Source organism: Aspergillus aculeatus (genome assembly GCF_001890905.1).
Source record: "Aspergillus aculeatus ATCC 16872 unplaced genomic scaffold ASPACscaffold_1, whole genome shotgun sequence".
Taxonomy (NCBI): domain Eukaryota; kingdom Fungi; phylum Ascomycota; class Eurotiomycetes; order Eurotiales; family Aspergillaceae; genus Aspergillus; species Aspergillus aculeatus.
In genome coordinates this window covers 642485-1125618 of record NW_017962976.1, presented here as the reverse complement: position 1 = coordinate 1125618, position 483134 = coordinate 642485, and the positions used below count along the sequence as shown (strand labels likewise).

Sequence of the window (483134 nt, the reverse complement as noted above, 5' to 3'; positions counted from 1 at the left end):
AGTTGTTGTGTGTGTGTGTGTGTGTGTGTGTGTGTGTGTGTGTGTGTGTGGGTGTGTGTGGGTGGGTGGGTGGGTGGGTGGTATGGTTGAGAGGGAACATACTCTTGAGGTGAGACTTGAAGGCATCCTTGGAGGGCTTGAGGCCCTCCTCGGTCTTGAGCCAGACGAGACGGAACTGGTCCTCGATGTCGTGGACCATGACCTTCTCACCCTCACCACCTTCATCCTCATCACCACCCTCAGCGGAGGGGTTGGCACCCTCGAGCTGGAAGTCCTCGTTGGTGCTCTTCATGTACTTGCGGCAGTCGCACTCGAAGAGAACGCCGTCGACGACCTTCAGGTTGAAGGTGTCGGCGACCATCTCGTCGCCGGAGATAATGTCCTATTCCAGAATTGATGCATTAGTGGGGTGTTTTTCCAATGTTGGGTATATTGCAATCAAGAGGTGATAAGGCAGAGGTCCGAGGCAGAGGAGCAAGAGACAGGTCCAACAGCTACAGCTGCATGCAGCATGTACAGGATGCTTGCTGCTGCTGCTGCTGTTGTCGTTGTTGACATTCCTGCCAGGTTGCCTGCCTGCCTGTCATGCTGCATTGGGCTGAAAAGCGGCCTTCCTTCCCAAAAGCAACGTGGTTGTTTTGCCAAGGAAACAGAGACAACAATCACGAAGAAACGAAAGCAATGAAGATACAAATCAGCATACCTCGAAGATAATCATTTTGGCTGGTGAGGGGGGTGAAGATGAAAAGAGATGGGAATGAAGGTAAAAAGAGACGGGGCTGGAAAAGAAAGGAAGGGAAAAGGAAGAGGAGAAAAAGAGGGGAAGAGTTGAAGATTAATATTGCTTTTAGTGGCGCTGTTTTCCCTCCAACTTTGGTGGGGTCGTTTTTTTTTCTCGCTGGCTTTTTTTCCCTTCCAATTTTCCTTCTTTTCCCTCGAGGGGCAAAACGGATACGCTAACCGGATTGGGCCGTGGTCGATTTGTCTCGGCCTGAGAGGGAAAATGAAGCAGAGAAAGAGTCTGGAGTCTGGAAAAGTCCGATGGCAAATATGATATTGTGCTCGTGTAGAGCAGTGGGGTTGGATTTTCTATATTGGGAGACAGTGGTTGCTGTCTCTTTTGAAAAGATGAGTACTTGGGAGGTAGGATGGAGATTGCTTGCTGCATAATGTCTAGATTACACTGCAGCATCTGATACTTATTACTCCGTAGTTACTCTCTCGTATGCGCATAAGCATCCCCTCTTTCTGCCTAAGGTATCAACACCGGCCTCACCTCCCTCCATGTCCATCCGGTAAATTACCTCGTCACATCTTTGTCTTCGGGTACCTGACCGCCTCCCGTTTGCCGTTCCGTCTGCTGTTTGCAGCCACCAACCACTCGATCAATTTACCATACCTGACAGACAAGTAGTTAGTAGCTTTTAAGTGGTGCCACTGCGGCTACTCTTTCTGCTCTCTCACTCGCTCTCTCTCTCTCTGTGTTCTCCATTTCACCCTCGCCGCCTCCTCCTCTTCTTCGTTTCCCCTCCCAATCAATCTTCAATCAGTCAGTCTTTATCTTACCCTCCTAAAAAAAAAAGATCTATTCTACAATTGATCATTCCCTACTACTATCCTTTACTCTATCGCCTCGTCCTTTTTTTTCCCTCCCCTAATAACCTCAATACTTTCTTCTTCTGTCTCGAGTGATTGAACTTTTGTCTTCTTGTTCTATACCTTCCAGCCCCAACAGTTCTCCGGGCGGGAGTGATTGTCAGCCTCGTTCGTCCCCTGATTTTCATTTCTGGTGGGCCGCTCCCCTGGGCCAGGATTCCGAAGCACAGAGGATCTCACCACCACCACCACCACCACCACCAATATCATCCGCCACTGCTCGAGTGATTGCCCGCCCACTCCCCTCCGTCCCACTTACCTCCGGATAGTGCGGACTATATCTTTCTAATTTATCCCTGGTTTCACGGTCTCTTCTTCTCCTTCTGGTTTATCACTATCGCTAGTCGGACTCCCTTTATACTCTCAAACCCAGCCTCCCTTCGATCTAAGCGCCGACCAGATCTGCAAGCGGACTGAGCACCAGTAGCTTCGTCCTCCACATCGGCACTTTCAAGCCACCCATGCGGCAGTGTGCTTGATCGATTGTTCCCTTTGCTATCCTACCACATACACAACTCATCGTCAGTCCACAACTGCGAAGCCGTTTCGTCATGGCTACCAATGCCTCGGTCGTCTTCGAGCTTCCGCCTCTTCCGACCTATACCCTGACTCCGCGTCCTCCACTTCTCGACCCCATTCCGGACAACCTCCTCGCCCTCATGCTTCCCATTATTGCCTACTGGGCTCTGTCGATGGTCTATCACTACATCGATGTCAACGACTACTTCCCGCAATACCGTCTTCACACACCCGCGGAAGTCTTGAAGCGAAATCATGTCACGCGCTGGGAGGTGGTGAGGGATGTCATTCTTCAGCAAGTCATTCAAACCATGGCCGGTTTGGCTGTCGCATATTTCGATGACCCGGAGTACTTGGGCAAGGATGAATACAATGTTGCGGTTTGGGCTCGTCGACTTCGTCTGGCGCAGAAGGCTCTCCCTCAGCTGCTGGCCCTGGTCGGGATCGACGCATTGGGTCTTAGCAAGAACCTGTCGCAGAATGGCTGGTCAATGCTGGGAGGAGCCGTAGCCGGTGGGCGCTACCCGGGATGCACTCAGTCGATGATTTTGGACAGCGGAGTGGAAGCCGTGGTTCCGGCTTTCACCAACTGGGAGCTGTCAGCGGCCAGTGCCCTCTACTGGTACCTCATCCCTGCCTTGCAATTCGTGTGGGCCGTCTGTGTGGTCGACACCTGGCAGTATTTCCTGCACCGCGCCATGCACATGAACCGCTGGCTCTATGGTAAGTGAATCAGCAACTTTCCGCTGCGCAAGGCTCGTGATTCAAAAAAGTCTGAGTAAGACCAACTAACTATTGATCAGTGACCTTCCATTCCCGCCACCATCGCTTGTATGTTCCGTATGCGTTCGGAGCTCTGTACAACCACCCCGTCGAAGGTTTTCTGCTTGATACGGCTGGCACTGGGGTTGCATTCCTCACGGCTGGCATGAGCAACCGTCAGGGCATGTGGTTCTTCACTTTCTCCACCATCAAAACCGTGGATGATCACTGCGGCTACGCTTTTCCTTGGGACCCATTGCAGCACTTTACCTCCAACAACGCGGCCTACCATGATATCCACCACCAAAGCTGGGGCATCAAAACCAACTTCTCGCAGCCCTTCTTTACCATCTGGGATCGTCTCTTCAAAACTCGGTGGGAAGGTGACGTTAAGCTTCGCTATGAGCGATCCCGCGAAGCTGCCCAGAAGAAGGTGGATAACGAAGCTGCCGGCATCGCCAACGAAAGCAGCGACCCGACCTCTTCCGGGACCTCAACTCCCACACTCGGCCGGACATCCGATGAATCGACCTCACGTCCTCGACGCAGAAAAACTGTGACTCTCTCACCCCACGTCGATGGATTCAAGGGCGTGAGTCACGGGGTCGCCAGCAGCGTCCTCTAAAAAACAAGGCGGCCGTTGCCCTCTTGTGTACGCCTAAAGTTCGCTTGTAACTATTTTCTTGCTAATTTTTAACACTCACCGGGTGTCTTGGGAGTTGCAGGCCGTCTCCTAACCATTGCGGATATCGCTGTTTACTCTTCGCTACCTTGATCTTGTCTTATGCTGTATTAATATCCTTTTCGGCCTCGCGGATCCCATGACTATGACTGTACCATGGTCTCATCACTTCTTGCTCAGTACGACATTGGACTACCACTGGACTACCACGCATGGCTGTGAGACTTTGAAATAATGACCGGTTTCTGCTTTTACTTTTCTCTTCTGTTCATTATTATTTATTAGCTTATTAGATGGAGCTCACATTATAATTGAGATGCAATGTACATGGAAATCAACTTGCTGCCTACAAACGCTGTCGTCCTCCGCAATCAATGAAATCGCCCCCAGTCACCTCGATCTTTCAACCCCGCCTGCTAGTCCCGGACTTGTTGAAGAATGGAATCGCGGATCGCGTGGTGGTATGGATACTACTACTCTCTGACGAGGATGGTTCGTCGTGATGAAAGGGTTGGGCTGCTATATGATCAACGAAGGTCGGCGTCCAAAGAGCTTTTTCTTGCGAAGCTATTTCGTTACATATGCTATTCAGATCGAGGTCTTCCAAATCCTCATCCTCGGAAGGCTCTGCTCGGCGGCGTTGCGTCAAACCCCCGGTCAAAGAAGGGTATCTAGGACCTACGGGAGGTCCCTTGGCAAGGTGCGGCAGCAACAACGCTTGAATCTCGTGCTCTAGCGTGTCTTCCTCCAAATCTGAACTGCTAGAGTAGGGGGCTTTCGCCATGCGGGCCTCTGGCGAGGCACCTCCGTTATGGATTAGGGTAGCATTTTCCTCTCCCAAGCTCGGTTTCTTCACTTTCAAGGGACGAACTGTTACCATATTGTCAGCAGTGGATTTTGGATGGCTCGGGGTTACTAGGATGGCGGTTCCCGCGTAATCAACCTGTACTTTGGTAGCCTCCTCGACGACGACATCCTCAACTCCTGCCTCCTCCCCGATACTGTCAAGGTGCGGCAGTCGTGTGGTTCTGGCATGTTTGGGTTTGGGCTGCTTGACCGACTTCTTCCGTCGTTGGGGGCTGGGAGCCATCCTGACATGGACCGTGGAACGAACATCTGCCTGTTGCAAGTCCTCGTCCGTGTAGATGATATCCTCGGATTGGTATGGATGATCTGCTGCGTGAGAGCGCGTGCGGTGCCGCAGCTTGTCGTTCAGGACTTGCTCCCTTTGCATCACCTTGTTCGCCTGACGGAGCTGCCGAGCGGCAACATATAGAGCGTCCGCGCGCGCGGCCTTGACCTTGAAGGCCAGGCAGCTGCTTGTGAAGCCCAAGTCGCACGGAAGGCCTCCGTAGGCCTTGACTGCCGCCTCCCCCTCGGGAGCGAACGACCCGATGGCCGCCTCCACGAAAGGGAGCAATTTCGGGATCCGTATTTCAGGTTTGGTTCGCACGCGACTGACCAGCGCTGTGCGGAGATTGCGCAGACACCATGGCTCATTCACGATTCTCGCCAACATACACGCCTCGCATTTGTTCTCCTGGAAGCAGACCGCGCCCTTGGGGGGCACGTCGTCCTTGGCCTCCGGCATCCACCACATTCCGGCAACCGCCAGCAGGGCGTCGACGAGGTTGTTGACTGCCTCGTCCGAGAATTCGCGGTACCACTTCAAGAAGGTCAGATTGTGGGTCACCTCCCGCTTGAGCAGCGCGAAGATGCTGCCGATGACAGAGGCGTTGAGCTCCTCGTGGACCTCGCACAGCACGGCGGCCTCCGCATCGTGGCGCAGCATGCGCACCCACTTGGAGCGCTGGCGGAGCTCCGTCGGCAGCCCGCGGATGGCTTCCTTGATCTGCTGGACGACCTGGGGACTGCGGATCTGCCCGAGATACTCGGTCTCGGCGGCATCCTGGTCGCTGTCGATGCTCAGGACTTCGATTAGTTTCTTCAACTGCTGTTTGGTGAGGTCAGCGGCATAATGGGGGTAGTAGTCCAGCATCTTGAACGATATGTGGAGGGTTTGGGTTTGGATGGCTTGGCTTACAGGCACACAGATTTGGGCTTGGAGATTTGCGCTAAACAACTATTATAATCCAGGCGGCGAAGCTTTCCTCTCTGCTTAGTGGATGTATTGTATATAAAAGCATAAAAGCACTGAGCACTCAAGTGAATCTGCGTGGTGTGTGAGTGACACGGAAGATCACGGGTGGCCAAGGGCAATTTATAGGCTCATTGGCAAGTTTGGTTTCCAACTTTCACAGGGTAATATCCGGGGGATTGTCATTCTCTGGTTTATGATCAGTTTCAAGTATTGAGGTTCTAGTCAATAGGCTATGCCATTGTACTAATGGGTGACAAGGCCCCCCAAAATCATGCTCATTGTTTAGGCTTCTTTGAACACTATTGCGTTGATTATACTGAGTCAAGCCCTAAGACTGTTGGGTGGGTTTGAACCTCAGATCCTGTCATTCATGCGTAGCCCAAGAACCGAAGATCTTCATTTATCATTATCGTTTATTTTCTTTGTGATGAAAGAAGTTGATGAAGATTGCCGGTGTGATTTGTGCCTCGCTGGCGAAGCAGGATTGACAGCTCGTCACTCGTGCATCATTATTGATTACCAGGGCCTTGAGTGGTCCTTGACCATGGAAGAAGTACTCTTGACGTTGCTTGAAATGTACACAGTAGGTAGATAGAGTGGGAGACCGCTGTCTGCCTCAGGCATAAATCCGGTATCAGCCGGGTTGTGCAAGTGCTCCATTCCTCTAATCATTGGAGGGGCTTATCAGATGGCAGCCACAGGCAGCGACACTCATCGCATTCAGTCTATCCATGGTTCGGAGCCAGGGTTTGGTCCGATATCCTCTCCATTGGCAGGTTTACCTCAATTTTCCCACCCCGCTATCGGCAACGTCCGTTATTTTCCTCTGCTAGCGATGACACCACTTTCCTCCTCTTTCCCCTCTCCAATTTCCCTTCTCCAAGCTCCCTCTTCCCTCCCACGCCCACCTTTTCCCCGCCAGCCCCAGTTAGCGCTGCTAGTCCCTTGCTTAGGCCTTTGTCCGGCGAATCGTCCTCCTGCACACGCAATGGGCGCTGCGGCCGTCGAATAACAGTTGCCGACGAAAAGTGACCGATGATAAGCCTCACAAAAGATTTGCGTGCTCGGTTATGACGGGATTGTTGCTTCTGCCTATGAGTTGATTGAGCCTTTCCCCTTGCTGTGCTCTTTCTCTCCTCTCCCTCTCATCACCCGTCTCACAATGGAGCACTTCATTGCGCCCTTTCAACAGGCGATCGGGCCTGTGATCGCTCAGCTTCCGGGAGAGATCACTGAACAGGTCCCTGACCATGGCCTTTCTCAGCGGTGAGTGACTTGTCCCCCATTGCTAGATTCCAGTATGGTACTGTGAACTAACGAGCGTGGGCCCATCCTGCAGAAGTATATGGCAAAATCGCACCCGGCGGGCGTCGGGTTTTATAGCTACTGGGAACCTGCATCTAGTCATATTACTGGCATCGTGGGCAATCGCTTTGTTTCCGATACTCCTGCGGTTCCTCTGTCGGCTCTGTCGGCCCAAGTCGCGCGACAACCTCAAGTCCACAGCAGTAGACGGCCCGTCGGAGATCCTGGTGCACCTGCCCTCCGCATTCGTGCACCTGGCTGCTGCTCTCGCCGCCTGCTGTCTGAGCTGGCTCGACCTGCGGCACGGCGGGAGCTGGAAACGGTCTCTGCTGTTGACATACGTGGTTTTGCTGGGCGTGGGCTATATCTGCTGCAAGAACAAGGGCTATCGAACACACCTCTACCGGCACATGAACGGCGTCGTGGTGACGGCTCTGGCGTTGGCCGTGGTGCAGGATCTGGTGCCCATGACGATCGTCGACGCGACCTACCGGTCTAGCTCCGTTGGCGCTGGAATTGTCGCTAGCTTGGCTGCTGTGGTTGTGATCGCGCTCGGAGCCCCCCGTCCACGACGGCCGATGATCCGCGACGCGGAGATCGAGCGCTCCGTGAAGGAGGAGAACGCGTCGCCGGAGGAGACGTGCTCCCTGTTCTCCTACTACTGCTCGTATGAGTGGATCACCTATGTGATCTTCCGGGGCTGTCGGCGGGATCTGACCATGGATGATCTCCCGCCTTTGCCGTCTTACGACGAACCTATGAGATGGCTGGAAAAGATCAAGAGGCAGCGCCGCAAGGGCGGCAAGACCTTCCGCACGCTGTGCCGCTTGCTGAAGACCGAAATCAACACTATGATGACTTGGTCGGCCATGACGGCGGTGATTGATTTCATGGCGCCGTATTCGATGCTGCGACTCCTGGCGTATCTGGAGGATCCGGACAGCGCGGTTTTCCACCCTGCGCTGTGGATTGCGCTTTTGTTTGTTGGTCCGATCACCCGCTCGCTGTGTTATCAGCAGTACATCTTCACCTCCACTCGTCTTGTTGTTCGGGTGAATGTTTCCCTCGTTCAGGAGCTGTATCAGACTGCGATGCGCTCTTATATCTACGATGGCTCTGTTGGCGAGCATCACCATCATAATCATCATAACAAGAAAAAAGAGAAATCTCAGCACGGCGCAGGGCCAAAGGGGACGCCTGAATCAAGCCAAGCGAATTTGACGAGTTTGATGTCGTACGATGTCGACGCCATCTACAACTCCCGTGATATTTTCTACCTGGCCACTGCAGGCCCGATATCCATCACATTGGCTCTGGTATTTCTGTACCAGATGCTTGGGTGGCCATCGCTGTTTGGAGTCTTGACGTTGCTATGCTTGTCACCCCTTCCTGCTCTGGCGTCACGGAAGGTATCTCGCATCCAACGCTCTGTTATGCGGGCTACCGATGCTCGGTTGTCCAAGATCTCTGAATACCTGAACTCGATCCGGACTTTGAAGTACTTTGGTTGGGAACATGCTGCCATCGATTCAATCAATAATGTTCGTCGCGTGGAGCAACGCCGTCTGTGGTGGCGGAGTGTGTATGCCGCGTTGATCTCCATGGCTGGAGAGCTGTTGCCGCTGCTGAGCTTACTGGTCATGTTCTCGATCTACATACTGTTCACAGGTCAACCACTCCGCGCCCCTGTCGCTTTTACCTCCCTGTCGATCATGGAAACGCTGCGAGTCTTGTTTGTCTGGCTTTCGAACGTCAGCAGATACACCGCGCAGGGTTCGGAGTCACTCCGCCGCATTGACAACTTTCTCGAGACAGCGGGCGAGATCAAACGGCACCCCGAGGGTCCGCTGGAATTGATCAATGCGACTTTCAAACCATCGCCTGTCGCCGCTTTCAGGCTGCAGGATGTGACCATCAGATTCAAGCCTAATTCGCTCAACGTCGTGACCGGCCCTACGGGAAGTGGGAAGACGACTGTGCTGCTCTCTTGTCTGGGCGAGACCGTCCTGGAGTCAGGCACTGCATACTGTCCCCAGGACGTTGCATATGTTCCACAAGCTCCTTGGCTCCAGAACGATACGATCCGTCAGAACATCGTTTTCTACAGCCCATTCGACGAGACTAGGTATGCCACGGTTGTTGAGGCAAGTGGCCTGGCGCAGGATCTGAGACAGCTCCCCGCCGGTGACATGACCCGTGTAGGAGAGAAGGGTACATCTCTGTCGGGGGGTCAGAAGCAACGAGTGTCTTTTGCGCGGGCCTTGTATTCGTCATCCTCGACATTACTGCTGGATGATATCTTCTCCGCCCTTGATACCCACACTGCTAGTCTCGTGTACGACAAGTCTTTCCGCAGTGGATTGCTTAAGGATAGGACTGTCGTTCTGGTCACTCACTACCCCGCTGCTCTGCAAGATGCAGAGTCCATTGTTCGCCTTGAACACGGCAATCTGGTCCCCGTACAAGCGCTTCCGAGGACGCTCACGCCGGTCCTTGCGTCGCCGTCGGGCTGCAGCACGCCTGGCAGTGAGCCGGATTTTAGTACAATTGGGAACGAGCCGGTGGTAGAGCAGCCCTTGAACTCGGCGGATCTTCCGGTGCCCCCTGTTCCTCCTGTAGCAGAACAGAAGACTGCGCAAGGAAGAATTGTTGAAGAAACCTCTTCTACCGGACGTGTCCCGCGCACACTAAGTAAGTTTACGGTATCACTCTACCACGAACGAGCCTTGCTGACCTGCTTATCCAGTGTTCAGCTATATGCGTCTGTTTGGCGGCGTCGGCTACGCCCCTCTTGTCATTCTGGCAACTATCTCGGTCCAATTTGCCTACTTTTCCATCACGTACTGGCTCTCTATATGGACAGGGGCGTACGAGGAACAGGAACATGTCGACACTCTGTTCTATCTGGGGATCTATGCGGCCGCTATCTTTACTTTCCTCTTCTTGCAGGTCTGCAACAATCTTATATACCAGTATGGCAGCTGGGTAGCCGCCAAGACCATGCATCAAAGGCTGGTGACCGCCGTGCTGTCAGCACCCATTTCTTGGTTTGATCAGAACCCTATCGGACGAGCCATCAATCGATTCGGAAACGACACCCGGTCGATGGACACGATCCTGGTCGAGTGGCTGCGGATGTCCATCGAGAACGCACTGCGGTTCCTGCTTCGCATTGCCAGCGTCGCCTCCATCATGCCGATTTTCGCGCTCCCCGCCGCGATCATCTGCTCCGCGGGCTTCATCATGGGCGAGATGTACACGCGCGCCCAGGTGTCCATCAAGCGGCTTCGCTCCATCAGCTACTCACCTGTTTTCTCACACTTCACCGACTCCATCTCTGGTCTGAGCGTGATCCGTGCCCGTACTGGTATGGACCAGGTCTTCCAGGCCATGCTCGCTGAAAAGCTAGCCGTGCACTCGCGCACCGCCGAGGCGCAGTACAACTGCAACCGCTGGGTTTCCGTCCGGTCTGACTTCTGCGCGGCCTCTGTCTCTGCCGCAGCCGGCTGCGTCGCCTACTTTTGGTCTGGCTCGGCCGGCCTCGTGGGCTTCTCACTGACCAACGCCATCGGCCTCAGCCAGACGATCCTCACCTTAGTCCGGACCATGAATGAACTGGAAATCGAGCTTAACTCCTTCCAGCGCATGAAGGAATACGCCGAGATCGAGCCCGAGGAGAGGCTCACCAAGGAAGAGTACCACAAGGCGCTGACTACCCTCCCCGCTAGCTGGCCTACCTCCGGCCGCGTGGAGTTCTCCAACGTCACCGCGCGCTACCAGCCCGACGGCCCTGACGTCCTCCGCGGGGTCTCTTTCGTCGCCCACCCGGGCGAACGCATCGGCATCGTCGGCCGCACCGGAAGCGGCAAGAGTACCCTGGGACTGTCCCTGCTGCGGTTCGTCGACCTCGTCGGCGGCACCATCACCATCGACAGGGTCGACGTCAGTCGGATCCTGCTGAACCGCCTCCGCACCAGCGTCACCCTGATCCCGCAGGAACCCGTCCTCTTCTCCGGGACCGTCCAGTCGAACCTGGACCCCTTCGGCGAGTCCAGCGAATCCGAACTCCAGTCTGCTTTATCGGCTTGCACCTCCTCGATTCACGTCCCCGTCCCCGTGCCTGACCACGTGCATGCACACCCTTCCTCGTCAACCGAAGAGGGTATCCCCAGCAAACCCACCCGCCGCCCCCTCACCCTCGACACCCCCGTCGCCGCCAACGGCGAGAACTTCAGCCAGGGCCAGCGCCAGGTGCTGAGCCTCTCGCGCGCCCTCTGCCGGCGCTCGAAGGTCGTGCTCCTCGACGAGGCGACGGCCTCCGTCGACCATGAGACGGACATGCATATGCAGCAGGTGCTGCGCGAGATGTTCTCGGACTGCACGATCATCGCGATTGCGCATCGCTTGCGGACGATCATGGATTACGATCGCGTGTTGGTGATGGCTGGTGGGGAGATTGTTGAGTATGTTGTTTGCCTGCCCCATCCCTTCATCCTGATTTATTATGGTTTCGATGGTGGAGGCCCAGCTAACGTGGGATTCTTTAGGAACGATTCGCCGCGTAACCTCGTGGCCAAGCAGGGGGTCTTTTGGAATATGCTGCGGAATACGGGCGAGTATGACGAGTTGGTTGAGATGATTGGGGAGGGGGAGGGAGAGGGGAGATGAATATTGGCGTTGGGGGTGGATGGACGGGTATATATTTAGTATACTTGGTGATCATGATGACGATGATGATTATGATAGATGATTTAGATGGATTTTTCTGTTCTTTTTTGTGTTGTTCTTGGGTCGGGTATATACAAATGTTTGTTTGATGCATAAGGAAGGCTGGAGTATAGAGAGAGGCTTGTAAAGGAAGTGAAGAGAGCTAGATCTTGGATGCATGCTCTCGTTAGAAGTTGATATGTCAATGGCCTTCTTCCACCATGCGGGCACCATCACGGATACTTGATGCAGTGCGAGCTCACTGACTGGCCTCCGGAAATCCCAACTAAGGCGTGCTATTCCAGCTGCGCAGCAGTCCATGTCGACCTCATACTGATGCCGTAATACCGCCATTCTCACGCTCCCGGATCAGCCGCCGGCGGCTCTGTCTGATGGTCGCGTCCCCTCAACAATCTACATCTGCATCCGCGTCTACATTTCCAGTTCCTCGAATGCCAACAGACCAGATGAGCCATCCACGCCTCTCAAGGACGATGAAGTTCCTCCTCGACAAGAGCGAATACCATACCCCGATCTGACGATATCCTGCCAGGGCCACACCTTCAAAGTCCACCGCGCGATCGTCTGCCCACCGGCCTCGTTCTTCAAAGCGGCATTAGGAAGCGGGCTCAAGGTACTGTACATCACCCCCAGTCAACCCTTCTCAAAACCTATTGCTTTGGCACGAAAATGAACGGGACGGTTTCCCGGATCTCCTGGACAAGATCGAGGGAGCTGCCGCCGTTCCTGCGGTAGGGGACGGCAGTCCTGGAGACGGTGGTGGATATCCTCGCCAGCAACTTTGGGGGCTTTTTGGACAAGCCTGGACCGGAGGAGGTGCTGCTGCTACTGCCGCTGCGGCATCCGGGGCTGCTGTTGGCGGTGGCGAGGGGGGCTGGAGGTGTGTTGTGTGAGTATACGATGCGGGAACGGGATTTAGCTTTGGGGGGGATATTCTGATGGGGCTCAGGACTCTGATGCTTGATGTAGGGGTTTTTTTGAGGTAATGTATGGAGGCATTGGGATAGATTATGGAGGGTTGGGGAGGGTTGGAGTTTGACTTGTGGTGGGTGCAGACTTGTAACTTATCAGCATGATTGCTGGATTTGCTGTCCCTGGCGAATGAGGGTCTTTGTCAGTGGGTCTGAAATTGCTTTAACCTCAAATGGGGACCAGTAATGCCTATGTCTTCAGCTGTGCAGGGTATCAATATCTTGCGTCCTAACGAGCGTGAAGTATAGTTGGGCTCGTCACCACAACTGCACTGCTAGTATGTGTTTGGATATCTGCTATATTGACGTACCAATATAACAGATTAGACAGTATGGCCGAGCGGTCTAAGGCGATAGACTAGAAATCTATTCTCTTCGGAGGCGTCGGTTCAAATCCGACTGCTGTCGTTTTTTGCTTTCTCTTTTTGCTCTTGTGGGATGCACCTATTTTCCTTCTTTGTTTCTTGAATTGATAATACCTGTATATGTTTCGTTTTGCTTGCGAGCAACCAATTGATCTCCTGCACATATTAATGCTTTGGTGTGTGGGTGTTAAGTTAGTATTGGGTTGTCCGCTCACAATTGGCACTAGTTCCAATGATCTTCTATATATTTCCCTTTGCCGGACATTCTGCTCCAAAGAATCCTGATTCCTGTTAAGAACGACAGCGCAGGCTAAAGTAGTGATTGGGAGCTGTCTGCATATCTATGACTGACCATCACAGCGATACACAATTCTTGTCTCGGGATTCCTATCCTTTTCCTTACTTGGGAACTGATGAACCGAATTCATGATTCCTGAAAGCGCGATGAGTTCTTTTGGCCACCGGAACAAGGCGATGGGGAACCTACCCAGCCCTTTCGCAAATTGAGTGCCTTGCCCCTAATGCTGTTCATTTCAATCAGTTTACGGTACTGCTTAAGCAGGAGGCGCTTAGACACTCCAGGCAGCCCTCGAGCCCGGGATGTATCGGCCCTTGCCCTCGAGCCAATTGCCCGCTACCACTTGATGGTTTGCTCCAGGTCTCGTGATCATCATTGACTATTATTTGACAATGGGCCTGGTTGAATTCCAAAGGGTGGTATCACGATTCCGATGCTCGATGCTACACCCGTGTTTGTGCTTCCCCATGTTTCCAATCGTCCTCTGCATGCGCAAACTGGGGGCTAAATCCAAATTAGTACAAGTGGGATAGGGGGAGGCGGAACAGGGAAAGGAGGAAGTGAATGTTGCACAAGTACACAACCCCGACGATGCCACCATGATCGATAATCTTCTCCAAGACGTGAAAGATCAAAGATCAAGCCACGCAGCTCCTGGACTACCCGATCAACATCACGGCGATCAGCCTTCCGCGGGTTATCGGCTTAGGACCGCACCGCGACCTCACGGCTACGATCATTGCATCTAACGCCACGGCCGTGAAGTACGAGTGGGAGTCCCGTGAGTTCCTGCACACTGTCCGGTAGGCGTACGGGCTGGATACGTGCCGGGCTCTGGGGATCAGCGAGGCGGCGGACTGCGATCTGATGGATGAGACGGCGGTGATGCTGTTTGTGGATTATGGGCTGGATGGACGGTTGAATTTGTATGCCGGTCTGGTCGGTGAAACCGACATTGACACGGATGATGGTGAGCTGTACCAACGAGGGCGGCATGGGGAGTTTGTGGTGGTGGTGGTGGTGGTGGCGGGCGGGCAGGAGGAGGACGATGAGGGTGCTCAAAAGGTGAGTTTGGCCCCGCTACCAGGCTAGAGGAGTCTACGGCTCCTTTTGGAACAACGATATGAGGAAGTTTTGTAATCGTTGGCAGCAGGACGCGGTGGAGGATCTTCGTCGCATCCTTGACGGCTTTGTCCAAAAGCAGATCCTCTGGCCGGGTGACGCACAGTATCTTCGGGCGATCATCACCAGCGGAGACGCATCGGAGGCAGCCATTACACCCTCAAACAAGCTCTACAACTGGCCATCCCAGAGGATTGGCGGCCCCTTGTTCGGGATCAGGTGGACCCAACCTGGGTGGGAGCCGTGGGGGCTGCGCGGCGAGCGAAGGTGTATATCGTCGATCCGAGATACAATATCACGGCGTTTGAGGAATGGCTCCAGGACCTCGCGCGCATGCACGACGAGCTTTAGGAGCTCTGCTCTAGTGTGGACCTAGCTGTGCTTCGCTGTACAAGGTCGGGCTAAAGGGCTGGCCCGACGTAGGGATACACATACTGGTCGAGGCAGTAGCTCCGATAGCCGATGAATCCCGCCTGTCGCTCACAAACAAGGCCTAAGAGAAGATGCAATTGAGGACTACCATCGCAACACGAGACAGAGGTAGGCAGAATAATAGTGAGAATAACCGCCTCTAAGCATCAAGTAAGCATTTTATCCAGTTCAATTGAGGTTCGATAGGTGGAAGTATGGCAAGCTACTCGTGCCAAATTGCAAATAGCCTAGTCCCTCCCAGTATCTCCACACCTAAGAGCTTGATAGCCCTAGCAGTCCTAGTAGGACTCGAGGGTGTATAGCTCTACTTAACCAGGGTAGCTTACAAAGGTAGTTCATATCGACCCAGGGACTTGGAGACTTCGCTGATAAAGCATAAGTGTTGCCGACAAAACTAGGATTCTTGCAAACTGGCACGAGCAGCCCACTGTGCATGGCTGCGAATTCATGGCCCTATCTGAGTTTGAAGTCCACAACTTGTCATGAGGGACCGCCTCGGAGTGAAACTAAACCCATATCACAAGCAAACAACATCCACCACCGCAACCATCACCAACCCCACCCCATCAAACCCACATACAGAAACCTACAACCGCACGGGCTGCTTATCCCCCTCCACAAACAAATGACCCTCGCGCACCAACGAATTCCGACACGGCCGCTTGCCCGCAAAATCCGCCAGGTTGGACAGCGTCACCTGCGCGATCTCGCCCAGGGCTTCCTGCGTGAAGAAGGCCTGGTGGCCGGCGACCAGCACATTGGGGAACGTCATCAGCCGCATCAGCGTATCGTCATGGATAATCTCAGCGGAGTGGTCATTGTAGAACAGATCGCCCTCCTGCTCGTACACATCCAGCGCCAGCCCGCCCAGCGTGCCGGCCTTGAGGGCCCGGATCGCGTCGCGCGTGTGGATCAGCCCGCCGCGCGAGGTGTTGACCAAAATGGCGCCGCGCTTGAGCCCGCGCAGCGACTCGGCGTTGATGATGTGCTTCGTGGCCTCGGTGAGCGGGCAGTGCAGACTCACGATGTCGGACTGCGCGAGCAGGTCCGCGACATTGGCGACGTAGCGGCCTGCCAGCTGGGTGATGAATTCATCCTCCTCCACCTCCGCCGCCTTCGCATCCTTTCCAGCTCCCAGCTGCCCCCGTGCAAACCCCTCCTGCCGCACCGGATCAAACCCCACCACCTCACACCCGAACCCGCGCATGATCCGCGCAAACGCCATTCCGATCCGGCCCAACCCCACCACCCCGATCTTCTTTCGGTGGAGCGTCATCCCCAGGAACCCCTCGAGGTTGAAGTTCCCCTCGCGCACGCGGTTGTACGCGCGGTGCGTCTTGCGGTTCAGCGTCTGCAGCAGGGCGACGGCGAACTCGGCGACGGCCTCGGGCGAGTAGGAGGGCACATTGGCCACGAAGAAGCCTAGCGCTTCGGCGGCGGGTAGGTCGATGTTGTTGAAGCCCGCGCAGCGGAGGAGGATGGCGCGCACCCCGACGTCCCAGAGGGCTTGGAGGACCGGGGCTGGGAGGCTGTCGTTGACGAAGACGCAGATGGCGGTGCTGTTGCGGGCGAGTGGGACGGTGGAGAGGGTTAGCGGGAAGGGGTGGGTGATTAGGGTGATTGGTTCGGGGAAGGTGGGTTGCAGGGTGGTGAGGGTGCTGGTGAAGTAGTGGGAGTCGTAGGATTTGGTGGAGAAGAGGGTGAGATTCATTTTGGGGGGTTGTGGTGAGGGTGAGCGTGATGGTGTTGTGAGAGGTGAGGGTGTGGGTGTAATGCGGGGAGGGGTTGAGGGGTCGAGGGACCGGGGAAGAGAGGGGAAGTTTACCTTGTTATAAGGGACGGTACAGGGCAGAAGTACTGTCTGTACCTTGTGGGCTGAGGTGGTACCAGTAGTGGTACAGAGTACAAGAGGGGAAGTAATGACGTCGTCCATCCCAGTCCTCTCAATCACCGGTCCCTGGCTTTACTCGGCATAATCAGGGTTACAGCTGTTTAAGCTTAACCGTGCATGGGGCTACGTTCCATTGCAGATCGAATCTGGACTGCTTATCTTTGAGTCAGGTCTGCAGCTGCGGTCGGGTTGAGAATCCCCGGAATCGCAATGAAATTAGGGTTGCTGGGATCATCTGATGACCTGATGCCCACTAACGTTACGCTGGATCCGACCGGAGGGATCAGCATGATATGCCTGCCATGACATTGCCCATGTGTCGAATGGGTGCCAGCTTCGACTCATACTCTCCTGCCTGCTGAATTGCACATCCTCCGCACTTCCCATCTATAGCTTCCCGAGTTATAGTCCCCTCCATCCAGCCAGCTCCAGCCAGCTCCAGCCAGCTCCACTCCACCGATCTGACATGCCAAGGATCGGCTGATCCACTCGATAATCTCCCCCCTTTTTATCTGCCCCCGGGGGGGTCTTAATCCAACCTAAAGCTTGTGTCCTTCCAGGCTGGCTCATTTTTCCGCTTTTCCCACAGCTCCAAAACAGCACCATGGATCCAGCCACCTTTATAGACCCCAACCTGACGGTCCCCGACCGGTTGGTTTTGGAGCATCTGCTCAAGGAAGCGGAATCCTCGGCCGCGGCCGCAGCCACAGCCACAGCCACAGCCACAGCCGCCGGGAAGAAAAACCGTAACGCCCCCAATATCCCCAGCAAATGATTCCCAGCTAATTCCGGTACAGCAGACACCAATGGCAATGGCAATGGCAATGGCACCAACGGGGCAGCAGCGCATGAAGAAGAAGAGGTTGACTCAGAAACCCAAGCAACCATCACACACCTCGCAGCCCTCAACAGCCCCTCCAGCAGCAGCTTCACGCCCACCGTCTTCGTGACCTGGGATCTGCCGCAGCTCACCACTCAACTCCCCACCCTTCTCAAGGACTACCTCCTGCAGCCGTACATCCGCACCGCGCGGTCCCTGGTGCGGGTCGAAACCGACGTGGTGATGCTGACCCACCTCCTCCTGTACTTCAGCACCTCCATCCCCAGCGCCCTGTACCTGTTCTTCGGAACATTTCACTGGTGGCACGGCCTCCTGCACTGGCTCATGCAGTCCTACTACGTGGGCACGTACACCCTAATGATGCACCAGCACATCCACATGGGCGGGATCCTGACCCGCGCCCACCCGCTTGCGGTCCTCTTCGACACCGTGTTCCCCTACATCCTCGACCCGCTAATGGGCCACACCTGGAACTCCTACTTCTACCACCATGTGAAACACCACCACGTCGAGGGCAACGGGCCCCGCGACCTCTCCAGCACCCTGCGGTACCAGCGCGACTCCGGCAGGGATTTCGCCTGCTACGTGGCCCGCTTCTACTTCCTGGTGTGGGTGGAGCTGCCGGCGTACTTCCTGCGGCGCGGGCAGCTGGTCACCGCGGCCAAAGCCGGGCTGTGGGAGCTGGGGACGTACGCCATGATCGCCGCGGCGTGGCGGTGGGGCGGGTGGCGGCCGACCTTGTTTGTGTTGCTGTTGCCCGTGTTGCAGTTAAGGGTCGGGTTGATGGTGGGCAATTGGGGCCAGCATGCGCTGGTGGATGAGATCGATCCCGATTCAGATTTTCGGAGTAGTATTACGTTGATTGATGTTGCTGTACGTGCTTTTCTTTTTTTGGGGGGGAGAGATGAGGGGCGAAAGGGGGGAGAGCCGCTCTGCTCCTTCCGCCTTACCTCTCCTCAACACCTCCGTCCCTCCTGCCCCCATACCGTTATGCATACTGACAGACGGCAGAGCAACCGCTTCTGCTACAATGACGGCTACCACACCTCGCACCACCTCAACCCGCGCCGCCACTGGCGCGACCACCCCGTCGCCTTCCTGCGCCAGCACCGCCGCTACGCCGCCGAGCAGGCCCTCGTCTTCCGGAATATCGACTACATCATGATCACCATCTGCCTCCTCCGGAAGGATTACCTGCATTTGGCGAAGTGTCTGGTGCCCATGGGGGAGCAGGTCGGGATGACGCTGGAGGAGAAGGCGGAGATGTTGCGCCGGAAGACGCGGCGGTTCAGTGAGGAGGAGATTGCGAGGAAGTTTCAGTTGTAGGTTGTCTTGTTTGCTTGCTTGCTTGCTTGCGTTGTTTGACTCAGGGGTTATATGTTAGAGTCTAGGGGTAGGGGTTGATTGTGCTGTGCTGTATATAGCTAGGGAGGGCGCTGGCTGGGGTATATACTTCACTGTACTATACTATTCTATACATGGTATTCTCCAAAAAAGGAATGCAGTGAATGACAGACATTACATTACGATCCTAAGATACATACATACATACATAACCCATACAACCACTCTCTCACGCTCAACACCTAGGCCTAGAGAGGGAAAGACTAAAGAGAAGCCTCAAACTTCCCATCCACCTCCTCAATCTTCCGACAAGCCGCCACATACCCCGCCTCCTTCTGCAACAACTCCGCATACCGACTCAACCCCGGATAACCCTCCATCGACAACCGGCCCGCCATCGCAATCACCGGGAAACTCATCATGATATCCGCCGCCGTCAGCGTCGTCCCACACAGGTACGGCCCACCCCCCGGACTCGTGCGCAGCTGCTCCTCCAGAAAATCCAGATGCGCAGCGATATTGCGATTCAGAAACGCCTTCTCAACCTGCCCGGCCACCACCCGCGGCAGGGGTTTGAGAAAGAACGGGATGGGCGGGTTTTTGACGGCTGTTCCACGGCCACAGAGATTAGCATTCAGAACAGAGCTCCCCCCTGAATTGAAGATATTTGGGGGGGGGGGAGGGGGGGGAGGGGAAAGGGGCACGCACTATCCATAACCAACTGCATGACCAAAAACGGCATCAGCGAGCCCTCCGCGTAGTGCATGTAATACCGATACCGCAGCCACGAGTCGGTCTCTCCGCCGACCACAGTCTCTGCACCCGCGGCATACCGCTCCGGGATTAGCGAGGCATCAGCGTTGGCGCCGAAATGGTCGAGGAGGTATTCGATGATCAGGCCGGATTCGGCCAGCACGATGGGCTTGCCTTCTTCTTGCCCGGAGACGGCAGCAGGCTGGACGGTGAGCACCGGGGATTTGCCCAGCGGGTGGATCTCCTTCAGCTCGCGAGGCGCGAGCTTGTCGGCGCCGCGGTGGTAGATCTTCAGCTCGTAGGTGAGGTGCAGCGCTTCGAGGAGCCAGAGGATGCGGTGGGAGCGGGATTGCGCGAGCCTTGATTTCGGGGGGGGGGGATATTAGTGTTGGGTATGGTAAGGTGCAATTGGGAGGGAGGGGAGCATACCAGTAGAGGGTGATTTTGGCGCCTTTGTTGGGGTCGGTCATTTTGCGTTCTGTTTTGGACTTGTCACAGTGTGGTAGGTGTAGAAGCGATTGATTGTGCAAGGGAAAAGGAGTGTTATCATTTAAGGCTCAGACGCTGGTGAAGGGAACCTCGGATGAACCTGTGAACCTGTGATACTGCGTCATGGCGGTGGGGTTGCCGTTTAGTTCTTTGTTCCAGTCTTTGGGACAACCTTTCCCCAATTTTCGAGAAAATGAGATCGGCGAATTTTTTTTTTGCGAGGGGTCTTTCACATGCTGCTGCTTATTGTGCTGCACCTTCAATTACTCAAAATGAAGAGTAGGTGAGCTGCGAAGGATCTAGTAAACAACCCCTGCAGCCTGTGCATCATCATGAAGCTGCTGACTCATCAATACACAGCACAGTCTGTAACATAATGACTAAGCAGCACAACTGTGCACACACACATCACATGACCCGCAACATCGTTCCCTCACCCGCGACATCACCATCAGTGCAGCGACAGCAGCAGCAGCACAAGCCGTGACCTTCTCCAGCCCATTCGCATCCACATCCACATCCACATCCGCCACCATGGCCGGCCCCAGCAAGTGTACGTCCTCGCCTACCCCTTTCATCACTGCTACAAGATAACTAACCTCATTCACAGCTTTGATCCTCGACCCGGCCCTCCAGAAATACTACGGTCCGTGAAACCTTCCCCCCAGACGAAATAGCACCCGCTTCCATTAAGTCGAACGACAAGCTCGAATAGACAAGCTACGATCACCCAACTGTAAGCGGAATGCTAACGACAAGCAGACCTCACCGCCAACCGGTACAAGTACTTCCGGTGGACGCCGCGCCATGCCTGGTTCTCTTTCCTGTACATGGCTCTGATCCCGGGGGCGTTGGGCTATGTGGCTTATAACACTGATGTATGTGGTTCTCTGATAGGGGGTGGTAGGCGAGGGGCTAACCTGGGACGACAGGGCAAATACGATCTGCGCGGAAAGCGGAAGGGAGATACGATTGTGGAGTGGTAGAGGGTGAAATGATTTGGTGGGAAGAGATAGAAGGGCAGAAGGATGGGGGTTGGGTTGTATCTATTATACCGCGGTGCAATTGATTTCGTTTCGTTGTTTTATTTGGGGGTTGAAATTGTAGTGCTCGGGTGTACTGGTAGCTGATTGTAGTTTGGGACCGGTATAGCATTTGAGATGGAAGATGCATTTACTGTAACGCAGAGCATTTAAACCCGGACAGGCAGTTAACTCCATAGCCGTTTAGAAACGGGGTATAATCCATTCCACCATTCCACTCCCCTCATCCCTCACTATCGTACACGCCCTCAATCCCAGCTACCAAATATACCACCCTCAACCCATCACTGGAAACCCACTGAACAACTAATAAGGCATCCACCCCCTCCTCCCCCCATCCCTGTCTCTTTCCCTCCCCCCATTCTCCCGTCTCCCACCACCACCACCACCCTCGGGCAACCTCTCCCCGCGCCTCCAATCCCCCGGCGGAATCCTCTGTCGATCACGGTCCCTCTCCCTCTCCCTCTCCCCGAGCCCACCCCCAAACCCCCGCCCCCCTCTTCCCCCTCCCCGTCCAAAATACGATCTCTCCTCCCTCCCCCCCTGGGGAAACGCCCTCATCCCCCCTCCACCACCACCACCACCACCACCACCCCCGGAACCAACAGGAGGCGGCGGCGCAACCGACCCATCCTCCAGCGGCGGCACAATCGCACAGTCGACATAATCGCCAATCACGAACCGAAAATCCTGCAACGTCTTCTCCGCATCCGCACCGCTCATTCTGAATGCGCCGGCGGCAGCCCTCGCCCTCGGGCCTTGTCCACCTCCCCCAGCTCCCTCCCCATCCCCCTCCCCTTCCCCCCTTCATTGCTATGAATGTTGTCATCATCATCATACCCCCTCGGCGCAACAACCACGCTCCCCATCTCCTTCGCCAGATACCGTCCCCTTCCATGCTCCCCCAGATTCATCGCCGCGCCTTTGGTGTCCGGGTAGATCAGCCGGAAGCTCAGTCGGGTGCCGATGGGCACCTCCGGGAGGAGGTGGGGCAGGGTCGACGTCAAGAGGTGGGCGAGTTCGCGGAGGGAGCAGGTCGGCCAGGTGTAGATTTGGAGGTGGTGGGCGGGGAGATGGCCGCCGCCGCTGCGGCCGGCGGGGCCGGGGGCCGGGGAGAACTCCGATAAGGGGTGGTAGGTGGATTGGCGGTAGAAGAGTTTGAGGTGGAAGGGGGTTGTGGTTTGGCGGGACATGTTTGTTGGTTTTGTTGAGTGGATGGAATGGGTGTGGTTGTTTAGTAGTTGTTGGTCATGCTTTGGTTTGCTCGTCGCGTTCTGTGGCTTCGAGTAGAGAATAAACTGGCGGATGTAGGTTGTGTTGTGGTTCTTGTTGTAGTTGTTGGAGTAAGGTAGGAGGTAGGTGTAGCATGGAGCGCGAGAGAGCAGTGGATGCGCGGAACTTGTAGGTAACTCTCCGCCCTGCCCTGCCCTGCTCTGGCCGCCCTACCGCCCTACCGCTGCCGCAACGGCAATACTGCACAGTACTAATCTTATCGTCTACTACCTTCTACAGCCCTCCATACAATAATAGTTACACCCCCAAGCCCATACGCTCTAACGTTGTTTCCCTCCCTTCCAACAACCACATACCCCCCACATTTATGAAGACCTGAATACCGCAAAAATGGACTTCGCCGCCTTAATGTCCAAAGAAATCTCCAAGGCCAAGGCCACCGCCACCGCCAACCCCAAACCCCAAAACCCCTCCCCATCTCCCACCCCCACGACATCGACAGAACAGAAAAAATACACCCGCCGCGCCGACCTCGAAGCCGCCCGCCTGGCCGCCTACAACGAAGAACAAGCCCGCCTGGCCGCCGAGCGCGCCGCCCGCCAAGCCCAGAAGCGCAAGGCCGAGGACGAGGAGGCCGCGCGCCGGCGCGAGCGCGAGGACAAGAAGCGGCGGCTGGCCGAGGAGTCGCGGCGGCGGCGGGAGGAGGAGGATGCCCTGCGCGAGCGGGAGAGGAGGAGGAGGCTTGGGTTGCCTGAGTTAACCCCCTCAGAGGGTGAGGGGAGTGAGGCTGCCACTGGGGCGGGGGCAGGGGAAGAGGAGCTCTCGGCGGAGGAGGTGAAGCAACGGTTACGGGAGCTGGGGGAGCCGGCCACGCTGTTCGGGGAGGGGGAGAAAGCGCGCGCGAGACGGTATTGGCGGGTGGTGAGGAAGGATGACCAGCCCGATAGCGATGCGGTGCAGAAACAGAAGTGGACGGACGGGCCGATTCCCACGACGCTCGAGCTGGTGCCGGAGGTGGAGATGAAGATCCCCGCCACACTCCCGAAAGATGACGCCGGGAAAAAGTTTCTGTTCCGCCAGCTGGCCTCGTATTTCACCATGGTCCTGAAGGAGTGGGAGGCCGCGCTGGCGAAGCGCGATGTCTCGGTCAAGCAGAGTCTGCAGGGCCGGCAGGCATTCAACGCGATGGTGCAGTCGCGCGAGAATATGAAGCCGCTGTTCCGCAAGTTCGAGAAGGGGGATCTCGATACCGGCGTCTTGGAGCATGTGGTTGAGATCGTGCACAAGGCGCAGCTGCGCCGCTATGTCGATGCCAATGATGCGTATTTGCGCTTGAGTATTGGAAAAGCGTATGTCCCCTGTTATTTTGGTTTTTTTCCCTTTCGGGTTGGAATATTGGCTAACGAGTCGATGTTGGTAGTGCGTGGCCCATCGGTGTGACCATGGTGGGTATCCACGAGCGTTCGGCGCGTGAGAAGCTGCATCAGAGTGACCAGCAGGCCCATATTCTGAGCGACGAGAGCACCCGCAAGTATCTCCAGAGTATCAAGCGGTGTCTCAGCTTCGCTCAGACCCGGTGGCCGCCGGACGACCAGTTGCAGATTATGGGTTGAGTGGGGTTGATGTATACGGGTGTTATTCTCAGCAGTCACACATTTTATGATACTACATATTGATAAATTCAAGCCTGAGCAAGTATCATATCTCTGGCATTATAAACAACAACCACGGCTATATACAATCTACGCAGTAGATCATGTCTATTATGAACAGTTCAATCCGTGGCCAGATCTATGGCCTTTTAACATAGGATCGTATCATATACACCACATACCCCATATCAATTCACATTCCACCATTTTCGGAGCCATTTCCATAGTCCGCCGGGCAAGATCCGCTCCGGGATCGTGTATAACACCGACCGATCCTCGTCGCCCTGGGACCAAGTTGCCTCGGCCGGATAGACATCATGTCCGTCAATCCCCCGCAGAACCCCCACGGAGGACGATGGTGGACGCGACGTTTGCGCCGAGCTGTTCCACATCCAGTCCTGTCCCATTGACGCTCCGATGACCTTGCCTGCCGCCTGGACGCAACTCCCGTAGGAAAACCGGATAAGAGAGTCTCCGGTCAGGCTACCAATGACAAAAACATCCGGCGCCACCTCCATGTCGTTGAGTGCTTTGTCACGTAGAGTCTGGTTGGTAACAATCGAGTCCGCATCCGTTCGACCCAAGACTTCCGCGAGCAGAGAAGGATCGAGATACTTCAGTGTCCCGCGACGGCCTGTGGCATAGACCAGCCCACGAACAGCACGGACGATGGTTTGCCCGTCGGGCTGACGGAACGTGACAAGAGCCTGATCGGCCGCCATCTCGACGTTGATGATCTCTAGATTGGGGAGACCCTCGTAGACATCGTTCCATTTTCGCGATTCCAGGAACGGCGTTGACGTCGTCCGTCGCATCTTGCCCCGTTTGGGCGGTGCTGGGGCCGCCGCCAATGCCGCCCGTTTCATCAAACGGTACACTCCGGCATATTCCGGGTAAGCCTGGTGATGACAACCCCGTAGAGGAGACGGCCGGCCTTCTGGATCCCACCTGAAGGCATGCAGGATCTTTTGATCCTTAGGAGCGGAGATGATGACATCGGCCGCTGAGAATCCCGAGCCGATCACCAGCAACGGGATGGAGGGGACCGGTTCGAGGGACCGCAAGGGCTGCAGCAGTGGACTCGGCTGCAGCACCTCGGTGAAGATCCCCGTGGCCAGGACCAGGCGTTTACAATGGAGATTGTGGGAGCGGATATAGAAGCCCTGGTCCGTGCGCGAGATCCCCGACAGGGTTTCGTTGAAGCGGAAGACATCGCCGATGTGCACGGCCCCGGGATACCGACGGAAGTAATCCGCCGTCTCCTGCCGGCTGGGCCGCGTAAATGCCGGCAGATCCTTCCCGGTCACTGCACGGTGGTGGTCGGCGAACGAATACCCCGGCAGCGATAACATCGATGCATAGCTCAGGGTCTGGATATCCCAGCTCGCAGGCATGAGATTCTCGGTCCATTGACCGCCAGCGCACGCAGCGTCACCAAACACCAGGTGAGGCACGGCCTTTTCAGGCTCGTACCGCCATTCGACGTTAGTGACGCATTCCAGCTCCTCGACGTCCAGACTGGGTCGGACCAGGGTGTCGAGAAGCACGTTGACCGGCAGGGCCTGGGTCGAGTAGGACAAGCGCGAGGCGGCAAAATGCTCGGTCAGCGTGTTCACGTCGGCCTGAAGCAGGGCCGGGTTGTGCAGCAGCTTGGCATGCAGCAGGGGATCCGGATGCGGCGGATCGGCTTGATAGTAGGGAATATGACCATGGAAGATGTAGGACAGGATCATGGCTGACGGGCCGTTCCCTGGAGGACGATTAGAGTTGCCTGGTCATACAGAGGATCCAATTGCGAGGAGCGAGGATGCAAATGACGACATACCGACAATGATGGTGTCAGTACTATCCATTGAAGGCCGCTGGGAGACCGCCGGCCGCCCATCCAGCGCGGGGCATCCTGACCGAGACATGCGCGGGGAATGCGATCAGTGGATCCCAGCGGAAAAGCAGACAGATGCCGAGCGGAAGGCCATTGAGCGGCTATCACATGAGAAGAGCTGGAGGAGAAAGATAGAAGAAAGTAAAGAAGATGGTGAGAGAAAAGAAGAGGAGGGGAGGAGGGGAGGAGGAGGAGGAGGAGGAGCGCGATTCCGCAGGCGGACAATGGACCGTTCGATTTTCGCTGACAAAACACCGTTGGAGGAGAAGTCGGGATTTGGCCGTAATCGGGGAATAATTCTAGAAATACGACGAGAATATGTAATCGTGACCCGGCCGTGGTTCCGCCCCCGCCCAGCCAAGGAAATTGGCTTTGAAATTGAGCGAGATGAATCTGGGGTTGGAAAACAAGGAAGCATTGGGAAGAGAAGTTGAAGAAGTTCCGAGATGTTCTGCCATTGTTCTTATACTGAGGACCACCACCACCAACTCAAAAGTCACACCATTCAACTCAATGCCATGGCCATCTCCTGACAATAGCAAACCAACTGCGCCTGCAGGTTGCCTCCTGCATTATTCGGTGACCTAATTTATCCCTCTTTCTGCCACTGACAGGCAACGGATCGACCCTGCATTTCACATGCCGGTTTCCTCTGCGGGGTCAACGCTTCGGGCAATTAGGGCTCAGGGCAATGACCCAAGCCCTGCTTACCGCTTCAGGACGGACGGACGGCCAGACAGGCTGACCGCTGACGCGAAGCCTCCCGCATGGCTTCGCCCTCGCCTTCACGATAAGCGGGACCCCCAGCGGAGAAAGAGGAAGACAGGAAGGAGAAGAGCGTATCCCCGCACCACCACGCTGCCATGACATGATCGACACTCCGCGACATTCATCCCGTCCAATTTGATCCGGATTTTTCGGTGGGGTTGTTGCAACCACCACCACCACCCACCACCCCCCCAATCACCATGTATCACCTCGCCAAGTCGCTGTACATGTACGCTACGAGTAAAGAGGGTGAGTATGCTCCCTTCCCCCTTCTGTCCGGTTGCGACGTCCAAATTCTGATCAAATCCACAACCAGAATACTCCGTCCTCCTCCTCGGCCTCGACAACGCCGGCAAAACCACCCTCCTCTCCCAGATCAAAGCCCTCTACCAGCCCCCGCGCGCCGATGGCAGCCTCCCGGCCTCGCTCCTCCCCGCCAGCATCGGCAAGACCGTCCCCACCGTCGGCCAGAACGTCGCCACCATCTCGCTGCCGGACATGTACCTGAAGATCTGGGACGTGGGCGGCCAGATCTCCATGCGCAACCTCTGGCAGAGCTACTACGCCAGCTGCCACGCCATCATCTTCGTCGTCGACAGCGCCGACGTCGGCCAGGACCCGGACATCACGCGCCTCCCGCAACGGCGCCGCGCGAGCGGGGGCGTCACCGCCGGTGACGATGACAAGACTGCAGCTGCAGACGAGGAGGAAGACCAGGAGGAGGGCGGCGACCTTGGATCCACCTCTCCAAAGAACGTGACCTTCACGGCTGAGAACGTCGGGATCAACGCTCCCGGGAGCGACTTCGGGCGGCTGGACGAGTGCCGGCAGGTGCTGGAGTCGGTGCTGAAGCACGCGGACGTCGCCGGGGTGCCCATCCTGGTGCTGGCCAACAAGCAGGACCGCGAGGACTCGGTCGAGGTCGTCCGCATCAAGGAAGGGTTCGTGCGCAAGGTCTTCGAGGGGGAGTCCGGGGCGGGCGTGCGCGACAGCCGTGTGCTGCCGGTGAGTGCGCTGATGGGGTCCGGCGTGCAGGAGGCGGTGGAGTGGGTGCAGAGTCGGGTCAAGTGGAATAAGGAGGGTCGGCCGCCGGTGATGCGGTGATTATCTTCTCTCTGGAGGGACTCAATCACACTGCCTTCTCAAAACTATAATCCGCACCTCCGGTGGGAAATCCCGCCCTTTGAAATATGTTTGTCTTGTCGTTCGGCGTCGGGGAGCATCGTGTTTATGCAAAGATACCTATCCTGATTGAAATGATTTCGCTTTTGTGTGATTCTTGACGATACCTGTTGGAGTTCCCATGTGCATAGATAGCCACCCTATTGCATCGGCCAATAGAACTAGATACAAGAAATAGACCTGTGGAAGGCTGTAAGGCCGCTCTTCGCCTCACCTACATCATCAGGCATCGATCAACCGTCTCACATAGTATGATCAACCACCCAACATAACATACACTCACATCATCAATCTCACGCAGCAAACTTATCCGAACGACCTACACATATCTCATCAAACATGCTAACCCCCCACAAGGCTAGCATGACCACCACTATGAATATTCCATCAAACAACATCATCGCATCCCCACCCGCACAACCACCCAAAACCGGCCCTCTCCGAAAAAAAAACCCCCCCCAGTACACAAAAGTCCAGACCCGTCAAGTGGCATGCAATCCATGCATTGCATGACGTTACCTTGGATACTCAAGGGGGTTAGGTGAGAGAGATGAAGTCAGTCGAAGTCACCTTGACGTAAACCCCCCTCCCTTCCCGCCGCCCGCGGAAGCCCTAACTTACCTGCTGTGTAGCTTTGTTCCCCCCTCCCCTATATATAAGGTCCGTCTGTCCATGCGAGAGCTAGAGTTTCTGTAAATCGATCAGAGTCCCATTCCTGACTACACTACGAAACGCCTGCGAATCACACAACACACCCTTTCCGCTATATCTCTTGTTATATCAAGTCTATACCAACACACCATCCAACATGAGCCACTTCAGCAACCCCGATTCCGTTGCCAACCCCCAGCAGGGCGAGTTCAAGCCCTCCGTTAAGCCTACCGGCCCACTCGAGGAAGGAGGGGTATGTTTCCCTTTTGTGTCCTCACCTCACCTGACTTGAGGACAAGCAAGCTGACCAACAGTGCAGCACCAGCCCGGCCGCAAGGTCGCGCCCGCCGACTTCGCCCCGGAGTTCCGCGCCGAGACATACCCGGCTGGCACGGCGCCCGCCTCCAACTCCTACAGCGCCAACACCACCAGCGAGGTCGGCAGCCAGGCCCTGAACCCCAACGTCGAGCGGAGCCACGGCAAGGAGCCCGTCAAGACCTCCGCCGCGGACACCCTGATGGGCGCCACCTCACGGGACGTGCACACCGGCCTAGGCCACCCGGGCTCCGGTCAGTCCAGCGCCGAGCTGCGCCACGACGGCCAGCCCGGCCGCAAGCGCCAGACCGCCGGTCTCGAGCAGGTTGGCGCCTACGCCGACAGCAAACTCGAGCGTGACATCCCCGGCCAGCGGGCGCTCGACCGCGACGAGGCCCACCTCGCCGGCTCGCGCGGCGACAAGGGTGCTCTCGCGGCCGAGGACCGCCAGCCCGAGCCCGCTACCACCGCGGCTGCCGAGTGGAAGTATGAGCCCGGCACCAAGCGGGACAACACTCACAAGCACTGAGTATTCCTTCAAAAAACTTCAAAGAATGTCGGGGCTGGACCCTGGTGAATCTCTTATGGACACAAAAGGAACCTGTTTTTTTTTCGAGCGAGAAGGTTTCCCACGAATGTTCATGTATGATTAATATGATGAGAAGAATCAATGATGCTTGTCATGAAGGGTATCTGAAGGGTGTCTATACACTGTTGTTAAAATGTAGATCGCCAATGGTGAATCATAAATGGGTATTGTGAAAAAGGGTAGGGATCTTGGTCAGTTTGCATGTAGGTGGTCGCGATCGGTTTTCTGCTCATTCCCTAGTGAGTGGTTGTCGTTCCGTTGGTGTATTTTCTTCGGCCAGCTGCGTGCAATGTCGATGTTCGCCCGCGGGAACCACATCTCCAAGAAGGCGTAGAGAAGAAAGTCGATCACCACGCACAGACAGAAGAGCTTGCCTGCCCACACACCGCATCCATAGTATCGTTTCAGCCGGTCGATCAGTGCAAAGCTGCGCACACGGTCGCCGCTAGCCTCCAGACCCTCGCCCGGGTAGTAACCGTAGAACTCCTCCGGGCTGATATCCCCGGAGATCCCCTGGTAGACTCGCTCGGTACGCTGGGCTACGTCGGTCCAGGAATACATCATCTTAACTTGATCATGGAAACGATCCGTCCGCACCTTGTTCGACCGCAAGGCAGCGATGGCCTTTCCTGTTGCTAGAACGATATCGTCCTCCTCAGGCTTTGAGAATGTCGTCATATGCTGAGGCAGCACCTCGGGGATGCCACCCACTCGTGTGCACACCACGTACAGTCCACAGCTGGCGGCCTCGACTATGACCGTACCAAAGGCCTCGGTCAAGCTAGGATGGAGGTAGATGTGGCCACGGACCATGACGTCTCGAACCTCCTCATGCCGGACCGGTCCCAGCATTTCAACCTTGTCCTGTAACACGTTGCGCTCCAACATCTGCTCCAGATCGATCGCCTTGGGGCCAGACCCCGCAATGATGAACCGTACATTCGGGTGCGACGCGAGGATTCTCGGGATAGCTGCGATGAGCAGATCGGTGCCCTTGTTGTAGAAGAGACGGGAGATGACAACGATCGTGATAGTGTCATTAGGGCCGATGGGCTTCATCGACCGCGGTTCTGCCGGTCGGAAGTTCTCAGCCACCACCGCGTTCGGGATCACAGACACCATCAGCGGGTCCAGGGAGGCTCGAAGGACTGTGTTCTCTTTACTGCGCGCAGGTCAGTCGGGCCCTTCTGGGAGTCACTGCGATTAAGTACTCACCAAGTATGACTGACACAAATGACGTGGTCAACGTCACTCAGGATGAACTTGAGCAATTTGTTGGTCAAGATGGATGCCGCATCCGCAAAGCCAAACAGCGAATGGTCGGTGAACACTGTCCGCAGACCCATGGTGCGTGCATGAAGAATGGCCTCATGACAGAAGCTACTCAAGCTCGCATGACCATGCACGATCTGGATCTGCTCGCGGATGACAATGTTGCGGAAGATCGGAAAGAAAGAGAAGACCGTCGGCATGGTCGACTCCCGGTGGATCACAAAGAATGGGACATGGTAAACCTTGAGCCCGTTTGTCAAGTATCGCACCCCGGTCCGCCCTTTGTACGCATGTGTGATGATGATGACTTTATGTCCGCGATCGATGAGCTTCTGTTGGCTGGTGAGTAGACCATCATGGAGGGTAGGGATGAAGTATAGTCGCTTACGGTCGAGAGCTGGTAGATGTGACTTTCCACCCCACCTATAAATCTCAGCATTTCAGTATATGACCGGACAGTTCGAGGGCAGTGTGCCTACCTGGTTGGGGGAAGAAGAAGTCACTGACCATACTGTGCAGACCATTAGACTCGCTCCGAGACTCACATGCGACGGGACTCACGCAATGTTGTAAGGCATGGCTGCGGCTGGCCCTGAGCTGACTTCGAGAGACTCTGCGCAGTTGTCAATCCAATCCGCTCACCCGCCGTCCATATCACACTCAGTCCCCACGTCCAATCCACAAAAAAGGGAGGTTGTGTGAGCGACAGGAGGAGAAAGGAGGTCGAATGAGGCCATCCCGAAAGGGCCACGCGCGGGCGGCGATGGAGGCGGTATACCGTTCTGCCGCCTCAAAGATTCCCCGCTGGAAAAAAGAAAGACTCGCAACAACAGGCAAGATCGCCGCATTTTCCCAAGCCACCCCTCTTTGAACGTCCGCCCAGGACCCCTTTTGACCTCGCGATCATGGCCGGCGACCGCTCCGCGCGTCAGGATACCTCCCACATGAGCTCAGGAACCCCGTCGAGCACGAAGAAGTCTCAGAAGAGGAAGAGAGACCTCGATGGCTCCACCGTCGCTACCTCGACACCCACGCCGACCAAGAAATCCAAGAAAGATCCGGGTGCTGCAGCCGACTCCACCCCGTCCTCCGACGTCCGCAAGAAGAGAAAGCGATCCACGGGGGCGGCCGACGGTGCTGTTCCGGAAGTATCGACCCCGAAAGAGAGTGCTGTCTCGTCGATCCGCAGCGAAGCGCCTACTCCAAGCAAGGACGCTAAAGACAAGAAGAAATCGAAGCACTCGAAGCGACGGACATCAGGAACTGCTATTGAATCGGCTGAGGAACCTGCGAATCTAGACGATGTTGAAGAGAAGAGCGCCAAGGACTCAAAGAAGTCTGCCCGAGCTTCAGAATCTACTCAGGCCGATGACGGCGATGCGAAACAGAAGGACAAGTTTGCGGGTATCAGGTCGAAGTTCGAAAAGTCTATGAAGGCGAGAGAGCTGGAAAAAGCACGCAAGAAGGATACGGTTGAGGACGACTCTCCAGGACTGTTGACGGCTGAACCAGTTGTAGCGCAAGGCTTGGAACCTCTACCACAGCCTGAGCAAGTTCCTGAGGTGTTTGAGAAGCCTACATACTCGTCGCTTCCGGCCTGGTTGGCCAATCCCCTGCGGACCTCGGCGAGCGAGAAGACGAAGTTCTCTGAATTGGGAATTAATGCGAACCTGCTGCGGGTGTTGGAGGATAATGGCTACAAGGAAGCGTTTGCTGTGCAGTCGGCAGTCATTCCTCTGCTACTTCAGGGTCCCAAGAACCACGCCGGCGATGTCTGTGTCTCTGCAGCCACGGGTTCCGGAAAGACCCTATCTTACGTTCTACCGCTCGTCACCGCGCTTGAGCAGATTCCTGCCCCTCGGCTGCGGGGTCTCATTGTCGTGCCAACCCGAGAACTAGTGAAGCAGGCCCGCGAGGCGTGTGAGCTGTGTGCTGCTGGCTCCGGCCTGCGGGTGGGATCGGCCGTGGGTAACGTAGCCATCAAGGACGAGCAGCGCTCGTTGATGCGCATCGACCAGGTGTACGGGCCCGCGACGTTCCAGCGCCGCCAGAATGTGAAAATGACCGGGGACGACTGGACCAACTTCAACTTGCAGGACTATATCTCCGATGCGGTGGATTCGAGCGAGGCTCTACCGGGGTACGTGCACCGTTCGGAACCGAACGTTGACATCCTCATCTGTACCCCGGGTCGACTTGTCGACCACATCCGCTACACCAAAGGCTTTACGCTGAAACACTTGGAGTGGCTCGTGATCGACGAGGCTGATCGGCTGCTCAACGAGAGCTTCCAAGAATGGGTTGACGTGGTCATGAATTCGCTGGATGCGCGCCGATCCCCCGAGGCGTTTGGCTTTAGCGGGACTTTCCTGTCGGAGCTGGGCCTCCCGATCCACAGCAGAGAGCCCAGGAAGGTGGTTCTGAGTGCGACCATGACCAGAGACGTAACGAAGTTGAATTCTCTCCGACTCGCCAACCCCAAGCTCGTCATTGTGGGTTCCACCGAGACCGCCGTCGCCGGCGACGACGAGAGTGGCGTGATCGCCGGCGCCGACGAGCAGTTCACCCTGCCGCCGACCTTGAAGGAGCACTCGATCTCGGTGGGCGACGGGTCCCTGAAGCCACTCTACCTGCTGCGTCTCCTCCTCTCCCACATCCGGATCAACGGCACCAAGCAACCGGCCAAGGCCCCCGATTCGGACACTTCGGACGAGTCCTCCGACGAAGATACCTCCTCCGACGAAACCTCCTCCGACGAGTCCAGCTCGGACGACTCGGATTCGGACTCCGACTCCGACTCGGACACATCCAGTTCAGGCTCGGACTCCGATTCAGACGACACCTCCGACAGCGAGTCTGACTCTTCGAGTTCTTCGGACAGCGAATCCTCCTCCGGCAGCGACAGCGACAGCGACAGCGACAGCGACAGCGACAGCGACAGCTCCACCTCCCCAACCAAACCCACCCGCCCGCGCCCCTCCAACACACAAACAAACACCCCGACCGTCCTCATCTTCACCAAATCCTCCGAATCGGCCTCGCGTCTCGCGCGCCTTCTCGCGCTGCTAGAGCCGACCCTCGCCTCCCGCACAGGCACGATCATCAAATCCAACAAATCCTCGGCCTCGCGCAAGACGCTGACCGCCTACCGGCGCGGCAAGCTGTCGATCATCATCGCGACGGACCGCGCCTCGCGCGGCCTCGACCTGCCCCGCCTGACGCACGTGGTCAACTACGACGTGCCGACCAGCGTGACGACCTACGTGCACCGCGTGGGCCGCACGGCGCGCGCCGGCCAGCTGGGGCAGGCCTACACGCTCGTCGCCCACCGCGAGGGCAAGTGGTTCGCGCAGCAGATCGGCGGCGCGGCGGACGGGAAGATCGTGCGCGGCGGTGCTGCCGATTCGCAGAAAATGCACCGGGTGGCCGTCAGTCTGGAGGGGATGAAGGAGGCGCGCAAGCGGTATGCGGAGGCGCTGGATGTGTTGGAGCGGGAGGTGCGGAGTGGAGGGAAGGAGACGCGGTAGTTCTGTCTGTGTCGTCAGTCTTAGGACAGTGAGGCAGATCGGCAGTGGAGGTTATGGGCTTGTTATTCCCCCGGAGTATGTTATCGAATTATAGACAAAAGTCTGCACGGAGGGCGTTTTCCTTTTCTGTTGTTATCATCTTTTACTAGTTAGTGGTTGGGGGAGGAGTGTGTGTGCTGTCTATATAGCGTGTTATTCTTGCTGGCTTGCCTGCTTGCTCTCTCTCTTAGAGACACGGAATGATTCCTCCTTTACTTCGCTGCACTAAAAATACCGAATGTGTAACTTTTGCATGCGTTCATTAACTATAACTATGCATAACCACTTGGTGGTACTCAGTTCGTCGAGGATAGAGTAGACATAAGCCAACCTGAGCTACCTCATCTAACACTATTCCCCCTCCCGCACTCGTCCTATTACGATATATACAAGCACCCTTCCCTCTTCCCTCTTCCCTGTTCCCCCCTCCCCTCAGCCCCCAGAAAAAATCTACTCATCCCCCTGCACCCCCTGCACCTCCTCCGGCCACTTCACCAACACCACCGCCTCCCCCACCAACTCCACCTCAACCACGACCTCGCGCTCATTATTCAAGGCCACCTCATACCGCCCCGGAAACAGCACGGAATTCCCATTGTCATCCACCCTGGCCAACCGATCCACCGCCACGGGCACATTCAACACCGTCGTGCCCCCCTCCTTGGCCACAGCAGCGAGCCTATCGAACCCGACGAGCCATTTGTTCGGGTACGGGGACGGGCCCGCACTCGAGGTGTTGGCGAACACCAGGGCGGTGTAATCGGAGTCCCGGGCCCCAGAGTTCGTGATGGTCGCCGTGAAGTTGAAGAGGGTGCGTTGGGCGACGGTGGTGGTGTCCGGGTGCGCGGAGGAGGTGAGGTCTGTGATGTTGAAGGTATACTTCTTCGCCGCTGCGGGGGCAGCCTTGAAGGTGGTGTAGAAGAGGCCGTGGCCGAATTCGTAGACGGGTTCGCCGGTGTACCACATGTAGGTTTGGCCTGGGTTGTTGGTGGTGGTGTTGGGCCGCAGGTTCATGTCGAGCGCCGAGAAGCTCTCGGCGTAGGCGGCGGGGTACTGGGTCGTGGTGAGGCGGCCGGCCGGGGCGCGGGCGCCCGTGAGGATGTCGCGGAGGGCGAGGCCGCCGGATTGGCCCGGGTAGCCGCCCCAGAGGAGGGCGTTGACCTTCGGATTCGCTTTCAGGGCGGAGGAGTCGACCTGCCCGCCGCCCATCTGGTACACCACCAGGGGCTGGGACTCGGATTTCTGCGCGGCCAGTTGCGAGATCAGCTCGAGTTGGTTGCCGGGCCAGGCGATCGAGCTGCGGTCTTGGGCTTCCGCCTCGATGGTGTTGTCGATCCCTCCGAAGAATACGATGGTGTCGGCGGCGCGCGCGGCGGAGAGCGCGGCGCTGAAGTTCGCCGTCGAGTTCGTGGAGATCTCCGTGCCGGGGGCGTAGTGGACCGTGTAGCCGGCGGCCGTGAAGGCGTCGACCGGGCTGATGAGGTATGGCGCCGCGCCGTAGTAGTTGCCCTGGAGCTGGGTGGTGGCGTTGGCCCAGGGGCCGATGAGGGCGATGGATTTATTCTTGCCCGAGGAGGAGGAGGAGGGAAGCGGGAGGGCGCCGTCGTTCTTCAGGAGGACGATGCCCTCGACGGCCGCTTCGTAGGAAATGTTCCATGCGTCTGTCTTCTGGACGTCGGACCAGCTCAGGCTGCGGTACGGGCTGCTGCTGCTGCTGTTGCCCTCGAAGTAGCCTAGCCGGACGAGGTTGGCGTATAGCCGGGTGAGGCCGCGCTCGATGTCGTCGCGGGCGACCGCCCTGGTGGTGATGGACTCGTTGAAGTGGTATTGGTAGGAGGTGCCGCAGTCGATGTCGGTGCCGGCGAGGATGGAGTCGGCGGCGGCGCTGGACTCGTTGGCCGCGTAGCCGTGGGGGTTGAAAACGCCGTAGACGGCACCGCAATCGCCGGAGACGTAGCCGTGGTCAACGAAGGAGAAGGTGTCGCGCAGGAGCGTCTGCAGGAAGAAGGTGTTGGAGCAGCTGGGCACGCCGTTGACGGCGTTGTACGAGCACATGACGCTGTGGACGCGGGCATCGCGCGTGGCCACGAGGAACTGCGGCGTGTAGTACTCGGCCAGGTCTTGCTGCGTGATGTTGACATCGTTCCCCAGCCGGGAGTGGTTGTCCCAGTTCTCGATGTCATAGCCGGCAAAGTGCTTGGCTGTCGCTGCGAGCTTCAGATGCTCTGGGTCCACGCCACCCTGGATACCCGTGATGTATTCGTAGGCGTAGGCGGCTGTGAGAGTATACGCATCCTCGCCCGGAGTTTCCTGTCCGCGCCCCCAGACGGGATGACGGAAGGCATTGATGTTGGGGGCGTAGACATCGAGACCGTAGCGGCCGGCGTTATTGAAGGCGCGCCCCTGAGTTGAGATAATGGATGCGATCTGGTTGATCAGGGTGCGATTGAAGGCAGCAGCGGAGAGAATGGGCGAGGGGAAGGATGTCGCCCAGCTGTAAGCCCCCTCGTCGGTGAAATTGCCGCGGTCCAGGCCATGCAAGGCCTCACTCCAGACCTGGTATGGAGGTAGACCCAGACGAGGGACACCGGGGCTGGTGTTACCAGTGTTGGCAATGAGCTCCTCGAGGGTGAAGAGGGAGATCAGGGCCGCGGCGCGGTCATAGGGCGAGGCGGTCGAGTCGCAGACGAGGTTCTTGCTCAGAGGACCGCTCTGGCAGTCGGGGAAGGACAAGGAGATTGTGTCCAGACATTGCGGAAACAAGTCCGGGTTGGCCTCGACGTTGTAATCCACGTAGCTGCTGTTATGTTGGGCCAGAGCTTGAGGCAAAAGCGCCAGCAGAGCAAGAGCCGCCACAGCCATGGTGGTGGTTGCGGTCGAACGGAGGGTGAGAGGGATTAGGGGAATTGAGTGACAACGTCATACTGAAACCTCAATTGTGCCGGCAAATCTGAAGGAATTTATAGTCGAGTTGAGGAGTCGAGTCGAGTCAAGTCGAGTATAGATGCGGGGTGGCTGCGGAGAAACCGGCGATTTGGTGCAAGAGGCGTGTCGATCATCTTCGCTTCCTCACTTTAGCCTGAATCCTTCCCTAGCTTCATGTTGCTTGATTTTGCTTTAGCCGGAGAGGAGCTGAGGAGGAGAAGGTGCAGGCGAAAATGCGTCACAGTCGGGTAAATGAGCTTGTCGGACATCATCCGATGTGGTGCGATTCTTTTCTCGCGTCTTGCCATTTCTTGCTCAATTCATCCACGACACTACATCTACCGGTGCTCTCGGCAGTTGCGAGCAGAAAAACATCTTTGCGAATTCTTGAGTCGTTGAGGCCCGCACCCTGGACAGGCTAATGTCTACAACGTCTAATCAATTGCTAATCATTTTGTCTCTGTCAGGACAATCCAATGCGCCCGGTTCCCGACTTCTCTCGGACGGACACTGACGATGTGGATTCCGACTCGGGTCATGCACGTCCACTAAGCATCGTGAGAGAATGGCCTTGGCACGGTCAACAATCACCTCAGCCTGAAGCCCAAGAACATCTTACGGGAAGGCAGACCTGGCACAACGCGGTGCTTGGATGAACTTGCGTAACAGACGCTGCCGCAGGCCCGATGGACCATTTCTACTGCCGACCCGATTACTACAGACCAGCGGTGCTGACGATGTCGGACCTCTACAAGACCTCTTCGATCTCTTAGACCGTCGGTTCCTCGTCATTATGACACTCTCGAAGGGAATCTAATTTCTGTGGGAGTGTGGGAGTTCAACAGACGCTGGAGTACAAACCCCGGGAAATCTTCGAGCATAGCAGCGCCATCGAGCGCCGCAGTGCAACATTGTACATACTAACAAACAAGCTCAGGATACACGAAAAAAAGTATCCGTCCCAGCTGGCTAGTCACAAAGTGAAACATTGGATCGTTTGGATTACATCTCATTGGATCCTCTGAGTACAGTACAATGGAACTTTGGCTATGAGACTAGTCTTCTTCGATGCTGAGAATGTCCGAGCTACGGTAGGACTACCGGTAGTAGTAGTAGTAGTAGTAGTATCAACGATATAGCAGCCTGAAGCTCACTACTCGACAGCAACAACAGCATCATACAAAGACTCTCAGGAATCGAATGAAGAAGTACAGAATCGACGACTTTTGAATTACCTCTAGATCTAGAAAACCCCCTCTCATCAGAAAATTAAAATATATACTATATAATCCCATCATTGCTCTGCTCCTGCCGATTACCATCTAAAAGTCAAACTAAATAGCATCCTTCGCCAAAGCCTCACTCTCGATCGCCACCACCGTGGGACCCTGGTAATCCCCCTTCTTCGCCACCCAGATGCCTGCAATCAGAATCGTGAACCCGCCCGTGATCAGACACGTGTAGTTCATCGTCTCGGCATCTACGGGCATCGAGAATGGGAAACAGAAGATCACGATGAACACGATGATGAAGGCGCACGTGACACCGTTCACGATAAAGCCCACGGGGCCGGACATCCAGAACCACCCGCGGGGGATGCCCTGACGCCCGCGCAGGAGGTGCGGCAGGATGGCCGCGAGGTAGGAGATGGTGGTGAGGACGACGAAGGAGCTGACGAAGGCGCTGAAGGCGGTGGAGTTGCCGACGTAGATACAGCCCAGGACGAGGGGGATGACGCCGCTGACGAGCACGGCGGCGAGGGGGTTCTTGTGCGTCGGGTCGACGCGGCGGAGGTAGCCGCTGAAGGGGGTGGCGCCGTCACGGGCGAGCGTCCACAGAACACGGCTGGAAGTGAGGTAGCAGCCGATGATGGCCACCACCAGGGGCAGAAGCGAGACGATGATCAGACCCAGAGAGCCGCCGCGGGAGCCGGTGATCTGGACGTAGATCTCGGTCAAGGGGTAGAGGTAGGGGGCGTCGAGGACGGCGTCCAGGTCCGTGATCCCGTAAAAGATGACGATGAGGTAGAGAAACGCTGTGAAGAAGCCCATCACGTACTGTGCCAGCATGCCGATGGGGATGTTCTTGCCCGGTTGCGGGACCTCTTCCGCCAGGTGCGAGATCACGTCCGGCGTGCCGACGGCGAACGCTCCGTTCAACATTCCCAAGCAAAACACGAAGCCGTTACTGCTGTAGCCGGCTTCGTTGAGCCAGTCTCGCCAGACGAAGTCGTCGGTCGCGTAGGGTTGGCCGTTGACGTACGGCATCACCGCGCACACGATCACCGTGATCAGGAAGCCGGCTACCGTCAACGCTCCGCCGACGGATTCGATCATGGGAAGCGCCCGGTTGGCAAAGGCGACAGTCAGGCAGCAGCCGATCGAGCAAATCAGGTACGCGATGAAAACGTGCCAGCGCTGGATGGTATACTCGGGGTGGAAGAGCGCGTACGCCGACACCACCTGTGTGCCTAGAATCTGCGTCGTGGATGCGGCGCCGAAGATCCAGGCCAGGAAATTCCACCATCCGGCGAAGAAGCCGACCGGACGTCCGTATCTACCAGCGGTGATGGTTGCCCAGTGGTAGACTGTTGAGCGAACAAATTAATTATTAGTCCTTTGATTATCAGTCCTCTCATGGTAGGATTGGACTCACCTCCACCGGAGGATGGCATGGACGAGGCCAGCTCGGCCAGGGAGGCGGCGATGAACCAGTAGAAGAAGGAGGCAGCGATCCTGCAAGCGACAGTCAGCTTTCTGCTCCTTATACCTGAAGCCATGCAGTAGAACCAACGTACATCTCATAGATGACACCGGGCGGGCCGCCATCATAGATAGCTGTGACCTGTACATAGCAGTCAGCCACTGTCGACTACCACCACCACCACGGCCAACAAGATACACATACAATACTCCCACCCAAGGCGATCCAGGTATTTCCACTGGTCAAAGCCAGACCACAAATATTGATGAAGCCAAAATTCCGATCCAGCTCCTGCTTGTGGCCGGAAGCATTGATGGGGGCCGAGACGGACGAACGACGACCGTCAGAGGGGGAATGCAACTCAATCGCCGCGGGATCGCCGGCATATTGCTTGGCCTCGTGTTGCTGCTGCTCCATGCTGTTTAGGTGCGAAGCATGGGAAGATCTTATCTTATCCGTAAGGCTGGAAAGAGGATCGATCAAAGGAAGAAGAAAAGAGAAAAGCTGCAAAAGAAGAAGGAGAAGAAGCAAACAAGAAAGAGGGAAAAGAGACCAGGGGCAGAGAGAGACTGGTTTGCTTGACTGCTTTTTCAATCTTCTCAACTTCCACTAATGCATGCAGGGTTTATTACTTCTTCGCCTCCCGCCGAAAAGTTCAGCAGGCTGCAGGACCATGAGGAAGAAGAGCCAGAGCGCGAGATCTCGATCGTACGACGACCGGAGAGCGGCAAGGGGGAAGAGAGCCTGGAGGCAGAGACAGCCAACGAGAGGAGGGAGCAGTATGGGATTCCCCATTTGGTGTGTGGTTAGTTCATCCTTGGGCCAAAGTTAAAGGATATTAACTTTGCCCCAATGGATGAAAATGAATGAAGCAGAAGGCAGGGATCGACAAGATGGAGAGTAGGAGTCGACTCATTCGAGAGAGTAAAGCATGCAAGCGGAAGAAGATGAGGAGGAGCCATGGATGAGAATGGTTAAGTCAGGTTAAGTCATCATGCATGTTAAGTTATTCAATAAACAACAATGAAATTAACAACTACTAGAATAGACAGGCACGCGACACACACCTGACGGACTCTTCGCAGATGCATTTGTTGCATGCATAAATTGACTCACAACTATGACACTCCCTCCCTCCCTCCGTTATCATCCAGAAGATACTGAAAGATGTTCTGTCGGATAATCAACCTGACACATGGCTGTAGCCTCAGGCTGTCTAACAGCCAACAACCACCCAAAAACCAGCCACTAATCAGCTGAACACGCCAAGCGACAACCGATATTACACCAATTCCACCAAAGGCACTACACATTGTCTATAGTAAGTACTATCAGAAGCAATATCCGGAGCTCATCTGGCCAGCAATCGACCCCATACAACTCCCCAAAGCACAGATCAGTCCCCGGTCCCTGAGGACCACAGGTTAGACATTTAGACATTCAAATTGGTCACGGAATCTTCGGAAATCCGGACGGAGCGTGCCGTTGCCCACACCAAGCCAAGGCACCCTCCATTTCTAAGCCAAACCAAGCTGCAAAAGAGAAAAAAAAACCTCTCAAACTCTCAATTGTCCGTCTGCCGGCTCCACCAGCCGCAGTCAACGAATCTCCGTTCTCCATACTCCAGGAACTCGTCCTCAAACCAAGAACGAGTTACAAAGGATGCTGGCGTAAGACAATTCAGAACACTAACCAAGTGGATTCGTAGGACCAATCCCCGGTGGAGATTGGGCCACACTAATACTTAAACACTTTATGCATTTGAGACAAGCTGCAAAGTTAATTTTCATCGCATTGCTGCATTCATTCCTGGTGGTCTAACCAGTTGAAGTGAGCATCGGCCTCGTGCCTGCCAGGGTTTGTACCTGCAGCTGATCAACCTGCAGGTGAGATATCAAAAAGCAATGCTTGGTCCAGCAACCAACCGGTCGGTCGGTCGGTCAGTCGGTCGCTCTTATTCTGCAGACCGAGTCCTCGTCCGAAACAAACATGATGACTGCGCACGCCTGATGTAGAGCCGGCGCCATCTCGAACGGTGCCGTGCTAGATCCAACTAGCCCAGCCAGAGCAGCAGGGGTGTAAGGGTTATTCAAGCCGGAGGCGGAAATTCCATCCTCTTTCGAAGATTATGCCCGGCCCGTTGCGGCTACTATTCCTTTAGTCGCTGGACTAGATGGCCCAATCGACCCTCGCTTCGCTTATTCTTGGTCTGTTGCGCGAACTTCCGGTCTCGTGCAGATTTCTGTCTTGAGAGTTACACACAATAACCTCTCGGATATGCTCCCCGCAGAACCTGAAGCCAGCGAAACAGCACGAGAGTCAGCCTGAACATCCAGAGTGATCCTACTCATTCAACTTGGGATAGTCGCGATTGCGACAACTGTGACTGTCCTAAGTCCACGCTTCTGGTCCGGAAGCGACCGACCCGGAGGATACAGGCTGTCGGATAGTAATCCGGAACCAGGAGCTCGTATCGTCCTTCGGTCGATATATATTTAATATTGTTGACGCGAAGGATTCGCCTCTAAACGTAGGCGGAACGAGGTGAAACTAGGGGATACTTCCTACACCCCGGAAGGATTTTTCTTGCTCGCCTATGGTATCCGAGACAGCATTGATCTAAAAATGCACATGGAGTCGGTCAACGTGCGAAACGAGTCCTCCGTACTCTCAAAGAGGGTCACTCAACTGTGGTATAACTTCGTACAATGAATAGCTTCCTGCGTCAAGTTTGCTGCTCATGATCACATAGAATGAGCCAATGAGCCATTATGTCGCGCTCCCCAATGTCTAACGCCTGAACCGAATACCGCCAACCTTCATCGTAGGCTTTTTGCAACTGAGCAAAGCGTCACGCGACCGCAGTGGTTTTGCTCGTCGAACACCAAGACTCTTAGAATGGTAGGGGAATTGCAGAAAGTTCTAACATGGTCAGCGAATCACCCCACCCAAGTGCTATCCACACCTAGGAGCAGCTGAGAGCCAGCTGCTTGAAGAACGACTACACTGTTAGCGCTTGCGACCAACGCTTGTTGTTTGATTCTGGACAATACAGACGACCCGTGACAGAGAATGACTGCAAATGACTCTTTTCTTAGTCGCTACGAGTAGGTGAAAGTGTAGGGCCGTCCGATGAAGCAGCACTTGGCCCAAGTTTGAGACTAGAAGACGAAAACTGGCGTTGACCTTAGCATTAGTCGCAAACAACGAAAAATCTTGATACCGCCCCCCTACAGGTAGTTGAAACCTAGACAATCGTCCGATGAGAGCAGCAAACATCCCAGCTTCGGAAGACACGATAAAATTTGGCATTGCTCCTACCTTCCGACCTGCAAATAGACAATATCTCGTCCTTCCAAGGGACCGCCGTGGTCGGGACTACCGACAAGGGCTGCTCAGGTTGAGAACGTAGCTTATCCACTGACGTTGAACCGTGAGTCGCAATGTAGTTTGCTTTCTGCTGCACGTTCATCGGATGATGAGCACACCGCGGTGTAATGCATCGCATGCAGGATGAAGCAAACATCCTTAATCCAACAACACAGCGGTCGCTTGCCGATGGTCAGTGTGCGGCCATCCGTGACGGAGTCCTTTGACAGCGGCGGCAGATGCTTGTGACCTAACATAATATCCGAGGTTGGCGAAACCTCTCGATCGACAGACATAAGAATGGCACTGTCTGGTCATCAATGCCGATGCAACGACCAGTTGGCAAATGCTTCGACAGACTGACATGTGATCGTACCCGTAGCTGATGCAGACGAGAGCTGTCAAACAACACGCGAAGGGAGGACAGATTGCACCGGATGACTGTGATGACCTCGTCCTGCTGATAGAGACGCAACATCTCTTTCGCGTGTTTACGCTTGTATCAAGCCAGCTCGACTGATTGTAAGCCACAATCTCGACTCGAAACATATTGGTGACACTAGTAGTTTGTATACATTCTGCGGATAATCTGACATGAGCCTGCGCGAACGACGATGACACCTCAACGCGAAGGATAACATGCGCATCAAGCATTTGTCATAAGGATGCACAATCACCGGACAAACGGGATCGTGCTGATTACTTGGGGACATCGCAGCCTCGAATGGCGGTCTGTAAAGGGCTGGTCGAGTCATATCGCAGGCATCGGGTGGGTGACAGCCATGCGGCGTCGATACGAGAAATGGATCATTTGAGCCGGAGGTTGCAACAACTAAGAAGCTCCGACGCGCTCGGCGTCGGGTTGTGAGCAGGGTCATCCTGGAGTCCGACTGTACAGTCTCCGATCTACTCTGCCCTCGGTCGCAACGCGATTCGCGCATACAGCGCTTCGAGATCAATAGCAGACAGTTCCGATATTTTGTCGTCCTAGGGCATCAACAGGGATCTAGACATGATTCACACCAGGTTCACACGTGTCATGGGGCTAAGACGCCATCGGGACTATGAGCTGCATATTCATTTCACGTACAGGGTACGCGTTGGGCGGCATGCTGTACCCCTCCAGCGCAGTCCGCATGTGAGTAGCACAGGGACGCAGGTGCGGGGTACACCAGATTGTGCATCGACTGTCAGCTGTCACGGAAGCGCCCTAAGCGATCCCTCCCAAAGGCATGAGAGTCGAGTCGGTACGGTTCCTGTCGAGGCATCTCGATATCGACATAGAGCCTCGATGCTGCCCAGCTCGTTCTGGGCCCGACAACCACCCGCAACTGGTTGTTGTCTCAGTCTATAGGCCGCGAAGGTGCCATATCCTGATTTGGACCAAATTGGACCCCTCATATGACGCACTGATTACATTCGGGGTTGCAGATGCACACGTGTCAGCGCCATTGGATCTTTGACACGGTCGGTCCAGGCTATTGAGGCCTTGGGGGAGGAGTGGCTAGACTTCGAACTGGTCCGTGTTCAATCAGGTTGCATTGTATCTGATCGGCTCGGAGACAGGGTGCCATGTGACGCAAGCGTTCCCGATTGTTACTGGGATCGGAAATTGAAGTACCCAAGTACCACTGGTATGGAAGTGAGAGACCCCTAATTAGCCTGTCGAGTTGGAGTCAATGATGTGGCTGGTTGAAGAGCCTCCGAAGTATGGGTACACAGCTGTGAGACGATATGTGCCTTGAGTGGGGTTCGCGATGCGATCTTATCTTGACTGACGCCATAGATAACAGTAATGGAGGGACCCTGGCGTCATCGGCAGCGAGATAGGTTTAGCTGTGAGAACCAGACCGTCAGCATAGGGATTTCTTCGGCAAAACCACCCTCAAGTCGATGATTAGGAAACCGGCATCGTGTTAGCCTGTGTTGTTGGTTAAGACTTTCTTATCCCCCTCATCCCGACAACGCAGAGACGGTCGATGTACATACAGTACAGTAGTACTCGCAAGCCGCGCCCTCTACCCCGCCTGCATTCCGTGCGCTGCAGATCGACCCCTCAAACAAACCCGAGACCGCTCATCCTTTCAAACTGATTCTTGATACATGCCATCTGGGGTGATCATGGAAGGGGGAACTGACATTGCACCCCAGGCCCCAGAGCCTTGGGTCGGTGACCTGAAGGGGCAATCGATGAACTTCCCCAATCAACCCCATTCTCATCGTATGAGCGTATGCTGCGTAGAGGTGGCAAGGACTGTTCTTGGAATGACTTCGGTGAGAGCTGAGGTTTAGCTAACAACAATCTGATTGAATAACAACAGTCCACTTTGGTTCGGGACAGGCAAGGTTGGAGAACATGGAATCGAACCCCGCCGCCACTGAGGCGCCCGGGGATTGCGATTAGAGAGAGTCTCCTCCCCGCTGCTATGCCTTATCGTGGCGGCGGGGAGGTCAGTCAGGTGATCGATGAGCGGCCGGTGAAGACACAGCCATGAGGACGGGTGGGCGGGTGGATGCCTTTGCCACATTTCCATCACGGGTGGCGGTGTCATTGGCCAACACCGCAAGTACTGAGAGGTACCTAAGGTCCTGCCCGGAGTACTCCGTAGAATAGAAGGTAGCCACCAGCTGATCGAGATCCAAACATATTCAGGAGAAACCGAATGGACTCATCTTCCTGCTTGCCACTGAAATAGGATAGATGCATACTGTGAGCTGCACATTCCATACAATCTCTGGCTACTGCTGCTGAAAGGGCCGCTGCCTGTGGCTTTGGGAAGATGTTGATATATCGAATCTGATCCATGTACGGGTACACGGGCCCAAACTATGTAAATCATGCGCATCGAGGTATGTGCATCACTGCAAGTAAGGGCTCAGGCATCAAGCTCGGGGTAGAAAGTACGAAGTACGGAGTACTCTCGTAGACTTAAGCTTTGCATGTGCAAACCCATGGAGCACTGCTGGCTGAATGATCGCCGAGAATCTGAAGCGTCTCATCCATTACTGAAACCAAAAAGGAAAAGGAATGTTTGTACGGAATACTGTACGGAGTACCACGGGGAAGATCTCCCGGCTCTGGCAATATCAAATCCCGACGACGCCGCACTGCGGATAGCACTTCCCCTTTCCTCTGTCTGAGGAAGTCTTAGACGAGACCATCCCAGACAAACGTTGAAGGCACAATGATGTACGGTAACTTACTGTAGTAAACAACTGCAGTGCGCGAGTGCGCACCCCTCTGTCCTGGGCTCTCACCCCACCCGACCAATCCCCGATTCCCCAAATTCTCTCTCGACCCGTTTTGACCTCTTGAAAGTTGACACCCCTCCATCTGATTAAATTATGGCCCCCCTCCCCTCCCTCCCCCAGCACAACGCCCGAAACAGACCACGTACACTTATCCGAGTACTCCGTATTTGAGGTGGTATGTGTTCAAAAAAAGAGCTGGTATACGCACATAGCCCACCCATCCCGAGTTTTCCTTTAACACCCTCCAAAAGCCAGCCGAAGCAAAAAAAAAAAAAAAAACAAATCCAACCACCAAAAACAAACACTTACATATTCCGTAGCATACATACTATGCGGGCAACAAACAAACAAACACAACCAGAGAAGAAACCCATCGCCCCCCTCCCCCTACTCCACTTCAATCCTTAGAACTGCACCATCTGGCAGAAGCGCAGGTTAATCCCAAACCAACCTAGCGGAAATCATCTCGCGCCAAACCAAATCGAGAATCTCACGCATTTGGGATCTCAGAATTTCCTCTCTGTTTCTCTCGACCGAGATTCGAATTCTGAACCGGTCCGGTCGAGGGAGGAATAATGATTGACAGGGCTGCAACTGCACTGCATTGCACCGCTAGACTTAGGTAGGCTTAGACCGTCCATTGAATTTATGTTTTGCGCTGTTAAGATTTTTCTTGGTGTAGAGTATAAACTCGGCCTTACTGCTCTTGTCACTTTGGACAGAGTTAAATCGAGTCTAGACTACGTAGTCGATGATGTTTTGAAGAAGTATATTTAGCAATGTATCGCGATGGGGACATGTACGGAGAAAGAGGGCGGAAGAAAGAATGCGTGGTGAGCTCAGCCACGGTGTGGCGGAGCTTCTTGAGCAGCAAGACATCTCAGTGATTGCTTGTGAAGAGTAAAGCATTCATTATCACACGTAGACGGATGTAGGAGCCGAGGTATACGGTAGTATACGTACACCGTTACTATTCGTAGCGGGGGGGGGCACTTTCTGATGAGGATGTCCGCGGGTTGTTAAGAAAGATTAAGATGACAAGTGGATCAAAATGAAGAAAAGGTTCCGCGCACGAGCTAAGTTTCCTCTCTGAGCCTTGGCGTCTGGCTCACTGGGTCGCTTGATGTGCTCGGCTCGGCTGCTTGGGTGGTTGTCTTGGATGCTGATTGCTGCGTGGTCTTCAAGTCGGTTCCGTAGTGGATTGTTGTTTACTTTGCTCTACTACAGTATTCATACTAGCGCTGAGAGTAGTTAGTAGCTTGTTTAGTTGTTGGTGCCTGCGGCCGCCCTCTCTCTCCACCCTCTCAATCGCCCTTCATCGAAACGACAGTGCGGTGTAGGCATTCGTCTAGTTTCATTGTCGTTGCAAGAGCAGAGCGCTAGACTCGAATTTTCAGCGAAGAGAAACAAGCCAGGAGACCGGATTGTTCCCAATCGCAGGGAAAACATGCTCCATCGACTCGAAACTACCCCAAGATCCAGCTTGGACCCCTTCGCCACCTTTTGCCCACGTTGATCAACAACAACAAATGGACCATCCCCGTATTCACAGTTTGAAGAAACATGGATTCTCCCATCTCTCGAACGACAGCATCGTTTCTCGGACCACCGGACGGGCGAGGGGGGGGGGGAAGCCGCGGGCTTCGAGCCCTTGGAGCCCTTCGACGAGCGTTCGACGAGATTACTGATTTAGGATGGATCGACGGAGATCCTCCCCCCGAGTCTCTCCTTAGCATCAACCTTCGAACCATGGTTCCGGGCCCTGCTGGCAGTTGATGTCGGGAGGCGAAGAACGGGTTGCTGGGGAATTCCAATTTGGAGAAGGCGAGACAGACAGAAAATGGCCCGGAGACTTTTCGGTCTGTTTTCGTCCCCTTCACCCTCACCGGGAGTCGTCGCTGTTCGAAGTCTCCAGCCATCTTAGCCATCTTCAACCAGAACCTGAGGGGTTTTCTGTGGTTGAGTGCCTTTTTTAGGTTTCTACTTTAGCAATCCGGCCGGTTTGATACAATGCCGTACGCGTTTACTCCGTAGTAGTATACTTCTGAGAAAGCGTCGTGGAGATCATTCTCCTTGGGCCGGGAAATTGATTCTCGTCCAATTCAAAATGAGTTAGGGCGATCATCGAAAATGCCTGTGCTTTCATAGGGGCAGGCAGTTGATTTATAGATCAACTGCCAGAATGCTTGGCCTTGGCACTATTCCTCAGCGACTTGTGCTACTCAGCGACTAGCAGCCTAAGGGTGATGGATTGTTGGGCAGGGCGTCTGGCTGCCTCGTCACACGCGCTTTGTTTTTGATGCGCTCTAGCTGCTGATCTAGCTGCCGGTTGCTGTTACATCGTCCATGCCGACTTGCGTTCCAGGTTGGCCCCGAAATTGGGACCATCGGAGGAGCCCTTTCCAGCGCCTTCCATATAGTAGAACGAACTATAGTTCCTGTCGCATACATCCCTGCGATGTATAGACGCCATTGTCGTCATGATTCCTGGCCCCTGCAAGTGAAGACAAGGCGATTGGCAGGACAGGCTAGTTCGGATCCTGCAGTGTGTACATGAACATCCCAGGCTGCTTCCTTAGTAGGAGGAGTAGTCTAGACTGCCCTGACAGGGCAACTGAATAATGATTGTACCTAGTAAGTGACTGTCGAAGCTACTCAATGCGATGGCCGACAGTGCCGGGGCTGACTGCACCTGTACGGCGGCGGATGTCTTACAGCCATGGCTGCAGGTCGCACCAACCAGCGAGCCCGATGAGAGAACTAGTGAAATCCTGACCAATTTAGACTCGCCGTAGCGGCTTCCCGAACGACTTTCAATTTCGGATGCTGTTTCAGACTGCAGGACGACTCGACGAGGGAGTCGCAGACGGGTCAATTATCTGTCCGGGAGCTGTCAGGTACGCGAGTGAGCCCAGCTGACCTATACTCTGTCCGTCGTAGGGTGTACGTTGACAGGGCTTGGATCCCGTGCAGAGGCGTCGAGGAACTCCAATTTCAACGGTCGGTCAGCAAAAGATCCGCCTGCAGCGAGTCAGTGGCAGTGAGAGTGACTTGAGTGAAGCTGGAGAGCACTCAAAGCAGACAAGTCGAACCCTCAACGGCCGAGGTACAACGGAAGAGCTAGCCCAAAAAGGAAATGAAGCCACCGCGACAGTCATAACCGTTACATAATCGACTCCAGGCGGGTTCCAGTTTGCCCGATGTTGCGGCGGCGGGAACATCGCCCTGGAGAGGCGGCGACTGTCCAGTCTGCGGGCCTGGAGACTGAGTCCAGCGTCTTTCGGGGTCTGTCCGTGCTGGTCGGAGAGCACTGACCAATAACAACGTGGCAAGGGGATCAGGGCCAATGATCGTGTAGCGATAAGCTGCTGGTCCAAGTCGCCAATCCGCAGGCGAGCTCAGGAAGATCCGCTGCATTGGGAATGGCCGTCCGCAGCAGTCATTGGGTACCGGCTTCAATTTCACCGTGCAAGAGGTGGACCGTACCAGTTCCGGCCCTCCGAACTAGTGTGATGTAGATTGAATTGGGACTTCCACGGCTTCCGAAGCTCTTTCATTTTCATTTGCATCTATCCTCCAATCCTTATCCGACCGGATTGATTGGCACGGGTTAGGTAGTACGACTTTAGTCGGTCTGTCACCGCCAGATTGCCCGTGTCCTTGCCGAGCAGGAAGAAGTAATAGAGTGAGCCACTTGCAAGGGGAGGGTGATAGATAGTGAGGTCGGCGACAGAAAGGATGCAATTCCAAGCCCGTGCTATAGTAGCCATAATCACTCGAGGTTGAGTTGGTTGGTGTGTACGGAGTAGCTAGTAGGCTATACAGGAAGTACAGTACACGATGCCAGATGGTGGTCTCGTGAACTCTTCCTAACAGAGTAACCCTCTGCGGTCACTGCTTTTTGCTAAGGCGGACGCTCGAGTGGAGCCGAGGTTGCAGTGGGGCTACTTTCCGGCTTCTCTTCGTCCAACCAGCACCATCTCTATTCTGATTTCACCGGTAGCCGCCGAAATGTAGCGTTCCAGCTTGGTAGGAGCGCGGTAGAGAACCGCTCCACGGGGGAGGTTGGTGGGTGACTGAGGGTGGGTTTGAACTTTGGAGATGGAAAAAAGATGGAACCCCTTCACTTCCATCCATGATCCATCTGAGGACGAGTGGGGAAACAGACAGGAGCAGAGCATGGAGATCGCCTGAAGGGGAAAGTTATCATGCTTGTCGGTTCAGGGTTGATTAACTGGTTGCCACAAGACCGGGATGCATACTTGATTCTCATACCACCGGCTTGATCGATGATTCATCGTGAGAATGTGAGTAATTAGAGGGACTGGGCAAGAGGCTGATAGGGGGGATGGGATGGGATGATTGTAAGAGGCGGTCAAGAAAGAAGACTGGGGGGACACACGGGGAAAGAGAGGAGGGGGAAGAAGGAATTAGATTCGGTTGTCATCATGACTTGACTGCTTCGGAAAAAGAGGACTGGTTGGCAATGGATGCATCCATCCCTGATTGAGCCCTTCCAGTTCCTCAGATCCGACGGATGGTAGAGGAATGAGAAGACTACTTGCTGGTTACCTGGACCAGTCGTTGTCGTACTTTGTCACTTTGGTTGTCTTCTACTAACTCCTGTGCCTTGCTTGGGACTTCTATACATGTGCAAGACTACATCCAGGCTGGCGAGTGATGTTATAGTCAAGGACTTAACAGTCAAGGACGGATGGATATACTCATGCTGATAGAACAAGTAACAGTTGCATCCGATCAGTTCCAGGTTAACTAGTTGACTATCCATCCGTCCCTTCATCTCAGGGCCATCCTCGGTAAAAAGCCGTGCTGGTTTAGGAATAGTGTGGTTGGCATGCTTCCGATCGGGAGGGCGCTATACTGAGTAGCCAGTAGGTTGTTTGGTATGTTACAACCTCTGCAGTGATGTACAGTTTCCCGGGTATCAGGTGCAGTATCACTCTCAGGGGGTAATTTTCTCACTTTGGGTCTTCTTTCCCCCTCCCCTCTCCCCTTTCCTCCTACTTCCCCGGGAGGAGGTGGTCAGCGTCAGATTTGCAGATATTCTTTTCCTGCAGGCGCCTGTATATTATCCGACTGGGGATTGATGCCATTGATTGGCATGTATGTACATGAGTATGTACTCGAAGCATGGTGAGTCCGATGTGGATGATGAATAGGGTAATTCTGACGGGAAAGAGTCGCCTCCAACGGCTCCACCGGCTGCTGTTTCTTCGGGACTTTCTAGCCTCAACCTTTTATCGAGTAAAAAGCCACCAAAAAGATGCTGATCCCTCCCCTCCCCTCCCTCTCTACTCTTTTCTCCCCCAATGGTAATCTCGCCGCCGACTTTCGTTTAGCTTACCCGCCTGTTGAATTTATTTTATTTATGATTTTTATTTTATTTTAATTGATTTTATGTTTTCCTGGTAAATTAAATTATTTTGGTACTTCCACCCGCTAGCGTGCATCTCCACAAGGCAGGCATGGCAAAATGTTAGACTAAAGAGAGAGACACAAGAGAGACACAGCAAGAAACAGTGAAAGAGAGCAGTTGTAGTCCGTCCGTCCAAACAGAGCCACCTTAATAATAAATTAATTTCCCAACCTCAACCCGCAGAATACAGAACACCCAGAACTATATTAGTATCCGGGTCATCCCCCCCCTTCGCTCTCCGGATTTGAAGTGTTACTTCCCAACTGCACTGGTGATAGTGCTGGATACATAATACCAATACCACCTCCTTCCAAGTTTATTTGATCAACTTGATCTCTGGTTACTACACTTCTATACCACCACTACCACCACCACCATTACCTTCCACCAAACCAAAACCAATTTTATCCACAACCGGTCTCGTCTTAGCATCTGTCTATCAGCGCTTATCCTCAGATTGCCTTCGTCATAGCGAACTTTATCAACCCGCGTCTCCTGCGTGCCACTGCGATGCTTCTTTGGTTCCAGCCAGCTTCTCTGTCGAAAATCGTGTGCTCGATCTAAACTCATTACCAACCCTTAACATCACTCAACATCATTATCTGGATCATCCCCCGTCCTTGTCATTACCATCACCCGAAACCGTCAAGATCTCTCCATACTTAATTACCTCCCATCCTTTCGATTCTTGATATCCCTTGAAGCGATTTTTTCATATCCATATCTATCTCGTGCATTCTCTCTCCTCTCCACCGCCTTTTGTCATATCAAACTCTCAACCCTAATCGCATTTCCGAAACTTGTGGTGATATCATAGTTTCCCCGAAATGGCCACCCACGTTGTTACCGCCACTACCACTTCTCCCGTTCTCGCGGGTAATCAAATCTCCCTCTACGGTCAACCTACCCCTATCAACTCCGCCGATACCACCGCCAACAACTCCGCCAACAACTCTCCGGCCTCGCCTCAGCAGCAGTACCTTCCGCTCCACAGCAAGCAGCTTCGTCCATTGAAGGGTCCTTTGTATGTCCCCGCTGCTTTGCGCCCCAACAACGACCACGCTACTCAGAAAGTCTCCCCGCCTTCTCCTCCCCGCAGTGTCCACGGCTCCTTGGACAGCCTGACTGAGGGCGAGATCGGCGTCCCGGCTACTCGTCGCTCCACCATGGAAAGCTACAGCAGTGGCTCGACTGTCAGCAAGCTGGCTGAGGATGAGTGGATGAAGAAAGAAGACCTTGGCGAGGTGACCGGCCAGCCTACTCGTGAACACTGGAAAGTGAGTATCTCTTCCCCTTCTCTGTCTGGGTGGGCGATCGGTTGTTTTATAAAGTCACTATGGCGTGCCTGCGGCGCACTGTCGCGCAAGGCGTGCCATTGCGAATCATCGCGTGATCGACATGACGCCATCGCACCCCTGCATCATCCGCTCGAACTTAAGCTAACAACGATCTTCCTTCAGGCCGACTCTGCTTCTCCCAACTGCGATTCTCCCACCTGTCGCTCTTCCTTCGGCATCTTCCTGCGTCGCCACCACTGTCGCCATTGCGGCCATGTCTTCTGCTCCTCCCACACCCCCCTATGTCGTCCCTCTCGATCAGAATGCCCGCTTCCACCCAGAGGGTGTCCCGTCGCGTGCCTGCGATCTCTGCTGGAGCGCGTATTCGCGCTGGGAGGAATCGCGCACTGAGCGCCTTACCAAGATCCAGACCCAGCTCGATGCACAGACCGGTACCGTTGGCGAAGCCGACCGCGCTGTCTCTCTAGCCACCAAGCCCTCGCCGGTCGAGAGCCTCAAGGCCGCTGCATTGAACGGTGTCCCCGGTCAATCCACCGAGATCGCGGCCAGCGTCCCTCGCGGCTGGAACTGGAGCACTTTCTGAAACGACCACGATTTCACGCATTAATGAACATGCCCATACACGAGGGGTTGTCGGCTTCCACAATGATTCATGCTGACCGACGCCCACCTCACTTCACTTCACTTCGTACATACCTGTTTTAGAACATATCTTTTCTCTGCTGTCGTTTATTTCGGATCCATTTTTCGGTGTTACTGTGCGGAGTTTCGGAAGACCTTGTGTTACTTTGCTTGTCTTGTGGTGTTTTCTTCCTTTCTCATGATCGTCAGAGAGGCGGAGGTGTTTGTCTTCAATCTGCTTGTCTCCTTATGCTTAGGATACCCCGTCATGTTGCTACGAGCGGCGATCTTTTTTTTCCCTTGCTTCGTGGTACGGTGTTTATCAACCCGACCTTCCAATACACAAGAGTTAGATCTCAACAAGAATGAACAATATCCAAGAATCTTATTTTCTAGTCTACTTCGTTGTAAAGTCTTGCTGTACACACCACACCCTTTATAGAGGAGCATCTACAAACTCCTACTCCCATCGTAAACTCTCGCTGTACACACCACTCACTCTGCAAGGAACCTCTACATGCCTACTCCAGAACAAGCCTCCTCCACATCCCCAAGTGCTCAATCTCATTCTCGTCCCACCTCCCCATCCCCTCGTCAGTCACAAACCCACACCGCTCATACATCTTCTCCACCTGCGTCTGCGCATGCACCAGCACCAATCCATTCCACAACGGGCGCGCCACCACCACCCCCGCTCCATCCTTCTCCTTCCCCTCTACCGAAGCATAAGCAGCAGATGCAGCATCAATCTCCCGCGCATGCTCCCTCGCCCACGCCAACGCCGTCTCCACCACCGCTCGCCCCAAGCCATACCCCCTATACTCGCGCAGCACCGCCACCCGCGTCAACTTGATGTAGGGTTCTTGTTCTTGTTCTTGTTCTTGTTCTTGCTCCGCACCATCCCCGTTCCCCGTTCCGTTGCGATTGTGATTGTGATGCTCGTGGATATTCGGCGGCGGAACGAGCCGGATCGTCGCGACGGGGGTGCGATCGCTGCGTTCCGTTGCGTCTGCTTGAGGAGGTTGTTGGTTCGGGGGGTGTGCCCCGGCGGGGGTGGAGGCGGTTGGTTCCGGGGTGTGGTAAACAACCCAATGCCAGCTGCGGCCGTCGTCGGCGTCGATCTCCTCCTCGGCACTGCAGTGCTGTTCGTCAATGAAGACTGTCTGCCGGATGGTGAGGGCGTCGGTTAGGAGGCGCGGGTTGGTGGGTGGGTCTGGGGTGGTGCGGGTGGGGAGGGTGAATTTCGGGGTGCCCTTGGAGTTTGGGGCGGGCGGGGGGAGGAGGTGTGTTGTAAAGGGCATGGTTCCTTGTGGTTTGCTGTGGTTTGGTTGATTGAGGGGGAGGGGTTGGTGGTTTGTAGTTGGTGGTTGAGGGTCGAGGGTCTGGAGGGGTGTTAGGATTTTTCTTTCGGGGGTTGGAGAGGCTTGGGGAGGTGGGTGTTGCGTACCTGGTGGGTTTTATACTGGAGGGAAGGGACGGGAAGGGAAGGGAAGGGGATATGTGTTGGTGAGATTGTTTTGAGGGTGAAGGAGGGTGAGAGTGAGATGAAGTGAGTCAGTGCTGCCCCCCGTAATCGGGAGAACTGTCTGCAAACTGATAAGTTGGATGCAGGTGCGGGCGGAGATGCGGAGCGGAGGTGATAAGGTCGGTCACCTCCGGATTTTGGGCTGGAGGGTTGGTTGGGGTTCGACCACTCCTTCTATTCAGTATAGTCCCTTGTTTTACGGCTCTGTCTACGGAGTTCTAAGGGCGAGCATTAGAAATAATTAGCAATCCAAATCGTAGGTCCTTTGATAGGGGGTGAAAACAACAACCCGCGGAGTAAGTGCAGTATACAGACCCCAAACAAACAATGCAAACACCAAAATTTATCCAGCGTCGCCCTTCCTCATCCCAGCACTCTCCACTTTTAAGGATCAAGTCATCCCCAGAGCAAAGAGATGTCCCTCTACTACGACGCGGTGGGCATCCTCACAGGCCCTGCCACCGGCGGCTCCTTCAAATCCCGCCTCTACAACGCCCGCTCCCTTAAGGCCTCGCCCGCGCAGATCTACGCCCTGATCATCGAAGCCTCGAAATGGGATCTCCTCCTCAAAGAGGTTATCGAGAAGGCGGGGATCTTGAAGTTGGAACCTAAGGTAGGAACCCCTTTTCTTGCTATATAAATTAATGCGCGGGTAAACCGCGCATGCTTTTCTGTCCTTAGTGTCTGCGACTGTTTACAAGAGTATACTGACGCCACCACCGCAAAAGTTAACCCCCCTCCTCGCCCTCCTCCTCGTCCACGACCACCTCCTCGCCAAATCCGGCATCGCCGCCAAAGCCACCCACCCGCTGCGCCAAGCGATCGAGCGTCACAAGGCCCGCCTGCGCGGGGAGTTCACCAAGGCGCGCGTCCGGCGCGGATGCGCCACAGTCGACGCCCTGCGCGAAGCCATCCGCTGCGAGAAGGTCGTCGCTGCCGGCGGGGATCCCACGGTCACTGCGACAGCGGTCTACCCGCGCTGGGTGCGGGTCAACAACGTGCGGACGACGCTGGCCGAGCAACTCGCCACCACGTTCAAGGGGTATGAGGTTGTGGGGTCGCTGGTGGAGCTTGGGGGCATCGTGTCCAAAAAGGCGGCGCTCACGGCCGGTAAGAAGATCTATCTGGATCAGCATGTACCCGATCTGGTGGCCGTGGCGCAGGGGGTGGATCTGACAGTCACACCGGCTTATAAGCGTGGGGAGATCATTCTCCAGGATAAGGCGTCGTGTTTTCCGGCGTATTTGCTGGTAGGCGATGGGAGGTGGGAGGGTGGGGAGTTGTTGGATGGTTGTGCCGCCCCGGGGAATAAGACTACGCATATGGCTTCGCTGCTTTGCAAGCATCCCCTCGGGGAAGGGCAGAGGAAGAGGAAGAGGGTGTGGTCTATGGATCAGTCGCAGGTCCGCGCCAAGACGCTTCAGAAGATGGTGGCCACGGCGGGGGCGGATGCTTTGGTGACGGTGTTGCCCGGGCAGGATTTCCTGGCGCTGGATCCGGAGGAGGAGCGCTTCGAGGGCGTGACGGGTTTGTTGCTCGATCCGAGTTGTTCGGGGAGTGGGATTTTGGGGAGAGATGATGTGCCGACGCTGGTTTTGCCGGAGGTGGGTGGCAATGATGGTAGGAATGAGAGGCAGAATGGGAAGAAGAGGAAGCGGAGACAGGATGATGATGAGGGTCGGGAGGAGAGGAAACTCCCTGACGCAGAGGAGGACGAGGCCGCGCTGGCGGAGGACGAGAACGATCTGCCTGCCAATGGGCATATGGGCCCAGAGCGGCTGCAGAAGCTTTCCAATCTGCAGACGAGGATCGTGGAGCATGCCCTGCACTTTCCGGCGGCGACGAGGGTCTCGTATAGTACGTGCTCGGTGCATATGGTGGAGAACGAGGCGGTGGTGGCCAGGATTCTGGCGTCGGATGTGGCGAAGAGACGCGGGTGGAGGATCATGCGGAGGGATGAGCAGCCGGAGGGGATGCGGAAGTGGAAGCATCGTGGGGTGCGGAGTGAGAAGCCTGCTGCAGGTGGTGCTGCTCAAGTCGAGGTGGGCGATCTCGGTCTCTCGGATGAGGTGCTGGAGGGTTGTCTGCGTTGTTGGCCCGGTGATGATGAAGGCACCGGCGGCTTTTTCATTGCTGGGTTTGTGCGCGATGGAGACGATGAGGTCGTGGCTGAGGCTGAAAGCGCCAATGGCCATGTCGAGGACGATCAAGTGCATCAAGACAGTAATGCACAAGATTCCGACGAGTCGGATTCAGATGACGAGGCTCAAGATGACGAAAACGAAGACAACAGCGAGGATGAATGGGCTGGGTTCTCGGATTAGATGTATATAGGAGCTCTAACTACCTCATCCAGATATGTACAGTGCAGATAATCATAGTACCTCATGCAACCCCTGAGCTCCCTAAGAATGGTCGACTCCGGTTGCGAACGGTCTCCTGGGTATATACATCCAACTGGACCGCCCTCAGAAGAAAGTCCAGACTGCCCTGATTCACGCTGGGCCGCACACAGATCCGCCATTGGCCGTTGCGCACGACCCAGACCCGGCTGTTGGAGGGCTCCTCCACTCGTCTCCGCTTGTTCGGGGACTCCTGCGACGAACTGTCTGCGCCTGGGGTCGTCGAGTAACCTAGAACATCCTGGTAACTCGTCTGCTCCCCATCCACCGTCAGACTCGTATCGGGGCCCGTCACGAACCAGATCTGCTCGTCCTTGATCGCGACCTCGCCCAGCTCCGCGAGCTTCTTGCTCGCCACGATCTGCAGCAGACTTGTCACCCGGGTTTTGGTGAGGTTCAGGAAGGTAGGGTGTTTGGTGGTCAGGTCGAGGATGGTGCTCTCGTCGCCGATCTCGACTATCAGGTCGTACTTCTTCTCATCAAGGAACGGCCGCGAGTACCGCACCCAGCTGCTGTCGCAGGCATTGGCGCCCTGTTCGAGGTGGACCCCGGACCGGCGCACGTCCTCGAGCCGGATGATGATCTCGTCGCGCCCCAGGATCGGATTGAAGCTGATGTGGTGGGGGATGATCTTCTGCTCGAGGCCGCGCAGGTGGAAGTAGCGACAGTCCCGCAGGAGCTCCGCGCGGTGCTCCTCGTTTCGGATTCGCAGAGGGTAGCCCCGCAGGAGGTGGAGAAGCTGCGCGAAGACTTCCCCGGAACGGTTCGGTACGCTGGGGGGTGTGATGGCCGGGGGCCGGAGGAGACCGTGGCGTTCGAGTCCTGGGAACACTTCGACGGGCGACGCGAAGAAGGCGGCGAACCCCAACGTGAAGAAATTCGGCGAGTCGCCTGGACCGGAGAAGATGTCGCGGGGGATCTGGAAGTTGCGATCGCCGATCTGGATGAAGATTTGTGACTCGAATAGCTGGGAGATCAAGCGTGGTACTGCGACCGTTAGCATAACAAGGTTTCCACGCCAGAAGGCCGACTCACAGCTGTAGAATTGAGCATCGGCGAAGAACTTGACGAATTGGGACCCGTCTGTGGGCTGAATGTGGTATCCTATCCTCCTCAATCAATTAACTTGCGTACAGGCACGACGACACAGAACTATCGGCCCTACCCTGCAGATGTTTGGCGATCTCTTTAAACGTGGTCGGGTCGCGATCGATGTATAGGGTGCGGATGTTGGGACTGTCACCGTTTTGGCGGATTTGTTCTTCAAAGAACTGAGAGAAGTAGGATGGAGCTACGGACATTTAGATAAGGTTCGTGAGTTGGGGACTATCTAGCAGACTGACCATCAGACGCAATGGATGCCCCAGACAGGCGAAATAGCTCCGTCCCGATTTGTATGGAGAAGACCCTCTCTGGCGGGAGGTTGGATTTGGGACTGCGCCGCATCGACGGGCTGATCATCGCCCGCCCAGAGTCGCCCGACATTGTGACTTCTTGTTATTGTATGGTTGAGCGTGCAGAAGAGTTAGTAGGTATGCCGCGGATTTTGGGAGGGATGGATCCTTGGACGCGATAAGGGACGTGGTCATCGGTGGGTATGGGTAGGTGGGCACGAATTGCAATCGTCGGGTCAAGGCAATTGCGCAGATCGGTCGCACGGTGCAGAAGAGGCGCAGGAAAGGCCAAGAGTTTGAAGGCAATGTGCGTTGAATCGCAGGATCACATCATGGCTAGTGAAACATTGGCAGGTGAAATGCTAATCGCAAGGCATGGCATTTTGGGTGAGATTGCGATCGCAGACAAACGGTGCAAACCACGCTGACTGGGGGTGGGGCGGACGATTCCCTACTGAGCTTAGTTTAAATTTACCTCGGTTCTTGTCCGGGGAAGACATGCGCTCACTTTCACTGCAGGTTTCGAGTCCGATGCTCAGTACGAGGTAGGGATCATTTGAATCTTTCGTACTTCCATCATTGATATGAGTCTATGTGAAACGGTCAGCAAGACTCCCTAGTAAATGCTAGCTCATCTGCTCCTGTTACCCGTCAGCAATAGAAAGTCTCCCTATGATTTAGAGAGGGTTCAGAATTCTAGATCCTTTGACCCTTAGAAGTTGCTGAGACTCCTGTCAAACTGATCAGTCAAGTTGGTTGAGGTTAAATGGGTGACAGGAAAAGTACTGTACAGTACCTTCTATACCTACTAAGCACCAAGTCAATGTGTGTACTGAGGTAGGCCGGTCACGAGCTCGGGAACTCCAGCGGTTCATGCGGAGGATACACCACCTCACTCAGCCATCATGGTTCCGTTTCTCTCGAATCTCACCCAGCTGGGTCCTTTATCTCGACCTGATAAGCTTAGTCTCAACCATGGCACACATACGAACTCCGATTCTGTTCGCATTGCAGGACTCCACCATGAACTCCCCAACTCCCCATCCAGACCCAGCCGAGGTCCCACGGATTCGCGCGGGGTGGATGGCTCTGCCTAAAACCTCACCCGTTCATAGCGCAACGCTCTGATAGACCTTCTTCACGGCATATAGCTCAATTCACGTGGTACCACGCAACCAAACTACTCGGCTATACCAGTTTCCCCGCATCGAAGAGCGCCAGAGTTTCATTCTCACATTGTTAGTATGGGTCCGCATGTCGATCGTACAGCGCCGACCCACTCGCTCCCCTCTTCGAGTTCCCACCCACCACTCGCTCAAGACTGTCGGCCCATTTTCCAGCTCTGGCCCCTAACTAGACTTAATTACGGAGCCTTGGGATTGCTCTTAAGAAAAGCTCTTATTACTCGGTAGTACCTGGACCCGAACCTCGACCTCGGACGCCGTGGACACTTTCCACTCTCCTTCCTGAAAAACCCCCCTCTCCCTTCCGCCTCGTTCCTCCTCCTTTGGCGTCACTTGCCCTTCTCAAAGTTGCGAGCGAAGGAAGCCACGCTGAGGGCCCAGAAGCCTTCGAAACCAGGGTCTCGAGTTCTTGTCTTCAAGGATCCTGACTTCTGTCACCCCCATACACCTTGCGTGTTTTTTTATCGCCATCTGACTATCTCTATAACTCATCGTTATTCCTCTACCCTTTTCCTAATCAAACACACGACTACCGCACAACCATCACCATGGCTGCTGAGAACACAGAGCAACGTGTCCCACTGGATGTTGCCCTTCCTGCTGTACCCACTCGAGCGGTCTTCACTTCGACACAATGGAGGACCCTTCTGGCTCTAGCTGACACCGTGATTCCGTCCATCCGCTCCCCTGTCGCTTACAAGTCCAAGGCGACCAAGATTGTCACATCCCAAGAAATGGAGCGAGCTCGTACAATCCTAACCTCCAAGATCCCTGGCCCTGATGCGGCTACGATTGCCGGCCAGTATCTACGGGAGTCTGCCTCCTCGAATAACACGTTTCGAGAGGGACTGCAACGTCTATTCTCGGTCTATGTCCACGACGAGGGGTTGAACGGCATCAAGTTTATTCTGAATGCCCTGAAGTATGTATCATCCGCATCGGAGAGGCTCGTGAGCTAACACGTTCTACAGTACACGGCCTGGCTCCCTCCTCCTGACAGGATCAGTGATCCTGATTCGAGACCAGCCTGTTGATGTGCGTGAGGAGATCTTCCGCAGCTGGGAGACCGCTCGGATTAAACCACTTCGAGCTATCTACCGGGCTCTATCCAACATTTTCAAAAAGACCTGGATCACATTTAGCCCAACGCTCAACCTGGCTATCGGTTTTCCGCGTGTTCCAGTCTATGGCAAGCCTGTGGACAGCTTCAAGTATGAGTTCTTACAGTTCCCCCCGAATGAGGACCTTGAAATCATCGAGACAGACGTCGTCATCGTCGGGAGTGGCTGTGGTGGCAGTGTCGCGGCGAAGAATCTCACCGAGGCGGGCTACAAGGTGATTGTCGTGGATAAGTCATACTACTATTCGTCTGACCACTTTCCAATGGCCGCAAACGAGGGTTTTATCAGCATGTTTGAGGGAGGAGGCGGTATCGTCACCGATGATGGATGTACGGCTATTCTGGCAGGTTCCACCTGGGGTGGCGGTGGCACAGTCAACTGGTCCGCTGCGTTGCAGACACAAGGATACGTGCGAGAGGAGTGGGCGAACAATGGACTTCCATTCTTCACAAGCCAAGAGTACCAGAAGTGCTTGGATCGTGTCTGCGACCGGATGGGTGTGGGAATCGAGCATACAGAGCACAACAAAGCCAATCGCCTCATCCTTGAGGGAGCTCGCCGATTGGGCTATTCCGCCAAGTCGGTGCCCCAGAACACAGGTCATGGCCCGCACTATTGCGGCTACTGTACTCTGGGCTGCCACACATGTGGGAAGAAAGGTCCCACGGAGACGTTCCTCGCCGACGCCTCTCGGGGAGGGGCTACATTCATCGAAGGATTCCGCGCAGACAAGATTTTGTTCGAAAAAAAGCCATATGGAACGGTGGCTTCGGGTGTGGAGGGGACTTGGACCTCAAGAGATTCGTACCTGGGGGCGTCGGGTAATGGTGCGGTGAAGCGAAAAGTGGTCATCAATGCAAAACGCGTGGTAGTGTCCTGTGGGTCCTTGCAAAGCCCTCTGCTTCTCAAGCGGAGTGGGCTGAAGAACTCACAAATTGGCCGCAATCTTCACCTTCATCCCGGTATGTTATTGTTTATTGAGATTTTCTCGAAAGGCTAGCTAACTTGTACTGCCAGTGATTGTTGCGGGTGCCGTCCTCAATGAAGAGGTTCGACCTTGGGAAGGATCTGCACTGACTACTGTCGTCAACGAATTCGAGAACCTTGATCGAAAAGGCTACGGCGTCAAGATTGAAGCTCTGTCCATGCTGCCTTCCGCCTACCTTCCCCTCTTCCCTTGGCGTGGCGGACTCGACTATAAGATGTGGGTGCTCAATTTGCCGCGAACGGTTGGGTTCATCACACTCACTCGGGACCGAGATGGTGGACGAGTGTACCCGGACCCGGTTGATGGGAGATGTCGCATTGACTATACAGTGTCTGCCTATGACCGTAAGCATATGCTTGAGGCACTTGCTGGCACTGCCAAGATTGCTTTCGTTGCTGGCGCCAAGGAATTCCATACGACCTGGCGAGAGCTGACTCCATACATCCGGCCTGAGATGACACCTTCTGAAGCTGCAGAAGGCACCAACAACGCGTCCTTCCAAGCGTGGCTTGCTGATATGCGCGCTCATAAGGTCCCATTTGAGCCCGAGCGGACACAGTTTGCCAGCGCCCACCAGATGGGAACTTGTCGGATGGGCGCTAGTCCCAAGACCAGTGTGGTTGACCCGGACTGTCAAGTGTGGGAGACTCAGGGCTTGTATGTGGTGGATGCATCAGTGTTCCCTAGTGCCAGCGGTGTCAACCCCATGATCACTAATATGGCGATCGCTGACTGGGCTAGTCGGAACATTGCCAAATCACTGGGAGACAGTCGTGAGACGCATCCGATGGCCCGGCTGTAGCTGAAGTGACCTCTGTTGTATGGGCCTGGTTTGCGGATTAGCGTGTGTGCTCCTGGGGCTGGACCCTGCTATATCCTTATGTTCATGTTTAATAACTGTTGCATAAAAGGTAAAGCTCAGTGTTGACTTGCAAAACCATCCTCAAGTGACAAGCCGCGTGGTGGTGTCCTCGAGTTTCATGTACATGTTATGAATCGGAAGTTCTTTCTCTCCGGATAGTCCCACGCTTGCTAGCGAAAGGTATATCTCGTAAATTACTGGTAGTACGTAGGATGCTGAAGCGTGCAGGAGGGGACGGGAAGTCGGACAGAACCTGATACATTGCAGTTGAGGGCTATACTGGAAGTGGTCCAAACAACAAGGAAGCGATAATCTGTCGATGGTCAGTGTGAAAGCTATGACAAAGCAACACTCACCTCATCTCTTCACTTCAATCTCTCATCTTCACATATCCACCTTCTTCTGTATTGCCTTTTTTTCTTCTTTACCTCTACAAGTACAACTGACTATGCCCCACCAGCAAATGCCTGCGTCCTACCCAGGAGACACCTGCGTGATGATCACATCGACAAATGAGTTTGTGTTTGCTGACTCTGCCTACGAGTCCGATTCAGCATCCCAGGGTTCGAACAAGCACACTCGCGGGGCTACGCGTGCTCGCTTCTGTCCAGACAAAACCACTTGGACTGGGTGTCTCTGGTGGCTGTTGACTTGTATCGTCTCTGTGCTGACTTCTCTACTCTGGTTGCTCTTATGCAAGAACCACCTCACTCCTCAGAACTGGTAGGGTCCATTTTCTGGCTTCGAGGAACTCGCTAATGCGCCATGAAAGGAATAGTTCGCGCCCCCAGATCGTCCTCAACCGCGAGACATCCCGCAGAATCCTGATCCCCGTTTTTCTATTGCTTGCAGCCTCGCAAGCGGGGCAGGGAGAATTTCTGACCGGCAGGGTTACTGTTTGTGAAGAGTTTGGGGTTGATCTTGCCCGGATCCTGCACGAATACAACCAGTTGCCCATCCCGCTCGACAGGACGCATCAATTATGTATGCAGCTTGACGCAGTCTTACGGACGCTGGGCCGTAGCCAGAACAGGTGAGTGACATGCATCTCCCCTCTTCAGAATGGTACAGTAACAACCCCTCTAACATCTCTGCGTCATGCAGAATCGCCTACACCGTAGCCACCGCCATCCTCGTCAAATCCACCTGCTCCCTCCTGCATCTCGACCAATGCTGGGACATCGCCGGCCTGCTGAGCTCGATCGTGGCCATCCTCCTCGCCGCCGCCGCCGACTACTCCGCGATGGACGAGGCTGCCACCGCCGCCGAGCTGGCTGATTCACAACCTGCAACATACAAGGACATCATGGCCCACGCGCTCCGGGACCGTGGTCTGGGGTATTCTTCTATCCTCCCCGTGGGAATCCCCTGCACCACCAACGGTGGTGGCAGCGGAGTCCTCAGCGCAGACGACAAGCTCGAGGAATTCGTGATCCAAGACTTCGTCGCCTCTGGCACCACCACCGCGGCGCGGGATATCCACGTCACCTGGTACCGCAACAACCGGACGGTGGTGCGGCTTCTGCCGCCGGGCCAGCAGGATACGCGGACCACCTCCGGGGAGGCGCTGGCGTTTCGGTTCTTCGATGGCGTCGGGTATCTCGTGTCGGTTGGGACGGGGTACCTGGCGGAGTTTAGCATGGAGGAGGAGGATGAGATGGCGGGGGGCATTGTGCAGGCGTGGGAGGAGGGGGTGTTGGGGGTGGAGGAGAGGATGGTGCTGGGGGTGAGCTCGATTGAGAAGGGGGTGGAGTATGTGAGTTTGTATGTTGATGTTACTCCGGAGGAGGAGGCGGTTGAGATCAAGGGGGCGTTGGATGGGGTTTTGTAGCTGTTTACTCTTCTTGTAGAATATGTGAAGTGTACTTTCGTGGGTATCTAACTTGAATCAATTTGCAACAATTCCTCACCAGTTGAACTTGGTGATGGATAAATTCAACCTCCCGATTCGTCATGAGAAACATGCGGCAAGCACCCCTCACACCCCAAATCCCTCCCCATGCGCATCCCGATACTCTGCTCCTCCTCCCAACTAACCTGCAAATGCTGCGATTTCCGCCTTTTATCTGCCGGGGACCCGGACATGGCGACTGGAACCACTTGCCTCAGCCCCCGACACCGCCCACAGAACACCATCCACACCCCTTGCACGCGCACGAGGTCCCCATATCCGTACCGTGCTTCGCCGCGCGTAGCTTGTGCTTGTGCTTGTGCCTGACCTTCAGCTTGTCCTCCACCATTCTCCCGGACCCCCACCCCCTCTTCTTCCTCCTCCTCCTCCCCCTGTCTAGGGAGAACCCCACAATCCAAACAAAACCGCTTCGCGCGCTCCCGCTCCGCTCCGAACCGGCCCCGGCCCCGCCGCACCATCCGGTCCGCGAAGTGCGTCACTCGCCGTAGCCGCAGACAGTACCGACAGGCGTAGAGGTCGTTGGCGATGGCGAGGGGGTCGAGTTCTGCGGCTAGCAGCTCGGTGTGCGAGGGGTGGGGGAGGAGGGCGTGGAAGTAGTGGTTTGTTTGGGCGAAGTGGGACCGCGAGAGGTCGGGGGTCGCCGGGAGGTGCGTGGCGATTTCGAGGTGGAGTTCGGGGGGGAGTTTACTCATAGTCATGGGGGAGCACAGGTTGGGTACACTGTGTATTGTATACTGTGTAATGTAGACTGGGGAGGTGTAGGTGTAGTTGTAAAGGTTGCATGGGAGAGGGTTGTTATGGGTTGTGATGGTTTGTGGAGGTGGTGGTTGTTTGTTGGGGTGATGTGATGTCATTTGCGTAGGGTGAGGGGTCCTTGACACGTGCTTTGTTTGTGCTCGTTTACGAGGGAGTTATATCTACTGATTTGAAGGTTCGGGGGTTTGGGACGTGATTTCAGTTCATTAGGTAGTCGATAAGCTCATACTAGTCCTGTCGCGCCGGATCCTGCTCGGGCGCATTCCGCAAATACTCATCAATCTCCGCCATCACCTCCGGCGTCAATCGCGGCAGCAGCTTCAGACTCTCCACATTGTCCACGATCTGCTCCGGCCGCGACGCCCCCGTGATCACCGACGAGACGTTCTCGTTCTTCAGGCACCACGCCAGCGCCAGCTGCGACAGCTTCACGCCCAGCTTGTCCGCCAGCCCCTGCAGGCCCTGCACCGTCCGGATCGTGCCCGCCCACTCGTTCTCCCACTCGCTGCGCACGTAGTTGGCGTACTTGTCGTTGCTCTCGGCGAACCGCGACCCCGGCGGCGGCTGCGTCGTGGCCTCGTTGTACTTGCCGCTCAGCAGCCCCATCTTCAGCGGCGAGAACACGGTCAGCCCGATCCCGCAGCGCGTGTACAGCCGCTGGAACTGGCCCTCGACCTTCTGGCGCGTCAGCATGTTGTACTGCGGCTGCTCGACGACGGGCGCGATCAGCCCCAGCGCCCGCGCGATCCCGCACGCCTCGCTGATCTCGTCCGCCGACCACTCCGACGTGCCCCAGTAGAACGCCCACCCCTTCTCAATCACGTGGTTGAACGCCCGCACCGTCTCCTCCATCGGCGTCAGCCGGTCCGGCCGGTGCGCGTAGATGATGTCCACGTACTCCAGCTGCAGCCGCTCCAGCGACGCCCGCGTGCCCTCCACGATGTGTTTCCGGGAGAGGCCATGGTTGTTGATCAGGATCTCGCCGTTGGCGAGGCCCCAGTTTAGCTGTCCACCGGCCACTAGACGTTAGCAGATGGTTCCTTTGTCGCTTGTTGTAGTATGGTGTAGGATGTATTTGTGTCAAGGAACGGAACGGACGCACCTTGGTGCTGATGACGAGATCGCTGCGCTTCCAGCCGAATTTCTTGATCGCTTGGCCCATGATGATCTCGGATTGACCGCCCGCGTAGCTGCGCTTGATTAGCTCGGGCCTTGTGATCTGCAGCGGGGAGGGAAGGGGCTACGGGGCTACCTCTCCGCGGTGTCGAAGAAGTTGATCCCACAGTCGTAAGCTTGCTTCATGCATTGAAAGGTGATTTCTGTCAAGCCCGTTGTTAGTCCCGCTGTCCAGCACTTGAGGTTCAACTCAAGAAGTAGTACCATTATCCACGTGGCCTCCGAAACTGCCAACAAGCCAAACATCAGTAAGATTGTCCTTCTCCGACGGTCATGCAACAACTCACGTCAACCATCCTCCCAACCCCAGCGCGGAGACATGCAGGCCGGAGTTGCCTACCCGGCGGTAGAGCATGTCTTTGTTCTTGTTCGGCCAGGCCATGATGTACAGTACAGTACTGTGTGTAAAATGAAAGTCTCGTCGAGAGAGAGAGAGATTTGTTCAACTTTGTAGGCAAACCCCCGCGCAAGGGGGGGGCTGCGGTACCAATTTATCTGTACCTAGTCCGACTACGATGGGCCATTGCGTGCGCTGGAAATCCTCGGGGTATGGCCATTGGTCTGTCGACAGTTGCACAACTGCAGCGGTGGAGCCTGTGAGTCCAATCACACTGACATATGCAGAGGGCAGCATGAGGCGCAAGAGGCGTCGGAGGTTTGCTCGGAGGGTCTCGTTGTTTAGTTTTTGGGGGGAAGAGAGTTCTAGACCCACCCGGGTTTAGTGGGGGTGGATGGCCCCAGAAGGGACTAGTTGGGTTATGTCTGCTCATGCGTGGTACATAAGGTCTTTGTGGACGCTTCGGTTTGAACTTTTTGCTTCATATTCTACGCATATAAGCCTTGGATTCCTCTCTCTCGATAGAGAAGGAGCATTCGCGGATCATGAACATCTGTTTTGAGGTATCACGCAGAGACCCATGCTGACTACAAACATGCCCTACAATCACTAATCCAGACATGCATAATGCCCTTGGAAATTGCAGTATGGTGGAAGTCGACAAGCCTTGAGCCATGATAGACAGGATGGATGCTTGTTGCCCTTGCCAACTGCGTCACCGCATGAATTGCTTCCCGTTGACAAGGAGATATCATGAGGAAGATAATGACACTAATCTGTTGGCAAATTGGCATGTATCGGCCATGGAAACAGTTCTTTACTGTGTCCAAGATGATAGCCAATACACCAACATTGTTGAAGAGACGTCGCCAAGGTAAGCCGCAACAGCATATATTCGCAGGACTCTCAATTTCTGATGTACCTCATGCTCTTGGCGGGGATTGTATACAGTGCCGCTGGTTCGCTTGTGTTTTTGAGATTTCTGACACTTCTTCAGTCTGGGTCAGATCGTAATTAAGTCGCCTGACTTGACTGTCCTTCAAGCTGAAAGGAGGGGCAAACACAGTTTTCCAAGGTGGAAGAAAGCAAAGATATAGAAACTAAGGCAGAGAAAATCAGGGACTCGAAAGGTATCAGCACCAAGTAAGCTGAAAGACAGTTAGGATATTTTGATATATAGATCCTTCTTCCTAGATTAAGAATATAGATATTTTAGTGGCATGTAAGAGAAGAGAATGGGAAAAAGCTTCGAGATTCGATGACGACAGACACGTTTAAACCATAACATTTGACTGTTGTGTTTTCTGAGGCCAATGTTGCGGAGTAAGTGGGATCATCTGGGGTAGTCTTGGGGGGAGTGGGGTTTGCAAGGTTTGCATATTGATCACGAGCTATGCACACTGCTGGTACAGTGTCTACGGAGTACATTTTCAAATTTGCTCATTACTCCTACCTCCGGTACTGCTTTCCGAATAGCATCGCATCGGTGCCGTACATCGATGCTGTGTTGACATCTCACCTGTTCCTCGAAGTGCACCTAGTGGGTCCATGCAATGGCGTGCCCCATGGAGTCGAAGGCGCAATCGTCTGCCTGCCCCTTATCGATTGCCGGCCGTTGGATCCATCCATCACTTTTGTCAACAATCACCTTGCGATCGACGAAACCGTGGACGGTGGACACAATCCCATTGCCACGGTCATCGGCTACGAAGCAGAAGGGCCACGCCGATCGGGATTTACCGCGATCGCACAAGGCCTCGCCTCGCTTCGAGCTACATCTGCCAAGCAACCTCTCATGGCTTGCCCCGCAAAAACGTCGACATGATCGCTCGGCCGTCAACATTGTGACAATTCCTCATCCCTGCCACCTGCTACGACCGCAAGATTTCTGGCTTGGTCATGCCTTCGAACCGAATCGTGCCTGATGCATGCGACTGCCACTGCAACTGCCACGGCACCCACAAGCAAGATGTCTTCCAGAGCCGGAATTACCAAGAAGGCCTGTGATGGATGCAAGATCCGAAAGATCAAATGCGGCGGGGGGCAGCCATGCCAGTCCTGCTTCAATGCGCGCATCAAGTGCACCTATATCCGTGTGCAGCAGCCTCGCGGTCCTCAGAAATTGCGCGCGACCACCAAATTCCTCATCGACCAGGCGCAAAGAGGCTTGGAAATGCAGAATGCACTACCCTCGGCTCCAGTGAGAGGGGAAGTGCTCGAGGCCGACCACGCGCTTCAGAACCCCGCAGTGTGCGAATCCCAACACAGCTCGAGGTATGCTGCTCTTTTACATCCAAGCGCGTCGCATTTATTCCGCTGCTTTGCGTTTCGCAGTATTACCTATTACCGACGTACGCCAAAGTCTACCATTCTAATTACATGAGCATATAGATCTCGAATTCTGATCAATGTCCTCGCATCCCCGCTGTACATCTATCATGTTCGCATGTATCCGGTCTGGCCTATTGTCGATGTCGAAAAGGTCCTGGCGATCTTGCAGCAAGACGTAGAGGAGAAAGAGCATGAAACATACGCCCTTGCAACTGCAGTAGCTGCCGCCACCATCGCCCAGTTACGGCTTGGACAAAACTCAGAGCCGGAAAAATCTCTGAGTGCGGAGAATTTTGCGCTCGAGAGCATGCGAGCACGACGGCTGTACGACTATCGCTCGAGGCTCAATCTAAACAATGTGCGCACCGCTTTCTTCCTGCACGTTTACTACGAGAACCAACAGTCGGGGGCGAGTGAATCGTTACTCTATCTGCGAGAAGCTATCACCTTGGCACAAATGATGTCCCTCCACCGAGAAGCTTCGTATGCGGGACTACCAGCGGAGGAGCAACAACTGCGTCGGCGCGTGCTGTGGTTGCTATTCGTCACAGAACGGTGAGGTCTCCCAGCATCCCTGAACGAACTGTGTCTGATATCCATGCAGGGGAGTCTGCATCCTCCACAAGTTACCCGTTATTCTGAAAACGAACGTCTCCACTCCAGCACTCGACACGAGCGATGAACCACAAGTTCTCCCCGCTTTCCTCAAATTGCTCAACCTTTTTCGCTTGTTTGAGCAGTCCCGGATGTTTGATCTCATCGAAGACGATAACGTTGGAAGAGACACGATTTCGGATGAGGTGCAGGGCGTGGATGCAAGGTTTCTACGGCTGCTGCAGGAGAATCTTCAGGACGGATCAGCATTATTAGACCACATATCGGATGTACAAAAGGCCGACCTGTGCGTGACGCGACACTGGATGCGGATGATACTCTGGAAGTTCTCGTTCAAGCAGGGTTTGCAAGGTTCACCTTCGTCCCAATGGCCGAACTCTCCTTCGTTTCCCGTGTTAGTCGCGAAGGAGCTCCTGAACATAGTCTCCCAGCTTCCACGAACGGCGATTGAAGCCCACGGCCTCGGTATGGTATGTGCAGTACATCCACCGTCATTTAGAGCGGGGTCACTAAAACATCCGCAGGAACTCAAGCTCTATGAGATCGCCAGCTCACTAGCCGACGCCGTAATCAATCTGGCCATGCTGCCGCGAGCCCCAGTCTGGGATGGCGAAACCCGCCCCAGCAGCATCCTGGCTCGACTCCACTCGATTCTCTCCACCTTCCGCGGCGGCGGCAATAAAGAACTAGCGGAGCTACTGTATAAGAAAATGGCGGATGCGCAGTCTAGCAGTGGACCTGCATTACCGCCGCCGATACGCGAGGTCCACACGCCAGTTAGACGTAAAGCCACACCCCGCCCAGACACCAACGGTGGGGACAGCCCAGCCGCCGAACTGCCTGCATCGACCCTAGCAGACGTCTTCACGAGGACCGCCGATCACAGGGCTCCAGATACCGTGGCTGATTGGACGGCCGCGGACGACCTCTACCAAGCTACTACCACTACTACGTTTCAGACCTTGGACCACAACCGTGCTCCTCACGGCGTGATGCCGGAGGAGCCAAGCGACATTAGTGCCCAGCACGCTCTCCACTCCTTAGGAGACCTGGCGCCCTCTAACTTGTTTGGGCCGTCCTTCTCCGCGGGACTGGGCTATGCAGCTGCCGCGGCCGCGGCCGCGTACGCCTACGACCCATACCTAGTCGGCATCCCCAACGCCCAATCTCCGCTGCTATTGGAGGAGGGCAGAGAGCCACGACTGGGCGGGGGTCCCTCGTGGTCCCAGTCTCTGCCGTCGGAGTCGGTGGAGATGTGGGTGGGCGATTTCATGGCCCAAACCGGCGGGGCGATTCACTCTGTGCCGTCGGAGCATTACTTCTGCATGACCGGGGACTACCTGCCGGAGCCACCACCCTTGTCGAGTCCAAGCTTTCCAGCTTGAGCTTTGCCATTTGTATATTCCTCGAGCTCCTTCACGACGAATGACACGTATATTATGAGTTAATAGAAGATGAAACAAAAACTCCCCCTTCGCTTTCTCATTAGTCAGTAACAACAACAACAACCAGGATAGTGAACATCTGGAACCCAGACAGTCAGATTAAACCATCCTCCATCAACAGGGATTAATTATCATAAGCAATAAGCAGTCTTTCCCGACACAAAGCAAACAAACTTCGAAACACAGGATGTATACCCAGCTGGCTAACTTAGTATTTGAACCGGAAATCAAGCCGCTTGTTCCCGTCGCGCTCGCGCGCCGCCGTGTCCGCCTGGTAGAGCACGCGCTCCTCGGCCGACATGAGGGCCCACTTGCGCTCCTTCTGCCGGTTGAGGTGGCGGAGGTACTCGCGCTGGGCGACGAAGACGGCCATGGAGAAGACGCAGAGGGCGACCAGGACCTTGTCGCCGGTGTAGTAGTAGGGGGAGTCGTTGGAGCGGTAGATTTCTATGCCACAGTCATCAGCAAAGAGGTTCGTACCAGTAATCGCACTCCTTTCAGGAGAAGGCAGGGGGGGAAGGGGGGTGGGGGCGCCCTCTTTATCTTTTTGCGGGAAGGAAAAAAAACTTACGCGACGAAATAATCGACCCAACCTGCACGATGACATTATACGTGGCGGCGGTGATGGCGCGCTTCTTCACGTCGAAGGTATTCTCGGAGATCCAGGCGGAGACGATCGGGTGGAAGTAGGGGTACCCGGAGATCAGCGTGGTGATGGTGAAGCGGGCCCAGTTGTAGCCGCCCGCCGGCAGGCACAGCAGGGCGATCAGCAGCGGCAGGGACCAGAATTCCCCGAACAGGCTGTGCCAGGTCCGGTCGCCGAAGTACTCGCTGCTCTTGCACAGGGCCAGCATCAGGATGATCTGCAGCGCCGCGGAGGGGATCGAGAGCATGTTGGACTCGAAGGTGGTGAAGCCCAGTCGCTTCAGGGTCAGGGAGAGGTAGCTGGATACCGGGCTTTGGGGGATGTAGGCGACTAGGCCGATCAGATATAAACCCCACATGGAGGGGTCTTTCCAGGCGGAGATGATGTCGTGCAGGGTCGCGGATTCGTTGATGTGCGTTAGGCCTTTGGAGGGGTCGTCGCGGAGGAGGCGCTTTGGGTGCGGTAAGTTAGTGATTTGGGTTGTTCGTGGGTTTTTCTTTTTCAAGGGAAAGAGGGGGGGGGGGGATGTACGTTGATCATGATTACTTCTTCGCGTTCGGTATACCAGTTTCTCGGGCAGAGGAGACTGGTCGTGTTGGTGGGCGAGCTGGGGAGGTAGAAGAGGCTCTGTTTGCGGGGTTAGTTGGGGGAGGTGGTGAGTTTGGGGAAGGAAAGGAGAGGGATGCGTACGAGAAATCCAATGGCAAAGGTGATGAGGCCGTCGATCAGGAAAAGCCAGAACCACCCCGGTTTGCCCTGCACGCCACGCATCTCGAGAATGCCCGCCGCCAGCAGCGACGAAATGATACGGGCAACCTAGTTCCGCGGTTAGTGGAGTTGCATTTGAATGTGAGTTACGGTTCGGTTCGTACGTTGAGCGTGGACCAGAAGAATCCCAGGCGCACGGAGAGCTCCTTCGTCTTGTAGAAGTAGGTCGCGAACAAGATGGTGCCGGGGATGAATCCACCTTCAAAAGCCCCGATGAGTGCGCGGGTCACGTAGAAGGCAGCTCGGTTGGTCATCCATGCTTGCGCCCAGGATACAGTACTCCAGCAAATCATCATCACGGGGAGGACCCGCTTGAAACCGTATCTCTTGATGAGCAGCTGGACGGGGAACTCTGCGGACAAGAAGCAGACTAATTGGATAGTGGTTCCCTGCAGAAATTAGAAAGGTGCGTCTGTATGCTGGGGCGTGTAGGCTCTCACATTGTTGTAGTCATTGCTCGACATGTTCAGGTCGACCAGTAGGTTGTCCGTCAGCGCATTTGATAAGTTGCCACGGTCCAGTTGGAGACCAAAGAACTATTCATGTCAGCATTCACCCGCCATCTGATGGATATTGCAGCAAACGTACCATGATACAGAGAGCCGTGAGTAGATACAGATCGGTCTTCCAGATCACTCGTCTCTCCTCTTGTTCGGTCCAGGTAGCGGTGGGGTCGAATCGGTGAAAGCCTTCATACGACTCATGGGGGGGCACGACGCCAGCGAGGTGTTCCTGTCCGACCTCGATCGATACCTTGGAAGACTGCGTGTCTTCGACATCGTGGGCTTTGATGGAGGAGCCCTTGAACCCCGTTTCGATGTCCGTCATGATGTCTCTCTGACAGGCCACGCCTTGCTGCTAAGAACGCAGAGTTTCAAGAGACGCGAAATAATGGGCGGGGATGGAAAACCTCTAGGGCTGGATGGTCTTCCATGGCCAAGGACTTATATACCATCGAAATTCGTGGCGTTGGATAAAGGATAATTTATTCTCTGATGTCGTTATTCGCGATGACCATCGACAACAGGCCTTTGCTTGAGCCAACCACAGACATGGTGTTATTGTTACAGCCGTGTGTATGCATGCCCTGAATCCAGAATCGGACTAAGAGAATTGCACAAAACGGATCGCCGAGCACATCATCGCCGCCAGGGAGCCCCAGGCTGTGCGCTAGCCAGTTTTCTCACGGAAAACCAAAGCTTTTCGCCAATAGCCTCTTTCTCCGTCTGATTCCGAGGAAAGAAGAATAGAGCTAAGCTGAAGAAAAATAAATAAATCAAGAAATCTTAAAACGGTGTATACTTGTTGAGGCGGACTGCTAAACCCCACAGTTCACGGTTAATCGGTTGAAGAGGTTCTTGGGCGTAGGTTTTCCCCGGGTATTCCTTTGCTTGTAAGTTGTTAACACACAGTCACCGCAGCCATTCCCAATTGTTATCTGAGCGTGGTCTACCATGCTCCCCAGGTTTCGGAGCATTGCTGTTTGTAGATGAAGCGCATGCACACCATCTCGAACGGCGGACTCCGTTGACAGCTTCTATTCGCTGATGATGGTGGTGGTGTTTGGCGAGACTGAGAAATGGTAGAACACGGACCAAGAAGCCCTCCGAGAATTTCGCCGACGCCCCGCCGACAGCCATCCCGTTGGCCGCTGATTGGCATCACCCAGAGGCAAACCAATCGGGCATGCTTAATGCGGGGAAAATGAGGGTGATGGGCCCACGAGGGACTTGACTCGTATGTGCACTATGTGGCCCTGGAACCGTACGGAAGATGCCATAAGGAAACTCCGCGGAACGATAATTAGCCAGTGCCTGTAAGAGACGGTTCGCGTCGCGAGGTTGACGGGTTGGCGCCATTCGCACTGCATGACCCGTAGCCCTCCACCACGGTGGGGACGAGTCGTTGACAACATACCACTGCGATCGCTGCTGCAGAGTCGACGTAGACGTATTTCGTCGGCTATCATAGTTCATATAAAGAGTCGGGAAGCTTATCAGATCCCTTCGTCGGTTCTGCCACAAGCACAGTCCTGTTTTGTATGCCCATTCACCTCACACCAGCCTCTGTAACAGCCAGAACCGTCATCATGCCTGCTGTCGTTGAGAACGCCCCGGCTTCGACTATCAGAGGAGGCCATGAGCAGTCCCGACCGCGCATCTCCGAGCCACTGCAGTATTCCGGGTCTCTGGACTCGTATGCCCAGCAAGACCTGACGCCGGTCATTGGTCGCGAGTACAAAGGTCTTCAGGTGGCAGAGATCTTGAAGTCGGAGCAATGCGATCAGATCATCAAGGATCTCGCAGTAACAAGTATGACATGATTTCCAAAAGTTTCGACACGCCGATGCTGACGGGAACAGTCTCAAGCCGAGGTGTTGTATTCCTGCGTGATCAAGACGTGACACCGCAGCAGATGCGCGAGTTTGGAGAGAAGCTGACACACCTGGCCGGATGCGTAAGTACACACAGACCACACTAAGAGATGCTATCACCCGAAAACCCCTGACTGACCGCCCCATCACAGCCCGAGTCGTCCGGGCTGCACATCCACCCCCTGACAGAAGAAGGCAGCGAGCTAGGCGACCAGATCAGCGTGATCAGCAGCGAGAAGCAGAAGAAGGGCGGCGGCCTCACGCACCAACTCAGCGACACGAGCCGCTTCGCCTCCGTGGGCTGGCACAGCGACATCAGCTTCGAGCCCGTCCCCTCCGACTACGCCATGCTGAAGATCCACACGCTCCCGGCGACGGGAGGCGACACCCTCTGGGCGTCGGGCTATGAGATCTACGACCGCCTGTCGCCCGCCATGGCGGAAATGCTGGAGGGGTTGACGGCGACGCACGACGCGACCTTCTTCCACGACGAGGCGCGGCGGTTGGGCAATCCGTTGCGGAAGGGAATTCGAGGCTCGCCCCTCAACCAAGGCGAAGCGCTGACCGCCGTGCATCCTGTCATTCGCACGAATCGTGGGTTCCTCCTGTATATCTCGACTGTGTTGTGATTGACGACTTCTGACTTTGCGTCTATAGCGGTGACTGGCTGGAAGTCCGTGTATGTGAATAAGGGGTTCACGAAGCGCATCAACGGGGTCACCAAGGATGAATCTGACGTGTTGCTCGCCTATCTGTTCAATGTAAGTGTTGCCGACAGACAACTTCAAATGTGGGCGGGTTGACTGACTGGTTCATTCCTAGCTCATTACCCAAAACCACGACGCGCAGGTTCGCTTCCGGTGGAATAAGAATGATTTGGCCGTTTGGGATAACCGATCGACCTGGCACTGTGCCACGTACGACTACGCCGAGGCTCGGGCTGGCGACCGGGTCTGCAGTCTGGGTGAAGCACCCTATCTCGATACTCGCTCGAGGTCGAGGAAGCAGGCCTTGGAGGAGGCTTGACGCAGTGGGCTGCGGTGTCCATCAGTAACGCTTTAATGAATAATAAATATATCAATATAATCTTCAAGACGTGTTAGGCTTAAGGGCTCGTAGTCTTTGCTGCAGAGAAGTGGCGCATCTACGGACGTTGGCATAAGGGCTGAGGGGAAACGGGTTAAACTCAATATTGATTTGGAAATGTAAATAGAGGCTTCCAGAGCCTACTCATAGATGCAATATCTATCCAGCTAATGAAGATTACAGATATCGAAGTTCAGATCATCTCCCACATGCCTGCTTATATGATTAGTGCTCAAATAGCACTCCATGGTAGTGACTCTATAGTCGTTTTCCCCAAGTCGATCACCCAGTCACCGTCTTGTTCCACCACATACCTGAGAAATACCTGCTTTGTCAGGGGCATAATGGGAAATTACAGACAGGTCTAAGCCTGGCAAGGCTCACCCAGCTTCATGTAATTCCAGCAGACTGTATAGCATTAGCATGCGGAAAGTAAGACTGGCAGGGTCTGAGAGAGCACTTACTGCTGAAGCCCATGTCGTCACCAAACATGGTAGCGTAGGTTTTCGCACCGTCCTGCAGCCCGCCCTCCGAGTCATATGCCACCGCGTTCTTGCCCAGAGCAATAGCCATGACGGCCGGGTGCGGCTGCAGGTTGACGAACTCAGGCTTAGTGCTCAAAGCCTGAGCCATCATGCGCTGATGGACATTGGTCGCTGCGTAATGACCCTTGTGCATGGCAGCGCCACAGCGTTTGATCCCCGACCACGAAACGATATCACCCACAGCGAAGTGGTCATCTGCGTTAGGAACATTGTCCGGAAATTGCAGGCTGGGCGGCAGTCAGTTGAGGCTCAGTCGGACACAGAAGAAGAGGGACTTACGAGGGTCTGATCTTGACGAGTCCCTCCTCGTTCAACGCCTCTTTAGGCAGATAAGTGGAAGTCGCGACACTCTTCGAAACGGCGTTCATCACATGGCCAGCCGTGAGCTTGGTGCCGTCGGAGAGAGTAAGCTGCCAGACGCGGCGTCCTCCCTCTGTCTCAACGGCAGTGGTGTCGACCACGCGTTGTCCGAGGATGACTGTGACCTCCTGCTCGCGGAGGATAGTGCAGATTCGCTCTTTGAACGCATCGGGCAGAGGCTCGGCAGAGAGGAGGTGGTCGCGGGAGTGGATCAGGGTGATCTTCTGGTTGGGGTAAAGATCTTTCAACTCGGCGGCCATTTCAGCACCGACGGCACCTACAGGTCATTAGCTATCATCAATACGCAGGAGTGGGGGTATGCGAGAAGACTTACCCCCTCCAATCACCACCACGCCTTCCCTTGCGTTTTGGATGGCCTCAACATTCTTCCTTGTCTCTTCCAGGAACTCTCGACGCTCCAGGGACTGTGGCACTGTCGGAAAAGCGCGGCGTAGACCAGATGCAGCGATCAAAAAGTCGTACTTCTCTTCCCTCGATCGCCTCGTCTGGCTATCAAGGATCTGAGCCACCTTCCGCCGGCAGTCCACCGAGTGGACACTTCCTTGGATCCATTTGATGTCTGGTGTCTTCAAGGCAGGAATATCCACGAATCTATTCCAGGTCTTTGAGGCGTATTTCTCCGAGGCGAGTGCCTTGGGGGAGCCGATGAGGTGATCTGGAGTCATTCTTGGGATTAGTGGCTGTATGTTATAGGATAGAATCAGCGGGAAGACTACTGACAGTATCCATCCCTCTCGTCCACTAATGTGATCTGGATGGGTATGCGATGTTGAGGGGGCTGTGCATTGGGCGTGAAGTTGAAACGAGCGAGACGACCACGGCAAAGATCGATCAGCGTCATGGCTGACGCCAATCCACCGTAGGAGCCACCAACGATCAGAACGCGGAACTCGCGCGCAAGCGAGACAAGGCCCTCATTGGACGGCATTGTGAGACTGTCGTACTAGTAGCTTTCGAAGGTCTATTATTCTAATCGGAAATAAGAGAAGAAAGGGAGAGAAGAGAGCCAATGTTGGAGAATTGGGCGAAATTAGTAGAGACGGAAGTTGAGTGAAAAAAAGTAGCCAGGAGCAAAGGGGGCGCAGGCCATTCTTAAGAGTAACGCCATGATAACAAGAGTGTAACCAGCGACTTGTCACCCGAGACCGGGGGACAGATGCCCAGAGACTGTGGATCCGATGGGGATATCTGTCACAAACGCAACCCAAACGTTCCCTTGCTGTATCGGCGGTGCCTGGACCAGACCGAAATGTTGTCTCGGGGATTTCGGCGGAGACCGAGGGAGAACTCTTCACCAAAAACGAACATGGGAAATTGCTAAGTGATGTCAATTTCACATAGTGAGGAGCTTCGGACTCAACATTCTGGAAAGAACATTCCAGTGACACAGGCTCGATTGAAATCGGATGACTACGGATACCAAGTTACAAGAAGCCGGATGGTTGTTTTCCGTATCTTTGATCCATCTTATCAGATTGGCGCCAAGTGGCGCGACCGGGTCCTGGCTGCATCTCGCCCAATCACTGGTCTCCGGAGCACCCAGAATGCGAAAGACTCATTTGAACCTGTGACCAGTGTGGAATAAAAACCGCACATTTGACAAATTCATTCAGAGATACGGCCAATCAATCCTCTAAACATTTGGTTAAGTGGATCCCACACTCACAGAGACACAAACCTCTCTGATTCCGGTTCCGTTTATCTGATCCGTCCCTCACCGGTCGGGAGTGAGGGGTTTTCTGACTGCTCATCAACTGCACAATTTCTACCACTTCCGAGTGCCAACGTAAGGCTGGTGTCATACCTCCTACAAAGCACCCTTATACCAGTTCTGCCTAGAGGGCTGTGGGGTTAATAGAAGATTAAATGGATTATGCCCTACATTGCAAGATCGAAGCACCCTGCCGTGGAATATATATTGATTACAAACGACGGTATATATATGTCTTTTTGCGGAGCCATTCAACTGCAGATTGATGCCACAGAACCTTCATTGCTCAAGTATAAGGAAGCATAGACAGCTCATCCTAGCTTTTACCGATTCAAGGATCCAAACTTCAGATAAAATCACAAGCACAGGCTTTTATTGATAAGATCTATGACGAAAGGCAGTAACTTGGAAGACTGCGGGGATTTTCTAATTTTAGTGCTATTAAAATGCTATCCTTAGATCTAACACAATATTACAGTAAGCCACACTCAGCATGTTACCTTTTCAGTCAGTACAAGGATTTAGCAGACTTTTTGCCTATACTGATTAGTCAAAGAGACCCGCTTAAACCATTGGATCACAGGTGTGGTAAACGGGCAAAATCATAGATTTGAGGACAGATATCATGCTTTAAACGACATCAAGAGCCTAAAGCTTTCTATGTAACTTGCGTTGCAGAAATTTGTAACTCATACTTGCGTCAGAGATGCAACAACACTCGGACAGTCGGACAGCCCAGCACGCAGAATCTTATCAGATGATCTAATCAGATAAGCATTGTGCCGATGATCGGGGAAACCTCAGGCCGAAGCGGAAGGCTGGCCGGGCGGTGGTTGGCCTTAACGATGGCCTGAGGCCGAGACCCGTGGCGCGATGCGCGCGTCTGCCACGGAGCCTTACCGGGATCAGGGAAGAGTGAGAAAAATCATGCGCTCAACCCCCCGAGCTCATGTAGCACCATCTACCAATCTGCTTACTTCGAAGTAATCACTCTCGAATTCGGTTGCAACAGATTGGATAATCCTGAAATCTTGTCCCCCCACTTTCACTTCACAACCTTTTGGAAAATGTGATCAATGCCCAATGGCTTCGCGTGGCACCCGTCTGGATCCACTGCAAGTCATGCTGACCAGACACCATCCATGCATATCCTTGGAAGTTCCTGCGTGAGCAAAGTACTTACCATGCAGCAATAGTAAATTATATCTACCTTCTCCTGTGGCCCCCTGTGATCCATAACCATCATTTTTTACCATCTCAAGAGTCATCTGTCCTGCTGTCGGGCAAAGTTGGCGTCGCGGTCATCCTCTTTAGGTGCGTGACTTGTACCCCGCTTCGGACCTTTCAAATCAATGGCAACCGCCCTTCCGCAAGATGAGGGGCACAACGCCTCATTGACACCAACCTCTGCAACACACAATGCCCTTGGTTTAGCTATGACGCTTGTTTCTATCCCAACTACCAAGCTTCCTGCTCTGGACACAGTCGATCAGTACGCAGTCGACGATTTTTCGCAGAGCTCAGTAGTCCTGAGCCCCCGCATCGAGCTTGCTTGCGATACCAATCTCCAAGCTGTTGCAAGTGACCTCGTTCAAGGATACGCTCGCTTTGTCTCGAGCTTCACAGGTCTGGATGAGATTGCATTCCTTGTCGCCCGTCATGCAACCACCATCTCTGGTCCAGAGAAAGAGCGCGGTGTGGTCTGTGCTTCTGTACTTCGGGAAGCCGATGGCCAGCACTGCACCATCAAAGAGGTGGACGAACAGTATCATGATGCTGATGAAGTCCACTTCTGTCTGGCTTTGGGATTCTGCGAGGAACCTGAAAATGGCGAGCAACAACCCCTTTTCAAGGGTACTGCAAACGTGGGTTTCCCGTTACTTCTCTTTGACTGTCGCCACAGCGCCTTACTGATCGACCGGCAGAATTTCACGCTATACGCGGGGCCTTCCACCACCGCTACTAGCATCCAGATCTGCTTTAGCTATCCCGACCGACTGATCCCCGTCGTTGCAGTGGATTCGATGCTCAGGACCATTGCCGCTCGCTTGGCAGATTCGTCTCCGTCATTGGCCTTCGAGGCCTCCCTCCCCGAGCTTTCTGTTATGAATTTCCCTCCATCTATGATACCCCCTTCACGACGCCATGATTGGAATGAATTGACTGATTCTACGATACCCCAACAACATCTTCTCCACACTGCGTTTGAGGGCTGGGCCCGGACAAAGCCTGATGCCATAGCCCTCGATTTCGTTCATTCTTTACCTTCTGCAACTTGTTCTGCAAAGCACAGCATTCTCACTTATTCTGACCTCGATCAAGCAGCCACTAATCTAGCTGTACATATCAGGGGCCTGCTGGCGGCCCGCGATGCTGCTGATTATGGGCGGATTATCCCTGTGTACATGACGACATCGCCCGAACTGTACATCTCATACCTTGGCATATTGAAAGCCGGGTTTGCATTTTCGCCTATTCCACAGGATGCTCCCGTGGATAGGATTCTTGAAATTCTTCAGGACATAGACTGTCCTATCCTTCTGGGTAATATACCCGAGCCATCTTTGGGGCCTTGGTCTACTGATGAGCGTGGTGAAGATGAGCGCATGCCCGTATGGGTCAACGTAAAGGACGTTTCCAGATGGGAGGAGCTGATAGATCGTACTCAATCCTCGCAAGCTGAGAGTGTCCTTGAGAAAGTGGATATCCAGGATGACCAAATCGCTTATCTTCTCTTTACGAGTGGCTCCACTGGGAAGCCGAAAGGTGTGCAAGTAAGCCATCTTGCAGTCACCTGCTCAATAGAGTCCCATGCTACGACTATCCCGCTCCCTGGAGATTTTGTAGGCAACTTCCGCTGGTTTCAATTTGCCTCTCCCACGTTCGACCCGTCCCTCATGGAGATTTTCGTCACCTTGAGCACCGGAGCTACTCTCTGCTCTGCCGATCGGAGCCTGACATTGACTGATCTCGAAGCCACCATTAACGAAGCAAGGGCGACCGTCATGATGGCTACGCCGAGCTTGGCTGCACTCTTGCGACCATCCCGATTGAACACACTCCAATCCCTCTGGACGATGGGCGAGAAGCTCAATAGGACAGTCATTGCAAATTTCTCAACTACATCACTCGATGAACCGCATAGAATGTTGGTGAACGCATATGGACCCACTGAGGCCGCCATTAATTGTACCTATTTGGCACCAGTTGGTCGCTCGGTTCGGGGCTCAATTATTGGCAAAGCGCTTCCGACTTGCGCGATGTTTGTCCTAGATCCCAACAATCACGAACCAAGACCAGTCGCAGCGGGTCTTGCTGGTGAGCTGGCAATAGGAGGTCCGCAAGTCAGCAAGGGTTATTTGAACCGCCCGAAGGAAACTGCGAAGGCTTTTGTGAACAGCGCAGAGTTTGGGTACTTGTATCGTACTGGGGACATGGCGCGCATCGTCTGGGACGAATCCGGCTCTCCAGTGATTGAGTTTCTCGGTCGGATAACCTCAGATCAGGTGAAAATCAGCGGCCGGCGGCTTGAACTGGGCGAGATTGAGTCGGTTCTGTCTACAATCCCTGGAGTAACAGAAGTTGTGGCCGTGGTACTCAAACGCGACTTCGATGTACAGGGAAGTGAGCAAATAGTGGCGTCTCTCGTTATCAACAACAGCGACACGAGTGCTGTCGAGAAACAGACGATAGCAAATGAGGCACACTCCAAAGCGCAGCAATATCTGTCCAGTTATATGTGCCCTTCCGCATATGTTTTCTTTCCTAGCCTCCCACGATCGAGCTCCGGCAAGGTTGACCGCAAAGCAATCTCGGCTCAACTTCGAGAACCAGGCAAGAGTGGTGTTCAATTGTACACCCCACAGAAGACTGTTCCAGACACTACGACTGATGTGCATAATCAGTGGGAAATTCCGGAGGACGAGAATCTGTTGTCTGTACAACAGCTTGTGATTGAACTCATCGCTCAGACAACAGACGAGGATGTCGCTGCTGTCACGCCTGAGGCTGGTCTGTATTCCCTCGGAATTGACAGTCTCGGCGCGATGCGACTTCTGCAGCGGTTACGGGACCATGCTATTGATGGTCTGTCTGTCGGCGATGTGTTGCAGTCACCGACACCGGAAGCTCTGGTTTCACTCGTCTTCCAGCGTCGTCAGATGGCGGGAAAGGCAGATACTGACGAAATCCACGACCCGCTCCATCAGAAGCTTCAAGAATTCAGTCAACGAAATGCACTCATATGTGCAGAAAGACTAGACTTGATGCCGAGTCAAGTTGCGAGAGTTCTTCCGACAACAGCAACGCAATCAGGCATGCTAACCAGTTTTCTGCGTAGTTCATCTGATAAGACATCTGCGGCTCGCTCGTACATCTACCATACCGTCCTGCGGCTTGAATCTGATGTCGACCTTCCCAAGATTCAGAGGGCTTGGGATACGGTCCTTGCCAGCTATGATTCTTTTCGCACAGTATTTTGTTGGGTTGACGATGATATGGCGCCATTTGCCCAATGCATTCTTGCTTCTGAAGCAGCGCCTCACGCTGATTGGGCTGTCTATCAAGTAACCGAGACTGTCTCGAACGAGGCGGCTCTTCAAACTGCACTCCGCGATGCGGAGGAGGCCATTGATCTTAGCAAACCACCTTTTAGGTTGTCTCTGGTCAGTAGTCACACAGGGAGCCAGATTGTTCTGAGTATGTTCCACGGAATCTTCGACGGTGGCTCACTGCAGCTCTTGCTTGAGGATGTAACTTCTATCTACTATAGCAAGCCAGCCAAGCAACGAACTTCTATTGAGCATGTTGTGAAGCATCACTTTCAGTCAAATCAGGCCGCAACCTCCGATTTCTGGAACAGGCATTTAGCACAACACTCTCCTGTTTCGTTTCCATCCTTGACCTCATACCGACCATCTTCAGTCAAAACCACCGGCTGCGCGGAGATCACAGCCAATATCCGTCATGATACCCTCAAGAACAGATCTAAAGTTATTGGATCAAGTCCTCTTTCTGTACTTCAGGCAGCCTGGGGATCAATCTTGTTAGCTTACAGTGGTACGCCTGATCGGGATGTTGTGATGGGCAGCGTTATCTCAGGCCGCCTTGACATTGTCTCGGAAACCTGCATTGGCCCGACATTCACCACTGTTCCGATCAGACTCACTCTTGAGAATTCGCAGACCAATTCAGCTGACACCTGCACAAATCGCGCCATCACCCAATGCCTAACAAAGCTCAATGCAGACGCTCTGTCTCACCTGCAACCTGGCTTGGGATCGCTCGTTACGGCGGAAGGAAGACTTCCATATGATACACTGATAGCGTATCAAGATTTCAGCGCAGGCTCCAATGCAAGTGGTATCTGGAGCTCAATCCATCACCCGCCCATGGCGAATGACTTTGCAGTTATGATTGAGGTGTGGCCGTGTTCCGACTCCTCCTTGACATTCCGTGCCAGTTTCGATGAGTCCAAGCTTGATCTGAGTTCGGCAAAGATGATGCTAGGACAGATGTCTGACATCGTCGAATTCATCCTCAATGAGCCAGAAGGGAGATTTCTCGAAGGCCCGATGAAGACCAATTGTAACTCGAAATCATGCTTCAATCCGCAATCAAAAATTATCGAGGAGGCAGAAAAAGGATCTCTCTTACAATCGCAGTTTGAGGACCACGCACAATCACACCCTGAAGACCATGCTTTGATTTTCAAGCATAATCTGGATGATGAAAATGACGTGCGGAATATCACCTGGTCTTACGGGAAGCTCAATGACATAGCCCAAAGACTTGCAGTGCATCTTACCCGGATCAGTGGTGAGCTCAACAACCGTCCGATTCCAATCTGCATCGAGAAGAGCCCTGCCATGTATGTTGCGATCCTCGGTATTCTCAAGGCTGGAGGCGCCTGGTGTCCAATCGACACTATGTCTCCCGCACAGCGCCGTCACGACTTGATCGCCCGAACTTCATCTGACATTTTACTGGTTTCTGACTTTGATGGACCCCAGCCAGAAGGCTCGATTCCTGCCAGGGTACAGATCATAGATGTGAATAGGTTCGTTGATGAGACATCAGCTGAAACGAACGGAGTGAATTCCACCATTGTCAGATCTCCAGCCAACTGCAACGATATGGCGTATTTGATCTGGACCAGTGGAACAACAGGCGCACCCAAAGGTGTGCCGATCAAACACTCGTCTGCTGTGTCTAGTATGAGAACGCTGCAGAAAGATATTCCTACGGATGTGCCGGGGGGTGTAAGATGCTTGCAATTTTCGTCTTACACTTTCGATGTATCAATTCAGGATATCTTTTATACCTGGGGTGTTGGTGGCGTACTCATTTCTGCTACGAGAGATATCATGCTTGGGTCATTTTCAAGGCTCGCCAATGTTACCAAAGCAACGCATGCGCATTTGACCCCTGCTTTCTCAGCTGGAGTACCTCGGAAGAGCTGTGAGACATTACAGGTCATTACCATGATTGGCGAAAAGCTGACACAGTCCGTGGCTGATGATTGGGGTACCAATATGAGGGCTTTTAATACATACGGACCAGCCGAGGTTACAGTCGTCTCGACCATCAGAGAGTTCGGCAATGAACATAAGAATGTCAAAAGCGCGAACATTGGTTGGCCCATGGAGACTGTCTCGGTCTTCGTGACCAAGGGTCAGCGCCTGGTCATGAAGAATGCCATCGGAGAGCTGGCACTCGGCGGTCCACAGCTCTCGCCTGGCTATCTGAATCAGGACGACGTCACGAAGGCGAAGTACGTCTGGAACGAAGAAGCTCAACAAATCGTCTACTATACTGGTGACCTCGTTCGAATGCTTGCCGATGGCTCTCTTGAGTACATCAACCGCGTCGATGATCTAGTCAAGCTGGGCGGTATTCGGGTGGAGCTGAGTGAGATAAGCTTCTCCCTGCGAGAATGTCATCAATTTGTTGAGAGCATTGAGACTCTTGTTCTCAGTCGTCCGGACAGGCCAAATAGTGTGGTGGTCGCCTTTCTCTCGGCGCCGAAAGCTGCAGCTATGGAAGAGCAGAATCAAACGGTATTACTGGGACAATCCGCTGTCGAAATAGCTCGAGCTGCCAGCGAACAAGCTCTGCGTGTTCTGCCCGATCATATGATACCTTCTGTCTTTCTTGTGGTGTCTAATATTCCGAAAACTCCTTCAGCCAAGACTGATCGCAGGGCACTACAAGCTGCCTATGCATCGGTTGACATCGATGGCTGGGAAACCGAAACAAGCTTGGCCAATGGTTCGCTGGGTACTGTCGTCGATTCCGTTGACGCATCCGTTGCTGCCCACATAGTTGAGACAATTTCTTCATTGGCCGGCATTTCAACCTCACTTGTCTCCAAGTCCAGCCGGCTTGGTAGCCTCGGCATCGATTCGATTCGCGCAATTCGGGTGGCCTCTAGACTGAAAGAAGCCGGCCATCAAATTTCGGTCGTTGACGTTCTCAATTGCGTGACTGTCCAGGATTTGATGCTGCTAGTTTCTGACGCAAGTCAAGGTACTCCAGCCGAAATATCCGAATCGTTCGACGTGAGCGATTTCAATGAGACATGGCATAGTGCCGCTGCGAATCACATTGGAAAAAGCTTTAGGATCCTCAAAGCATCTCCATTACAGGAAAGTTTGCTTAGTGAGACAATGGGCACTTACTCCATGTATTGGAGCAATCACTTCTTTCTCTTGGACGACATGGTGGATCTCACAAGGTTGAAGCAAGCTTGGCTCGCTACGTGCCAACGCACCGAAGCTTTGAGGATTGGATTTATTCCTGTCGCTGAAATTGGAACATCAGGCCCCAGTACGGCCGATAACCGTGATTCATCTATACTGCAGATTGTCTATCAACTTCCCGACCTCAACTGGAAGGTTCTGCAATGCCCTGAATCTGATATGGCGGAGCTTCGTGACGAAAGATTGCATGATATCATGTCCACGCATCAGAAGGCCTACTTCAGACACCCACCGTGGGCTGTCACCATATTTGATACTGGCGCCGAACGTATTATGATGTTCACAGTCCATCACTCTATACATGACGAGCCTTCACTTGGTCTCATGTTAGACGACGTGCGATGTGCTTATACTTACAAACCGCCCTTGCGGGTACAGCTTAGTGATGCCTTCGCACTCATCCTTCCAAACGAAAAGAGGATCAAGAAGACTAGCCAGTTCTGGGAATCGCAGCTGAAGAACTTTTCTGACCAAGATGCTCCTGTTTGGCCAGATCTTACTGGCACGAGAACGCAACCGGGCGAAGTCCCAGTGTACGAGTTGATCTCAGAAGGGCTTCCCTTGACCGAGCCGAGCGCCAAGTTGCAGACAACTGCAGTAGAATTGGGACTGTCGTCAATCGCGTCCATCATTCGCGCAGCGTGGTGTTATGTATCATTAAGCTACCTTGGAGTTCCAGCAGCCGTGTTTGCTGAGACGCTCTCTGATCGTGTTCTACACCCCGACCTTGAGAACAGCATTGGTCCCTTGATATCCGTCGTACCCGTTCCATTCCACCCCAACGGAAGCGTTCGGGAGATACTTGTCAATCAGCATCAAGTCTCTGTCCAGTCCTGGAAGTACCGTCATATTCATGCTCGCGAGGTTCGAAAGTGGTTGCACCGTCAGAGAGGCGAGGCGCTATACCCTGCGGTATTCAATTTCCATATTGTCACCGATGACTCTATTGAGCACATAGAGCCAAGCATCTGGCATGGATTGGATGATGAGGTGGGCCTACACGTCGAACACCCCATGGCGTTCAATGTTTTCCAGCGCTCCAACGGTACGATACATATAGAAGCCACTTCAGACAGCAAGATAATGTCACGAGCCCAGCTGTCGGTCTTTGTCCGCCAAGTTGATGGATTGGTGAGTTCAATGCTCTCATCGATTGACGAGTCTTTCGGAAGTCTGGTCAACCATCTTCCGAAATGTCTGCGGTCGATTTCGGACCAACCGGTTAGTGAAGAAGTGGCAAACTCAGTGCGGCTGAGTCCAACGCATTGGCTCGAGGTATATGCTGCAAGAAGTCCTGAGTTGATTGCCGTTGAGGTTGCCAGTCGCATAGCAGAGTCCGGGATCGAGAAGGAGACAATGACCTATGGTACATTGAATGCCGAGGCGAATCGAGTGGCTGCCTACATCGCCTCACTAGGTCACAAGAACAGAATGATCGCGGTTTGCTCCGAGCGAGATTTGATCTCGTATCCTATCATCATTGGCATCTTCAAGTCGGGAAATACTTATCTCCCAATCGACGACGGTCTCCCGGCTGATCGAAAAGCTTTCTTGATCGAGGATGGCAATTGCCCGCTCGTCTTCACCGAGAAATCATTTGCTGCATCTTTCGGAAATGTGCCGGAGACCTGCCAGATAACGTGCTTTGATGATACTCAGTTCTCTGAGTCATTGAGAGCGATGGGAACCGAGGACAAGGACTACATGTCTGATCCAGATGATCTAGCCTACCTGCTGTATACCTCTGGATCGACAGGCAAACCCAAAGGCGTCATGGTAACCAGAGGCAATCTTTCGTCATTCATCGAGTCCTTTTCTGAATTCACCTGCCGACGTGCCCCTGTCACTTTGGAGCTTGCGGGAACTGGCAGATACCTCGCTCAAGCCAGCCGTGCCTTTGATCCTCACCTTTTGGAGATGTTCTTCCCATGGAGACATGGCATGGCGACCGCGACAGCTCCTAGAGCTATGATTCTCAATGATCTCGGATTGACGATCTCCAAATGGGAGATCACGCACGCCAGCCTTGTTCCATCCTTGGTGGATCAGTCGAATATCGTCCCTGCGCAATGCCCCAGTCTGAAGTACATGACTGTTGGCGGCGAAAAGATATCGCAGAAAGTTTTGGATACATGGGCTTCGGCACCAGGATTTGCTCTTGTGAATGCATACGGTCCTACCGAGGCAACAATCGGCTGCACTTTCGCTCCAGTGGGCAAAGAGACGAATCTACGTAACATTGGGCCTCCACTAAGTGCTTGTGTCGGTCATGTCCTCATGCCTGGCACACTCACATACGCTCTCAGGGGCCAGACAGGAGAACTCTGTTTCACGGGTGACCTTGTTGCAAAGGGTTATCTCAATAGGCCCGATGCAACGGGGTTTGTTGCCGGGCCGAATGGGGAGAAGATGTATCGTACTGGCGATATTGGACGCTTGATGCCAGATGACTCGGTCGAGTATCTCGGCCGAGGCGATGATCAGACCAAGATTCGTGGCCAACGACTAGAGCTTGGAGAGGTTTCCGAGGTCATTCGCTCCTCTTGTAGTCTTGACATCAGTGTTGTCACGACGGTCGCAAAACACCCTGGCCTCTCAAGGCAGCAGCTAATCTCCTTTATTGCGCGATCCAACGCCCACAAAAGTGGGCAAGACGCAAATGTCGCATTCCTGTTCTCGGAATTCGCCACGCTCGGTAAAGAGCTGCAAGATGCGTGCAAGAGAAAGCTACCGAATTACATGGTGCCTGAGCTTATTCTTCCCATCACTTATATTCCGCTGGCGCCTCTGTCCGGCAAAGCGAACATCAAGGAACTGGCTGCTCTCTTCTCCGACATCCCCCTTACCACTGTTCTTCAAGGAAACAATGCCTCGAGCAAAGATGGCACCATTGGTAACCGGCCTTTATCTGCCGATGAGGAGGCTGTGGTGAGAGAACTCTGCGAAATTGTTGCGGCAGATCCAACATCAATCGGACCTATGACGAACATTTTTGAGATCGGTTTGGATAGTCTCAGCGCGATTGGTCTCTCAATCAAGCTCAGAGGAATTGGCTATCAGGCTACAGTGGCTCTTGTCATGAGTAACCCTTTCGTCGAGCAACTTGCACGTTTGCCTAGACGTTCCTCTTCGGCGACAGAGAATGCTATCTCAACTATTCGTCAGCAATTTGCCCAAATTGAGTCTGAGTATAGGGAGCATCCTGTTGCAGATACTGATCCAGCTCGCGTGGCTGCGATTCGGCCTTGCTTGCCCCTCCAAGAAGGTCTAGTTGCGCGATCCATGAATGTTGAAGGCCGCCACCTTTACGTCAATCACATCATACTGAAACTTGATCAATCTGTTGATGTGGATATGCTAAAGACTGCGTGGCAAACGGTCGCCAATGACAATGAGATATTGAGAACTGCTTTTGCTCCCTTCGACAAGCAGATAGTGCAGGTGATACTTGCAGCTGATGCCCATCATATTTGCTGGGTGGAAGAAGAGTACGACAACTTGGACGAATGCATGAAGAGACATCAGGACAATCATGACCAGATCTCTCGAGAAATAGTCTCAAACATGACTAGATCTCCACCTGTACGATTCTCAGTTGCAAAGTCCTCTGGTACCAATGAGCCTCTTGCATTGTTCATCGATATTCACCATGCACTTTACGACGGCGAGTCCTTCTTCATGTTGATGGAGGATGTTGCAGCCCGGTATGCAGGTGATGAAGTGGCCCAGAGAGGCTCACCGTCAGAATTCATCGAGCATGTATACACCCAGAATCTGGACAAAACAAAAGAGCATTGGGTTTCGTTTCTGGCGGGCTATCGCCCTACAACTTTCCGAAGAGATGCCGATGCCATGAAGGATTCTGCTTCCCGAAGCAGGAAGCTCCACAACAGTCTTAGCGAACTGGACCGGTGCTCCGCAGCCCTCCATACCACCGTGCCATCTCTAGTCCAAGCAGTATTCGCGCTCCTTTTGGCGGATACTGTTGGAGCTCCCGACGTGACATACGGTTTGGTGCTGTCGGGCAGAGCCGTGTCTGTACCAGGCGCATCGTCCGTTCTACTACCGTGCATCACCACTGTCCCAGGCCGTCTTAATGTCACCGAACTAGAAACCGTTGACGAGGTAATCGAACATGTGCAAAAGTCTACAATCCGATCTCTAGAGTTCCAACACACTCCCCTGAGACACATTCAGCGATGGATTGACGCCGAAGCACCACTGTTTGACTGCCTTTTCTCATACATCCGCACCACACATTCCCCCAAACACTGCATGTGGCAGGAGTTGGATAGCCACATGCCTGCTGAATACCCTTTTGCAGTGGAAGTCGAGGCGAACCATGCAACGGACACGATCCAACTGCACTGTAACTTCTCGTCGTCATTTGGATCTCCCTACGATGCGGAGGTATTTTTAGAGAAGATGGAGGCCGTGATCTCGAGTGTGGTGTCTGGTGAGGGTCTTTCTTTGGCCAATTTTAACTTATCCCGGCCCTCCACACCGGGCACACAGTCTCCCATTATTGCATGGGACAACTCCAACTGGTCCTCCATAGAAACTCAGATTCGAGAGCACACTGCGGACTTCTGTGGACTGGCCATAGGGGACATCACGAAGGGTGCATCGTTCCTGAGTCTAGGTATCGACTCGGTCACGGCGATCCAATTCTCCCGCAGACTTCGCGATGTGGGATTGAGCGTCTCTTCGTCCGACGTGATGCGATATTCCTGCATAGGCGCACTTGCCAAGTACATCGATGACGTTACCAGCAATGGGGTCCCAGATCAGGACCTAGAAAGCGTCGAAGGTGACCAAATTGATGTTGCAATCTACGGTCAATACGCCCGCCTTCTGGGCAAGGAGGATTCTATCACTGCGATGTTCGAGACTACGTCTTTGCAGTCGGGAATGCTCACTCAAACCCTAGCCACCGAGGGGCAGGTCTATGTCTACCCCCATCCCGTCAGGCTTGCCAATTCCGTTGACATCACTTGTCTCAAAGCGGCTCTGGTCCAGGTCATTGAGCGAAATGATATCCTGCGCACCTCATTCCACCAGATAGAAGAGCTCGGGACTTCCTGGATTGGTGCTGTCCATAGCAAACCACCACTTGAATGGGCAGAGATCACCCTACCCTCTGACGCGAACGTCCTGTCAGAGATTGCGGCTATGTACTCTTTTCGGGAAGAATCTAGCTTCGAAACTCCTCCTCTCAAAAATTTCTTGGTCAGCCAACCGGAGGGGAGGGTCCTTGTGATTGTCTTGCACCATGCGCTCTATGATGGTGCTTCTATCCCGTACTTCTTCGAAGATTTGGCGATGATTTACAATGGTGATTCGGCCCCGGAGAGACCGAATTTCTCGGAAACAGTCAAGCATATTCTGAAAGGACAAGACGAGTCGTCCAAGTTCTGGACTCAAAGATTACAGGGATATGAGATCTCTGAGCTTCCTCTGCTTCCTACCTCTGAATCTGCCGACTGTGTGTACACTTCCGAGCGACTATTGGATGTCGATCTGTCTACAGTAATTGAGGCTTGTAAAGCAATGGAGGTCACAGTTCAAAGCGTGTCTCTCTTGGCCTACGCCAAGTTGCTGGCTCATCTTATGGGGAAGCGCGATGTGGTATTTGGACAAGTCCTGGCGGGGCGGTCGCTGTCAGTGGCAGGAGCTGAGAAGACCCTGGGACCCCTCTTCAACACTGTGGCCCAGAGAGTCAGTTTCGAGCCAAAGTTCCTAAGCAACAAGGCAATGGCTCTTCGCCTGCAACAAATGACAACTGATGCACAGATGCACCAGAATGCGCCTTTGCGCATGGTGCAAAATTCGCTCAGACGGTCTAATGCTCTTACCTCGGCATCGTTGTTTGATACTCTTTTTGTCTTCCAGAAGAGTGCGGACTTTGCCGGCAGTGTTGTCAGTGAGCAGACGATCTGGACCCCGTATGAGGTTGACGGTTATACCATGCAGGCTGAGTACAAACTGAACATCGAGGTGGATCATGCTAGCCATGGCCTTGTGGTCAATGCTGCCTGCAGTGGGAAACATTTCAGCCAGACTGCGCTTGACAAGCTCCTGGATGAGTATGCTGCAATCATCAGCGATATCGTCGAACACCCCACGAGGTGTGCGACAATTGTGCCCGAGGGCCTTGGTGATCTTCCCATGAAATTGTCTCGGGATGAATCGCAGGATGATGAGGTCGAAGATTCCGCTAAGCCTGTGCATGAAGACATAGTCCGATCCATACTTGCAGAGGTGGCTGGTGTCACCGTGGACAATATCAAACCGGACACTAGCATCTTTAGCATCGGGCTGGACTCCCTGTCAGCCATTCGCATCGCCTCTCTCTGTCGCGCAAAGGGACTCAGAACTGGCGTTGCCGACATACTGCAAGGAAACACTCTTCGCGGTATCAGTCAACGGATTCAGCCTGTCTCTGAGGATCGCACGCAGTCGCGGGGGTCCCTCATTGAGAACTACGAGCAGGTCGAGGAGGGTGTCCTCCAGCAACTTAGTCTGGAGAAGAGTTCGGTCGAAGCAATCCTTCCGTGCCTCGGTGGACAGTACTATCACCTTGCCAGCTGGCTCAAGTCCGGAAGAAAGTTGTTTGAACCTGCCTGGCCGTACTTTTGCTCCGAGCGTGTTGATGCCGCACGGCTAGAGGAGGCTTGGTTTCGACTGCAGCAGAGACATCCCATACTGCGGACCTGCTTTGCAGCGACCTCTGCCACAAACGCCGTACAAGTTGTCCTGAAGCAAGCGATGCGTGACACAAGCAAGTTCCAGGTCATTGAATATTCCTGCCCTATCACGGAAGCTGCCAAGGTTCAAGCCAGGGAAGAGGCGCTGCTTCCGTCCTCCCTGTCCACGCCTCCTGTCCGTCTGCGGCTCTTGAAAGCCAGTGATCGTGATGGTATTCTCGTGCTGATCAACCACGCTGCGTACGATGCGTGGACCATGCCAATGTTTGTGACTGAGCTTGCCCAGCTCTACCGTGGTCAGGAGCTCGACAGCAATCCTGACTTCCCGGCCTTCGTGGATTTCTCGCTTGGCTCTCTCCGTGAGCTCGATGAAAAGCAATACTGGTCGTCAACTGTGGGGTCAGCCACCCCTACTCTGATCAAGAAAGCCCACAGCAGCGGAGAGGTGCCAGAGCAGCTATTCGTCGGTGCCTGGGAAAAGGTCAAGGGCTTGTCGAGATTGGAAAGCACCTGTCGGGCAGCAGGCATCAGCCTGCAGACGGTGGTTCTCCTCGCGGTTTCTCGCAGCATCGCTCGACTTACCGGGGTGTCGGCCCCTACGATGGGTCTTTACCAGACTGGCCGTTCTGCATCCTTCGACAACATCGACAGATTATCCGGCCCATGTCTCAATGTGAATCCATTCCGTGTTCCTGGGGTCACGCCGGACGAGGATGCCTCTCCGACTGATGCTCTTGTCGAGCAGGCACGAGCCATCCAGTCGGCCCTCGCAGAGCGTGTGTCGTACGAGCAGAGCTCGCTCCAAGACGTGCTCTCGTGGTCCAGCACCCAACAAACCGGCGGCCACTTATTCAACACCTGGGTGAACCTGCTTTGGATGCAGAACGCTGTCCCGTCCGCCAATGACACCGCGCCGGATGCGGACGTAGACGAGAGCAGCGAGCTGTTCTTGCCGTTGCAAATCGGCGTCCCGACGGACTTCATCCCATCGGAGCCGCTAGCCGAGACGGCAACATCGGTGGCGGCTTTGGACACGTCCTTCCTTCCTGACGAGAATGTGTATATTGATATTGGCCCTGATTCCAAGACTGACTCAATTGGGTTTGGTGTGCGGGTCGAGGGGGGCATTCTGGATGAAGAAGAGGTGCATAGTCTGTTGACGGAGATTGCGGGTGAGATCGAGGGGGTTGTTTCGGTACTTGGTGCGGCTTGAGGTTGCATATACATGACAGGGGTCCGGGGACGGCCGTGTTGTCTCCTGCATATACTGCCTGCCACATATTGTGCAAATTTGTGATTTTGTTATCGCGTTGATAGATTGTTTTCCTTGTGCTTAGAGTTAGATTCCATATCATTCATGATTCTTCTCAGTGCTTCTCATCTTAGAGCTATATGTACAGCGTAACCCGTTCGCAGGCTAAGATCTCCCTGCCGATCCGAACACAATCCCCTCCAGCTATTTCCTCAGTCAAAGTCAGGAATTGTAATGGACCAGCCGGTTTGACCCTGGGAGTCCTCAACCGCCGTTCCCCAGCCACAACCATCCTCCCCACACGGCCTCGGACTTCAGACCTGCATTAGTGCTGGGTTTCCCGAGCCGTGGGTTTGAGAGACGGGGTGTCTGTTTGGGGGCTTTTGACGTACGAGGGTTTCCGTCTGGGCCGGCAATTGGTGGAGGTGGGTTGGGGATTTCACTTGAAGCCACTTGGTTGCTGATTGGTTAAGCAAATCATAGCCGTAAGGTCAAGGGTGAGATATTGTATATGCGTGCAGTGACAGGGGTGGGGAAGGAGGCTTGTACGGTAGGCAATGGAAAAATCACCTCAAGACGCCGCAGAGAATAGACCACGTTAGATCCAACTAATCAACAAACAGCATCAAATCGAAAATTGCAGACAAAACGAGTATGTACTCTTTACATGGTATCGTAGATCATCTACACTTGACAACCCCGCCACCACCAGCACCACCACCACCTTCCCTCAAATCTCCAGTTCCTCAAAGCCAATCACCCACTCAGATACTTCTCTCTCTCTCTCAGCACCCCATCTCCTCAACTCTCTCCGCTCCCTCCAGTCAGCCCACGCGCCCCCGCAACCCCAGCAAGAAACTCATCAAACCCCTCCAAAACCCCATCCTCGTCCCCCTCAAACAACTCCGCATCCTCACTCTCCACCACATCCACCAACTCCGAGATATCCGGGCCGTCCACGGGCGTCGAGGGCCGATAATACGGCGTCGACGCCGCCGACACCGACGACCGCGACGAGCCCGGATACACGTCGCGGCGGTACATGTACGCGGGTAGGTGCTCATCAAAGATCCACTCCCAGTTGCCGTGGTCCTCCACCCGCGGGATGGGCAGGATGTGGCGGCTGTATCTGCCACCACCAGCACCACCAGCACCACCACCGCCGCCGCCGCCGCCGCCGCCGGCGGGAGGTGTAGGGTAGACGACAGGCTCACTCGGGGCGTAAGGAATGGCCAGGAGGGCGAACTCCTCCAGGTGGCGGGCGACGTGATGGTACAGTCGGTGGGCGGCGTGGTGGGCGGCCGCGTTGCCGAGGTAGGCGTCGTCGTCGCGTGGGGGGTCTTGGTCGGGCCGCGGGCCGCAGAAGGGACAGCGGTGGAAGATGGCTGGGTAGGGGCGGCGGGACTCGTGGCAGATGGTTTTCAGGGATTCGGAGGTGTAGCCGTGGGCGTTGATGCCGTGTTGTTCGAAGGCGATTTGTCGGTAAAAGGTGCGGTTGCGGCAGCGGGGCACGCGGCAGATCCAGGTCGATGAGTGGTGGACTTCCATGTGGTAGAGCCATTGCTGCAGGGTGCGGAAGGTGTTGGTTTCCTCGGTGCAGGCGTCGAAGATGCATATGTAGGGCTCGAGGTCGGTGAGCACGTGTTTTCTTTTTTTTGGTTCGGGTTGTTAGCCAAGGTAATATGGATTTCCGAGGGGGGGGGGGGGGGGGGGGGAAGAGGAAGAAGGGAGAAGAAGGGGCGAGGGTAAGAAACTCACCTCCATGCATCATGCGAGGCGTATCGAGCTGCTGGCAGCTTGTAGCGGCAGTACGGACACGCGAACTCTTCCTGGCCCGGGGCGAGAGGGGGAGGAGGGGGGTGCTCTTCCTGCGCTGCGTCCCGCATGGCCAATACGAAGGTGACGGGGTTCAGGTTCTGCCTGGGGATGTGCATGGGGGAGTCATCCTGGGAGCGACTGTGATAGTTCAACGCCCTGCGACGATCTGAGACCATCTTCGCCAGTCGGGCCTGGAGCACCTTGTTATGAACCTTGCAGCGGTAGCGGAGAGCGCGGCAGACCATCGCCTCGAACCTTTCGGTGACGTCCCGATCCCATTCGTCGCAGATGATGTAGTTGGGGTGGTGGACCAGCAGGTCACTCGGCGCATACATGCTGGACTGGGCGAAGAGAGTCGTGTTCCGGTCCAGCGTCCGGATCGCATGCCACAGGTCGTAGCGGCAGAACTTCAGGAGGTTGGTGAACGGGTCCTCGCAGTCCCTGTGACGCGGCGCTTCGGCGAACTCGGCGTCCAGGTCGGCTGCCTCTGATGAATCGGAAGAACACCAGCCAGTTACACCGCTGCCACCTCCGCTGCCACTGTTACTATCTCCCTCATCTGCTCTCATAGCAGCGACGGCAGCACCAATAACAGCAACCTCCAAAGCCTCAACAGTCTCAACGACTTTCAAGGCCTTCCTCAACTTTAACCGATCTGAGCCCATGCCGCAATTAGCACAACCCTCCTCTCTTCCAAAACCTTCACATATGAAACCTGCAGGTCAAGGTTAGGGTGAGACTCACAAGACAAAATCTTCAACAGCATCAACCGCAATCCGCTGTACAGCTCACTCTGCACCTCGAGCTTGTTGCGCACTTGGTAGTCCAACGTCATGTCCACCCGGTCGGTCTCGAACACGCACCAGTGCTCCAGCCAAGCCGCGAACTGCACCCGGTGGACATGGAAGGCGTGAGGAGCGCGATCTGCGAAGCGAGCGGTCAGTCTGTTCAGCGCCTTCCGACACTTACAGGCTATTTCGACGAGCGACGCTTGGCCGGGGGGGTCCATGGCTACTTGTGATTCGAGTTGGTGGCGGGGTTGGTGGGGTTGGCGAGGGAGTGGCTTTTGGATGCCCTGGGGGTGAGGGGAAGATGAGGGCTGAGGGCTGAGGGCTGAGGGCTGAGGAGATGTTCCGATCTGTAGTGAGAGTTAACTCTGCTTGTTGGGAGGATTGGGTAAGATGAAGGTGATATCCTTTGGCTTGACCTTTTGGAATGACACGAGAAAAGAAACAGGGCTAGGTAAAAGGTTAGTGATATGGAAGTGGTTTGATGCGGCGAAGATAGACTGTCTGTAGCTTCACTGGGACTATGATGGTAGATGGTAAGGGAGACAGGTGAGAAGAGATGCACAGATGAAGTCCAAAACACCAGGAGAAAATGACAGGATGATGAAATGGACAAGAAAGGTGTGTAAAGCCCACTACATCTATGTTTCGCCCTACTATGTAATGCCTGTTCGCTTATGGGATAACCACGGCCGAATTGGGTATAGTATGCGAAAGTATGAGTATTCACCTCGTGGCAGTTGACTTGCATAGACCCCACAGGAAACGTGCATGTCGGCATGCCGACCCCAGTCGGGGACCCTCAAAGCCGAATCGTATTTCGGGCCGATGTGCAGACACCCTGCAGATACTACCAGGTACCTTATTGCTTCTTCCTTTTGGTGAGACTCTGTTCCTTGTCAACCTGTCAGCTCACTCCCGGTGACTGAGTAATACAACATCAAAATAAAATGAAAAGAAAACTACCTGTTTGCAAGTGAATGTGAGAATCGCGTCCTTTGAAAAAATCAGGTCATGATTGTTTTTGTCCATGTCTAACTAAACGAGAGCTTCACAGACCGAACCTCCGCTGTCCACACATACTCCAATGCCGCAAAAGAAAACGCCAGCCCTGTGCAAAAGTAAACATTATGTACAGTAAATACTCAACAAGAATAACAACGGGATCTTGACCAAGTACTTGGCATCTCCCTCTCTAGAATTGCGCTTTTGTCACCATACCAGCCTTATCGATGCTCTTCCCGGACATGAAACTCCTTCTGTATCGTGATAGACAGAAGATCCATAGGGCCGGCCTCCTCATCGCTATGGCGGCCTTTCCCTATACTGTCGAGCTCAAAATGCGCAGACGTCGTCGTCAGCATGGCTTCCTCGTCGCGACGAGCGATCCTCTCATCTCCACCTTGGATCTTGCTGAGGATGTTGGGCGCGTACCGGACGGCTTTAGGTGGGCCAGTGCTGCGTGGCTCGGGCTTGACGGGAGCAGGTGTGCCCAGCATGCGATTAAGGATGGTTCGGAAGAGTGGTTGGAGAACAGGAAGACAAGCACAGAAGATACCGATGGAGGGCTCAATACTCGACCAGATGAAGACATCGCCCAGAATCCAGGTCACATCGACGCTGTTGACGAATGTGAAGTAGTAGATCCGGATCGCGCTCGCCACACAGACGCTGTCAGATGGGTAAACCGTCAGTTACACTCTGTCGAAAGGCATGGCAGTGGAAGAAGCAAAGACCTACAATCCGCCTAGGAGGAAGATGCTTAAGATCTGAATCTTCTGCGATCGCCGCAGCTGAAGCCTCCAGACCAGAGGAACAGGCACCAGCAAGATGACTATATCCCCGACCATGTTTGCGACTGCGTGGCCAATGTAGAATGCGTATAAATTGTATCTTTCTCTGCCCCCTTCCGGGTCCAGGTATTTGGTCCAGTAGTAAGAGACAGGTTGACAGGCTGCCAGAAACGCAATGGTACAGCCGGCCCAGTAACTCAGAGCTATGACTATACAAGCCCACATTGTCCACCTCATACCGAAGATGCGCCGGTAGGACAGGATAATCGAGAGTTTGATGAGCGTGACAGTGGTCACGTACAGGAGGACATTGGCGAACAGAACCTAAGTAATGTTTCCAAGTCAGTCCCTTGTTTCATTTGTACGGCAGGAGGAACTGCTGACCTTCACCATGGCGACGATATCGTCCATGTTTACTACCCAGATGTGCTTGCCGACGCCGTATTTGCCTCCTACGTATAGTTAGCATTGGATCACATGAGAAGACATGAAAGCCACTAACCCACTACAGCACTAACCATATTTGCCGTGCCAGAGAGCTATGTAACGCATCAGTGGAGGTCAAGTAAGTAGAAAACATTGGGATTGTACCAGCGCTGCGACGATCAGCCAATCATCCAAGCCTATGCGAGCCTGTTGCACCTTTATCCGAGAGAACAACCGGACACTGATTGTGATGCAAGCCAAAGTGTACATTGTCGCGACGATAGCGTCATTTTTGGATTCATTGTTGGCTGTGAGGTCGGTGCCTTTTGGCGGTAGCCCGACGAGGTCCGACATATCCAGGTCCTTTATCGATGGAGCATGCCCACAAGCATCATGGGACGAGCAATGCTCAAGTTGAAGAGGACAGTGGGACAATCCGGGGGTCCGACTAGCTTTTGTTCCTTGATCCATCGATCAGGGGCCAGGTGAACTGGCATTAATATAGAGACTGAACCACATGGCCCAAAGCACAGTGGGTGAGCCTAGCCCTAACCATGATGCAATATTACAGTAACACTGGGGCTGATTTGCGTTTCCGATCCGCTGCAAGGTAGACATTCTAGAATACGCACAAGCGATCCAGCCTGTGAGCTTCCATTGTGTGGATGGTATACTCATCACGGGGGGCCAAAGGCAGTCCTCTGGTTCTTAGCATGATAGAAAGCGGGTGGGGGCGCTTTGACAGGAAGATTTCCACCCGGTCGGTCACTTTTCAAGTGTCTCGCGGGAAACAGGCCGGAGTACGTGTTTTTGGCGCGGAACGGCGCACTAACTGCCAGAGATTAATTGTTCTCCATCCACTGTGCTCCGAACTGACTCAGTAAAAGAAAGGAGAAGCCCCGATGTTTTCGTTAAGACTTTTTTAAGGTAGCTGCTCCATATCCCTTCGACGAACCTTGAAAACGAATTCAGTGCAGCAGTTCGGTCTGTCCGAGAGGACGCCAAACATAGCCTTCCGGCCCCAGCTTAGTTCTTACATGCACTTCAACCTCTTCCGGTAACGCAAGAGCTCTCCCTGTAGATGCATCCTTGCTGGGTTGGAACTGTGCGATCCTCGCGCCCCCAAAAATCCCACGTTTTCTGACTCAACTTCTACCTTTGGCACGTGGGAAAATCGGTGGCCTGATGACAGATATCCAGGCAGTACGGTAGTCCGTGCGCTATTCGATCAAGCATGTTTCTGCCATATGAGACAGGGTCGTAAGAGACCCGCTAGCCACGGAGAGATTCCCAAACAGAGCTTTGATGGTGCTTAATAGATGTTGATAAGTATCAAGCGGTGTGACTGTTCTCTGGGTCAACGAATTGACTCGGGGCATCTAGTCTTTAAGCCAGCCACCGATAGAACAGTTGACGTATGCACTCCGCCGAACTTGCCGGCAATTTGTGACAAGCTATCTGGTGTGGCAGGGAGTGACAACATATTGTTAATGAGCCAGTGTCAGAGCTTTAGGGATATGACTTCGAGCATGGCTCGACTCGACGAATGGAATCGTGCTCAGCAATGATCGAGAGCAATCTAAGTACTAAGTGGCAGTACTTCCGATGGGTGGTCTCTTTTCCCGACCGGGCAGTTGGTTGTAGGGACGTTATTATTGGACATAGGGCTGTAGAATAATCTAAAAGCTGAGTGTGCCCGTCATATGACTATTTGCTCAGGAGTGATTCCAGAAGAGGGTAAGTTGTTCTTGGCTTGAGGAATGAGGTTCATCGGATGAGCAAGTAGAATGTAGTACGGATGAGAATGGCAGGGAATGGCGATGCTGCATGGCTTCCAGAAGCCGAGCGGGAAGACAAACCAGCCAAAACCACTCTCCACCGTACCGCCCCGCTTGACCGGACCGACTGCCTATTCTTTCTATGACGGACAGCCCGGGCAAATTAAGGAACCTTCATATTTCACTGGCATGGATGATGGATCCCATGATCCGCATCGAGGCAGCACAGTTCTTTCGCCCAGGCATAGCTTAATCCCCCCTTTTATTGGAAGAGCAAATGATCGGAGGGCACTTGCCTTCTCTCTCCCCTCATTCATTCCCTGCAAATCATGATCGACCGTCACTTGGGTAGTCCCGAGCGTTTCACAACATGGCTGGGATACCACAAAGCTTGAGTCGAGGCCTATATGTGAGCATTTTAAGATCCCACTGCATCCCACCTGCCTTAACCCCTTGAATCTCCGCCTCGCGTTATCGCCGCCAGGCAGCTACCGCTTCAATTCATCGATGTCTCCTATCGCTTTTCTCTGTGGAACCTGATCACGGTGATCCTCAATGACTGGTTTGCTGAAAATCTTGGCTGAACAGTGCAGCACGATCATGCTCCGGCAATTCCACCTCGGCAATCATATCTCTTCATCGGGTTTTATTCATATCTGATCTTGTACAAATCATGTCATAGCTTGCATATCCCCTGACTTCTTCCAGCATCGACAAGTGTACTAGCTCGGAACCTGCCGCAAAGCCAGTGCTAGCATTGAGGATAGGGATTGCCCCCAGCACCCCTGCCCCTTGTCGAACATGGACAAGTGGGGTCAAATGGATAAGCTTTGCATGCTGAAGGACAATATCCACATTCACCCACAGCTTGGCGAATTCACTTAAAACAAATCTCGGGTGCATGACCCAGTTCCGAGCGGCGCAGCGGCACGAAGCCTTCGATACGGTCGCCAACTAGCTTCCTGAGCTTTGGCTCGAGTCGAGGAGCGCTGTTTGGCCTGACTACTAACCCTTATTGTTCCTGCAGTATATCCTCGAAGGTCGATTTGATGGAGTGCTCCCAGTCGTGCTCGGTCTTCAGGGGCTCCCATCCAACCGCGAAAGCCTTATCGGGTCTAGTACTAGAGCTATTTTTTCCATCAGATCTTATTCAGTTTGAAATTGAGGAGTTAAATCTCACTTGGAAGCAAAGCACGCTTCCGCGTAACCCAAGTCTCCATCGGCGAGTTTCTCTGCAGCATCCTCAAGGCTTATCGATCTGGGGCTAGCTGATTTCAAGACGCCCATGTCATGCCCTGCCTTGCCTATCCGGGTTGTCACATCAAGCCACTTATGAGACCCAGTATTGGCGAAGTAGTAACCATTTTGGCCATAGGGGATTTCCTCGCCGGACAGAATCCTCGCCACTAAAGTGACATAGAGACGAGCCAGGTCCTCTACATGGACATGGCCCAGCTGCGCTTCGCCGGTGTCGACATGTTCTGCGAAGCCAGATGCAATTGCATTCCTGATCAGTGTGGGGATTTGGTGTGATTGCTTCTTGAACCACCCGCTACCCCGGCCATAGACGAGTGGGGGCATTACGACGTACGCCTTGACCCCCAGGCTCTCACTCGTCTGTATGGCTGTAACTTCGGCCGTTCTCTGCGCGTAGGCTTCTTGAGAGTCGCGCGTCTGCTCATAATTGAATATATCATCATCTTGATCGGAAAATGTTCGTAACTCGAATGAAGATGGCGTGATAGATGAGACGGATACGCAGGTTGTTCCCGAGAGCTGAGAAGTTCCAGGATTGCTCTGTCAATATGCTTTCTTTGGAGAATATTGTGGATAACAGCGGACACAGCTACTCACATGAAGGAAGTGAACATCGCGACCAGTCTGCTCACGTCTCTTGCTGAGACCCTGTATGAGTGCCTTGGTGGCGGCAACGTGGAAGCCGGTCGCAACATTAACAACGATGTCATGACTGCTCGCCGCTCGTGCTAGTCCGTCTGCATCATCAAGACCAGACACAAGGGTCGTTTGAACCCCTTTACTGGCCAAGAGATCTGCTTGCTCTGAACGACGTACAACAGTCGTGATGGATAGCTTTGCGGGTTGAGCCTCGGCCAATTGGAGTAACTGATACAGTACAGTTCCTCCACTGCAATGATCGCGTTAGCATTTCATACGACGCCCTTTCAAGCTGAGACGTACATGAATCCAGTGGCCCCAGTCAAAAGGACTTTAGTCTGCGTCATGATCAGTTGGCGGTCTACTTTCGTGGTCTACACTGAATATCCTCTACTCACTTGGGAGGTACAGGTCAGTTTTATACATGTACCCCGCTTGGTGGCTGATCATCACGATTACAAATAGAGCCTTGTCACATGCGGGGCTTTGAGAGGGAACTTGAGTTTCTTCTGCCCTACAATATGGAAGTGAAAATGACGATTGATCATAGTTGGTTCTATTTTAGAGGGATTTTGCTGGCGCTAGGCCGACGCGGAATATATTTTCCTAGCACTTCCTTAAATTCGACATAACCTCTCACTAACAAGAATCATTGATCGTCGTCATCACTGAGACTCTGCTCCCTGTAACCTCTGGCTTAACTCGATGTACGAGTACTTCTGACCAGACTACATCTTTTACAGTCATTGCAAAGGTGTAGTATGTGGTAAGCCAGGCATGAGCTTTTCCAGAACCTGCTTGTCGTGACTGCAGGATCTGGAACCCTCTTTGTAAAAAAAAACACCGAGAGCTCTTGTACGAAAGTAGCAATCAGTTCCATACCTCGTTTCATGGCATTAGACTCACCATATCTGTACACTGTTCGTTTCGTACAAAGCCGACTAAATAAGTATCCCGGCACGGGACTGTGGTAGTCAAAATGGTAGAAGGTTTTCGACTAGCCAAATCCGGACAGGCGTGGGGTGGGCTCCGCTCCCCCCCGACCGCATCCGTCTGGCTCTTATCAACCACCGCTGCCATTTGATCGGCGTGCCTTCTGCCTAGGTTCACATAGACACTATCAGTTTCACAGTTACCAGTCGATATGAGCGGCTTTAGAGGGGTTATGAAAGAGGGCTGGCACCCTAAAGGCCGGGAAGGGAAGAAGGAAGGCTGGAGGAATGATTTCAAAGGCATTAATCAAGTGGTTCGTGTCTGCTCCCGATGACGCAGTTGAGCTTAGTGCTGACCAACTCTCCAACACTTAGGCCGGATGGATGGGCAAAGGAAAGGACAAGGACGAGCGTGAAGAGCATGTCGCCGTACCACTCTCATCCTTGAAGGATCCTGCCTCTTTTGGACCACCACCGAAGCACATCAAATACCACGGCGCCGGAGCGCTCCCGAACGAACTCACACCTGATCGGAGAGGCTTGGGCGCCCCCTTATCAGGAGATCAGATTCAACAGCAACACGCACGACAGCAGGAGGAAGAGCAAGCTCGGAACGAAGAGGCTCAGAAGCCAGCAGCGCCTCCCCTACCGTATCGAGTGAATCGGACAGGACTAGATACCGCCAACCTACCGCCGCCCCCAGTCAGGCGCGTGGACTCTCCGGCGGACTCTGTGACATCTGCAAGCTCCAAGCCAAAACCCAGTGTTCCACCTCGACTTCCGTCCCGGGCCAGCTCAACACTATCCTCGCAGCCGCCCACTCCGCCTCCCGCCTATTCCACACAGCCGTCAACAACCAAACCTCTTGAAGGATACCTGAATCAGAATGCCACATCTAACCTCTCTCGGTCCGGTATCTCAGTGCCTGCTCTCGGAATCGGGAGTGATAGCAGGCATTCCGGCGCTGCTTCGCCACCAACTGCGGGCCCAGTTGGTCAAGCTCCGGTCAATGAGCTCCAGTCACGCTTTTCTCAATTGAGAACTACATCCTCCTCCCCAGCACCTCCTCCACCAGCACGAGGGAGTACGTACGCAAACGAATCTTCGACTGTTTCTGCCACTCACGCACGGAGTGGTTCTGCGTCGCTCAACGACTTTCGCGAGCGACATGGGGATAAAATCGATGCCGGCAAACAAAAACTAAACGGACTCAATGAGAGATACGGAATCTCGCAGCGGGTTAACAAATTCTTCGATGACCAGAAGTCCCCAAGTGCTCAGGTGCCCCCGGTGCCCCCGCACCCGGTTGTGCATCGTTCCTCGTCAAGCATCGACTCCTTGGGCCAGAGAAAGGCTCCGCCGCCGCCACCTCCAAAGAAGGCGGGCATGCGATCAACGCCTGTCAATAGCATGGGTTCTGCGCCGCCGCCTGTTCCGTTTAGCACCAAACCCCGCTGATCGAAGGGTGACTATCATGTTTATATGTAACACTAACTAGTCGGTTATTCTATGCGCGATGTGCTCGCGCTGCTGCACATGTACTTCAGCGAATATCATGGTGATTGCTGGATATCAGTCGTTCTCTCTACATTCAACTGTATATAAGGTTCCAGGCTAGAAGAAGCATGGATGACAGATGCTGGAGTAGCCCAAACGTACTAATCCGATTGAGTATAGCCAGTAAAGGAGAGGCAATGACGTCGGTGGGTCATGTTGACTCAAGTCCGAAGAATGAGTATTGCCGCTGTTCACCGCCTTACATGGCTGCTGCCTAAGCACGGGTGCTCGCAATTGATTCTTGATGAGGTCTACTTGATGTCATTCGATTTAAAATGGTGGTTACTGTATTTTATTGTTCATCCGTCAATGGCTTGATTGCGGGGAGCGTGAACATGCGGGATCATGATGTACGCCATGGATGGATGTTGGCCACCATTGGCGTCATTAGATGGTCAGAGAATCATCCAATTGAGCTGGTTGAATAACCGAGGCGCAAAGCACTCCTCCCTATTGAAGAGAAGAGAAAAGGATTCTTTTATGCAGGAACCGGGGAAGTGCCTTAGGCTCTCACAAGACTATGAAGATAGCTTCCATTCTCAGCCCCTTCTGGAACTACAGAACTCCTACTCCTACAAAGCATCCCTTGGTTGCTGACCACAATTCCTTGCCGGAGAGTGGCCGGACCACCCCCAGAATCCCAAATAAGGTGTGATACCGGCGTTAATCACAATCACAAGCATACCGGACCTCTCCAGAAAAATTATTGCGCATTGAAGTCTGCCTGCCTTTGTTGGGCCGAGGCTTTGAACAGCGACCGAATTCCCAACAAAACGCATCATGGCTCCACTTTAATGCCCTTGTCGTTGCTCCCATTTGTCCTTATCTGGGTATCCTGCTTGGCTCAGTCCGGCGACAGGTCGGAGCTGCAATGAATGGAAGTTGGAATTGATCAAAGTGACTGTAATGATTATTATTGACCTCTTGACTGTTTCTGAGTAGTCCCAAGTTTCACCTGTTGAAAAGAGATAATTGCCTCTGCTTTCCCCAGGCGCCCACGACGATCTCCTTCCTCTTTACTTTCTTGGTTAACCTTCGTCATTGCTCTTTTTGAATTTCCTCTTCTCTTCCCACATTGCATATCCCGAGGATTAACAGGGTTGATGCAATAACAAAATAATTGATCCTTTATCCGAACTCTTATCGGATTGATTGGCGCCTGCGCTATTGCGGTATCGCGGTATTGCGGGTGTGGTTTTCCACTAGAACTTTTTTTTTTTTTTCCAAAGCCGGCTTCCTTCCCTTTTTTGGGGTCAAGGACGCGGACTGTTGAGAAAAGCTTCCCCATTTACCCCATTATCAGTGCCATTGGACGTGACTAGGGCTATCTGCTCAATTCCTCCCTTTTGTTCACTTAGGCACTACAATATCCCCCTTTGTGGTCACTACCATCATCTACCTCTCTATTCATACCTATACACCATTGTCCGCTCCCGATTGCGTCACGATGGTCGACATCACCGTCGATGGCCAGTCGAACCCGGCTGTCATCCGGTTTGGACTCCCTCCTTCTTCTCTTCTACAATTCCCTCCCAGTGAGCTTCCTGCTACGCTGCCTGCGCCTATCACCTCCGAACCGACCTGGTATCAGCCCTTCAACATCCCTCCCGAACTATACAACCAGCTCCTGGACGTGCGCGTCCCCATCACCATCGCCAGCGTCTACGCCGTCACTGTCATCTTGTTGAACCGGGTTAACAAGAGTCGCGGTTACAAACCCTGGGGATTCAGTCAAACGAGGCTCTTCAAGCTCTTCGTGATCCTCCACAATGTCTTCTTGGCTATCTATTCCGCGTGGACCTTTGCCGGCATGATCCGCGCCTTCCGCAACTCGTGGCCCAGTCACGATGATCCCAACTACGTCGCAGCCGTCGCAGATACTCTGTGCAAGGTCAATGGCCCGCGCGGTTATGGTAATGCCGCTGTCTACGATCCTTCTGTCGAGCAGTGGACCATTAGGAACCCGGAATACAAGCTGGCTGAGACGGGCGTGCCTGACTTCACGGATGTTGGTCGCCTGTGGAACGAGGGACTGGCCTTCCTTGGATGGATCTTCTATCTGTCCAAGTTCTACGAAGTTTTGGACACCGTGATTATCCTCGCCAAGGGTAAGAAGAGCTCCACGCTGCAGACATACCACCATGCCGGTGCCATGATGTGCATGTGGGCTGGTATTCGCTATGTTGCGCCTCCCATCTGGATCTTCACCTTGGTTAACTCCGGCATTCACGCTCTGATGGTACGTACCACATCCAAACTCTTTTCACAACGTTGCTCGCCTAGCGCTGACTGACGTATTGTACAGTACACTTACTATACCATCACCGCTCTGCGTATCCGTGTTCCTACCGTGATCAAGAGGTCCTTGACCACTATGCAGATTACTCAGTTCGTCATTGGTTCTGCCATGGCTGCTTCCTATCTCTTCATCAGTTACACCCTTCCAGCCAGCCAGGCTGCTTTCGAAGCTCCCATTTCGACTGCCCAGTTTGTGGCTGCCGAAGCTGCGGAGGAGGGATTGGTGCCCTGGATCAAGAAGCTTGCTTTCCGGGCTGCAGGTGCGGAAGGCCCTGCCGAGAACGTGGGAGTTCCTGACACCCCTGCTGCTGCTCCTGTGCAATCCCACCGTGTTGGTCCCATGGTCACTTGCATGGATACTACCGGACAGGGTTTCGCGATCTGGCTCAACGTCGTGTACCTTCTCCCCTTGACCTACCTCTTCGCTCGTTTCTTTGTCCGGTCTTATCTGTATCGCAAGGAGCCGGGCGCTCGCCAGCCCAGCAACATCCAGGCCGCGGAGAAGGCTGGCTTGGATGCCTTGAAGGGCGTCAGCCGCGAAATCCGCAAGGCAGTTGAGGTGAACGGAGAGACCAGCGAGAGCACCGAGGATGAGGCCCTCAACCGCGTCCAGGCTCTCCGATCGCACAATAAGTCTCAGCAGAAGTCGGCTGTCGAGAATTCGCCCATTCGCACACGCGCCACCACTGCCAAGCAGAAGGCCCGCGCTGTCTCCAGCGACGCTGACTCCGACCAAGGCTTCTCTACTGTTTCTTCTAAGAAGGGTGCCAAGAAGACCACCAAGGAAGAATTGCAGACCCCTCCAGTTGTCGATGCCAAGGACTCCAACCCGTTTGAAGTTCTGGATCGATCCGCCTAGGTTAGGGGAGTTTGAGCACTGGTGCCTCTTCGAGAATACCTTTTACCTCAAATCCGCTTCAAGGAGTATTCGACGAGCTAGATGGCGCAAATCCTCCAAGTCGGCTTCACCAGAGGTTATCGCTTATCTCAGCTCAACTTCTTCCTTGTGATTTTCTCCTGTCAGAATTCATGCCGCTCTGAATTTCTGGACCAGCCGCGCCGACCATCGAGGATGATCCAGCGATTGCGCCCCGATCGACTCGGGTGCGAAGGATTTCCGCACGCTGCGCCAAAGCTATGCGGAAGCTGGTTACCTGGTGGCTGCCTTCGCACTTTCCCCACGCTCAGTTGTATACTATTTCCAGGCCCGTGTCTTGTTTGCGATGGTGGATTGGGCTGCAGCTCTTTGCTATTCTTGTCTATAACAACATTTGTGCTTTTGCCGTTCAATGCTTTGTTTTGGTTGGTGTACATATTGGGGGCGTCATTGTCAGGTGGGTTTGGGCTTTTGTTGTCACTAGGAGTCTCTAGGTAGGATGCGGAAAAGTGAATATCTATTATTGACCAAATAAGCAAGATCAGATCGGAACAATGGAACAAACGAATCAGTATCATGGTCTGAGAATGGAAGACTTTCGAAATATTCTCGTAGTTGTCGTTCCTCTGTTGCTTTGAGTATGAGGTAAGGGCGGTCAAGTGAGCCACCGCCTACCTTTGCCCAAATCCCGCTGACTCCAAGCCGGACTCTCCCTCCCTCCTGTTCCACTTCCCAAGATAACTCGCTCCCAGCTCTTAGGATGAAACCCATCATTGGCATCGATCCGGTCGAAGTCGGACTCTGTCTTCTGCAGCGATGCTATCATCTCCCGCAGTCATTTGACCTGTATTGCTTGCGATGGGAGTGATTTCCACACAATGGTGAGGAGATTGGAACCGAGGCTCGTGCTTCCAGGGCAGGTCCACACATCATAAGACAATTTGCCAGGTCAATCAAGGGAAATGACCGGACCCTCCCCCTCTTCTTATTCGAGAAGTCAGTCCACCGGCGAAATCGCAGGCCGGGCGTGGACGGTGACTGGAGGAAAAATCCCCAGGCTAAACTTCCCCACAGCCGTCTCCCCCGCCGGACTTGGGCGGCTCACTGGCTATGACGAACCGGCGATGGTTCAGACCCTGGTCCCTTTCCCCACATCCCTCATCTCGCCTTGGGCTCTTTGCTCTAAAGCACGCGGCAGAGAAGCTTCCTCTGCGCCTCTTCATTTACCAGTTTATCGACGCGCAACGGCTCTAGTGCATCGCATGAGCGACCTAATCAACCACATATTAAATGCCCTCGCTTGGGCCCAATCGCTTACCGTCTCCGGCCTCCGCCAGTGGAGTTAAGTGGACAATGTCGGGTCCGTTTGGTCGTTTGGTCGTTTGGTCCTCTTTCCTGTTTCCCCAGCAAAGCTGAGCTTTTTACCCAGTTGAGCTCGAGAGGACTTTTTTTTTCTCTCTCTCTCCTTCGGTCTTCCGTCAATGCCCACGCCAAAAGTCAATTCCGGTGTCTAGTAGCTTCTTCCTGTTGACGATGCAAAAATTCTGGTGATGTGGGGTTCCTACCTGCCTGGCGAAGGAACCGGGTATAAATTGAGGGCGCCTGGTCGCGGCCGTTCAAGGAAAATGTTTTCCTCCCAAGCACTTTTTTTCCCTTGCCTTGCCATTGTCTTGCCGGCGCAGACAGGTGCATGGTCTGAGCCATGGCGCGACTACTCTTGCCAATTTCTCTTTTGCTGGCAAACTCAGGTCTGCTGACCGCTGCTCAGAATCAGACTGCTGAGGGATGGGAAGTCTTCAACAATGGACTGACCACGGACGTTCAATGGGATCATTACAGTTTTCATGTGAATGATCAGCGAGTCTTTGTGTTCTCTGGCGAGTTTCACTACTGGCGCATTCCTGTTCCCGGCTTGTGGAGGGACATCCTGGAGAAGATCAAGGCTGCTGGCTTCACCGGTTTCTCCATCTACACCAGCTGGGGATACCATTCCCCGAACAACCACACAGTTGACTTCTCCACCGGCGCCCACAACATCACCTCGATCTTCGATCTTGCGAAGGAGCTCGGTCTATACATCATCGTCCGTCCCGGACCGTACGTCAACGCGGAAGCTAATGCTGGTGGGTTCCCCCTCTGGTTGACCTCCGGTGAATACGGAACCCTGCGGAACAATGATTCGCGGTATACGGACGCCTGGAAGCCATACTTCGACGAGATCTCTCAGATCACCAGCCGCTACCAGGTCACCAATGGCCACAACACAATCTGCTACCAGATCGAGAACGAGTATGGTGACCAATGGCTTACCGACCCGAGCCAGAGGGTTCCCAATGAGACTGCAATTGATTATATGGAGCTTCTCGAGGCAAGCGCACGCGACAATGGCATCACAGTTCCCTTGACCTTCAATGACCCCAACATGAATGCGAAGTCCTGGTCCAGTGACTGGTCGGATGCTGGAGGCAATGTTGACGTAACTGGTGTTGATTCCTACCCTTCCGTAAGTGATTCGTCTCAGAAATATATTTCTTTACCAATCTGACCTGTTTAGTGCTGGTCATGCGATACTAGCGTGTGCGACTCCACCAACGGCGCCTATGTTCCTTATCAGCTGGTCGAATACTATACCTACTTCCAAGAGTTCCAACCCCATATGCCCTCATTCCTCCCCGAATTCCAGGGCGGCTCTTACAACCCATGGGCTGGCCCCGAAGGTGGATGCGGTGACGATACCGGTGCGGACTTTGTCAATCTCTTCTACCGTTGGAACATCGCGCAGCGGGTCACAGCAATGAGCTTGTACATGCTGTACGGAGGAACCAACTGGGGTTCGATCGCTACTCCTGTGACTGCGACCAGCTATGACTACTCCGCACCCATCTCTGAGGATCGTTCAATTGGCTCTAAGTATTATGAGACCAAGCTGCTGTCGCTGTTCACCCGAAGCGCGGGCGACTTGACCATGACGGACCTGGTCGGAAATGGAACCCAGTACTCCGACAACTCCGTTATCACTACCTACGAACTTCGGAACCCGGAGACAAATGCTGCATTCTACGTGACGCGGCACGCGGACTCCACCTCGGACACGAATGAAGCTTTCAAGCTGCACCTCAACACGTCGGCTGGAAACCTGATCGTTCCCCGCAACGGAGGCAAGATCAGAATCGATGGACATCAGTCCAAGATCATTGTCACGGACTTTAACCTTGGCTCGGAGACTCTGCTGTACTCTACGGCCGAAGTGCTTACCTACTCGGTCATTGACAACGAGCCGACCCTTGTCCTCTGGGTGCCGACCGGCGAGTCTGGAGAGTTCGCTGTGAAGGGTGCCAAGTCTGGATCCGTCCTCTCGAAGTGTGCGGAATGCTCTCAGCCGACCTTCAAGCGACAGGGAGGCAGTCTGACCGTCAGTTTCACCCAGTCCGCGGGAATGAGTGTGCTGAAGATCGACGACAAGCTGCGCGTGGTTCTTCTGGATCGGACCGTAGCCTATCTCTTCTGGGCCCCTACTTTAACCGAGAATCCTTTGGCCCCTGCCAACGAGACAGGTATGGAAAGCTCACCTTGGCTTATAGTCTGCGGAATACTGACTTTTGGTAGTACTCATCCAAGGTCCCTACCTTGTCCGTTCCGTTAAGGAAGATGGCAACACTCTTGCAATCAAGGGTGACGCGGTCAACGCTACGGAGATTGAGGTCTTCGCTTCCAAAAAGGTCAAGAGCCTGACCTGGAACGGCAAGCAGATCAAGTCGACCAAGACTGCCCACGGTAGTCTGCGAGCCTCTTTAGCTGCTCCCAAAGCTATTACTCTTCCAGCTTTCGCATCCTGGAGATCGAATGACAGCTTGCCTGAGCGTAGTGTATCTTATGATGATACCGGTGCTGCTTGGGTTGGTATGTATACTCGACCCCGATCTTCTTCCGGTTACAGACTAACAGAGTTCAAGCGGCCGACCACATGACGACCTACAACCCCCAGCCGCCGGCGACCCTTCCAGTCCTTTACGGTGATGACTACGGTAGGCAGTCTGGCTTGTTACAAGACCAACAGTCAACTAATCACGACTACAGGTTTTCACAACGGCATCCGTCTGTTCCGCGGATACTTCAACAGCTCCGCCTCCGGCGTATTCCTCAACATTCAAGGTGGAGACGCATTGTAAGCTCATCCCCTCTCCCCGCCACCCTTTTAACGCCTTTTACCCGTAGAGACATCAACCAGCTAATCCCCCAAATAGCGGCTTCTCCGCCTGGTTGAACGGCCATTTCGTCGGCTCCTACCTCGGCAACGCGACCATCACCCAAGCCAACAAGACCATCACCTTCCCCGCCGAGTACCTCTCCTCCGACCCCAAGAGCACCCCCAACATTCTGCTCGTCGTTCACGACGACACCGGCCACGACGAGACCACCGGCGTCCTCAACCCCCGCGGTATCCTCGAAGCGCGCTTGTTGTCCAACACCTCCTCTACCGCCCCCGAATTCACCCACTGGCGCCTCGCCGGCACCGCGGGCGGAGAATCCAACCTCGACCCCGTCCGCGGCGTCTACAACGAAGACGGCCTCTTCGCCGAGCGTGTCGGATGGCACCTTCCGGACTTCGACGACAGCAAGTGGACCGTCGCTTCTTCGTCCTCCTCTTCCTCCTTGTCCTTCACCGGCGCAACCATTAAATTCTTCCGCACCACGGTGCCCCTCCAGATCCCCACCGGACTGGACGTCTCCATCTCGTTCGTCCTCGGCACCCCCGACGACGCCCCCAGCAACGCCTACCGCGCCCAGCTGTTCGTCAACGGCTACCAGTACGGCCGGTACTTCCCCTACATCGGCAACCAGGTCGTCTACCCGGTCCCCGCGGGCGTGCTGAACTACAACGGCGAGAACACCATCGCCGTGGCGGTGTGGGCGCAGACCGAGGCCGGCGCCGGGATCAGTGTGGACTGGCGCGTGAACTATGTGGCCGACAGTTCGTTGAGTGTGGCCGCGCTGGAGACGGCGGAGTTGCGGCCTGGGTGGACCGAGGTGCGCGAGAAGTATGCTTAAACGGCGGCAAGTTTTGGGAGGTATAGTCTTGTGTTCTTTATGTGTCTAGGAAAGTAGTTTTGGGGGACGATGTATATAGCAAGCATACTTAGCTTGAATGAGAATGAGCATGAGGAACGTTAAAATGTGTACCTAGTTTCTGCATTGGGTGTTAGACTAGCATTAGGGCAAAGTATGAGCACTCTTCTCGACAGGTCGACATGGATCCTCGGCATTGATGCCTCAGGTCTATTCTCGAATTGGGGGATGGGGGGGGGAAACAAAAGCAAGGTGCTCTCAAGGCAACCATGCTACCCTCCCAGGCAATCAGCCGCTAGGTAGATAACTACCAGTGTATGATTTTTTACTTGCTGGTTTTCATACGTAGCCAAAAAGCGCACGTGCTCTATATGGCAGAGATACACTTACATTGGCCAAAAGCAAAGCAATGATACAGAGAATCAATCATATTTACTCGACTTGTTGGAATCATAAAAACAAGTCATATAGCCAGCTATAGCTAGTTCACTCTCATAATATACCTTTCTCATAACCGACCAAAAAGAAATATACACGTCCAGGCACCCGACCCCAGGATACAGAGACCTTAGACCAGGAATCGGAAGCCTCTGGAACTGGCTTGGCCAGGCACCTCCCCGCTGCCGATGCCTTCTCCGCGGTCGAGTTTCTTGTTCAACCGCACGAGAACGAAGCGGAGCGCCGTCGCGGCGAGAATGGCCAGGAAGGCTGTGGCGCAGTTGACGGACATGGCGGTGACTATATCTCTTATTAGGCTCTGCAAAACGCAACACAGGATGGAGTGCAAGAGACTTACCGTAACGCGGAGCATCGCTGTCAGGGTACATGTAGCTCGCGTAGATACTACTGATGTTACTGATGCAGTTGATGCCCGCCAGAGCCGCGGCACGCTTGGAGGCCGGACGAGGCAAGGTGCTCGAGATCCAGCCCAAGGCCACGACGTAACTGGCGTAAAAGGAAGGGACCATGAGCATCATGGCCACGTAGCGCGGAGCGACGCTTGTGGTGGCGGCAGCGAGGATGAAGGCCGCCACGGAGATGTAGAGTGGTAGGGTGATGTGGAAATAGCGCTCACCGGTCCGGTCGGCGTGCCAGGCGTTGGTGAAGGCGGTGATGACGGCCAGACAGTAGGGAGGGGCGGTCAGACACAAGGTCTCGATGTTGCCGTAGTTGAGGGTCTTCACAACAGTGGGGAAGAAATTGGTGACCGAGGCAGAGGAGACAATCCCGAGGATAAGAAGCATCTAAGTTCATTAGCGATGGAAGTAGCAGAAGGATTATGTTCGATAGTGGGTTGACTTACCAACAGGTAGGTCTTAATGTCGGTGAAAGCCAGCTTGACACCATGCAAGAAGGTCTGCTGCTCGCTATCGACCCAATCGTCTTCGCCAATATCTTCCTCCAGACGCCAAGCAGCCAGCTGCTTCTCCTCCTCAGTGAGCCATGGGGTGGTACGCGGGAAATTGGGGAGGATAAAGACAGAGGAGAAGGCCACAACGATGGTGATGGCTCCCTCGATGATGAAAAGCCAGCGCCTGGCCAAAGTCAGTAAGGGATGCATAAAGCTCGCTTGAGTGTACTTACCATGACCGAAGTCCCATTTTGTGATCCATTCCATCCGTGATGCCTGCAGCAATGAGGCCAGAGAAGGCTCCCGACAGGAGAGAACCCGAGTACAGCGCGGCAGTACGGAATCCAAGTTCCTTGCGAGTATACCAGGCACTCAAGAAGTAGAGACATCCGGGCTAAAAGAGAGCGAGAGTCAGCAAACCCTTTGCGGATCTTGCCAGGGGCGAACGCATACAAAATAGGCTGCCTCCACGAAGCCCAAGAAGAACCGAACGACAACCAGACCAGCATAACTTTGAGCGCCAGCGGTGCACGTCGAGATAATACCCCAGAGCAACATAGATCCCGGGAGGTAGAGGGCGGGTTTACCGATCTTATTGAGCAGCAAGTTGGACGGAACTAAGTAATCAGAATTTATTCGTAACGACGCAAAAAGAAACAAAAGAGGGGCTCCTACTCTGCATCAACAAATAACCCACAAACAGAATACTGACGCAGGTCTGATATTGCACTCCCACCAGGCCCAAATCTTCCTCGAGACCGGCCAATTTGGCAGCCGCCTAGTAGGTGATCAGCAACGAGAATCGAAAGAAGGGGCCACAGGCCACATACAATATTATTCCGGTCCAGGTAATTCAAGATATACATGATAATAAGCATAGGCAGCAGACGCAAATCGATCTTGCGGACCAGAGCGCGTTCGGCTTTCTGACGCTCCTCGGGCGACAGACTGGCGACATAGGCCGGGGCCTCTTTGCGAGGATTGGGCTTGTCGGCGTTGGCCACTGCATTGGGGACGATTTCAACGTTGTCGACATGGCTCTTGTCGATGTCCCGTTCGGGATCGTAAGAGGTCCTGGGAGACATATTGCGTCTCTCCTAGTTTGGTAGAAAGAGTCTATAGATTGACCTCCAAAAGCGATGAAATGTAGACCCGAATATCAGAGAATAGGGACACTCAGTAAAGAGAAAAAGGAAGGGGTATCAATAGGAAAGAGAAGCAGAGAATAAGGAGGAGGAAGAAGAAGAAGAAGAGGGAAGGGACGGAAGAGAAGCTGGAGAGACAAGACAGGGCAGCCAGCCAAGTCGGGATCAGGAACCTTTTTGTGTGCAGGGCATGGTGGGAGCCGAAGAAGCGGGCAGCAAAACCGGGATTTTTTGGGGTCACCCCAGACTGATGGAATGGAGGGTCGGGGAAAAAAGAGGGTCTGGGGGACAGACTGGAGACATGCCACACCGAATCGGCATCGATCCTGGGGGGAAGGACTGGGCGTGGGGGTTACCGAAGAGATTCCGACGAGGCAGGAGATACTAATGTCAAGGATGACGATGATGATGATGATGATGATGATGATGCAGTAGTGGATGATGCATCAGTGCCAGTGGTTGATCGAGGTTGTCTGTTGTATGGAGACGGGAAGACGAAAAGACGAAGGAAGCCGAAAGGGAAAAAGCGGAGAGAACGTGGGGGTTGCCGTCCGACGTTGCAACTGTTTGCATTCTGGGAAAGTAGGCTCGGGTTACCTGATCTACTACTCCATACTTACTTACAGTGTACTATACACACAGTCTGATGAATTCAACCCAGATGCAGTGCTTCCAGCATTTATAACCAAGTCTCAAACTCCCCCTATTATACACAATCAATCAATCAAATGACCAACAACATAGCACAACCACACCAAACCCCCTTCTCCCCCCCTCACACTTCACCCAACCAGCCCGAAACGAGAATCGGGAAAGAATCTCGGCTTCCAACCCAATGCGACCATCAGCCCATGGTCCATGGTCCTGTCTGCCCGGCGGCGGGCTGGACCGTCCGACCGTCATTCAATGAGAAAGAAAAAGGACCTGACGCGGGTGTCCCCGGAGGCAAAATTCTTCCCTTCTTGAAGAAGCTGACGAGAAACAAAGCGATCGAATCAGACCGACTAATTGACAGACAGACAGACAGACAGACAGACAGGATACCTGGTGACCACGGGACCGATCCCGATCCACCTTTTCTATCCCGACGCCTCCACCACCGCCAGCACCACCACCACCACCATCGTCACCTCCACGCTCGGCAAATATCAAAGGCATTTAAGCGAGCTGACCCTCGTCAGGGAGAGGACATGGGCGTGGTAGTGGCTGCGGATCCGAGAATTGCGGAGAGCGAGGAGGTGGGAGCATTGGGAGCATTGGACGAGCCGTAGGCGGCGGATGAGCCCCAGTCAAGTGGAGGCGGGGAAAAGAAAGATGCCGATTTTCGGGTTCCCCCCAGAGGAAGGATGAATTTAAAAAATTCAAAGGAAAGCGTGGGGGTTGCTTTTTCCTCGCCCCCCCCAAACCCCAAACCCCAACAACAACCCTTGCTCTTCCTCTCGACATCCCCCTTACCTAATGACTTGCTCCTCTTTCGCCTGCTCTTCTTCTTTTTCCCTCAACAATTCGGACTCCTTCTACTTAAATCCTTTCCCGTCTCAGGATCAATGGTAAAACTAGAGGTGAGCCAGGAGAAATACTGATCCGCCCCCCTCTATCGAATACAATAAATCATAGAAGATCTACGCATGACAGTGTCATATGAGCTCAGGCGAACTATTGCATTGCTTCACCAGTACCAGTCAACACTAGGAGAAGAGCGGTCCACAACATCACTTGATGTGTACCACTTCTAGATGAGAAAAGAGAAAAAACAAGATTTCGCTGTACACACACACATAACAAACACCATGGCAGACGCAGGATGGAAAAAAGAAGAAACAATGGCACGATGACACTATGAGACAAGGTGTGAATGTGTGCAAAGGAGATGCTGCCCAATTTCCACGCTTCCAGAACAAAAGCAAAAACCGCATGATTTAAGGAGATGACTGAAATAATGACTGACGGACTGGCTCGGATGCAAAGGTCGATCGATTGTCCCCCCCCGATCGTTTAGTGGGAGGGTACGAGGGTACGGAATTAGTGTTGATGAGAAAGGGTCCAGGAAACCATAAACGTCACTGGGCCTGCACGCACAACGTGACGCTGGCAGAGTAGACGAGATCGGGGCCTGATATCCGGGTGCAGCAAAGACCGAAGGCCACCGAGTCGAAAAGACCACGGGCAATAATGCCTTCGGTTGTACCCATCGCTCCCAAGCAATTCCCCACTGGCCGTGAAAAGACTCCCCATAGATCTCCATGCGTAGATAAAAGAACACAAGACACGAAAAGAAGTTCAAGACCTGGAGGTGGTTTTCGCCGTAACACCCAGAAAGCAGAACAAACGCATGAAGAGATGGCCGGTTGAACCGTCGAGCACAGGTCGAATGGGAGGTCTCGGGCGCGAAACCGAGGTCGAAGATCAGCCCGGATCGAAAACCAAAACATCCTCTAGGGGGGAAAAAAGGGAACAGGTCTACAAGATACCAAGGGGTACCATGCCGTCATAGATCGATCCAACACTCCTCAGCAGATTGAATAAGACAAGACACGCAGTTAAAACGCCTTTCATAAATGCAGCGACTCAGAGGAAGTGGGTATAGATTTTCGACGTTTCATGGACTTCCATCTCCTGTCCCAGATAGTTAGTTACACTCGTCGCAACCAGCATGGGAGGCAAATACGTACCATTTTGAAGTTGTTGAGCTCCTCCTTGATCTGCTGGGCGAGCAGGGGCGTCAGGCGATTGCAAGTGGCAATGTCACCCCGTCGATCATACTCCCCACTGGGCCACGTCTCATGAAACTGAATGCGGGGACTGAAAACAAGGCTCTTGGAAAGCGGCGTGACGGGGGCGCTTTTGGCCTCAGACCCCAGGAACCGGCTATCGGAGAGATAGTCATCTTCGCCGGCAATTTTGATTGCGTCGGAACGGCGATTGCCAGACCGCGTCGGGTCCTCCGGTGTGCTAGGAACACTAGAATGCGGCGAGTCGCTGTTGTTGATCGCTTGGGAGTTCTCAAAAGACTTGGTGGAAGTTGTAGGGACATTGGTATCCGAGTTTGTCTCTGCAGCAATGTTAGACAAGCTGTTCGACATATCAACGAACAAATGAAGCAGATTACGTACTTTTGAGAATGCCTTTCCGGACTGCTGCCAGGACTTCCGCTCGCTCTCTGTCTCCTCCAACAATGCTCTTCCGCGACTGGCCCTTGTCAAAGCCGCCATCATCATGACGTGCGGCACTTGATCCAATCAACTCCAATTTAGGAAACGCCGTACCCCCGTGGGGGAGATCGCGAGCGTCCGCGTTAACAGTTCCACTCTTACGCTCGGCTTCGATATTGACCACAGACAGTTGCGGCGCCATTGGCTCGGTGATCACAGCATCCGTGGACGATGTGCTCATGATTGACTTGGGGCGAAACAAGCCGACGAGAGACCGCGTCGATCGTTTCATCCCTTTGCCCATCTTTCGCAGCATGATCGATGCGGAAGACGCGGTCGACGAGACGGACAGGTTGTCGGTAGAACTGTTGAAAATACGGCCTTGGTGGTGGGACGAATAAATGCTCTCACCCAGTCCACTTGCCTCCTGCTGCTCAGCAATCGCTGCCTGCTCGGGGCCCAGCTCCTCCTGCAGCAATTCCCGCCGAGCCCTTTCAGTAGCGATAACCTCTTTCTTGTTCGACGCCTTGCGGAGCTCAGAAGCACTGCCAAACGAGAAAGCCCTTCTCAATCTGGACTTACCCGGGCGTTTCAGATCGTTCTTCGCCAACTCTGATAGTCGTTCTGGAGGAGGATTTGCAGCTGCGGTAGGTTTGGAACTTGGAGTGGACTGCGGAGGTTTAGGAGAAGAAGGCTTCGAATCGACATCAACCGGCTGAGAAAGGGGTGAGGGCTTGCTGGTTCGTTTGCTTTCCTCTGGTTTGCTGGGGCCTCGACTTGACGGGTTTGCGTTTTCGATGTGTCCTGCATCGCGCACGGAGGATGTAGAGGAGTGCGCAGAGGGAATGCTTCCTTGAACATCTCGATTGGATTGAGCCGATCGGGGTCGGTGGTTCTGGTCGAAGTAGTCATGGCCACCTGTCGATGGGATCGGCGATGATGTAGGGAGGTGAAGTTGCATGTTGATGAGACCGGCGTTATCAATAGTACCCCAGCTTCGGCGACGGTACCGCTTGGCCAATTCCGTTTGAGGCTTGTCCGCACGTGAAGTGTCGTCTGCACTGGGCGCTCGAACGTGACCAGGGCGACGAGCGACGTCGGAAACAGAACCGGTTGACCCTGGAGAGCCGGGTGTGCCGGGTGTGCTGGGTTGGAGAAGGCTATCATCCATCGTGGCCGGTGCAGTCCGTGCCGACCCAGGTGCGTTCGTTTGTGGTAGCGGAGACGGGAGCCCCGCAGCACTGTCAGGACGCCGATTTCCGCGTCGATACCGATCGGGAGAGGGCCGAGCAACGGTGGGAGAAGATATGTTCATGAAGTTCGAGGAGGGGATGTTGACCGTCGACAATGGACGCAAAGGAGGCTCAGCACGAAGCTGCCGAGATGGGATGGCGGAGTCGTCTTTCGACATGTAGGACTGAACAGAGGAATTGGAGGATGAGGATACAGAACCAGCTGCAGGGTGATAAGAAAAGCGCGAGTTGAGTCCGCCGTGGGCAGGACTTGCGGATAATTGGGGTGCGGAAGGAGCAGAAGAGGTACGATGCTCGGGTCTCAAGTGAGGAGAACCCGACTGACGATTGTGCATGCTCGTTGAATTGGAGAGGTTGGGAGTACTGTTGAATTGGTAGGGGGCCACAGCCTGGTGGCCTGTCCTGTATGTCGCTGAGTTGCCCGTTGTATTGTAAGGATTCCAGGACATAGTCGAGTTCCGCGGATTTTGAGATTGCGAGAGAGGCGAAGAAGGTGCGAATGCGCCCGAGGAAGATGATGGTCGAGTTTGGAGCACAGTAACCGTGCCACTTTGCTGAGGAATTGTCTGTACCAACGCAGCCATGATGTTCTCCTCCGCTACTCAGAACGAAACAGGGTCCGACGCGTGACAGATAGCGTCACAAATATGTTGGTCCCTTGAGAGGCAAGATTATTCTTCCAACACTTAGCAAGTCGAACTTCGAGGGATATCCGAAGAAGTATTCAAGGGTGAGAGTAAGAGATAGGGAAAAGGAAAACAGGAGAGACTCTGTGCTACACACAGTTCTCAGTCAGCATTGCACAAAAGCGAGCGGGTAAACAGATTGGTTGAAATTCGAGGGTGATGGCTCTCTAGCCACGATGGTGCTTGCCTCCTCAGCCAGGGGGGGGGTGATGTTGTGGATGGGTGGGAGAGGGGAAGGGATCATAGCGAAGGGAGCGTACCTGTTCTAGAGGAAATGCCAGTGAATTATACAGATACAACAAATAAAGAAAATGCGCTTCGGTTATGCAAAACGAATGCTGTTGAGGAAAAAGGAAGAAAGGGAAACGAAGGGCTCGGATCAGGCGATCGAAGAGGGAGGAGTTGGCGACGGAGGTACGACGGAAGGAACACAAGGCTCCAGGATGGCAGAGGCTGTCTAAAGCGGTCGAGCCATGTACACAGATGAAAATGAAGATCGGAACGATAAGGAGGAGGACGGCGAAAGAGGGTGAAGGAGGAGAAAACAGACAATGGGAGATGTGGAGGGAGAAGAGTCCTGGGCACCTTGTCTTCTGAATCAAGCAGAAGACGGGCCGGCGGGCGAGGACGGGGAGGAGGGAGGGGAGAGAAAAAGAGATGGGGTAGGCGAGGAAACGGATAGAGGAGAGGAAGAAAAAGAAGAGAAGAAGAGAGCCTGAAGGGCTGAAGGGTAAGATGGGAGAGGAAGAGGGAAAGGAATTAGGGAGGGGGAGAGAGTGAGTGAGTGAGAGTGAGAGGAGAGATAATGGACGGGAGGAATGATGGGGATGGGGATGGGGATGGGGATGGGATGGGATGGGAGTTGCGCTGCGCTGCGCTGCCTGTTTCTCTCACACTCTGTCTCTCTCTCTTTTCTCTGTTGCTCACTCTTAGGGGAGGCCGACGACTGACAGGCGGGCGGAGACTGACGGACGGGATTTTCCAGACACCGCGAGAAGAACGGAACGCCAGGCACACACACTTTCTTTACTCCCAATCCCTCTAACACTGACCAATTCTAATGGTCTTTTATTTATTTTATGCTGGTTTGATTCACGAATTCAAATTTATTTTGTAGGTGGTCATTTCATTCGCATGCACTTCATGTGGAGGTTAAAAGGGTGATGTCCCAGCCAGATAAATCTCCCCCAGCAAAAGAAGAAAAAAGAACGAAAAAAAAATGTGGACAAGATGGTGGGTGGGTGGTTGCTGATAGAAAATCCACGAGGCAAAACCGATGAAGTGTATGTACATACATTGTACAGTATGGTACATACGGAGAGTACAGAGTCTCTTCGGAGAACCTTAAAAGAAGGACACAAAAGAATGATATTTTTCATAAAGATTACTCTTATTGCAGGTGCCAGTCATACATGAAAAGCAGTGGTTGAGAAACTGTAGTGATTGTCAGGCTTGACACCTACCATGTATCACTCTATGATCCTCTCTCTCTCTGATGGATGGGAAGATAAATCAATCGTATCACCCAGGCCGGTGAATCTTTCGCAGTCAGATAGCTGTAGGTAGATTAAAGTTCGAATTCTTCTCCTGAGAGTCGGTCCTGGGCCTCTCCCTTCTGCATCAGCCAGCGAGCTATTATTATTCGCTCGTCCGACGAAAGGGGTAAGACATCTTTGGGGCTGTAGACTGGAGAGGGCATAGAACGGTAAATCCGGGTCCATCAGCTTGTAACCGGTACGGAGAGAGTATGGAGATTAGTACGGAGTAGGTACTAGACTGGGGACTAGTCACTCGTAGTCTTGCTCACTCAGTAAATCATGCTCTGCCTTTTCTGCCCTTTTGCCTTGCTATCCTACTCAGGACTCCGTAGACTAAGTATTCCGTACCTAGTATTGTTATCGATACGACTATTCCCCATCCTCGATACGTGAGCGGGTCAAGAGCAGCGAAACCTCTCTCTTCCTATGGACAGACAGTAATGCCAACCCACTCCATCCATGGATAGAAACAGTAATCGAAGGCGAAGAAACTAAGGTTACCTGGGGGGCTAGGAGTGGATGGTGGACGGGGCGTAAGTAAATCTGCCGGCCGGTGCCTGGTTCCGTGGTAGATATCGATAGATGATAAGTGGGATCAGTGGGATCGATCTCTTCTACGTACTTCTGGAGGGGTAGTTGAGTAAAGGTGATGGTGGTGATGGTGGTGATGATGATAGGTGTTTGTATGTTCTTAGTAATGAGCTTGTGAAGTTTGAATGGAATACTGCTACTACTGTCAGCGTGTTTGATCATTTTGCCTGCCTCAGGCCAAGATGAGCCGCCTCCTTTTCCCTGCCCTGATGTGCATCTCTGTCTGGGCAACAACAGCAGCAGCAGCAACAACTCCTCCTTGGTATAAGAAGAAGAACTGAACAGAACGTGCTAGGTGCATGAGCCCATAACTGGGACCATATGCGTTCCTAGCGAACTGGATAGTCCGATGGGAACGGAGCAAATTGGAAGCTGCTTTGCAGCCACACACCAACTAAAATTCTTAGCTGTCACGCCATGACTGCTAGTCCTGGCAAGTCCTGTCCAGGTTTTTCCCAGAGATCGAAAAAAAAAATAAATAAAAAAAAGAAAAAGCTACGGAAGCTCGGAGAAACCGACCGGAGATAGCTAGTCGATAACCGCGAAGGGGAAAGTTCCCTCGGTTGCGGGACTGTTGCCGCCTTGCACCGATGGGCATAAGAGGGGCCTTCCCTCGTGGATAATAATAGATTAATGCCATTATTATACCAGGCCGATAGTAACGTCCAGGGTTTCTTGCTGAACGTCCTGCAAACCACTTCCCACACATCTGTTTTAGCATGGCCGGCACTGGATGATGGTCTTCCGAGCATCTTGCCCCTGAGACTAGGTAGCTTTGTAATCGGTTATTTACCATGCAAAAAATAAGTCTTCGTCGTAGCAGGAAGAAAGGGTTTAACTCGATGCAATCTCATGGGGGAGGAACCCCGGAAGGGTTTCTCCTGTACAATGATCTCACCGAGAAGATCATCACCTTACCGACCATCAGCATCACCCCGGATTTCCCGCCTTATGCCTCAACATGATAAGTGTGGTGATGGTCTCGTTCTTCCCAAACACAACAAGTATCTCATGGCTGCCATCTGTGTACTGTACTACTATCTATCCAAACCGAACCTCTTAATTCTCCGAGTCACCAAGCACACAACCCCTTTAAAAAACAAACAAACACGCAGAAAAAAAAAAGTTGAACTCAAATTCCCCTGAGGGTACCAGACTTCCTTCACCACAAGTTCGAGTTCCCATGAAATTCGAGTCAGGTCATTCCAATCTCCAGCGACCAGTGGGATCCTCCCGTCAACTAGTTCCGTGGTTCAGATTTGTTCCACCAGTGTGTAACCCACGACGAGAGTAATGGGCATAACCCGCGTTTTCGTGTCGCCCCCCCCTTCTCTTCTCTCTGAATGAAATTTAGGCTCCTGCTTCTCTTTTCATCTCCGGTTGCAGCATGAAATTCCGTGTTGCAGACTCCTGAGGAGCTTTGTGTACCATGGGACAGATCATTATGATTCAACCATCTGCCACGATTGTCTTTCGTAGTAAGTTATCTGTTCTTGGTTTCCTTCTTTGGGTGGGCCCGCGCCAACTTAAACGTTTGCAATTCGATTCGAATCGGATGTCCCGAGTTGGTACCGTGAAACTGTGAACCCTCAAGACCCAGTCTTCCTTCAATTGTGGTAAGTGGTAAGGTTGGTGCTCTGTACCATGTAAACTTATATGATATCGAGTTCCCCATGCTGAGTTGTCGAAAGTGTAGATGATGTCAGCTCTTCTCAACCGAGCCGAATAACAAGTCGTTTCAGCATCACGGAATCGCGTAGTACTGAGTCAGAGGCGCTGGATTCGCAATGCATCTATGGGGTGCATCTGGAAAATTCACCGGATTCTTTGGGATTGGTAGATCACATCAGTTAGTTCCCTCCTGTGATGACAGCCAGCCACGCAAAGGATCAAGCGAACGGGCCCTCCAACTGTAGGGCAGATTACGAATTGGGAAAGGAGAATCAATAGAAGCACCCAACGGAAGTAGAGCTACATTACAATAAACAAAAAAAAGCATGGAAAGATTCGGTCTAGTTGTCAATTCGACTGAAAAATCTACAATTTAATCTTTCAGAGTTAGAATTTTGGCTATTGACGCAGTGCATTGCAGTAGCCACACACCATTCAACTCTTTTTCTCTCTTTCTCTCTCTCGTTCGGAAAGTTCTCGGCCACTGTAGGGTTTGAAACAACGTTTTGCCTTTCGTAACGGATCATGTCAGAGACGATCGAGGATGAGCCGCTTGAGGCAAACTGAGTTTAAGGTATGTGGCGGATAGTCCGGCCACCACCTACTAAGGCAGGTAGGCAATTAGGCAGGCAATCCGAGCTTCCAGGTCCCAAAGTTAATCTCTTTGGATGTTTCAAAGCTTGGCAACATTCTTCTTGGGGCTGAACCCGAGACTCTGGATGGCTCGACTGGGAAGTCGCTCGCTTACTGATGCTCTATGGAATTAACTCACTACGCTTAAGTATTGCTACTGTGGAAGCTCTCACTCGTATACCGGAGTAAAGGGGTATCTACCAAGTCATGAGAAGCGAGAAGGGGCTCGTAAAGAGGAGGAGATAAATTCAATAGCCTGGTCAACCGGAACTATATTCTGAGGTTTTGGTTGTGCTGCTGACTGTCGGTGAGCCCAAAGCTTACTATCTGATCCGTCAAGTTTCTCCCACTTGTCGTGATCATGGGGCGTTCGGGAGATCGGTTCAGCCCAGGTCGTGCCAGCCTGCCAGGCCGACCGAGATAAGTTAAGAAATGTTGTACTCCGTACAGTACGAAGTTCTCGCTACATTGTTTACCTGAGAATCAAGCGGGACGGGGAGACAGGGTGTTGTTGCGTTTTGGCTTGAGAGCGGAGATTGTCGAAGGGGCCCACTTGGGATGGGTTAAATCCGCGGGTTCGTGTCCTCAAGACTCAAAGCTCAACGAGCTTCCTTCGCTTCCTTCGCTTCCACCGGCGAAAGGAAGTTAGACACCTCAAGTGTTCCATTGTTTGTTTGCTCACCCTAGTCGCTCTGTAATTCCAGCTCATCTCAGGCTACCAGCTCTGATTGAATTACAAGTAATTTCGGAGATGGGTAACCGAAGGCTTTCATCTAAACTGAAACCCGGATCGTTGGTACAATACCGTGAATCGTGAATCTCCCTCCCACACAATCCACAATGAGGTGGATAATTCATCTCTGATTCTCCATCACCAAAACGCCCACCCCCTCTTTTTTCTTTCTCTCTGGCGCTTTCGCGCTCACAGACTCTCATGTGGTTAGTGCCACTGCAGATCCCCTGTAAGGAGTTCCCGCGTGATCGACAAGAGCAACGTCGCCATAGTTATCGCCATCAACATCTTTGACAAGACAGCTAGCCACACCTACCCAGCCTGCCAGCAGAACAGCGGCGGGCACATGGACCACAAAGGTAGATTGAACAGGACCGTGGCTGTGAACAGTGGACAGTGGGCAGTGGGCAGCGCACACTGCCATCAAGTTTCACATCTTGTGTCTCAATTGCCCTCCCCACATTCGCAGTGCCCGTCTCTATCCATACCGGACCACAAAGGGCAAATAATTCCATCTACACGACACACCTGTCCGTGCTTGCAAACAACTACTATGTGCTCCAAGAATCTATTGAGAGATTGCGCAATGGCAACTAAATGCCATGACCCTCTCTTCCATCTAATCTTTTATCATACCCGTACTCATACTTCTCCCTCCCACCCCCTAATCCTCCAACTTAGGCCCCCCCTTCCCCCCTTATCTAGTACGAGTACGCATTTTAGTACCCGTATACTCGGACCGAACACTCCGCCGAGCCCGGTAGACTGACTAACATTTATCATGAATAATAAGTTAGATCATGTTGCCATTCCTCGGTAGACAGCTTGGAAGTGGAGCAAGGGAGGAACCAGGAAAACCACTTTCCCTCGTCTAACCGATAAGTTATCTAGGCATTCACATTATTGTCACCACTGAAGCGAGCTACCAAGAGCAACTTGGCGGAGACTAAGAGCTAAATGATCGTACGGTCTGTACTCACATACCTGTAGACGAATCGATTGAATGGTATTCGGCGACTTATGCACTACGCATAAACAGCAATGACCCCCGTAATGTACTCCGTACAATGAACACATTTTCGATAAGTGATCCGATAAACAGAAAACCACGGTTCCACTCAATTTCAACCTCCCAGGAAGCGAACAGTCATGTCTAGGAATCGACATCATCATCATCATCATCATCATCATCATCATCATCATCATCATCATCATCAACTGCACTCAAGCGCGCACTGTAACCCAGAAATCTCGACGATCGGCCATGCCTCGTCTCTATTGCGTCTATGAGATCCATACTTCACGAAGCCGACTCAACCTTGTCAACCTATAACCAGGCATTCAGAATAATGATATAATTATGATATGATAACCCGAGTCACAACAGCCTACTTAGTATTCTCGACGGCGATTTGCGGTTTACCATTCCGCGAGTTCAGCCGCTCTCCGTGCTGTATATACCACATACTCGTAGTACTCGTACTCAATAGAAGTATGGTAGGTACAGACTCAAAACTCCGTCATAGAGCTTTGTGCCTTGCTTCAAATCAAATCACGATGGGCATTTCCCGTCACTTGATATGCCTCAAACAACGATCGAAACTTCGCAAATCACCATCCAACCAAAAAAAAAAAAATAGATCGGCTTGAACCGCGACCGCGGGGGCAGTCATACTGTACTTAGTAAAGCTGTTGCCTGAAAAGACAGGCCGGCAAGCATCCAGCCAGCCAAGGCGAGATAACCAGCATGACCGCGGAATCCAGGGACGATCGAAATCTATCTCCCCCCATACTCAATAGAAATCTCACCTGGCATGTGGCAAATGACGTTTTGTTTGTCATATCTCCCGAATACGAGTCATCATCCAGGAACAAACCCAAGGTTCATCATGATGAGAAGATGGGGTAAGAGGGGTGGGTGTACACTGAGTACACAAAAGTGAAAAGTAAAATGTGAATCCAAAAGGTACTGGGTACTAGGTATCGCTGGGGGCCTGGACCGGCTAAATTGACCCCGGACTTTTGTGAACGAAGCTAGCGAGGAATTCGAATCAATTGTCATGGAATGAGGGGGGGTTTACATCCTCCAGGTTTATCGATTGGTTGTTTGGTGGCGCGGGTGACTGACAGGGTATTGATTGCTTCGATATGCCCGCCGGAGCTATTGGTTAATGGAACGAAATCCAGGGAGGGGACAGGGACATGGGTGCTGTGGTTGTGTACGGCAGGAATTTGGTGTCGCAGCTGCTGTGGGCATCTAATCTATTGTAGAAGCTGACTGGCTGCATGGGTTCGATTTGCTTGATGCGTCGGGGTACTACGGGGACTGTTGTCCATTGCAATCAATTGCTAACTTATAAAGTATGCCTCCCTTAGGGACTGCCTGGTAAGCATTTCTTTTCACTTGTTCAGGGTTTCTTAAATGATAGGTTCAAGTAGAATTGCTTGCGAAAGGGGGCAAAACATCTACAGAAATCCTTTGCTACCGTTGCAAGAAGTCTCTCTTTTGTCATTATCAATTATTTACGAGTATAATCACAAAGGACCGGTCGGCAACATATTCCATACACACGGATAGATCCTCTTATCGCCACCAGCTACACTCATGCTATCAGCTATCTCATCCCGTCACTCAAGCTTCAGTATAGCCAGCTGAACCCTGAATGTAGGACGTCCCCGCGCCAACGCTCGCCAGCCAAGCCATTTAATCTCATCATCTCATCAAGAGTCGAGTCCTGAACCCTAGAAACTCACAACCAGGGCAGAAAGCCGCTCAACACTCCACTCGTGGCAAACCTCCCTACCCTGTTCCAGGGCGAGAGAGGAGGGGGCATTCTTCCATTTACTGCAGGAAGTTTAGCCCCAACGTGCTCAGATAAACAAATAGATTGAACGACAATCAACCTGCAGGGAGGGGCAACGTCCATCCACCACCTGCCCGCCTGATTGGCCGCACGGAGATAAAAATCCCAGCCAGTATCCATGCAGTCGAGATTAAGATATCTCTTTCCCCCCCCCCTCTCAGGTAGACCATATGTGTAGATTATGGAGTAAAAGCAGTAAAAGGAGTAAAAGTTCCAGAACAAGCCCGAGCCTAGGTAAGCAGGGACACATCACTATGCATACTGAGTATATTATTGCTGCCGCTGCAAACAACCCAACGCTGGCAGGGTGCCCTACTCATCACGGAGATATACCTGAAACACCTAAAGTGCTTAGTGACTACCAGCTACGGAGTACTTCCCCTCTGATCTGTCCGGACATTAGCCCAGCGGCGAACACGCTATAATGGTTGTTCTCGGAGGTTAAAGAACCTCCCCCCTGGTCGTCGTCTACTATAATGAAGACACTATGGTACGTTTTTCTTTTTGAGAAACGGGGAAAGTTGTGTATACTTGACCAACATAAACTTGCCTAACTACGAGTACTATACTTCGTGCTATACCTTCCTTACCTCCCCGAAGTACTACTGCGCTCCAGCCCGATAGGGTCGTAGTACAGTCATTACATACCACTTCGCGCCTCAAGACCGTCATCTGACTTCCGTTCCTTGTCCCTGTTGACTCTGGAGCTTACCGAGCGACCGACGAATAGACAGGATAGGTTTGCATCTCATTTCATTTCATAATTAAAACCACTACTGTCAGTGACAGTAGCAGAGTAAGATGACACCAATCAACGCAGCTCGCAATCAACTAGACCTTCGCTGAAAAGTTCATAAAGCAGTGTAAGTAGTTCAATTCAATCCCTCGTGAACAAAGTACAGTACTTGCGTGTGCTGGAAGTACTAGGAACCAGATTGTCATCCACTCTCACACTAGCGCCATCTGCATGTCGCTGCAATCGGAAAACCACCAAGCGGGGTTTTTGCTGACTTGTTCGCGTAAGGATTCCTTAGGCTGCTGCTGACCTTTCCTTCCTACTTGGTTTCAAGACGCTTCAAGGCGATCAAATCTGCATCTCACATGGGCTCTGGAAAAAGGTAATATCAATCGAATTGGAGCTTCTGGGATCTGTATGGTTGGGTTTAAAATCTCGCACGCGTAGTACTGTACCTTTTTTTGCAGGAGGGGGAAATTGGCAGTCAACTTCCTGAGTCAAGTATGCGACGGACGTGTACTGTATTGTAGATTTCGATCAATATGGGGATCTACCACCGAAACAAGAGAGACATAGTTGATCGATAAGAACCTGACAAAAGTCAACTCTCTCCCGAGAATTGGGCTTTGCATGTGTTGTGTTGCGTAGTGGTTCGCTGGCTTATCTGCTCTTGCTGGCTATCCTATCCGCCTGTCACCACTGACCAAATACACCCCCCAGACCTGAGTCAATTTTCGTATGCTTCCTACGTAACTACGTAAGTGTTTCAAAGCAAGAGAGAGAGCTCCACATCTCCCCAACTTTTCCTGCCCGAAGGATTTGAGGAACATACACATCCTTATTGAAATTTGAAATTGAACAAGCAACAACTCCGGGTTAGATAAAAAAAAACCGAAAGACGGCAGGCAACATCTCAGACATGAACCGCCCGATCTTGACCCACTGCGGGGTCCATAAGAGGTTTCGGGGGAGAGAAGCAGAAGCATGAGCAGCAACCTGATCAAATCATGGTTTCCAATCTAATCACCCAAGAAGAAGTGCCATGACGATAAGACGGGAAAGAAATGGAACAGAATTACTCAGGTATCATGCCATAGAACCGGTCCGGAAGGAGTGTAGGTCTGTTTGATATCATTACCTTCATCATCACCCTCGTCATCAACTTTATCAACACCAAATCTCCTGTCCCGACTGCCATCATATCCTCTGATACAGTACAAAAGTATACACACCACAGTCCCTGGCATCCTTAATCTCTTTATTTGGCCTTCTTACAAGGAATTGCCCCAAACAAGGAGTCGTGCATGAATGGATGAAATCCAACCGCCCACGAAGCAAGAAGCATAATTTGTGGAGCAACAGACACGGGTGTGCCTGTGGGTACTACCTAGCCAGTTTTCTTTGGGCCCTTTCCTTTAACTTAGACTCTCTAAACTTTGTCTAAATCGGCGGGAGCAGTGTTGTTTAAAACTTGGGGCACGGATGGATGGATACTTCTGCGTTTGAAGGGTGTCAGGGATAGGTCTTGGGTTATACGCTTATAACTTCTTTGATTTGGGGTTATGCTCTAGATTCTATGCTCAAGCTCTATGCTCAAGTTCTATGCCTAAGTTGTATGCTGAAGTTCTAGGCCCTAAGCTTAACATGGGAATTATTCGGTGATAGTGGTGGATTCCACATCATTATAAGTATGATGGTGGTCATATCTGATAGTTGTAAGAAGATGATCTCAGGCTGCCTGGCATTGAATCTCCCGAAGTACGAGGCACGTAGTTATAAGGTACAGTACAGTACTCTAACCTGCGTCTCTAGCAAGTCATGCCCCACTGTTTCAATAGTTGCAAGAACATAGATCCTCAGGCCGCCAGGCCTTCAATATCTCGAATCATAAGATACTGTACATAGATCTGCCTTCTAGTAAGTTAATATCTGCTGTAACTCATAGCCGTGTTCGATTCTTAAAGTGAGAGATACTTCATATCAGTCTGCATCTCTAGTAAACTATGCTCTTTTGTGCTTACATACTACATAACGGAGTATTGCTGTGGATAGTCTATCTGTAGGTGATCTTGGCACGTCGTAGACAAAGCATACTTCAGTATACTGTGGCATGAGATATCTCAAGGGACAGGGACATACAGATCAAAGTTGCAAGCGAGGAGTCCTCATCTGTAGAAATAGTGTTGTATATAGACGAGAGATTATTATCATCCATCACCGTCCAGCCCAGTACAGGTATAAGTGGTATCAGAGAATATTCCCACCTACAGATTCAAGAAGAACTAAGAGCTTATAGCCTTATATAGTTACATCTAAGTGAGCTTGTTAAGCTTTGATCTACATCGTGTACAGCATCAACTTCATACAGTTTGGGATATGCAACCTTGTAAACCACTTGATAAAGAGATAGTTTAGTACATATACTAGAACGGTCAAACTCATCTGCAAATCACATGTGCCAGTCTCTTTCGGTTGCCACTACTGCTGATGAGCGCCATTCACTCTGGTCAAGAACAAAGTCCGGCTCTCTGCACCTGCACGAGGGCTATATCACCTCACCCCCAGGATATGCGCATAAAATAGGCTAATTTTACGCGCGCACACGATCCAAAAAGGAGTCTGCTTTATGCGCACCCACGATGCAAAAAGAGGACCCGCTTGCGACGCTGAGAGAATGAACTCACGACCTCACAACACGCCGTGTCGCTCCACCAAGTCATCAGCTACCCTGTGATTCCCCACCGCCGAGAGCTTCACCGGAGTCCATCTGGACGTGTCAAAGACATACACCATCACCGAGGTCCAATCAAACTGCAGGATATCAACCGTCGGGATGTGTCGTATGGAGGTACACCTCTACTCCTGCACCCACATCTGGGCCCTCAAAGAGCGCTGTCCCTTCCACCAGATGCCAAATCACCAGGAACTGCCTGCCAGGACCCTGACGATTGCAAGTCCCTGTCTGATTTGTCGTGACCCCCCTACCAGGTACACGTTCTTGAGGCAGAGAACGCTCTTCACTATCCAGTCCATGGAGACTATCCTTGGCATGTCCCGTCACGACCCGGGTTTCACTGACAGTGTGACACGCTTTTACGCCAGGGGTGATCACGCTCGCTGGATGCAACCGGGATACCTGCGACCCAAGAGCCTCGAGGATCAGCAGGAGGAAGAGGCGTACTTGCAGGCGGTGCTGGCTTCGTCGGGGCAGAGTGTTGTCGACACTGCTGTTGCCACCGGGCCTGCTGCAGGCACCTCTCAGAAAGCCGTCACAATGACTTCCTCTTCCGCCTCCGGCCACTCGACGTTAAACACGGAGCCTCAGAACGTCGCTGCCCATCCGCCTCTTGAGAGAGTGGGAGAGGCGCAGCCCCGTCCGCCGATCGTGGTCGAGAACGAGGCTACAGAATCGGCGAGATTGGTGCTAGGGCCTCAGAATCAGACACTAGTGGTTGGAGAGTCGGCGCTGGGAACACTTCTGGAGTATTTTGGCACGGCTCCTGCGCCAGCATTTGTTGAGGTTAGTTCTTCGAGTCGTCCAATAAAAGGCAGTTTGATAGGCGTCTGTTGACACACATACACACACAGGACGATGATCCACCAAGTCCATATGTGCCGATGCCGATACTCAACTATGGGACTATTCAGCAGCCGCCTGCCATGATCTCACACACAGACCCGAACATCCCACTTGGCATCACCCCAGCGATCCACGATGCTTCTCAGAGCAAGGGGTTTAGTGAGTCTCCCCAGAGTTCCACACATGGAGTATCCCAAGACCCGAACTCCCCCGACCTCGTGACTGGCTACAGAAACCTCGCACAAAGCCACGAAGATCCCTTCTTCGACCCAGCTTCTGCCCGCCAGAACGTCTTTGGGCCCAGGCCCACGATCCCACCGGCGCGCATGAGACGCCCATCCAACGATCCCCAGTCGACCCCGGCGCTCAACGGGCCTCGTCCTCGTCCTCAAACTGGGGGGCTCATGGGTCCACCCGCGCTCCCTACGACCCGGCGCTCCTGGTTGAGACAGCCCACTAACGCGAACAGCTACTGGCAGGACCTGAACTTCGCATCCTATGCCACTCCCTCGACCGGCCCCGACGCCCCCGAAGCGGTACCAGAGGACACAAACGACCCGCAGACAAATGTCATGTCGTCTCCCACCGTGATGATGCAGCAGAGGCGCAGCGGAGAGATCAGACGCGGAAAACGTCCGGTGCGGGAACTATACCCAGTTTTGTCCACTTTGCCTGTTACTGGTAATCCCAATGGTAACAATCGTCCTAATAATGCTGCCAGTGCGGATCCGAAACCCCCGATGAAGGTCGTCGTCGCGTCTAAGCCCGCAGCCGAACCCAAGGCAGAGCCGGAGCCTAAGCGTCCTAGATATGTGAAATTCCTGGATGATACGACTATTGTGCCGTGCTCGCCTGTTTCAACCAGAAGTTCGGGTAGAGGCCCCGGTGCTGTCAACCCTCGTGCCGATGCTCGTCTTCGGAACGTGGCTCTGGGAGGAACGGCCGATGATGCGGTTGACGGCTCTAGTCTTTCGGAGTTTAACAACAACCATCAGCAGCAGCAGGAGAGTGGGGCTGTGGTTGCGGATGGTGACAAGATGGACTTGGATGAGCGTAAGGGGACTGGCGACGAAACGGAGGAGTTGGAATGGATCTTCCAGTGCTATGTGACTGATCAAGAGGACCAGCGGCAGAGGGAGGAGGCCGGCGAGCATCCGTTCTTCAGCAGCCCTTTCGCAAGCGGCTATAACAAAGATTCTGATGGGTTGAATGAGGAGGTTGGTGATGGCGACTGGGATATGATGCAGTGAAATTCGGGGTTGGTTTAGTCGTTTGGTTGGTTGGTTGGCTGGTTTGTCTCACACCGTCTGTGGAGGCGGCGAAGTACTACCTTAGTACTACTACTGCACTGCACCTTCCTCATACTAATACCTCAGTCCATTTGTTTGGTGCACTTTTTGTGTACACTTCACTTCACTCACTTCACTCACTCACTCACTCACTCACTCACTCCACAACCACCGCATCAGTTCAGCTTAGGCAGCAGTTTCTGGCTCTGGTTCCTCTCTTTTGTCAGGATTGAATCTTCTTTACGCAAAGATGTTAACTCTTTAAGTTCCAGTTTGTTTCTTTATTCTCTTTTCTTCATATCTGAGAGACATCTGACTTAATAATTCTAAAAAGAACAAATAAATCTTCTCGTCAGACATCCAAAGTGTCATCACATCATTAGTATTTCTATTGCTCTTTTATCGCTTTCTGCCAAAGCGCTGTTCACCTAGAAGTCATCCTGATCATCCTCATAGTCCCCTCCAGCCATATCCTCATCGTCATCTAGACCTTCGAATACCATGAATTTCTCGTTCTTCGCTTCAGTGTCATCTTCAACCACGTTGCCGTCCTGGACCTCGCAGTCCTTGAGGACGCACTCGCGTCCGATCTTGCTTCTGCGGCCAATGATACAGCCGGACAACTGAGCACGCTCTCCGATGACGGCTCCATCCATGACTAGACACCTCGTCAGCCTTGCGCCAACTCCAATCACGCAGTTGGCTCCAATGACGCTCTCCTTGACCACCGACTTCTCGTTGATGGTGGTGTTCATGTCGATCAAGCAGTCAGCCTTGGTGACGGTGCACCTCTGCGCCACATTCGATGTGCCGTTGATCTTCTGGTTATGGGCGAAAGGAGAGGCGGCGACGCGGCCAACTTCCTCGATTGCTTCCAGCTTTGCCAGCTTCAACGATACGCTGAGGAGCAGAGCAGAGCTGTCCACGCGTCTGACCAATGGCGCTGACGCTTTGGAAGAGTGCATGTATGCCAGGATCGGAGGAACATGCAGGGGCTCTGCGCTGTCTGCGTCCTTGGCATCAGGATTCTGAACGCGGGAGGCGAACTGGATATCGTCGGAGAAGGCCCCTTCGCGAGCGACGGCAGCCCCCGATTTCGTAGAGATCATGGAGTTCAGATCGATCTCATCCTCCAGCGAGTCTCCATCCTGACTACCGCTCTCTCCCTTGTTTTCTGGCTGGAGGATCTCTCGCAAGTGAAGCTTCTCTCCCAGCCCCGTCTGCCACCCTGCCTTTGCCCACCATCCCACAAGATCTTCACTGATACTCTCGAATGGCTCGTTGAGACGCGAAAACTGGGACACCCAGTACGGGAAAAGATAACAATTTGCGTCTCGGAAGCTGGTAAGAAGCTTGATCCGGGGGTGTTTCTTGACCAGAGAGTGCCGAATGAGCAAGCCCTTCTGCTCCTGCATGTTCTCCTTCAATGTGTCCATCGGCATTGAGAGAGCCAGCTTGGACAGTCCGAACCGCAGCGCAGCGGGTCCGTCCAGGGGGTGAGACACAGCTGGTGCCTCATCTTCCTCGAGCGGAACGGTAGCCACGAAGTCTGTGGCCTCACCCTTAACGCTCTCTTCCTGACCTTTGGTTTGGTAGAACATTGCGAGTCCACCGCGAGGACTGCCACCTCCCAATCCAACGGTCTTCGGTCCATCGGAGCCCCCTAGCGCGCTTTGTGCCATCCATGCTTCGATGAAAGACTCTCCCGGAATATCGCAGATCAGGTCACAGGGAAGGAGCAGAAAGTCGGACTTGATGCACGACTGGACTTCGGGGAGGCGGAGCAGTTCCGCAGTTCCGGTGGTCATGGTCAAGTCGGGCGGCGACAGGATTGACGGCGAAGGGGACGGAAGGGAGGTCAAGTATGGATTTGTACCCATGGCACTTTCTAATGGCTGTTTGATCTCCGGAGGAGTGACGATTGTGATATCTATTACATCGGATTGGCATTGTTAGACTGTTGGGCGCAATCCTAGCGCAATTGACGGCAGTTACTGACTTGTAATTCCCATGCGATAACACCAGTCAAGTGGGTAGTAGATCATCGGCCTATTGGCGATCGGAACAAGAGCCTTGGGAGAGTCCTCATTCGAGGTGAAGGTATTCAAACTGACCTAAAAGGGGAGTCAAATCAGTAAAGTGCTTGCTTCCTTGTTTCCTTTGATCGAACTCACACCAGGCCCACAGAGAATGAGGGCTTGAATGCCCGTATTGGGCACTGGAACCGAGTGCGGCATATTGATATGGTGCAAAATCCGTGGTGATTTAGAAGTCCGGGGAACTCGAAGAGGATGTATGGATCACAGAGTCGGCTGGTCAACCATACAAATTTTGCGACGGAAGTTTGACGCGGGGTGGAGGGGAAAGGTAGTGTTGGGTATCAGGCGTCGTCAAGGAAGGCGTTTTATAGAATCGAAACTTAAGCTTTCTAGATCATGTCTAGTCTGAGCCGCGTATTAAAGGGTTCAAGAAGTCGACGAGCTCGAGATCATCAGACTCCTTCTTGCTTGGTCTTTGAGTCAGGGTCGCTTGTTAACCAAAATCCCACCAGCATGCGCCGATAGCATCGACTGACTCAGCAATCGCGGGTCGGGCTGCGGCAGCTGCATACAATGCAAACAGTGCGAATGTCGCAAACTTCAGGACAGCATCTCTGGTCAACCTCGCGCCCCGGATTGCTGTTGCTACTCATAGTATCGCTGCTCCTCCACACTATCCGCCCACCGGCGGAGTAGTTTACCATACCGTAGTTATCTGTTACTGTTACTGGCCAAAAACATCCCGCGGTTAATCCAGCATCACCAGCCACATGTTTCTTGCTCCCTCCGAGGCCAGCCCGCGCGCGGCTTCTTACTCTCACTCCCTTTCTCATTCCAACACTTACCCTGCCTGACGCCTGCCCCTTTTCCCCCTCAAGCTTGAAATGTGATGCTCAGCTAAATGGAACTTTTCTGAGTCTACGTGTCTCTTCTCATTGATCTAACCATCCCGATGTCTTTCCCGTATTCCCAGGATGCCCGCCGTCGGCGGGTCGGAGCCGGGACGGGTTTCAGCTCTTCAGGGAGACGGACCGTCCTGGGTTATTGGGTGCCACTTGCCCTGACTGTAGGCATCGCGACCGTTGGCATTGCCGCCTGGATTTGGAGCGAACGCAGCGAAGATGACGATGACGAAAATGACCGCGATCGCCGCCGCGACGAGGAACCTTTCCCCGCCCCCGGCCCTGGCAGCGAGGCTTATCCTGCTGGCGGCGACTACGAGGGAATGTATGCTCGCTCAACAGCAACAGATGTCCACGGTGGCCATCCCGAAGATGCCAGCATGATGGCACGCATGCAGGGAGCCTTGCGTCGCACACCCAGCCCCCAGCAGATACTTGACGGCGCCAGCAAGCGAGTCGCTGCGGGAATGGCCGCGGCCGGAGCCTTCGTCGGCGGAGCTCTCACATCGATCCGGGAGGAGGATAGAGGAGACTTTGAAGACCACTCACGGTGGTCGGAAGAAGTAGAATCCAGAGCCAACCAGAGAGAACAGCCGGCCCGCGCTGCGCCAACGACCCGCGAGGCCGTCTCTGGCCCTATCCTCACCGATAAGAAGAAGAGGAAGACTATCGCGATTGTGGTGTCCTCTGAAACTCCTCGGGTTGATCCTGAGGAGATTATCTCGCAGCATGCGGTATGTTCTGCAGTGCAACCATGATTTGAGCCTATCACGCTAATGTACCTGTAGTCAATCCTTTCCCACCTTCCAGAACATGTCAATCTCGACACCACCCGTGTTTTCATTATGATCTATGCGCCAGGCTTGAAGCATGCCCCTAGCCAAGGCGGCTCCTCTCCACCTACCCTGTCGGTCACCTCTTCCTATTCCAATATCGCTCCGGAGGAAGCAACATCGCCGGGTGAGGTACCTGGCCGTGAACTATCGGGCGAGTCTCGTGCGACGGACGAGCACGAGGGCACCACCCCGTTGTTTCGCACACTGTACACGCAAGCTCAGGCTCTTGTTGAGAAACCAAACACCATCATGCCCTTTAGCACTACCACTGGCTTTGTGCATCTTGTGCGACACATTTCCCCGGATACTGTGTATGTTCAAGAGTCTTTGGCTGGAAAAGACGGAGAGGCGGTCCATCACATTTCCGGCTGGGTTAGACAGGTGGTTGTCGTGGTTGGAGACGAAGGTGGCCGCGGCGGTCTGATCGACAGCGATGACGAGTCGGCTTTGGCGGACAAGGGCGAGAGATGGTGGCAGAAGGAGGGCACCACCGGGCTCGGTAAGCGCATCGACGTGGTCGATGCGCTTCGGGTTGGCGACGATTGGCGACGACGAGTATCTGGGTTTGATTAGAGAGCTTTCGGGCTCTGCCAGTTTTACTGGAACAGGCGAAGTGCATGGACACTTCGTATGTCTACAGCTTTACCCGCCCTATTCCCTGCTTGACGACTCTCTGCATTTGCGTTTGATTCCCCTGCCATGATGATGTGCGAATTCTTTCTGTTGGTCGCTTTCATGTGAATATATACAGTACAGCATAACCAATGCTATCAGTGCCCTCATGCTCCTGCATGAGTCTTTTTTGTAGATCGATTGAAGTATCATTGAAACAGGCATCATCGAGGGAACCCCCAATCGGCGCTAACCCGATGCGGATATCACATGACCCAGCCTCCTTCACGTCGTCCGCGGCCTTGGGCTGGACCGAACTCCCTCTCACTTGACGCAGAGAGCCAAACGGTCAGCCCTGAAATCACCCTCCCCTCCCGATATAATTTTCTCGAACCTCCCCTGCTATTTCTGCAGGTGTCTGTTCGATGGACTCCCCCATTTACTTCTTGTAGCGACTCCGCGTTGTGTTCAAGTGTCCGTATCCCGGCCCCTTCGTTGTCGTGCCGCTCCGACCTCCGCTCCCCACATGTCTCGCGCTCCGGCTGTATCCATCGACGACGACGACTCACGGCCTTCCTCCATCGCACCCGGCTTCCCCCATAACGCGCAGTCGCATTCGCTCGTCGTCGCCTCTAGTCGCGTCGCTAGCACCCTGCTCGCAGGATGGCGACGGCAATCTCCAAGCCCAATTCGCATCCCCCTAAGATGAAGCGGCCTCCCCCGCCTTTTGTTCAGACCGGAATGAACGGTGTCAAGCCCCAACAATCCTCAACCTCCCCTTCTTCTACAGCAAAGCACCTTCCAGGATCTGCAACACCGGCTGCTGCAGGCTCCACGAACGCACCGATGGCGAATGGCGCCAATGGCACAACCCACACGGGCGCACCGTCTAACAAAGGCCCCCAGAACCGGACGAAGAAAGAGGCGCAAAAGGCCGGCGAGCAGGCCGGGCGGTTACAGAAGCCATTCTCAAGGGCCTCATCAATTGACAGTGATCGTCGAGCCGGCAAGCGGTGTCCAGAGCCCTTCGGTGAGCTTCCGCGGTAGCCTCGATGAATGCGCTTAGAGTTATACTAACACGTGGATCCGCGTTTCCGATAGTCAAAACCACGTCATATATCCTCAAGAAGTTCTCCAAGCACCCTCCCTCCCTGATTCTCCACCTTCATCCGACCCACTTCCGCTTTGAGCAGCAAGATGGGAGCTTTCCTTATAACTCGGAGATGAAGGTCATCATTGAACATATCCGCTCTCAAACCGTTCCTCATGACATGATAGAGGAGCTGTTGCGGGCCAATGTTCGGTTCTATGAAGGCAGGCTCTTGCCCCTATACGGCACATTTGATAGGTGCTCGGCTAACTAATCACGCGACAAGCAGGCTGTCTAATTGTCCGCGTGGTGGATCACAAATCGGTGTCGCAGCAGACTCGGAAGTCAAGCGTGCCGTCATCGAATGACAACAACACCCCCTTTTCTATACATAATTACAACGAGCACGTCACACCATCTGCCTATGTGCCCTATCCGAAGCTGAATCAATTAACTTCGGAGAAGCCTTCCGCAAAGGAGGCGGCTTCGGAAAGCCAGCAGGATGTCAAGTTGGGCAGTGAGCAGCCCGGCAACTCGGACTCGCAAGCTTCGCAGAAGGATTCGAAACTCAACCAGTCGAAACAACCTTCGAAACCTCGAGTGTTCACCACTGTTTTACATCCTACACCCCGTTCGCTTCAAGCCGAGCTGACTCTTCTCGCTACTACACCTGATCCAAAGGCGGCCAAGCAGACGGCAACCAGCTCGACATCTCGACCGCAGGGGTCATCTACAGCGCCGTCTTCCCCCGGGCCGGGGGCGGCCGCCAATTCACTGCAAGATCGTGCCCCTCCAGCGAAGAAACAGAAGATGCTGGTGGAACCTCAGGATCTCTTAGAGTGTGAAGCCAGGCTGACGAGAGCATTGGCTCCCCCTCTCTACCTTGAGTCCGTCAGTAGTCTTGATGGAGTTCATGATCTGTTGAAGCACATGGAAAGCCCGCTTCATTGCGATCCACCACCGTCACCCAAGCGTAGGAAGCGGACTGTGGCCGAACTTGCCGCTGATGAAGCTCTCGCAGCGGAGGAAGAGCGTTTCATGCTCATCATGGATGAGCGTCTGGAGCCAGCTACCTCCAATGGTGCCAGTGGGCCAAAATCAGCTGTTATCGATGACACCGGCGGTGGCGCGCCGTTTGAGCCACGCTTCTCAAGATTCAAAACGCTTGAGAACATCCGTATGCAACACGAAGAGAAGGCGAAGCGAGACCATGAGATCAAGGTCAAGCAAGAGATGGCCAAGCGACAGCAACAGGAGCAAGAGAGAGAGCGACGCCGTCTTGCTGAACAGCGACAAGCCGAGGAGCATGCCAAGGAAGAAGCTCGAAGACAACAGCTCGCGGCGCAGCAAGCTCAGGCACAATTGGCAGCGCAGCAACAAACTCGACATGCCATGGCTCAATCAAATGGTGTCAGTCAAGCGCCACAGTCATCTCCTGTGGTCCGCAACCAGACACCTCAGCACATATCATCACCTGTCGTTGGCAGCACAAGGACAACGCAAGCTGGGGTTCCTATGAGTATGACGTCTTCTATGCAGGGTGCTGGAAGCCCTTCGAGACCACCGTCGGTGATACAGCACGCGCACCCCGCCATGAGCCATCCAATGGCAGCTTCAAGAAGTCAACAAGGACAGAGCCGACACGGAACACCACAGATGACCCAAGGCACTCCTGCCATGTCCCATGCTACGCCTATCATGCGAAATGTAACACCGACGCAGAGGATGAGCCATGCCAGTCCGAGCCATTCGACCATGGCACCTACCCCAGTTCTGAATCAGGCTACCATGATGACGACCCCTCAAATGAGCAACGGGATGGGCCTCACAGCCCAGCAGCAGCAACAGTTGCTTATGCAGCAGAGGAATCAACTTCTTGCCCAACAGGGTATGCTTCACGGCCAGTTCTCGCCGAAGGTTACCCAGATGCAAGCGAATGCGCATGCACAGCAGAATATCCAAGCCCACCAACAGCAACAGCAACAGATGCAAATGCACTTCCAGCAGCAGCAACAGTCACAACAGCAGCAACAGCAGCAAGCCAAGTTCCCCAATCCGCAAGCCTACCAAGCCCAGTTGATGCGTGCACAGCTCGCGCAGATGCAATTGGCTCAGCAACAGCAACAACAGTCACAAGGGCAACAAGCGCAAGGGCAACAGGGCCAAATGCATCAGAACGGCCCGCAACTGAACCCTCAACAACAGCAAATGCTGATGGCCGCGGCCCAGGCGAATGGAGGCCATCTACCACAGAATATGCAAGGCGTGAACATGACGCAGGGTGTCACCATTGCCCAGCGATACAATCAACTATACCAGCAGCGCTTGCTGCGGTTGAGACAAGAAATGGCCAGCCGACTGATGCCCCAGTATGGTCCGCCCGCCTCGTATCCTCCGCAAATCGCACAACAGTATCAAGCTGGGCTTGAACGCAATGCTAAACTCTGGGTCCAAGAATTGATGCGTCGGGAGCGGGAGCAAGCTCAACAGCAACGTGCTTCTCAGGTGGCTGCCGTGCAAGCTCAAGTGATGCAACAACAACAGCAACAGAACATGATGCAAAATGGCATGAAATAGTTGCGGCCCCTTGGAGCGCAACTCTGTACTTGTTTCAGTTCTTATTTCTTCTTTACGAGCGAATAAGTGTACAGCACTTATCCTCGGAACTCTTTTTTCACCCCCATTCTACTTTTTAACTCTCAGACCTCGCAATGAATGGACATCTGGACGATACCGATATCTATCTGCGAACCCCACAATTTCCCTCACCACATCACAACCACTCCCACGTCGAGGTCTTCGAGTTCAGATTCATCATACTTCTACTCTTCATCACCTTCATACCCCATCATCTTCTCACCTTACTTACACACCTAACTCCATTGAGAGACTTGTGCATACGACATTGGGAACTCACGGTAAAAAGAGATTGGTTGGCGTTTTATTTCCTTTTTGAATCATGATTTCCATCACTACCCTGCGTCTTTTTTGTTACTTCTCCTCTTGCTTTGTTGCTTCTTGTTATCTGGTTTTGTGCTTGGCGACTACTATGTACTAACTCTGGGAAGGAGGAGGGCGGGGCATTGACTATCGCGATTTTTCTTTCTCATCTCGTGGTCGACTTTTTTTTCTTTCTCTGTTTGTCACTTCTTCGTTGGGGAACAGGGTAATCCTACTTTACAGACTTGATACCACTTTTTGTACAGGGTTGTCCCCCTTGTGTTTTTGTTATGGTTTTTCATCTTGGTTTTCAACTTCATTGCTTTGATCTCGATCCTTCGACCTGTCAACATGGTGGACTGTGTCTGTCTAGTGGACGAAGACGATAGTCGGGGGCTGAGACAGGTCGTTGGTTCTACTTTATCTTCACTTCTTCTTCTTCTACTTCTACCCTTACTTCTTGAGACCATTGTTCTTTCAGTGAATGATGACGGATACGTCTGAAAGTTGGACTTCTATTGTATCTGTAGTTCGGGGCTGCTAGCCTCGAGGCTCTTTGTAGACCGGTATGGATGAGGAGTAGGTAGGCCTCGGTAGCGACCTAGATATTGGTTGAGAGATAAAATTAGGTGCAGCACAGTAGACTCGAAGCCAATCAACCAGTCGTCCTCTGGGTAGAACATAACTCCCACCGAACTCGCGGCTCTCGATAATCACCCACCAAACCCCAGTCTCAGTATAACACCATAAAGCCCCAGTATATACAGCATATGATCCCGTCTACATTCCCCACATGTTATCACCCATGAACAGATGAGCCAGTCGGTGCGTACTTTCAAACAGGAGACCGAGTACCATATCCCATGTACCATAAGTCAAGAGTTGTCACTACGCAGGAAACAAAAGAGAGGAAAGGAATTCGCGCCATAGAACGAGCGTAGTTTACTCATGATGGAGAAGCATACCGCGAAACAGCCTATGAGGCTGGGTTCTTGCCGGGAGAACGGCAAATATATTTTCGGCATTAGCATCATCAGCCCAGAGAAGCCTCGACCACGACACCGACAAATTGAAACAGATCTGTATCAACCATGTCAGGAGAGCCAGTTAGAACAACTGGGCAAGTAGAATGTACACGCTCCTTTCAGGTAACAAAGAACAAGTCCACCGAGATTAGGGTGTATTGTACTGTACTTGTAGGGGTAAGTTGTGCTGGACTGGACCTGGGAATGATATATACGTATCTACCCTCACACACATACATACATATTTATATGTGTTAAGTGCATTATATTCAGTAGTTGTCACGACTCCGGTTATCCACAAATGACAGACATAGATCCTGGGAAGCCAGGAAAGAACATGCGAGCCTGCAAAAAGGTACAGTACAGTGCTACGATGAAGTCTCGATACAGTACATCACCACCGGCCCCATCTTCCATCAGGCCAAGATCTACTTCTGGTAGGCTACATAGTAGTGAATGCCTCAGGTTGTCCTTATTCCAAACCAGTACACCGTGACATTGAAGTCGAAATAAACAAACAACAGGAAAGCAGTAAGTAACCTCCCAAGTCCTTCCCTACCTCTAGCAAACTCACCATCTTTCCCAAGACTCAGCGACTACACCTGCGCTCCAACTGCAGTGACACACCATCCCGATGATCCCAATGGGATAGGGGCAAAGCCCAACAAGTAGAACAAAAAAATACGGCAAACCAGGCTGGGACCCCCCACTTAGTTCAAATCGAACGCTGCTGACTCAGTTGCGCTCGTGGCGAGAAAAATTCACTGTACACACTAAGTGAATCCTACAGGAACAGCACACCGACTGGGCTTCCAGAAAGCAAGAAAAGTCAAAAACAAGGAAACAAGCTTGTTGTTCATGGCAGTCGTCTCGTTTGCGACCGCTAGAATCTTCGCACTCCCCACCGTTCCCATCCTGGACATGCACGTATGGGTCGGGATGTACAGGACTTACCTACTATACAATGAATGTGAGAAAGGGCCAGACGATCTCCGACCCTAAAGGGATCTACGGATCTACAATGATCTCCACTGCGTCAAGTTCGAAGTCCGTGCACTGATGAGCGGGACTAGATGGTTCGGAAATCAGGATCCCCATGTCTGGGTAAGGTTTGTGCGCCGGTGGGCTTGGGGGCACAAAGTATACTGAAAAGTTGTTGGTCTTGGAGAGGTGGTAGGTATGGTCGGGTTGTTGTAAGTATGTTATGTATGTAGGTGGGATTTTTGTTTCGCAGTAGATTGATTGAGCTGAGAAGAGAAGTCGGTCGGTGGGAGGTGATGTGCGCGCATGAACCGTGACGGGTGATATGGATGGCTAGGTTTCAGGTGGACTGTCTGCTGCACATTCCAGTCAGAAGGATAATTGTGTGGTCGGAGTCGGAGAAGGAATAACAGACTAGGCAGGAGTACGCGCTCAGAGTGGGTGGTCGGGGATGATTTGACTAACTAGGTTCAGGTTCCTTGAATCTTAACAGCCCCATTCTCTCTTCTAGGTTATAGGGTTTGTTCCCTTTGTCACTCTTGAGGTTGAGAAGTTTCTGGCGGCGTTCGATCAGGTACAAACTTAGGGCCTCAAAAGTCAGTTTGGGATTCCCCTGGCACTTCATTAGCTTAGTGAGTACAAGTATTTGAATGCCAAAGGCAATAACCATGGAGTAAGAGTAACTGAAGTTCTTACCATGAATCTTGATTTCCAGCCAATAGTGCGGCGGTAGTACAGCGCCTGGGAGAATCAATAAAATGACGTAGTTGAGAATGGATGACTGGAAAAGCCCGGGTCTGGTCTCACCCACCTCGTCGCAGGGCCCATCTTCCCCAGAAAGCCACCGCCGTTGGACCAAAGTGGAAGGATGGGCGGTATCGTGCACGAGTACGTGGGGTTGGTGCTGCTGATACGGAAATCGCAGATGGTATAGCCTTTGCACGCCGCGATAGGTCAGGATCAGGAATGGGTACCCAACGCCAATGCAATGCAATGCAATGCAACTCAAAATGGCGATATTGGGGAGGCGATGGTTGGATCGAGAGAGTCTTGTGTGGGCTCATTGATTGGGGGCTTTCGCACTCGAACGAACTGCGACGCAAGGGGCGTGCTCAAGAGGTCGGATCGCCGCCCCTGGAGGCCAACTCCACTCCGCCCTCAAGAAGCAATGGCTGCCAATGATGGCGATAGGCCCTTTCTTGTAGCTAATTCGATCGATCAGGAATAGAACGAAGCACGGGAGGTCGCGCAGCAGTTAAGGCACGAATGGACCCTGATTGTGCGACTTTCGGTAGTGATCCTGCATCTGTTCATTCGTTGATATTGGTGATAATAATTTCCCCCTTCCCACACCCAATTTGTTTCTGATGCACTTCTCCCACCCTCCCTTCTTGGTGGTTTGGCAGGAACCAATTGATTATTCGAGTGGCTTCATGGTTGTAGCAATTGTAGTCCAAGAGACAACAGCGGTCCCAAAGAGAAACTGTCTTCCATGACTAAGTCAACGATGTACCTGCATCAAGACGGAGACATCCCATCACTGACGCAGTTCAGGGCATCTGCGTGAATTTTAAGTTCCGATCTACGTTGATCATAACTATCATCCGCAACCGCGGATCGGGTCCAAGGAAAGTACTGGAATCAGTCACGGCGTCACGGCGACATGGCCATGGGTCAAAGTCTGGAGACTCGCAGTAGAGTTAAGGAATGGCTTGGTTCACCGTGATCGCGGAGCTCTAGACAAATGCCACTGCCAGTATCCGCTGGGTTTCAGTGTAGGCACGGTCGGATTTGAGGCATAGACGTTCTGTTGACGTAGAACACCAGTACACCAGAAGCATGTTGCGCTATAATATTGGCAATGAATGTTCTTGATAGCCCGAGAGTCGGGAGGATCCATGGCTAACAACGATAAAGCTGAACGAGGAGATCGGGATCGACTCGCCAGGGATACTGAAATGAAACAGCTGACCGTATTCTGTTCGCTATCGACGCAGACGGTCGCACAGATGTGCCATAGGCAGCCACCCAGCTAGTGCATTCCTCCTGTTAGGACTCAGAGCAAAGAACAGACGCAAGGTGCTGCCCTATTTCCCCGACAGGCGTGAAGAAGGGAAGGGGGATTGAGATTTTCGAGAAGACCAGGGCTAGCGTAGTCATCATGATTCTTCACAAGGTTTCAAGACGGAGATCTCCAACGTCTTCTCGGAACTAAAGGATTTCAGTCAGTGGGGTCGGCCGTTGATATTTTTTCTTCTGCATCTGTTCCTCGAATGGTCTCCAGTCGAGCCAGTTTCTCCGCATTCGGAACGGAAGAACGTAGTCCATGAGTGCTGACTTAACCAGGGTTCAATATATTGGCTGCTCTTACTCCGTGCTCAAGTTCTCAACGAAGAAGATGTTGATCATTTAAAAGCAAGATCTACCACGGCCCTGGCGGGAGCGGTATCAGTAGATTCGAATCGATCAAATCACCGCAGGAACCCTTGCACGGTTGAATTATCCGACCCCGACTCCTTGCAACACACAGGCCCGTGCTGCAGGGGTTCTCAGTTTCGGTCACCGATTTTCAGGACAGCTCACCTTATTCTTCTCAGATATCGGAGTAGTATCACGGCGACTGCAGCGGACAGGTAATCTGAAGACGCTTGCGTTAAGTTAACCTCGATAATGGCGTTTAAGCCCTTTGTCTGCTTTAGTTCTGCAGGTGGCCAATCGGTCAAAGAGCGGTAGACAAATTCTTCCGTATGCCACTAGTCTGGAACTGTTGGCAGCATCAGCTGACCATGCAGATGCATTTCCCAAGCGGTCGGGAAGAATCAAGGAACTTGATGCACCAGCGCCGTTGTAAGGAGTTCGGCAGTAAGCGGAGAAGGGTTGTTCCTTGGCAATCCGACTCGATAGAGCAAGTCTTGCTCAGTGGGTAGGTAGGTAGCTTGTCTCTAGAGCAGGGAAGACCCGGGGTGCGGTGGAGGCTAGTTTGTACATAGCAGCTAGTTCTGGCGATAAGACAGCCACCCCGGCTTCGCTGACGTCACTGTTGACATTTTCTTCTAGGAACGAAAATAGTCAGAGAATAGGGCGAACAGGCACTCAGAGGGGCAGCAAGGAGATCAATTAACCGAATGGTCGGAGGTTCACGCATTCGAAGAAAGAGAGCCTCGTGTGTTTACAAAAACGATCAATAGAATCGCCCTGGAAGGAGATGTGCGAAATTCGGTTCCAAGACGGGACGATATCGATAACAAAGTACTCCGTGCTGTTCAGTACATACAGTACGTACTGTAGGTGACTGGTGAGATTGCCTTTGTGCGGCTGAGGCAGTGGCTTTTCCAGTTCTTGGCTGTTTGAATGATGCGAGCTGGATCGACGATGCAGGTCGCTCAGACGGGGAAATGAAGCCTGGAGGGAGGTACAAAAGGGAGGGGGTCCGTCCATTTACCGAGAGGTACGGTACAGTACTGCATGCATGTACTATGTACTGTACGGAGTACCTACGGAGTACTACCAGCACTACGAAGGGAGACCCAACTAGGTGTGGCTCAACTGCCGAGGCGCAGTAGTATGTACTGTGGCTGGGTTGCCTTTTCCGCCTTCTCCATTCTGCCAGTCTTTCCGTATCTCCGGTAGATTAATTGATTAGCTACTAGGCAATGGCGGATTACTACTCCATTTTGTTCCCCGTATACTCCGTATACATGTTATTATTATCTATCCAAAAGGTTTATCTGACTCTACTACCGAGAGTTGATCAAATTACCCATTCTAAACCAGCGGTATGAATGGTCTGGGAGAGGACTGAGACTCTCGAGTCTTGTGTTTGACCAGAACCCGGCAATTGGGGGTAAAAGTAGAGGAGCTGTCAAACCACAGATCCCGTTTCTTAGTGGCACCAGATACAAACCCCCCCCTTTAGCGGGGGACTAAGTGCTAGTCTACCGGACAATCAAACATGGAGAGTACATAGGTCAACGACGTCGACGAAGACATTCATATGGATGGTGAGCTTTCTGTCGCGCTTGGATATCTCGCTACGAGCACTGACAGTGTCATTCATACAATGTGCCTAGACTCAACCCCACATCAGACATTCAAAGTAACTTTAATAGATAGGATTATGCAGTAGCGATGGAGACAATAATTCGAGCCTCTTGCGTAAATCCAGGTGAGATGGTCGTAACAGCGCAGGTACTAGGCCAAGGTTTAATATCGATAAGGTGCCTGCAATGTACACCGCAAAACTCCCACTCTCGACTACAACCAAGTCCATGTGTTTTTGCTCGAGTGATCGAACGTGATATTGTGCGATGAGTCTAGTGAGGTTCGAGCCCTCCTGTATCGAGTTTCGGCAACTACATTCCCTGATAGAACGATATTCTTCGACAGTCGAGTAGTGTGCGAGAGGTTTTCTTTTCTGTTTCCCCCTTTTTTTCGTGTTGATAGCTAATAAGAAAGTGAGATTGATTAGCGAAACCCAAGACAGTAGAATATCTTCTGATGAGGATTCTTCAGGGAGAGCCCACGATGTTCGGAGGATACAAGCAATAAGGGGTTTCGCAGTTGATTCAGCGGTAAACCGGACAATGCGTGCTAGGCTTGATCGTATGACAAAAAGCCAGCCCAGTATTTACTGAATTACTCTCAGTTTGAGGGGACGCAAGCAACGTGTTCAGTACGAATGATCTGTCCAGTTTGGAGCTCATTTCGCATGGTGTTGTGAGGACCGAAGCAACTAATGACGCGTGACAGGTCAGAAACCTTGGAATCTCGCTGGCAGCGCCCCATCATCAACAGAAACCGAAAGAAGTCAAGAACAAAAGAGAGGAAAAAAGCAAAGACAGAAAAAGGAAAGAGGAAAAAGAAAAAAAAGTGGGTCCAGAAATAACCTTCTTCGATGTCTGTCGAAGGGACTATTCCGTCCAGTAGCCGTCTAGCGTCTCATAATCGACATTGCCGTTTGTCCAATTTCATCTGCAGTATGAAAGAGCGACCGTTGAGAGTGGGATTCTCCGAGCAATGCATCATCAGTAGGTGAGAAAGAGAGGGTAGTCGTCACCGCATCGAGAGTCGAGTCTTTTGGTTCGGGGACAATACTTGGCCTGTCGGACAAGCCAGAGGTATGACGATCGTGTATCAGGCGAGAAGTTGTGACACCGTCGCCCATATCGTGGATGTCTGAGAATAGATGGAACCTTTTCTTGTTCTCTCTCTGCCTTCATTGGGGCTTAAAGGATATCGTCTCACCTCCCCACATTCCATAGCGGATGAAGCTGGTAGGCCAGGTTCTGTCGGAGCGTTCCTGAGCGAAGGGTCCGAGTGGCTGTTGGCATCTGGCAAGGCTGGGAAGTTTATGATAGGTGCGGCTGGTCGGCTGGTGAAGATGGCCGAATTTCAAACCTGCAGACTTCAGTCTGGCTGCGCATCCAGCGACTGGACGATCCCGTTCGGCTTAGGGAGAATGATGTGCGTCTGATCAGTGATCGCCGGCCAAAGCGCCTGTCGGCTGCTCTTCACGCCGCACTTCCCCTTCTCCACTCACTCACTCAATCACCCACTTGGTCCATTCCTCATTGAGAATTGGTAAGCCGATCTCTGAACTGGGTTAGTCCCTGTCTGGTCCGTCCCTAACTATAGTACTCCGTACCAGTCAGTGAGTGATTAAAGTCTCCACCTCCGTACAAAAGAGAGGGTAAGAAAGAAAGGTAGAATGAGAGATAGAGGAGAGAGAGGGGGAGAGAGACTGAGGCACCCATTTCCCGACTCTCCAGATCCCGCGACTGCAAAAACAATCTAACCGCCTCAAAACCTGCACCAGCCCGGCTTTCATTTCCAGCCAAGCAATTTGTTACATAAGCATACCGCTCTCTCTAACATTGCTTACTGAAAATTTCCTGGCTCTCGAGCTCGATTTCTCTTAAACGGCATAAAATATTCGAGGATGTGTTCCGTTTTGAGACACAGTAGTGGGTACCTTTTGGTCGGTTGCTCCTTATCTTAAACAGACAAGGGACGGGAGAGGTGGGGGGATTGCCTGGGGGTATGTCCGCAATGAACCATGGTTCGAGTGAGGCCAAAGCTCGTCCTAGTACTTCGTAGTAGCTCAACCGTCATTCTACATTGGGCATCCCCCGCGCACGGCTCTTGGGAGGGTTTCTCACCTTACTATGTTTGGTTCAATGGATTTTGCTAATGAGGTTACAGCAAGCATCTGGACACGCTCAGTAATAAAAATGGTACTGTACGTATAGTCGGTAGGATAGATCCTTCGAAATCTGGCTCGCGCTTGCTGGCAAAAAAGAAACGATGATATGGTTTCAAATTTCTCATGGAGGGTTAGGGCCCATATGCAATTCAGGCCGGGTCCGCACAGACCAAACATAAGCAAACGCCTGGGAACTAGATTCTGAACGTGAGTGGTGGAAGACTCCCGCTGCCGGCGGCTGGGAACGTCCTGTACGAAAAAAAAAAGAGAGTACTATCCTCGGAGAACCTAGATGAGGTTCAACCGAGCCAGATGGGCTTATTCTTTTCTGTGGGATAGGATAAGATCCTCACGGTGGGAATTCCCGAGACGAAATTCGGTCTCCTCGGGTTCCTCTGGCTGTGTGGGGGACGATTGCATGGGAATAAATTGTCCGGTATTGATTCTTCTTCACTCCAGATTCTCCCCCTTCTCAGCTCAATATTGTAATTTTGAATCGCGCTCCCTCCTCCTTTCTCCCTTCTCCCTTCTCTCTTTTCGCAGAACTTGCTTCTGAAGTCGAGGAAAGAGTGAGGCAAGATGTAGTTTGCTAGCACTCAATGAATGGTGACAGCACGCCGCCGGCTATGCGGGTTTCCTTCTTTGGTATACGGTCACTATGCATATGACCGAGTGGAGCCGGATCCTGGATGGATAAGCCGGGAGGGAACAAAAAACGTTCTGCCTTCATTGCTGATGTGCCTCAGAGCCTTGCACCCGACAAAAGTATGATAATCTCTCACTGAGTCTTGGACGATGAGGGGTTTGACAGTGGTCTAGACGGTGGCGTTGAAACCAGAAGACGATCGATGATGCTTTGGGAAACCTGTGGCGTCAAGAACGTACCTGACCGGTGCACTAGAAACTGCAGCCAATATTATTATGGCTGGTAAAGCGAATGTCCACTGGCAGCATGTAAGAATGGGGAGGGGAACGGTAGTATCGTGGCTCACGATGTGGAGTTTCATACTACTTTGTACAGTATGTACAGTGCATACATAGATAACACTGATGATAACTGAAGCGGCGGCGGAGGGGGCTTATTTTACCCTGTCCCAGCCTACCAGGATTATTTCGACTATCATTGGTGCTCTCCCCGTGAATTTCAATCGATGCTTGAACACACTAAGTTACTATTTCGATCTTAGAGATTCCAGTGCGAAACGCCGAAATGCAAACCTCCTACTCCACATGGTGATTCAGCAAAATTGCCGATCGACCCAGGCTCCAGGGACTTTAGCAAACCTCCAGTATTCTTTACCATAGCTGATTGGGGAGTCTGGTGGTACAAATGTTTCAAAATTCAGGTAAGATTTGAAAAACACGTAATAATTGAATATCTATCATGGATGCTGTTCAAAGTCGTTGTCCAGGTAGACTTACTTTTCGGTAACCAACTAAGAAATGCCCGGGGGGTGGGGAATGGTTAGTATTTACTAGGTAATTAGTACCTAGCAACTGAAGCGGTGGGGGAAGTACAGTACTTGCTGTACTCGATTTGTAGTTACGGAGTAACGAGTAGTGGACCAACTAAACAACCTAAGGTATGGCTGGTATGGATGAATAACTTTTAGTCTACCCGGGGGAGATCCCGAGCATCTGGAAGATTGACGGACGATGATCCAATTCCATGATCCGCGTTAAAGTTTAGTTTCTAGTTAACTTATTGCCTTTCCACTAACGACTTAGTCAGGGCTCTCCCCAGGAGCTAAACCTGCCCTTAGTGGTCGTGATCCTCTGACGTTCGAACATTCCATCAGTGGTTCTTCCCCTCTCACATCTGCGCCTCATGCATTCCTCCATTTTCTTTTCTTTTGTTATTCTTCTTCTTCGCTCTTCTCTTCTAGTATCGTCTACTCAGTCTTGTCTTGTTTTGGTTCTTTCGCTTGGTTGTCACTTTCTCACAATGAACTCTGTTTTGGCTGACTCTAATCTGGTTCTCATCTCCTGATTGATCACTCGCCCAGGTGCCTACATTACAGCGGCCACATCCTGTGGTTTACCAGCAGTCGAGGAGATGAGAGAGAGGAGGGGGAAGAAAACCCCGAGTTGGGTGCATTGCATCTGCCAGAGGTAATTTACGGTCACCGATACAGTCTGAAGTAAGATTGTTACGATCATGATCTGCTGTCCATTCTCGAGGTGATGATTCGAGGTGCATGAGGCGGACCCAGTCAAGCCATGGGACGATCCACTTGACCGGACAGAATTAGACACCCAGATCTGTGATCATATTGTGATTTCCGGAGTGGAGGTGGACAAATTACACTACAAGAGCAAACCAAGGAAACGGATCCATTAGCACATAATAGGATTATTGGTTTTAATCTTTGAGTGTTTTCTTTGTTTCTTGAGTGTAGATTCAACCTAAAACTAGAATGATTGATTGATTTCGACATAGCAGGTATCAGGCAGCAAGATGAAGAAGGCGAGGGTGGATTTAACGTAGTAGTTTGAAAAATAATAAATGAAATAAAAAACTGTTAGACTGAATACCTTAATCATAACATCATTCAGAGAAAGGGAATAAAAGCGAATCCCGAAAAGAAAATAAACTCGCCATAAAAATAAATTCGAAAGGAAAACAATTACTTACTTCCCCCAAAGAATTCTAAACCATCTTTCCCACCCCCCCCCCCCCCTCTTTTCTTCCAAGTGAGGGATGGGGCGACAGGAAAGAAGCTCACACTTGCACGCTGTTCTCTCTTCTGCTCCTTCACCTAATACAGTAACTCGGCCATATAATAGAACAGATTTAACCTCCCACTTGAGTCCTTTCGTCCCCCGGTTTCCCCTGCCAACAAAGGAACCTCCACCACCTTCCCCCCCTCTCCGCCAGGCACAACCCTTCGACCTTGGAACACAAGTGCAATATTAGACAAATTTACGCTTCTATCGATAATCCTAAGACATCCCTTCCACTTGACCTGCGTCTCCAAATCAATTGTCTCCATTATCCCCTTGCTGGACTGTGCTGTCTTCCCTATAACTACAACATCCTTCTGCTGCAACTGAGACACAGACATCCCATTTCGGCTTCATCCTCTACGACTCGACCGTTATTCCCATCCCTCTCGCACTTACTTCCGCTTGCCGTGGGAACAAAGGATCGAGAACACCGCGTCTACAGGGCGACTTATCGATCTCTATCCACCCCCATCCGTCATCATCGCGGTGATCACGTCTATCCCCCTCCTCTCGTCTATTGCGTCTACTTCCACCTTGTTCGTTGTCTTTTAATCCAGAGACAATCGCGCCTCCTAGGAAACGGTTTGACTTGAGACTCGGGTTTCTACCAATCGAAGACGTCTTTTCTCTCCCCTTCCAGAGGGACTTGTCGCGGTTACTAGAGAAACTCTATAGTCTACATTCCTGGCCTTGCGTAGGCTCTCCAAAGGCACGCGACGCGCCTCTTGATTTTGACTCTGGTCTTTTCCCTCGCTACTCCTTTGGGGACTAGCCAAGCTATGACTTCTAACTGTAAGTGCGGTCGGCTTTTCTGTTCCCTTCACAATATATGACCGGGAGATTTGTTTATTTCACCTCGCCTGTCCTCCTCCATTCCCCAACCTCGCACCCTCTCTTTCTTTCTCAGCTCTATTCCCAACCCAGGTTGGCCTTCCTTCATTCTTGCTATTGCTTGTGCATCCTGCTCAGCACTTCCATCACTCTCTAAGAAACTCATCCTTACTGTCCCTCTCTATCTCTTGTTGAGATCGCCGATAATTGTTTGTTGATCGATCTTGGTCCCCCGTTGCCGTTCACTACTTGTATACCTTCCTCAGCGGACCTTGCCACATTCCCTAATATACTAATAATAACCCAACCAACCCGCGCTTGTTGTGTCATATACCCGCCTCTGACGCAGTACACATCACTCCTCAACTTCCTTATATTGTTGTTCTCTCCCAACTGCGTGGAGCTCCCATCTGCAATCACCTGCCCGCATCAGCTTGTGACCTTCCAACCAAAACTAAACAGTACGTCGCACAGGTGCCAAACTCGAAATTCCTCCTGCCCCGCCTCGCAAAGACCGTGAGGAGAACGAAGAAATGAGACCCCAGGGTAGCATGTCTGATCGTCTAACTGTCGAAGTTGATTGTACATCCCTGGGCTCGAACGAGTGCCCCTCCATGACTAGCTTTTCGCCTCTCGATTCACCAAAGACCACGCCTACCAGTGTTTATAGTCACGGGTCTTTGCAGTCCCCTGGCTGGCACGAGGGGGGATCATTCCCCAGTCAGGCCTACGAGCGGCACACCGGGTCGACCCCCATGCGCAGTGCATTTCGCTTGGCCAGTATGACGTCGAACGATGTGATGGGTATGCCTTACTCCAATATGGAGCCCCAGGAGCGCATGCCGATGACCGACTTCTTGTCTGGATATGATGAGAATGTTGAACAATTTTGGATCCCTTCGGAAGCCCCCAAGACATACGAGCATGGAGTACACGGGCTCCCGTACCCTCCGCATATGCACCACTACACTACAATGGCTCGCCCAAATTATCGCCAGCACCATGCACCATATCTCCCAGAATCTGCAACCAACCCTTGTCTATCGCGCTCCATCTTCCATCATCAACATGAACGGATTCCAACTTCCATGTCAATGGGAAATATGATTCCTTGGATGGCCCCGCCCGCAGAATCGATTGCTCCACAGACGATTGCGCCCTCCCAAGTTGCCCCGGTCACCCCACCTCCGTCGTACTCGGAGTTCCCAGCATCACTCGGTACCTTCAAGACACACACCCCAGCCACTCCAGTGCGGTCCTGCTCACTGGGTAGTGGCTCTGGATCGGATACCCCTATCTCTCGACTGTCCGGTAGCATGGACTACATGGATGACTTTAGTCAATCACCCGTCTACAGGGACGGTCTTGTTCGAGTGCAGCGTCAGCCCTCCCGCAAGACTGCCCGGAAGCAAGCCTCTAAGCAGAGCATGAGCCTGGAGAACCTACCATCTATTATCAAGCAGGTGCAATTTAAGTGCAAAGAGCCCGGGTGCAAGGGACGCTTCAAGAGGCAAGAGCACCTGAAGAGACATATGAAGAGCCACTCCAAGGAGAAGCCCCATGTTTGCTGGGTCCCTGGGTGTCATCGCGCATTCTCCCGCAGTGACAACCTTAACGCACACTATACGAAGACCCACAGCAAGCGAGGCGGCCGCAACCGCTACGTCGCCACCTTGGACGAAAACAGTCCCGACTACAACCCAGAGTATCGCGGTCAGCTAACCCCTGATGGGCGACCGCTTTATTCTCAAAAGCACGATGAGACCATGCCCGGTACTCGTCACATGAGTGTCGAGTGGGACGATTGAAAGCGGGCGGAAGATTAGGACAGGCGGACCAAACCATGATACCCTTGGCGAACAGGTTGCCATTTCTCCTTTTTGGTCTTAGATGGGGACAGACACACCGGGCCAGGCAGACCCGGTCGGCGCTTCGCGGCGTTTTTTTGTAAAACATACCTGGTTATATACACCGGATAATTTCCTTTGTTGGTCTTGATGTTGCATATGCTTTTTCTTTTCTTCAAAGTTCGTTTCCTATCCCTCTTTCATTTCTCCATCCAGTGCCCAAAAATGTGTCTTTGGAAGGCTGAGGAGGCTTATCCCTATATCGAATAATAATGCATTGAACGCTGAAACAAAAGCATGGGATAGTTTTTGTACACTTCAAGTGATCGCTGTTTGTCTGCTATGCTTGATCTGATTGATCTTATTGACTACTGGACACCATTCGAGGAGCTAATAACCGATGGATTGTGGATGGAAGCCCGAAGGAAGACTATGGAACGCCAGTGGAAAGAGAAGGAAGCAATGAAAGAGCTATTTTTTTTCTGTCAGGTCTGATGCAGTACCCTTTTCCTTTGTCTTGTATTATGATGGATCAAATCTTGAAATTCTTTTAACTTTTTCTCTTCCTCTCTCTTGGGGGTTTTGAGCCCCCCATACAATGTACTGTCAAGTGGAGATTCGATGGCTCAGCGCGGTTTTTTTAGAGTCCGTTGGATGAGCTGGAACACATCAACTTAGCCCAGGCGTGGGGCTAGCAAGATCGGACCGAGGTAAAGTCTGTCTCACAATGACAGCCCGTCGTGTTCAGGGGAAGCAAAAAGGATGGATTTGTGTAGACTTGGGGGTCAAAGGGTGGATGTATCATGTCCAAAACATTTATTTTGTTTAGTTGAAAAAGGGTGGAGATGTTTACATTCAATGATGGGCCTGTCTCTCCACTTGCCCGTATTTCCACCCACAATGGCAGATTCCCTATTGGCGGAAGGTCTGCCGCTTCCCATGGATCTGTTCTATCTTACCGATACCTCAGGCAGTCTAGACTCAAAATAGACAAACACAACCACTTTGGAACCCAGAGCGTATGTACACGGAGTACTCGAATACTCATACTCAAAGCAACTACTCTACTGCAATGGAAATGCCAGATCTTCCCGATGGCTAGTTACAGACTGAGATTACGTACTAGGTAGTACTGAGAATGTACTGTACTGTACTTGCTCTCAGACACAAACACAATCAATCAATCTCCTTTTTCCGTCCTCAACTCCCCATCCCCGCATCACCTTTTTTTGTGCACTACCTCGATTAGCTCTCGGCTTCCTTCTCCCCACTCTAAGTTCCAGCAACCAGGATGACCTCAAGCCTCTGAAGTCCAGAAAACTATAGTCCCACATGCCAAGTCCCGTGGTTATCGAGGTCTGAGACCTGAAGATATTGGATTCACCTCCCTAGACAGTTATTTATGATGTTTACAGCAGCACATATCTCCGCCTCCATGGGGTAGGTCACACGGAATGCTGGCATCTGACTCTTTTTCCCCGATCCGTCCCAGATCACTGGGCCACGGCACACCGCTAATAGGCTCTCTGCCGTCCGGTCTTACCATTCGATCGGGAGAGATACACGCTGAATTCGATGGATATCTCGGGATCCATGCGGTGGAACACACCGTCTATCATTATGCACTCATCTTTCCCCTTTGGACTATCGCTCTGTCCGTGGGCGACACTGCGAGAATTCAAACTTTATATGTTCCTCTTTTGACAGAGGCCCAGCAAGCCACTAGGTGCCTATCACTATCGATGATACAAGCCCCGTTTGCACGGCTCGGTCTCCAAAGCGTGCTTTCCAGTACAACTGGCTAGCATCATAGACTAGCCCGTCTGTTCTCAATCCAAGCCTCATGTCTTCTCGACTTACCAACTCCCTAGACGATCGTTCAAGCGTTGCGCATGGCAAACGCGAGATCAGCTACACAGATCGGTCCAGCTCCAAGCCGTTTGCGTGACGGGCCTTCGTGACATTGACCCTTGATGACCAATCATAGAATCAGGTTGAAGGTGAGCGTCCATAAGAGGTCTTATAATGCAGCTTGGCTAGTATTCGTTTCGATAATGCTACAGCATTCAACGTGGAATATGTTCTGGCAGAAGTCATACTCGATTGGTCATTCTTTGTAAGTCGAGAATCACACTCGACTTCCTCGATCCCGCAAACCGGCGGATATGGGATTTGTGCTATGAAGTACATCTCTACTCTGGGTACTCTGTAGCCTCTATGAAAGTACCTGTAATGTACTTCATGCTAGCTGAGTGCCAGCAGGATCCTAGTGCTCAAAGTACAAAGTACTAGTTCCTAGTACGTGGCTTTGGGCTTGGCTTCTAATCCATGACGCGTCAAATTCAGACCCGGGTGATGTACAATCCGGGGGAAGGGTAAAGGCTACCCTCCACTACGCGAACTTCTAGTCTTCGGGAACTGATACTTAAGGTGCATGTGGAATGGAATCCAACCCCTGCCCCTGTGGAGGTGTGAGATCGTGTCACCAAATGTGGATCGGTGCAGCAAAACTGTCCTGTCCAGATTGGCGACTTACTGTAAGAGGCCATGCCGGGATCGGGAGCTGGCCTTGGCATGAACGGTGTTGAATGGGAAAACCATATGCGCATGCATGTTCTGCAGGCCCCGCCCCAATTTCGACTAGTTCGCATACAGCCGGGGGGCTCTTGAATTATACAAGCTGTGCCAAGGTTGGCGTTCCAAGAAATTTCGAGCGTGCGATGTACTCATCATGTACGAATGTACCTGGGCAATGTTTGTGGGCTTGTCTGCTACCTACTGCTCAGGCATGCGCCAACACAGATGAGGAATGCCTCGGGACTTTTTCCTCATCAGCCCTAGTCATTTCAAGAGAGCTCCTGCATCAGATCAGACTCAAAGTACTAGGTGGTATCCCAGAGCCACCAGCTATCTACAACCTTCAGATACTACCTCGAAGACTACACGCCCTCAGATTGAGTGCTGGTGTAAGCGGGGTGGTTCTTGTTTGAGATGCCTCTTCGAACACGCCATGGGCGATCTCCATGCCATTCTTTGCGCTCATACTTTTTGTAGCGCGATGAGCGCGAGATCCACATATCCTCAGTGTCTCCACTGCCACTTGCTTTTTCCCATCTGGTTCTGCGGTCCCTATGCCCATCGAGTTCCAGGTATGACTTGGTCTACTAGGGCTCGTTAGAATTGCAGATGCAACGAGCATCTTACCGAAACTACGACCTCATAGATAGATCTTGCTGATTAAGGAATTAACTGTAGCTGTCGTACATGGCTTTGCCTACACAAGTTCGTAGTCCGATTGGGCCTGTGTACCAAGCTGTGCCTGGAAATTCATGTCAAGCATTATTGTATAGAGAGAAGTTCAGATGCTCAAGTGCAGCTTCTAAATCGAGAAAACCACAGCCTGCCCTATCTACACTGAGCTAGACTGGACCCCAGCTAGCCTCCCTAGGATTGCACGAGTGCACATACCAATCCTCCAAATCTTCCTCTGTCTGTGTTTCCATGATCGGGGCTTTGTTGCTGACTGTCGATCACCGGGGATTCCCGGGAATCTTTTTCCATGCACTCTCCCATTGCACCGTTCGTCCTTCTCGACATCCATTAGTCAGAAGGCACCCACCAAACTATGTACGCCTCTGCAAATGGGCAACGCATTCAGTCTACGTACTCGGTCAGACCATAGTGCGTGCGTCTGTTGAAGCACTAGTTCCCATCCCCACTCACAGAGAATCTGCGAGCCTGCCATGGCATCGCCATCTCAGGTGACTCTCACTATATCAGACTATCCATTTCAACATGAGTAGTATGTGCCTTAGCGCAGCGACTGCCTTGGTTTGACCTGCTAATTCTACTTCCATCGAGTCTCTCCCCACTATAATCTGCCTCATAGAACGGCAAAGTGGCATACTGGTAATTACCTCTGCGAAGATAATGGGATGAGACCGGATATGAATTGTGGCTCCAGGCTTGCGAGTCAGCTTAATGGGATCAATGCAGCCTCAAAGCAGTAGTTCGAGCCTTTTCAGAAGTTTTTTTCCAATTGTGTGAATGACCGTCCTGGGATGTTGTGACAGCTCACACGCAATCCATATATAGTAGTCGTTTTATGCCTTAGGCAGACCAGCGATCCTCTGACCTCATCACTAAGCAGGCCGCGCAGCACAGACCAACACGCCAAACCTGCTTACCTCAGATCGTATGATTTAAACCACTTCTCCAACAGTGCGAATTCCTTTTCTTTTCGTCCTTGTATTTTCTTTCTCTCTTGGTTGCAATCGTTGTGCTTCCGCAATGAGAGCCGCGGACAATGGTCGACCCATGACTACTACTACTACTACCCCTGACCCTCAACTCTCTACATGATGTTGGTAGAGCGGGCGAATGGGCACTGCGGGGCGATTAGTGGTGGCGAGAGAGGTCTGGATGGTTCAACTCCACACGGGGTGAACCCGGGTTAAATGGTCACTTTGGCTGTGGTACCTCGATTTATCTATGGATAGGAATGGTTGATGTTGGCTCGATTGGCTTCTCCGAACTATGATGACTCTTTCTCTTTGGCATGATGCAGGCTAAGATGTCTGCTATGAGTGCTCCATTCCAAAATATCAAGCTCAACAGTCTGAGTTCGGAGAGGACAAGTAGCTAGTCGGCGGTCGATACTTGTATGTGTTGTTGGAGATTCAGAGAACGACATGTGATGTTTGTGCGCCGTTGGCCTACTTCCGGTGTTTATTTATTCGATTTCCGTAAAAAATGGTTGAATAGGTATATTGTGCCCTTTCTCTTGCTTTCTATTGAGACTGTTCACTGAGTAAGAACCCAACCCCGGCGGTCGGACTCTGCCAATTCGCAGAGGACAACAATAACAACAACAATCACCACCACCACCACCACCGCCGCCGCCGCCGCCTACCCACAATCTACACACTCTGCCTTCACTCCTTCCCCCCCAAATCCAACCCCAAAAACACCGTCTCCTCCAACAAAGGCGTCTCATAATACGGCCCGACGTCCACAAACCCCGCCGCCCGATACAACCTCAACGGCCCCTCCATCGACCGCAGCGTGTCGAGTCGCATGGCCTGATACCCCAGCTCCCTGGCCCTCTGCACCACCGCCTCCACCAACGCCTTGCCCAACCCCATCCTCCGTGCCTCCGGGGAGACATACAGCCTTTTCATCTCACAGTACTTGACTTCCGGTCTATCGTCACCATCATCATGACTAGGCTCTATAGGATATGATCGTAGAGTAAGGGGACGGAGAGCTACGCAGCCCAGAGGAATGTTGTGCTCTTCTGGTGTGCTGCTGCTGTAGGCCAGGAGAAGGTCTCCTCCGGACGCGGCCCCGTATTTACCCGGAAGGGAGTTGAGCTCGGTCTCGAAGTCCTGGAAGGTGAGGTCGATGTTCAGCCATTGGACGTAGGCGCGGAAGAGGGAGCGGATGGCGGAGAGATGCTCGGGGGTGTGGGCGGGGATGATGCGGTAGGGGAGCGGGGGGCTGGGGTTCGACGTTGAGGATATCATCGTTGTGCTTGGGGAGATAATTGATGAATGATGAACAGGTTTCTGGTATAGAGTGTTCTGATTGTCTGACTGCATTGATCTGGCATGTAAACAATGGCTCATTGAGTGTTTTATTTTCTCTTTTATCCGATGTCTGGTATAGGGCGTGCGCTACGGTGACTCAAAAATTGTTGGCATTGTCGATGCCTTAGGCTGAGATATTGTTTCTCTCTCTACTGCAGTGCGGGCCGAGCATCGAGTGAGTCTCTTTGCTTCTTCCACTCCGCGTTTCTCTTCCATCTGGTTTGCCGCGACTCGACGGTTCAATACCATTCAAATCACTTTCAAAGCTACGGCACTCGACTCTGTGCGATACACAGGAGCAGCATGCGTCCCACATCATCTGGCTATCAGGGTCCGAGGTCGCCATGTGTCTCGATCGCTAGTTGACGGACTCTATCTACAATGGCTCTTCGGCCTTATCGGTCGATACCTCTCTCGCCTTCGATCAATCTATTGTCATGGCATGCTCCGATACACCAGAGTTTTATCGACAAGACATGGGCGGGGAGCTCCGATGCCAAGTCAATGCCTTGTTATCGTGTTCTATACACCTCTGCAGGGATGAATAGACAGCCTTTAATCTACGCAGACATCCACTGAGATTATCGACTCCGTGCTGGGCCTGCCGGCGAACCTCCATCAACATCGCACATCGCAAGTGATTGGCGGCAGGTGTTGACACTGCATCACCCAACATGGCTTCCCCAAATCCATTCGTCCAGCCTGGTTGATGAACAGATGGAGTTCTCCAAATTAAACCGGTCCTTAGAAGCTGAAGATCTTCCCTCCACAGCGAATCAGATCGCCAGCTGCCCCGACGGGAAGAGCAATGCAACCCATCCTAATGCACACTACTTTGACCAACCTTTATCGATTGCTGGTTTCTGCTCCCATTTCTTCCTCTCCGAAGGAGTCCCGTCGTAGCTTCATCTAGTCTCCGGCTGCAGAATGACGCTGTCGCGCTCAATTGGCCATTCATCGCCGCAATCCCCCAGTCCCCCTGCGGGTCCTTACAGCATCGTCCGACTCCCGACTCATTTATCGGTCGGACCTGGCGAATCAGCAATCCCTTATCAGCACATGTTGCTATCAGCCCTCATCACGATGCAGAGAGAGAGAGACTCCCTACCACAGCCGAGGAGTATGCGCCATGAGCGAGGCAGGCGGGACAATTGTCCATCACCGGCGTATAAGTAGCGCCAACTTCTCTCGTTGTCGTCTGCTATAGCATCTTGTTTTATTTGTCTATCCGCAGGTCGCTCAGCAGCTTTCCATAACCCCCTTACTCGCTTTCAATTCCAGCACGATGCCTCAAATGTCTCTTCTGCCCGCCATGGGTGTTTTCGCCCTGAGTGCGCTCAGCTCCGGTGTCCTAGCTACCATTGACACCTGCCCCTCCGACAGCCCTCTCAGCTGTCAGACCGACAACGAGGCTTCCTGCTGCTTCGAATACCCTGGTGGCTCCCTTCTCCAGACCCAATTCTGGGACACTGACCCTGTCACCGGCCCCAGTGACTCCTGGACCATCCACGGTCTCTGGTACGCCCACTCTTTCCCCGCTGCCCATTGAAAGACTTCGCAAATTGGCTGACAGCAACCGAACTCCAGGCCCGACAACTGCGACGGCACCTACCAATCGAATTGCGACGCCTCGCGCGCGTACACCAACATCACGGAAATCCTCGAAGCACAGGGCCGCACCGAGCTGCTCGAGTACATGGACACTTACTGGCAGAGCGACGATGAAAGCAACGAAGAATTCTGGGAGCACGAGTGGGCCAAGCACGGTACGTACGCTTCTTAGTCCGGGCATACTTATGAAACCCCCGAGCTTTCCCTCAAAACTCAACTATAACTTACTTTTACTTCGTAGGAACCTGCATCAACACCATCGACCCCAGCTGCTACACCGACTACACCGCTCAAGAGGAGGTCGGCGACTTCTTTGACAAGACCGTCTCGCTCTTCAAGACCCTGGACTCCTACACTGTGCGTTTCTGCCCCGTATCCCCCCGACCCATTTGATTTGGGCAAACCACGGGAAATTGAAGCAAGCTAACCAGTAACAAAAGGCCCTCGCCGACGCGGGCATCACCCCCAGCTCGAGCAAGACCTACGAGCTGAGCGACATCGAGGACGCCCTTGCTGCCATCCACGACGGCTACGCCCCCTACGTCTACTGCAGCAGCAAGGAACTGTCCCAGCTCTATTACTACTTCAACGTCGCGGGTAATGCGATCGATGGAACTTATGTTGCGGCCGAGAGACGTAAGTTAAGGATCCTCCTAACGAACAAACTAAAACAGAAGACTAATAAGTGTCCTTTTTTTTTTCAGTGGAGACCAGCAACTGCCCTAGCTCGGGAATCAAGTATCTGCCCAAGTCAAGCTAAACAGCTCGCGTAGAACCAGAGGGGTAGTGTGATCCCAAGACTACATCGTGGAACAATATTGAAGAAAAAGGGAGGGAGTGGGCTGGGGGTTGTCAAAAAAGTTTCGTGGGTGCTTTACTGTATGTACATGCTACCACTAGTGTGTCCTAAAACTGGTTGATGGAACACAATGCCCGGAAAAGCTATATGGCGAGAGTCCACACCATCTAAATGAGCAAGGAAACCCGTTTAATGTTCCTGGGTAGTTTTGTCCATCTGTGATTTAGACACATGTGCGTTTTGTGTAGTCTCATTGGACGGAAAGCCGCTTGCCAGTCGGCCGCTGGTGATGGGGTGTTTCGTCAAGACCATAACGGCGTGCTGTGGGAGGCTGGCAACTTTCATCAAGCCTCATATGCCAAGTATATATCCGGTCTAATCGAGTTCTTTGCTTCATAAGCGAAGTGCATGGGGCCAAGTCAATAGACTGACATGGCGTAGTGGGTCTGATAGTTTGTTCACCGCGGGCGTAGATTTATGCGCAGGCGAGATGGTTCGTCCGCCAGTCTGATCGCTTACACACACACAGATTGTAAGCGATCGGTGCCTGTGAAAGCAGCTAGCTAGTCGGTCTTTCGATGCCCGATGCCGTAGACGGGGAACCCGACAGCAATATCAACATGGGCATCAGAGTGTGCGTGTCGAACATGCTGATTCTGATTGGCGGTCCCAAAGGATACTGGGGGTTGCAATTCGTATGCAACGAGAAGAAGAAGCGGTGCAGTTATCCCTGTTCACAATCCCTTCAGACGCGCGTTCCGCCTCTCCTCCTCAATGTTCGCACCCACGCGGTCCAGGAACTCCATGCGGCCATGGAAGCCCTCCTTGGCCTTGCTGTGCACCTTGAGCTCATCCTTGAGACCCGCACTATCCACATACGCGGCCCAGTCCATCCGCGACTTCTCGACCGTGTTGATCTTCGGGCCCCGGGCGTTCTCGTCCTGCCCGGTGATTCCGGCGGCCGGCTGCTTCTCCCAGCTCTTCTTGATCGCCCCGGTCGGGTTGGGGTCGAACCGCGAGACCCGGCGCAGCGGCCTTCGTAGCTTGATCGCCAAATCCTCCGTGGTGGTGGTGAGAGTGGCATCCTCCATCGCCGCCACCGTGACCGTCTCGACATTCGCATCGCCGTTGTTGGCGAGGTACAGCTTCGCCTCGGCCGAGTCTTTCGGGACGATCTTCTCCTCCGTGATCATCTCCCCTGCGAACTTGTAGGTGCGCTTGATCTTGACCATCTCCTCGGCATATTTCGATGGTTTCTGCTGCTGTTTTGTCTGGAGGTCTGCTTCGGTGGAGGATTCTTGCATCTCCACGTCGCCATTCTGAGTCGTCGGTGCGCTGTCGTCGTTCTTCCCGCTGCTGCTGCTGCTGCTGCTGCCCGCGTGCAGCCCGCTGTTGTTCTCCGGTGCATTCATCATCGCCCAGAGCGCATCGACGTCCACGGTCGCGCCGTCGATCTTGGCGAGGGGCTTGCGTTCGTCTTGCCTAGATAATCCCATCATATAGTTTAGCACAAACATATGACCAACAGTCTCTGAGACGCGAAGAAAGACTGAGAAACATACGCGCGCATCTTCATAGCCCGCGTTCGGACAAATCCCCCCGTGCCTCCCTCTTCCTCCTCGTCATCTTCAGTCTTCCGCTTCGCCTTGTCTTTTTGGATCGTAGCCTCGTCGCCGGAATCTAACTCCCCAATCGTAGCGGAATCTTGCGTGGCGGCAGTGGTGGTCGTCTTCCGCCGTTTTGCCTTGGGTTGTCCGTCTGCTGCTGCTGATGCTGCTGCCTCGTCGTTGTCCTCGTCCGACGAGGTCAACCCGGCATCGTCGTCGTTCTGGGCGGCGAAATCGTCGTCGAGTTGGAAATCTGAGTCCGAGTCCGAGTTGTACTCATCTTCGTCGATGATGATATCGGCTGGTGCCGGGGTGGGCTCTGGGTTCGGCGCCATGATGAGCGTTTGTTGTAAATCGAGTCAGTAAATGTGAGGGTCTGTTCACAAGCTTCATCGTGGAGAAGGAGACGGAAGCTGGAGCATGAAAAGGTGTAGTTCTGCCGGGCGGTAGGCGATAACACTTGAGGTGGATGCTTATGTAAGTTGATAAGCCAATCAAATTCAAGGTGCGGGGAGCCGAGGCTACAGTTCTCCGTCCCTTATCGTGATAAGCCTTTAGATTGAGTCTCCATCATAGAGATGGGACGACTTCAAACTGTGGAGATCATGCTTGGAGCCATATGCGGTTGAGCATGACTCTTTCATTTTTCGAGAGGTCTCTCTGGCTTAATTGGTCACATTCCAAACCTCTATTTCGAACCCTGCATGCTACCCAATCCCAAGACTCGGCCATGACGAACGACGACTAATCATAATCTCTCAGCCGAGGATGACATGGATCGACAGACCTAGCATATAAGAAACCTTGACATCGATATCCCACCATTCTGAAGTAGCCAAGCTATTCGTATACACTCACAACCGAAAGACAAAACAATGGCATCCCCCAACAAGCCCGTCGCCCTGATCATAGGCGCTTCGCGAGGCATAGGCCGACAAATCGCCATCGACCTCGCGATGAACAACTACACCGGTAAGTTACATTTACACCCAAGAACCTCCAAAGCCATCACCTTTCAACTTCAACTAACTGGGCCACGAAAATCAGTAATCATCGCCGCCAAATCCACCTCCACCACCACAGATCCAGAACAATTCCCCCCGGACCCGAACTCCCCCGCCTCAACCATCACAACCGTCGCCCAGGAGATCAACCTCCTCACCCCCAACACCGCCTACCCGATCCCCGTCGACGTGCGCTTCCCGGCCCAGATCGACGATTTAGTTGCACAAACCCTCCGCATAACCGGCGGCCGGCTGGACGTGGTGGTGTACAACTCGGGCGCGATCTGGTGGTCGTCCGTGCGGAACACCCCCGTCAAGCGGTTCCGGCTGATGCAGCAGGTCAACCCGGAGGGGCTGTATGCGACCGTGCAGGCGGTGCTGCCGGTGTTCGAGCGGAATGGCAACCGCGGCCGCATCGTGGTGGTCTCGCCGCCGGTGTATTCGCGGTTCTTTAGGGGGAAGACGGGGTATGCGATTGGTATGGGTCTCTTTCTTACTTTTCGGGGGGCTGGGGGCGAGGGGGAGGTGGATGTAGGCTGTGATGATCTGACTGATTTGGAACAGGGAAGGTCGGGATGAGTGTGTTGACGCGCGGGCTGGCGATGGATTTTGTCAGGGAGGGGAAGACGGAGATGGCTGTTACAAGTATTTGGCCTGCTGCGGTATGGCTTTTCCCCCTTTTCTTCGAGTTTTCTCGAGGAGAGACGGTCGGGTTGTGTGGATGATGACGCTGATGATGTTGGGAAACCAGGCTGTTCAGTCCGCTGCTACGGAGATGAATCCCGCGGGGAACGATGAATCACGCTCGAAAGCGGATCTGAGGAAGCCGGTGAGATACCCAGGTCTCCCTCTTGCCATGGATGGGATCAGCATTCGAGGTTGTGTGGTATGCTAACGAAAAATCACCAGACTATCTTCTCCGATGCGATCCTTGGGATCTTGAGCGCTCCACCTCACATCGTCAATGGCATGCTCGCGCTGGACGAGGACTTCCTGCGCGATCACTGTGGTGTCACGGACTTCTCCAAGTACTCCGTCGTGCCCGGCACCAATCCCCGGCGGATGATGCCGAAGAAGTTGCCGGTGCTGGAGGTCGAGGAGCAGGATGACGAGGGGGTGAGGATGGATAGTGCGAAGAGCAGGAGCACTACGTCTAAACTATGATCGTTTGCTCATGACAGGCTGATTCGTTCATACTCTCGCTCAATCGTGTGGGCTTCAGATTTGCAGTATTAAAGGAGCTTTGAAGCCGATATTGGCTTTACCAGCTGAGAGAACAAGAGAATAGAGCTTGGAAGGCTACATCAGAATTCCAAGGCGTGGATGCCAGACTAGCACATACAGACCTATATCCAACGAGCATTTACTATATCCCATCCGGCCCAAAAACCATGAAGTTATACATGCATCCCCACAAAAGTCCGTGCGTGAGGTAACCCCAGGTAACCCCATTCATCATCATCATCCATCATCAACATCATTCGTCGTACAGCCCAAAAACACCCCCCTCAAGTCCCCGGATACCGATCAACCTTGGTATCCACCATCCCTACCATCTCCAACGAAGGCTTCTTCGTCACCCGCTGCCGCGACACATTCCGCTCCAGCCAGAGCCCCGCCGTCGCGACGACGCCCAGCACGATCTCCAGCCCGATCAACACCCCCAGCAACACAAACGATGCATGCGTCACCGCGCAGTCCCACGCGAAATGCGCAGGGACATTGCTACTGCTACTACTACTACTGGAAGAAGACGCCGTCCACTTGCAAGTCCAAGAATGGAGAGTCTCGGTATCGTGGAACCCGTTGCGGCCACTCGCGCCGGGGCGGTAGATCACGAACACGAACCCCACAAGGGCCGTGATGAAGCCCGAGAGGGCCGTGACTGCGGCGAGGAGGTTTAGTCGGCGGATGTGGGAGTGGGGCTAAATGTTTTTGATTTGTTAGCAGGTACTATATTTGATAGTTGTGGTAGGGATAGGACGGTGTACTGACAGATGGAACAAGGGCAGCGATGATGTAGATGAGGGTCTGGAACGCAATCACACTGCCACAGGCGAGCAGGGCCTTGGCCGGGCGCAGGTCGAGGTTCAGCGGCCACAGGTAGAGCCAGACTTGGCTGTAGCGCGAGGTCTGGCGGTAGTGGTGCAGGGCCACGGCCTCGCAGGCGATGGTTGGGATCGCCACGCAGAAGATGAGGATCGCCAGCCCTAGGCGGACGAGGCGGAGGAAGCGAGTGCGCGTGAGGAACTTGGACTCCGCCTCGAGGGAGGCGTGCGACGTCGAGGTGAAGGACGCGGCCACGGTGGAGGATGCTGAGTCCATGGCTTGGAGTTAGGAAAAGATTGGAGGGGAGATTTGAAGGTGTCAGAGACAAGAAGCGAGAGAGGGCACAGCTCTTTCAGTGAGAGTCAAATGTCAAATAGCAAAGTAAAGTGAACGTGAATTCGTCAAGCAGAAGTCGGTCTTGCCAGCAAGCCGGTCAGGCTCATCACCGAAAGAAAGAAAATAGAAAAGAAGGAGATGATACTTTGAGAAGCAAGAACAGAAGCAGATGCCTGAGGACAGTGGGTATTTATTCCCCTGTTGCGAGGCGAGAAAGCGTCTGTCTGTGCCTGCAACTGAGCGTTCCTTAGTTGCCAAAAATAATGCAGCGGACCCTGAATGCCCACCCTTTGCGGGCTGCAGGAGCGGCCATCGAAGGCTGTTTGCCGCCCGTCAGGATTCTAAGCAGTTCATTTGCTCGTCGCCGCCCTCTTTTTCCCTGAAGAATCGTTCTTCAAACAAGCACCATGCAGTCCTGTCCTTCCCGGGCGCTTAGGAGCGGTCGGTGCAACCTCACGACCACGAATCGGGGGCGCGAATTGCGGGAAAAGGCGTGCTTGGTATACACCACCCTTCTTTCTAACTGTTGCTCGTAGCGAACAAAGGATGATGATTTGTTTCGGTTCCTCGAGGACTGTGCTTGTGAAGGATCAAGCTGACATCCTCCATGTTTGATTGATATATGGAGTAGAAGGGTGAGTTCTCGGTTGTCTGCAGGTTAATGTAAGCTTGTCGTCCGACCGCGGTCTCCACAGAAGCAGAAGCACTCACCTTGTCAAGCGCCCACGACTATCATGGCGAGTTACATGGCGGAAGGGAATGTTGAAAGTGAGCATTGGAAACTGCCGGCCGGTTGAATAGTCAAGGAACATCTAGCCTTGGTGTGTCATTTCAACGAGCCGGAACATGTACGGAGTACATGTCATACACGTGATAGCCTAAATAGGCATGGAACGCTGCGTTCCAGGCACCTAAGGGGATGATAAGGCTTTGAACTTCCTTCTTGGCTTATTGGTTTGGAAAAAAAGACTACGACAGGTGATCTGAGATTGGTACTAGGTAGGTAAGGTTCTCGAATAGAATCCATTCAACCCTTCACCATCTTTTTTGTTTGATAGCATGTCACCATCTACAACTACAACAACCACAACAACTCGTCGTCTGCTTCGTGGTGAGATTACCTACTCTGCAGCCAAAGAACTTGAAATCAATGTACTGCACTCGTTGAGCTATTGGGATCAGCAGGATAGCTATCTCGGAGACTTGCGCCGAAAGAGCCAGCTTCTTGAAACTGTGGTCACACGCCATCTCAATTTGGTTCCGACGAGCTGCCGCATCGCCGGACCAAGCGAATAGCTTTCTGGGTCCTTCAATGTTTGCAACCCAATCTATGTTGAAAACTATCGGCGGCGCCCCAGCTTTCTACTTCGTTTGCGGCTGCCACACAGGGTTGGAGAGAACGTCAACCCAGGGAACACTGATGAGAAAATTCTATGTGAAGTTGGTACCTACACCTGGCTCCAGCATGATTATCCAGGAGTCCCCGGTCCGCAACTACATGGATACGGGTTATCAACGGGCCAGAAGGTAGGTGCACCTCTTCTCATCGGGGTGGATCATTTTCAAGACGCCTTATTCCAGATGGCTCGTCTCTCAGTGATGAGAGCTGTTCAAGCTTCCTCTTCCGTCCCGATCTCCGCCGAGGCCCATTTTACATGAGCTTGACGGATCTCCATCAAAGCAATATCTTTGTCGATAATGAATTACATACCTAGTTGATCTTGAATGGGCTTGTTCTCGTCCAGCAGAAATGACATCCGCCGTATTGCTTGTCGGACCAATCTGTCGATGGGATTGATTTTGACGCATACGAGAGCCTGAATGGCGAATTCAAGCAGGCCTTTGCGGAACAAATATCAAAACGCTCATGGCAACATGGGGACCACTTTTATTCTATACTCCAAGAAGGCTGGAACAAAGGCACATTCTGGTATGCTCTTGCACTCGAGCCCCACGACCACATTCAGCCATGATTCTCGAAGGATCATAGTTAATGATGCAACATTTTTCAAGATCACTATGGACTATTGGACATTCAATGCAACTAGGTTCATTCAGAAGGTGAGAGATATAAAGAAATACGATCTGCTGTTGCTCGAAGCTTTTGAACAGGCTTCACCAAGCCAGACAACTACGCATAAGTGAAAGCGGTTATCTTGCCCCTCTACTGGACTGGTCGCTGGAAAGGACGGCTAGCCAGGCATCGATGTCATTGTAAGATGCCCTAAGAAACCATCGAACAATCAAGATGAGCAAAACAAGAGGAAAGACTGTAGAAAGGTACTGAGCTGCTGCACCTTTGAAGTGATATATTCTTCGAAAGCGCACTTAAGCGGGCATTATTGGTCTTTGAACAAACGACGTTGATCAACTGCTCTCTAGCGAAGATCCTTGTTCAATGATCTAGTGGGTTAGCACAAGACATCTCCTAGTAAGTAATACGCTGACTCGTAGTACTTAGGTATTTACAAAAGTGCTTGGATGATAGCAATTACGCAGAGAAATCGGCCTTGAGGAACTCAACTTCCCACTCCTAATATCGGCATCACATATTGACTCAGTCATTGCACAGCATCTAGGGCCATCACTCATCAGCATATCAGAAGAGGCATATTAGCCTGATTGACGTAACCAAAGCTGCACTGGAAGGGAAGGGGATATCGGTGGCTGCTCGTAGCTACTGTTCCCCGTGAGTTCGCCTTCTGAAGAGGGAAGCTAACAGGGTCCTCCATAGAATCACGACCTGAAGCACCAACCAAAGCTACCCGCTGCTCCTGCTCACTACCTTAACTCACCACCCACCACTCATCACTTCTCGTCTCTCACCAAGCGACAATAGCTCAGTATCTCGTTAGAGTCTTTAAGCATGTTCCTATTGCCACTGTCACCACAACAACCAAATAACCCCGCAACATCGAACTAGCAGCTATCCCGATGACTGTAAGAGACTAATTGATTGTTGCCCCCCTCTCATCTGTCCCGTCTGTGTTGATGTCCAGACATGTCGAGTTGACAGCCTTCATTTCTCCGTCGCTCCGGACAATTCTCCATATGACCCGGACATTCCTGTCCAATGCCTCCTCGTCCTCTAAAGTATCATACGCGTCTATCCTAGGGTTACTGACTTGTCTAGACCTGACCCCTGTCCTAAGGCTTGGCCACCACGCGTCCGGGACCCCGTCTGATGGCAGCGTCATTTTTTCGCACGCAAGCGATCAAACATGTGCAGAGCTCAATGCTTACGTCCCACAAGATATTCCGCACTTGCAGACTCGTCCCCGCTTTCGCGTAGTCCTGAACGTCGTCGGTTTCAGGCCGAGGAGGCGCTTTTTGGGGCAATCAATTGGCCGAATTTGATCCCGTGCCTCTCTAATACCGTGCCCAAATCTCCCCAAACGTCCGCCACCCGAGTCCTTTGAGTGTATTCGTGGGGAATGTTGATGGTATATGCTTGGCAAAATGAATGATCGGCACCGCTGTCCGTCAACCTCAAGGGCCGAGATCCCGTACTTAATCGAAGCGGGATTTGTCCCCATTAGGATACCATACCAGGTCCCGCATTTCACAGGTGCGCTACTCACAGATACCCCGACCTTCAGTCATGTGGTCCGCGCGCGAAGTGCAGGTCCGGTTTCCACTACTATGAAAGCCGTCACGGACGTTGATGTATCGTCGCTTTAAGGGCTGGTAACCAGGTCTCAAAACCCAGGGCTGTCATTGCGCAGCACAAGCTCAGCAGCACACCAGCCGGTGCCTAGGAATAGGCCAGTCCTCCGCCATCCTGCCCAGACGGCGGATGATTCTCCGTGTGATAGCCTAATCCTGAGCTACTGCCACTGCCTCCAATAACTCCAGGGTTGAGGGCATACAAAGGCTGTGTTTGATAGACGGCGGAAAAAGAAGGAGCCGGGACCCCATCTAGAGCGCAGATCTTCACACTCGTCAGACCAAAGACAGCCAATCACACCCTGATCAAAACTAATAACACGCGTCGTCCGGGCAAGTGATGTCGCTAGGATGTTTCTTGGTGGTTCTTGGCAGGTGAGCTTCATTGCAGGGTCCCCACGGCCTTAGGTCTTGGCATGTGGGAGGGACTCGTCATCAGTGATTAGGTCGAATATATTGCATCAAATCTAGCGACTTTCTCGGAGATCTCACCAATCAACACCAGAAAACACAGCAGGGGTGCATACGCCTTCATCCCGCCGGTTGTCTTTTGTTAGAGACTTTTGCGGCCGCTGGGTATAGTGTCGCTTTGATCAAGGAATCGGTTCCGCATAGCGATTGCGATGTAGCTAGACGGGATGATGAAGCTGGACTGCAGCAAGCTCTTGATTCGAACCTCAATATGGCGATAAAACCTATATAAGAGGTGTGCGAGCCGATGCAGAAGACGAACTGTCAAGCAGCAACTCTCACTCCCTCAGTGGCAATTTCCTCCTCCTCGTCTTCTAGACATATTCCCTTCGTCTCTGGCGATTCTTTTCAATATTTCAAGATGCATTTCAAGAACGTTGCCAACTTGGCCATTGTTGGAGGTGCGGTCCTGGCTACCGCCCATCCTGGCCACGAAGAGAAGCGCGCTGCTTCCGAGCTTTTGGAATTCAAGGCCAACATGCGTCGCGGGCTCGAGAAGTGCGCCGCTCGATTCGAGAGCAGCGGATTGAACGCCCGTGCAGAGGTTCGCCGTAGGGCCCTGGTTGACTCGCACCGCAAGCGTCTCGCTGCGCGGGATACCTCCTCGGTTCTCGCCACCAACCACAATGAGACCGGCAATGGTATCACTGCCGACTCATCCGAGAGCGAAATCTTTGGCAGTAGCAGCAGCTGCGTCCTCAACCCCGAGGGCGAGACGGGCCCGTACTACGTTCCAGGCGAATACGTCCGCGCGGACCTTCGCGAGAGCCAGCCTGGTGTGCCTGTGACCATCGAGGGGCAATTTGTCGACGTCGAGACCTGTGAGCCGATCACCGACCTCTACTGGGACATCTGGAACTGCAACGCCACAGGCGTCTATTCCGGTCTCGTCGCCACTGGTAACGGAAACACTGCCGATACCTCCAACCTCAACGCGACCTTCCTGCGGGGTATCCAGAAGACCGACTCTGATGGCGTCGTCACCTTCAACACCCTCTTCCCGGGTCACTACTCCGGCCGCACCACCCACCACCACATGGTGGCTCACCTGGATGTGACTGTGCAGGAGAACAACACGATCACCGGGGGCACTGTCGCTCATATTGGACAGATCTTCTGGGATCAGGACCTGATCAACGCGGTGGAGGCCACATCCCCGTACAACGAGAACACGGTCACCCTCACCACCAACGCTGAGGACCGTGTCTTCTCCGACGAGACGGAGAACTCCACCTCGGACCCGGTGCTGAACTATGTCTATATTGGCGACGACTTGAGCGATGGGCTTTTCGGATGGATCACCATCGCCGTCAATGTCTCCGCCACCTATGACCCCAACTACAGCTTCATCTACACCTCCAGCGGCGGCGAAGCTGTGGATGATAGCTCATCCTCAACTGGAGGAAGCTCGCCCGGTGGTGGCCAGTCCAGCGGCTCTGGTGGATCAGGTGGGAGCGGCCAGTCCAGCGGTGGCCAACCTGGTGGCTTTTGAAGCTCAGGCCTCTGGCTTAACCCTTGATCTCACAAGCGAGAAGAGATGAAAACGATCTTGTTCGTTATTTGTTGCTGTGTGCTTTGCTTTTCTGTTCTTGTCAAACAACAATCGTTCCAGCTTGATTTGCTCCTTCTGAATCTGTTGATCTGTGCTAGTTAGTTGTTATTCTTGACGTATCATTCGCTCACTTTCAGTCAAAATTGAAGTACTCCGTTCAAGTGTCTAGTCAATTTCACTCGAATTACCCCTAAGCTTGATTCATCTACCCTTGGTACAAGATAGCTACTATAAAGTACTAAGCATTCCACAACAACGTATACTGCCATCGCCCCGAAACCGGAGCACCTCCGCTGACATCATTATCACCACCACCACACTCCCCCCTATCACCCAACCAATCAAACCCCAGGCGGTCACTCACCCCACACCGCGGCGCGCGCGCGGATAAATTTTGGCGGGGAAAAATAAGGCGGGACTTTGCAAAGCAAATCAAAGGCACTTTTTTCTCTCCTTTTGCTGCATTGCAAGTTCCAACCTTACAATTTCGAGGACCTGTTCATGCTTCGTCTCCGTATCTTCAATCCTCGATTGATTGGATCTTTTCCTTCTGGCATCTGCGTCACCAAACGATACCAGTCCGCCATGCCCCTCTCCAAGTTGCAGGGCGTTAAGCTCCCCGCGTCGGCGGATTTCCACGGTGCGTTTCTATTTCTTTGTTTTGCTTTTGAATGCCCCGCATGCTGGGCTGTGTATATATTGGGATACAGCGTGGACAGTGTCAATTGGGGGTGGAGTGGGATGTTTAGAGTGCCTAGGCTAACGTGTTAGGACGAATGGGGGAAATACAGTCCACCTGCGCGATGGGGATATGATGAAGCTGGTGACGCCTACGATCCGTCAGGGAGGTGTGAATACTGTTTTTGTTATGGTAACTTTTCCCCCATTCCCCATATCCCCCTCCCGTGTTTGTGCATGGAATCGTAGGTTCGACAAAGGGATTTATCACATAAGACATTATCATTCAGCCTCATCCTCCTGCTCATCTGTTGCCTCCAGCCGAATCTAGTCCCCCCCGTCACAACCGTCGACCGGGCCCTCGAATACAAGAAGAGTCTGGAAGCGATCGAGCCCAACGTCAACTACCTGATGAGCCTGTACCTGCACGAGACGGTGACGCCCGAGACGATCATCGAGGCCAAGCAGCGCGGCATCACGGGCGTCAAGAGCTACCCGGCGGGCGTGACGACCAACTCCTCCTCCGGCGTGGTCGACTACACCCAGTTCTACCCGGTGTTCGAGGAGATGGAGCGCCAGGATATGGTGCTCAACCTGCACGGCGAGGTGCCCTCCAAGGGGGACGTGACGGTCCTCACCGCCGAGGAGCGGTTCCTCCCGACCCTGCTGCAGCTGCATGAGCGCTTCCCCAAGCTGCGCATCATCCTGGAGCACTGCACCACCGCCGCCGCGGTGGAGGCCGTGAAGAAGTGTGGGCCGACGGTGGCGGGAACAAGTGAGGATTGAGACCCCATCCCTTCATCCCCTTGCGGATGCAATGTTGTAGAAGAGAATGTCGGGCTGACTGTTGGGCGACCCAAAAAAAAATAGTTACGGCCCACCACTTGTCTATCATCATCGACTCCTGGGCTGGAGATCCGTTCTGCTTCTGCAAGCCCGTCGCCAAGACCCCCGCGGACCGGGACGCGCTGCTGAGAGCGGCTGCATCCGGCAACCCCAAGTTCTTCTTCGGCTCCGATAGCGCCCCTCACCCCGCCGTGTCCAAGAGAGGCGGCGACAAGATCGCGGCCGGTGTTTTCACCCAGCCCTTCACCACCCAGCTTGTGATCGACGCGTTCGAGCAGGCCTGCCAGAACGGCGTCCTCAAGGAGGAGGACATCACGCCCGAGATCCTTGAGGGCTTTATGAGCAAGTATGGCCGCCAGTTCTATGGTATCGGCGAGGAGCAGAAGGAGTTCATTGTCATCGAAAAGAAGGATGAGAAGATTCCGAACATCCTGCAGTCGGACAAGGTGGATGTTGTGCCTTTCCGGAGGGATCAGCAGACGTGGAGCGTCACCTGGTCGTCATAGTTCTTCTTCCTCGCCATACAATTGCGCAAGCTTTTAAGTAACTTTCCCCCGAATAAAACGTGCATCACTGGGAAGACTTGCTGCTTTGTTTGTGTTCGTCTCCATTAGGCGGATTTGTTTTGACCCTCCGCAAGTAGCCCCATGACAGACTCCAGCGCCTGCGCTTCTGCAATGTCGACTCTGCGGCCCGTAAGCACCGGGTTGACTTCATTCCCGGCAGCCAGCTGCCCGGAGCGCTCCAGGTGCAGCCTGACTCTGCTCTCAATGTATTCGCGTCGCGCATCCGCCTTGGAGTCGACCTCCATCTTATCCTCCGACAGTTGCAGCGTAGCCAGCTTGGGCCGGAGCTCTTTGATCAGCGCCTGCAGCGCGGGCAGCTGCGACAGGATAAACATAGTGTTCGTGGTGATGGGCGTGTGCTGTTTATTAGATCCGGCCACCGCCCCGACGCGCAACTGGCGCGCCGCAGCGCTCGACGTCAGGAACGACAAGTCCAAATCTTTCGTCGTGTTTGCCGTAGTTGATGGCACCGCCGCCTCGTCACCCGCTTTCGTAGTGTCCGGTTTCGGGTCCTTAGTTGACAAGATCTGCCGTAACTGCGCAATGATCGCGTCGTTCTGGGCGCTCTCCTGCTTCAACGCCCGATTCAACTTCTTGGTCTCGAGGAGCTTCTTTCGCTGCGCGGCGATCGTATCCGGCGTGGGCGCATCTTCCGGGGGATTCAGGTCAAGATTCTATGTTTTTTTGAGCGGCGCGTCAGCCAAACAGGGCGAGAAGTTTCGTCATAGACGAGTTGTTTACCTCATAATGCTTCAACCGGATCCAACCCATAAGGTCCTCGGGGACCTTGAACGTGTTCCGCAGGACGAACAGCTCGAATTTATCGAACGTCTTGTCGACGGTCGCCTCCAGGAGCGTCTCCAACTGGTGCAAGCCATTCTCAATCTCCAGTTGCGCTTCCGGGTAGATCACGTTGCCATCCTCGTCGGTGTCCGGGATCGTGGACTCGTTGGCGGCGTGCGCGAACCCGAGGCGTTCAGGTGGAGTGTTGAGGAGACCGGTTTCGAGGCTGGAGATGGCTTGGTAGATGAGATTGTTGATTGAGTTGATGATGTCGTCGATGAGGGACTAGAATTCGTGGGGGGTGTGGAAGTCAGTCATAGTTTTAGATCCGGTTGGGGAAGGGGGGTGTTGGTGGTGAAGTCGAGGCGCCCGCGCGCGCGTGTGTATGGGGTTTTTTTTTGTGGTGGGGGGTGAAAGGGATTCTGCTTACTAGAGGCGTGTAGCTGAAATGCTCGGTGAGCAAGGAGGTGGTGGCGTCTGTCATGGCTGGCAGGTAGTCGCACTATCTGCTGCTAGGGTGGAGGAAAGAGAGAAGTCGATGATGGGGTTGTGTCTTGCTTTCTTGCCGGTCGACGCGTCAGGCGCGGCGCGTGCAAAGATGCGGAGTTGCGGGTGGAGGAACAGCGGGCACAACTTCGTACAACTACTCTACCTCTTACCTACGCGGAAAGGCCTATTTCCAGGGCTTTACTACGATGAAATTTGATAGAAGATAGTTTCAGGGATAATACTGAGAATCTCCCTGTCATCTGCAAATTCGGAAATCAAGTTGACCAGTATTAAGTGACCTTTTTCCCAAGCGCTCCAAGGGTTAACGTTGTCGGGCAGCTGGGGGCTCTTATATCTCCCTCTCGGGGGTCACCATTTTCAATCTCTATCAATAAAGCTGGAGGTCAGGTCGCTCGTTTCAGTCAGATCCTCTCTATTCTTTCCAGGGTTCTCAGTGTCAAGGTTTCCCGATCCATTTGTCACTATTGAACATCCTGTTCTCCTGGCACAGCTGCAGTGAGTCATGTAGCATTTACTCGTGCCATCAGCTGCTCCGCCACCAACGGTTTGAGTCACCAGTACGAAGAACCAAGCCAGCCATTGGCTCCATGTGAAACCAGGGATCACTCAACTGAATCAGTTCCGTGAATCTGCGGCCCTAGCACATGGCATATCACTAACTCCCTCCTCCTCACTGGTGACAGTCCGCCTCCAGCTAACGTGAGATTTGTATGCCGCCTGAAGGCTGCCTAGACAGGATTTAGATCCCCATCATCAACAACATCTCTACTTCATCATTAAAATCCAGCTTCCGCTGCTGTAACCGTATCAATTAAATTATTCCTCCAATACAAACCTCTTTTGTCCTTAGAAGCTGTACACATATGCCGATAATCATGGCTCTCCAAGCTCCCGAGCAAGTCTCACAAGTCCTTCCTACTGTGGACACTACGCCTTCATTAATCTCGCTATCAAAAGGAAGAAGTTCTTCATCCCGACGAAGCTCTCCAGAGAGAGTCGCAACCCTCATCCTCCAAGAGAAGCCCATCCACGCCCGCCAAATCCCCAAGAAACCTGCGACGGTGGAGAATCGATTACGACCTGCTGCAGGTACGTCCCATTTGAGCCGATTCCATCATCCAAGGAGGGGATTTTATACTGAGACTCGAACTGAAGATGTCATCAATCGCATAATATGGGACCCAGACTACGATAGTGATGATTTCGTGATTGTATATGAGGATCGATTCGAGGGACGCCTAGAAGCCAGCTTCAGCACGTGGAAGCGAGAGACGACGCACGAGGAGTTCATCCCCCAACATCGTATCCTCCATATCAAACGCCGGTCGGATGAAGAGATTGTGTGGGATCGAAGGAGGAGGATTGACAAGGTCTTCTGTAGTGGGAACTCGGCCTTTGACTATCTGGGCTTTCTTAGTTGAATGGAACAACTTTTAAGAGGACGTACTTTGAATGCTCGGGAGCTGGCTTGTCGGATACAAGCAAATATCCCAAGGTAGGCGTCGGAAGCCACCTTCCCTCTTCGCGTGGGTTTAGTAGCGCCTTCCATAATAGGACGAGTAGCTCGTAGTATTTGTATTGAAATCGCTGGGCCAAATTCGAACTCCCACTTACTCGTGCATACTTGTGCAAGGCCACCCATCACTAGTCAGACTCGAGGACATTTTGTCGGTTTACTTGTGCTGATTAGTGTACCCTGCAGCACAATGACTCCAAGACGTCGCCGATTCGAGTTCTCCTTCCGCAAGAGACATAGCGGTCCGTCCACGTCCTCTTCAAGTATCTCCCCCACGGTTCCTGTGCTCCAGTCGCCCATGGTCTTCCAAGCCCTCGGTGCCAGAACCATCTCCGAGGCGACCTTGAAGCAGAAGAATAAACTGGATAGGGCACCTGTGAGGCCGTCCATGTTCCTCGAGGAGAAGGACGACGATGAGCATCCGATGTACCCCGTCAAGCCAGGTGTGCCTGCTGATGTCAAGCCGACACATCTCGAACGCAAGAGTATTGAGGGAGAGTCTGTGCTGCGTCCCAAAAGTCAATACTTCGAGGAGATGTTCAATATCAGGGGTCTGGTGACCTCCCCAAGAACTCAGATTACTCACGAAGCTGTGACCGTCGTTGAGGTCAAGATCAATACCAGGGTAAGCATTCAATTGGTCCCCGTTGCTTCGCCAGGGTATAGGATGGGTGGAATCTGAACTGGACACTGATTTCAACCTCAGGTCAAGGACGATGACACGCTGGCGTCGACGATCTCAACAAGGATGGCACAGATTCTTGAAAAGCCCGAGGTCTACATTATGACCACGATTCAGCAAGATGCTTGTGTTTACTTCGGGAACTCAAATACGCCGGCGTACCTGATGAAGGTGTTTGCATTGCCGTTTCTTATAGCGCCTATAATGAATCTCCGCAGTACCATTCTGATTCAGATGGAGCTCCAGAAGATTCTAAACATAGCGCCGAACCGCGGAATCATCTTATACATTCCGATGCCGGAAGAGAACCTTGCAACCAACGGAGTGACTGTGATGGGTCAGTTGGCAAATCTGGAGCGTGGCACGGGGATTTTTCGAACTATTTCTCGGACTGTGAGCCGAAAGTTGAAATCCGGTAGCACGCAGAGTGCTCCGATCTCTGTGGCGACAACATCCTCGTGGAATTTCAGTGAGAAGAAGTCGCCAGCATCCATGGCCGAGGATCAGTCTCACGGGAGCGAGACCTCTAAGGAGGGGAAGAAACTCAAGTTCAAGTCCAGGTCCAGGTCAACCACTAAGGCGAGAAGCTCTCTTTCTTCGGCAGTCCGTGAGGATGCAGGTCAACCTGCACCGGTGGATAACGGTAATGACCAGCAGTGAATCCGGTCGTTGGATTGGGTCTTTGTCTGGCTTGATGTTCAAATTGGTGCTGTGATTTGCTTGTGGTTCTGTCTTGGTTTGGCTGTCTTTCCTTTTTGTTTGTAGTTCTGCTGTACCGAGTGGGGTCCAATATCAAAACCGTTTCTTCCTCTCCTTTAGCTCATTCTACCTTAACTCTCAATAACCTCCCTTTCACTACCAACCTTGTTCTACTAATTTCAGTTTATGATCACACTCATTCTTGCATTCCAAGGATCTAACTACGCAAAATGGAGCCAGAATATGGCCAAGGACGTATCCTGGAGATAGAAGGCAATCTATTCGATGCCCCCGATGGAGCGGCACTGATCCGTAAGTTGTGCTCATCGGACTGGAGTATCTGATCCTGATGAATCCTAGACGCTTGCAACTGTCAAGGCCATTGGGGCAAGGGGATTGCTAGAAAGTTCCGAGACAAAGTATGCTCCCCAGCCTGCCATCTCAATCTGGCCAAATCACTGACATAATTCCATCATCTCCAGTATCCCAATGCTTATATCGTCTACCGTACCCACTGCCAAGACTACAATACGCTCAACACAGAGTGGTCGTCACAGGCGAGACAGGTCCGCGCCGACTCCGCTTGCCCGAAGGCACTGCGCTCATCATCCCGCCCCAGCACGGCGACTACGAGCCCAGCGGCGGGCATCAGCACTGGATCATTTGTCTCTTTACGTCGTTCAAGTATGGGAGAGCCACCTCGCCGGTCGACATTTTGCTGGGAAATACCGAACTTGCGGTCGCGGATCTGAAGAAACAGCTCTATGAACTCCGTGACGAGGGGATCAACTTGGGAAGGCTCTGGTCGTGTCAGTTTAACTCGGGCTTGTTCGAGGTGGATTGGGCTCATTCGAGGGACATTCTGGTGAGATCCGGGCTGGAGGTTACTGTTGTGAGACAGCCTCAGCCGTGATGGTGTGTCTATCGGGGTGTTGCATTGCGGTTATCGATTGGGAGACATGAGACTGGGTTCTGGCTTGGTCTGACTGACAGCAGGATGGAGGGGGTGGAATCGAAGGATGCGTCGGCTCGGGACTATGCTTTGTTACCATGATATGAGGCGCTACATTCGGCTGTTCTTTACTGGTGGTCTGGCTGGTGTTTTTGATGATAATTTCCTCAAAGTTGTTTAATTTTCTCGAACTATGTTGATATGCAATGACTCAATTCTGGCATGATTGCCTTGTTAGGGACCTCATAGATTTCCTCGTAGCCCGAATCAGACACCTGCTGAGTATCTCATCCTGTCAGTGGCACCGAAAGCGTACTGTGGGGTTGTGGAATCATTCTGTGAAGCAAAAGTCACCGTGCATTTAAATGTGCATCCTAGTAATCGACCGGAAAGGGAAATATGTATCTATAGTGGCGGCAGATTAGTAGTCAAAACGAACCAGCTGTGAAATGCACTTCACAAAGACAAATTCCGAGACTCCTAATGCAACTCCGAGTCCGAAGAAAATCACCTTTTCCAACAATTCGAAATTCAACTGCTAGTAAAGCCTGCCATTATGATCGAAGTGATAGTGATCATGATTGTATCACATGACCTCGCGTTTAGTTCCGCGACGCACGTGTTTCGCGACGCCATCTCCGCATCTCAACCACCACAACCAGAACAAACCACCTTCAAAATAAGCTGACGAGCAAATAAAGCTCAGCCGGCGCTACTTCTACTTCTACACCGACAACAAAATGCCGCCCGAGAGACAGCCCACACAGAAACGGCGCAGACTGCCGTTCAAACCCCCCAAGCCGGGCCTCCTCATCCGCCCCAGCCCCAGCAGCAGCCGCATCAGCATCAGCATCAGCATCATCCAAGCCCAGATCCAAAGCCACCACCACAGCATCCTCATCCTCCACCAAACCCAACCCGACACGAAAGAACACCACCACAACCACAGCCTCATCCTCCAAAACCCGCCAATCCACCACCACCAAACCCAACAACAAACCCACTCTCCCCCCACCTCCCCCCTCCGACACAGACAACGAAACCTCCGCCTCGGACGCAGAAGAGCAACCCCCCAACAACCCACGCTCCAAACGTCGAAGAACATCCCCTTCTCGCTCAAACTCAAACTCAACCAACCCCACGCCATCCGCTTCCCCTTCCGCCTCCCAAACCTCCAACACCTCCAACGCAAACAACAACGAAACGCCCGCTTCTCCCTCCTCCTCCCCGGAACCGGACTACATCCTCGCAGAGATCACGCACACCACCGATCCCGCCGAGGACATCGTCACGCGCGAGCCCGTCATTCCCGCAAAGCTGCTGACGCGGCTGCTGCACCACCACTTCCAGCACCCGAAGACCAAGATGGCCAAGGACGCCAACACGGTCGTCGCCAAGTATGTGGATGTGTTTGTGCGGGAGGCGCTGGCGCGGGCCGCGTTCGAGCGCCGCGAGGCCGTCGGCGAGGGGGCCAGTGTTGGGGATGGGTTTTTGGAGGTTTGTTAACCCCTTTGTCTTCTGCATGTTGAGTTGGGGGCGGCTTTGGCGGTAAGGGTGTATGCTAATGAGCTGTGTAGGTTGAGGATCTTGAGAAGTTGGCGCCGCAGCTTGTTATGGATTTTTAGGGGTGGGGGCTTTTTTGGGGGAATGGAGTTTGGGGGTTGAGTTACGGTTTGTTGTTTGGGTTTACGGGTTGTAGGTTTGTGATGCGAGATACCTGATTTGTTTGATATCCTTCTGTTGTAGAGAAATTAGCGAACAGAACTCTTTATATACTCTGGTCTATCGACGAGTTCTAAACGGTCTAAAAAAAGCAATATAGAAACAACAATAAGCTATGCCCGAGATGGGTATAAATGCTATGACTTTCCCTCCCATTACTCCGGAAAACAACAAGATCACGTCAATTCATTTCTCAACCGCTCACCAAAGGATCGGGCGTAGCCATGGCTGACACCGTTTTCGAGTCTCCAGAAGGAGTGGCAGACCCATCGGCAACCGGGGTGGCTGGCGCCTCGACTGCCCCGTCCGTCGTGCCGTTGGGCTGCTGCTTCTTCTTGGTGGTCACAGACCCCTTGGCGGTAAGAGCTCCAAGCTCGACGGCCTCCTCCGGCAAGGGCCGGATATGCGGCTGACAGACCCAGAAGGGCCGGCCGTATTCCGCGATAGTCGCCTTGGACCCCGTCAGCTTCTCGTCGGGGGACCGCTCGAAGCGCTCGGGGAACTCCTCGTATTCCTGAAGGCCCTTCTTGACGGCCTTCTCGACGAGCGTCAGGACATGCTCGAACGCGGCCATGTCGCCGGGGCGCGATCTGGCCAGAGCGTCGCGGACGTCGGTGTGTACGGAGACCATGGGACGGAGGAGCTGGAAGAGGTGGCCCTGCATCACTCCCAGACTGGGGGAGGCCGCCCGCTTGCCCTTCTCGCGCTTCTGCTTCTTCTTGGGTGGGCCATCCTCTTCCTCGGCCTCCAAATCCTGCGCGGCTTCTTCCTCCACGGGGTCGGACGGTAGATACAGCGGCTTCCGCTCAGGGACCGGTTGCTCCAGGACGTACTTGTAGAGCACATCCAGATACCGACGCAGCATGGCGTCGATGCGATATCCGCCCTTTCCGTCCCGGCCGCGCCAGTAATCCCTGCCTTCGCTGCCGACGGGAGGCGGCTTGCTGAAGATCGACGGATCGGACAGGTTACCCTCGGCGCTCATTACGGCATCCGCCCCGGTGGCTTCCAGACAGCGGTCCAGATCGTCGTAGTTGAGATTGTTGCCGTTGGCGAAGATGACCGTCTCCGGAGGCAGGTTGTCGCGCAGGTAGCGGATATAGCTCCAGTCCGCCACGCCCGTGTTGTGGCCCTTCTGCTCCCTGCGTCGGCCGTGCACGGCGATGATGCTCGCGCCGGCGGACAGGATCATCTTCGCATACTCCAGCGTCTTCTCCTTGGTCTCCTGGATGCGGAACTTGGCGGTGACCGGGATGGGAAGCTCGGTGTGCAGGCGGTTGATCAGCTTGTAGATCAGGTCCCAGTCCTCCTGGAGGAACGCCCCGTAGTGTCCGCGCTTCGCGATGCCCTGGGGACATCCGAGGTTCAAATCCACCGCGTCGCAGTACGGCGCCACATGGCGGGCTGCCTCGAGGAAGTCATCCGGGTCGTTGGCGCAGAACTGCACGAAGAGCGGTCGGTCGATGGCTGGGTTACCGTCGAGGAAGAGGGACTCGTCGCCCTCCTTGCCGGCGGCGGCGCGGGTCGGGTGGAAGTGCTGCGCGCGCACGTTGGGCTGTTCGCGGAAGAGGCGGGCGTGGTACATGGGAGAGTAGGCGAGGATTTGCTTCTGCTCCTCTGGGGGCAAGAAGGACCTGGTGAGCATGCGCCATGCCTTGCACCAACCGTGTTAGCTTTCGATTATGGCAAAATTTGGCGTAGGGATGCGGCTAGGCACTGGGGGGGGGGTTAGGGCGAGCTTACGAATTCAGACCGGTCTACCATGGGCGCAATGATGTACTTCGGACTCCCAATACTCTTGTAGAAGTCTCTTCCGAGCAGCTTCGTCTTCGGTTCGGATGTGAGGGTGGCTGGCGCATTTTGGTCGGCGAGGCTGTTCTGCGGCGGCGCGGGCGCCGTCTCGGGAGTTGCCATTGTCAGCGGGGTGGGACGCAGTGTTGTAGAGAAGTTTCGCCCCAGCCAAGGGGGAAGAAGTCGTAAAAGCTTTATTTTGAGAATTGAACAGTAGCAAGCTTGGATGTATATAGTGGATCACACTTCAGTCGGAAGTCAGACGCATACAATCGAAACAAGATAGCGAGACCTGGGGTACAAGAGCGGATGGCGGGCATCTTTTTTCCACCGATAATTTATCTCGGGGCGGAACAAGGTTGATCCTCTTATCTTATCCAGCGACATGAACCAAATTGACGTATCACTTTTTAGGCGACCTGCATGATTACATCGTCAAAATAGACTTCCTTACTTCTCGGACAATGTTGAGCAAGGTGGTCAGGGACCTGCCTAGCAACTGATCTCTGTCACACTTCTTGTTCTTTTGTGAATGTGCCAGTCGTGCCTCAAGCAATGCAACTATGCTAGAGCTTACATAATCCAATAATGAGGCTTTAGTTAGCGCTTTTCCGCGAGTGGGTTTATGTTTGGGGAGAAACCTTCGATATGTTTATCAAAGAAACATCGGCAGTATCGAGCGCGAAGAGCTGAAGTAGGCAGATGGTAGTATGCCCAGGGTCTAGGGAGTTAATTCAAGTCCCCAGATATCTGCACCCTGCTTCAAAGCTTTCAGACTCTACTTATTTACGGATTATCAACAATGGACGCCGCAGGGTCGGGTGGTAAGTTGAGGCATAAACCCCGGCAACCACTTTATACTGATTGCTATAGTATCTCCTTCCATCGCATTCTCTGAGGATGGTGACTATGTTGCACAGCTGAATGGCAGAGAATTGGCGGTCCATCTCAACCCCACTTCTTCGGATTTCAAGGAAGTGCAAGTTGTGAGGCTCAAAGAGAATGCCTCGAGATCCCTCAAATTCTCCCGCTCCAAGCCTGTCTTGCCATCAAGCACACATTCCTACGGAGGGGTGAGTCTCCCGGAGAGACGCCTGCTGTGTGCCAGTGACACCCGTGTCTCCGTCTGGCGGTTGAATTCTTTGCAGCTGCACGCGGAGATCGAGAGCATCGAGCCCGGTGCCACCTACATCGACTTCGGCGGCGACGAGAATGAAATCATTTACTTCCATGCCTGGAACACTAAGATCACCATTTTTGGGCTGGACACCGGCCGCAGCCAGATTATCAAAGCGCCCAAGTTCTCGACCACCAATGGTTTCGGGTACCGACCGAAAACGAGGCAGCTGGCGGTCCTCCTCAAGCCAGATGCTGCTGATCTCCTGACGATTCACGAGTTTGGGTCGTACGAGCTGATCGGCCGGGCAATTTTGCCGACGGTGGATGCCCAGGGTCTGAAGTGGAGTTCGGATGGGAGGTGGATCGCCGTGTGGGATGCTGCGAGTGCGGGCACGAGAGTCCTCATCTTCACGGCCGACGGGCAGCTTTTCCGAACGTATACGGGCTTACCGGGATTGGATAGCTCTTTTGATTTGGGTGTTCGAAGTATCGAATGGAGTCCGGTTTCGAGTGCGCGTGGGGTCTCTGAGGTTCTAGCTATCGGGAAGGTGGATGGATCTGTGGATCTTTTGAAAAGTACAACTGTAAGGCTTACGTTGTGCTCAACTACCTGGATTGACATGCTGACCAAGTCAGTTTTCCTGCTCTACGACTCTTTCACACGTGTTCCAGATTGAACAGAACTCGCCCAGTATCTGGAGAGAGCGACCGACTGAAGACGGAACGCTGGAGTATGCTGAGGCGTCGAGCTCTTCGGCGTTTGGTGCCAACGCGGAAGTCTCTGGCCCGCCCCGTGGTGTAATGATCATGGCGTTCAGTGCTAGTGGCGCGCTTCTCAGCACTGTCGATCAAACACGGCCAAACATTGTCTGGATCTGGGACCTGGAGTCCACGCCAGTCCTTCTGTCTGCTCTGGTCCACGAGCACAACGTCAGGCAAGTGGTATGGCATCCTACCAAGGCACAACTACTCATCACCACTGCGAACCCCGGATACTCTGCCGTCCGCTACTGGTCACCCTATAGTCAGCCTCTCACAGTCCGCATACCTATCCCTCGGACTGAGACCGGCAAGTACGATGCGAGATGGATGGCGACAGATGAAGATGAGGACTCAAGGTTCTGGTTCGGGACACCCGAGGACTATGTGCTTGGCTACATTGAAGGGGTTGATGAAGAGCCGCAGTTCCATGTCCTTCATACAATCCATGGCAAGCTCGCCTCGAGCGGCTCTGGTCCGTCGGCGAGCCGCTGATCCGGATGGATGGACATTTGGACTTATGGCGTGATGATCTATGCTTTACGAAACTGTGTTCGGCTTTCTGAGCGACTGAGCGACTTTGGAAAGTGGTCAACTTGACGTGTTCTAGTATAAGCATTGTATAGTTAGTATCTAATCGTTATCAATACGGAACCTCTAATTGAGCGTGGACTCTGAGACCAGTAATATGACTTGGTGTTTCCAGCTTGGCTAGCAGTGGAAAAGCGAGCGATGGATAATTCAGACATCTAGCAGCACTCCAAACTTCCCTGCCATAACTTTAGAAGTGGTTTATCTACATCATCCTGCCAAGAATAATCTACTACATAGTAGATGAGGCCAGAGCCAGTCTTCCCGCAGCCAATGGCAGCGGCTCCCCTGGCCATCGCAGCTAACCGAGGGCGGCGGCCGCCCGTCCAGGGTTTAGGGTTAGAGCCCACGTGACGCTGAGTCATCCCCCACTCGAATTTCGCACTTGGGCACTCAAGTTTCCGGCCGTTCGCTCTGTTGTGCAGCTCTCCTCCGTCGAACAGCTACATCAGATCGTCAAAATGGTGAGTTAGACTGCGCGCCTGCGACTTGGTATATCGAGTCGCAGGAACCTCTGCGATATTATAGTCAAGCATGAAATGCTAATACTCTTTTCACCAGGCTCCTACCAGAAAGAAGTGGTCCAAGGGCAAGGGTACGCTATCATCATCTCTCCCCCGTTCCTCAAGCACATCTCTCCTCTCCCCGATCCGATGGCAAAGAAAGGTCGCCGGTCGCCTACACTCGACATGAAAAGGGAAAGAAAAAGGTTTTCGACGACAAGCGAGGGCGACAGAGCGACGATGAGAAGGATGCGACATCACGCACAACGCAAACCGTCTTTTGACTCGAGTACAAGAAAACTGACTTGATTTTTTCTCCCGGTCTATAGTTAAGGACAAGGCCCAGCACGCCGTCGTCCTTGAGAAGCAGGTCGCTGAGCGCCTCAACAAGGATGTCCAGTCCTACCGTCTGATCACTGTTGCCACCCTGGTCGACCGTCTCAAGATCAACGGCAGCTTGGCCCGCCAGTGCCTTGCTGACCTCGAGGAGAAGGGCCAGATCAAGAAGGTTGTCAGCCACTCCAAGATGACCGTCTACAGTATGTTCCATCCCCCTGGGTTCTTCGGTGTATTTGTGCAGGGAAATGCTGACGAATACTTTTCTCTTTGTTCCAGCCCGCGCCGTCACCGCCGAGTAAACGTCTTGACGCTATGAAATGAATTCCTCGCGCGTCCTGTTTTTACTTTTCAAAGTGTGTGTGTACTACGAAATGATATCAACTCTATCAAAGCGGATTTGAAGAAATGAAAATCTCTGTGTGGACGAAACAAGAACTCGTGATTGGCTCTCGACGGGGAAAGTGATCTGAATAGTCGTCAGGTGATATTGACTACTTGAAGATCATTTTTCGACTTAAAAACAACCAAAAAATGATCTGTTCCAAATATCTGTTCTCTGGTCGTAGGGTGAAATGCGTTGGGGTATGGATTGAATATGCGTAGGATACGTATCGGCAGCTACTTGAGCGACTGCACGACACGACCACCAATATTTTCGATTATACATAAACAACCTATAATGACGGCAATACTCCCTACTACATCAACTTCTACGACCCAACCAAAATCACCTCTTGCCAGCAGCCTGCGCCTCAAGCACCTGCTTCCTCGTCGGCCTCTGCTGCCTCGCCGCCTTACACAACTCCCTCGTAGCACCACCCTCCTTATTGTTGGATGCAGCAACCACTTCCTCCAACCCCACCACCCTCCCCACCTCAAAATACCGCTTATGATTCCGGAAGAACCCCTGCCAGTGCGCGACGGCGCGGTCGATGCGGCTCCGGGCGTAGCGGACATCCTGCTCGTGGCGCTTCTTCCGCTCCCCCGAGGGGAGGGCGGCCAGCTCGGCGGGGTCGTCGATGGGCATGAACATCTCCTCGACGCCCGTCAGGTCCGAGGTCAGGTCCTCCTGGAAGCAGCCCGTCACAAAGGCGCGGGTGGCGTCCCGGCCCACGAAGAAGTTGTAGTGGCCGCCCGGCCCGTAGACGAGCGGGTTGGCGCTGACGTCGAAGATGGTGCCGTTCACGCTGAGGTACAGGGGCAGGGTCGGGTCGGTGCCGTTGTAGAGGGCGAGTTGGGCGGGGGTCAGGGTTAGGGGGCCTTGCTGTTTTCCTGCTGTCAGTATTCGGGATGATAGAGGAAGGGAAAGGGGTCGAGCAGGGGGGGGGGGGAGGATACGCACCAAGAAGCGCATGAGCACGGGGAGTCGTGTAAACCATGGGCGATAGCCCCAGAGGAGGGATTCCGAGGAGGTCATGTAGTAGGACAGACCGCATGAGGCGATCACCAGCGTGGCCAGCACGCGGATGATGTCGAGGATGCTGATGCCGCGGGCATTTTTGCTGCTGCTGGAGGGTTTCTTGTTGCTGTTGTTGCTCCCGGCTTTGGTGGTGCTCTTGTTGTTGGGTTTCTGGCGTTGGCGGACTTCGGACATCGTGGCTGTGGTGGTCGGTCTTCGCCGGAGGTTCTATTGTAGGTAGGTGTACTGGATGGGAAAGGTGGTTTATTGAACCGATGCCATTGAAACTCTGTCCCGAAAGAGAGAGTCTATCATGCAAGAAATTGGGTGTGCCGATAGTAGGAAGTCGAAGTGGAAGAGCAACTTTTGATCTTATGATTTTATGACAGGTGGTTTCCAGTTTGGCGGGAGGTTTTCCGCACTCGCGGTTTGAGTTTGTTTCCACCTCGCCAATGGTGTGACTGGGGAAATTGCCAGTACCGCTTCGTCCACTACTTTTATGCCCATTAATAATGCATTAACTGGGCCAGATATTACTGGAAGGAGAGAATCTGATACCTGGCGTACGCCGGCGTACCAGTTCGTATTCGGAAACATATATTAGGCCGGCTACCGGCAAAAGTGGTAATAATCTTAATATATTTGTTTCTAATTAGGCTACCATTTGTGCCTATGCTTGATTGTCCAAAGTGATCACTACCGGAGGTTCACTTCACCAAAACAACTCTACACAAGCCGTGTGTTGACCTGGCATCCAGGTACTCATGAACAATCCACCAAGAGACCTCAAGCACGAGTCAGGTATAGACGATATAAGATAGTACATACAAATCGGCTATGGCCATAATCCAGCATCAAACACAGCCCCAATCCAAATAATCAAGTTAGACTTGCTCCTGCTCCTGCTCCTGCTCCCAGCTGCGAGAAAACACATCGTTGAGGGCTTCTTGGAAGGTCCGGCAATTCATGTCAATGAGACCCTTTTTGCTCTTGGATTCTGGATTGCGGATCACTGAAACCAGGCACAAGTATCTAGCAGATGTTAGTTACCACCGCCTTATTACTTATTAAGAATTTGGGCAGCATACTTGTTCATCTCCATCAGATGTATCATTGTTTCGTCATGCAGTACCACATGGCTCTCAGCTTCTTGATTTTGCTCACCCTTGGCTTTGCGATCTGGATGGTCCCAGGAATACAGCTCGGAGATATCCACAATCACATCGATGTAATCCGAGCACATCTCGTAGCATGACATATCAACGGGACGAGTGTCGGATGCGATATAGATCTTGCTCAAGACATCGAACAGGTAAGTCTTCTCGAAGCCACAGTTGTTGGCGAGCGTGTTGATCAAGTTCTCCAGAGTCGAGAGATTGGGAATGAGCTTCTGAATGACTTTACTGAAAGCCTCAAAGACAGAATAGTCGTAAATCGAGGTTAGGTAGTAGTGAACCGGAGCATTTTCATATCCGGCATCGCTTAGCTCGTCGGAGATCAGCTGTACAATGTCCTGGAAGGTGTCTGTGCGGTACTCGTCAGAAAGTCCGTCCACTTTGTGGATGAAGACTTCAATATTGATGTTGGGATAGTACTGCTGTACGGTCAAGATGGTGCGGTTGAGACGTGCAACGGAGTCCAGGTAGTCATCCTGAGCATCAATGACCCAAACAAGTGCTCCAAGACTCCCGAAAATATTCTCGAGGTCGAAAGATGGCTCCAGATACTCGAGCTGACCTGGAAAGTCCCAGACCTGGAAATCCATGAAGGAGCTTTTGAGCGTGTCAGCGGAGTCAGACTATGCACCCATTTAGTTGCTTACTGGATCGAATCCTTTTGTATCCGAGTGGTCGACTCAAGGAAGAGCGTTTCATTTGGGGGCATCTTGTGAAACACAACGCTAGCAATGGAAGATTTGCCGCTCCTGTAGAGAATTAGGGTTCGTGGCTATGGTGATTTACAGAGAACCGGCACCCACCGACGGAGACCCATTAGCATCAGACGAGGCTTAGCATCTTGCGGTTGACTTGTTGAAAGCTGGCCGTTCTTCGCCTGGACCTGTTCAGGCAAGAATTGACTAGTACTCTGCAACAGATGCTATTAGCCGGATGATTGAAGACGAATTATATGGAAACATGATGCGAAGACGTTTCTGAGCCGGCCAGAGCCATAAGAACCACAAGCCAAGGATGCAAAGGAGATAGCAATGGCCTTAAACCATACTATTAAGCGACCACACCACGGTCACATTAAATGCCATCTGGAATTGCGCGGGTCACGTGGTTCCATCTGACAGTCACAACAAGACAGCACCCCGAGCAGTTAAGATTCTCTCCATGACTACTCAGCTATGTGCTGATCCACACATGCGTAGGGCTCTGAAATGTCACAAAAGGACATGAACCAATCGTGGAGCACGAAGTCTAGCCAGGGATGATACATCGAGACAGGGTAGAGAGAAAGCTTGAAAAGAGAGCTCGTACCTCCATACTGCAGCGGCCGTTATCAATGGCTGATTAATGGGATGAATTACTGTATAGAAAGTTAGACCAACTTCCAGGTCAAATATTGCACATCAAGCGAGGAAAGGAGCGTCGATCTAGACCCACCACAATTGAGTCGACAGGCGAGGCGGAGAAGCGGTAGATAGATCAGCCGAGTAGTCACTTATGTCTGTCGCAGATGAGAAGATGAGATCGGGGCAATCCATGCATCTACCGAGTCCAAGTGCGCGTGTACAGCCAATAAACCTGAATTCGGACTTGCAGCTGGTCAGGTGACGACAGGGACTATAAAGTGTGGACTAAACCCGTCGAAAGTGATATATGCACAAGAAAAGTGAGATTTCAGCAGTTAATGATAGCCATGATTGGCGCAATGGTTCAGTAGAATAGAAGAAGGCAAGAGGAGGTCACAGCGGAGATTCAGTTGAATCCACCATCCGGCAGCGGATAGTATAAGCGGGCTGTGCTTGGGATGCAACGAGTGTCGCGTGTGCAGTCTTAGATGAGTCTTAGCAAGTATATCACCCCGTGTTCTCAGGGAATCTACTCGAACAAATGTTCTGGATGCTCAGAGCGGCAGCGGGGGTATCAGCGGGGTGAAGCAGATGGGTTAATGCCGAGCAGGAGCGAGCAATGGCAAAGAGACACCGGCGGTGGGTTGCATCGATAAGCCCGGCAGCACAACTTCACCTCATTTCTTGGGTTCTTGCCCATTGCTTCCGCCTTCCGTATCTCATACCGCCTTTGTTGCCGCCCTAACCGTTCTAGCCGTTGGATGTTTGTGATGTTTGTTTCAACACAACACATGGCGGCAGCTTTATTGGTCGGGGCGCATCCGGCCGCCTTCATGCGTCATCACCGCCTCGGCCAACTCGCCGAGGCTGGACGATCCATCTGCAGCTGTTTTCATTCCCTTTGTTCTCCTCGCATTGCTTATTATTCCCATTGAGTTTGCGAGCTGAGTCGGGCACATCAGTGCTGTCTAGTAACTCGTCATGACTACCCTGAAACCTCGCGAGCCTTACTCCCAGGAGGAGTTGGAGCGCCTCTACCCCAGCGACTTGAAGCTTCAACTGGTCCAAGTAGTGAGTGGCACCCAAGCAACGCCTCAGACAAGGTCGGGAGACTAATAACGAGCGACAGTTCCTTCGTCATGGTAAGGACTTACCGTTGGATATGTACTCGATCAGGCAATTCACTAATTAACGTACAGGTGAACGAACACCCGTGTCTTCGCGATTCCAAAACGCAGGACTCGCCCCATGTACGTCGACCTCCTGGAACCAGTACCTCTTCTAGGAACAATTCAATTGACGATCTCTGTCCACCTTCGTATAGATTGGTCATACTGCACCGTCGCGCGCCAGATGCTCCAGATGGCCGCGAGCAATAAGGACCTCACAACCTGGAACGGATTCCAATGGCGTCGGAAACACGAGTCCTTCGGCAGCAAGGATGAAACCGTCGCTGCAGTCGGCGCATCGGGTGAGGTGGACGGTATCTGGCAAGTGAGATCGGAATTAGGGTTGGGAAAGCCCTGCTGACCGTCTGGAACAGTCTACACGGCGAATTGACCGACAAAGGACGCGAGACAACCTATGCACTGGGCCAGCGCCTCCGCCATCTCTACGTCGACCAGCTCGGCTTCTTGCCCAAGATCAAATCTGACACTGAGGACATGTACCTCCGTGCGACACCCATTCCCCGTGCGCTCGAGTCCCTTCAACAAGCCTTCTGGGGCCTATATCCCCCCAATGCCCGCACCCAGGACTTCCCGCCCCCTGTGATCGTAGGACGATCCGTATCGGAAGAGACACTGTTCCCCAACGAGGGCAACTGCCGTCGCTTTAGACAACTCTCCCGACTATTCGCGGACAGGGCCGCACTTCGATGTACGTAAAACTCTTCTCCTATACCGTCTCGTTGCCCGTCGATAACCCACCCTAACCACCAACAGGGAACGAGACCGACGAAATGGAGTACCTGAACAAGCTGTGGTCCAAATGGATGCCCGACACCTCCCCCCGCGTCGCCGTGGACTCCCACCCGCGCCTCTCCGGTATCATGGACACCGTCAACGCCACTGACGCCCACGGGCCCGCCACCCGCCTCCCCAAGGAGTTCTACGACACCAAAGCCCGCGAGTACATGGACCGCATCGCCGTGGACGAGTGGTACTCCGGCTACACCGACAGCGTGGAGTACCGCAAGCTGGGCATCGGCGCGCTGATGGGGGATGTCGTCGACCGCATGGTCAGCACGGCCGTCGCCCCCGGGGGCTGGCGCAGCGAGGCCGCCACCAACCACCGCCAAAGCCAAGCCATCAAGTTCGCCATGAGCGGCTGCCACGACACCACCCTGGCCGCCATCCTGAGCAGTGTCGGCGCCTTCGGAAACAGCAAATGGCCCCCCTTCACTTCCTCCGTGGCCATCGAACTCTTCTCCAAAGCCTCCGACAACGACAACACCACCACCACCGCCGCCGCCGCCAGTGAAAGCGGAAGCTCCTCCCTTCTCTCCCTCCTCCCCTCCTCCTCCACAAAGTCCCAACCAGAAACCGACCGCGTCCCCCTCGCCGCCCTCCCCGACTCTGCCCGCCAATCCCTCCGCACCCACTACGTCCGCATCCGCTACAACGACCGCATCGTCCGCGTCCCCGGCTGTGCCGCCAAGCCCGAGAACCACCTCCCCGGCGATGAGACCTTCTGCACGCTGGATGCCTTCAAGGAGATCGTTGACAAGTTCACGCCGCAGAACTGGGGCGAGGAGTGCATGCAGAACCTTGGGGAGGGGCTGTTCGGCAAGGATGACCGCGAGAAGGTTCCCGCTGGAGTATGAGAAACCATAACGTAGGGAAAAAAGTACAACCGTTTTTGGTGGATCATGTAGAGTTTTTGTGGTGGTGGAGGTACTAGTGTACATGAAGGAATTTTGCTTATATTGATTGACCAGGTATGGTAGGAAATCTTGCTAGAGAGACGGGGGGACCTGAAGAGACGCTCCGAGTGTGTGTTATATAGGATGGGGGAAGAACTGGGTCCCTGAGGGTATAGATTAATGATTTTTTGGTAAAGCTTCAAGAAACTTCCCCACGTGCATGCTCTATCGGGGAAACTAGGAGTTATACGATAAGAGGTTGTCAACCGAGAGGAAGAAATGAAGCCCACTATAGCTCATGCGTATTCAAGTGAAGAAGAACCCGGACTTTTTGTCTCCTCAATTTACAATACTACATACAGGTGAACTATGTACAGTACACCCCCAACGAGACCTGGTATCTATAAGCATAAATGCTATAATCTCTCCCTTCTCCCAAAGCCCAACCCATACCTAAGGAACAGCCGAGGTCGGACCTGTAAACAAGCACTCTTCATGCACTGAATGGATGCCATAGCCCTAGGACTGACATTGCATCTCCCTCAACACCGCTCATGGCTCTCACTCGCTCTCATCCCCACTAGCACGCGACTTCAACCTCGAACGCGCCCCGGGCTTTTTGGCGTCCTTGTCCGTCTCGGAGGCTGAGGAGGCGGAAGCCTTGCCCGCACGTTTGGAAGTAGCTCTTCTAGGGCTGGTGGATCTTCTAGCTTTTCCCGCTTCGGTGTCCACTTATATCTCATCAGCGGAGGAGGCGGAAGTCTTGCCGGCACGTTTGGCAGTAACTCTTCTAGGGCTGCGAGATCTTCTGGCTTTTCCTGCTTCCGAGTCCACTTCCATCTCATCGGCCGAGGAGGCGGAGGCGGAGGCTCTGGCAGCGCGTCTGGCAGCGCGCTTTTCAGCCCGGTTAGCTCTTCTGGCGTTGCGATCCTCATCGGACTCGTCGGTTGGGGGGGAGGAAGCTCTGGCAGCATGTCTGGCAGCGCGCTTTTCAGCCCTTTCGGCTCTGTTGGCACTCGTTTCAATCTCCATCTTGTCGGCTGAGGAGGCCGAAGCTGTGAGAGCACGGTTGACAGCCTTCTCAACTCTTATCCCAACACTTCTTGTAATTCCAGGGTTTCCATCTTCCTGAGCCGTTCCAGCTTCTGCGACCACATCCTTCTCATCCGCCGCGGAGGCGGAAGCCTTGCGGGAACGGTTGGCACCCCTATCTCCAATTCTCTGTGAGTTTCCAGAGTTTCCAGCCTTTCCAGCCTTTCCGGTCTTTTCAATCTTTTTGTTGGCCGGCTTCAACTTCGAATTCTGCTTCTTTGCCGGCTTCTGCTGCTGAGCCTTCTCCGCAGATTCCGCTGCAGCTCTCTCCAGGATCGCAAACAGCGTCTCCATGGCCGGTACATAAGCCTGGAGGACGGGGAAATCTCCGACACGGAGGCGCATGTAGTCAAAGGCGTTGACGTGGGGCCCGTTGTACTGGGTGCTGGGCTTGGCAATGATCACGCCGCCGGTGTCTTCGTTCGAGCCCTCAAGCTGGGGGTTGCTCTCCTCAACCAGCCCTTCCTCATCATCAGGGACGTCCTTGGTTCGCAGGCTGGCAGAGCTGTTCGAACCTGGTTCGTCCTGGGCCTTCTGCGAAGACTGGCCGTTGTTCATTGCGACATTTCCCTGGTAGCGTTGGCTGAAATGGGTGAGGAGGAGGGCCCGGGCTTGCATCTGACGCGCGACTTCCAAGGCTTCGGCGTACGTGGAGTGCTTCTTAGCTATCGCGCTCCCCGCCATGTCGTTTTGAAAAGTGGCTTCGTGGATGAGAACCGTCGAGCCGCGGCCTGTAGCTGCAAAGTTCTCCGAAGGACGGCAGTCGCCGGAGAAGGAAAGCTTGAAGCCATCGGGGTACACAAGGGTCACAGCCATGGATCCACGGCAGTGTGAAACTCGGGACGGTAGGATGTCGGAAAGGCCGATGGCTTCACGGAGAAGAGCCGAGAGGGGGTCCGAATCATCCTGGAATCGGAGCCTGGTTGTCTTGGGTTGAGATTGCGCCTCCCGTTGCCCAGGGAAGGTACCGTCGGCGCGGCAGTGACGATAGGCAAATGATGTCTCGAAAATACCGCTTCGGATCTGTTCGGGAAAAGCGCTCAAAGCCGTCACCTTTTGGAAGCCGTAATCCTCGACACTGGCATATTCCTCGAGCCAAGTAGTCATCATTTGTTCGCATACAACGAACAGGCGCTTATCCCGTAGAATCTTGGACATGTCTTCCTCGATCACGTCGGTCCGTGACACACCATTGGGATAATTTGCCTGATACCAGGCCTTGATCACATTCGCAATACCAAGGTGGTGGTCAGCGTGGAGATGACTGATCCAAATCATCCGCATATTCTGGAAAACTTCGCGCAATGCCTCAGGTCCAAAGACGCGCTTGAGCTGTCCAAGAGTGCCCTCGCCGCAGTCGAGTAAGTAATAACCATTGCCTGGTGCGTGAATGAGCGTGCTGGAGACATTTCGATGCTTGGATGGTACAGATGACCCAGTTCCCAGAGTGATGATTTCGACGTCAGCACCAGGAAGGTCCTTGCGGAACGCTGCCAGTTTATCCTGGAACTCCGGAGCTTCTTCCTGTCCAGAAATTATTTTCATTCGAGCCTCAACGGCCTTCGGCAACTTTTCCTGGGCATTACTGGGATCATACTGAGGAGTAACCTCAGATTCATCGACCTCGAAAGTGGGCTCCATGTTGATAATCAGGCCCGGCTTTAGAGGTCGCAAGGGGGCACGTTCGTTCGATGGGACCACTGCTTCATTGAGGAGCCTGGGTTGTGGAACAGTCACATTGTCATAGACAGGCAGGGCATAGTTGTCGGGCCTGACCATGGCCATCTGCACCGTCGACTCGGCAACCTCTTTCATGGCCAGGTAATCGGGACAGTAATCGGGACTGGAGACCGTATGCGTGCAGTGCGACATCTTCGCGACGAATGTGCGAAGCTTAGGGTGATCTCCCACACCTGGGCCCAGGATCCAGATGAAAGCTTCCAGATTCAAGGCCGCCGTAGGTGAGTCCCACTCAGGGCGGTTGACCAGGTTCTCCACATAGGCTGGCGAAGGCAAATCTATGATTGCGACACCTTTGCCAACCTTTTCCTCATCAAGAACCATATCGGGCGTGATAATCTGACCATCCTCTGAGATAACGCTATCACCTCTAGTCAGCTTGGCGTAATCGGGGCCCTTACGGACCTTCAGAGCCTGAGCCTTGAGAGGGTCGAACTTCCCTCTGATGTTGTGGTTCCGGACGATGTAAGAGATGGCCTCTTCGTTCCAAGACACGGGAGGAATCCTCTCCACATTGGCACCAGGCCAAGGTTTGCGCACCAGCACGGTAATGTCAGGAACCGGCGTGCGGCCTCCAGGAGCCGGGCCGGTGTACCGTCGCAAATCCTTGGTTACCGGGTCCCTGACAAAGATGAGCCCGGGCATCTGCACGTCTTTTAATTTAGTCTCATGTAAAGCATCCAGTTTCCATGTTGAATTAAACATGTTCGATACCACATTTTGTCTGATAACCTGATCGGCTAGCGCTGCAGCCTTTTCCTCCTCGACCCCAGCTTTGTCCTCCTCGCGAAACTCCTCGTGGCTGCGCTTCCTTGTGCGCTTGCCCTTGGACTGAGATTGAGACTCAGGGCTCACGGCCATGATCCAGACCTTGATATTCTGATCTGACCACGTCGGTTGTTCGTATGGGTCTGGGAAACCCCCACGCTGTTCAGCCAGGCTGTCCCCATCATGTTCCTGCATATACATGGGTAGACCCTGGCGGAAGATGAATTTGCGCGCAGTAGCCATCAGGTGCGTGAGGTTTTTCCCGCCGTGAACCGTCAGGGTCCCTCTCTGCGCGATCCGCTTGCATCCCGGGTATGAAATAGGCAGTCCACCTGCCTTCCCCGCAGCGGGGTCCTGCTTCGGCCTCTGCTGCCGCTCGTCTGCCTCTTTCTTCTTCTGCTTCTCCGATAAATTGGCTGCTGCGCTGGCCAGTCCATCGGCTAGCGTGAGGATGACACCGAACAGCCCTCCCACGTTGTTCATCTCCAACCGGCCCGTGAGGAAGATGTCGGTCATGAGACCGAACTTGACCGACGTTCCCGCGCATGCTCGCTGCGTTCCTTCGGCGACCTGACCGAAGAGGTAGCGTTTATCGGGGAAGTTGAGAACGACCGCGCTGCCCGGGGTGTCGGCCGTCGGCGTCGTTACCACTTGATAGTAGTACTTCATGGGGTTGACTTTGTCTATCGAGGGGTCTGAAGTGAAGCCCTTGATTGGATTGTCTTGGTGCTCGTAGAAAATGTACTGGTGAGTGGATCCGGGATCAACGAGGCGAGGAACGGGGAGGAGATGCCTTGGTTCGACTAGACTTCTGTATCTGAGGTTTGATCGAAGAGCCGGATGAAGTCGTTGGGAGTAGTATAAGTGGCGAGTATTCCGGAGGCGTACGATGGAAGGAAGAATGGTAGAGGGAGGAGATATTGACGTGAAGCCAACTCGTGGGGAAGCGCTGGCGGTCGGCCTCCTAAGGAGTCGGAGTGAAGCCAGTGTGGAACAAAAGCAAGAATGAATACTAATGAACATGCGTCAGACCTTTGGCAGTCATAGTCTTTAGTCTTAAAGTCTTAGAACTAAAGAAGGACGCCGGGCTAGGCCGATTGTCCGACTATGATGACTTGATTGAAGAAGGAGGAAAGGCAAAGCAGAAATTCACAAAAGCTGCCGCGGCGATCGAGTCGGGGAAAAGCTCCACCCGCACTGCTTTCCATCGACCTAATTGGCCAAGTGACCACCTTATCTTATGTACCAAGTTACGACTAGTACTACATAGCTGAGCACCAGGTACACATGTAAATACTTCTAACGACGACGGTCCAGGCTTCGTTTCCAATCATATTTACAGTATATTTGATAGCAACTTTTGAATATGTTCTGTATTGAGTGCCTTGTGTTTCCTTATCCGCCAGTACCCAGTACCTTCCATCCTGTAAGTCCGTCCCTTGAAAAAAATTCGCATCCAAATAGACCGATCCATATAACCCCATAAGCGCATTCGAGACCTCCAGCATCTAGAGGCAGGTAATGAAGGCAAAAAGAAAAGAAAGGAAAGAAAACAAATGGAAAAATGGGAAAGTAAAGGAAACCCAGATTGAGTGCAAGAGACTGCATTTTAAGCAGATGAATGAGAGCTTGAGAAGAAAATCATTGACGAAAGAGAGACATCGGTGTCTACACCTGAGTATTTCGGAAAGCCAACCCACGAGCAGGCTTACATCACGCAAAATTGTAAAATTCAAGTTGCAAAAAGGGGAATCATGAGAGGTGAGAAGTCATCAAGGAAACACGTTCAAAGGCGGCCTCCATACTGTGGCAGAACTGAGCAAACCGAGTGTCGCAGTCCTGAGGCTGGTTCTCGACCACCAGCTCAAAGGTAGCTGTCAGCTTCTCTGAAATACTCCCAAAGGAGATCGCGGGGAAATCCGAGGAAGAAGCACGGGGCGCGTCCAGGAATAGGGCAAAAGCGGGATCAGACTCGTCAATCTTAACATCCGGGTTCTCGACGCCGACAGTGACGGGCCCCTTAGCGTCCACGGGCAGAGACTCAAGAACAGGAGTTTCACTCTTTGCACCAGAGATGTTGGGAAGGCAAGACTCCATGAAAGTGGAAGACTTTCCAGACAAAGACTCGGAGTCGATAATTGGCTCAGGGACCTCCAGTACGGCGAAGACCGAGGCATTGCCGAAGTTCATATCAATGCCCGAGTTCCAACCAGCATTGTTCATGCCCATAGCAGAAGCATCAAGTCCCTGGTTTGGAACCATGACCATGCCAACCTGAGAAGGCTGTTGCATAGGTGGTTGTGACATGGTGGGTGGTTGTTGCTGAGGTTGTGATTGAGGGTGTGCTGATTGCTGTTGAGGCTGAGGCAGCGGCTGATGTTGGTGTTGAGGAAGTTGCTGTGGTTGCGCTTGGTTGGACATCGGGACACCGCCGACGCTGAGTTCGTCCAGAACCTGGCCGAAATGAGGCGAAGACAGGAGCGTGCGAACGAGGTCAGTCAGACGACCGTTCTCCTCAAATAGGGCGCGATTTTGAAGACGAAGCTCATGAGCTTCATTGGTTTTGGCGGCCACCTCACTTTCGAGTTGACCAATATATTCTGCGAATTCTATCAGCTACAAACCTTCTATTTTTGTCTTTCAAAGAAAAAGTCATTGGTACATACCCTTTCTGCGAGAACGGAAGGCACGAGCGGAAACCTTATTGCGGAGCTGGCGACGTTCCTTGCTGCTAAGCTTCTTGCCCTCTTCACTGGCCAGGAGGCGCTCATCTTCATCCATGTCCTGCTCGTCCTTTTTGGCCTTGGCCATCTGAGGCAGAGATGAAGAAGGAGACGGCGAATCATCGGGGGAGCCCATGGCATTCTGACGCATCTGCTGCAAAAGCCGCGAGATCCGCTCCTCTACCAGTGGGTTGGGTGGACGAGGAGTCTGGCTGTGAGGAGCCCCATGCTGATGCATATGCTCATCCAATCGACGCTGTTGCTGCTGGAATTGCTGCTGACGGAGGAATTCATGATGTCTCTGTTGTTGTGCCGCCTTGGCCATGGCAGCTTGCTGCTGGTGCATACCAGGATACATGCGACCTACTTGTGTGGAAGGACCAGCGGGAACAACCTCATGACCGCTCAAGGCGGTTGGATCCACGAATTGATTTCTGTTGCTAGGGTTCGGCGAAAGGAAGTAGGCCGAGGCGGTTCCCATATTGTCAGACTCCAGGTCCATCTCGGAAGGGTTCCGTGTCGGGGGGCTGTTGAAATCCATCGGAGCATCTTCGCGCTTGATCTGACCACCAGCGAACATATCACCACTGATCGGGTAGTTGGGGCTTGCACCACCAAATGCCATTCCATTCATGTGATTGAATGTCATGGCATGAGCTAAGGCGCCCGGAGGCAGGCCGGTTTGTTGCTTATGTTCGTCATACTGGTGACTCGGGGCCTGAAACGCGACTGGGGTTGGGTTTGTCGAAGCGAAACCAGCACTTCGTACATCGCCTGCGTTGAATTCAGTGCTGGGCAGAGTGGGTTGGGTGATGAGTGCGGTCTTTGATCGAGCAGTTTCCGCGGTAGTGTAAGCAAGTTGGTCTAGATTCAGGAACGATTCAATGTCTTGTTCGTAGGTTGAAGGCGCGACAGCCGGGTGTTCCGCCAAGGTAGCCATGTTGACAAAACTGTGGTTGGTAAGGAGGAAGCGAGACGATAGTCAAGAAGACTCGTTGATAGCGATGGGATTGGTGTCTCAGTCAGTGTCAGTGTCGAATGCAAACGAGAGTCACAAGGGTCGGTCAAGGATAGGAATAACGAGAGACGATGAGGAGTAGTCGAGTCGAAGCGATAGTCGGGAAGGGCTCGCAGTCGAGAGATGGGAGAATATGGTGTGGTTGGGAGGTCAGATGTGAGGAGGCAAATGGGGTATTGTACAAGAGTAAAAGCAGACTCAATGGGAAGAGGAAGAATGGAGGATCAGTATAGTAGGGGGGGATGTTGTGTGAAGGAGGAAGGCGGTGGTGGTGAGATGGGGAGAGGGAATTAATGAGGGATGCAGGCGTAGAAGAGGTTGCCCCGTCTATGGGGATGGATGGAGCTGGCTGCTGGAGACTCGAGACTGCAAAAGGTGAACTGGAGACGAAGAGGGAACGGCGCCAGGAGACTCAAGTGAGAAGGACCAGGAATAGAAATCAGGTGTAAAAGGCTTGCGCGTCCTTTGATGACTCAGCGGAGCTGTTGCTCGGAGCCCCGCTCCAATTGAGGTTTCCATTGGCTGGACAAAGTCAAGCCAGGGCTAGCGGATCCACCCTTGGCGCTAGGCTCCACCGAGAACAATTTAGCTCGTTCCACCGTTACTCTGCTGGTGGTGCTGGTGGTGCTAGTGAGCCGTTCACCCCCCGGAAGGGCAGAAAACAACCTTCAATAATAATCAAGACGAAATAACCTGATTGAGGTGAAAAAAAAAGGTACCGCATGCATAGTAAGTAGGAGATCTTCTGATAAGATTGCATGTTTACTTTTGTTTACTACGGAGCTTGTATGCTCATTTTCTCTCTTGCCTCTAGGATCAGTCTATCTGGCCTTTTGTCACATTGATTCAAGTCAAATGAGATCATGTCAACCATCGACTGAAAAATTGTCTGAAAGGAAGGGAGAACTTAGAATACTCCTTCATTAAGAAGGAATGAGGGCCATCCAGTGCGGGAGGTATGTGCGCCCCCATCAAGTTTTCGCAGGGCCGTCCATCTTTTCCTCCTCCCCTGATTGACTGTTCTCCCCCCCCTAACTCTCTCTCGCAACCTCGCGCAACTGACGGGCCACGGCTTGTCGGCTTCACATTAATTTCCACTCCCCTGTGCCACTACGCCGCATCCAGGCGATTTTTCGATTGACTGAAACGGCGGCCGAGGAGTACGATCTCAATGCCACGACATGCGGTGGCCAATAGGAGATCCTTCGGCAACATCGTTCACATTCTGATCCAGATAAGTTTTGACTTAATGACGTTAGTGGCTCGTTCGAACCAATGGCGATCATCCGCCGAGTGCTCATGAAAAACTCCTTCAATCATCATACAGCTGGGGTGTACCAAGTAACTCTTTACTTACTGTGTACGGAGTAGTAAGAAATGCATTGGATAAATCGCAAATTCCAACACTTGCAAACCTATCCTGATGTTCGAATGCAGTGGGACGTCGGCAAGCAAATCGACCACCATCGATGGGATGAAACCCGGGGTGATGGGGACCAACTTCCGGGCTCGAACCACGCAGTTGACGCCGATTCTGATTCCAACCAAGTATGCAACCTGTATATTGCGACAGCGCACCCACTCTCTTGTATCCTCCAGGTGAGGTCAATGGAGTGATCCAAAGAGGGTCATGAATCTCGACTCCCTCTCCAATTGTTCTAGTCCCCTGCACACCCTACACTGTAAGGTCATCCAGGGAAATGGATCGTGGGTGGATAAACAGCCCTGCTGGGCCTTACCTGGCCTGACCAAGTGTCTTTTTCCCAGTTCCCACCGAGAAAAGCTTGGCGGGTGAACGCGGGCTTAGCGGCTTAGCCACTCTGCACCATTCAAAGAATCGGCACTTGACGCCCGTTTCGGATTAGGGCTAATTCTTGCTCCGTTCGCCCTCACGTCTCGAATTCGCTCAACTTGTCGGGGCATGGGCGTCAATCTCGGCGCTATTGCTTTTTACTGGCACCTCTCCCGTCGCTTCGGGCCCCACTGCTCGTCTAGCAGGAGTGCAGAAGCCAGAAATCCCGCCTACCCCTTATTCTGGGGCCGTTTCAGGTTCCAGCCTGGTAGCAAGTCATTCGGCCCTACTCCGTATGTTGTGTAGAGTTGTGACACCAGGCGCATCAGCACTGCTGTTGATTCATCTGGGTTATCAGATGATATCCCATTCAAGTAGACCTTCCCGTGCGCTTTGCAAGATCATATTGTTCAAGAGGTCTTTCGGCCGGCCGTAACAAGAATCTAAAACGTGCCAACCTTATACCACAGACCAATCTGGGACAAAAACTTTGTAAGACTAAGCTGGCACAGTGGAATAAGTCTCATCCGTTGATCGAAAATCTATTTCCTGGTCGAGCCTCGAAACTGAAGAATACACAAACAATGTTGCAAACTCAGATCAAACATTGGCCTAGCCAAAGTCCAGAGTTCCATCTTTTCTGTGTTTAGACAACCTTCTAGAAGGACACACTAGAAGGGGGCTTGTATGAGACTATGAGTAGGCTTGAAGCTGGCTGGGCCTAAAATTTTCCTTTCATGGAACCGTGACCCTAGTCAACCCACCCCCTTAAGCCTCAAAACTGACCCTTAGCCGCAGCATCACGATAACCTTATTAGGAAATTGAGACGAATCCCCGTCCCAAACAACATCACAACTGCCGCTTAGTCAGTACGGCCGTGAAGAAAGAAACCACCCACAACCACACGATAGACAATTCTAGTCTCAAGCTCTACCGTGTATGTGCTTGAGCTAGATTTTCTTTGACACTATCCGAAACGATCTGCGGCCGAGACGCTCATTCCTGACGCTGTTCTCGCACGAGCAGAGACTCACGTGGCGAGTCGTCTCCTGAACAATGCTCAGTTGAGAGCGGCATTTGATCAGGCTTAGATGGAATACTGGCAATCCCTGATGAAGATCTCGACTTATGCTGACGTCCCGTAACTGGTCTAGAGTGTTCTGCCAGCAGCATCCGTCGGCCAGAAACTGCCTCTGGAACTCGGCCCTACAAGGCTAACTCGCACAATGGATCCATACTCATGCGTTCCTTTTGCCTATCTGGGCTTGTGATGGGCACACTTTTCGGCTATTGCTCGCCGGAGAATACTAGTACATGGTCTACTGTACGGCACTTGGTCCCGGTCGTTTGCTTCAAGACGCATTGGTTCAAGCGAGCAGAGATCACCAAAATAACTCGACTATCGGCAGATCATGGTCAATGGAAACCTCCGCGCATATGCCAAAAAGGTACAAGCTAGTCGACACATATGACCGTCCGTAGAACGAGCTAAGCGTCGGACACGGTTTCTCGTGGCTGAGCAGAATACGACGAAGCTCCATACTAGCAGCGACTTGCCACCACCACACAATCACAAAGTTCATACTGCAATTCGAACCGCTCAATTGCGGAAAGAAAAAGTCTGAGACGAGGAAGGAGCATGCTCCTCTTCCTACAGATGATGAGAAAAGCGAGAATGACTGAAAACGGCAAGGGCTCGGGTAACTGTAAGGAGTGATGTCTTCACGACGTATTGCAGATCTCTCCACCATTACCTCAGCAGAACTTTTTGAAGTAACTCAATTGTTGCTGCCATCGAATCGAATCGACTTTGCCATGTTCATCTACCAATTGCATCTGACGCACAAATCAGAGCCAGGAATGCGACCAGATAATTCCCTCAACACAAAGAAAAAGATCAATCACTCGCTCACACTAGTGGCGATAGTAGCATTCGTCCGATAAAATACGATAAAATATCAATAGTCATACATCATATTGTTACATCGTCAATCGTATCTCAAAACATAATCATCATAATCCCCGTCCGTCAACTAGACACAGAATTTACTCATCAGGAGTCTCCTGGTCGTATTGGGATTTTGAACCGCCCTTCTGTCCCGCAGCACGGGCTTTGGGGTCGCCGGGCTTGAAGCTTCCGCTGGAAGCGTGGCCGCCCTGAGAGGCGATGTTGCGCTGAGATACTTTGTCAGAATTGTCAAGGCTCCCGAGTTCGACATGTAGAGATAGGATGGAGGATCAGGACATACCTGCTTCTCCGGATCCATACTCGCAAACCCGCCGGCGTGGCTCGACTGGCCGCCCTTGCGGGCGATGTTTTGAACCTCCTCGTGGGAGCGGTTGGCAAAGTTTCCGGGGTTGGTGTTGGAGGCCATGGTGTTGGTTTGTGGAATGGTGTATAGTAGGCTCTTGTAGTACTTGTAGTAAAGTTATTGGTAGATGTTGGGAAAGGTTGGTTATTCCTTGGATTTATTTGAGACTCTGGTCATTCTTGAGCTGGTCCTTATAAGTGTTCCGGGTAACGAGGATGAAGTCATGATGTTGTCCGTTTGACATCAGATTTGGAACTCGTCGAAAAGAAAGGCTTTGGGGCGTTGTGATGCAAGAATCATATCACTTATTGTTCTCGGATGGCTGATCGATCGATCTCATTCTTGTTGTTCGGTTGCCACGCGGGGAGATCGAGGCCCTCTATCCGTGGTCGCCGATGGGAGAGTCTAGGTACAGTACCTTGTTTCAATCATCATCATCATCATCATCATCACGTTGGATATTGTTATGCTTGGGTGTGCTCGATCGATTGAGAAATGAGCGAATACGTCTAATGCAGTATGGAGTATTCGATAGACGCTTGATGCGGTAAGGCAGGTATATATTGCAGTATGTCATTGGAATATGTCATCATTGGTGGTGAGCGAGCTGCATGGAGGTATTCATTGTTCTCAGGCCGGGGCAGACGTAGATTGACTTGAAGCGAGAAAATAGACATTGCATGGCAGATTCGAGGCCTCTTGTGTTCGACTTGTTCAACAATTCTCCAGGGCTTTCGGGAATGCTATAACTTCAACGACGAGATCAAAGAACCATCATTCAGGATTCAAGACTCGAGCTGGTTTAGTGTTGACCTGTGCATATCTCACTTGGACACACAAACTGTCGTAGCTGCATTCAAGTCATTGGCGACATTTGATGCTCTTCAATATTCAGTCAGCTTGTCAACTACTGCCCTTACATGCACCAGTTGGTTCCATGGCTAAGTGCTCGATCATAGTAAAGATTCTCTTCGTCCCTGAAACCTACTGTATCTAAGCGAGTCAGGTTGGTATCAACGCTTCTTTACATCTTCTGGTCTATCGCGTCGACTTCGGCTACCCGGTGGTCCATGAAGGACATGCCTTAGTCACTATCTTGGTTTTTGGAAGGCAGCCATGATGGTACGCCAGTTGAAGCAGACCAGCATATAGTCTTTGAGAGATCTTGAATCTTCCTTTTCGGAAGAAGGTCGGAAGAAACAAATGTCGGTCCTGTTTTCATTCAACACTGCAACACTGGCCAAATACTCGCAACCATGGGCTGTTCATGGTCTCTCCTGAAACTCAGTCTAGATAGGACAGCGCCCAAGTCTTCTCCTAAACCAACCTATGCACATCAACATGAATGGCAACGTCAAAGAGGACCGGAAAATGACTGCTGCAGGAAAGTCCCTGTGTTCAGAGCAAAGCCTCGGCTGTCAAGGGGCGAAAGCCATGCCATGATACGCAGCGGCTATTCCTCTTTCGGACCCCGACGGCACTTTCCATAGTCTTGAGAGACATCATCAGAGAATAATTAACATCCGGTTGACTCAAAGGTCCAAAACAGTGGAGTTTAGTCTCCTTGAGAAACACTCCGAATCATTTTCTTGGTTAATGGCGAATTAGTTGTGGACTTGGCGACGGAATTCACATTGTTCATCGCTCGCTTGCATGAACTACGTGGACGATGTATATATACAGGCAGTATACGATGAGACAATCTCCAGAGACATTGCGTTCACCACTCACAAGGGAATCGATCTTGCTGGACAAAATCCCACTCTCTTATCTCTAATATACCCTCACCATTGTTGTCCTTACCTCGATGATTATCATGCATCCCACAATAATCGCAACCTGCAAGCAAACCCGCTTCCACGTCCTTGATCAAGCCTCAAAAGAGGTAGCTTTTTCTAACCCATGTCTATCTGCATTCAAGCGTTTATATCTAATGCTAGCTTCATGAGTACGATAGGTGGATGTAGAAGGAATCACCATCGCGGTATCATCGCCACAAAACCATGCCGAATCCGCCGCAACAGACCTCAAATCGAAACGAAAGGCCAAGGCTGAAGCGAAAGAACTGATCTCTGATGCGCATCTGCGTCTCAAAGCAGGTGTGCACTATGGACTAGTAGGTCGTAATGGGACTGGAAAGTCAAGTGCGTTGTCTACCAATGTCCTCACGGGCCCTGGTCATCCGTGGTAGGACGGCCCATGAACGAATACTGATTCTCTCTTCAATAGCACTACTGCGAGCTATCGCCGACAAGTTGGTACCTGGGATCCCACATGCTACGCGCATTGCTATCATGCAGCAGACGGATGACGGGAGTGATGAGGAAGCTCAAGAGGATAGGAGCGACAAGAGACAGCATCTGCCGATCTTGGAGTATGTGCTGGCAGGCAATGAATATAAGAATGAAATCATGAGGAAGATGAATAGTGAGTCCCGCGAATCCTCGCATTTTGTATTCGCGCCGCAGTGTTCCTGACGTATACACCCTTCAAGTCTTGTCTAAGAGTTTCGAGTCCGACGATCCGCTACAGCCTGTGAAGGCTATTCGCACAGTACGCCATGATGATGTGGAGAAGCAGCTCTTCATAGCACAGAAGATGGTCAATCTGAGGAGTGGAGCGCGAGGGTTACAAGCACGGAAAGAATTGAGATCCGCTGAAGCGAGATTGGAGGCATCGCTGGAGTTGTAAGTTTCAGGATTTGTTCAGGATCTGAGTCAAGAAGGAATTGAGCTAAAGACATTTCTTGCTCTAGGTTAAACCAGGCGAAGGAATCTATCGATGCCGACACGATACAGAAAGACACGCAAGCAGCAATGGAGGTTCTGCAAGAGTTGCAGTATAAGGTTGAGGCTGTGAGTTTCGACATCATCTCAATCCTGACCCTTACTGATCACTAAATGCTTTAGATGACACTTATCGATGCTGAGCAGCAAGCTCGTCGGATCCTTCGTGGTTTGGGATTCCACGAAGAGATACTCTGCAAGCCTGTTTGCCAGTTGTCCGGCGGCTGGCGGATGCGATGCATGCTGGCTAGCGTGTTGATACAATCTCCCGATATCATGATCCTCGACGAACCGACCAACTATCTCGATCTCTTAGGGATCATTTGGCTGGAGAACTATCTCCAAGGGCTCCGTGAAAGTTCACAGACAACAATTCTCATGGTCTCGCACGATAGAGATTTCGTGCATGCCGTCTGCGAGGAGATTATTATCCTCAGAGACCAGAAGCTTACCTACTTCAGAGGAAACCTGTCTGCGTACGAGAAAGACGTCGAAGACCAGAAGCTACGCTGGGGCCGCATGAAGGAAGCACAGGAACGCCAAACCGCACACATGGAGGCCACCATCCGCGAGAACATCAAGGCAGGCAAGAAGACAGGTGACGAGAACAAATTACGTCAGGCCAAGTCGCGACAGAAGAAGATTGACAATCGCATGGGCGTACAAGTCAGTGCCAACGGCGGCCGTTTCAAGCTGAATCGGGACCTGGTTGGTTTTCACCTCACCGCGCGGGCAGAGATCGAGGTGCCAGTGGACGAGAGAAAACCGTCCATTGTTCTACCCTCAGCATCCGACTTACGATTCCCCGGTCCTTTGGTCTCTATGGAAGGAATTGGGTTCCGATACAACAAGCAGCAGGCCTCTGTGCTTGATGGTATCGAACTGGTGATGCACAAGGGAGATCGTGTGGGCATCATGGGTCTCAACGGATGCGGAAAGTCGACGCTGATACGTCTCGTGACTGGCAGCGCAGCACCGACACATGGCAAAATAATGAGACATCCGAGACTGAAGCACGGGTACTATGCACAGCATTCCATCGAAGAGCTTCAGGAACAAGGCCGGTCGAAGCTTGATATGACGGCGTTAACGCTGATGGCATCAGAGGCCAATGGCGCACTCAATGAGGGCGAACTCAGAGGTCTTCTGTCATCATTAGGTCTCCAGGGTAGAGTTGTGTCTGATGTACCCGTCTGTCGACTTTCAGGAGGCCAACTAGTAAGTGACATATCAAAAACCCAACCTTCTGCTATAGGTGATTGAATAACTCTAACCGATTAGGTTCGACTAGCTTTGGCGAGGGTCGTTTGGACCCGTCCACAGCTGTTAATACTGGATGAAGTTACAACCCATTTGGATTTCGATACCGTGACGGCTCTTTCTGCTGCACTTTCTAGTTTCGATGGGGCTATCTTGCTTGTGTCCCATGACCGATATATGGTACGTTCCGTGATTGAAGGCAAGCGAGCTCTGGAAGAAGGCAGAGACGAGGAATCTGAGGAGGACAAGGCATCGAATACATTCTCCAGCCAACGACGTGTCGTACATGTATTGAAATCAGGAAAGCTCCGAGAGCAAGAAGAAGGTGTGGAGCAGTACGAACGAAGCTTGGCGAAGGCAGTTCGAAAAATGCTGCCAACAATGAGCTAAGGGGCTCCTCCGTAGTTTCGTGTGCTAAGAGGTCAGATAATTATATTAAGATTCTGCTCAGTAGATCCGACGTTATTATTGTCAAATGGTCGATGTCAAGAAAAGATATACTGATAGCACGTGACCCACTGGTTAGCGGCAAACCCCGAAAACCCGCGGAGATGGCGGCGAATCCCAGCGCCCGCGATGATAAGACATTCCCCCTCAGCCATTCATTTAACAAACATCTCTCGAGTCCCTGCTTTCTTCACCTGCATGCACCCGCACCTGTATAGCGCTTCGCAGGTACAGCAAGATGCCAGAATCTGATACCCGCTGAAACGAGATCCCTGCCGAGGATGAATGAACTCTTATTGCGCAGGCGGGGAGTTGCGCCCCTTCTTTCACTTCCCCGCAGATGTCAGCCCCGAACGAGCACGCTTATTCGGCCACACTTTCGAAGGCACAATACAAACTCCAACCCAGTCTCGGTTGATCGACCTACCGCATCAGACTCACTCACGACATCGTTGCCCACTACTGAAATCTCCCCATCCTCGAAGTCTTCCACGTCGCGATGGTCGGCTCTCAAGTCCGCGAAACCCTTCTCGGAGTTCCTCACTGATAGCTTCAACCGTCAACATGATTATCTCAGAATAAGCGTGACCGAGCGCTGCAATCTTCGATGTCTCTACTGCATGCCCGAAGAAGGTATAGAGCTATCGCCACCGAGCCGCCTCCTCACCACCCCCGAGATCGTCTATCTATCGTCGCTGTTTGTCGCGCAAGGTGTCACAAAGATCCGCTTGACTGGCGGTGAGCCTACCGTTCGGAAGGATATCGTACCCTTAATGCAGTCCATCGGCGAGCTGCGGCGGAACGGTCTCCGAGAGCTATGTTTAACGACGAATGGAATCTCCCTGCACCGCAAACTGGACGCCATGGCCGAGGCAGGACTTACTGGAGTTAACCTCAGTCTTGATACCTTGGACCCCTTTCAGTTTCAGATTATGACAAGGCGAAAAGGCTTCGATGCTGTGATGAAGAGCATCGACCGCATTCTCGAGATGAACAAGTTGGGGGCGGGAATCAAGTTGAAAATCAACTGTGTTGTGATGCGCGGGCTCAACGACCGGGAGATCATTCCGTTCATTGAAATGGGGCGTGAAAATCCCATCGAGGTGCGCTTCATCGAGTACATGCCGTTTGACGGCAACAAATGGAGCCAGGGCAAGATGGTCTCCTACCAGGAGATGCTGGCTATCATTCGGGAGAAGTATCCCGCGCTGGAGAAGGCTGCAGATCATAAGAATGACACTAGCAAAACGTATCAAGTGCCAGGCTTTCAGGGTCGGATTGGGTTCATTACCAGCATGACCCACAACTTCTGCGGGACCTGTAATCGTTTGCGCATTACCTGTGACGGGAACCTCAAGGTCTGCTTGTTTGGCAATGCAGAGGTGTCGCTCCGCGATATCATCAGAAAAGAGAACAACGGCGAGCCTATTGATGAAGAAACCATGAAGAATCTGCGACTCTTGGAATCTGCGGCCAACGCGACTGAAGTCCCACAGCGAGAACAAGAATTGCTCGATATCATTGGCATGGCGGTAAAACGGAAGAAAGCGAAACATGCTGGCATGGGCGAGTTGAAGAACATGAAGAACCGCCCTATGATCCTCATCGGTGGGTAGGCGCGGCCTCCTTTTCTTTTGGATATTTGCATTTGGGCGAATGACTTTCATGAATTATGATCAATGCATGCAGAAGGTGTCTCAGTCTGTTTCGTGAACCAGGGGGTCTTTGGAAACTACATGATGATTGAGGTTTTGGGATGCGTGCTGATGGATGGGTTATAGATAATGGAATTACGGGCAATTCGATCAATGCCACTTCTTCGTACAGTCAACGAACCAGGTTGGCATCACCTGCATGGGGAAGGATTCCTGTACACCTACTCTCCTCTGGTCCACAGGTTGCCGCACAAGTTCGACATTACTCTCGTGCCCGTAAAGACAACCCGTCTGTTGCAGACTCCCAACGGACAAACCCAGATCTGGAAAGAGAACACTCCAAGATCTCCCTTTCCACAGCCTCTGATCCAGACTTGCCCCATCTCAACAGCTCGCAGCACGTGCACATGACCAAGATTGCAGAGAAGCCGGTGACGAAACGTCAAGCCACAGCTACTTGTGTGGTGCAGTTCTCCAACCCGCGGCCGTGGGAGATACTACGAGAGGGCCGTGGTACCAAGAAGGGAGACGTCTTCAGTGTCGCCCGCATCGCCGGCATTATGGCTGCCAAGAAAACCCCGGATCTGATCCCCCTCTGTCACCCGGGGATTGGCATCACGGGCGTCGAGGTGGATGTGAGGTTACTGGACCCTGATGCTGCGGAAGCGCGTGCTTCGGACGGCTCAGTGGGCCATGGGGCGATGCACATCACGGCTACCGTGAGCTGCCTGGGACGAACGGGGGTCGAGATGGAAGCGATGACTGCTACGATGGGAGCTGCCCTGACAGTGTACGATATGCTGAAAGCGGTGGATAAGGGCATGGTGATCGGTGGCGTGAAGTTGTTGGAGAAAAAGGGGGGTAAAAGTGGGCATTGGGTTCGCCACGAAGTGGTCAAAGGCACTGGAGAAACTGAATGAGGCCGATTGATTGATGGATATGGGGGGTATGTGTGTAATTTATTCGTTGAAAGACAGTACTCGAGTAATTGAGTAATCAAGCCAGTCGAAAAGCATCGAATTTTCTATCGTGCCAAGGGTTGGAGTGACGTGTATTGGCCGTTTTATTTTGATCGATGATCGCCAGCCTTACGAGTGGCCCAACGGTTGGTGAAGAAGCCAAGTCCGCCTTACTGTGTAGTTTTGGATTCTCGGCCCGCCGCCTTTCCACACCAAACTTTTTGCCCTTTTCTCTCTCGCTCGCTCTGTTCCTTTTTCCCTCTTGACTTTTCCGGTTCCCAATTCTTAACTCTTCTTTCAACCAACTCATTCTTGTCTACCGTGAAGGTTTTTAAAAATGGAATAACATACGCTTTGCCCCCGATTATTGACCCAACCTTTGTTTAACTAAGAAGTTATTCGCAAAGATCTACGCCAATCAAACACTGCACTATCAAATCGCCTGCCTAATCTTGTCGATAACGGAACTCCTGATTATTCTTGAGTACTGGCATTTCCCGATCCCTGTGCTAGCTGTGCCGCTCCTATACTACTAACTCATCACTACTACTATACAACAACCGCCACAATTCCGCCCACCATTCTCACCACCACCATTCATCACCAATTTAACCACTTTTTCTCTACTCTCCGAGTCATCTCTCCGTTGGTGACTTCTTTCAACTGCTTTACAGCACATCACACAAGGATTCAAACAATGAAATTTCGGATAAAATTACGATTGATACAGATTTTGCAAAGTCCTTGTGGGTAGCGGTGTGCGCTTCCCCTCCCCTCTCAATCACCAAATAAGAGACATCCAACCACCAAAGCTCGAGTGGTTTTCATTACGATAAACGAAGCCGGTAGCTCGAGGCCAGGGCTCCCGCTTCGTTGCCAGCGAGGCCTAATTCATCCCTCTATAATTGCAATACACTCGGATAATTTGATCCATCAAGATGACAAGTAAGTTTATGCTATGCCTTGCATAGCATCGGGCCCATGTTCCTTCTATGTTTTGTCTCACCATCCCTTGCGTCTGGAAAGGTGCAAGTAGGATCTGGAGGCTAGAACAGCCCTAAGACATGATGCCCCGAGGCTCAGCAACCTTGACTTGACATACAATTGCTAACATGCCATCATCACAGACTGGAACTCGCGACGGTTCCTCGGACGGAGCATCATGGCGGTGCTTCCGCCCTTCAACTTCCTCACGCTTCATTATGCCTACTTCATTGCGACACCCTTGATCTGCAGTGCTATCTTCTGGGGTTCTGCCACCCCTGCGCGCAGTATTGCATATGTCGACGCTTTATTTATGTGCGTCAGTGCCATGACTGGCGCTGGGCTGAATACTGTACGCTCCCAGCATTTCTCGAGTCCAGTCCCGTCAAGAATCTTCTCTGACTTTTGTCCAGGTGGATTTGTCCAAGTTGAATTCGTTCCAGCAATCCATCCTCTTCGCGCTGCTCCTGCTGGGACACGGAATTATGATCTCCATCACGGTGCTCTTCGTTCGAAGAAATGCCTTCCAGTCCAAGTTCAAACATATCGTGGATGAGCGTAAAAGAAGAAGCGCTTCGTCGACTGAAAATTCGAGCCAAATCGCTCGACTGGAGCCCATCAATGAGAATCGGGTCGAAGAGCATGAGCAGTCACTTAAGTCAGGTGAATTTGTTCTTGACAAATCTAAGATCACGGTGGCAGCCCGTGTCACAGCTGCAGAAGCGAATGCGTCGTCCTCAGACGAGGACCAGATCCATTGGATCGATGATGACCAGGTCACTCTTGGTCATTTGAAGAATCGACATCAGCACCATCATCGCGTCTTTCCCATGGTAGGGGTCGGGGCTCGCATGGATCTGAACAATCACCCTCGGGATGTCGCTCCGCCGTCGCCACAGCGAGAAGAGGAAGAAGACAATATGCCTGCGCTCAAAGGCATTTTGAAAGGAACGCAGAAGTATTTCGCGTCCAAGGGTCTCATTTCACGCAATTCTCAATTCCACGGGCTTACTCCCGAGGAGCGAGAGAAGTTAGGAGGCGTTGAGTACAGAGCTGTGTCCTTCCTACTGGTCATTGTGACTCTGTACTGGGTCGTGTTTGTCATCTGTGGAATAGTTGGGATGGGCACTTGGGTCGCTGTCAATCATTCAGAAAAAGCCCGAGAAAACGGGCTGTCGCCTTTTTGGACAGGCGCCTTCTTCGCGGTATCCGCTTTCGTCAACAGCGGCATGTCGCTATTGGATGCCAACATGGTTGCATTTCAAAGAAGGTATTTCTATTTATCGTGATGTTATACCTCGGAAGTCAGCTGACTCCATCAGTGCTTACCCATTGCTCACCATGAGCTTTCTTATTTTGGCCGGAAACACTCTTTATCCGTGTTTCCTGCGTTTCATTATCTGGGTCATGAAATGCGTGCTGCCAAACTCCCCATCGTGGGCCACGTGGAGAGTCACTCTGGACTTCATCCTTGATCATCCTCGAAGAGTATGTGCAACTTACAATTATCTATGCATAGTATACTAATCTCGTCAAGGTGTATACCAACCTCTTTCCGAGACGCCATACATGGTTCCTCCTGGCCACTATTATCATTTTCAACGCTATAGACTGGGCGGCCTTCGAGGTTCTCGCCATTGGCAACCAAGAGATTGAAAGCTTACCCACAGCCTATCGGGTTCTCGATGGTCTATTCCAGGCTTCTGGTAAGTTGCACAAAACCGTCTGTTCATTGAGCCTAAGCTAAGCAATTTCGTCTGCAGCTGTTCGTGCGGGAGGTTTTTATGTTGTGACTATAGCCGATCTCCGTCAGGGGTTGCTTGTCCTATATGGTAGGCACTTTTCCGAACTTTACATTGTCAACAAATGCTAACATCTCTTAGTTCTTATGATGGTTCGTTCTTCAAAAAAGCTTTTAGCTGTGCCATAGACTAACCATTATCTATAGTATGTATCAGCATACCCTGTGCTGCTTACTATGAGGTTTGTCTAGCCGTCCCTTACAACTGGGTCAATCTATTCTAACAACCATCTAGAACCACCAACGTCTACGAAGAACGGTCCCTAGGCATTTTTGCCCACGAGCCCACCGACGGCGAGGAAGAATCGCGCACGCAGCCCAACCTCGTGATCCAATTGATCCGACACCGCATGCTCGGCCGCCGGGACGGATCCAGCCCCGAAGCCTCGCGGAGCTACTTTGTCCACCAGCAGCTGCGCTCCCAGCTGAGCCACGATCTCTGGTGGATCGCGCTGGCCGTCTTCCTGATCAGCGTCGCGGAATCCGACCACTTCTCGAAGCAGCCCGTCGCCTTCTCGACTTTCAACATCATCTTCGAGATTGTCTCCGCCTACGGCTGCGTGGGTGTCAGCGTCGGCTACCCAGGCTCGAACGCCTCCTTCTGCGGCGCCTGGCACCCCATCAGCAAGCTGATCCTGGCGGCGGTGACCCTGCGGGGTCGTCACCGGGGCCTCCCTGTTGCCATCGATCGCGCCGTCATGCTTCCCAGTGAGTCGCTGGAGTGGGCGGAAGAAGAGGATGCGGCGATGCGGCGGGAGCAGTCCCGTGCGTGGGGAGCGGAGAAGATGCCCATTGGATCGGTTTAGATCCTGGGCACTGGAGGGTATGAAATTGTTGGGCTGAGTGGGATTGCCCTGTGTGAGGGGAGGATTTGCTTGGGGTCCGTGATTTGATCTTTTGCATGTTTTGGCTACTGCTTCCTTCTGATATTCTGCCACATTGTGTGTTTCTCCTGATTTCCGACTATATCGATAGCTATAAAAGTTAATGCTATTTAAGTTCCGAGCCATCGATGGGCTATTTTTTTTTTTCTTTTTTCCAAATGAGAGAAGAATCTACAAATGTAGCACGAGGATTGATCTTGAACTTTTCATATTGACATAAAAAAACAAGCAGTGGGTTTCCCGATAGCTACATAGAGTATAAGGTATAAACAAACACCAACATTAAGAAAAAAAAACTCGAGGATAAAATCTAATCCTCCTCTTCTTCGAACTCCAACTCATCCTCGTCTTCTTCCTCTTCCTCTTCCTCCTCCTCCTCCTCCTCTTCCTCCTCCTCACTACCCTCCTCATCAGAAGAAGCATCCACACCATCCACCTCCACCTCCTCATCGTCGTCATCATCCTCACTACTCTCATCATTCTCACTGATAACATCATCCATAATCACATCCCTCGCAGCCTCCGCCTTCTCCTCCGCGCGCCGCTTCTCCTCTTCCAACCGGCCCTGCTCCAGCAGCGCGGCCTTCTCCTCGCGCAGCTTCCGCTGGGACTTAACAAAGGCGCCGAGCGGGGAACTCTCCCAGTCGACATCCTTAAGGAAGGACTCGACCTCGGCGCGGTTGCGGGGGGTATAGGTGACAGCGAGACGCTTCTCCTCGATCCAGCGGGCGTTGGCCTCGACCTTTTGCACGAGCAGCAGGATCATCTGGTTGATCTTGGTGTTCTTGTTGCCACCGGAGCGGGCGCTGACCTGCTTGAGCCAGCGCTTGAGGGCGACGACGACGGGGACGCTCAGCTCGGGGAAGGCGATGTGCTTGGTCCAGAGAACGAAAAACTCGGAGAGGAGCTCGGCGACCTGCTCGCCGACGCCGTCCTGGTACACGCGCGTGCGCAGGTAGGATTTGGGCGCCCGGATCGCCGTGCTGAAGTCTAGCTGGCGCAGGGTGCTCGTCTTCGGGGGCTTGCGCATCTCGGCGAGGTTCAGGACCTCCAGGAGGGCGGAGGCGAGCGGGATGTAGGTGCCTGTGGCGCGGGAGAGGCGCAGCAGGGCGCGGGTTAGCTGGAAGCGGAGCGGGAAGTATTGGGCCGTCGGGATCAGGCGCATCGCGCCGAGGGTGATCTGGACCACTGGGTAGATGAGCGGGCGCAGGGCCGAGGGTTTGCCGGCTTGCGCTTCGACCAGGGCGTCGCAGTGCTGTGCGAGCACACGCGACCAGAAGTCCAGGGAGTGCACGTATTGCCAGTTGTAGACCGTCTTGTAGGACTCCTTGGAGGTGTTGGTGATGCTGCTGCGCAGGTGCATGGCGAGTTGGCGGATGAAGCTGAAGCCTGTTGTGTACGAGACGTTCTGGTCGATGCCCCAGAGCTCGGCGGCCGAGTTCTTCATCAGGTTCACGCCGGCCAGCGTGTGCACGGTCGTGTTGCGGCTGCCCTTGACGACGCCCTCGTACGAGGCCTTGAGGACGGCCTCCTTGAGTCCGGCGTCGCCGATGACCATCAGCCGGCGGAGAATCAGGAAGGCCGTGATCCGCGTGGCCTCGGTCGTGGACACGTCGGCCCAGATGCCGACGATCGTCTTAATCAAGACTTTCAGGAGCTTGCGAAACTGGAGGAGGTAGGGGAGCATGGGTTCGATCGAGGAGAGGGTGAGCTTCAGGGTCTGTTCGTCCGACAGGTTGGTCAGCAGCTGGTGCACCGACGAGGTGTGCGACTTGATGAGCGGCGTGAGCGTCTTGAACTTCTTCGAGTCCATCGACATCCGCACCTTGCCCGAGACGCTCTCCTTGACAGGCAGGTGGTGCGAGAGCACCCGCGGGATGTTGTTGAGCGCCGTGACGAGCACCTGGTGGTAGACGTTCGAGTCGGAGATCTGGTACTTGTGCTCTTCGTTGCCCTCGCTGACGTAGGCCGCTGCGCGGAAGGCCAGGACCGCCTGGCGCATCGCCCGGATCGAGTGCTGCTCTTCCATCAACTTCTGCCACTTCTGGACCATCTCAAGGGTCAATGTGTTGTCTTGCGTCTCCTCCTCTTCTTCCTCCACCTCCGCTTTGGCCTTGGAGCCCTTCTTCTTTTTCTTCGCGGGACCTTCCTCCTCCTCTTCCTCTTCGCTCAGCTGGTCGACCTCAGCAAGGTCGCCGTGGTCACCGAAGTCAAGCAGCTCAGCATCGTTCTCCTTCAGGTACTTGTAGAATTCCGGATCCTTCTCCTTCAATGCCTCGAGCTGATCCTTGTGCGCCTCGAAGTCATCGGGGCCGCTGCCCTCGGCATCGCTGCCATCTTCCTCGGCACCGCTAGAAGCGGCCTCCTCGCCCTTCTGTTCCTCGGAGCGCTTGCGCTTGCCGATCTTGGGGGTGACGGCCTTCTTGCGACCCTTCTTGCTCAACTCGGCCGCCGAATCGGGGATGTCGAAGCCGCCCGCGAAGAAATCGTCGACGTTCATTTCCGCGAAGTCCTTCTGCTTCTGAACCTGTTCGGTGTCTTCCTCCGCATCATCCTCCCGCTCTGCGCGTTGCTTCGCATTGTCGGCCTTACGCTTCTCCTTCAGGTGGTTGCGCTGCTTGATCTTGGCGGTGGCCTTTCGACGCTCGAGAACATCCTTTAGATGCTTTTTCTCGAACTTCTTGGTGGACTTCTTCTGACTTCCAGCCATGATGCCGGAATGTTCCCTTCACGAGAATTTCGTGGAGAGATAAATAGGTGTAGAATTGGGGGGGGAAGAAATTCAAGAGATGAAGGAATCCCGCGAAATCTCAGGGAACCGGGAAAAAAAATCTGGAGAACGGAAAAAAATACATGTTGCGGCAGAATCGAGCGGTGAGCGGTGACTTTAATCGGGTGACCGCCTTGGGGGTTGGTTTCCCCTCATGCGGGACACCGGCCAGTCCAGTCCCAGCATCACTTGTCTGTCAATCAACCACGACTTACTCGCTTCAGCCATGTACGCGCAACGGCCTTTGTCGTATGCTCCAACGCCTTACAGCTATACGCCTAACCCGGCGCTGGCTGCGTCCATCAACCTCGATGAGGTAAGCTAGAACCGTACGGTCTGCTTGCTGGGTCGCAGCTGGCTGACTGGTCACATTACGCAATGCCAGGAAGTGAAGCTAGCTTCTAGCTCGGCGGAGCGCGATCTTCACGAATCCCTGGCGGAGATTTACAGTATCATTGTCACTCTGGATGGCCTTGAGAAGGCGTATATCAGAGACGTGGTCACGGAATCGGAGTACACGGAGACCTGCACTCGCCTACTGAAGCAGTACAAGTCTAGCTTGGGAGATGATATCGTCGCCGGAGAATTCGTCGACCTCGAGACTTTCAAGCGAAAATGGGGGGTGAGTATACCCTCATCAGTTTGGATTATTCATGGCTGATTGTTTATGCGCGTCTCTAGTTGGAATGCCCCCGTGCCACTGAACGTCTACGAATCGGGCTCCCCGCCACAGTGGAACAAGCCACTCATAGCACCCCCGCGGCGAACATGGCCCCGGCAGCAACAGGTCCGCCAGGCGGCGCTTCTGGCACTTTGATTCTGACAGCCACCGAGAACTTCATAACTTTCCTCGATGCGCTGAAATTGAACATGGTCTCAAAAGATGCATTGCACCCTCTGCTCTCGGAAGTGATCCAGTCCGTCAACAAGGTGACAGACGCGGACTTTGAGAACCGGGGCAAGATTATCCAGTGGCTGATCACCTTGAATCAAATGCGAGCGACCGAGGAGCTCAGTGAGGATCAGGCTAGAGAATTGTCCTTTGACATCGAGCAAGCGTACATGGGCTTCAAATCGACTCTGGGCTGAGTCGGCCTATTGAGATCGGAGGGGGTGAATGTCTTTTACCTTGCAGCATTGGTGCTTGGGCGTTTGGGGTTAGATACCAACCGACTGTTCCATGTTTTGTTTCATGTCCAGATGGTTATTTCCAGATTGTGTATATTTGATCAGATGGAAAACGTGGTTATCTGGTTATCTCGGGATGTGAAGGTTCAACTGCGCCGCCGGAGCGGATCCGATCCGCGGAACAACGCACACCAGCCTTTCCTCTTTGGGTAATCTCGACTTTTTTTTGCAGGCCCAGATCTTCTATCCCCATCGCTCATTTCGCCACAGATCCGGGGCTTAAAAGAAAGAGAGCTGCTTCACCAACTTCTATACCATCCTGTATCGCATCCAGCACAGTCAAGCCGTCCCTCCGCATACCGACATCATGATCAGCGCCGATCCCGATGAGCCTATTCACGGTGCGTTTGCCCTTCCGCTTTAGCCCCTGATAGATAGGAGCGATAATGAACTGATAAGCCCGTCGCAGTGCTCGATCTTCCTCAGATCCATACTCAGCCCTCAGGCACTGAACTCATCCAGGCTCTCAGTCTTCTGACAACAAAGCCGCGAAGCTTTGGTCTCACAGCCCCTGAAGCGGTGAAGGCGCAGACCGTCCACCCGGCCGGTATCACCCGCTATCTGACCTCGATCATCTCGAGTCCCCTGGCATGGCTCGACACCGAGGAGCTTCGAGAGGCTGTCTGGGATGCCGCTGCGGCTAGACTCAGTGAGCGCTCAGGTCGAACCGGTACGTAGAACGAAATGTAGCTTGTCGTAGCCGTGATCATCATCACCGGCGGAGAGGGCTGGCTGGGTCAATAGAGGATCCGATCTGACACTCACCACATAGCAATGCCCGCCATGTCGCGAGTCTTCATGATCCCGACCTCCCATGGCGAAGAATACACGCTCACCTTGCATGAACCATCTCTGACCAGCGACAACCTGGGCATGAAAACCTGGGTGTCGTCCTACCTCCTCTCCATCCGCCTGCACTCCCTCCTCGAATCCCCCCCGCAACTCGTCCCCACCACCACCACCACGCCGCAGCTCCACCCGGAGCGTACTCTCCGCGCGCTCGAACTCGGCGCCGGCACGGGGCTTGTTGGGCTCTCCCTTGCGGCCCTCCGCGGTCCCTCCGCCAGCATCCACCTCACCGACCTTCCCGCCATCGTGCCCAACCTCGCGCACAACGCCGCCCTTAACGTCGAGTTACTCAACCGCACCGGCGCAACGGTCACCACCGGCGTGCTGGACTGGTCCGTGCCGCCGACGCCCCTCCCAGCACCCGCCGAGCAGTACGATCTCATCCTCGCCGCCGACCCGCTGTACTCGCCTAGTCACCCGAAGTGGCTTGTCGACACGGTCACCCACTGGCTCAGCCGCGGGCTCAACGCCCGCGTTGTCGTCGAGATGCCCCTGCGCGACGCGTACCTCCCGCAGGTGCAGGACTTCCGGCAGCGGATGGGCCAGCTCGGACTGGCGGTCGTCGACGAGGGCGAGGAGGTTGGCTACGATGATTGGGAGTCGGCCGATGGCGGGGCCCTCGAGGTGCGATGTTGGTGGTCTGTTTGGGGATGGAGTGAGAAGCTTTAGCTTGTAAACTCAGTTTCCATCTCCACCGTCCTTTTTTCCCTTTCCACCAAAAGTGGTGGACCAGGCAAATCCATCCAGCGACAGACATTGCCACGACGTCACGAAAGCACATTCACCCCATATATAGCATCAACAGCATCAGCATCAGCATCAACATCAGCAACTGCCATACGCCATGAAGACTAGCGTGATAGAGATTATACACCGACTAAAGCCGGGCGATTCGCACATTGGGGAGCCCGTTTCCTCCGTCGCGAATCTAGAGCTAAAGAGAGTGTTTAGAGTGTTAGATATAGCATATCTCAAGACTCGATATATAGATCTATCTATTTCATTCATCACTCACAAAAAGTAAATATCGCTTATGCCGTATACGTCTCGAGTTCCCCACACTTCGATCACGACGTCAGCACTAAATGGATGTGTAGAGGGGAAAATTGTTTTGCAGGAAGTAAATTCTGCTCTCAAAGCAGACTTGACGACGGTCCTTAAGGCCTCGCCCTGGCCGCCGCTCATCACCCACCTCGGTAGCCCTAGCTAGTCCCTCGCCGATAGGCTCAGATAGTCAGAAGATAGCTATCCACGTCCTCATCAAGGCTTTCTGTGAAGGTCTTGTTTTCGTGCTCTGGAAGCACGCAGGGGCTCGACAGCTGTTGCATCAATACTTCATTGCACCTGTTCCGTCTAATTGACCGTTGAATATGGGCTTGCCATTATTGTGGGGGCATACCGTTATGCTTGCTGTCCAGTAGCCAAGACTTCATATAAAAGTAGGATGGGCTGTAGATCAGATTGGACTCTGAGATCGGTACCGTATAACGACGCCTACGGTATCTTTTGGGAATCTATCTCTCTTCCTGAATACGTTCACTCGTCGACTCCAGGCTTCAAGCATAGCACATGATCGGACTCCGCACGCTGAAATCAAAACGATGACAGACCCTAGTTTGCGGTGAATACATTGAAGCATGAAATCGACCATGGTAAAGTGCCTTTCTGACATGTTTTGTGATGAACAATCTTCATATAAATGCCACATGTATTACCATCACAAATGTACTGTCGAAGGTAAGCCTCTACTCTTAACCCGAACGAACGCTGCTTCGATGCCGTCCCTCTACGACACAATAGGACGGTGCGTAGCGTGGTTGCCGTGCAAATCCCTAGCACTTGATATCTACAAGACAAGAACCAGCATCCGCATTCGAAATCCCAGAAATCTCGGCAGCCACGGCTGCATGGGCGGCATCCCAGGCTTGCGTCAGAAGGGGCCCGTGGAGCCAGTACCCACCGCACGGACACTTGAAAGAACATGGGGCGTTCTTCAGATTAGGGATCGTGAGATCGAACATAGGGAAAACCTTCAGCTCGTCACATGAGATGTACCGGGTCTTGCCAGGCGCTGTGAAGGCTGCTGCCGCGACCTCATCGGGTGCGATCGCATTCCAGGAAGTTAATGACAGCCACGGATCTGGAGAACCTACTTCCTTAGTCAAGGGGTATGTTAGAGAGAAGCGGCTTCTGGCCTGTTTGTCAATGGCGGACTGCAGATTGTCGATCTGCCTGGAAGCATCGATCATCGTGCGGATTCGCTTGGCGATGCTTGCAATCGAGAGGTTTCCATCTTCTGGGTTCAAAGTCAGGGAAGAGAGTATGAAGCTATTCTCGAGTACATTCGCATGAGCTGTATCTGAGCAATGCGGGGAACCTGATCGGGATAACAATGTTGAATGGCCGCCACTTCGGGCCGGGGGATGTTGATAATACCTGCAGAATTGTTGATGTCAACGCAGGTTACTTAGCTGAGCGAGTACTCATGACAGCAGAACCTACTATTCGTACTATCCAAGCTGTAAGTGTGTCATGTGTAGTCACCCGAATGCCTTGAGCTATGCACTCGTCTTGCCATTTCCGAACGAGTTGCTCGGGCACATGCACTCTACCGTCGGGGCCAAGTGTTCCTCCTTGGATGATATCACAGTATGCACGAATGATCTTGTTGAATCCTGAGAAAGAGGGAACCCCCGCGGAGGCATCAGCAAAATGTCCCAGTTCTCTATCAGACAATCAAGCAGAGCCTACCACAACCATCGCACACTGAATGGTCAATATGGAATCCTATCACAGACCACCCCTTCATCCTGGTCACGCTGAGAACAAACACTCGGGGCCTCAGCTTTCCCAAGGTGACCTTCTTCGCTATCAATTTGGAAAGGAGGCGTAATAAGGATGGCGTGAAACACACAGAGCGCACGGGGTCGTATATACCAAGATCACGTTGTGCAATATTGATAGGTTGAAACCCAAGAATCTTGGAGCTCGTATGATAGTTTATCTCTCGTCGCTGGAGAACCTTAACGATGAGTGGTTTCCCCGTTAAGGAGACTTCTATTCGGCAAACAACTCATCCTTATATCAACGGAGCCCTGCAGGATCGGCCATGTTTCCACCAAGGTATCATAGCAGTCTTGCAAGAAGGATAGCTCGTATTCTTCGCTAAAGGGAATGTAGTAAGATATTTGAGCCAGCAACATGCCATGGGCATCCAACTCATGAAGGTATTCATGGTGAGACCTCGTATCCCGGGTATAGCGCGCGCTTTTCGTCGAACAAGCTAAAAATGACAGGTGACGAGCTCCTAGTAGGCCAATTCGTGATTTGAGGAGGAATCTTGATACAATGTTGACTAAAGGCTTCCGAGTTTGCTTCACAACCTCCATTTCTGACTCGGATAGATGATTAGATGGGTGTGGGATTTATTAGTTGCCTGTTGCTCGATATTTGAGTCTGTAGACGGTCTAACCCTGATTCCAGGTCCGGGGATTTTGTTCGGGTTTTTTTTATTCCATATTGTTTGTGATGCTCAATAAGCTTTTCCTAATTAGCGCTGGTTGTTCGAGAAACAAGTATTGGGACTATCTGACATCATGAACGTAAATATGCTTCGCCGATTGTCGAGTTATGACTCTGCATTCTATGCATTTTGACCATTCGCTCTATCCAGGAGATATTCTCAAGATTCGACACAGAAGACAGATTTTGGCGTAACGTGTGAGATCAATAATTCTACTGAGTAGGTATCATATCCGCTTATCGAAAGCTGGGGTGAGAAATTCAAGAAATTGATGCAATGATATGACCGGTTCTGCTCTCGAATTGGGAATTGGTCCTGTGCTCAAAACAAGATTCTGTTGAAAATATACAGCTGTCATGTGCTCCTCAATCACAAAATCGGTGCCGCCGACGACATATTTCAAGAATAAAGTGAATATAAGGTTTGCACGCCGCCCTATAGAAGCGCTGTGAGAACTCAACCAAGATGAGGACAGCGGAGCAGAGAACCGGCTAAGGCATGTAGTGTAGCGGTAGAGCTTCAGTAGCGAGTTCAAATATGGTCGTTGTAACATAGATAGAGACTTGACCACAGGCTTTCGGAGGGTCAAAATACACGGAAGTATGATCCATCTGGCGGCGTTCGAAACAAAAGTCAACCATAGTTGAGGAGCGCAGATCGGAGGTTCCCCGAAGCTAAGGAGCACTGCCATAGTGTCGCTGGAAGGCGCCCCTACGGCAACGGGGATTGGCGTTAAGCCCGTTCGGATAGCCGCGGATTACCCGGGGAACAATTCAAACTGCCTCCTTGTTCCCGACGGGAAAAAAAGGTTATTCTCTCAACCGGTCACACCGCGGCCCGGAACCTGGCCGAGATGACAATCCATACATGGTAATTCTTGATCTGATTGTTTCGGAGTCTGCCGTCAATGTTACCGGTGAGCATTATTGCATGTGATCAATGGCGTGTGGTATTATGCTAATCTACTCATGAATCGTAAGGTCGGGTTGTATCAGCGTATCATGCGTCTTCCCCCATCATCTCTTCGGCATTCCGCCGAAATACTCGATCTGCCAGTCCAGGCACATTTTCGCACAGGCGCAGACACGTTTCTGTAAATGGCTCAATGTCCATCCCAGCAAAGCGCGTATGGGGCCAGTCGGTTGCATAGAGAACTCGCTCAGGGGCCACGCGCAGGAATTCTCGCGCCATTACCTCCAAATCGCGGTATTGTCCGTCCTTGCTGAGACGGTACGGGGCGGAGATTTTGACGTATGTCTCTCCCGCCTGAAGGAGTGATATCAAAGACGAAAACCCCGCCAGGCTGTATGGATCGAATGGCGATGCACCTTGCAGAGAGCTGTCAGCTCTTGCCAGGTCGGGGCTTCCAAAATGATCAATGCACAGCTTAACGCCCAGCTGGGGGACAATCTTCTCCAGCATCGGAACCATGTCCAGCGAGACGTAGACTTGGATAACCCATCCGAGGGACCGGATGACCTGCGCATGTTGCAATAGCATTTCTGTCAAGTCACGTTCATCCAGCACCGTGTTGACTGATTTTAGGTTCACCCGCACGCCCCGTGCGCCCATTGAATGCCAGTCTGCGAGTGTCTGAGAATCAATTGTTGCTGGATCAATCACCACAACCGCACGCCCACGAGACGGCCCCACGCGTCTGAGTGCCTCCAGAAGACAGGAATTGTCCGTTCCGTATATTGACGGCTGGACTAGAATGATCTTTCCTATCCCCAAAGAAGATTCGAATGCCATGGCCTCTTCGATCGTATGCTTCGAAGGCTTGTACACCGCGTTGGGGGAGACGGGGAAGCGCTGCGGGTCAACGACGTGCATGTGCGCATCCCATGTGCCTGTAGGTATGCGATGCTTGATTGGGTAGGCCCGTGTAGTGACACTGCGTATATCTCTATGGTGATAGCTGCTCTTGTCTTGTTTGAGCGATGTAGTGTTGAGTAGAACTCGGGGGTTGCCGAAGAGACCAGCCCTGGGCTTGAAGTCTGTGAGTACTTTGGTCATAGAGGGCAAAGTCATGATACGTGATGCGAAGAATGAGGGAAAGCTGTCAACAGGACATGAGGTTCAACTCGGAACAGAATGAACTCACGAAAGTCATGTCTTGCAGCCTACCCACTACTCCCTTTATAAAGCACGCGTGTCGAGACATGATTGACATGAAAACCACTGAAACCGCGAGCCGGGAAGGAAATCCCCCGTTCGGCGACAATAATTGTGGATACGCAAGGGATCACGGTAGACTCCGCATCGGCTTGCCGATGGTTTTATAAAATACTGGGGACGGGCCTAGCTCGGCCTAGGCAATAGTTACAGGCCAAGAGCAAGGGAACCCAAGCGAGATATATAGACGGAGTTCGCGACCCACAAGGACAGGGCTGATCACAATATGTGTTACTGAGTATCATTCTTCAGTGATTGTGGAAACCGCAAGAGGGGTAAAGAGGTCGGACTTTGACCGCGAGCTAGATGGAAAGAGGGATCTGGTATGCTAAAAAAGGCCAATGATTGCATTCCGTGTATCCGAAGGAGGTCCGTGACAGACCTGGGATCATTGAGTTTGCTGTTGGACTAAGTTGTTCGCGAACAGTTCCTGGAAGAAGTGGCACCTGCCGGTGGGTGCTGGCGGTGCGAGCCGCCGGGTGGCATTTTCCCGGTTATTACTCTGAAACATTTGGGAGTTCTGATGCCTCCGATGATTCGTAGTAAGTCACGAAATAAACGGAACTAGAAGGACTTTTTGGTCAAATCATGATGCACTGAGCGCAGACAAGTCACACCAGGGTGCAGATGAGAGGCAGAGAAAGTGGTACAAGAAGCATTGGAGAGAAAAGAAGGAAGGCGGAAGTTGACCGAGAGGCAGAAAGTCACGCCCCCCCGCGGAGTGGATAATTTCTTCCCCCCCTCTCGACCTCATCTCGGCTCCTCGTCCACTCTAATCTCGTCGCCTAAATTGTGGTCATTCATAGCGTGGCCCTGGCCAAGTGTTCCACTCTCAGCGGCTGGAGCTTTCCCCGGATTCTCTTTGATCGGCCTTATGACCTTGTTTTCATCATTACTATATCCTTAATTGTCCTGGGCTGGTAGCCCGTCTCCACGCGTTGACGTCGCCTGGCGCCATAATGGGATGGGCGGCCCTCGACTGGTCGCGGTGGACTACTAATCCTTACTACGCCTTGGTCATTCTCATCATCGCATGTGGAAGCATTCCCAAAGGTATCATTCCCTAACTGCTATCTCTCCGTTTGAACTCGTCATCGACTAACCACTTGGGCTCTGCGCTGCAGGCTACGATGAGGGCGGCTTCAGTGCCAGCACCAAGCTCGAGTCATTTCAATTCGACTACAATCTGGTACGGTCTCACTGGGAACATGATGCTGCTGGTTTGGCCAACCGTAAAGCCAATATTACGTCTTTCAATGTGCTAGGAGCAGCCTTTGGCGCCTTGTTCTCTCTGGATTTGAACGACCGCCTCGGCCGATTGGCCGCCTGGCGTTTGGCTTGTCTGGTCTGGGCATCAGGCCTGTTCATTCAGATCTTTTCATCGGGGATTTATGGACTGTTGCTTCTCGCCAGAATATGGGGTGGTCTCGGAGCGGGCGCGTTGACAGTGGTCGCTCCGTTGTACCTTTCGGAAATTGGTGGGTGATCGCTTGGTCGCTTGAGATGTCAAATATGGACAAAACTAATTGTGCTTAGCTCCTGCGAAGACCCGAGGCTTGGTCGTGAGTACTTTCATGGTCATTTTATTACTTATTCTAGCCATGGGTAGGATAAACTTCTCTACCTCCCTTTGTGCCAATTGTGGTCTAACCCTGGGACTTCGACAGGCTTCTTCATCAATTATGGCGCTACACTGCACATGGCTGCCACCCGCACGCAATACCAACTAGTGCAATCTATCCCGCTGATACCTGTTGGAATCGCCTTCTTCGCCTCCTTCATGGTTCCGGAAACACCCCGCTACCTAATCTCAAAGCAACGCTATCAAGAAGGACGTACCGTCTTGGCTCGTCTTCGTGGAAAGCATATCACCGATCCTGGTGTGGAAGATGAATTTAATGCCATCAATGCTCAAGTGCAAGAAAAGGCAGCAGATCTGAAGTCGGTCACACACTGGCAAGCATTCAAAGAATCTCAGATCAATCCCAACTATCGCCAGCGATTTTGGCTTCTAATGATCATTCAAACAATAGCCCAATGGACCGGAGGTAACGGAATCACCTACTATATTGCCACTATTTTCCAGTATGCTGGCGTCACTGGGAACGCTAATTCTTTGATATCTTCTGGCATTTATGGAATCATCAAACTTGTCTTTACAATGGCTTTTACCTGGGGCTTGATTGATTACCTCGGTCGGCGCCGCTGCACCTTGGCTGGGTTAAGCCTCCAACTGGTTGCCCACATATACATGGGCATCTACATGGGTCTCCGACCCGGTTCGAGCCACAATCAGTCGGCCTCCAATGCTGCTATCGCCTCCGTTTTTGTCTATGCCATTGGCTGGTCCATCGGCCTTTGCACTGTTCCCTATCTCTACGGAGCGGAAATCTTTCCCACCCGCATACGTAATGTCTGTTACGCTCTGAGCATGACACTGCATTGGTTCTTTCAGTTTGCCGTCGTGCGGGTCACGCCGAATATGTTTGTTTCCTTGCATATCTGGGGTGCTTACCTCTTTTGGTCCATCATTTGCTTTTCGGGGCTCATCATCCTTGGTGTATTAATGCCGGAGACTAAAGGCGTCCCCATGGAGCGCATGGGGGACCTCTTTGACTATCCGTGGTACTTACGCTGGCGTGCCAAACCGAAAGATGTCCCAATCGCTTCATCCTCTTCGGCTGATACTAGCTCTTATACTGCTCTCCCGGGTCATTTTGACCGTAAACATGCTGACTCTAAGGATCGACATTGCCAGCCTTAAGTCAAATGAAAGGAACATGCCCTTCGCCAACCAATATAGCAACTCAATTCTCATGTGCTGTGAGAGTATTTGCTTCCCAAAAGCTTCCCTCTCATCTTTTGTCTACGAAGTAACAATTTACACTACATACCACCGATACCAGTTATGACACAATTATCTAGTGCAGAGATGCATTTTATAGCTACGCAAGCCAGATGTTCTGTCACTTATATATAATTGCCGTACCCAAGTATAGCCACACAAAAGGCGACTTGTGCTCCATCATCTCTTTCGACCGCGGGCTTATGATTCTCATAGTAAGGCTGCAAAAGCTGGGTGATTTCCTCATGTTCCTCGCATTCGGCATAAAAAGCAGATCTGTGTCCATGTCATCTCCTTCCATGCCATCGAAAGGATTTTCATCAAGCAATGCGCGTACCACTCCGACATGGCCTTCTCGAGAAGCCTCAATCGAAGTTCTCCAGACATGGTCCTTCCTGACTTCGGCGAAGCCAAGATTGCCTTCCAAGAACAGCTTGAGCATCGCTTCATTTCCCAGATCCGCCGCAAGAACTAAAGGGGGATACTCGGTGATACTATACGTATCCGAATAGGGATTCGCGCCTTTTGCGAGCAGCAGTTCAGCTAATTCTGGATTGTCGTCGCCTACGGCAAATAAAGGGTGATTCGTCGCCGCCTTCATTTGGCGAGGCGCCCTACTCTAACAGCAGCGCCACAATGGAATTATAGCTCGCTGCTGCTGCTGCTGCTGCTGCTGCTGCTGACATAGGCGCCCGGCCATTTTCGTCCTTAACATCTGGATTTGCGCCGGCGTCTAAAAGCAAAGACACGATGGATTCATGTCCCCGAGAAGCTGCGTATGAGAGAGGTGTCATTTTAGCCTCATCGCCAAAATCGATGCGGACCTTTCTCTAAACGAGAAGTTTTGCAATGTCATAATGTCCCTCTTCTGCAGCCCACGACAGAGGCGTTTCGACCAAAGGCATCTGAAGGGTCTGGGTTGGCGTTCTTTTCCAGTAGGAGTTTCACTGTGTCTGTCTGCCCCTTGTACACAGCGACAGCGAGTGTTGTCATCCCATTTTCATCTTGCTCGTTCAAGCTAGCCCCCTAGCCCCCTGTTGTACCAGAGATTTCAAATCGTCTTCACGAGAGCTCTCGATCGCCCAAATTAGGAAGTGACCCCGATTTTTATGGTCACTCGTCTCGGGAACTGAGAGTCCACTGGTTTGGGACCAAGTTTGCAGCGGCTCAGGCCTGTTAGCAGAGGCAGCGCTTGGCTCACGGAGCAAAGCTGCCTCGTCACGCTTTCTCTCTTCTCCGATGAATGCGTGTTTTCTCTTCGATATCTCAACCACAGGCTCGTGTCCCTTCTCCACAGCCCAAGCAAGAGGTGTGCGACTATGGACCGCATCTTTCACTTCTATGTTGGCATTGTGTCGTAGCAAAATGGAGACAGTTTCGGCGTGGCCGTGCATCGCGGCCCACAATAGAGGAGTCCGACGCGACGTGTCTGCCAGGTCCACCGCGGCATTGCCATCATCCATTAATGTCTTGCAAACATTCTCATAGCCTCGCTCTGCCGCTACGCGACAAAGGAGTCCGACCAAGGCCCTCGGTATTCTGGACATTTGGATCGGCTCCTGCTGCCAGTAAAGCACGAACTGCACGATCACTAGCACCTTGCGCCGCCAGCATTAGTGGGGTGAGACCAAGTGCATCCCGCGTCTCAATACTGGCGCCAGCCACGACCAATTCGTTAATGACACCTGCGTGTCCATGCGCTGCTGCCTGGGCCAGGGGTGTTCGACCCTGGTTATCACGGGCATTGACGTCGGCGTTTCGGTGGATGAGCAGCTTGACCGCATCCCAGTAATCGTTCTCCGCAGCCCAGCACAGTGCGGTTCGGCCAGATGCCTCATGGCGAAAGTTCACACCCCGACCTTCTTCCTGCAACAGCCTTGTGATTTTGGCCGTTTCTCCGCCTGCTGCTGCGACAAAAAGAGGGAGCTCCCATGGAAGCGGCACTTCCGCCATCTTCTTCTGTCTCCGATAGGAGGAGAGCTGTGCCAGCAGTGAAGCGGTAAGGGGAAGTTTTGATTAGGATGTTTTCTTCGAGGGGAATCGCCTTGTATGCCTATTTGGGGAGCAACTCGATCTTAGACAAGTAGACCTTAAGCTAACTTTTGCATTCTGTGAACCCTTAGGCAAGCAAGAGGAAGACAATCAAGAGAATCCATCGAAGTAGACCAAAAACTCTTGGCTTCTTGGAAATGACTCGATCATTGGATCGCGGGGGTTTGTCGGGAACACTGGGAGGAGGCTGTGTTTATAGGTTTTTGGCTCTGTTTGAGACATTTCCGACACCGAACCAAAAAGCATCCGCCCTGTCCTAGCCACGACTACCCTGCAGACCAAACCAACCCTTACTGAGCCCTGAGCATTCTGGATTGTCCATGGAGGTGTCCTTGGAGGATGCTCTTACCCAGGGATACCAGCCTCCGTATCCAGTAAGCAGATAAACTTGCGTCAGGTCGCGACACAAGCTACAATTGACGGTGCAGCGCTCAAAGGGAATCCCACATACCTGGTCTGGCATGGTCGAGCCAAGACTCCCGGATATTCCTCGTCCCCGGCACTACCGATGTCTTTGTGAAGATCACGGCGATTTGTCGAGGCACGCTGTATCAATTGGACCTTGTATGTTTACCGATTTGGGAGCTCGATTCAGCTCACGGAGTCTTTGTGTACTGGGCGACAGTAAGCTTGCCACATCTGTCTGTTATCTTGTTGATCTCTGGACATTCCGATATTCTATGTTGCCTATTTCTATACTCAGGACAGAAACTATCTGCAATAGAAAGATAAAACGATGATACTCCTGATCCTATCTTACGGATAACTCTTGTGTACTTGAGAATGTTGGCCTTCAAATTCTACAGTGCTGAATGTGGACATAGATGTAGCATTTTGACGATCCCAAACGATTGAATAATTGAACATTTCTCTAAGTGCATTGCTCACAATGTGATGGTATAAATGACGTTATCTGATTCTACAGAATTGTCAGAATGTTTTCATGTGAGCTATCACTCCAGCACGACCAGAGATTAATTACTCCACTAATTACCCGCTTGAGTCTATTATATCCGATACCTGTATAGAGTTAAATATATGCATCACTGTCGGTTCCATCCGTAATCAACAGCTGGGGTCATGTTCGTCGTCATCGGCTCCGCATACGAAAAAGCCTCGAAGACCTCGGGTGTGATCTCGTAGGAACCCGGGTTATCAAGCGTCATGACGGCATTAGGCATCCCGCCTAACATGTGCGTATTCGCCATCTGCGGTACGTTTGACTGGGAGAGCTCGAAATCGGCGACTGGTTGATGGTAGGTAGAAGTGGGAAGACTGGGTGCTGCGGCTGCTGATGTCAAGCCTGCGGGATGAAGGAGGCTGGACGCCATAGGTTGGTTGGAGTGTTGGGGCTGGTGGGCGGGAGACAGACGGCTTGGAGTATTAGAGAGCGTCGCTGGAATCGAGGAGCTGTGTGAGGTGTGCGGTCGGGATTGAGGCTGGGATTGTGGTTGAGAAATAGTCTGTGACGGTTCGGGTTGTTGGGGTTGAGACAGTGGCGGAAGGACAATGTGAAGGTCAATCTGGAGCTTCTGGAGCTCCTGGTAGATGAGGCTGAGAGCTGTGGTGATGACTATCATAGCAAAGGGTTAATTTGTGTGGAATTCATACGCCCTGGATTGATCATAAGCATACCAGGATTTGAGCCCTTCACCCGCTCCAGTGCGTATATGCAGAACTTGAGCTTATCAAGGGTGCCCTGAGCGGCATACTTTAGGGCCTGGATTTCCAAGAGATATATGGATGCTGCGGTGTAGACGCTGTAGGCGAGGGAGAGGACCACATGCACATCTCCGAACGTGCGACGATATAGGTCGTAAAGTGATAAAATGGCCGTTGCGGACGTCATACATTGGACAAGGTGGCTCTTGTCGTAGGACTTGTTTGTCTTGGAGCATAGAACCGGTCGATGCAGCAGGATGTTGATGGTATGGTACAGGCAGCTGGAGGGGGACATGTGGTCAGTAATCGCCACAGGAAGTCAAGGTTGAGACATACTTGAGTGTCACAATGTGGCTTGGAGGAGAATAAGGTGGGAGGTCTGTGGCCTGCAGCTTCAAAAAATGAGGTAAATCATCCCACCATTCGGCCAAGTTCTTAGCTTGTTCCTCGATGCACTCGTAAAACTCCGCCTCTGTGACCTGCCGAATGGGGTCGTAAATGTGGATAAGAATCTGGTTGAGAATCTCGGCTAGGCCACACATCTTCATGAAACATGAAGTAGAATGGGCTTGAGTGGGTGGATAGTGCGTGCCATCAGGAAACTCGACACCGTGGGGTGTCCAAATCTCAACTTCCGCCGTATCATCCAGAATTGTTCTCGGAGGGCTGACGCGAGATTGTTGCATGGTCGGAGCTCGTCCGAAGTATAGACAGATCAGCTTATCCCAGAAATAACAGCTCCAGAAAAGACGGTTCCTGATCTCGATGTCTTCGTCGCTCAGGTGCGCGCTGTCGGAGTATTTGCAGCTGTCGATTGAAATTCCCAGATCATCCAACATGCGAAAGGCCATTCCACTGTATAGCCATGCCTGGGTTCGATTGCCTCGCCCACATTCCTGAGCACTGAGAAGGAGCAGGGTCTGGATAGTCGGTATATCAAAGCATCCGGCTTTCAACGAGTCGTAGAGACCTGCCACGGCACGATGCGAGAACTGCGCACCGCCTTCAAAGGAATCAAGAATCGGGCCAATCTTCGGTTCTGCCTTGCACCATCTTACCGAATGGGAAAGTATGGCATTAAGAAGAGCTTCGGAGAAATAGGGGCCGTTGATTTTCATATCACCTATGATTGTGTCAGTTGGGCTTTTTATTCACGCCACGGAGACGGCAACAGACGGGTGAAGGTAGGTCGGTAGACAAAATTGAAAAGCGGTTGGATCCAGCACCAGTGCGAGTCAAGAAGATATTGAAATGGCTCCTGGGTTGGAATGGATGTCAGTGAATCTCCTGCCTGGAAAAAAGCAAAGAGTCTTACCGGCATGGTCGCCAGCTGTTCATAAGCACGTTCCCGCCATGCATTATTGATCAGCCTTTCCTTGCGACCTTCCAGGTGCATAGCCAGATGAGATGTTGAAGCAGCCTCGGTGACAACACCACTTGGAAGCTGGAACAGGCTGGTTGGACCGTGAAAGGATATTCGTCCATCATGCTCGACCTTCAGCCCCTCGAAGTCCCTGGTGAGATTCTGGTCATCGTCTTCCTCCTCTTTTATGCGAGTACGCCTTCCGGGACTTGCGCTAGATTCCCCTATGGAAGCAGAGGAAGCCCGAGAAGCCCCTTTCAGTCCCACGGGCTCCAGGGATTGTTGGCTGCGTAGCTTGGTAAGCGCATCCTCCAGCTGCGCCACTCGCGATTCTAGTTGCTTCGTATATGATAAAGTCGGAGCCCTGAGAACAACAAGTCAATGAAGGTCGACGGGGTTGCTAAGAAATGCAGTATGAACGCGTGGGGGATAGAGGCATTCAGCAAGAGGGAGCACTGAGGGGCACTCACAGACTATAGACGCAGACTTCCCCGCGTGCTGCACACCGTGAACATGATGGGCTAGCCCCATTGCATTTAACCTAGCCGAACATGATCAATAAGCAGTCCTAATAGCTAAGCCATGAGAGCCATTCAAGCTCTGTCTTGAAGTGATTGGAACTTAATCTCGGAGGTCACCCGAGGCTGGGATGAGAGGGGAGGGGAACCCACCTTTCGCTTGCGACAAGCCTCGCAGGAGAAGGCGCTTTTCCGGGGAAGATTGGTCTTGGCTGGCACTTCGGCCATATCCGACTGATTGGATTCTACGACCATGGAGTGGGATACTCCTGGCAAACCATGAACGAAAAATCAAGAGGCACAATTCCCTCCATGTGTAAAGAAGAGAGGGGAAAAAATCGACGGTTGGCGCGAAGGGAGAGCGGGGGTTGGAGTAGGAGGAAAGAGAAGGCGAGAGATTGCGGCGTGAGTGCGGCGCGAGTGGGGTCAGAAGCGCGGCAGCGTGACAAGAAACCCAAAAAACCGCAGCGATTGAGGTGCGGTGGTGGGCGCACTTTATTTCCAGAATGGGTCGTCCGTGGGGCGATTTGATGATGGCTTGATCTCCAAGGGCTTTCTGCACCAATTGGCGCTCTACCATTCTCGCCGTAGTTGTGGGCTGGACCCGGATGGTTATCGTTCCTGGCCTAATTTTTGTTCTCTAGCGTAAGACCTTCATTGTGCGATCCTTTCAAAGTGCGAAAGTAGGAAGATTGTAGGCTTGGAGGCATCGGGATGCGAGGTGGGATTCGGAATGACGATATGAGTCTCTTCCGGAGGGGATTGAAGCACTCTCAGCCAATCAACAGCCCGACACCGGAGCTAAAACGCCCGTGGCGGCCACCAGAATCAGGCAGACCCTCTCGGGGTCGGCGCCGAATTAAGCTTAAAAACCGGTAAAGTCACGTGCTCGATGCTGGTGAGACCGCAACGGGTTAAGGCTGCTTTAGTCAGCGGGTCGATCATCCGGGCTAGAAGTGAAGCTATCTGTATCATATCAGATAGATAATAATAATATATTACATGGGATATACGCCTATATATACATGGCCCACTATCAAACAAACTGCCGCTCCAGCTGCACCAGCAGCCCATGCACATCATCTACTGGCAAGGGGACAGCCCGAGGATTCTGCAGCGCCTTCTCGCCGAAACATTGAGCTACGGCAGTCTGCAGCCTCTCTGCGTTCCGATCAGACTTGCTCTGCAGCTGACCAGTAATATCGACCGTGATGCGGGATGCAGCAGCATCCTTGGGCCCCATGATGAAGATAAGGTTGTACTTCATCTGCTTAGCCCGTTGGATCTTCTTGCTCAGAGTCTGGCTGCTAGTGTCGACATCGATGAGGAAAGTTGAGTCGGTAAAAGATAGAGGCTGAGGGGCCCCTCCCGTCTGATCCGGCTGAAGGGCGCGGAATCCGGAGATCTTGGCAGCAGCATCCTGTGCCTTCTGGACAACAGCCTCATCCTGGTTGACAGTGAGGATAATTCCCTGTCGTGGAGACAACCAGAATGGCCAACGACCAGCATATTGTTCAATCAGCAGGGCCAGGAATCGTTCCAACGAGCCGAAGTTTGCCCTGTGGATCATCACGGGCGTCGCCCTGCCGGGTGTCTCCGGGTTGTAGTCTGGCTCGCCTTCGGCCACCTGGTATTCCAGTCCGAATCGCTGGGGCAGGTTCATATCAAGCTGGATTGTAGATAGCTGATGATACTTGCCAGCCTGGTCCTGAAGCTGAATATCAATCTTGGGCCCATAGAAGGCGCCGTCGCCCTCGTTCAAAGCCCATTCTCGACCGGTATCGTTGAGTGCATCACGGAGCTGGCTTTCGGCGCTGTCCCACAACTCTAAGCTCCCAATGAAGTCCTTCTCAGGTCTAGTAGAAAGAGCCAACCGATATGGTCCAAGTCCAAAGGTCGTCATTACCAAGTCCACAAAGCCGAGCGCCGAGGCAATCTCCCCTTTGATCTGCTGTGGCCGGCAGAAGATATGACCGTCATCCTGGTGGAACCGGCGAACACGGGTAAGGCCGCTTAGCGAGCCCGAGATCTCGTTGCGATGAAGGGGGCTGAAGTCGGCGTAGCGGATGGGAAGTTCGCGGTAAGAATGGGTCTGCGATTTGAACAACAGACAGTGACCAGGGCAGTTCATCGGTTTCAGACCATAGGATTCGTCCTCGCCCGCCTCTCCCTCTGTCTCTCCCGTAGCTCCGCGACCGCGGACCTCGTACATATCATCCTTGTAATTCTGCCAGTGACCCGACACTTCCCAGAGTGAACGCTTGTATATTGTCGGAGTCAGGACCTCGCGGAAACCGTACTGGAGGTATTGTGTGCGGAGGAAAGTGATAAGTTTGTTGATGATATGTGTGCCATTTGGAAGAAAGAGCGGCGATCCGGGACTGTAGATGGAAGTGGTGAAGAGGTCCTGGGCGGTTCCCAGCGCGCGATAATCGGCCGAGGTCTGGGGTTGGTCGGATTTGGCATCAGGGCACGATGAACAAGGCCGCGACGACGTGGAGGAGAGCCATTGGACTCGCGTGGATGGCCAGCGCACGAGCGATGACCTGTGTAGTAGGTTGGTTCGTGACAGCGATGCCTGCCGTAGCAGAGGAGTTAGTTGTCGCATGGTAAGGAGCTCGGGGTGGAACGTTGAGCAGATGAAGCTGGAGGATTTTCCTCGGCCGCCCGTGACTCGACGCGATCGGCCCGATTTGGCATCGCGTTCCCGTGACGGATTGTCTCCCCCCACCATCCACCGCGTCCTGAAGATGATTCCAGATCTATATCTATTGCCTAGACCCTCATGAATCTGAATGTTGTTGATGATTACGATGATGAAACAAGTGTCATGCTTCTGAAATCTTTCTGTGGCTATCGTACATCGCAGGTCAAAACTTCAATCATCCTTCGACTACTGCGGAAAGCTGCGAGACCAAAGGCCTGAGATAACCCTTGTTATTCACTGCATTTCTTCTGATATACGCTAGCGCCTAAACGATACGAGATTTCAATCACTGACTCGAAGACCGTTGTTGTTGCTGGGGTTGAGTCAACAAAGTAACACTTATCGCGTGCCTCCTTACGCCTCCTGCACTATTTGAGTTAATACAACCCTCTTGCCCATGGGAGGCTGCAGATCTGCCACGTTCTAGGCCTTGCTGCTCATATCCATAACCATGTCCAAACACTCACGACCTCAGGATAGCTCCATCTTAGGAGAGTCATGGGTTATCGCGTCGGCACAGCTTGCGGAGGGGCCTTCGGCCAGCAACAACCAAAAGATAAACAACAATCATCAGACTGAGGCCTCCGATACAACACCGCGCCCGACCAAGAGCCACCATGAGAATCTGACGGAATCGATATCCACCTCGTGCGAATCCATATCGGGACCAGATCTTATCATGCCGTCAATATACGAAACTCCCATCTGCGAGGGGTCCTGGATCGCACCGACTGCATCTCCTCAGCGCGCTCTCCGACGCAGACACCAAGCCTCGTCCCCATCACCAACCAGAAACTCAACGCAGCGTTCTTCAGCCAAAGCGACGGAAAACGCGCCGCCCACAGTCGCACAGCATGAAACCATCAATCGTCGCCCTTCCTTCACCCTCCCCAGCTGCGGGTTCATTCTCCGCATATTGCTGAACGTGCTCCTTATCGCGGGCATCAGCCACCTGCTCATCCTCCCCGAAATCATCCAACAACACCAATCCCTCTGCTCTCTCCCGGCTCTGGCAACCCTCTACCCAACCAGCTGTATCCCTCTTTACCTCAAGCCTAACCACATCAACAACAACAGGCCAGCCTCGATATCAACCCAAACCCCGCTCGAGACCCTCCTCAACAACACCCTCCGAACCATGGCCCCGCACAGCACGACCCTCAAACACACCGAATCCAAACTACGCGACATCCATCAACTCCTCAAGAAACAGTACCCGGGAAGCAAGCACGAGCTGGACCTAGAATTCACCGGCTGCCTCGAAGCCACCCGCACGGCCACCCGGCGGTTCGACTCATTGCACGCCGACCTCCGATCGGCAGTGGACAGCCTGATCGCCGCGCGGGGCAGCGGCAACGGCAGCGGTAACGGTAGCGGTCGCGGCTCGGCGGCGCCGGCGGCGGCGTCGACCGCCAACACCTCACCGGACGCGCGTCTCTCCTCCACGCAACTCACGCGCCGGGAACAATACGTCGATCAACTGACGTCGCGCATGCAAACCAAGGCCGACTCGTTGCTGGGGGACTTCGCCACCCTAGATGATCACTTGGAGTCCATTGCCGGTGTCGTCAAGCGGGAGACCAATCGATTGGCCCGAAGGGGAAATGATGATCATCATCTCCAGGGTCCAGGGTCGTCCTCGTCTTCGGGGCTCAAAGGCATGGTCGGCGCATTGTTCAAGGGTGGTAGTGCGCGGTCGCAACCCCACACAAACAACCAGAATACTGAGGATAATGATAGCAATGACCACCACCATCATGGCGAAGACCATCACTCCCCCCAACCGCCCGCATCAAGCTCCCACCACCACCAGCATCACAACTACCCGCAGCTCCCCACCCTCTTCCAAGAGGCAGCGACCCGCCATCAACCGGTCATGGACGTGATCAAGAAGCTATCGGACGGGTTACAACGCCTCCAAAATAAGAAAGGAGGAATGTTTCACTCTTGATGTGGGCTAAGGATGGCACGCATGTATCTGAATGAGTCTTTTTTTTTCTCTCACAAACGGCCACCACAGTGAAGTAAGACATGTGTACGTCATACCACGGTCCTCATAAACCTGGCCTGCATTTTTTGATATCACGATCGACACGAGGAACCCCGAGAACAAAGACTCGCCCAACCAAAAAAACCTGATACGTCTTTCGTTAATCGCAACACACGCAATGATGATTACGGTTCATCATCTACACGGGGAGATTCCACAAACGCACGCGATGTCGTAAAACTCATACAGTTATCGCCATACCTTGACATCAGTTTGTTTCAGAACTACACACATTTGATGCCCAGCGATGCTCCATATCCATATGCATGCATAAGGCCAAGAGAACTAGGAACCCCCACATTTTCCAAGTCCATCAATCAATCGATCCAATTTACGAATACCCATGTACATGTACGTACCCATGTATGCTCCACTATTTAGATCGTACTCGTAGAACCAACCCTATTACGGTAATCCCTCGATCTCGATAAGAGAATAGTATTACTATTACTAACAAAGAGCTACCTTTCTCGCTGGAAAAGCACACACGCCAATAAGCAAGACAGACAGGGAAATCGGATGAGCAAATGAAAGCGCCCAGTAGAACGAAGCATGTTTGCCAAGCAAAAAGCGAGAGAGTCACTTGGAGATGTGTGAAGAAAGTCGTTGAGGGTCAAGACCAAGAAGATAACGAGCTCTTGCCCTCCGTCCAAGAGAAAGTCAGACACAAGAATTTCCCAGCTGTCTAATCTAGCTTCCAGTTCCCAATCGTCAAAAGAAACAATGTATAGAACCAAAATCAAAGAAAACAAACAGTTCCGTGTATCCAGGTCCTCCCTCTTCTGCTTTCGGTCTTGTTTCTCCAAGCAACCCAACTCAAGTTATGTACAAACCGTACAAGTACAGATCCAGATAAAAAGTGGTGTAAAGTTATGCAGCGAAGATGATTAAGCAAAAAGATAAAGGGTTGGGGGGATGATGACGCATGGCTGCGTTCAAGGATGACACGCAAAATCAATTCCATCCAGGAAATGATTTTACAAGCACAGCATAGCGGAGAAGACACCGAGAAGCATGGCGCCCACGGAAGTGGTGACGGTGGAGGCGGCACCGGTGAAGAGACCGCTGGCGGAGGCGGAGGCCGCGGCCGCGGCGGAAGAAGAAGCGGCGGCAGCGGAAGAGGAGGCGGCAGCACCACTAGCACCACCAGCACCACCACTAACCACACCGGAGGAAGCAGCGGCAGCGGGGGTGGAAGCAGCAGCAGCCGAGACGAGAGCACCAACTCCGGCGCTGTTACCAATAACACCACCGGTAGCGCTAGCACTGACGGAAGCACCGGTGGAGGAACCAGTGGAAGAACCGGCGCCCGAGGCAGAGGAGGCAGAGGAACCAGCGGAGGAGGCAGAAGAGGCAGCGGCGGAGGTGGTGGAGGAAGAGGCAGCAGCAGAGGATGAAGCGCCACTGGTGACGTCGCAACCGTCCTTGTTCACAACAATGCTGCTGTAGCTACCGGTCTTGTCGCCGTAGGTGTAGCTGCAGCCCGGGTTGTTGTTGGTGATCGAAACAGACTTGACGTACATGGTGAATGGAGCCTGGCTGTAGTCGGTCTCACCACCAGCCCATTCGATGGTTCCAGCGGCGTTGTCGGAGTCACCACCGGCCCAGATACCGATTCTCAGGTTCATGGGGGTCTGGGGGAAGCGAGTGCCACTGGAGGCGTCGTTGTATGCTAGAGTGCGAACCAGGTTACCATCGACGTACCAATTCAGAGCAGTCTCGGTCCAGTCGACGGTGTAAGTGTGCCAGTTCTCCTGGGGAGAAGAGATTCCAACCCAGGTAGCGCGGTCATAGGTGGTAGTGTCACCCTTGCCGAAGTAGTTGGTCTCAATCTGGGTAGTGTCACCGCCCAAAGCTTCCTACAAGCACCAGTGCTGTTAGTTTAGCAATTCATGCAGCATGAGGTCATGCCAATGCGAGTAGGCAGGCGTAGGAAAGATGAGGGGAGTAGAGATAGAAGGGTATCATAGTGTATGTAAGCACAGGATTTAAGAGGGAAGCTCACCCAGTCAACCTCATCCAGGTCGTCCGACTCCAAGACAATACTGCTGACAATACCAGTACCGCTGGCAGCCTTCATGACAACCTCAGCTCTGCCGAAGAAGAAGTAGAAGTTGGTCTGGATGGTGGGAGCTTGGCCTCTCTGGTTGATAGTGAACGCAGCACCATTCTCATCGAAGGTGACGTTGTTAGCAGTGGCAGTCCATCCAGCGAAGGAAGATTCGCCCTGGGTGAAGTCAGAAGAGAAAGTGGAGGAGCTCAGGGCTGTATCAGCCGGGCAGGTCTCTGTTGCACAAGTTAGATGGGTAGATGAGAGCCGCGGAGACAGGGCAACTTACTGTCGAGGGGGTTGCAGTCGGTGTAGGTCTGCGCAGCAGCGAGAGGAAGCACTGCAGAGAGCGCAGCGGCGGCGGCGTATGTGAAATACATGATGATGGTTGTTGTGATCGGTAAGATCAAGGTCAACGAATGTGTGTGTGGGAGGGGGGGAAAGCGAAGGTTGAAGGGCAACCAGCAGGCGCAAGGACGTTGTTGCTTGCTTGCTATGTATGAAAAACGAGAGAGATGTGGAAGAAACCCGTGGGGAAGAAGGAAGTTGAGAAGTGGGAGAGATCCAGACAATTAAGTAGTAATGAAGTAGGTAAGAAAAGTTAAGATTACTTTGCTGGAGCGAGAGAGGAATTGGGCGGCGGTAATTATGATTTATGAGCAGCGAGTGACAGGAGGACCCAGTCGGTGGCAGGAACCCCAAAGAAGGAAAGGTGAGTGGGAAACGATTAAACTTCCGTTGTTACTACTTAGTATGTAGTAGTAGTGAATGATGGATGCTACTAACAGCAAGTGGGTTTCTTCTTTTTTGGTTTTTTGGGTACATATACCGTCATAGAGGCGAAGGGGAAGAAGATATTAATACCTCTGTTTGACTCAAGAATTACGCTTATGTCCGAGAATATGAAGGGAAAGGCCCTGGTGAACCAACGGAACCAAGGATGATAATTGGAAGACATAGGGTGGTGTTTCCCCTGGTTCGTCTCCTGGAGGAGGAGTAGAATCCGTTAAGGGTTACGGGTAAAGGGTTAAGGGCTGAAGGAAGGATGCGAGCAAGTCTGGGCAGGCACCATCAAGTGAGAGTGTGAGAGGCAACTGCGTCAGTCAGTCACGGATCCGGATGGTGGGTGGTCAGACAATCTTGATTGCAGGAGGCAGAAGGGAAAGACAAGACAAGACAAGACAGTAATCAATTCAAGTGATCGCAAGTTGCAAAAGTGGAGTCAGACACTGAAGACGGCCCCAGCACAAGTCAGTGGAAGGGTTTTTGACTGGCGTCAGTTTGTTAACTCGCCCAAGGGCCAAAGGGTCGGTCAGATTGGGGCTTTATCCACTTGCCCTTTTGGAAGGGGCCCGGGGAAAGCTCAGGGCTGCGAACAGTTTGCGCTTGCGCGTATACGATGGTCCAACCAGATTCTCCCAAAGCTTGTACCCGTGGTATGTGTCACCTTAGCCTACAGAGTAACTTATTGCAATGACTTACCTACCTAAACTGGTTCCAGAGTACGAGTCCTTTGAAAGGTCTTTCTCTCCCTCTACCGACCCCCTTCGAGATGATCTGGTCTCTCCTTGTTTATTCCTCCCCTCCTTCCATGGGAGAGGGTTCCAAAGGTTCAGCTCGTGGGGCCATTCGCCCTATTCTCCGATTCGATCTACCCTATTAGTCAATGGGATAACTAAAGTGGACTGTTTGGATTGGTTAGTTAGGCAACGATACTCGCTATGACTTTTGGTGAGCCGGAGCCGAAGGGGCCAAGTCCTGAACCACACTCCCTTTTTGCCACGGTCGCTCCTATCGATGGCTCTACTGCAATCCCCCACGGAGATTAGGACTCGCTACTGGAGTACACTACAATCTGACTAACTGTTGGTGCCCTCTTCTGCGGATCGTGTCAGAGAAACTGTCGCAGCACTGCTCGCTGGGATGCGATCGAGTCCAATCCATGGGGACGGATGAGAGCCATGGATCGCCGCCCTCGGGCTCATGGCTCATCATTAGAACCGCAATACAAGTGCCAGGCAATCCAATGCGACTGGTGGTCACAGAGGACAAAGTTTGTAACGATGGGTCACCAAATAATGCGCAAAAGATGCGGTGATGTCTGAAAAGGGCTGGTGGGTGAACTGACTCGGCCCTAAGCGACGCGCACCTCGGCTGGATGACCATTTTGCAGGTCAGAAGACAATCCATGTCTCACCCGGAGATTATTTTTGTTTTCTTCTTGACAGGCACGAGAAGAGGGCACACTGATGTCGTATTTGACGCGTGCGAAAATCAAGGGTGAAAAAGGGACGCCGCTTTTTTTTTCAACCCTGAACAACGAACGGGGGGGTAATCCACTTAGAGGGACTATCTCATATCAGTTGGTCCGCCATGACCATGTCTTAGATGAGCGTTACTATACGTACTACTGTTCTGCGCTGCATTCGGATAGACGCCCCGAGCAAGCAGTCCAGTTGATTAGCCCGTTGGCGCGTTGCGGGAGATTAATGTAGCGTGCACAAAGTACGAAGTCATTAAACCAGCATCCTAACTGGCTGCCATCAGCTTCAGCCTGAGACAAACAGGGGGTTGGTGTAATCTACGAGCACCTTCCCCTGGACCTGCAACTGGATCCTGCCTGCCCTGTCACTTTGGTCCCGCTGTCCGCGTTGGATTTCCGGCCCCTCCACTTGAATCCTGCAGAGTTGGCAGACAAACAACGCGAGAGGTGGGAAAAAGAAGACCTGGGAACTTAGAACTGACCCCGCGCAGAATCGAACTCGGACCCTTTAGGTGGCTGGGTGGCTGGGTGGCTGAGCGGCTGCCGCTGGTGCCTGTTGGTGCCTCAGAAAACAGGTGGCAGGCGGCTCAACAACCTCTCTTTCACATGACAATCAGTCAGCGGGTTGAAGAATCAAAGGTTGGGGAAGAAGGCACTGAAAGCGGCCACGGTGCGGGATGCTGCGATCTTGTTGGGTGATCGGGCGCCACGTTGGCTGCTGATCACCCGATCCTCGTTTCCCCTCCTTTCCCCCTCTTCTTTCCTCCTGTCTTCACCATCTTCCTTGTAGTCCTCATCCTTCTCCTCTTTCATCCCTTCCTGACAACACCCATCTTATCCCAAGCCTCACAACATCAATCACAACACCAAAAACAAGAACAAGAAGGGGCAAGAAGCGCCGTCTTATCTGAACATGGTCCACAAACACACTAAGTCGACGACTCGTCCTCGCTCCGCTGGCTCTCCGTCTTCCCCACTTGACCGCGATATGGACCGGAAAGTCTATATCCCTCTCTGCTTCTGTCTGGTCTCCTTTGCTGTGATGGTCTACATCAATTAGTCTGGAGGCTGGGAAAGCTCGACATCCCTGCAATCTAATTATCAACAATAGCGCGTCACCTCCTTTCAGGCCTAATGCAACACGGGAACGTCTATACTTGTCAATACGAGGTTAACGATAACCATCCATCTTCGCAAACCCCCATCGCACCAAGTCTACCTACATTGCAAAGATACATGGGGACCCAGCACAGTGGCACCCCGGCCACCTTTCGAACTTTTTTCACGCTTTGTTCTAAATCACCGCCGCCAGCATTCAACCGCTGGGTATCGGCCTTGGGAATGGAGTTCAACAGAGCATCCATATGACCACGATAAACAATGCCGTCTAAGCCTCTCACCATCTGGGGAATCCGGCAGCTCCGGGGCTTAGTAGGGAGACGGCAGGTTCCGTCTAAGCAAGCAAGCCTTCGTGGTCTAGTTTCAACCTAGCGATGCACACGGCTGCGGTGGTCACGCGATACCCCGCATTCCAGCCAGCTTGCAAGTTACAACTACACACTTACTACTGCAAAGTGACGTCTCGATATACCTATACTGTTGACGCCACTATTGCTTGATTGTTTTCTTTTTCATTCTTTGTCTATTGATACCCGACTCGCTCACCATGCGACTCTATCCCTCAACATCTCATATGTCTCACATCAGTCATGTCTTGGCTTATATTTGATTGAAATATTCAACATTGCCCAGCAATTAAATGACATAAACATTATCTCCTGGTTACAGTTTCACACCCAATAAATGAACATGTTGAGCCACCCGCAACCTTGGGACGCAACAGAAAAAAATAAACTATTACCCAACCGAGACTCAACCGCCCGAAGCCATGTCGGGTACACTAGCCAAGGAACCGGTACAGAACGTTGTAGAACCATCAAGTTCTTGGTACCCAACAACGCCCGTTGATCAAGTCCCATGACCAACCCTGTAGTCCGGTCATGGACACCGCTAATGCGGTCTTTTTTTTGGTGGCTCCCTCGAAACTAAGCTACGAGTAAAACATTTTCAGCACGTACGTAGTGGTTAACTGATAGCAAGCAAGCGTCCACGAACCCGCAGTTTGTCTGTAATGTACACCCGCCTGCAGTCAGACCAGACTAACCCGCCTCGGCTTGCCGCTGCTGCCTTAGTCGCCCTTTTTTCTTTCTGTCTCCACCATGGATTAGACACCCTCCAAAAATAGTCGGGATAAGTAGTCGAGGTGGTTTGTTGACTTCGTATACATAGATTGCTAGACTATGTCACTCTGATTTTAGATTGTCTATTTGCAGCGAACACAGATTACAAGTCCGAGAGTTTTGGGAGGGGTTGTCTGAGTTAGGTGGCTGTGTGCCGGACTGCTTGCCACGCGGGCTATACTTAGCACTGGGTGCGTGTATAACTTACAAACTACTACGGAGACCGGAGGCGGGCTGCGGTGATGGCGATATGCTACTATGTTTGTGCTCTCTAGTTGACGTTTCCATTTCAATGGCAGCCGGTATCATGTGATGCAGTCGGTGCGCAAGGGTGATGTTGTTGATGCTAGTATGGTGCTACCACGGGGAAAACATTGCATTGCGGTGATGTCGCAGTCGGCATTATCCATCCCTGGGGTGGTGGTACGGGAAGACGGGTTGAGATAATGCTATTGTCACGGGTTTCGGCTGGAACAGCGTGGGTGCAGCGTTACGCAAGCCGACCCAGAAACTGCAAAGGGAAAAAAAATATTCGATGTGCAAAAAGGTCGTGCCCGGGATCGAACCGGGATTACAGGAATCAGAATCCTGGGTGCTAACCATTACACTACACAACCTAGTAGTTGCTGTGGCAAGCAATCATAGATATATGATCTGGCATGGATGTCTATTGAGGAGTGAGCTCAAAGTACACAAAAGCCACGGGATAACAACGAATGTATGACCTCATGTTACACTTCATACCCGATTACTGACGATGCCAACATTCTTCCTATCTTGGCGGGAATGCAGCATTCCCCATCGCTTGGCGGTTTTGCTGTCGCAGGCCGAATGGGGATATATATCCAGTGGTGATACTGGGCAGCGATGTCACCGGTGAACGTGATACTACCCTGCTGTGCATCCATGGCTGCCACCCGGATGGAATCCGGACGGGAACCTACCACTTGGCTAGACCCAGTGTCACCGAGTGCAGGAAACGTGTTTCAGAATGGAACGGCATGGCCGGCCTCGCGTATTTCTGACGCTAATCTGGATGATCATGGAACACAAGGAGAAGTTGGTGGGTTGGGAGTCATCAGCCTGCAACCTAGAGCTGCACGGCTGCTGTAAGTATCAGGGGACATGGATTCAGAAACACTAACCCATGCGACATCCCTCGAGTATAGAGCAGCTAGCTGCACAAGCCACCAGGCAGAAAACCCAAGGAACCGTGACCAACACACGGTCGACGCGAGACACATGGCCCTCGCAAGCATTACTCTGTACAGTGCAAGCAGCACGAACAAAGCTCTAGGTCACAAACACCCACGATAGAACCCCCGACCTAAGTGGTACAACACCCAGAGTCATCCACGCCACTCCGAAGGCACCATTCAGTATGCAGTAATCCATTGCTCATCACCCGAGAGAGATCCTCATACCAGTCGTCGCCCATCTCATGCAGCCGTTGTCAGCACCGTCGATCAGTGATCAGTCTACTTTCTACCAAGGGTAGAAGGCAGCACGCACAACCAAGTCACACAGACACCAAATCCGCACCACCGTTCGAGACCGGGTACCATGCGCATATCGCCTCATGACACACGGGGGACCCTTCTGGGAAGCCCAACACCTACGTCGGTAGGCAGGTTACATATACCAGGGAGCCCAGCGGTATGCCCCCTGACTTCCATCATCCAACCCTACACGCGAGCCGTCGGGTGAACCAGCCTGGAAAGATCAACACCGAGCCATTCCAGATACACCCCTCGAACCAGCACCACCCATACCTGCGAGGCAAGGAACTCACGGAATAATGTATCGCTATAACAACTAGTCAGCCCACCACATAGATACGGCGGTCCTCGCTTACCCAGTATACAAGGAAGCATGTCATGTCATCGAGCGACCAACAGGTCGCAGCCTGAGTCCTAGCTCCCAAGCGTTGGCCACATCATCCACAGATAGCACAGCCGAATGTCGACAGTCACCCTCCGAGAAATTTACCACTATCTGGAGTGGAGAGTATCTATCGCGCACTGGCAATGCTTCGATTGAGCGATATGGAGAAGCCACTGAGGGGGATGATTGACACAGCTGAAAGCTGGCACCTGTAGGTTTTTTTTTCTCGGGGCCTTCTAATGCTCAGCCGGGCACACATGGCTCGTCTCGAATATTCTGCTATTTAGTCCTGGTAGAGTGTCGAAGCTGATTTAGCTTCAAGCTTTATATAGGGTCATAAATGCAAAAATCATGCCATTCCTCAACAACTGGTTGTGTAGTGTAATGGTTAGCACCCAGGATTCTGATTCCTGTAATCCCGGTTCGATCCCGGGCACGACCTTTTTGCATGTTGAATTTCCAGCCTGGGATCGAACATCCTTTCGAAACCAATTGGATCGATCTTTTTTTTGCCCAATTGCCAGACTCCCGGCCCGGCACTAGAACATGCCCTGCCAATCGAATCGAAGTCGCATCGTGATTGTGCGGGGGGGTTTAAAATCCGGAGATCTTCCCGAGATATGCGGATAACGGCTGTAACAAGCAGAACTCTAAAAAAGTAAATTAACCTTTGACTCATACCCATTACCCTTTCATACATTTTCAAACCCACCTGTATCACCTCATATACCTCTGCACTTTTTTTTTCAGGACAAACAATACAAAATAAGGTCCACAGCACAAACAGAACGACCTCGACTCTTCACGTCACAACACATCCCAACCCCTCCACCAAAATGCCTTCGAAATACGACCTCATAATCCTCGACTTCGACGGCACGATCTTCGACTCCCACGAAGCCATCTACACCTCCATGCAGCGCACCTTCCACCACTTCCTCCCGGACCACCCGCTCCCCACCACGCAGCTCACCACCCTGATCGCGCAAGGCCACAGCCCCGAAATCACCTTCCGCGCTCTGCTGGACCCATCCACCACCCTAGAGACCTTCGACGAACCCACCTGGATCACCACCTACCGCGCCCTCTACAGCCAACACGGCCAACCGCTCACGAAACCCTACCCGGAAGCCTACGCGCTCGTGCGCGCGCTCACGCAGACCCACCGCATCCCCGTGGCCATCATCAGCAACAAAGCCGTGGGCGCCCTCACGACCGCGCTGGACCGCCACGGGTTCCTGGAGTTCATCCCGGAGGCGCTGGTCCTCGGGGACGGGGTGTTCCCCGGCGGCAAGCGGAAGCCAGATCCCGCCGGGTTTGTGGAGGGGTTGGTGCCGCGGTTGCGGGAGTATTTCTCTACTTCTGGCCGAACTGCGGAGTGGTTGGAGAGGGACGGGGGTGTCGATATGCGGCGGGTGCTGATGGTGGGCGATACGATTACCGACATTCGATTCGCCGAGAATCTGGGGTGTCCGGTTTGTTGGTGTCGTTTTGGGCAGGGGGATAAGGCGGAGTGTGAGGCGGCTGGGCCGGAGGTGGTGATTGATGGGTTGGGGGAGTTTGTGGGGAAGGTTCTTGGGGGGGAAGGGGAGGGGAGGTGAGTGATGGGGTTGAGGGGTGGGCAAGGCAGTGGGTATATACTTGGATTTAGAGCTAGATTTCGAGTAGAGGAGGGGATGAGTTGATATAGGTATGTATAGATATGGTTGTGTTGATTGATGGGAAATTACAATCATAGAGCAGGCTGAAACCAGGATGACATCCCCGCCAGCGTGGTGGCCCTGCTTGTTTGCGCTGCTTCTAAAAAATATGTCTATCTCCTGGTGGGAAGTGTTGTCTGATCCTCTGGTGTGATCCATGATAATACCAGGATCCAACGGGAAGCCCACGGATGGACTCGCACCATCTCGAACCTTGAAATGACTCACTTCCAGGCCACAGAAGGATTTTCCTCTGAGAGAAGAAGGGGGAAAAAGAAAAGGGAAAAAAAAGAGCCAATACTCATCTTTTGACATTGCAGAGAGAAGAGGTCAAAAAGGTCGTGCCCGGGATCGAACCGGGATTACAGGAATCAGAATCCTGGGTGCTAACCATTACACTACACAACCTTAATTGCTAGAGAGCCTGGAAATATTTACTCATAATCCAACTCCAAGCTGTAAGCAATCTGAGGGCTGAGGGGTGGGCTATATGGAACGATTCTTGAATTCTTGGAGGTTCTTGGTTGCTGCGACTAGTTTGGTTCTCCGCGTGTAAACGAGAGGTGAAGACCTTTGGTTCATGTGGGCTGGATTACTCAGAAACGCCGACACCCAACCACCTCAACAGAGTCGTTAGAGTCGCCAACTTATTCTCATTTGTTGCCGTCCCACGGCATGGACCAGTACCTAGCTAGTTTGAGCGAGCAGCGAGACACAGAGCCTCGCGGAAGCATTCAAAGCAGAGAGAAACAATTTCTCTAGAAAGCCACCAGCGTATATCATTTCATTTATCTCAACACGGCTGTGCTTGTGCTTGTACATCGTGGAGAATCTAGCTAACATATTACGTCTGTACATTCGTTATACATCAATGCCTAAAAGCTAGTATAAAACAGCATCCGAAGTAACATATATCCCGCTCTTTCACGAGAATAGATGACAGGGGCCAAAGCCTTCGAGTACAGCAATGGCCCAAGGGTGAAAAGGAAGGGAAGTGTATGCTCTGATGGAGGCAACAGCCTCGGCTGAACGGCGCCAGCGCCAGCAGTGTCACCCGTTCGTGTCGACCCCTCAAGTGACAGGTCTAGATTGACGGAGGTGATTGAGCAGCCAAGAAGCGATGGTATCAGTTGATCGGCGACAGGAGAAAAACCGTAACCCATCAACCCTGATTGTACATCGCGGACGGATCATCCAACAAGGGGCTTCCCGGAACTGCATCGAGAGCCACTGCGTGAAGTGCCGGCTTATCTGCTTCAAGGAGAAGCCCCTTTTCACGACGCTCGAGCCTTTCCTTCACCCATTCTGCCACTTCTGGGTCCTCAGTCGAAGGCGAACCCCCGGATCCAGAACCATTGACTATCGGCGTGACCTCTTCATTCGCTCCGTCCGATTCGCCCGGGGGTTGCATGAGCGAGGATAGCCAGGGGTGTCGAAGAAGCATGTTATAAGAGGGGCGGTTATTCGGATTCTTATCCAAGCAGGCGCGGACAAAGGCATGCGCTTCTTCCGAGTATCCGGTTTCAGGAAGGGTGGGAGCATCTCCATGGACAATCGCCTGAAGATCACATGTTAGAACCGGTAAAATCCCGAAGAACACTAGGTAGGGTGTTATGAGTACTCACGTGTAGTTGACTGAAAATGTTGTTGAAGGTCTCTGGTGGGTAAGGGTAGCGGCCGATGGCACACTCAATGATGGATAGACCCAAGCTCCACACATCGCTCTGAACACTGTAAGTTCCACCTCCACTGGAACCAGACTGTTGGACGCCGCCACCAGCGATACGCTCGGGCGCCATATAACTCTGGCATCCAATATTCGTCTTGGCAATACTGGCGACAAGGTTACCGCTCACGCCGAAGTCACAGATCTTGATCTGTCCACGCGAATTGATTAGGATATTCGTGGGCTTGACATCGCGATGAATGATATTGTGGTCATCCTTGAGCGTTCTCAAACCCATGACTGTGGACAACGCGACCTTCCGAAGGATATTCTCCGGGATACCCTCCTTGTAGATCTTGTCGATTGAACCACCATCCATGTACTCAACGCAGATATATACCGCTCCTTCCTGGAAGAAGGCGCCGTAGAAGTCAATGATGAACGGCGAGACACACCGATGCAGAATGTCCAACTCCATAATGATTTGCGCGAATTTGCTCTCGTCTAGCTCTAGACGGATTTCCTTCATCGCCATGACAACACCAGAGAGCGAATCCTGCGAATTCGCTGCCCCGTTCTGCTCCGTTGGGCGACTGACAATTCCTCGCAACCCCATGCCGGGCTTGCGCATGTGCGGCCGACTATGTCGAACCTTATAAACAGTGCCATAGTTACCCTTGCCCAGTTCATCCAAGCGGTCGACCTCGTCTAATGATATGCTGAAACTTTGGCCCGAGGAAAATTCGATTCCACCGCCGTGGAGAATTGCTTTGTTCTTGAAATTGAGCGTCCCCGCTTTCGTGTCGATGAACTCAGAGTACCTGCTGAACGCTGTCTCCTGCTTTCCAGATTCACCGTTAGACTGTCCATCTGGGGCAGGGCTGTTCGAGCCAGTTGCATCAGAGAGCTTGAGGCCGGGCTTCATGCGTTTTGCTGCCAGGCCACCCGGTTTCGGCGAGTTTGTAGGCGACCCATGAGGGACAGAGGGAGATGAAACCCAATTCTTGGTGCCCGGCCGGACCGCCCCAGGAGGCAAGCGGCCCGCGAAAGCACCACCGAGAGATCCGTTCGCGGCGGAAGGCGGAGACGAAACGGGGCTAGCGATAGAGGTGGATGGTGAGGAGGCTTTAGGCACGAAGTTAGTTGTATTAGCATGTGTCAGACTCGGCGGCGCTCCTTGTCGAGATAAGGAGAATGCCTTCATTTTGGCCAAAATGTCCTGATTCAATCCTCCCGGCTGCGCGCCACTCATCGAAGCTTGGGGACGAGGGACGGTGCCGACTCCTCGTCGAGCTGCATTGATCTGACCCAGGTGCGTCGAGGAGGGGTTGATTGTGGGCTTATCCATAGTCGGTCGCAAGGATGGTACGGAAGCGTATGACTGCGTAGTAGCCAGAGACGGAGAGAGATCGTCGTCCGTAGTGTCAGACCTATTATCAATGTCTGACATGGTGGGCTTTGCAGTCGAGATCTCAGCCAGGAGCTCTCGTTCAGTGTCCATGAGAGATGATCGATGTACGAGGAATGCGTGCTGTGAGATCCAGAGGCGCGTAATTGGCTAGCTGAAGGCCGGTAGCCAACACCGTGTGGGATCGCGGACTCGGGAGAGTCGGGATATCTTGAATTGAACGGGAGGGCGGGGGAGGCAAAGTCGGAACGATTGGGAAATAAGGTGTCGAAGTCAATTGCGACTTCGATTGGTCTCGCTAGTTTTCAAAAGTGTAGTGTTTTTTTTTCCTTGCAGCAGGTGTGCAGAAGCGAGCTACCGAAGCGGATCTGAAAGCAAGAAAACAAGGCAGGATTTCGTCGACGCGGGGCACACCTCAGGCCATTCCCGAGGGAGAATCGTCTATATCAATCCGGTAAGAGCAGACGGCAGGCAGAGTCCCGGATGGAGACGACTCGTAGTAGGGGAAGAAGAAAGTCCCAATCTTATGGAAATGGTAAAGTGCAGAAAAGGGAAGAAGCTAGAAGAGACCGAGACTAGAGGAAGAGTTGAAGTTGGAAAGAAAGGGAGGAGTTGAGCACGTTTGTTGGCTGGTGGTGGGGTGAACTGAGGGGCGCTGGAGTCGAGAATCAAGGACAAGGCACAGACGGTGGAGAGGAAAGAGGGGAGGAGGAGAGTAGGAAAGGAGGAGAGGAGGGGGAGGAGGCGGAGCGAAAGTAGTCGAGATTCCGAGTCTAAAGGGTGAAAGCGAAAGAGGTGAGGAAGAGGAAGAAGAGTGAAGAGGGAATTAGAAAGAAAGGGAAGATGGTGGATGGAGACGAACGGAGATGGGGAACCAGAGCAGGCAAGAGGAGCAAGAACTGGAACTGGTCATGAGCTAATGAACCGTTAATATAATAGCCCCTCGTCCGCCCGCCGCCGCTGTCGTAGTGGAACTGGAGGGATCGGATATGATAGCCAGAATAACTATAATAAACCACGCAGTATTTAAAGCAAGCTGGCAGCCGCCCATAAAGTCAAATAAAACAACCAGAAAAGCGATCAAGCAATCAAGCAACAACAACTAATTCAGCAAGCGAGCAAGCAAGCAAACGACGAGGTTGGGTCAGGACGGAAGCTGAATCTTAATATGGATGGATTATGGTATGGTAGCGATAGTTAAGTTAGTTGTTAGTTATCAATGAATAGGCATTGATACTTGATGATCAGCCATAACGTACCCTAATTAATTATACATAAAAAGAGACGAAAAAATCATAATATTAAAATCGCGACTGATAAGGGAAGATACATACTCATGTACATGTTCATAACACTGTCAGTCGACGCAAAACTGGATTCCCTCCCTGTTTGTTCATCTTGTGATGAGAAGCGCCTCAGGCTTCCCTCGTCCCGTCCGACCGCCAATTACACGTGCCCCTCAGGCACATTTCACTTTAATCAACTGATACTAGCCTAGATTGAGTAAAATGCCTTGCTTCAAGTCCCTTTCATCATTGTCACTGACTCCATCACCATCACTACTACTACTACTACCACCACCACCACGACCACCACCACGACCACCACCACGACCACCACCACCACTACCATCATCATCATCATCCATCATCACCTCTTACCACCCCTTCTTTTCTTTTTAAAAAACAATTCTCTTTCAATGCTCATTGTACACCCCCACTCGATTCAAATGCTGCTGCTCCTTCCACCTTACCTCTCACTCCAAACTCTCCGCGTATCTCCCCCCGCCACCCCCCACACCGAACTCTGGCCGCACGCAGGTATGAGTATCTATGGTCCTGCACTTGGGGCGATCCAAAAAGAAAGTCATTTCTGCCTGAAAATTGCCACCCCTCATCGACCGATGGATCACCGTTTCGTCGACATCAGAAATAGATAGACTGGGTGGTGATTTGCGGAGATACTGAGTATGTGATAATCTCTACCTCAGGGACATCAAAGTAAAAAGGCGTCCGGTGGATCGGCGGATGTGATGCCCTACCTACCGGACTCGCTGCCGAGGCGCAAAGCCTGAAAAAGTCGCTGTTGACGATGGTCACTGATGGATGGAACCGCTCGTTTGCCAATCATTGTAACCTGGTCTGGGAGAACCAACGGACGAGGTCGCGTTACGAAACGACTACCACCGTACTGCTCCTTTTTTTTTGTAACTGACAATTTCCCTGCTTCGGCGAGGTAAGAGCACTGAGCCCGATGCCGTTGCTCCCCGCTGCTGCAATCGCCGGGGACCAATGGAAGGAGCACGACAGAAAGGCTAGTTCCGAATCGTGATACCAGGGCGAGGGATGACATCCAACGGGGAGGGCCGACATCATCGGTGGGTGCCAAGCACCCTATAGGATCCTCGTCCCAACTACCGGGTCTGCCTTGGAGGCCGCGTGGTCCGTCCATTCTGTCAGAGACAAATTGGATTTTAGTGGGAACACGGCCATAAGACTACTCATACCCATACAACTGTCAGGATTAGGAGATTCGGCCATCACAGTCAATCATCAAACCTAACTACGAGTATAACCTACTCGGCTTGCCTTACTTGAGTAGTCATCAGCACTAACTAACTTACTAGATTCCTCAGTCTTAGCTATCAACCCGCCTTGTGGCTGTGGTTGGCCTAAGGATCAACCCACCCAGCCCCCATGATCATAGTCTAGGTACTGTGTAGTTATCGCTTGTAATCCTGGTATTTCCAGGATGGCATGTCCGATGGCAGTTTCTGATCGATCACCAGTTCAGTTCTCAATGCGACAGAGCAGAAAAAGACCGGGCAGTTGGCCATCCCTGCATCTTCACAGCAGCCCAATTGGGAAGGCTACCAGTCCATTTTCTAGCGGGTAACACTGGGCCTGCCCTGCCCCAAGGTGCCAAACGGACCCTGCTGGGGCTGGCTGCTGGGGTTGATCTGGCGGCCGCCCTATAGCAGCAGCTGCTATGACTACGTATCATTTGCAGTGAACTGAGACATGGGGGAAGCTGCTGCGGAAAAATTCCCATCCTCTTTTCTAAGGTTTTCTTTTTTCTTTTTTTCCCCTTTGCTTTTTTCTTCTCTTGCGCATCATATTACATTCTCCCATACAAAAGAAGGCGTGGTATCAAACAGTGTCAAAAGTACGAAAATAAAGAACAGGATATCCTGAACTACTGTAGAGTTTACGCAGGTTCGTTTAATGACCGACGGCTGATGCAGCAACTAGCGAGGACGATCGTCGGGAGGGAATGTCACCTAGAGCAATTGAACGATGAGTGGGAATATGACCACAGCCGATAGACATGCAGTGATCCATCTATCCACGGAGTACCTATCTGCAATCTCTGAAGCCTTGAGACAACCCACTTTTTACATTTTGGGTTTCACATGGAAGGGATTCTAATCGGGTGATTGTTGCCGTGCGTCGAATTGCCTGTCATTGGCTGCTGATCATGACATAACCACGGGGGAGGGTTTCATCATCATGATACTATCAATCTTTTTCCTCGCATTCCGTATCAACTGCACTATGTACATACTGTACTAGTACTATACAATATTGTCAGTGTAGCCAAGGGACACATTTCAACCACCCTTGCTGGTGGCTATCTCTGCCTTTGTCCGCCAAGGGTGGTGGCTATGACTTCACCCTCCATGGTTCCGTATCACCCTGCCAAGCAATCCTATTGGATCACCCTTTGGAGGGAGAGGGAGGTAGGAGGCTGTCAAGACGAGAAAACAGCCGAGAAACAAGCGAGCAAGTACTACTGCTTGTATAAGACATGGGTATCAGAGGCTATCGACCACACACAAGTGCTTCAGCACTCGTGGGAGTCTAGTCTACGCTATTTTTGCCAGTCTAGAGCTGGAAACCCAAGCTGCCTTGGCACGGCTGGGCGCGATGGACCGCGCCCCCCTTGACTCCGCCTATCGGAGGCCACTGTACGCCCTGGCGTTACCCGAAACCAGCTATCAAGGGTTTGTCCATTCTTTATTCGACCTAAGCGGTTATCGTAAGATTCGGGGGGATGCTGAGTAGGTGCTGCAATAGGATTACTCTCATACAATAACTAATTTATCGTATGGCAACATAAGTACTCCGTACTAGTGTTTGAGTCCTGAAATTCTGAGTACCTTGACTAACTAACTGTACCTTAACTTTGTACTCCTACTATTGAATCAGATCAGCGGAGATCATTATTTGACACCGAGCAACACTGCCTACAGGGCGAGAAAAACGCTCTAAACCCAAAGCAGCTCCAACCTTAATTGACCTCTCATTCGTCCACCGCCTTCTCCGTTATCTCAAAGAATCTCATCATCGACCAGTCTGGTCCGCGTCATCGCCCTCACTTACCATTGGAACACACCCTACTCTTCCCCCCTCCTCTCTCGCTCTCTATTCTCCAGGATCCCGATCTCAAGTTACCATCTCCCGTTCATACCTTCACTTTCTGCGTTACAGTCAAACCCGTCTCACCCTATTGCCCATCCGCCCGCCCGCCCGTCGATGGCCATTTTTACCTCTCCCAGGTCCCTTCAGAATGCTCACTCGCCTCTATCGCCTCAAATCATGACCCAGTCCCAACCGGGACTGGGCTCCGTCATCTTCCCAAGTGGCGCTCCCCATTCAAATCACCCATCCTTCTTTCACCTCGTGCTGCTCGTCTTCGAAGCTGTCCTCGAGGTAGTCTGTGTCAGTCTCCCGGGATACTTCGCTGCCAAGCAGGGTCTGTTCGACGCCGATGCTCAGAAATTGGTCGCAAACCTAAATGTTACGCTGTTTACACCGTGTCTGAGTATGTCGAAAAACATAACACACTGTCCAAGCACCTTGGGTTGTTGCTGACTGTGCTGGTCTTAGTCTTCACTAAGCTCGGATCTCAGCTCACAGCAGAAAAGCTGACCGACCTCGCCATCATCCCTGCCATCTTCGTTGTTCAAACAATCGTGTCGTACTCGTGTGCCTTCGTCGTCTCACGATGCTTGCGGCTCAAGAAACGACCGTCCAACTTTGTTGCGGCCATGGCGGTAAGTGCCACAGTCCCTGGACGAAGCTTCATTTTCCCTTGAGCGCAGTGTTGACCATCCCGATTGCTGCAGGTCTTCGGAAACTCTAACTCGCTTCCTATTTCTCTTGTCATGTCCCTCTCGCAGACCCTGCAGGGCCTCCACTGGGATCGTATACCAAACGACAATGATGACGAAGTGGCGGCGCGTGGTATTCTTTACCTTTTAATTTTCCAGCAGTTGGGCCAACTTGTGCGCTGGAGCTGGGGCTACCACGTCTTGCTTGCTCCCAAAGAACGGTACTTGGAAGAAGGCGAACGGGGGCAGGGCGCCAACCTCATCGGACAGGGCCAGGAACGATACACAGACAACCCTGAACAGATTGATCCCGATGAACCTCTAGTGAGGACTCGCGAGTCGGACGATGTGACGGAGTCCTCGGGAAGCGTCGACGACGATGCATTCACTTCCGGGCAGGAGACGCCCGTGAGCGTGCGGGACTATCCCTACACGAAGCTGCCGTCTCATGGCGCCGGTGAACACGGATCCATCGACCCTACCGTACTTGGACCCCCTCCCCAGGGGCCATTCCTCCCCCGCCAGAGCACTACCGGCGACATCATGTGTTTCCCGAATGTGGAGGTGGCAGCTCAGGCCGAAGAAAACCAGCCCGGAGCCATCCCGCGCATCAAGAGGTCGGCCAACCGGGTTCGTGGTCAGATTGCAGGCGTCTGGAACAAGGCCGCCGGCACAGTTTTCCGACGACTGCCTGTGGGCGTGCAAAAGACGCTGAAGGTTGGTTCCAACGGTGCCCGGAAATTCGCCCACGGACTCTGGGACTTCATGAACCCACCCCTGTGGGCTATGCTCATCTCGATCATAGTGGCGTCCGTTCCCTCGCTGCAAAGCCTGTTCTTCGATGAGGGAACCTTCGTCCGCAACTCAGTGACGCGAGCTATCAGCCAGAACGGCCAAGTTGCCGTACCATTAATCTTAGTGGTGTTGGGTGCGAATCTCGAGCGTAACACGTTGCCAAAGGAGGCTCTCGAAGACGTCGATCATCCGAGGGAGGAGAAGAAGCTGATCATCGCTTCATTGGTGGCGCGTATGGTGCTGCCCACCCTCATCATGGCACCCATCCTCGCGCTGCTGGCCAAGTACGTGCCGGTTAGCATTCTGGACGACCCGATCTTCATCATCGTCTGCTTCCTGCTCACGGGCGCCCCATCGGCCCTGCAACTGGCACAGATTTGTCAGATCAACAACGTCTATGTCAGCGCCATGTCGAAACTGTTATTCCAGAGTTATGTGGTGTGGTACGTACCAGCGTCTTCGACCTTCAAGCAACCAGAATCAATGACTGACCATGAACCTGCAGGATCCTACCCTCCACTCTTTTCCTTGTAATGTGTGCCTTGGAGGTTGTCGAGTGGGCTTCTGCTTGATCTTCGGATGTTCCTATTTCTTCTTCTCTTTTCTTATCTTCTTTTCTCCTATTTTGTCGCTTGGGAAGGACCATTGCATTACCTGCTGTTCAACTACATCATTATTCCACTGGGGGTTCTGCGGCGTTAGTTTGGGTCAAGCACATAGGTTCAAGAACATGTTGTGTTGTGTTTCGGTTTGCCCTTTTCTGTGTTAATATTCCCCTCAAGTCTCGTCGTTCTTGCACTGTTTATGTCGGTAGTAGCCAGCAATTACTCGGGGGTGGACGGGAAAGAATACCCAGATCGAATCCATCAACTCGGATATGATCTGAGATTGAGCTATTCAAAAGTCAAGTCATCGGACCTTAGCTTTCTTGCGAGAATCGAGGAAAAGAGGGGCAAGCAAAACCCTCCAGAATTTCCCAGACCAGACGAACCTCAAACCATGGGTTCCTGCTTGTGCAAACTGTATCAAAAGTATTGTTAGTGTCAGGAGGTAGGGACAATCCAACTCGAGTCCTCAGTCTCTCCAATGTGGTTTCAGTAGTCGGTACTCCGTTTCTTTTGTTGCGGGCACAGTGAGCAAGCCCCTCTATACTCGATTCAGATCGAGACAGTCGACCATCGGTATAAACACAACCCCAGCAACATCCAAGAAAACCCATTTCTCTCGTACGGCACGAGGAACATACCCAACTAGAGAGACAGGAGGGAGGGATAAGCAAGCAGCAGAGGAGAGAAAAGTCTATGGGTGTGTGTATGTCTATGTCTCTGTACAATATGTACTGTACTTCCCCTCCCCGGTGATTAGCTTCCCCCTCCCCCAATCCCCTTTTCCCGGGGTGTCGCGTGCCGGGATGCAGGCCGCTTGTGAGGTGTCATGCGCGGCCTGCCTTGTTCGGCGTTGGTTGACCCCCCGCCCCCTCCTCTTTGGGTCTGACTCCATGGTTAGGTTGGTATGAGGGATTTAGGGTGGGTGAAGTAGATGAAGGAATGAACTCGGTGCGTGGGTGCCGTCATCGCGCAGTACGGTATGCGTGTGGTATGCTGTGTGTGGTACAATAGTGATGAAGTATATCTATGCGGTTGATCGGCGATTGTGCGCCCTCACTACAGTGTAACTAATTAGGAGGTCTGTGCCGATGTACCCAGTATTGTAACTATGCCGGTCGGTTGCGAAATAAGGACTCTTTGTTGGCAACTTGCCTTGTAAGTTAAAGGGTCGGTGAGGGATAGATAGATACCTTACTATGAGAGATTGGCTTACCTAGTATGTGACGGTTGGGATTTCGGGGCCATGTTTCGAGGTTGTGCGATGAGACATTTCATGCTCTTCGTGATCAGGTGGGGTTTTATCGAAGTAATAACCGTTTCTAAGTTCAAGACTTTTAAGGGGAAATAAAAAAAAAAGAAAGAAAGAAAGGCAAGTATCCAGCCCACGGTAGACAAAAAGGTCAGAAGTCAAAAAGGTCGTGCCCGGGATCGAACCGGGATTACAGGAATCAGAATCCTGGGTGCTAACCATTACACTACACAACCTATTTTGTTGAGAGATTTGTCATCCTCACGACAAACAAAGACAATCAAATGTAGCTAGTCTCTACTAATATATCATCCCAGCTTTGGATTGGCAATTATGACAGGTTGGGGGGATTGATTTGTGGTAAAAAGAACTCAAGCTTCGAGATCCGCACTTTCCCGAGGCAGATAGTTCCTAGGTTACATCAATCAAAAAGCAAACAGTATCTATCAATACTGTTATATTTTCGGATCGTATGAGAACTTTCTTGCCCCCTTTAAAGCTGGGACAGCATCAAGGAGGGCACGAGGAATCTTGCAGAGGAATTGAATGAACCGATAAGACAGAATCTAAATAAGTCTGCGTCAAGTTATTATGCAAAAAATGTCCACGGGGGAAGGGAAGGAAGCTTGCCCGATGACTTCACACGATTCGACACACTGGCATCGCCCTAAATCCAGAAGCAGACTATCGACCGGTGTCCTTGACCATAGCTCTGAAGAAATCTTGCTAGAAAACGTGATAGAGGAGCTTCAGACCAAGTACGTAGGCAGAGCACACTGCTTATGTACATTAATGTATAGTAAACCTATGCACCGGACCATGTCAATCGCCCCGTCAACCAAGTGCAGTACTCGGGTTGAGAAGCTAGGCTACGCATTGAGCAACGCAGGTTACGATGCGCGTCGGAGTGAGCCCAGCGCGCTCCAACGACAATATGTAGCCGTATGAAGTTTGTCCATGAGTCGAAGAGAAGAGGGGAATCACCTCAACACGATCTATTTGAATGCAAGGGTGCTTCCTCAAGGAAAGAACGGGATCTTGAGGTATATACATGGCTTGTGGTCGTGGCGAGCAGGTAGACGCTCGGGTGCTCATGAGCTAGAAGCTTTGAAGAGAGAGAATGCGAGTGTGTGCTATCGCCAAGGTTAGTCTCAAGTCATGCTGCAGTCAAATGCTCGTCCCTCAACTAGATCCCAAACTCGGTCAACAGGCACATGAACCACTACCAAATCACCGAAGCAACGAGCTGGTAACTATACGTAGGACCAGCATATACAATCCAGAGGTGGGTGCGCATGAACTGTATGTCTGGCATTCATTATAGTGCCTCGGACCAGGCGACGATAAAACCGACGAGATCGCATTCAGCACTCGACTCGCCGCGAAGGTCATTATTCTACTGGGTCGATCGCCCGGCCCGTCCGTCACCCCACCCAGCCGAAGTCGTGTGGATCCATGATAGCAAAATCTTGCCGATGATGCTTGTACTTTTCAAGCGGATGCTCAGTACTGAGACTTCAAGGTCATGATGTTATCTCGGAATCGCCCTGACAAGAGAAGGTGAGGCGAATGTGCCTCGTCACAAGCCACACCACGATGATCATTTATCGCATCACGTCCACAACACAGGACAGGAGAATGATTGGATCACTGCATTCCGTCAAAACCGGCTATTCTGCCACCATCGCCAACCCTCACAAGGCATTGTCACAGAAGCGAGCCAATCGTGCAAAGTACAGACATCAACAGGCAACAGCCGCCGAGCTGGGCTCAACGAGGCAAGTGGCGCTGTGAGCTTGTCTTCTGAAGCGCCGATCGTACTTCATGGCCAGTTAGTGACACGGCTAGTGGAAATCAGCTGCGCCAATGATGGTGGGCGAGGCGTATGATTCAAGTTATGACACCGTCGGTCGCGTCGACCTCGCGGGAAAGGCCATCTGCCGATCGGTGCAAAGGAATCAAGGTCGTCGTATGATAAGTCCCAGGGTCATGATAAGCCCAGCTTGGCTAAACTTAGCATCCGCACTGTGCAGATCATAGCATCAGACTTCGTGTTGACCGCTGGCTGAACTGCCTGCCAACCACCAAGGGAGCTGTTGGGGGCTGAGGACAGATCTCGCTTGCAGGACCTGAACAATGATATAGCACAATCGAGCCGACGGAATCCGAAGTGCCCTTTGGCTGGGTTGAAGGGTGACCCTGACAGAGCTTATCAGTTCAGCATGGGTTGTGTTGACAGCTGCAGCTGATACCGCGTCATCGTGCAGATCCACTTATCCTGGGTTCACTAGCCCCCTACAGACCGGCCTCGGCTCGCCCCGCCACAGAAGAGAGTGAGGGGAAGGAGAAAGAAGAGCCGGATTCCATTGCCCTCAGCTGAGAGGAACGGAATAGATTGAATGCATGACGTGCGAGGGGAAATGGGCGATGCCTTGTGGTGGGTTAGTTGGAGCAAGAACTGAAGTGCCGGAGAAGGAGCTGAAGGATAAATAAAGACCACTTGTGGTTCAAATCCCTTCTTTTTCCCTCTTGCTCTCGCCTTTTCCTTCCTCCTCTCTCCAATCTTTCAGCTTGCCAACTATTTTTTCTTCCCATTAAACACATATTGACTAAATTTCAATTGTGAGATATTCTGACTTACCCAATTGCCCCATCATGGCTACCAAGATCCGACTTATCCCCAACCTGAACTACAAGAGGTCGGGCACAAAGTCCTACGTGCACCTCTTGCGCAAGTACCGCTTCAATACAACCAAAGAAGGCCCTTACTTCTTCGCTCCTACCCTTCACCAGGTCGGTCGGGTGTACCACGACAAGCCTATCGGTGGCAAGGCACATGTGCGGCGGGCGCTGAAGAAGCGCACGGTGGGCACTGACCAGGTCGGTGAAGTTAGTGCCGAGGACGTGCAGAACGATTCAGAGTACCTGGCTCAAGTGAGCATTGGTACCCCGGGGCAGACTGTGAGTCTGGACTTTGACACTGGCTCAGCGGACTTGTGGGTAAGTCAAGCACCAGATCTATTGCTCACTATACCTCTCTCCCCTTCCCCAACAGCCAATACCCTTATGTGTCCGGAGGAGTCAGCATCGCTGAGAAGAATCAAATAGGTCTGGTCCACTAAGCTCCCCTCTGCCACCATTTCCGAGTATGGCAAGAGCCACAATGTCTTCGACCCGTCCAAGTCGAGCACTTTCAAGGAGAAAGATGGTTACACGTGGCAGATCTCGTACGGCGACGGCTCCTCTGCGTCGGGTACGGTCGGCACCGACAACGTGGATATCGGCGGCATCACCATCAAGAACCAAGCCGTCGAGCTGGCCGAGAAGATGTCGACCGAGTTCGCCCAGGGTGCCGGTGACGGGCTGCTGGGGTTGGCGTTTGGCAGCATCAACACCGTCCAGCCCGAGGCCGTCAAGACGCCCGTCGAGAGCATGATCGCGCAGGATGACATTCCGGACTCGTCTGCTCTGTTCACGGCCAAGCTGGGCTCGTGGCGGGATGCCAACGAGCCCGACAAGGGCGAGTCCTTCTATACCTTTGGGTTCATCGACGAAGCCACCGTGCAGTCGTCCGGGCAGGAGATTTCCTACACCTCTATCGACAACAGCGAGGGGTTCTGGATGTTTGAATCTACTTCCGCCACGGTCAATGGGAAGACAATCACTCGCTCCGGAAACAAGGCGATCGCCGACACTGGCACGACGCTGGCGCTGGTAGACGATGAAACCTGCCAGGCTATTTACGATGCTATCCCGGGCGCGTACTATGACAACGAGACCCAAGGTTATATCTATCCCTCCGATACCACAGAGGACAACCTTCCCGTTGTTTCATTTGCTGTCGGCGACAAGCAGTTCGTCGTGCAGAAGGAGGATCTCGGTTTCGCCGAAGCCAAGACTGGATATGTCTATGGTGGAATCCAGAGCCGTGGTGATATGACCTTTGACATCCTGGGAGACACCTTCTTGAAGGGTATCTATGCCGTAAGTTCCCTTGACAACTGGATGCCTACATTCGACCGTTGCATGATAGACTAACCAATGTCTTAGGTTTTCGATGTCGGCAACCTTCGCTTCGGAGCTGTCCAACGCAAGGAGCTGCAGCAGAACCTTACCGTGCCCTCTGAGTAATCTTATTCGACAGAAAGTATGGGTATTTCAATGAGATCATGTATGAGAAGCTTATGTATAATGAGGAATTGAATTCAGTGATGATTATCGGCAATGAGCTCTCTCTTCGTGAAACGTAAACGCAGAGTCAGAGCATAGCACACAGCGCAATACGTTGTCCATACTTAGTAAAGATGAATTCAGGAACCTGATTAGACACAAATGTGCCCAGACTTATTCAGTAATAAGGCCAGTCACCAACACTTGCACCTTCAGGTGGCCCTCTTCAGGGTACGGCGTCCCGAAATCACGCTTGAGTTCAATGGTGCTTCGGGGCGTCTCGTACAGCTCCATCTCGAACCGCCGAACAAGCGCTGCAATGACAAGGTAGAGCTCCGCGTAGGCCAAACTGTCCGAATGTTAGAGAAGGAACGAGAACTCAAATGTGGAAAACTCACTTCAAGCCCACACACATCCGACTCCCTTTCGAGAAGTTCACTAGATAGCGATCCAGACGATTCCCAGCGGCAGCGGCCCGAATCCAGCGTTCCGGCTCAAAGGCATGCGGGTCAGGAAAGATGTTGGGATCCATGAGAATGAAGTAGTGCGTCTGACCAATTGGGGTCTGGATTGTGGCCTTTGTCAGTATGCGATATCCCGGCCGATACGATCGTTGCTCGACTTACTCCTGGTGGGATTGTGTGGCCTTTATATTGCAATGCCTCCGTAGGAACGACCCGGGGCGAGAAGCTAGCGATTCCTGTGGAGAGGCGCAGGGTCTCATTGACCACGCCAGCCTAGATGAAAGTCAAAGCTAGATCTCGCGACCAAGCAACACCCATCCCGAGGAATGTGATGCTTACCATGTATGGGAGCTTTTCCAGCTCGTTCCATGTAGGGCGGGAATCCGGCGTGGGCATCACCTGCTTAAGCTCCTCTCGCAGCTTGCTTAAGATCTCAGGCCTGTCAATCAGATGATACATCCCGACAGCAAGGGATCTCGCAGTGGTCTCCGTCCCTCCAATGGTCAGTGCAAAGCCATCGTTCATCAGTCGCTGCGGTGTTTTGAGATGTTCCGGCACCTTGGGCCCTGCAATAGCTTCGATGAGTGTCGGTTTTTCGGGCTTGGAGGTTGTATGACTAGCTTTCAATGCTGCCAAGCCACACTCATAGAGGTCCTTCTTCTGGCGAGCCAATGCGTATGCGGGTGCGCTCACTTGGCGTAGCATGTTCAACGGCAACGCGTCGATGAGGGTTTGGATCCACGGAAAGAAGTAGGTGAGATGTCCCATTTGGAATAGGGCGTTGATTCCGTCCCGCACACTAGCATTGAAGCCTTCTTGATCCAGGTTGCCTGGGTTGAAGCCAAATGCATATACATGGATCACGTCGGCGGTCAAGGCGGCAAATCCAGCATCCAAATGAACTACTTTGTGTGACTCGTAGGCGTTGCGTAGAGAATTTACGAGTTTGTCAAGACTTTCATGAATAAGGTACTCGATGTTGGAGATTGCCTGCTTCGAGAAGAACTTATCCAAAGGCGCACGGCGCGGGCGATGGTCCTCATCGGTGATGCTGGAGAACCCAGAGCCCTCCAGTCCGAAGCGGGCGACTGTGACTGGATCTTTCTCGCGCTTACGAGCTCTAGATGCATAGATCTCTTCATAGTAATCTGGATCTCTAATATGTACTGTCCTCGGACCGACACGAACGATAGGGCCTGACTCGGTTAGTAAAATCTGCCTCCAAGAAAGAGTTCATCCCGCTGGGGATTCCGAAATCACCAACCATATACTTCATGCATCCTCTCAATCTCCCAGATGAATAGGCCCCCTTTGATCACATTATAATAGAACTCGTAGGCATGGGTGATCGCGGCGAGTTTGGGACCAGGAATCTTGCGCAAGGGATGGAAGTATAGTCTGTATATACTCCTCGCTATAAAGTATAGGGTGAAACCGCAACCCAACGCTGCCAGGGTTGCCATGTTGTGAACGTCTAGCACCCAATGACTGCCGACTACCCAAAATGTCGAACAGGTCAGAAGTAAAAAGGATTCCTGGGAAGAGCCGCAGACTTTTATAACAACGTGGAGACGAGCATGCTCGATACGACTGTCCCCGCCCCTAAAAAGGCCGAGACTGCTAAGATTCATTAATCCGTGACCGCTGAGTGGCTCAAGGTCGGCTAGAAGCCACTTCTCATGCTAGGAGCCAGTTGCAGCGCCGAACCATGCCAGGCGATAGAAAGCAAACCGATTGGGTAAAGTTGCATTGCAGAAACCCCGCACTTATTCCAAAGCAGCTCGATATTTATGCTTTCCAACCCTCACGATGGCTGTGCTACACTGTGAGATGTGCGTAGTGTGGAGATGGGTGAAATGCGGTCGGGCGGCCGATGAAGCGTGTCTTGACCGCCCAGGAAATAGCATCAACGGTCCTCGATACTCACACCATCGACTGTGTCCCTTCGTTTTCAACAAAGTGTTCAGGCGAAAAGACCCCTTGATTCATGTAGTACGCCATTTAGAGCATCGGCGAGCAGTGTGGACGGTCGTAATGTAGGCTTTTGATGCGAGACTGAACCCTCATTGAGCAACGGACCGTCACTACTTAATTTAGTGCCTCGGTTAGGTCAATTACAGTCAATGCCCAAGGGAGCGTGGCGGGCTCGACTTACTCTTCTGGTCTCCAACTCGCCTCCTAGCGCTGAGCTGTGTCTGACACTAGTTGATAACAGCCCGTGTCTCAGTGGTCTAATCAACGCTAATGACAAGTGGGATTTCCAATCTGTTGCCAATGTTGTGTAAGAGCGCCGTGCTGGTGATATACAGGTCTGTGGTTACCGAGCGTAAGTAAACCGTCAAGGTGTCTGCACAGAGCAGCGAAGAAGTTTACTCCAGACACTATCGCAGGCCAGATCAAGACCAGCAAGACGATGCTTTCCGCTACCAGAAAGCTGAACTGCTGCGAACGGGTGCCTGACATCTTGCCACTGGAAGATCTGTGCTGCTTGAAGTACTGAAATCGACTTTGGAATGGCGCCTTCGGACGAGTTGGTCATCTCGTTAGACGTAGTCTCAAATTGATAATCAGGGCTGACAGCAATGGTTTGTGTCTCGCTGGAGTATCAAGAGGAACACCTAATCCGCATCAATGTGTCATCATCTCCCGCAGCCTGAATGGTCAAGGCATCTTCAATGGCAGCTGAGTAGCGCTAGGCGATATTCTTGTCGCTGTATGATATATGAAGGGTTTAGCCGAAAAACATGGTACATCCAAGTATGGTACTGTGAGGATGTACTTGACGTGAAGGTTTTAGTTGGTGAAGGTAGAATCAAAATTCGAACCAAGGTGAGCTAGATTCTTGGGTGCTGAGTAGCTCCGGAAATGCAAGTACCCAGTCTTAAGGTTCTTGAGCATAAAGTGACTTTGAATGCCGAAAGATTGGCGTCAACAAACAGCTCAAGCGCTAAACCCCACCTTCCTTCCTGTTTGAGTAAGGCAGCTTAGCTTCAATCATCAATCCAAACCTCAAGTTTCATGTTCATTCTCACAAACACCTTGTACCATAAACTAGTCATTGTCTGACCCTGTCATAATCAAACAAAGATGGCTTGCACAACACATGTCGTGTATGCTTCCTCAAGGCTTCCATTCGATCTCTGCCTTTTGTCTGATGTCGTTTTCCTGAGCTCATATCTCAAGATGTGCTTTTCTGTCCAACAGTCCGATTCTCAACGCCTGCACCCAGTCAATCCTTGCACAACCTCATGGCAATCTAAATGCGTACCCGTGAGGTCAGAAGGTAGTATCTGCTGATCGGATATCGACCAGACACAAGCTGAAGGCAGGGTTATAGGGAGTATCTCCAACATTGTTTCCCTGTCAAAGTGGCGAGTCTCGCGGCCTATAACGATGATGTTTCAACATACTGCATGGGTCGGAAAATAGATGAAGAGTTTTCCTCGCTCCGAAGACAACCGATTGAGTCAAATATGGGCAGATTCCAGAAATACCAGGTGACAGACCCTAAGGGAAGGGAGGTAATCAGGTGTGTGATCCCAAAGTACAGTTCGCTACTAAAGACTAAGTAACCCGAACTGACTCCTTGTTAGGACCAGGCTATCACTGGCAATACAATGCCAAGATAGACTGCTTAGCGACCCAAGACGTGCTTCGTGAAATTCACAGTGTTTTTCCAAAGACCGCTCGCTTCCCTTCCATGGCTTGACCAGAAGCACACACGACCGGTCCAGTCAAGATTATGTTACTGGGAGGTATCGTACCTTTCGAACCCCGCCTCAATGCATCTAGCAGCTCACGCGAGGAAGTGATTGCCTGGATATGCATGGCCCTACTAGGAAACATTGATTTGTTTAAGTGGTCAAAATCACTCCTTGCTGGGGCTCGAGCCTCTTTAGGGAACAAAACCAACAGCATCGGAAATTAGTCAACGTGATCAACCCGGACTGCTATATTCTCGACTCCCTTGCCTTTGAAATGTGTTCTCACTGTGGAAATTGCTGGTTTTGATTGGCCTACCCGGGGCTGTCGAATCCGCCTACCAAGCGCCTGTGCAACCTAATCCTGAGCATTCCGGTGGACGGGAAGGCGAATTCCATTATCTAGCTAATCTTACCTAATTCCCTTGGGCACAACCACACCTAAGTCAATCAGGATCTCACGAGAAAGGAGCCTTGACGGTGTGATTGCTTAACCTTCTCCCTTTGTTGTCCAAGCAAGGACAAGAGGAAAGAGATGAGATATAAGTGCACAAGTATCCCTCAGATGGGGGATGCTCAAGAGTTCTTGTCCACCATCACATCGTCGTTCTAAGCTTGCTAGCTGCCCAGACTATGGAAATGAACCGAACATTTGAGAAAGACCCTCATGGCAAACAGTTGCCAGCAGACGTGATAGACGGCACAGTGGAAGAGACTTCGCTTGAAGATGAGGATGATGCAGTCCTACGAGCAAATGGCCATGAGGCAGTCATGCCCAGGCAGTTCAACTGGATCTCTGCTTTAGGCCTGGGGTTTTCGATCACCAACTCATGGATCGGTTATCTTGTGCGTACTTTCGGGTACTCCGAATGGTGCTTCTGCTGACACTATACCTCAATGGAACAGAGCAATTTTGGACAGAACCTGAGCTATGTCGGTGTGCTAGGCTGTATAGTTTGCCTAGTGCTCGGGTGGGCGATTCAGCTTGTCATCACCTTGGGACTCGCTGAATTGGCGTCAGCATTCCCAGTAAGGAAAAAATCCAAGCTTGCATAGAGCTATTGCTAACTCTACAACAGTCTAGCGGAGGTCAATACCACTTCTGTTACATTCTCAGTTCTAAGAGTACTCGAAAGTATAATGCTTACATCGTGGGCTGGCTCTCAGTGTTAGCCTGGTGGTCGGCAACGTATGATGCTCGCCTGCCAAAATTGTGGACTATACTGACACTCTTCTAGATGCTCAGGTATCTCACTTGGCGCGATTTTCCTCCAGGGGATTGTGTCTTACTATATCCCGGGTTATGAGGCAACTCAATGGCGTACTTACTTGATATTCCTTGCAATTGCAGTTTCAACCCGTAGGTCCCGTTACTTCTTTCCTCAGATTGTGTCATACTAAAGTCTTACCAGTGATCCCGCTGTTTGTGTCACCGACCAAGATGTCATGGGTGACGCAGTTGACGCTCTCTCTAACCTTGGCCGGGTACCTTGTTTATCTCATCACCGCTCTAGCGATGCACGACCACGTACAGGGTAAGTCATTTGCAGTGGCATCCAATCGCGCAAACAGCGGGTGGAACAGTGGTGCGGCCTGGTTGCTTGCCATAAGCAATGCCATGTATGCATTTGCTTCCGCAGACGGCGGTAAGAATAGCAACTTTCACCGATTTGGTTTTGAACATTGTTGACTTTAACAGCCATACACATCTCTGAGGAGATACCACGACCAGGGAGACGTGTCCCGCAAATCATGATTATGACAGAAGTCATTGGTATCGTAACCAGCCTTACGATGATTGTGGTTCTTCTGTACTTTGCCTATGATTATGAAGCCATCCGAGACTCCCCACTTCCTAGTCTCGAATTGGTGTACCAAGTGTTAGTTTGTTACTAAGTTTTTTTTGCGGGCGCTCTGACCTTCATCAACAGGACTGGAAGTCGAAACGCCACCCTCGGTCTACTCATTTTGCTTTGGGCAATCTATGTTTGTATGACAGCCTACTGATTCCCCTCACTATACTTTGATCGAGAGCTAACCCAGTGAAGCATGTATACCACCGCAGTGGGTGACCTCTGGTCGGATTGCCTGGGCACTGGCTCGCGATGTAAGTGCATGCAGCATGGATACGAGCACAATCTCAAGCCAAGGAGTACTGATCATTTCTATAGGGCGGCACACCTTTTCCAGAATATTTTACCAAAATCAGCCCGAAACTTGACTTCCCCGTGCGTACTACGCTTGCTTCCTTCGGGTTCTGCTCCATCTACGGCCTCCTTTACCTCGCGTCCACCACGGCTTTCAACTCGATCATTAATGCCGCCGTCCTCTTCCTCAACTTGACATACATTATTCCCCAAGGGTTGCTTTTGTTACGAGGTCGGTCATATCTTCCAAAGCGATATTTCGATCTCTCCTGGGTTGGTTATATTTGCAATGTCTTCTCGGTGATCTGGCTATTTTTTCAAGTTGCCTTGAACAGCATGCCCCCGCACCTTCCTGTCACTTTGCAGTCTATGAACTATAACTCGGTGGTATTGACCGGTGTCCTTGTGATTGTGAATGTTCTTTGGTTTGTTGCTGGCAGGCATACTTTCCAAGGACCCCGGATTGACGCGCATGCGCTGCGTCTGGGCGGGCTTTGAGCGGGGGTGGAAAGCGGACTGATCGCGTCGCTGATACCAGCTATATGGCTGCGCCTGGCGCGCACACTAAGTCAGCCATCATCGTTCGGCTTATGCTACTACTCATGTTAGCTATCAACCAGACAGTTGTCTCCTTACTGACGCCCTCTTCATTTTGACACCCATCTTGGCTGGTCCCAGATTGTCCTTGAACATCTCCCTATCCTAAACACTAGCCTATGCGACATTTTAAGGCTGAAGGTCTAGAACACGCATTGGCTGCCGCAGCAACGGATGGCTGAACGCCGATCTAGTAGCGCCTAGTCACCTTGCCAATGGTCATCTCGAAGCCTCGTTGGTTTTAAGCCACGCAAACCTTGTATTCATCTTGCTTGGCGATATTGTGATGTGATGTGATATGACAGGTCGATGGGGCTCAACTCTCTATCTATAGCAGTTATAGATGCCTGTGTTAATAGTGTCGAAGTACGTACTTTTGCCTAGTCTCCAAATCTTCCAACGGATTAGGAAAGAGGTGATTGAGACCTACAGTGACTTCCTCCACCGCTCTTGGATGAGCCTAACTCCGAGAAAGTGGCGGTTCCTCATCACTCATCACTCAAGCTCAGGAGCAGAAATGAGTTGATTTCTGACCAGATCACATCTCTAACAGGGACTACCTCATTCACTCCCTCATCCAGATCCCCTCGACATTAAAGGTCACTCCTCCTGAGTCTCCATTCACCAGCTGCTAAGCATACATGACAGGCTGATGGAAGGCTACTAGTCCGTAGTTCTCATGCTAAAAGCTCACTAGGCTCAGATCCCTGTCGGTTTGCTCCGGGTTTGCCGGATTGGCTGGATTGAGTCATCCCGCCTAATTTATCAGAATGTTTGCTATGCTGCCATCGAAGGGAGAGGGGAAATGAAAATCTCTCGTCTTGTGGGGGTGTGATATCTCTGGTTACTGCTACATGGGATATGAGAGATTGAGCCAAGCGATTTGTGGATGTAAGTTGGGAGGGTTGGAGGCAGACGCGGTTACTATCTCGTCCACCCGTTCCTTTGTCCATCCCGGTCGATTCATAACTAGTCAGTCTGCTAGTCAGTCTGGTTTCTAATTCTAACTCTTCAGCGTCGACACCCACACATGCTGATAGCCAGCACACATTATCGCTCCCTAGCTCACTAGCGATGTCAATTTCTCTCGAGCATCCTGGGGAAGACGCTTTTCAACTAATTTCGGGTTTTGTTTGACCGATGCGCTGCTGCCAACAGGGTGCGAATCATCATACCACACTATACACTGAGCGGTCCTCTTCAACGACTTCCTATCAAAACTATCGTATCTTTTCGCTGAGACTAGATATTACCCATACTTCTAGTCGCCCGCCAGACTCCAGTCTCTTTGCACGATGTCCGACCATAGGCTCTTATTGGCCTGTGTGAATCAAGCGACACCTTTCAAATCTCCAACAAAGCAGACACCCAGCATCGAGCATAGTCAAGACCTCCAAACGTCGAACTGCCAGTTATGGGCAGGGTACTGGCACTGTATGAACCCGGAGGATCTCGTTGTCGTCTCCATGTTACTCAGCGGACCACTTGCGAAGAATGACGATGCTATCATGAGTGACCGCAAAAATGGCTATGTCGATGCCTATAAAACCTGAGAAACGGTCGCAGAGTCTGTGTACCCCTCCCGTGGGTTCTTTGCTCTCCGGGGCAGTCCGGCGAAAGGGCGAGGAATCTGACAAAGGTATGATCTGTTGGCTCTTACATTCAAGGAGATTATAACTCCATGACCTTCCTACTCGACCAACAGGCTTTGGACCTTCTTTTGAAATCCAGAGTACTTGACTGGAACCGATCGACTATGCTTTCACTCGATGACGTGCTTTCAGCCGGTGATTTATCATCTTGTTGGGATACTTTGCTTGAGCTGCCTAATCTATGCTTCACCTTCGATGCGCTACAACCACAACAGCTAAGTCGTCACTGCCGCTTTTGATGCTATCACAACGAGTTGCTCAATGACGGGGTGGAAATTGGTTGCAGTGCGGCTGATCGAGTGGGCAGGGGATGCTGTGAGCATCTGCCTTCTTGTAATGATCGTCTCGAATTCCTCCACTTAGCAAGGAAGATGTCCGCTCAATCTTGATAATTCGAGAACTGCGGGTCACAGGTATTGGGTGTCGGGCGCGTAATGTCCCATTGTATTTTTTCTGCAGCGAGCTGACATGATTCTGTGACGGTCGATGCGTTCCGAGCTTTCTGACCACAGTGCAACCATGTTGACACCGAGGGAAGACTCGCGTAAGAACCATGGAAGGAGGATAAGCTGATGAGCTAATCCTTCATTTCTACACTTATACTAAGAGCCGACCTGATTGGTCGATGACTGTGTCTGCGTCTGCAGTACCGGCGGTATAGGATCTATGCGATCGTCTTCGGTTGTCATGTCATCCGGCACTATGCTTACCAGTGAATTTATCACGTCAACCACGAAACAACCTGCAGATTACAAGAAGATTCTAGGAAGCCAAGAAGGGGAAGGCAGTTCAATTAAATACTGGAGTATCGATCGTGGACATTACCTAGTATCAACCGGATTGACGAACTTCCACGATGCACATAGAGTGGCAAGCCTTGATGAGGCAGGAATTTGACAAAAGATACTGAGTACACTTGTTGAATTCTAGCACATCTCCAAAGATTTTCTGTCACTTCGATTGATCTTATATTCCACCATAGTGCGTAATGATGCTTTGTGACCAGTCGAAGAAGTTAGTATGCAAGAACCTCACTTTTGACTTAATCCCAGATCTGTATTTAACCGTGGTTGAGGCCTGCGGACTGAGTGTTAAGGTGAGAGATCTGTTCAACTAGTTGTTGCTAAATTCCACAAAAGCCTTCATGCTCCTTCATCGCAAAGATAGTCCTCACCTTCGAGAATCTAGCCTCCCAATACCATAGGCAATCAACACGATACCCCCGCTCCTGATTCAATCAATCCGCATCCATCATCCCTTGGGGACAGCCCCAGTACATCCATCCAAGCACGAGTCCACATACTACACATCATGCGAGAATTCTAGAATACTATGCCCTCGAGGAGCACATTTCTACCGTGCGCTCCAAGAACACTTGCAAGCGAATTTCTTACCACCACCAGTCCTCTTCCTCGTGAACCGAGACACACAAAACTCGTACAAAACTCGTGGGTAAATCTTGACCAGAACCGATAACGTTTTGGCACTATTATCGAAGTGTACAGCACCGACACTCATGGCGACGAACCAGAAGCACGAATGCCGCGTTTGTGCTAATGTCGCTGACAATATTGACCATGGGAGGGACGATAGAGGCAAGAGAGAGGAAAAGTTCTGATCGGACGAGAACACACTCTTCATGTTATATCAGACTGTCTACGATGAAGTTGGAGTGATTTGACTCCCAGAGCATTCACCTTCGGTTTTTGGTACATCCCAGACTACGTCAAGAACCACACAGACCGAATGTTTATTAACACCGGCTCCTTCACTATTTTCATTCCCTTCTGGGCCAAGCTGGGCCTATGGACCAAACAAATTCGATACCATCACTGGGTGTGTTCCGCTTCCAGTATGCCCGAAGGCTATTGGAAGTAATCCAAGGCTACTTCATGGAGGCACAAATGGTGTAGATGTTGATGCTTGGACTAGTTGAACGCTGACGAGATGACCAAATGCTTCCAAACAATGGACCATCTTTGTCTGTGCTGAGAGTATCTGCGATAACAGAAATATCGAATGTTTCGAATGCCCTTGACCGACTATTCACTCTGGTTGAATGGCCCACATTGTTCTCTGGTTGACGGTATAGCAAAAAGAGTCCGAGATCACCCAGAGCCAAAGCTTCCAACATGAGAATCAGGGATTGCCACGGCAGGAGGATATACGGATCTTCTGGAGAGAACGGTCTCCGAACTCTCAAGCCGGAGCTCTCTCTCATCTACACCGACATACGATTTGTACGGTCCACGGTACAAAGTGTGTACACCAGCACTTCAGCCATCGAACACCCTCGAGTATACAACCAGGTATACACAATTTCCATCTACTTCTCGAAGCTCACCAACAACCGAGTACAGCCACATTCACAAGCATCAAACAGGATATACTCCAAGCAACTCAACGCATTCCGCCCCCTCCCAATCGCAACCTGATTGCCACCTCTCACCAACCTGAAACACAACTCCAACACCATTCTTCGCCACCGGGGCCAACCACTCACTCTTGCATCAGCATTGGAAATCATTAGCCAAGCCGTCGTTCTATTCTAGAACTTATCACCCCATTTGCCCCCCCCAACTTCATCCGCACGCACAAAAAGGGGAAAAGCAAAAGGAAAAAATAAGGCACATCTTAGCTACCCACAACCCCTCCGCTTACAACATCAATATTCACAGCACAGTATAACACAAAAGCCTAACAACGTTGAAACTGGGTCTTAGGGTAAGATAATGCAAATATAAGACGAATACCCCAATCCGGAAACCCCCGCCTCAACCCTGATAGGGCATCAGATATAAGACATACATCCTCACGTCTAGCTAGAGCAATTGGTCAACTAAGATAACGTAGGTAACACCAAGGTGTTTCGATCTAGCAACCAGCGGGAAAGTACAGTGAAGAAGCGATGTACATCATCCGTGTAACGCTGCAGCTTACACCACAGTCCACCATTTTCTTTTGTGTTTGTTTGACATCAAGATCTCATGCACTAACCCTCCCTCGGCATGGCGGACGGGAACCAAGGGGAATAAGAGGAGGGGGCTTGGGAGGTTGAGATGTAACATTGATTAAAAAAGTTTTAGTTCAATTCTGATCGACCGGGGGGAGGGGGGGAGGGGGTTTCATACTTAGCGCATCGTAGGGTTGTCACCTATATGTAGCTTATGTATAGTTTGGAGGAGAGAAGGGGGGAATCCTTGTACATTAGCTCATGGTTATAGTTAGCTACACTTGATTGATTACTGTTCTGTGGATGTGGCGGGGAGAAAGATGTTCGCCATGTTAGGAGGGTTCTGTGTTTCGTTCGTTCGCCTCTCTAGATATGTGCTATAGTACTGCGGATTGGTCTTGCATTTGGGTCAACTTTGGATGGTTGAATAGCAATTCTCTAGACCGAGATATGTTTGCGAAGAGGAAGGTTGCCAGACAAGGGTATGGGTAGTGATACCTTCCCTCTGGACTTTCTTATCTCTCTGAGTAGAAGAATCCATCCAGCCATCAACCGGATAAGTGATCCCAGATCTAGAATCTATACCCTCAAGACAATTGAGACTAACTTGGTAACACTTAGCTGATGGGTGGGCAGTGCAGTCCCTCTCACCCTCTTAAACACCCTCATCCAAGAAGTAGCCTTGATCGAACACCCCCCGGTGCATTGCCATGTGTCCATCGGTTCAACATCTCTTGGCTTACTTGAATCCTGCAGCTGAAGATCGAGTATGGGCATGAGCATGAGCATGAGCATAGGGTGAGTTTTCGAGAAGGTAATGGTGGTACTGCAGTGCGGCGCAAGTCGTATAATCTTACTACTGGCAATCTACGCGAGAACTATACTAAGTGGGTGAAGTACACTCACTCGCTTAAAATGCTGAGATGGAAGTAACTACAGTCAAACTGCAGAACGCGTAGTAACGATGCAAAATAGATCAGGAGAAAAAGAAAATAGGAAAAAAAAAGGAAAAAAAAAGAGGGAGTGAGTCACACTCCACTGAGTTGGTTCATCTGAGATTTTGCCCCTGTTGTAGTACCACTTTAACACATTATTAGTTGTACGAGGTGGATGGAGAGAGGGAGAGAGGGAAGCATAGGACGGAGTTGACACGACACAACAGAACAGACCAAGTGCCCGGCGGGCTGGGTCCTGCAAAACCATCGATAACCCTTAGTTAGCCCACCCCCATGTCCCGGTGTACAGTACGTACGAAGCTAGTCAGTTAGTGCTGGATCACCTACTCTATGACTAACAACCTGGAAACAGAGAATCACAGGAGCTACAAGGATTGAAGACAACAGGGGAGAGAGTAGAGGGGCAGTGGAAGGATATTCTTTCCTGAATTCCATCAGTGTTCTGAGTTCTGACATGGATCTAGGCCAAGAAAGAAAGGACGGGGGGCGTTGGGTTGATTTGTCGTTCCTTTGGATCCTTTGGTGTTTGGGGGCGAAAACCAAACCGAACTTCATAGATACTGTTTAAGTTACTTGGCAGACAACAAGCACATCAACCCCGTCAAATTATCTGCGTGATTGGAATGAAATTATGAAATTCGAAGACAATACTCGACTTTCTGGTCAATTCATTACAGTACGTACAGAGGAAAGGAAGAGAAACAGCGAGGGAAAAGCGAGAGCAGAGACAGAGTAGACAAAGAGGTTTCACGAGTCATGACGACGATGACGATGTTTCATACTTCATCACTCTCTTTACTCACTCCTGTTCCCTTTGTACTGGCCCCGAACAACAACAACAACCAGGCAAAGGTATCTCGAGTCTAAACTATCTGGGATAGCTCCTCGAAAGCTCTCCTCCTCGCAACCAAGAAAAAAAAGAACCCACCATTCCCGTGACTATGAGGAAAGCTCTCGCTCTCTTCCGTCGGAAATGATGTTTCGGGTCCCCCCATCTTCCCAACCCCAAAGTTCTTCTTTTCCAAGGGAAGGAGAGATAAAGTTGAGCGACCCACGCTATTGGAAGCTGGCAGGGGGGGCTTATAATCTCCACGCCCGCTAACCCAATCTGTCCTTATTTAGCGAAGCAAAGACAGCTCCACGGGTCAAATGGTTGGTGATCGGCTGAACCAGATCGAGTTTGGTGCCAAGAAGTTGCCGAGCTTTTGACGGAGGTGGTTTGTGGCACCGTCCGTAGTTCGAATTTTTTTTTTTGGTTCTGATCGGTTTTCTTTTTCTCTGGAGGAGCAGCGGGACAGGACCTCGACGCTGGGTCCCTCGTCAAATGCGGAGAATGGTTTGGGATCTTTCATTGGTGCTCTCGGTTGAAGGATCGGATATCTCCGACGGGGTTTTACTCAACCAGGGTTAGTGGGGAGGAGAAGCTAGCCTGGGCTGACCCTTTTTTTCTCCCTTTGCCGAGTGAGGAAGTGTCATTACAATCTCATCCATTGCTATGGGAATGGATCGAATTGTAACTATGGAGCATATACAAACTTCCCGTCCCGTGATCTGTCTCTGCTCTTGTGTCTGGTTTGCTTTTTTTTTGACTTGTGCTTCTTGTCAAGGTCTAGGTGTAGAGTCGGGTCCGGCCTCTAGGGTTACCCTCCTCCCTGTGTGACACCACAGAGCCTAATTCAGTCACTAACATCTAAACATCGCGAGCCACGCTGTGGAAGGGAGGTTTACTCCATCCACTCTCCTTGACCTTCGACCTTCCCTTTGCACCTTCGGTAACAAATTATAGTAATATGGTAAGTTCCAGTTTGCTCCCGAATCCTCTTGCCCCCATCCCCTCTTCCTTCCCATCGGGTGATCTGAAAGGATCCGCGCCGCGCGCGCCTCTCAATCTAAGAAAAGCATGGCAGCGGCCGAAACGAAAGAAAGGGTCCAGCGGCCGAGCGATCCTGCCACAGTGCCACCACACACACACACACACACCACTCATGCACATTCATGCGGCGGCGGCTACTCCTACTGCCACTGCTGCAAGGACCGGACCCCAAAAGCACGGAATGACTATGGCCGCCCATCGCATGGCATTTTAGCATGGCATGCCAGGAATGAGGGTCCCCCCTTCCCCTCCTCTCCGGACCCTCGCCTTATCATTAATTTATCAGCACACCGTCGACCCGTTAGTATGAGTAGGTATCTAGGGTAGGCGACGATACGATCCCACCCGCGGCGCGCCAGCACGCCAAGTATCCATCGGTTGCCTAGGCGAAAAGGTCTAAGGGTCTGAACAAGAACAGACCATTTGTTGCCTCGCGAGAAGTTCATTTCATGCATATCTACCATTTTTATCATGTGAATGGGGACCCTTCCCCCCCAAGCTTGGCAACAACTGTCATGTACGGGGAAAGGAGGCGGGGGGGGGGCGAACACTCGGAAAAGTACTGTACCCAAATAAACTTAGTACTACGGATAACTACCTACTCATCATCATCATCCCAATTGATGTTTTAAGGTAATCTATACTTCCGTTCGGCTGACAGCAGGGCCCCCTAGACTGAACAGGACAGGGATGCCTGCTAGCCATGCGTTCATCAACGCATCACTTCTTCATCATAGTAATTCAGCAGCATTCAAGCATCAGCGTCACATGGCCCCCCTCCCCCCCCTTTCCCTGCCACAGCCCGTCTATTCTTGCAAGATGTGATCCTCCCAAAAACGTGGCATGAGGCTTTTGTGTGTGACACTGCATGCCCCCCCCTCCTGCCGCTTACCCCTCCATGATCGGTGTTGGTCTCTGCAGGTGAAAAAAGTCAAGTCTGGGTCGTCCTCCCATCCTGGGTTGATGCTGCTGCTGATGTCCTCGGCGCCTCATTCTCTAATGGTCTTTAATGGGTTTATGGTATTTGTGTATGATCTTGTTGGTTAGTCGAATTTTTTCATGGTTGCTCTTCGGCAAATATTCTGTAACTGGTACGGTATCAATATCACAAGAAACCAAACAACAACAACAACAACAACAACAACAAAAGTCCAAAAGGTAAAGCTGACTATGAGTACCCTATATTTACTCGGGTTCATGTTGTAAGGCCGCCAAAATTTGTTTTAAGGAGAATTTTGTTGGCACCCAAGTCTCAGCCTCTTCCGGGTTTGACCGCATTGACCGAGGGGGAAAAGAAGGGGGGGGGGGACCAGATTGGAAAGTTAAAGTAAAGTGGGTACTGTACTCCGTACAGTACTTAATCGCTAGTCGAACCCGGACCGGTGGCCCGGGATGTTTTCGATGATTTGGCACCAACTGCTGTTTTCTGCTTGCAGGCTAAGGGGAGTAAATGCCTTCCTCCGGATTGATATGAAACCAACTAAACCATTGTTGGATGATGGGATGTTCGACGGGAACTTGGGAGTCGGATGATTTTCAGCCTCCTTGACCAGTTACCGGAATCGTCAAAGGTTGGTAAGTGCCAAGAGGGAAGTTAAGATAACTAACTTAAGTTACTAGGTACCTGACTAAGTCGTTCTCCATCTCCCTTCATCCTCAACCTTCAGCTTCCCCCCTCCTCGCCTCCAATCAGAAGCAGAGACGCCACAGTTGTGTCGTGGTGATTTCCTGTTACTACCAGGTAGCTCAGATCGCTGGCTGTACTGTATTTACTAGATCAGTTAGGAGGGGTTTTGATGACCGCCTTTTGTTGTTTTACATTTTTTTTCTAGTTCTGCACCCTCTGCCTCCCTCTTCTCATCTTAGTCTACCTGCCCTTATCCCCTGTCGTGATTTACAGTTCGATCTGAAAAACTAATGCAAGCGTAGCTGTCGGTCAGCCGGCCGGCCGGTCTGTCATGCAAAACTTGCCAGTAGTTAGTTAGTCGGCTAGCTAAGATTCACTCAGGAGCCAGCGAGCCACTGACTCGCCGTATTTACTCTCCCGAGTCTCCCCTTCTTCTTCCCCCCTTTCTCCTTATTCTACCCCACTGTAGATCCGGGAGACGACCGCCATCCCGAATCCACAGGACAGAAGAAAAAAATTACCGGATTGGAGATCATCAACGAAAAAACAGAAGAGGAGCGGAGCGACCGAAATGGGTCGGGTCGATACACGATCGGACGGTCGGAAGTCGGACAGCTAATATCTTCTTCATTCTGGACTAGCTGACGGCTTGATGCTGTCTCATCCGGCCGATTGGGAAGACTCAATAATTCAGATCGAGACGATGGGACGCTGGGAGGGAGGGGGGGGGGTTCTCTGCTTGGAAGCGGGCTAGATGGAGGTCCCAGCGCAAGTCGTCGAGGCTGAAACTGTGCGACTCTGCGCCCAGAATGCGACGTGCGAAGGAAGACAGAACATGTGCATGCGAGAACTGGTGAACATCCCTGACAAAGTGATGACAATGGCTGATGGTAGGATGAACGAGATGAGATGACCCTGCAGAAGGGAAGACAGACTACTGTGTACGTAAATCACGTCTCCAAGGTTTGGTCTACCTTTCTCTGGGCATAAGCACCCGGATCTTCTCAAATCTCTCTCTCACCTCTGGCAAATTTGTCGACTGATTTCCCTCTCTCTCCACCGAGTCCACTCAGACAAGGTTATTTTGGCTGGCGGGCGCCGCATCCCCTCCCCACCTTGCACGCCAGATGGGCGCCGCTGCAGTGTTCGGCTTACAAGCGAAGACCACTAGTCATAACCAGACTAGCTCTGCAGGTGGGAAGAATGGAAATGATACTGGGAAAGGAAAGCCAACGCTATGACGGACTAGGGCGCGCGTTAGGCTACCCAAAGTCTTCAAGTGTTGATGTGCTGGACCTGCTGGTCGTTCCAGAAGGACCAGCCGAAGCCTGCAGTTCCGTTTTGGGTTTAGTCTGTTTGCCCTCCGTTTAGCGCGGGCCGACACTTATGCTAGAGACACAGAGAGAAATGGTGAGAAAAAAAAATCAAATGAATCGAAAATCTCAAAATGAAATAGGAGTCAGAAAAGAAATCAAGGGGGCGGGTCGCAAATCAGAGAGATCCAAAATTGAGAGATGTCTATCTATTAGTGCATCATGGTATCGTTATCTCTTCGGTCGATGAACCAAAACAATGTGACCATGGCTTAATTCCAAGACAAGCTCAGCTGTCTATAGAAGAGAGATATTCTCTTGGCGCGAGTATGAAGTCTTCCTCCATGGCCATGTGGCAGAATCATCTAAGCACACTTGTAACGGCTGACCGGCCGAAAGTCTGAAGGGTCTTCTTAGTAGACTAATTGTTGTAGACAATTGTGCTCGGTAAGGAGAAACCAAGAGAGAAGAGTGACTACCTAGTACCCATCCACCATGCGCCACCTGCATATCTGCTTGTGGTTTGGTGTGTGGTGTGTGCAATGGCGCAGTGCTCGGCTGCGATGACCCCATTCAGTTTGGTAATAGGAGACTTGCCATTGATGCCGCTAAGGCTAAGAGGGGCGGCGGCTACCAGTTCATTGCTGTTGTGGTTTTTGAAGAGAGAGAGAAAGCCGATGATGTCCCGTCATGGAGTGGAATGCTCCAAACGTAGAGTAATCGGCCCATGCTCTGGAGAAATTCGGATGAAACCGGTGTCGCTGGACCGAACCATGAGTAATGGTCTAATGTGCACCCCGTGGAGGCGAAGAAAGAGAGGGTCCGCGTAGTCCGCACTAGACCACATTGCCCACACTCATAACGATCAGAACAGATCAGGGGGAAAGGGAGGGGGGAAGGAAGACCTTACAGCGCGTTGGCGTACTACGAGGCAGGGCAACTGCTGGTAAGCCTGGTGGTGGTCTCTTTAGTGCACATTAAGGTTGTGACATGGGCCATTGAGGCGTGTCTTGGCCTCACTGCTCTTTTGATCAGTGGAAGCGAGAAGGAGGGTTATTCTCAGGCACCATGAACAGAGCAACCAGAAGTGCGCTCGGTCCGCCTCGCAAGGCAAATGCATAGCTCTTTCTATTCATTATAGGGGTGTCGGCGTGCGACCCTCCGTGGGCAGCAGAGGGCAGCAGGGGAGGTGAATGCAGTGTATAGTGTGCTCGGCGGCGGGGAGGGGAAGTCGGCCATCGACAAAAGTTGACAATTCCACGAGGGACGGATGGGAAGGAGTTAACCACTTTGATTACTACTGAGGGCGGGGAAGGAAGGTCCAAAGGCGATTAACCAAGTAAGTAAATCCATCTTCATCACTCGGTCGCTTATTATAGCAATGGATTTCTTTGGCCCCGTGAGTGAGCATCATTCTCCACCTTTTCCGTCTGGCAAAGTTGGTACTAGTATGTTACCTATACTCCATAGAAGACTCATATACAAGAGTTAAGGTGGTGGTTCTAATTCCCGACCAGCTACAAGGTAACCGTCATCGATTGCAAAGTCATCTGGAGGGGTTCGCTTGCCCTCCAGTCTTCTCTTCCCAGTTCCCAGCACGACCATCATGGGCCTGTCCAGCCAAGGAGGACAAGGATCAGTGCCCGTCCCAAACGTTGACTGGGTGGTCCGCCCATTGGGATCGGCCCTGCGAAGAGGGAACACGGCTGTGGCAGTTTGGAAAAAGCGGGGTCTTGAAGATAATAAAGTTCCTCACTAGCCAAAGGAGCTTAAACCCGTTCATCCCTAAATCTCCATGAGTCTATAGCAATCAAAATTAGACTCACTGCCGACAGGCGAAGCTGATCGGTGTCCACTCTCGTCTAAACTCATCCGATCCGGCGAGGTGATGACCCTGACAGCGTGACCGAGTCATCATTGATATGGTTCTTGCCCAGGGGAACGCTCACGGGAACTCCTTTTGTCCAGCAGAAGTCAACGCCACTATAGATCGGAGCTTCGGGGGGTCTGGACTCTTTGCCTTGTTATGGGCTGGTCCATGCCCATAGCTTTCAGCAGGTCAATGAGGGTGTCATGGATCTGGTAGTTAAGGGGACTCGCCTGGTCCCCGGACCCGAACCAAGATCCCTCAGCTTCGAGGTTTGTACATAATTACATATGATGTCCAGCACATACAGAACATACTTAGTATAGAGACTACACTACCTACGGTATAGTACTCGTCCGTACCAAAGTAGCAGATTGCCCCAACTCGTAAGACGGGGAAAGCTATCCCGACCATTGTCGAGCCTGAGGTTTCGGTAAGAGACAGCGAGCCAGCAACGCGGAACCATGTTTACGTTCCCGCCAGAGTTTGGGTTGAGGAATCCGCAGACCCCGTCCAGACTTTTCCCTCTCTGTCTCTCGTCTCTAAGCCCTCCTACGGGTGAAGGAGAAGGAGGCGTGCCAACCTACCATACTTTTTGGAGCCCACCATTACTCGCCCTTTGGGGCGAGAGAGAGTTTAGAGGAGGCTTGTCCGTCGGTGACAACCCCCCTACCGCCACCACCATCACCACCACAAACCACACAACCAAACCACCAAACCACAAACCGCCCTAAGACCCGCGGGGCTAGATTCGCTGTGGCACTTCGCTTCGATGGTCTGATTCCGGCTCAAGGGGTAATTGGGTTCCCTTACTGTGAATGCTATTCTGATACGGAGTCTAAGGGGGAGATAGAATGTACGGAGTAGATAGACATTAAAAGAGACAGCATTTTTAGGTTTGAAGAAGGTGACGGGGAATTGGAATGGCATCCGGGGTTCACCTTGAATAATTCCCGATTGTCTGGGAGGCTTAGACCCGACCTGCTGCTTTGTCCGACAGCGCGGGAGGTCCAGCGGGTTTGATTTGGATGCATCACCTCTTGTGGTTGAAACAGATAGCCTCCTACGTACCACAGGAGTTATTTCTTATTTCTTATTTTTGATTCTCATTTCATTTAGTCTTTTCACCTACGTTTTCTTTCTCTCTTCTTATTCGTTCCGTCGCTATCTCTTCATCAATCGGGTCCAGCATTCCTCCTGCGGAAAGGGAGGTTAGTTGATTAGTAGTCAGTTATTTAGTTAGTTATTCAACTTATTTTTGCTGACACACATATTCGCTGGCCTTCTTCTGACAGGGAGGCAAAAATGAAATCTGCTTCGGGTGTTTCAACCTTGATGGCCCAAGCACCTGGCGGTGATGCTGCCATGTGGCTCCCCCGGTGCCCTCCGTCTTCATTGGCCTTTTGGCGGGCTGAGCGACTGGGGGCTATCGTAGCGACCAATGATGATTTTCCAGACTATCCCGAAGCAGAAAGTGGATTCCTCATTCTGGATGGATCCTGAATGGATCATGGATGGACCTCACCAGCCGGGGCTAGTTTTGGCCTAGTCACAATCAAACTAATCCCGATCCAGTCGAGGAGGCTCAAAGTCCCCTCTAGTCGTGATTCTTGTGCTTAGCAAGTGATTAGAGATCAGAACCCATGCGCTGAGCAGTATCAGATGCGAAATCTGCACACTATCATACCTAATCAACTCCCTAGTCAATTAGCTACTAATCTATACACTAACTCGACTACATAAGTAATCACAGGCTAACCAGGAGTCATCTTCTATCGTCATGACGGCCACATCTGCTGTAATCGCTGAATGGTTCCATTCATCCTGAGCATTGGAGCAGTCGAGACAGGGCTCGAACCTATAGACCAGACAATGGTCTTTCTTTGCTTATTATTGTTTTTGTTGTTGCTGCTGACTTCTGCGGAACCTCGAGTTCGATTTGGTCTAACTATTGGGCTGTGTATGGTCCTTCATGCCACAGGAGCAGTGTCTACTTTTTTTTTTTTCCCTTTCTCTATTACCATTGATTTATTTTCTTATCGCCTGTTCTAGTCCTGCATTGTTCACCATGACTGGAACTGTGGTTCTGCTGGAGATCAGCATCTGACCGGTCGTACCGTGGCGCTCAACATCTTGGCTCCTAGTCTATCCCCAGAGATTCGACCCGTTCTTAGCTTAATTGGTTTTATTTTAAGGATGGAGAATTTATTATTATTATTATGATGATGATGGTTTCTTTTTTCGATTGGTGCTTCGTCACGGCCGTATGGACAGACTGCCAGTACACTGCCCGCTAGCTGTGTTATTTACTGATTTTGGTTTTGTCATTCTCTGGTTCGCTATACTAGACTATTCCCCGTAGACTAGGCTCTTCAGCTTATTTTATTATTCTAATTATTTTTTGTCTCGAGTTTCATTTGGATTTCCATTCCTTTCCTATCTAATTAATCATTATTATTTATGGAGTACATGTTAAGATTATCGGACTGACCCATGATTTTTAATTCTGATCAACCCAAAATTACCTCGATGCCAATCCACCGTAACGGTCCCTCGACCCGCAGCTGAAAGTGGCTGGCATCCTTTCTTACCGGCCGGCCGGTGCTGGGCCTGTCTGTCTGTGTTCTGTTATCCTGCGTCTTTTTATACTCAGTGTATTCCTCCATCTTTTTGCTCTCACACCCCCCCAGTCTGTCTGTCTCCAGCTTCATTCGTCTATTTCATATCCCTACACCCCCCCCCTCACCTCTTCCTCTCTCTCTCACACACACCCTCCTCCTTGTCCACTACTTGTGTCTCCGAGAGTGGTTTAGGGCCAAGGGTAGCCAAGCGATTGCAATCAAGAAGAAGACCGAGTCCAAAATATAAGGCCGGCCACTGACACTCTCAACTGCACCGTTTTCTCGTATTTCCCACGTGTATTCTGTCTGTTCATCTTCGCCTGGGGCTGCGGCTCGAGGTTATTTTTGGACTCTGCATTACTTCGACCTATCGTGGGCGCCCATGATCTGATAGTCACTTTTGTGTGGTCTTATTATTTCCCTTGGATATATTAGATCATACTATCCCGCGACTGGCCCATCTCCGCATCCTGACCCTCTTCATCATCCACCACCTTTCGTTTACCTACTCCAGATCTTCCTCCTGTCCCCCACGCTCGCTCTCCACCATCCAGATTCACCCTTCAACGACCACCTTCCTGTGCTCTGTGCCTGTTGCTTGGTGGCACAGATCGTGTTCGAAGATCTCACAACACTTTTTAACACAGCTACCCCGAGTAGTCGGACAACATGGCTGGTCCTGGTGGTGGTCCGCCTCGCAAGAGCCACACCAAGTCTCGTTTTGGTTGCAAGACATGCAAGAGACGTCACATTCGCTGCGATGAAACCTTTCCTCAATGGTACAATCACTCTGTTTCTGATGATATGTCGACTGCTGACCCCGAAGTAGCCGCAACTGCACCAAGCACAACTGTCGCTGTGACTATATGGATGTCGCGGCGGTGCACGAGGAGGCCTCCTCGATCCGCAACGTTCCCGACCTCCTCATGTCAGCAGAAATCGAGGCAGAGATCAAGAACTGGCACGTCACGGGCGTGCCTCCATTCCCCGAGTTGATGCACTTCCCTCGCAATAGCTGGAGTAAGCTATCACGGACCGACCTGCGGCTGGTCCACCACATCATCGGCCTCTCCATCGATCTCCACCGTCGTGGGCTCGGTAACTGCACCATTTGGGCTCAAAAGATGCCAACGTAAGTGTCTTTTGCAATTGCAATAAGCTACCGCGAACATTTGGCTTATACTGTCTGCGCGCTAGCTTCCTCACCATTGCCCTCTCCAATGACTTCGTCATGAGCTCCATCTTGACCATGGCAGCTTCTCACTTGGCATGGATCACTCGCAATCAAGAGACCAAACAGCTGGCATATCACCATCGAGGGATTGCCATCCAAAGACTCCATAAGGCGATCGGCACATTCTCCCAAGACAACTGTGATGCGATCCTTGCTTCCTCCATTCTCCTGTCCTGGCAGGCTTCGGAATGGCAGAGTTGGGCCTCATTGCAGCAGGGTCTGACTACAGTATGTCACCTAATCCGTGTGGTAGCGAACGAAATACTAACAGGGAGAAAAGGTCTTGAACTCGATGCATCCCAGTTGGAAACATGAGTCAGAGCTGGCTATGTATTTGGAGAACCAGAGATACCTGGGCTGCACGAACACGCCAGTCATGTCTGGCTACCAGTTCCAGGACGAGGATCTGGCTAGCCTCGACCAAGTCATGGTAGCACTGCAGGCAATCCAGAAGCGGACTTCGCACAACCACGATCATTATCGTCGGATTGGCGAGCTCCTCGAATTTGTACGACACTTCCAGCGAGATCTTCTCTCCCAGACACCCGAACAGGCTTTTGAGCGGATGCAACCGCTCCGCCGGTGGCTGTTCTGGCTTCCACCGGCCATGCTGCGGCCAGAAGACGCAGATGTCGGTTCTCTTTCCATCCTGGCGCAATTCTTTGGCGTCGGAGTCGTTCTGGACAGCTTGTTCCCCGATTTGGGAGGGGCTTATCTAGGTCCACTGTCTCTGGGCCCGATTGAGGAGATCTACCGGCTCATCGTCTCACGAAGCGCGACGGATCCGTTTAACCCGGAGGTTCAGCTCGCGCTATCGTTTATGGACCTTCCTCGTCATATCGTTGCGAAATACAAGAGCCGTCTACAATGGTCTCCCCGCACCTCAATCGACCACTATTCGCCTGCCCCTCCCAGTCCCTACCACAATGCCCACGACTACCGCCTCGCCTCCTCTTCTTCTCCGTCCTCAGCCTCCGCCACCTATGCCCCCTACACTCCGCCCCTTCAGTCGCCCCCCGCCGTTACGATCGCCAGTCCTCAATTCGATGTCACCGGGTCCTATGTGACAGCTCCTCCTTCCTCTCAGGCTCTCTACCCTTCGTCGCCCGGGTTACTCTCCGATCCACGCGAGGACTTGTCAGATTACAGTCATACCGGGTCGCTGCAGCACTCGCCCCTCTTCCCGCCTCCATACATGAATGATGTGGTCTGCGGGGAGCTGCCACGTGTGGATGGATCCGTAGGGCTGAATATGCAGTTCTACGAAGAACCCCACCCCGTGTTCGGGGCCTACCATGTTCCAGAAGCAGGATGGAATGGCAGTGTGTGCACCTAGCGATTGGGGTGTGAACATATCTTTTTCTTATTTTTTTCTTCTCTCTCCTGGTGCTACGGAACAAAATACGGCATAAATCGGGATTTGGTTATGGGAGCGAATGGTTGAATAGAGCGGACATGAAACTCTTTTTCCTTTTTTTTTTTTTTTTTTTTTTTTCCCTTTCTTTTCTTCTTTTATACTCTTCCCATCTTTATTCTGCTTTCCATGCTATGCCAGTGATTGAGATTTCGTTTCTCTCTCTCCAACGCTGTGACAATCTTCCTCATTCCCACAGCTGGGGTATGGGCTGTGCAGCATGGATTGCAACTGAAAGCGGAGCGAAGCCTACTAGCCTGCAGAGGGCTAGGGCGGGATGGGACGACAAGGAGCCTGGGAATGGGATGTGATAATCCATTGGCGATATACCCTCGGCGTTAGGGCTGTGTTATAATCAGGGTACGATGAGGCAAGGGATTTTGGACAGGGGATCGGATTCTTGGGAACATTTTTTGCCTCTTGTTGATTGACCTACAAACTATACCACCACACGTGTGATGACGATGACATGAACAAAACCACCAACCACTTGTCTACAATACCTACTCACAACATGATTGAGTTTTCAATGATAATGATGAATACTATTTACTGAATAATGCAAATCTGGCATAGGATGAAACGACGAGTCGTTTTACACTTTCATCCATCCATCCAGCAAGGCTGCCAAAGTCGGGCTCGACAACCCCACTCAAAGGAATCTGTAGATCGAAGATTCTCCGAATTCGCCGAAATAGATTGATCCGACCTCGAAGAAGAAACTCACTAGATGGTCTAGTCTGACCCTGTCAGTAACTGCACTTACCTCAAAACCCACTAGGCTAGAAACTCTGCATGCACCCACCGCCTGAACGGCCTCGACTCGACTCGACTCGACTCGACTCGACTCGACTCGACCCTCCTTCTGTTCCCCTATGGGGTATGCACAGTAAGTTAGTACAGTCCAGTCCTCAGCCCAGTGGCATGGGCATGGGCATGGGCATGAGCCAGCCAGCACGTGGCGAATCCCTCCCTTAGGGGCCTTGGCCTTGGCTTCTTGCCGATCACGACATTAGTATCGAACGGGGCCCCAAAAATCTCACTCACCCGGACTGACACAACTGACACAAAACAACCACTTGGGAATCCTTCTCCCGAGACCACTAATCAGACTGCTTTACCTTGGTCGTGAACGGAGTGGGTTCTCTCGTTCGGTTCTGGTCGGAACATGCCATGTCTAGGTTCTGTACTGTACCTAGTGCATATCCACCTACTCATATGTCTTACCCTCCTTAAACAGTCCCACCCCCGATTAATGTCATCTCCGTGTTTGCCGAGTTGATCAATTAATCGAGATTAATTACGCGAGACTAGAGTAGACTAAGTGTAAGTGACAGGACTAGCAGTTTAGGCTAGTAGTAAGTAGTAAGTAGTAAGCAGTAAGCAGTAAGCAGTAATTTAGCTGAAGGGTCAACATCATCGAGAAGGCTAATTTGCCTACATATGTAGTATGTATTGTATCCGATAAATGCAGAAGAAGATCAGAAGTTGGCTCTGATGTGGTTGGTTGGGTTGACTGGTTGGGTTCGGGATGAGGATGATGGAGAGCGATGAATCCCAAGGCGCACCACGACTAATGTTGAAGTAACCATAGTGGAACGGGAGAAGGACAAGGTCTGTTCATCATGTACTTTTCTAAAACTAAAATAGAATCTATGTAAGGCTAGGTAGAAGACTAAAGAACTTCAAACTCGGTGACAAGTCCATCATATGCAATCCTCATCTCATCATGATCACATACGTGTATACAGACCAGCATGTATCGCATCGCATCCCTACCATGGCTACTCAGGTCATCCTGCCACTCCCTCATGAATCCTCGTGATGGTCATGACGCCACACATGGGCCGTAAGACTAAACCTCTCCACATCCACATTCACATATGGCAGACATCCGAGACAGATCAACTGCGAGTACGTCCTGTCCCCGGCATGAAAACAACGAGCGACTCAAGTTCAAAAGCCAGGAACTTGGAACAGGAAGGGACGGAACAGAAAAGAAGAAAGTAAGGAGAATGGAAATTTTATACGCCTTTCGCCATGTGATATTTTGAAACTTTCAGATGGGACATTAACATGAAAAATTATAGATCTAAATCTGATATACAGAACGAAGTCTCTGGGCAACGTGGGCCGGAAGTTGCGACAGGAAGGTATCGAAGTTGGGTATCATATTTTTGTAGCCTTGCAGAACCTACAACCCCCAGTTAGCGCAATCTCGGACCGTAGTGAAAATTCATATACATACCTGCTGGAAAGATGTTTGAATGTCCCGGTAGTCATCCTGGTTCAAAGACTTGCTGGGAAAGGCCGCAATGGCCTGGAAGAAATCGCCCAGGAATGACTCCATGGCTTGCGGGTTCTTCATGACTACTTGGTTGAAGCCCAAGAACGCCGACGCCTTCTCGCGGGTGAATTCGATCTTGTTCATCGACTTCAAAAAGACGCCAGCGTACTCGCCCAGACGAGGCGCAAGTTGATCCGAGCAGCAGATTCCCAGCCGACCCAGCGCCATCGCAGCGTTCTCGTTCACAGAATCAATAATCTCCTCGTTGTTGTTGATGATGATGTAGAGCCTTTGGTACAGCTTCTCGACGTACGGCGACAAAGCCGCCTTCTCGTTGACCGCGATCTCACCGCAAGACCAGCAGGCGTTGTTGAGCACACTGAATCCCGTGTGCCGATCGTCATCTCGGATCGTATCCAGATCAAGTTGCTGGATCAGAGTTGGCATGATCTGAGGGATGAAGGGCTCGAGTTGGGGGAAGATGTTGATGGCACAATCACCCAGCAGCGCGTACGACGACTGACGGACCTCATAGTTTGGGTCCTCCATACAGAAGCAGAGGAGATCGAAGAACCGGGGCTGGGAGTTGGCCACCAGTTCGCCGCTCTTCTGCGGGTCGATCGCCTGGATGATTGCGCTCAGAAGGTCCAAGCTAGTAACCAAGAAATCCTTGTCAGGCTCCTCGACACCCTGGTTGCTGACTGAGGCCATATACTCCTGCAGGTTCTCATAGATGATCTTGATGCAGCGCTGGAAAAGAGGTTGCGCAAATGGGGCGAATGCATCTCCGTAAGCGGCGGCAATATACCCAAGGCACTCGAGCAGAGGGAAAAGCTCCCGAGACTGGTCGGTGATCTTGTTATAGCGGTCGATAAGAGCAGGCATCAAGATGTTCACCAACTGAGGTTGCGCCAACTCACCCATGACGCACTCCGCCAAGGTCTGCACACAATCGTACAGGATGTACATGTTCCGATCCTTGTATTTCCCGAAACACTGAACAAACTGCTGAAGGATGGGTTCACAGTAAGGGATCAGGTTGGCATCGGACTTCTCCTCAAGACTTGCAAAAGCCGACGCAGCTGCCTCTTGAACCTTCTTGTTCCCATCCAGCATGCGACGTAGGATGCCATCCATCATGGGCTCAAAGTAGCGGGCCCTTTCCGCAGGGTCGGCCAGATGGGAAGCCCACTCGGAATACCGTCCCAAGCACCAGCAAGTGATCTGGCGAACGACTGGCTGAGAATCATTGAGGCACGAGATCAGATAAGGAACGAGCTCCGGGAGGTGGGGCGTGACCGCATCCATGCAACCATCAGCGACGGCCCCCAAAGTTAGAACAGCAGCTTCGCGCTGTGTCCACTGTTCATGACGAAGGGTGTCCATTAGATAGGGCAGGATGGTTTCGAAGATCGGGTCGTGGTAGACGTTGGAAAACACGTCCAAGGCCGCAGCGGAGCACTTGCGGAGGGTCCACTCATCCTCAGGATCGTCTCCAAACTCCGAATCCTCGATCTCACCCTCACTCAGCTCATCGTCATCGTCCTCAGGAGCGGGATTGCCGTTGGCTTGGTCCGGCTTAGAAGTATCCAGACGAGCGGCTTTCGACTTCGCAAACTGAGGTCTAAGATCTTGATCGCGATCTTCTTCCTCCGCATCCTCGCCCTCTGCCGCCAAGCGGTTGGCCTCGTCCTCATCATAAACCATACTCCGCAGCAAGACGGGCACGATCTGGGACATATGCGGGGCTAGTGGCTGCTGCAGCTTCACCTGTTCACCCGCAACCAGCCAAAACTCCGCCGCATCGAGGGCGAGCTCCGGATCCTCCTGATTGTTCTGTTGCATGATGATATAGTTGACCAGCCCTTCCATGTGCGGGACCAATTTCTCCGGGGCGAAATCCACCAGTTGGGCGAAGGTCTGACACACCGTCCGGCGGACATCTGTGCTAGCATCATTGGCCAATTGGAACAACTGCGACAGGAACAAATCGAGGGAGGCGACAAGCGCCTTGGGTCGGTGGGGAAGGAAGACGTGGATTGTGCGGAGGGCCATCGAACGGACCTTGGCGCTCTGGTTGGAGGTGAACTCCAGCAGCTTCGGGATGATTACGTCGAGCGGACACTGTCCTTGGTAATCGCGATCCAAGATCTTGCGATTATCTTCGCAGACCTTGGCGAGAGCGGACATGGCTGCCTCCTGAGTGAAGCTCGGTACGTTTCCCGAATTCTCGACAAGCGCCAGCAGCTCGTTCAGAACATCCGGCCATGCCAACAATCCAGCTTGCTGAACCAACTCTGTGATGATCGTACCGGCGAAGTTCCGGACTTGTAAATTGTTGTCGCGTAGACTGGTCAGAGTCGCTGATCGAATATAGGTGAGAGAGGTCTGAGGGATTGTGGCATAGGCGACGCGGATTTTGGTCTTGAGGTTCACAGCTGCGGCGAAACGGACTAGGTTGTAGGTTTCATCGTTCATACCGAGATGCGAAGGAGGCTGTGCAGTGCAGAAGAGGTAGGTAATATAGTTGACATAATCTGGAGAGGAGGTTGCTTGTACTAGCATCTATCAGATGAAAGAAAAAGATCGAAAGAGAGCTCCAGTCAGTCATTTTGATTTTTTTTTATTTTTTCAAACAGTAGCAGACCAGCTCAGAAGGTTTCTTGAAAATGGGGTGATAACATATGGTAAGAGCTGACAAAAGCGCAAGGTCTCAGGGACGGTATTGGTAAAAGGAAGAGACACAGTCGAAGCGGGCAGACAGAAATTCGCAGATGCGAGAGTGGGAGGGGGAGGGGGAGAAGAAGCACACACCTGTTCGGCCTGTTTTTGAGCCGAGCGATCGAAACCGTTCAAAGAATCCCTGAGACAGCAGGCCAACTGGCCCAATGGCTCATCCTGCGGTTGCCACTCCATGATGAAAAAGAAAAAGGGGAGGAGGAGGAGGGAGGGAGGGGGAGAGGCGCAGAGGCAGAAAGAAGTAAATGCGGGAGTGGGAGAGGGAAGGACGGGGAGAGGGAGAGACGGGAAGGAGAGAGTAGTAGTAGGAGTAGTAGGAGTAATTTGGTAGTAGGAGTAGTAGTAGTAGTAGCAACAGCAGCAGCAGCAGCAGCAGCAACAGGGAGAATTAGTCTGCAGTGTGGTTTTGCCCAAAGGGAAGGAAACCCCGCCGTCTGGCTGGGAAAAAAAAAGGCGGCAACTCTCTCATTAACTCATTAATTACCACTGCAGCATCTTCTCCCACCAACTACTGTAACTACTGTAATTACTCCATCCTTGCTTTGTCCATCTCTATGCTCTTTCTTTTCCGCTCAATAGCAAGAATACAATAATGTCAGACTCGTCCTATATGAACATCATTCAATGGGGTCAGGCCGGATCTCTTGTAGCAATGACCCAACGACGTACTGTACAGTACAAAGATAACAGGCCAACCACGAAAGGCCGGCGACCGTGGGGCGAATGGAGATTATTGATTGCTGAACACCGGCCATACACCACACCAGGTATATACAACAAAGAACCATAAAAAGTTGGTCGTATGACAGACAATAAAGGCACAGTTCATAAGAAGGCTACAATCACCAAACCGTCATTTTTTTCGAGGGGGGATAAGTGGGTGGTGGTCACCCCGTACCGTACTGTACTGTTCTGTATGATCACTAATTGCCTGAGCGGTCATGGTACAGCACAGTAAAAACCGATATCTTATCTCTGGCATAGCTCTCTGATACTGACGTTTTGCATTTATTTCCCCTTCAACTTTATCTGAGATAGTGATAAATTAAACAACGCACTGGCTTTTATCATAGTAACATAAGTGGCTCTCTTCCGGTCTATATACCACTTTTTTCCATGGCTGAATGATTGAAAAGTGTGCGCACGTGCATGCTCAGCACATGCATGGACGCCCGCTTAATTTAGTCGACAGATCGACCCTCGTGCGTCTCTTTGCGTGGTCAGGGAGATACATACAACGATATGAGGTTGACCGTTGCGGACCATCATGATCAGAATCCCATCGAGAACCAGGCTAGAGTCTTCGAAGGACATGAGCTGAATTCTCACTATCAAACAGAAATCATATACCCACAATGCCTGACATGTATAATTGCCTATCGTCGACACCAAATGATCGCAGTATTCAATCTAACTCCGCTCGCTTGCTTCGAGATAAGCCGAAAACAAAATGCAATCCTCATGCCCAGACCAGTTTCTTAATGTCATACACCAGATGTTCCAGGTATCCAGTGCGTTTCTTCGCTTCCTCCAACGAGATAATGTCCGAGGAATCAATCAGGGATCGCTGTTTGCCATCTTCAGGAGGGCCGTGCCGGTCGCTTGCCGTCACGGCCCGCTCGATTTCCTCGCAGATGCTTCGAACCCAGTCCGAAGGGCTGACACTGCTAGTCCCAATGACCTGTGGAAGGGCTTTGAATGCAACCAGGCGGGTGGCCGGGTGCGGGGCGCCTTTGAACCACGAGTACATGCTCCACTCACTGCTCGGGCGCGCACTACGGTCGAGACTCGTGGAAGGCACCTGGCTCTGGAGAGACCGTGTATTGACCCTCAATGCGTTCTTGTCGCCTTCGCGATAGTCCACCACCAACCCGACATTGCTGCGCTCATCAGTCTGAGCCTCCGTCAAGATAGAGGTTACATAGGTTCCATAATTGATTCTGGTCACTGAGCACAAATCAATCCGCTCGTAGGACAACACTTTGTCCGTGTTCCAGTCGAATCGGCAGCTATACAGAGCAACGTCCGTGAGAAGAAGGACGGCCTCTTCAAATGGCATGGTCCGGAGCGTGTTCGGCTGTCGGGGAGTTAGCAGTGTCCAGCCTCCGAGAAATTCCTCGGATTGATCGCTGATGACGATCTTGCAACTGGTGTCAATGGCATTCTGCCGAAGCTTCTGCACGGAGATGCCTGGGTCGGTTGTCTGCATCTCAAGTGCAAACTCCTGGAAGACATCAGTCGTGACGTTACCCAGCAGGTAATCGATACAGGCCTGTGAAAAGTAATCGTTCACAATGTTGTTGTAGTAACGAGACAGGGTCAGCCCGAAGTCGTTCAACGCTCCTCGATAATTCCGCTTTCGAGTGCGGGTGTAGTCTCCTTTCAAGGCAGCAGTGGAGGAGTACTGCTTAGAAATCGCATCGCCATTGTCCGCCCAGAGGGTATTGAACCAGTGTGTCGAGGAATCACGTCTTAAGTCGAGGTCTATCCCTTCCTGCTTTAACTCTCGCTCTAAAGCCCACTGGCCAAAAGCACACTGCGCAACACCCGTGCGATCGAGACAGTCCATGCAATTAGTGCGCGTGATCCCAGATTGGCGCCGGAGAACGGTACCGTTTTGCACCATCGTGTCGCCAAATTCGCTCAAAGTTGATTCCAGCCGGTCGACCAGTCGGCTTACTTTTTCAAACTTCATCCCTCGGCATTCATTATGGAAGTCAAACCACTCCATCTTGAGTGGCGCACCATCAATACCGCCTGATTCATTCAAGGACCGAGCAAATTTCTCGTATTGCTCCCCGAGCTTCAATTCACCAGCTTGTTTATCTATGAGGGATACTGCTTGAACGTTGCCGTATCTCCGACTCAGATTTCGGAAATGCCTGTCAAAGGCGAGCTGGTTCGTCTCTGTGGAATGATGCAGCACGGGGACTGGCTTGAATGCATACGGGGTCTGAGAGAAGTATAGCGGGATCGAGCCTCGCACTTGTAGGAACGAGTAGACACTACGTGTCGGATTCCAGTCAGACGTCGAGAGAATCTGTTCTGTTTCAACAAAGTTGGCGGTATTACCATTGTCATCCACGCCACGGCGGAGATATCGCAAGCCTGGTCGCTTCACCGACCGTCGAGAAATTAGAGTGACGAGAAAATCGCGCTTCTCCTCATCGGTCTTGACAGTATCTGCCTCCTGCTTATCGCCCAGAATCCGGCCAGTGACCTGTTGCTCGTCTGATTTACCTGATTCTGATGATGAAGGCTTCGGAGTTGCCCCGACCGTGAATTCTCGTTGACCTACGAACCCTTGCATCAATGGCAGAGCGAAGCCGTGAGCATCGGCTGTGATGAAGGGCGCAAGCAGATTTCTATTCCAGAAAAACTGGACATGGTAGGTTAGCCACTGAAAGCGCCCCATAGCTTGAAAGACCGCGTACTCACCATATCATCGACCAATCTGTGAAGTGGGAGGTGGGTGGTCAGCGAGGGCTCCTGCACACTAAGGTTCCTGGTAAGGTCGTAATCGTAGGCGAAGAAAAAATTGCGCGATGAGAAAATCATCTCCGTGTAACGCAGCAGCTTGGGCAGCAACTCGACCGTAGGATCTGAACCGAACGGCTCTGCGAGACTCTTTGACGAAGCATCATCACCTCGAGGCACTGGGGTTGCCTCACCGTCCTCGTTCACCTTGGCGATTGTAGGGGAAGACTCTGCCGTGCTTTCCCTGACATCTCCCATGGGCGCTTCGGTTGATTCCTGGTTAACTGTGCCGAGTCCGGGCAGGCCCAGTGTCTTCCTGGAGAGCCAGTTCGCCGCGAACCGTCCGAAGCGAACCTTCTTTCCGATCACATCTTCAGCGATGCTGCCAACGCTGCGTGTCCGGGAGTAAGAGACCTCCTGTTCCGGAGAAGCCGGCGCAGTGCCGACTTCAGTATCGCCTCCCTCAGTCTCTGTATCAGATATCGTGGCTGAATCCTCGGAACCAGTCTCGGTGTGACTGTCCTCGCCCTGCAGCAGACTCTCCTTGGCCCGCGAGATTGCACGACTCGCGTCCGCCTGAGATGACGTTGGGATTACGGCGACATTGGTAATGGTATAGATCGGCTTGCCCTGGATCTGAGCCACTTGCTGGCGTTGAGTGATAGAGATGAGGAATGAATACGATGCAACGGATAGAAGCCCTTGGGTCGCAGAACACAGCCATCAGTGAATGATCCCTATTCATGGGCCAGGATATCAACTAGAACACGAGGAGGGAAGAGGAGCATGCGCGCGCAAAATACACATGATAAGATGAAACAGAATGATCCACAGTCCATTCTAGAGTCTTGGCTAAATCGCGATATTCAACACATACCGACAAGACCGTGAATCTCTAAACCGGAGTCCCTCGTATCGTCACGTCCCGAGGCGGAGCCAGGAAGTAATGTGATTTGGTTAGTCTTATAATCGATGCGAATAGCAGACGGCTCGATATTTCCAGTATGCCGCAAGCCATTGCCTGTGGGGTGAAGGACAAGTCCATCAGCGGTCGCGACCACGATCAGCTTCCGAAGCAATCCAGGCATATCGCCCACTTTTTTTTCTCTCTCTCTTCTGCAAGTCTCGCAAGGAGGAACTTGGGGAATGAAGAATCACGATGAAACAACAAAGAGTGTCAGAAGTAGAAATGCAGCTTCACAATCTATACACAGCGCACCCACCACATGGCCAGTAAAAGCTTTCCTGGTTGGAGGTGCTGGAGCGTGGTGGTGGGATGTCTGTCTGTACCCAATATGGAGCTTAATCCCACCGCGCGACATCATCGATGGTCTTTTCCCCACCACCAGCCACTCCCGCTGGAAGGAAAAAAACAACCCCTACGTCACACTTTCTAGTCGGCAAAACGAGGGGATAGTGGTAGCCATACTCATACTCCTCCTGACTAGGCGTCAACAACAAATACAAAAAAAAAAAAACGATCGAGATCAAGAAGCATAAAATTTGATAAGGAATTTTCTGCTGCAAATAATAATTCTCCGCAATCCACATGGTCTATTGAAGAAAATCACCCGTGATCTTAGGCTCTATATACAATTCCGGGTCTGTGTAATTGCAGGTATTCGCGCCTGCGGTTCATACCATGGCAGTTGATGAAAACAACAAAAACAGATAACAGTCCCATTCCACATACAAGTCATTCGGAGCATCTATTGCTCCTCATCTTCGCATCTTCTTCGCGTCGTCTTTGCGTCGGGAATCAGGTAAAAGTACAAAGCATCCAAAAACAGCCGCGACCATTCAGGAGCAAGGGTAGGTGGAGAAGGTGCGCCCGGGGCGGGAGGGAGGTAATAGCAAACCGAGGGGAATAACGTGAGAAGAAGATAAAAGCGTAAATGAAATAGTCTTGGTCATAAATAGGAGGCAGAAAGCAAGGAGGAGAATCTTAACAGGATGAGAGCCAAAGAGAAAAGGAGGAAGGGGAAATGATCAAGTGTAAGCATCGTATCATACTATGGCGTGTCATGCTTATTGGGTCGCTGTGAGGTACGACTGAGCTCCTCGCTTCGTGCATAGGTAGGACCTGGCTCTCCGTCGCTCCCTTCATTCATTTCTGATAACCCAAAGGCCTGGTTCTCGACGTCATACGCGCGGATCAGCCCTTCGCGGTCTCCATTCCCATTCATATATGCAAAGCTCGAAGAACTCCGGCGATGTGGCTCGTTACTGCGTCGAGATTGCATAGACCGTCGCGTTTGAAAGCCAGCAATTCCATCTGTGGGAACGCCTTCATCGTCAAGCTTGTAATTAAGCATTTGTCGCCCATCTGGATCATGTCGAGAGAGGTTCAGAAGGTAAACGCCGGCAAATATTGTCAGGAAACCGCAGAGCAAAGAAATTGTGTTCACAGCATCGCTGGTGTTGAAACCTTTGAAGAGAATAAATGAAGCGCATAGCGTGGCAGTTGTAAACGTGACATAGTATAGCGGATTAACACTATAAATCCTCATTGTTAGCGCATGCCCTAAGAGCTATAACCGTCGTAAGCGTCACTTACATCGATGTGGAGAACTGATTAAGTGCTTTGTTGAAATAATTCATCTGGGTCAAGATACAGAAGCCGGTGACAATCATGAACACATATGTTGATGCTTGAGTGAATTGGTTGTTTCCCCCTAAGGTCAGCTTCACCGCGATGCCGAATGCCTTGACAGACATGACTGAAACCGAGCCGACGGTGGAACAGATCGAGATGTAAATCAATGGATTCTTCTTGCCGTAGACGGGCGCAACTCGATAGATCATAACGGTGGAGTAAATCGCGACAGCGAGGCAGTAAACGAGAAATCCTGTGAGCGAGACCCTGCGTCAGCCAGAACTAGCTAGATTGAGCTTATATTGACACATACCTGGTTGCAGCGCATAGCTCAAAATCTCATCGATTCTTTCCACCGGTTTGTCTGGGGGCGCATGGAGAACAATGACCACTGAGCCAAGCAGGCACATGGCACATCCCAGTTTGCCCAGAACGCCCAGTCTTTCCTTCAGGAAATAGGAACCAAGGACGGCACTGCATAATGTTAGTCTCAAAAATATAAAACCCACGATTCAAGACATCAAGCCGTACCCGATGAGGACACTCAGCGCACCCAAAGGCGTAACCAGGATGGCAGGCGCGAAAGCATAAGCCGCAAAGTTGGCAATTTCTCCCATGGCCACTGTCAACTTCAGTCAGCTCTTCTCTTCGCAAGACTAGCCTTATTATGACAGTATCGCTCACAGGTAATGACCCCACCCCACCAGATGGGACTTTTCAAATACGAGAAGCCTTCTCCCTCAAACCCATGTCTTTCCGAAGCTTGCATTAGACCCTATGGCGACGATCAATTAGCCAGTTGTCCTGGACAAAACCGTAGACGACGCGCGGACGGAAGTGTGATTGCTGGTGGACAACTTCATGGTGGTAGGACGAACCTTCTTCGTGATGACAAAACTCGTACCTGGGCGTTTGTTAGTCTCAGCCGCATGAATCGCATGGGTGACCGCTCGTACCGATTGCCATTGTTGACAGAATGGCCAGGATAAGGCCAACATATCTGCATATCACCACCCGATCAGAAGACTGTCTCAGACAGTGGCCACCAGGCCTTCAGTAACGTGAGTAGAGCATACTTATCGGAGATCATATTGACAATAGCCGAGGAGCTGGTTGCTCCCTCGAGATGTGAAAGCCAATGCTTGTTCCTATTATTTTGGGGTTGTCGGCGGATGTATGATGCCGAGTCGAAAATGAATGGAGGAGTGAATGCACAATGGGGGAGGCTGAAGTGGATGCTGGGTCGGGCTCGGTGGACGGCTACCTCAGCCAAGCATTCGGAGTGCGCCAACAATGACCGACAAGAGTTAAGAAGCACAACAAGAGCGCAAAGAATGGAAGTCAAAATGAAGGAGAAAGAAACCACAACCAGTGACAGAAAGGAGTGAGTAAGCTAAACCACAGTAAGATGCAGCAGCCTTGGGGATGCGACCGATGGCTCTTTTTGGGGTCGAGAACTCCTGCGATCGGTCGGAGAAGAGAGCTGGTTGTTTGGTGATCCTAGAGGCTGGCTGCCTGCGCTCGTGCGGTGGGGTTTTTCCCCTTCAAACGGATCCGGCCCGGATCTGGACGCGCGTTACTAGTGAGTACGTAGGTGCAAGCGAGTGACTGGCGACAACGAGTCCCCCAATCTAATTTTCCACAGAAATCTACTTCGTAGGCACGAAGTACTGTAGGCACTAGAATGGTAGTATTGGTAGTACCTGGTACCTGGGAGTTGTAGTGGGATGGTAGAAAGGGAGGCTCAAAAAAGGTGTTTGAGAGAATTGATGTTGGTGGTTTGAAGATCGGAGATGCAGCCGTGTCCTCGGTTGCCAGAAGAGCATTTAATTAGATAGTACCTACCTAGTACCTAGTTATTATGAGCGAGTAGGTGGTAGTATTGTTACAGTAGGTACGGGGTACTACGGAGTACTTCTATTGGTGGTGGTGACGCCTTTCCTAACCAAAGATAGACCTTACATAAGCCGTCCCCCCAATGAAGTAACTAAACCTTACTGCGAAGAGCTAAAAGACATATCAATGTGATGCTAGAAAATGAACAAATAATTGTAGTAATAGGCTATGTTGGGTATGTCTTGTACTGTACAGATATAGTACTGTATATAATGTGCTAATGCAGGAGTATAGATACACATATATACCATGCTCATGGAACAAGATGCTCGCAGAAATCGAATACTACTAGATAGGCAGCATTTGCCGGGGCCAATGTTCACTACGTACTGTAAGTACCCACTCATAAGTCCAGGCTTGGAATGCGAAGGAAACGAACCCAGGGTGCGGAAGGGCAACGGTGGCCATTCCATTTCACCCTGATCCAATCAAGGACTGCCAGCCACAGTCTGGCCCCCCCTTGTTGAGGCTGGTTTCAGTACGTGATCAGCGTCTTGAAACAAAACGGTGCCTAAGAATAGGCGAAATTCTCGCTTGGAACGCCATAATTCCGGTTCTACTCCGTACCTACCACTGATACCTTATTCACTTTCCTGCCCCCAAAGTGGTGTCATACTATGCTACGGATATTCCCTGTTGCACACCCGTATCGCAGTCGTCCCACAAATTAGACACAAAACTATGACATCGTAACCAGAAGTCGGCCAGATCCAATTACACTTCCCTTCACTGCACGAGCTACGATTGTCTGACAATTTATCCAGGCAGCGGAGAGGAAGGAATTATTGAGATGATGATATTCCCAAGGTTGAAGGAAGTAAAGGTCAACCTCCTACTAGCCAAGTCAACTGGCTCCTACTAGTAACAGGGGTTCAAGGTGTATTCAGTTCAACAGCTAAAGGAATTAAGTATAGTCAAGACAACTGAAAATGTTTGGCCTCAATTCATCGCTAAGGATAAGAACACAAGAAGCGTAGATAAGCCTCCAGTTCAGATAGTACCAGCTTTTTAAGATCCACCCGGGGGGATGCGCAAGGTCATTAGGCCATCACGCGAGCGTTGAAGCTTATCTAGAAGGGGTATTACAGCAGAACACCGGTTGCAACACACAATGGAAGGAGAAAGATGTAACCCCAGACGCCAGACATATTGCCGACCCAGGTGGTATCGCAGAAACCAAGAGCGACGAAGAAGCACAAGGGTGAAAACAAAATACAAACCTGGTTTTACAGCCCGGGCCAGGGATAACCCGAGCGGTAGCATACTTGGAGATATACTCCTTGCAAAGAGGGAGAGAGAAAAGAAGAGGTGACATCTTGAGAGATACGTACCTGATCGAGTGATATCGCGAGAAGCCGTTTGGTCTGAACTCACAGGTCTTCTGGCGGCATGAAGGGCTAGTGTTTGGTGAAGCTCGCTGGCTACCTCCTATCCGTTCAACAGATATGGAGCCTAAGATCAGCACAGCTCGCTGGAGTGGTTAGAGTGAAAAGATGAGAAATGCCCAGAATCGGCGACGAAGCGCGCGGTGAAGAGTGTCGATAAGAGATATTCAGAGAAAATGGCGAGTGAGTAAGTGGGAAAGAAGTGGATTCTATGATGATCGGGATCGTTTGGCGTCAGGCGAGGGCGTCTCAATCAACTCAACTTCATCTTCCGGTTCACGGTGTCGTTTGGTGGAGGGATAAATGTGCGCTTTTGTAGGAGCTTCATTCGCAATCGCGCCTGAATCTTCTTGAAGATCCAAATCAAAATAATCATCGCCGAAATTCAAGTCATCATCATTGTCATGACTGGCGGTCGAAAGCGGACTTTGCTCGGCTTCGTTATCGAAATGTCCGAGATCTTCGAATTCATCTGCATGGGCGACTTCTTCGTCGTCGTTCTTGGGACCTTCGCTTGGCAAGTTGAAGTTGTCCACAGCACCCGTCGATTCATCTTCTGATTTCATAGTTGGATGAGCCTTGTTGTCCGTTTCGTCTTGGAAACTCTCGTCCAACTCAGCTTCTGTACCTTCGGGCGGAGCAGCAGCAGCAGCAGCAGCAGCAGCAGCAGCATCATCATCACCATCAAGCAATGCCGCATCGACATGATCTTGAGAGGATGCAGTGGACTTCTTCTCAGAGGTGTGAGAGTTTTTCCGTACACTGGAAATCTGTTCCCGATGAGTCTCTTGTGCCTCGAAGCCGGAGGTAGCTTCGTAAGGACCGACAGAAGCTGCTTCGACAATTTCACCCGGCTCGAATTGGTCGACTTCGTCCAACGAGTCGAAACCTTCAAGTTGAGTGTTTCCCTTCGAAAACGTTTCATCAAGTTCCGTACCATCGATGTCGTTATACTCATATTGAGCCTCATCGGGCTGATGGTTTGTAACACTGGCGGACCCGCCACCTGCCTGCTGCTCATCTACACTCTCAGTCGGTGGTAGCTGGGTAACCGTGGCACTTGATTCGCTTTGCTCGGAATGATATGATGCTTCATCCGGGTGTTGAGATATAGCTGCGTGGCCTTCAGTCCCAACCTCAAACTCAGCTTCGCCGGCCTGATCAGCGAGGCCTTCTCTAGATGCATCGTCTTCGAGACCATTAGCTGGAATTTCAACTTCCGCTTGAGAATTATCTCCAATACTCTCTTCACCATGATGCTCGTCATGATCTTGTTGGTGATCAGAGACCTCTTGCGGAAGCTCTGTACCAACTTGTTTGTCATTCCCATGTTCAGGATAGTCTTCTTCTTGAGGCAAATCAGAGTAAGGTACCTCGTCAAGACCCTCATATAGTTCCGCGGAGACAGCTTCAGCCTCTGCGTAGCTATCCCAGGCATGAATATCAGTAAGGCCCTTTCCTTCGTTGGCTACTGCGAGAAGATCAGAAAGCTCCGCAGCAAGTGTCAATCGTGTGCTAAGTGAAAGATAAAGCGGCTCCGGCTCATCAATGCCCTCATTGTGGCATAGGCGCAAATAGAGGTCAACTACTTGAAATAGCGTGATCTTGTCCATATGCATAGAATCCTGATTGGTGTTTAGGTTAGCATCTATGCAGTAAGAAAGGCAGGCCAAACATACCTCTACAAACTGAAGGTTCAAGGCATCAACATCCATAATGAGCACCTCCCTATCGCTGACATGCTCTCTGAGGACATTTCGACATGCTTCAAGGAGCTTTGCGAAAGAACCATATGCAAGACTTTCATCTTCCAGGAAAAATGTCTCCGACGAGTCACCCTCCCTAGGGGGGAAAAGAGATATCTCGGTTTCCTGGTAATATACCTTAACTGGGTACAGAGCTTCATGTTCTGCCACCTCAACTGTTTGCTCGACCGGTTGCTGAGTATGCTGACCAGCCGCGGCATCGTTGTCTGTCTTTTCCATGCCCTGGGTCTCGATCGTTCCACCGTCTTGGCGTTCAACTTCTTCTTCATGCTGCCGTTCTACATCTTCAACCTCCTCTTCTTCCCGGATTTCTCCTTCAGCCTTACTTTTAGAGAAGTCAGTCTTGTCGAAATGGCTTTCTTGTGCTTGAACCTGGGCCGATTGTGTAGCATTGTCGCCCTGTTCATCGGGTTGTGTGGGATCTGCAGTTCCATGTTCTGCTTCATTAGCGTCAACATAGCTTTCCTCAGCCTCTCCTTCTTCAAGGTGATCTGCCGCAGGCTCTTGAAGATGCTCAGTTCCTGAGTGAGTCTCAGCATGGTGGGTTGGGAAACCCTCAGCTTCCTGTTCGGCGTCATGCTCCGCTTCGAACACCTCTTGGGGCTCCCCTTGAGGCTCTTTCTGAGGTTCTCCTTGAGATTCTCCTTGAGGCTCTCCTTGAGATTGCTCTTCAAGCTGCTCTTGAGTATCCTCGTCAGGTTCTTTGCGGGATTCCCTTTGTCCGTCTACAACGGTGATACCATCAATTAGACCTTGGCCCTGTTCCGTTGGCTCGTCAAGTTGTTCAAATGAAGGTTGGACGTCAACGTCAGTGACCGGAGCATCGATATCTTCGTCGTAGTCGTCTTCTAACATCTCTGCTTCATAATCCCGATCGGACCCGTACTGCATTTCGATATTGTATCCTTCTTCGGCGAAAGCGTCTTCCGCATCATCCATCGTCCGCTCCGCTATGTCATCGGTCATATCTGCATCGCGAGCGCCCTCCAGGTCGTGATCCACTGCGTTTGATGGCTCTGGAAAGTCGTCCGCTATCATCATGTCCTTATCTGTTGTCGAAGCCTGGTCTTCCATGATGTCGATATCGATGTCGAAATCGTCGACGTGACCCTGATAGGGAGACGCCATTTCCATTTTGTCCTCAGCCAAAGTAGCCTCCATTGTGATATAAGCCAGCGAAGAGGCAGCTGTCATGGCATGAAATCAGCCGAAGGTTGGGTGACGCGTGCAAAATTTGGCGTGGCGATGAAGGTACGCCTGACGAGCAGCTCAAGCGCAAACCGTATGACTGGCTTTGGCTACTAGACGAGTTATCCGCCAAACCTTCAGAGTCAGACGGGGGAGTCCGTCACTAAGAGAGTGCTCAGCTCCGTCAAGAGTGAGCAATAGAGCAGTGAATCCGGGGTGAGTTGAGGATGTTCAACTACGGGGTTGCAAGCGGACGAAGCTTCTTGTGTTGCGGTAAGCGAGGGGGTAGCGCGGGCGCACGGGCCAACGGGGACAAAGAGAACAGCAAGCGACTCCAACCTCCGTGGCTTCGACGTTTAGACACGCCTAACAAGAACATTCGTCATCTGCACTCCCCTGAGCATTTTGTTGAAGGTCTCGCAGTCAATTTGTGCCGAACAGTGAATTTTCAATCTACAAAATGGTAACTTTCCATTAGTATGAGTCAATTTATCCCAGCTTCCACTGCTAACGTGGCACAACACTAGGTCGTCCTCGCAGCATCGATATGCACACGCGGGGGCAAGGCAGTCCTCTCGCGTCAATTCAGAGAAATCGCTCGTTCCAGAATTGAAGCTCTCCTCGCATCCTTCCCTAAGTTAGCTGACTCTGGAACACAACATACGACCGTGGAGCAAGATAATGTCCGCTTCGTCTACCAGCCCCTGGATGAGCTATATATTGTTCTGATCACAAACCGCCAATCCAATATTCTGCAAGATATCGACAGCCTTCACCTTTTCGCCCAAGTCACCACCAGTATCTGTAAGAGCTTGGATGAAAGAGAGATTGTGCGCAATGCGTTCGAATTGCTCAGTGCGTACGACGAGCTGGTGACGCTAGGATACAGGGAGAATCTATCACTTTCTCAAATCAAGACATTTCTGGAGATGGAGAGTCACGAGGAGAGAATTCAGGAAATCATCGAGCGGGTACGACTCAGCAAAATGGCTTCAGACCGACAGTTGCTAACTTTCCCTGTCAGAACAAAGAATTGGAAGCCAGCGAGGAGCGCAAGAGGAAGGCCAAGCAGCTGGAAATGCAACGAAAGGAGGCCGCCCGGAGCGGTCGTTCAATGGCGCCTCGGACTCCATCTTACCCTGTGTATACGCCTCCATCCCGCCCTGCTGTGCCCGAAACATATGACACCTACGAGGCAGAGAAGAAAAAGACCTTCGCTAAGTATGTCATATAAACCCCCCCCCCTCCCCTTCCACCGACCCCTTGTACTTCACGCCCCAATTCATATCGCTGCTGACACTCCCGGCTCCGATCGTTAGACCATTACCTGTCCGTGGCAAGGGTATGCAGCTCGGCAAGAAGTCGAAAACTACTGATATCTACGAGAAAGTCCGTGGCGACTTGGGCCCCGAGGCAGAGGAGGCCACCCCGTTGGTGACCCCGCAGGCATCGACCCCCGTTGCCGATACAGTGTCTTCTGCTCGTGCGTCGCTGTCTGGCGATCGTGAACCCGTTCATGTGACAATTGCCGAAACTATCTCCGCTACACTTACCCGGGAAGGAGCCCTCAGATCGTTTGAAGTGAAGGGTGATTTACAGCTTCGCATTACCGATCCCTCTTTCACCAAAGTCAGACTCGACCTGCTTGCAGTCCCCACGCATGGCGCGCAGTTCCGCACCCATCCAAATGTTGACAAGGCCGTCTTCACAAATGACTCCGCTATCCAGCTGAAAGATATCACTAAGCGATTCCCAGCCAACAACTCAATTGGTGTTTTGCGCTGGCGTGTCGCTAGCTCTGGGTCTGACAACGCTGAAATACTTCCTATCACTTTTACCGTGTGGGTCAACAAGGGCTCTGATTCGACTACGGTCACGGTTGAGTACGAACTCACTGGCTCCGACAGCCTCCGGGACGTTGTCGTTACTATCCCCTATCAGACGGCCGAGCCCGCGGTGTCTAGCTTCGACGCGGTGTATGAGGTATCTGGCGACAGTCTTGACTGGAACATTGGCACGGTGGACGAGAGCAACGCATCCGGGAGCTTTGAGTTCGAGTCGAGTGGTGATGGCGATGAAAATGAATTCTTCCCGATGAGCGTACGCTTCTCCAAGACCAGCCCTTTTGTGGAAGTCGATGTCAACGAGGTCTCTCTCTTGGAGATGGAAGGAGAGAGCACTGCTTTCACCAAGGACATCAAGTGTGTTGCGGAAGGATTTGTTATTGAGTGATCTTTCTACTTCAGTCGGGTGTATAGAGTATTAATGACGTTCGGATGCCCTTATTTTCTATTCTTAAGAGACTTTGCAATATTTCTGTTTGCTTTTCTTCTAACCAGGGTTTCTTTCTTCTCAATCTGCAATCCACCCTAACTTTTGAATCATACCACTCGCGCACCAGACTGTTCCGGATGCTCAAACCCGCCTAAGTGTCAAGGTTGGATAGAAGCCACTCTACCAGGTTTAGGGCTGGCTGAGGACTAGGCTCGGCGATTGCTGTGTGTCTCGACCATGGATAGATGCAGCGAACGTTATTGCTCGACATAACTTGGGTTCATGAAAATCATCGGAGACGCATTGTAGTAACATCTCCGCTTCTCTGTGGGTGTGTGCTGAAGTCACCAATTACCTGCCCACCGAACCTGATGAGCTGGCTATAAGTTCCAGCCAAACCAGGCAAGTCAGATGTGATCCACATGCAGCGGAAGTTTAAATGACCTTCCTTCTATCGGCATTGCCTGACTCCGTTTCAGGTACTATGCAAGTTTTCTCGTTGAACCCGGTAGACACCTGAGCTTCTGAAGCACCCCTGTGACTGTTGACTCCGTCATTTCACAGACCTCAGCCATGGAAGATCAAGTAACTTAGCCAAGCATGAGGTCAAGATGCTTTCGGTAAGGTTGAAACAGCTTTCTGAATGGCCACCTTTGACTCAGGGATCCACCCAGCGTGGCATGACATACACAGTCACTGCATAAAGTCGTGGGCAACTTCCATGGAGACTGAGGCCACTGTACCTAGGCGCACTCTTGAGAAACTTGAAGCTTAAATGCCTAGCTTCAATAGTGTCAGGCAACAAGCGATTAAGCGTCCAGCGGCTCGTGGCTCATCAGTCAGTTGTGGCGAGGTATAGATCACGCATGAAGAGAGAATGTTTACTGCAACCTAAAACCTGGCTCCTGGGAGACTTTCTCTCATCCGCCATTTCAATGGATTTGTGACTCGAGATCTTTGGTGGTGAACAATACATTTCCCCAGCGATCACAATGCAGTCTGCTGCCTGTGTGTAAGTAAGAGGAATGATTCACAAAGCTTTAGCAGGCTAAGGTCGGAAATCACATGCTAATTGACAGATACAATTACTTGACCGTCTCCATAAGCATATGAGCTCAGAAATGGTTGAGAAGGTTTCCATTCGGCTACTAGACCGCTCCAACCATGGTACGCTTCCTATACTTTGGGTGCGCGCTTCTTCGCATGGCCGAGAAAACAACGATGTTTGTATCCCACCTCTGCTCTCAAGGAAGATGGAGACTCGGTCTCGCCCAGCTCATCTTTTCTTTGTCAAAGGTTGATATTCGCCTCAATGCCAAGGCATGCAAGAGTTTAAGAGTCTACCAACAGTGGAAGGAGATGGCAGGGTTACATTTTACAATTGAACCCCGCATAAGCTATCTCATCAGAACCGATGCTGGAGAGTTTACCAGCGGTGAGCCAACTCAGGATCCAAGAGGTGTGTGTGTACCTTTTTTTTTCTGGCTCATTTCACATGTTGGTTCTGGGTCCGCTACAGCCAGACCACAGATGGGCGCCTGACGAGCTTTGAATCATAAGGAGTCGACTTAGGTAATAACAGATAGAAGATACTGCACGGTGAGGCCAGTCCAGGGTCGAGACTCACCTCAGTTAAACTACATACGGGAACGGGTTACGCATCCACCGAGTCATGAGAGAGGTATTTATCCCATTTTCACTCTTTCACTCTCTATTTCCGCAGAATAAACTCAGTGGAAACCAGTCAGGAACCACTCATCCAGGACTTCTCCACCCCCCGCCCCCCTCTCCATTGACGCTGAATCCAAATCCAAAACGTCCTCCAACCACGGCAGTGCCTTCCATTTGTAAGTCTCCTCCGACTCAAGGGGTCAGGGTCGACCAGATGACATCAACATGAGCCACTATCTTCTTTTCAAGGCGTACCAAACTATAAGATTCATGGATAATATAGAACCCATCCCTATTGATACCACAACCGACACACCTGATCAACAACATGCGGGTTCTTCTCCTCTCACAACCCCACGTATCCCCATAATGCAGATATCCAACTGGACAACTCAATCAGCGTCAGCGTTGTTTCAAGTCGCTGCGCCTGAAGCAAAAGGGCACAGCCATGGAGTAAGCTAATAATGACACCCAACTCAATGCACTCATTTCGAACATGCTAAAACTTTCCCTCTTTTTCTTTCTCTCCAGGATAACCCGATCCCCCCTTTGCTTAGGCCCAGTAGGGACCTTTCCGGTATCAGAAAGATGGCCATCCCGAGGTTGGCTGAAGGAAAAGAAGCAGTCCATTCCGCTCGGTCTCACCGTCGCCACGTAAGTCGAGCGTGCGAATCTTGTAGGCAGAGAAAGACAAAATGCACGGGAGACAAGTCAGGCTGCCGCAACTGTCGGGATGCCGGGATGATCTGCTGCTACACTGACGGAAAAAGAGAGAAGTCTAAAAGGTGCGTCAAACCTGAGCACTGAGCACACTCAGAGCCTGAGAACTGACGCTGATTGCCACGAACGAAGACAAATGGCCGGCTTGGAAACTAAGATCAATGCCTATCAAGAAATTTTGCAAAGATTAAGCATTCGTTATCGCATGTCTGAAGAGCAGCTGATCAGACTCGCTTTGGCAGGGGTACGCTCAATGACCTCTGCTGTTTAGTTTCTGCTTAGGGCCCTTGCTGAGTCTCATCCAGGAAGACCCGTCCGAAGACGCCTCCTCCCATGACGATTCTGCGACTCCGAACACCGAGGCCCGGAGGCAATCGTCGGTATCTGAAGCCATTACACCTTTGTTTTCGGGATTTGAGAACAACCTAGACCTCATAGAGGAGGATTTAAATCGGGACGAGGCTTCGCAAGCGACTGGTTTCGTCGGCCAGAGCTCAGAGATCTCTTGGCTACAGACTCTGGCCAGAGAACTGGAACTTGGCTATGATCATGGATACTTCAGTGGGAAGGAGCCATCCCCAGCAAAAGCAGCAGCCCACCACAATCGCTTCATCTCATTTCCGAACTACCATTTAGACGCCATGGAGATCCCTATATATGACAACGTGGATCCATATTCTTGCCCCGCCAAGGATGTTGCAACGAAGCTTTACAAGACATACCTTGATTGGGTTCACCCCTCGTTTCCGATCATCGGCACTGCCCCTTTTGGGGCACAATTCCTGGCTTTCGTCACAAACTCATCCTTACGCCCTGGGTCCCTACGCCCTGGGAATCGCTGGCTAGCAATACTCAACCTGATCTTCGCCCTTGCTACTAAGTACGCGCATTTATCCGAGGCTGAGTGGCAAATGGATAAGGACGCACATTTTGTGTACTTTCTCAAGGCCAAAGCTTTGGGTCTAGATCATCAGCTACTCACTTTCCCTGACCTACAGCAGCTGCAGATTGAAGGACTAACTGCTTTGTATATGCTGACGCTGGGCCATGTGAACCGGTCCGTGTGCTCAATCCATCCATGCTCTGTTCTACTGCTCACACACAGCTAACAATGTATGTCAGCGCTTGGGCAACTTGTGGAAGCGCGATCCGCGGGGCTCTAGGCCTTGGGTTGCATCTACGCCATCTTGGAGACAGCATATCCGACACTTCAAGAGAAATCAGATGCCGTGTATGGTGGTCTCTATATACGCTTGATCTTCGGCTCAGTGTGATGACTGGGAGGCCTTCTTTCATCCCCGACAGCCTGTGTACGACACCTCTGCCCCTTCCATTCGATGAGCAAGACTTTGGGAGGGAAGAGGTGATGCGGCAGCTTAGGCGCTCGATTGACGGTAGCCCCTGTCCGACGGAAATGCTGTCAACGGGCCAGTCGGATTTGAATGCAATGAGCACGGTGGCCGAGAAGGTGGATTCAGAAGAAGACAGATACTCACCCTGCGGGTCCTTGTACTTTGTTCATTTGGTGCAACTAACCATGATTGCAAAAGAATCCCTAGCCAAGATCTACACCCCGAGCACAATTCGATCTCCTTGGCAAAGCATTGAGTTCGCCATACACAGCCTCACACATAAACTTGACACATGGCTGAACAATCTCCCCAACGAATACGATTTCACCCGCACCCAGTCATCGCATGTATCGTCGGAAACGTCAAATCAGAGGCTTAGTCTGGCTCTATTGTTTTACAGCACCAGAATGGGCATCACACGACCATGCCTTCGTCGTGTAGATTCCTTTAGCGAAGGGGACAAGATGCAAGAGTTCGGTCAGGAAATTGCTGCAGAGTGCGTTGAATCAGCCTGTCACATGTTAAGACTGTTCCCAGAGGACTTGAAAGCTGCAACGCTATATACAGCGTCACCTTGGTGGTGTTTATTGCATTACTTGATGCAAGCAACGGCGGTACTCGCTCTTGAGCTCGCCTTTCAAGCTCAACATGTACCGGATAAAACGCCGATGGTTTCGAAAGCTCTTGATAAAGCGTATGAGTGGCTGTCTTTGATGTCAAGGACACAAAAGACTCCGGAAAGAGCCCGCAGACTCTGTGATCGGCTTTTGCGCCAACTCAAACAACGGGAGGACATCAAAGTCTCTGAGTCTCCTTCCGTCCAGTTGACCAGCCTCGAGTCGCCTGCCGAAACACCCTCCATCTCACATCCGATTAGAACAATGACAGAAAGCTCGGCGGACTCAGACAGTTCACCTCTTGGGACGTTGGACTATCAGGAATCACCGGCCTTATTGACCGGCGATATCCATTACCCGTCCCCACACCTCCTGGAAGCGGCAGGCGACCTTCCAATTCAAAGTGAGAGCACGTTGGAAATTCCGAGCGATTACGACGAGTTCTTTCCTTACGACACAACTATTGGTCAGCTCACGGGCTCCTTCTTCCCTACGGAGTATGGAATGGATGTGGAACCGAGTAATCTCTACCACTTTTGACAATCCACTCGAGTATTCGACATCAGTGTAAGGGTCAAACTCAGAGTGGGGGACTTCGGATAGGCATGCTCGGAGACTGTCCCATCAGCACAACCCTTATCCTTATTCATTCATCAGCATCATAAAGGTGGAAACTGTGTGTGTGTCTGTGCGCAAGCCGATCATGCCTAACGGAAATGATACAAATTAGTTTTCACTAATTTTCCAGACTGGGCTAGGTAATTCTATCAAAGGCTGTCACTATGCAGGGAAAGGTCCACGGTGACTGACTGCATCTCCGAGTTGGGTTGAAAGTTCTTCTACTTGCCGAGAATAAGCACCATCAAAGAGAGTCTGCAAGGCTATACATGTAAGAAGTAGATAGGTCTTATCGTAGCTGGACATCTGATCTTTTGATCCTCCTGCCTATATGTAAACCTCAATACACCCATTGCGGCCATAAAGTTTTCAGGCCCATAAGTGTAGCAGATGGGGTGAGTATAAAATCATGTTACAATTTTTTTACGAGTGCCCATGCTCCCATTCTTAGATAAGTCATGGTGCCTGCTTAGTAATTCGGATACATAACTAAGTTAACTAACTTAAACAATCCCTCCCATATAATAACAGAGCTTGTTCATTTCCTTTCGCAACCATCACATTTTGCCTCCTGATAACAAACATTATTGAATCGCAGCTGTACATTGACATGAGCTACTAGCTATAGCTCTTAATGGAGTCCGTCTTTTGTCATACAATTACTAAAGTTGTTACATAGCATCTTGTGTTGTCGGTTACAATCGACAGCACGACTACCTCTAAAAGGCTATACAACTATCTGCTTCTAGCGCAGGTGAAAAGCACATTCGCTTTGATGACCTCTGAGATCTGCAAGAAAAGTGGCTTGGAAGGAGACTTCCACTGTAAAACACTTTTCAGGCTGCGGTACCGAGCGCGAACTCATTGGCATGGATCTTAATCACTCCTCCCCCTCGGTTGAGGCATCCATCCGATGTGCTCTAGATAATCCGTCGCTGCAAAACTCCAAGAGAACCAAACAGCCTCCTGATGGATCTTCAAGTCCTTTCCTGAAGCATAATGATCCCCAGTTCTCAGACCGGAGCTCTTCGGGCATCAATGTCATCCTTCCGACGGGGGATATAGCCATTGAGCACCTGGACCCCGAAACAGTGGCTGCCTCTCCATCCAGAGCTGTGGTCCATCGTTGGCGAGTGTCCAGCAGTGATATCATGCGCAATAGCCCATACTTTAGGGCTCTTTTGGATCCGCACAAGTTCGCGGAAGGCAAGAGCCTGATGCACCAAAAGGTCCAGACCCAGCAACTGGCCTCCGAATCTGCTGTTGGGAACCTAGACTCTCCCGATGGGGAGCAGGCCTGGAATACGGACGAATTACCGGTCGTTCGACTTCCAAGCGATCACTTTTCCTCGCGTCTCGGAACGGATGTCATTGAGCTCTTTCTCGAGGTTCTGTCCTACGACTCATACGATGACGAACAACAGCGGGCGTTTGACGCCAGACTCAGAGTGCAGCCTGTGTCCCTTGTCTCGAGATTGGTGGAATTAGCAGATGCTTTCAACTCACCACAGGCCGTTCAGAAAGCTCTGACAAGGTCGGGTATGCTTTTGGCAAGGGGAAGGTCCCTCTCACCAAGTTCGATGCAGCCTCTCTGTTGAAGATGCCCGAAGATCGGATCCGCCAGACAATATTCGTGGCTCGATTCCTTAATGAGTACGCCATTGTTCAGGTGTACACCCATACCCTCGTCGTGATGGGGTCGAGATATTGGTCGAATGGCGTCGTTGAAGCTCCTGGAACTCCCACGTTTCCCTGGCGATATCTCGCTGGAGGGATAGAAGGTCAGACATCAACCTCTAAACAAGCACATAGCTTGTCCGAGAAGCAAATCACGTTACTGATGAACAGATCCAGAGGAGCTTTACTTTCGCCGACAATGCGTCCTCAACACGATCACCGACCTGCAAGCCCACTTCCTCCGTGCCTACGGAGCTCTCGAAGACGCGGCAGACGACGCCTACCCTTCCGCCACAGCAACAACATCCACATCTACAGCCACGACAACCACGACAACAACCCCCCAACCCAGACCCCCGTTCTCCCTGCCTGCCACCTCTACCACCATTCACCCCCGCCATTTTCAATGCCGCTACGGCTTCGCCAACTCTAGCGCCTGCGACGTCTTCCATCTAGGCCAAATGACGCGCTTCTTCGCCTTACGCACCAAGACCATCTTCCTCGGCTCCACTCTCATTGACGACCCGGATTTCCTTCTCCCGCTGGATGATGAAGACCACGATAATGAAGAAGCTGATGATGCGAACCTCACCACCGATCACCCACCAACTCCCATCCCACAACAACAACAACAACAACAACAACCCCAAACAAATATAGCCACACTCCTCGCCTCCCTCAAACAATGCCCGGACTACCAGATCGACACCAACCACACGGGCTGCGGCATCCGCCGCCGCTTCCTGCCGCCCCTGGACTGCATCGAGCGATTCGTCGGCGACGCCCGCGGCCTGCTGGGCGTAAATCTAGCGCCACCGTCATCGTCATCGACATCGTCCTCCCCCTCGCAGGGTAGTGGTTGGGCCGCGACGACGCGGTGGACCGTGACTCCCGGGTCGTGGGCGAACCGGTCCCGCCCGCGCGCGTTGGTGCTAGATGTGCATTTGTCGCGGATCAATGCCATTCCCGTGCTGGCGCGTGGCGGTGGGAGGAAGGTCGAGCGAGGGGTCCGGGTGGGCAGTTCGCAGGAGGAGAATGCGAGGTTGCTGTTCACGGCGCGGAGGAGGAATTGGGAGGCTTAACTTCTTCTTTCTCCCTCTAGTTCTGCTCCCCACTTCTCCGCTTGATATATTTGGCGATAACAAACGGTTATGTCTGTGGGGTTCATGGTTTGGATTGTGGAAGTTGGGTTATGTTTCGATAGAAAGATTGCGGGAAAGGGATATTGGCGAATTGCGCCTGCCCACTTTTGGGATATATGGTTGGGAGATCACGTCATGGATAGGTGCACCTCAATGCACTACTAAGTTGGGGTACAGGGCAGGGACCCTGCAACGATGTATATACTCATAGGGATAGAAGCTGAGAAACGAAAGTTAGAATCAATAACATAACATGAGAATCTGGAGCAGGCAGATTAGCAGCACAAAGACTTGCCCAGGTTCTATGCGCCTGCTCTCGCCCTTTCTGTGTGCGCTGAAATACATTTAAATCTACTTCTCTTGAGCGTTCATTTTTTTTTTTTGGTTGAGGCTCTTCAAGGAATAGCTTTTGTGGGCATTGCGCCGGACCAGCCAAATGACGACCAATTTGACGTCTGGTCGGCCTGTCGACAGTTAGCCGACCAAGTCAATCACCTGCCCACCAAACACTACCAATGATCCCTGATCTCGCAGAAGTTAAGTCTCAACTTGATCCTGATCCTACATATGCCAATTTTGTACCGACACCCACAAGATTAATAGTACATCTTATCCGTCTATTGTAACATGTGACTAATTTCGGATATGTAGATCTGATAGATAGGTGATTATGCTTCTGGTAATGTGCCACAGGATAAATGCAAAGGAAAGACCGGTAACAGCATGATTTTCAGGGCGCTCAACTCCATAATCCATAGGTGCATAGTGATGCCAACAAGAAAAGTGATGGTGGTAATGTATGTATAAGGACGAGAATTGAAGGAAAGGTAGATTATTTGGTAAATGTCCAGGAGAAAGATATGTGAAGTGGAACACGGAATTGATAACGAAAATTGTGGAAACAGCATGGTGCAGTGTACGCCCTCAAGGCAGCACAACCAGAGGAATGTGCAATACTTGGTAGCTCTTATCTGTATCTGCCTTCAGCTGCAGGTTTCCACGTTCCTGGGCGGTTGTTTCGCGAAGCTGCAGTGCTTTACCAGTAATCTGGAACAATTTAGAGGCTAACGGATTGAGGGAGTCCAAGGGGAGTGGTGGTTCAGGCATGGAAATGCTATTCTGCTGGTGCTCTTCTTCGTCTTCGTCGACCTCATCCAGCCCTTGACCACTCACTACACTGAGGCGACGGGAGATAGGCGACACCAACGCAAAATGAGGGACCGCTTCGTCATCATCTGACGAGTATGGACTCAATTGCTGCTGCTCTTCACCGTAGCCGGAGACACCCGCCCCAAACAAGTCCTTTCTTTGAGAGACCAGGTGCCACGGCTCTCCACACACAAATCCAGCCACGAAATCTTGGTTGGCGCGGGCAGCAGCCACGCAACTTTGGCGGTAATCATTGGTGAAGGAACTGGCCGTGGAGGATGGTAGACACAAGACTAACCCACGAGCCATGAGTGGTGGGGGTGGAAAGTCCTCAGGGATGGTCGCGGGGCTCAAGGACCGGAATTCAAAACCACGTCGCTCGTATTGCGGGGATTCCAAAGGTAGCTCGGTGGAGTCTTCGGTGTGTTGAGTGATGGTTTGAGTCAAGGAGATGGTGGAAGCTTTGCGAGGAGGAAGGTCGAGGCCGCTAGTGTTGTCGACGGCATACTCGGAGAGGTGCTGCGATGTCGCATTTGCGTCATGGTCGCTGAAAGAGTGATTGTTGGCGTTATTGTCTGCTGTGATTTCGGTACGAATGGTCTGAGCCGCATCTGCTACTGCCTCGCGGGCGGCCGCCTTCAGAGTGGGAATCAGAATGTCGGCTTCCTGGTTATACACAGCCACGCCGGAGGCCCACGCCGTCGAAAGGCCAGCCCACGAGGCCGGCTTGATGATACCCTTCGTATACTTCTTGCGAATCATATCAACGGTCTCATTCCGCACCTCTCTCGTCTCTGCTTTCTGTCCACCAACAATGTCCACTGTGGAATTCAGGATCCGACCGCCCTCCCAGATCAGGAAGCCATGTCTCCTCGCTAGGGCAACCAATTGGCGAACCGTCTCCTCCGACCAGTCATCAATAATGTCTGCATAGACTTGTAGAATAGCAATATGCGGGCCAACTAAAGTGGCTAGGTGCAGGAGAGTGTCGGTGTTGGTGACGGTATGCGAAGGCGAGACGCAGACGGGAAGTCCGTAAGGCAGATATGACTTAGATTTGACCAAGGTCTCCAGATAGGCGACGATCCGATTGCCCGGATATGAAGGAGAATCCAACGACGAGTCCATCATTGCTGGTGAGCACTGTTGCAGAGGATTTCGGAGTGAGAGAAGAAGGGTGTTTTGGTTGTGTTGTACTGTACGGGAAAGGGAAGTGACGGTGTGGATATGATATATAGACAGCACACAACAGAGGACACAGGTAGATCAACCGTCAACAGACAGACAGACAGTCAGTCAGTCAGTCAGTCACAACTAAATCAATCGGGTCGTACAGGAGGGCGGAGACGGGGTAAGGAAGAGAGAAGAAGGGGAAGAGGAGGAGGAGGAGGAGGGGAGAGGAGAGAATGACAAGACGGGGAGAAGAGGAGGAGGAGGAGGAGGAGTAGGTAAGGTTAAGTTGGTGGTGCCTTTGTTTTTTTTTTGCCTTGCCTTGAACTTTCAGTCAGGCTCAGGGAGCTGGGCCAACTTCCGGAGTCGTCGTAGCTTGGTTGTTCCCGTTGAGCTACGGAAGAAGAGCTTCGGGACTAAAGTGACTCCAACCCACTCGAGTCCCTTGACTGGTCGACTTGGTCGAGACAAAATGATTGACAATCGAGTCCCATCCCCACTTGGCCTGCCAATGACCAGACTAGTAGTCACTCGACATGATCAGTCGACAGGGGTTGGGAAGGACCTTTTTTGCTCGCTCTTGATTTTCTCTAATTTTCTCTAATTTATTTGCTTTTTCCCCTGGTGTGATCGGACAGTGGCTCAGATCTCAAACCATTATGTTGTGGTGGTTGACAGAAACACAACAGCGCATCGGTAGGCAAAGGTACGACAAGAAGATGGAAGAGACAGTGTGAAATTAAAGGCTGGACGGGCCATGCAGGAAGCCACAATCCCTCTCAGCTGCAGCCATGGATCTACTGCATGTACTCCGTACAGTATCCGAGTACAGTATCAAATACTATGTACTATGTATGCATGAATGCATGAATGGGTCAATAGGTGAATGGGTGAATGGGTGAATGGGCGAATGGATCAATGAGTGAATAGGTAAATAAAGCCCGGAGGACTAAACTGAAGGAGTACGTATGAATGGAGGAGGGGAGAGAAGGGGGAAGTGGAGGATGGAGGGGAGAAAGAATGAAATGAGGGGATTGTCACCAGTCACCACTCCGTACCGAGTACGTACTCAACCCGTACCTACAGTAGGTACCTCAGACTCAAGGCCTTTTTCCCCGTTTGTCCGGTACCGGATGGTAGTAAGTTGGAGAGAAGCTTTCTTAGGTTTGGGCACCTGTGAAGATCCTAAAGAAGTACAGTGTGGTAGGTGAATTATACTACCATGTCAAATGTCACTTAATCACATTGAGATATCGACTGATTTTTCTGAAGTCCTCTTTTTGACTTCTCAACCCTGATTCTCAAGTTTGCAATACACTACATACAGTACACCTGTAGTCTAGCACATCCGGTAAAGTGCAGTGGAGTCCTGCATTGCCCCATCATCACTGGGGGGGCCCAACCCGCTTTGTCGGAACGAGCGATCCGACTGGGTGGAAATAATGCGTCGCTACGATTTCCCATATCCAATCTCAATTCCACTTCTTTCTCCGACCCCCCAGTACTTGCTTGTACTGACTACTGAGCATCTGGACTCCCGTCTACTCAGTATGAGTCCTAGACTCCTTTTGGGCGTACTTTACCTTTTCCACTCATCGCTTGAGCCTGCAATCTCCCTCCAGCCTCTCTATACCATATCATCCCCCTCCACATCTCCCACACCACCCACCTCCTCTCATTTGCTCTCCGGGTGTCCAATGGATTGAATTCAACATCCCGCCCCGTCGCCAACAATTTCCTTGGTTGAGCGTGAAGGCTACTTGAGAAGTACCGTAGGACAATGATAGTCGATCGAAACTTGGTATCCACTAAAAAGACCTTACTCGGCCTACCCTACCTTGACATCCGGTCATCTGCGAGCAATCCTCTCTAGCTTCATCTTGGCGGTCGATCCTACCATACAAGCCCGGGGGGCAGAGAGCCTCGTTCAAGTTGTCAACGAACAACCCATCATGACAGGGCAGGATCCATCTTTTCCCGGAATCCAGAATTCCATGTCATACCCTTCCTGCTCCTCGACCTGGTAGAGCTCAGAGCCCCCAGTGCCCCATGATCCATCAACTGCCGGGATGCATTATGATGAGTCCTAGTGTCCTCGATCTGTCTGAGCGATCTCTCTTCCAGTCGGACGCTTTGACATTTTCCAAGGCCATGGTGCAGGTTCCTGGACGAAACATGCATAGCCTTATAGATCAAACGCATGAAAGCGACCAGGATGCGCTCGCTCTATAGTCTAGTCCCTCGGCAACTTCGAACGCCTCAATATCGGATGGTTGAACTAGCCTAATAATTCTGACGCCTAATTCGTATGGTCCTTTCGTCGTCGGTCGGAAGCTGATGCTTACGGATACACTGGCCGAGACTGGTCCGGCGAACTGGGGCGAGGGGAGAGGCCCGTCGATCAGCCCATCTTCGGGATTGTTTCACGGATGCGCCCCTGCCCCCCCTCCTCCCCCTCCTCGTCAAGGACGTAAGGATCAGGATAGGGAATTTCGCTGTCTGCTTTCGTATTGCATCAAGCAGATAAACGACTTTCCGCGGGACAATCTTCCGTATCTTCCACAGACTGTGTTACGCTACAGAGCTCGAGCGGTCGCTTCTTGTGCTCTGACCTCCGTAGGTACATGTACTGTACTTTTTGCGATCGCACCGCACCGTATCCGATAAGCTATAGGATCAGTCTAACGGTCCTAAATTAACACCATTAGCTCCAGGTCATTCATACCGTTCGCCTTCGATGTTAATTTAGCTTCCGATGCTGTTCCGAATAAGGTAGATCATTGCTTCGTAGTATTACATAGTACTAATTGAAAGGCGGGACCACTTGGAGACTAAACATTGAACAATGAACAATTGACTTTTGCTCTCCGCAATATGCACACTTTCAGGCCAGCTGCTAACTTATGTACTGCATTGTAGACGGCAGTCGACGGCTGAGACGGCCCGCGGGCTGATGCTGGCTTAATGTTGGTGCCTCAGGCAAAAGAATCAGGCATAGAGGAGCAGGGCACAATTCAGGGGCAGCGCCCGTAGGAGATTAGTGCCACCCTGCATTATTGTTCCCGACTTTGATTTGGGTCTGCCGGCGAGCGCTGGAATCTCCCCTCTCATACTCCGTTCCCTGTGAAAGAAACGAGAGCCAGTATCATCTTTCCAAATCCCGTCTTTCTCTACTCCGTTGCGATACGGTTCCGGTGCTGTATAGCTTTGTTGATTGCGTGGTTGTCGCCGCACTTGCCAGTGGACTCACTTTAAGGGATTTTTTCCTCCCCCGGAGTCTCGGACCCGTCGCCTTGGTCGATATTTTGACGCTCACGCCACTCACTTCACCATCCTTTTATTATCGGCTCCCACCGCGATTCCCCGCTACTCGTCCAAAGGCGTTCGTCGCATTTGCAGTGTCTGTGGTTACCCTTCCTCGCCCACTTGCAGCATCTTTGCCTCAGTCCCTTCGAGTATCTAGCTGTACATCCGCCATGCCTGGAAAAGTACTCCCCGTGTTCACCCCGGCCGAGATCGAACTCCATAACAACGCCAAGTCATGCTATGTGACGTTGGGATCCAAGGTTTACGATGTCACTGAGTTTGTGGACGGTCACCCCGGGGGTGAGGACCTCGTCCTTGAGTATGCCGGCAAAGACGTAACTGAAATCTTGCGCGACGAGTCCTCCCACGTCCACTCCGACTCGGCTTATGAAATACTGGAGGAGTGCCATATCGGCTTTGTGGCTTCTGAATTCAATGGGAAGGCTCGAACGGTTGATGCATCACAAACACAGCAAGTGGCGAATGGGTCTGGAGCAGTCTATGCCACGACCGGGATGTCCTGTGAAGAAGACCTGTCTGTCGATACAGACTACACCCAAGACTTCCAGACGCACAAGTTCCTCGACCTCAGCAAGCCCCTTCTCAAACAACTTTGGTTTAGTGGCTTCAGCAAAGAATTCTATCTTGAACAGATCCATCGCCCGCGTCACTACAAAGGAGGGGAGTCTGCGCCCTTGTTCGGCAACTTTCTGGAGCCACTCAGCAAGACCGCATGGTATGTCGTCCCCATCATGTGGCTCCCACCTGTCGCCTACGGCACCTTTGTTGGGTTTTCGGGGCTTGCGAATGCGCCTGCTGCTGCTGGATACTGGGTCGGTGGGCTCTTCCTTTGGACTCTAATCGAGTATCTGATGCATCGATTCCTGTTCCACATTGATCAGTATGTCTACCCCAGGCGACACACGCTTATCTCTGTACATCCCTGCTAATTCATGCAGCTATCTTCCCGACAATCGTGTTGGACTGACTCTCCACTTCTTGCTCCACGGTATTCATCACTACTTGCCGATGGACAAGTATCGCTTGGTCATGCCCCCAACTCTTTTTGTTGTATTGGCAACGCCATTCTGGAAGCTTGCTCATGCTGTCTTCTTCTACAATTGGTATGCTGCTTTGACAGTGTACTGTGGCGGTATCTTCGGCTATATCTGTTACGACATGACCCACTACTTCCTTCATCACCGCAAGTGAGTAGAACGACCTCCTTTCGTGACTTGGACCGTTTCGCTGATCATTCACTTCTCTAGTCTTCCCATGTACTACAAGCAACTTAAGAAGTATCACCTTCAGCACCACTTCGCAGACTTTGACAATGGCTTTGGTGTCACCAGCCGCTTCTGGGATCAGGTGTTTGGCACGGAGCTGGAGACTCCTGCCCTCAAGGGTGCGAAGGCCCTGTGAATAAGCCAATGCTATACTCTAGAGTGGCTGGCTCTCTTCATGGGCCCTGACATGAGCTCATTGCTCCTTTTATTGACTCTGTGACATACGAAGTAATGCCGTGGTCGTGTGCTGTCCCTAATGTCGCTGTGCTCAGGAGTTGGTTTACTTTTTGATTCTTCGTCACTTTGCTTCGTGTACAGATTTGCCATGGACCAGAGCAGTGGAAAACGTCTTTTGTAAGGCGAATGACCATGACTCGTAGGTCGACCGGCGGTGGTATTATTACATAGATTTTCTACGATTGTATATGATAACCTAATACATAATCCCTCTCTTCGAATCTCGTTTCCTCTGTCAATTCAGCCCAAATAGCCTTGAAGCACTTTAGGGACATTCCTTAACACTTTTCACGGACATACAGTAGACTATAACATGTCTCTTCCATATCATCCATGGTTCACTCCAAACACAAAAAAAGTCAAAAAGGGCGGCGATTGCCAAGCTTCACGTGACTGGCCGACATTAGCCAGCGGAACACCGATGAGTGACTCTGCCTCTCAACCTTATCATCCTCACCATCAACATCGCAACTCCGACCGTACTCCTTTCATGCGAGCTACAACCTCTCAGTGGCTCATAATCGACTGAAGTTATATCGCACCAGAAGCAGATCTCATCTGCAAGGATCGCTGGATACAAATAGAAGGGTTCGCTCAAGCCACGGCCGGTGCACCTATCACGCTTCTAACGAAAGTCGAAAGTGACCTCAATCCTTTCCGCACGGTCTTCCACTCTACCCAAACCGTTTTCTATCAGATCACACCCAGAAAAAAACACACTCGCAGAAAAGCCGAAAGTCCTATACCTTCAAAATGTCAGGCCTTGATGTTGAAGCTCTCCTCGAGTCTACGGCTGCCCCGACGCCGCAAGAACAACCCCCGCGTTCCCAGGACAATGATGACCGCTCCACCAAGGGCGAGAGCAGTGAGCGTCGCGACCGCGACCGCTCGCGTGAGAACAAGGATCGCAAGCGGCGGGACCGAAGCCGCGGCGACCGACGTCGGTCGCGCGATGGAGACGGAGACGAAGAAATGAAGAGCCCGAGAAGCGAACATGGCAGTGCTAACGGAAGCCATAGAAGCAGAAAGAGGAGCAAGAGCCGGGACAGTGACCGCCGTCGCTCTCGCCGTGATCGAGACCGTCACGGCGATGATTACCGCTCCTCCGGTGGCGATTTCTACCGCGGTGGCGGTCGGGCTCGCACCCGGTCGAGATCCCCTTATGATGATCGGTACTACCGTCCCTCTGGCCGCTCCCGTCATGACGACCGGGACGAGGACAGACGGCCTTCACGCCGCGAGCGAGATGGTGGCCGCAGACGCAGCCCCAGCGCGAGAAGTCGTGAGCGTACGCCAGAACTCAACGAAGATGAACGTGATAGGCGCACTATCTTCGTGCAGCAGCTTGCCGCTCGACTGAGGACGAAAGAACTCATCGCCTTTTTTGAGAAGGTTGGTCCTGTCAAGGAGGCCCAGATTGTAAAGGATCGTGTTAGTGGGCGGTCCAAAGGGTAAGTCATGCCTCAGATTTTGTGCTCAGATTTTGTGCGGACTAGACAAGATGCTAACCTCCACGCCTAATAGTGTCGGTTATGTCGAGTTCAAGAACGAAGACTCCGTTGCGCCTGCTATTCAGCTTACAGGACAGAAACTTTTAGGAATTCCGATCATCGCACAGTTGACTGAAGCGGAAAAGAACCGTCAGGCTCGCAATCCCGAAGCCAGCAGTAGCAACAACCACGCCGCCCCCTTTCACAGGTTGTACGTGGGTAATATCCATTTCAGTATCACTGAAAGTGACCTCCAGAACGTCTTTGAACCGTTTGGTGAACTCGAGTTCGTTCAGTTGCAGAAGGACGAGACTGGTAGGAGCCGAGGCTATGGTTTCGTGCAGTAAGTGGCCCCAAACGATCTGAACAACCGGCTTGCTAACCCTTCTACTCAGGTTCCGTGACCCTAATCAGGCTCGCGAAGCCCTCGAGAAGATGAATGGCTTTGATCTTGCTGGTCGAGCCATCCGCGTTGGCCTTGGCAACGATAAGTTCACCCCTGATTCGAACGCACAACGCATGCAAGGCCAAGGTGCAAACCAACATAACTTCCAGGGCTCGCTGTTTTCGGGTCACGGTGGACGTGGTGTTCAAGCTGGCGGCACAAACAACTTCGACCGTGCTGGAGGCCGGGACTCAGAAAAGGGTGCCGGTGCAAGTGCTCTGGATGACACAGATGTTGCCGGTGTGAACTTCAACAACTACAGTAGGGATGCATTGATGAGGAAGCTTGCAAGAACAGATGAACCCTCTGAGCCAGCTGCCGATGACCAGCAGAAAGTGCTCCGGCCTAAGACTGAAGCCAAGCCGCTACCTGTTAATGTTAGCATGGCCAGTCGATGTGTCATGTTGCGCAACATGTTTGACCCCAATGAGTAAGTGCTAAAAGCCTAGCTTGTCAACTAGCCTGCTAATTCTATCTATAGGGAGGAGGGCGACGTCTGGGTGAAAGAGCTGGAGGATGACGTCCGCGCTGAGTGCGAAGAAAAATATGGTCATGTCGTTCACATTTCACTAGATCCCAACTCTCAAGGCGACATTTACCTGAAATTCGATCGAGTGCAGGGCGGGGAGAATGCTATCAAGGGTCTTAACGGACGTTTCTTCGGTGGCCGACAGATTACCGCGCAACCCGTCGTCGATGCTGTCTACAGCAGTTTGTTCTCCCGGACGAAGGCCATCTAACAAAACCCCCCTCGAGGCCACACATCTTCCATGCATATCTACCATCATTCAGATATGCGGGTAGGTACTTTGATCTATTAATTACACCAGGTGCAACTTGTGACGGCAGGTCCACACTTTCAACCTCACTTTCATCCTTGAAATGAAACCGTTGAGCTTCGCTTCGGAATGGTGCTTGGCTTGGAATGACACTGCCCCTGGTAGGTGCCAGTCTCTGAAAATCTTGCTTTTCACAGTTTATACTCCAAGCTAGAGGCTTGTTGCGGAAATGATTTTGTCTCTAGGGATTTGTATATTGCGTTAGCGCCCAACAAAATATGTAACTCTTATTCTTTGTCCAAGCCCACTTTGTAGGTCCTGTCAGTGCAATGTCTAGAGCGCTGTAAGCGACGAGATAAAGCGCAAGAGTCTATGCTCTAGAGGCACAGAATTTGCCGTGTACTCATGTTTACTACGTCTCCGGGATCAACAGACGGCAAGCCGTCTTCGGCTGGGTGCGGTGGACTAGCCAGACCGGCAACAGATTCAAAGCCTCCATAACCTTGGTGAAGTGGCACTAGCGAGTGAACCGCGTGTGGGCATCGCGGATATTTCTTGAAATGCTGCATCCGCAGTGAGATGCAGACCCCATGCCGATGGCAACAGTGCAAGATCACGACCGCAGTGAAAGCTGCAAGGTCGGCCGTCATTTTCAGCTCGTCGTCTTGCTGGTGCATCCTCTCGAGCCACTTTATCAGCCGTTAGATCCGAGCTTCGAGAATCAGGTGCGAGTCTATCATGGGTTGCTTCAGTAAAGAGCCTACGCCGATACCAGTGCTAGTGACGTTCCACGGTGAAGAGCATAGAATCTGGGGCCCCAGAAGGACCGAGCCTGACCGGGGTCTTTCTCCCGAATACGCCGGAAGGCATAGATACTGGATGCTCGAGCGTCGCATCACTCTTAGGATTATCAGGCAAGGGCGTTTCCCGCCTATAGATGCGACACAGTCGGCGGTGAAGGCTTGCGGAAATTTCATTCAAACAGTGTCTGTTTAATAATATACGGGTAAGTCCATCATGGCATAACAGGTGACATGACTAGAAGCCCACCCTCCCTTGCAATCGCTATCATAGCCTGCTCAACTGGCGGCCTTTCACATCGACCGTGATATTCCTGCACCCTTGACGATGGATACCAAGGAACAAGCCAGGCGTATATGTACAGTACAGGGCTTGCTGAAGGGTTCGACCGCACACGTCAAGAACAGCGAAGTATGTCTCCTCATCGGACAGTCGATCGTGTAGATTCGTGAAGGCGATGTTTACGATTTGATGAGCATCCATCCGGACATTTCACAAGCAGACTCTGAAAAACAGATTGGGCAAGCCTGGCTCTTACGAGGTACAAAACAAGGACGTACATCTTGTGAGTAGATACAATCTTGCTCCCTGGAACTTGCAGGCTCGGCAGATTCAAGTTTCCTGGCTGTATATGCATATGTGCTTCACGGTAGGCATCAGTTTGATGTTTGACTGGGGCCGGCACTGCTGGCAGTGGAGATGGCCCTGGCAGCTGAGATGGCGTTAGGGAGATTCAATCGACCTCCGGATCTTCCAAAGGTACTTGCAACCTTATATGAGTGTACTGGTCATATATATGCCACGGATCATCTCGGGAAGCTATACACTAGGATCAAGATTGTCTAGGATATCAAATCGAAAACTCATACTTTTCCACATGGTGAGAAATTCCAGATCGACAAAGCTCATATCACTTTGATCGTTTATAATGTCTGATATAACACTATACTTCATGTGTATCCCAAAATGGTATACACATGATATAATAGAAAGAATGCAATTCTATAGAGATACAATATTGTTCTAATCATTCTATAGTTCAGTTATTTAGTTATGCCGTGCTGCTTAATAAGCTAAAAGTAGCATAAAATTCGTCTGAAGTACAGTCCTAATTAAAGAACATGATTCGAAATCCAGGAGATCCTGTTCAATGGTGAGCAAGTAGATAATGATCATAGAGCTGCACCTGTTGAGCACTATTTGCAGCTCCTTGGGACTTGAATTGAGTGAGAATCAACATAGAAATGCATACTCAGTATTGCAATCCAGACGCGTTGCCGCTGCTGATTCCCGATAACTTCGAAGTTTCAATTCCCGAAACCCCCCCAGATGTTAATCCGCCCGCCTACTCGCTCCCCCATCATCCTTCCCCCGCGAATTCCGATTGCCCACCCATCTCTTCTTGACTTCAATCTCTTCTCCTCATTCTCCAGTGTCATTCTCCAAGCATCTGTTCTTTGCTCTGGGCTGCCAATGCTCTGTCATTCATGATTGTGAATTCGGCCAAGCGAGTCTCTGTCCGAGCCCGGACTTTGGCCGACATTTGTCGTAGGTTGCGCTGTTCTCTCTTTCCGACCTCCCCGTCTTTTCCTTATCTCCGAATGGCAATTCGCATCTTTCACAAAGCCGATGCCTCAGTGCCACTAATAACCATGTTTTCGCAAACTAACCTGCTCGTATACGTTCAGCTCTCCCTGGACTCTCTCGCCGTCGGTATTCGAGTCCATGTGTCTCTGTGACCGGGTCTAAGCGACCCGAATTTCACGACTACTTCGTCACTCGCCTGCCATCGTCATCCCTACACCCCGACCCTCGAGGCCCCCTCACCCCTTTCCATAAATTGCCTCGCGCCGCGTCGGTGCCTCATACGGGCGATTCGACCCATTCCCCTACCACTATTCAGCCTTTAGTCGATCGGGACACCACTGTCGTTCGCATTCCGCTTCGCAATGCGAAGCACCACTTTGGCGCCCACACATCACGGGGCACGCGGCCGTCCAACGAGGACACATATCAGGCCGGAGTCATTGACATTCCTGCGTTCGCGAAGCGGCCACCAGCATCCTTGACAATCAAGAAACTGGCCGCAGGTAATCCGGATTCTGCGCCCCGTGAAAACCGTGGTGCCGACAATGCGAATGGAGACCCCCAAGTATTTTACTTTGGCATCTTCGACGGTCATGGCGGAACAGAATGCAGCAACTTTCTGAAAGACACTCTGCACGAGGCTATTCAAGATACTGCAGCCGCATTTGAGCTCCAATCCAGTCTGCGGCGTGGGCCTCAGGGGCAGATACCCAGAGGCGCGGACCCGTCCTCTGGCGAATTGCCGATCTTCCAAAGAGGTAATTGCGAACGCGCCGCCAAGCTTGAGAAGATCTTATTGCAGAACTGGAGGACTCTCGTTGGGGGCTATTTCAAACGGTTTTCTCCCGCTCACTTTGCGCACACGCGCAGGGAGAGCTCTTCTGGTGTTACCATCGAGGAGATCTTGGAATACGCCTTCCTGCGAACTGATCTAGAATTCGTCTCGGCGCAAGCCGCCAAGCAGGATGACGATCCCGCGCGTGTCAGCCAACCCCTGTATCAAGATGATATCTTGTACGGACCTGAAAACGGTCCGGCGCTGAACGTCGGTGGTACCAATCGCTTCAAGGGCGGAAGCACAGCGAGTGTGGCCCTCATCTCCACCCCCACGCCAGCTCCTTTCTGGCATCCAGGAGCTCCGTCTAGTCTCCTTGTATCACACGTTGGAGATACTCGCATCCTATTGTGCTCGACTGAAAGTGGCCAGGCGATTCCCCTAACGTCCAACCACCATCCCTCCTCGCCGATTGAGGCCAGCCGGCTCCGTCGTTATGCCACTACCTTTGTCACGGATTCTTTCGGAGAGGAGCGCATGAGTGGGCTGGCAAACACGCGGGCATTTGGCGATATGCAATCCAAACGCATCGGCGTCTCGGCCGAGCCTGAAATTCGTCGGGTGGAAATGGGCCCAGCTGAATATTCCTTCTTGGTGCTGATGTCGGACGGCATCAGCGGCACGCTACCAGATCAGGAAGTAGTAGATATCATCAAGGAAGCCAAGACGCCGGACCAGGGGGCTCGTGATGTTGTCAGCTTCGCAACTGAAGTGACGCGCGACGGGGATAACGCCACCTGCCTGGTTGTTCGCTTAGGCGGCTGGGAACGTCGGTTGGAAGGTGGATTAGGCAGCATGGGCACGAAGGAGGCGCGCGATTGGCGGCGACAAGAAGCAACCGATCCTCGGCGGTCTCGACGATGATGATGATGATGACAATGCTAGATATTGATAGAGCGAAGGAAGAGGCGGGTCTTTCTGTATATAGTTTCACATTCTGATCCGTGCACCTCTCGTGTCGAGTCGAAACCGACTGATCCGAAGGGCGGAGTTTTTGTTATTGCTGCATCTTGTACATACACACGCAGAACATGATCATACTATTTGTTTCTCTATTTCTCTCTCGAGCTTCGTCTATGCGACCTGTGTACCATGCAGACCGCAATGGAAGAACGTCACCCTAGAATAGAACACTAAAGCCGCGCCCGGAGCGGAAAGGAATGCTTGTAGCCGCAAGCAGCATCGGAAGCTTGCGAAGTACAAAATGCCTATCTCTTCAATGATTGAGTTGTGATGTCTACTTTATATGGTTTCTATGAGAATGAGCTCAATGCCGCTTCCAAAATTGCCTACTGTTCCTCCAGGTGTTTGAGGTCGAAGCCTACTAGGTAGCTGTTAAGTTGACGGTCGCAACCGCTTATCACCGCAGCTTATCGACAGCGCCCACTCGGACAGCCAAGCAATAATCAGAGCGGCGGCGACCCGACTCACCTCATCGACCCTCTCCTGAACGAACAACTTTCCCCTCTTCCCTCCACCCTTCTTCCCCTTTACGCTGCCTTCTTTGTGCGCCTTTTCTTTCTTGGGTGCTGCATCTGTTTCCTAATCCTAAGTCATATTCATCACACTTTGGAGCAGTAGCTTTGCTCGCCAAACGCAACAATAAAAGCGCGTGAGGACAATAAATCGGTACGTGTGCTTCAGAGCTTTAATTCAGGAGATCAATATATGCACGAGCTTCCGGATCCATCCTTCCCCAACCTATCATTTCGGAATTTATTGTTCTCCATTTGAGATGATTGTCTGGTACCCTGCTAACATTTTTTCTTTTTGCTGAAGCACCAAGTCGTTGTCCCAGTATCTCGTTCATATTCATCATCCCCTCCTATCGATCGCTGTGTGTACCTCGTGGAAACTCCCGGAACAAGCCCCTCTCGGTCTTACACCTTCGTCCATCGATAAAATCTTTTTTTTAGCTTCCTCCACATAACCAACCTCAGAGTAAAAATGAGCCCGCGCACTAGAAGCCAGAAGGCCTCCGCTGAGCTGGAAGCCACGGATCCGTCACCCGCCGTCAATGGAACGCTCCAGCCGTCATCGAAAAATGGCCCGGAAGCTGCTGCGGATGGAGAAGTGCAAGAGAACGTTTTCCTATTCGCGCCGAATTTGATTGGTGAGAGATACATGTCCTCCGTGGGAATCCCGGTTCTTGGGTCTAATACATAGCGCGGAAACTAGGTTATGCGCGTGTGGTGTTGACAATGGCTTCGCTTTACTACATGCCCCTGCATCCGCGGACATGTTCCCTCCTTTACAGCGTTTCCTGCCTGTTGGATGCCCTAGACGGATATGCGGCACGATACTTCAACCAGTCGACTACCTTCGGTGCCGTGTTGGACATGGTGACGGATCGGTGCACAACGGCGTGTCTGCTGGTGTTCCTCAGCTCGGCCTGGCCCCGGTGGTCGATCGTCTTCCAGAGTTTGATTGCGTTGGATATGGCTAGTCACTACATGCACATGTACGCGACGCTCAGCATGGGAGGTTCCAGCCAGAGCCACAAGAAGGTCGACTCCAGCCGCAGCTGGGTCCTGTACCAGTACTACCACAGTCGGGTTAGTTTCCTCCGGGGTTTTTACGTCTGGGTCAGTATATTAATATGGTGCACAGACGGTCCTGTTCATTTGCTGCGCTCTCAATGAGCTGTTCTTCATCGGTCTCTACTTGCTCTCCTTCTCCTCGCCCACTCTCTCTCCTTCCCTGCTTCAACCCAAGGTCGGGGGCCCGGCTGGCGACACGACCATTCCCCCTCCAGAGGGGTACTCCAGCCCTTGGAGTGCAGGCGCCCTTGAGTTGGCTCGTGCGAACAAGATTGACAGCTTCTGGCCCTGGGTTATTACCGGAATCTCCTTCCCAGTCATGGCGCTCAAGCAGTTCATCAACGTTGTGCAGATGGTCAAAGCCAGCAAGTGGCTGGCTGAAGGTGATATGGCTAGCCGGAAGGCTCTGCGGGCGGCCAAGAACAATTAAGGGCCGGCCATGTCCGGCGCCAGGTGGTGATTCCGGATCTTTCTTTCTTTCGAGTCAACCGTCGAGTCAGCCGTTTGAATACCTTCGAGCTCGCTTCTTCTCCGGATGCCTCCGGTCGGCCGGACGGCGGTCTTTGCTGGGCCGGTCGTTTTATCTTTAATCTTCTTCCGTGCATGGTTCTGGTGCTCTGGTCGGTTCTGTCAACTGGGGCCAATAGCCCGGGTGTCTTTCTGGTAACTTCCATAAATTTTTTGGGAGGAAATTGTGGCATATGAGTCTGTGGAGGGACTATCTGTCTCTGGACAAAAGGGTGAATGATTCTCGGCGCATTGTTTACCTATTATCTATACTGTTTCTTTCCTATATTATGTTCTCCGCTGTGTTTCGCAATCATACAGCTCCTTCCAACCCGTGTCTACTTTCGCTACTAATATTATCCCCTTTATTCTTGCCTCGTGGCTTTTCTCATTCCAAGTTCGGTCTGTTTATACCCCGGAGTAAAATTTACGGGCAGCCGCTCTCAAGCTTCTAGCCGGTCTCGGCTAGTGCCGGCAATAACTCCGGTGTCGGCGCGGGGGAGGCTTGCATTTCCCCCCCGCCAGATCGTATATTTATCCGCTCTTTTCTCATTCTCGCTATCTTTTTAATTCTAACATTCTGACTCAATACCCCTCTCACTCCCTCCATCTCCCATTCGTCATGTCTACTTTCAACATCGTCGTTTTTGCCGGTGACCACTGCGGTCCCGAGGTAAGAGATACCCGTCCTGGAACCCCGCGCTAGGGAGCTCATAGACTGACGTATACGTACTTGACAGGTCACCGCTGAGGCCATCAAGGTGAGTCAACCACCCATAACGCTGCAATACAGCTTTGTGACCTCCCAATGGACTGTGGAAGCTAAGTACCCTTGCAATGCATGCTGACTTTCACTTCTGATCAGGTCCTTCGCGTCATTGAGAAGAAGCGTGACGATATCACCCTCAACCTTCAGGATCATCTGCTGGGCGGTGTATGTGCGAACCTTTTGAAGGTGTTGATATAGCTTCTGACCTCGACCTTAGGCTTCCATTGACGCCACTGGCTCTCCCCTGACTGACGAGGCCCTGACTGCGGCCAAGAATGCCGATGCCGTGCTCCTGGGAGCCATCGGTGGCCCCGTACGTAACCCAGTCCGCGAGTCGCCATCCATGCTGCCCCTCAGCTAATATACTATATTCTACAGAAATGGGGTACTGGCGCCGTCCGTCCCGAGCAGGGTCTCCTGAAGCTCCGCAAGGAGATGGGCACCTTCGGTAACCTGCGTCCCTGCAACTTCGCCGCTCCCTCGCTGGTCGACCACTCCCCGCTCAAGGCGGAGGTGTGCCGCGGCGTCGACTTCAACATCATCCGCGAGCTGACGGGCGGTATCTACTTCGGCGACCGGAAGGAGGACGACGGCAGCGGATACGCCATGGACACGGAGCCCTACTCGCGCGCCGAGATCGAGCGCATCACCCGCCTAGCCGCCCACCTGGCCCTCCAGCACAACCCCCCTCTCCCCGTGTGGAGCTTGGACAAGGCCAACGTGCTGGCCACCAGCCGCCTGTGGCGCAAGACCGTCACCGAGGTCATGGCCAAGGAGTTCCCCCAGCTCAAGATCGAGCACCAGTTGATCGACTCCGCTGCCATGATCATGATCAAGAACCCCCGCCAGCTGAACGGTATCGTCGTCACCAGCAACCTCTTCGGTGACATCATCAGCGATGAGGCTAGTGTCATCCCCGGCTCCCTGGGTCTGTTGCCCAGTGCCAGTCTGAGCGGTATCCCCGACGGCAAGAGCCGTGTCAACGGTATCTACGAGCCCATCCACGGTATGTTATCACCTCCTTCGTTCGTGTATGTATCCAGCGTTGTACTCGATGCTAACACGGTGCCCCCAAAGGCTCTGCCCCCGACATCGCCGGAAAGGGCATTGTCAACCCCGTCGCCGCCATCCTCTCGGTTGCTATGATGATGCAATACTCCTTCGGCCGGTTTGACGAGGCCCGCGCCATCGAGGCCGCCGTTCGCAACGTTATCGAGTCCGGTCTCCGCACCGGCGACATCGGCGGCAAGGCTACCACCAGCGAAGTCGGCGATGCCATCGCTGCTGAGCTGGAGAAGTTGTTGTAAAAGGCGTAAAAGTTCTTTCTTTTGTTCTCCGCTGAGTTGTGTGTTTTGGGGGCAGCGATACCGAATGAGATATGACCATATTAATACCAAACTCTTATATTCTTCCCCGCATATGAAAAATTATCGCACAGTATAAAAAAACTTTCGAATAGACAGAATGAGGGTATCTACCGGCTAACTCCGATACAAATGCGATGCAATCGAACACCCGTCTACCAGCTACCTAATGACCGGCTCGCCCATCCAATCCGGCTCCTCCAGACTGGCCACCACTCCTGTCACAGCGCGCTCAGCTTCGGCAACTGCATGTTCCCGTCCTCCACCACCGGCTCCCTCGGCCATCTCATCATGCGTGCTCCCCCGCAATGAGCGACGCGCACTGTGTCGTCGCACTCTACCATCCGCCGACGCCGACGGGGCATTGGCCAACCTCTTGCGCTCGTCATCGCGTGCAAAGACCTGGAAGCCACGGACATGGGTATCCTTGCCATTCTGATGATTCTCAGTCACCTTCATCTGAATGACCATGGCCTTGAGCACGTTCCCTGCGTACGGATCGTTCTCGTCGTCGTCATCTTCCTCATCATCGTCCTCCTCCTCTTCCTCGTACCTATAAGCCCTCGCATCTTCATATAGACTCTCCTCCGTGTCATCCTGATCCATCATCACATCATCCTCGTCCCCGTGGCCCACATCCCTCCCTTTCCCTTTCGCCTTCCCCTTACCTACATAACTCGTAGCCCCTCTCCTCCCACTGGCCCCCATCCCCTTCCGGTTCCCTCTCACCCCCTGAAGCTTCCTCCTCCTCGTCCTACTAGCTCCACCCTGGACCTCCCCAAACGAACGCACAGTATTCCTCCCGCCGACCCCTTCCAACTCCACATCCACCCACCCGCAGGGACCCTCACCCTCCCACGTCGCGAACTCCACGAGATCATTCCCCCCCATCCCGGCCAGAAATACCATCTTGGTCGGGGTATAACTCTCATCCATCTCAAAATCCAGGTACACGCGGATGCGCACCACGGCGACGAGCTTGAAGAAGTGCAGGGTCAGGGTATGGGGTTGCGGGCCGTCGGACTGCCAGTACTGGGTTGGAGACGGGTGTCGGAGGGCGCTGACGCCGCAGCCCGGTTTGTGGGTGGAGACGGTCCACGAGGCGAGGGAGGAGATCTCGCGGAGGTTGGCGGGGAGAGGGGTGGGGGATTTATCTAGATGTGTTGTCAGAAATTCATTCGACTTTCAAAAACAGGGAGAGGGAAGGGGGGGCAGAGGTTGTAGTTATAGTAAGAATTGGAAAGGCAGAAAGAAGAAAGCTTACCTCTCTCGCCTAAAATCTCCTCATCACCATCATCAGCATCTGGATCTGCGAGCATATCATCATCATCCTCTTCTTCTTCTTCTTCCTCTTCCTCTTCAAGCACTTCTTCCTCCTCTTCAGCCTCTAATTCCCCTCCGTCATGCGCGGCATGAAGACCTAATCTCTCGTCGTCTTCGTCCACTTCTCCCTCCGAATCATGGCCGGTCTCGCCTACACCATGATGATGGCGATGACGGAGATGACGGTGAGACGAGGGATACCGATGCTGCTGCATTGAATCATCAATATCTTCGTCCTCTTCCTCGTCTTCTTCCTCCTCCTCGTCCTGTTCCATCCGATCATGCGGCGGGTGTCGATGGCGTGGATCCCCGTGGCCCCGGCCATGAACCCCGCGTCCAAATAAAGAGAACAATGCGACTTGTGCGGCGGCGGCGGCAGGGTGTTGTTGGCGCTGCTGCTGCGCTTGTTGGGCTTGCTGGTGACTATGCAGTGGGTGGGTCGGGTCGTCTATGGGTCCCGAGGATGGGTGAAGCCGAGGGATGGGAAAGCCGCGCGAGGGGGGAGTCTGGAACTGGGAGGTGGGAGTTTCATGGTGGCTCTGACCGAGGCGGGCGCGGCTGATACGTTGGGGTGCTGGAGGTGGTTGCTGTTGCTGTTGCTGTTGATATTGAAGGTCCGATGGCGAGGACGTGTCGGGGTGGTTGTGGTTACGGCGGAGGATATGGTGGTGGCGCGGCATGGTGAGAGTGCTCTTGAACAGAAATGTCTGACCTGTATGATATAAGGTATCGATTATCGCATAGCCATGACTCCCAAGCTGACCGACTCGTTGGTTACTTGCTATTGTTTTGATTGATGGTCTCGAGGGGAGAAAAGGTGAAGCTGCGATGGGACCGCGTCTGTTATCAATCACGTGTTGGCTTATCGGTTATCGCAATGCGCGATAAGTCCAGCCCAGCAATTGTCGTCCTGGATCAACACGTTGGTCAATTCGAGAAATGAGCTTGTAACACAAATGAAGCCTTGGCAAATGATGAGGGTGGTCGGCAAGCCAATTCAATGCTTACAGGGTTCATGGAAAAACCTGTGTCAGTGGAACCTTTTACTGTACTGGAATCTCCTTGTGATCTGAAGTCCTCGGCTTGGGAATAAAATATATTCTTTGAGCTCGCGGGGGTGGTGGCCCGACGAAGTATTCTCGCTATTCAACAAATGTAGTACTATCATACAGAAACAATTAAAAGCGACTTAGTCTAGTTTTGAATGTCCACATATCCGATCTTCTCGCCCATCTTGATCCGCTGTCCCTTTTCGATGGTCCAGTTCCAGCCTCCCTCGCGTTTGCCCTCTTCCCAACCGGCATCGAACGACTTGCGGGTGCCCATAGGTGCCTCGAACACCAGCACGATCGAACTTCCCAGCTGGAAGCCTCCCATCTCCTCACCACGCTGAAGAGGATGTCCTCCCAGGGTGCGACTGGCGTGGCGGTATGTCGCTTCAACAAATCCTGGGTATTGCTCGCCGCGCGCTGCGGCTTCGGCGGCAGCTTTGTCGGCAGCGGTATCCGTAGTCAAACTATTGGTACGCAGCTCTGCATCGAAGTTGACCTTGATCGAGCCCACATTGGTCGCTCCCACAGGCGTATAACTGAAGAATCCCCAACGCCAACGACCCAACAGGGCGACACGCTCGTTGAGGGTAAAGAGACCTGGAAGGTGGCGTTGAAGATAGGGTGAAACTGAGAACAGTTCGCCAGCGAAATGACGGCGGCTCTCTACCACCCACGGCACAGGGGAGTGGAAGCGATGGTAGTCACCAGGAGCCAAGTAAATGACAACATAGTAGAGCGCGTGGTTGGCGGCTGCCTTCGGGGCGTACCACGGAGTTCCATCGCCACGGGCCAAGTCAGCCTTCACCTCTTCTTCAGCATCAACCTTGGAAGTAGTAGACGCATCCATCGAGGCCGAGCGTTTCCGTGCGCCTCCCGGTTCGCCGGCGAGTAGAGTTGGTAGCGTATAGGAGATACCGTTCATTTCGGCAAATTCCTCATCAGCCAGCATCTTAGCCTCATTCTTTTGGGTCGGCTCGGTCTGATGGTCGGTGAAAGTCTTGGTGTGGTCCGCATGGGTTGGAGTGGCAGATCCCAGAAGGGCATCCAAACTGTAAGTAACGCCCTTGACCTGCTCGACCTCGCCCCGCTCAATGAGTCCGAATTGCAGGATTCTTCCATCGGAAGGCGAGATGATAGCACGGGTATCTGGATCCAAAGGTCGAACACCGGGTTTCAGCTGACGGTAGAAAAACGCGGCCAAGTTGGGATACGTGTGAAGGTCGGGTTCGGCGACCTCGTCAAGGTTGACGCCAAAGATCCAGGAGTACAACTTGAAGCCAGGAATACGTAAATAGTAGGGCAGTTCGATTTCATTGAAGCGACCCCAGAGTCGGGACATAGCTTTAAGGGGCAAGGTGGACATAATCTGGACCTGCCATGGTCCGCTGAGTCGATGTTTGGGACGAGCAGGGGCATTTTGGAAGTCGAAAGGCTCTCCGGCTGCTTCTCGCTCAGCTCGTTCTCTTTCAGCCCGCTGGGCCTTATAGAACTGCAGCAGGCCGAGAAGGCCGATGCCTAGACCGACGGGGATGGGGTACCATTCGACTTTGGTGTTGCGGAGCGCGAAACGGAGTCGGGAGCCGAATGTGCTGCGACGAGACGAGTTTTGTTTTTGGTCTTGATTCTGGGATTGTTTCCAGGTTTTGGAAAAGTGGCGAGCACCGGCCGGACGACGACCAGTGGCCCTCAACGATACTTCCATCAATCCAGCCCTCTCCACATGAGGGAGAATCAACACCTTCCGGCGAAACAGCGCAGAATAACTGGACAGGCACAGGGCCATAATGCGTCTCTACTGGGTGGAAGTCATCCCAGAGGGGGGCAATAACCGAGGCGGGTGAGGCACGTGAAAATTACGATTAACCGGCACAAGTAAGGTGTGAAATTGTGAAAATGGGGCTTTTATGGCGAAGGGCAGAAGCAGCAATCCTCATTTCCTGAGCGTGATCGGCAAGAGGCATCTTCACCGCCCGGCAGAATGTGCCATCTCCGCCATTTGTTTGGCATGTCTATACTTACGGTACTCATCTTGTCATCATCTTTATCAGCAATCTGTGGTTTTTGTTGTTGCTGTTTGGCTCTGTACAGTTGAAGAGATCTGCACTCCCATAGGTGATACGCGAGACTGTGCGTCATCTGAATCGCCTTGTGGGTGCCAGCTAGACCTGGTGTCACTGAAAAGGACACCGTTGGCACCGGGACCTGGCCTGTACTGTACTTCCGCGGCGGAAGACAGATTGCCTGAACCAACTTATCCGACAGCGTGCTCGATGTGAAACTGTTCTACAACTTGTGACTATGTGCTTGTAAACCCAATCATTCTCTGAACAGCGCCAAAATCCCAGCATAAGATGGCCTCGACTACAGACATTCCAAGCGCATCGTCGGACTCGCCTGAGAGCTTCACCTTGCATGTCTTGTGTCCATCATTACCTCCTCCTAATCGGTACACCATTCAAGATGTGTCCCCATCTACGACTGTCGCGGATCTGAAGGCTCGACTCGCAGGAGCAATTCCGAGCCAGCCGTCTCCGGACAGCCAACGTTTGATTTATCGTGGGAAGCCACTGCTGAATGATGCGGCAGCGTTGAGAGATGTACTGGAGCCGCCTAATGTAAGAGAACTTGATTCTTTGGTTGTGCCTGCAATCACACTGTTATAACCTAGCTGACTGGCAATTTGTGAAGGCCACCGAGTATTCCATCCATCTTGTTCTTCCTCCATCTCCTGAATCTTCGGCACCACGCAACCTCAGCTCTTCTGGTCCGCAACAACCACAATTCATTCCGGGTTCTGCTATTCACCTTCCATCGATGACCCTTCGACCTGAACCACCCACACCCAGAGCTGAGCCAGACCGCACAGGCGCGTCTGAAGCCGAGGTCGGACTGGCCTTGCGACCTAATATTGAGACAATTCGCCGACAGATCGAGATGCGGGACCGAGGCAACTTGTCGGGAGGCACAACCGCCTTCTCGTCCAGCTTGAGCCCAGCACTTTCGGCTGCCCAGCAGCAGCGACCAACGTGGCCAGATCGATCGTCCTCGGTGTCTACAACACGCCAAGAACTGCCACAGACATTCTCACCTGAGACAGTGGCAGCCACTGGTCTTTCAAACACAGCGTCTCTTTCTAGCGCTCTAGTAACGGAAGAGTGCCTGCAGATATTGAGTCGTCAAGTGGAATTAGCAGAAAGCCAGCTGAACCGCGGCATTGCGCCTCCGATGAATCACATAATTAGAATCCGAACACATTTACTCTCCATCCTGGATGAACAGTGTATGAACCCTCTTGCTGAACGCGATGGCTCAATGGAAGGGCTACTGTCCCGCGTCTTCAATATATACACGCGCGCCCACCAACTCCGCCTGTCTGAAGCCGGGTTTCCACGATTGCAGAACACCTCAGCCAGTGCTGCGATCGCTATGTCCGCACCTGGACCAGCTTCCTTGTATCTACTATCATCCCCATACGGATACCAGGGGCTCCTTTCCTCGCCCCAAGGGGCAGAGGCTATGCAGGCAACCATCGAGAGACTTCGCGCAACTCACCCCCCAAATCGCACACCAAACCAAGATACTGCTCCGGTGCCTGAGATTCCCCCCAACGCGAACGCAGCCGTCTTGGAGAATGTCGTTCGCCGGGCTGTGCTCAACCAGCGGGGACTCGACAATAACCCCAACCAGAACGGACAACTGGGCTTTGCGCGGATCATGCTACGGCTCTGGCAGTTCGCCCGGCTATATTTCTTCTGCTACATGTTCACCGAACCCGGGACTTGGCTGCGCGTGTTCTTTGTGACGCTGGCCGTGCTCTTCGTGCTATCCTCGGAAACCGGGGTGGATCAGCGACTGTACCAGTTGTTTGTGGCTCCGGTGCAGCAACACCTTGAAGGTCTAGTTCATCTGACGCCTAATGAGCCGGCTCAGGCCCAAGGCCACGGTGGCCAAGGTGCTGTTGGTGGTGGTAGTGGTGGTGGCCCAACGAACGGCAATCCCCGCACAGGGGTTGTAGGTGAAATGCGTCATCAGCTGCGGAGGGTGGAGCGATCTGTGGCGTTGTTCATTGCGAGCCTGGTGCCCGGAGTAGGCGAGCGCCAGGTTGCGGTGCGCAATGCTGCGGAAGCTGCGCAGCGCGTACGGGAGGAGGAAGAACGCCGTCAACGTGAGGAAGCACAGCAGCAACAGCAGCAGGAGCAGCAGGAAGAGCAGGAGAACCACGTGGATGCAGCGCAGAGTGAAGGTCACACTATGATACCCCAGGCAGCCGAGAACTGATGTAGCAAGTCATCAGCCATATTGCCACTGACTTCACCTTTTGTTTTTGTCTCTCACTGTACTTTATCCGCATTTGGCTTACATGCGACATATCTCCTTTGAACCCCCGCCCGCGTTTAAGCCTTTAGCCTCAGTATTGAATTTACTCATTGATATGTAATTGTAGTCTACCCTTGCTGCTTCAGTCGGACATAATCTAGGACATAATCTATAATTCCCTTAGCGAGAGAAGTAGTGTCGACGATGACTGGGGATTATCCGATATATATGCCTTCCTTACCAGTAACATAGCTCTTACCATCAGTATTTATACTCCCACCCCCCAAACCAAAGACCACGCGTCAGTGTCACAATTTCATCCCCCGCTCACCTACGCCATCGGTAGTCATAGTATCCAAACTCGACGTCGGCCCCGCCTCCTCTGGCGCCATAGGGCCCGTATCAAACCCTTCTTCTCCATCAAAGTGCCTACAAGGAGTAACACCCGTTAGCGCAAGCTCCAGGTCCACCAACCACAAAACCGAATCACAAGAGAAGAAAAGGAAAAGGAAAAGGATATACGAACCACCCTCGTTCAGCCCCCTGACTCAAGAACTCACAGTCACCATTCCGCACACAATCCCACCCACCAGCGACACCTTTGCCCCCACGCCAATCCAGGACTGTTGTACCAGCCCGAAGGACTTTCGTCCCCCGTGCAAGTGATGGCATCTCAGCCTGCTGCCCGGGAGAAGCATCACCCCGCTCCCCGCTCTCGCGACGGCGGCGGCGAAAGGTACTCAGCCCCGCCGTGAACACCGCGAAGTCCTCGGTATTCGGATCCGCCGGCATGTGGCCCGTCAGCGCGCGGCCCATGGCGATCAAGGGCGCCGCATGCGAGCAGATGAGGATCGCTTTGCTGGTCCGGGGTTCGTGGGCGGGCTGCGCGGCCTCCAGCGCGGCGATCTCGGCGTCGACGTCGGCGAGGATGCCGGCGAGGGCGGTGGCGACGCGGTCGTGGAGTTGGGCGATGGTTTCGCCGGTGGGCGAGGGGATCACATGGGGTGTGGTTGGTGGGTTCGAGGTGGAGGGGTTTCCTCCTCGGTCCCGGACACTAGGGGGAGGAGATGTAGCAGGAGGGAGAGGGAGGAGGGTCGGGAAGTGGGTGGCTAGGATGGAATGCGGGGCGGGCTGCGGGTGTTCGAAGAAGGTGGTGTGGCCGAACCATTCTCTTTGATCATGATTTTATGCTTGCATTAGTGGAAAGGTTCGCGTAGATTCGGAAAGGAATTCGCGTCTCACCCTAGACCATTCTCAATGCGCACGTCAAAGTCTGCGTGGGGTTCAATGGTGCTGTCAGTCGTGGCTGTCGTAGAGGTACAAGCTTTCGAGTATCTGCTCTGGTGGAGCTCTTTGAGTGCCTCCACGGATGGCTGGATTGTCTGGAGACATCGGTAGAACGGGCTGCAGTAGACGCGAAAAGGTTTCGGATGGACGCTATCGCTGGTCAGATGCGCAGCGAGCTCATGGGACTGGCGCACTCCGTGCGAGGTGAGGGTGGGATCAGCTGGATTGCCTGTGGGGGTGGGAAATTGAGCATGGTAGGTGCCCGTTTTGTAGTCTATCGTCCAATTGAGGCGGTGCTGAGTATAGGAGAGCCACGGTTAGTAAGTGAAGGGTTGCTCAAGGGACAGACTGGTAATACACACGCCATGACGGGTGAGGTAGATTGTGTCGAGAGGCATGGTGGTATACAGCGGCCTTAATGTATGCAAGCACAAAGTACACACAGTACTTGATGGCAGACTGCGGGGCAATTCCTGGGGTGAAGCAGTAACTAGCGCGAGCGGTCAGCGGACATTGTGAAGTCGGCCTCGGTCCGAGCGTAGAGAGATTTACACTATGCCCATACTATGCCTAGGTCTACTGCTCTACGGATAGAAACATGGAAGCTTGATGAAACGACGGGAAAAATCCTTGTTGGGTGGACGAGATCACTCTAAATCAATAAACTATCTATGGCGTTTCTGCCGGGGGTATCGATTCCGAAAACTCTCCGCCAAGACAAGCAACAGAGAGCACATCCCTCGTCCACATCATAACAAGTCATATTCCAATCATTTCAGGACATGGCCATGTGAAACTTTTTAGTAGAAGAAACCGAGGAGCTTGCCAGCAACGTGCTTGCGACGAGCCTCCTCGTGGTCCATGATACCAGCAGAGGTGGTCAGAACGACGAAACCGAACTGACGGGAGGGGAGGAGCTGGGTGGTCCACTTCTCGAGGTCACGGAGCTGGACGGGGTAGCGGGGGTTGATGACACCGGTCTTGTTGAGGCGACCGTTGAGCTGGATAACGATCTTGCCGGAACGGTGGTCATCGACCTCCTCGAACTCGCCAATGTAGCCTGAAGAGGGAGAAGAATTAGTGGTTTGTGGCGCGGATTTAAAGGTTAGACCAAACACAGAAATGAAAATGAGTTTCGGAAACTTGTAAGATCCTCGCCGGCTTCAATATATCGGGCACTTAAAGGGCGAGCGTTGTGTGATTTGCGAAACAGACCGCCTAGTTATCAACCCGAAATTCTGTGGACTACTACGTGTGATGCCGGCGCTCGGATCGAACTCATTCTTGCGAAAACTCATTTCCATTCCAGTGTCCAGCAATCGGATGGGACAGAACGTACCGTGCTTCTGCATGACGGAGAGGAACTTGATGATGACCTTGGAGGAGGGGCGGATCAGAACCTGACGGCGACCGGCCTTCTCGGCGTTGTTGATGGCGTTAAGCGCATCGTTGAGGACGGAAGTCTTGACCATTTTGACGGTGGGAGAGCGAGATTCTCAAATCGAGGGAATACGAGGGGAAATGAGGTATCTGATTCGAAGATAACTCCAACCTAGAATCCTCTCGGCGCCGTTTCAGGCGCGAGGAGGATTTGCCGGAGTCCAATAGTCAGCCACCAGTAGTCCTCGAGCGCAAAGAGTGCCCCTGATGCAGTCCATGAAGGGTTCTTCAGCCCGTGCCGTATGAGGAGAAGCGTATCACGCCGGCCTTTCTGGTTGTCTTCATTGCTGTCGGTTGCTACACCTGCAAGTAAGAAAACACCAAAGAATCCGGGTGATTGCTCTCCCAGACTAGCTGAGAAGCTGCAGAACAGGGAGAGGCAACAGGTTGTACATACCTCGTGAAGTGTCGACGACGTCGGTTGGGACCAGAGGAAGGGGAGGGAAGCGGACGCGGCCGACAAAAGCGAAGAAGTTTTCATGGGGTGTGCGGGTGGGCCCTAGGGCTGTCAATCTGTGCCCTTATCACGTCCACGTGACCGTTCGATCTTCATGCCTCAGGCACTAAATAGAACAGCCGCCTAATGTGTAGTTATCGGCGGATGAATTGGTCAAGCTTTTGACTCTTACTATGGCCAACAGGCATAGAATGTTTAGATGTAAGATCCGTGGGAGACAAGATGTTCTATGGCAGGAGAGGAGTGTGTATAGAAAATCGTGATCTTTTCATCATTTAGGTCGTCCCTGCCCGTGAGAGATTAGCTGCCACGGTATGTGCTTCTGCCTGGCAGTGACCGGGCAAGTCATTCTGCAACATAGGAACACCACAAATGCACAATGCGCAGCTGTTTGCTTACGTGACCAGTGTAGAATACGGGCAACATTACAATATTGTAAATGTATACGGGAGTAAAGGGGATGGGTTTATCATTCTATACATGTCTTCTTGATCCATTGAGGGTCAGTGGAGTAAGGGCAAGGTGAAATTCGTGACAATAGGGATGGGGGTACATGACTTCTTGGGCATACATGATAATGCTAATAGAACTTCTGTCTAGTTCAAAACGGCGTGGAGGGGGAACGAAAATCGGCAGGTGAGTAATGGTAATAATAGGGGTGAAGAAGTTCGAGAACGCAAGGCCGATGAACGGCGCCAACATGCATTACGAGATGGCATGAAAAGGAAGAGTCCGAAAAGCAGTCAACTGCACAGGACGGACATCCTAAACGCTGGGGCAACATGGGCAAGGGGAGGGTGAGATTTTGGTGCGGATGGTAGGGGAGAAATTGGGTGGGGGTGAGAGGGTTGGTACAGGGTGCTCAAGGGGGGTGTGGAGTGAGGGACGGTGACGGCAGAAAGATCAGCCCTATTGGCAGTATGATAGACTGAAAAAAAGGTCACATGATGAATGAGCAATCTGGGAGGGACCCAGGGTTCCGTAGAATGCAGGTTCATCAGCCAATGGGGCCAGCGTCGCCACGGCGTTACTTCCTTCGGTGCGCCAAAAGCTGGCGGCGTCCTGTAGGGGGGGCATATTGTGGAGTAAAAGATCAATTGACGGGAGGGCGATCGATACTTGTCACTTAAGCCATAGCAGCAGCAGTCGACATGGTGATTTGGCGCTTGACTTGCTCACGGGTCCACCGGGCAGTGTCAATGGTACGAGGTCCATAATCACGGTTCTGGCGGGTTTCGCGAACAAGGGCAGTGACCCAGTCGTTGCGGAAGTAGTTGGAAAATTCGCCGTTGGGAAAGCCCTCGGCAAGATCACTGACACTGAGTTTAGCTAGAATTCACAGGACTGATTTGGACAGCGAAAACTTACCCAAGGACACCCATAGCGGCCCTCATCAAGCCCTCACTGCGGTTGATGTCTTGAGAAACGGTGTGGAGCAGTTGGAAGATGTGGTCGACGAAAGGTGTGATGTGAGAGACTGAAAAATGATGTCAGCAAAGCACATGCTGAGTGATCGTAGACAATGCTCACTCTGAGGCTTGCCCTTGTAGGCCAAAAGGATACCACCCCAAGCATCCATGATACCCTCGCGGAGGGAGATGATGTAGTCGATGGCGTCAAGAGACACATCGTCGCTGGCAGTCACGGCCGCGGCCTGGTGGAGGACAGTTGCAACAACTTGAAGATAGGTGTCAAACTGAGTGCCGATAGCCTGAGCGATATCTCCAAACGTCTCAAGGATAGCAGGCTTGAGCTGATTGCCGCAGGTCTTCGACACTGTTAGTTGGACGGTCACAGAATTGTCAAGACTGTTAACTTACCCGCAAAACGGTGAGAAGAGCGTTCATGAAACCATCACAGAAGGGCTGGATCTTCTCATTCAGGGCACGAGCGATGTCGCTGACCAATCCAATCGCCATGGAGCACAGACCAGGCTCTTCCTGGTTGCTGAGAGCATTGTACAGGGGCTGGGCAAAAGACTCCATGTACTTGGCGAATTCCTCTTCCATGGCACTAGCGATAGCACCGACAGTGGCGAATACCACGTCAGGAACACTAGACTTGGGCGGAACGGTAGACAGTACGCGAAGCATAAGCTCCATGACGCGATCGGCCTGGGGCTTGATCTCGGTTTCGAGGCGTTGAACAACGGCCTTTCTGGTTAGCGAAAGCAATAGGATGCGTGAGAATCAGGGCGAACTTACGAGAATGACGCTGATAATGCTAGTCTGCATCTCTTCCAGAGTGATGCGGTCCTCGACACTGACCACCTGCTGCTGCATGCCGATGGTGTGGTCCAAGCGCTGAAGCATAACATCGGACAGGTTTCCGACCAGGGGAAGGCTGTCGATGGCAGCGTTGTTGACGAAGGAATTGAGCACCTCGTAGCCAGCGGTACGTAGCTGGTTGTCGGCATCGTGCCTGTCGGTTGGGTTAGCAACGGATCAAGGGTGCCACAGGGTGGAAACCATACCTCTCGGTAAGTGTAAGAAGCGACTTGACACTCTCACCAAAGTGCTTGGAAAGAGGGTTGGTCTGGGTTCCATAATCGCCAGCAAAGCGGTCGGCGACGTTCATCAAGGCCCAACAGCAGGAGCTGGCGATCTTGGGAGAGCTGGCAAGACCATTGAACAGGCAAGAGATCAGAGGCTCCAGATGCACCTCAGGGTCAAGGGTCTCAGAGCAATAGTCACAGACACGGCCGAGAGCGTAAGCGACTGAGTCGCGGACCTGGATAGAGCTGTCTTGCATCATGCCGACCAGAACAGGCAGAGCCTGCTTGATCAGAGGCTCCAGAACCTTGGGGTCAGGGCCATCCATGATGGCACCGAATGCCGCGACCGCAGCATCTCTGTGACGCCAGTCCTCGTTACGGATGTTCGCCTCAATAAATGCCAATACGGGGGGGATGACATCGCCCTGAACGCACTGAGCGTAGAGTTGCAGGGCCTGGTAAGCGGCACGCGCGACGTTGTATTCATCATCACCGGCATCCTCATCCTGTCTGCACATAGCCTGCAACAGAACGGGAACGACTTCTTTGCAAGCGACACGGGCGAAGCCGAAGAATGGGCGGACCTCAGGGATCCCCTCAGCTTGGGCCTGCAACGGTCGTTAGTTATGCCCGAATTGACTTCACACTCTAGAGATCATAATGTAGAACGTACCGCAGCATTGTCGTCCTCGATAGCGATTTCCTCCTCGCAAACAGTACACCAGAACTCGATCGCGAGCTTGGAAACATCCTCCTCCTCGTTCTTCATACCCATGATACTCAGACCAAACAGGGCCTTCTCCATATAGAAGCGCATCTTATCGTAGTAGGCACCCATGATACGGTTAAGACAGCCGAATGCACCAGCCTGGACACGGAGATCGTCGGCCTGAGTCGCCTCACAGACCACCTGCATGATGTAGTTCCGCTCACCCTCGTTCTCCATGTTCGAGCGCACAAAGTCGACGGAATCACTGAGGGCCTTGATAGCAGCGAAGCGGATATCCATGTTCGGCTCCTCGCGGCGAGCACCCTGAACAACGGCGGTGAGGATAGCATTGGAGTGGGCAGCCAAGCTCTCGCGGAGCTCGGGGTCCTGAGATTCGCAAATGAAGCCGATGGTGACCAGGGAGGCCTGCTTGAGTTGGTCAGAGCCGGTCGCGATGTTCTGAACCAGGATCTGCATCAGATCGGGCCATTCATTTCGGGGGAGCTCGATGGCGGCGATGGAAACGATGACCTGGGCGGCCGACTGGCCGGCCCGACCATCTTTCGAGCCGAGCGTCTTGAGGCCAAGTTCCTTGACTTGGGCCTTAATTTCTGGGGTAATTTGCTGTAGCCATTTAAGTTGGACCTCGCGGAGCTTAGCGAGGTCTTTGAATGTGAAAGCGTTCTTCAACGCAAGACCGGCGGCGGTTCTGATGTGGGACGGGGTGTTGTCATTTGCTAATTCTTGACCCAAGGTAACAAGATATTGAGCCTATCGAACAGAGATATTTGGGGTAAGCAAGCTGGAACGCGACCACAGCACGATGCTGGCACTTTTCAGGTAAGGGAACTTACGAAGTCAACCTCAGCCGCATGGGCGAGCTGCTGTTCGGCATTTGTACGTGCAGCCGCATCTATGGTACACAGCAAGAACGACCATCAGCAATCGTGCCACAGCCTCAGACGGGGAACCGACTGCGCCTCGGGATGATTTGCAACAGGTGGGGGGAGAGGGAATAGTAGAATATACCTGGCGAGAGGGTGCTCTCCAAAACCTGAGTGACGTTCATGTTGCCGTATGCGGAAAACAGCACCAGGAATCGCAAGCGAGAGCGAAAATCAAGAGGGAGGGGAAACTGAAAAAAAAGACAAAGATCGGGCCCGGTGCAAATCGAGCGACGAACTAATAGAAATCCGGGCGGGTGGAAGGGATTTCAAAAAGTCCACCAGAAAAGAGTGTTGGAAGTGGACGACGAAGAGAGGGTTGAATGAATTCTTCGGCAGGACAAGAAGAAAGGCTGTTTTTGTGGATTATGACGAGGCATACACCACTGGAGAGGTTCTTTCCGGAGGGGGTAACGGACGGGTACTGGTGAGTAATATGGTGACAGAACCGACACTTGGAACACGCTTCAAACACAGCGCAAAGAATATAAGGAAAAGAGAAAAGAGAAAAGATAACCCCCAAATATTGTTTTGGTGAAAACAGGAGGAGAAAGAAAAAAGGGGAGTAGAGGGGGATTGCGGGACAGTCGGATTGAAACCGTGTTGAAGCTGATCCGGACTACTTACTCTGGGTTGGTTTTGAGGTGAGGGGAGTTTTTTTTGGTAAGGAAGAGAACAAGAAGAAGAGAGGAGAGGAGAGGAGAGGGAGGGAGGGAAAGAGGGAGGAAAGGAAGGACCGGGGATAAGAGATGGATGGAAAGGGAAGCGGGAGCGATACTGCTGCAGTCTCAGGCTCAGTACGACGGTAAAGGTAGGTAGTTACCAAATGCCCGTACCAATGGATTTCCACTGCACCCTCTCAGGGCTGCTGGTTCCAGAGCGAAAAAGACCTGGAATGGATGAGCGCTGCTGCCTTTTTGCCTCTTCTCATTGGCTAGATTATTGAAAATACCCTGGCTGAGTCATTCCACGTGACCAGAGACCGACCGAGACAGAGAGAGCCTGGAGCCCTTTGAAGGAGCAGACCACCAGGAGGTCATTGGGCCAGGGCCATATGCAGGAGGGCAGAGCCTGTGATAGATAAGTTGATTGTATATGTTTTATACTAAGGTACATTGAGCTACCTGTACCTGAACTCCGTGACGAGCTACCTGCCTCCCTAACCAAGTAGACCTCATTATTTTCATTTCAGTTGACTACAGCAGGCAGCCCTGTGCTCCATAGCTCTCCCTCTCCTTGTCTTTGTCGTCACCACTACCACTACCACTACGTAAGATACCTGACTACTTACTGTATCATACACCCGGAAATACCAATACAGTCTGCCCCTCCTTCTGCGCCCTGCACTCAATCTCTCTCCCACCTAGTCAGTGTTCGTAGTATGGAAACAGTTCCAATGTGTCCCTCCCTGCCTTTCCCTTTAGGTTCCCTTCCAAGTTCACGACCTCCCCCTCCCTCCCTGTCATTTTTCCCACCTCTACTCTTTCCCTTTGCTTGTTTTGGTTTTGCTGCTTTGAAGCACTTACCCACTCCCCACTCCCGTGACCCCGGCGACCAAAGAAAAAAAAAATCCATCGCACAAACCACTTCCACCCACTCACCCACTTGCTGTTGTTGTTTTGGTTTCATTTGGGAGATCCACCGCAGCTGATCTTTCCATGCCGATTCTTTGATCTTCTTTTTTTCTCTCGATCGCTCATTCCTTAGTGGGTGGTGGCTTTTTCTCTGCATTTGAAAGCTTTTTCTTTCTTTTTCTTTTTTTTCTTTTTTTCTTTTCTTTTTTTTTATTTTTTTGAGTTTGTATGTCCGACAGGTCTCGCGACCTGACAGCTAGTTGCAAGGTTTAATCTTTTCATGTAGAGAACAATAGTCTAAAAAATTCATAATAATCTTGTACATCTCCTGTGAGTAGTTCGCTTGAAGGGGTTGCAAATATGGAGTACTCAGTTGTATCTGAGACCCGTCTCGGATCGCCGCTGGAAGAATAAATGTGATACACTGTGGAATTTGGAACGCTGGAAATACCCCAGAAGCATGCGCACGCCCTTCTGCTTCTGTTGTTGTTCATGTGGGTTTCCCTAGTAGAAACCGAGACAGCTTGGAGATGAATCATTTGCCCCTCCAGGTAGGTCTTTTCCTCAACATGGAAATATCGTACATACGTAGGTACTATGGTATATTGACTCTTATATTGACTTTCGCATGCAAAGGCATTGTTCACTAAGATCTCCCTAGTACACTAAAATATGCTATTCAATGATCTCCTCGTCCGATTCCTCATCCCCGTCCCCGTCTTCATCCTCATCATTCCCCATTTCTGCATCCAGGTCTAATACCTCGTATCGCATCCCGTCACCGTATATGACACAAATTGCCCGGCGACCACGGCGGCCATTGACATCAATCCCCACGGGTCGAGCTTTGCCCTTGGCCCCAATGAAGCTGTGTTTGATGATTCCCAAATCCTGGGAGCTGGGCGCAAGAACGTCGACGTTCATCGTAGTGCTTAGCGGTGCACCTGTTCGCTCGTTATCAAGTACGTCGCGGTACTCGACGGAGAAGACGGGGTCCAAAGCCTCTTCATCAGCTCCCATTGCTGCGGCAGGCTGAAAGGGGAGGTTGAGTAGGTAAGATGTTCCTTCTAATGTGCATTGGGATTAGCATTGCGGCTATCGGCATAAAGCTTCACACGGATGGCAACAATGATTACTTACTCTCACTCGACCACAAAATCACCATGGTATCATCCTCCACGAACTGTAGCTGTCGAATCTCCCCGCCCTGGAGATCGACAACCGCGGTGGAGATGCTCTGCGTCGAGCTCACTCCATTTTCGGAATCTAGAACTACGCGGTAGCAGCAGACTGGTCGGCCCCAGCCTTCGATCAGCCAAAGTCGGTTCACGTAGGCGGGAGGGTATCTTACGGAGATGCTTGGCCTTGACCGACCTGGTAGCAACGTAGATCACACAACTGTCTTCGTCCTTGTTGGTTGCCTAGCAAAGTGTTGATAAACCAAGCTTGAGAAAGACGGGAGTAGATGGTTTTACCTCGTGGCGCATAGTCACGTCAATGACATCTCGGTCACAGTCTGGGTGAAGGGTTAGAGGTGACCTGTGCAGGATACCTCTGCGCTGCGTCAAAGCAATCTGTCCGAATACTTTGTCAAATTGCAGCCCTAAAAGCTTCGTCAAGTCATTCATCTTAGGGGGTGCCACTGCATCAGCTTCGCTCGAGGCATGGTTTTGCTGCCCCAGCAATGATCTAAAGGTATCATAGAATGAGCGCCCTTGCCCTACCTGCGCCCATTTTTCCGAAGCATCCGGAGGAACTGGGGGTCTTGGAACTCCCATCATAGGTAGCTGCCGGATGAAGTTCCGTAGCGCACTCTTGGTTAGCGCGCCTCCGATGTACTTAAGAGTCTGCGGGTATTCCACCATGTCTGTCTTCTCCATCAGTTCTTCCAAGGTCTGGGACATTGGTTCCGCAGATTGCATGTCAATTTCATGGCGCAGCCACCGGGAGAAAGCATTGAACTGGGTTAGCTCCTCATTTGCATTGATGAGGATATGATGGCCAAGAAGATGGAGACAGTCGAGTGTCTCCACGATGGCGTTGAGATCCGTAGTTTCCAGCCCCAGCACCTCACTCAGCTTGTGGAACTTGGACAGCCCAACCAAGCGACTGAGCAGCACTTGACATCTTTCCAAGGCTGGAAGGAGGCACTCGTGGGTCAACCGCCGGACATTCTCGTACCCAGATGACACAGCCTTCTCCCACCGTTTGTGTCCCTGTAAGCCACAGAGAAAAAGAGGGTTAACCACTCACGCCTTCCCAGCTAGACCAGGGATTCACACACTTACCCGTTCACCAACAATTTCCACAAGAAACTCCTTCAGGGGTTCAAAACAGTTCCCCGTCACCACCAAGTGGTATGCTGCCGTGACGAAATCGCAATGACATTTTTCTTGTAGATCCTGGTCAATGCTGCGCATGTAACGCGCCGGCAACTCCTGTGCATTCTTCCATTCGAGCTCAATCTGTCTCTGGACCTGGCCGATATACCGCAGAAGATTCTGTAGCTGCGTCGTCTTGTGTGCTAGCAGCGAGAGATATCTTCCCGACCTGGTAATGAAGCGCAGATCGAGCGTAACTAAGTGTAACGGTTCCCGAGCACCATCCGGTGCCCCGGCCAAGAGTGCATGCGTCGAGCTCAGCGGATGGGAGGCATGTCGGATAATGTGACCAGGGCTGTGACGCGCAACAGAGCCTTGCACCTGGAAAGAACCGATTTCGAAGCAGTCGAAAATACGCAGATGCACTGTGCCGTCATCAAACCCGACAAGCAGCACATCAACAGCATCGCTGGTATTCTTAGTCGATGAATGGAAGATCGCATCGATAGATGCTCTGGAGCTGAATACATCATCACTACACCCCACGTTAGCCCATGAAACAACATGACCTCTTTCTTCATAGCTTCATTGCATCACAATATGCAAAAACACTTACTCACTCCCCGTCGCAGGCAAAGTACTCAATTTCGGCAGAGAACTCTCGACATCCAGCAATGCCAGTTCTCGTGGCAGATCAGCTTTGAGTAGCGCTGCTGCCCGGGACGGATGGGTATCAGGCGACAGCAGATCTTCCACGGTGAGCTGGCCAGCGGCGTCGTGCAAATGTCGCTGGGCGACTTTCGTGTCGGTGAAATTTACGCCCCAGCCTATACACGTAGCCTTGACCGCTTGTCGAGCCGCGTCGCCCTCGGCCTGGGGATACGCGGGATAATGGTGGACTGTTTTGCCACTGTAGGCGCTGATGATACGGACGGTGTTATCCGCACACGCGACTGCGAGTAAATGACCTAGATAAAAGTGTCAACCATCCTTGCTCAAACCGAAAACAATAGTTTTTGATTCCAGCGCCTTGGAGGTGAGACCCAGAGCCAGCGATCATATCGATGAAAGAGGAGGGTCATTAGGAATACATACCTGTATTCTTCCACACCAACCCGCGAATCTCTCCTCCACCATCATCCTCATCAAGATACGATTCGCCCTTATAAGAGCCTCCAAAGACCTTCTGTCCGTTGAGTCGGAAGACGCGTAGCTCGTCATCCTCCGTGACTAGAGCAATGAGGTCCATCGTAGGGCAGTATGCCAGCGCGCCGGCCTTGCATTTTGCCGGCAGGGACTTCTCCCCAACAGGCGTGAGCTGCGGCTCATAGGGGGGCTGATAACCATCGTCTTCAGCCATGTTGTTATGTTTCCTGGCCCTAGCCCATTATAGTGGCGATTATGTCGAGGGCACAATGACTGCAGCTATCGAAATGCCGTCCCCTTCCTAGCAGCTGTCGTTGGGATGGTGGATAACGGGCGCTCTTGGCGGGCGGAAGAGATGCTCCTCTAATAATCGCCTTGGTGCCTGGCGATCCGCCCACTACTGTCTGGCTTCGAACTTCCTGGCTTCCCCAATAGCCGGTAGCAGTTTTCGCCGTAATAAAAACCATAAGAATCTGCTATCTGGGCCAGCGGTGAACAGCATGGTTTTCATCTCACAAGTCGAGCCGCAATCTCTGCACAATTCATATACACAACACAACCAGACATCAAGCAATGGAATTATTCTCAGATTATGTTTTATTAGAATAATTAAGGTGAACGACATATATATGGCTTCAACTAAGACAAAGCTTATATCTTATATCTCCGCACTGGCTCCTGACTCAATCATACCTTTGAGATAACTGAGCTCAGTCATCATTTCCCGCATGGCGGCGGATTGTCCCAATAGGGACGCTCTGCTCAGTCGGTTATCGACCGGATCTGATACAGCACGCCTTTCCTCCTGCAAGAGCTCTATCTCATCCTTGAGATGCTCTGGAAAGCCCAATACAGTAGGATCGGGGCTGTGTAGAAGGCCAAGGCCTTGAATAGACTCAACTCCTCCGAAGAACGCTGCATGCCGCTTAGGATTACTCTCCACGCAATCCTCCTCTTCGTTGATGCACAGGTCAGACAAACTGAGATCGGACGGCGATAGTGAGATAGAAAGACGGGGGAGTGGAAGATCCAGAAGAGGCGAATCGCCTGCAACGGAAGTAGCTGTAGACTTGGAATTCACCGTGAGGTGAGGTGTATCCGGGTCACTCATCTCTCCTGCGACTGATGTCTTTAGGTAATCGGCGTACCCTGAAACGTAGGTGTCGGGAAGAGGTGGTACGTCTTGGTTGAATGGGGCTGAGCATGTCATAGACTCCGGAGAAAGAAGTTCCGTATCGGTACTCCATTCAGAGAAATGGCTTCGTTCACACACCGAGCTACCTGCCACAGAATCCGTATCAGTGAAGTCGGAGAAATGGCTAACCAAAGCCTCCGTATCAAAAGCCTTTCCTCGAGCATCAATCTCGCGCAACGCCTCATCCATGACCGAGGATGGAGAGTTCGGCAGTGTCGGCAGCCGCTTTTCCCTGGTAACCGAGGGCCTTGGCGTCATGGCCAGATCCTCAGCTGTCGTAAATCCGATGGACGTCGCTAGCAAAGCAGAAGATTCCCAGAGTGATCTTTCGACCGCATTCGTTTGTTTCAAATCGCGTGCTTTTGCGCGTGGTGTTGCTTGTTCAGCAACGAATGGCTGCTCTGCGGGATTTTGCGACTTTTCATGGATACTCGAGGGCACTGACTGGCGATGACCAGTAGCGGCCGGGGTCAAGTGATGGCCTGTGTAGACTCTTTGATTATAAGACTGGTCGTAGCCGGTGGAAGGCGGGCGATTGATGACAATGTTCGGATGAATACTGGTATCGAAACGGCCAGTAGGTATATGAGGATTTGAATCCAACGGCCCCCGATCTGGACTAGGTCTGGTAATCTCTGGTCCATGATGGTCTCCAAGATCAGGAGACGAAACGTTCCACTGTCGAAATGCGGCGAGGAGTCCTCTCGATCTTGGAGGGGATACAGACCGAGCGGTCTTGAACACTGGGCCCCTGGGTCCTTCGTTGACCCTAACCTTCGGGGTTGCACTACTGGGCTGCGAAGCGCTCCTGTTGGTGATGATTCCCAACGGAGAAGTGCTGAAGGACCAGGCTGGCGCTGGCTGCTCCAACAATGGAGGAGACGTTCGGAGGCGCGGAAGCGTTGGTCTAGGCTTGGGCGGTCGTCGAGGGTTGAGGTACTTATCATCCGGGTTCATAGTTTGAGGAACCACGCTTTGCGCACTTGGGTTTCTTGGGTGGGTATGTGCAGGGACGGCATCTGGAAGAATAACAGGCACATTGAGAACGTTGACCGGCTGGCCTGGAAGAAATGGACAATGGGTGGTAATGGGTTCTGCCTCATTGTAGTACTCCACATCATTGTCCAGCAAATACTGTGGGTCTGTTAGTATTCAATTCCCTGAATCAAGGAGATGCGGGAGTACAAACATAATACCAGTAGGTACCTCCCATCTTCAGTCCACCAGAACGTGCTGGAATCATGTGGGCCGGCGAACCATCGCACACGATGTTGGCGAAGGTATGACACCCCTTCCACTGACCCGGACCAACACGTCTGTCTCGCTCCATGAGGTAGGGCTTGGAGAAATTGTCCCATGAGCCTAACAGTTTGACTGACTTGACCTGTGGATTGGTACAGCTGCGCGTCGCTATTAGCAAGTGAGCGGGGATTCGCAATTCAGAGAACGCAACTTACAGAAGGAATGTCATTAAAGTTGTCGAAGTCATGATTGCGATTGGTGTATATATAAGGGTCTGACGAACGACACAATGAAGGAATGCGCTTTTGAATACTAGTCTGAACTTCTGTGTCGGCTGGACTGGACACGATGTGCTAAGCAAATTTGTCGATTGAAAGGAATGCAATGGATGTTATTCCAAGACCAGCTTGGAAAAGAGCAAGTGAAAGCAGAGACAAGGCAAATGAAGGATGTTTGGCAGAAAGCCTAGTCAGGCTGTGTCCTGGTGTGGAATGTGAGGAGGAATAAATCCCACCGGCGATGTCCTGCCACGCAGTTCCCTAGTGTGATATAAGAGTTGGAAGCTGACAGCTGCGGCTTGAAAGTGGCTACTGTGCCACAACAACACAGAGAAAGCTGAACATCAACAATGTGCGAGATAAAGGGTAGATCAGTGATTCATTAGCCGCGGGGCTGCGGGAGTCAAATTTGGACGTTCCTGACCGAGAGATTGGAAGGGTATACCAGGCCAATGACGCTGGAGAACTGGTAGGCCGGAAGCGCCGACAGGGCGGACTACCTGGACGAGGAAGAACAATGACAGGCGGAAAAGGGTATTTTCAGCGCCTGCTGCAGGAGCCGGACGTTTCGAGCAGTGCTTCTCACACAGATTTTTCAGACGTTGGTCCAGGCAGGTTGATGAGGGTGAGAAAGCCGAAGTGAAGCTCAAGAATAAACCACCATCAACTCGATCGCGCAGATGTGTACACTCCGAGCGTGACCTGAACGTCAACGCTTATTATAGGTGGTGTACTCCGTACTCCGGAACAGAGAGAAAATCAAGTTTCGGCAGCTCAGTAGCCCTGTAGCAAGACGGTGCGCTTGTCAGGGATCCACTGGAGGATGATATAAACACGTCACGATAGTGATCGTCCCTACAAGAGAACTCTGTCGCGAGAGAGGAGAGTTCATGATGGCAGCCGGCCGACAGAAAAAGGGCGCGCGATGAGATCCGAACATGGTTCCTGAGCGATTGGCGGTCCACCCAGGAGAGTTTTTCTGGGATGAGGATGCTGATCCTTCCTGGCGAACCAGAGTGGGCTTCAAAGGGACTCGAGTCCTGAACGGGTGGACACAACTGGATCACGGGCGTTTAGCTAGGCTGGATGCATGTTAGCTGTGCCTGGTATCGGTACCTTAGCAGGCTTAGCTTAACAGCCTAGTTCCTAGTTTGCAAGGGTGGAGACGTGGGGACCGATGTAAGTCCGAGGAAGGGAAATTGATGAATCAGAAAACAAAAGAAAAGGGACAGTGTACGGAGTACGGTAGCCAGCCACTGCACGAAGATGATAGATAGCAGTGGTACGGAGTAGTTGACTGGGAGTAAAATGATGATTGGAGACTGAAGCGGCTGGGTGCGATCCAGCAGTCGCGGGTGGAAATTAATCTAACCAAACAAGGAGATCACTACCTTAGGATTGGTGGTGGCTGGACACAAGCCACTCTGAGGCTGACCTTTTCTTTCCAAATTCCCGTAAGTTATCTTCATCTTCTCGCCTCAACTACCGATCTGTTAAACAATAAATAAGCTTTGTCAATGTCACTCCCAGATTGTCCTCTTGTCCCCCTTCTCACCGAGAGATCAATCGCGGGATGGGAGATTTTTAGCGAAGCGACCACTGATCAACCCTCCTCAGGCGGCATATCTGGCGGACCCAGAAAAACCTACGAATACGCGCCGATCGACTTCTCCACACCACGTGAGTGGCCCGCAGGTGGGAAAAGCTGACTACTAGCAGGCTAGCAGCAGAGAGGAAATGTGGACTGGTTGGATATGTCGATTGTTGACTGCTGCGCGCTGCGCCCTCTCATTGTTTATGCATGACTCCTGCATATATCCGACACTCGCGCCATCCCCGGTCGGCTGTCCAGGCACAAAGTGACCTCGCTGGCCTAGAGTTATCTAACCCACGCAGACAGACCTTCGGATTCCGTGTCAGCAGCTGAGAATGGCCTAATCAACGGTTCTCGTGTTTCCTTCCCCTCTGAGCGCTTTTAGAGCTAGGTGAATTTGGGCCGTGTGGCACTAGGACATGGCCGGTGAATCCAACCTCACGCCCGGACCAGCGCACTTGCAAACCATACACCAAGCCAGGGGTCAGCTCCAGTCAGCCAATCAAGAGATCAGTCGGACCATCTTAGTCGCTTAAGTGTGTTGTTGCTGCATGTCTGCAGTCAGTCAGTCTGTTTACTTCGCGGGTGCTGGGCAACTAGACTTCGATCTCTAGGGGGAAACCCGGAGCAACAGATAGATTGAAGTCTCGATTGGCCTGAAATGGTGGTACCTGTCTTTCTCCTCAGCTGTAGCAGGTCGTTCGCCAGTTTCAATCCTCTGCGGTCGCTTTGACTGCCAGCGAATCGAGTTTGGACTTGAACTTACCCTCTTACACCATGCAGTAATGGTTCTTCAAACAGTGGGAGGAGCATTTCAGTTCCAGTTTCGCGGGAGTAGCCGAGCAATCCGTGCAATGACATTGCCAATCATACACATCCTTGAAGTATATCGCAAGCTAGCCTACAGGATACTATAGGTAGGAACTAAAGAAACGACACAAGGGGAGCTACAGGGAAAAAAAGGAAGCATAGACACTATTATGATTTAGTATTGTCGTAGCATTTGACCAGTCACAGCATCCCGCCAGAATTCAAGGAACTCAACCCCCCCCCCCCGACACGGACGGCGGCAACTGGGCGCTTGCTGCGACGCGTTTCATCTATGGCGCCCATTCTCATTATAACATGATTAAGGACTGAACCCAAGCCGAAAAGTCACCACTGATCAACATTTGCATTAGAGCAAAAGAAGTGAAACAAGCAAAGAGAGAAGAGGGGACAGAAGGCAACGGAGTGTCGCAGCAGTTGGAGAGAAGGCAGTGGCAAGTGGATATGAATAGCAACAACAATAACAACAATGATCAACCTGAAGCAATCGCAATCAACGATGCCCGTCCCGCTTATCATACTTCCGATTCACTGCGCCCAGCACGCACTTCAGAATGCCATCTGCACTCAGGGTCTGCCCCTTGTCGCCTCGCCACGGCACGGTGTCGACAATATCGCGCAAGTTCTTCTGATGTGTCATCTTGCCCAACTCATCGTCCAGGTCCTGCAGATACTGCCGCGCCACGGGATCATCGCCGATTTGGAAAAACTGGAACCCAACCTGCCAGGGCACGGCCAAGATCTTGTCGAGTCGTTGGGCCACATTAACGATCACACTTTCAGCGTCATCCGTGAACGCTCCATCGGTGATCGCAATGATGTTTAAGGGTTTAAGCAGCTGCGTGGAGTCCTCGAACCCATCGCTTGCGGCGACCTTTTTCTCCAGGTCGCGCATGTAGGGGCCCAGGATATCCAACAAGCGGCGGCCGAACGGCGTCGGACCCTGGGGAGACACGCTGCCAAAGATCTCCCGGACGTTGTCCGCCAGCGTGATGTTCGTGTATGACCCCGGCCCCCTTCGACCAGTATCTCTGCGGTGATTGAGGAACCATACGTCGATTCCATCCTTGTCATACTGCGTGCAGATCGGAGCGATCGCGGCGATAGCATCTTCGGCCTCCTTCCAGCGCCGCCCGCGCATGGATGTGCTATCATGAACCAGAAATATGGTGTCAAACTCGCGTAGGAATGAATACGGCGAGTCGCCTGATGAGGTGCTCGAGGCTGCTGATGGCATAAACATCTTCGCTGTAGGTTCAGCGGAGTACGGTGGGGGCGACCATGGGTCCTGATGGATCGTTGGAGTTGGCTTTCCTATGCTTCTCGATTGGGACGCTATGCTCCGATTGACCGAACCTGTTCCTGAGCGTCTCTTCTCATGCGAGTGAGTTTGTCCCATGTTGGTGCTATTGTTGTAGGCTTGTTCACTCGAGGTCTGGTGACGATGAGTTGAGTCTCGACGGGTAAGCTTATCTCGAAGGTGTTGTAAAAGTGGCATCTGGCAGGGGTAAAGGTAAAGATGTTTATAGTCGGTCAGCTCGATGATTCAACCTCGAGTCGAGTAGGCGGGGATCTCCGGGGAAAAAAGACGTAGCTTCCTTGGGGGCAGAGGTCGTTGCTTGTATGGAGCTTGGAAGGCAACGAAACAGAGTGAGGGCCGGGTGTCAAAGTAAACCAGTGAACGTAGTCATGATTTCCTCCCTTTCCTTTTTATCGTTCACCAAACTGTCTGAAAGACATGGAAGGCGCAGTCAAGGCAGACTGGTTCAACCCACACACTCGAGTATCATTCCAGTCAGTATGACCCCAGGCTATATAGCACAAACACATTTCACTTTTGCAAAGTATATGACTATGACTCTTTCGTGATTTGACCCCAGGGAAACAGATCCATGTGCAGTGTTGAAAGGTATGCAATTCCAACCAATTAGTTCCAAGAACACAAAGAACCAAGCCTAAGGCTTCCAGGCGGGAATGACTTCGCCCCCTTTCCATCCACCCGTGACTTCCAAGTTCCATCTCCTTACCGGAGTTTCAACATGGATCCTGCCGCAGTCTGCACAGCGGCACTGCCTCGAAATTTAAAGTTTAAGCATCTTCAAGCGACATGGCTGAATGGCAAATTCCTGTTGGCCACGAGCTCCACAAGGCGCGATAGTGATATCATGCTAAAGCTACAGGGCTGCATTGGCGTGTACTCTACATTGTTGAGCGGTGATAGGGAGGCTGTAAGGCTGATGGATGTTGTTTGCTGTTTGCTGCGATTCCACCATACACTATCAGAAGGCCTATCGGGAGACCGGATGGTGGTGGTGGTAGGCAGTGCACAGCCTACTAGCCGAGGCGGGGGGCCGCAAAACCGCGGTCAATAGTCTAATGGCTTACCCTTGTCGCATATTAGCACTGCCTTATCCCGAACCTTGGTTATGCGACGGGTGACGAAGACCGAGATGGGTCCTTATTTTATGGAGTTATGATTGCATGATGTGTGTTTTCGCTAGCGAATCCATGTCAGTAAGCCAGTCACGTGTGACTAGATTGACGTACATTGATACAAATCGCTATACATTCATCACTACTGACAAATAACTTATTTATGTTCATAAGCATACACTAGGTATCAAATCGTATCGACCTTCAAGGCTGTTGGTAAGAAGATGCACAGACGCTTTATCCCTCAATGGGTCGAGACTAGAAGCGTCTCAGCGGAGTGCTGTCACCTTTTCATGAATACGTTCATCGTCCGTCTGCCCGAGGACATCGAACGTCTCGCCGACTTCCAAGATATCAATCAGGGCCAAAGCCTGGTCGATGCCTAGGCGGTTACCAATAAGCGCTAAACAATCAACCACCCATTTGCGCAGGGAATGGCCCTTCGGCTCAGTAGCGCCAGCAAGAAACAAGGGCCACAGAAGAATCATGCCACGGATGAAGCCATATTCCAATGTCACCGTCCTGAATGTAGTTGCCTCGCCAGTAACGAGGTCAGCGCTAAAATGATAGGGCACACTGGCGCATATGTCGAGAGCCAATTGCCTTGCCTTGTCGCGAACCTGCGCGAGATGACTAGCTAGATCGGGTGTGAGAGTCGTATTGGTGTTCAGTCGATATGTGTAGGTGAGGATGTACTCGCTGATCATGATTCGAGCACAGCGATATTGGTTCCACGCGTGACAGAGCCATAGGTCTTGGTACACGTGAATTCGGTTGTTGTACGAGTTGAGACCCCAATCGGACTGGGTAGGCCAAGGGCTCTCAATGGTGGTGTACAGAAATCGAGGTGGCAAAGCCGCAAGCCATGCCATCAACTCGCCTTCGATGCTATAAACAGTGGACAAGATCTCCTGACAGTCGGTGATGACCTTATCACGTATATCTGCCCGGAGATTGGCCAGCCGGCCACTTATACTGATCAATCGGTCACTATAAGCTTCGGTCTGAGGCCGCAGAAATTGGGCCACCCTTGCGCAGTCAAGGACCGACTGCGGCACTCGAGCCTCTCGTTGCAAGCAGCTGATGATCTTGACAGGCTCGTTAGTCAGGCCTGCGGAGGAAGGGGGGATACTGGAATAGATCAACATACAATCTGATATCGTAATTGTAAGAATAGCTTCAGCCCCTCGGCCTTCTGAAGTTGTTCCACACCTCTCAACTCCAAAAGTGCAGCAGCCCCGGAGATATGATTTGTCCAGTTGTCGAGATTCTGTGGGGCTCTACTAGAGACAACCTGTTCTGCAATCAGACGCTGTGAGTGCGAAAGGGGAGGGACCTTGGTGTCGAACGCACCTCAAATATCGCTAGAAGTAGAACAGCGGCCAGGGTAGAGTTGTCCCTGGCCTCTTTCTCATCGGTGACAGCAGAAGTAAGCAGTTGCAACGCCTGTCCGTACTCTTTCTCTGAGGTAATCCTTAGGGGAGTGGATCGCCTGGCGCGAGCGAGCATGGCCATTCCTGCAGAAGTCATACTAGCTATCATAGCTTGCTGACTGGGTGAGGTCCGTAGATCGAGGATGAATTCCGTGGCAGAGTCTGGTCTCATCCAGACGCTTCCGATCCAATTATTCTGGCTCAGAAAGAAGCAGATGGCTTCGTTCTTGGTAGGTTGATACGAAGGCTGTAGATCGAGGGGGGGCCAGGTGACAAGCTCTCGTTGAAGGCCTGTGTCCTCACTGAAGTCCACTATGTTACTGGATCCCGATGCGGCGCTGGGGCTATTACTAGTAGTGCTACTGCTACCCCCAGAGGGAGTCTCAGACCGGCCACTAGAACCGGATTTGCTGGCTGGTTTAGTCTTGCGCGCTGTGGTCCCGGTCCGTGCCTTCCGAACAACCTGTTGGCTCTCGTCGCGGAACATCAAGGACAGTTCGTCTCGGTATCCGGAGCAGACCCGGTTGCCCTTGGCGCACTGGGAGCAGGTTGGCCGCGCCTGGTCGCACCGGATCTTGCGAGAGCGGCACTCCCCGCAGCCTTTGCTTGGCTTGCCGCAGAAGACCATATTAAACCAGGCGCAGTGTGCAGAAGTGGCTGGTCGATCGTGCTATGCTGGGGGCAACAAGCGATAGATAGATGGACCCAGTCGGATAAGGAGAGCCAAGCCCAGAATGGAGGCAACTCGAACGGGTAAGCAATGCGAAGAACGGCTTGAGCACCGCGACTTTCCAACGTTTAATCTCAGAACAAAGCTTCGAAAGGATAGCTATAATACGATTAGTTCATTTAAAAGCAGGTGCATGTCGTACCGGAGATCTTTCTCGTCCAACCTGGCTGATATTGGTTGAGAGGGACACGGCCGTGGAGATAAAGAGGTGTATGTAGTGGGTTGGCGGGTGCCTCAGGCGTGGACAGTTTCCCGATTCCACGTGGGATCCGGCTAACCTGATCGAGTATGCTTTGCGAGATGCAGTGCCAGGTGCCCGGAGGTGCCCTGGTGAGTGCGCATCGCAGTGGCACATGCTTGTGAAAGTCTTTCAAGACAGTCAGTTGTTGCCAAGTTTATACCTCTGTTGTCTTCTGTTATCTTCTAGACGCTTGCTCAGCAGTATCTCTCACGCGCTCGCTAATCTCTTCAGTTTTTCGATACCCATACTGAGGCTATACTAACCTCGTTCAGTATACGTCGCTCTCATGATCTTCCGAGGTCAACATCGGCCATATGCTATTCAATCAATCGTTGACTCTACCCTCTATGAAAAAAAGCCACTTAGGTATTCAATTTGCAAAAAAAGCCACTGCTTAGCAGTTGATGTGATGGCTATGGCACGGAGTTACTCAGCGTCTGCCCTATAGTTCTATGAAATGACCAGGCATTCTTCTATCTACCAAGAACGGAATGATGGCTGTTACCACGCAAGAAAGCCGTAGAACACAAGCAGAGAATAACTTCCTAGCTATGCACCAAGGCTAGTACCACAGCCCGCTGTCAATACCATGGGAAAGGTAAGGTTCATTGTGTATTCGTGTTCGCTGAGAGCAATTCTACCCATGACCGGCAACCGCCTTCATCTGTCGAATTTCCCGCAACACCGTGCTGACACCTCCGGTCTATCTGCGACTGAAGAAATTCGCGATGGATCCCTCCTCTCATATAATGAAAGGGTATTTGAAAACACTAGGAGTATGATTGCGATATTCCTGGTTCGACTTCAGGGCATGGTTGTTGTTGCCTTGAAGGTGAGGAGGGTAAATGGGAGTATGAGACGGCTGAGGCACGAACATGTGGCTGCTTCTCATGCGGCTGGGTATAAATTCGGGTGCTTCGGGGCGAAGAGTAGAGTAGTAGAATGTCGTGCGCCTCTTGTTTTCACCGTCCGCTTTTCCGTGACCCTGTATATGGCCCGGGGCACCTCCATACGGGCCTGGGAGCTGTAGTGACTCTGGGCGTTGTGGTAGGCTTTGGTATGGTGGTCTCGACATTCCAGGTTGAGAAGTAGCTTCAGTTGAATAGCACTGTGGGTGGTTCTGCACGGGCAATCGAAGTGTATTAGAGGCTAAAGCGAACTGTAGTGGCAGGATATGACGTGGAGCAAGGTAGGACGGCGCATGGACCTAATCATTGACTTGCGTTATCACCGGCAAACCTCAAACAGGAGGTTTTCGGCTCCGCTTACTGTACGTTGTTGACATGACAAGCGGTCTTGCTCCAACAGCTGTCTGTTCATACGATCCGTTTCAATCTGTGGATAGGATCTTTGTGGAGGTGACGGTCGCGTGACATTTGGATGTATTTGACGCGGAGTTTGCGAGATGACTTGCCCGTTTGGAAAATATCCAGACGATACAACTGGTGGAAAGTAACTACCAGGCGCTGCAGCTGGCTGATAGTGCTCAGGCGATACAGCTGGAGGAAGAGTCCTAGGTGATATAGTTGGCGGAAAGGATACACTACCTGGTGTCAAGACACCCGGAAAGAGTGCAGGCAAAGCAGCCGGTGAAAGGCCATGGGTTGATGGAACCAACCTGGGTCCCTCCCAATGATCGGATTGGCGAGAAAAGGAAACCACTGCAGGGTCAAGCTTTGAGGATTTACCATCAGTGAGTATGCTCAGATCTCCTTCATCTTTCTCCACTGAGAATCGGAAGTAGCTTGGTTATTTGAAATGCCTTACCTGGCTGGGTGAAAGCTCTAGGTGCGTATAATCCATGATTCAAAGTGATAAGAGCAATGGGAGTAGACGAATGAAAGAAATACTTGCAACACAAGAAGAACGCTACCGAGAACAGATACAACAGATAGAGTAAAAGATTTCCAAGAGGCTAAAGTCTTCGGAGCGACTACCTGAGCTTCAGAAGTGCTCTGGGGAAGGAACTTTCATCACCGTGGGCTACCAATGGCAATGGCTTTGGGTTTGCAAACACATAGCACCTCTTTGAGAGTATGTCTCTTGAGCTGTGTGTGTCTACACTCTGGAGCTTCATAAAAGCCTCAGTCAAGGCTGACTGATTGGTCCTTCAAAAGGTGTTTGTTCCACTTCATCATCAGTTTACAATGTAGAAATGCAGAGCAGTAAGTGTGATACTCAGACAAGTTTCATGAAAACTATGTACATTTTTTATATTCTTTTTTTTTGATTTTTCTCCTCGAAAGACAAGAGGCAGTCGGCTAGAAGGCTAGCTGAGGAAGCCCTCGAGCTGCTCGTACAACAGCTCGAGGGCTTCCTCAGCAGCCTCCTTCTCTGACTGCCTCTTGTCTTTCGAGGCAATTGCCTCGTCCAGGGCTTTCTGGGCAGCCCCGACGCCCTCAAGGTGCTGTATCAGGGCTACAGCCGCCTAGGAATAATCAGGTCAGCTACGTGATCCTTAAGTGATATCTCCACTTGGTTAAGACTTACCCGCAGAAAGGTGTCGCGCTGGGGGGGGGTCATAGCCCCCCTCCCGTACTTCTTGATGAAATGATCAAGCACTCCATCGTGCACACCGCCACCTTGATTGACAAGCCTGTTCTCTGTTTGAACTCCAGCATGGATGACGGGGACAGGGATCCTCGAAGGAGAAGCTGCGTCTAGGATGGACTTGCTCGAAAGATTCGACGCTTGGCTGGCAAGGTAAGGACTTCCACTGGAATCTGTGACAACGTGTCTGCGTGATTGGGACCCAGCGACTGTGGGCGTGTGGATTCTGGAATTCGTAGGTAAGGTTCGTTCCATGTTCACCAGATTAAGAGTGCTGGGGCCAGGGAGAGGTTTATAGCCAGCAGGAAGCCGCTCGAGAGGTATCTGTATCGGATTCGAAATTTGGCCGGTGCGAGTCTTGCGTGAATGAGTTATGCTCCATCCAAGGCCCGATGGCTTCATGGCAGCACCAATGTTCTTGCTACTCACGGCCTTTCGAATCGGTTTCGCATTTATTGGAGTCTTTTGAGTGCTGCCACCATTGTCGGGATTTATGAGCTCCTTATCAGCACCAGCGCGAGGTTTGAACATGTTTCGAATGCTGAAAGTCTTTCTCTCACTGCGTGGGGCACTGTGTGGGGCAGGATTCTGTACCCTGTCGATATAGGTACTCTGGTTCTCAATAGTCTTAGACAAGATTTTGTCGAATGTCGCAGCTTGATCGGTTCCATTCGAAGGGTTCGATTTGAGGAGAAGACCAGTGCCCTGGATTGGAAACTCATACATAGCCTCCACTGATGACGATCTGACGGGGTGTGAATGAAGAGCTGCGTGAGTTCTTTGAACTCTGAAAGATCCGACTGTGGAACCAATGTGAGAATCCTCAATGTGCTGAGTATCGTGATGGCTTTCATTACTGGGCGCAGTCTGATCTTGTTCCCTCTTCAGGCATGTAGATGCGACGAGAAGCAGAGTGTCATTTTCCTGCAATCCGATAGGAGAAGCTTTTGTCACCGGAGCCTGTGACCGGATCTGCTCTGACAGCACGCTCTTCAGGGCAGGAGCCGCTGATATGCCTTCGTGGACCTCAGACTCTTCGCCCAACCCTTGAGTTTCCCCGCATAACTCGAGGCCTTCTTGATCATTCGAATTGACAGGGTGGCGAGAATTGCCCGTAGTATCACCAATGCCATCTTGTCCTCTTTCAAATGAAGATGACTTATCAATAGATTTGTACGCTCCAGAGTCAGGTCCTTGGCTTGAGATGTATCCAACAGACTGTGATCTTGTACCTCTCAGCACCTTATCTGCGGATGAAGAGATTCTCAGTCTAGGACCATGAATGCGCTGGGCAGTTCTTTCGGCCACAGGGGTACGATACTCGCCGGTATAGACGGTACGTCGTGGCTTCGGCGTCTCCTCATCGAAATTCCAATCATCATCAGACAAGTAGGTGGAGATAGCATGTCCTCTCTCGGTAGCAGGTACGAAATTGGACGTAGTAGCATCTAACAGCCCCTCTGATGACTGGGTACTAGGAGCGGAAGGAGCTTTAACAAATGGAGCTTTTCCGATACATGGCTCTGTAAGTGTGGCTTCAGAGGCACGAGCAGGACACGATGCACTGCGTTTTTGAACAGGCACAGGTATCGCACTGCGATGTGTGCTGGGAGTCTGCATCTCTTTTCCCAGCGAAGATGGCCCTGCCGGTGTTCCGAGGTGGTAGCTAGCCATCGGGATCCGAGAGCGCTTGTTACTCTCGATGGAACACGAGGTAGAGCGAGAGGCCGAGGCTTGACGTCTCTGAGAAAGCAACAAGTTTTCTTCATCGTCTATGATGGTTAGTCTGATTGCCTTGTGAATGGGATACAGTCCACTTACCATGATTGACGTTCCCGCATGGACGTTCTGACTTACTCTCCATGGAAAAGCTTTTCATGGATGGTGCAATTTCATATGCCTCTATCAAAAGAAAGAACAGTTAGCATGAAAAAGACGTGGTGCGATTAGTAGAACAAGCGTGAAGGGTCATCGTGTTGCGTCTCAGTCATAGAGATCTCTCAGTTATAAATGCAACACTTGGATCCAAGGCAGCGAATGAAGCTATCGGGAGAAAGAGCTTACCTTTCATACCTTCACTAAAGGTAGTGCCAGATGGCCCGGTGTAACGTCTTTCAGGAGTTTGAGGATCCTGGAAGGGATTCTGAAATGGAAGCTTGTCGGCAGCCATCCTGTGAAGGTTTGTCTTACGGTGGTGCAGAGGTTTTTCCCTTGCAGAAAAGCCGGAAGGTGGAATGATTTTCAGTGGGGATACAATGGGAGATCTTTCTTGTGATAGCGGAGAAGGTGTAGGGATCTGTTTGTCTTTTGACAACGAAGTAGCAGTGGTGAACGTTTTGAGTTCAAGAGGACAAGGAGAAGTAAGATGATGAGAAGGTGAAGCAGAAGAAGGTGATTGGGAGGTGGGATATCTTGCGTGTTTTTCACTTTCGTGTTGCTGCGTGGGGACTGGGATTGTGTTCTCAGGTGCATAAACAAGCCAGTCCCAAAAAGCTAACAGAGACGAGCGCACGCTGTCCCCTCTGCTTGAATCCACTGCCTGGCGGGTCCTCTGCGCTTGGCCTCCAGGCGACAAAGCAGTCACGTTTAGGTCACTGCTGATTGAGTGCTTAGAGTGTCCTTGTTCAGGTTCAGAAGCTTGCTTTGACTGGATCTTGTCAGTGACAATCTCTCAAAAAGCCCTACACATAGCGTTTACATACATTTGAGACCGGAAGCAAAACTGAACGATGCGGCAATGGCAGGTCTCCATGCGTCGAGATTCTACCGGTGCGTCTCGGATGATGCCCCTATCATCATGTTAGTTGCTTGTATCTCATCACATCTTCCAGTGACTGACCTTAAGTTTCTTGATCAATTGGCCTCGTCTTCGCAACTTGCTGACATAAGAACCTAGGCTCTGACGCAGACTCTTCTTCGCAGGAGATCTGGGAGGAGTGTTGCACACGTTCTTCACAACCTTAGTCCGCGGGTCTGAGACTACCTTCAGTATGCCTGGCCTTGGGTCAGATTGCGACGCGTCCTTCCAATGCGAGGAACTGGGGCGAGTGTGACTCTCTGCTTCAGGAGTGTGGTTCACTGTCCAATTAGGAGATTGTGGAGGAGTTACTGGGCGTATAACGTCACGCTCCACGGTTAAATCCTCTGAAAATCCAGCGAAAAACGGAACACCGCTGTCCTCGAAAACAGAATCAGGCGGACTCGGGCAAAACTGAGCTCTGGTTGTCCCTTGATCCTCTCCTGAGACACTGGGAAGCACAAGTGTGGACACAGACTCGTTGTCTTTGAGTTCAGCTAATGGATGCATTGTCATGAGCCTGCGGTATATAGCCGGCGTTGGTGAGCATGTGTCATATGGGTTAGAGCCCCGTAGGGACCTTGGGTTAAACATGATGCACGTATGCCAATCCCAGAGCCAGATCACAGGAGAGACACCAGTCCTGCGTCCTGGTCTTGCCAAGGCGCGAAGCCTCTTCCTGGATTCCGATTGGGCTGTTACTCTATACCGGACTCAGGGTTAGCATCTACCTGATATCAAGATGAATAACTTCAAGAATGAGATGCAAAACATGACCGACATGTTTCGCTCTTCAACAAAACCAGAGAGCTACAAACCTTCACGCTAGATGCGTGCAGTCAATTTTTGAGGTATACAGTGCACTCGCCAGAGAGAAGCTTCAAGCCCAAAGGAGAGTTTTGTTGGATATGTGTTTGACGAAGGGTAGCAGGGTACGTTGATAGGTATTTTGAGGAACTTCGGATGAGGGGGATGAAGAAAGAAGGTGAAGAGAAGAAGAGATTATGATTGCTGAGGTGACCAAGTGAGAGACAGAACAAGCTCTCTTCACTGTGTTGTATTCAGAAACAACCCGTTACCCAGTTAGGAAACGCGCGAGGTTTAAGCCTGGACGCCTGAGGCACAAAGCAGGCACTGCAGGGCATATCAGGATATGTCAGGAGATCTATCAGTGCTGTACTTGGTGCATTATGCTTTGTCTATGCTACAGTGCTGTTCAGCGGTGTAGCTCTTTGACCCAGAGCTGTTATAAGACATAACGGGATCTATGCTTGGCAGGCACTGCAGCTATCCATGATGACTTCTCCGTATCCTAACATAATGCAAGATACAAATAGTACTAGAATTGTTAAGGTTGGTGTTGACACAGAAGGCTTTCCCACGGATATCCTTGTTAATGTGGACATCTGCTCTAATTCCTTTCTGCATACTATGGATTTTATATAAACCAGGAACGTTAACAAGAACAGTCATTTACTATGTACGCTACCTTGAGCTATTGAGCTATTGCAGTTCAAGTAAAGTAAATCTTCTTAGGAGCAGAATCTATAGACCGCGTTTCCGTTTGCCTGCTTGAAGGGGCAAACCGACGCCAGCCGGTTTCTGCGCACCAGTCGCATCGCTCGACCACTCGCTAACTTCCCACTCGACGACCGTCGAGTGGTCGTCGCTAACACCCATCCCACGCCTCGCCTTCATCAAACGGCCCAACTGGCTACCTTCGATCATTTCCTCAAACCACGGTATCCCACCGAAGGTGCCTTGCCTGTAGCTCCGTGAGAGACCAGACCCATCGCCCCCCGCGGCAGCGGAAATGACTACACGAGACGGAGTGGGACGGTCACTGGACGCTGTCGCCGGAACAGCAATCACCTTGCCTTCAGAATCGGGTTCCTGCTCCGCTTCTGCCTCCTCCTCCTCCTCCTCCTCCTCCTCCTCCTCCTCCTCCTCCTCCTCCTCCTCCTCCTCCTCCTCTTCCTCGTCCGCGTCTTCCACTTCACCCTCGCCAACTCTAGGCCTTTCCTCAATCTCGTCGTCCTCCTCTTCATCCTCGTCATCAGAAGAAGGGACAGTTGGGGGAAGCAAATCCAGATCCTCCAGCTTACGTTGATGTTCGCCGAAAAGACTACCCAGAGACACACTCATGTAATCCGCCTCATCCCGGGGCACCTCGCTCCAATATGTGAGTGGGGTGCCGCAGAATCCGCAAAAGACCCGCTGAGTGTGAGGCGCATGGTGCGGGGAGAAGATGCGTCGGATACTTGCATGTGTTTCATCGGGAAAATAGGATTGCGTGTGGGATTGGTACCAAGATAGCGGAACGCGAAGCCATGCCGTCAACGGTGAGCCCTGGAATCTACCTGGAACGATGTCAGTATTTATCCCACCAAGAAGCTATCACTTCATCCGAGACGGCACAAATTCCAAAATAGCGCACTGCCGCAGACCGGGAAAACTTACGGTTGTCTTGACTGGAGTCAAAGTAGACGTGGGCATGGTCGGTAACATCATCAGGCAGACGAATCAAATATTGATTGCGGCCGCATTGGCAAGATCCGCGTAGTGGTACGTGCTCAGCCATGGCTGCTGAAGCCGTGTGCGCCGTTGATAAGGTCTATCTGATTGTAGAAGCCTTCACGTTGAGACCGTAGCGCGAGTATGAGGTCATACATATATTGGAGATTTTGGGGTCCAACCAAACCAGATCAATTGCTGCAAGGTTCGCAGTCAACGTGATTGGGCTGATGGCGGGAACGACAGGAGGGATTGATGCGCTGGGCGACGGGGGGAGCCTTGAAGAAATAGGCATGTATCGAGGGGCTCTGAGAGGGTGGCATGGTGAAGTCCACAGTTAATCTAGAAGCAGCCTGAACTATCGATGACGTTTATCGGCTGCCCGTGGAGACATCCGGAACAATTGACCAGTTGGCGCTCTGCCGCCGGCCGAAGAATAGGTCAGGGCTGGTTCCAGGCCCCCAGGCACATAACTGGCTTGTGCCTGAGGAACGAACAACCAACCCAAATGTTGGGTCTTCCTTCTCTCTTTCCTCCACCGGTCCAGGTCCAGCTCCATGGTCAATTTACCTCTGGGAGATCACCAGAGACATATCTATTCAAGGGAGAATAAATCCCCAATCGTATCCATTCCGCATACGAAGGTCGAGCTCACTTCAACTCCATCATCATCTAGTCGACTCGAGTCTGTACTTCCCCACGGGTAACTACTGTCTTCCGTCGCAGCCAAGCCACAACCGCCCCCAGTCCGGCAGTCCGTCACATGAAAATCCGACTCACCCGCACACGCACATGATAATCTCCTTCCCCCACGAACCTCAGGACAACAAACAATAAATCGCGTATAACTCTCTTACACCAATCTCAGACATCTGACATCTGAAACCCAAACTGCAGCTGAAACAAGAACTGAAGGGGGAAAAGAAAGAAAGAAACTAAACCCCCTGGAACCCTAAGAAACGCATAACCCCCCTCCCCCACTATGCCATCTGCACGCCCACCTGCCTCCCTGGCATCCAGCTCCTCCGAAACCTCCTACTCCCCCTTACCGAATAGCAGCGCAACGGTACCCCGCGATGAACCCGAGGACCGGTCCCTTTCCACCACCCCAACCGGCACCTCTGCATCCAAACCCACTGCTGCTGGCGCGCAGGAGAAGGAGAAACCGCGACTGACGGAACAAGAGAAAAAGAACAATCATATCGCCTCGGAGCAGAAGCGCCGCGCCGCGATTCGGGAAGGGTTCGATCGTTTGACGGAGCTTGTCCCTGGCCTGGAGGGGCAGGGGCGCAGTGAGAGTATTGTGCTTCGAAAGACGGTGGATTTCATCCAGCTACAGCTCCAGGAGCGACAGGAGTTGGTGGCAGAGATTGAACGCCGGGGCGGGCATATTGACGATGCCTTTCGGGTCTGACCTACGTGGTTGACTGACTGTATATGAGCGATGCTACTATTGATGACGATGACGATTACGATGATGATACGGGGAGGGGGAAGGGGCATGATTGTGAGATATGAAGCAGCTTCAGCTTTGTTGGATATCAGAGTCTGAACATCAAGGAGAGGAAGGTGCAGTCTGGCACTGCTCGCTTGCTCAATGTTCCAGTGCGATGCTATAGGAGAACTTGGTTGCACATCCTTTCCGTTTGGCGCTTCAGGGTTTGGTCGCGCCTACTGGGATCTCTTATCACATACGACACTTCTTCATGGGATGAAATTGTATGGTGTTCGGCGTCAAGATTGATTCCTAGGTTGGCTTTGGGTAGGGCATTGACGCTGTGGCTCACAAATGAGAACCGGTGGGTTTTTTGTGGCATTTCCCAAAGGTATTTCTTTTGAGGATACGGCTGTTCTGTTGCAGGTCGACAGATTGCGGAGACCATAATATGTCCTTAGTGCAATTCAGAGCGAATATGATTATCTTACAAGAGCAACACCGGTGAAAGCGAGAACTCTCTATTCACTCAATGACACACTCACTTACAATACTACGCAGCATGGGAGATCGCATTTAGATGTGACACAACTGAAGTGTGACAGCAGCCTAAGCAGCCAGCCCCTTGCCTGTTGCCTGCATTGACTGATTGATAGGCCCCCTCTCCCTCCCATCCATCTGCCGCGATTGACCGCCTAGATGTGGACGATCCCGAGATTACCAAAAGCTTCAAAATTCGTCCGAATGCGGGAAACGCTCATAGCCAACTTGGAAATTCATCTGCGCAGTAATACTACCTTCAATTTCTCTGTCTCCTTTCCTACCTCTATACCTTTTAACCTCGATTATAAACACTATACCAACCACCTCCCAACCCCCCAAAGAGGAAAGTCAAAAATGTCCGACAGCAAACAATCCCTCCTCAACAACCCCACGGACCCCTCCGACCCCCCACCGGCCTACGACGACACCACCCCGATCACCACAACCGCCACGAAACGCATGTCGTCACTCCCGCGACCCCCGCCCCTCTCCCTCCCCATCCTCAACCACCTCCGCAGCCAGCGCGTCATCCTCGCCTCGGCCTCCCCGCGGCGCCGCCAGATCCTCTCGCAGTTGGGCCTGCCCAACCTAGAGATCATCCCGTCCAACACGCCGGAAGACTTACCGAAGACGATGGAACCGTTCGAGTACGTCCTGGCGACGGCGACGGAGAAGGCGCAGACGGTCTACCGGCAGGAGATCATGAACGAGGCCAAGGGGGAGCCGGGCTTGATCCTCGCGGCGGACACCATCATCGCCGACACGGCGTCGGGCCGCATCCTGGAGAAGCCCCGCTCCGAGGCCGACCACTTCGCCATGCTGAAGGCGCTGCGGGACCTCGGCGAGCACAAGGTGTACACGGCCATGTGCGCGATGGCGCCGCTCGTGAGCGCCCGCGACCCCGGGTATGCGCTGGAGACGGCGCTGGAGGAGACAAACGTCAAGTTCGATCAGGGGGTGACGGATGAGTTGCTGTGGGCGTATGTGCGCACCAGGGAGGGCGCGGATAAGGCCGGTGGGTATGGGTTGCAAGGGTTGGGGTCGATCTTAGTCGAGAGGATCGAGGGGAGCTGGGATAATGTGGTGGGGTTGCCGTTACGGTCGGTGTTGCAGTTGATGGAGAGGGTGGTGGCCAAGGCGGATGATGATGATCGCTTGTCCGGTGGGGAGGAGGATTTGTTGGAAGATGAGGAGGAGTAGGTTGGTGGAAAGGGCTATTGGTTGTTTGGACCAACCGATTTGTTGGCAATTGGAAGAGGAAAACACACATGTTCGAGATAACTACGTGACTTACTTGCCTTACTTTGACAGGGCTATACATACGGTGAATCTTGCGCTGGGCGTTAAGATAACAATAGAGAGAGAGTTACGGGTCAGGAAAAAAAGAAAATAATGGAACAATCTCAAACCAGATCAATCACATACACAAGACACTCATTTTATGCTCCAGGGTAGTAACGATTCCAGTACTGGCATCTACCAGAGGAAAAAGAAGACAGCATATACATAGGCAAAACGCCTTCAACAAAACAAACATCAAACAAGAACACCACCCGAAATTTATGCCTTCCACACCCTGCGGATAGCCTCCGTCACACCAACATCGTTCGTCTCAAACTCGTACAGACCGACGGCTGTGCCGAGCGTGAAGGCACGCAGCAACCACTTCATGAATGCGGCAGTCTTGGGCACACGGCGGACAGGGAAGTAATCAGTGATAGAGGCGCTAAAGAGCGAGGGTTAGCTTCCTGGCTGGTTAGGGCAAAGACGACAATATAACAGGAACGTACTCGAAACCGATGTGAGAGTGAACGACAATAGCGGAGCAGATGACAGCATCCATGACGGGGCTCACAGAGCCGGCGGCGAAGGGAGCAATGCAGAGAGGGACGAGGGAAGCGGAGACGAGTCTATACATAAATAATCAGCGCTATGTTCCGTTTTTGTGATCCCGGATATCCGAATCGACGCACCTCTCAAAGGTCCAGTGGTAGCTACCGTGGACGGGGTGGGAGTGAGGAATGGGAGCAGGGTCGTTCACTAGAAGTCGAGAAAGAGCCAACGTTAGAAAAGTCATGTCCTTCGAACCGTCCGTAGTCGTCATCGATGCGCTGCGGCAAATCGAAGTTTCTCTTCCATGGACCAGAAGCTCTTCAACGGCCAACAAGGCCATCTTCTCATCGCACACCGACTTCAGGCTTGGGAAAGGTTGATTGAGAAGATAACATACTGGTTCCCTGGATGGACTCTGTTTCATAGATATGTTAGCATCACCATATATTTCATGAATTCCACTCAATCGCCCCCTCCCCATGTCTATCCCCCACAAAAGCTCATCCACACCCCCGCACAATCTCTTTGGTCCGCCAACAATCACATTCAAAACTTTTTCTCGGATAAATCTCGGGCGACTCACGAGGCAGAGGAGGCAGAATCTGCTTGTTGGCAGAGGCGTGGAAGGCCACGACCTGCGACACGCCGGCGGCATTCTTAGAGGCCCAAGGGGCGCGGAAGGCCGACAAGCAGGACTGCCGGAGGAGGGGCGACTGGCGCGCGATTGAAGCCATTGTGATGATCTAGGAGGGGAGAGTCGGGTTGCAACGCAGGAGAAGGGTGAGAATCGGTGATCGCGGTTCGACAGCGCTACAGCGAGACAAGAAGTTGAAGTTGAGACACGAGGCTCAGGATGGAACCTCGGGAGTCCGATCGGGAAACGGTCATCACATTGTCGGGTCCGTGATTGGTGCGTCGCTCTCCGCCCAGCCGAAAATGGCCGACACCCGGCAATACCATCTACAGCTGGAAGATGTGCAATGATGCATGTAAGATGGGGTAAATCAGCTTATCCTGCTTTGTAACCATGTAGGCTGCTCTGACGCCTGGTACAGAATGCCCCAGCCGAGTCAGTAGAGATGCCTGGGAGTGGATACTGGGAAGGCTGTGGGAAAGAGACTGCATATATTTCTGCCTCAGGCGCAAAGGAATTCTCGTTTCCCGAAACAGCCGACGATGGGAGTTTACCTGAACTCTTGGGACACAGGTTGATTGATCATGTGCGAATCGACTGTACTCTTGTCTCGCTAATTATGAAGCAAAAAAAGAAAAACAGAACAACAATCCAGCTCCGCAAACGTAGACGCTGATAATTGACGTTGTCTTGAGGGGTAGGAAACGAAAAATAGCAAAAAGACAATGCGATGCACCCGATGGGGATTGAACCCATGACCTTCGCATTACAAGTGCGACGCTACTACCACTGAGCCACGAGTGCAAGGGTGTTTACTTTGTTTCTAAGCCTTAGTATTCATGAAGACTGTACTCTTTACTCCCCGCATTAGGTCCATCCATCGGCAACCGACAAAGCTCCAGCACGTAACTACGTCGTTATTTGGCCTTGCTTTACTACTAATGATCAAATCTGAAAATGCCTATGAGGTGGAAATTTTGTACTCTAAATTTATCTGCGACCCAGCCGTCTACCGGTTTACCTTAGTAGACAATAGTACAAATCATCCAGAATAGAAACATACATGGTAAAAGAAATAAAGGTACTGGGTGCTTGAGGATATTATACGAGAAGATGAGAATAAAACAACCAACCGGTTCAACGACCAGAACGCAGAATCTACTCGCGGGCGATCATGTCGTCACGAGCAGGGCCGGTACCGATCCACTTGACCGGGACCCCACCAAGACCGCGCTCGATGTACTCGATGTAGGCACGGGCGTTGGGAGGCAGATCCTCATACTTCTTGATGCCCATGGTCTTGGTCTTCCAGCCAGGAAGAGTAACGTACTCGACCTTGACCTTCTCCAAGATCTCGGGGTCGGCAGGCATGGTGTTCTCCGTGCGGGTACCGTCAGGAAGGATATAAGCAACACCGACCTTGATCTCGTCAAAGTCATCCAGAACATCCAACTTGGTCAAGTTAAGAGCAGTGTAGTGGTTGATGGCCTGCGAGTAGCGGCAAAGGACCATGTCAAACCAACCACAGCGACGGCGGCGACCGGTGGTGACACCAAACTCCTTACCAACACCCTGCAGCTTGTCACCAAATTCATTCAACTGCTCGCTGGGGAAGGGACCCGAGCCGACACGGGTGGTATAAGCCTTGACAACACCAATGATGGAGGTAATGCTAGTGGGGTTCAAGGACAGAGCCTGGACAGCACCACCCAAGCCGGTCGAAGAGGAGGTCACGAAGGGATAGGTTCCGTGATCCAGATCAAGCATCAGAGCGTTGGCACCCTCAACCAAAGTGTTGGAGGCCTCCTTGTATTTCTGCAGGAAGGCCAATTGGTCGACAATGTAGGGACCCAGGCGCTGGCGGTACTCCTGTCAACGGGCCGTCAGCATCATCGTCCGCACGAAGCTTCAACATCCAACGATAACAAAAGCCTACCTTGAAACGTGCAAGCTCCTCCTCAACGTCGTAATCCAATTCGCCGAAACGGGCAGTATATCCCGCATGCAGTGAACGCAGCTTGCGCTCGAAAAGAGGCTCGTCCAAGATCTCGCCGACACGGACACCGCGACGAGCAGCCTTGTCACTATAGCAAGGACCGATACCCTTACCAGTAGTGCCGACCTTGCGACCACCGAGCTTAGCCTCTTCCAGGCCATCCACAACAGAGTGCAGATCGAAGCAAACGTGAGCGCGGTCCGAGATGAAGATACGCTTTCCAGCGGTGGTCAGACCCTTAGTCTCAATAGCCGTCAGCTCCTTGAAGAAGCTGGGGACGTGCACCACAGTTCCTGCACCAATGAGGTTGACACAAGAGGGGGAGACCAGTCCGGAAGGAAGAATGTGGAAGTCATAAGTCGTAGAGCCATGAACGATAGTGTGGCCCGCGTCTAAGTGCGTCCAATGTTAGATCGTATTCCCATCGATCGCCGGTGAGCGCGTTTGCAAGGTGACAGAAAAAAACCAGTGAGAACCGCGACAAACAATGAGAATAAAAAACTTACTGTGGCCGCCAGCGGCACGGCAGCAAAGCGTAGCTTCCTGCGCGAGCATATCCGTAATCTTTCCCTTTCCTGTTTTCAATCGATCTGATGTCAGCGTGCATTCATTGCTGGCAGGGTGGATACCGCAGGAGATGCAGAAACTGGCAGCGGTGTTTTCTCTCACCTTCATCACCCCACTGGCTACCAAGAACAATTGTGACACCCATTGCGAATGTGTTGATTTTGTGATATCTGAAGATCTAAAAGCGATTGAATACTTCGATCGCTAGAACTCCTTGAATCTGCGACAAGGGACTGAGATGGAGGGAGGAACGTCTGGAGGCGGGGCACGATAGTGGGTATGCGGATGAGTCAACGGATGAATCCGGCGTCAGTTGGCCTGGCAGAAAAAAGTGATTCTGAAGAGGGATTGATTGTGGTAAGAAGTTAAAGAACACCAGAGGATTTCCAACGTATGCCAGAGGTGACTGGAGCAGCGGCGAAGAGTTCGCGACCGTCGAAGACCAAAAAGCCGAAAAAAAGAAACGGAGGGGAAGGTCTGCGGAGGGGAAGATGATATATAGCCCGGCACTCTCACTAACCTGCTGGGCGGGTCTGCCGGTGACTCCTCGATCGGTGCGTGTCCATTACCGCGGGCACCTGGTACCATACCGTACCCCAGCAACCTGTGCCGCCCGCACTCTTTCCCAGCATCATGCCCCCGTTTGCCGGTAATTTCACGTTACCGTCTCGAGCCCCCGCGGCGGGAGACCCCGCCGTATGCGGTATTTGCTGCTCGGGAGCCCAGTGCTCTCATCCTTTCCCTCTGGCTAGTCGGGGACTTCCGACCGGTATCGGGATAGAGTTAGGGCTTGGGGCTCGGGGCTGGCAAGTAGGGCCTCTGCAGATCACGAATCGTGAATGGGTGATCACCAGCAGCCCAGGAGACGAAAACAATCCAAAAACAATCTCAGAATAACATGAAACGGATCACCAAGAGCTAGGGTCAGAGTCGAAGGTTGCAATCCAAATACGCTTCCCAGGATATATCCATGGCCTTGGTAGAATATGATACACGGAATATCATCAAGTAGCTAACAATCAACATAACGCCAACGCCCTAAACCAATGCATGCATGCGTGCGACGGTCGCTGAGAGTGATGCTGAAATGTGGCCCAATACCTTATAAGTCATACGCTGCCTGTTGATCTCTATAGCATCCTCCCCCCCGAAATGACCCAATCGCGCAAGTCTCCGAGCTTGGAGATGCAGTCGTAGTGCAATTCCCGCGCTACCTCCCAGTGTTTCCAGACCCTAAGATCCTGATCCAATGCGAGCTTATACGCATTGTAACCTCCCTTTGCGCTGCCTGCCACCATGGTGTCACTGTTTGCTCCGTCTAGTCCGTCCTCTGGGTCTAGCTTGACCTTGGCCGCATCCCCAACAGCACCGATCCAATTTGGAGCCATGCCCGTCTCGGTGGCCTCCTGGCGTGCATTAAAATGCTGTAACATGCGACGATTAAAGGCGTTCCATTCAGACGAGTATACCGCCATCTCTGCGGTGTAACGCTCCCACGCTGCGCGAGATAAGCCCATCTGTGCGGAGCCCGCACTGAGAGGGGTCAGTTCAGGCACAGTCGGCCGTTTCGGCGGTCGAGGCAGGTCCAAGTCGCGAGGACGGGCGTTGCGCACCGTCGTCTTGGGGAAATTGGCACGGGATTCGAACGGCAAAGTAACATGGATGTCCTGAAGGTCTTCGATGCCACCGTTTGTGGTTTGTGCGAGAGGAACCGTCTTGCTCAAGTCCTCTAGGTTAAAGTTCTTGGCGTTCTCGTCCTTCTGCTCTTCATTTGAAACTGGCTTGGCAACTGGTACTGCCTTGTTGGTTTTCTTCGTATCATCCGATCTTTCCGTGGTCGTGGGTGGTGGCGTGTCATCAAGATCCATTGCTTCTACGCCCGCGTCCCCTGCTTTGGCTGTTTCCGGGGTAGTATTCCCGTTCAGAGTTGTTGCTATCTCGTCAGCTTCTGCCGTAACAGTAGTTGGCTTAGGAGTAGGCCGCGTCTTGGTCGCCGTCCTTTGCTTGCGGGGACTTCTCTGTCGCTGGGCAGGGGCCATCTGTGTCTGCTGAGCCCCTCCATTCTTCGGCTCGAATGACATGTTCTTGAACATCTCCGTCCATTGATCGGCAGGGAACCCAAACTGGGCGAAGGAAGTCGGCTGAGGTTTTGTTTCGGGAATAGGACCCTCATGATCGGGCGCATCAGCAGAGTGTCCTTTCCTTTCGGTGTCATCTCGAGTCGCTGATCGTCCTCGTCCATCCATATTTTGAGCAGCACCATCAAAGAAAGCAGCTCCATTCCAGTTCTCGGCAGAGAATGTGTTTCGCAGCTGCTCATGACTACTACTCTTGAAGCTTCTGTTTGGCGGGACGCCATTCTGCTCGGATTCTTGTTGTCTATGCGCCGGGAGTGGTCAATTCAAGGATCCAAGGGTCACTCAAGTGTGACACATACGAGTTCAGTGGGCTGTGAAAGCCAAAGATATTAGGCGTATCGAAGGGATTGTTTGCTGATGTGGTATCGTTCGCAGTCGACCCTGCTCACGTGTCTCGTTAGCACCCACGAATGCCATAAAAGACATCTCTCTACTAATTAACAGATTCACTCCCGCACAGTTCTAGGGAAGAGGCGAGACTCACCGGACCTGGTCTCCGGGGTCTGCTCTGTATGAAAAGCAGTGAACTTCTTGTGAGGGTGGAGCCGGCTTTTGGGGACCGCCTTAGGCTTCCGTGCCAGAAACTCTTCCTCGTCGTCCTCGTCAAGATCACTAGAACTGCTCGTGAACGAATAGTTTGTGTTCTTATCTGCCTTGAATTTCGGGCTAGCGCTACGATAACGTCCACCTTCGGGGGGAGACGGGCTGGGTGGGTTGGTCCGGGAGCGAGGTTTGGGACTTTCAGTAGAATCCCGCGTGCTCGCAGAGCGCCCAAGGTTGGCGCTGTCGAAGAATGTCCTCTCTCCTCCAGTGCTAGCATACCTGCTTCTCATTCGTTCGAATTCAGGCGTATCTGTCCGGTTAGTGGCAGTCTTCTTCGCCGTCGGTGACGGCGCAGCTCCAAAGTACGTATTCGAGGTCTGTGAGCGCTCGTTTCGACTTGTGTATGAGGAAGTGTGTGTGGCCATAGGCTCATCGCCGCCCGCGGCGTGCGGAGCGAACCCCTGCTTCTTCTTTTTGGTTTGGGCCCGTGAAGCCTCTGGGCTCTCCGAGTTATTGGATGTCCTGAAGTACTCGAAAGCGGACTTGGGCCTTGCCGACTGCGCATTTGCCTTTGTGGGTCTAGGCGTGGCTCCGTTGTATCCCGCGCGTCCGGTACGGGGGTCAAATGATGACCATCCGCCTGGCATGCCGTTTCCCTTCATATCCTGGAAGCCTCGATATGCGTCCGCCCTTGTCTGTCCCTCATCATGCGCCTTCTCCCATGGCTGTTTCGGCGCCGCACGTGCATAGCTGGCATACCGTTGGGCGCCACTCGAGGGCCCCGCATGGAAGGACTGTGGACGTGTCGTAGAATGTGGCTTCGTAGGTGCTGGCTTCGAAGAATATGTGGCGGCTTGAGGAGTGGAACTCGTCTTTCGAGGCGTACTACTCTTAGCGGGGCCATAGAATTTGCCGTACCCCGCGCGCAGTCGGTCCGTGTCATACCGCAATCGTTGTTGAGGGTCGATGAGGATCTCATGAGCCGCTTGGATGGCCTGGAACTTGGCGATGAAATCCACCTCGCGGCCAGGATTCCTATCGGGATGGTACTTCAAAGCTGTCAAAGATTAATACAGCACTCCTAGCCAGGTTGACAACAAGACCTTGTTCTCACCTAATTTTCGAAATTGCCTCTTGATATCCTCCGTCTCTGCACTGGGAGTGAGACCCAAGTCGGCGTAGTAGTCTCTCCGCACGTCTGCCTTAACCATCTTGAGAGGACGGCCGAGCCTGCGATTGTTTGCTTCTCGCCGAAGGACTGTGTGCCACTAGAATCACGCCAAGGTTTGACCGTGCCGTACACATGACCTCTCGCGGCAAGCAAAGGGCTAGATTTCGAATGGCCCTCCGAGTAAACGAGCGGCAAAGGACCGACTAGATATATAGAGGAGGAGAGGGGAGAGTGAGGAGGTTTGGCGAAAGTTTGCAAACGAGGGATCGAAGTCGAGTTCTATCGGCTCGGAGGTTGCTGAGGGGGAAATGGACAAAAACAAAGCAATCAAACCGTCGCTGATTAGCCTTAAAGGCCCTAGTTAGTTGGTGCCATGCAGGATTAGCCCAACCCTTGGAATTTATTTCAATATATGTAGCAGTACAAGAAGCAACTACCTACCTCCTGCGTCTCTAGTCCAAGGCTGGGGGGGGCAACCTCCTTGATGGGCGATTCAATGAACTCAACAAGAACTTTTTTTCCCTATCGGACAGCGCGCCGCGATAAAGCGTTCCGAGCGAACATGATCTCCCGGAGCAACAATACGATCATCCACTTCTGGCTCCACAACGACCGAATATTCGAGGTGGCTATTTTGATTAGCAAGGAAAGAACGAATGCAATGACAGAGCTAGACACAGCTATCGTCAATATAGCACAGTTGAACACTGAAGTATCTCAAAGAATAAAAAGAACGAAGGAAGAGAAGGAAGAAAGAAAGAAACCTCAAGCAAGGCAGGCGAGGAAGAAGACACGAGACGAGACAGTATTGGAGGGATTGGAGGGAAAGCAGTTCGACCTCAGCTCGTTTCAATTCCAGAGTCATACGTTGGACTTGTTGTTAAGTGAGGTATATCAGTAAAATCGATGTAGTGCATGCAACCGGAAGAGAGACAGAGACTGGATAAAAAAAGGGAGTCAAACGCTTGGACCAAAGGGACTCCGGGGTAGTAGTAGTAGTAGTAGTAGTACCTTGGGAACTCGTGGGGGCGCCCTGGGCAAAGTCAATCAATCATACACGCCTTAACTAACGTTCCCGTAGTTAGTTGAGACTTATTAAGGTTGGCTTACTTCTAGTACTCCATTTACCACCGCCAACTCATTGAAACCGGCTTCATTATTTGCTGCCCAATTTGGTATCCTGACTCGGCCTCACCTTTGCTCCACACTGACACCGAACTTTGTCGACTACCCCACTATCTATCTATCTACCTACCTACCTATCTATCTATCTATCCATCTCACTAGTATCTCTTTGTATGTCGACCAATTTTGACTCTTTTGGGTCGCACTGCGCCTTATATCCTATATCCTCCCACTCTCAGTGGAAACCATCATCCGCTGTTGCTCCTGGATGAGACTTATGACGGTCGACTTCGGCAAACACCAGAGGAATATTCCGGAAGCTATCAGGTCTAGGGTATCTCCACCTGCTACATCGTGATTCTCTAGTGGGCTTGGTCTAATTTGTATTTTCCTTTTGCTACCGATCTAGGCATAGGGGGCAATCAACTATTCCCACCAAAAACTAACGCTGATACCTCCGTGTAAGCTACGAACATAATGCCACCAGCCCAGAGGTATATACAGGCACTCGCCCTCCTTGATGATCGTCTCAACGTACTCTGCCTGCAGGAATCCCGGCCATAGGTCCTCCCACTGTTCAGCCTCGGCCGGGGACATCTCAATGGCCGCCAGATCCACCTGCGAGGTATTCGACATGTCAATCACTTGAGACTGCCCATCTTCCCTCGCGGTCGTCTCTGGTAACGAAGGGTCTTCTGCGTTGATGGACGCAACTAATTCCCTTCGAAGTTGGATGTCTGCTTGCCTATCGCCTTCATTGGAGATCTCGTCCGATGATCGGTTCACAACCTCCTTTCCCTTGGGATAGATCTGCGAGGCGGGCGTATGAGGCGAGTAGAGTCGAACGTACTTTGCGCCCACTACTTGAACAAAGATGTTATGATATGGATCATGGTGCAAGGGTGAAATGGTCCACGACGGACCGATCCAGGTATTAATGTAGGGACCATCTGAATCATCGTTCACAGAGTTGTCGCTTGCGGACTCGGTCTCCAAAGCGCTGGCATCCACCTGCTCCGAAGCATACAGTTCTGTGTTCGTGATATTTGCTCTCTGCTCAGCCTTTCTCTTCCTGGATTCCTCCGCTTCCAGCCGCTTCTTGAGATACACGGGTGTACCCGGCTCCGGCCCTGGGGGATTGACGTAGCAGTAATCAGGGATACAGATATCGTTTCGCAGAGCTGGAATTTGAGCCAGCAGGTCATGCTGTGCGAGATAACCGGTGGGGCCATCCTGATTCCGGTCCCGATCCAGGTAATCGTCGACGAACTCGCTAAAGGGAATAATCTGCTGGCCCCAGTCGTCATCCGTGTAGGCTCTACCGATCTCCACGGGCACAAGCCTTCGACCATCGAACGTGCGATCAGTCCAGTAAGCACGGGAAGACCACGGCCGGGTCGTTAGGGCAGGCCAGTGTTCCACTGCATCAGTGATTACCAGGGGAGTTCGAGATTTGTAGATATGCACTCTGAACTGCTCAAACGACAGGGCCGAGACGCGGGAAATGGGATATTTTATTTGAGGTGCTGGTGCTGCATCCGGGGAAAAAAGAGGATTGCGCTCTGGTGGTTTAGGTGCTGCATGCTGCAGTGCGGATCTAGTGGATGCTTGGAGAGCATTGATCAGGGTCTCGATAAGATTCTCGCGCATTGGGGCGCCCGTCATGATCAATGCTCGGTCGAGTAAGTGTATAGTGGGCGTAAGCCACGGAGCTTTGGAATCAATGCGAATGTCCTCATCACCTGCATGGTTCCTAAGTCTATAAAGTAGGCGGTAATAATAAGACTCGTCCAAATGAGCCGCGGCAGGAGTTACGAGATTGGTGCAGACATTGAGGCAGGCCTTTAGGATGCTGGCATCCGTGTATAGCCGTCGCCAGCACACGTCAACATCTTTGAAGGGAAAGACGCGTAGGTGGGAGTCTGCTTCCTTGATTGCACCTTCGGGATCCTGTAGCAATAGTTTGGAGAGGTCCTTTGAACGACCTGCGCGGCATCTCACAATGGGATCGTCCTCGTCAACTCTCCGAACGGACGTGATTGCGTGGAGGATGACTTTTGGAAGTGAGGCACTCATGACATCCGAGATATCCCTTTTTGATAGATATGGTGCGATCAAGGCGAAGGGTAAGAGATGTTACTGGCCAAAGGTGGAGGAGGTTTTTTGGTTTTGTATTCAAGGTTTCTTTTGGCGGTGGCCCAGCGCTGCCGCGTTCTTGAACCCGTTTCCCGCGACTTCCTTTTTTTCTCCTTGACGGGTCGCCCGACGTCATGCGGGGACACTCAACACAACATTTCTGTGCGGAAGACGGCGGTCTTCGACCTCGAAGTAGATTGCACTGGAAGCAAGATGTATGACGAATGTTCGGGAGAAAAGCACAATGGATAGCAGAAATGGTGTAGTTGCAAGCAAGGAAAACAATTGGCATAGCATGAGGTTTTCATTTACTTATTCTATATTTACATACATGCGTCCGGCCAGGTAGCGGTGCTGTGCTCTACATAATCTGCACATACGTTCATATGAGCCTCTGTCAGTCACACAATCAACCCAGCAGTTCCATCACTAGTCGGGGAATGCGGGCAACTCCTTCACCCTTGATGGCGCTCACGGGAACAGCGCAGACTCTTTCTTTCCACCCTTCTTGCAGTCCACCCGGGTGATCAGCTTCGCCCTTTTCCACGGCGGCAAGATAGTTCCGCAGCGCCTGAAACTGCTCCCGAGTCTCTGGGAGGTCGGCCTTTGTGGCCACGACAAACCAAGGCTTGGTATGGATCGGTGGCATCTTAAGCTCCGGGAGGGGATTGAGGTCTTGCTTGGGACTGGTGGAACTAGTGTCGGGGACCACGAAAGTAGGTTCTGGCGCTTCTTCCGACGAGAAGAAATCCGGTAGCTCATCTACTGGTGCAGGCCATGCAAGTTCCTCAAGTTTCAAAGCATGTTCTGCTTCACGCATCCGTTGATATTCACCAAGCTCAAGCCATAGATTCTTGAGACCTTGAATGGGATCGCCGGCACTAAGGTCGACGACGAATGCAAGGATACCAGCTCGTTCGATATGTCGCAGGAAACCCAATCCTAAGCCGCGATCAAGGTGAGCACCCTCGACCAGACCCGGTATATCGGCAATCGTAAAATTCGTCCGCGGCTTCCTGCCTTCTAATTCGACCAGAGGTCTTCCCTTGTGATTGTCTATGACAACCGTACCGATATTTGGTTCAAGCGTCGTAAACTCCCAATTCCCGACTCGCGTGCGACTGTTGGTCAATGAGCGTAACAAAGTGCTCTTTCCAGCATTAGGCTTCCCCACCAGTCCAACATCCGCAAGAAGCTTGAGTTCGAATTCAAGCTCCAGACGCTTGCCACCTTCCCCTCTGGACGCGAACTTCGGTCGGCTCATTGCGCGGTGCGCGAAGTGCGGGTTGCCCATCCCACCCACACCACCCGCCGAAAGCAGCATCGGTTTATCCATATGGTGTGAGAGATCAAGACTGATGGGCTGTTTGGGCTCCAAGGAGGCGATGTGCTGCCGCCGCGGCGGACTTTTCGGAAATACCGTTGTCAAATAATCGGACGGATTGGCTCCGGGGTACAAGACCCAGCGATCGCGGCGAATCGATGATATGCCGAACTCCTGCCCTTCCATCTCCTCCATTTCTTCAGAGCCCTTCATGCGTTCGTGTCGCTGACGTAGTTCCTCCTCCGCGACCGGGTCGTACCGATCGACTTCGCGTACGACGGTACCGACAGGAACCTGGAGGAGTACATCTTCGCCGCGCTTGCCGCCCTTGCTCTTTCCCTGTCCGTTTTTGCCTCGTCCCGCCTTGATGACACCTCTCCTAGCGAGCTTGTGTAAGCTGGTCAAGCCTTCAACGGCCTGGATGTAGATGCTTCCACCGCTGCCGCCGTCACCACCGTTCGGTGGGCCTTCCTCGACATACTTCTCGCGAAGAAACGAGACGCACCCATCTCCGCCTGAGCCTGACCATATCGTCGAGCGACACTTGTCTTGGAATATAAACCGAGAGTAATCGTCCGGTAGAGGATTGAGATGGGAGGTTTCGAAAGGTTGTTGCTCGGGCACGATGGCTTGGCTTACGGGTCGCTGTGAATCAGAGTTGGTGCTATTGTGACGTTGGCAATGCCTCAGCACGCGAGTCAATGCGATGGGGGGTTGATGTAGTCGGGCCGACCGCTGAGCGCCTGAAAGTGGAAATGAGCGTAGGATGCATGTTCGTTGAGCGGCCATGATGAGCGTTCGAAAGTACTAGCGGATGTTGTTCATTGTCAGACAAACACTTCTCACTTGTGGCTGAAGAGATTGTACGATCAGTTGCAATTCGTATTCTCCTTTGCTTGGGAGAGCTTTGAATCCAGTTGCAGATTTGTGATGCGTGCTTGGAGATAGGCAATGGTCGATGCGTATGACTTCAAGTGTCGTAGGCAAGGAAAACTGACGATCATGTGACGTTATCGGCACATGATGATAAGATATCTCCGTACTTCGCCGCTTCCAGTGGTTTGCGCGGGTGTGCTCCTCGTTTGTAGAGCAGCTAGGCTAGACAACTCACCAGTACGATTGAATTGTCATCCTCAGATGTTGACTCAAACTTATATCTGAGCTTATATACGAAATATAAGTGCATCTTACAGCACACAGGCCTTTGGGTACCTGCTAGCTTGTGCACGATGCTCACGCTGCAATAATAGATATATATCGGAGTGGACGAGTACCTGGGATATGCACGACACAGAGAATGCCCACAAATCTTTTAACTTGCCAACGAGCAGTGAGAAAGTCCATAGCATCACCCGAGTATACCCAAGCAAGTCTCCTTAGGCAACCACTCAAATAAGATGAGATTGTTGCAGAACGCCGATCCAGATTTCCACAAACCGTGACTTTGAAAAAAGGTAAGCAATCCTGTGGACATACGGGGTACTGCTGCAAAAGGTGAATACATGTAGGCTCAAATGGCAAAGCCTCTCATCTGCAATTGCCGGACTGTCATCTCAAAATGCGCTCGCATCTCTCCTCGCTTCTTTCTCTACGCTCAAATTTCGACACCAGGCTTAAGGCAGGGGGGCGGGCTTAGAAAACTCGTTGGGTCACTAGGCTGGGAGAAGTTGCCTTCGCGGGCAGCATCGAGGTGGACTATGCAGGACAGCATGTCTTGTCTGCACACCGTCTCGAGAAGGCATTGGTGCAGCCACATGCTGAAGGACCCGGAGTCAAGTCGTGGTCGTAAAAGTAGCCATGATAGCCAGCCAGCAACCCCTCCCTTCTCCAAGCATCGGTCAACCGGTAATAGTATGCATGGCTCCAACTTAGTGTTCAGGAAAGAAAGGAGAAAGTCGATTATTGCAGCGACGACATCAATAAAGGGCAAGTGAGTCTTCCCGCAGACCTCATAGAGCATTCCAAATCCATCAGTTGGGACCCGAGAACAGTACCTGAGTGAGAGAGCTACCGAAGTTGTGGAACACGCAAGTCTAAAAACCTGTGGCGCAGAGACACACAAGTTAGTGACGGGTTATGATCCCGGCAATTGGAATTGGGTCTGCAAGTAGAGGCATAGGGGGGAACATACGAAATGCATGACAGCAAGCCCTACGATATTGCTGTTAACGAGCAACAAAGGAAGTGTCTCACTTCTTGCTTCATTGCCATCTTGACGAATGACCGTGACCAGTAAACCGACAGCACTGGGACTGACAAGCAAGTCCGAGACGCTCATGCTGAGTGACACAATCTCTACTCACCAAGGATGCAAGAATGCGCGGCGCTCTGGCTAATCCTTTTCGAAGGATTGATTTCGAACGATAAAGCCCTGTGACAGACTCGCTCCCCAGCACCATAGCACCCAAGCCACATGTATGCTGCACAAATAGTCAGGATCTATGAGAATCTTAGATTTGTTGGTGAGTTCAAGTGAAGGCAGCTCCTCGTCTTTTTCCTGGAATCTGGACCGTTCCCCAGAGTGGCAAAGAAGCGACAATAACATTGTGGAGCCCGACAAGTGGGTCGCAGCTTTGGACGTGTCATATTTGTTTTGGGCCAATAGGAAACGTAGATCTGCGGGACAAAGAGACAAAACTGCAGCAGATAAGAAAGAAACCTCTATGCGGGCAGCAAAGACAGTCAGTCATGTGGGGTGGGGAGGAAGTGTGTGATAGGGAGGGAGGGAAGACCAGAAGGATTCATAGAGTAATTTGGATGTTTAGACAGGGATGGAAGTGGGAAGGGAGGGAATGAATCCGCGGGTCTCCCGCCACAAGTTGTCCAGGACCATCCGCCTCTTCATGGACCTATCATGAAAACTCCTGAGCAATGAGGGTGTCAAATTGTCCAAGATGTCATGATGACCAGCCTTGAGCCAGCGTTTCGGCTTTTCAACCAGTTATTCATACATTACTTGCCCAGGGGCGGAAAGTTATCCGCCAATGCCTGTAAACAGCTGATGCACGAGTCTGTCTATGTAGAGTCAGAAACCGGGAGTAAACAGTCACCACAGTCTGGTCTTTTCTCTGAATGTAAGCCTGGTTTGTTAGTGACATCTTGATCGAGCCCTCACTTTCAGGTCCAGGTCAGACTTCCCTGGCAAAAGTATCTGCCTAACCGAAAGTAGATTAGTACTTTTCGAAGAATTGTTAACCAGGTACTTTTGTCCATGCTGTGCCCCGAACGATCGGCTCCTCTGTCTATCCAAGTTGAGCATAAAGTGGCTTGTCGGCTCCAATCTAGCTGCAGATGATCCATAGGTCATACATACGGTAGTGCTATGAGAAAAAAGGCTGTTCTTTTCACTGACTCAGCGATCAATGATGACTAGTAACTTAGCATTCTATAGTTATCACCATCTCATTTGATGTATCTGCGATATGTAACTGATCGACCCTTTCTAGTCAAAAGATAAGTGGGGGTCTCTATTTTGGTACCATCGAACTCTACACAGTAGAGCCTAGGCTCTCGGATGGTAGAGCAACCCGTGCATGTATCGATACTGGGGAATGTCAACCCTGTCATGGCCAAGGAGGGTTAGATAGATCGTCGACGGAGGCGGTTGCATCTACATCGCACCTGCATGTGTTACACGACGACTCGAAAAATCAAGGCCTTTGTTTCTTTGATAGAGATTTGCTCACAAATTCTCGATCAAGAAGCCAACGCAGATATTGTATTATTCGGTTCTTAATACCATCTCACCGTTGCATCAAGACAATGCGGCGTGGCACAAATGGGAAGATCTCGGGACTCAACAATGACGATTGACTTCTCATTGCTGGCTAGGCCGGTAGTAGGACGCTTGGCTATGATAGCATGACTCCAACTCCCGACAGGAAGCTCATTTAGAGCACAACACGTGACATCACATGACTTGAGTGAGTATACGCTCTTTCAAGGCAAATGGTCAGACACTCAACAGGTGTCGGAGACCGCCTGGCTGTAGCAATGCCCAAGATACGCCTGATGACTGTGGTTTTCTAAGGGTCTGTGGTCGCATATCACGGTCAAGCATGAGCCTACCTCAACGAGAGACGATTACCAAGTTAGGTAAAAGGTCCCAAGGACAGGACGAGCATAGTTTGAAAGTGTCCGGTCAAGCAGCAACACCCGTGGACCTGTCCCACCACCACCACTACCACTGGACCTGCTACGCGACAGTAGTCAGGTGAGCTCGGCTATGGGAGTGCCGTGTGCGACAAGAAAGTTGTGCAACGCGATGCCTGAATCCCAAAGACGTCAGACATTGAAACAGCAGCAGGTGCTTGTAGGAGTAGATGGCCGTGGTGGGTCGATAGATAGACGGTGACCTCCACCTAAGGCAAACGATGAAACAATCGAGCATGGCGTACGGAGTGCGTACATGCAGCTTTGTCTGCATGTATGCAGTTCATAGAGTAGCCCAGTTTCTCGGGCTCATGGTTCGGAGGGAATGTCCACATGCTACCCTCCACTACTAGTATGAGTTCTAAGGTAAAATTACGGTAGGTTAGATAGTACAGTACCTTAGGCAGGTACTTCGTAGTCACTTGCGGTACCTGGAAAGGGGCTGAGCAAGCTAAGAGTGAAGGAGCCGAACCGTAACAGCAGTCAAATCAAGAATCCCCCCGCCATAAGCGCAGCAATTCAAATGTCATGATCTGGAGGCAAGCAACCGATCAACAGCGAATCTAGACACGACACTGGTCCATCGCCTAGATAGAGATGGTGGATGATGGGTTGAAATCCACACAGAACAACCTGCATGACAATGCCATTGGTCTATAGTCTGGGAATGATGCGGCAGTAGTACGGTCGTCACGAAATATACCAGTTGTTTTCTTTGTTCTCCATGGCGTGAGGGTCAATCGATGTGGATGGCCTGACAGGGCACACAAAGTACGCTTTCTGTGTTACGAATCCCAGCAAGGATTATGGAGAAACCTTGGGAAGTGCTAGATCCCTAGCGACATTGACAACCTTGTCAGGGAGACTACCTTTCATTCGATTGATGTTCCGATGTAGGGTGGGAACGCCCACGTTGAGAATGAGTGGGTAGGCGATCCTTGCGACCACTTTTTCTCAAGTATATGTATACAATACTTCCATACGAACAATGAACATATGTGACCAACTATGAGTAGTGACCGCACAAAGTAGGTTAGCTTGTTTAAACCCCTCTCTTTCCCCTTCTCCTCCGATAATAATGATGATACATCCCATCCATGTCCCCGGATTAGTTTTGCCGCCTTCCTTGGATGAACAGCCACCGTTCGAACAGGCCTGAGGCTCCGCAGTGGAGGCACCAGCCAAACAAATGGGAATTGGGCGAATGGGGTCGCGTTCCTGATACCGTCGGAAGGGGGAGGATTTGCTTCCCCTGCAGCTTACAGCTCACATGATCGATGTTGAAAGCAGACGCAACCCTTCCCTCTCCGTCTTCCCCCCGGGCCGGCTAGAAATGGTTCTAGGATGGGGCTAATAAGTAATTAGTGTGCGCGGCAAAAAAGGAAAAGTCTAATGCCTGGAAACCGGGTTCAAAAAATGAAGGGGAAAAAAGAAAAAGGAGGCAAGAAAAAAAAAAAGCTAAAAGTCGATCAATCATCAATCACAATGACTCAAGAAGTGATTAATGTTCTTTTAGGAACTGGAGAACAGACCCATCCATCCTCGATCGTTATCCGTCGCCGCGGCACCGGATCCCAACTTCCGTTGGAGTAAGAAAGTCCCATTCCATCCTCCCACCATCAGTTGGCTTCGCCACCTGAGGGGTTCTTTTGCAATTGTGACTATGGCTCCGCTTGAAGAAGGGCGGATGGGCAGGTGCCGATGCTACTGGACTCGCTATCTACAGCAGTGCCCAATTCAGGAAAATCCTGACGTATGACCTACCCATCAATGTGGCTTAACTAGGCTACGGAGCAAGTTATCGTACTTGACGTGAAGACCTGAAGGTCTCAGCCAGACGGTTCAAAATGATCTAGACAGTAGAACACATGTTTCGGAGCCCGTCCTACGCTGACATCGGCATTGGGTGGTCTCCAACGTAATTGGATCTTCTTTCGGGCCGAAGTCTCTTTCATTGACCAGAACCAAAGAAGTATAACGAAGGAGAAAAGCGAAAATGAGTACGACCCTCGTTCTGATATGGTGGTCGGTATACGAGGTATGCATGGATGCTCACTGCCGACTGTCTTCAATCCGATTTGGGTAGAAGAGGCCGCCGAGTCAACCAGTATCTACTAGTATCTGTTCTGCCACGGCGCACAGCCTCATTAGCGTACGTGGGAAATTGGGAGAGGGTGTAAGTCACACGACGGATTTCAAGTGAAGATATGCTTATATCATGCTGTTTGTCTACATCTCATCAGGTAGCCCAACTCACTGACTGGATCAACAAATCAACATCTCCTTTGAATATTAATATGCGCGGGCGTTCAGAATCGGATCAGTTTTGGCCAGCCACTCTCTATGCCCACTGTGTTGCATTCCAAAGGACACCTAAGATATTGTGGCTTAACTGATAACTACGAGTACTGGTACGTTACTTTGCAAAGCTACGGAGAACCCTCACAGGCATATAGCAGTGCTCAGTTAGCAAAGTACGATTCGGCCGTACTTTTTTTTCTCCCTAGCGCCAAGCAATGGGCGAGGAAAACTCCCCGCCGAGTTGGCGGTAAAATGTGGGTGAGCATGTGTACATGCAAATTGCGCACAGCGAATGAGGTCACGCAAATCACACAGGATAAACTAGATTTACCGTGTGCAGTAACCGGGACGCAATATTAGAGAACTTTTTTTCATTTTTTTCTTTTCATTTTTTTTTTCCATGTTGGCTCCAGCCAAAATCTCATGTTTCACATTCAACTGGACATGACTAGTACCTAGGTATCCATTGCCATCTGGGTATGTTTGGTTGTATTCATTGGCCCGGGGATAACAAGCCGGTTCCATTGGCGAGATACCATGGTTCTAGACAAGGTACGGCGGCTTCCGGTACTTTCTTTTACTTGGGAATAGTAGAACCTTGCTGTGCCGTGTAAATGTGTACTCAATCTGACAGATTTGATTCGCGACTTTGACCAGTTTGCTCAAATTACTGACCTACTCCGGTAGCACTGTACTAAGTAGTCCATACTGGGAGACTATCACGCAAAGTACAGGCATGTGGGCCAGTTCTTGCCTCTTTCATGGTCAAACCTTTTCCCCGCCGCTAAGTATCCGTTGGGGACCTTTTTCTTCCTCCCTCCCACTTTTCTTTGTTTCGATCGAGAAAAGTCCGTACTCCAAAACAGTGTCGTTGCAACTGAAGCAAAGTTGATCTCTGTATGGTTGAAGACCACTCCCGAATTCGACACGGTGACTGAATAATATCAGCTTAGTGTGGTACTAAAACCGAGTATGGAATTCTTTTGCGAATAGATATGCGCGGCCGTAAAAATAAGCAACACTGAAGATTTGCGTGCACATGCACTGTAGTTACACTGTACAGTACTTAGCCTAGCCGCATCGCTGATAAGCAGATCGCCCTGTGTCCCCGCTAATCACTGATGTGAACACATTTACTGAGTATTGGAGTGTGCAATTAACCACGTTCCCTATGAGAATAATAGGCAATTTCGTGTCGTCAACGACCAAATTCCACCTAGCCGAAGGGAGATCGAAGCCAGAACAAGGTTAACTCGACCCGCCACACCCGTCCTCACAGGACTTGACCCGACCGACCGACCAAACCGATCAACTTTACCTTTTTGATTAATTTGGTACCTAGTCAAAACTCCAGGGCGGTGGCATGACCGAAGTACCGCTCATGCGGCGGTCCTGGGTTCCCTTAGTTTCCCCATAGCGGATTCTAGAAGGATTCGATACATGTGCTCATTGATCCATACCTTGCACGGCGTTTGGCTCTATACAAGGCGAGGGGTGGGCTTTTACCTAACAAGTCATCCTGAAACACACTACGGAGTACACATTTGTACACTACCGCGCATACACCGACAGTCACCGACATGAGGCAGACGGGAACTGACACCATCGGGTGACTTCACAGTCTGGCCTAAATGCATTCATCACCAATGAGGAGAGAATCTGTAATTAACCAAGTACATAATAAGTGAAGTTCTCATACTAGTCGTAGTCAAAGTGGGACTCGGCAGAAAGAACTTCGAAGAATAAAAGTAGAGGATCATTTGGTACGTATTAGGTACTATGTACAGTATTGTACATGCATACATACATACGTACATACCTACCTACCGCAGGGACAATATTCCGCGGACCCGACCTGCTAGTCTAGCGGAAAATGGCCGTGTGGGATGCAGAATTGTGGGCGTCATGACTTATCTAGCCTCATAAATCCTCGACGGCGGACCCGACATTCTGGGGCGCGAAATGCGCCTATAATGCGATCCACTGCGGGTGGCTTGGCTCTTTGAAGCTGACTCCAGCTGAGGGTACTCGACGGCACAAATACCGCGTCGATAGCTTTGGGCCCCTTGGGTAGAGATGACGAAAGATATCAGGAGACGTAAGCAAGTATACCGGCTAAGAGCGCCCGCGGGATTAGTGTTGTATCGGCAGAGAAGGGTAAGATAGCAATGAACGTTTCCGAGACAATTTCTCCTTCCCCTCCCCAACGGGATGGGGGCGGTTGCAGTATCTGAAGCGAATCGGAGATTAGTACGAGGGTAAATATATCAGATAGGCAAAGAAGACTGGCTAATCAGCTCCTTTGGTCTGTGGGAGGTATTGTACGTAGGCTGTGTTTGGAGGCACGAGGGGCAGATCCTGCCTCAATAGACTCGATGGACTTTGCGACCAACCGAGGATAGAGAGGGTGATAAGCAGAAGTGAACAACAAGGACTGAGTTAAGGAGGCAAGCGACCGAACAGACAGGCAAGCGGAAGACAAGCGCATAGATTCAGGAGAGCAAGACCACTCCGTAGCTAGTGTTGCCTCGATGGGCTGATGTTCCAGTTCTCATCCAACAGCCCTGGCTCCTACCAGACGCTCTTCTGTACACCGCACTCACAGCCATGTACCGCGGGGCAGCCCAATGCCCCGCCAGTGCGACAATCAGTCGGTAGCAATCAAGCTACCTTGCATGAAAAGAGAATCTTGGCCCAGCTGTCAAAGCGGTAGAACACTTCCGGAAGATTGCTTGCCAACTACCCCGTCTCGTGTGGAGGGAGGGGGGAGGGGGACTTGGTATCAGATCAGGTAATGTTGGCCGGCTCACCGTATGTTTCCACTCTGCCCTGTCTGCAAGATGAACAAGGGCCTCTCGAACACGGTTGTGACCGGCATGACTCGAGGTACAACATTAACAGCAGCAGCAGCAACGTTCCGGTTTCTGCCCAATCTCGAAACCAACCCCAGCTGACCTGTGGAGGAGATTGTTGGCGTCAAATTAAACACACAGCAGCAAGGGAAGAAAAAATAAATCGGCCGACCGTCGACAAGTAGCCTGCCTTTCCCGCCTCGGACAAGAGATGACTAGTTTATGCAGTTGTAGTCCTCAAACAGCTCCTGGCGATACCCAAGACGGCCGGCGACCTGCAAGCCCCTCATTTTGACTCTTCACCGCTTACTTCCGGACTCTTATCCAACGCAGTCTATGGCCAAAGCCCTAGTAGTAGCTCCCGTACAGTACAGTACAGCAGATTGATGGTAAGTATGTAGGTACTTATCTGGTACTGTACATACTCCGTACTATACCTGCTACAGTATTCACTGCGCCTGCAGCGCAACAGCATCAGCACCAGCACCAGCACCAGCATCAGCATCAGCACCACACTCGCATTGTTCCTCAATCATCCCGCCAGATTCGGCGGTATCAATGACCAGACAGGCTTCATCAGGCCCCGCAATCTAGGTTGATGCCGCACGTCTCAGGGTCTACCTCCGATCATCCAATTGCTCCCTCAATTTCAATTCCCCATACAGCTGACGGAGTAGGCTCACATGATCATCCGCAGTACATCCAGGTTGACTAGCTTCTGTGAGGTGCGTCGCGATGACATTCCCCATCTCTTATCCTGTTCCTTTCCGTAAAGTCCGAATGGTGATCAAGCTGGACACGATCGTGGTCACTCGAGCTAGAATGCCGACGGCCCGCTGACAGCCCATCAGCCATCTCTTCCCTGGCAATGGTGTGCGGGTGTGCGGGTGTGCGTTCCCCAAAAGCACGTCACGCTGACACCGCTAGATCATTGATCGCAGTTTAGTCGGCCGTTGAACTCGGGTTTTTGGACTCGAAGACCGAGGAAGGAGAGGGGCAATGACGGTATGCTTCGCTGTATGCAAGCACTTGCATCCAGCGATCTGGATAGAAAGGCTTCCTCACGAGCACGGCACCGTGGACCTCACATCACTGAGCGGTTCAATAGGGGATTTACGATGGCGTGAGTGAGTGCCTTTCACATAGGAGTTAAGATGTGGCAGTTCCAGTCTTTCCTTTCCGCATAGACTTTCTGAGAGACTTCACCTGCCTCCCTGCTTCAACTCCCCCCCTCTTCCTAGTTGTTTGCTTCCGAAATTGTATCCGAAGGCTCTCAAAGCTTCCAGGGTCAGAGTTTAGGTTGCATTCCCTCCGCGTGGTCCTCTGTAGGGTACCTACCTTCTCTAGTCTCACCCGTCTGCTCTTTTGGACTCTAACAGGACAGGACAAATCATAGAGTGTGACCGGGTCAACACTCAAGGTTGAAATTAGATCAATTCAGCGGTCAGAGTCGAACGTTTCGCCTGATTGGTTAATGCCCTGAGTTTCTGGCTGTCCTCAGTGGCCCTTCTGGTACCGATCGGCTCTTTGCTGCTTGCCATGGTGTATTCAAGCACAATGACGTCGCGCATTGTCTATTCATGCCCTAAAAAGAATATGGATGGATGGATTAGGGGAAAAGTAAAAAAGCTTTATTGTCCGTACAGCGACGATAGTATTCATTTCCCATCCTTCTAGGAGAGGGGGGGAATGGTGGATGCTCAGGGTCGATCGTCTGTATCATACATAGTAGGAGAAAGCCCCACTGCTATGCACAGATACGTACCATAGTTGTAGTCAAAGAATTACTTGCAGCTCTAAACTCTTCCATTGTTTTTCTTCTGATCCTCGTTTGGCTCGCGTGGCTCCAGATCTCAACCAAGCTAAGTCAGGCACTATGGGTCCACAGCATGGCACTATTTCCCTACTGCAGCAAGTGGTGGACAATTCCAATGTGGTACTGTGTGTACTGTACATACATACTGCCCGGTAAACTGATGGTAACTTACTTATTACCCTAGCCTGGTATGGGGAGATGGGGGGGGAGCGCCTTGGCAAGAAGCATCTGGAATTGAGATCCCAGTGCCTTGGTCCTTCCCACTTCCACCCGCCCTTAGTGTTTGTCCCTAAGGAAACGCAGTCTCTTTTTTACCAAATTATGGGGATCGCATCAGCATGAAGCCGCTACTGGCTGAGATGTTTTTTGGTAGGTCCAAGGCTGCCCTAGGATACTCACTTCCCAAGTAAAACGCCGGAGTAGTCAGCCACGTAAGGGACGTGCTAAGCATCACTTACTGACTGGATACAAACAGGTATCAGGATCGTTGGCTCCATACATTAGTATCATAAAGAAGGTATCTGGAACCCTCACCTTGGTCTCCATCTGGTCTCCCGCTACCCACCCTCGGCCCCTCCTTTCGCATAACCCGCTGTTTCAGGTCTTTCCATCTATTCGAGCGGCTGGGGGAAAATCCAACAGCGCTGGTCAATTAGCGACTAGCCGACGTAGTGACGTCAAAGAGAATTGAAGCAGGTTCGTTCTTGCATAGCAAAGAGCTAGGTGACAGCAGCCCAAGAGGTGATTATGCATGAAAGAGTGGCGGCTCTTCGAGAAAACCCAGAGAATTGCCTCTGAATGGTTTCATTTATCTGCTATTCACCTATGTTCAAACCTGCTGGTAGGTCTGTTACGAGGCCCCAGGCAATCAAAAAGATTTGGAATGCATCAAAAGTTGTTGAGACTTTCTTGGTGTTCCCTCCAAGGAAGTTCTTGCCATAGAAAGTATTGTACGGAGACTGTAGTTCTTATCTTTCCTAATTGTGTTGTAATGGCCGGTCGACGCTGAATTGATTCTCCTCACTTCCCCGGAAATTCTTTCATGTACGGTAAAGGTATAGTCACCTAAAGTATACGCCAACTACTCCGTAAATGATGCTTTGCTTGGAGCTGGGGATCACATTAAAGTTCCGGAGCATTTGCTCGAGAAGCCGAGCAACCATTTGCTATAGCAGCATGATCTGACCCAGTTAAGGGAGGCAGAAACGATTGCAAGTTGTCATGTTCCACGATGATGAGCAACAGCTGGGAACAAACGACAAAATTGATTGAGCCTGGATTCTAAGGGCCCAGCACGGAGTCGATACTACAGGTATGAAGGAAAGTCAGGAGTTTTGCGCCTCAGAAGTGTTCCTTCTATGACCTTGAATCTTTATCTTCACCAGTTTTGGTGATTTTACTCAATGTCAATCGATGGTTCCTTTCCTCCCAGGGTCAACCCCCCATTGCCGGCCCACTCCAGGTCCGGCGAGAGAAAATGTGTAGTGTTGTTCTTCACCGTAAGGAGTGAAGTTCGCCGCCATTTCGAAGTACCTGGCCCACTTCGGCAAATGGCCATGCGAACTTTCTTTGGTTCGTTCCCCTTTGAATACAATCAATTCATATTGCACTGTCAGTCTTCTTTCCCTCCATTAAATTCACTCATTATACATTTCCTCGGCCGAACCCCTCAATCTACATTTTCCCTCATCGTTCTGCTCGCGATCCGCTCTGAACCGGGTTGCAAGCACTTCATGCTGTCTTTTCTTGGTCAGACAGGCAGGGTTTTAGCTTCTTACTAAGTGCAATTCGTCAACGGTAGCTAAGTAGTAGTCAATGGAATTCACCGCTTGTTATCGCTCCACCAGTGCAGGCACCCATCATCTTGCTGGGAAAATTTCCTATTGCAGGTCAAATGTCATTGAAGAAAGCACAAAGCTTGGAGATGTTGACTCCTTCATGAATGTTGTCATAATTGCTCTTCTTGAGCTGTTCAGCGATGGGCCTTAGCTGTTTTGATACGTACATTTATTTTACATTTGGAAGGTGATACCTTATGCTTACTGCACCTACCAGGTACGTACTGGACCCTCTAACCTGTTCATCGAGCATTAAGCATAATAGTGGATGGGGACCTTCAGGAACCTCCACATTGGATAAGAGAAGGGCGCACTCCTTTGTAGTTGCATTTCCATCTGGACTTCAGAATTGCGTTGACCTCTCTTGATTGAGACATGCGATTTCTAAAAGGAGGGGAAAGGGGGAGGGGGGGGAGGGGGGGGATGATGATAGGGAGAGAGAGAGAGACGGGAGGACTCCATGTCTCCAGGTGTGGACTTGGGGGAGTCGCTGTTAGATCTATCATCTCACTAAGTCGCACTAAAACCAGACTTCTGGAAAGTCGATCATCATTGCCTTACGGGCCAATTTAGCGCGCTTTTTAGCTACACACCTTTTCTACTGTTCCCCGGAGCCCAGGGCTCAGGTCCATCATGGATTCATGGGTCTCCTCCTACCGGTCAATCTGCGGGCGGCGGCTCTGGAATGGGGCAATTTGCGGTTTCTCTTTCTATTTTTTACTTTTTTCTTATTCATCACTTTTCTCTCTCTCTTTTGATGTTCTTCCCATCCCTCTCTGTAAACTGGCTCCATCCCTTTTTGATTTCTGATTATTTTTTTATTCTTCTTTTGCTTCTCGATTCTACCCCCACCCCATCTGGTTTTACTGCTCGATTTCCTTTTTTTGGTAGACTAGTGTGGTCTGACAGTACTAGACTTTGGATCGATGATTACAATTCCAGCTCCGATCTGAATCTGATCCTCTCCCTTCCGACGGTTATATGTGATTTGATAGGCATTCATGGGGGCTTCTTCCTCTTCTTTTCTTTTATTTCGTCCTTTTTATCTCCCAATATTGGTCGAAAATGGGGGAGTGGGTTTCTCTTCCCTTCCTTCCATTTTCTTTTTGTTCTGTCAAAAATGGACCAGCCCATACCGCTCTTACTTGGAAGTACTGTACTGTGTACATGATAGCAGGTAATCCGGCCTGTTTTCTCTGCCTGCTTGATGCGTACAGCAGGTTTGTATTGACTACCCAAGCAGAGCGCAGCAGCAACCCTCAGTTCCTGAGGATCGATGTACAGTCGGGTACGGTACGTACGTACCTTGAATGGATTGCGTTTCTTTCTTGCAGCGATTGGTTCCACCCTATCCCAGATTCCGGTTCTTTCCCTCTGAATCTGATTTCTCTGTCATCGGCCTACTCGGAGGACTAAACTAGTATGTAGTACCCCAGTATCCAAGGTACCGTAGTCGTGTTGCCCGTACCGTCGTGTCAGATGGCTCCGATCCATCTCTCGTTCCCTATCCTTCCGGGTAGCCCACCCGCATCATACTTTGGGAAAAATATGAGAGAGGGAAAAAGAAAATAAAATAAAAATTGAAGCTAAAAGAGCCCGGCATGAAAAAATAAATAAAAAATTAGTTCAACAACCTAAGATCGAGCGACCAAGAGAAAAAAAAAGAATATTGTCTTTATTAATAATTTAGAGTGGATCCTTCCTATTCCTCAGCTGTTTGCTGTCCGCTTGCAGTTGCGTCCTTCTTGTACAGCTGTAACCGAAAAAGGGCCTGCCTTTATTGTCCCATACTGACTACTATCCTGAACCGTTGACACCTTTTTAGTCTTTTGCCTGATCACAATCAGTACTCCGTAGGCTATCCACTTTCAAAATACTACATTTAATTCCTCTGCCCGGCCAGCTTCTCCTTTCGACTGACCTTTCTACTTTTTCCCCCTATGCTTGACTGCTCTCAACCTCAATTCATCTGCTTCCCCTGTTCTCAATCGAGACAAAACGTCCGTTGGCACTTATACCATCAAGTAGTACATCAGCTGCTATATCTACACCTACCCTCCGAAGCTAACCTCCTTTGACCTACTGTCCAGACGATCAACTGGATATTCTACTCAATTGAACAACACTGATCTGTCTCTCTGTCTTCATTCCTCGTTACCTTGACCAACTTCTTCCAAAAGCGACCAGTTTGTTGAAATCAAACTTTGGCGTCATCGGATTCCCTTGCAGTTACACAGCCTAGCCGTTTCTCGGCTCTTGACCATCACCGAACCCAAAAGGGAGACCAGCAGAAGCAGAGAAACGAAAACGAACGGGACTCTCGCCATTGAATTTGCGACAGGGGGAGGAAATGTTGAGCCCCCTTTGACCAACAGCCTCTCTCCTTCCTTCAGCACAGCGATCTTATCACTATACTATACCCAACATTCCCTCCCTTCGGTTACAACACCGAAGACACATTCCTTTCGACCATTTGACCCCGCTGGCAAGCCTGCTCCTGTTGGATCATAGGGTCTAGCAAGCAAATATAACTCTATCACCCCGTGGATTTTAGAATTGCACGAACGGTCCAACGACAAGATGTTTAGTCGCCCGTCGTGTTTACAAGGCCGTCGACATGGCGAGCGCAACGATGATTGGTCCGCTTTCCCTGTACGGCAACTCTTCGTGCTAGGTACGTTTCCGACCTTCTGTATTTTTGCTTTTGCTGTTGCTTTTTGCTTTTTGCGCCCAACGGTTGTCGGGGGGAAAAAGAGAGAAAGAAAAGAGAGCGACTGGTTTTCAAGGCGAATGCTAGTTTGTTTGTCGTTGGATCTTTCTTTTCTTTCCCCAACCCCTCTTCCCCCCTTCCTTCCCCTGATTCTGATTCTTTCCTTTGATTTTCTTTTTCTACTGCCGCGCCTCTTGCGCTCGGGGAGCATCTACAGGAACGGATATCATGACTGACATCTGGTTTAGCGCTATGTCGCATCTGCGAGCCAATCGCATTCATGTCCATATTCCCCTATGTCTATCAGATGGTTGAGTCCTTCCACGTGACAGACAATGATCGCAAGATTGCTTTATATGCGGGGATGATCACTTCGTCATTCACATTCGCCGAATTTTCCGCCGGTATGTTTTGGGGTCGCATGAGTGACAGGATTGGCAGGAAACCCGTCTTGGTCATGGGTCTGATCGGAACTGCCATCAGCATGATCGTGTTCGGATTCGCTCCCAACCTGGCGACTGCCATGGTCGCCCGGGCCCTGGGAGGTCTTCTGAATGGTAACATCGGAGTCCTCCAAACGACCGTTGCGGAGATAGTCACAGTCAAAGAGCACCAACCCCGGGCCTATTCTATCATGCCCTTCGTCTGGTGCTTAGGTTCGATCATAGGACCCGCCATGGGTGGTGCGTTGGCACAGCCCTGCGACAATTACCCTTGGCTGTTCCAGCGTGGAACCATTTTCGACAGTTTCCCATTTCTGCTGCCCAACTTGGTCTGTGTTGTCGTCCTCTCGTCCGGTATCATTGTCGGCTTGTTGTTTTTGGAGGAGACCCATCCCGAGAAGAGGAACCGCCGCGACCCGGGCTTGGAGTTAGGCAATTGGCTGGTCAACAAGTTCAAGGGATCCCGCGACCATCTTGCCGAGGAATTGGACGTCAAGGCGGAAACTACCGGCGATGATTACTTCGTCTACGACGATGTTCCACCCCCCGAATACAGGAGTGCTGAGTCTTCTCCTCGTCTGGGTCCGATGAAAGAATCAGATGATCTCTCTACGGATGACGACATTGAGGGGCAGATGAAAGGGCAGAAGCCCAAGGCTTTCACAAAACAAGTGATCTTCAACATCATCGCCTATGGGATTCTCGCATAGTGAGTCTAATCAGAGTATCTGTCTCTCCACAGTGTTCCGGTACTGACATCGTCCCCAGCCATAGTGTTTCGTTCGACCAACTCATGCCGGTCTTTCTCAGCACTCCTGCATCCACTGACGCCGCTTCGCTTCCTCTAAAGTTTACCGGAGGTCTGGGACTGGCAACTAAGAAGATCGGGTTTATGCTTGCAGTCCAAGGTGTATACTCGATGATTGCTCAGCTTTGGTTGTTTCCCTTCGTTGTCCGTCGTTTTGGTACACTCAGGGTTTTCCGCTTCGTGTTGCTGGTGTGGCCCCCATTGTACTTCATGGTCCCCTACCTCATCCTTCTGCCGGAGAAGCTCCAGCTTGCTGCGGCCTATCTGGCTCTGATCAGCAAGATCACTCTACATGTCATCGCATTCCCCGCTACGGCAATTCTGCTGGCCAATGCTGCTCCATCTTCTAAGGTGCTTGGCTCCATCAACGGCGCCGCAGCCTCCACTGCCAGTTTGAGCCGCGCCTTTGGCCCGACTATTACCGGCTTATTGCACTCAAAAGGTCTTGAGAGTGGGTACTCTGTGCTGGCATGGTGGGCTTGCGGTCTTGTCTGCATCATTGGTGCCTTTGAGAGTTTCTGGATGGAAGAGTCGGAGCGAGAAAAAGACATGGAAAAGAAAACCCAACCCGATGATATGTCCGAGGATCAAAACATGTTGCGGGGTTCGTTCATGGTCGGGAAGGAGGACGGCACTCCCGAAGAGGCACGGAGATTGCTCTCTTCCGCGCGGACAAGCATCGATGAGCTGGACGTTCCCCCTCATGTTGACTCAGCGCAATTAGGCGCTCCTGAGTCTTAAAAGTCAGAAGTCGAGGTTTGAGACCTCCTACGTATCCTGTCCTATCACCTCAGTTCTCTGATCTCTCTCTACCCCCCCTCCCCTTTGTCCCTTCCCCTTGAGTTCTTAAACTCACACGTCATTTTCTAACTTCCTCTGTTTTATCTTGTGGATATTGTGCCTGGTGGCTTGTCTTACCCTTTTTTTCTTGTTGTTGTTATTCTTACCTTTTATGCTTTTTTTAGACCCTGACTCAAGATGGGCAATGGCGCAGTTTATAGACCGGATGCATATGCGACAAAAGCATGAGGGCTGGCGAGTCTGTTTCAAATCTCTACTGTTGGATTGTTTTCTGTTGGCATTATTAGCATGGGCATCGTTGGGCATCTATGACTTCATGCATTGGAGAGGCTGTTTGTGTTTGTCATTTCACATTTTTCTTTCGTTATTGCGCTTACTATATCCCAACTCTTAAGAGTCCGATAAGAGAAATCCGTTGCTAGGAGATTGAAGTGGAAATGAGAAACATCTCCACAACACAATCCAAATATTAAGAGGCAAATGAAAGACAGTTTAGTTTACTTTACTTGGTACAATTACGTCTTCCGCTTTGATAGTGTAAATCTGTTGTATTCGACACGGTGAGCGCTACCGCGCTTGCCATAGTGGTTTTTCGCCTTACCCCTCCCTTCCTCAATTTAACAGGGGTTTCATTTTCGAGGCTCTGGATGTCTGTCCAATGCGACCCGGTCAACCCCTCTCCTTCAGCGGCAAAGTCGGCCAAGCCTCACGCACGTTGACGCAGTAGTCAGTTAGGTTGCTTGGTGAATCGATCACGCTGTTGCCGTACGTTCACGTCATATGGTAGTGCGGGGCTTGCAGAGAGGGGGATCAGCCGGCCCCGCCTGTAGGGGAACAACTCTATGAATGCCCCTCTCTCTCGAGCCCCTCGCTGAGCTGGTTAGGCGCGGGGCAAATTGGGCCTCTTCGGTGATGCGGGTGGTGGAATCGACCGTCCGTTTTGGTCCGTTCACAGCTTCCCAAGTGAGGTATGCTGAAGCTATTCCGAACTATCACTGGACTGACCTGGCTCTCTCTCTCAGATCTCCATAGTGCTTGTTACATTCGCATAATACATTGATAATCGAGCCATGATTGGAGCCAAATATTGATGTTCTTAGTAATCATGATTGTGTTTTCGAGAAAAGAGGGTCCTATTTCGAACAGTTGCTGTTTTATCCCTTCAGGGATCAATATACCAGAGCAAAACAAGAACTCACCGACTTCTTTGTTCTGCTCAGCCCTCACTTACCATTCAGCAGACCGTAAAAGACATATTCGTTATTTTATCTATTTTTTCCCTCCAACCCACCCCAGAGTCCTTTCCAGGTCACAACCTAAGCTTAATACGAGAGGCATGAGATCTATACCGTACTAATCGGACCTGGACCTGCCTTATCAGTAACCAATCAATCTCCGATTGAATGGTAGAGATCACGTGGTATGACAGGTACCGTACAGTACTGTACCTTATTGAGACCTCGGCATCTCTTCACCAACTTGCTTCCTTGCAGGCCCTTCCTCAAGACATATTTTGGTCTTGCTTCAAGGTTAAGTCCAATGGCTACTACAATCTGAAAGAGGTATATAAGTAAACACTGAGATCAATTATCCACCCTCTCAATTAACCATGGCAGCTGCGGATAGATACGTACTCATGTATGTTAACTCTAACTAACTAACACTTACTGTACCTTTGTCAGCAAATCCTCCTCGCCCGCAACTCACCTTACCAAGTTAGATTAGCACGAACCAGTGCCTGTGAGAGGGTGGGTGAGTGCTGACATGATTCTTCTCCCGATCCTTACACTCCCCCGGGACCCAGACTTAGTCCTCCTCCAGCGTCTCCACCAATTTTTGCTATCTTCAACCTCGGTGTGCTTGCTTGCTTTTTTTTTTCTTCCCCTCTCTGTTCGTGTCCGTGCGTGTGTCCACAGTTCCCCCTGATCTACGTCTCTCTAGCGCGACATTAATCTCTATCCAGACTTCAGAGCCCTCGTGCAAGTAGACCGCCTGCGTCATGGGCTGCAACTGTGCCTTGCCTTCCGAATATTGACCGACCGCATAAGTCGCCGTCACGATACGCAACTGGCGACCTTAGAACTACGTGCGTCTTATTCGCGTCGATACAGTACCCTACTCTATCGATGGGGATACGATAGAAGCCAGCGCTTGATCCTACCATGATTGCTCGGCTGTTTCCAGCACTTTCGCACTCTTATTCCTACCCATCTCGCTTGAACAACATCTCCAAAACCCATTCCCGAGACATGCTCGCACGTTTGCGCTTCCCTTTGTCGTGCCTCTTCCGCCATGCTGAACCCCGCATCTCCTCCCTCACCGACCTCCTCAGGGAAGAAAAGACCGCATCCGTCAACTGATACGTCCTCGATGCCTGCAGAGTCGCCGGCGCAGTCTCAGCAGCAGGCCGCCCGTGAAGCGCTCGCCTCCGCAAATTCGATATCCTCGTCTCAGGCCTCCAATTCCTCTTCATTCCGCAACGTCTCCGCCTGTAACCGATGTCGTCTGCGAAAGAATCGTTGTGACCAGCGACTCCCCCGATGTCAGTCCTGCGAAAAAGCCGGCGTCCGATGCGTCGGCTATGACCCAATCACGAAACGCGAACTACCTCGTAGCTACGTCTACTTTCTCGAGGCTCGCGTGGCTTATCTAGAAAAGCTGTTAATGGACAATAACATCGAGTACAAGGAACCAGTTGCGTTCGATGAAGAGGAGGCCGTGAAAGTGGAGGCGGGGCTTGATGCTCCTCAGGCACCAGCCACAGGCTTGGAGACCTTGTTGGTGTCTACAGCCGAAGGACTCACAGCCGATGGAGACGAGAAAGGAATGAAAGGGGAGACAGACGGTTCGGTCGTGAGACAGGAGAGGGATGCCTCGAGCGGACAAGAGCTGGACAAAAGTCGGGATCCCAACAAAGAGGACAACTGGCGCATTCAGAATTTGGTATCAAACATAGGAATGGTATCAGTGCAAGGAACCTCTGATCCGCGGTATCTGGGCTCCACTTCCGGGATCTCCTTCGCTCGTGTCGTCTTCGCTGCTGTTAAGAGTTCCGTGTCAGGGAACGTTGCGGAGCGCGGGCCAATGCGTCCCAATGAGCGCCTGCCGCACAGTGCCACAGGGACTGCTGGTAGTACGATGCGCGATTCTTTCTTCGGCTTACAGACACGGCCGACCATGAAATGTGCGACATTTCCGGACCGGGACCTGGCTGAAAGGCTTGTCAACCTTTACTTCGAACATGCAAACGCCCAGATACCCATTCTTCATCGGACTGACTTCATGGAGATGCTCGATCGGACATATGCAGTTGACGAGAAGAACCGCTCCCCACGAAGCCTTTACTCACTCAATATTGTGTTTGCTATAGGTGCAGGTATCATCTTCGAAGATAAGTCATCAGGTGACGGGAAACGTGATAGCCGAGACCAGTCTCCGTCCCCGAGTTCTAAAAGACCACGACTGTCGAGCCACCAACATCAACCGGAAGAGTACCATGCATCTGCAATCATTCATCTGGAGTCCTTCCTTGGTAATACTGCCTCTGGAGATGGATCAGGTGCTTTAGAGGAATTGCAAGCTGTGCTACTTCTCGCTAGTTTCGCTCTTTTGCGGCCTGTAGCACCTGGGTTATGGTATATCGTTGGTGTCGCGATGCGACTGGCAGTTGATCTTGGCTTGCATTACGAGGATGGCACAGAGATCGATGCACCCGGGGACGAGAGCATTAATCGTACCCAAGGTAAGAGCACCGATAAACCTAAGAAGCATGTCGATACTCGCGAACTAGGACGGCGCCAATGGGTGCGTGATCTTCGTCGCCGTCTTTGGTGGTGTGTATATAGTCTCGATCGTTTGGTCAGTTGCTGTGTCGGTCGCCCATTCGGTATCAGCGATCAAGCCATCAGCACCGAGTTCCCATCCGCGTTCGAAGATAAATATATCACTAAGTCTGGCATCGTGGCACCGCCGGAGGGTGCACCGAGTTATAAGCATGCAGCGCACCACTATTTTAAACTCCGAGTTTTGCAATCAGAAATTCAAGAAGTGCTTCAGCATCAACAAGCCCGTTACCTCAGACAAAGGTCGCCATATCCCGCCAGAAGACCCATTCGTGCAGATATTGTATCTCCGTTCCTGCAAGGCTTCGACTCTTTTCATTCCTGGCGCAAAGACGTTCACAGGCGCTTGGCAGAATGGCAGCAAAGCGCGCCAACCCGCCGTGACACAGGCGTGCAGTTCTCCGTCGAGTTCCTTGAGCTGAATTATTGGCAGGCTGTTATCATGCTATATCAACAGAGTTTGACAGTGCCAGCAGAATTGGCAGATGAAATGATGCCTGCTGAAGACGTGTCCAGCCCGTCGTTTTCCAATGTGGATGAAGTGGAGGCCGAGGATGAAATCTACTACAAAGTCGCCGAGGCTGGGCAGAAGGTGATTCGGATCTATCGCCAAATGCATCGTGTGCGGTTGGTCAATTATACTTATCTGGCTACACACCATATTTTCATGGCTGGTAAGTTGTATCGAACAGATGTTTAACAAGCGTGCGCTAATAAATTTCAGGTATTTCTTTTCTCTATGCGATTTGGCATTCAGCTCTGGTTCGCAGTCGCTTGGTACGTACTTCACCATTACTTTCTTTCTACCATTCTCTTGTTCCAGTCTCTGATATTTTATAGACACTCGACGAGGTCGACTTCACCGTCCTTGCTGCTACCTCCGTTCTTGGGGACCTCATGCACAAATGTCCACCTGCAGAGGCATGTCGAGACGCCTTCGAGCGAATGAGCAAAGCCACAGTACAGATGTGTCTTTCGACCACTGGTTTTGGATCGCAAGTAGATCTCAGCCGGATCCAGGCAGAAGCAGCGCAACGACAGGCAGCTGCGCTTCACACCAACCAAGCCAGAGCATATGCAGGCAACCAAGCTGATTCACGGTCTCGCCATATCCAAGGCCCCGTCCGTCAACAGGGCGCCGGCCCTATGCGTCAAGCACCTCGCCCATTGCCACGCTTCGACATGAATCTTGGTGACCTGTTCAACGATCATGCCGGTGTTCCCGACCGGCCCAACAATGGGTCCAGGAAACCCGTGCAGTCGTACCCACTACCACCGCCTCGCGGGCCCCGACCCGACTACCCAGAACCCTCCTCATCCAATTACCCTCCCGATCGGACCTCTATTCGTCCTCATCCCCAGCGAACCCCTTCCCTAGAATACTACGCGTCTCCATACGACAATCCTGTCTCGCCTCAGACTCAACAGCAACCACATCCACAGCAGCAGCAGTATTACTACGCCCACTCGCCTCAGCAAAGCGCCTCACCTAACAGTGTCGGTGCCGGCAACAACCCAAGTCACCCTGCTGGTGCTCAATATCAACCCCCTCACGACCACCCCACCTCTATCAGCCTTGATTTCCTCGACTTTGACCCCAGCAGTGCAGCCGATGGCCAAATTCCCACCTCCGACGACAACAACCCCGAGTACAATCTCCAGGCCATGCCTTCATTAGGCCATGGGGTCGGTCACAGTGTGGGGATCGACCTCGGCTTTGGCATGGCGATGGATTTTCAGCATGATTGGAGTGAGAATGCCAATTACGATATGCTGGAAGGTTACTTCTTTGGTGGCTCGGGTAACAATGGACCGTCTGGAGAGGGCTGAATCGACCTGTCGTCCACCTATTTATTATTGTTCTCGATGTAGGGCTTGTAGAGACCTGGTTTGAACTATACAAGCCATAGGGTTGGCGAGATACACTTGTATTTATCTATACATACTTCTGGTACGGTTAATCTTCCAAGGATATAATATATCGAGTGTGTGTTCATTATGGCATGAGGGTGTGGAATGATGGTGATCCTTGGTAAATTCAATATGCAGTTAACCTCATAATACATCCCATCACCTTCGAGCAACATAAAGTGAGTGCAAGAGCATGGATCATGGAAACTGGACACACCATGGCATTCTACTGAAAGAGTGCCGATACACTGACATGCTCTGCCAGTACGGATTCTATGTGTGTTTCATGAAACCTCAGTAAACCGTTACCGTCCAGTGAACATACCAAGTACAAAGAATGGAGAATTTACAGAAAAAAGAGGCGTGGTGATTCCTGTAGGAGCATAAGGTTATTATCTACGGAGTAGGTACTGTACGTTCTAGCGCCTTTCGCAATGTCCACAGTCAGGTGATGCGCCGAGGGTTAGGAGCCGTTTGCTATACAGCAGCCGGGAGGTGTGTTTCCCCCCTCCAGGAGCCCCATCCATCACCTCTTCCTCTCTGACTGTTTCCTTGCAATCGGTCGGCCGAACTTCCCTCGGCTCCTGTTGGGATCCGACGAATTTTCTTCCAGTTCTTGGCATCCAGAGTTCTAAGTGGAGCAAGGCGGGTCTTGGCTACCAGCCTTATGCTAGTTAGTCTTGCTCAATTGCACAAGTTCATCGAACGGCGAGATTCCTTTTGAATTCCGGGACATGCCAATCTCGGAAAACACATTCAAAAGCATACAACTAGGTTTTGTGCAATCCTACTCTTTTACTTGAGTAATAACACCTTAGCTGCTTAATGGCTGATTGATTCACACTCCTATTATCATGTGCAACAACCTCGGAGGTGTCGAATTGGAGGAAGGAAACGCATTGCTTGCTATTTCCAGTCTCATCCTTCAAGGTCAACCTAGTAATTTTCGTCGACTCCCTGCTTGCCATGCGTGTTCGTATTGCGGGTAGTTGTAAGCCGCTTGTTGGCGCAGTTGCGAACGCCTTGATAGCTCGAACCACGAAGATTACACCGCGGGGCCGCGAGCCGAACAAAGAGAAATGGTAGTCGCACAGACCTGGATGAGGGGAAAGGGAAGGGGGCTTGTGTGAGATGACGATGCTGCTGCTGCTGCTGCTGCTGAAGACCAACCATAATCGCTGTGGTAGATGCTGTCTGTTTCCTGGCGTTGTGTCGCTAGACCAGGGGTGTTCCAATCTTAGTCTTTTAGTCCTCTCATCACGGTGATGGCCTACTATGTCATGCACACCTGGAGAGGCGGCATTGTCTGCCAAGCCTCAATATCTCTTAGGCTGTGTTCCTATCGGACAAGAAGGTTCCGTGATTGAGCCGAGAGTCGATCAAGGGAGGCAGGAATGACATCGCGTTGACGCCCGCATTATATGCAAGAGAGAGTCCACCTTAGTGATTGAATGGACAAAGAGGACGAGATCATATGGTTCGATAGCGGGTAAACGGCAGTATGTAGAGGAGAAGGAGAAGGAGTCTCTTCGTCTTGGCATCCATATGTACATGTAGTCACGAGTACTCAATAGTATATCGCGGTGTTGATAATTTGATAACGGTTCCCCCCCCACCCACCGCTCCGATATCGTTGATGAATCATTCCTGCCTATCCGGGATTAGTGTGGGCGCAAAGTTGGCTGTGCGCACCGACAACACTTGCCTCAAATAGGAATGGTGCTGTCATTGGAAGGGCGTGCAGTATTGCATGAGCTCCAGTTTTTCCTGATCTCTTGTCCACTGCTCGCCTATCCCCGTCCGGACCACGCAGCCTTCTCCGGAGACCAACAATCGCTAGGTCTAACGGGATACGATCCAGCGCTCCATGGCTCCATGAACTGCCACACCTCCCCCCCGGGGTGCATAGAAGGAACTGGCAAATCGACCAGGGTTCTGCCGTTCGGCGTGCTTTTGATACCCCAGACGAAAAATATAGTCATGTTGGCTGTCCCGTCCGCCCGCCAACAACCCGTTTACTATCCATTTCTACAGACAGTTCATGACTTGGTCTCTTGCTCCATACTATTGCTCGTCTGATCTTCCTCTTTGTTCATCTTCCAAAAGAAAGATAGACACGGATAACTTGCTCGCAAGCCTCCCACTGACTTCTTTCTTGATTTTAATCTTTCCTCAAAGATCTCGTCCAGTGGGATATGGAGTACTTCGATTTCGACGAGGCTTCGTATGATTCGCAGTCTCTTGTACGCGAAGATGACATTGCCTCCGAGAAGTTTGAGATTGACGATGGTGATGCCGCTGCGAATTACAACTCGTTTCTACAAGACGAACCCTTAGATTTTTCCAATGACCCACCAAAGCAGAGTCTTGAAGAACATCAATTGGTGGATGTTCCTAATTCTCTTCTTGGTAATGGCGTCTATCCAATGAGGCGTGCCAGGGAGCCCTGTGATTTTTGCAGGCATATGAATCTAGATTGCTTTGTTGCAAAGAGTGGAGTTATGCGCCAAAGTGGCTGTACTTGTTGCATCTCTCTCTGGCGTGAATGCAGTTTCACAAAGCAGGTCGAAGCTCCTGGCCGGTTCCTGGATACATTACACCCGATTGCCGAAAACATTGACAATACTACTGGCGGTCTAACAGGAAAGAAGGCGCTTAAGTCCCATTCGTACATCGCCGAGGAAGCGGACGGCCAGTCAAGGAAGAGCAACTCCCGATTGTCGCGCGAGGCGGTCCGCATCCTCAAGACCTGGCTGCTGGACCATAGTGCATATCCTTACCCAACTGACCAAGAAAAAGACGAGCTGAAGCAACGCACGGGTCTAAAACGAACCCAGATATGCAATTGGCTTGCCAACGCTCGGCGACGCGGCAAAGTTCGAGCTCCTCCGCGCAGCGGTTCTCCAGCAGCGCCCGGAGCAGTGGATATCCCCGGACAACAGCAACGTCGAGACGTCGCAACCATGACGCCTCTTGAACGTTGGAAGCACTCCCCTCCCGAAAACGAACCCGCTGCCACATCCGATATTATTCGAGCTTTGAACAATACATCCCTAGATCCTGAGCGGCCGCGCTCGTTTCATCCAGGTCACGTGCGTTCCCATTCTCGGAAGACTGGGTCCAGCAATGACTCAAGCCATGACAACTCCAATTTGTTTAATGCTCCATCAGTCAGCAGTCATGAAACCAGTCAATCGGCCAGTCGCTCTTCCTTATCCGATCTCTCTTTTGCGTCCGCCTTCTCACACCGTTCCTCATTGGGGTCGTTTGGCTCGATGGAACGGAAGGAACGGCGTCGTCGTCGGAAGCCCTCACTGCCTGTCAACCCGTTCAACCAGCAGAAGACCCGCAACGCCCGAATATTTCAATGCACCTTCTGTACAGATACCTTCCAGACCAAGTATGACTGGCAACGCCATGAGAAGTCGCTTCATCTAGCCCTCGAGAAATGGACCTGCTCGCCGTTTGGGGGAGTCGCCTTTATCGGTGGTGCCCATCGCTGTGTGTTCTGCATGGCCGTTGGCCCAGACATGGACCACCTGGAGTCACACAACTACAGTGCCTGCCAAGAGAAAACATCTGCGGAACGTTCCTTCTATCGGAAGGATCATCTCAATCAGCACCTTCGGCTCATGCACAATGTCAAGTTTATCTCATCCATGGATGCATGGCGGAGTAGCATCACTGAATTGAAGTCACGATGTGGATTCTGCGGGATTGGCCTATCGACCTGGAAGGACCGAGTCGATCATCTGGCCTCGCATTTTAAGAATGGCAGCAACATGACTCAGTGGCGAGGTGATTGGGGCTTTGAGCCCTTTATCTTAGGCCTCGTTGAGAATGCCATGCCACCGTACCTCATTGGCCACGACCAGAAGACCCTCAATCCCTTCAAGCCTTCTTCTGCAGCAGGCAAAGCGCCCGGACTCGTGGTAGCGGAAGATGCCAATTGCTTCATTCGACTGAAACATGAACTCACTGCCTTCATACACAATCAAGTAGCTGCAGGCGTTGTGCCCTCGGATCAGATGATTCAGGACGAAGCCCGGATGATCATCTACGGCACCGACGACCGTTGGCACCAGACTTGTGCCGACAACCCGGTCTGGCTCAGCTTCCTGAAACGGGATACTGGTCTTGAAGTTGTTCCCGGCTCGGACCATATCCAGCTCTCTGACTTGGGTATGCAGCCCCCATTCGCCACAACGGACGGACTACGACAGCCGCCCGTGGAAACCAATTTGTTAGCACGGTCTGCCTGTCGTTGGCAGCAACCATTCAGTCCTATGGCTCCCCCTTCCGGGTTCCACAGCCCTGCGCTTCCAGGAACGAGCCGGTCCTCTGTCCCAGCAAGCGCACCTGGAAGCTCCATCGGTAGCTATGCCGAAAATTCTGGCATCATGCCCACTAGACCACAGTCAGGGTTGTCGTCTGACTGGGGAAGCAGTTTGTCTGCTGGACCGACCGCGTTCTCCACTCCGCTGAGCGCTTCGGTTGATCCATTCGTGCAAATGGGATTTGACCCAGAATTCCTTCAACAGTTGAATTCCCGGTACGATGAGATGCCCTTGGAGGAACTGCAGGGTCTGGGCTTCGGGGGCGACGGCGGAAGTGATAATGGTTTCCCATCCCATGAACAGGAGACACAGGTGGCAGTTTCGATGGCACAGCCACTGGCTCCGTCAAAGATGGCTTCGGCACCCATTCCTATACCCAGTCCCAAGCAAAACGAAGTGTACATGTCCGGTGCAGGTCCTGATCCGAACCACAGTCTGGCACAAGATCTATATTTTTCTGGAAGGAATGCCTGATTGGTGAAAGAAGAAGAGTGTTTGGCCCAAGAGATTGTCAGACGGACAGAGTTATGGTGGTAAAAGTCTCGGATTCTGTTTTTAATTAGTCATGCCATCGTCTTGTGAGCGTTCAAAAGGTTCTTAAAACTGACACAGAAGTTGAACCGGGCGATGTTTAGTCTTAATATAATCGGTTAAAAGAGGGATTCGATCCTTGCTTCGCACATGTCAGACGTAGGGCGCAGGGCGTGTAACCTTGAACTGACAGGCGTGCCACTTCCATTTGATTGGCTAGGTATCTTAGGTCTAGTATCCATTCTGGATGGCTGCAGTGAATGAATGAAATAAATTTAGTCAGTCATCATGAATGTTTTCATGGTTACTCACGGAGTACCTTGACGAGGGTTGGCTCGGGATTGTCGCGGGATTGCTTGCTTATCGGGGGAAAGGAAAGGGAAATCGAGTCGAGACGAGTCTATCTATTGACATCCGTGATTGACATGTGATTCTCTCGGAAGTGGACGCCGGGGCTTCTCGAGGGGATTTCCCCCCCCTCCAACGCAATGGAATTGGTACTCATGCACCAGTCGCTGCTACTTAACGGTCTGACACAGCCACGTGGTATTTCACCGTGGCCTGATAATATCAGTAGACCCAAAAGTAAACCAACAAGCGTATTTCAACGCTTTCCCGCCCGTCTGCGTATGTCTGACGCAGACGCTTTAGCCTTTCGCCCTTCCTCCTCTCCAGGTACTATTCATGGTCAAAGACGGCATTTGGCCGTCGATAATGGCTGTCATGGATGATCGAGCACCTTTACTTGACACAATGGTCTATCCTCAGGCGTTTACCATCCTTTTCCCCGTCATTCCAGCATCTCTTCGACGGCGACTTCCTAGCTTGTACTCTACAATTCAGCGATCGGTCAGCTCAGGTGTCGCGCCAAACTTCAAGGCGAGTACGACTGGCGAGCAACCGAGTGCCTCCATGCACTCGCGTATGCCGTCATCTTCCATTCCGGAATTGGAGTGCTATAAGACCCTGCCTGACCCACTCACCGGCGATATCTTCCCGCGGCCTGCGACAGTGGATAGTTCGAGCAATGAGCGAGACTCGTGCGTGTCGTCTGTATCAGGAAAGGCTCCAGACATGAGTGAGATCACTGCCTTTGAAGAGGGTAGATATGGGGATTCATTCGGCGTACCATCATCATCGAGGTACGAAGCGGAGTCCGGATTGCGATGGAATAGAGTGATACCTGGTTTGTAATAGCAAAACCTACCCCTCTTGATAGATCTGAGTTGGTCCGGATTATGCCCTGATCCTCCGACTACAGAAAGCTGAGTTCTCGGTGCAAGGTGATTCGGAATTCTGTTGTGCCAGAACTGACGCACTTTTATCATTAGCGCTGAGCCTTCTCCGAAACGCTGGATATGAAGCGCAACTGCCCCGATGCGACGGTCCCCTGGCCCGCTCGTTGTACATCACTGCCCTAGGATATCTGTTAGATGCTCTACCAGCAGAACTGACTCACGAAGAGATCGCAACCATCCGGCGTAACCTTCCATCAAGTCTCCAGTCATCCACATTGGTACCGGGCGATGCAAGCCAGCCGGCAACAGGGCTTATGAGTTCTGACGCAGAACCAGACACATATCATCGGTCTAATAAGTCTAGAAGGTCACTCCTGCATCGCTTGCTGGCGTTCGTTATTATTCAAGTCTTTCTCCTTGTGCGATACGTCGTCCCGTACCTGAAGCTACTCCTTGCGCGGGTCTATCAGTACGAGCGCTCTCATCGGGTCGCCGAACGTGTCATTTCAACTACGCTAGACACGGTAGATAGCTGGGGCAAACGAAGCATGAGCTTTGGGTCTACCATCCTGGGTCTTTATGAGGGGAGGGTGCGCTCGACTGTGATCAATATTACAGACTGGTGGGTGGAAGGTATCGCGGGTGGTATCTATGAGGGCGTGGGAGAGGGTATGACGGTTCTGGGGCTGATACAACCCCACGCAAAACTCGAGAGGGCCTCGATTCAAGCACTCAAGAGGAGGCTGTGAAATGACATTTCTAGGACATGAGCTTTGTAGGCAGGCTGTCTATGATTGCGGTGCACTTTTCTATTTGCGTTATTGGAGCACTCACTACAAGCGTTGAATTTGTGCAAGTATAGAGATAGACTACTTGACTCTTTGACAACGAACCAAGATTTTGCTTAGTACATACGTACCTAGTAAGTTACTGTCCGTACATACCTCGCTATATCCTTATCTGCCTTGAGGCACTGCAGGCGGGGGCGGATATAACGGGGATAAGGCGAGATCCAACAACTTCCCGAAGTTGACAATCGAGCCCGCCCCTAAAGAATGGAAAGCCAGACTAGATGGACTTCCGCCTCAACCATAAACATCATGTCGACAACCCGTTTACCCAGCATTCCATCCCTTCGAAAACAGCAGCTTCTTTTGGAATTGTCAGTCAGTCCATGATCAATCTGTGTCCAATCTTCGGCTAATTGCACCAGTGCAAGCTTGCAATATGCGGCCCCTCCGGGCACCTACGTGAGCCTCAGTCCTGGTGATCCAACGCTCTGGTCTGGTGTCATCTTTGTTCGCGCTGGTGAGAGATCTCTACACGTTCGGCAGGCCAACTGAAGCTTCATAACAGCTAACGAACATGCTTATTACTCGTCTGTTAAAGGTCCATATGCCTCCGCTGTCCTCCGTTTCCAGATTCGCTTCCCTGACTCCTATCCCGACATGCCGCCCATGGTCAACTTCGCGACCGACGTCTTTCACCCCCTGGTCGTGCCCCTCACCACTTACACCTTCAGCACAGGTGCCTCGAATGAAGATCCCGTCAGCGCCACCGACGATGAGCGCTTGCCCCCCGGCGGATTTAGTTTACGGCACGGGTTCCCGCACTGGTTCGGTCGGGCCAAACAAGGCGGATGCAACCCGTCAACAGCTCCATCCATCAGAGCCGTGAGCGTGCGCAACTCGACCATCAGCACTAATACAAACGGGGGAAGGAGATCCGATCCGCCGGCCGGCAAAGAACCTATACCCGACCAAGACCAAACAACCCCCACCTCGCCCGCGACGGAAGAGATCGACCCCCCTTCTCCGATAGTAGACCGACGATTCTCGGAAACGAGGAAGACCGTCCCCGTAGCAGTCCTTCTTGACTATATCCGCTCGACATTCGACGACGCGACTGTTCTGGACTCCTTACCATTGGAGGCGGCCGCGAACCCGAGCGCGTGGCATGCGTGGAAGGCGCACCAGAGGGGCAACGACAGTGCTACAGCTACCTCATTGGGGGGGATGAAGAAGGCTGGAAGCCCGCAAGCCAGGGCCCCTGGGGATTGGCACTGGGATGGGATTTGGGTGAGACGGGTGCAGAGTGAGGTTGAGGCTAGTATTTCGGATTCAACTCTGTATGGGGCTACGCGCGGAGGGGCGGATGAGACGGTATGTTATTCTATGTTTTTTTCTTCCTTCCAGCGAGGACTGTTGCTGACATGGACTGGCCATAGATTCGATTCACCCGTTTGGATAAGGCTACGCTCGCATCGGTGATGGAGAAAATCAACCCACGAACGGAGGAGGTGCATCAATAAAGCCTACGAGCTAGGTGCTTCAATATACCCATTGTACTACCATCAACCAGTTGATCTGAGATATCCCTACTTCCCATACATGATTGTTCATGACCTCCGGGATTTCATTATGGCTCCCGTTTTGAGTCGCTGTTCGCACCTTCCCATTCGTTGCACAGCAGCTAGCAACTCACCTCGGACCGTGGACCTTCCCAGTACCCTCAATTTCCAAACACCAGAACCAAGCATCCCAATCACCAGCCTCCTGTATATCCTATCTATGCAACTTTCATCACAGCTTACAAGCCTTGTGGCAATCGTCATCCAACCCCTCTCAAAGTTCAACCCACATCAACATCCAAACCATTCACCGCGAATCCCACCGACATAAGCTTTCCTGACACTTACAATGCTCACCACCTTCAGTGAGAAGCGAACCTTTTCCCCGTCCAACTATACGACAACGATCATCGTCTGTCTCCTCATCCTCGTCCCTATCGTTACAATCTGTTGCATTTTTGCCCTGGCTGTCGCCTGCTCCGAGTACTGCAGCTCCCGCAGCAAGCGTCGGTTCTTCAGAGCTGGTGGGAGCGGGCGAGGGGGAGGAAGAAAAGAAGGGACCGGACGCATCTTCTTTCGGGCGCCGCAGAACTCGCGCGATGGCGGCCCAGTACCATGAGCTGAGGATTTCGGTCTCGATTTCTCCTCGCAGAGAAAGTTTGAAAACAAGCTTGTGCGAAGGAATTAAAGCTTATAGCCGGAAGTCATCAGTTTCAAGGTTGGATTATGTTGCCTGATGCTCGATCTAGTCCGGGATGTGTGGGCTTCAAGGAGTTTCGGTATGTGATCAAGTAAGAGGAAGCAGAGGAGCGCGAAGATTCGGTGGTGGTTTGTCAACTCGCCTCCCTTGACACGATGCGATGCAGTTGTTTTGACGCCCAAATTTGCTGGAGTACGGCAGTCAATGTGGCCGTAGTCGGAGTGGATACTGGCAAAAGAACCTCCTTGCTCACTATTCTCTCCCGGCCTCACATTTGAAGAGTCTCTTCGATGATCAAGTGTAACTAAATCTGTTATGCATACAGAGGGATTTTGTGGAAGTATAACCATGGATAGAGGCAGTACCACAAAATGCGACACTTTCACTGTTAATTGGATATTCTCATATACTGGTATTCCCCTTCTCATTTCCTACGTGCCTCCCAACCCCAGCCTCAAGCTGGTCCTGTCCTTCTACGAAGTTCTCCAACCACGGCGCATCATCATGCACCGCCGTCTTGTCCCAGAGTGGCTCCCCGTCATCATTGAAATCCGCCCACTGGAAAAAGCTACACCCTTTCTTGCCCGGGGCATACCCCGCATAGCACATCCACATATACCGGCCCCGGGTCTCGCGTCTGCGCTGCACACAACGCAGAATCGTATGAGCGCCACATCGGCACCGGGGCGTGTACCGCGGGTGCAATGAGTCGCGGTACCACCGATACGTGACATTGATGCGCCGATTCCCCGCCAGCGGATGCGGCGAGATGGTTTGTGCCGGAACAATGGCGTGCTTCCATTCCTCTTGCATCTCAGCGTGCATGACCAGCAGCGAGTTGTGCGGAAGGTGTATAGAGATTTGACCCTGAGCGTCTGCCCGGGATGGTGCTAATGCTGATGCTGATGCTGGTGATGACGATGTCGCCGGTGCTTTGCGAGAGTTGTTGTGTGCTTCCAAAGGATTCGGTTCCTTCGGTACCTTGGCCGGAGTGGAAGTCTTCTCCGCTGTATGCGCCGAGATCCGTCCTTCGGAAGTATCTTCCGGCGCCCCCAGGTCTTCAGCATCATCGTCGTCATGGTCGTCCATGGAAACAATCCTTCGGACACGAAACTCCCGCTCAACACCGAGACTCAAGCTTCCGATCACGGCCCGCGGGCCGAGATAGGTCAGTTCATCCGAGTGGTATCCAACCGCCTCCGTGGGGCCGTCGTAGCAATTCACAAAAGCCGCATTGGGCATCCACTCCTTGGGGGACTGATACTTCAGCTTGCGGCCGCCCGGGTAGACGGTGCGGATGCGGTGCTGGATCTCCGCGTTGACCGCCTGCTGGACCTTGCCGGAGACCGCGCGCAGGTGAGGGGTGGTCTGCCGGACGGTGGCCCGGTAGGTGCCGCCGTAGGTGTACTCGGAGGTGTGCTGGCGGTGTTGCTCGGGGGTGGCGACGTAGATACTGGCGGAGTGGGGGCTCTGGACGGTGCGGTCGAAGAGCTGGAATCGGTAGCGCGAGAAGTGCTGCGATTCGTCGAGGAGCTCGAGGAGGAGCGCGTTGGCTTGCTCCGCGGGCAGGAAGTTGTGGATTATGGTGCAGGGCGTGTGCGCCGCGATGTCTTCCGGGGAGTATAGATGCAGCGTCTTGCCTTTTCGGGTCAGCGATCGCTTTTTGTCCGGGTGGTGGGATATTCGCATGTGGGCATTTAAGGAAGTCTGAATGGCGGGTGTGGCGCCAGCCGTTGATCGCCTTTTGAGAGGGTACAGAGAGGCTTGAGCTTGGATTGTGGTGGTTGCCGTCTCGACGCAGCCGCCAGTGGAGAGTAGAATCTCCATCAATGCATCTAGAGCCATGTTCGGGAAGAGTGAGGCCAGGCGCGCGAGCTTCATATCGGTCGAATCTTCGTCCGAGCAGGTGGGCGCCGGAGGACTCCGGGCCCGTTTTCTGGAGAGATACCGATCCATGGTGTACACTCCTCTTAGAAAGCCAACTATTTAGACTATCACAAAATAAAAAGGACTTGTATAATTGTCGAGCACGAAGGGATTGAACGATTACAAAGCGATGGGAGGAAATGGATATCCTATCACCACGTGATTGCTCTCAATATGGCCAATGAGCTGGCGTGCTCCTTTGCGCGATAAGATCCATACTGGAAGCCTTGTCGATCGATTTGTCAGTAACCACTGCATCGACGTTGATGGACCTCACTCGATCTCTACTTGGTACACAGTATCTAAAATTTAGACTTGATCAAGCTCCGCAGTCATAATCATGATACTCTCAATACCGTTTATATAAGAATACTCTATCTATCCCAGCTCTATACAACCGGTTCCTAACGCCAACGATCTATACGAGCCAAAAGAGCCCAAACTCCAAGAGACATGAATCCACCCATCAAGACCACTGACTCTCTCCCAGATAAATTCTGCCAGAGCGATGAAACCGGCTCAACCCATTTCCAAACCTCATCCCCTCGAGCACCTCCACCACTGCCAAGAGCGCCACCTGCGTCCAGCCGGGGTACTCTCCGTCCGCGGGGTTGGAGTCCCGCCTCCTCCGATCCGGGAAATTCTCCTCCACCATGATGACCGGACATCGGCCGTAAGACATCTCCCCGGATCCCTTCTCGCTGCCGTCTTCTGCCGAGCTCCCCCTCGCCTCCTCGTCCGTGTCCACCTCGTCCTCCTCCTTCGTCGTCATACTCTCCAAAGCCCGCAGCACCTCCTCGTCCACCACCAAACACACCCGCAACCGCGCCGGTAGCTCCATCAGCGGCAGCGCCAGGTCTGCGCGCTTCCAGTCGTGGAACGCGCGGCGGACGGCGCCGATCTCCGCTCCCGCGTACCGCGTCTCGTCGCTGAAGACCTTGCAGGCGTAGCTCGTCTCGAGGAGGTGCCGCTGCTTGGGCGTGCCAGGGAGCCGGCGCGGGATGGCCGCCTGGACCTCGTAGGACAGGGCGCGCAGGTACACTGGTAAGAGTCGGTCCGAGCGGGCGCTGTAGGCTGTGCGATAGACGACGGGGCCCCAGGTTAGGGCCAGGAAGTCGCGTTCTGGGCTCGGGGGCAGCGAGCGGATGCCCGGCTGGGCGCCGATGTTGTAGATCTCTGTCGTGAGGAAATTGGCGGCTGGGGTTGGGGATGATGCATGGTTTAGGGGTTGGTCGTTGTTGTTGTCATCGGTCCAGGCTGAGGGCATGGTGGTGGTGGTGGTGGTGCTGGTTTTAGGAGAATGTGTGATTAAATGAGTGTGATTAAGTGAGTGTGCTTAGACAGGGACAGAGGAGGGGAGGAGAATTCATGAGAAAGGCCATGGTGAAGATTTACCCTTTGGGCCTCAAAGTTTAATTCTGGCCCTGATGGCGTCACAGTGACATCCTTTCTATTCTAGAAACACAGGAAGTGCTAATTGACATTTTTTAGAATGGTGAGGGGAATGATTGTGTCTAGATGAAGATGAACACCCTGATTACTTTTGATATAGTTCAGGTCCAAGAATCGATAGGCGTGCATGTGCCAGGTTATAACCCCGACCAGGTCAAGATCGTCGGACTGCCGAACCTCGGCTCTTCTTTATCGCTCTTTCCTTCCCCCCCCCGCACTAGTTGGACTCGCGCCGCTTTTGGCTCAGTGAGCGGCACTACAACAGAACCTGGAGGACTCGGACTCGGCCTCATCTTCCCCCGCACCACAAGATTATCACCACTTCGAATTCCTTTCCTTCTCTCTACTTCCTCCGAGATTCCCGCTTTTTCATCTACGCCCTCCCACCCTCCATCTCCGCTCCTCTCCGCCATGACCGCCCGTCCTTAATTCCTCCAATCATCTCCCCGCACCGAGACCACCGGATCTAGTCCCCCATCCGACAAACCTACAGCAAACAACAACCACAACAATGCTTCACTTCCGCACCGAGGGCTTCAACGGCTGCGCAGTCAAATACTCTCCATTCTTCGACAACCGCCTGGCGGTCGCCGCCTCCGCCAACTATGGCTTAGTGGGCAATGGACGACTCTTCATTCTCGAATTGACTCCCCATGGCATTGTCCCCGCCAAACAGTACGCACACCACCTTCCCTTTTCCCTTTTTCCTTTTTCCTTCAGCATCTCAACTGAAAACCATCCCCCATAAACTAACACAACCCACCTCACAAAACAAAAGCTTCACGACCCAAGACTCCCTCTACGACCTTGCCTGGTCCGAGATCCACGAGCACCAAGTCCTGGCCGCCAGCGGCGACGGGAGCATCAAGCTCTTCGACACGAGCCTGAACGACTTCCCCGTGCAGAACTGGAAGGAGCACAACCGCGAGGTGTTCAGCGTGCACTGGAACCTGGTGGCCAAGGACCGCTTCAGCTCCAGCAGCTGGGACGGCACGGTGCGCGTCTGGTCGCCGCACCGCCCGCACTCGCTCCTCACCCTCCCCACCCACAGCTGCACCTACGCCGCCAGCTTCTCGCCGCACTCGCCCGACCTGCTCGCTTGTGTCACCTCGGACTCGTACCTGCGGCTCTACGACCTGCGCACCCCGGCCTCCGCCTCCAACCATCTCACCTTACAGATTCCGATCCATGCAGGTGGTGGCGGAGCAGGAGCAGGGGCAGGGGCAGGAGCAAGCATCATGGCGCCGCAACCGGGGGCGCCGCCGCCGTTGATGGCCGGTGGCTCCGCCCCCGCCGAGGCCCTCACGATGGATTGGAACAAGTATCGGCCCTCGACGCTGGCCACCGCCGGGGTGGATCGCACCATCCGGACCTTCGATATCCGGGCCCCGCACCAGGGCCCGCAGACCGTCATGCTGGGTCACGACTACGCCGTCCGCAAAGTCGCCTGGTCGCCGCATCTGTCCAACGTCCTGCTCAGCGCCAGTTATGATATGACCTGTCGCGCCTGGACGGATCAGTCCCCCGCTGGGGTCGTCGGGGATGTCGACGTGATGCGTGCCGGGCATGGCGGTCCCAACATGGGAGTGGAATTGGGGCGAATGGGCCAGCATACGGAATTCGTCACGGGGGTGGATTGGTGTCTGTTCGGGAGTGAGGGGTGGTGTGCCAGTGTCGGATGGGATGAGAGTCTATATGTTTGGGACGTACGGGCTGTGATGGGTGGTTGATTCCGGTTTGTCCTGAGCCACCTCTTTTTCTCACTGTCTTTTCTTCTTCTATATCATGGATATATGATATTAGACTGCATGATACCAACATTTTTGTCACCTTTTGATTATATACTTTTTCTATGCTTGATTTACGTTCATTGTACTTCATTTCCCAGTCATTTCATCTTGCATACCGTATTCAGTTCCAAGCCTCTCTATCATGGATCCGAGGCACTCAGCCCTATATCCGACTCCAATTTTGAGCTTTCCTCCGATGAAGAGGAAAAACCCGGGTATATATACCACATCATAGTACGTAGCAGGCCGTACTAACAGCACCTAAGTGCGATGACATCGAGGACAAAATAGAAAAATAGAAAACTCCCCGCCAACAAAGAAGAAAAAGAAAAGAAACCTCCTCTATTTGGCCAACCGCGCCTCGACCTTCTTCCGCTCCGCATCCCGCACGGCCGCGATCTCCTCGCGACTGGCATCGAACGCCACATGCACCTGGTTGAAGGGGTTCTCCTCGCTCTTCTCGAACTCCTTCCGACACAGCTCGACGCGCTGCTGCCGGCGCAGGCCGGGGTTCTCCGCCTCGATCTCGGGCAGCCGGCGGGCCTCGTACGCTGCGTAGGCCGCCTTGTACCGCCGCTCCGGGTGGCGGTCCACCTTGCCGGCGTCCTTGCCCGTCAGGGAGAGGGCGTCCAGCGCGTTGTCAATACCCGACGCATTCAGCGCCGAGGCCTTGCTGCCGCCGGCCGGCTCATCCAGCTGCGACAAGTCCAGACCCCGGGTCTTCTTCACGGCCTGCTTGGCGCCGCTGCCCTTGGGCTTCGAGGGCTGCGAGGCTTCTTCGGCGGCTAGGAGGGCGTCGCGTTCGGCCTTCTTGCGGGCGGCCTCGGCTTTCTTGGCCTCGGCGTCGTCCCTGCGGATTGAAAATAGTTCGCAATTAGCTTGAGTTGTTGGGGAAGAAAGGGGGGGGGGGGTGGCGATGAGTGAAAGAGCGAGGGAAAGGACTGGGGAAAAACGCACTTCTTAGCACTGCCCTTCGCTCCCTTCTGCCATTGCTTGTCTTCTTCGGCGGCGCGCTTGGCGTCCTCGGCGGCCTTCTTGCCGGCGGCGGCTTCGGCTTTCTGTTTGTTTCATTTAATGTGTGGTTAGTTATAGTCCTCTAGAAGTATAATTCTCTCTGAAATAGAGAGAGAGAAAGGGGGGTTGTGTGGATGGGAATTCAACATTGTTCCAGGCGAGAGGCAGGGAGGGGGCGGGGTAACAAAATTAAGTGTATAACTTGGGACCGTGCAAACATACGCGAGCCTGGCCAGCCGCCTTCTTGGAGTTCTCGCCGGCTCCGCCTTTCTTTCCGCCCATTTTTGGAGGTTGTTTGAGGATATATAGGTAGACTGACTGAGAGTGAGGTGCAGAAAGGTGTGATGAAAGAAAGAAAGGAAAGAAAGTCAGAAAGGAAGGAGAGGAAAGAGAAGGAAGATGGAGATGGATACAGATGGAAAAGCGGGCGGGCGGTCACTCAAGACTCGAGAGAAGATCGGAGATGACGAAGGGAGGGAGTCGTCCTATCGCGGCACTTCCTGGGCCGGGCGGTGGAGTCTCCCATGACTAACCACTTATCCGCGGTTTTGACGTGTTTGTTTGTTTTTCTTTTCTTCTCCCAAGCCCAACTCATCGATAGACTATCGGTCTCCAAACAAGGAACGGCACGCAAGAAAAGAAGTTCGATTATTAGTATTAGTACAAGGAATATACAGTAGTATGGATATCATGTATACACTGAAGCAAAGAAAGTTACCCTTGCCTCATCGCGTGGCCTTCACCGGCATTCGATGCTCAGTGGTATTGGGCCATGCGTCGACTCCATCAAGCAATGCGAGGGCCATGCCTCCGTTCTGATGCATCTGGAGATGGCAATGCATCAGGAATGGCCCTGGGTTGACCACCTGGTATCTCAGGGCTAACCAGGTAGGGCCTGCTGTCGCCGGTGGAGAGAAGAAAGTGTCTCGCATCTGAGGTGTGTCCAGGTTGAAGTTCTGCGGGATATACTGCATGGCCTCGGCCACTGACGAGTATGTGAACGTCTCCTGACCCGAGCCAATGACAAAATACTTGTTGGAATGCTTGTGGATAGGATGATTTGGCTGTCCAGCAGTCGTGATGTTGATAATGAGGTCTACCCAGGTGTTGTTCAGCGTGGATAATGTATACTGCGCTGGGATCGAGCTGCGGTTGTAAAGAACCGGGAAAAGCCCCTCATTCGATGACGCGTAACTGGCATTGTGCATCTTCCAGGTGTACGAGGCGTTGTATGGGACGATGTCAATGATATAGGTGTGGTCAACATCCACAGCTGGCGCTACCACGGGGAAAGGAACCACCTGGGTCTCGTTCAGGAACACTGTACTGGCCGTGGCATTGCTTCCGACTTCGGTGATTGAAGGCTGAGAGACCTGGTTCGAGCCGCTGGAGGCATTTGAGCCCTGCTTCTCGTAGGACATGATAGCCGTGCCATTGATGGCCTGAGTCGCGTAGTTGTTGGCGATACGGACAGTATAGTCAGCAGCGGGCTGGTCCAACTTGACAAGAACCGAGTATCGTGCCCCGATCGGTACGGTGACAGCGTCGACCAGCATGGGCTCAACATAGCGGCCGTCCACCGCATAAACATACATGGGATGCTCGTCAATAGAGAACACCAGGGAGGTGACACCTCCCATACTGATCAGGTCATAGCTCTGATAGCCAGCGCCCACGCTTAGAACTTCGGTAGGACCCTCGCTGGCCGTACAGCCTTTGTAATAGCCATCTGGAAGCTTGCTGGTATCGATCGGATATGCCGGGCCAAAGAGAACTTCGGCAGGAATGCATCTAGTCTAAGTTAGTCGCTGCAAATAAGTCTCTGCTTCGTTAACCGAGAACCGTACCCCATATCAGTCAAAGTCGCATTTCCCAGAATCTCTTTCTGAGCAGCCGTCGTGATCGCATTGATATGCTCCTGCGGGGGACAGAACACGGAACCTTTGCCATTGACCAGAACGGCACTGGTGCAGATGCTTTCCACGCCCGATTCCTTCTCTAGCTGTAGGATGTCCGTTGAATCAAAGTGCTTCCAATCAGAGAGCAGGATTGGCTGCGTGTTCTGTTCCGCATCCAGCATTGCCTGCAATTCGTCTGGATCATTGGTGATTAAATCGAACGGTCTCTCCACCGACTCCGCCGGTTCGATATAGATTGAGCCGTACAGCCCATCGTCCAGCAGAGCTCGGGAGTGAGAGTGATAGATATAGGTGCCATAGTCATTGGCCGTCCAGGTGTACAGATATTGTTCTCCAGGCTGGATGAGTTCCTGGGTCAACCCGGGGACCCCGTCCGACCATGGTGTGCCTCTTTGCTCAATACCTGTGAAAGTCTTCATGAGTAAAGTTATGTCCTCCGATTGCACGAGACTGTACTAACCATGGAAATGAACAGTCGTCGCCATAGGCATTGAGTTGTTCACCAGAAACTCCACGTCGTCACCCTGCTTCAATTGCAGGTGAGGTCCAGGGAATTGCCCATTACTGAGAATAGTTTTGCGCACGAATCCAGCGACCTCATGATCCTCATATGTCAGATCGATCTGAAACTGAACAACGCGAGCAGACGCCCACTGGGCCAAGCCAGGAATCACTGACAACAAGGCCAGCTTGCTGGAGGAGAACTTCATGGCGAAGAACAAGAGAAGAAAGATACCACAAAGACACCGCGCACACAAGGAGTATTCAAGAATCCGATCGGGGAAGGGAAAGGAACCTTATAAAAAGTATGAGAGTAAACGCCCTGCGAATAACCTCAAGCCGGAGGCAACGATTGCTTCTTCGCCGTTCCTCTTCGTGGCATTCTGCGCAACAAGACATTCCAGCTTTATAGATGCCATGATAGCGATTCACAGCGTCCGCCCGCCCGCCCACCGTGTATCTTGAACTAGATGTCAAGTCCAGGCCAAGGCAAGTAAGGGATCCTTCAATGCCTCAGCGTGAGTTCATGATGACCTGCCATATGCGGAGAGGGGCTGGAGGGATTTGACTCGAGGAACTAGAAACGGACGTAGAAGTAGGAAGGCCTGCTGGTTGGCTATGATGAGATGCGAGATCCGCAAAGGTTCATTCGGGAAAGCGCTGCAAGGCGTGCAGCAGTTATCTTGACAAGAGCCTCCCTTTGGAGCTGTTGGGGTTAACCCGAGGGCAAAAGAGTAAAGAGCTGGAAGATGATCGGCAGGCGGGAAGCCGAAATACCTTTATTGAATCCTATTCTTGATGGGTTCTCACTAGAACGAGTCATGCCAATCCCACTTATCACACCGCATGCCTAGCACCCTGGCAATTATTGTCTAGATAATTGGATTGATCACACTTAATGAGTAGGCTAATTCACTATTTGACTTGGCCAAGGAATGCGGCAAACACTAGATACAGTACATGGGCTTAGAAAAGAATCTTGGAAGAGTCAGAAAGAAACAAGTGGAGAACAGGAAAAGCTTGCAACAACCACCAGAATGATGAGCCAGAGTGCTTTACCGCACAAATCCACACATCAATCAACCTCATTTCGGTCATGGATCGCATTTCTACATATACCATCATCGTTATCATCATCATATCATTTGTTTGCCCATAAGTTGCTCCGTGATCGGGCTTAAACTATCCGGGACTGGTGTCATCTCTTTGATCGAGGCAATCCGTCTTGTCGATGGCTCCACAACTGGGTAGAGAGCCTCGGGCAATCGCTGTTGAGCCTGGGAGTGAGTGAGAAGACTTTTCGCCCGCGAGCTTGCATCCGACTCATGATGTGATCTGTCAGGTTCGGACATTGCAACCTGGGCGATTGCTTCAGACAAGGCAACAGCTTGAGAGCTCATGCTCACAGATTCTGAGATGTCACCCACACGCGTGGGAGTTATTTTAGCAACGGCCTCTAATGAAACAGTGGACTGAACGCTCTCGCCCACTGGCTCTGATATATCGCGTGCAGACACGAGCACCGGCTCAGCGACAGTCGCAGATATAGCGGGAGGGAGAACGCTTATGCTCGCTGGATCTGGAATGCTACTCACTGACAGAGGCGCTGTCTCAACGATGATCTCGCTGTTTGCGCTCTCGGCGGCCTGACCCACGCAGGCAATAGGAACGTTGCGAATGGTGTTATCAGCTTGATTGGTTGAAGTGACAGGCGGGTGCAGAGGTTCATGTTCCATGAAATCATGAGGGAATGGACGGAGAGCCGAAGGTTTCACTTGGGAGCCCGACTGGATGGCGAAAAATACCATCAGGATGCTCAGAATGGCAATGGCCACATTGCGCCGGTCGCTAGCCAACACGCGGACGTAATTGACCAACAATGTTTGTATGTCGATATCATCATTCATCTGCGGAGGAAAAGACGGCTTCGGCGGTCGGCTTTCGGCTGATGCAGGCTTGTTGATAGCCGGAGGCGACTGTGTTTCGGTTCCGTCGAATGAAAAAGACCTCTGGTCAGCTGTGATTGAACTTGACGTCCGCGCATGCCGGGCCTGCGGGTGTGTGGGAATGACCGGATCGTTGCCGGGCACCTGCAGCTGCGGCACCTGCAGTTGGGGATCCAGTTGGCAGGAATAACAATCATCCCCCATGAGCTTCTTTTCCAGCTCCCTGCGGATCTCTGATGGCAGCCACAAGCCAACCTCAACGTCCACCTTCTCCATTTCCTTCCAAGCAGCAGCCCAAGCTCCAGCTCGCATCAGTCCATTGGCTGCAAACACATTGATCTCCCATTTCCGCCCGGCATTGCCGTGCCGGACCACATGACCGCCACAATCTGGGCATGCCTCCCCTTCCTCTTCGTCTGTTGCGCTGTCCTCCTTCTCCAAACGGTCTTCCTTTTCTGACTCAGCTTCGTCATGCCCGATAAAATGACCATGGTCGAGGCGCGAACGCTGCAGCTCCAGGCTCTCCAACAGCCGCTCCTCAAGCAAGTCATACAGATCTTCCGGATGCGAGATCAGTACGCCACGCTCACGGAGCACACCGGAGCCCACCTTCTCCTCTAACAGCTTCCATCGACGCCAGAAGACCGGGGGAAGCACCTCTCTGACGATCTTCTGGTTGTGAAAGGCCGCTGCGCCTGGGACTGGAAGCGATGGTGGTAGCAAGTTACAGTGCAACAGGACAAGCGGGTACTCGTCCTTGGCTTTCTGCTTGCTGGCCGCTGACCGTGTAGGTGAGTAGAACTGAGATTTCCGCAATGGCGACGAGCCCACCGAGCGCATAGAGGCGTCCGAATAGCGCTGGTGGGCCGCCCGACGCTTGGGCGGGGTCAAGAAGGCATCATCGTCCCGCTCATCCTCGGTATGCATTTGCATTGCCTTGACCGAGCTTGGCTTCCTGAACGCAGCTTCCCTCAGCCGGGTCGCAGAGAGCGGCCGTAAGGTCCCATCTATCCTTCCATGCGCATGGATGCCATCGTGACTGTCCCACGGATGAGACTGTCTGTGCCCAGGTGCTTTCACCCCCTCTGCCATGTTTGTGTACACCGATGGAGGTATCGACGATATCGAAGAGCGGCTGGACTCTCCTGAGCTCATACAAGCCTGGTCCTCATCAAGGTATGCGCCGAGATTCTCACTGGAGTGGCGTGTCGACGATCCGTCAGATTGATATCCGTCTTGAATCAGCATCTGCACGTCTCCCATAAGAAAACTGCCGTCGTCATGATGCTCGAACCCTTGCGAAACGGCTCGATTTGCTGGAGAGGTGGAACCCGGGGAGTGCGCGATATCGTAAGGAGTTGAAGAGGGGCGTAGTGATTCCTCGTCTGGGAGGTTTGCGTAGTCAGTAAATTGACTGCCATAAGGATGGTTCTCCATTGGTGACCTTGGCGGGTCAGACGTCCAAAAAGAAAAAGAAAAAAAGCAAATGCAGGAACTGGAATGTGAAAGACTAAGAGAAATGGTATCCCACTTGTTATCGGAGCACCAGTAAGAATCAGCACAGTTTGCCCAATAGTTATAGTTCAAAGGTTCCGGGGATTGTGGATTCGTGAAACAGCCACAGCCTAGGTATTCCGTCACTTGGGATCGAGATCTATCACAGAAGATGCCTCTAATGTGAGAAGTCAAGGATACATGATTGCGATTGTTATTTCAAAAGAGTCTCCTGCACGATGTTGATCCTCATCAGTCGGTGTGTTGTTAGTTGAGGCTTGACCGCCTGGTTGTGCAGGGCAACCACTAACTAAATCGAGTTACTAGATAGACTAACTTCATTACTAGTAGGCAGTTTAGGTTATAGACCACTAGACCCGTAGCTATACAACCCTCTGTCATCAGGCTTGCTGCACATATCCACAATTGAATGCTCAAGGCCTACTGTACATAGACTATGACGGTCGCGGGCAGTGTGTCTCTTCTGACTGTTCTATTACCATCCTCAATAATAACTCCGTACTTGTTTACTTCAACCCTTTTGTCTCCTCTATCCCAACTCTCCTGTCCAAAATGCCGCCCCGCAATAATGCTATATATTTATGTACTGAGTTCAATACCAGGCGTGAACAAAGATCATGCTCAAATATGACCCATAAAGTGAAATTCTACTTCTCCTAAGCCCAAGGTTTTGAATCACACCTCTCAACCCCCTGGTTGCTACCGCAGCAACCTCAATAGCAAACCAAGGGATGGCTGTTTACTGATATCGGAGACTAGTAATCTTATCAAGCAATCTGGACACGTCCCAGAGCGACATAAGTATATCATAAGTAGGAATTCCGATCTTATCAATCGGCCAACGAATCAATGAATTAGTCAATGAAGGCGTATCCTCTCACCCTCTGTTGAATCAAAGAAATTACCTTTATGAATTATGTGGCATTAGGAGTCAAACCAGCCAAAACCTTCCAGTATCATTTGTGTCACGATACTGGGTTGAGTACTACTGGGCTGAGTACTTCCAACGGGAAAAAGTTCCTCGGCAGATCGCCGTTTGAATACATGGGCTTGAGATAGTCTCAAGCTGCGGCACATTCATCAGTACCATCAATACGAAATGACTCTTGCATTCTCTAGTGTCAAGTATGTCCAGCTACTATACGTGGCATCTTATCACATTCAGTATTGTGACTTGTCAACTGGTTAATAGGTGAGGTGCTTGACGCTGAGTTGACTTGCGCTGACTGCCCGAATAGTTCCTTGGTGGATAAAAGTCGATTGAAAGAACATAATCTCTATTCAGACCTAAAGACTCACTACTGATCATATTCTTCAACCTGAAATTCCATATCGTTTTGGCGGAGCTGTCAAACCCAGATCCTTTGGAACTCGTCGCGCCGATATGCTGTAGTAACGGCGGAACCACAGCCCAGCGCGTCCAGCCCTGGCTGTCCGCAATCTTTTCAACCATCATATCAAGCAACCAGTCAGTCGTCAAGTCAGTCTGCTCAAGGAAGCGGGGTACCATCGCTCGGGGGAAAACAAGACCCTGCGAACAACATCCGTATTTGTTCATTTCATGGACTCCAGGGGCAATGGGCCACATTGTTTGCCGGCCGGAAATGAAGAAAAAAAGAATCGCACCGAGGATAAGCAGGAACGATGCAAGCCAGATGGCACTGGTCGGGAATCGACGGAGCTGCGTTGTGAACACTCGTGCCTTGAAGACAACCATTGTTCCTGTAAGTAACGCCCAGAGAATGAAGGACCATGCCAGGTATTGCGGCCATTCTTCCGAGTTCCAGCCTAGGAGGCCATCGACGTAGCACAGGCGGAGGTAAATCCACTCTTGACCTTGACGTGCAGCCTGCTCATGCACTGTGTCCAGAGCTTGCAAGGCAGATGGAAACCAGCCATTGACTGCCAGGGTATCATCTTCTATCATCACGACATAGTCGGCACCGGTCTCATAGCAGTCCTTCATCAAGGTTGTGTAGTCGTAGATGGTCTTGTTCCGGTACCAGCCACCTTCCTCCCACGCTCGTAGCTGTCCGAAGTCGGGGTCATCTTGCGAATACGTTAACCGACGATCAGGTAGCGTTTCCACCCACTTCTCGGAGAAGATAGGGTGCTCTTTCGGGTCAGTGTTGCCAACACGAAGATATAAACGCATCATGTTTCTTTCGGCCTCAGTGAGCCCATCCAGGAGAGACGCCACTGTCAAGCCAACATATTGATCACCCCTTCGACGAACCGTTACTATTCCCACGCACACCGTTGAGGGTCCCTGGTACTCTCTCGTCAGAGACGCTAGGCTGCTGGCGGAGGCAAGAAGCGCCTCTGCTTGGGCAATTCGTTTGGACGAGTATTGTCTCTGATAGGCACGGCTGGGGCTGAAGAAGAAAGACGTGGGATCGCGATAGCTCGAGCTATGGTAGTAGCCAAGGAAGACGAGACATAAGATGAGATAAATGCAGCCTATAATGCTGACCGCAGAGAAAGAGAGTCGGCCGAGCTGATGATACAGCGGAATGTGTTAGCCATTCGTGCTTGCCATAGAGAACGAATAGTTTGATGATGGAAGGGATGAAGTAAAGAGGGCCAGAGTAGGGACAATAAGAGTGGGTCCGTGCACAAAGCGACATGGCTAGTGCGTATTGTCAATTTCGAGCTAACCTGTAAAATTAGACTGTTCGTAAATACATTACAACAGTTACCGCCCAAAGTCTTTTCCCTTCGCCCTGTGGTTAAATGTTTCATTCGGAAATTTCGGATACTCAAGTTGAAATCAGACATACAAGGTCTTTTTGACAGGACGCGCCGGGCCTCCTGAGTGGAGTGCGGACTCTGTGGAGTCCCCATGCCAAGAGTCCAACAGATGCAGCCAATGTCTTCTACAATCTACCTACAGCTACAGCCATAGCACACACCTAAAGGATGTCTTTTAAGCGTACGAGCGCTCAGGTTGCACGCGAGCTGTAGTCACCTTCGCCACGCCAAAGACCAACCACTCAGTAGAATGTGATCAACTCCAAATACTATCCTGTGTAGATGATGTGTTCCTGCTTGTATGATGCTGACTTTGCCGTGTGGACGAGTGATTGAGCAAGCTGGTATGCAGGTCTGCTAATTCAGTCCCAGAAGCATAGCCGCGGACTTCAGCAGAGGGCGTGTGCGCGTTGAATACTAGTTCAATACGGTCTTGTCCACAAGAGTCAGGAGCGTTCGCCACACGAATCCTTGCTAGGTGAGCGTAGGTCTTCGAGCTCTTTATTCCTCCTCCAGTATTTGTGAGAACTTCAGACGCTGGCGGTGAGTTTTGCGCCAGAGCAATGAGCTCACCGACTGAACTACAGCTACCGGCGTGTGTCTTTTGAGAATGAGGTAGATGATGTGGCCAATAGCAATCGCCATGTGAGCAAAGAGGACTGACATGGCGAGAGTACCAGCAAGAGAGCTCTGAAGTGAAAAGCCGCTTATCTTGAATTCTGCTTTGAACGTCACTGATTCGCTGGGGGTGAAGGCGGTGGTAGTCGAAGGTTGAATCGCCACTCTGTCTTCGATAAACACTCGATAGCTTCCCGTTCGGCTGAGGCCATCGAAAATGACACTGCAGACAATGGCCTCCACTAGAGAGACCCTCTGCCAGCTTGAAATATCGTTGGCAAGCCAACCATCGAGAGTTATCTCATCGGCCTTTGCATCAGTTGCCAAGCCTGCATTTGAAAGGATGCTTTCGATGGTCGATGGTCGCCAAGTGCTGGCAGTATCAGTTACTGTAAGGGGGCTTGGAGGAGTCAATAATTGAGCCACTCATCACCGAATGCAACTCGGCCATTGGTTGCGCTGTAAGAATCCGGATTCCATGCGGGAGAACGATCGTCATACTGGATATTCCACGGATACCAGCCGGTCCAGAAAGTGTACTTGTCAGTGAAGACCGTTGCAGGAACCCAGCCAGCCTGTACTGTACAACCGATTGCTATTCTAGAGATGCTACCCTCCTTAGTGGCTTTCCAGGGGGTCTGGAATAGTCCCCCAATGCTAGCAGCACCAAATCTGGGCGGAAGATGAACCCATTGAAATTGCAGGTGGCCATTGGGAGTGGAATTAAGACTATCCAAATCGAGTGGTAGGCTATCGGCAAAGTCAAACCGACCATGTATTGAAGGAAAATACACTGTGGTGTCTGAGGCACGTAGCTTTTGTGGCGCTGCACAACGGGCCACAGTGATAGCTTGTTTGAACGTAGCCGAAGCAGTACGATCATCAATTTGACTCTGCGAAAGACCTTTCTGTACACTGAAGGCCCGCCACCAATCTTCCGCAAGCCGCTGCAGCATCACCACGGTTGCTGCATGCGGCTGTATTAGCGATGTTCTGCCATTTGGCTCTTGTTGAATGTCCCCTAGTGAATATAGGGGTGGGATGAGAGACAGGGGGCTGGAGACTAGCCAGTAAAACCAAGACCCGGAAAGTTCCTTTGCATAGGAGCGGACATTCTGGTTTTGAAAAGTGGTGCTGTTTATCGTTCCCCAGTGAGTCCACAACGAGTGAAATCCACCCGCCGGGCAGAATCCCAGAAGAGTCGAGTTCTGCTCACTGCAGAGTTGTTCGAGGTCTGGGATCTCTTTCGACAAGTCAGCAGGCCAATAATCGCTCTCTGATCCGTTCAAGAAGAACTCAGTATCTCCGGCGCTCCAGGCTTGTGATTTTGGAACCAATAGAACGGCACTCGCTGGCCCAGCAAGAGTAGCTAGCAGGCCTGCCACGACCACAAGACCTATTAGTGCAGCCTTGCGTGATCTCTCGCCGTGAATAGCCACATATCTTAAACCACCATAGAATTCTCTCGAGAAAAAAATATCCGAAGTTGTTGAACGCAAGCCCTGATCCCAAGAGACCCAAGGGGAGGCCACGGCCAAAGAGCAATTCATGGCGGACACAGTGTAGAATAGTTACACTCAAGCTTGCGACATTCATTATCTCATGAGCTTTCGCAGCTAACTGGAAGAGTGCCAGGTTTATATAGTCTCGGTTAGGAATGGGGACATCATGTCCGCTCCCTGATATGTCCCCTTGATGTTCAGTCCAACAACTGTAGATGACACGGCAATGGGAAGGAGATGCATTGCGCAACGTTGAAGCGCGGCAAGTATAGACCGCGTTATGACGACTTTGGGAGGTTCTTGCTGACTGGGTGGCGACGTGTTCATGATGGATGAAGGGATATTCGCCGCCGTCTCTTCTTGAAGCACCACTCAAAAAAGCGGCATGCCCGGACTAGCCAAGCTGACAGGCTTAGGTGTGATTGTAGCTCACGATGTGAGATGGGGTAAGATGTCTCCAGGAAATGCGGAAAGGAGGAGCTGAAGAGCAGAATTAGGCAATTGGATACTCAGCACCCTGAGCAGGCCAGCTTTCTAAATCCTTGTCGCCTAGGCAAGAATGACACGGGATGTCTCAGATAGGTCACCATGGATCACTCTCATGCCTCTGGTCAGTGGCAGTCCGTAAGATTCGATTTGGCAAATGGCACAAAGCAGTATCAATATTAGGTTCTTGATGTTGTCAGTATGGTTTCTGCTCACTATGCTCTTCGGGTTTTTTAGACACTGTCTCAGCGTTAGTCAGAGAATAATTCAATGCCGATATTTGCCCGTTCCTTTGACGCAGTAAGCTTCCAGCACACTTGGGCAACGCTGTACTCTATCTCGGTACAATGGCCTACTTTGAGACTCACGTATGACGAAGACAGACTGAAATGGATATATCAAATCAGTTGCAGGGAAAAGGCAGAAAGAGATTCATGTTAACGATTGTACAGGTATATCACTTGAACAAGCACCACATGAGAGAGGGAAAGAAGAATAAAAGGAGAAGACTAAAGAAAGACGAAACAAGAAAAACATAAAACAAACCCCAGTCCGCTGAATCGATAAACATTAAATGGTCCCAATGAGACATCAAAACTGACCAAAGCATGATTTACAAATAAACCCAATACTGCGAAATCTCTAGATCAAACAGGTCATATGCTTATATCCAATGCTTGTCGCTGAAGATATACGGACCATACAAGGAGAAGTACAAGCGCCTATTCGAACCCATTATCTGCTCCATAGCAATCCTTCTTGTTGTGGTATTTATAACGAACTCGAATTTGATCTCTGAAGTGGGTAGAACAGACCAGACCGTGTGTAAAAGGGTATAGATATCGTAGGGATCGTATGGTACGATAACAAGCTAATGTGGTCGAGGCGTTTCGTCATCCGGACTCAGCATGCCCGGATAATTTTGATTATCGCCAAAGTAATTGAGGACGTCCTGTGGAAGATATTCAAGCCATGGAAGTATCTCACCGCTGAAAGCGAAGGGAAGCTGATCATTTTGCTGGAGCATAGCCATATCAACGTCCTGGCTCTCGATAAACACATTTCCAGCATGAGGTTCGGCATCAGGATGCAGTCCAGCGCTGTGCACAATTAAGTGCCCGCTCCCTGTATGAGCGTCACTCACAGTAGAAGGGATGTTATAATTATAGACTTGAGCGTGACCCTCAAGCCCACATGCAGCAGAAGGCATTTGATGATTGAAAGCCGACCGTGAATTAGGTAGACGGGAGGTCGGACCGGGATAAGTCGTATTCAAACCAAGGAGAAGGTTAGCATCAGAAGTGGTAACTCTGCCGGAGGATGCCAGGGGTGAATATTGCGCAGTTGTAGAGGCCATTGATGGCCCCGGAGTCGCTTTTGTGCTCCGGGATGACTCTGTGGCCTGTGAGTATGAGTACGAAGTCTCACCACCATTAGGTTGAACAGGTATATGGGGGTAGCTATGGCTATATTGAGATGAATATGTCGGCTTTTCCGGGATAGGTTCTGTCTGTGCAGGCATCTGATAAAGAAGGCTTAGATTCGGCTGCGAAGAGTTTGTCGCACCAGTAAGAGCCCATCCAATAGCTCGAAGACGGTCAGCTCACACTGAGGTAGGGAGAAGCAAGTGATGAATCCTACCTTGACTCGGATCTATTTTTGGTGACCGCCGTCCTTCTGCTGGTGTATCTGAGCCCGGCGCTGATGGGTCAGCACCCACCGCATCATCAGACGATTGCGTTCGTCGCCACGGTTGTGCCGCGAGTGGCTGGACAGAAGATAGTCCGGCAGTACTTTCCATCTCTTCCACAGTATACAAAAGTGGATCCACGATTCCTTTGGCCTTTTGGTCTAAGACCGTTAAAATGTACCTTGTACCTTCCCAATAGGTCTCAAGCGCCTTCAATGCTTTGTAACATCTCTGGTAATTCTCTTTCGCAGCGGATGCGAGAAGAATGTGCTTAGCGGTGGGTTTTCGTTCAGAGCCGGTGGCCGGGTCTATGCTGGGCATCACAAATCCACTAGATTGATTTGTTAGAAGCGGTTGAATGGGAGGCGAACACGACCTCGATGATGGCGAGGAGTAATAAGCACTTTCCATCAGAAAAGCGCATGCAGCAATGTACATCGGCTGGCTCGTGAAAGGATTGCCAATGAAACTCTTTCCGTCAACAAGCTCTGAAAAAGAGAGGATGTCAGCAATGGTTTTGGCAGAGGACATCGACAATTCGCGGCTGTTTGGATATAGATGCTGAATTGTCCCTCCAAATGAATGAAGGAGCGTCGGCTGATGCAGCAAGACTATCAGGGTATGAAACCACTGGTCTGCGTCAGTACAGGAGGACTTCTCGGGGAAACTGGGCCAAGCATACGAAATGTAAAAGTATGAAATTTGTTCCTTCTTTCGCCTTGACATATGCTTGGAAGTTTGCGGCGTTAAAGTGGAGCCTGGGTGACAGGCGTTGGTATATTCCTGGTTCATAACCATGATTAGCTGTTGCGTGGTGAAACTCGAGTCCGAGGTATTATTACCTGTCAGGTCGCTTTCCATACCGGCCAGCACCTTCAGTGTGTCCGATGTTACGTGCTTGATATCCTGAATCCCATTGATGAGGTCTGTCACTCTGCCGTACAAGTGAATGATGCGAATAAGTGGAGGGAATGGTGCAGGCCAACCGTTTGGCAGCCTGGATTCGGATTGGAGAGGGAAACAGAGTTCAATCTCTTCATCGCGCAAGGTAACAGGCCTTCCGGTACCAGATGAGATCACTCGATCAAGAAAGAATATGCTCCAAAAAGAATCCACTCGTTCACGTTCCGAAGCACGTCGACCTTCCGCGTCGCGCGGCTGGCCCCTTGGTGTTGGGGAAGGTTGCGGTTCATCATACTGATCGTCTCTCAAATTTCCAGCTTGTCCAGTCAGCACAGCGTTTGGAGTTACCCCACTCTGACCATAATTGTATTCAAGACCCTGGACTTTCTGCATCCCAAGATCCTGCGCCATCCTGATGGATATTCCCAGATACATCCAGAGACCGCTGTCATGATTCGATCCGAATTGCTCGTAAGCTAGTAAGAGACATGCTTGCACAACGGAGATAGTAGGACAAGAGAGTGAATCGACCAGAGCACTCATCGCTCTATGAGCGAATGGCTGACCGCGGTTTGATTTCTTCATATCCACTGCTGGTTCGGATCCATCTATCGAAGGTGCCTGGGGCGGACTCAGGAGCGGATGGAGAGAAAAACGAGCAGATAACGCACAGATCGCGTCCACCAGCATTGTATCGACCTTCTTATCTTTCAGGTCGCGTAGAAACCTGTCTCGTTGTAGAAAAGGAAAGCTGCACCCTAGATGTACGAAAAACAGATCGCAAAGATGCATCACGAGATTGCTAACAGGAAGGGTATCATCGCGATCATAGAACGGGATAGTATTATAGTCACGGCTGTCGCGGGTATCAGGCAAACCGCTCACATTGTTGATGCCATGATTGGGGAATTTGGGACTTCGTAATGGTGATAAGGACTCTGCATGTGCAGTATCAGTACGTTAGCGGCCAGTATCTTGTGGCACACAAAGCGTATGGCAGCGAAATTATGCAGACCTGATGATAATGAGGCATTGCTCTTGCGAGAACCTCTGACTTGGACAACCTGCAAACACAAAAATCAGTATCGCGACCATCCCAGCGCCCTTCATGGAGGGGATTCAAACCATCTGCTTGAAGCCGGGAACTATAGCGGTTGGCCCAAAATACCTGAAATAAGGGACATGTGTGCGAGCGCTTGAACTTAGAGAAGTGCGATCTAGACAGATGAGACATGGTAAGCACCGAGCAACCACCATTCATGAATCACGGTTGGACCTTTCTGTCACATACTGCTCTCTGGACTTTCTGCTAAGTTCTGCTGCTCAGGCTCTTTCCTTGCTTGGGAAGATATGTCTCTGACAGATGAGGCCTCTTTCACTTCCGACGATTTGGGCTTTACTACAGGCATGTCATTGCGTTCGACAGGAGGCACGGTAGCTCGACCGGGAGGTTCTGGGGAACGAGTTTCGACTTTCAGAGCCACGCGCGAAGTATTCTCGCTAGAGATCGATAAAGGTGCGACTGTCGCAGCTCGAGCACTGGAATCAGATTGCGATCGGGCATGTGTTGTTGGTTCGCTGTACCCTTGGCATACATGATTGTAGTCGGAGCAAGTCTTGCACACTTACATACCCAAATGCGACCTGTTAGTGGTGGGTTACAGCCCCAAGGATCTTGGCTCCTTCTCACCTGGTTGTTCACCCGAGCATCGTATCTTGCGCTTGCGACATGTTAAGCACCTAAAGGGTATCACAGCCACCCGTCAGTACATTTTTCCAGCCAGGAAGAGAGGATAGAGCTAAGAAGTTTGCAGTAGGACTTACGCCGCGTTGACACGCCGCCGCTTTGTCTGAGGTTGACCGTCTGTCGACACAAAGCGAATTTGTCGCGGAGGGGGAACAATATTACCGCCGTTCTTCTGAGGAGAAATATGGCTCATTGCGAGCAAGTGGTCATCCGGCGTCACGACACATTGGGCACCTGATGGTTTAGTCTGAAAGCTCTATGGCGATCGATCGTACCCGCAGATGATGCGCAGGGGGATCGTAGACCGGGAGTATAGAAGTCACGGAGAGGGACAAAGAGGGAGATTCCTGGACGAAAGCACTGAACGGAGGGGAACATCCATGAACAGGCGCTATTTCGAATGTGACTGGTGCAAGTTCATCGCAGGAGCCAGGCGGGCGAGAGGCCGAGATTAACGAGAAGAGGCAGGGTTGAGTGCTCTTTCAGTCGATAACAACAAATGCGAATCGTTCTTGGGAGGGGCGACTAGTGTTGGAAACTTAACTTAGTGGTTAGTACGAGGTTCCTCCCTGGTCATGCCCTCCCAGGGAACCCCCAACGGGCGATGACTGTCTGAGTCGTTGTTGGGTTGAGAAGAGCCACTGCAGCTTAGGTAGTCCCCCCAGCTTAGACTAGTAGTCTAATTGTGGCTCCTGTTCTTTTTCTTTGCTTTTCTGCCTTAAAGAGGCGGCGTCGGAAAAGAAAGCCACCTCAAGAATGAATGGCAGCCCAAGCGATTCTAGCCTGACCGCTTTGTAGTGATTCAATGAATTCAACACCGGTTCCTCTTGTGACGCTTGAACACAGTCCCAAATCAAGCAACTTGAGCCGGTCGATCCGGCTAGGTATTGAAATCAAAAGTTGGACGGAAATAACTGATTGGAAATGCTCATAAGAACGAGGTCTCTGTGCTAGACCCTATGGAAGGACGGCAGAAGCAAGCCGAAGAAAAGAAGACCGAGACGAAAGGGGAAAAGAAAATTGGACTGGTCCCGCCCTCGATGGATTTGTAGCCCATGTGACTATCAAGTATTTAGTTCCCTTACAGCCTCATTACGGGACTTGGCCACCACAGTATCCTGTCATTTCGCCCTTCATGGATAGTGTGTATGTGTGTGTGTGTTGTGTAAGATAGAGGCAGCTTTATTTTATCGCCTCCTTATCCCTGACGTTGCTAGGGTAGCGAAGATCAGTCTCAACGCTGAGATATGATCGCCTGGAAGTCTGATGAAGGTCTGGACTCTCCGCAGTTGGAGTCTGGGGGAATTTGAAAGTGGACACGGGCACTGAAACTGTGCTCCATCTGTTCTCCGTATTGGGCGCGGGGGCGGGCGAGCTTTAATTGACCCGAGCAGCTCCACCTGGGCGGATTCCATACCAAACACTTCCTCGGTCGGCTCTCTTCCGTTCCCCATTGAATTCCCTTCCCCGTCCGCTAATCTTAGAACAAGTAGCAAGCAGTCAACAATGAATGCCGTTCGACTTCACTCAAATCTCTGAAACTGAACTTGCAACGCATTTCCTCAACTCATACGACCACCTTAAAATCTTTTCATGGAACGTCAAATCTCTCAGACCCTTTCTATTGTGAAAATTTCTATCGATTATTCTATCATGCCTTTAGTTATATCTCCTACCTATGTCACTGGACTTTACTTTCCATACCATCTAGAATTGCGGTCTCGGAATCTCAAACGCATCGGTAGTCCGCCCGTATGAAATGCCCCCCAGGCGACTGATGGGCTTGAGAACCTTGAGGTCGACAATACTCTTATCCTCATTGATGGCATCATCTCGAACCCAGAACCGGACACCTTCGATAATCGCGAGGACACTGGACTTCTTCCCCGGAGTCGTCCGGCTTTCAAACTCCTTGGTCTCGACAAGCTTCCCTTCAATGGACATGATGGACTCTTTGACCCGAGCTGGTTTGACAATGGTACTGGGCTCTTGGTGTAATCCCGAGACCTCCCATTCCGATACGCCATAAGGAGCATTGATGGCAGTCGCATTGGCCGCTTCCACGAAGTGCTCCGAGATGATATTGATCACACATTCCTCGGTCTCCGCCAGATTCTTCAGGGTATCTTTCGCTTTGTCAAGGGAGCCAACAAAGCCCACAATAAAGAGTGGAGGATCATGGTTGATAACCTGTGAGTAACTGAACGGGGCAAGATTGGCTGTCTTCCCATCCTTGGACTTCGTGCTGATGAGCGCAATTGGTCTGGGGACCATCCCGGAGATGAGAAGTTTGTAATTAGAAGCCACGGGGCGCCCTTCCTCGTACGGGTCAATTTGCACATGGTTCTTCTTCAGACTCTCGCCTCCATCGTTACCTCCGTCTCCCTCCTTCCAGTCGGGCTTGGGAGGCTTCGAAAAAGTGACGGGGATGTCTCGATTGAAGTCCGGCCGAGATGCCTGAACTTTCTCGAAATTGTCGTGAACTTTGAACATATTCGAAGAGTGAGAAAAAAATCGCGGAGGACAACTTGCTCGGATGTAGGGACAGGGAATTCTCTTTGAGACACTAGACATGCGTTAGTAAAGCCAGCTGCTGTTGGTGCTCGATCATTGGGCATGGAGACTGTCCAGTCTGGGATATTGACTTACGCAAGATGATATTTCGGCTTCAGAGAGTGGCACAGAGTGATTGATGAGACACGGTGGTACATTGGGACTGGGCTTGAGAGTTGACAGCCGAAGGACAGGGCGGGATTTCAATCTGGCGTGTGGTTGCCGTGCAGGACTGAGCCATATTTCCACAATGACGTGTCACGAGTTTGCTCTTATTTCCACGCCACTCCAGAATGTTGAGAGCAAAGATATAGCGTGGCATTAAGTTCACACTGTCGATAAGTTATCCGTGCCGCATCTCCCGTTTGTAAGCGTCCCGGATAACCCCGCGGCGGGACGGAAAGTCGGGGGAACATTGGGAGGCTATCGTCAACCGTAGCTGAAGATGAAACCCCGCACGGCTGAGAAGCTGTTGGGAGGCTTAGGTGTCTGAGCCTGGCCTTGTCCAACTTCTGATCACACCCATGGCAATTAGACAAGTCACCGACCAGCAGCAATGGATAATATGGGTGCGGAATCCATTACTAGATCTATCTTCGAGCGTATATCACAGAGAGATCAGTGAAATCTCCATGGACAGATAGTTAGTTCAGATCACGCTACTACACTTCTAGTCACCAATGTCGATGAACAGTCGCTTGGAAGCTTGTGACATTATGCGGGTTTCGGCTCGAAATCGCAATTCCATTGTCAAATGATAACCGGTAGCTTTAGTTCGATTCGAAGCAGGGAATACGGCTGGCTGTATCGGGTGCTCTGATAAGAGGTTAGACACAAGGCAAACATGGCAAGGCAATGCTCGTAGACCGACCCCTCATTTCCCATCTATCTCATCGCCATCACTTCAGCATCAGCACCAGACCCGACACCAATCAGTGATAGTTCTACGAGCAAGTCTCCCCTCTTAGATTCTATAGTTCTTCATCCGAAATGATGACGAAGAACGATTACGAGACCTTCAAGCTGGGAGATTGGGAGCTTCAGAGCGGGGAGAAGCTGGTCGACGCCCACATCGCATTCAAGACGTTTGGAGATCCCAAGTCGCCCGCCATTGTTTACCCCTCCTGGTTCTCAGGCCGTATGTAACTTGATTTACAACTTACAAGGTAGTCATGCACTTACACTGATAAACACAGAGATCTCCGACAATCTCTGGTTAGTCGGAGAGGACAAGACCCTTAACCCCAATGAATACTACATAATCATCCCCGCACTCTTTGGGAACGGCCAGTCAACATCACCATCCAATTATCCCATTCAAGGGCCCTTCCCAAAATGCTCCATCTACGACAACGTTCGCGCTCAGCACATGCTAGTGACTCAGCATCTAGGCATCCCTCATTTACGTGCAGTGCTTGGATGGTCAATGGGAGCCGCGCAAAGCTTCCAGTGGGCGACACAGTATCCCGAGTTTATGGATTTAGTGGTGCCATTTTGCGGTTCAGCCAGGACGTCGCTCCATAACCAGGTATTCCTTGAGGGCGTGAAAAGTGCACTACTCGCAGCGAAGCACATTTCTTCAGCAGGGTCTGGAAATGCCGGTGTTCTCGAAGCCGGTCAGTCTGATAGAACATGGAGCGAGAGAGAGAAACAAATCGGGCTGAAGGCTTTTGGTAGGGGCTATGCTGGCTGGTAAGAATAATCTTTGTCTGGAGCAGGAGACATTCTGACCTGCCCTCTGTGAAAGGGGATTTTCACAAGCATTCTACCGGGAAAAGCTATATGAAAGCGTCCTCGGATACAAAGATCTAGAGGATTTCATGGTGAGCTTCTGGGAGAGCTGGGCGCTCTCGAAAGGTCAGCCTAGCAACGCGCGAATGCATGCACCGAGGAACCTTCGTTGATAGAACCTGCATTTTAGACCCAGCCAATCTCCTGACAATGCTGCAAACATGGCAGAATGGAAATGTGGCAGATCAAGAGCCATACAACGGGGATTTCGAGCAGGCCATGGCTTCTATCAGAGCAAAAGTCTTGGTCTTGCCTGGAAGGACCGACCTATACTTCCCGTAAGTGTGTCGTGCTGCGTGTGTTATCTTGAGGCAGAAACTCATAGCTAACCGCACAGGCCCGAGGATTCGGAGTATGAGGTTGCCTGTATGGCAGCGGGACTTGGTGCTCTCGACATTTTTCCCTCGATTTGGGGTCGTAAGTTTTGTCCTACAACCCGACTGAGACTTGAATCTAAGGCATAACTCAACAGATTGGGCTGGTGGTCCGGGATTGAGTAAGGATGATCTCGGCTGGTTGGACAAGAAGTTGAATGAATTTTTTCACGGGGAAACCTCTTCTGTCAGAGAAAAATTGGGGGAGAAGCTCAAGTCTATGACCTTTGGAGGGCAGTAGTAATGATTGAAGTGGATCCAAACAGCAAGTAATAAGTTAGTATTTAAACAGTGTCACTGTCGTGAACCTGTAACCGAACTTCCCAGTGAATTCTTTCCCGCAATCTGCTTTCCCGCGATCAACCATCATCCACACGCACGTGATGGGGCTGGAATGCTGAATCAGCTGCTGATCTGGTGGCCGGCGATAAACCTTCAAGCGCCTCCTCATTCCCAAGTCCGAATCGATCAAAGCAGCTGTTACAGTTCCAGCCACTTTTCCTTACCTCTTTTAATCCTCCCCCTTTCATATTGTCACTACCACACTTTAAGATATTTCTCTCGTCATATCTGGTGATTTTCTATTCCAAAATTTGTAAAGTCTTTCCTTCACTTTTCGCGCTCATTCCGTATCTAGTCGCCTGCCTGCTTTCCCAGCGCCTATTCGGCGCAACCGCTTTATCCTGTAACACTCGACAGACGAAAGAGCCAACATGACAGCACCACCAGCCAGGCAGTGGGGAGTTACTCCTCCGATTTCCACCGCCCTTCCTACTCCAGATGAGCTTACCGCCAACGATGATTTGATTTCCGAGCTGAAGGCGCAGAATAACTTCGAAAGTCCGGCGGAGACCGAACGAAGGTGAGACGGATCCTGTCAGGTTTGGCTGAAGCTGCTTCACACAGATGCTGACTTTGCTTGCGCACCCTAGACAACAAGTCCTTCAACTTCTTCAGCGTGTCGCCATCGAGTTTGTCAAAGTTGTCAGCCGCAAGAAGGGTCTCTCTCCTGCAGCCGTGGAGGCAGCTGGAGGGAAGATTCTCACATACGGCAGTTACCGCCTTGGTGTCTATGGGCCAGGTTAGTTTGGCTGAATTTGCCTGTCAGAGCTAAGATCAGGGATATTGATGCCTTTTGTCAACAGGTTCGGATATTGATACGCTGGTGGTCGGACCCAAGCATGTCGTCATCGACGATTTCTTTGCTGAATTCCCCCTTGTGCTTGAACAGATGGCCCCACCTGGAGCAATCGAGAAAATGACACCAGTCCCCGATGCGTTCGTCCCAATTATAAAGATGGAGCTGTCGGGCATTAGCATCGATCTGATATTCGCGCGCCTGATCGTACCATCCGTGCCTATGAGTCTCGACCTGAAGAACAATGATTATCTGCGAGGCTTGGATGAAAAGGAAGTTCGGTCGCTCAATGGAACCCGTGTGACCGACCAGATTCTGGAGCTTGTACCTCAGCAAAAAACCTTCCGCCTGGCCTTGCGCGCCATTAAGCTGTGGGCACAGCGTAAGTGCCCATGTCCTTGGTCCTAGACTATATTCCTTGTTGCGCTAACATCACCTCTTCTGGTTAGAACGAGCGATTTATGCCAATGTTGTGGGATTCCCAGGTGGCGTTGCTTGGGCAATGCTTGTCGCACGAGTGTGTCAACTATACCCTCAAGCCACCGGCTCAGTCATTGTTGGCAAATTCTTCCGAATCATGACAAAGTGGGCCTGGCCTCAGCCCGTCTTACTGAAGCCAATTGAAGATGGCCCTCTCCAAATGAAAGTGTGGAACCCTAAGGTAAAGCTTTTCCGAGAAAAGTAACGATGCGTGGCGAGGTGAGTAACTGATGTCAATATAGATCTACAACGGTGATCGATTCCATTTGATGCCCATTATCACGCCTGCCTATCCGTCCATGTGCGCTACTCACAATGTTTCCGTGTCAACCAAGACTGTGATTCTTCGAGAGTTACAGAGGGGCGGTGACATTGTGGATAAGATTTTCATGAAGCAGCTCAACTGGAATGATTTGTTTAAACGGCACACGTTCTTCACTCAGGACTACAAATACTACCTCAGCATTACGGCTTCCAGCCGAACCAAGGAAGCAGAGTCGGTGTGGTCTGGTCTTGTGGAATCTAAAATCCGCCACCTCGTCGGTGCCCTTGACAGGAAGGCTACAATTGCCGTCGCCCACCCATTCCCTAAAGGTTTCGAGAGGGTACACAAGGTTTCTTCCGAGGAGGAAATTGAGGCAGTCAAGACTGGCTCCACTAAGTATCAAGATAGGGAAATCAAAACCGAGACCACTGATGAGACTAAGGATGCGGCCCACGAAGCTGCTGCGCAAAACGGTGCGGAAAACAAAGAGATTCCGGCTACGGAAGAGAAAGCTGCCGAGGACACCCGAGTCATGTATACGGCAACGTACTATATTGGGCTGGAGCTGAAACCACTCGAACCAGGTACGTCAATTGCACCTCACCTGTGAACTAACTCGCTGACCTGTGAAGGTGCCTCACGGTCATTGGATATCTCATCCGATGCCCAGCTGTTCAAGTCTCTTTGCACCACATGGCCTGGATATCAGCCCGGGGTCATGGATGTGGCTATCACTCATGTTCGCAAGTAAGTGTCTCATGCACCACACAAGCACATTTATGCTGATAACCATTACCAGTTTCGATCTGCCGGATGATGTTTTCCAACCCGGAGAGAAGAAGCCCCTTCGGCCGAAAAAGAAGGTCATTAAGAAGTCCGACACAAGCGGCCACAAGCGGAGCATCGATTCATTGGACGTAAGTGCAAACAAGATAGTCAAAGTATATCACGAAGCGGCGTTGGCCCACGTAACGAAATGCGCATCATCGCGTATCGTGTGAAACTTGTCAGATCCAATGTCTGGATATAACTGATATCAACTGATTTCACAGGACGCATCCCAATCGGCTGCCAAGCGCCAGGTCACATCCAATGGTATCTCCAACGGGGTGGCTAGCACTGCAACCACGCCCGCGTGAGTCGTGGTATAGTGCATCCGAGAACACAATTCCACCGGGGCCGGCTCCCCACCAAACCCAAGCCGAGGGCCAGAAATTGATGAACGGTATTTGGGTTCGAAATAAGCCGTTCCCTTGCTCTGGACGAACAAGCATTGATGAGAACACAATCGCAGCCGTATCTGACCGATTACCCAGTTGATCTGGTATCCGGAGTGCTTGCATTGCGAACAAGTCGACGCCTACCGGCAAAACTTTTTCAAGGTTGGTTCTTCTACACTTCTCTGCCCTAATCGTCTTTCTTTGCGCTGCTTCCAGTCTTCACGTCGTACTCCTCATGTCCCTGCCAGCCAGCCAGTGGCATACTACAGATGGCATGCCTCGCATCGATGAGGTGCCGCCGGTTTGTAATTGGTCGTAAGAACCGGACAGCTATCTTCCCATGACTCAATGGCCGTAAGGGTACAGGATATCATTTGGAGGTCGCTATTCAGGAACCGACGGTTAACCGCTGTACATAATGCCTTGCATGCTTTGACTTAGGTGCTGGTGTATCTGCCAGTTAGGTCTAGTCGAATAAAGCTACACATTCCGTGGCCATGGGGCCACTCTAACACAATCTCAGTCTCAGATTTTAGCTGTCCTGCCACTGATTTGACGCTGTATCATTAATGTCTCTGAATGACTTCTATTAGATCTTCTAGTATGATTAGTGTGGTATATGCACACCCAATTTTGTCATAACCGAACAACATCACTCTGATCAACTCCACGCCTCAACCAACTCACACAATGTTCCCTCCCCACCGACATTACCCGGGAATACCACAAACGGAATCCCCGCATGTCGCGATGTTGGCTCATCGCAACGCCAAATTGGCACTCCCGGCGCCGCCTGGCCGACCACCATGGCGCGCCTGATCTCCAGTCCTTTCGTAGCCGCATCGGACGAAGTGATCCCACCCTATTGCCAGAAGCACCAGAAAAGTCAGCCATCCATTCATGGGCAATCAGTCAACAACCCTTTAGCACAAACCCCGCGAGTTCCCAGGATTCCAAGCCCATCTGAGCGAAACCACAAAGAAGAATATCGAGCCAGGAAACGAGCCGCAAAGAATAATAGAAAAAAAAAAAAAAAAACACACCTGAAACGAAATTGCTCTACATACCTTAGCAACGATATACCGCGGCCTTACCCCAGCGACCACCCCCCTCAACACCTCCACTAACGCCTCCGCCACTCTTCCTCCGATCTTTAGACTCTCCCCTCCTCCGTCACCGGTCACGAGATCCCGACTCGTCATCACCAAGGTATCCTTCCCTGCTTGCAAGGACGTCTGGATGTGGGTAACGAGATCTGCCATTGCGATGGGGATTCTGGGGGTCTTGTCATTGGTGGCGTTGGCGATGGAAGAAGGGGTAGGCTGGGTAAGGAGCGCAGGGACATCGAGGGTCAGGATGGCGAGGGCGTTGGTGCCCGTCGGCCCGTGGCGGTCCGTCAAAGACTTGAGTTGCGCGGTGGTCTTGGGCACGTACGAGCCGGCCAGAATGAGGCCCCCTGTACTTTTGGGGTGCGGGAGGTCGAGAGCGGTTGCTGTGAGGGGGGGGATGGTGGGGATGGAGAGGCGGGTGGAGACGAACGAGGCGGCCGTGCGGTGGAGGTAGGGTTTTGCGGACAGGGATTGGGATTTGGCTTGATCGTATAGGTTGTTTATTCAGTATGGATGACCAGATGGAGGCGGAAGGGAAAGGAATGTTGGGGGTTATCCGCCATGCACCTTGTTTCTGATCTAGGATGAGGAAAGAATAGAGGCCGGGGAACATACCCAGAAGTAACCCGGCGACAAAAACATGCATATCCGACTCCGCGGCGGCGTTCACGATTACCACATTGCCTTCGGGAATTTGTCGCATCTTCTCGCACACGAGTTCCGGTCCTCCGAGACGAATATCCTCGATGGTGATCGAGTGGATCTCCTGGGGGCTGAACCGTCCCGGTGCTTTCTCCATCACGTAGTCCCTGAGGTCGGAACTGTGGAATCCGAAGGTGGCATCGCGCGCGAACGGGGTGGTGCCCGCAGGAACGAGTGAGTCACCCTCGGCGACATAGTGCACGTCGTTGATGGTAAGGCGGCCGCCTTGGAAGAAGAAGGGGGCGAGGATGATGGCTGCGGCGGGGCCGAACACCGATTGCGCGACGTCGGCTTCGAGGGGAAAGTGACCGCGCAGCGTGCTGTCACCGCGGAGGACGATGTCCACTGTCTGATGGGTGCGTGCGGCGGCTTCGGCGATGTTCTCGCAGATGGTGCGGATCAGCTGCTCGGCTCCGCTGGCGGGAAAGGCGCGCGAGTTAGTTAGGATGAAGAACCCGCCGGACGGTTGGCGGAATTCCTTGACAAGGGTGTCAATATCCCATACGGTAAGGACAGCGATGTCATGGCAGGTTTGAGTGCCGGTGGGGTCGTCATCAAGCACGACGAGACGACTGAGTGAGGTGGTCGAGAGGAGCTTGGCGATCTGGGCTTCAGCGTCGATGGTGGACTCAGGGGGCAGTTGAGCCAGGATGCTTTGGCGTGACAGCACCGGGTAGTTGCGAAAACTAGCCATGGTGAGTATGAACTTTTCTATAGCTTGGTATTTGGAACATGATGGGGGGTTTTGTTGTGGTGAGGGCGCAATAAATAGACTGGAAAGATAAGGCGATGTGGGGAAATAAAGCGGGGAGGGTGTGAGGAAGATCGGACAGAAAGCCGAACTCCCCGTATCTCCAATCTCCAGTCACTCAGCTCGGTCGAGAGAAATAAGAGAAAAACTCATATCTTGCTGAATGCATGATGCTATATGCTATGCACAGGAATAGAAGACCCAGGACATCAACAACAGTCAGCAGCCAACCCACTCAAAACACCACAAGCGCCACGACAATGTGCGGAGATGCAAATCAGTCATCATGAGTGAAGCAAAGCAACCAGTGACAGAATGCAGCTATATCCAAAAGTGTCAATACCCACAACCAACCCGAAGAAGGTGTTACAGTCATTGAACACAGTGAGGAAAAAAAAAAAAAAAAAAAAGTCGAATGATCGCAAAGATGGTTATCAACCTGTCATTATGCATGTCCTCCTCCTTTTATGTCTTCCAGAACTTTGAAGCAGAAAAGAAAACAGAAAACAAAAAATTCACCAGCACTCCTCGAAGCTGCATCCCGTGCAAGATAGTGTATCAGAATGTCCACATACCGCCTCAACTATGACTAGGGAATAAGAGAATGGTGTGTCAGCAGGCACATCAAGATGATTATAGAGCATGAAACAGTAACAAAGGGTTGGGTCGCGGCATAAACCTAAGAACATTTTGCCAGTCGCGGCTATCAGCCAACAACGCTGCGGAAGCTGAGAGCTTCGAGAAAGCCTCCTAGATCCTCCTTCTGCACCTCGACCACGCAGTGCTCGAAACTATCGATGCGGACGCGGGCACTGGTTTCTTGGACCACTTCCTGGAAGGCAATCCCAAAACGATTCCGCAGGAGGTGCTTGTTGCCACGCAGGTCCTGCTCGTCCTCGGATTCCGATTCGGACTCCGAGGAGGATTCTTCGGTTTCCTCGTCCTCGTCCTCGTCCTCGTCATCATCCCTTGCTGCACGCTCCGCAGCGCGTTTGGCTCGACGCTGCTCTCGCTCTTTCCGGCTTTTCTCCTTAGCCTCCTTTTTCCGTCGTCTCTCCTCGCGGCGTTTGGTTAGAGCAGCAAAGTCGACAACACCTCCTCCACCTCCTGTGCCGACGACCACATAAAGACCTCGATCCTCATCAAGCCCGGCCAGAACTAATGGGGTGCCAACAGCCCGTCTGCGGCCGATTTTGACGGTATCCGCTCGTTCCCGTTCCTGCACGCGGATGGCCTCCGCGACCCAGAGAGCCAACTTCGTCAGCGCTCCAGGGTTGGTGAACAATTTGAGATCCGGGCCGTCCTTGACAACGGCTATGCGGAATGCGCGCAAGTGCCGGATCTGATGTTTGGACAACAACGATGTACCAGTGCGCAGGATGGCGCGGTGGAGATGTTGTGCAAGAGAAAGTGAGCCAAGGAGCAACGTCGGCGACTCCGATGTCAGTGACAGCGCATCATACGCACTCCAAAACCGGGGGAGAAGACTGGACAGGTCAGATTCAGTAGATACGTCGTCATTCGTCTCGAGGGCAGGTTTCGATAGCCGTTTCGCATCCCACGTGCCAGGAGCATCCTCCGGGCCAACCTCTAGAATAGCACCAATGATAACGCCGACGTCAGTGGCAGAAAGGCAAGCCTTCCAACCCCAGCAGCGGACGAAACCCCACCCTTCGCGAGATGCAGCATGACCGGAGGCTTCAGGAGGAACAAGCCCATCGAGTCCGTACATTGGTGCGTATTTGAGCAGACGCTGCCGTAATACTCGCTTAAGTTCCATATCCATGTGAGTATAGTTTTGGTGACTTTGATTAAGACTGATGCCCATTTTCGCGAGCAGTTTGTGTAATCGCTTCTTACCATGTTCCGTCCACACATGTAATCTTGATGCCAGGTAGGGGCTATGAAGCATACTGTCGTAGAGCGACCAGTGTCGAATGAGAAGGAACCGAGGCTCGGGAGAGAGTCGGATTGACTTGTCGGTTGGTGACCGAGCAGTGGTCGGAATGACACCGTTGATTTCGCCTCTGATGTCGCGCTCGTAGGGATCTGGAGGGTTTAAGCGGTGGACTTCATCTCTCATGATCTGCCGTATTCGTTCGCCTCGTTCTCCGCCCCAACCAGCCGAGCCACCATACTCCAGCGCATGAGAGACGCCCACGCCGGACATCGTTCGGCCACTAAGTTCCAAGCTCGACACACCTACAATGGCCAGCCACAGTAGATCATTATCTTCTCGACCTAGCTCGGACGCAAGTGAATATACAAGGGACGATATCGGCTCCGAGTACGACGTGCCGGAGTTATAGTAACTCTGCAAGAGGCCTTCATATTTCCTTCGCATGCGAAGCAATCGACGCCTTAAGGTCCGTTCAGAAGGCGGTTTGGGATGTATGGGGGATGGCGAGTCCGACGTCGGCGTAACGGAGCGAGAGGAGTTGGAGGAATCGTGCCCCATCCTTCGGGGACGACTTGGAGATGAGATGATATACGAGCCCTGCACGAGAGCAATCAGGTTAGCCTCGAACAACAACCGCCGCGAGTACCGCGGACAAACAAAACATACCGAATCACTCCTCCTGCGCTGACGAGGCGGACCGTCGTCCTCGTCGGATTCGTCCTCATCGTCCTGGCGCGACCACGACTTCCGCTTCTTGGAATCCGAGCTAGAAGGATGATCGGCTTGACCGTCGCTCTCCGAGCCATCGGCGTCAATGTCGTCAAAATCATCTACTTCCTCATCCACCTCCGGCATCGCCATCAATTCACAATACGCCTCTCTCTCCTTACCCAGCTCCTCCTCAATATCTCCGTCGTCGTAGACCACAATGCCCCCATTGCCCGATGCGTACCCGGGCGTGATGCACCCTCTGTCCACCCCGCGCAGTTTCCGTCTCTCATTGCCGGTACCAGTGTCTGCCATGCCACCAGCATCAGTGATAGCCTCGCCCCCGAACACATTGGACAGGTTCCAGGGCCGTCGTGCGTCGAACACCCAAACCTCCACCCCTCCCATATCCTGTGCCCCTCGTCCCCCGTCATCCTCGTTATTGTTTTCGTCTTCCTCGTCCGGGCCACTCAAGCACAAGATCTCCGTCAGGTCAACCAAGCCACCCACCCCGAGACAGATGACAACACCCCCGCTACCGCCATTCGTCGTCCGCATGGGCTTAACCAGCTCCTCGCCGGCGCGCGAGAGATCACCATAGCCGGCCACGGGTTGGATCTTGTGGGGGATATAGTCGCGCTTGAGTAGGGCGGTCAGGATTCGACAGGCACAGAGCGCATCGGGTTCAAGGGCGACGAGGATCAGCACCGGCGGGGACAATGGGTGATGTGAGCGGAGTAATTGTAGGTATAGATGGGAGATGAGTTGACGAGGGAGATACATGGCGGCGGGTGAAAACTAAGCAAGGCGCGAAAAGACACACCCCCGCCGCACTACTTCTCTCCTCGACTCGAACGTGAAGATAGGGTCCGTTGGGCCGGTCTTTTCTTTAGGTGGGTAAGTTCTTATCGAGAATCACCTCCACACACGCGCGCGCGTATGTATGCTCGGGTTAATGATAGTATTCGGGGGAAAGTTTTCAACAAACTGATAAAGTAGACAGTGAAGTGCGAGGAGCAGCAGCCGTAGCAGCAGCAGCGACAGAAAGCGCCCCCTTCCACAGGCCCCAACTCCGTGGGGGGGTTTATGGGAAGATGGTGGGATAACAATGGGAGGGAGAGAAGTAGGAGGAGCAATCTTTTGCAAGTAAAGGGAAGAACAAATTCTAGAAGGTCAAAGACTCCATTGTCTAAGAGGGGTAGGATGTTTATTGGGGACAATTGAGATCGAGTCAAGAGAGGGCAAAGTAGGGCAGTTGAGCGGCTAAAGTAAGTTAACAGAAGTAACGAAGTAATAATCGGTTTTCCCGTCGCGCATCTCCAGGGCCCGACGACGCGTCTGGCACGTGCGGAGGTCGAGTTGCTGCCAAGCCTTCTTTTTCTCTTTTAGGATTCATTGCTTTACTCCCGATTTCAATTGGTTTCCACTGAAGAATTTCCCCTTTCCCTCAGCTTTCCCTTGCTCTTTCTCTCTTTCCTGTTTTCCTTTTGCTCTTTTTGTTGGAGACCTTCGGCATACTTTCAGTTGCTGGTGTTGCGAGGGAAGGGCTGACAATGTTTCCAATTCTTCTCACACACTTCCGTCTCTCGTATTACGCGCTTGTACTGTACCTGTCTGTCACAGAGGGGTTCGTTCCTGCTTATAGTTAGATGTTGCACCACATGCGAATGAACATGAATTCCTCCGTAATCAGACCAAGGATCTAATTGCCTTGTATGAGTTCGTCCTAAGATCGATGAAATCATACTCGGTTGCAGAGCTCCTATTTTGTGGTTCCAGAGAGATTTGCGTTTGCGATCATTGCTTGACTGAATATGGTCAGAAAAGCAATTGCCGCCTGTTCCTCTGCGCCACTACGCCCAGTAATCACAATCATCTTGGTTAGCAAGTCCTTTGATAAGCAAGTAGTTTCGTGATCTTGCGAAGAAGGAAGAAAAAGAGAGAGAGAGAAAGATTCATAATGAACGAGCTTAGGTATAGTGAAAATGAACACGAATAGAATATACGAAAACTGACACGCTTTACACGCTATACGACAACTCATATCAAGCAGAGCTCGCGCCTAGGACAGAGCCGCCGAGCCAGACGGCAGCACATGCACTAAGCACAGTCAATCCAATGAACCGCTTCTCCCAGGTGGACTCCTCGGTCATCCTCGCGGGTCCAACCTTCATCTTGACAGTGTGATGCGGGGACAACTGATGGTGTATATCTGACTCCGGACGTGAAACGGCTGCCCCAGCCTGCAGAACTGAGTCATTATGCCCGGCAAACATGTCCCGGTCGTGTGTGCGCCATTTCTCAACTAGCCGGGCGATCTCAATGAGGTCCTCCTTGAGGGAGCCCGGTTCAGTGCCATTGACATTCTCAACTTCGACATTCTGGACATTTCCGAAGAAGTCGACCACCGTCCGCAGGCGACCTTCCTGCTCGCCGCCAGGAAAGAGGTCCCACCGCACACCAGGCTGGGAATGGATCTTGGACTCATCGTAAGAATCGAAGAGGTCGCCCAGGGTCTGTTTCGAGTTCGCACTCGTTACCTGCGTTTCAAGAAACTCCAGCACATAGTATGTCCACCGGTCAATCACCGCTACACCCACATCACTGTCCGCATGGTGGGAGTACGAGGACTGGTCGAGCGCACTCGATCCGGTAGCAATGATGTTGGGCGAGTAGAAATGCGTATACATGGTGTTGGCCTGGCAAGTATCGATCATGAACAGAAGCTCATGGTAACGCTTCTTTTCCCACATCTGACCAAAGGCATCCGCCAGATCCCATGCCCCAATCTCCTCAGAATCCTGGAACTTCAAGAACTGGTCGCCTCCATGGCCGGTCATGTATACCAGAACGTTGCTTCCTGCATCGGAACCAAGCCGCTTGCTGCGGGGCACATCCTCGTCGAGACGGTCGGTCAGGAGGCGAATGAAATTCTCCACGGTGACCTCGTAACCGCGATAGTCGACTTCGATGTTGTCGCCATAGAGATCGACTGCGCGGTCGGCGTTACTGTAAACGGTTCCAGGAAAAGCGTTGCGGGGGTTGCAGGCCATATCGTCAGGGAGCATTAGGATAATTTGCGAGTCAGGAATACCCAACCGCTTAACGGTGCGATAGAGGGAAAGGACATTGGCGAGGTGGCGGTAGTTGAACCAGAAGCGAGAGGTGGAGACGAGAACTGCCCAGTTCGACGTATGCTCAGAGGTTACGGAGACTGTAAATAGAAGAAAAACGAAGGGAAGGGCCCGAAGGAGCCCTGAATACAGGGTCAACATGGCAAGCGATCGGAGGAGTTTAGAGCATGATCAAAGTGGATGATTATCAATGGAGATGTGACAATGGCCAGGCACAAGCACAGATTCGGGGGCGGCGGCGGCGGCGGAGGAAGAGCGGCAATCCTCAGGCACCGAAGCGGATACGGTGGAGTCAGTGCGCTAACTACATTAGGAATAGAATCAGATTGACACTTAATCAGTTCAAGTGCCAAAAGACAATCGTTCACATGCGCATCAGTCATAGGCCCATCAGTACTAGGTAGGCCACGAGGCAGTGTGGCAGTGCACAGCTCTGTGGTGAGCAGACTGCTACTCTCTCACTATGTTGTATCCGTGTTTGAGATAAGATGATCAATGGTGTCAATTCTACTGTACATCCATGTGAACAATAACCTGACATGTACCCTCCGCCACTATCCGAGGAGCAAGGCCTCTGGCTGGCTTCCAGCGTTCAAGATTGGCAAATAAATCATGGCTTCATGCTCAAGCGCGTGCGCAGCCAATCTGCACACAGTGTCCTCTGCTGTCCCATCGGAGTCACGCTGTTCCCGACGCCATTCCCTCGAGCGCAATTCGATCAAGCACTAAAATTGCAGAGCATCTATAACGAGCTGTACTGTGCTATGACCGAAGACGAGCATTGGATACAGACAACGCTACAGGAAATACTTCACGTCAACCCGCTTGCTGCGGCTCTGTGGGAGATACACCAAGACGTTAAGCGCGTAGGTGGGTACACCCAAAATATTTCATGTGGAATATTCCGTTCGGACTACATGCTTCAAGGCGACGGAACCTCCAAGCTGGCTATTGACCCAGCCGACGGCTCTATCTCCATCCCGCAGCTGAAGCAAGTGGAGTTCAATACCTTCTCCTGCGCCGGGGCATCCCATGCACAAAAGACCGTGGATATGCACCGCCATTTCACCCGTACAGGGGCATACAATTCCCTCACAAACGGGAATTCACCTGTTGGTCTTGCTGCCTTGCCCGAAAACAACAATATTCAATCACTAGCTGCCTGCCTCGCTGGAGCGCACACCCTCTATGGGCAAGCAAAGAGCAAGGTAGCTGCAGAAACAGCAGTCCTCCTTCTTGTCCAGCCCCAGAACTTCAACATTGCTGACGAGCGGCCCGTCGAATATGCGCTGTGGAATCAAGCCAGTCCCGTCCCAGCCTACCGTGTCGAATGGGGCGACAATCTACTCGAACACACATCCCTGTCCAAAACGAAAGAGCTGCTCTTTCACCCACCGTGGCTGCAGTCACAAGTCCCAATCGAGATCTCCGTCGTCTACCTGCGCGCAGGCTACGAAGCCGACGAATACGACCATGTAGGCAAGATGGCGCGAGTCCGATTGGAGACATCCCGAGCCATCAAATGCCCATCATTATTGGCACAGATCCTCACTTTTAAGAAGGTTCAGCAAGCCCTCACAGAGCCCGGATCTGTGGAGAGGTTCCTGTCACCGAACAAGGCGGCCAAGATCAGAAAGACGTTTGTACCCATGTATCCGCTGGATGAGTCCCAAGCGGGTCTGCAGGCTCGAAACTGGGCAACTGATTCAGATGTCGCGAGGAACTACGTGTTGAAACCGTCACTTGAGGGTGGGGGTCACAATGTCTATGGGGCGAATATACCTGACTTTCTGGCTTCGGTTGCGCGTTCCGCGTGGTGTGCATACATCTTGATGGAGCGCATCCACTCGCCGGCGGTATATAATGTGCTCATGTCGCCGCAGGGGATTGGCTCGGGCCCGGTCGTATCGGAGCTCGGCGTGATTGGGACCTGTATCTGGAAGAAGACAACAGAGGGCTCTGAATTCCTAAGCAACACAGTTGCTGGGTGGTCATACAAAACCAAGCATACCGACGTGGATGACATGAGTGTGGTGAAGGGCTATGGGTGCTTTGACACTCCACTCCTATACTGATGTGTTCATGGGCGAATGTTAACCACACATATAGTAAGTTACGCAAGTCATCTCGATCCCTGATATCATGACAAACATACAGTAACGCTTCAAGTATACTAGTATACTATTCCCAACCGATACGATCAGCAGTACCTACGCCGGATTGGTACAAACCGCCGTTGGTGGCGTCGGCGGGATCCAACCTCCAAGAATCATGCTCTAATCTAATATATATGCATTGTATCAGAACTAAAGGTCTAACATAGTCAAGTAATGGTACAATTCGACGCTTATTTGCCAATCTCAACACCACCAGTGGCACCGAGGAGACGCTACAATACTCAATTAGCGATCTGCTTTGGAAGCAGCTGACGAACAGAGATCCACATACCTTGATGTCACCGTAGATGGCGAACTGACCAGCGGTGATGGTACCAACCTGGAGAGGAAATTAGCCTTCAAAGTCCAAATCTGTCGTCGTTTGAGGGCTGAGCATACCATGAAGAGACGAGCACCGATACCGGCGTAAGAGCCACGGAGACCAAGCTCCTTACCGATCTTAATGAGACGAGAAACGGTACCCTCACCAGGCTCACCGGGGGTCTTGTTGATCTTGGAGAGCATAGTGTCGGCGGGCTGGGAGACGATGGCAGCAGCGAAACCAGCAATGAGACCAGAGCCAAGGTTGATACCAGTCTTAGCACCCTCAGAGACAGAGTTCTTGTCAACGAAGCCGTAGACAGCCTCGACAGTCTTCTCGAAAACAACGAACTTGGCCATGGTGTAAGGAACCCTGCCGGAAGTTAGCAATGGCGCAAATCCTTATTTATGGGCGCGGGCGGCCGGGAAGTCGCGGAAAGACATACTGCTTGAAGAGCATAGGACCGAAACCAGAGTAGAAAGCACCGATACCCTCGTTCTTGAGGATCTTACCGAAACCGCTCATGAGACCGGAAGCGAAGGTAGGCTGGGAGACAAGACGAATACGGGTGGCCTCAAGGGGGCACAGGGCGATATCAGCGAAGAACTCAGCGGTGGCGGAAGAGGCAAGGTAGATAGCGGTGCGGTTGTTGGAGGCAGTCTCGTAACCGAGCTGGTTAATCCACTGCTGCTTGAAGAACTCGTAACCTCCGAACTTGAAAGCACCCTGGAGGAAGTAACCGGCAGCGGTAGGACCGAAACCAGTGAGGAGAGCGCCAGCACCCTCGTTGGCAATGACCTGCTTGAAACCACCAATCATACCACGGTTGTAGGTGACCGGGTCAAGCTGGATTCTGGTCTTGACGCTGCAAGGCACGAGAAAGAGAGAGGACGTCAGCAACGGGCATGGTCGGATGGCAGGATAGGCAAGTCGATCAAGCGCGCGCACAGGCGGGAATACCGAGCGCGTTCTTCAATTGCGACGTGGGCGAGACGAGACGGTGTCCGACTTACACATCGACAGGAGTGAGAGCTCCGTGAGTGACGGAACAGCAGACAGCACCAGCGAAGGCGAATCTGGAGTAAAGGGCGAGGCCAGTAGGCGCGTCGGCCTTAGGGGTAGTGGCGGACATTATGTATGGAAGGGTATATGGGATGTTATAGAAGAACAAAAGGAAAAGGAGGAGAGGAGTGTGGGGGAAGGGAAAGAAGAGCGAAGCGTTTGAAGCTTTGCAGAGATTGGAAAGGAAGAAAATGGACTCGGGAGGCGGCCGGCAACGGGGGAGGGGAGTGAAAGTCGACTAGGACTAGTTTGAAAGGGATGGCCGGAACCTCGCTGCTTTTGGCCCTAGTGGCTAGCGGAACCCGAAAACTTTTCGCTGCCAGTGCACCGCGCCTTGGAACCGCTTTAAATCCGATCTCCCGGTCAACACATGGCAATAATGATGGCAAAAATGATTGAAGGGAAAAAAAAACAACGTCGTCATAGCATAAGGCATTGAGTAATGCTAATGATAGCATTGGTAGGGTAATAGGGCTGACTGAATCACTCCCAATCTCCCAATCACTCGTCTACTATTGAGTCCTGGGATCTTGGGAAATACTCGACAAGTGGCAGGTGGCTTTTCTACCAACAAGTAATATTGTTAATACTGTTGTTACTGTAAAATCCTGATAAGCCCTCACCCAAGCCTGAGGCATTCCAGTTCCCGTTCTCCCGTTTGTTACCCGCTATACTTGTTCGATGAAGAGAGAGACACACACGATGACATCCTCCATGGTTACCTAGGTAGTGATGGCCTTTTCTCCCATTCTTCCCTATCAATCCTTAAATTGACACGCATATCGCTACGAGGACTAGCAATATTCAATTGACCTCGGATTCTCTTTGACCGTAAAAGAACCTGAATCCTTGGAACTCCGCCCAGCCCGACGAGATCCCGAATTGGCGCATAAATCCCCTTCGGTCAACGGGAAGCCGACCGAGATTTCCAGGCGGATCTCATCCTTCATGCTAAACTCTACACCCTGTCGCTCACAAGGTGTTCAAATGTCTCGATTGTGTCTCTGTCCCTGAGAGCTTCTTCACGGATGCGATGCGGAACTGATGTAATGCGGGCCTATCTTTCAATGATGCTGACGATGTAGCTATCTAAATCTGAAGCCTGATCCATACGTTCGAGAGACAAGCTGTCATTCACATGATTTCAGAGCTACTCATAGACTATTCTATGATTTTGATACATTTTACAGTTCTCGTACTTCCGCCGGGCGACGCCTACGACTGAACAATGGCCCCTGGAAGAGTCGATACATCATATACAAGGTTTGACGCCGTGCGACCTCCGCTCCGGTTTGTCGCATTACCTGCTACCCTGCATCAGCTTCAAGGTTGACACATACCCAAGGCTCCGTCAGCTTTCAAGTCAGAGCATCCGACGGAAGAACGCGAAATATGACAATAAAAAACCAGTGAGAATTCTGCCATATTGCGAAAGAAAAACTCGTGTATCCTTTTGGCGATCTCTACAACGCCATGAAGAATGTCTTGCTGTCAATTGTACTCTCAGGAAGAGGCGAATGTCCGGCACTGACAGAGGTGCGAATTTGTATATGCACCCGGAGAGCAATGCAACTGATTCGAGGAATCGAATTACATCAGCTAGTGTTCATGCTGCTCAGGTTCTAGGAGATATTGCCTCATTTGCTAAATCCACGGCCGACAACCCCAGGCTTCATCCAGCATAGCAATTTCTTGAAACTTTTCCGGCCTCACATGTGCCATGGGCAATCCAAGTTCGTCCGAGAAGGAACTATATGTTGTTTTATGGATATTATTCGAGGGGTATACCATTCATCACCATTGATGGGAGTGGTTCCCGGTCGAGACATTGAGTATTTGTGATGGTATGGGCGGGTTCAAAAGCGCAGGAGAAACGGTTTTCAGCATCAGCGTTGTATTTTCGTCGGACTTGACAAAAGTGGCAGAATTGAGCTAACCCAGGGCTGGCTTCCACTAACCACAAGTTTCAAGAACATTAGAATTACATAGTCTGATATGACTTCTCGACTTGCCATGATGATTTCGCCTCTGGTGTCCCAAGGCTTGACTATAAGTATTCGATGACGATATATGCTGCAGTACTTCTGTGAATTCTCCGGGGTTTCGTGACTCAAGAATTGCTATAGCGTCTAGAGACTGGACAATCGACAAGTCCGGCTTGCTTCAGCTTGTATGGGCTTGTTGTGATACTCCAAGTCAACGGAATTCAGCCGGATCTAACGTACAAGGCCGCCGGCAATACGAAGCCCGCCAAGACAACGAGAGAATCTCAATGTCGACTAGGGACCCTTAGTATCATTGCGAACTTCCTGGAGACTACTCATATCATGAAACGCCTGATCAACGCAGAACACGAAATCCATACAGCTGAGGAAGAAGAGAAGCGTCTCGGGGGCCTGAGAATATAAGTATGGACTACATATTTACTATAAGCCATCCAAAAAAAAAAAAAAAAAAACAGATTGGTCTCCTTTCAGACCTCAAGAATCAAGATAGGTTCTGCAAGCTAGTGGGGCCACATAAATCGACAGGCTGTTGTCGACTGTTGCTGATAAAGTGCTCGGGCCAGAGCAAAATCCTTCGGTCGATTTCCAAGCCCCCCCCCCCCCCCCCCCACCCACCACTTCAATTCCTGCCGTTCTCAAACTACTCATTCTGGGTGTCTTGTGAGGGATTTGACCCCAGACATGCATAAGATAACGATCTAGTAATACACAGGGAGAGGGGGGGGGGAGAAAGAAAACGGAGTAAGCCCTCGCACATATGGAAAATGGCAACTTGCATCACACGTGGGTTGCGAGCTATACAAGACTGATCGACATTGAATACTCCTGAGCAACCGCGAAATAGATGAAGCTATAGCAGCAGCACTAAACTAGTATGCAGCCATTGACTCCACGCCATTCGCCCGCTGAAATCTATCAGTCGCGGCCGTCAAGGTTTTGATCAAATGAATGCGAGAGATTATGATGCACGACCCCTGTGACCACGTTCTATAATTGCCATCTTATTTTTCTTACTGGCACCGGTTGCTTTCCCTACCCCTGCTGCCATGCGCCTCGAATCCGTCCATCAGCTGCACAGCCATCGTCTTCTACTACAATATCTGCATCGTACATCGCACTTTCCGCGCCGTATCGTCGTGGTTACTTCGTTGACCGCCGGTTTTTAGATCAAACATCGCCTCCCTTACGTATTGCTCCTCGCGCTCATTTTGATTCAAGTTACACCCAAGACCACACCGATGACAGCTTCTGTCGATGCTGCCTTGACCCTCACAGAAGCTGTAGGCTGGGGATCACCTGCGATGTCTACCCCTCAACTTCAAGAACTCTCTGTAGCATCGCAGGAGCGACATATACCGCTACAGCTCGTCAGTCCACTATGGAAATTCTCCGCGGCATTTTCGTCGCAAGTGCTTCTTGTGGGGTGTGTCCCTGTCCATCGCAAATAGCGCATAGAACAAGGTGCTGATAAGTCTGTTTGTGAAGGTTTCTAGTTCTCCCTCTAGCATTCGGGGATGACGAGGCCGAGTTCCCTGCGAATAAGACACCCACGACAATCGCAGCTTTCATCCTCATCGCCATTGCATACTCTTTGTCGCTCGCAGTCGTCTGCTTTAAGCCTCAGGACCGCAATTTCCTGCTTTATTCTCTGTTTCTGTACGTGCGCCTTGAGGATCTTCCATTCCATCCAGCTAATGCTTTTTCAGACCTTGCCTGTGTTCAAACCTCCTCGCTCTCTTGAACGTCCTGCTCAACGTCATTTGTCGAAATCTGCTCCCTATGGGCAGCTTGGAAATCGTCAGCCTTGGCCTTCCCAGCACCTTCGCCTTTCTTTCTGGCCTTGGGGCTTTATGTGCCCATGCGTGGGACATCCCCGGTTTATCTCGAGCGGGTGATCGCCATCGCCCGCGCTTGACTGATGAAGAGATGCAGCGCCAGCAATTACAGCGACTTTTAGAACCAGAGTCCTCTCAGAAGAAGCGAAGCTCCAAGGTGTACAACAAGACATTCCAAGTCAAGGCTCCCGAGCTGGTTAATCCTGGCAAGGGCTGGGATACCTTCATACCTCCTCCTCGGGAGGAAAATTTTTTTCGATGAGATGCCCCCGGATTCCTTGAGGATATTGGATATGTGTTTTATGTGGTAACGGTTGCTCAAAACAGTTGCAGAGAACAGCAACACTTCTGATCTCGTCGATGCATCCGAAAGCTCACTCTTGTTGTAGTCAATTATATCATAATTTGCAGTACCTTTTCCAGGTTTCCGATCCAGTCTAGTTGTCGCTTGTTAACAGCATCTGAAACATAGCGAATCTAGAGTATATAGCTGTGGCACTGGGCCACCGGCTTAAAGAGCTGTGTCTTTGAATCTTCTTCTCTACCATTTCACTCTTTTGGGTCTACTTTCAGCGCAGCCTAGGAAACCGTTTGTGATAGGTGCCTAATCTTGTAGAGTCTGAAAATAGATCAGCCATGAGTGCCGCTCAAGGTAGACAGGAAGTGCATTGAATTTCATATTTCAACAATCGACCTTTCACGCCTCTGGCAGACATACCCGCCGTACATCAGGTTTCAGCATCACGTTTGACAGAATGGAGCATGTGCAAGCACAGCATCTATAGTCATTATAGAGCCGCTGTGCAACAGCTGTCATCTGAAACGTTGACGGTCGCACTTTCCAAGTCATGCCGAGGCTGACACTGAATAATCTCGTCTTGACACCCCATTATACCAGATCAATGTGCATTAACCACGACCTAACGAACGACTCTATCCATGAAGATCATTTCATAACCCGATCCACAAAAATGGAACCTCGGCAATTGCCCGATTGGGACAGACCGCGCGGAACAGCAGGGCGGGACTTGGAAAGTGAAGACTCCAACTTTCCCCTCCAAAAGCTGTCTTGACTCCTGGACCCTGACCCTTTTTCCGACTTGGGCTTCAAATTAAAAGAGCGCCCTTCATAGGTCAGCGACTTGCAATCAATCAAGACTACTTCCTGTGCTTGTTAGGGACTGTATATGCCCACTATGGCTAAATCCGTGACTTTGTTCGAACCCCCGCCACTGGACCCTTCGAAGGCGCCGATAGAGAACGTCTTAGAGTTGACCCCTGTGGTTGACGTAGGCAGAGTATGACACTTGCTCCTTTCTCTCTTTCTTTCTTCATTTGAGGGGCTAATTCTGATTCCGCCTAATCCGACCAGGATGTATTCACAAACACGCGACCTCTTTGGCATCCTCCGGGCGCACGAGGCATTTACGGCGGTGCCGCCATCGCCCAATCTCTTGCCGCCGCGATGCGAACTGTCCCCGATGATTTTGCCGTCCACAGCATGCATTGCTATTTCGTTTTGGCCGGCGACTCTGAAATCCCCATCGTCTACCACGTCGAGCGGGTCCGCGACGGTCGAAGTTTCATCACCCGCACGGTGCAAGCTAGGCAGCACGGTCGGCCTATTTTCACCACCACACTGAGTTTCAGCAAAGCCAACAGTGGCGGTAGGAAAAGGCTTGAGCATGCCTCATCTATGCCATCCGTCGCGCTACCAGAGGAGTCGGAACCTGGTGCCAAACGGGCATTCCAACAATCGGGCGGCGGACCATTCGAATCACACAGAGCGGGGATTGTAAATCGTCAGTATTCGAACGCAGAGTGATGGGTCTCCCTTGACGTCGTGGACTAATAATTGGTAGGTCACTTGGCCCCGGAAGACAAAAAGGTCAGACGGTTTTTCCGGTCACGAGGGAAGATATCCGATGCAGGAGGACACCGTGCCCACCTATCCGCCCTTGCATACATTACCGACAGCTATTTCATTGGCACTGTGTCGAGAGTTCACGATATCCCACGCTTTTCCTCGCCGGCTGAGCTCGAGAAGCTTCTCAAAGCTCTCAAGAACCCGTCAGATCTAGATGATGAAGACATTGCACGTGCGCTGAAGGAGCTGAAAGAGGAAGAGACCGTGGAGCTTCGCCGTCGCTTAGAGGGCGCTTTGAGCAAGGCTACGAGTCAGGACCCCAAAGAACACAAGGAAGTGGGCATGATGGTAAGCCTTGACCACTCAATCTACTTCCACAATCCCTGGGCATTCCGGGCAGACGAATGGATGTTCTCCGAGATGGAAAGTCCGTGGGCTGGCGAGGGAAGAGGCTTGGTTCTTCAGAAGTTCTGGTCCAAAGATGGAATCCTTATCGCCACATGCACGCAAGAGGTATGGCTGTCCTACGTATTCGAAGTCCCCACTTGGTTTGAGTCAGTGCTAATGCTGGAGAGAACCAGGGTGTCGTACGGCTCAAGCAGGATGATTCGCCACGATCTAAGATCTGATGAATGTGACACCTACATAATATACCCGTCCTGCATTTAGTAGAACTGTCATTTGAACATACAATATTCTCTATATAATTATTGCATACTCGATAAATGTTCCAATTCATTGGTCCATCTATCGGCTTCTCTATACTGGCTTCGTTTCATCCCATGAAATACGTCATCCTCATTCGTCATTAATCATACAAACCACCCAATTTCGACCATGCCAATGAGTAGAACCGCCAGGAACAGAACAAATAACCACCAGTCAACCAACCAGACGGACAGATAGACAGACAGATAGACAGACAACCAGCCCAACAACGGATATCAAGACAAAACAAAACAAAACAGGCTCAAAAGTACAGATGCAATGCTAAGGACAGTGACTTTTGCAAATAATCATCAGACAGCCGCCCTCTCCGTCGATTTTGCTGGTCCAGATGCAACAAAGGGATACGAAGCGTGAAGCGTGAAGCGTGAAAGGCAAAATACCACCAAGCTGTTTCCGTGCCTGCCTTCATTCCGTTCCTTTTTTTCTTCCTTCCTCTCATTAGACCTCCTGCTTTTCCATCATCCGAGTTTTCTTTTCACAAAACTCGAGTGCTCTTGGTCCCCAAATTTCCCGACCCTTGTATTCTCCCACATACTCGGGCCAACTCTTGATCTCCTTTGCGAGATTTTGCAGCTCTTGCATTGGCAGTTCCTCCAATGTTGTCAAGAAAGTCTTGACACCGAACACAATCGCTCCCGTACGAGGTAATCGACGGAATGTCTGACGCTCACGTCGAATCACAATATCCTGCGGGGATGGATCTGGATTGTCTTCGGACAACGAAGTCGGGCGGTAGAGGATATCGAACAGTTCTTCGTCAGGTCTTTTTACTTCGACGAAGTAATTGGATCTTTCCATCGGGGACTCTGGGGTCAGACGAGCAAGAAATCTAATTTGAAGAAATTAGTTACCGCATTTCTCTCCTCACTCATCGCGGCTGAGCTATGAAGGAAGCCACTCACTTGCTGACAGAGTTAGCGACTTGCTGGTGCCACAAAGGCACAGGATTGTGAAGTTTAGAGATCGTCCATCCGATGCGTTCCTGCACCGTCCATCCCACCGGGAATAGACTTGCGCTGGCCGCTCTGCCGAATCATCAGTTACTGTCCGAGCATACGATAATGGGTCGCGATGGTGTATACTAACAGATAGTATTCGTCGTCTTCGTTCTTCATCAGGATGCTCAGATCCTCCATCGTCAACCTCACGGCAACCTCGAGCGGATCGATTTCCTTATTCTCTCCACCAAAGACAAACGTCTCACCCGTCATCTTGTTATGGATAGTCCACTCGTTACCGGACTTCTTTCGTTCGAACACGCTCGAGAACCGTTGACAAAGGAAGTCGACCACCTCCTCCAATGCTTCCATGCACGCGTCGTATGACTCTGGGAGGCATTGCAGCACTTTACTCTTTTCCTTCTCCAGTAATTGACCCCGAACAACATGCTCATCCATGTAGTTGTTGTCGACAGTGAGCCAGTTTACCACGTCTAACCTGCGGACGTCCATCATCACTCGGTACCTCTCTCGACCTTTGATGGGTTGAGCCGGGTATGGCTTGAGGTCACTGCAGTTCACCTCATTGCTTGGTGTGAAGACCCGTCTTGACAAGAGGGTCGTTCGGATCTTCGAAATGATAAGGAAAAGAAACGCAAACGCGACTCCAACGCATATAGAGGTATTCATTGCCCGCCGAGAGTACTTTGTACGGAAAAGTATAAGATAAGCTCTGACACAAAAATGGAGATGGTTGAGGATAGAGGCCGGTTTGCGAAGAATCTTTGACCACTCTTATATATCAAAGCCTTCGCAATGCAAACCAGACCAGGGCCGCACTAAAGATGGCGAAACCTTTCCCCCGGTGAGGGTAATGGCCCCAATTATATTCAAGACGGCAGGTTATAGTGTCCGGGATCATCATTAGGTCAGACGATATCAACAAGGGGATTTCTACATTCCGGATTCAGTACATTGGGTCGGTTTCTGATACGTTCTGTCTTTCCCCGCAAAAGCCGCAATTCGCCGCCCCGAAAAAAAGAAAAAGACCTGACAGCATCCACATGATCCAACCAAAATATCCAGCAATTTGTCAAAATCAAAGTCGACTGGGGCCTTCTGGTGAACGCGGGGAGGAGGACCCATCGAGAGGCGAACTCTAAGTGGCTTAGTAGACCCAACGATGCGCAGGTCCGTCTCCGCTCTAGATCCGCAGCCGGAGCATGTACTAAGCCTCCAGTATACTTGCGACGGTACCATTACCTATCTACTCACTCGAGCTGAGCGAGTGTGGCACGAACTTAATGCGCTTACTCACATACCATGGGGGTGGTGAAAAGAATAGTCATGGCTGTGACGGTACCTCTGCGCCTTCCCAGGAAAATCGTCAGGCGGAGCCCACGCGTATTTTTGTCTGTGCGCCTCGATTGTAAAGACCTCGTGAGCTGAACCCGATCCGAGTTCAGAACACATTGATTCCCCTGTCTAACAGGTTCCTGCGGTTTCGCCCCAGCGGTATTCGTCTTTTATTCCCCGGAGCGGACGCAGGAGAGAAGAAATCGGTTTCGCGACGGCAGAAGGGACATGGGAAAGAAATGGCGCACTCTAGCATGAAAGCCGGGCAGGCATGTCTCCAGACCGGATTGATGAGAGATTATCCTACATTTTCCATCCCCTGTGCGATAGAGTGAGCGATGGGCCGAGAAAAAGCGCGTGGGATCCTGCGTGAGCCGGCATCAGCTCGGCATCGGCTGGTCATCAGTTCCAACGTAAGAGGACGACGGTCATCAATTAGGCGGCTATGAAATTCTACGGGGTCTGCCTGCCATGCTGGAGACCGATTGAAGGCACCTAGGAGGTCTCCATCAGCCTTCATTGACGTGCCGGGCCTGCTGGCCATTTCGGACGCTGCGACTGGTCAGATGGGTTCGGAGCGGCAGTGACACTATCTCGAGACTAAGTCGTTCAGAGAAAGTATGTAATCGACTCTGACGTACTATGAGGTGTCCTTGCAGTCCCTCTAGCCGTCACAGCCAGTCCTTTGTTGCATTCCCCACGGGATGCAGACCCTACACCATGAACCGACTAGCGAGATTGGATGCGATGTGCATATACATACATTGCATACATTGCAGAAGAGTAATATGCTAGTCATTGAGCGATAAAAGTGGCCGCAGCAACACCACCAGGAGCAGCAGCAGCAGCAACCACAACATGTTGCCCACCTGAACAATGAAAGCAAGAAGGCTACCAGATTTCAGCGGGCGATCCACCTCTCCAGCATGAGCCCAGATTTCGAGACCGTCTAAGACAAGCTCTCCACTCTCTTCCCATCTGGGGTCTTGCGCTGCAACCGCTTCAGGTCGCGCAAAGCGCGCTTGCCGCAGGTCAGCAAGGAATTAATTATTCGCAGCGAACCGGTACGTTTGCTCCTCTCAGGGTGCTGCCGATGGTGGTGTCTCAAGGAGGAATGCGCTTTTTTCCCCTTTTCATTGTTTTGCCTATTCCCTGATTCTGCGTCACCTAATTTCCTCGCTGCCTTTCCTTTCTTGCCCATTTTCGGTCTTTTAAATTTGCTTTTCTTTTTTTTTTTAATTTTTCTTGGGCTCTGAATCCATTTTACCTCGATTTTCCTTTTCTTGTTTTCTTTTTTAGTTGCCTCTCAAACCCTTTCGGCAAACCTTAGATCCTCTCATCATCGACTCCCGGCTAGTGATCAGTTTCGTGTCTCTCACTTCCCAGGCTTACAGCACTTGCCTCTGGTTTTCACCCGCCACCGACGATGTCAAATCCTCCGAGATAAACCAACGGCTGGTAGGACGCCTATGGTATCGCACCTGTTGCCTTTCGTGTCAGACTGTCCATGACAGACTTTAAACCAAGGAGCTTTTAGTGCTTCTAGTGGAGTTCTACCTCTCCCAATTGGGCCATCACCATGGATCGGCCCTTTTCCAGCATCACCGCGATCGCCTTTGAAGGCCTGGCCAGGCATCCCAACGTCTAGGTGGATAGGACATTATCTTCCGAGCTGATAAGCCGGCACGCGGTGCGAGAAAAAGAAATTACACTTCATCTATGATAGTCAAAGGGTGGGCCAGGATTGCGAGCCCAGCGGGCCAAACGGCACTACTCCATAGTGTTGACCTCGCCCTCTTCAATCCAGTCTTGCGTCAGACCAAGTAGTCTCCTCTTCTTACTCCACACTTACAGACCGAGCGAGAGATAGAGCATTCGAGGCCCCAAAGGAAGCCGCGATCCAATATCTGTGGGACTCGACTGGGCCACAAATGGTCCTAAGAGAATGGGATCCTAGTGCACGGACGGCTGGCTAAGTCGGTACAAGGCAATGATTCTCCACAATTCTCCGCATGGTGATGATAATAGATAGTGCCGAAATGGGTAACCACTACTCCCTCGCGCGGGACAAAGGATGGGCGCGCAGAGAAGTTCGTTCGTACTTGTGTCAGGACTGGTTGTTGACCCAGCGTCTAAAACCAGCAGAGGTACAATGGCAAATCCTAGCCATGGGCTGGAGTTAATGTCGCCGCACATCATAGTAGAAAGAGCAAGGATGCACATCCATGGCTGAATCTCGCCCCTGTGCTCTTATCCTAAAATTGATAGCTGCAGACATCCTCCGATGCGAGGTAGATTAACGCTACAGAAGCGGAGAAGGTCAGAGATTTGGAGGCTTGGAGCCCCATGGAGGTCGTAACCGGCGATGGATGAACTTGGCTGTGGCTCTCACTTCCTTCTCTTCGATGTCCAGTTTCTGTCTTCCTGGTTCTGAAGTCTGGCAGCATGTGACATGACCACAGTATGGAGGGCTTTGCAGGTGATAGGTCATCATGTGATCCTGCGCACTCCCGACTCCTTTCTCACGATGTGCTCTCGGCCTTTCTCCTTCTAACTACTAACGTCCCCCTAGCTGGGATTACTACATCTATACCTACTATCGCACGCGTGGTACGGCCGAGATAATCCCATCTTCATTGGTTCGAATGCTCATGTCAGCCGAATACAACCTGGGCCCACCGACGACGGGGCCAGTTCGCGAATAGTGAGGCGCTGTGAAGGCAATTAGGGTCTTTGAGATTGGAGCTCTTTCGTAGCTTCCTGCCATCATGCACGATGCTCGATCTGGGGTTGAGTGGATCTGACACTTTGTTGACCCCCGAGGAGCTGCATATTATCGACCTGTCATTGGATTAGCAGAGCTTGTTATAACCCCATCGAATGCACTCGGCCCACGGTGTGATGATCAAGTTAGCGACGGCAGCATTACCTCTTCTGCATCGAGACCTATAACACGAGTCGGAGGCATCGTGCCGGGATCAGCGAGGTGTCCAACATGGCGCATACGGTGCTCGTCGCGAGCGTATCGTTTTTTATAACCAGAATCTCGTCATTGAACAGGAACACCTCGATGATGCCAGGGTCATTAACCGTTGAGTTCCAGCATGCCCGATTGGTCTCGCGGATAAGGATACTGTCTTCGTAAGCTTGAGATTCTGTTCTGTTCGAGCCAACATCACGAGCAAGACTAGGATATCGGAAATCATCCGGGGAAGGGAGGCTGGCTTAGACCTGCCTGTCAGCTTGTCGACCTACGCAAGCCGCTCTTGAAAATATGGCCCTAGCTCATGATATTGCGGGTTATGGCCCAGTATCGGTGTTGATTTGGTCAAAGTGGATTTGGATCATACATGTGCTTAAGTTGAGACACATATGACGGCAGTCGGCAATGATTGACAGTTATTCCGATAGTTCAACCAAGAGTCGTGCATGAAAAGCCTTTGCTTGACCGTCAAGGACAGGGAGCCATAACGAGGCATGGTCTCGTGGACATCCGGGGGAGCCAAATCCTGACGAGTATAGCTACATCTGAAGTGATGATGTACGCCTCCTCTTGCTTACAGTCGAACGGACAAGGTGATTGCGTTCGTTCGGCTTCAACTCAAGGGACCCGATGTCGTCCGAGCTGGAAGCCCCGGGCAAGAGCGAGACATCATGCGGTTGTATTTACCGCAAATGGAAGGTCCTACTGTAGGCGTGGGGTGATAGTTCAGGCTTGAATTCGCACGGTTGTTGGAGCCCTGCAGACTTACTCGCTAACCCTGTTCCCTCAAGCTTGTCCTTCTCTGTCCTTGCCCATGACGGAGTATTTGCATTGGGCTTGTTTCTCCAGCGTCCTCTAAGACTGTCGCCACTGCGTCGAGAAGTCATGCGTGGAATGCAACTCTCAGTCATCCTTCAGCAAAGTGTACGAGCATTCTTGCTAGCGAGGTATGGGCAGATACCGGGAGAGCCGGCTCGGCTACGAGTCTGTGATCAACATCTCCCTCGGATGTTGGGCTCTAATGGAACGACAGACTGATACAAGGTCAACCTCTTATCATTCAGCCTTGAGGATCCCCGTCTGTCGAACACTCATGATCAACATGGTCGAGCCAAAGGCTACCGTGGCACACATACCCTGTGGTGCAAGCAGTCATTTTTTCCGAGGGCAGCTTCACGACCCAAGCCCGAGTCCTGATAGTGTATGTTGATACAACTTCTACATCTAAGGAATACTGGAATAGAGACCACGTCAGATCAGGCGTCAAGGCCCCCCGGTTCTCGATAGATTGACCTCGGAGAACCCCCATCCGAGGCTAATCTGATAGGTTCTCAAGCAAACATGCATCTCCAATAAGATCTGATGCGCACCGCCATCTCGCACCCGAAAAAGCCCGCAGAAAGAACCACTCAGATCGATTCCGTGTTCATACTCTACTAACCTCAACGAATGCTTCTCTTGTGCCTCGGATCATTCGGAACGGCAAAAACAGGGTAAAACAGAAAGGATGTGTAAATGCAGTCCGAACCGGTTTCGTTCGCTGTTCTCGTATATTGGGTAAAAGAAAATAGCCCTCGTGGCAAATGGAGAGAATCAAGGCCAGAGTTAGTACATAACGTCAATATCTCGGTTATCAGATAAATACAAACTAATATATGGCAACCAAATCTGAAAACCCACAAGGAGAAAGAAAATAAAGATAATCAACGCCACGCATTAGTTCCTTTTTAAGCCATGCAGCAGCTTGTTTTCCTTTCTCTCTCTCTCTCTCTCCTCCCCCCCCTTCTTCCCTCCACCCCTCCTTTTACCCCCACTTTTTCGATGCCCAGGCCGAACACCCTTATCCAGATGTGGCGCGTGATCGAATCTTTTGTTTTTTTTGCTTTTCATTGTGTGGTGGAGTTCTCTTCTATGTCATGCATGGATTGTCGTCATGGTTGATGACGGTGGGGAGAGAGAAGGGCGGTGAAAAGCCGGGGGAGGGGTGCGGGAAGGCCGTTGGTCGATCATAGTTGGGTTGATTTCTTGGAGCATGTACATATAATGTAGTATACCTTGACTTTTCCATGGTGGATGAGTAAAAGAGGTATATCTTTATCAACAACGACTATAGTACGTAACCATCACTTGACAAGTAGGCAAGTAGGCTACCAACCTACCTACCGTACGACCTTAGTGAATCAGTTCCACCCAAGCCCTGTTTGGACGTTGTCGCTTCTTGGTGTGTGTCGTCTCTCTTGTTATGGAGAAAAGGGTGGTGTATCTAGACGGGGATAGGTCCGGGGCGTAGGAGAGGGGGCTTTGGGGGGAAATGCGCTTTCTCTAGGTTTCTAATCCCTTTTATCCTTTCCTTTCTTTTTTTCTTTTCCTCTGGAGGGGGGTTTTTTTTTAGTTTCTATCTTGACTTTGATACGCAAGTATAGAAGAAGGAAGAGGAGATGTATGGAGTGGGACGTTTGACGACCTTTTTTTTTCTTTCTTTTTGCCTGCTTCTTACACATTTATTACCTCGATAGGTTCCTTTTCTTTCTTTTGTTCTTTTCCTTTCTCTCTTTTCCACAAACATTCACTACCCAAGTACAGTTTTTGGGCTTGGTAAGTAGACTGATCGTACTGTACGGGGTAAGGAAGTGGGTCTTGCATTAGCCTCCGTCCTTCCATTTTGATATTTGAGGGTGTTGATGGTTGGCTGTTTGGTCAGCTTGTCCTTGACTATTTGAGTGACAGTATTGACATAGGTAGCTCGATCGAGAGGTAGGGAGCTGTTGAAGATCGTGTACTGTATGTATAAATTAGGCTGGGGTTGTCTTGATCTAGGAGAGATCGAGGGTGGTGAGAATATACCAGGACATGCTTGCACTAAACATGGCCTCCAAGATCAGGAACCTCAGCATCCTATTAGTGCCAGCTTGACAAAAAGACTCAACGGGCCACTGGGGCCCGAAAACCAAGGTGAGACTTTGAGACGGCAACAAGGACTCAAACTAGTCATAATCTAGTATTTTGGCTATGGGGACCAAATCACAAATCACATTTCATCAGAGCATTTGTAGATCAAAAGGTATCAAGAGTTATAAAGCAGCATAGCACAAACAATCCAAAGTATATCCCAGACTTGGTGGGTGGTTCCCTGGTGCGAGTCTGTGGATGACTGTCAGGGAAGGGAAGTGTCAGTGGGCCAAATGGAAAACAAGAAGAAAAAGGAAGACTAAACGCCATCCCAGTGCAGCGTCATTGTGTGTCATGAGATTTATATATCGCGTATGGTTGGGAAAACCGTGGGTCCGAGTTCTTTCTTTCTTCTACCGGGTATCATCATATCTGTAGCCTCTCCCTTTCCCCCTTTCTTCTCGAGGTGTATTTGGAACTAGCGGAACTTGGCCCTGCAGCGTCCCATTACTTCACCCTGGCACACTAGCTCCGCGCTGAATTCGCTACCATCGAGGGTCAAGTAGATATCGAAGTAAACGCGGTAAAAGGTTCCCTGGGGTGTATCCATGCGCTCGAAGTCTGTCTCCAGGTTCTTGCGGGACAGGTCCGATGTGAGGGTGACGACTTCCTTGATGCCTGCGGTGGATTCATGTCAGTGCTGAATGAAGAGTTGTCTATAGAAAGAGCAGCTTACGTGGGTCCTTCGTGTACTCTGGACACACATCCTCGTCACAGGCATACAAAATATCCTCGTACATAAGGGTGGCGCCGGGGGCAACCTGCCGGAAGAAGCTGACCTTGACCGGCTCGCCGATCTTGACTCGCTCGCCCTTCTGCATGAAGATCTGCCGCGTGTATTTGCAGCGATCGCGACCGTCCAGACTGGGAACTCGGTACTGTTCCGGGTGATATCCTTCTTTGAATGGCTGTAGCGTTGCCATCAGATAGTGCCTCCGAGCGACACGGTGGGTGACTACCCGCTCAGTGATTCCGGCCGTCACGGCACCCTTCACAATCGCTGCAACCGAATCCATAGGTCGAACAACTTTGGTCTGATATTGTGGCGGTACGTGCAACTTGATTTGCTGGAAGAGGTACTCCGAAGCACCGAATCCACCCACCACGAGGACGTTCTGGGTCAAGGTCAGTCATGGGACACTGCACGTTAAACATCCGTCGGCATACCTGGAGCGATCGGTTTTGCGCCTGAATCGCGATGATTTGATTGCGCACCAACTCGAGGATGCGGTTAACCACCGGCTCAAAGCACTGCAAGATCTCTTCATTCGTGAACGTCATGTATCCTTCCTCAATGCCCGCATCAGGGAAGTCGGCTTCAATTCCCACGTCTACCGCCCATTTTTGGCCGTTGTTGCGAAAGTCCGCTTTGATACGATTCTCGAAGTCCATGATACACTTGGCATAGACCTTGCCGGCGGTGCGTGAGCCATCGGGCAGCTTCATCTTGCGGATCTTGGCCCTAAGGATGTTGCTGAAATTCCGATTCAGAGCAGTGGAACCGCATGAATCCCCCGAGCCACCCGTGCATTCTGCGACACTGAAGGGTGACTCTTCTTCGACTTCATACGCGATCAGATCGACCGTACCACCACCGCAGTCTACGATCAGAATGGCGTCGCCCACTTTCAGGTTCAGCAAGCCCGTTTTAGCACAGAAGAGCGCAGCTGCTTCCGGCTCCGAGATCAGGGTGAGGCGGTTGTCGTTCTCGTCGCGTAGAAACCCAGCTTGAAGAGCTGCCGCCCGGGTCGCTGCCTTCCCTGCATCATTCCAGATGGCCGGAACGGTAAGGTAGTATCGGATGTTCCGTTCTTCTCGCGTAAACACTTCGCCGAGGGTCTTTTGAAGCTGGGCCCGCATTGCCTGTCGCAACTTGAAAAGGTAGTCGGCGGCGACATCGATTTCGGACTTGCCCGGCGGCAAGGGCGGCAGGTTGATTGGGTCAATGTAGGTGTTGCCGGAGAGCATGAGCTGGAGCTTGAACCATTCGACCTTCTGGACCCCTTGCTTGGGGTAACCAGTTGGGGCCAGCGCATCTGCGATATCTGGACCCCATCCTACCACCTTCTGGTATTGGTCGTAGTATAGCACCGTTGGGATCTGGGGGGTACCGGGAATCGAGTGAGCCATCTAGGGGGGAGCTTGCATATGAGGTGCGGGGAAATTGTTTGGACCCACCTTCTGTTTGGTGTGAGTGCCTGCCCCAGGCCACTCTGTGATAATGTCTTCCCGTGCTTCGTTGTTGGTCGCAAAGGCGAAAGCGACTCCAGAGAAGGTTGTTCCAAAGTCGATACCGACGATCAGCTGGGCCTTGCTGCGGCCAGCGCCCTCAACTTCGACGGCGGGGTTGCGCAAGTATTGGGGCTGATGGAGACCAGGGGTCATACCCGGGGCCATGGGCTGCTGTAATCCATACCCGGGGGGGCGCTCCCATCGGAGATTGCGAATACTGCAGGCTGGTATTGATGGAGGGTGGGTGGTGAGGGCCAGGCGGCAGCGGGCTGGTGGGCCGGCCCACCGTGTTGTAGGTATAACTCGGGGGGCGGCCTAAAGGATTTTGATTGTTCATGGGTAAACTGGTGGTAGAGGAACTGTGACCGGAGGGTGGGGAGCTGGGCGAGGTGGAAGAGGGAGGAGCGACGAGAGTGCTGGTCGACGGCGCAGTGCTGATTCCCTGGCTGGATAATGCCGACACGGGAGGAGGTTGCGGGGTTGAGTTGTTCTTGTTGCGCTTCGTCCCAAAGGTGAACGATTTGAAGTTTAAGCGTGAGCTCATCAGGTCCTTGATTGTGCACAACCGTTAAAAGCAACGGATGGGGACGAACAAAGAGAGGGAGGAAGAGAGGAGGGGATACGAGGCGGGGAGGAGGAGAAAAGAGGCGGACGCGAGGGAGGAACAGCAGCGGCAGCACAAGAGAAGAGGAGAAGAGAGGAGAGAAGGAAAAGAGGATATTTGGAGAATGGGGCGGTGCTGTAGTAGAAAATGACAACAGAAAGGATTAGGGAGATGGAGAAGAAAGTGGTAGAAGAGAGAGAGAGAGAGAGAGAGAGAGAATGGAAACAGAAAGGAAAGGATGTAAGACGAGCGGGACCAAATGGCGAGGGAGAAGGAAGAGGCAGTGCCCGCGATAGACTGAGGGATTGAGTGAGGATGGGATGGATAATCAAAGGAAGGGAGAGAGAGAGAGACAGAGAGAGAGAGAGGGAGGGAGAGAGAGGTGGGGAGGATCAGATTGCGGGGACAACAAACAACGACAACAACTACTTAAACCACAATTTCAACATCCACTAAACAACAGGGCTGAGTCGGTGGAAGGGGTTCTAATTATGTGATGATTTAGGTCAAGAGGAAGAGACCAGAAAAAGAAGTGTCAGACAGCACAGCAGCTGGAGCTGGAGCCGGTGCCGGTTTGTCATCGATAGACTGACTGTCTGTCTGTCAGATTGCTAAAAGGTGAAATGCGCCCTGGAATTCCCTCTGGAATGATCGGCTTCCGACTACCGGTCTGGTGAATTGACAGAGTACAGTACGGAATAACTACAGGGCACTCCACCCTGTTGAACAGAAAACACAGAAAGAAAGGAACAAAATACCATAGGACCATAATGCGTTCA

General features: G+C 52.0%; 136 protein-coding genes and 6 non-coding genes across 142 annotated transcripts in view; 65 read left to right on the top strand and 77 right to left on the bottom strand.

Moving 5' to 3' along the window:
- Window positions 1-763, bottom strand: part of ASPACDRAFT_74221 (translationally-controlled tumor protein) — a 2179-nt gene extending 1416 nt beyond the window's left edge. Inside the window, exons 1-2 of the mRNA XM_020204152.1 lie at window positions 704-763; window positions 103-382 (exon numbers count right to left, since the gene is read on the bottom strand). Of these exons, the coding sequence (XP_020060953.1) occupies window positions 103-382; window positions 704-718 (295 nt within the window). The 5' untranslated portion in view covers window positions 719-763. The remainder of the gene's footprint in view (window positions 1-102; window positions 383-703) is intronic.
- Window positions 764-2207: 1444 nt separating this feature from the next.
- Window positions 2208-3562, top strand: sur2 (sphingosine hydroxylase; the record flags this gene model as incomplete). Its single annotated transcript, XM_020199027.1, has 2 exons — window positions 2208-2898; window positions 2979-3562. 2 exons carry the CDS (start codon window positions 2208-2210, stop codon window positions 3560-3562), a joined length of 1275 nt encoding a protein of 424 aa, XP_020060952.1.
- A 460-nt stretch (window positions 3563-4022) lies between these two features.
- ASPACDRAFT_38174 (uncharacterized protein) lies at window positions 4023-5618 on the bottom strand (the record flags this gene model as incomplete). The annotated part of the gene is made up of 1 exon (XM_020200409.1): window positions 4023-5618. The coding sequence occupies one exon, from the start codon at window positions 5616-5618 to the stop codon at window positions 4023-4025; it is 1596 nt and encodes a 531-aa protein (XP_020060951.1).
- Window positions 5619-6459: 841 nt separating this feature from the next.
- On the top strand, window positions 6460-12094 carry ASPACDRAFT_1892786 (putative ABC multidrug transporter). Its single transcript, XM_020198668.1, has 4 exons — window positions 6460-6986; window positions 7060-9716; window positions 9772-11488; window positions 11573-12094. Exons 1-4 carry the CDS (start codon window positions 6883-6885, stop codon window positions 11691-11693), a joined length of 4599 nt encoding a protein of 1532 aa, XP_020060950.1. The 5' UTR covers window positions 6460-6882; the 3' UTR covers window positions 11694-12094.
- A 956-nt stretch (window positions 12095-13050) lies between these two features.
- On the top strand, window positions 13051-13132 carry ASPACDRAFT_t34. The gene has a single exon. It is a non-coding gene; the product is annotated as a tRNA-Ser (tRNA).
- A 2038-nt stretch (window positions 13133-15170) lies between these two features.
- Window positions 15171-16703, bottom strand: ASPACDRAFT_109359 (2-hydroxyacid dehydrogenase). Its single transcript, XM_020195378.1, has one exon. It carries the CDS (start codon window positions 16650-16652, stop codon window positions 15528-15530), a length of 1125 nt encoding a protein of 374 aa, XP_020060949.1. The 5' UTR covers window positions 16653-16703; the 3' UTR covers window positions 15171-15527.
- A 668-nt stretch (window positions 16704-17371) lies between these two features.
- Window positions 17372-19201, top strand: ASPACDRAFT_109358 (fatty acid desaturase). The gene is made up of 3 exons (XM_020195377.1): window positions 17372-17578; window positions 17630-18546; window positions 18685-19201. Exons 1-3 carry the CDS (start codon window positions 17437-17439, stop codon window positions 18997-18999), a joined length of 1374 nt encoding a protein of 457 aa, XP_020060948.1. The 5' UTR covers window positions 17372-17436; the 3' UTR covers window positions 19000-19201.
- A 24-nt stretch (window positions 19202-19225) lies between these two features.
- On the bottom strand, window positions 19226-20533 carry ASPACDRAFT_109357 (glutathione S-transferase). The gene is made up of 3 exons (XM_020195376.1): window positions 20200-20533; window positions 19726-20129; window positions 19226-19624 (listed from the first exon to the last, which is right to left on the bottom strand). The coding sequence occupies exons 1-3, from the start codon at window positions 20238-20240 to the stop codon at window positions 19281-19283; spliced, it is 789 nt and encodes a 262-aa protein (XP_020060947.1). The 5' UTR covers window positions 20241-20533; the 3' UTR covers window positions 19226-19280.
- Window positions 20534-20744: 211 nt separating this feature from the next.
- Window positions 20745-21317, top strand: ASPACDRAFT_74218 (uncharacterized protein). The gene is made up of 4 exons (XM_020204151.1): window positions 20745-20812; window positions 20870-20905; window positions 21022-21137; window positions 21192-21317. The coding sequence occupies exons 1-4, from the start codon at window positions 20794-20796 to the stop codon at window positions 21243-21245; spliced, it is 225 nt and encodes a 74-aa protein (XP_020060946.1). The 5' UTR covers window positions 20745-20793; the 3' UTR covers window positions 21246-21317.
- Window positions 21318-21825: 508 nt separating this feature from the next.
- On the bottom strand, window positions 21826-22495 carry ASPACDRAFT_74217 (SAP18 family protein; the record flags this gene model as incomplete). Its single annotated transcript, XM_020204150.1, has 2 exons — window positions 21826-22107; window positions 22143-22495. Coding segments are annotated over 2 exons (635 nt in total), but the record flags the coding sequence as incomplete, so codon positions are not given.
- A 430-nt stretch (window positions 22496-22925) lies between these two features.
- ASPACDRAFT_38167 (mRNA splicing protein PRP18) lies at window positions 22926-24148 on the top strand (the record flags this gene model as incomplete). The annotated part of the gene is made up of 2 exons (XM_020200408.1): window positions 22926-23884; window positions 23956-24148. 2 exons carry the CDS (start codon window positions 22926-22928, stop codon window positions 24146-24148), a joined length of 1152 nt encoding a protein of 383 aa, XP_020060944.1.
- A 77-nt stretch (window positions 24149-24225) lies between these two features.
- On the bottom strand, window positions 24226-26198 carry ASPACDRAFT_74216 (uncharacterized protein). Its single transcript, XM_020204149.1, has 2 exons — window positions 26013-26198; window positions 24226-25937 (listed from the first exon to the last, which is right to left on the bottom strand). The coding sequence occupies exon 2, from the start codon at window positions 25918-25920 to the stop codon at window positions 24376-24378; it is 1545 nt and encodes a 514-aa protein (XP_020060943.1). The 5' UTR covers window positions 25921-25937; window positions 26013-26198; the 3' UTR covers window positions 24226-24375.
- An 839-nt stretch (window positions 26199-27037) lies between these two features.
- On the top strand, window positions 27038-28155 carry ASPACDRAFT_1851583 (ADP-ribosylation factor family protein; the record flags this gene model as incomplete). The annotated part of the gene is made up of 2 exons (XM_020197207.1): window positions 27038-27086; window positions 27154-28155. 2 exons carry the CDS (start codon window positions 27038-27040, stop codon window positions 27939-27941), a joined length of 837 nt encoding a protein of 278 aa, XP_020060942.1. The 3' UTR covers window positions 27942-28155.
- A 672-nt stretch (window positions 28156-28827) lies between these two features.
- On the top strand, window positions 28828-29514 carry ASPACDRAFT_38164 (uncharacterized protein; the record flags this gene model as incomplete). Its single annotated transcript, XM_020200407.1, has 2 exons — window positions 28828-28923; window positions 28990-29514. The coding sequence occupies 2 exons, from the start codon at window positions 28828-28830 to the stop codon at window positions 29512-29514; spliced, it is 621 nt and encodes a 206-aa protein (XP_020060941.1).
- A 252-nt stretch (window positions 29515-29766) lies between these two features.
- Window positions 29767-31356, bottom strand: ASPACDRAFT_20403 (phosphatidylinositol N-acetylglucosaminyltransferase subunit A/GPI3; the record flags this gene model as incomplete). The annotated part of the gene is made up of 4 exons (XM_020198944.1): window positions 29767-30736; window positions 30790-31178; window positions 31235-31269; window positions 31326-31356. 4 exons carry the CDS (start codon window positions 31354-31356, stop codon window positions 29767-29769), a joined length of 1425 nt encoding a protein of 474 aa, XP_020060940.1.
- A 149-nt stretch (window positions 31357-31505) lies between these two features.
- Window positions 31506-34818, top strand: ASPACDRAFT_109349 (putative ATP-dependent RNA helicase DBP6). The gene has a single exon (XM_020195375.1). The coding sequence runs from the start codon at window positions 31752-31754 to the stop codon at window positions 34371-34373; it is 2622 nt and encodes an 873-aa protein (XP_020060939.1). The 5' UTR covers window positions 31506-31751; the 3' UTR covers window positions 34374-34818.
- Window positions 34649-37309, bottom strand: xlnD (beta-xylosidase XylA). The gene has a single exon (XM_020204148.1). The coding sequence runs from the start codon at window positions 37272-37274 to the stop codon at window positions 34863-34865; it is 2412 nt and encodes an 803-aa protein (XP_020060938.1). The 5' UTR covers window positions 37275-37309; the 3' UTR covers window positions 34649-34862.
- A 1362-nt stretch (window positions 37310-38671) lies between these two features.
- ASPACDRAFT_38160 (uncharacterized protein) lies at window positions 38672-40457 on the bottom strand (the record flags this gene model as incomplete). Its single annotated transcript, XM_020200406.1, has 4 exons — window positions 38672-39924; window positions 39993-40072; window positions 40135-40181; window positions 40245-40457. 4 exons carry the CDS (start codon window positions 40455-40457, stop codon window positions 38672-38674), a joined length of 1593 nt encoding a protein of 530 aa, XP_020060937.1.
- A 9079-nt stretch (window positions 40458-49536) lies between these two features.
- ASPACDRAFT_38159 (uncharacterized protein) lies at window positions 49537-50078 on the bottom strand (the record flags this gene model as incomplete). Its single annotated transcript, XM_020200405.1, has 3 exons — window positions 49537-49551; window positions 49609-49682; window positions 49829-50078. The coding sequence occupies 3 exons, from the start codon at window positions 50076-50078 to the stop codon at window positions 49537-49539; spliced, it is 339 nt and encodes a 112-aa protein (XP_020060936.1).
- A 2847-nt stretch (window positions 50079-52925) lies between these two features.
- On the top strand, window positions 52926-53979 carry ASPACDRAFT_74212 (FYVE zinc finger domain-containing protein; the record flags this gene model as incomplete). Its single annotated transcript, XM_020204147.1, has 3 exons — window positions 52926-53375; window positions 53559-53651; window positions 53698-53979. The coding sequence occupies 3 exons, from the start codon at window positions 52926-52928 to the stop codon at window positions 53977-53979; spliced, it is 825 nt and encodes a 274-aa protein (XP_020060935.1).
- A 407-nt stretch (window positions 53980-54386) lies between these two features.
- ASPACDRAFT_1851575 (GNAT family N-acetyltransferase) lies at window positions 54387-55611 on the bottom strand. Its single transcript, XM_020197206.1, has 2 exons — window positions 55465-55611; window positions 54387-55399 (listed from the first exon to the last, which is right to left on the bottom strand). The coding sequence occupies exon 2, from the start codon at window positions 55316-55318 to the stop codon at window positions 54539-54541; it is 780 nt and encodes a 259-aa protein (XP_020060934.1). The 5' UTR covers window positions 55319-55399; window positions 55465-55611; the 3' UTR covers window positions 54387-54538.
- Window positions 55612-55957: 346 nt separating this feature from the next.
- Window positions 55958-57695, top strand: ASPACDRAFT_3657 (rRNA (cytosine-C5-)-methyltransferase RCM1; the record flags this gene model as incomplete). The annotated part of the gene is made up of 2 exons (XM_020200220.1): window positions 55958-56155; window positions 56271-57695. Coding segments are annotated over 2 exons (1623 nt in total), but the record flags the coding sequence as incomplete, so codon positions are not given.
- Window positions 57696-57927: 232 nt separating this feature from the next.
- ASPACDRAFT_21131 (uncharacterized protein) lies at window positions 57928-59390 on the bottom strand (the record flags this gene model as incomplete). Its single annotated transcript, XM_020199000.1, has 4 exons — window positions 57928-58931; window positions 58980-59048; window positions 59110-59235; window positions 59288-59390. 4 exons carry the CDS (start codon window positions 59388-59390, stop codon window positions 57928-57930), a joined length of 1302 nt encoding a protein of 433 aa, XP_020060932.1.
- Window positions 59391-61070: 1680 nt separating this feature from the next.
- On the top strand, window positions 61071-63433 carry ASPACDRAFT_20195 (uncharacterized protein; the record flags this gene model as incomplete). Its single annotated transcript, XM_020198929.1, has 3 exons — window positions 61071-61444; window positions 61494-62605; window positions 62661-63433. The coding sequence occupies 3 exons, from the start codon at window positions 61071-61073 to the stop codon at window positions 63431-63433; spliced, it is 2259 nt and encodes a 752-aa protein (XP_020060931.1).
- Window positions 63434-65428: 1995 nt separating this feature from the next.
- Window positions 65429-66103, bottom strand: ASPACDRAFT_38152 (F-box domain protein; the record flags this gene model as incomplete). Its single annotated transcript, XM_020200404.1, has 1 exon — window positions 65429-66103. One exon carries the CDS (start codon window positions 66101-66103, stop codon window positions 65429-65431), a length of 675 nt encoding a protein of 224 aa, XP_020060930.1.
- A 249-nt stretch (window positions 66104-66352) lies between these two features.
- On the bottom strand, window positions 66353-67695 carry ASPACDRAFT_74210 (putative voltage-gated K+ channel beta subunit (KCNAB); the record flags this gene model as incomplete). Its single annotated transcript, XM_020204146.1, has 5 exons — window positions 66353-67166; window positions 67264-67351; window positions 67414-67480; window positions 67542-67564; window positions 67625-67695. The coding sequence occupies 5 exons, from the start codon at window positions 67690-67692 to the stop codon at window positions 66390-66392; spliced, it is 1023 nt and encodes a 340-aa protein (XP_020060929.1). The 3' UTR covers window positions 66353-66389.
- Window positions 67696-69643: 1948 nt separating this feature from the next.
- On the top strand, window positions 69644-71546 carry ASPACDRAFT_12785 (Zn(II)2Cys6 transcription factor; the record flags this gene model as incomplete). The annotated part of the gene is made up of 4 exons (XM_020197075.1): window positions 69644-69948; window positions 70066-70560; window positions 70610-71090; window positions 71145-71546. Coding segments are annotated over 4 exons (1683 nt in total), but the record flags the coding sequence as incomplete, so codon positions are not given.
- Window positions 71547-72273: 727 nt separating this feature from the next.
- ASPACDRAFT_20381 (putative MFS transporter) lies at window positions 72274-74307 on the bottom strand (the record flags this gene model as incomplete). Its single annotated transcript, XM_020198941.1, has 7 exons — window positions 72274-72512; window positions 72637-73162; window positions 73243-73338; window positions 73402-73527; window positions 73584-73868; window positions 73920-74015; window positions 74068-74307. The coding sequence occupies 7 exons, from the start codon at window positions 74305-74307 to the stop codon at window positions 72274-72276; spliced, it is 1608 nt and encodes a 535-aa protein (XP_020060927.1).
- A 938-nt stretch (window positions 74308-75245) lies between these two features.
- Window positions 75246-76952, top strand: ASPACDRAFT_109334 (TauD/TfdA dioxygenase family protein). Its single transcript, XM_020195374.1, has 5 exons — window positions 75246-75791; window positions 75842-75936; window positions 76006-76447; window positions 76511-76614; window positions 76676-76952. Exons 1-5 carry the CDS (start codon window positions 75569-75571, stop codon window positions 76877-76879), a joined length of 1068 nt encoding a protein of 355 aa, XP_020060926.1. The 5' UTR covers window positions 75246-75568; the 3' UTR covers window positions 76880-76952.
- A 351-nt stretch (window positions 76953-77303) lies between these two features.
- On the bottom strand, window positions 77304-78793 carry ASPACDRAFT_21071 (putative pyridine nucleotide-disulfide oxidoreductase AMID-like; the record flags this gene model as incomplete). The annotated part of the gene is made up of 5 exons (XM_020198994.1): window positions 77304-77347; window positions 77404-77711; window positions 77764-78121; window positions 78179-78520; window positions 78586-78793. 5 exons carry the CDS (start codon window positions 78791-78793, stop codon window positions 77304-77306), a joined length of 1260 nt encoding a protein of 419 aa, XP_020060925.1.
- Window positions 78794-81012: 2219 nt separating this feature from the next.
- Window positions 81013-95256, top strand: sidC (nonribosomal siderophore peptide synthase SidC; the record flags this gene model as incomplete). Its single annotated transcript, XM_020198916.1, has 2 exons — window positions 81013-81441; window positions 81502-95256. 2 exons carry the CDS (start codon window positions 81013-81015, stop codon window positions 95254-95256), a joined length of 14184 nt encoding a protein of 4727 aa, XP_020060924.1.
- An 840-nt stretch (window positions 95257-96096) lies between these two features.
- ASPACDRAFT_56050 (uncharacterized protein) lies at window positions 96097-98122 on the bottom strand (the record flags this gene model as incomplete). Its single annotated transcript, XM_020203086.1, has 4 exons — window positions 96097-96943; window positions 97054-97828; window positions 97858-98037; window positions 98083-98122. 4 exons carry the CDS (start codon window positions 98120-98122, stop codon window positions 96097-96099), a joined length of 1842 nt encoding a protein of 613 aa, XP_020060923.1.
- A 1005-nt stretch (window positions 98123-99127) lies between these two features.
- Window positions 99128-100474, bottom strand: ASPACDRAFT_38143 (putative integral membrane protein Pth11-like; the record flags this gene model as incomplete). The annotated part of the gene is made up of 5 exons (XM_020200403.1): window positions 99128-99572; window positions 99642-100018; window positions 100079-100146; window positions 100197-100233; window positions 100286-100474. The coding sequence occupies 5 exons, from the start codon at window positions 100472-100474 to the stop codon at window positions 99128-99130; spliced, it is 1116 nt and encodes a 371-aa protein (XP_020060922.1).
- A 2436-nt stretch (window positions 100475-102910) lies between these two features.
- ASPACDRAFT_38142 (uncharacterized protein) lies at window positions 102911-104141 on the bottom strand (the record flags this gene model as incomplete). Its single annotated transcript, XM_020200402.1, has 4 exons — window positions 102911-103025; window positions 103079-103674; window positions 103753-104044; window positions 104098-104141. 4 exons carry the CDS (start codon window positions 104139-104141, stop codon window positions 102911-102913), a joined length of 1047 nt encoding a protein of 348 aa, XP_020060921.1.
- A 766-nt stretch (window positions 104142-104907) lies between these two features.
- Window positions 104908-106202, top strand: ASPACDRAFT_74204 (uncharacterized protein). The gene is made up of 2 exons (XM_020204145.1): window positions 104908-105040; window positions 105102-106202. Exons 1-2 carry the CDS (start codon window positions 104939-104941, stop codon window positions 106182-106184), a joined length of 1185 nt encoding a protein of 394 aa, XP_020060920.1. The 5' UTR covers window positions 104908-104938; the 3' UTR covers window positions 106185-106202.
- Window positions 106203-107730: 1528 nt separating this feature from the next.
- ASPACDRAFT_49039 (elongation of very long chain fatty acids protein) lies at window positions 107731-109440 on the top strand (the record flags this gene model as incomplete). The annotated part of the gene is made up of 2 exons (XM_020202201.1): window positions 107731-108522; window positions 108589-109440. 2 exons carry the CDS (start codon window positions 107731-107733, stop codon window positions 109438-109440), a joined length of 1644 nt encoding a protein of 547 aa, XP_020060919.1.
- Window positions 109441-111160: 1720 nt separating this feature from the next.
- ASPACDRAFT_19918 (glycoside hydrolase family 35 protein) lies at window positions 111161-114507 on the top strand (the record flags this gene model as incomplete). The annotated part of the gene is made up of 6 exons (XM_020198909.1): window positions 111161-111961; window positions 112013-113012; window positions 113065-113358; window positions 113412-113483; window positions 113536-113623; window positions 113703-114507. 6 exons carry the CDS (start codon window positions 111161-111163, stop codon window positions 114505-114507), a joined length of 3060 nt encoding a protein of 1019 aa, XP_020060918.1.
- Window positions 114508-114936: 429 nt separating this feature from the next.
- Window positions 114937-117074, bottom strand: ASPACDRAFT_74202 (putative MFS transporter). Its single transcript, XM_020204144.1, has 7 exons — window positions 116707-117074; window positions 116552-116654; window positions 116330-116493; window positions 116110-116270; window positions 115829-116060; window positions 115322-115769; window positions 114937-115263 (listed from the first exon to the last, which is right to left on the bottom strand). Exons 1-7 carry the CDS (start codon window positions 116959-116961, stop codon window positions 115094-115096), a joined length of 1533 nt encoding a protein of 510 aa, XP_020060917.1. The 5' UTR covers window positions 116962-117074; the 3' UTR covers window positions 114937-115093.
- Window positions 117075-119654: 2580 nt separating this feature from the next.
- On the bottom strand, window positions 119655-122010 carry ASPACDRAFT_21441 (uncharacterized protein; the record flags this gene model as incomplete). Its single annotated transcript, XM_020199032.1, has 2 exons — window positions 119655-120073; window positions 120135-122010. 2 exons carry the CDS (start codon window positions 122008-122010, stop codon window positions 119655-119657), a joined length of 2295 nt encoding a protein of 764 aa, XP_020060916.1.
- Window positions 122011-136175: 14165 nt separating this feature from the next.
- Window positions 136176-137984, bottom strand: ASPACDRAFT_49035 (translation initiation factor eIF2B subunit gamma; the record flags this gene model as incomplete). Its single annotated transcript, XM_020202200.1, has 3 exons — window positions 136176-137677; window positions 137747-137861; window positions 137922-137984. The coding sequence occupies 3 exons, from the start codon at window positions 137982-137984 to the stop codon at window positions 136176-136178; spliced, it is 1680 nt and encodes a 559-aa protein (XP_020060915.1).
- Window positions 137985-138493: 509 nt separating this feature from the next.
- ASPACDRAFT_1851553 (uncharacterized protein) lies at window positions 138494-140316 on the top strand. Its single transcript, XM_020197205.1, has 2 exons — window positions 138494-139422; window positions 139477-140316. Exons 1-2 carry the CDS (start codon window positions 138739-138741, stop codon window positions 140095-140097), a joined length of 1305 nt encoding a protein of 434 aa, XP_020060914.1. The 5' UTR covers window positions 138494-138738; the 3' UTR covers window positions 140098-140316.
- Window positions 140317-140799: 483 nt separating this feature from the next.
- On the top strand, window positions 140800-143803 carry ASPACDRAFT_49034 (uncharacterized protein; the record flags this gene model as incomplete). The annotated part of the gene is made up of 3 exons (XM_020202199.1): window positions 140800-141166; window positions 141238-141450; window positions 141516-143803. The coding sequence occupies 3 exons, from the start codon at window positions 140800-140802 to the stop codon at window positions 143801-143803; spliced, it is 2868 nt and encodes a 955-aa protein (XP_020060913.1).
- Window positions 143804-156465: 12662 nt separating this feature from the next.
- brlA (C2H2 type transcription factor BrlA) lies at window positions 156466-157740 on the top strand (the record flags this gene model as incomplete). Its single annotated transcript, XM_020202198.1, has 1 exon — window positions 156466-157740. One exon carries the CDS (start codon window positions 156466-156468, stop codon window positions 157738-157740), a length of 1275 nt encoding a protein of 424 aa, XP_020060912.1.
- Window positions 157741-162713: 4973 nt separating this feature from the next.
- Window positions 162714-163304, bottom strand: ASPACDRAFT_56038 (GNAT family N-acetyltransferase; the record flags this gene model as incomplete). The annotated part of the gene is made up of 1 exon (XM_020203085.1): window positions 162714-163304. One exon carries the CDS (start codon window positions 163302-163304, stop codon window positions 162714-162716), a length of 591 nt encoding a protein of 196 aa, XP_020060911.1.
- A 1348-nt stretch (window positions 163305-164652) lies between these two features.
- ASPACDRAFT_56037 (T2 family ribonuclease) lies at window positions 164653-165738 on the top strand (the record flags this gene model as incomplete). The annotated part of the gene is made up of 5 exons (XM_020203084.1): window positions 164653-164885; window positions 164955-165133; window positions 165220-165335; window positions 165419-165614; window positions 165683-165738. The coding sequence occupies 5 exons, from the start codon at window positions 164653-164655 to the stop codon at window positions 165736-165738; spliced, it is 780 nt and encodes a 259-aa protein (XP_020060910.1).
- Window positions 165739-166077: 339 nt separating this feature from the next.
- swc5 (putative Swr1p complex component (Swc5)) lies at window positions 166078-167695 on the bottom strand. Its single transcript, XM_020204143.1, has 2 exons — window positions 167340-167695; window positions 166078-167259 (listed from the first exon to the last, which is right to left on the bottom strand). The coding sequence occupies exons 1-2, from the start codon at window positions 167345-167347 to the stop codon at window positions 166512-166514; spliced, it is 756 nt and encodes a 251-aa protein (XP_020060909.1). The 5' UTR covers window positions 167348-167695; the 3' UTR covers window positions 166078-166511.
- Window positions 167696-168259: 564 nt separating this feature from the next.
- Window positions 168260-169552, top strand: ASPACDRAFT_38126 (short chain dehydrogenase family protein; the record flags this gene model as incomplete). Its single annotated transcript, XM_020200401.1, has 5 exons — window positions 168260-168356; window positions 168432-168866; window positions 168953-169050; window positions 169140-169217; window positions 169298-169552. 5 exons carry the CDS (start codon window positions 168260-168262, stop codon window positions 169550-169552), a joined length of 963 nt encoding a protein of 320 aa, XP_020060908.1.
- A 344-nt stretch (window positions 169553-169896) lies between these two features.
- On the bottom strand, window positions 169897-170713 carry ASPACDRAFT_38125 (uncharacterized protein; the record flags this gene model as incomplete). The annotated part of the gene is made up of 2 exons (XM_020200400.1): window positions 169897-170313; window positions 170384-170713. 2 exons carry the CDS (start codon window positions 170711-170713, stop codon window positions 169897-169899), a joined length of 747 nt encoding a protein of 248 aa, XP_020060907.1.
- Window positions 170714-175271: 4558 nt separating this feature from the next.
- ASPACDRAFT_49032 (intradiol ring-cleavage dioxygenase) lies at window positions 175272-176402 on the top strand (the record flags this gene model as incomplete). The annotated part of the gene is made up of 1 exon (XM_020202197.1): window positions 175272-176402. The coding sequence occupies one exon, from the start codon at window positions 175272-175274 to the stop codon at window positions 176400-176402; it is 1131 nt and encodes a 376-aa protein (XP_020060906.1).
- A 645-nt stretch (window positions 176403-177047) lies between these two features.
- On the top strand, window positions 177048-178492 carry ASPACDRAFT_38123 (dihydroorotase; the record flags this gene model as incomplete). Its single annotated transcript, XM_020200399.1, has 4 exons — window positions 177048-177102; window positions 177254-177333; window positions 177462-177915; window positions 178011-178492. 4 exons carry the CDS (start codon window positions 177048-177050, stop codon window positions 178490-178492), a joined length of 1071 nt encoding a protein of 356 aa, XP_020060905.1.
- A 104-nt stretch (window positions 178493-178596) lies between these two features.
- On the bottom strand, window positions 178597-179819 carry ASPACDRAFT_56031 (MIND complex subunit MTW1; the record flags this gene model as incomplete). Its single annotated transcript, XM_020203083.1, has 3 exons — window positions 178597-179226; window positions 179294-179620; window positions 179766-179819. 3 exons carry the CDS (start codon window positions 179817-179819, stop codon window positions 178597-178599), a joined length of 1011 nt encoding a protein of 336 aa, XP_020060904.1.
- A 901-nt stretch (window positions 179820-180720) lies between these two features.
- ASPACDRAFT_38121 (DUF504 domain-containing protein) lies at window positions 180721-181266 on the top strand (the record flags this gene model as incomplete). Its single annotated transcript, XM_020200398.1, has 2 exons — window positions 180721-180934; window positions 181001-181266. 2 exons carry the CDS (start codon window positions 180721-180723, stop codon window positions 181264-181266), a joined length of 480 nt encoding a protein of 159 aa, XP_020060903.1.
- Window positions 181267-181551: 285 nt separating this feature from the next.
- On the top strand, window positions 181552-182778 carry ASPACDRAFT_1851542 (MIF domain protein; the record flags this gene model as incomplete). Its single annotated transcript, XM_020197204.1, has 2 exons — window positions 181552-181986; window positions 182068-182778. 2 exons carry the CDS (start codon window positions 181552-181554, stop codon window positions 182701-182703), a joined length of 1071 nt encoding a protein of 356 aa, XP_020060902.1. The 3' UTR covers window positions 182704-182778.
- Window positions 182779-184474: 1696 nt separating this feature from the next.
- On the top strand, window positions 184475-185319 carry ASPACDRAFT_109289 (CENP-X/MHF2 family protein; the record flags this gene model as incomplete). Its single annotated transcript, XM_020195373.1, has 2 exons — window positions 184475-185191; window positions 185272-185319. Coding segments are annotated over 2 exons (765 nt in total), but the record flags the coding sequence as incomplete, so codon positions are not given.
- Window positions 185320-185609: 290 nt separating this feature from the next.
- On the bottom strand, window positions 185610-187330 carry ASPACDRAFT_21141 (tRNA-dihydrouridine synthase family protein; the record flags this gene model as incomplete). The annotated part of the gene is made up of 2 exons (XM_020199003.1): window positions 185610-187070; window positions 187160-187330. 2 exons carry the CDS (start codon window positions 187328-187330, stop codon window positions 185610-185612), a joined length of 1632 nt encoding a protein of 543 aa, XP_020060900.1.
- Window positions 187331-187648: 318 nt separating this feature from the next.
- ASPACDRAFT_109287 (uncharacterized protein) lies at window positions 187649-189756 on the top strand. Its single transcript, XM_020195372.1, has 3 exons — window positions 187649-188031; window positions 188081-188910; window positions 188963-189756. The coding sequence occupies exons 1-3, from the start codon at window positions 188010-188012 to the stop codon at window positions 189578-189580; spliced, it is 1470 nt and encodes a 489-aa protein (XP_020060899.1). The 5' UTR covers window positions 187649-188009; the 3' UTR covers window positions 189581-189756.
- Window positions 189757-191245: 1489 nt separating this feature from the next.
- Window positions 191246-192112, bottom strand: ASPACDRAFT_38116 (putative heme/steroid binding domain protein; the record flags this gene model as incomplete). The annotated part of the gene is made up of 2 exons (XM_020200397.1): window positions 191246-191782; window positions 191861-192112. 2 exons carry the CDS (start codon window positions 192110-192112, stop codon window positions 191246-191248), a joined length of 789 nt encoding a protein of 262 aa, XP_020060898.1.
- A 412-nt stretch (window positions 192113-192524) lies between these two features.
- ASPACDRAFT_109282 (GTR/RAG family Ras-related GTP-binding protein) lies at window positions 192525-194330 on the bottom strand. Its single transcript, XM_020195371.1, has 4 exons — window positions 193896-194330; window positions 193740-193841; window positions 193006-193689; window positions 192525-192949 (listed from the first exon to the last, which is right to left on the bottom strand). The coding sequence occupies exons 1-4, from the start codon at window positions 193907-193909 to the stop codon at window positions 192802-192804; spliced, it is 948 nt and encodes a 315-aa protein (XP_020060897.1). The 5' UTR covers window positions 193910-194330; the 3' UTR covers window positions 192525-192801.
- A 955-nt stretch (window positions 194331-195285) lies between these two features.
- ASPACDRAFT_1861236 (putative acid phosphatase) lies at window positions 195286-197469 on the top strand. The gene is made up of 6 exons (XM_020197778.1): window positions 195286-195506; window positions 195565-195577; window positions 195635-195685; window positions 195760-195946; window positions 195979-196313; window positions 196379-197469. The coding sequence occupies exons 1-6, from the start codon at window positions 195417-195419 to the stop codon at window positions 197257-197259; spliced, it is 1557 nt and encodes a 518-aa protein (XP_020060896.1). The 5' UTR covers window positions 195286-195416; the 3' UTR covers window positions 197260-197469.
- Window positions 197470-197622: 153 nt separating this feature from the next.
- On the bottom strand, window positions 197623-201574 carry ASPACDRAFT_74187 (ribonuclease Z). The gene has a single exon (XM_020204142.1). The coding sequence runs from the start codon at window positions 201565-201567 to the stop codon at window positions 198031-198033; it is 3537 nt and encodes a 1178-aa protein (XP_020060895.1). The 5' UTR covers window positions 201568-201574; the 3' UTR covers window positions 197623-198030.
- A 655-nt stretch (window positions 201575-202229) lies between these two features.
- ASPACDRAFT_74186 (bZIP transcription factor) lies at window positions 202230-204905 on the bottom strand. Its single transcript, XM_020204141.1, has 2 exons — window positions 203565-204905; window positions 202230-203498 (listed from the first exon to the last, which is right to left on the bottom strand). Exons 1-2 carry the CDS (start codon window positions 204559-204561, stop codon window positions 202651-202653), a joined length of 1845 nt encoding a protein of 614 aa, XP_020060894.1. The 5' UTR covers window positions 204562-204905; the 3' UTR covers window positions 202230-202650.
- A 3547-nt stretch (window positions 204906-208452) lies between these two features.
- ASPACDRAFT_109273 (general stress protein) lies at window positions 208453-208887 on the bottom strand. Its single transcript, XM_020195370.1, has 2 exons — window positions 208682-208887; window positions 208453-208607 (listed from the first exon to the last, which is right to left on the bottom strand). Exons 1-2 carry the CDS (start codon window positions 208805-208807, stop codon window positions 208479-208481), a joined length of 255 nt encoding a protein of 84 aa, XP_020060893.1. The 5' UTR covers window positions 208808-208887; the 3' UTR covers window positions 208453-208478.
- Window positions 208888-210560: 1673 nt separating this feature from the next.
- On the top strand, window positions 210561-213180 carry ASPACDRAFT_49025 (ABC-F family ATP-binding cassette domain-containing protein; the record flags this gene model as incomplete). Its single annotated transcript, XM_020202196.1, has 7 exons — window positions 210561-210629; window positions 210702-210888; window positions 210974-211171; window positions 211239-211431; window positions 211500-211599; window positions 211654-212748; window positions 212812-213180. The coding sequence occupies 7 exons, from the start codon at window positions 210561-210563 to the stop codon at window positions 213178-213180; spliced, it is 2211 nt and encodes a 736-aa protein (XP_020060892.1).
- Window positions 213181-213420: 240 nt separating this feature from the next.
- ASPACDRAFT_74185 (molybdopterin cofactor biosynthetic protein) lies at window positions 213421-215107 on the top strand. Its single transcript, XM_020204140.1, has one exon. It carries the CDS (start codon window positions 213858-213860, stop codon window positions 214851-214853), a length of 996 nt encoding a protein of 331 aa, XP_020060891.1. The 5' UTR covers window positions 213421-213857; the 3' UTR covers window positions 214854-215107.
- ASPACDRAFT_109268 (cyclic pyranopterin monophosphate synthase) lies at window positions 214794-215820 on the top strand (the record flags this gene model as incomplete). Its single annotated transcript, XM_020195369.1, has 1 exon — window positions 214794-215820. A coding segment is annotated over exon 1 (815 nt), but the record flags the coding sequence as incomplete, so codon positions are not given.
- Window positions 215821-216663: 843 nt separating this feature from the next.
- ASPACDRAFT_74183 (putative potassium transporter) lies at window positions 216664-219640 on the top strand. The gene is made up of 9 exons (XM_020204139.1): window positions 216664-216796; window positions 216979-217187; window positions 217249-218105; window positions 218158-218323; window positions 218373-218541; window positions 218599-218667; window positions 218719-218729; window positions 218784-218818; window positions 218872-219640. The coding sequence occupies exons 2-9, from the start codon at window positions 217014-217016 to the stop codon at window positions 219440-219442; spliced, it is 2052 nt and encodes a 683-aa protein (XP_020060889.1). The 5' UTR covers window positions 216664-216796; window positions 216979-217013; the 3' UTR covers window positions 219443-219640.
- A 108-nt stretch (window positions 219641-219748) lies between these two features.
- ASPACDRAFT_109265 (mRNA-binding ribosome synthesis protein NOC2) lies at window positions 219749-222323 on the bottom strand. The gene has a single exon (XM_020195368.1). The coding sequence runs from the start codon at window positions 222228-222230 to the stop codon at window positions 219831-219833; it is 2400 nt and encodes a 799-aa protein (XP_020060888.1). The 5' UTR covers window positions 222231-222323; the 3' UTR covers window positions 219749-219830.
- A 121-nt stretch (window positions 222324-222444) lies between these two features.
- Window positions 222445-223379, top strand: ASPACDRAFT_38107 (ESCRT-I subunit protein VPS28; the record flags this gene model as incomplete). Its single annotated transcript, XM_020200396.1, has 3 exons — window positions 222445-222606; window positions 222676-222912; window positions 222972-223379. 3 exons carry the CDS (start codon window positions 222445-222447, stop codon window positions 223377-223379), a joined length of 807 nt encoding a protein of 268 aa, XP_020060887.1.
- Window positions 223380-223785: 406 nt separating this feature from the next.
- On the top strand, window positions 223786-224996 carry ASPACDRAFT_38106 (S-adenosylmethionine-dependent methyltransferase; the record flags this gene model as incomplete). Its single annotated transcript, XM_020200395.1, has 3 exons — window positions 223786-223819; window positions 223888-224148; window positions 224251-224996. 3 exons carry the CDS (start codon window positions 223786-223788, stop codon window positions 224994-224996), a joined length of 1041 nt encoding a protein of 346 aa, XP_020060886.1.
- A 3853-nt stretch (window positions 224997-228849) lies between these two features.
- ASPACDRAFT_56018 (putative TIM barrel metal-dependent hydrolase) lies at window positions 228850-229881 on the bottom strand (the record flags this gene model as incomplete). The annotated part of the gene is made up of 1 exon (XM_020203082.1): window positions 228850-229881. One exon carries the CDS (start codon window positions 229879-229881, stop codon window positions 228850-228852), a length of 1032 nt encoding a protein of 343 aa, XP_020060885.1.
- A 939-nt stretch (window positions 229882-230820) lies between these two features.
- On the top strand, window positions 230821-232953 carry ASPACDRAFT_74177 (putative MFS quinate transporter). Its single transcript, XM_020204138.1, has 4 exons — window positions 230821-231078; window positions 231150-231503; window positions 231562-231630; window positions 231693-232953. Exons 1-4 carry the CDS (start codon window positions 230985-230987, stop codon window positions 232787-232789), a joined length of 1614 nt encoding a protein of 537 aa, XP_020060884.1. The 5' UTR covers window positions 230821-230984; the 3' UTR covers window positions 232790-232953.
- Window positions 232954-233413: 460 nt separating this feature from the next.
- Window positions 233414-233834, bottom strand: ASPACDRAFT_109258 (uncharacterized protein). Its single transcript, XM_020195367.1, has one exon. It carries the CDS (start codon window positions 233662-233664, stop codon window positions 233485-233487), a length of 180 nt encoding a protein of 59 aa, XP_020060883.1. The 5' UTR covers window positions 233665-233834; the 3' UTR covers window positions 233414-233484.
- A 201-nt stretch (window positions 233835-234035) lies between these two features.
- On the bottom strand, window positions 234036-234874 carry ASPACDRAFT_109257 (ankyrin repeat domain-containing protein). The gene has a single exon (XM_020195366.1). It carries the CDS (start codon window positions 234821-234823, stop codon window positions 234353-234355), a length of 471 nt encoding a protein of 156 aa, XP_020060882.1. The 5' UTR covers window positions 234824-234874; the 3' UTR covers window positions 234036-234352.
- An 836-nt stretch (window positions 234875-235710) lies between these two features.
- On the bottom strand, window positions 235711-239022 carry ASPACDRAFT_109255 (putative C6 transcription factor). Its single transcript, XM_020195365.1, has 7 exons — window positions 238619-239022; window positions 238418-238488; window positions 237900-238311; window positions 237761-237842; window positions 236921-237707; window positions 236558-236865; window positions 235711-236495 (listed from the first exon to the last, which is right to left on the bottom strand). Exons 1-7 carry the CDS (start codon window positions 238691-238693, stop codon window positions 235966-235968), a joined length of 2265 nt encoding a protein of 754 aa, XP_020060881.1. The 5' UTR covers window positions 238694-239022; the 3' UTR covers window positions 235711-235965.
- Window positions 239023-239466: 444 nt separating this feature from the next.
- Window positions 239467-241102, bottom strand: ASPACDRAFT_1892686 (threonine--tRNA ligase MST1). The gene has a single exon (XM_020198667.1). It carries the CDS (start codon window positions 241071-241073, stop codon window positions 239502-239504), a length of 1572 nt encoding a protein of 523 aa, XP_020060880.1. The 5' UTR covers window positions 241074-241102; the 3' UTR covers window positions 239467-239501.
- Window positions 241103-241209: 107 nt separating this feature from the next.
- Window positions 241210-243596, top strand: ASPACDRAFT_109252 (uncharacterized protein). Its single transcript, XM_020195364.1, has one exon. It carries the CDS (start codon window positions 241624-241626, stop codon window positions 243121-243123), a length of 1500 nt encoding a protein of 499 aa, XP_020060879.1. The 5' UTR covers window positions 241210-241623; the 3' UTR covers window positions 243124-243596.
- Window positions 243597-244199: 603 nt separating this feature from the next.
- ASPACDRAFT_56013 (glycoside hydrolase family 16 protein) lies at window positions 244200-245652 on the bottom strand (the record flags this gene model as incomplete). Its single annotated transcript, XM_020203081.1, has 3 exons — window positions 244200-245081; window positions 245228-245508; window positions 245562-245652. The coding sequence occupies 3 exons, from the start codon at window positions 245650-245652 to the stop codon at window positions 244200-244202; spliced, it is 1254 nt and encodes a 417-aa protein (XP_020060878.1).
- A 4668-nt stretch (window positions 245653-250320) lies between these two features.
- Window positions 250321-250392, bottom strand: ASPACDRAFT_t7. Its single transcript has one exon. It is a non-coding gene; the product is annotated as a tRNA-Gln (tRNA).
- A 1637-nt stretch (window positions 250393-252029) lies between these two features.
- On the top strand, window positions 252030-252101 carry ASPACDRAFT_t35. The gene has a single exon. It is a non-coding gene; the product is annotated as a tRNA-Gln (tRNA).
- A 350-nt stretch (window positions 252102-252451) lies between these two features.
- ASPACDRAFT_109245 (HAD family hydrolase) lies at window positions 252452-253707 on the top strand. The gene has a single exon (XM_020195363.1). The coding sequence runs from the start codon at window positions 252496-252498 to the stop codon at window positions 253258-253260; it is 765 nt and encodes a 254-aa protein (XP_020060877.1). The 5' UTR covers window positions 252452-252495; the 3' UTR covers window positions 253261-253707.
- ASPACDRAFT_t6 lies at window positions 253696-253767 on the bottom strand. Its single transcript has one exon. It is a non-coding gene; the product is annotated as a tRNA-Gln (tRNA).
- Window positions 253768-254521: 754 nt separating this feature from the next.
- Window positions 254522-256526, bottom strand: pbs2 (mitogen-activated protein kinase kinase PBS2; the record flags this gene model as incomplete). Its single annotated transcript, XM_020198914.1, has 3 exons — window positions 254522-254917; window positions 254985-255592; window positions 255668-256526. The coding sequence occupies 3 exons, from the start codon at window positions 256524-256526 to the stop codon at window positions 254522-254524; spliced, it is 1863 nt and encodes a 620-aa protein (XP_020060876.1).
- A 4442-nt stretch (window positions 256527-260968) lies between these two features.
- ASPACDRAFT_38096 (Auxin Efflux Carrier superfamily) lies at window positions 260969-262913 on the top strand (the record flags this gene model as incomplete). Its single annotated transcript, XM_020200394.1, has 4 exons — window positions 260969-261257; window positions 261323-261489; window positions 261562-262784; window positions 262847-262913. The coding sequence occupies 4 exons, from the start codon at window positions 260969-260971 to the stop codon at window positions 262911-262913; spliced, it is 1746 nt and encodes a 581-aa protein (XP_020060875.1).
- Window positions 262914-264362: 1449 nt separating this feature from the next.
- Window positions 264363-264434, bottom strand: ASPACDRAFT_t5. The gene has a single exon. It is a non-coding gene; the product is annotated as a tRNA-Gln (tRNA).
- A 2419-nt stretch (window positions 264435-266853) lies between these two features.
- Window positions 266854-268329, top strand: ASPACDRAFT_74166 (pepsin-like aspartic protease; the record flags this gene model as incomplete). The annotated part of the gene is made up of 4 exons (XM_020204137.1): window positions 266854-266991; window positions 267031-267198; window positions 267307-268182; window positions 268249-268329. 4 exons carry the CDS (start codon window positions 266854-266856, stop codon window positions 268327-268329), a joined length of 1263 nt encoding a protein of 420 aa, XP_020060874.1.
- A 213-nt stretch (window positions 268330-268542) lies between these two features.
- ASPACDRAFT_20336 (cytochrome P450) lies at window positions 268543-270295 on the bottom strand (the record flags this gene model as incomplete). The annotated part of the gene is made up of 5 exons (XM_020198938.1): window positions 268543-268717; window positions 268767-268933; window positions 268995-269105; window positions 269172-270028; window positions 270097-270295. 5 exons carry the CDS (start codon window positions 270293-270295, stop codon window positions 268543-268545), a joined length of 1509 nt encoding a protein of 502 aa, XP_020060873.1.
- Window positions 270296-273166: 2871 nt separating this feature from the next.
- Window positions 273167-275178, top strand: ASPACDRAFT_38093 (putative GABA permease; the record flags this gene model as incomplete). The annotated part of the gene is made up of 9 exons (XM_020200393.1): window positions 273167-273379; window positions 273440-273562; window positions 273613-273722; window positions 273772-273893; window positions 273946-274179; window positions 274233-274413; window positions 274465-274523; window positions 274582-274640; window positions 274705-275178. 9 exons carry the CDS (start codon window positions 273167-273169, stop codon window positions 275176-275178), a joined length of 1575 nt encoding a protein of 524 aa, XP_020060872.1.
- Window positions 275179-290808: 15630 nt separating this feature from the next.
- ASPACDRAFT_38091 (putative C6 transcription factor RosA-like) lies at window positions 290809-292709 on the top strand (the record flags this gene model as incomplete). The annotated part of the gene is made up of 4 exons (XM_020200392.1): window positions 290809-290918; window positions 290969-291271; window positions 291337-291601; window positions 291654-292709. 4 exons carry the CDS (start codon window positions 290809-290811, stop codon window positions 292707-292709), a joined length of 1734 nt encoding a protein of 577 aa, XP_020060871.1.
- Window positions 292710-294481: 1772 nt separating this feature from the next.
- Window positions 294482-298021, bottom strand: ASPACDRAFT_74164 (putative importin beta-2 subunit). The gene is made up of 3 exons (XM_020204136.1): window positions 297889-298021; window positions 295036-297639; window positions 294482-294981 (listed from the first exon to the last, which is right to left on the bottom strand). The coding sequence occupies exons 1-3, from the start codon at window positions 297988-297990 to the stop codon at window positions 294880-294882; spliced, it is 2808 nt and encodes a 935-aa protein (XP_020060870.1). The 5' UTR covers window positions 297991-298021; the 3' UTR covers window positions 294482-294879.
- Window positions 298022-298879: 858 nt separating this feature from the next.
- Window positions 298880-302524, bottom strand: ASPACDRAFT_74163 (SacI domain protein). Its single transcript, XM_020204135.1, has 3 exons — window positions 302168-302524; window positions 301252-301991; window positions 298880-301192 (listed from the first exon to the last, which is right to left on the bottom strand). Exons 1-3 carry the CDS (start codon window positions 302376-302378, stop codon window positions 299273-299275), a joined length of 2871 nt encoding a protein of 956 aa, XP_020060869.1. The 5' UTR covers window positions 302379-302524; the 3' UTR covers window positions 298880-299272.
- A 778-nt stretch (window positions 302525-303302) lies between these two features.
- Window positions 303303-304655, bottom strand: ASPACDRAFT_49008 (DUF803 domain membrane protein; the record flags this gene model as incomplete). Its single annotated transcript, XM_020202195.1, has 5 exons — window positions 303303-303786; window positions 303848-304139; window positions 304200-304360; window positions 304418-304508; window positions 304571-304655. 5 exons carry the CDS (start codon window positions 304653-304655, stop codon window positions 303303-303305), a joined length of 1113 nt encoding a protein of 370 aa, XP_020060868.1.
- Window positions 304656-307376: 2721 nt separating this feature from the next.
- On the bottom strand, window positions 307377-310094 carry ASPACDRAFT_38087 (uncharacterized protein; the record flags this gene model as incomplete). Its single annotated transcript, XM_020200391.1, has 2 exons — window positions 307377-308792; window positions 308847-310094. 2 exons carry the CDS (start codon window positions 310092-310094, stop codon window positions 307377-307379), a joined length of 2664 nt encoding a protein of 887 aa, XP_020060867.1.
- Window positions 310095-310581: 487 nt separating this feature from the next.
- Window positions 310582-312353, top strand: ASPACDRAFT_56001 (coatomer subunit delta; the record flags this gene model as incomplete). Its single annotated transcript, XM_020203080.1, has 4 exons — window positions 310582-310584; window positions 310649-311092; window positions 311146-311342; window positions 311441-312353. 4 exons carry the CDS (start codon window positions 310582-310584, stop codon window positions 312351-312353), a joined length of 1557 nt encoding a protein of 518 aa, XP_020060866.1.
- A 1661-nt stretch (window positions 312354-314014) lies between these two features.
- ASPACDRAFT_1877814 (CeGAL family transcription factor) lies at window positions 314015-317689 on the top strand. Its single transcript, XM_020198118.1, has 8 exons — window positions 314015-314076; window positions 314140-314242; window positions 314350-314519; window positions 314598-314851; window positions 314919-315030; window positions 315092-315843; window positions 315909-316961; window positions 317184-317689. The coding sequence occupies exons 3-8, from the start codon at window positions 314436-314438 to the stop codon at window positions 317293-317295; spliced, it is 2367 nt and encodes a 788-aa protein (XP_020060865.1). The 5' UTR covers window positions 314015-314076; window positions 314140-314242; window positions 314350-314435; the 3' UTR covers window positions 317296-317689.
- Window positions 317690-321116: 3427 nt separating this feature from the next.
- ASPACDRAFT_38083 (uncharacterized protein) lies at window positions 321117-322469 on the bottom strand (the record flags this gene model as incomplete). The annotated part of the gene is made up of 1 exon (XM_020200390.1): window positions 321117-322469. One exon carries the CDS (start codon window positions 322467-322469, stop codon window positions 321117-321119), a length of 1353 nt encoding a protein of 450 aa, XP_020060864.1.
- Window positions 322470-325599: 3130 nt separating this feature from the next.
- On the top strand, window positions 325600-327635 carry ASPACDRAFT_1877813 (fatty acid alpha-hydroxylase). The gene is made up of 3 exons (XM_020198117.1): window positions 325600-326718; window positions 326777-327025; window positions 327086-327635. Exons 1-3 carry the CDS (start codon window positions 325988-325990, stop codon window positions 327237-327239), a joined length of 1134 nt encoding a protein of 377 aa, XP_020060863.1. The 5' UTR covers window positions 325600-325987; the 3' UTR covers window positions 327240-327635.
- Window positions 327636-328051: 416 nt separating this feature from the next.
- Window positions 328052-330343, top strand: ASPACDRAFT_74156 (putative RNA splicing factor (Pad-1)). Its single transcript, XM_020204134.1, has 4 exons — window positions 328052-328791; window positions 328865-329173; window positions 329226-329705; window positions 329757-330343. The coding sequence occupies exons 1-4, from the start codon at window positions 328094-328096 to the stop codon at window positions 330013-330015; spliced, it is 1746 nt and encodes a 581-aa protein (XP_020060862.1). The 5' UTR covers window positions 328052-328093; the 3' UTR covers window positions 330016-330343.
- Window positions 330344-332051: 1708 nt separating this feature from the next.
- On the top strand, window positions 332052-334190 carry ptcA (type 2C protein phosphatase PTC6). Its single transcript, XM_020195362.1, has 2 exons — window positions 332052-332403; window positions 332544-334190. The coding sequence occupies exons 1-2, from the start codon at window positions 332343-332345 to the stop codon at window positions 334139-334141; spliced, it is 1659 nt and encodes a 552-aa protein (XP_020060861.1). The 5' UTR covers window positions 332052-332342; the 3' UTR covers window positions 334142-334190.
- Window positions 334191-334812: 622 nt separating this feature from the next.
- ASPACDRAFT_74154 (CDP-diacylglycerol--inositol 3-phosphatidyltransferase) lies at window positions 334813-336695 on the top strand. The gene is made up of 4 exons (XM_020204133.1): window positions 334813-334906; window positions 335057-335390; window positions 335456-335832; window positions 335888-336695. The coding sequence occupies exons 2-4, from the start codon at window positions 335225-335227 to the stop codon at window positions 336245-336247; spliced, it is 903 nt and encodes a 300-aa protein (XP_020060860.1). The 5' UTR covers window positions 334813-334906; window positions 335057-335224; the 3' UTR covers window positions 336248-336695.
- Window positions 336696-336848: 153 nt separating this feature from the next.
- leu2A (3-isopropylmalate dehydrogenase LEU2) lies at window positions 336849-338531 on the top strand. The gene is made up of 6 exons (XM_020195361.1): window positions 336849-336997; window positions 337065-337085; window positions 337190-337258; window positions 337311-337406; window positions 337472-338099; window positions 338171-338531. The coding sequence occupies exons 1-6, from the start codon at window positions 336947-336949 to the stop codon at window positions 338398-338400; spliced, it is 1095 nt and encodes a 364-aa protein (XP_020060859.1). The 5' UTR covers window positions 336849-336946; the 3' UTR covers window positions 338401-338531.
- An 88-nt stretch (window positions 338532-338619) lies between these two features.
- On the bottom strand, window positions 338620-340460 carry ASPACDRAFT_38078 (anaphase promoting complex subunit DOC1; the record flags this gene model as incomplete). Its single annotated transcript, XM_020200389.1, has 2 exons — window positions 338620-339611; window positions 339722-340460. The coding sequence occupies 2 exons, from the start codon at window positions 340458-340460 to the stop codon at window positions 338620-338622; spliced, it is 1731 nt and encodes a 576-aa protein (XP_020060858.1).
- Window positions 340461-340844: 384 nt separating this feature from the next.
- On the bottom strand, window positions 340845-342739 carry ASPACDRAFT_109187 (phosphatidylserine decarboxylase 1). Its single transcript, XM_020195360.1, has one exon. It carries the CDS (start codon window positions 342613-342615, stop codon window positions 340975-340977), a length of 1641 nt encoding a protein of 546 aa, XP_020060857.1. The 5' UTR covers window positions 342616-342739; the 3' UTR covers window positions 340845-340974.
- Window positions 342740-343183: 444 nt separating this feature from the next.
- ASPACDRAFT_38076 (uncharacterized protein) lies at window positions 343184-345110 on the top strand (the record flags this gene model as incomplete). The annotated part of the gene is made up of 2 exons (XM_020200388.1): window positions 343184-343447; window positions 343521-345110. The coding sequence occupies 2 exons, from the start codon at window positions 343184-343186 to the stop codon at window positions 345108-345110; spliced, it is 1854 nt and encodes a 617-aa protein (XP_020060856.1).
- Window positions 345111-345457: 347 nt separating this feature from the next.
- Window positions 345458-346834, bottom strand: ASPACDRAFT_38075 (phosphoglycerate mutase family protein; the record flags this gene model as incomplete). Its single annotated transcript, XM_020200387.1, has 4 exons — window positions 345458-345578; window positions 345676-346320; window positions 346392-346732; window positions 346799-346834. The coding sequence occupies 4 exons, from the start codon at window positions 346832-346834 to the stop codon at window positions 345458-345460; spliced, it is 1143 nt and encodes a 380-aa protein (XP_020060855.1).
- A 220-nt stretch (window positions 346835-347054) lies between these two features.
- On the bottom strand, window positions 347055-348283 carry ASPACDRAFT_74151 (40S ribosomal protein uS8). Its single transcript, XM_020204132.1, has 2 exons — window positions 347776-348283; window positions 347055-347496 (listed from the first exon to the last, which is right to left on the bottom strand). The coding sequence occupies exons 1-2, from the start codon at window positions 347906-347908 to the stop codon at window positions 347237-347239; spliced, it is 393 nt and encodes a 130-aa protein (XP_020060854.1). The 5' UTR covers window positions 347909-348283; the 3' UTR covers window positions 347055-347236.
- Window positions 348284-349459: 1176 nt separating this feature from the next.
- On the bottom strand, window positions 349460-352605 carry ASPACDRAFT_21097 (karyopherin beta; the record flags this gene model as incomplete). Its single annotated transcript, XM_020198997.1, has 9 exons — window positions 349460-349646; window positions 349702-349810; window positions 349864-350101; window positions 350154-350486; window positions 350538-350754; window positions 350807-351435; window positions 351501-352307; window positions 352391-352449; window positions 352566-352605. The coding sequence occupies 9 exons, from the start codon at window positions 352603-352605 to the stop codon at window positions 349460-349462; spliced, it is 2619 nt and encodes an 872-aa protein (XP_020060853.1).
- Window positions 352606-354631: 2026 nt separating this feature from the next.
- ASPACDRAFT_109174 (putative anaphase-promoting complex component Cut20/Apc4) lies at window positions 354632-357838 on the bottom strand. The gene is made up of 7 exons (XM_020195359.1): window positions 357471-357838; window positions 356992-357343; window positions 356343-356910; window positions 355530-356270; window positions 355406-355475; window positions 355195-355344; window positions 354632-355121 (listed from the first exon to the last, which is right to left on the bottom strand). Exons 1-7 carry the CDS (start codon window positions 357733-357735, stop codon window positions 354730-354732), a joined length of 2538 nt encoding a protein of 845 aa, XP_020060852.1. The 5' UTR covers window positions 357736-357838; the 3' UTR covers window positions 354632-354729.
- A 341-nt stretch (window positions 357839-358179) lies between these two features.
- Window positions 358180-360205, bottom strand: ASPACDRAFT_55987 (uncharacterized protein; the record flags this gene model as incomplete). Its single annotated transcript, XM_020203079.1, has 3 exons — window positions 358180-359850; window positions 359906-360116; window positions 360174-360205. The coding sequence occupies 3 exons, from the start codon at window positions 360203-360205 to the stop codon at window positions 358180-358182; spliced, it is 1914 nt and encodes a 637-aa protein (XP_020060851.1).
- Window positions 360206-362907: 2702 nt separating this feature from the next.
- Window positions 362908-364176, bottom strand: ASPACDRAFT_74147 (uncharacterized protein). Its single transcript, XM_020204131.1, has one exon. The coding sequence runs from the start codon at window positions 363797-363799 to the stop codon at window positions 363152-363154; it is 648 nt and encodes a 215-aa protein (XP_020060850.1). The 5' UTR covers window positions 363800-364176; the 3' UTR covers window positions 362908-363151.
- A 911-nt stretch (window positions 364177-365087) lies between these two features.
- Window positions 365088-367484, bottom strand: ASPACDRAFT_109171 (Zn(II)2Cys6 transcription factor). The gene is made up of 3 exons (XM_020195358.1): window positions 366445-367484; window positions 366242-366385; window positions 365088-366179 (listed from the first exon to the last, which is right to left on the bottom strand). Exons 1-3 carry the CDS (start codon window positions 367150-367152, stop codon window positions 365361-365363), a joined length of 1671 nt encoding a protein of 556 aa, XP_020060849.1. The 5' UTR covers window positions 367153-367484; the 3' UTR covers window positions 365088-365360.
- Window positions 367485-369764: 2280 nt separating this feature from the next.
- On the bottom strand, window positions 369765-372215 carry ASPACDRAFT_38068 (uncharacterized protein; the record flags this gene model as incomplete). Its single annotated transcript, XM_020200386.1, has 4 exons — window positions 369765-369923; window positions 369986-371817; window positions 371867-371947; window positions 372110-372215. The coding sequence occupies 4 exons, from the start codon at window positions 372213-372215 to the stop codon at window positions 369765-369767; spliced, it is 2178 nt and encodes a 725-aa protein (XP_020060848.1).
- Window positions 372216-374317: 2102 nt separating this feature from the next.
- ASPACDRAFT_74145 (uncharacterized protein) lies at window positions 374318-375591 on the bottom strand. The gene is made up of 3 exons (XM_020204130.1): window positions 375303-375591; window positions 374820-375202; window positions 374318-374789 (listed from the first exon to the last, which is right to left on the bottom strand). Exons 1-3 carry the CDS (start codon window positions 375421-375423, stop codon window positions 374388-374390), a joined length of 906 nt encoding a protein of 301 aa, XP_020060847.1. The 5' UTR covers window positions 375424-375591; the 3' UTR covers window positions 374318-374387.
- Window positions 375592-376338: 747 nt separating this feature from the next.
- Window positions 376339-376770, top strand: ASPACDRAFT_55982 (uncharacterized protein; the record flags this gene model as incomplete). Its single annotated transcript, XM_020203078.1, has 1 exon — window positions 376339-376770. The coding sequence occupies one exon, from the start codon at window positions 376339-376341 to the stop codon at window positions 376768-376770; it is 432 nt and encodes a 143-aa protein (XP_020060846.1).
- Window positions 376771-377688: 918 nt separating this feature from the next.
- Window positions 377689-378712, top strand: ASPACDRAFT_1851490 (nucleotide diphosphatase; the record flags this gene model as incomplete). Its single annotated transcript, XM_020197203.1, has 1 exon — window positions 377689-378712. The coding sequence occupies one exon, from the start codon at window positions 377689-377691 to the stop codon at window positions 378532-378534; it is 846 nt and encodes a 281-aa protein (XP_020060845.1). The 3' UTR covers window positions 378535-378712.
- Window positions 378713-378777: 65 nt separating this feature from the next.
- ASPACDRAFT_74142 (CybS family protein) lies at window positions 378778-379955 on the bottom strand. The gene is made up of 5 exons (XM_020204129.1): window positions 379751-379955; window positions 379565-379582; window positions 379308-379374; window positions 379125-379244; window positions 378778-379060 (listed from the first exon to the last, which is right to left on the bottom strand). The coding sequence occupies exons 1-5, from the start codon at window positions 379899-379901 to the stop codon at window positions 378895-378897; spliced, it is 522 nt and encodes a 173-aa protein (XP_020060844.1). The 5' UTR covers window positions 379902-379955; the 3' UTR covers window positions 378778-378894.
- Window positions 379956-380532: 577 nt separating this feature from the next.
- Window positions 380533-380605, bottom strand: ASPACDRAFT_t4. Its single transcript has one exon. It is a non-coding gene; the product is annotated as a tRNA-Thr (tRNA).
- A 154-nt stretch (window positions 380606-380759) lies between these two features.
- adB (adenylosuccinate synthase ADE12) lies at window positions 380760-382695 on the bottom strand. The gene is made up of 4 exons (XM_020195357.1): window positions 382467-382695; window positions 382304-382372; window positions 381738-382189; window positions 380760-381670 (listed from the first exon to the last, which is right to left on the bottom strand). The coding sequence occupies exons 1-4, from the start codon at window positions 382507-382509 to the stop codon at window positions 380960-380962; spliced, it is 1275 nt and encodes a 424-aa protein (XP_020060843.1). The 5' UTR covers window positions 382510-382695; the 3' UTR covers window positions 380760-380959.
- Window positions 382696-383494: 799 nt separating this feature from the next.
- On the bottom strand, window positions 383495-386256 carry ASPACDRAFT_20187 (DnaJ domain protein; the record flags this gene model as incomplete). Its single annotated transcript, XM_020198928.1, has 4 exons — window positions 383495-384743; window positions 384802-384883; window positions 384987-386102; window positions 386160-386256. The coding sequence occupies 4 exons, from the start codon at window positions 386254-386256 to the stop codon at window positions 383495-383497; spliced, it is 2544 nt and encodes an 847-aa protein (XP_020060842.1).
- Window positions 386257-387455: 1199 nt separating this feature from the next.
- On the bottom strand, window positions 387456-389501 carry ASPACDRAFT_109158 (putative JmjC domain protein). Its single transcript, XM_020195356.1, has 2 exons — window positions 387751-389501; window positions 387456-387675 (listed from the first exon to the last, which is right to left on the bottom strand). The coding sequence occupies exon 1, from the start codon at window positions 389415-389417 to the stop codon at window positions 387768-387770; it is 1650 nt and encodes a 549-aa protein (XP_020060841.1). The 5' UTR covers window positions 389418-389501; the 3' UTR covers window positions 387456-387675; window positions 387751-387767.
- A 263-nt stretch (window positions 389502-389764) lies between these two features.
- ASPACDRAFT_109157 (GTP-binding protein Obg) lies at window positions 389765-391720 on the bottom strand. Its single transcript, XM_020195355.1, has one exon. The coding sequence runs from the start codon at window positions 391588-391590 to the stop codon at window positions 389887-389889; it is 1704 nt and encodes a 567-aa protein (XP_020060840.1). The 5' UTR covers window positions 391591-391720; the 3' UTR covers window positions 389765-389886.
- Window positions 391721-406340: 14620 nt separating this feature from the next.
- On the top strand, window positions 406341-408462 carry ASPACDRAFT_21308 (MFS transporter; the record flags this gene model as incomplete). The annotated part of the gene is made up of 3 exons (XM_020199014.1): window positions 406341-406434; window positions 406719-407622; window positions 407682-408462. 3 exons carry the CDS (start codon window positions 406341-406343, stop codon window positions 408460-408462), a joined length of 1779 nt encoding a protein of 592 aa, XP_020060839.1.
- A 2352-nt stretch (window positions 408463-410814) lies between these two features.
- ASPACDRAFT_1060 (Zn(II)2Cys6 transcription factor) lies at window positions 410815-414182 on the top strand (the record flags this gene model as incomplete). Its single annotated transcript, XM_020195304.1, has 3 exons — window positions 410815-413038; window positions 413089-413141; window positions 413205-414182. Coding segments are annotated over 3 exons (3255 nt in total), but the record flags the coding sequence as incomplete, so codon positions are not given.
- Window positions 414183-416095: 1913 nt separating this feature from the next.
- Window positions 416096-419274, top strand: ASPACDRAFT_74133 (putative homeobox and C2H2 transcription factor). Its single transcript, XM_020204128.1, has one exon. The coding sequence runs from the start codon at window positions 416471-416473 to the stop codon at window positions 419084-419086; it is 2616 nt and encodes an 871-aa protein (XP_020060837.1). The 5' UTR covers window positions 416096-416470; the 3' UTR covers window positions 419087-419274.
- Window positions 419275-419800: 526 nt separating this feature from the next.
- Window positions 419801-421305, top strand: ASPACDRAFT_74132 (uncharacterized protein). Its single transcript, XM_020204127.1, has 2 exons — window positions 419801-420329; window positions 420475-421305. Exons 1-2 carry the CDS (start codon window positions 419858-419860, stop codon window positions 421128-421130), a joined length of 1128 nt encoding a protein of 375 aa, XP_020060836.1. The 5' UTR covers window positions 419801-419857; the 3' UTR covers window positions 421131-421305.
- A 176-nt stretch (window positions 421306-421481) lies between these two features.
- ASPACDRAFT_55973 (putative ubiquitin-conjugating enzyme) lies at window positions 421482-422692 on the top strand (the record flags this gene model as incomplete). Its single annotated transcript, XM_020203077.1, has 4 exons — window positions 421482-421543; window positions 421595-421689; window positions 421771-422543; window positions 422609-422692. The coding sequence occupies 4 exons, from the start codon at window positions 421482-421484 to the stop codon at window positions 422690-422692; spliced, it is 1014 nt and encodes a 337-aa protein (XP_020060835.1).
- Window positions 422693-423833: 1141 nt separating this feature from the next.
- On the bottom strand, window positions 423834-426624 carry ASPACDRAFT_19843 (putative CUE domain protein; the record flags this gene model as incomplete). Its single annotated transcript, XM_020198901.1, has 5 exons — window positions 423834-424412; window positions 424527-425400; window positions 425782-425832; window positions 425954-426051; window positions 426106-426624. The coding sequence occupies 5 exons, from the start codon at window positions 426622-426624 to the stop codon at window positions 423834-423836; spliced, it is 2121 nt and encodes a 706-aa protein (XP_020060834.1).
- Window positions 426625-427287: 663 nt separating this feature from the next.
- pex7 (putative peroxisome biosynthesis protein (Peroxine-7)) lies at window positions 427288-428631 on the top strand. The gene is made up of 2 exons (XM_020198364.1): window positions 427288-427484; window positions 427588-428631. The coding sequence occupies exons 1-2, from the start codon at window positions 427321-427323 to the stop codon at window positions 428537-428539; spliced, it is 1116 nt and encodes a 371-aa protein (XP_020060833.1). The 5' UTR covers window positions 427288-427320; the 3' UTR covers window positions 428540-428631.
- Window positions 428632-428941: 310 nt separating this feature from the next.
- On the bottom strand, window positions 428942-429895 carry ASPACDRAFT_38050 (DUF1014 domain protein; the record flags this gene model as incomplete). The annotated part of the gene is made up of 3 exons (XM_020200385.1): window positions 428942-429449; window positions 429557-429657; window positions 429836-429895. The coding sequence occupies 3 exons, from the start codon at window positions 429893-429895 to the stop codon at window positions 428942-428944; spliced, it is 669 nt and encodes a 222-aa protein (XP_020060832.1).
- Window positions 429896-430198: 303 nt separating this feature from the next.
- ASPACDRAFT_109136 (multicopper oxidase) lies at window positions 430199-432593 on the bottom strand. The gene is made up of 3 exons (XM_020195353.1): window positions 431993-432593; window positions 431461-431935; window positions 430199-431404 (listed from the first exon to the last, which is right to left on the bottom strand). The coding sequence occupies exons 1-3, from the start codon at window positions 432240-432242 to the stop codon at window positions 430339-430341; spliced, it is 1791 nt and encodes a 596-aa protein (XP_020060831.1). The 5' UTR covers window positions 432243-432593; the 3' UTR covers window positions 430199-430338.
- Window positions 432594-433169: 576 nt separating this feature from the next.
- Window positions 433170-445384, bottom strand: ASPACDRAFT_48989 (putative C6 transcription factor; the record flags this gene model as incomplete). The annotated part of the gene is made up of 12 exons (XM_020202194.1): window positions 433170-433679; window positions 433809-435364; window positions 435778-435779; window positions 441724-442438; window positions 442493-443171; window positions 443224-443324; window positions 443384-444382; window positions 444460-444508; window positions 444570-444661; window positions 444736-445068; window positions 445135-445184; window positions 445269-445384. 12 exons carry the CDS (start codon window positions 445382-445384, stop codon window positions 433170-433172), a joined length of 5202 nt encoding a protein of 1733 aa, XP_020060830.1.
- Window positions 445385-446822: 1438 nt separating this feature from the next.
- Window positions 446823-448095, bottom strand: ASPACDRAFT_74125 (flavin reductase family protein). The gene has a single exon (XM_020204126.1). The coding sequence runs from the start codon at window positions 447682-447684 to the stop codon at window positions 446899-446901; it is 786 nt and encodes a 261-aa protein (XP_020060829.1). The 5' UTR covers window positions 447685-448095; the 3' UTR covers window positions 446823-446898.
- A 333-nt stretch (window positions 448096-448428) lies between these two features.
- ASPACDRAFT_109121 (homoserine acetyltransferase family protein) lies at window positions 448429-450285 on the top strand. Its single transcript, XM_020195352.1, has 6 exons — window positions 448429-448882; window positions 448941-449436; window positions 449492-449601; window positions 449666-449813; window positions 449873-449952; window positions 450008-450285. Exons 1-6 carry the CDS (start codon window positions 448735-448737, stop codon window positions 450148-450150), a joined length of 1125 nt encoding a protein of 374 aa, XP_020060828.1. The 5' UTR covers window positions 448429-448734; the 3' UTR covers window positions 450151-450285.
- Window positions 450286-450622: 337 nt separating this feature from the next.
- ASPACDRAFT_20592 (polynucleotide adenylyltransferase) lies at window positions 450623-452793 on the top strand (the record flags this gene model as incomplete). Its single annotated transcript, XM_020198959.1, has 7 exons — window positions 450623-450771; window positions 450842-450990; window positions 451055-451429; window positions 451497-451708; window positions 451770-452376; window positions 452425-452539; window positions 452592-452793. The coding sequence occupies 7 exons, from the start codon at window positions 450623-450625 to the stop codon at window positions 452791-452793; spliced, it is 1809 nt and encodes a 602-aa protein (XP_020060827.1).
- Window positions 452794-453550: 757 nt separating this feature from the next.
- ASPACDRAFT_109114 (uncharacterized protein) lies at window positions 453551-455585 on the bottom strand. Its single transcript, XM_020195351.1, has 3 exons — window positions 454737-455585; window positions 454080-454603; window positions 453551-453874 (listed from the first exon to the last, which is right to left on the bottom strand). The coding sequence occupies exons 1-3, from the start codon at window positions 455515-455517 to the stop codon at window positions 453674-453676; spliced, it is 1506 nt and encodes a 501-aa protein (XP_020060826.1). The 5' UTR covers window positions 455518-455585; the 3' UTR covers window positions 453551-453673.
- A 695-nt stretch (window positions 455586-456280) lies between these two features.
- ASPACDRAFT_48985 (cell division control 45 family protein) lies at window positions 456281-458965 on the bottom strand (the record flags this gene model as incomplete). Its single annotated transcript, XM_020202193.1, has 2 exons — window positions 456281-458071; window positions 458141-458965. 2 exons carry the CDS (start codon window positions 458963-458965, stop codon window positions 456281-456283), a joined length of 2616 nt encoding a protein of 871 aa, XP_020060825.1.
- A 1128-nt stretch (window positions 458966-460093) lies between these two features.
- On the bottom strand, window positions 460094-461458 carry ASPACDRAFT_74121 (GPI-anchor transamidase; the record flags this gene model as incomplete). Its single annotated transcript, XM_020204125.1, has 1 exon — window positions 460094-461458. A coding segment is annotated over one exon (1231 nt), but the record flags the coding sequence as incomplete, so codon positions are not given.
- A 478-nt stretch (window positions 461459-461936) lies between these two features.
- On the top strand, window positions 461937-463391 carry ASPACDRAFT_20358 (uncharacterized protein; the record flags this gene model as incomplete). The annotated part of the gene is made up of 1 exon (XM_020198939.1): window positions 461937-463391. The coding sequence occupies one exon, from the start codon at window positions 461937-461939 to the stop codon at window positions 463389-463391; it is 1455 nt and encodes a 484-aa protein (XP_020060823.1).
- A 272-nt stretch (window positions 463392-463663) lies between these two features.
- ASPACDRAFT_38040 (putative mitochondrial phosphate carrier protein (Mir1)) lies at window positions 463664-464926 on the bottom strand (the record flags this gene model as incomplete). The annotated part of the gene is made up of 5 exons (XM_020200384.1): window positions 463664-463705; window positions 463765-463812; window positions 463872-464166; window positions 464240-464659; window positions 464808-464926. 5 exons carry the CDS (start codon window positions 464924-464926, stop codon window positions 463664-463666), a joined length of 924 nt encoding a protein of 307 aa, XP_020060822.1.
- A 2855-nt stretch (window positions 464927-467781) lies between these two features.
- On the top strand, window positions 467782-469133 carry ASPACDRAFT_74119 (uncharacterized protein). The gene is made up of 3 exons (XM_020204124.1): window positions 467782-468285; window positions 468348-468518; window positions 468569-469133. The coding sequence occupies exons 1-3, from the start codon at window positions 468164-468166 to the stop codon at window positions 468957-468959; spliced, it is 684 nt and encodes a 227-aa protein (XP_020060821.1). The 5' UTR covers window positions 467782-468163; the 3' UTR covers window positions 468960-469133.
- Window positions 469134-469492: 359 nt separating this feature from the next.
- Window positions 469493-471285, top strand: ASPACDRAFT_109098 (uncharacterized protein). The gene is made up of 4 exons (XM_020195350.1): window positions 469493-469995; window positions 470070-470499; window positions 470560-471077; window positions 471146-471285. Exons 1-4 carry the CDS (start codon window positions 469894-469896, stop codon window positions 471191-471193), a joined length of 1098 nt encoding a protein of 365 aa, XP_020060820.1. The 5' UTR covers window positions 469493-469893; the 3' UTR covers window positions 471194-471285.
- Window positions 471286-471731: 446 nt separating this feature from the next.
- Window positions 471732-473580, bottom strand: ASPACDRAFT_55955 (heme-dependent oxidative N-demethylase family protein; the record flags this gene model as incomplete). Its single annotated transcript, XM_020203076.1, has 4 exons — window positions 471732-472122; window positions 472196-472318; window positions 472380-472936; window positions 473554-473580. The coding sequence occupies 4 exons, from the start codon at window positions 473578-473580 to the stop codon at window positions 471732-471734; spliced, it is 1098 nt and encodes a 365-aa protein (XP_020060819.1).
- A 6357-nt stretch (window positions 473581-479937) lies between these two features.
- On the bottom strand, window positions 479938-482295 carry ASPACDRAFT_109092 (Hsp70 family protein; the record flags this gene model as incomplete). Its single annotated transcript, XM_020195349.1, has 5 exons — window positions 479938-480137; window positions 480196-480634; window positions 480687-481619; window positions 481698-481883; window positions 481936-482295. The coding sequence occupies 5 exons, from the start codon at window positions 482293-482295 to the stop codon at window positions 479938-479940; spliced, it is 2118 nt and encodes a 705-aa protein (XP_020060818.1).
- Window positions 482296-483134: the final 839 nt, after the last annotated feature.

What these genes read in the sequence shown, in the direction of transcription:
- ASPACDRAFT_1892786 (XM_020198668.1), top strand. Translation starts at nt 6,883, where the DNA reads ATGGAGCACTTCATTGCGCCCTTTCAACAGGCGATCGGGCCTGTGATC. An exon ending in GACCATGGCCTTTCTCAGCG is followed by an intron (nt 6,987 to 7,059) that starts GTGAGTGACTTG and finishes CCCATCCTGCAG; the next exon opens with AAGTATATGGCAAAATCGCA. An exon ending in GCTGGTGGGGAGATTGTTGA is followed by an intron (nt 11,489 to 11,572) that starts GTATGTTGTTTG and finishes GGGATTCTTTAG; the next exon opens with GAACGATTCGCCGCGTAACC.
- ASPACDRAFT_109359 (XM_020195378.1), bottom strand. Translation starts at nt 16,652, where the DNA reads ATGAATCTCACCCTCTTCTCCACCAAATCCTACGACTCCCACTACTTC.
- ASPACDRAFT_109358 (XM_020195377.1), top strand. Translation starts at nt 17,437, where the DNA reads ATGGATCCAGCCACCTTTATAGACCCCAACCTGACGGTCCCCGACCGG. An exon ending in AGCCGCCGGGAAGAAAAACC is followed by an intron (nt 17,579 to 17,629) that starts GTAACGCCCCCA and finishes ATTCCGGTACAG; the next exon opens with CAGACACCAATGGCAATGGC. An exon ending in TTACGTTGATTGATGTTGCT is followed by an intron (nt 18,547 to 18,684) that starts GTACGTGCTTTT and finishes GACAGACGGCAG; the next exon opens with AGCAACCGCTTCTGCTACAA.
- ASPACDRAFT_109357 (XM_020195376.1), bottom strand. Translation starts at nt 20,240, where the DNA reads ATGACCGACCCCAACAAAGGCGCCAAAATCACCCTCTACTG. An exon ending in GCCAAAATCACCCTCTACTG is followed by an intron (nt 20,130 to 20,199) that starts GTATGCTCCCCT and finishes CCCGAAATCAAG; the next exon opens with GCTCGCGCAATCCCGCTCCC. An exon ending in CATGCAGTTGGTTATGGATA is followed by an intron (nt 19,625 to 19,725) that starts GTGCGTGCCCCT and finishes GCCGTGGAACAG; the next exon opens with CCGTCAAAAACCCGCCCATC.
- ASPACDRAFT_74218 (XM_020204151.1), top strand. An exon ending in GGCCCTCCAGAAATACTACG is followed by an intron (nt 20,906 to 21,021) that starts GTCCGTGAAACC and finishes AACGACAAGCAG; the next exon opens with ACCTCACCGCCAACCGGTAC. An exon ending in ATGTGGCTTATAACACTGAT is followed by an intron (nt 21,138 to 21,191) that starts GTATGTGGTTCT and finishes CTGGGACGACAG; the next exon opens with GGCAAATACGATCTGCGCGG.
- ASPACDRAFT_74216 (XM_020204149.1), bottom strand. Translation starts at nt 25,920, where the DNA reads ATGATCCTGTCCTACATCTTCCATGGTCATATTCCCTACTATCAAGCC.
- ASPACDRAFT_109349 (XM_020195375.1), top strand. Translation starts at nt 31,752, where the DNA reads ATGGCCGGCGACCGCTCCGCGCGTCAGGATACCTCCCACATGAGCTCA.
- xlnD (XM_020204148.1), bottom strand. Translation starts at nt 37,274, where the DNA reads ATGGCTGTGGCGGCTCTTGCTCTGCTGGCGCTTTTGCCTCAAGCTCTG.
- ASPACDRAFT_1851575 (XM_020197206.1), bottom strand. Translation starts at nt 55,318, where the DNA reads ATGCCCTTTACAACACACCTCCTCCCCCCGCCCGCCCCAAACTCCAAG.
- ASPACDRAFT_109334 (XM_020195374.1), top strand. Translation starts at nt 75,569, where the DNA reads ATGCCTGCTGTCGTTGAGAACGCCCCGGCTTCGACTATCAGAGGAGGC. An exon ending in CAAGGATCTCGCAGTAACAA is followed by an intron (nt 75,792 to 75,841) that starts GTATGACATGAT and finishes TGACGGGAACAG; the next exon opens with TCTCAAGCCGAGGTGTTGTA. An exon ending in TGACACACCTGGCCGGATGC is followed by an intron (nt 75,937 to 76,005) that starts GTAAGTACACAC and finishes GCCCCATCACAG; the next exon opens with CCCGAGTCGTCCGGGCTGCA.
- ASPACDRAFT_74204 (XM_020204145.1), top strand. Translation starts at nt 104,939, where the DNA reads ATGAGCGGCTTTAGAGGGGTTATGAAAGAGGGCTGGCACCCTAAAGGC. An exon ending in TCAAAGGCATTAATCAAGTG is followed by an intron (nt 105,041 to 105,101) that starts GTTCGTGTCTGC and finishes TCCAACACTTAG; the next exon opens with GCCGGATGGATGGGCAAAGG.
- ASPACDRAFT_74202 (XM_020204144.1), bottom strand. Translation starts at nt 116,961, where the DNA reads ATGTCTCCCAGGACCTCTTACGATCCCGAACGGGACATCGACAAGAGC. An exon ending in ACCTGGACCGGAATAATATT is followed by an intron (nt 116,655 to 116,706) that starts GTATGTGGCCTG and finishes ATCACCTACTAG; the next exon opens with GCGGCTGCCAAATTGGCCGG. An exon ending in AAAATGGGACTTCGGTCATG is followed by an intron (nt 116,061 to 116,109) that starts GTAAGTACACTC and finishes GACTTTGGCCAG; the next exon opens with GCGCTGGCTTTTCATCATCG.
- ASPACDRAFT_1851553 (XM_020197205.1), top strand. Translation starts at nt 138,739, where the DNA reads ATGTCTTTCCCGTATTCCCAGGATGCCCGCCGTCGGCGGGTCGGAGCC. An exon ending in AGATTATCTCGCAGCATGCG is followed by an intron (nt 139,423 to 139,476) that starts GTATGTTCTGCA and finishes ATGTACCTGTAG; the next exon opens with TCAATCCTTTCCCACCTTCC.
- ASPACDRAFT_109287 (XM_020195372.1), top strand. Translation starts at nt 188,010, where the DNA reads ATGGACGCCGCAGGGTCGGGTG. An exon ending in GGACGCCGCAGGGTCGGGTG is followed by an intron (nt 188,032 to 188,080) that starts GTAAGTTGAGGC and finishes TGATTGCTATAG; the next exon opens with TATCTCCTTCCATCGCATTC. An exon ending in ATCTTTTGAAAAGTACAACT is followed by an intron (nt 188,911 to 188,962) that starts GTAAGGCTTACG and finishes TGACCAAGTCAG; the next exon opens with TTTTCCTGCTCTACGACTCT.
- ASPACDRAFT_109282 (XM_020195371.1), bottom strand. An exon ending in ATACAAAAGGATTCGATCCA is followed by an intron (nt 193,690 to 193,739) that starts GTAAGCAACTAA and finishes CACGCTCAAAAG; the next exon opens with CTCCTTCATGGATTTCCAGG. An exon ending in CATCTGATGGAGATGAACAA is followed by an intron (nt 192,950 to 193,005) that starts GTATGCTGCCCA and finishes AACATCTGCTAG; the next exon opens with ATACTTGTGCCTGGTTTCAG.
- ASPACDRAFT_1861236 (XM_020197778.1), top strand. Translation starts at nt 195,417, where the DNA reads ATGACTACCCTGAAACCTCGCGAGCCTTACTCCCAGGAGGAGTTGGAG. An exon ending in CAAGTGAGATCGGAATTAGG is followed by an intron (nt 195,947 to 195,978) that starts GTTGGGAAAGCC and finishes CGTCTGGAACAG; the next exon opens with TCTACACGGCGAATTGACCG. An exon ending in GGACAGGGCCGCACTTCGAT is followed by an intron (nt 196,314 to 196,378) that starts GTACGTAAAACT and finishes AACCACCAACAG; the next exon opens with GGAACGAGACCGACGAAATG.
- ASPACDRAFT_74187 (XM_020204142.1), bottom strand. Translation starts at nt 201,567, where the DNA reads ATGAAGTACTACTATCAAGTGGTAACGACGCCGACGGCCGACACCCCG.
- ASPACDRAFT_74186 (XM_020204141.1), bottom strand. Translation starts at nt 204,561, where the DNA reads ATGGCTACCTTGGCGGAACACCCGGCTGTCGCGCCTTCAACCTACGAA. An exon ending in CTTCCGTTCTCGCAGAAAGG is followed by an intron (nt 203,499 to 203,564) that starts GTATGTACCAAT and finishes TAGAATTCGCAG; the next exon opens with AATATATTGGTCAACTCGAA.
- ASPACDRAFT_109273 (XM_020195370.1), bottom strand. Translation starts at nt 208,807, where the DNA reads ATGGCCTCCAACACCAACCCCGGAAACTTTGCCAACCGCTCCCACGAG. An exon ending in GTATGGATCCGGAGAAGCAG is followed by an intron (nt 208,608 to 208,681) that starts GTATGTCCTGAT and finishes AAAGTATCTCAG; the next exon opens with CGCAACATCGCCTCTCAGGG.
- ASPACDRAFT_74185 (XM_020204140.1), top strand. Translation starts at nt 213,858, where the DNA reads ATGCCCGAAGAAGGTATAGAGCTATCGCCACCGAGCCGCCTCCTCACC.
- ASPACDRAFT_74183 (XM_020204139.1), top strand. Translation starts at nt 217,014, where the DNA reads ATGGCGGTGCTTCCGCCCTTCAACTTCCTCACGCTTCATTATGCCTAC. An exon ending in CTGGCGCTGGGCTGAATACT is followed by an intron (nt 217,188 to 217,248) that starts GTACGCTCCCAG and finishes ACTTTTGTCCAG; the next exon opens with GTGGATTTGTCCAAGTTGAA. An exon ending in ATGGTTGCATTTCAAAGAAG is followed by an intron (nt 218,106 to 218,157) that starts GTATTTCTATTT and finishes TGACTCCATCAG; the next exon opens with TGCTTACCCATTGCTCACCA.
- ASPACDRAFT_109265 (XM_020195368.1), bottom strand. Translation starts at nt 222,230, where the DNA reads ATGGCTGGAAGTCAGAAGAAGTCCACCAAGAAGTTCGAGAAAAAGCAT.
- ASPACDRAFT_74177 (XM_020204138.1), top strand. Translation starts at nt 230,985, where the DNA reads ATGGGATGGGCGGCCCTCGACTGGTCGCGGTGGACTACTAATCCTTAC. An exon ending in GTTGTACCTTTCGGAAATTG is followed by an intron (nt 231,504 to 231,561) that starts GTGGGTGATCGC and finishes AATTGTGCTTAG; the next exon opens with CTCCTGCGAAGACCCGAGGC. An exon ending in ATTACTTATTCTAGCCATGG is followed by an intron (nt 231,631 to 231,692) that starts GTAGGATAAACT and finishes GGACTTCGACAG; the next exon opens with GCTTCTTCATCAATTATGGC.
- ASPACDRAFT_109258 (XM_020195367.1), bottom strand. Translation starts at nt 233,664, where the DNA reads ATGACACCTCTCTCATACGCAGCTTCTCGGGGACATGAATCCATCGTG.
- ASPACDRAFT_109257 (XM_020195366.1), bottom strand. Translation starts at nt 234,823, where the DNA reads ATGGCGGAAGTGCCGCTTCCATGGGAGCTCCCTCTTTTTGTCGCAGCA.
- ASPACDRAFT_109255 (XM_020195365.1), bottom strand. Translation starts at nt 238,693, where the DNA reads ATGGCCGAAGTGCCAGCCAAGACCAATCTTCCCCGGAAAAGCGCCTTC. An exon ending in GAAGTCTGCGTCTATAGTCT is followed by an intron (nt 238,312 to 238,417) that starts GTGAGTGCCCCT and finishes TGTTGTTCTCAG; the next exon opens with GGCTCCGACTTTATCATATA. An exon ending in GGTGAAGGGCTCAAATCCTG is followed by an intron (nt 236,496 to 236,557) that starts GTATGCTTATGA and finishes TTGCTATGATAG; the next exon opens with TCATCACCACAGCTCTCAGC.
- ASPACDRAFT_1892686 (XM_020198667.1), bottom strand. Translation starts at nt 241,073, where the DNA reads ATGCGACAACTAACTCCTCTGCTACGGCAGGCATCGCTGTCACGAACC.
- ASPACDRAFT_109252 (XM_020195364.1), top strand. Translation starts at nt 241,624, where the DNA reads ATGTCCAAACACTCACGACCTCAGGATAGCTCCATCTTAGGAGAGTCA.
- ASPACDRAFT_109245 (XM_020195363.1), top strand. Translation starts at nt 252,496, where the DNA reads ATGCCTTCGAAATACGACCTCATAATCCTCGACTTCGACGGCACGATC.
- ASPACDRAFT_74164 (XM_020204136.1), bottom strand. Translation starts at nt 297,990, where the DNA reads ATGGAGTGGCAACCGCAGGATGAGCCATTGGGCCAGTTGGCCTGCTGT. An exon ending in CTCAAAAACAGGCCGAACAG is followed by an intron (nt 297,640 to 297,888) that starts GTGTGTGCTTCT and finishes TTCATCTGATAG; the next exon opens with ATGCTAGTACAAGCAACCTC. An exon ending in TTCAAACATCTTTCCAGCAG is followed by an intron (nt 294,982 to 295,035) that starts GTATGTATATGA and finishes TGGGGGTTGTAG; the next exon opens with GTTCTGCAAGGCTACAAAAA.
- ASPACDRAFT_74163 (XM_020204135.1), bottom strand. Translation starts at nt 302,378, where the DNA reads ATGCCTGGATTGCTTCGGAAGCTGATCGTGGTCGCGACCGCTGATGGA. An exon ending in AGAGATTCACGGTCTTGTCG is followed by an intron (nt 301,992 to 302,167) that starts GTATGTGTTGAA and finishes CTGCGACCCAAG; the next exon opens with GGCTTCTATCCGTTGCATCG. An exon ending in ACAGATTGGTCGATGATATG is followed by an intron (nt 301,193 to 301,251) that starts GTGAGTACGCGG and finishes TACCATGTCCAG; the next exon opens with TTTTTCTGGAATAGAAATCT.
- ASPACDRAFT_1877814 (XM_020198118.1), top strand. Translation starts at nt 314,436, where the DNA reads ATGCAGATATCCAACTGGACAACTCAATCAGCGTCAGCGTTGTTTCAA. An exon ending in CAAAAGGGCACAGCCATGGA is followed by an intron (nt 314,520 to 314,597) that starts GTAAGCTAATAA and finishes CTTTCTCTCCAG; the next exon opens with GATAACCCGATCCCCCCTTT. An exon ending in ACGCTGGGCCATGTGAACCG is followed by an intron (nt 315,844 to 315,908) that starts GTCCGTGTGCTC and finishes AATGTATGTCAG; the next exon opens with CGCTTGGGCAACTTGTGGAA.
- ASPACDRAFT_1877813 (XM_020198117.1), top strand. Translation starts at nt 325,988, where the DNA reads ATGCCTGGAAAAGTACTCCCCGTGTTCACCCCGGCCGAGATCGAACTC. An exon ending in TTCCTGTTCCACATTGATCA is followed by an intron (nt 326,719 to 326,776) that starts GTATGTCTACCC and finishes TAATTCATGCAG; the next exon opens with CTATCTTCCCGACAATCGTG. An exon ending in TACTTCCTTCATCACCGCAA is followed by an intron (nt 327,026 to 327,085) that starts GTGAGTAGAACG and finishes TCACTTCTCTAG; the next exon opens with TCTTCCCATGTACTACAAGC.
- ASPACDRAFT_74156 (XM_020204134.1), top strand. Translation starts at nt 328,094, where the DNA reads ATGTCAGGCCTTGATGTTGAAGCTCTCCTCGAGTCTACGGCTGCCCCG. An exon ending in CGAGGCTATGGTTTCGTGCA is followed by an intron (nt 329,174 to 329,225) that starts GTAAGTGGCCCC and finishes CCTTCTACTCAG; the next exon opens with GTTCCGTGACCCTAATCAGG. An exon ending in AACATGTTTGACCCCAATGA is followed by an intron (nt 329,706 to 329,756) that starts GTAAGTGCTAAA and finishes TTCTATCTATAG; the next exon opens with GGAGGAGGGCGACGTCTGGG.
- ptcA (XM_020195362.1), top strand. Translation starts at nt 332,343, where the DNA reads ATGATTGTGAATTCGGCCAAGCGAGTCTCTGTCCGAGCCCGGACTTTG. An exon ending in GACTTTGGCCGACATTTGTC is followed by an intron (nt 332,404 to 332,543) that starts GTAGGTTGCGCT and finishes GTATACGTTCAG; the next exon opens with CTCTCCCTGGACTCTCTCGC.
- ASPACDRAFT_74154 (XM_020204133.1), top strand. Translation starts at nt 335,225, where the DNA reads ATGAGCCCGCGCACTAGAAGCCAGAAGGCCTCCGCTGAGCTGGAAGCC. An exon ending in ATTCGCGCCGAATTTGATTG is followed by an intron (nt 335,391 to 335,455) that starts GTGAGAGATACA and finishes CGCGGAAACTAG; the next exon opens with GTTATGCGCGTGTGGTGTTG. An exon ending in ACCAGTACTACCACAGTCGG is followed by an intron (nt 335,833 to 335,887) that starts GTTAGTTTCCTC and finishes TATGGTGCACAG; the next exon opens with ACGGTCCTGTTCATTTGCTG.
- leu2A (XM_020195361.1), top strand. Translation starts at nt 336,947, where the DNA reads ATGTCTACTTTCAACATCGTCGTTTTTGCCGGTGACCACTGCGGTCCC. An exon ending in GTGACCACTGCGGTCCCGAG is followed by an intron (nt 336,998 to 337,064) that starts GTAAGAGATACC and finishes CGTACTTGACAG; the next exon opens with GTCACCGCTGAGGCCATCAA. An exon ending in AGGATCATCTGCTGGGCGGT is followed by an intron (nt 337,259 to 337,310) that starts GTATGTGCGAAC and finishes CCTCGACCTTAG; the next exon opens with GCTTCCATTGACGCCACTGG.
- ASPACDRAFT_109187 (XM_020195360.1), bottom strand. Translation starts at nt 342,615, where the DNA reads ATGGCCCTGTGCCTGTCCAGTTATTCTGCGCTGTTTCGCCGGAAGGTG.
- ASPACDRAFT_74151 (XM_020204132.1), bottom strand. Translation starts at nt 347,908, where the DNA reads ATGGTCAAGACTTCCGTCCTCAACGATGCGCTTAACGCCATCAACAAC. An exon ending in CTCCGTCATGCAGAAGCACG is followed by an intron (nt 347,497 to 347,775) that starts GTACGTTCTGTC and finishes CTCCCTCTTCAG; the next exon opens with GCTACATTGGCGAGTTCGAG.
- ASPACDRAFT_109174 (XM_020195359.1), bottom strand. Translation starts at nt 357,735, where the DNA reads ATGGCTGAAGACGATGGTTATCAGCCCCCCTATGAGCCGCAGCTCACG. An exon ending in GTTGGTGTGGAAGAATACAG is followed by an intron (nt 357,344 to 357,470) that starts GTATGTATTCCT and finishes ACTTTTATCTAG; the next exon opens with GTCATTTACTCGCAGTCGCG. An exon ending in ACGTGACTATGCGCCACGAG is followed by an intron (nt 355,476 to 355,529) that starts GTAAAACCATCT and finishes ACACTTTGCTAG; the next exon opens with GCAACCAACAAGGACGAAGA.
- ASPACDRAFT_74147 (XM_020204131.1), bottom strand. Translation starts at nt 363,799, where the DNA reads ATGCGCGGGCGGCGCTGGAAGGAGGCCGAAGATGCTATCGCCGCGATC.
- ASPACDRAFT_109171 (XM_020195358.1), bottom strand. Translation starts at nt 367,152, where the DNA reads ATGGTCTTCTGCGGCAAGCCAAGCAAAGGCTGCGGGGAGTGCCGCTCT. An exon ending in TACTTCTAGCGATATTTGAG is followed by an intron (nt 366,386 to 366,444) that starts GTGCGTTCGACA and finishes ATTGCAGAACAG; the next exon opens with GTTGTCTCTAGTAGAGCCCC. An exon ending in TACAATTACGATATCAGATT is followed by an intron (nt 366,180 to 366,241) that starts GTATGTTGATCT and finishes GAGCCTGTCAAG; the next exon opens with ATCATCAGCTGCTTGCAACG.
- ASPACDRAFT_74145 (XM_020204130.1), bottom strand. Translation starts at nt 375,423, where the DNA reads ATGGCTGAGCACGTACCACTACGCGGATCTTGCCAATGCGGCCGCAAT. An exon ending in TGACTCCAGTCAAGACAACC is followed by an intron (nt 375,203 to 375,302) that starts GTAAGTTTTCCC and finishes ACATCGTTCCAG; the next exon opens with GTAGATTCCAGGGCTCACCG. An exon ending in AAGTGGAAGACGCGGACGAG is followed by an intron (nt 374,790 to 374,819) that starts GAAGAGGAGGAG and finishes GAGGAGGAGGAG; the next exon opens with GAGGAGGAGGAGGAGGAGGA.
- ASPACDRAFT_74142 (XM_020204129.1), bottom strand. Translation starts at nt 379,901, where the DNA reads ATGGCTTCAATCGCGCGCCAGTCGCCCCTCCTCCGGCAGTCCTGCTTG. An exon ending in TACCACTGGACCTTTGAGAG is followed by an intron (nt 379,245 to 379,307) that starts GTGCGTCGATTC and finishes ATTTATGTATAG; the next exon opens with ACTCGTCTCCGCTTCCCTCG. An exon ending in CACTCTCACATCGGTTTCGA is followed by an intron (nt 379,061 to 379,124) that starts GTACGTTCCTGT and finishes CTCGCTCTTTAG; the next exon opens with CGCCTCTATCACTGATTACT.
- adB (XM_020195357.1), bottom strand. Translation starts at nt 382,509, where the DNA reads ATGGGTGTCACAATTGTTCTTGGTAGCCAGTGGGGTGATGAAG. An exon ending in TAGCCAGTGGGGTGATGAAG is followed by an intron (nt 382,373 to 382,466) that starts GTGAGAGAAAAC and finishes GATTGAAAACAG; the next exon opens with GAAAGGGAAAGATTACGGAT. An exon ending in CCGTGCCGCTGGCGGCCACA is followed by an intron (nt 382,190 to 382,303) that starts GTAAGTTTTTTA and finishes GGACGCACTTAG; the next exon opens with ACGCGGGCCACACTATCGTT.
- ASPACDRAFT_109158 (XM_020195356.1), bottom strand. Translation starts at nt 389,417, where the DNA reads ATGAGTGCCTCACTTCCAAAAGTCATCCTCCACGCAATCACGTCCGTT.
- ASPACDRAFT_109157 (XM_020195355.1), bottom strand. Translation starts at nt 391,590, where the DNA reads ATGGCCGCTCAACGAACATGCATCCTACGCTCATTTCCACTTTCAGGC.
- ASPACDRAFT_74133 (XM_020204128.1), top strand. Translation starts at nt 416,471, where the DNA reads ATGGAGTACTTCGATTTCGACGAGGCTTCGTATGATTCGCAGTCTCTT.
- ASPACDRAFT_74132 (XM_020204127.1), top strand. Translation starts at nt 419,858, where the DNA reads ATGGCTGTCATGGATGATCGAGCACCTTTACTTGACACAATGGTCTAT. An exon ending in ATGGAATAGAGTGATACCTG is followed by an intron (nt 420,330 to 420,474) that starts GTTTGTAATAGC and finishes TTTTATCATTAG; the next exon opens with CGCTGAGCCTTCTCCGAAAC.
- pex7 (XM_020198364.1), top strand. Translation starts at nt 427,321, where the DNA reads ATGCTTCACTTCCGCACCGAGGGCTTCAACGGCTGCGCAGTCAAATAC. An exon ending in GGCATTGTCCCCGCCAAACA is followed by an intron (nt 427,485 to 427,587) that starts GTACGCACACCA and finishes ACAAAACAAAAG; the next exon opens with CTTCACGACCCAAGACTCCC.
- ASPACDRAFT_109136 (XM_020195353.1), bottom strand. Translation starts at nt 432,242, where the DNA reads ATGAAGTTCTCCTCCAGCAAGCTGGCCTTGTTGTCAGTGATTCCTGGC. An exon ending in GACGACTGTTCATTTCCATG is followed by an intron (nt 431,936 to 431,992) that starts GTTAGTACAGTC and finishes AGACTTTCACAG; the next exon opens with GTATTGAGCAAAGAGGCACA. An exon ending in GCGACTTTGACTGATATGGG is followed by an intron (nt 431,405 to 431,460) that starts GTACGGTTCTCG and finishes AACTTAGACTAG; the next exon opens with ATGCATTCCTGCCGAAGTTC.
- ASPACDRAFT_74125 (XM_020204126.1), bottom strand. Translation starts at nt 447,684, where the DNA reads ATGTTCAAAGTTCACGACAATTTCGAGAAAGTTCAGGCATCTCGGCCG.
- ASPACDRAFT_109121 (XM_020195352.1), top strand. Translation starts at nt 448,735, where the DNA reads ATGATGACGAAGAACGATTACGAGACCTTCAAGCTGGGAGATTGGGAG. An exon ending in GGTAGGGGCTATGCTGGCTG is followed by an intron (nt 449,437 to 449,491) that starts GTAAGAATAATC and finishes CCTCTGTGAAAG; the next exon opens with GGGATTTTCACAAGCATTCT. An exon ending in AGGACCGACCTATACTTCCC is followed by an intron (nt 449,814 to 449,872) that starts GTAAGTGTGTCG and finishes CTAACCGCACAG; the next exon opens with GCCCGAGGATTCGGAGTATG.
- ASPACDRAFT_109114 (XM_020195351.1), bottom strand. Translation starts at nt 455,517, where the DNA reads ATGGCTAGTTTTCGCAACTACCCGGTGCTGTCACGCCAAAGCATCCTG. An exon ending in TGTCGCCGGGTTACTTCTGG is followed by an intron (nt 454,604 to 454,736) that starts GTATGTTCCCCG and finishes TATACGATCAAG; the next exon opens with CCAAATCCCAATCCCTGTCC. An exon ending in CGCGGTATATCGTTGCTAAG is followed by an intron (nt 453,875 to 454,079) that starts GTATGTAGAGCA and finishes TTCTGGCAATAG; the next exon opens with GGTGGGATCACTTCGTCCGA.
- ASPACDRAFT_74119 (XM_020204124.1), top strand. Translation starts at nt 468,164, where the DNA reads ATGTCTACCCCTCAACTTCAAGAACTCTCTGTAGCATCGCAGGAGCGA. An exon ending in TCGCAAGTGCTTCTTGTGGG is followed by an intron (nt 468,286 to 468,347) that starts GTGTGTCCCTGT and finishes CTGTTTGTGAAG; the next exon opens with GTTTCTAGTTCTCCCTCTAG. An exon ending in CTGCTTTATTCTCTGTTTCT is followed by an intron (nt 468,519 to 468,568) that starts GTACGTGCGCCT and finishes ATGCTTTTTCAG; the next exon opens with ACCTTGCCTGTGTTCAAACC.
- ASPACDRAFT_109098 (XM_020195350.1), top strand. Translation starts at nt 469,894, where the DNA reads ATGGCTAAATCCGTGACTTTGTTCGAACCCCCGCCACTGGACCCTTCG. An exon ending in CTGTGGTTGACGTAGGCAGA is followed by an intron (nt 469,996 to 470,069) that starts GTATGACACTTG and finishes TAATCCGACCAG; the next exon opens with GATGTATTCACAAACACGCG. An exon ending in CAGAGCGGGGATTGTAAATC is followed by an intron (nt 470,500 to 470,559) that starts GTCAGTATTCGA and finishes AATAATTGGTAG; the next exon opens with GTCACTTGGCCCCGGAAGAC.